Raw genomic sequence first — 517,509 nt, 5'->3', positions numbered from 1 at the left:
GTAAAATAATACCTTGGGGATCCAGTGAAGAAGATACAAGAAGATGATAACCTGATCTTGACTTATGGGGAGATATGAGCAAAGGAAAATGAACAGCCTCAGCTGAGCATGATTGTGTGCACCTGTAATTCCAGCTACTCGGGAGGCTGAAGTGGGAGGACCACTGAAGCCCCAGGAGTTCAAGGCCAGCCTGGGCAACATAGAGCAGGACCACTGTCTCTCTAAAAAAGAGAGAGAGAGAGAGACAGAGAGAGAGAGAGAAAACAGCCTCAAATGAAGAGCTTGGCCAGGGAGGAAAAAGCAGCACAGTTCATGGTTTGAGGTGACCAGAGTTCAGGTAAGGAGAGGTGATAGATGCTGAATGGATGGGCATGACCAAAAGCTAGAAGGTTTTAAGGAATGGCGGCTAGTTTTGGCTCAAGCATAGGGTGCAATTAGTTGTATAAGAAAAAGATAATATTGGAATCTATGTGATTAGTTGGAATCCAGAACATAACTAGAGTCATTATTGTTAAAAATATTCTTCCCGGCCGGGCGCAGTGACTCATGCCTGTAATCCCAGCACTTTGGGAGGCCGAGGCGGGTGGATCATGAGGTCAAGAGATCGAGACCATCCTGGCTAACATGGTGAAACCCCGTCTCTACTAAAAATACAAAAAATTAGCCGGGCGTGGTGGCAGGCGCCTGTACTCACAGCTATTTGGGAGGCTGAGGCAGGAGAATGGCATGAACCTGAGTGGTGGAGCTTGCAGTGAGCCGTGATCATGCCACTGCACTCCAGCCTGGGCGACAGAGTGAGACTCCGTCTCAAAAAAATATATATATATAAAATATATAGCATATATATAATATATATGCTATTTATATATTTTATATATACATATAAAATATATACATAAAATTTTTAAATATATATATTTTATATATTTTTTTTTCCTAGACAGTAAACTAAGGAAACTTTTTGAAATTGTTTTGTTTAGATCTCAGTGAAATTTGGGAACTGATATTGGTAGCTGGGAAGTAATTTGACAGCTTTGGAATACTGTGACTATGACAAACGTGAAATTGGTATGTGTGATAAGTTATTAATGCCACCACTAGAATTAAAGTTGACTATAGATCATAATTTTGGTAAGAATGCAGTTTAGTATCAAATAGATTTTTCCTTGGGCTGTGTCCAGTATACTGTGATGAATTTTTTGTCTATTTGTAATTAGAAAATTGGAGCTTAAGAAAATGTATTGATGCCGGGCATAGTGGTGTGCGCCTATAGTCCCAGTTACTCAGGAGACTGAGGCAGTAGGATGACTTGAGCCCAGGAATTCGAGGCTGCAGTGAGCTATGATTGCACCACTCCACTCCAGGCTGGGTGACAGAGTGAGAACTCATCTCTAAAAACATGTATTGACTTTTTGGAATGACCTTTTTATATTCTTTTCCAGGACCATTTGCAATCCACAATATATAGACAACTACTTGGGATCTGCTTTAGTGTGAGGGTTCCATCTTAATTACCCTAGCTACATTTGATATAATTTTATCTCTGTATAAATAAGATACATAGCTAGAAGCATGGAAGAGAAAATGTAAAGCAAAAATGAGAGTGAATCAGAGGTGTAGAGTTCCAGTTATGAAACCCTAAGAATATTAATTGCCGTGATGATAATCTGGCACATATTGAGTTCTGGCTACCATTTGTTACAGGATAAAAGAACATTGGACTAGTTGGATACTGAGGTGCATAATTGCTGGCAATGGAGTGGAGGAGAGGAGCTGATCAGCCGGAAAGGAGCCTTATAGCTGTTTCTATACTAGTACTTTATATTTGATATTGGTTGACAACAGCAGAAAAATTATTTATCACCGTGCTGGGGACTTATTAAATTGATTTCTACTCTGAAATAATATGGAAGAATTTAATGGTTACTCTTAGATATGTAATATTTCTTTATTTTTCATTCTAGCAACCATCAGAAAAAAAAATCACAAAAAATATATTGCTTGTACAGTCCTCTGTCATTTGTGACCTGGGATATTGTGCTCTCGGGCCCCCAGAATTCCAGTTTATGAGGCAATCTGTGTCATTCTGGTTTAGCCAGGTGAGTAGTCCCCCGGCTCTGTAGAAAAGAACAAGAAAGAAAAAGAACAAAAAAAAGGGGAATGTGGAAAAATATAGATATGAATCTTAGACCCTAGAGGACAAGTTAAGGCCTGGGTTACAAGCGGCAAAACAGAGAGGAGGCCCCAGGGGTTATGGACACAGTCAGTAGAGTGGTAGTCATGAATTATAAAAACTGAGAACTAGGAGAACTAAGCCTGTGTGGGGACCTGGCTTGAGTTCAAAAATGAAGAAGCTTACAGGAAGCAAGGTTAAATAGAAAGAAAGTATGCTTTCAAGTTAAAACGAATAGAAGGCCAGGTACGGTGACTCACACCTGTGATCCTAGCACTCTGGGAGGCCAAGGTGAGAGGATTGCTTGAGGTCAGAAGTTCGAGACCAGCCTGGATAATATAATGAGACCCTGTTTCTAAAAAAAAAAAAAAAAAAATTTAATTAGCTGGAAATGATGGTGCACTAATGTAGTCCCAGCAACTTGGAAGGCTGAGGCTGGAGGATTTCTTGAGCCCAGGAGTTTCAGGTTGCAGTGAGCTATGATGGCACCACTGCACTCCAGCCGGGGCAGTAGAGTGAAAATATCTATGAATATCTATCTGTCTCAAAAAACAAAAAAACAAAAAGTCACAAAAAACTAAAAATACTAAAAATGGATAGAAGTTTAATTATAGGCCAGGCATGGTGGCTTGCGCCTATAATCCCTGCAATTTGGGAGACTGAGGTGGGAGGATCACTTGAGCCTAGGAGTTTGAGATCAGCCTGGGCAACATAGAGAGACCTTGTCCCTGCAATAACTAACTAACTAAATAAATAAATAGAAATTGAATTACGATGACTTATCCTTTTCTAATGAAATATTGGCTATATAGAGATACCAATCATATTTTAAAGGTTTCTTGGCCGCCTCCGTTGCCGCCATCATGCCAGCCCCTCGGGTCTCCGCAAGGCTGGGTGATGCTCCAGAATGGGAGACAAGCCAATTTGGGAGCAGGTTGGATCCAGCTTCATTCAACATTACTACCAGTTATTTGATAACGATAGAACCCAATTAGGTGCAATTTACATTGATGCATCATGCCTTACATGAGAAGGACAACAGTTCCAGGGGAAAGCTGCCACTGTGGAGAAGTTGTCTAGCCTTCCGTTCCAGAAAATCCAGCATTAGCCCACGCCAGATGACTGCATCATCAGCATGGCTGTGGGGTCAGCTTAAGGCGGATGAAGACCTCATCATGGGGTTCCACCAGATGTTCCTGTTAAAGAACGTCAACGATGCTTTCACCAATGACATGTTCAGGCTTGCCCTGCACAACTTCGGTTGACCTCCTCTCAGCCAGGCACTCATACTGTTTCCTCCTCCCTCCTCTTCCCAATACTATTCCCACTCTTCCAGATGCTCCAAATGTCATGCACAAATGAGCAGGGCTGTGGCGGGAGTGGGCTCAGTGTGCTGCTGCCACCAAGGTGTTGTGCATGATGTTTGGACACTAGACTAGTTGCTTCTGACGGGAAAAGTTTGTGTTGTACCAGCGCGTGCCTTGGAAAGACTTAAGTAATGCAAAAGGTTGTCCTTTTTTTTTTTTTTTTAAATCTGTGGAGCAGTTGCTCTAGTAACCCAAAGAAGGGAAGGAGAAAGCAGCTGCCTCACCGCCCAGACATTGATTTGTTCAGATGATACAATGAAACCACAAGAGTTTTATTAACAACAAAAAAAGATTTCTTTAAATACTTAATAGTTGAAAGAATGAATCCTGGCTCTCCTATGTACTAGCTGCCTGATCGTGGAAATATTATTTACTTTCTCCAAACTTCAGTTTCTTCATCTATCAAGTGGATTGATACTTACTGTAAGAATTAAATGAAAAAAAATAAACCACACAACACGATGGCTGGCACATACTTAGAGCTCAATAGTCACTATTATTAGGCAGTGGAAAGCAGAGTTAATGAGATGGAAGTAGAATCATGTGATGGATTATTCTTCACAGATAGGTATGCAATTAATTATTTCTTGTCAGAGCAGCTTACGAAAGTTTAAGGGTCAGAGCTTCTTGGACATCAGGCTATAATGAATGCAAATTAGGCTCATTTGAAGAAAGGTAGTTCCCTTTTGTTTCCTGAGTTTGTAAGAAATTAGATCTTCTGTATATTTTCTCTGATGGTTAATTTTAGATGTCAACTTGACTGGATTAAGGAACACCTAGAATCCTGGTAAAGCATATTTTAGAGTGTATCTGTGAGGGTGTTTCCGAAAGAGATGATTGTGTGAGTCTGAGTGGACTAGGTGGGGAAGATTTGCCCTTAGTGTGGGCAGGCATCATCCAATGTGTTAGGGACCTGTAGAGAACAAAAAATGAGAAAAAGGCAAATGTGTTGATTTATCTGCTGGAGCTGGGATACATTTGTCTCCTGCTTTGGGCAACAGAACTCTGGTCTCCCCGGTCTTTGGACTCCAGAACTTACACCAGTGCTCCCTGCCTAACCTTCGGTTCTCAGGCCTCTGGCCTCAGACTGAGAGTTACACGCCATTGGCTTCCCGATTTCTGAGGCTCTCAGACTTGGACTGAGCCATGCTCTCAGCATCCCAGGGTCTCCAGCTTGCAGATGACCTGTTGTGGGATTTCTCAATCTCTATAATCATGTGTGCCAATTCCCCTAATAAATTCCCTCTCATATATCTATCTATATGTATCCTATTGGTTCTGTCTCTCTGGAGAACTCTGACTAATATACTTTCCTTCCAGAATAGTACTTTTAACAGTAGCATTCTTTTTATTATTATTTTTTTTTTTTAGACAGAGTTTCACTTTTGTTGCCCAGGCTGGAATGCAATGGTGCAATCTTGGCTCACTGCAACCTCTGCCTCCCGGGTTCAAGTAATTCTCCTGCCTCAGCCTCCAGAGCAGCTGGGATTACAGGCATGCGCCACCATGCCCGGCTAATTTTGTATTTTTAGTAGAGACAGAGTTTCTCCATGTTGGTCAGGCTGGTCTCAAACTCCTGACCTCAGGTGATCCACCTGCCTCGGCCTCCCAAAGTGCTGGGATTACAGGCGTGAGCCACCGTGCCCAGCCAACATTAGCATTCTTAGTATTTACCATTAGTATTTTTAATGTTTTTGTTTGACTCAAATCTTGAATTTTTTGGAAAATAGTAAAACAATGGACAGGTTAGGTAGACAGACCATGCTAGTTTAAAACAGAGAAGATGGTAAAGTATAAAAGATAGCTGGGCATGGCAGCATGCACCTGTAGTCCCAGCTACTCAGGAGGCTGGGGTGGGAAGATCACTTGAGACCAGTAGTTTGAGGCCAGCCTGGGCAACATAGTGAGACCCCATCTCTAAGAAAAAAAAGTTTCCTCCTTAATCAGTTCAGATCACCTTTTGGATATAAGTCATTAGGTTATTTGTCTGGGTAGAGTAAAGCAGGCTGCCGGGAGTTGAAGCATCACAGGGAGACTAAAGAAGAGGTACTAAAGAGGCTCTTTAGACGGCTTATTAAAGTTAAGGAGGAGGAGTTAGGCCTCTCAGTCTAGATAGCAAGGAAAGGGATGGACTGGTGTTTTGTTTGTTTTTTTGAGACAGAGTCTTGCTCTGTTGCCCAGGCTAGAGTGCAGTGGCGCCATCTTGGCTCACTGCAACCTCCACCTCCCAGGTTCATGCTATTCTCCTGCCTCAGCCTCCTCAGTAGCTGGGACTACAGGTGTCCACCACCATGCCCAGCTAATTTTTTGTATTTTTAGTGGAGATAGGGTTTCACCGTGTTAGCCAGGATGGTCTCAATCTCCTGACCTCATGATCCGCGCACCTCAGCCTCCCAAAGTGCTGGGATTACAGGCGTAAGCCACCGCTTCTGGCCATACACTTTATTTTTTAGAGAAGTTTTAGATTAACAGCAAAATTGAGCAGAAAGTATAGAGAGTTCCCATATACTTCCTGTCTACACATGCACAATCTCTTTTACTATCAACATCCCATACCACAGTGGTATATTTGTCACAATCAATGAGCCATCATTACCACCCAAGGTCTATAGTTTACATTAGGGTTCACTCTTGGTATTATACATTCTGTGGGTTTCAACAAATGTTTAGTGACATGTATCTACCATTACAGTATCATACAGAATAGTTTCACTGCCCTAAAAACCCTCTGTGCCCCACCTATTCATCCCTCTCCTCCCAATCCCTGGAAGCCACTATAGTCATCATGATGTACAATAGATCTCCTGGCCAGGCGCAGTGGCTCACAACCATACTCCCAGCACTTTCAGAGGCTGAGGCTGGTAGATCACTTGAGGTCAGGAGTTTGAGACCAGCCTGGCCAACATGGTGAAACGCTGTCTCTACTAAAAACAGAAAACTTAGCCAGGGACAGTGGCTTGGGTTTGTGATCCCAGCAACTTGAGAGGCCGAGGCAGTAAGATCACTTGAGACCAGGAGTGTGAGGCTGCAATAAGCTATGACTGTCACTGTACTCCAGTCTTGGCAACAGAACAAGACCCTGTCTCTAAAATAAATACATACATAAATAAATAAATAAATAAAATAAAGAGGTTAAAATGGTAAATTTTACCTTAATTTAAAAACCACTCTTTTGTCTCTCTGTTATTTACAGAATAAAACTCTTTAACAAGCCAGGCGTGGTGGCTCATGCTTGTAATTCCAGCGCTTTGGGAAGCTGAAGTAGGAGGATTAGTTGAGGCCAGGGGTTGGAGACCAGCCTGGGTGACAGAATGAGACGCTATCTGTACTAAATAAATAAATAAATAAATACTGCACACCTCTAGTTTTAGTGCCTTGGGAAGCTGAGACAGGAGGATCACTTGAGCCTAGGAGTTGGAGGTTCCGGTGAGCTATGATTGCGCCACTGTACTCCAGCCTGTCTCTGAAAAACAAAGCAAAACAAAACAAAGCAACTCTTTAACTTGGCATGCAAAGCCCCACCTGTGTCTCTAGTCTCATTATTCACATGTATCTCCTTTCACAAATATTCTAGACATATTGAAAGTAAAACTTCTTTTCTGTATCCCTGTGTCTTTACATATCCTGTTCCCTGTGCCTAGAATTACCAGTATTCTACTCACTTGGCAAATTTATAATCACTTTAGAAAATCCTGCTAAAATAACCTAAGTTGGGTTTGGTAACACACCTGTAATCTCAGCTACCCAGGAGGCTGAGGCAGGAGGATCACTTGAGGCCAGGAGTTTAAGACCAGCTTGGGAAGGCAGTGAGACCTTCATCTCTGAAAAAAAAAAAAAAAAAAAAAATTAGCTGGCTGTGGCGGTGCACACCTGTAGTTGCAGCTATTTGGGAGGCTGAGGTAGAGGACCTCTTGAGCCCAGGACTTTGAGGCTGCAGTGAACTATGATTTCACTATATGAAATCGTATGATTCCATATGATATGATTGTGCCACTATACTCCAGCCTGGGCAACAGAGTGAGATACTGTCTCTAAAAACAAAATTAAATAAATAATAAATAAAATAAAATGTTACCCTCACATGAAGCTTTTCTTAGCTTTTTCTGGGACACTTAGTTGCTTTCTGATCTATATTCGCACAGCACTTTATTCATATTTCTCTTCTGTCACTTAGCTGAATTGTTTTGTAACCTGTCAGTTAACGTATCTATTTCCCATTTGATCGGTGGCTTTTAAACTTTTTTAGAGGTCATAGATTACGTACTACAAACTGTGGACTCTGTCTAGAAAAATACACATATATGTATATATTTACACAGTTGTTCGTGAGGTTCATGAACCTCCCAAAGGACATGCACAGACTCTTCACCTGCATTAGAATCACTAGGAATGCTTGTTTATAAAGCAACCTGAGTTACTGAATCAGAATCTTTTGAGGGTAGGCCTCAAATATCTTGAACAATCCCACCAGGTAATTATTTTATTCACTAGGCTTCAAGAACCACTGTCCTAGCTTAAGGACCCCCATGGTAGACAGTGAGTTCTTGAGGGCAGAGAGTAGATATTATTGATCTTTAGATCTTATCAATCCTAAAATCTCATTGATCTTTGGATCTTGTTGATCCTAAGATCTCACCGTGTAATAGAGACCAGGATAAGAAAGAGATCATTTTTAGCCATGGTGATCAGTAAAGGTAGCAACAGGAGATGAGAATTACCTGCCCCACAGAAAACAGGTTTTCAGTAGGTTGAGATGAAGTAGTGGAAAACATTGTAGGCACAGAGATTGGCAGCAGCAAAGGAGAGAGGCTAGAAAATGCTATGTACATCCATCGAACCAGTAGGATAGTAGGAAATAAGGTCAGAGAGGAGGTTTATTTAGTCATTAACTAACCATCCCCTCCCAACACACTATGTGCTAGATATTATGCAACACATTGAGAGTAAATATATGAATAAGACATGGCTTTTGCTCTTCAGGAATAAGAGCAATCTAGTAGCAGGGGAAATAAACATAAAATGTTTGGGTTTTATGTTTGGGTTGTTTCTACCTTTTCACTACTGTGAATAGTGCTTCTATGAACATATGTTTTCAAGGTTTTGTTTGAATATTTGTTTTCAATCTCTTGGGCATATACCTAGGACTGGAATTGCTGGGTCATATGGTAATTCTATATTTAACATTTTGGGAAACCACCAACTTTAGTTTCCTTTAATCTGGAACATATTCCTTAGCCTTTCTTTGTCATTCATGGCATTAATATTTTTGAAGAACATAAGTCAGTTTTTTTTAGAATGTCCCTCATTTTGGGTTTGTCTGATATTTCCATGCAATTTAATTCAAGTTAAGCATTTTCAGTAGGAATATTACAGAAGTAATTTGTGTCCTTCTCAGTGCATAATATCAGGAGGCACATAATATTTATTTGTGCCATTACTGGTGATATTAATGTTGATCACGAGTTGGTTAAAGAAAGATCTGCCAGTTTTCTACATTCTCAAGGTACTATTCTTCCCTTTGCAAGTAATAAATACCTTTGAGGAAGATATTTTAAGAATATCTTGTTTCTCATCAAACTTTCACCCACTAGTTCTAGCATTCATTGATGATACTTGCCTAAAACAAGTATTACTATGCTGTTTGTAAAATATTGCACAATAAGGTGTTTTTCTTTGCGGTATCTGACCTTTATTTCATGCTTGGATTGGGAATGTTGTGACTAAATTTACCTTTTGGAGAAGATACACATCAATCAGCAGCTAACTATATGCTAGTCTAAGTGACACATAGGCACTTAGAGAGAAACAAAGAAATGAACATGTAACAATTAGTGTAGGGGGTAGCATATACATAATTTATCTCCTAAGTTCTTTTTGCCCTGAGTTCATTGGCATTAATGTCACATCATTGTTGTATCGAATTCATTTGGAAATTACTCATTAATATATTTTTACCTTAATAAATCCTTAATTGAAACACTCAATATTTTTACACAGTAAGTTTTTCATGACGTCATACCTACCACACATAGCACATCACACAGATGGACATGAGAGCACATGGATTCTTGGTAGTTTTAATGAAAACTCTGAATCCCACTGCACAGTGCTGCGTCCCACTAATAGTGTGTAGACTGTTGGTCGAGAGTAAGATTGAAAGTGCTAAGGAGATAGTGGTATCAAAGCTAAGGGAGGTGAAAGTTCTAAGGTAGAAAAAGTTGAATAGGATCAAATGCTGCAGAGGTCAACTAGTTATTTCATTATACTTGAAAATGCTCATGAAATTTGGCTTTTAAGCACAATTGGTGACCTTCTTGAGCAGTATAATTGGAATGGTATGGTTCAGAAACCAGTTTATAGTGGCTGGAAGAGGAAGGCAAGCACAACCGTAAAGAAAATTATTGATAACCTTGAAAAAATTGTAAGTAGTAAAAAATACCAAAACACCATAAACAAAGTGAAAAAAGCCAAACTCATGAAAAATACTTTTGATTTTCAGACAATTTTCAGATTTCAAAATTGTAGATAAGGGATTGAAGACGTGTACAACCTTCTTGGAAAGCAGCTGGGCATATACAGTTAGATGTTGGTTAGTGACGGGGATACCTTCTAAGAAATGCATTGTTAGACAATTTGTTCCTTTTGCAAACATCATGGTGTATTTACACAAACCTAGGTGGTATAGCTCACTACACATCTAGGCTATATGACATAGCCTATTGCTCCTAGGCTACAAACCTGTACAGCATGTTACTACATTGAATACTGTAGACAATTGTAACACATGGTAAGTATCTGTGTAACTATGTTTAGATACATTTATATTTAAACATAAAAAAGTACAGTAAAATAATGGTAATATAATTTTATGGGAGCATCATTGTATATGTAGTCTGTCATTGACCAAAATATAGTTATGTGCCTCATTACTATATAGTAAAGTTGAAGATATCTACCTCTCAACTAAGTAATTCCATTCCTAGTACAAAAGGACCCATATAAGAGTGTGCATTGCAATATTGCTTGTAGTAGTGAGAAACTGGAAACACAAATGTCCATTAGTAAGTGAATGAATGAATAAATAAATGATGGTATATTCATATGAAAGGACTTTTTGTTCAAGTTAGTTTAAAATGAATGAACTATAGCTATAGGTATAAACATGGAAAGATCTCAATATGAAGAAACAAAAAAACCAAGTTGTGATGTAATATGTATAATATGATATTATGGATATAAAACTAAACCACACCAAAACTTAGTCACTTAAAACAACATTTATGTATGTACATTTAGAGACAGGGTCTTGTTCTGTCACGCAGGCTAGAGTGCAGTGGCATGATCGCTGCTCACTGCAGCTTCGACCTCCCGGGCTCAAGCAATCCTCCCACCTCAGCCTCTCGAGTAGCTGAGACCATAGACGTGCGTCACCTTGCCCAGCTAATTTTTTATTTTTTATTTTTTTGTAGAGACGAAGTCTTGCTATGTTGCCCAGGCTGGTCTTGAACTCCTGAGTTCAAGCGATCCTCCCACCTTGGCCTCCCAAAGTGCTGGGATGACAGGAGTGAGCCACTGCACTAGCTTCATTTATTTGATTTGCTCAAAATTCTGTAGATGATTAAATTCTGAGTGTAGACTCAGTTGGGCGTTTCTTCTCTTGGTCTTGCCTAGGCTGTCTGTGGCAGTCAGCTGTCAAGTTGGTGGGGGCTGGATGACCTAAGATGACCTCACTCACACATCTGGCAGTTGGCAGGCTATTAGCCACAGTGCCCACAGTGGCCTCTCCAGAAAGTTTGGACCTGTTCATGTGGTGGCAGCATTTCAAGAGGGCAAGCCTTAATGTACAAGTGCTTTTCAAGCCTCTGTTTGCATCACATCTGTAGATATCCTGTTGTCCAAAGCAAATCACATGACCAGTACCGAAGGTATGGGTTCTGGTAAGAATGATTCACTGGGAGTCATTACTCACATCTTGTGTAGTGTGTAGACTGTCAGTCAAGAGAGAGATTCAGAGCACTAAGGAGACAGTGGTGTCGAAACTAAGGGAGGTGAAAGTTCTAAGGTAGAAAAAAATGAATAGGATCAAATGCTGCAGAGGTCAACTAGTTATTAAATATATGGAAATGAGAAATACCAAAGTCTGAATAGTGACTAACTCTGGGGAAGGAGGAAGAGGGATGGGAATGGGATAGGTACACATAATGCTTACTCTATCAATAATGTTTTACCTCTTTAAAAAATAGGAAAGAAATTTGACAAAATGTCAGCTGTGTTTTGTTTTGTTTTGAGATGGAGTTTCGCTCTTGTTGCCCAGACTGGAGTGCAATGGCGCGATCTTGACTCACCACAACCTCTGCCTCCCAGGTTCAAGCAATTCTTCTGCCTCAGCCTCCCGAGTAGCTGGGATTACGGGCATGTGCCACCACACCCGGCTGATTTTGTATTTTAAATAGAGACGGGGTTTCTTCATGTTGGTCAGGCTGGTCTCAAACTCCTGACCTCAGGTGATCCACCCGCCTCGGCCTCTCAAAGTGCTGGGATTACAGGCATAAGCCACCGTGCCCAGCCAAAATGTCAGTTTCTAATAAACTGAGTTGTAGGTACATGGGTTTTTATTATATTATTATCTACCCTTTTTTGTTTGCTTAAAGTATTTCTAAATTTCAAAAAAGCAAATGGGAGGTGTGGAAATGCAGACTAACCTTTAAAGAAGTTTGGCAAAGGGAAAGAGTAATAGGGAAAGCAGACTATAGCTAGCATGGTTGAAGGAATGCGATTTTTTTTAAAGATGGGCAAAGACTTGAGAACACTAATAAGTTAAAGAGAAGATGTCAGTAGAATAGGCTATGAGAGAAAGTTAATTCAAGAAGTACATTTTAGAGGGAAGCTTATTGATCAATTCCTCTGTTGATCACTTCATATAAATTCACTTAGTATATGAAAGGAGATTTTTATGAGACACTGTCAAAATTGCTAGCATTAGGCAAGGTTGTGGAGAAAAGGCAATGCTTATACACTGCTGGTGGGAGTGTAAATTGTGGAAGACAGTGTGGCAATTCCTCAAAGAACTAAAAACTGAAATACCATTTGACCCAGCAATCCCACTACTGGGTATATACCCAAAACAATAAAGGCACATTTATGCATATGTTCACTGCAGCACCATTCACAATAGCAAAGACATGGAATCAACCTAAATGCCCATCAATGGTAGACTTGATAAAGAAAATGTGGTGGCCAGGCACAGTGGCTCACGCTTGTAATCCCAGCACTCTGGGAGGCGGAGGCGGGTGGGTCACCTGAGGTCAGGAGTTCGAGACCAGCCTGACCAACATGGTGAAACTCTGTCTCTACTAAAACACAAAATTAGCCAGGCATGGTGGCAGGTGCCTGTAATCCCAGCTACTCAGGAGGCTGAGGCAGGAGAATCGCTGGAACCTGGGAGGCAGAGGTTGTGGTGAACCAAGATCACGCCATTGCACTCCAGCCTGGGCAACAGAGTGAGACTTCATCTCAAAAAAAAAAAAAAAAAAAAAAAAAAAAAAGAAAAGAAAAAGAAAGGAAGAAAATGTGGTACGTATACACCATGGAGTACTACACAGCCATAAAAAAGAACAAGATCATGTCCTTTGCAGGAACATGGATGGAGCTGAAGGCCACTATCCTTTGCAAACTAAGGCAAGAACAGAAAACCAAACACTGCATGTTTTCACTTACACGTAGGAGCTAAACAATGAGAACACATGGACACATAGAGGGAAACAACAGACTCTGAGTTCTACTTGAGGGAGGAGGATGGGAGGATGGAGAGGTTTAGGGAAAAAAAACAACTGTTGGGTACTATGCTTAGTACCTAGGTGACGAAATAATCTGTACAACAAACCCTTGAGTCACGAGGTTACCTATATAACAAACCTGTACATCTACCTCAAACCTAAAATAAAAGTTAAAATATTAAAAAAAGAATTTTTTTTGCTTTAAGTTCTGGGATACATGTGCAGAACGTGCAGGTTTTTTACATAGGTACACAGGTGCCATGGTGGTTTGCTGCACCCGTCAACCCGTCATCTGGGTTTGAAGTCCCGCATGCATTGGGTATTTGTCCTAATGCTCTCCCTCTCCCTGCCCCCTAACCCCCGACAGGCCCTGGTGTGTGATGTTCCCCTCCCTGTGTCCATGTGTTCTCATTGTTCAACTCCCACTTGTGAGTGAGAACATGCGGTGTTTGGTTTTCTGTTCCTGTGTTAGTTTGTTGAGAATGATGGTTTCCAGCTTCATCCATGTCCCTGCAAAGGCCATGAACTCATTCTTAAAAAAAGAAATTTTGTACATACATTAAATAATAATACTTACAAACCTGTTCATTAATAATGTAAGATATTAAAGTTACTATGCAAATAGTAAGGCAGTATAAATAAAAACAAAGCCTGAAACACAATTTTTAAAAATTGCCAGCATTTACTGCTCGTAGTTGAACGAATAATGAAAGGACACTGTATTAGTCCGTTCTCATGCTGCTAATAAAGACATACCTGAGACTAGGTAATTTATAAAGGAAAAAAGTTTAATGGACTCACTGTTCAGCATGGCTGGGGAGGCCTCAGGAAACTTGCAATCGTGGTGGAGGGGAAAGTAAGTATGTCCTTCACATGGTAGCAGCAAGTAGAAGTGCAGAGCAAAGGTGGGAAAAAGCCCCTTATAAAACCATCAGATCTCATGAGAATTCACTCACTATCATGAGAACAGGATGGGGGAAACCGCCCCCATGATTCAATTACCTCCACTTGGTCTCTCCCAGGACACATGGGGATTATGGGAACTACAATTCAAGATGAGATTTGTGTGGGGACACAGCCAAACCATATCAGACACAGTCAGAAGAAAAAGCAAGGCAACAAACAAAAGGCTACTTACTGCCAGAGAGAGGTTTCAAAATTCATTTATATAGTGAACATTTATTGAGCACTTACAATGTGCTAAACACACTGAGATACAAAGATTGGTTAAGCCTGCCTGCCTGCCTACCTGCCTTCCTTCCTTCCTTCCTTCCTTCCTTCCTTCCTTCCTTCCTCTCTTTCCTTCTTTCTTTTGAGACCAATCTCACTCTTATTGCCCAGGCTGGAGTGCAGGGGCACCATCATAGCTCACTACAGACTCGAACTCCTAGGCTCAAGCAGTCCTCCCACCTCAGCCGCCCCAGTAGCTGGGACTACAGGCACACACCACCACGCCCGGCTGCAAGATTTTATCTCTATCACCATGTATCTTACATCTAGTGGGGGATGATATTGTGTAAACAGAAATATTACATTCTAGGGTGGTAACTGCCATTGCAGAGTGGTGAACAGAGTGCTATGGGAATACAGAGAACAGAACAATCAACTATGTATAACACACATTGCCTGTAGCATAGTGGTTAAAAGTTCAGGTTTTGAATACCTATATTTAAATCCCACCATTTAGTAGATGACAATGTTATTTAGCCCCTTTAAATCTCAGCTTTTTCATCTGTAAAATGATAATAGTAGTTATCTCACAGAATTGATTGAGGATTAAAATAAGCTAATGAACATAAATTGCTTAGCAAAACTTCTTGATAAATAACAGCTAGTTTGTCTTTCCCAAGAAGACACATACTAAAGGATGAGTAGGACATTGTCAGGTGAGGAAGAAAGAAAAGGACATTCTAAGAGGACAGGATACAATGTGTGAAGACATGGAGACATTATTGGGCCTGGTGTGTTTGTGGAATGGTGAGAAGTTAGCATGCAGGAGTTTGGGGGTGGAGTAGAGTGTGAGGCTAACAAGCTGGACTGAATCCTAATATACTAGACCTAGGAGTTGTGTTTTATCCTGTAGGTACTGAGGAGTCAAAAGAGTGAGTTTTGTTTTGTAAAGATCATTTTGAAAGTAGTGTGGAAGTTCAACAGGTGTAGAATGGGGAGAGATTGGTGGCAGGACTACTTAGCAGACATAATAGTCCCAGCTGGACATTATGAGAGTCTGAACCAAGATTGAGGCAGTGCAGGAGAAAGGCTAGGCTTGACGGAATGACATTTATGAGTTAAAATCAATAGGACTGTATGCTGATCGATTAGATGTGCAGCGTTAGGGAGAAGGGATAGTTAAGGCAGAAGCAAAAACTTCTAGCTTAGGAACATGGCTTGCGATTGTGAATGAGAATGTAATTCAAGAATTTAATAAATTGTGGCAGTAGAGAAGATAAGTCTGATTTTAGACTAGTGGAGCTTAGGGTACCTGTTTGTAACCTGTATGTAAAGATGCTTAATTGTAATTTGGAAATACAAATCTGGAACTTAAGCAAGAGTTCGAGGCAATTATTACAAATTTTGCAATCTATCATTGTATAGATGATAGTTGAAGCTGTGTAAGTAGATAAACTTTGTTCCAGGTGGTGTAAGAAGATAAGAGTCTAGGACATAACCCTAGGGAATCCAATGAATAAGTGTGGAACAGAAGAGGGAAATCTGACAGGGAAAGGTAAGAAAAAAAAAATGAAGAGACAGTAGTGTCATTTCTTCCCATTTCACTCCTTTCTTCCCAGAGGCCAAGAAGAAGAACTTCTGGGAAATAAGAGCAACCAATCACCCTAGGCTGTGTAAATATCGGCCAGTAAGTTCAGCAACTAGGAAGCTTTCCTTTAAAGTTTGTTGGAGTCATGGCGGAAGGCAGACTGCAGCAAATTGAACAAATGGAAAGTGGGAAAAGACCGTGGTTGTAGATTAATTGTTCCAGAAATCTGGCTATGAAAGGAAGGAGGTAGAAAGGATGGTAGTTTGTAACGAGATAGGGGAGAAATGGTGTTTTAACTTGGTTTTAGAATGGAGAAACGTTAAGCATGTCTATAGGTGGTAAGAAAATATGGAAAATAGAAGAGAAAGGGGATATTTGATGGAATCGGAGTCTAGAGAGACAATTTTCCTGATAGATTCTTTTGGTTACCACCACTTGTAAGTTGATTTAGGATGTTCAGAGTGTGGAACAAAGCCAGAGAAGAATCGAGAGGGGGTGAGACACAACAGAACAAAGCTTGGAGTCCTGTTCATTACTTCCTTTTATGTTCTAGAGAATGCTTATCATAGAGAACAATCAGTCTTTCTCTGGGTCTCCATTTACCCTGTTACTTTGCCCTAGAAGATGTTATTCATCTCCCTGACTGAAACAGATGGTAGAAAATGCAACTCAGCTTACTTACTATTAAAACAAACCATCTTTTTGGACTTTTATCATTTGGAATTTTCTTATAATAGTTATATTTATTTTAGAAATTTTAGATCATACAGATAAACAAAAAATAAAAGAAAACTGGTAGCCCTACTCCCCAGGAATAAGCAATATTAACATTTTGGTATATATTCTTTCAGTCTTTTTTCCCCTATCTGTAATAGGAGGAAAATATGCAAATGGCCAACCACCACTGAACCACTTCCATAAGGCTTCTGTCAGATTCCAAATGGTCCCAAGACTTCCATAGTACTTATGTAACAAGCCACACAGTGGATTGATTACTGTTATGTTATGTCCTCTGGGAGTTGCCAAGGAGGCTCACAGTTTCAATTTCTGTACATCCCAGATTTGAAAGCATATCCCTAACTATGTGTCTTAAGGATTTTAATTTTTTTCTTTCTTGCTACTGGATATGAGTGTCTAATAATTCTCACTGGGAATTGATTAGTGAGTAGGTATTGTCAGGTAAAATGATTAATGCTGTAATAAGTATGTAGGAAACTAAGAACTCAGAAAAAGAATTACTCATTTGAAATTTTAATAATAACTGTCATTTAAGAGATGAGATTAACTATCTGGAGAAGTGGTTTACAACTGTGTTGCTAATGAAAACATCGGAAATAATCAAGTTATCAAAGTGCAACTTTAGAACTGGGTGGTAACTTAAAAAAGCATTTCTGCCCTCCTTCAGCTGCAGGCATCTCAGCACAGAAAGAGAGAGAGAGAGAGAGAGAGAGAGAGAGAGAGAGACAGAGAGAGAGACTCTGTTTGTTTGGGGAAAAGTAAGGGCAGAGAAAAAGAGTCTCTGTCTGGTAATCCAGAGTATTCTTCCGGATTTGATCCAAGACCACCAAGGCAGTACCTCAAAGAGTCTGCAAGAACCACAGCGCTACCGAGCTTGGGGTGCCCCCTAACGTAGATGTGACTACAGTGACCAAAAACTTAGATTACAACACACAAAGTCCCTTCGAATACCTGGAAAGTTTCCCAAGAAGGACGGGTATGAACAAGCCCAGACTACAAAGACTACTAAACACCTAACTTTTCAATACTTAGACACTGACGAACATGCACAAGCATGAAGACCATTTAGGAAAACATGATCTTCCCGAACGAACTAAATAAGGCACCAAGGACCAAACCTGGAGAGACAGAGATACGTGATCTTTCGGACAGAGAATTCGAAATAGTTGTTTTGAAGAAACTCAGGAAAATTCAAGATAACACAGATAAGGAGTTCAGAATCCTAACAGATAAATTTAACAAAGAGATTTAAATAATTAAAAAGTATCTAGCAGGAATTCTGGTGTTAAAAAATGTAACTGACATGCTGAAGAATGAATCAAAGTTTCTTAATTGCAGAATTGATCAAGCAGAAGAAAGAAATAATGAGCTTGAAGACAGGCCATTTGAAAATACATGGCTTGGCATAGTAGCTCATGTCTGTAATCCCAGCACTTCAGGAGGCTGAAGCAGGAGGATCTCTTGAGCCCAGGAGTTTAAGATCAGCCTGGGCAACATAATAAGGAATCATTTCTATAAAATTTTTTTAAATTAGCTGGGTGTGGTGGCATGTGTGCCTGTAGTCTTAGCTACTGAGGAGGCTGAGGCAGGAGGATCACTTGAATCTAGGAGTTCAAGGCTGCAATGAGCTATGATTGTGCCACTGCATGACAGCCTGGGTGAAAGAGCAAGACCCTGAAAAAAAAAAAAAAAAAAAACCCACAGTCAGAGGAGACCAAAGAAAAAATAATAAAAAAGAATGAAGCACACTTACAAGATCTAGAAAATAGCCTCAAAAGGGCAAGTCTAAGAGTTATTGGCCATAAAGAGACGAGAGACAGAGATAGGGGTAGAAAGTTTATTTAAAGGGACAATAACAGAGAACTTCCCAAACGTAGAGGAAGTTATCAATATTTGAATACAAGAGAGTTATAGAGCAGCAAGTAGATTGAACTGAAGTAAGACTATTATTTAATAATCAAACTTCCAAAGGTCAAGAATAAAGAAAGGATCCAGGCTAGGCACAGTGGCTCATGCCTGTAATCCCAGCACTTTGGGAGGCCAAGGTGGGTGGATCTCTTGAGGCCAGGAGTTCGAGACTAGCCTGGCCAACATGGTGAAACCCTGTCTCTACTAAAAATTTAAAAAAAATCAGCCAGATGTGGTGCCCTGTCCCTGTAGTCCCAGCCATTCAGGAGGCTGAAGCATGATAATCGCTAGAACCTGGGAAGCAGAGGTTGCAGTGAGCCGAGACTGTGCCACTGCACTCCAGTCTGAGTGACAGAGGGAGACTCTGTCTCAAAAAATAATAATAATAAAATGAAAATAAAAGATACCAAAAGCAGCAAGAGAAAAGAAAGAACAAAAAAATACAATGGAGCTCCAATATATCCAGCAGCAGAGTTTTCAGTGGAAACCTTACAGGCTACAAGAGAGTGGCATGACATATTTAAAGTGTTGAAGGAAAAAAACTTTTACCCTAAAATAGTGTATCTGGCAAAAATATCCTTCAAATATGAAGGAGAAATAAAGACTTTTCAGACAAACAAAAGCTGAGGGATTTCATCAACACCAGACTTATCTTACAAGAAATGGTAAAGGGAGTTCTTCAGTCTGAAAGAAAAATATACTAATGAGGAGTAAGAAATCATCTGAAGGTATAATACAAAACTCACAGGTAACAGTAAGTATACAGAAAAACACAAAATATTATAACACTGTAATTGCAATGTATAAATACTCATACCTTGAATAGAAAGACTAAAAGATGAACCAATCAAAAATAATAACTATGACAACTTTTCAAGACATAGACAGTACAATAAAATATAAATAGAAACAACAAAAAGTTACACAGCTGGAGGATGAGGTTAAAGTGTAGAGTTTTTATTAGTATTCTCTTTGCTTTTTTGTTAGTTACCTTGTTTGTTCCTGCAATTAGTGTTAAGTTGTCATCAGTTTAATAATAACATTGAATGTAAATGGACTCAACTCTCCAATCAAAAGACGCAGAGTGACTGAATGGATAAAAAAAGCAAGACCCAATGATCCGTTGCCTACAAGAAGCACACTTCACCTATAAAGACACACATAGACTGAAAATAAAGGGATGGAAAAAGATATTCCATGCCAATGGAAATCGAAAAGGAGGAGTAGCTATACTTCTGTCAGACAAAATAGATTTCAAGACAAAAACTATAAAGAGACAAAGGTCATTATATATATAATATAAATATAAATATTACACATAAATATAAATATATATAAAGAGACAAAGAAGGTCATTCTATATAAAGAGACAAAGAAGGTCATTATATAGTGATAAATTCAGCAAGAGGATATAACAATTTTAAATATATATGCACCCAACACCAGAGCACCCTGATATACAAAAGAAATATTATTAGAGCTAAAGAAAGAGACAGAACCCAGTACAATAATAGCTGTAGACTTCAACACCCCACTTTCAGCATTGGACAGATCATCCAGGCAGAAAACCGACAAAGAAACATTGAACTTAATCTGCACTATAGACCAAATTGACCTAAAAGATATTTATAGAACATTTCATCCAATGGCTGCAGAATACACATCTTCTCATCAGCACATGGATCATCCTCAAGGACAGACTATATGTTAGGCCACAAAACAAGTCTTAAAACATTAAAAAAAAATTATTTCAAATACCTTCTCTGACCACAATGGAATAAAACTAGAAATCAATAACAAGAGGAATTTTGGAAACTATACAAACACATGGAAATCAAGCAACATGCACCTAAATGACAAGTAGGCCAATAAGAAAAATGAGAAGAAAACTGAACAATTTCTTGAAACAAATGATAATGGAAGCACAACATACCCAAACCTATGGGACACAGTGAAAGCAGTACTAAGAGGGAAGTTTATAGCTATAAGCACCTACGTCCAAAAAGTATTAGGTTGATGCAAAAGTAATTGCGATTTTTGCCATTGAACATAATGCCAAAAAGTAATGGTTTTTGCTTTCATGGCAAAAACCGCAATTACTTTTGCATCATCCTAGAAAAAACTTCAACCTAGTTCTAGTTGAAGAGATAAATGAACTTTTCTAGTTCTTTAACATGCATCATTAGGTTGTTTATTTGAAGAATAGAACCTAATGATGCATGATAGAGAACTAGAAAAACAAGAAAAAACCCCAAAATTAGTAGAAGAAAATAAATAGTAATGATGAGAGCAGAAATAAATGAAGTTGAAACAAATAAAACAATACAAAAGATCAATGAAATGAAAAGTTGTGTATCTTTTGGAAAAGATAAACAAGATTGACAAACCTTTAGCCAGACTAAGAACAGAAGAGAGATTATCCAAATAAATAAAATCACAGATGAAAAGGGAGATTTTACAATTGATACTGCAGAAATTCAAAAGATCATTAGAGGCCACTATGAGCAACTATATGCCAATAAGTTAGAAAACCTAGAAGAAATGAATAAATTCCTAGACATATACACCTTCCCAAGATTGAACCATGAAGAAATCCAAAACCTGAACACACCAATAACAAGTAATGAGATCAAAGTTATAATAATAAGTCTCCCAGCAAAGATAACCCTGGGGCCCAATGGCTTCACCGTTGAATTTTACCAAACATTTTAAGAAGAACTAATACCAATCCTATTCAAACTATTCCAAATAATAGAGGAGGAGGGAATATTTTCAAACTCAGTCTACAAGGCCAGTATTACCGTAATACCAAAACCAGACAAAGACACATCAGAAAAAGAAAACTACAGGCCAGTATCCCTGATGAACATTAACATAAAAATTCTCAAGAAGGCCAGGCACAGTGGCTCACGCCTGTAATCCCAGCACTTTGGGAGGATGAGGTGGGTGGATTACGTGAGGCCAGGAGTTTGAGACCAGCCTGGCCAACATGGTGAAACCCCATCTCTACTAAAAATACAAAAGTTAGCTGGGCGTGTTGCTGCACGTCTGAAACCCCAGCTACTCAGGAGGCTGAGCCATGAGAATTGCTTGAACCTGGGGAGCAGAGGTTGCAGTGAGTTGAGATCGTGCCACTGCACTCCAGCCTTGGCAAGAGGGTGAGGCTTTATCTAAAAAAAAAAAAAAAAAAAAAAAAAAAAAAAAAAAAAACCTCAAGAAAATACTAACAAACCAGTTAGATGCAATGCCTCATGTCTGTCAATCCCAGTGCTTTGGGAGGCCAATGTGGGAGGATTACTTGAAGCCAGGAGTTTGAGACCAGACTGGGCAACATAGTGAGATTCTGTCTCTACTAAAAAAAAAAAGATAAAAAATACTAGCAAATCGAATTCAACAACACATTAAAAAGATCATTCATCATGGCCAAGTGGGATTTATCTCTGGATGGAAGGATGGTTTAATGTATGCAAATCAATCAATGAGATATGTCATACCAATAGAACGAAGGACAGAAACCATATGATCATTTCAACTGATGCTGAAAAAATATTTAATAAAATTCAACATCCCTTCATGATAAAAGTCCTCAAGAAACTGGGTATAGAAGAAACATACTTCAACACAACACAAGCCATATATGACAGATCACATCTAGTATCATACTGAATGAGGAAAACCTCAAGGCCTTTACTCTAAGATCTGGAACACAACAAGGATGACCACTGTAAACCTGTTATTCAACATAGTACTGGAAGTCCTAGCTAGAGCAATCAGACAGGAGAAAGAAATAAAAGGTATCCAAATTGGAAAATAAATCAAATTATCCTTGTTCGTAAATGATATGATCTTATATTTGGAAAAACCTAAAGACTTCACCAAAAAACTATTAGAACTGATAACAAATTCATAAAGTTGCAGGATATAAAATCAACATACAAAAATCAGTAGCAATTTCTACATGCCAGCAGTGAATAATCTGAAAAAGAAATTAAGAAAGTAACTCCATTTACAATAGCTACACATAAAATTAAATACCTAGGAATTAACTTTATTTTTTATTTTTATTTATTTATTTTTTTGAGACAGAGTCTCGCTCTGTCGCCCAGGCTGGAGTGCAGTGGCCAGATCTCAGCTCACTGCAAGCTCCGCCTCCCAGGTTTAGGCCATTCTCCTGCCTCAGCCTCCCGAGTAGCTGGGACTACAAGCGCCCGCCACCTCGCCCAGCTAGTATTTTGTATTTTTTAGTAGAGACGGGGTTTCACTGTGTTAGCCAGGATGGTCTTGATCTCCTGACCTCGTGATCCACCTGTCTCAGCCTCCCAAAGTGCTGGGATTACAGGCTTGAGCCACCGCACCCAGCGGAATTAACTTATAAAAGGAAGTGAAATATCTCTACAATAAAAACTATAAAACATTGGTGAAATAAATTTAACAGGATACAAAATATAGAAAGATATTCCATGTTCATGGACTGAAAGAATCAATATTGTTAAAATGGCCATACTACCAAAAGCAATCTGAAGATTCAATGTAATCCCTATCAAAATACCAATGACATTCTTTACAGAAATAGAAAAAACAACCCTAAAATTTATGTGGAACCACAAAAGACCCTGAATAGTCAAAGCTATCCTAAGCAAAAAAAACAAAACTGGAGGAATCACATTACCTGACTTCAAATTATACTACAGGCCAGGCATAGTGGCTCACACCTGTAATCCCAGAACTTTGGGAGGCCAAGGCAGGAGGATCACCTGAACTCAGGAGTTTGAGACCAGCCTGGCCAACGTGATGAAACCCGTCTCTACTAAAAATACAAAAATTAGCTGGGTGTGGTGGCAGGCACCTGTAATCCCAGCTATGGGGGAGTCTGAGGCAGGAAAATAACTTGAACCCAGGAGGTGGAGGTTGCAGTGAGTTGAGATCGTACCACTGCATTCCAGCCTGGGCAACAATGGGAGACTTCATCCCAATAAAAGAAAGAAAAAGAAAAAAAAATTATACTACAGAGCTATAGTAACCAAAACAGCATGGTACTGGCATAAAAACAGACCTAGACCAATGGAATAGAATAGAGAACCCAGAAACAACTCCATACAACTATAGTGAACTAATCTTCAACAAAGGTGTCAAGAAGATACAAAGGGGAAAGGACAGTCTCTTCAATAAATACTGCTGGGAAAACTGGCTGTCCATATGCAGAAGAATGAAACTAGACCCCTTTATCTTGCCATATACAAAAACCAAATAAAAATGGATTAAAGGCATAAATCTAAGACCTCAAACTATGAAACTACTAAAAGAAAATATTGGGGATTTGTGTGGTTTGGCTGTGTCCCCACTCAAATCTCATCTTGAATTGTAACTCCCATAATTCCCACGTGTTGTGGGAGGGACACAGTGGGAGATAACTGAATCATGGGGCGGTTTCCCCTGTACTGTTCTTGTGGCAGTGAATAAGTCTCATAAGATCTGATGGTTTTATAAGGGAAAACCCCTTTCACTTGGTTCTCATTCTCTCTTGTCTGCCACCATGTAAGACATGTCTTTCACCTTCTGCCATGATTGTGAGGCCTCCCCAGCCACGTGGAACTGTGAGTCCATTAAACCTCTTTTTCTTTATAAATTACCCAGTCTCAGGTGTGTCTTTATCATCAGTGTGAAAAATAACTAATATAGGAACTCTCCAGGACATTGGACTGGGCAAAGATTTCTTGAGGAATACCCCACAAGCACAGTCAACCAAAGCAAAAATGGACTAATGGGATCACATCAAGTTAAAAAGCTTCTGTACAGCAAAGGAAACAATCAACAAAATGAAGAGAGAGCCCACGGAATGGGAGAAAATATTTGCAAACTGTCTGACAAGGAATTATTAATCAGAATATATAAGAAGCTCAAACAACTCTATAGAAAAAAAATCTAACAATCTGATTTAAAATGAGCAAAAGATCTGAATAGACATTTCTCAAAAGAAGACATATAAATGGCAAACAGGTATATGAAAAGATGCTGAACTTCGTTAATCATCAGAGAAGTACAAATTAAAACTACAATGAGATATCATCTCACCCCAGTTAAAATGGCTTTTACCCGAAAGACAGACAATAATAAATTCTAGCAAGGATATGGAGAAAAAGGAACACTTGTACACTGTTGGTGGGAATGTCAATTAGTACAACCACTATAGAGAACAGTTTGGATGTTCCTCAAAAAACTAAAAATAGAGCTAGCTACCATATGACCCAACAATCTGACTGCTGTGTATATACGCCAAAGAAAGGAAATCAGTATACTGTAGAGATATCTGCACTCCTATGTTTGTTGCATCATTATTCACAATAGCCAAGATTTTGAAGCAACCTAAGTGTCCGTCAACAGAGGAGTGGATAAAGAAAATGCTACATATACGCAGTGGAGTACTGTTCAGCCATAAAAAAGAATGAGATCCTGTCATTTGCAACAATATGGATGGAACTGGAGGACATTATGTTAAGTGAAATAAGCCAGGCACAGAAAGACAAACTAGATGTGTTTTCACTTGAGGGGGCCAAAAATGAAAGCAATTGACCCTGGAGATAGAGAATAGAAGGGATAGTTATCAGAGGCTAGGGAGGGTAGTGGTGGGGGCAGTGGGAATGATTAATGGGTAAAAAATACGGTTGGATAGAATGAATAAGATCTAGTATTTGATAGCACAACAGGGTGACTACAGTCACAATAACTTATCATATATTTAAAAGTAACTAAAAGAGTATAATTGGATTGTTTGTAATACAAAATAGGATAAATGTTTGAGGTGATGGATATTCCATTTACAGTGGTATGATTATTTTTCATTATATGCCTGTATGCAAATACCTCACTCACTCCATAAATATATACACCTACTGTGTACCCACAAGATTAAAAATTAAAAATAAAGCCAAATAACTTTAAATAAAGAACAAAAAATGTTTTAAATAAAATTCATAAAAAAGAGGAAATGAGTTCTGTAGTCAGCCTGAGATACAAGCTTATGGTGAAGGTTCCCACTCCATAGAACAGAGAAGATAGCTTTCCCAGTGTAAATGGTATTACATAGTGTTTGAGATAATCTCCTGAAATACTACTCTATACAAACAACACTAACCTTGTAATTATATTTCTTAAGTGACCCACACCCTGAATAATGTCTTTAGAGGCCAAACATCTACAGACTAAAAGCACTTTCAGAAGGCCCATTCATTTCAGGTAGATTGTTTTATAAAAGGATTATTCTTATTGACTTTTAATGTGTCTTCCGACTCTGAAATTCATTCAGGAGTGTAATAAATGGAAAGGGGATTGGGAACTACTTATTTCTAAATTTGGTATTCACTATTCCTAAAGTTGCAGTCACTAACATTGTAACTTACACATAAATTAGGTGCCACCAGGCTGCGTTAGACTGAGCCTTAAAGATGCCACAGTATCTCTGTGGCATTTCCTAGACTAGGGCCTGATCTGTTGTTTTGTAGGTCCAGAAACTCAATTTTGTCAGTTCATCCAAAGATGATCAGATTCAGAACTAACTTGAATTCTGTGGCCAATAGACCAGAAAGAAATGTATTAATTAATGTTTCTTAAATGTGTGTTGCATTTTAAATCTTTCCTTATTAGTAACTTTTTTTTTCTATTTAAAGTAACACATCTGGGGAAGATGCAAGTTGAGAAACAAAATATAAAATATGATTAAGATGACAAACAGCAATTCTACTTCTGAGTATATGCCCATAAGAATTAAAGCAAGGACTTGAACAGGTATCTGTACAACCATGTTCACAGCAGCAGCATTCAGAATAGCTGAAACCCAAATGTCCATCAATGGACGAATGGATAAATGAAATGTGGTACACAATGGAATATTATTCAGCCTTAGAAAGGAAGGAAATTCTGACATATGCTACATGAATAAACTTTGAGGATATTATGCTAAATGAAATAAACCATACCATTCTAATCTACTCTGTTCCTATTCCTGAAACCTTTATGACTTTGGCCTTTGTGTTGTTTTCTAGGTGACCAGCGGTGACATCTAAAAGAAGAAAGAAAGCATTAGTAACATGAAAAACAGATCTACCTTTAGGGAATGTGCTCCTTGGCTCTAAATTCCAAACTTTGATCTTTTCATTCAACTTAGAATTTATGAGTACTTACTTATGCCAGGTATTTTGTGAGACTTTGAACTAAGAGGTTGTGTAAGATTTAGCCCCTGTACAGGAAGAGTTTATAATTCTGTGGGGGAAACAAACATATGAACAAATATTTGCCATATTACAAAGCATAAGAGCAAGAATAGAGGTGCTATGGGAACACAATATGGGAGCCTAACAGTGTTAGAAAAAAATCCTCAGCCGGGCACGGTGGCTCACACTTGTAATCCCAGCACTTTGGGAGGCTGAGGCGGGTGTATCACCTGAGGTCAGGAATTTGAGACCAACCTGGCCAACATGGTGAAACCCTGTCTCTACTAAAAATACAAAATTAACTGGGCATGGTGGCACATGCCTGTAATCCCAGCTACTTAGAAGACTGAGGCAGGAGAATCGCTTGAACCTGGGAGGCAGAGGTTGCAGTGAGCCAAGATCGTGCCATTGCACTCCAGCCTGGGCAACAAGGGAGAAACTCCGTCTTGATAAGAGAAAAATCCTCATGGAAGATATAGTTAAGTTGAGTATTGAAGCGTAAGGAGAAATGTACTAGGCAGACATTAGACAGAACAGCATGAGGAAAGGCAGAGAGAGATGAAAGAACATGGAATGTTTGGGGACCATCAGAAAGTTCCCTCTAAGGGCTTTCCAAAAATTCATAACTATACTGAGGTGGGAGACTGGCAGTACTTGTTTTCTGGTCACAACCCTGCTGACCAAAACAGGATATGGTCCAGACAGGACAAAATAAAGAAACCTGCAGGAAACAGCAGATGGCAACAAAAGTGATCCCTAGTTGCTTTTTTTTTTTTTTTTTCCAAGACGGAGTCTTGCTCTGTTGCCCAGGCTGGAGTGCAGTGGCATGATCTTGGCTCACTGCAATCTCTGCCTCCCGGGTTGAAGTAATTCTCCTGCCTCAGTCTCCCGAGTAGCTGGGATTACAGGCATGCACCATCATGCCTGGCTAATTTTTGCATTCTTAGGAGAGATGGGGTTTTACCATGTTGGCTAGATTGGTCTCGAACTCTTGACCTCGTGATCCACCCACTTCAGCCTCCCAAAATGCTGGGATTACAGTCATGAGCCACTGTGCCCACCCCACTAGCTGCTTTCATTGCTTACTGAGATATGGCACTCCCACCAGGCCATGATAGTTTACAAATGTCGTGGCAACAACCTAGAAGTTACCACCCTTTCCATAGCAATAACCTGGAAGTTATTGCCTGTTTCCTAGAAAATTCTAAATAACCCACTCAGTCATTTGCATTCACCCATCCCTTAATTTGCATGTAATTGAAAATGGGTCTGAGTATAAATACAGTTGCCAAGGACCCAGACCTTGCCAACCCTGGTGCTCTGCCTGTGAGGTAGCTGTGCTCCACAAGGAGCAGTACACTTCAATCAAAGATTACTGTCTCACACTACTGGCTTGCTCTTGACCTTTTTTTTTTTTTTTTTTGAGGCAGAGTCTAGCTCTGTCGCCCAGGCTGGAGTGCAGTGGCACGATCTGAGCTCACTGCAACCTCCGCCTCCTGGGTTCAAACGATTCTCCTGCCTCAGCCTCCCAAGTAGCTGGGATTATAGGCACACACTATCACACCTGGCTAATTTTTTTATTTTTAGTAGAGATGGGGTTTCACCATGTTGGCCAGGCTGGTCTCAAACTGATCTCAGGCAATCTACCCGCCTTGGCCTCTCAAAGTGCTGGAATTACAGGCTTAAAAATTGTAGCAATTTTGTAATGTTCTGCAGTATCAAATATTCAGTCAGTGTGCAAATAATCTCATAGTCTACAGATTGAATCGAAATTCCAAAATGTCTATACATTGCAATTGGTTCATATGTCTCATAAATTTCTTTATTCAATAGTCACTTTTTTCCTCACAACTGGTTGCTAATAAATGATAAATTTGTATTGTAAAAAAAAAAAAGAAAGTTCCTTCTAATTAGAATGGTACATTTATGATGAAAAAATTAGAAATGTAGGATGAGACCTTTCCTTATGGAATTTGTTTTTTGTTTCTTTTTTGAAGACAGAGCCTTGCTCTATCCCCCAGGCTGGAGTGCAGTGGCATGATCTCAGCTCACTGCAACCTCCGCCTCCTGGGTTCAAGCAATTCTTATGCCTCAGCCTCCCGAGTAGCTGGGACTATAGGTGTGTGCCACCACGCCTGACTAATTTTTGTATTTTTAGTAGAGATGGGGTTTCACCACGTTGGCCAGGCTGGTCTCAAACTTCTGACCTCAGATGATCTGCCTGCCTCAGCCTCCCAAAGTGTTGGGATTACAGGCTTGAGCCACCATGCCTGGACCCTTATGGAATTAAAGCTTTATCATGTAGGCCAATGTTTCCCAAGCTTCACTTACTCATATTCTACCTTCACCATTTTAACTTCTTGAATTTAGACAATAATATAATAATATGTTTGAAGTTGTGATTTTGTTATATTTTCCTTTTTTGTTGTTTCTTGAGACAGAGTCTCACTCTGTCACCCAGTCTGGAGTGCAGTGGCGTGATCGCACACTGCAGCCTCAACCTCCTGGGCTCAAGCGATCCTCTCTCAGCCTCCCGAGTAGCTGGGACAACAGGCATGAGCCACCACAGTCAGCTAATTTTTAAGTTATTTGTAGGGACAGGGTCTCACTTTGTTGCCCAGGCTGGTCTCGATCTCCTGCACTCAAGCAATCCTCCTACCACGGCCTCCCAAAGTGTTGGGATTACAGGGATGAGCCACCACACTCAGCCTAGTATTTTTGCGTATACTACTTTATACACTTTTCTCGGTGGTTGCTCTAGATATTACAATATAAATATGTATCTTATCACAGTGTACTGGTATCAGTGTTTGAGTGCACTTTGAGTGAAGTATAGAAACCTTACATTTAGATCCCCTTTCCCCACTTTAAAAATATATAATTATCTTACTTATTTGCTCTATACACATTGAGCACCACATTTGGTTGTGTTACAATTTTTGCTTTAGGCATTAAATATAATTTTAAAAACTCATAAAGAGGATAGTATACCCCTACTTTTGCCCAATCCAATATTCTTCTTTCCTTTCTGAAGTTCCAGGTCTCCTTCTTTTATCACTTCCTTCCTGTTTAGAGAACTTCTTTTAGCCATTCTTTTTTTTTTTTCTTTGAGACAGAGTCTCGCTCTGTTGCCCAGGCTGGAGTGCAATAGCATGATCTCGGCCCACTGCAACCTCTGCCTCCTGGGGTTCAAGCGATTCTCCTGCCTCAGCCTCCTGAGTAGCTGGGATTACAGGTGCACGCCACCACATGCAGCTAATTTTTTGTATTTTTAGTACAGACGAGGTTTTGCCATGTTGGCTAGGCTGGTCTTGAACTCCTGACCTCAGGTGATCCACCTGCCTCTGCTTCCCAAAGTGCTGGGATTACAAGAGTGAGCCACCTCGCCCAGCCTTTTAGCCATTCTTTAAGGGTAGGTTTGTTAACAACAAATTTACTTAATTTTCCTTTATCTGAAGGTATTTCTTTGTTAGAACAGTTTTAGATTTATAGAAACATTGCAAAGATAGTACAGAGAGTTTCCATATACCCTACATCCAGTTTCTCCTATTATTAACCACTTATATTAATATAGTACATTTGTTACAATTAATGAAGCAGTATTAATACATTATTATTAAAGTCCTTACTTTATTCAGAGTTCCTTAGTTTTTACCTAATGTACTTTTAAAAAGTTATATTTAGCAGCAAGGTCTTGCTCTGTTGCCTAGGCTGGAGTGCAGTGGTGTGATCATAGCTCACTGCAGCCTTGAACTCCTGGGCCCAAGTGATCCTCTTGCCCTAGTCTCCTGAGTCGCTGGGACTTCAGGTACATGCCACCATGCCCGGATAATTTTTTAAAAATTTCTGGAAGAGATGTGGTCTAGCTATGCTGCCCAGGCTGGACTGGAACTCCTGGCCTCAAGTGATCCTCCCACCTTGGCCTCCCAAAGTGCTGGGATTACAGGCATGAACCACCATGCCTGGCCACCTAATGTCCTTTATCTGCTCCAGAATACCATCTGGAACACTGCATTACATTTAGTCATCATGTCTCCTTAGGCTCCCCTTGGCTATGACAGTTTCTCAGGTGTTTATTGTTTTTGATGACCTTGATAGTTTGAGAAGTACTCGTCAGTAGTTTTATAAAATATTCAAATTTATCTGATGTCTGTCGATATGGTTTGGCTCTGATATGGTTTGGATGACTCCCATCCAAATCTCACCTTGAGTTGTAATCCCCATAATCCCCATGTGTCAATGGTGGGACCAGGTGGAGGTAATTGGATCATGGGGGCGGTTTCCCCCATGCTGTTCTTGTGATAGTGAGTGAGTCTCATGAGATCTGATGGTTTTATAAGCATCTGGCATTTCCCTTCCTTGCACTCACTCCGTCCTGCCACCCTGTGCAGAAAGTGCTTGCTTCTCCTTTCCTTCAACCATGATTGTAAGTTTCCTGAGGCCTTCCCAGCCATGTGGAACTGTGAGTCAATTAAACCTCTTTCCTTTATAAATTACCCAGTCTCGGGTATTTCTTCATAGCAGTGTGAGATTGAACTAACACACTTGTCTCATTATTAAACTGAGGTTATGGATTTTAGGGAGGAAGACCACAGAAGTGCCATTTTCATCACATCATATCGTGGATACATACTATTGATGTTGATCTTGATCACCTGACTGAAGTAGTGTTTGTCAGGTTTCTCCATAGCAAAGTTATTCTTTTTCTCCTTTTCCATACTATACCTTTGAGATGGAGTTTCGCTCTCGTTGCCCAGGCTAGAGTGCAGTGGCACGATCTTGGCTCACCACAACCTCTGCCTCTGCCTCTGCCTCAGCCTCCCAAGTAGCTGTGATTACAGGCACATGCCACCATGCCTGGCTAATTTTGTATTTTTAGTAGACTGGGTTTCTTCATGTTGGTCAGGCTGGTCTCAAACTCCCGACCTCAGGTGATCCACGTGCCTTGGCCTCCCAGAGTGCTGGGATTACAGGCATGAGCCACCGCACCCGGCCATACTATACTCTTAGAAGTCACTATGTGCATTCAAACTGAAGGAATAGAGCTATGCTCTGCCTCCTTGAGGGGCAGAATATCTACATAAACTATTTAGAATTGTACATGGGAAATTTGTCTCTATCTACCTATATGTATGTATGTATGTATGTATGTATGTATCTATCTATCTATCTATCTATCTATCTATCTATCTATCTATCTATCTATCTGCTATAGTTCGAATGTGTCCCCAAAAGTTCATGGTTGGAAACATAGTTAAAGAAGTGAGGTCCTTAATAGGTAATTAGACCATGAAGGCTTTGCCCTCCTGAAAAGATTAATGCTGTTATCTCAGGAGTGGGCTCCTGATAAGTTCAGACCTCTTCCTCTCTGTCTCACATGTTTATTTGCCCTTCCATCATAAGATGACCCTTGCTACATGGCACCAACAGCCTCCAGAATCACAGCCTCCAGAATCATGAGCCAAATAAACGTCTGTTCTTATTAAACTACCCAGTGTATGGTATTCTGTTACAGTAGCAGAAAATGGACTAAGACACTATCTGTCTATCCATTCAGCCATCCAGCAATCCATCTGATCAAGTCATTTGTTTACAACAGTATGAACTCATGGATTATGTTTGGGATTTTCTTTCTTTCTTTTCTTTTCTTTTCTTTTTTGAGACAGGGTTTTGTTTTGTTGCCAAGGCTGGAGTGCAGTGGTGTGATCACAGCTCACTGCCACCTCTGCCTCCTGGGCTCAAGTGATTCTCCCACCTCGGCTTCCCAAGTAGCTAGGAATACAGGCGGACACTCCTGCACCCAGCTAATTTTTGTAATTTTCGTAGAGATGGGGTTTCATCATGTTTCCCAAGCTGGTCTTGAACTCCTGAGCTCAAGTGATCCACCTGCTTTGGCCTCCCAAAGTGCTGGGATTACAGGTATGAGCCACCATGCCCAGGCAGATATATATTTTATACTTTAGGTTATAATACAATACTATATTTTATTGTTCATATTGTTCTAATTTTGGACATTAGGAGCTCTTTTAGTTGCCTCCTGTGCCCTTTTACATCCTATCATTGTCTTTTTTTTTTTTCTTTTGAGCACTTCTTTACTTTCTGTCACTATGAGATGTTCCAGCCTTATCTTGTATACTTCCTGCCCTAATCTGGCAATTCTTTTCTTTCTGCTCTAAAACAAATGTTGTGCCACTTTATTCTGGCCCACATGGTTTCATTTGCGAAATCTGCTCTCACTGCAATTGGTGTTCTGCTGTAAGTGATGCATCTTTTCTCTTTACCTGACTTCAAGATTTTTTCTTTTGTTTTCTTTCTTTCCTTTCCTTCCTTTCTCCTTCTCTCCCTCCCTCCCTCCCTCCTTCTTTCCTTCCTTCCTTCCTTCCTTCCTTCCTTCCTTCCTTCCTTCCTTCCTTCCTTCCTTCCTTCCTTCCTTCCTTCCTTCTTTCCTTCCTTCCTTCCTTTCTCTCTCTTTCTCTTTCTCTTTTTCTTTCTTTCAATGGAATTTCGCTCTTGTCACCCAGGCTGAAGCGCAGTGGCACGATCTCGGCTCACTGCAACCTCCACCTCCCGAGTTCAAGCGATTCTCCTGCCTCAGCCTCCCAAGTAGCTGCGATTACAGGTGTGTGCCACCATGACTGGCTAATTTTTGTAATTTTTGTAGAGACGGGGTTTCACCATGTTGGTCAGGCTGGTCTCGAACCCCTGACCTCAGGTGATTCACCTGCCTCACCTCCCAAAGTGCTGGGATTACAGGCATGTGCCACCGTGCCTGGCCTGTTTCCTTATGTTTAATTATGATGTGTCTTGGCATGGATTTCTTTGTAACTCATTCTGCATACTATCCCATATGTGGAGATACCAGAAGTTAAAAATATCTTCTATAGAAATATAATCACCAATATAAAGACATCCATGTAGAGGATATTTACTGTGGCATTATTGTTGATGGCAAAAAAATGGAACAAACTATAGGGTCAAAAAGAATATGTTATTAATTTGGGGAGTTCCTCAGTGATGCAGGTTGAGTTAATCATATTCCTCAGTTTATGGCATATTATCATTATTGATCTGTGTTAGGTTCCTCCCTTATATACTCTCTTTTATAAGACTTATTAGGAGTAGAAAAAATATGTATATATTATCTTTAATTCTCATTCCCCATCCCCGTGCCCTCTCCACCTCATAGACAACCATTCTTTAATGTATATCCTTTTGTTTGAATGTATTCTTTTGTTTTCTGTTTTTTTGGAGAGAGGGTCTCATCTGTCACCCAAGCTGGAGTGCAGTGGAGTGATCATGGCTCACTGCAGCCTCAACCTTCCAGGTTCAGGTGATTTTCCCACCTCAGCCTCCCAAGTAGCTGGAACTACAGGCATGTGCCACCACATCCGGCTCATTTTTGATTTTTTAAAATAGAGCTGGGGTTTCGCCATGTTGCCCAGGCTATTCTTGAACACATGAGTTCAAGTGAGCTGCCTGCCTTGACTTCCTAAAGTGCTGGAATTACAGGCATGAGCCACTGTATCGAGCCTGAATGTATTCTTAAAAGTGCAATTTATTTTATGTGTGTATTTTTTTATTTTTATTTTTTTTGAGATGGAGTCTCACTCTGTCACCCAGACTGGAGTGCAGTGGCGTGATCTTAGTTCACTGCAGCCTCTGCCTCCCAGGTTTAAGTGATTCTCCTGCCTCAGGCTCCCAAGTAGCTGGGATTAACGGTGTGTGCCACCACGCCCGGTTAATTTTTGTATTTTTTTTTTTTTCAGTAGAGACGGGGTTTTGCCATGTTGGCCATGCTGGTCTCGAACTCCTGACCTCAACTGGTCTGCTCACCTCAGCCTCCCAACGTGCTTGGATTACAGGCGTGAGCCACTGGCACCTGGCCTATGTGTGTATTTTAATTTACATAAATTGTATTGTGTTAGACATGTCAATGTTTCCTTTTTCACTCAGCATTCTGTTGTAAAAGCCATTCCTGTTGCTAGGTATATATCTAATGCATTCCTTCTAACTGCCGCATAGTACTCTAAGATATATCTGCCACATTTTCCCTATTCATTTATCCAGTGATGGGCAATCAGATTACCTCCAACTTCCTGTTATCACAAACAATGATCTGACGAGCATCCTCATACAAGCACCTTAATGGACTTGTGTGGGGATTTCCTTTGTATAAGAGGAATATATATGCATTTTATGTTTTAATAGGTATTTTTAGATTACTTTCCTAAAAGGATACAGCAAGTCATCCTTCTGCCAGCAGTGTACAAGGGTGCCTGTTTCCCTGAATCTTCACCAACACCGGATGCCATTATTCTCATTGATTTTGCCCAGTCTTTGTCAGAAATATTGCATGCATTACTTTAATTTGCATTTCCTTGACTATAAGGTGAGGTTGAGTAGCTTTTCATATGCTTTTGGCACCTAGAATTTCTTCCCTAAATTGCCTTGTTTAGAATTTAATTTTGAGTGTGTTCAGTTGGAGACACCTAGGAACATCTAGATGGACCCATCTAGTAGGCAATTCAAAATATGAGCCTGCAGGAGTTCAAGAACAGCTTGGGCAACATGGTGAAAACCCGCCTCTACAAAAAAGCAAGAATTAGCCTGGCGTGATGGTATGCACATGTAGTCCCAGCTACTCAGGAGGGTGAGGCGGGAGGATCACTTGAACTCAGGAAGTGGAGGTTGTGGTAAGCCAGGATTATGCCACTGCAATCCATCCTGGGTGACACAGTGAGACTCTATCTCAAAAACAAAAACAAACAGATAAACAAACAAAAACAAAATATGAGCCTGTAGTTCCAAACAGAATAAAAGTCTGAAGACAGCAATTTGGGAGTTGACAGTTTATAGATGACAGCCAAAATCGTCTAAATGGGATTTGGAAGATAAGATTATCTTTGAAACAAACTATAAAGTAATAAAAGAGCTGAAAAGAAGCCCTGCAAGTTCAATATTTAAGCAGCAAATAGATGAGGAACCAGGAAGAATGTCAGAAGGAAAAGTCATAGAGGAGAAAGAGAAGCGGGAAAGAGTGATACCAGGGACGCCAAGAGAGGAGAAATTTTCAAAGAGGATATGATTAGCTGTTTCCAAGGCTACAGAGAGGCCTTGTGAGATTGGTACCAAAAAGTAATTGTTAGATTTGTCAGTTATGGCATTATTTGTGGTGAGGGTAGTGATGGTAGTTCCAATAATATGGTAGGGGCAGAAACCAGGAGTCAAGTACAGACTCAGAAGCGAGGAAGTGCCGGGCGCGGTGGCTCACGCCTGTAATCCCAGCACTTTGGGAGGCCGAGGCGGGCGGATCACAAGGTCAGGAGATCGAGACCACGGTGAAACCCCGTCTCTACTAAAAAAAAATACAAAAAATTAGCCGGGCGCGGTTGTGGGCGCCTGTAGTCCCAGCTACTCGGGAGGCTGAGGCAGGAGAATGGCGTGAACCCGGGAGGCGGAGCTTGCAGTGAGCCGAGATCGCGCCACTGCACTCCATCCTGGGCGACAGAGCGAGACTCCGTCTCCAAAAAAAAAAAAAAAAAAAAAAGAAGCGAGGAAGTAGATATAGTGAGAAATAGATGATCTGTTTTTGTTGTTCTTTTTGTTGTTGTTGTTGTTTTTGTTGAGACGGAGTCTTGCTCTGTCGCCCAGGCCGGAGTGCAGTGGCGCAATCTTGGTTCACTGCAATCTCTGCCTTCTGGGTTCTAGAGATTCTCCTGCCTCAGCCTCCCGAGTACCTGGGACTACAGGCGTGCACCACCATGCCTGGTTAATTTTTGTATTTTGGGTAGAGACGGAGTTTCACCATGTTGCCCAGGCTGGTCTTGAACTCCTGGCCTCAAGTGATCCTACTGCCTCGGCCTCCTAAAGTTCTGGGATTACAGGCATGAGCCACTACACCCAGCTAAGGTGATCCTTTAAAGAAGTTTGGATATAAAGGAAAGGAAAGAGGGTAATAGTTCGAGGGATTATAAGGTTTGGGAAAGGCTTCATTTGTTTTAAGAAACAAGAGACTTGACCATTTGTACAGGCTGACAGAAGGAGAGATTAGAGACATGAGAGGAAGAGTTTTTTATAATTTTTTTTTTTTTTTTTTTTTTTTTAGAAGGAGTCTCACTCTGTCGCCCAGGTTGGAGTGCAGTGGCGCGATCTCGGCTCACTGCAAGCTCCGCCTCCCGGGTTCACGCCATTCTCCTGCCTCAGCCTCCCGAGTAGCTGGGACCACAGGCACCCGCCACCACGCCTGGCTAATTTTTTGTATCTTTTAAGTAGAGACGGGGTTTCACCGTGTTAGCCAGGATGGTCTCGATTTCCTGACCTCGTGATCCACCCGTCTCGGCCTCCCAAAGTGCTGGGATTACAGGCTTGAGCCACCGCGCCCGGCTGAGTTTTTTATAATTAATTTATTTTCTTTGAGACAGGGTCTGGTTCTGTCACCCAGACTGCAGTGCAGTGGTGCCATCACAGCTCATTGCAGCCTCCTGGGCTCAAGCAATCCTCCTGCCTCAGCTCACCATGTAGTTGGGACCACAGGTGTATGGACCATGCCTGGCTAATGTTTTGATTTTTTTTGTAAAAATGGTGTCTCACTTTGTTGCCATGCTGGTCTTAAACTCCTGGGCTCAAGCAATCCTCCCACCTTGGCCTCCTAAAGTGGTAAGATTAAAAGCATGAGCCACCATATCAGGCCAGGAGATTTTTTTTTTTTTTTTTTTTTTTTTTTTCAGATGGAGTTTCACTCTTGTTGCCTAGGTTGGAGTGCAATGGCACGATCTCGGCTCACTGCAACATCCACCTCCCAGGTTCAAGCAATTCTCCTGCCTCAGCCTCTGGGGTAGCTAGGATCACAGGCATATGCCACCATGCCCGGCTCATTTTTGTATTTTTAGTAGAGATGGGGTTTCACCATGTTAGTCAGGTTGATCTTGAACTCCTGACCTCAGGTGATCCACCCACCTCAGCCTTCCAAAGTACTGGGATTGCAGGTGTGAGCCACCATGCCCGGCCAGGAGATTTTTTTTTTTAATGTCCAAAATAGAACTCCTGATTTCCCTTCCAAACTTATTTCTCCCTGAGACTTTCCAATCTCAGTAAAAGGCACTCTATCACTTAGTTGCTCAATCCTAAAACCTGAATATCACTCTGGAGTCCTCTTTTTCCCTCTTCTCTCATTCCATTTCATGAGCAAGTGGGAATGTTGGAAGAGCACCTAAATATTCTAGTAATCTAAGAAGCTTCCCTTGCTTCTTGAAGCATTCCCAGAGCAGAATTTTAGGAGCCATGTAGGTCAAGGTCAGAGAAAGGGTGAGCTTGCTTTTTATTTCCTGACCATGTTCATAGGTAATAGTCAATTCTGAGAAGACAGCAGATGCCAACCCTAAACAGCTTACTGAACTTCTTTCGATTACTAAGGACAATACATTGGCTTCAGTGCTATGTTTGGAATGGATGAGAAGCATCATCAAACTAGTACAAACTGGTAATGGGAATACATGTAGCTATTCTTCATAATAGGCATTCATTCTGATCTTCCTTTCAGTTCTCTGGCAAGGAAGAAAGAGTATTAGGCCTCTGTCTAACAATGAAGGGGGAGGGTATGGGTGAGGGGTGTGTGTGAAAGAAATTAGCCTTTGAAAATATGCCTTAAAACTCATTAGACTTAAAACCTTAATAGCAAAGACTGTGTCTGTACTCTCAATACCTGGTATATAGTGTAGCTACTCAATAAATGTTTGAATCTAAACTGTTAAATTACCTCTTCTAATTCTTGCAACAATTCTGTGATTGTAAATATTTTTATCCATATTTTACAGGTTAGGACACTAAAGCTTAGAGAGTTTAGTAGCTTTTGCCCAAGTTCACGACCTCCCTTTTCCAGACTCATGGGAATGTGCATGCATAAGAGAGTCAGTTGTTTGGGTTAAGGGGTGAGACTGGGGGAAGAGAGTAACTCTTCCTCTGCACCAATCAGCTTTCTTACTTGCTTTCTCTCTCTCTCTCTCTCTCTCTCTCTCTCTCTCTCTCTCTCTCTCTTCCTTTTTTCTTTTTCCCCAGGCTGGAGTGCAATGGCGCGATCTCGGCTCACCGCAACCTCTGCCTCCTGGGTTCAAGCGATTCTCTTGCCTCAGCCTCCCAAGTAGCTGGGACTACAGGCGTGCACCACCACACCCGGCTAATTTTTGTATTTTTAGTAGAGATGGGGTTTTGCCATGTTGGCCAGGCTGATCTCGAACTCCTGATCTCAGGTGATCTGCCCGCCTCGGCCTCCAAAAGTGCTGGGATTACAGGGGTGAGCTACCACCCCTGTCCCCAGTCTGCTTTAGAACAGAGTTTCTCAACTTTGGAACTTGACATTTGCTGCTGGCTAATTCTTTGTTGTGTATGGGGAGGTGCTGTCCTGTGCTTTGTATGATGTAGCAGTATCTGGCCTCTACCCACTAAATGTCAGTAGCATGTTCCTCTCCCAGGAATGTTTTGACAACTAAAAAAGTCTTTGGACATTGCTGGAAGTTAAAATCACTCCTGAATGAAAACCACTGCTTTAGAGGCTCACGGGACAAAGCCAGTACTGCCCAGGAAGTTCTTCATTTCAAAGTCAATGGTAGACAGCCTGATGTGAACACAAATTGACATTGACCAGTTCTAAGTCATTGCCCTTTTCCTGCGCCCTTTATACTCTTCCCTCCCTATGGGAGATTTCTGTTTTACCTTCCCTTGCATACCCCTATCCCAGCCCTTTCAACCATATTGGCCAACGTTGTGCTTGGTGTGAAAGTAGCACCCTATAGGCAGCAGAATGGCAGTCACTTAGAGTGTGTTTGAATTTTCTGGTGAAATCCAGGCCCTTTCTGCTACCAAACTTTACTCTAGGCCCTGAGGCTGGTTGACCCTCCACTCTCATCTCTGCTTCTCTGCCACAGTCTCCTTTTTCATAGGGAAATGCCAGTCATATCTGTGTAGTTCCATCCATAGTTTTCAAAAAGTGGTGGAATCAGGTCTATCTGAATCCAATGCCTTTGTCTTGTCTACCCCAGTCGTTCTCAAACTTGAGTGTGCATCAGAATTTCTCAAAGCTCAGGTTACCAGATTGAGAAAAGCAAACAGAAAACAAACAAAAACTAGCATTCCCAGTTAAATTTGAATTTGAATGTGTCTCAAATATTGCAAACATTTATACTAAAAATTTATTCACTGTTCATCTGAAATTCAAACTCAGTGAGTGTCCTGTATTTTATCTAGCAACTCTTTAGAGAGTTTATTAAAACACAGATTGCTGGGCCCCACCCCTAGAGATTCTGATTCAGTAGGTTTGGATGGGGCCTGAGAATTTGCATATGCTGGTTCAGGGACCACACTTCTGAGAACCACTGGCATGTAGGTTAAATGGTGAAAGACAAGAGGTTGCATCTGTGAAGTCTTCCCCTCAAAGTAGCAAAGCAGAAGGGGGAAAATGGCTAAAAAGAAGGTAACTGCCTGATCAGAAATCCATGTGTGAAGATATATGAATTTGTATTGATAACAATGGCGTGCTAGCTACTCAAACCTATGGATTTTGAGCAGTAATGCAAAACAATCTAAAATTCAGTTTGGGAAACTTATTCTTACCATTTACCAAAACACAGTGTTAGTCATTGCACAATTTTAATTAGGTCAACGAGAATGCCTCCTTTCATAAACTAAAGGATTCTTGACATGTATGAGACATTTATGACCCTTGACAATTATGAGATTATCACAGTTCTTTTTTTAAAAATTTTCTTTAGTGGTTGTTTTCATTAATTATAAAAGTATTATGTGATGCTGGGCAGGGTGGCTCACGCTGGTAATCCTAGCATTTTGGGAGGCTGAGATGGGTGGATCACTTGAGGTCAGGAGTTCGAGACCAGCCTGGCCAACATGGTGAAACCCCGTCTCTACTAAAAATACAAAAATTAGCTGGGCGTGGTGGCACACGCCTGGGATCCCAGCTACTCAGGAGGTTGAGGCATGAGAATTATTTGAACTCAAGAGGAGGAGGTTGCAGTGAGCCGAGTACATGCCATTGCACTCCAGCCTAGGCAACAGAGTGAGACTCCGTCTCAAAAAAAAAAAAAAAAAAAAAAGTAGTATCTGCTCATTAAATTTTTCTTTCTTTCTTTCTTTCTTTCTTTCTATTTATTTATTATTATTATTTTTTGAGACGAAGTTTCGCCCCTGTTGCCCAGGCTGGAGTGCAATGGCATGATCTCTGCTCACTGCAACTTCTACCTCTGGGTTCAAGCGATTCTCCTGCCTCAGCCTCCCAAGTAGGTGGGATTTCAGGTGCCCAACACCACGCCTGGCTAAGTTTTTGTATTTTTAGTAGAGATGGGGTTTCACCATCTTGGCCAGGTTGGTCTCGAACTCCTGACCTCAGGTAATCCACCTGCCTCGGCCTCCCAAAGTGCTGGGATTATAGGCATGAGCCACTGCTCCTGGCCTGCTTATTAAATTTCAAGCAAACGTTATAGAAAGTTGTGATCTTGAAAGAAAAATTCTCTGTAATCACAGTCCCAGGAGATAAGCTCGGTTGACTATTTGCTGTAAGTTTATATAAAAGCTTTTTGCATACTGTTAATATGTACACTTTTTTTTTTTTTTTTTTTTTTTGAGACGGAGTCTTGCTCTGTTGCCCAGGCTGGAGTGCAGTGGCCGGATCTCAGCTCACCGCAAGCTCCGCCTCCCAGGTTTACGCCATTCTCCTGCCTCAGCCTCCCGAGTAGCTGGGACTACAGGCGCCCGCCGCCTCGCCCGGCTAGTTTTTTGTATTTTTTAGTAGAGACGGGGTTTCACCGTGTTAGCCAGGATGGTCTGGATCTCCTGAGCTCGTGATCCGCCCGTCTCGGCCTCCCAGAGTGCTGGGAGCCACCGCGCCCGGCCTGTTTTTTTTTTTAAACAAAATTGAATTATACTAAAATACTATTATGCAACTTTTTGAAATTTGACCATATAGTTTGGACATTTTCCCATATCAGTGCATATAGATAATTCCTTTTAAATTAAAATATGTTTTTAAAATCAAAGTAATACATCACGAAAAAGCATATAGCACAAAAGGATTTTTAAGAAAAATGGAAAGATATTCCATGTTCATGAATTGGAAGAATTAATATTATTAAAATGACTGTATTACCCAAAAACAACATATAGATTCAATGCAGTCTCTATCAAAATACCAATGACATTTTTTTACAGAAATAGAAAAAACAATTTTAAAATTAATATGGAATCACAAAAGACCCTAAATAGCCAAAGCAAAACTAAGCAAATAGAACAAACCTGGAGGCATCACACTGACTACAAAATATACCCGACTTCAAAATATACCAGAAAGCTATAGTAACCTAAACAGCATGGTGTTGGAATAACAACAGACACATAGACCAATGAAACAGAATATAAAACCCAGAAATAAACCCATGTATTTACAGCCAACTAACTTTTGACAAAGGCGCCAACAGTGTTGGCAGAAAGGATATTCTCTTCAATAAATGGTGCTGGGAAAACTAGATATGATATCCATATGCAAAATAATGATATTAGACCTGTGTCTCTCACCATATACAAAAATCAACTTAAAATGGATTAAACACTTAATCATAAGACCCCCAAACTATAAAACTACTAGAAGAAATCTTAGGGGAAATGCTTCAGGACATTGGTCTATGCAAAGATTTTATGAGTAAGACTTCAAAAGCACAGGCGACAAAAACACAAATAGGCCAGGCGCAGTGGCTCACACCTGTAATCCCAGCACTTTGGGAGGCCGAGGCAGGCAGATCACCTGAGGTCAGGAATTCAAGACCAGTCTGGCCAACATGGTGAAACCCTATCTCTACTAAAAATTAAAAAATTAGCCAGGTGTGATGGTGTGTGCCTCTAATCCCAGCTACTGAGGAGGCTGAGGCAGCAGAATTGCTTGAGCCCAGGAGATGGAGGTTGCAGTGAGCTGGGATCACACCACTGCACTCCGGCCTGGGTGACAGAGTGAGATTCTGTCTCAAAAACAAACAAACAAACAAACAGAAAACCCAAAAAACAAAAACCAAAAAACCCCCAAAATAGACAACTGGGACTATATCAAAGTAAAAACCTTCTGCACAGGAAAGCGAACAATCAACGCAGTGAAGAGACAATCTGTAGAATGGGAGAAAATATTTGCAAACTATTTCATCCAATAAGAGACTAGCATCCAAACTGTATAAGGCATGTGGCCGGGCGCAGTGGTTCATGCCTGTAATCCCAGCACTTTGGTAGGCTGAGGCAGGTGGATCACCTGAGGTCAGTAGTTTGAGACCAGCCTGACCAATATGGTGAAACTCAGTCTCTACTAAAAATACAAAAATCAACAAGGCGTGGTGGCATGTGCCTGTAGTCCCAGCTACTCGGGAGGCTGAGACAGGAGAATTGCTTGAACTTGGAAGGTGGAGATTGCAGTAAGCTGTGATTGTGCCACTGCACTCCAGCCTGGGCAACAGAGCCAGGCTCCATCTCAAAAAAAAAAAAAAAAAACCAAAAAAACAAAAAAACAAAAAAAACTATAAGTAACGCAACAGCAAAAAAACCAATTCAGTTAAAAAATAGGGCCCAGCGGCCGGGCGCAGTGACTCACGCCTGTAATCCCAGCACTTTGGGAGGCCAAGATGTGCGGATGACTTGAGGTCAAGAGATCGAGACCAGCCTGACCAACATGGTGAAACCTCGTCTCTACTAAAAATACAAAAATTAGCTGGGCATGGTCCAGGGGCCTGTAATCCCAGCTACTCAGGAGGCTGAGGCAAGAGAATCGCTTGAACCCAGCAGGTAGAGGTTGCAGTGAGCCGAGACCATGCCATTGCACTCCAGCCTGGGCAACAAGAGCGAAACTCCATCTCAAAATAAATAAATAAATAAATAAATAAATAAATACATACATACATACATACATACATACATAAATAGGACCCAGCACAGTGGCTTACACCTGTAATCCCAGCACTCAGGACAGGGAGGCCAGGGCAGCAAGACTGCTTGAGGCCAGGAGTTTGACACCAGCCTGGGCAACATAACAAGACCCTGTCTCTACAAAAATAAAAATAAAAAAATTAGCCTAGCATGGTGGTGCATGCCTGTAGTCCTAGTTACCTGGGAGGCTGAGGCAGGAGGATCATTTGACCTCAGGAGTACCGGGCTGCCATGAGCTATGACTGCACCACTGCACTCCAGCCTGGATGACAAAGCAAGACACTGTCTCAAAAAAAAAAAAAAAAAAAAAAAAAAAAAAAAAAAAAGGGCAAAATATCTGAATAGAGATTTCTCAAAAGAAGACACAAATGGCCAAGAAATATATGAAAAAATGCTTAACATCTGTACTAATCAGGGAATTGCAAATCACAACCACAATGAGATATCTCACCCCAGTTGGAATGGCTGTCATCAAAAAGACCCAAAAAAAAGCAAATGCTGGCGAAGATGCAGAAAATAGGAAACTCTTGTATACTGTTTATGGGAATGTAAATTAGTACAGGCATTATGAAAAACAGCATGGAGATTTCTTCAAAAACTAAAAATAGAGCTGGTAGATCTACCTCTCTTATACTAATCCCTGTCTCCACTCCCTAATTCAATTTTCTTTCTTTCTTTTTTTTTTTTTTTTTTCTAAGACAGAGTTTCGCCTTGTCTCCCAGGCTGGAGTGCAATGGTGCAATCTCTGCTCACTGCAACCTCTGCCTCCTGGGTTCAAGTGATTCTCCTGTCTCAGCCTCCCAAGCACCTGGGATTACAGGCACCCACCACCATACCCGGCTAATTTTTGTCTTTTTAGTAGAGACAGGATTTCACCATATTGGCCAGGCTGGTCTCCATCTCCTGACTTCAGGTGATCTGCCTGCCTTGGCCTCCCAAAGTGCTGGGATTACAGGCGTGAGCCACCGTGCCCAGCCCCTACTCCAATTTTCATAGTCTTACTATTTTTAGTGTTTCTATAGATTAACTTTGTAACATTAAAAAAATAAAACTTTAAGCCTGGCGTGGTGGTTGAGTACTCCGTCTCAAACATTTTAAAAAAATAAAATAAAGTAAAATTTAATTTATTTTTCTGTCAACTCTGATTGTATTTGTTGACTTCCCATTATGTAAGAGGAAGTTATGAATTCCCCACACCTTTTCTCCCAACTTCTCTCCCACCTCCACATTAGCTGTATCTTAACTTCTACCTTGTCAAGGTTGAGAGCAGTTACAATTTGTTGGGTAATGGTAATTAATTTTTCCATGCATGGTTTATAGGTTGATGCTAAAAGTTGTAAAAGCAATAAACAAGATTTGCATTATTACAACTATACAAATGTTTTTCACTGCAGAGACAGGATGGGTTTTAGGATTACGCTTTCTTTTCTAGTGGCACAATGTCATGATTTCTGTGCTACTTGACAAGGTCAGATAAACTCTCTTCTTACACTCCATCCAAAATCATACCACATTTTAGTTGGCTTCATATTTTTTTCTTGTTATACACGCTTATCAAGATTCTGTCTTTCCAAGCTGGAGAAGATTCTATCTCAGGGTCTGGATTTCTCACTACCCCAACTCAGGAGAGGGCTATACTGCCATTTTCCCTTGGCGGTTGTGTGTGGAAAATAGTAAATACCGGAGGGTGGATAAATGTAACGGTTTAAATGAGAAAAGAAATTGTTAAGTGTCCCTCCCTAATTATACACATCTCTTTCTACTCCCCACCCCCTCTGCCAGGTAACTACAGTCATGAATTTCGTGATAACTATTTCCTCAAATAAAAAATAATAATTTTGCCATCTGAGAATGTATCCCTAAATAATATAGTTTAGTTTTGCCTGATTTTGAACTGTATATAAATGGAATCATACTACATATGTTCTTTTGTGATTTTCTTCTTTTATTCATATTTGAACTTTTGTTCAAATCTATGTTTGTTGTTTTCTGCTTGTTCTGTTAATTACTGAAACAGCTGTCTTAAATTTACTATGATTGTAGTTTTTTTCTGTTTCTTCTTCTTCTGTGTCAAAATTTTCTTTGCGTTTTATAGCTATATTATTACATACATATTATCCATTTTAAAGTACACAAGCAAACATTCTTTAATAGTATTTTGCAACATTCATTTTTTTTTCTTTTAGCTATTACTTCCAACTGGGCACAGTGGCATATGCCTATAGTCCTAGCTACTCAGGAAACTGAGGTGGGAAGATTGCATGAGCTCAGGAGTCTAGTCCAGAATTTTGTCCTAATATGATATATTTTATGCTTGAAAATCTTTTTTATTGCCCACCATACTTCTCTGCCTCAAAAATATATGTATTTTGTAATTTTTTTTTTTTTTTGAGATGTAGTCTCACTTTGTCACCCAGGCTGGAGTGCAGTGGCATGATCTCCGCTCACTGCAACCTCTGATTCCCAGGTTCAAGCAATTCTCCTGCCTCAGACTCCCAAGTAACTGGGATTACAGGTGTGTGCCACCACACCCGGCTAATTTTTGTGTTTTTAGTGGAGACGGGGTTTCACCAGGTTGGCCAGCCTGGTCTCCAACTTCTGACCTCAGGTGATCCGCCCACCTTGGCCTCCCAAAGTGCTGGAATTACAGGCATGTGCCACCATACCCAACTAATTTTTATATTTTTAGTAAGGATGGGGCTTCACCATGTTGGCCAGGCCTGTCTTGAACTCCTGACCTCAGGTGATCCACTCGCCTTGGCCTCCCAAAGTGCTGGGATTACAGGCGTGAGCCACTGTGCCCGGCTATAAAACGATGATATTCTAATTCCATTATTAATCATTTATTTGCTGGAATAAAGAGAAACATCCTCTCCTCTATTATTTGGTTGCCCAATAGTATAGTTTTTAAGGAAAAGCAGGATAAATGCTTGATTTTTCCCTTTAACATTTTCAAAAACACTGAGTTGGTTTTCTATCACTCTAAAATTTTCAGCGATTTCAAAAAACAGAATCATTATGAACTTGTGGATTTAAATATAGTTGGTATTTCAGACTTATCTTGTAAATTTCCTGTCCCAGACCTGGAATCAGCCATTCTCCAAAAAGCCCTGGTTTCTTTTTAGTGAAAAATGGTATTTCAAGGCCACAGTCTGGATGGTAGCAATGCTCACAGCTACTGGGCTGGTCATTGTTTCTAAACTTTTTAAAGAAGAAAATGCCTCATGAATTCGCATTGATTATTTTATTTTATTTTATTTTATTTATTTTGAGACAAGAGTTTTGCTCTTGTTGCCCAGGCTGGAGTACAATGGCACAATCTCGGCTCACTGCAACCTCCACCTCCCAGGTTCAAGCGATTCTCCTGTCTTAGCCTCCCAAGTAGCTGGGATTATAGGTGTGCGCCACCACGCCCGGCTAATTTTTGTAATTTTAGTAGGGACGGGATTTCACCACTTTGGCCAGGCTGGTCTTAAACTTCTGACCTGAAGTGATCCACTCACCTTAGCCTCCCAAAGTGTTGGGATTACAGGCATGAGCCACCGCACCAGGCCAGCACATTGATAATTTTAATTCAGATTCAGGTCTATGGGGTTTTCCTTAACTATCTTACATTTGAATCTCCTTTCTTTCACACTTGAGAATCTTGGTTCCCAAGGACATATGGGATAATATAATTCAAATATCACATAATTACTCATTTGCTTTATCCCCCATAATACACACAACTGTCTCAGAATAGCAATATTAGTATTACCACCACTAATATGATTATAAAAACAATTTGAAATGTTTTTCACATATCATCTCTTCACTTTTTTCCCATCTTTAGTGATTATATACTGTACTCTTACTGAGAACCTTCACTGAATCTTACTTCTACAAGTATCCATGTGTGTTTATTACGTTTATTTAATGTTCACCAACAGTCCTTATGTCATTGTATTTCTAGTTATTTTGCCTTTCTGGACTTTGTTCCATAATAGATTCCTCAGGAAGGGTTCACAGGAGCAACATTTCCTACGTGATTGCAGATTAGTTTACAAACTACAGCCTCTATCCTGGAAAGCCAGCGTATTAATTTGCTAAGGTTGACATGACAAAATTACAGATTGAATGACAAACAACAGAAATGTATTTTCTCACAGTTCTGGAGACTAGAAGTCCAAAATTGGGGTATTTGGAAGGTTTGGTTTCTGTGAGCCTTCTGCCTGTGGCTTGCAGATGGCTGCCTCTTGCTGTGTCCCCACATGGTCTTTTCCCTGGTGTCTTTGTGAGTCTACATTTCTTCTTTTATATTTATATTTATTTTATTTTATTTTATTTTTTGAGACAGGGCCTTGCTGAGTCACCCAGGCTAGAGTGCAGTGACATGATCATGCGTCACTGTAGCCTTGACCTTCCAGACTCAAGCGATTCTCCCACCTCAGCCTCTCAAGGAACTGGGACTACGGACCTGTGCCACCATGCTCAGCTAACTTTAAAAAACATGTTTGTAGAGATAGTGTCTCCCTATGTTGCCCAACCTGGTCTCAAACTCCTGGGCTCAAGTGATCCTCTGGCCTCGGCCTCCCAAAGCGCTGGGATTACAAGTGTGAGCCACCCTGTCTGGCCTCCTCTTTTTATAAAGACACTAGTGAGTTTGGATTAGTGCCCACCTAATGGCTTCATTTTAATCACCTCTTTTGGGCTGGCACAGTGGCTCACACCTGTAATCCCAGTAGTTTGGGAGGTTGAGATAGGTGGATCACTTGAGGCCAGGAGTTCAAGACCAGCCTAAGCAACATGGCAAAACTCCATCTCTACTAAAAAGTACAAAAATCAGCCGGGTGTGGTGGTGCACGCCTGTAGTCCCAGGTACTTGGGAGGCTGATTGCACCACTGCACTCCAGCCTGGATGACAGAGCTAGGCTCTTTCTCCAAAAAAAAAAAAAAAAAAAAAAAATCACCTCTTTTAAAGGCCCAATCTCCAAATACCTCTCATTCTGAGGTATTGGGAGTTAGGGCATCAACATATGAATTTTGGGTGGGGTACACAATTTAGCCCATAACAGTCCACTTGGCTGGATATAAAAGCCTTTGGTTCACATTTTTTTTCCTTTTGTTTTTTTTAACTTTTATTTTCGGTTCCGGGGTAAATGTGCAGGTTTGTTACATAGGTAAACTCGTGCCACAGGGTTCTGCGTATAGATCATTTCATCACCCAGATACTAAGCCTAGTACCCAATAGTTATTTTTTCTGCTCCTCTCCTTCCTCTCACCCTCTACCCTCTAGTAGGCACCACATAGCACATTTGTTGTTCCCCGCTATGTGTCCATGTGTTCTCATCATTTAGCTCCCACTTATAAGTGAGAAATGTGCTATTTGGTTTTCTATTCCTGCGTTAGTTTGCTAAGGCTAATAGCCTCCAGCTCCATCCATGTTCCGGTAAAGGACATAGTCTTGTTCCTTTTTATGGCTGTGCAATATTCCATAGTGTATACGTAGCACATTTTCTTTATCTACTCTACCATTGATGGGCATTTAGGTTGATTCCATGTCTTTGCTATTGTGAATAGCGCTGTGATGAACATATGTCTGCATGTGTCTTTATGGTAGAGCTACTTATATTCTTTTGGGTATATACCCAATAATGGGATTGCTGAGTCGAATGGTAATTTTGTTTTAAGTTCTTTGAGAAATCACCACACTACTTTCCACAATGGCTGAACTAATTTACATCCCTACCAGCAGTGTATAAGCATTCCCTTTTCTCTGCGACCTCACCAGCATCTGTTATTTCTTTGACTTTTTAATAATTGACTCACATTTTCTTTTCTGAAATGTATCTTGAATATGCTACTTTATTTCCTTATGGCATGAAGCATTGTTGTTAATATATCTGATGACTGGTTTATTTTCTTTCCATTGTTCTCTTTGCCTGGATGCATTTTTTTTTCTTTAAAGTCCAATAATTTTACTAGAATGTATCTCAATGTTGGTCATTTTGGGATGATTTTCTCAGGCACACAAATTATCTTTTTAATATATTGTTTTAGGCTGGGCACAGTGGTTCACGCCTGTAATCCCAGCACTTTGGGTTGCCGAGGCAGGTAGATCACCTGAGGTCAGGAGTTTGAGACCAGCCTGGCCAACATGATGAAACCCCGTCTCTACTAAAAATATAAAAAATTAGCCAGTCGTGGTGGTGGATGCCTGTAATCCCAGCTACTCAGGAGGCTGAGACAGGAGAATTGTGTGAACCTGGGAGGCGGAGGTTGCAGTTAGCTGAGATCATGCCATTGCACCCCAGCCTGGGCAAGAGAGCAAGACTCCGTCTCAAAAAAAAATCTACATATAGTTTCAAGCCTTTGTTAAAAGTTGTTTCATTGTGACATAGAACTGATAAAAACAATTTTTAAAAAAATTTAAAATAAAGTTGTTTCAGGAAAACTTTCTTACAGTCTTTATTATTTGTTATTTTCCCTTGCTTTGGTTTTCGTCTATGTATGTTGGATTTTCTTTAACTGTCTTTTAAATGTATCACTTTCTCTCAAATCCTTTTATCTCTTTTTTTCTATTCTTTTTGGTTTTAAAATTTTTGTTTCTTTTCATCTTCTGTTTCTCTTAAGGCGTTATGTTTTGTGTTTATTTGCTCTTGAGCTCCTTCTGGTTTAGAATTCATTTCTGATTGTTTTGTTTTCAATTATTTCTTTAGTCCTATTACTCATTTTTTTGAGTTTTTCTAATTCTGATTTATTTTTTCATATCTTGTATCATTTTTAATGTCTTTTTACTTGTTTTGAAATAGTAGATTATAGTTTTGATGTTTTGCAGTCATATATTTCTGCCATGTTCTCATTGTCAAAGGATATTATTCTCCTTATTCTCTTTTTTCTTATAATAAATGCAACTTTGATCCTTTCTGTTGACCGTTTTTATAGGAGTTTTTTTCCTTTTAGAAGGCTGGATTCAGAATAGATTTTCTAATTTCACGGCTTTTAGCTCCCTCTTCTGTTGCTTTTGTGTAGTTTTTTAAAATGTAGCAACTTTCTCAGATATCTTGGCGCTGTTTTACTCCTCCCCTTTCATCCGAACCTTCTTTTGCTGTGCTGCTACATTTGGATTCTGTTCCCAGCAGTTTCTTTTCAATGTGGGGATTTGTCCTGGAATGGAGATTTAGCTGCTTAGTTTTGAGAGTACATGGGGCTCACACTGTTCCAGACCCTTGAAACTGCCTTTGCAAAAATTCTAACACTGAGAAAATTATGGCAGTGAAGGAGATCTGAGCTGGCTAACCCCATCTTGCCTTTGGCCTTAAAGCTGCCCTTAATTATTCCTGGGCTTAGGCCAAACTAACTTTGGGAGACATTTAGTTTATAGTTTAAATGATAATAGCCCTTCCCCAAAACTCAAGCACCTTTGTAAAGCTAATGAGAGACCACCAGGCTGAGAGGATAGAGGAGCCTGAGTTCTGCCAAGGTGCAAACATAAATGATTTCCAGCCCTTATTTTGGAGGTCACATGATATGTATCTTCCCCAATTACTCTTGCAGATAATATCACTATTGTAGAACCTAAGATTGGTCTTTTGAGGTCTCTTTTCAGGTTTTTTGCATGTCTGATATCGATGGCGCCACCTGGACTCTCGTCAGCCACTCTTAAGGCTCCACCCAGAAGCGACTCAGAGATCAGGAAAACCATACCCCTATGAATGAGCACCCAAACAATCAGCAGCAAGCACCCATTGCCTAGCCACCCCCACCCCTTCCTCCAAACTACCTTTGAAAAACCCTAGCCCCCAAATTCTCTGGGAGATTGACTTGAGTAATAATAAAACTCTGGTCTTCAGTTCAGCCCGCTCTACATGAATTAAACTCTTTCTCTATTGCAATTCACTTACTTTGATAAATCAGCTCTATTTGGGCAGCAGGCAAGAAGAACCTATTGGGTGGTCACGCCCAAATTGTTCCAACCTCTTTAGGTCTTACCTGCAGTTGGAGCATGCATAGCCTCTTCCAGTTTCAGCTGTTGTCCTCAAATTGTCCCCCTAGGCTTCCCAGTGAGTAACTTTGGCTCTTTGGGGATTTTTGGTTTTGCTATCCCACTTTCTCTGTTTTTATGGCAGGGAGGGTTGAGGGGTATTCTTTTCTTTCTGACTTTTATTTTTAAAACCTATGCCACCTCCACCAACTCCCAAGAATCCTCTTGTCCATTTTAAAAAGTTATTATTTTAGAGACAGGCTCTTGCTGTGTCACCCAGCCTGGAGTGCAGTGGCATTATCATAGCTCACTGCAGCCTTGAATTCCTGGGCTCAAGCAATCCTCCTGCCTTAGCCTCCTAAGTAGCTGGGACTACAGGTTTGTGCCACCAGGCCTGGCTAATTTTTATTTATTTATTTTTAGAGATGGCATCTGGCTGTGTTGCTTAGGTATGTCTTGAACTCCTGGCCTCAAGTGATCTTTCCGCCTCAGCCTCCCGAGTAGCTGGGATTACAGGCACAAGCCACCTCACCCAGCTTCTGCTGCCCATTAAGTTTTCATTACAATTATTATATTTCTCAATTTTACACATTTTTAAATCTATTTAAATCAACTTTTGAAGTGTTATTTATAGACAATAAAATGTACCTATATTACATGTACAATTTTACGAGTTTTGACAAATGAATACTCCCATGTAATCATCATCACTGACAAGAGAGTACATTTCTAGCATTCCAGAAAATTCACTTGTGCCCCTTTTCAGTCAATCCTCCCCAACCATGGTCCAAGGCAACCATTTATCTGCTTCCTGTTACTACAGATTTGTCTCTTCTAGAATACCATGTAAGTGGAATTGAACAGTATGTACTTTTCTGTGTCTGGGTTCTTTTGCTCAGAATAATGTTTTAGAGATTCATTCATGTTGTTACCTATATCAATAGTTTGTTCTTTTTTAATGCTAGTATTTCTTCTTATGGATACGCCACCATTAATTCTATTGATGGACATTTGGGTACTTTTTAATGTTTGGCTATTGTGAATAAAGCTGAATATTCTTGTGCATATCTTGTGATGGATATATGCACTCATCGCTGTTTAGTGTTTGCCTTGGAGTGGAATTTCTGGGTCACAGGGTACTTGTATGTTTAGCCTTATTAGATACTGCCAAGGAGGTTTCCAAAGTGGTTGTATCAATTTACTTTCCTGCTAGTAATTATGAGAGTTCAAGTGCTCCACATCCTTACCAAAAATTGGCATTTTAAGGTTTTTTTTTTTTTTTTTTTTTTAAGACATGGTGCAATTTTGGCTTGCCGCAACCTCTGCCTCCTGGGCTCAAGTGATCCTTCCACCTCAACCTTCCAAATAGCTGGAACTACAGGTGTGGGCTACCACACTCCGCTAATTTTTGTATTTTTTGGTAGAGATGGGGTTTCACCATGTTGCCCAGGCTAGTCTCAAACTCTTGGGCTCAAGCAATCCTCCCGCCTTGGTCTCCTAAAGTGTTGGGATTACAGACGTGAGCCACCATGCCTGGCCAGTATTTTTAAAAATAATTTAAACTTTCTGGTGAGAGAGAAGTGAGCTTTAGTAATTTGTGACAGTGAGCTGCTCATCTGCTGATTTTTTTTGAAAATTATTTGTCGGAATTTTTTGAGGCATAGGGTAAAAGAGCATTTTTTCAGAAAGTTGTGTTTGCTTCTGCTAGGTACTTATGGGCAATGCTAGTCTCCGACTGTGTAAACTAATTTAAGATTTTTAGACCACCAGTGGTGTATATTTTAACTGTAAACTTGTGCAAGGACCAGCTTATTGTTCCATTTCTCAGGGACTTATTTATCGCCTCTACTCTGTTCAGAGCAAAGGCAACCTTTTCTTCAATCCCTTTTCGTTGGGGAGTAGGGTGGGATGGGATTACATTCTAATCTACCCTTACTTAAGGTTGTAGCCCTTTCTGAATCCAGCTAAGACCCAAGGGTACAGAAAGAGGACCTCCTTTTAGTCGCTCCACCTTGGATGGACCTAAGGGTCTATGAGGAATTTAGCTGAAGGTTACCAGGTTTTGTAAATATTCTCATGCCAAAAGCAGCTTCAGTATACCACATGTCTGTATGAATTCCCTTTTATCTCCATAATTCTTTATCATCTTATCAGTCCTTTGATATTTTTAAATAAGATATTTTATGCTTTATCCAGTCTCTTAAGTGATTTTCTGTGAGAGGGTTGGTGCAGATCCTAATCCATCATATTATCAAGAATGGAAATTTTGTTTCATATTTCTGTCATTATTTTCTTGTATAGTTTTTATTTATTTGTTTTTCCTGGAGTTTCTAATTGCTTTTTGTATTTTCTTTTTGAGAAAAGAGACATGACTACTTCTTCTTCTTCTTCTTCTTCTTCTTCTTCTTCTTCTTCTTCTTCTTCTTCTTCTTTTTTTGTTTGATACAGGGTCTCACTCTGTCACCCAGGCTGGAGTGCAGTAGCGCGATCATGGCTCACTACAGCCTCCACCTGTCGGGCTCAAGTGATCCTCCCCCCTCAGCCTCCTGATTAGCTGAGACTATAGGCACATGCCACAGCACTCAGCTAATTTCTTTCTTTCTTTTTTTTTTTTGGTAGAGACAGGGTCTCACTATGTTGCCCAGACTTGTCTTGAACTCCTGGCTCAAGTGATCCTCTCACCTCAGCCTCCCAAAGTACTGAGATTACAGGCATGAGCTACCATGCCCAGTTGACTTCTTCAGACCATTAATATTTTCCAGCTCCTTACTCAGTCTACTCATTGATTGGAATCTATTTCATTCTTCTTCTTTTTCTTTTTTTAATTGAAAGGGGGTCTTACTATATTGCCTAGGCTGGTCTTGAACTCCTGAGCTCAAGTGATCCTCCTGCCTCAGCCTCCCAAAGTGCTGGGATTACAGGCATGAGCCACTGCACCTGGCTTATTTCATTCTTCTTGAAGACATTCTTTCTATAGCACTGGTTTCTTTTTTAATTGATACATAATATTTGTACATATTTTGGGGGTACATTTGATATTTTGACACATGCATACAATGTATAATGATCAAATCAGGATATTCAGGATATTTGTCACCCTGAACATTTATCATTTCTTTGTGTTGAGAACATTTCAAATCTTCTCTTCTAGCTATTTTGAAATATGCAATGTATTATTAACCATAGTCACCCTACTATGCTATGGAACAGTAGCACTTACTCCTTCTAACAGTGTTTGTACCCATTCACTAGTCTCTCTTCATTCCCCCCATACACTTCCCAGTCTCTGGTAACTATCAGTCTACTCTCTATCACCATGACATAAATTTTTCTAGCTCCCAAATATGAATGAGAACATGTGATATTTGTCTTTCTGTGCCTGACTTATATCACTCAATATAATGTATTCCTCCAGTTCCATCCATGTTGCTCCAGATGACAGGATTTCATTCTTTTTTTAGGGATAGATAGTATTCCATTGTGTATCTATACATTTTATTTATCCATTCATCTGCCATTCATCTGTTGATGGACACAAGTTGATTCCATATCTTGGTCATTGTGAATAGTGCTGCAATAAATATGGGGGTGCACATATGCCTTTGATATATATGAGTTCCTTTCCTTTTGATACCCAGTAGTGGAATTGCAGGGTTGTATGATAGTTTTATTCCTGTTTTTTTTGAGAAACTTCCATACTGTTTTCCATAATGGCTATACTAGTTAGCATTCCCACTGACAGTGTATAAGAGTTATCTTTTCTTTGCATTTTCACCAGCATTTGCTATTTTTTGTCTTTTTGGTGATAGTCATTCTAGCTGAGATGATATCTCACTGTGACTTTGATTTGCATTTCCCTGATGAGTAGTGATGTTGAGGATTTTTTCATATACCTGTTGGCCATTTGTGTGTCTTCTTTTGAGAAATGTCTATTCAGATCTGTAGCACTGGTTTCTTATTCTAAATTGGACTGATTGCTTTTCAGACCTACTTTATAATTTTTAACCTTATAGCTTTTCTCTCACTGGATTTACGAGTTATCTACTATTTCTTGCTTCCCATGTTTTTTTCTTTCTTGCATTTACCCAGGTTTTGTTGGAGTACATGCTTGTGATGATTTGACTGGGTTTTTTAGTTTTTATTTATTTATTTTTTTGAGATGGAGTCTCGTTCTGTTGCCAGGCTGGAGTGCAATGGCGCTATCTCTGCTCATGGCAACATCGCTTCCCAGGTTCAAGTGATTCTCCTGCCTCGGCCTCCTGAGTATCTGGGACTACAGGCGTGCACCACCACGCCCAGCTAATTTTTGTATTTTTAGTAGAGACGGGGTTTCACCATGTTGGCCAGGATGGTCTTGATTTCTTGACCTCGTGATCCCCCTGCCTCAGCCTCCCAAAGTTCTGGGATTACAGGCGTGAGCCACCGTGCCTGGCTTTGGATGGGTTTTTAATTCTAACTTCAGACTAATTTTCCCTCGGAATTGTAAAGTGGTCTCGCATCCGGTGTTGTTAATGAGAAATCTGCTTTTTGTTTCTTTACGAGTAACCTACTTTTCCTTTCTGGGAGCAGTTACAATTTTCTTTTTATTCCTGATAGTGTAAAATGATATAGTGTCTAGGTGTGGACTTTTTCCCCTCCTTTGATCTTAATAGATCCTTACAATCTACTCTGAAGTATCTCTGTTCCCTCTAGGTTAATTCTGCTTGTTTATCTTGGCGTTTCTTTTTATATGCTATTTTTCTTCATATTTCTGGTAGTCTTTGATTGTTTCTTCATATTTAAAAGTGAAACAATAGGTAGTTGATACAGGTTTCTCTACTTTATATATGCAGATCCATTTTTCACTGAGATTTTCCCCTGGATAGGGAGTCTAACTAAGACATCTGTGTAACTGGTCAGGGCTTGTGACTAGCGACTTTCTCTTTTAGACTTGGGTTAGGGAAGCTGCCTTTAGGCTGCAGGCCCTCAAATGCCGATTAGGAAGAATTTTCTTTTCTTTTTTTTTTTTTTTTTTTTTTTGAAGCGGAGTCTTGCTCTGTGCCCCAGGCTGGAGTGCAGTGGCGCGATCTCGGCTCACTGCAAGCTCCGCTCCCCCGGGTTCACGCCATTCTCCTGCCTCAGCCTCCCGAGTAGCTGGGACTACAGGCGCCCGCCACCTCGCCCGGCTAATTTTCTTGTATTTTTAGTAGAGACGGGGTTTCACCGTGTTAGCCAGGATGGTCTCGATCTCCTGACCTCATGATCCGCCCGTCTCGGCCTCCCAAAGTGCTGGGATTACAGGCTTGAGCCACCGCGCCCGGCCAAGAATTTTCTTTTGCTCTGTGGCACTAGCACCTACGTGACCCTTAGTTTTCTTTAGGCAGCTTATTCTATTTCTATTGAGTCCTCCAGTTTCCTTTTCTTTTCTTTTCTTCCTTTTCTCTTCTTTCCTTTCTCCCTTCCTTTCCCTTCCCTTCCCTTCCCTTCCCTTCCCTTCCCTTCCCTTCCCTTCCCTTCCCTTCCCTTCCCTTCCCTTCCCTTCCCTTCCCTTCCCTTCCCTTCCCTTCCCTTCCCTTCCCTTCCCTTCCCTTCCCTTCCCTTCCCTTCCCTTCCCTTCCCTTCCCTTCCCTTCCCTTCCCTTCCCTTCCCTCCCCTCCCCTCCCCTCCCCTCCCCTCCCCTCCCCTCCCCTCCCCTCCCCTCCCCTCCCCTCCCCTCCCCTCCCCTCCCCTCCCCTCCCCTCCCCTCCCCTCTCCTCCCCTCCTTTTTTTGGCTAGGAGATAAAGATTGGGTTAACTATGCTAAATATGGGGATGATGGCTGGGGGGATCATAAGGAGTCAATGGGGGCACTTCTTTCATAGGTTTTCAGTTCACCCCCTAATTTTCAGACTCCCTTCTTATTTTGACCTTGAGCACTTCCTAGCTCTGAAACAGGAATCTCTCTGGGATTCTGCCAGGCACATTGGCTTGTTCCATTCTGTTTCATCAGTTGACACACTTCCAATCTTCCAGAAATTTGTTAAGCCCATTTTCTTCACTGTTAAGGGCTTATTCTTTTATTACCATTTTAATGGGATGTCAAAAGGGAGGGAGATAAGCACATATCTTTAATCAGACATCTTCAATTAGAACTCTCTTATCTTTATAACGGCTTTATAGTAGACCTTTGTGTGGATGTAATATAGTTTATTAAATGCCCAAGTGATGGACATTTGGGTTCTTTCCAGTTTTTCACTATTCAAGCAATGTTATAGTGGACATCCTTTGTACGTAAATCTCTGGGCACCTGTGCAAGTATTTCTATAAGATAAATTCATAGAAGTAAAATTGGTAGATATTGCCAAATCATTCTCTTGAAACATTGATCCCCTTCACACACTCAAAACAGCAATAAATGGAAATTTCTTCCTTATATCTTCACAACACATTATCATTAATCTTTTTCCATCTTTGCCAATCTGATGACCAAAAATTGGCTCACTCATTGTTTTAATTTGTATTTCTTAATTATGAGTGAAGTTGAGTATTTTTTTCAGATATATTGGTCATTAACCAATTTTTTTCCATCGGTTGCCTATTGATGTCCTTTGCCCATATTGTTTGTCTTTTTCCAATAGATTTGTGAGAGCTCTTTTTATATTATGTATCACAATTCTGAATCTGGGTTTACATCATTAATAAGTTTGAAATATGTAGGGTGAAACCAAATTAAGCAACCTCCTTTACCACAGGATTTTTAAAAAGCCTTTAATGTGATAATTACATTCTGACGAAGTGAATTTAGTGTGTGACTTTTCTCAGATTAATCTGACCATAGAACTATTTTTTCTTGGAGTATCTTGAGGAACTAATTCTGAGGGACCAGTTTGGGAGCCACTGTCCTACCTAATGATTAAGCTCATGAGAATGAGAGCTATAGAACTATGTATTATTGACCATTTTATGTTTAGTATCCAGTACCTGGTATGTAGTAAATGCTCAATAAATATTTGTTGAATAAATATGTTAATGCCTAGTAAATGAGCACGTTTGCACCTACTAATATGGTACTGTGATAAACACTGTTCAAGATGTAGAATCATTTTATTTCATCTAATCTGAAAATCATTGACTATAAGATGCACCCATATTTTAAGCACCGCTAATAAAGAACAAAATACTGCCAACTAAATTATAACACAAGGCTGGGCATGGTGTTCCCAGCACTTTGGGAGGCTGAGGCAGGAGACTCTCTTGAGGCCAGCAGTTCAAGGCTGCAGTGAGCTAAGATTATGCCAGCTGCCCTCCAGGCTGGGTGACAGAGAGAGATGCAGTCTCTAAGTAAATAAATAAATTACAGCACAAGACAATTTTAGCATCTAGAATTTATATTTTATAATGATTGAAAGTTCTGTTTAATTCTTGTTTAGGAGCTGAGCACGGTGGCTCATGCCTGTAATCCCAGCACTTTGGGACGTTGGGGCGAATGGATTGCTTGGTCCCAGGAGTTTGAGACCAGCCTGGGCAACCTGGCAAAACCCTGTCTCTCTCACTCTCTTTTTTTTTTTAAAGACTTATTTAGAAACGGATTTTTATCATATATCACTCTCTTGCATATGTGACAAGGAACATTGAAAGGAAATAAATAAAACTGGTTAAAGTATTTCTAAAATATTTTTACATTTGGAGATCTGACTTCGAATTACCGTTTGACTCAGTCAACATGTTCTGAGTTTTCCATAAAATACTATTTTTTTGTCATTAAGAACACTGATGATTTCCTGGGGGGGGGAAATGTGTCCTACTATTGTTTTCTTCTAAGTTGCTGACATCCATTATGCAAGTTTTGACGCTGGTGCTTTTTTTGATCTTACCAGAAGGTGTCAGGCAATGACAACTACATCACAACTGCTGCTAGCCGACAGCAAACGTGAGATTCCATTAATTGTAAGATGCGTCCCAATTTCAGAAATTTTAAAAACATGAAGAAATGTGCATCTTTGAGTCAATGGAATATGCTATTAGATATTATCATTGTGCTCTTCCTGAATTCTGCATTTCTGTTTAGCTAAATTTCATTTTCTCTTTTCCTTCATAGCCTAGCTTCTCAGAAGAGTAGTCTGCATTTACTCTTTTTTCCCTTCTTTTCCATTCACTCCTTAATTCACTGCATTATGACCCTTCCCATTTCTCCAGTCTGTTTTCAGTACTTATATACATTCATCCAAAAACCAGTGATTGCTTATTGTCTATTTGGGAAGAGAAATCACAGAATTTTAGAGCTAGACAATCTCCTAATTCTGTCTTGTTTTACATGGCAAACCATCACATATTTGGCTATTATCTATGGCCTTCTTCTCACATGCCTCATTTTATATTCATTTTATTCAAGTTCAATAGATCTAACTTCTTTTGTTTTTTTGTTTTTGTTTTTGTTTTTGTTTTTGAGACGGAGTCTCGCTCTGTCGCCCAGGCTGGAGTGCAGTGGCCGGATCTCAGCTCACTGCAAGCTCCTTCTCCCAGGTTTACGCCATTCTCCTGGCTCAGCCTCCCGAGTAGCGTAGCTGGGACTACAGGCGCCCGCCACCTCGCCTGGCTAGTTTTTTTTGTATTTTTTAGTAGAGATGGGGTTTCACCGTGTTAGCCAGGATGGTCTCGATCTCCTGACCTCGTGATCCGCCCGTCTCTGCCTCCCAAAGTGCTGGGATTACAGGCTTGAGCCACCGCGCCCGGCCAATAGTTCTAACTTCTTTAGCCAGTCCCCATGTTACAAGGTTTCCCAAAAAAGTCCCATCTTAGTTGCCTTAACTTGAACTTGCACTGTAGTTTGCGGTGGCGCTACTCAGATGTGAAGCCTCAAGTGAAATGCATAACCCTCTGCCGCCTTCGAAATACAGTGGAACCACAATGACCTAGCAGGCCTTTTACTATAACTAGGCACCTTTTGCTCCCATTCCCCATAGATGCTCTTTCAAACTTCCTTCACCTCTCTTAGGCTGCCTTCTCTATCCTTGTCCTCTCCCACTCTGAAGATGTCCTGTATCCTCCCATCTCTACAGGCACCTGGCTAGATAGATATTATTTTTTCTTCTTTCGTATATCTTCAACTTTTCCATCTCCATCAGATTCTTAGCCTCAGTCAGTAAATATGCTTTAGTAACCACTGTCTTGTGAGAAGAAATGAGACTTCATTAATTCTTTTTTTTTTTTTTTTTTGAGACAGAGTCTGGCTCTGTCACCCAGGCTGGAATGCAGGGACGTGATCTCAGCTCACTGCAACCTCCGCCTCCCGGGTTCAAGCGATTCTCCTCCTGCTTCAGCCTCCCAAGTAACTGGGACTACAGGCGCGTGCCACCAAGCCCGGTAATTTTTTGTATTTTTAGTAGAGACGGGGTTTCACCGTGTTAGCCAGGATGGTCTCGATCTCCTGACCTCGTGATCTGCCCGCCTCGGCCTCCCAAAGTGCTGGGATTACAGGCGTGAGCCACCGCATCTGGCCTCTGAGACTTCATTAATTCTATATCCACCTTTAGTTAAATCTATTTTGTTCCTTTTTCATAGATAAACTTCAATTAAATTTTTTAAATTAATATTTATTTTTTGGGTCAGAATTCATAAGGCATGAAAGGGCGTACTAGAAAAAAAATTCCTTCCCATCCTTATTCCAGTGGCAACCAGGATTTTCAGTTACTTTGATATCCTTTTGCAGCCCAGGCCTAATGCCCTCTGGCATCCATTGTGTGTAATGAAACTTATCTCCTATGCATCTAGAATGACATTAGTTATGTGCAGTTCTTGGAGGAATTGAGAAAATAGTCACACAAATAATTTTCTTTGGGGCTTTGTTCTTTGAACATTTGTTGAGAAAAGCTGTGGAGATAAACTATTCATATATAAGCAATTGTGCATGTATATAGAATTTTTCTTCCTTTTTAGAGAAATGGTCCTTTTTTTTTTTTTTTTTTTTTTTTTTTTTGAGATGGAATTTCACTCTTGTTGCCCAGGCTGGATTGCAATGGCGAGATCTCAGGTTACTGCAACCTCTGCCTCCCAGATTCAAGCGATTCTCCTGCCTCAGCCTCCCAAGTAGCTGGGATTACAAGCTCCTGCCACCATGCCTGGCTAATTTTTGTAGTTTTAGTGGAGACGGGGTTTTGTCATGTTAGCCAGGCTGGTCTCAAACTCCCGACCTCAGGTGATCCACCCGCCTCAGCCTCCCAAAATGCTGGGATTACAGGAGTGAGCCACCGTGCTCGGCTTAGAAATGGTACATTTCTCACATGCTGTCTTATATCTCTTTTCACTTAACAATATGTATTGGAGATCTATGTATCTATATCTGTGTCTTTCTATCGATTGGATATATGTATCTCTAAACCTAAAGAGCTCCCTCGTTTAAAATAATTTCACTCATATTTTTTAAAAAAATACAGCTTGTTTGGGAGGCTGAGACGGGCGGATCACGAGGTCAGGAGATCGAGACCACCCTGGCTAACACGGTGAAACCCCGTCTCTACTAAAAATCCAAAAATTAGCCGGGCGAGGTGGCGGGCGCCTGTAGTCCCAGCTACTCGGGAGGCTGAGGCAGGAGAATGGCGTGAACCCGGGAGGCGGAGCTTGCAGTGAGTGGAGATCCGGCCACTGCACTCCAGCCTGAGCGACAGAGCGAGACTCCGTCTCAAAAAACAAAAACAAAAACAAAAAAAAAACACAGCTTGGCCGGGCGCGGTGGCTCACCCCTGTAATCCCAGCACTTTGGGAGGCTGAGGCGGGCGGATCACCTGAGGTCAGGAGCTCCAGACTAGCCTGGCTAACATGGTGAAACCCTATCTCTACTAAAAAAAAAAAAAAAAAAAAAATGCAAAAATTAGCCGGGCATGGTTGCGTGCACCTGTAATCCCAGCTACTCGGGAAGCTGAGCAGGGAGAATCGCTTGAACCTGGGAGGCAGAGGTTGCAGTATGCCAAGATCATGCCACTGCACTCCAGCCTGGGAGACAGAGCAAGACTCTGTCTCAAAACAAAAACAAAAACAAAAACACAAAAAACCACAGCTTGATTGTGCTATAATTCACATACCATGCAATTCACCTACTTAAGAGTACAATTTACTAGTTTTTAGTATATTCACAGAGTTGTGCAACCATCAGAACTTTTTTATTTTATTTTGTTTTTTTTTTCTGGAGACAGGATCCCTCTATGTTGGCCAGGCTGGCCTCCGGCTCCTGGGCTCAAGCAATCCTCCCACCTCAGCCTCTCGAGTAGTTGGGACTACAGGCCCCTTGCCACTCCACCTGGCACAACAATCAACTTTAGAACGTTTTTGTCACCTCAAAAAGAAACCTATACCCATGAGCCATCATTCCCCATTTCCTCCCAACCCTCTCAACCACTGGCAGCCATTGATCTACTTCCTGTCTCTATATATTTGACTATTATGGACTTTTCATATAAATGCAGTTGTAGAATATGTGTTTTTTTGTGACTGACTTCTTTCACTTAGCATATAGTTTTTAAAGTTCATGTTGTGACATGTGTTAGTATTTTATTAGTTTATAATAAACTAATAAATAATAATATTTGATTGTATGGACATACCACATTTTATTTATCCATTCATCAATTGATGAACATTTGAGTGGTTTCTATTTTGGGCTATTATTAATAATGCTGCTATCCATATTTGTGTACAAATTTTTTGTGAACATATGTTTTTATTTTTATTGAGTATGTACCTAGGAGTAGAATTGAGTAGTCCTATGTTTAACCTTTTGAGAAAGTGTCAAACTGTTTTCTGCAGAGGCTGTACCATTTTACATTCCCACCAGTAGTGTATGAGGGTTTCAATTAACCAAATCTTCATCTTACTTTTTATTATCTGTCTTTTTGATCATAGCAGTCCCAGTGAGTGTGAAGTGGTATCTCACTGTGGCTCTGATTTGTATTTTTTTGATGACTAGTGATATTGACCATCTTTTCCTGTTCTTGTTGGTTATTTGCATATCTTCTTTGAAGAAATGTCTATTTAGATGCTTTGCCTATTTTAAAATTGCATCATCTTATTTTTTTGTGGTAAAGTATACACAACATAAAATTTACCATTTAAACCATTTTTAAGTATACAGTTCTATGGCATTAAGTACATTCACATTGTTGTGCAACCATCACCACCATCCATTTCCAAAAAGTTTTCATCTTCCCAACTGAAACTGCATTCATTAAAAATACTAACTTTCCATTCCCTCCTCTCCGCAGCTCCTGGCAACTGCCATTCTACCTTCTGTCTCTATGTATTTGACTACTCTTGATTATCTCAATAGATGTAGAAAAGGCTTTTGACAAAATTCAACAGCCCTTCATGCTAAAAATGCTCAATAAATTCGGTATTGATGGAACGTACCTCAAAATAATAAGAGCTATTTATGACAAACCCACAGCCAATATCATACTGAATGGGCAAAAACTGGAAAAATTCCCTTTGAAAACTGGCACAAGACAGGGATGCCCTCTCTCACCACTCCTATTCAACATAGTGTTGGAAGTTCTGGCTAGGGCAATCAGGCAAGAGAAAGAAATCAAGGGTATTCAGTTAGGAAAAGAAGAAGTCAAATTGTCCCTCTTTGCAGATGACATGATTGTGTATTTAGAAAACCCCATTGTCTCAGCCCAAAATCTCCTTAAGCTGATAAGCAACTTCAGCAAAGTTTCAGGATACAAAATTAATGTGCAAAAATCACAAGCATTCTTATACACCAGTAACAGACAAACAGAGAGCCAAATCATGAATGAACTTCGATTCACAATTGCTTCAAAGAGAATAAAATACCTAGGAATCCAACTTACAAGGGATGTAAAGGACCTCTTCAAGGAGAACTACAAACCACTGCTCAGTGAAATAAAAGAGGACACAAACAAATGGAAGAGCATATCATGCTCATGGATAGGAAGAATCAATATCGTGAAAATGGCCATACTGCCCAAGGTTATTTATAGATTCAATGCCATCCCCATCAAGCTACCAATGAGTTTCTTCACAGAATTGGAAAAAACTGCTTTAAAGTTCATATGGAACCAAAAAAGAGCCCGCATCTCCAAGACAATCCTAAGTCAAAAGAACAAAGCTGGAGGCATCATGCTACCTGACTTCAAACTATACTACAAGGCTACAGTAACCAAAATAGCATGGTACTGGTACCAAAACAGAGATATAGACCAATGGAACAGAACAGAGTCCTCAGAAATAATATCACACATCTACAACCATCTGATCTTTGACAAACCTGAGAGAAATAAGAAATGGGGAAAGGATTCCCTATTTAATAAATGGTGCTGGGAAAATTGGCTAGCCATAAGTAGAAAGCTGAAACTGGATCCTTTCCTTACTCCTTATACGAAAATTAATTCAAGATGGATTAGAGACTTAAATGTTAGACCTAATACCATAAAAACCCTAGAGGAAAACCTAGGTAGTACCATTCAGGACATAGGCATGGGCAAAGACTTCATGTCTAAAACACCAAAAGCAACGGCAGCAAAAGCCAAATTGACAAATGGGATCTCATTAAACTAAAGAGCTTCTGCACAGCAAAAGAAACTACCATCAGAGTGAACAGGCAACCTACAGAATGGGAGAAAATTTTTGCAATCTACTCATCTGACAAAGGGCTAATATCCAGAACATACAAAGAACTCAAACAAATTTACAAGAAAAAAACAAACAACCCCATCAAAAAGTGGGCAAAGGATATGAACAGACATTTCTCAAAAGAAGACATTCATACAGCCAACAGACACATGAAAAAATGCTCATCATCACTGGCCATCAGAGAAATGCAAATCAAAACCACAATGAGATACCATCTCACACCAGTTAGAATGGCAATCATTAAAAAGTCAGGAAACAACAGGTGCTGGAGAGGATGCAGAGAAATAGGAACACTTTTACACTGTTGGTGGGAGTGTAAACTAGTTCAACCATTGTGGAAAACAGTATGGCAATTCCTCAAGGATCTAGAACTAGATGTACCATATGACCCAGCCATCCCATTACTGGGTATATACCCGAAGGATTATAAATCATGCTGCTATAAAGACACATGCACACATATGTTTATTGTGGCACTATTCACAATAGCAAAGACTTGGAATCAACCCAAATGTCCATCAGTGACAGACTGGATTAAGAAAATGTGGCACATATACACCATGGAATACTATGCAGCCATCAAAAAGGATGAGTTTGTGTCCTTTGTAGGGACATGGATGCAGCTGGAAACCATCATTCTTAGCAAACTATCACAAGAACAGAAAACCAAACACCGCATGTTCTCACTCATAGGTGGGAACTGAACAATGAGATCACTTGGACTCGGGAAGGGGAACATCAGACACAGGGGCCTATCATGGGGAGGGGGGAGGGGGGAGGGATTGCATTGGGAGTTATACCTGATGTAAATGACGAGTTGATGGGTGCTGACGAGTTGATGGGTGCAGCACACCAACATGGCACAAGTATACATATGTAACAAACCTGCATGTTATGCACAGGTACCCTAGAACTTAAAGTATAATAATAATAATAATAATAAAATTTTTAAAAAAAGGAACCTCACATAAGAGGAATCATATGATATTTGTTCTTTTGTTACTGGTTTATTTCCTTTAGCATAATGTCTTTGAGTTTTATCTTCGAGTTGTAGCATGTGTCCATATTTCCTTCCTTTTAAGGGCTGAGTAATATTCCATTGTATAGATATACTACATTTAATTTATTTATTCATCTGTCAATGAGCACTTGAGTTGCTTCCACCTTTTGATTTGCTAATATGAACATGGGTGTACAAATATCTGTTCAAGTCCCAGCTTTCACTTATTTTGGGTATATACACAGAAGTGGGATTGCTGGATAATATGGTAATTCTGTGCTTAATTATTTGAGAAATTGCCATTTTATTTTCCACAGTGGCTGCACAATTTTATATTCCCAGCAGCAATGCACAAGGTTCCCTTTCTTCACATCTTTTCCATCGCTTGTTATTTTCTGTTTTTTTATAATAGTCAAAAATACATTCTATATATATATATATTCTAGATGTCTAGTTTTAAATATATTCTAGATATTAAATATATTCTAGATACACATCTCTGATCAGATATATCATTTGCAAATATTTTATCCTTTTCTGTGGGTTGTCTTTTCTTGATGATGTTGTTTGAAGAACAAAAGCTTTTAATTTTTGGCTGGGCACAGTGGCTCACGCCTGTAATCCCAGCACTTTGGGAGGCTGAGGCGGGCAGATCATTTGAGGTCAGGAGTTGGAAACCAGCCTGACCAACATGGTGAAACCTCGTCTCTACTAAAAACACAAAAAAAAACTAGCTGGGGGTGGTGGCACATACCTGTAGTCCCAGCTATTTGGGAGGTTGAGGCAGGAGAATCACTTGAACCCAGGAGGCAGAGGTTGCAGTGAGCCAAGATTGTGCCACTGCACTCCAGCCTGGGCAACAGAGTGAGACTCCATCTCAAAAATAAAAATAAAGAAAGTTTTAAATTTTCATGATGTCCAGTTTATCTATTTTTTAAATTCTGTTGCTTGTGGTTTTGGTGTCATATCTAAGAATCCATTGCCAAATCCAAGGTCATGAATTATACCTATGTTTTCTTATAAAAGTTTTATACTTTTAGTGCTTACATTTAGGTCTTTGATCCATTTTGAGTTAACTTCTGTATACGGTGTGAGGTAAGGGAGTCCAACTTCATTCTTTTTCATGTGGAGATCTGATTGTCCCAGCACCATTTGTTTAAAAGGTTACTCTTTCTCCTATTGCATTGTCTTGGCACCCTTGTCAAAAACCAATTGACTCTAAATGAGAGCGTTTATTTCTGGACTCTGAACTCTATTCCATTGATTTGTCTGTCCTTATGGTAGTGTAGCTTTGTAGTAAGTTTTGAAATTGGGAAGTGTGAGTCCTCCAACTTTGTTCTTCTTTTTCAAAACTGTTTTGACTTTTCTGGGTCTCTCAAATTTCCAAACAAATTTTAGGATCACTTTATCAGTTTCTGCAAAGAAACCAGTTGGAATTTTGATGGCTATTGCCCTAAGTCTGTAGATCAATTTAGGGAGTATTGCCATCTTAACAATATCAAGTCTTCTGATCCATGAACATGTCATATCTTTCCATTTATTTAGGTCTTCAATTTCTTTTAACAATGCTTTGCAGTTTTCAGAGTAAGTTTTATATTTCTTTTGATAAATTTATTCCAAAGTATTTAATTCTTTTTGATGCTGTTATGAATGGAATTATTTTCTCATTTCATTTTTAGTTTATTGATTCTGTATAGAAATACAAATGATTTTTGTATATTGATCTTGTACCCTGCAACCTGGATGAAACTGTTTATTAGTTTTATTGGTTTTTAGTGGATTTTTTGGGATTTTCTACATGCAAGATCATGTCATCTGCAAATAGAGACAGTTTACTTCTTCCTTTTCGATCAAGGTGCCTTTTATTAAAAGTAATGGCAAAACCGCAATTACTTTTGCACCAATCTAGTATTTCATTCTCTTGCCTAATTGCCCTGGTTAGAACTTCTAGTACCATGAGGAATAGGAGTGGCATGGGTGGACACCCTTGTCTTGTTCTTGATCTTAGGAAAACAACATTTAACTTTTCTTTTTTCTTTTTTTTTTTTTTTTGAGATGGAGTCTTACTCTGCCTCCCAGGCTGGAGTGCAGTGGCATAATCTCAGCTCACTGCACCCTCTGCCCCACCCCCCCGGGGTTTAAGTGATTCTCCTGCCTCAGCCTCCTGAGTAGCTGGGATTACAGGTGCCTGTCACTGAGCCTGACTAATTTTTGTATTGTTAGTAAAGACGGGGTTTCACTGTTTGGCCAGATTGGTCTTGAACTCCTGACCTCGTGATCCACCCACCTCAGCCTTCCAAAGTGCTGGGATTACAGGCATCAGCCACTGCGCCCAGCCAATAAACTTTTGACCATTAAAGTATGTTAGTTGTGTTTTTTTCTTTTTTTTCTTTTTTCTGAGACAGAGTCTTGCTCTGTCACCCAGGCTGTGTGCAGTGGTGTGATCTCGGCTCACTGCAACCTCCGCCTCCTGGGTTCAAGCAATTCTCCTGCCTCAGCGTCCCTAGTAGCTGGGATTACAGGTGCCCAACACCATGTTCGGCTAATTTTTGTATTTTTAGTAGAGATGGGGGTTTCACCATGTTGGTTAGGCGGGTCTTGAACTCCTGACCTTGTGATCCGCCCACTTTGGCCTCCCAAAGTGCTGGGATTACAGGCATGAGCCACTGCATGAGGCCAGTTGTGGTTTTTAAAAATAGTTCTTGGCCAATTGCGGTGCTTCACACCTGTAATTCTAGCACTTTGGGAGGCAGAGGCGGGTGGATCACCTGAGGTCAGGAGTTCAAAACCAGTCTGGCCAACATGGTGAAACCACATCTCTACTAAAAATACAAAAATTAGCCAGGCGTGGCGGTGGGCACCTGTAATCCCAGATACTCGGGAGGCTGAGGCAGGAGAGTTGCTTGAACCCAGGAGGCAGAGGTTGTAGTCAGCCAAGGTCGCACCATTACACTCCAGCTTGGGCAACAAGAACAAAACTCCATCTCAAAAAAAAAGAAAAATAAAAATAGTTCTTGAGCATTGCTTCTTCCCTTGTGCTATATCTCTGAGCCTCTACTCTGGAAATGGAGTGGGGACACTGGCTCATTCTTCTTGGAGTGTCACATGTGTTTAATTAGCAGAGCATTGGGAAAGGCCAGTAACCTCTAGTCTTATTGGCTTGCCAGTGTAGAACCTCTGCCCTTTAAGGCAGCTGGGACAAGGGCCATCAGGGCTGCAGTATTTTTGTCCTGCTGCTGCACCTGATTAGAGCCTCTGACCTATGAGTGGGGGGTGGGTGGAGGAGGGCAGCCCCCTTTGTCTAAATTGCCAGGAATTTAGCTTCTCCTGCTGGAGCTGGGGTGGTTGGGAAATGCTGGAGGTCTGCCCTTCCTGGGGAGATGTTATAGCCTTTGACCGGGACCAAGCGACAGGGGATGTCTTGTCTTCTTGGTCATATCTGCCTGGAGTGGAGTGGAGTGGAGTTTCCATCATGCTGAACTGGGGTCAGGTAGGGTGTGGGTCATTTCTCAGGTATCCCAGACTCTTCTTCTTACTGTGATTTAGTAGGTTTTCTTGCATAAATATTTATTCATTTGCTCTATGCCCTTAGGGCAATTTCCAGAGAGTTTAAGTGTGTGTGTGTGTGTGTGTGTGTGTGTGTGTGTGTGTGTGTAATTTTTACCAACTAGGGAGTTTCACTGGGAAGTGGATCTGTGGAGCTCCTCACACTGCCATTTGGAAGTGGAATCTCCCCCATTTAAAAAATAACTCCACTGTATTACACTGAAAAAACCATACTTTATTTAACTAGTTCCATACTGGTTGACATTTAGGTCATTTAAAATACTTTGCCATTAAAAAGAATGCTGCTATCAATAACCCTTTTTATATTGCTAGTATATCTGTAAGATACATTTCTTTTGCTGGGTCAAATTGTACAAATATAAATAACTTTAATGGATTTTGCCAAATTGCCCTCTTTTGATGGTTTCGCCAGTAATATAAGAGAGTATCTATTTCCTCATACTCTGGCCATCAGTTTGTTATATTGAAAAATGGTGTTTTTTTTTTTTTTTTTGAGATAGGATCTCGCTCCATCACCCAGGCTGGAGTGCAGTGGTGTGATCTTGGCTCACTATAAACTCCACCTCACGAGCTCAAGCAATCTTCCCATTTCACCCTTGCAAGTAGCTGGGACTACAGGCACATGCCACCACACCCAGCTAATTTTTTTTTTTTTTGGAAAGTTGGGTCTCACTATGTTGCACAGGCTGGTCTCGAACTCCTGGCTTCAAGTGATCCTCCTGCCTCAGTCTCCCAAAATGCTGGGATTACATATGTAAGCCACCACACCCAGCTGAAAAATGGTTTTTAAATATAGTATTACTTTGTATTTTTCCTACTATGAGTGAAGTTAAGGATATTTTCATGAGCTTAGGGCCATGTATTTATTTTACTGTTCGCTATTTCTGTCTTTTGTTCATTTTAAAATTGGGATGATGGTCTTTTTCTTATTGATTTGTAGGAGTTCTTTGTATATTAGGGAAATTAGCCTTTTGCCATATGAATTGTAAATTGTTTCATTCAGCATGTCCTTTGTTTGACTTTTTTTTTAATCTTGCTATCATAAGTTTTGCCATTTAGAATTTCTTTTATTTTTATATGGTTAAATTCATCAGTCCTTTCTTCTATGGTTTCTGGGTTTGGTTTATGCTTAGAAGGGTATCTGTCCTCCCGGTTTGAGATAATTAACTACAATCTTCCATGATACCTACTAGAGCAATTATGGTAGTTGTGGTTTCATTTAAAACATTTTTAAATTTATACATAATATTTGTATGTATTTATGGGGTACATGTAACATTTTGTTATGCTCGTAGAGTGTGCAATGATCAAGTCAGGGTATTTGGTGTATCCATCACCTCAAGTATTTTTTCATTTGTATGTATTGGGAATGGTTTCATTTTTTTGCTTTTTGTGCTCACAGGCAGTGTGCCCAGTGTCAGCTTCATTTTTGTTATTTTATTTTTGTTTGAGACAGGGGCTGGCTCTGTCACCCAGGCTGGAGTGCAGTGGCGTGATCTTGGCTCACTGCAAACTCTGCCTCCTGAGCGTAAGTGATCCTCCCACCTCAGCCTCCAGAGTAGCTGGGACTACAGGCATGTGTCACCATGCCTGGCTCAGTTTTGTATATTTTGTAGAGATGGGATTTCAGCGTGTTTGCCAGGCTGGTCTCTAACCCCTGAACTCAAGCAATCCATCTGCCTCGGCCTCCCAAAGCGCTGGGATTTCAGGTGTGAGCCACCGTGGCCCGCCGTCAGCTTCATTTTTAGATTTTAATTTTTTATTTTGGTGTAAGATGTGTCTATGGATCCAAGTTACTTATTTCTGGATAGCTACCCATTTGTCCTCAAGGACAGGGATGATGTTTTCTTCTCTGTGTCTCCAGTGCCTAACATACTTCCCGGCCCATTGTAGATTGTAAATGCTGTTTGAATGAAAAATATGATATGTTTTTTACCTTATCATATTTAGTACCTGTTTTACTGTGGCAGACATATCTTAAGGTGACCCCCAATGAGTTACATCTTGTATAATCTCCTCCTCTTGAGTGCAGACAGAACTTGTGACTTGCTTCTAATCCATAGAATATGGCAAAGGTGATGGGATGTCACTCTGATGATTGCATTAGGTTATATAAAACTCTATCTCAGGCTAGGTGCAGTGGCTTACACCTGTAACGCCAGCACTTTGGGAGGCAGAGGTGGACGGATTGCTTTGAGCTCAGGAGTTCGAGAGCAGCCTGGGCAACATGGCGAAACCCTGTTTCTACAAAAAATACAAAAAAATTGGCTGGCGTGGTGGCTCATGCCTGTAGTCTCAGCTCCTAGGGAGGCCAAGGCTGGAGAATCACTTGAGTCTGGGAAGCAGAGGTTGCAGTGAGCCGAGATCTCATCACTGCACTCCAGCCTGGGTGACAGAGTGAGACCCTGTGTCAAAAACAACAACAACAACAACAACAGCAACAGCAACAACAACAACAACAACAACATCTCTATCTCAGCAGACTGGAGTGAGTGAAATTCTCCTGCTAACCTTGAAGGTGCAAATTGCTACGATATAAACTACCTGTAGAGAGGGCCATTTGGCAGGGAACTGCCACAGCCTTTACGAGCTGAGGGTCTCAGTCCTACAACCAGAAGAAACTGAATTCTGTCAACAACCACATGAACTTGGAAGAGCATCCCAAGCTCCAGCTCAGACTCCAACCCTGGCCTACATCTTGATTTTAGCCTGGTGGGACCCCGAGCAGAGGACCTAGCTAATCTGTGCTGGGATAATTTTAAACTACCAAATTTGTGGCAGTTTGTTACACAGCAGTAGAAAACTAGTACATTTAAATTGTTGGCATATTTACAGCTTGTTATCAATGAATACCTCCAGTTTTTCTTCATATTAGTTTAAGTCAGTTCATCCCATCTTATCCTCGTGTGGTCAAGTTTTAAAACTGAATATATGGCTTCTTAAATATTTATTGCCATTAAATTTCACCTCTTGGTTTGGAACCAGTGTTCCAGCATGTAGATTATTTGGTAGGTTTCATCTCCTCTTCTGTGAATTTTTCCTGGATGGCTTTTTTTTCTGCCATTCTGTAGGTTGTTCTTTCTTTTGAGATCTAATAGCCCTTATTGCAATGCATTGTAATTATCTGCTTACATGCTCATCTTCCATACTAGACTGTGAACTCATTGAAGATAAGGAACTTGACTTTTCACTTCTTAGCACAGTGCCCGACATGTAACAGAAGCTCAGTGATTATTTTTGTGGCCGGGTGCAGTGGCCCATGCCTCTAATCCCAGCACTTTGGGTTGCCTAGGTGGGAGGGAGGATCACTTGAGCCCAGAGGTCCAGACCAGCCTGTATAACATGGCGAGACCCTGTCTCTATAAAAAGTGGAAAAAAAAAAAAAAAAAAAAAAGGCTGGGCATGGTGTTGTGTGCTTGTATTCCCAGCTACTTGGGAGGCTGAGGTGGGAGAATTGCTTGAGCCCAGGAGTTTCAGGCTGCAGTGAGCTGTGATCACACCACCACACTTCAGCCTGGGCAACAGAGCGAGACCCTGTCTCAGAAAAACAAAACAAAACAAAAAACAGAAAAGGAAAAGAAAATGAATTTATTTGATCATGTTATTATCTGCTTTAGATTACCAGAAAGTTGGTCTCTATGTAAAGAACAGAAGTAATGGAGCCAGAATGAGAATTTGTTAGTATATCACTAGGGTTGATCTTGAGAGCAGTCAGAAATTTCTGTAGAGTGTAGAAAGGGAGTTAATCTAGCTATTCTTATTTGATGAAAAATGTGTCTAAGAATATCCAATTTCCCATTCATTGAAGCATTGCTTACCATAGTGAAAATGTGAGAACAACATAAATTTACAATAATAAGGAATAGTTATTTTAGGATACCACAAAAGGATAACACAGTAGATTTTGAAAAATGTTCAATGGCAAGTATTTTAGTTTGCTAGGGCTGCCATAACAAAATAGCACAGACTGAGTGGCTTAAACAACAGAAATTAATTTCTTCACAGTTCTGGAGACTAGAAGTCCAAGATCAAAGTATCAGACATGTTGGTTTCTCCTGAAGCCTTTCTTCTTGGCTTGCAAATGGTCTCCTTCTTACTGTGTCCTCACACGGTCTATTCTCTGTGTGTATGTGTCTCTGGTGTTTCTTTGTATGTTTAAAGTTCCTCTTATAAGGACACCGTCAGATTGCATTAGAGCTCACCCTAATGGCCTCATTTTAGTGAATTTTTCGAATTGTAATGCCCTTCCTCTCTTTTATTAATAATTTAAAAATTGTTTTGAGACAGGGTCTCACTCTGTTGCCCAGGTTGGTGTGCAGTGGTGTGATCATGGTTCACTGCAGCCTCCACCACCCAGGCTCAATGGATCCTTCAGCCTCAGCCTCCTGAGTAGCTGGGACTACAGGTGCCCACTACCATACTTTTAAAATTTTTTGTAGAGCTAGGGTCTCAGTATATTGCCTAGGCTGGTCTCAAACCCCTGGGCTCAAGTGATCCTCCCTCTTCGCCTCCCCAAAGTGCTGGAATTACAAGTGTGAGCTACCATGCCTGGCCCCCACTTCTCTTTTAACTACAAGTTCCAACTTGAATTTTGCCCCCATATCTGATCTGAGGCTGTTAGATGCAGCCATGCCACTTCTTGAGCACATTGCTGCTTAGAAATTTCTTCCACCAGGCTGGGCACAGTGGCTCATGCCTGTAATCCCAACACTGGATTGCAGGTTGCAGTGAGCTGAGATCTCGTCTCGCCAAGGCGGGATGATTGCTTGAGCCCAGCCAGGAGTTCAAGACCAGCCTGGAAACATGGCAAGACCCTGTCTCTACAAAAAATGGAAAAAAAAAAAATGGCTGGATGTAGTGGTATGTGCTTGTAGTCCCAAGCTACTTAGGAGGCTGAGGCAGGAGAATTGCTTGAGCCCAGGAGTTTGAGGCTACAGTAAGGTATGATCCTGCCACTGTACTTCAGCCTGGACAACAGAGCAATATGCTGGCTCAAAAAAAATTTTTTTTCTTCCACCAGATACCCTAGGTCATCACTCTTAAGTTTAGTCTTCCAGAAAGTCCTAAGGCATGGACACAATGCAGTCAAATTCTTTGCTAAGGCTTAATGTGGTGACCTTTGCTCCAGTTCCCAATAAGTTTCTCATTTCCATCTGAGACCTCGTTTGCTTGCCTTCACTGCCCATATCACTATCAGCATTTTGGTCACAACCACTTAACCAGTCTCTAAGATGTACCAAACTTTTCTTCATCTTCTTATCTTCCTCTGAGCCCTCCAAACTCTTCCAATCTCTGCCCATTACCCAATTCCAAAGTCACTTCCACATTTTTAGGTATCTTTATAGCAACACTTTACTCTTGGTACCAAAATCTGTATTAGTCAGAGTTATCCAGAGGGATAGAACCAAAAGGATAGATATAGACATAGATATAGATATAGATACATAAAGTTTATCTATTAGTTTATATATATAAGTTTATCAGAAAGAATTGGCTCACATGATTGCAAAGGTGAAGTCCCACGACAGGCCATCAGCAAGCTGGGTAATGAGAAAAGCCCGTAGTGTGGCTTAGTTCAAATCTGAATGCCTCAAAACCTGGGAAACCAACAGTACAGCCCCGAGTCTGAGGCCAAAGGCCTGACAGCCCTCAGGAGGTACTGGTGCAAGTCCCAGACCAAAGGCTAAAATCCTAGAATCTGATGTGCAAGGGCAGGAGGAATAAAAACATCCTGCTCTCAAAGGGAGAGAAAAAGAGGAAACTAAGCAAGCTGAATATCTCCCTTCTTCCACTTGCTTTGTTTATGCCCCACCAGCCGCTGACTGGATGGTGCCTGCCCACATTGAGGGTGGGTCTTCCTCTCCTAGTCAGCTGACTCACGTGCCAATCTTCTCTGGTAACACCCTCACAGACACACCCCAAAACAATGCTTCACCAGCCATCTGGGCAATCTCTCAGTGCAGTCAAGTTGACACCTAATATTGAGCATCACAAGTAGCTGATTGTTGAAAGAGCCTGGCACCTCCCTCCGCTGTCTCTTCCTTCCTCTCTTGCTATGCGATGCCTGCTTCCCTTTGCCTTCCACCATGAGTAAAAGCACCCTGAGGCCCTCACCAGAAACAGATGCTGATGTTACACTTCTTGCAGTTTGCAGAACCATAAGTCAAATACATCTTTTTTTCTTTATAAATTACCCAGCCTCAGGTATTCCTTTGTGGCAATGAAAACGAAGTAAGACACCCCTCCTTTGACATCTAATTGCAAATTCCCATCCTGAGAAGATGTTGAAATTAAAGCATCCATATATTGTACTTCAGACTGCTGTTTTTCTCTTTCTATGGGACCCGACTACATAAGATGTCAAAGCAGGAAACTTGTATTGCGATGGTCTGCCAGGTTCACCCTACTATGGTATTATGTCTCACTACATGAGCACACAGTCACCATGGTGACTGTTTCCACATAGCTTTAGAATGACCTCCATTTCCTACACAGTATGTTTGTGTCTTCTTATTCCTGTCTTTTAGGGGCTCTTTCTTCCCTCACAGCTCTCCGCTTTAAAACGTACATACGTCTGCCCCTTCTTCAGAAGCAGCTGGTTCATCTAACTCAACCACTCCTCCTCAAGTGCCTTTTCTCTTATCTGCAGGTGCTCAGATCATATTGGCTCCCTTCCATGAGGCAAACTTGTAGAATCTGTAATTAAGGAGACATAATCTAGGTGAAGGGCAACATGGTTTTCATCAGAGGGTTAGCATTCCTAATATTAAGAGTTTATTAAAAGGCTAATAAGTAGGCAGATAGATGAGAAATAAGTGAATGAAATCCAATTAAACGTCTAAAAACTTCTTGAGAAGGTTTTATGTCAAAGGTAATTAAAAAGGAAAGAAAATATCCTTTTTCCCCACATAAAGACAAGCACTTAGTAAGATACCAGATGCTGGCATTGGAAGAAGAATAAAACCATCTCTACATCTGAGAAGGCTGCCTAGTGGGGGGAAAGTATATGAACACAATTATTCTTTAATCTAAGAAGTGCTGTATTAGCCTTATAAACGGAGGAACAAGAAACAAGCAAACTACCTTGGAAATGAGAGGAGTCAGGTATGCCTTCACAGAAGTGATATTTGAGATGGGACTTTGCAGTGGATATTAATGTTTTTTTAATTTTATTTTTCTTCATGTCAGATAGGTAATATGCCAATTTCACAGGTTTGAGGGAAGCAGGATGTTAAGGTTTTCATGTTAAGGATTATGTCCATACATACTCCCCCCTTTTCTCCTTCTTAGTTTTGAACGAATTGAGCTATAAGTCATAAGAGACAAGTAAATAAAGGTCAAAATGTCAGCGTTCGTCCTGATGAAATTATTGGTGGACATGGCTTTAGATCTGTGGCCAAGCAGGCCTTTTGAACACCTTCTGCCCTGAATTAGAGAGACTGACTGACTTAGGTGGGCAAGCTAGGCCACCCTCACAGACAGCAAATCAGAATGCACCCTCTTTGCAGACAGGATGGCTTCGAAAGTGGGAACCAGGAAAAGCTGAGCCACACATTACCCAGTACCTTCTCTCAAATTCATTAGTTAGGTTAGTCAATTTTTTTTTTCTCTATAGAGCAGTAGTGAGGAGGCAGAAAGAGAAAAAAGAGGTTCACTCTATAACAGCAGACATTTATCTGCTCTGACCTGTGGAGATCTGCCCCTCTCTGTCACATACAATTCTATTGGGACTGTGCATAAGAGTTCCTTACCCTCCACTCTTAAGTGCAGAGGTGGGCCCATGACCCCGACTTGACTATTCATGGTATCCCATAACCTTGGGGTGGCCACAGGTCTCATGCAGGGCCAGCCAGGGTCATCATATGAAATGTGATAAATGGACAAAGTCACTGGGGTCTAGATAGTCTTTCTTTTGGATCACAAGCTGTAAGGATATACCACATCTATATCACAAGCTGTGATAAGCAAAGAGGAATAGGACCTGGAGGAAGGGAGTCTTGATGACAGTGTTTGAACCTTGTTCCTAAAGTGACATTTTTCCTTACACTTACCAGTTATATAAGCCTTGTCTTAGTCCATTTAGTGTTGCTGTAAAGGACTGCCTGCGGTCGAGTAATTTATAAGGAAAAGAGGTTTATTTGGCTTACAATTCTGATGCCTGGAAAGTTCAAGATTGGGCATCTGATGAGGGCCTCAGCTGCTTCCACTCATGGCAGAAGGTGAAGGGGAGCTGACATGTGCAGAGATCACATGGGGAGAGAGGAAGCAAGGGGTGCGCCAGCCTGTTTTTAACAACCAGCTCTTGTAGGAACTAACAGAACTAGAACTCACTCACCCCCAAGGGAGGGGCATTAATTTATTATGAGGGATTTGCCCCCATGATCCAAATACCTCCCAGCAGGCCCCATCTCCAATATTGGAGATCAAATTTCAACATGAGATTTGGAGGACAAACTTCCAAACCATAGTAAGCCCATATAGTTCCTTTTTTTTTTTTAAGACAGAGTCGCACTCTGTCTTCCAGGCTGGAGTGCAGTGATGCCATCTTGGCTCACTGCAACCTCTGCCTCCCCAGTTGAAGCAATTCTCCTGCCTCAGCTGCCCGAGTAGCTGGGACTACAGGCGTGTGCTGCCACGCATGGCTAATGTTTTGTATTTTAGTAGAGACAGGGTTTCACCATGTTGCCCAGGTTGGCCTCGAACTCCTGAGCATAGGCAATCCACCTGCCTTGGCCTCCCAAAGTGCTGGGATTACAAGCATGAGCCAACGTGCCTGGCCCAGTGTAATATAGTCTTGAAACATGAGTTGGCATTTTTTAGGAGAAGACATTTTGGGTAAAAGAAAAAGTATGGGCAAAAGCCTGAAGGTTAGAAAGGTTCAGCTGTGGCTACCATTATACCAAACAAAAGAGAGAGAATTGAAAATGAAAGAAAAGCCGGGCGCGGTGGCTCAAGCCTGTAATCCCAGCACTTTGGGAGGCCGAGACGGGCGGATCACAAGTTCAGGAGATCGAGACCATCCTGGCTAACACAGTGAAACCCCGTCTCTACTAAAAAATACAAAAAACTAGCCGGGCGCGGTGGCGGACGCCTGTAGTCCCAGCTACTCGGGAGGCTGAGGCAGGAGAATGGCGTGAACCCGGGAGGTGGAGCTTGCAGTGAGCTGAGATCCGGCCACTGCACTCCAGCCTGGGCTACAGAGCGAGACTCCGTCTCAAAAAAAAAAAAAAAAAAAAAAAAAAAGAAAATGAAAGAAAACATCTTATGTGGAATAGTGTTGCAAACACCCATTTTTAATAAAATAATTTAAAAAATAGAAATAAACATTTTCTTCATGTGGTAAGGAGACTTCCAAACCAACAGTCACACTTACTCCCTTTTAAATTGAAAATAAAATAAGGATGTCTGTTATCGTCATTGTTATTTAATATTGTATTGGGTGTTCTGGCTAGTGCAATAAGATTTGAAACAGAAATAAGAGGAATCATTATTAGAAAAGAAGAGACAAAAATACTTGCAGATGATGCAGTTGTATGCCTAAGTGTTCTCCAAATAAGAAAAATATACAAAACCCAGTGGCAATCTTTTATGTCATAAATAACCAATTAGAAAATATAATAAAAGAGATCCTATGCATGATACTAAGAAATATATATATAACATTTTAAAATAAGCTCAGGATCACCTGAGCGTGGGAGGTAGAGGCTTTGGTGAGCCGTGATCATGCCACTGCACTCCAGCCTGGGTGACAGAGTGAGACCTTGTCTCAGACAGAAAAAAAAAAAAACCCGCCAGACCCAAAAGTTATAGCCCCAGATATGGATGGATGTGGCTCATAACACGTGGTGAACTGATGTAGCTGATAGATGTTTGCAGTGTGTGCATGCGCTCACTATGTGCATAACTGCGTGGCTTGGTTTAACTGGACACAGCTTTCTGCATTTGCCGATTTCCTGATGATGAAATTGCACATTGCACATAAGCAAAGGCAAAATTCACATTCTGTTCCAATTGTTGACTGATGTATCAATTGCCTTGGAATAAAAACAATCGTTATAGCAGAACTGACTATAAAATAATTGTTTCACGTTGAAAGATAAACTGCTTGGAGTACTTTATAAAAGTTAAGTCTTGCCTTAACAAATATTAAAAGACAGTAAAGTGCCTATTATTTAAAATGTTGTGTTGGGAAAAGAAACTGGAAACCACATGAACATGCATTAATAGGGGACTGGTTAAATAAATGAAGGACCAACCATACTGCAGAACACTTAGAGAGCCATTTAAGAGTGAGACGGGCCGGTCGTGATGGCTCACGCCTGTAATCCTAACACTTTGGGAGGCCGAGGCAAGTGGATCACTTGACATCAGGAGTTCAAGACCAGCCCGGTCAATGTGGTGAAACCCCGTCTCTACTAAAAATACAAAAGTTAGCCTAGGCGTGGTGGCGGGCACCTGTAATCTCAGCTACTTGGGAGGTGGAGGCAGGAGAATCGCTTGAACCCAGGGGCAGAGGTTGCGGTGAGCCAAGATCTCGTGCACTCCAGCCTGGGCAACAGAGCGAGATTCTGTCTCAAAACAACAAAAAAAAGAGTGAGGTGGATCCATGAGTACTGATCTGGAAAGCAGTCCAAAATATACTTTTAAGAAAAAAAAAGATAAAGGGCAAAAGAATATGTATGCTATGTCATATTTGTATTTTTAAAAGGATATATGTCTTTGTATTCCATGTATTTTCTTGTATAGGTACAGAATCTGGAAAAAAGAAAAATAAACTGTTAACAGTAGGGATATTAGCTGAGCGCAGTGGCTCACACCTGTAATCCCAGCACTTTGGGAGGCTAAGGTAGGTGAATCACGAGGTCGGGAGTTCAAGACCAGCCTGGCCAAGATGGTAAAACCCCATCTCTACTAAAAATACAAAAATTAGCCAGGCATGGTGGTGGGCGCCTGTAACCCCAGCTATTCAGGAGGCTGAAGCAGAGAATTGCTTGAACCCGGAAGGCAGAGGTTGCAGTGAGCCGAGATCACACCACTGCACTCCAGCCTGGGCAACAGAGCGAGACTCGGTCTCAAACAAAACAAAACAAAACAAAACAAAGCAAACAAACAAAAAACAGTAGGGACATCACATTGGGTAGGAGGAGATTTTTACTTTTTATTTTATTTTATATTCTCTTGCTCTGTCTCATGAACATGTTTTGCGCTTGTAATTTTTTTTTTTTTTTTTTTTGAGAAGATGTCTTGCTCTGTTGCCCAGGCTGGAGAGCAGTGGTGCAATCATAGCTCACTGCAGCCTTGTACTCCCGGGCTCAAAAGATCCCCCTGCCTCAGCCTCCTCAGTAGCTAGGGCCACAGGCACAAGCCACCATGCCCAGCTACTTTTAAACATTTTTTTGTAGAGGTAGGATTTAGCTATGTTGTTCAGGCTGGTCTTGAACTCCTGGCTTCAAGTGATCCTCCTGCCTCAGCCTCCCAAACTGCTGGAATTACAGGTGTGAGCTGCAGCATCTGGCCTGCTTCTGTAATTTTTAAGTTAAAAGCTAATTTTAATGTGCTAAACCTGGAACTGGGACTAAAATAAATACATAAATACATGAATTTAATATGCTAGCATAAATGTAGTCACAGATCAATGGAAAAATAGAAAATCCAGAAATATATGCTAGTATATTTAAGAATTTAATACATGATAAAGTACATATCATCAAAGCCAAAGAAGAATGAGTAATGAATTGTGTTAGGCTGACTGATGTGTATTTTGGCAAAAATTCAGGTTATGTATGTATATATATTTCACGTTTCATATATCAAAGGAAATTCAAAATGTATTAAGAGTTACGTAGAAAAAGTGGGATATCATCTAGGAAAGTGTGATCATTTCTAAACTTTCAATTTCTTTTTCTTTTTTGAGACAGAGTCTTGCTTTGTTGCTGGAGTGCAGTGGAGTGATCTCAGTTCACTGCAGCCTCGACCTCCCAGGCTCAAGTGATTCTCTCATTTCAGCTCACCGAGTAGCTGGGACTACGGGCACGCACCACCATGCCTGGCTAATTTTTGTATTTTTAGTAGAGACAGGGTTTCGCACTGTTGCCCAGGCTAGTCTCAAACTCCTGAGTTCAAGAGATCCACCCACCTTGGCCTCCCAAAGTGCTGGAATTACAGGCATGAGCCACCTTGCCTGGCCTCAACTTTAAATTAAAAGAAAATCGGCCAGGCACGGTGTCTCATGCCTGTAATCCCAGCACTTTGGGAGGCCGAGGCGGGTGGATCACGAGGTCAGGAGATCGAGACCATCCTGGCTAACACGGTGAAACCCCGTCTCTACTAAAAACACAAAAAAATTAGCCGGGTGTAGTGGCGGGCGCCTGTAGTCCCAGCTACTCAGGAGGCTGAGGGAGGAGAATGGCGTGAACCCGGGAAGCGGAGCTTGCAGTGGGCGGAGATCGCGCCACTGCACACCAGCCTGGGCGACTGAGCAAGACTGTCTCAAAAAAAAAAAAAAAGAAAAGAAAAAAGAAAATATATGGATAATCTGAGTAGCATAAGCAATACCCATATTGTTCACCTAGATTCACCAATTTTCAACATTAGTCACGTTTGCTCTGTCTCTCTCCACACACACATTATTTTTGCTGAGCCATTTTCAAGTTTAATACAATTCATCCCTAAATATTTAGCACATATCTCCTAAGAAAAAGGACATTCTTTCCTACATAACCTCAATATTGTTATCATGCACAAAAAATTAATATTGATACAATATCATTATCTAATATACAGGCCACATTCAAATTTCTGTTATAATCCCAGTCATCTCCTTTATAGCTGTTTTTTTAGAATTCCAATCCAAGTTCTAGCTGGGGACCATGCACTTCATAGTGTCATGACTCTCAGTCTCCTTTAGTGCCTTTAGAACAGTTCCTCTACTTAAAAAAACAAAAAAACCTTTCTTTTCTGTTTTTGTTTTTGTTTTTTTTTTGTTTTTTTGAGACAGAGTTTTGCTGTTGTTGTCCAGGCTGGAGTGCAGTGGCGCGATCTTGGCTCACCGAAACCTCTGCCTCCCAGGTTCAAGCGATTCTCCTGCCTCAGCCTCCTGAGTAGCTGGGATTAGAGGCAAGCGTCATCACGGCCAGCTAATTTTTGTATTTTTGCAGAGACAGGGTTTCTCCATGTTGGTCAGGCTGGTCTTGAACTCCTGACCTCAGGTGATCTGCCCGCTTCGGCCTCCAAAAGTGCTGGGATTACAGGCGTGAGCCACCGCGCCTGGCAAAAAAATCTTTCAAGACATTTGCAGAGCTCTAGCTAGTTGTCTTTTGTCATGTAGAATGTCTTACAATCTGGGCTTTTCTGGTTACATCCTCACAACTAGTTTCAGGGTTAAACGTTTTTGGCAAAAATATGTCATGGATGATATGTACTTCTCATTGCATCACCTCTGCCGGCATATAATGTCAGTTTGCCCCATTATTTGTGGTGCTAAACTTGATCACTTAGCTAAGGTGTTTTCCACCAGATTTCTCCATTGTAAAGTTACTGTTGTAGGAAGAATTTTGGCCCCCATGACTTCTTCCCTTGGTGCTTGTTACAGCAGTGAATATGTTTCACTGTATGGAAAATGGGCTTTTGCAGAGGTAATTAAGGTTACCAACTGGCCAGTGCAGTGGCTCACACCTGTAATCCCAGCACTTTGGGAGGCTGAGGCGGGCAGATCACTTAAGGTCAGGAGTTCAATGCCAGCCTGGCCAACATGGTGAAACTCCGTCTCTACTAAAAATACAAAAATTAGCCGGGTGTGGTGGCGCATGCCTGTAGTCCCAGCTGCCCGGGAGGCTGAGGCAGGAGGATTGCTTAAACCTGGGAGGTGGAGATTGCAGTGAGCCAAGATCGCACCACTGCACTCCAGCCTGGGTGACAGAGTGAGACTCTGTCTCAAAAACAAAACAAAACAAACAACAAAAAAAAACCCCTAATACAGGACCTTTCCCTTTATAATTAAACTATAATCTGTGGGGTGGTACTTTGAGGTCATGTGAATATTTTGCTCCCCAACACCCAGGATCATCTATTGATTATCCTTGCCTGAATCAGTTATCACTTTGGTGCAAAATGGAGGTTTTCTTTCTTCTTTTCCCTCACCTGAATTACATTTTATTTATTTATTTTATTTTCAGCTTTATCAAAGTATAGTTGTAAATAAAAATTGCATATTTTTAAAAGTGTACAATATGATGTTTTGATATATATATAGTGGAATGAGCCTCATCATGAGGCTAATTAACATATCCCTCACCTCACGTAATTACTATTTTTTGATGTGGTGAGAACATTTACGATCTACTCTTAGCAAATTTCAAGTATGTACAAGAATATACAATACTATTAACTGTATCAAGCATAATACAGTGTTATTAACTATAGTGACCATGTTGCACGTTTGATCCCCAGAACTTATTCATCTTGCATAACTGAAACTCTACATCCTTTAACCAACATCTAGGCAAATTTACAGAGATAAAAAGTTGATTCGTGGTTGCCTAGGGATAGGGTGAGGGGATTGGGAGAAAATGGGGAGTGTCTGGGAATGGGTACAGGGTTTCTTTTTGGAACGATGAAATGTTCTAAAACTGATTGGAGTGATGGATACACAACTCTGTGACTGTATACTAAATCCTATTGAATTGTACTCTTTAAAAGAGTGGATTTTATGGCATTTGGATTTTATCTCTGTGATGCTGTGATTTATAATCAATCTCAAAATCTAAGCAACTAGATCATATACACTAATATATCATTCCAAATATGTATCAAGTTTGTCTTGAGTACTTTCCATGTGCCAGGCAGGAAGATTTGACTTCATAATCTCATCTAAGCATCACAAAAACCTTGTGAAATATGTATATTATATCCAGAAACTGAGGCTCAGGGATGTTAGGTAATCCACAGTGGCCGAGCTGTGAGTTTAACCTAAGTACAATTCCAAACACAGCACTCCTAACCTCTATGTAATAATGTTTCAGTTGTATAGTGTGTGTTTTCTTTCCCTAGTTAGATTAAGACTAGGAGGTCAAGGATTTTATTTTGTGTTTCCTTCATGGTCTCGTCATTGCTGTACTTGCTACTATACCTAGTGCTCAATAAATACTTAATGAATGCCAAATGGAGCTGCAGCTAGTTGAAAATACCAATTCTTTCAAAAAGGATTTAGATTTTAGATTCATGGGTAATATATTTATCATGGATCATTAAAAGAAGCAAGGATATCTGAGTCCATTCTTAATCCCCAAGATGTCTTGGTGGAGCAGGGACCACACTTTCACAACCTTTGGTGCTTTCTTATGAGTAAGAATTGATTGAGTCAGATGGATTATGGATCTGACCCAATGTGATCATTCTTCGATTCTTCGGGTCCTTTTCTGTTTCCTAGTATCTCCTAGCCTAAACGGGCCTACCTTGCTGCTGATGCCTCTCCCTGTTTGTCTTTCTTTGCAGCCACATCCCTCTTCTTGTGCATTTGAGTAAGATATGGTGCCTATGGGAGGCAGGCATTGAAGTGCAACAGGCCAGGTTTTATCAAAGGTGGTCAACAATAATTATGGTGTGGTGTCAAGCAAGTCGTGCCTCTGAGCCTCAGCTTACACATCAGTAAAATGGAACTAAACAAGCTTCCTCCTCCAAGATGTCAGTATTGTCAGAATTTCACATTTAATAGTTTAATATTTATAGGCAGCTGGAGACACATTATAGAGAGATTGGGGTCTATAAATCAATCTAGATGGGATTAATTATCTGTATACAGGTGGCTTGAAATCATCTTCCATTTTCCTGCTGCCTGCATTAGAAACACCCACAGTTGAGCGTGAGAGCTGAGGGGTGGGGGTCAGATGTGTAGACAAGCAAGCTAAGGAAGGAAGACTGAGAGTGAGGTGGAGACTCTCCTGCTGTGTTCCGCTTCACTCCTGACACACACATGCACACACGCACCCAACTCCCCCCATCACACCCCATCTACCTTCCCCATACCTGCCCAGAATCACTGGTCCTAACAAGGCACAGAGGTGGAAAATCCCATGGGTTCTTTGGCCAGGAAGCCTCTTATTGTCCTGTTCTGACGACCAGCGAGGCAAATGGGAAAAGACTGCCCTCCCCCTTTTCTCGCTCCCCGGCACGTCAGGCTTGTTAGTGAGGATGGGACGCAGTCTCAGGCCCCACGCAATCCTTTCGCAAAGCCAAGAAGTGTGTGTGTTTTGTGTGTGTGTTGTGTGTGTGTATTGTGTGTAGGGTGGAGGATTGGGGGTGGGATCCCATGACGTTACCGGCTCCGCCTCCCGGTGTATATAAGGGGCGCTTGGCGCGCAACGACCCCAAGCCGCAGCTTTGAAGCCTGAGCGGCCGAACTCGGCAGCTCCAACCCAACTCGGCTTAACTCCGCCTCACCGAGCCCAATCCAAGGCTCTCTGCTCCCTAGGTTTGCAACAGCTCTCTGGTAAGCGTTGGGGACCCACACGTGTGTCGGAGGGGGGACGGCGAGGGTCCGGGCGTACCTAGCATTCTCAGGCAACCATGGCATGCAGTTGCATCAACGGGGCCGTGACCTGTTGCTGGCGAGACCCCCGCCCCGGGAGTTAGGGCTCCCGTCTCCACCCCAGCTCCAAACCATTTCTAGATGGGGACAGGAAAATCTGGGACCTGAGTCGGGGGGCATCGGGTGGACCCCTTCCTCTCTGCTGAGAGGAGAGTGCAAGCAATCTCGGGATGCCCTGGGGCCCCTTTCGGGGCGCATCTCCAAATCTTTAGATGTCGAAGCCCCGCCTCGCTGTTGATGCTTGCCGGTCAGCCTAGCAGGGCTTGGGAGGAAGTAGGGGATCATTTGCTTACTCCCCTGGGCGACGGCTGCGCTGGTTGAGCAGTGTGGGCTTGGTAAGGAGGGATGGAATTGAGTCGGTGCTTACTTTTAATCTGCAGCAAGGTTGGTCCCCTCTCCTTCTGGGGGGTCTGGGGGCTGTGTCTGTTTGAAGCCCCATGGGCAAGCCCCTGGGACCAGCTCTGTTTAATTCCCAAATAGCCACAGGCCAAGGAACTGACACATTCGGTTTCAGGATTCCTGGGTTGAGATTAGGATAAACCCTAACAGTTCCTGGCAAGAGAAAGAGACCTAATATTGATTGAGCACTTACTAGGCGCCAGCCATTCTACTTCAGGGGGCTTTCACGTGCCATTTCTGAAATTAGCCCTTCCAGAAACCTTGTAAGGTATTGTAATTCCTACTTGTATATGAAGAAACTGAGGTCAGAGGTAAAGTGACTTGCCTCTGCCCCTTCCATATCCCCCTCCCCATTTCCCAATAGCTCCTTTGCTTGGTGGAGTGGGTCTTGTAATTCGCTTTCAGAGTTTAGGGATAATGAGCCCTATTGAAGGGCTTTTGTCTTGTTTTTCACCAGATCATCCTCTTCAATTCCTGCTAGAATGCCGTGGCAAGCATTTCGCAGATTTGGTCAAAAGCTGGTACGCAGACGTACACTGGAGTCAGGCATGGCTGAGACTCGCCTTGCCAGATGTCTAAGCACTCTGGATTTAGTGGCCCTGGGTGTGGGCAGCACATTGGGTGCAGGCGTGTATGTCCTGGCTGGAGAGGTGGCCAAAGATAAAGCAGGGCCATCCATTGTGATCTGCTTTTTGGTGGCTGCCCTGTCTTCTGTGTTGGCTGGGCTGTGCTATGCAGAGTTTGGTGCCCGGGTTCCCCGTTCTGGTTCGGCATATCTCTACAGCTATGTCACTGTGGGTGAACTCTGGGCCTTCGCCACTGGCTGGAACCTCATCCTCTCCTATGTCATTGGTGAGATATGGTAGGGGAGGGAGGGAACTGCACAGCCAGCAAAGGGGTTTGGGGTCAGGAAATCTGGGTGGAATGGTGAAGCTGAAGTATTCTTTATATTATTCACAGGCCCTCAATCTCCCTAAATGTGTGGGTTTGTTGGGGGTCTGGGAGGGTTGAAGGTGTGGAGAAATTGCTCATTCTACCCATCTCCGTCCTAGTTTCCTTAATCAAGTGAATGGTTTTGGTTCTTAAAAAGTAAGAATAGGCCAGGTGCAGTGGCTCACGACTATAATCCCAACGCTTTGGGAAGCCGAGGCAGACAGATCACCTGAGGTCAGGAGTTCAAGACCAGCCCGACCAACCTGGTGAAACCCTGTCTCTACTAAAAATACAAAAGTTAGCCGGGCAGAGTGGCTTACGCCTGTAGTCCCAACTACTCAGGAGGTTGAGGCAGGAGAATCTCTTGAACCTAGGAGGCAGAGGTTGCAGGGAGCAGAGACTGTGCCACTGCACTCCATCCTGGGTGACAGAGTGAGACTTGGTCTCAAAACAAAACAAAACAAAAGTAAGAATAGGTGAAAATGGAAGGGACTTGTGTGAGCCTGGGGTCTGGGAAGAAGGGAACTTGACCACATGTTTCTCCCTCTGCTACACCAGGTACAGCAAGTGTGGCCCGGGCCTGGAGCTCTGCTTTTGACAACCTGATTGGGAACCACATCTCTAAGACTCTGCAGGGATCCATTGCACTGCACGTCCCCCATGTCCTTGCAGAATATCCAGATTTCTTTGCTTTGGGCCTTGTGTTGCTGCTCACTGGTGAGGCAAAGAGCAGGATATAATGGTGGGGGGGTTGGGCCAGGAGGGGCTAGGCCCTGGGGCCAGGTATAAGGATGGGGGATGGGCCTGAGAAAGGCTTAAGGAAGGTGATAATGGTGGGGAAGAAGAAAAGCTGGAAAGGAACCTAGAAGCAGGGCAACAAAGCTTGGACTGAAGACTTTCTGGGAGTACTGAATGTATTTCTCCCACAGGATTGTTGGCTCTCGGGGCTAGTGAGTCGGCCCTGGTTACCAAAGTGTTCACAGGCGTAAACCTTTTGGTTCTTGGGTTCGTCATCATCTCTGGCTTCATTAAGGGGGACCTGCACAACTGGAAGCTCACAGAAGAGGACTACGAATTGGCCATGGCTGAACTCAATGACACCTATAGGTTAGAGGGTTACTCTTAGGAGCTGCAGAGCTGGGAAAATGAAGGGGAAGAGGGAGATCTGTGCTGAAGGATTCTGGATGGGGATGGGAAAAAATGGGAGGCTGGACTTTGAAGACCTAGCTAACTGGTTTGACATTAGAGAAAAGACACAGAGTTGGCTGAACACACCCTTACATTCTCCACCCCTTCTTCCACTCTAGCTTGGGCCCTCTAGGCTCTGGAGGATTTGTGCCTTTTGGCTTCGAGGGAATTCTCCGCGGAGCAGCGACCTGTTTCTATGCATTTGTTGGTTTCGACTGTATTGCTACCACTGGTAACACAGTCATTCCATTCTGTTTGGGGCTTGGGCACAGTGCGTGCCCAGGCTGTATGCAGACTGGGGGTGGTAGAGGAGTGGGCCTGCTCCCCTGATTTAGAAACTTGCAACCCTTCTTGCAGGAGAAGAAGCCCAGAATCCCCAGCATTCCATCCCGATGGGCATTGTGATCTCGCTGTCTGTCTGCTTTTTGGCGTATTTTGGTGTCTCTTCTGCACTCACCCTCATGATGCCTTACTACCAGCTTCAGCCTGAGAGCCCTTTGCCTGAGGCATTTCTCTACATTGGATGGGCTCCTGCCCGCTATGTTGTGGCTGTTGGCTCCCTCTGTGCTCTTTCTACCAGGTCAGTGTCAAATGTTTGTTTTCTTCTGCTGTCAGAGTCTCAGGTTATAGCATTCAGTACCAGAGAATACCCCTTAAAAGGGCTGTGAGGGGAAGGTGGAGACCCTTAAACATACAGGCTTGGGAAGAGAGATCCCCGTCAACTCATGCCACCCTGGACATTCTGCTCTCCAGCCTCCTGGGCTCCATGTTCCCCATGCCTCGGGTGATCTACGCGATGGCAGAGGATGGCCTCCTGTTCCGTGTACTTGCTCGGATCCACACCGGCACACGCACCCCAATCATAGCCACTGTGGTCTCTGGCATTATTGCAGGTAACAGACCCTCTTTCCCTTTCCCTTAGTTGTTTTGCCAACTTCTTTAACTTTGCCACTCCTTTCTCTCATTTCTTGTTTCCTGCCTATTAATTTTAGCATTCATGGCATTCCTCTTCAAACTCACTGATCTTGTGGACCTCATGTCAATTGGGACCCTGCTTGCTTACTCCCTGGTGTCAATTTGTGTTCTCATCCTCAGGTGAGACGCTCTTCCTCTGCGTACTGTGATTTGGATTTTTATTCTTGGATGAGGAATGATGGGGATCTGCTGCTCCTCTTTCCTCCTCCGCCTTCATTATTCCAACTTTCTTTTTTTCTTTTCTTTTCTTTTTTTTTTTGAGACAGAGTCTCGCTCTGTCGCCCAGGCTGGAGTGCAGTGGCGCGATCTTGGATCACTGCAAGTTCCGCCTCCCGGGTCCACGCCATTCTCCTGCCTCAGCCTCCCGATTAGCTGGGACTACAGGCGCCCGCCACTGCGCTCAGCTAATTTTGTTTTTGTATTTTTAGTAGAGACGGGGTTTCACTGTGTTAGCCAGGATGGTCTTGACCTCGTGATCCACTCGCCTCGGCCTCCCAAAGTGCTGGGATTACAGGCATGAGCCACCGCACCCGGCTATTCCAACTTTCTTTGAGGAATCTGGGTATCTCACCCTGCCAAAAAGAACTTCCCTTAATGGTGATGAGAAAGGTTAAGCTGCCTGGGAGAAGATGGTAAAGTGAGTAAAGGTTGTTCTTAATACTGCCATCTTACTTTTGCCTCAGGTATCAACCTGATCAGGAGACAAAGACTGGGGAAGAAGTGGAGTTGCAGGAGGAGCCGATAACTACTGAATCAGAGAAGCTGACCCTATGGGGACTATTTTGCCCATTCAACTCCATCCCCACTCCACTCTCTGGCCAAGTTGTCTATGTTTGTTCCTCATTGCTTGGTGAGCAGTGGAATTTTTCTGGGGTGGCTTTGAGGTCAGCGTGATTGGGTGGAAGCGTGTGGCATTTGGTGGCTGAGGAAGAACTAGAGAGAGTGCAACTCTCCTTGGAATGGGGTTTTTAATGTCTTAGCATGTTGGTCTTAAGAGTTGGTTTTGATGTCTCTCAACTTGACCTTTGAAGCTGTCCTGCTGACTGCTGTTTGCCTGGTGCTGGCCCAGTGGTCAGTTCCATTGCTTTCTGGAGACCTGGTGTGGATTGCAGTGGTTGTGCTGCTCCTGCTGCTCATTATTGGGATCACTGTGGTTATCTGGAGACAGCCACAGAGCTCCACTCCCCTTCACTTTAAGGTAAATAAACTCTCTCTTTTTCCCTTGCCAGCCCATCTTGGGAGAATAGGCTCCAGATATCTTGAGGTCTAATAAAGTTTATAGATATTCTTTAATTGAACATGAAAGGGAAGATATAGGAGGTACCTAGGCCAAAGACTTCTTCTCTGATCCTCTTTAGTTCCTTTCCAGTTCCATTTACCCAAACTGCATATTCTTGAAGTCTCATAGGTATGCTAAATGAGCAGCCACTGAAATGCAGAGGACAAGTAAGAGTTGGATTCGCCCTTTTCTGGCCTGCATAGGATAGGGATCTCTTTCTAGGTCACCCTGTGGTATGTACAAAGAAGATTTTACTTTGCTTTCAGGTGCCTGCTTTGCCTCTCCTCCCACTAATGAGCATCTTTGTGAATATTTACCTTATGATGCAGATGACAGCTGGTACCTGGGCCCGATTTGGGGTCTGGATGTTGATTGGTAGGTATACACTTGGGAAGAGTAGGCTTCTTTGGTGTCCTAGCCCAACTCCTTTCCCTCTTGGTCTCAAGTAGGAGACCTATGAAGCCTTTACACCCCCACCTCACAGCTACCTTTCCCCACTAGGTTTTGCTATCTACTTCGGCTATGGGATCCAGCACAGCATGGAAGAGATTAAGAGTAACCAACCCTCACGCAAGTCTAGAGCCAAAACTATAGACCTTGATCCCAGCACTCTCGGTGTTCACTCAGTCTGACATCGTCACACCTAAATGCTGTCTGGTCCCCTGCACAATAATGGAGAGCACTCCTGACTCCAGTGACAGCCAGCCCTCCCCTGTGATGGTGGTGGTGGATACTAATACAGTTCTGTATGATGTGAAGGATGTGTCTTTGCTATTTCTTGTCTATTTTAACCCGTCTGCTTCTAAATGATGTCTAGCTGCTCACCAACTTTAAAAAATGATATTAAAAGAAAGTAGAAAAATAAACTGTGTCCTGTTTTTTGCTTGCTAAAGATGTAGAGCCTGACTTTTAAGAGTGAAGAGCCTCAGAGAAGGGTCCTTTGTGTTTTCTCCAGTTACCACAAAAGCATCTGCTGTGCCTGCGGGTGCTTCTTGTTGAATCAGGGTTTGAGGAGGGTGGTGTAAGTAGGTAGCCATCCGGTCCAGTCACACTTAGAGGAATGGTCTTGAGATATGTTTTCCCCTCATTACACTAAAGTTTAGGCTCTGGATAAGTAGATAGCAACACTTGTCTCTGGGATTGGGGTGGACTCTGATAGCAACACTGACATTGGTTAGGGCCTACACTGAAGCTATTGGCTTCTGTTCCACCTCTTCTAGTTGGACCAGTCCCACACTCCTGTGACTGCCTGAGCATCAGAAATTTTGGCTGGGGTGTTTGGCTGCTGGGAGGGGTGGATAGTCAGGGGATTTGGTAAGGGACCACATATATTAATATATGGGTACTGATTGCTGCAGAAGTAGTAGGAAAATAGAGGTCAGAGCTCTGCTCAGACCAAGAACTATTCACTCATCCATTTATTCAACAAACATAGGTGAAGCTCCTATAAAACGTTAGGTCCTGTGCTGGGTGCTGGGGATACAAATGTGAATAAAACATAATCCCCGCCCTCAAGGAACTCACAATCTTGTGGAGGAGACAAGCAGGTAAACATGACTACAAAACAATGTGATTTGTACCAGGACAGTGCAGAGTGCTGTGGAAGCACAAAGAAGGACATGCTTGACCTGAGTCTGCAGTAGATGGACTGAGGGAAGGGCTTGGCTGTCAGTGTACAGTGTGCAAGAAACCACGGAAGTATGAAAAAACAGATTCAAATTGTGTTTGGGGTGTAGCATACAGTTTAATGTGGCTGGAGGGTAGCATATATGCAGCTGTGGTAAAAGATAAAAGGCTGTATACATGGCCTTGTATACTAAGGAATTTAGATGTTATAAGTGTGTGTGCGGAGAAAAAGAGGTGGGAAGGCCAGGTGCGGTGGCTCATGCCTGTAATCCCAACACTTTGGGAGGCTGAGGTGGCTGGATCGCTTGAGCCCAGGAGTTCCAGGTCGGCCTGGGCAATATAGTGAGACCCTGTTCCTACAAAAAATATAAAAAATTAGCTGGACATGGTGGTGCACATATGTAGTCCCAGCTACTCAGGAGGCTGAGGTGGGAGGGATCCCTTGAGCCTGGTAAGTTGAGTCTGTAGCGAGCTGTGATAGTGCCACTGTACTTCTGCCTGGGTGACAGAGTGAGACTCTGTTTCAAAAAAAAAAAGGTGGGGAGCCACTGGACAACTCTAAGCAGGGGAGTGGTTGGATTTGTGAGTGTGAGTCTGGCAGCAGCAAGGAAGATGTCTCGGAAGTGAGTGGGACAAGCTAGAGCAGGAAGATAATAGCTACCATTTATTGAGCATTTATTATATTCCATTACTCTGCATACAATCTCATTAAGTCTTTTCAATAACCCTATGAAATAGATGTTAAGGTAGTTATTTTTTGCAAATGAGGAAACAGGCTTTAGGTGAGAAATATGCTTTAGGTCACATAATGTAGAAAGGTCAGAGCCAGGAAAGAAGCCCAGTTTTGTTTGACTCTGCAGCTTATACTCTAACCACTATGCAACATTCCTAGTACTAATTGGCTATGTCATTTGGGCAAAATATTTCAGAGTTTTGATCAGTTGAATGCACAGGGTAAAAAAGGAGTGAGTGACATCTGGGTAAAGTTTCTAGGTGAATGACCAAACCATTAACTAATATAAGGGAGCATAAAAGGAAAAGAATATTTGGAAAATAATAATTCAGTTCCAGGTATGATGAGTTTATAAACATACATGTGCTTTTAGCTTCATATATAGGTGAAGATATACAGTCCTACAATTGAAATTTGGAGCTAGGATAGAGGTCTGGGCTAAAGTTATAGATTTAGGAGTCAACAACTCAGAGGACAAATATAATGTGATAGAGGCTGTGTGGGGCCAAAGATGACCTTTGGGCAAAATAAACTAAATCAAAAGAAGAAAAGTATTTTGCAGCACAAATTGTATAATTTCCTTTATATACAAACAGCTCTTACAGATCAATAGGAAACAAATGAACAACCTGATAGAAAAATTAGCAAAGGTTGTAAATAGTTTTCAGAAAAGGATATAAAACAGCAACAAATAGAAGAGGGATGCTCAACTTCACTATTAAAGAAGTACACATGAAAACAAACATGGGGTGTTAGTTCTTACCTTACAGACTGACAAACAAATTTAAATGACTAGGCAAAAGCGAGGCAATAAAGAAAGTGAGGCAAAAGTGAGGGTAAACAGGCAGTCTCATGCATGATGGTGCTATACATTCTTGTAACTTTTGTGGCAGGCAATTTGATGATAAGAATTAAAAACACATTCCTTTTCGTCTGACAATTCCACCCCACCACCTGAATTTTAAAATTTACATATGTATAGGAAAAAATTTACATACGTATAAGGATGTTTGCTTTTCTTTTTCTTTTTTTTTTTCTTTTTTTTTTTGAGACCGGGTCTCATTTTATTATCCAGGCTGGAGTGCAGTGGTGCAATCACAGCTCAATGCAGCCTGGAACTCCTGAGATCCAAGAGATCTTCCCACCTCAGCCTCTCCAGTAGCTAGGAAGGATGTTTACTTTTATAGGAATTTAAAAAATTATAGGAATTTTTTAAATTTGCATATGTATAAACATTATAAAAATTTACATGCGTATAAGGATGTTTACTGTGGCATTGTTAATAACAACATAAAACTCGGAAGCTACCTAATGTGCATCAGCAAGAAACTAGTTAAATAAGTTATAATACATTGATTCGGGGAATACTTACGCAGCCATTAAAAGAACAAGAGAACCATGTGTGCCAATAGGTGACACAAAAGACCTTCAAGACACTCTGTTAAGTAAAAATGAAAAAAAAACTCGCCGGGCGCGGTGGCTCAAGCCTGCAATCCCAGCACTTTGGGAGGCCGAGACGGGCGGATCACGAGGTCAGGAAATCGAGACCATACTGGCTAATACGGTGAAACCCCGTCTCTACTAAAAAATACAAAAAACTAGCCGGGCGAGGTGGCGGGCGCCAGTAGTCCCAGCTACTCGGGAGGCTGAGGCAGGAAAATGGCGTAAACCCGGGAGGCGGAGCTTGCAATGAGCTGAGATCCGGCCACTGTACTCCAGCCTGGGTGACAGAGCGAGACTCCGTCTCAAAAAAACAAACAAACAAAAAAAACAAAAAAAAAAACAAAAACTGAAGGCCGGGCGCAGTGGCTCACGCCTGTAATCCCAGCACTGGCCAAGATGGTGAAACCCTGTCTCTACTAAAAATACAAAAATTAGCTAGGCGCAGTGGCAGGTGCCTGTAATCCCAGCTACTTGGGAGGCTGAGGCAGGAGAATTGCTTGAAACCGGGTGGCAGAGGCTGCAGTGAGCCAAGATCGTGCCACTGCAATCCAGCCTGGGTGACAGAGTAAGACTCCATCTCAAAAACAAAACAAAACAAAACTCAAGTCACAAGGTGCAGAATATTTGTGAAAGAACAAAAGAGAATGTACTTATACATCATATTTTTTTCTGGAAAAATATATAAGGAACTGTTAACCTCTGGTTTCTCTTCTGTACTTTTTCTTTCTTTTTTTTTTTTTTTAACTGAGTACAAACAATACTATTTTCATTCCTTTTATAATGATCATAATAGTAAAAGATTAGGGGAACTCTAACATTTAAGGGATAGACAAAGGAGGGGGACTCAATAAAGGAGTTGAAGAAGGGATGACTGAAAAGACAGGCGAGTGTGTGGAAGTCTAGGGAGGAAAGAACTTTTCAGGAACAATGAATAGGCAATGCCCCAAGTGCACAATGCCAAATGCTGCCTAGAGAGCCGAGTTAAATAAGACAAGGACAGAACAGGGTTCACTGGTTTTTGTTGGTTAGGAGATAGTTGCTCATTTCAAGTGTCAGGTGCTGGGGGTGGAAGCTGTGTTGCAGTGGGTTGAGTGAATAGAGGGTGAGGAAGTGGACAAGGGGCTATAGGTTAGCATTTCAGGCAGTAGCTGGAGGGAATTGAAGGACAGATTTTTTTTTTTTTTTAAAGATGAGTGACTCTTGCATTTATATACTTAAAGAAGATTGTCAATAGGGAGCACTGATACATCTTGGTACTGCTGTTTAAATAACTCTCATGTGAAGGAGGAAGTGGTTCTGTGATTTGGTTCTCTAGTCAGTTTTCATTCAGTGCAGTGTTTCTTAGACTTCAGACATCTGAGTATAACCTTCATGAATTTTTCTCTACCTGTGTAATTCCTGTACTGAGTATTAAAAAAAATATTTTAAAGCCTAGATGTACTTATTTTAAAAGGAAAACATTTTACCATGATAAGTAGAAAAAAGTATTTAATATTTTTCTAATATGCATTTAAAGAAGTATCTCACTATTAAAAAATGTTTGGCTGTGTAAAATAATCACACATACCACACTTTGGAAACATTCATGCAGTTGGACACTATGCTTGAAGATGGAATTGAAAATTGCTTTAGGCATGGTCTAATCTTAATCTCCACAAGAAGACAGAGATCACATTGAATCAAATAAGTACAAAGACACAAAATAGAAAATAATAAATGCCTTAAGAGAAGTATGCATGAAGTACCATGAGAATTCATGTGATGAAGTTACCGCAAGGAGTTCTGGGAAGTCTTCACAGAGGTCAAGGCTTTTAAGCTAAAGCTTAAAGAACAGGTAAAATGTGTAATTTAGTGAATTAGAGTGACAGCATCCAGGAGGATGGAATCTTGTGTACAAAGGCAAAAAGATGGGAAAGCTTATAATTCAACTTGCCCAGAGCCTAGGGATGAAGTGGAAAAATAAGGCAGAAAAGGTAGGTTCTAGTGAGACTCTTTTTTTTTTTTTTTTTTTTAGGTGGAGTCTCGATCTCTCGTCCAGGCTAGAGTGCAGTGGTGCAATCTCGGCTCACTGCAACCTCTGCCTTCCCGGCTCAAGTGATTCTCCTGTCTCAGCCTCCTGAGTAGCTGGGACTACAGGTGTGTGCCACCATGTCAGGCTAATTTTTGTATTTTTAGTAGAGACGGGGTTTTGCCATGTTGGCCAGGCTGGTCTCGAACTCCTGACCTCAAGTGATTTGTCCTCCTCAGCCTCCCAAAATGCTGGGATTACAGGCGTGAGCCACGGCACCTGGCCTTCCAGTGAGATTCTTGAAGATCACTAATTCGAGGGCCTGCAACTGAATGGTAATAAGTGTTCGGATGAGTGTTAAGATATGTGAAGGAGGCAGTGGTTCTGTGATTTGGTCAAAGAATTCCTTCCACCTCTGCTACCTTGTTATGTACTCATAGCCTAGATCTTGCAAGAACACAGGCCTCTGAAATTACTAGGTCAAACGTTAAATTCTCCCCAAAAGATCCTGAGTAGCCAAAGTAAACTTTTTACCAAAAAGAACAAAGCTGGAGGCATCACTCTACTGCATTTCAAAATATATTACAAAGCTATAGTAATTGTCTTGCTTGGAAAAGTTCAAGATTTGGCATCTGGTAGGAACCTCGGGCTGCTTCCACTCATGGCTGAAGGGGAACCTACACGTGCAGAGATTACATGGTGACAGGAAGCAAGAGGAGTGAGGGGAGGTGCTAAGTTGTCTTTAGCAACCAGCTATCCTGGAAAGTAATAAAGAACTCATTTCCCCCACACCCGGAGGGCGGTAATCTATTCGTGAGGGATATGCCTTCATTACCCAGACACCTCCCATTAGGACCCACCTCCAACACTGGGGATCAAATTTCAACATTAGATTTGGAGGAGAGGCTGAGCGCCGTGGTTCAAGCCTGTAATCCCAGCACTTTGAGAGGCCGAGACAAGAGGATCACCTGAGGTCAGAAGTTCGAGACCAGCCTGGTCAACATGGTGAAACCCCGTCTCTACTAAAAATACAAAATTAGCCGGGTGTGATGATGCATATCTGTAATTCCAGCTACTCAGGAGGCTGAGGCAAGAAAATCGCTTGAACCCAGGAGACAGAGGTTGCAGTAAGCTGAGATCGCACCATTGCACCCCAGCCTGGGCGACAGAGCAAAACTTTGTCTCAAAAAAAAAAAAAAAAAAAAAAAGCGGGGGATTCGGAAGAGAAAGGCATCCAAACTATAGCAGTAATCAAGCAGCATGGTATTAGGATAAAAACAGACTCATCGACCAGTGGAATTGGATACAGAGCCCAGAAATAAACCCACAAATCTATGGTGAATTAATTTTCAACAGGTGCCAAGAACACGCAAAGGGGAAAGGGCAGTCTTTTTAATAAATTGAGTTGAGAAAACTGGATATCTACATACAGAAGAGTAAAAATGGACCCTTATCCATTATACAAGACTCAACTCATAATGGATTAAAGACTTAAATGTAAGGCTTAAAATTATAAAACTGGCTGGGCCCGGTGGCTCATGCCTGTAATCTCAGCACTTTGGGAGGCTGAGGCAGACAGATTACCTGAGGTCAGGAGTTTGAGACCAGCCTGGTCAACATGGTGAAACCCCATCACTACTAAAAATACAAAAATTGGCCAGGCATGGTGGTGCATACCTCTAATCCCAGCTACTTGAGAGGCTGAGGCATGAGAATCACTTGAATCCAGGATGCAGAGGTTGCAGTGAGCCAAGATTGCGCTGCTGCACTCCAGCCTGGGTGACAGAGCGAGACTCTGTCTTAAAAAAAAAAAAAAAAGAAAAGAAAAGAAAAAAAAAGAAACGAAATTAAAACTACCAGAAGAAAACAGAGGAAAATCTCCATCACATTAGTCTGGGCAGAGATTTTTTTGATATGACCTCAAAAGCACAGACAACAAAAGCAAATGGGGGCTGGGCACAGTGGCTCATGTCTGTAATCCCAGCACTTTGGGAGGCTGAGGCTGGCAGATCAGGAAGTCAGGAGTTTGAGACCAGCCTGACCAACATGGTGAAACCCCGTCTCTATTAAAAACACACACACACACACACAAATCAGCCGGGCATGGTGGGGCGTGCCTGTAATCCCAGCTACTCAGGAGGCTGAGGCAGGAGAATTGCTTGAACCCGGGAGGCGGAGCCTGCAGTGAGCTAAGATCGCACCACTGCACTCCAGCCTGGGTGACAGAGCAAGACTCCATCTCAAAAAAAAAAAAAAAAAAAAAAAAAAGCAAATAGGATTGCCTCAAACTAAAAAAACTGTGCTAGAGTGGAGACAACCCATGAACTGGAAAAAAATTTGCAAATTATACGTCGGGTAAGGGCCTAATATCCAAAATATACAAGGAGCTCCAACTGCTTAATAATAAGAAAACAAACAACCTTATTAAAAATGGGCAAAGGGTATTTCTCAAAAGAAGTCATACAGGCTGAGTGTGACAGCGCGCATCTGTAATCCCAGCAGGTTGGGAGTGCGAGGCCAGAGGATCTCTTCAGCCCAGGGGTTCCAGACGAGCCTGAGCAACATAGGGAGACTCTGTCTCCACCAAAAAAAAAAAAAAAAAGAAAAAAGATTAGCTGGGCATGGTGGCACATGCCTGTGGTCCCAGTTACTTGGGAGGCTGAGGTGGGAAGATTGCTTGAGCCCAGGAGGCCGAGGCTGCATGATTGCACCACTGCACTCCAGCCTGGGTGACAGAGTGAGACCCTGCCTCCACCAACAACACAAAAACCCCAAACAAAACAAAACCAAACAAACAAAAGAGATAACATACATATGGTCAATAGATACCACTCGTCAATGAAAAAGTGCTCAACATCTGTACCCATGATCTTAGCCGAAAGGCCAAGAAGCGATTCAACATATCTAATCATCAGAGAAATGCAAATTAAAACTACAAGGAGATATTTTACCTCACTCCTGTTAGATTGTCTGTTATTAAAAAGATGAAAGATAAATACTGGCGAGGAAGTAGAGAAAAGGTAACCCTTATAAACTGTTGGTGGTATTGTAAATTAGCATGGCCATTTTGGAAGACAGTATGAAAGTTCCTCAAAAAACTAAGAATAGAATTACCATATAATCCAGTAATTCCACAACCAGGGATATTCCCAAAGGAATTGAAATCAGTATGCTGAAGAGATGTTTGCACTCCCTTGTTCATTGCAGCATTATTCACAACAGCCAAGATATGGAAACAACCTATGTATCCATCAAGGGATGAATGGATTAAGAAATGTGGTATACGGCTAAAGTGCGGTGGCTCATGCCTGTAATCCCAGCACTTTGGGAGGCCGTGGTGAGTGGATCATGAGGTTAGGAGTTCAAGACCGCTTGACCAACATGGTGAAACTCTGTCTCTACTAAAAATACAAAAAATTTAGCCGGGCGTGGTGACAGGTGCCTGTAATCCCAGCTACTTGGGAGGCTGAGGAAGGAGAATCGCTTGAACCTGGGAGGCAGAGATTGCAGTGAGCCGAGACTGCACCACTGCACTGCAGCCTGGGTAACAGAGTGAGACTCCATCTAAAAAAAAAAAAAATATATATATATATATATATATATGTATATATATATTTTTTGTCATTTGTGGCTGGGTGCAGTGGCTCACATCTGTAATCCCAGCACTTTGGGAGACTGAGGTGGGTGGATCATTGAAGTCAGGAGTTTGAGAAAATTCTGTCATTTGTGACAACATGGATGAACCTAGATGATATTATGTTAAGTTAGGTGAAATAAGCCAGGCACAGAAAGACAAATACCATATTATTTCACTTATATGTGGAATCCAAAAAAGTCAAACTCATAGAAGTAGAGGGTAGAATGGTGGTTACCAGAGGCTGGAGGGAGTGGGGAGGTGGATGGTAAAAGGGGAGATATTGCCCAACAGGTACAAAGTTATAGCTAGGTAGTGGGAATAAGTTATGGTGTCCTATTGCACAGCAAGATGACTATCATCAATTATAATGTATTGTGGGCCAGGTGTAGTGGCTCATGCCTGTAATTCCAGCACTTTGGGAGGTGAAGTGGGGAGAATCATTTGAGCCCAGGAGTTTGAGACCACCTGGGCAACATAGTGAGACCCTGTCTCTAGAAAAAAAAAAATAGTCGAGTGTAGTGGTGCACATCTGTGATCACACCTACTTGGGAGCCCGAGGCAGGAGGGTCACCAGAGCCTGGGAGATGGAGGCTACAGTGAGCTGTAATTGTGCCACTGCACTCCAGCCTAGGCAATAGAGTGAGACCCCGTCTCAAACAAACAAACAAACAAAAAACTAATGTATATTTCAAAATAGCTAAAAGAGGATTTTAAGTCTTCTTACTGTGAAGAAATGATACATATTTGAGGTGATAGATATGCTAATTACCCTGATTTGATCATTCCACAACATATACATGTATTGAAACATCACATTATATCCTATAAATATATACAATTACTATTTTTCAATTAAAAATAAGCCAAAAAACCCCACATCAAGTTCTCTTTCTAAAACTTCCCAAGCTTTTCTAGCTCACTGGCCCAAGTAAACCCACTACAATTCTTTGGCCTCATGAAGTCTCCAATTCACTGCCCCTCCTACCACACACACTTTCTCTCTTTTCATCACTCTTCCAATCTTTTTTTTTTTTTTTTTTTTTGAGACATGATCTCACTCTGTCACCCAGCTGGAGTGCAGTGGCATGATCACAGCTCACTGCAGCCTCGACCTCCTGGGCTCAAGTGATGCTTCCACTGCAGCCTTCCAGGCAGTTGGGACTACAGGCACTGGCCACCATGTCCAGATAATTTCTCTTCATGAGACGAGCCTGTTGCCCAGGCTGGTCTGGAACTCCTGGGCTCAGGTGATCCTCCCACCTCGGCCTCCCAAAGTGTTGGGATTATAGGCATGAGCCACTACACCCGGCCTCCTCCAAACTTTGCTTGCTCCCTTTTTCACTTAAATTCCTGAATTTATTATTATTATGACTCTTGCAAATACCTTCAGCTGCCTACACAATACTCCATAGTTCCCCTCCCCCCATCTCCTGGAGGAATCCGCACATTCATCTTCTTTATACTTTAACCTGTATAGTTGAGGATTGGTGGAAACAATCACACAATGGGCAGGTTAGTGACAATCAACCTTAATCAACGAGGTCTTCAACATAGCTAAAAATCCCCCTTTACTCTTAATTCTCCCACTCTCTAAAACCACTCATTCTTACCTTATTCACATTCTTCAAATCTCTCCCTCCTACTCTCTGCTGTTGACTTTGCCTCATACTTTATTGAGAAAATGCATGCCCATCAGATAAGAACTCCTTCATTTTCCTGTGGAGTTTTAAAAATGAAAATAGTGTCTCTTTTTCTCCCTAATGATAAAAATATGTGTTTATTGTAGAAAATTTAAAAACACTGAAAAATGGGGCCGGATGCGGTGGTTCATGTCTGTAATCCCAGCACTTTGAGAGACCGAGGTGGGTGGATCCCCTGAGGTCAGGAGTTCAAGACCAGCCTGGCCAACGTGGTGAAACTCCGTCTCTACCAAAAATACAAAAATGAGCTGGGTGTGGTGGTGCATGCTTGTCGTCCCAGCTACTTGGGAGACTGAGGCAGGAGAATCGCTTGAACCAGAGGTGGAGGTTGCAGTGAGCTGAGATCATGCCACTGCACTCCAGCCTGGGCAACAGAGTGAGACCCTATCTCAAAAACAAAACAAAAAAACAGCTGGGCACGGTGGCTCACGCCTGTAATCCCAGCACTTTGGAAGGCCGAGGCAGGCAGATCACAAGGTCAAGAGACTGAGACCATCCTGGCCAACATGGCGAAATCCCATCTCTACTAAAAAAAAAAAAAAGAAAGAAAGAAAAAAAATTAACTGGGCATGGTGGAGTGCGCCTGTAGTCCCAGCTACTCGGGAAGCTGAGGCAGAAAAGTCGCTCGAACCGGGGAGGCAGAGGTTGCAGTGAGCCGAGATTGTGCCATTGCACTCCAGCCTAGTGACAGAGCAAGACTTTGCAACAAAACAAAACAAAACAAAACAAAACCCAAAAAACTGAAAGAAAGTAAAATTCTCCCAAATCTCACCACTCAGAGATAAACATTGTTAACATTTTGGTAAATACTCTTCCAGACATTTTTGTTTAAATATGCATTCGGTTTTACATAAATACATACCTTTTCTAAAAACATTTTTCTTCTAAAATCTCAACAGTAGAATGTAGACATTTCCCTAATTTTATAACTATGAAATTGTTATAAATTGTTTTCCAGGCTAGTCAAACTCCTGGTCTCAAGTGGTCCTCTTATCTTGGTCTCCCAAAGTGCTGGGGTTGTAGATGTGAGGCATTAAGCCCGGTTGTTTTTGCAATCTTTCGTTTTTTTATTTTTATTTTTATTTTTTATGAGGGGGCACCCTGATTTGAACCATCACAACAGTTTTCCTTTTCCTTTTCCTTTTTTTTTTTTTTTTTTTTTTTGAGATGGAGTCTCTCTTTGTCACCCAGGCTGGAGTGTGTGTCACGATCTTGGCTCCCTGCAATCTCCGCCTCCCGGGTTCAAGCCATTCTCCTGCCTTAGCCTCCCTCATAGGTGGGAATACAGGGACCCACCACCATGCCCAGCTAATTTTTGTATTTTTAGTAGAGACGGGGTTTCACCATGTTGGCCAGACTGGTCTGGAACTCCTGACCCCAGGTGATCCACCTGCCTCAGCCTCCCAACTGTGCCCAGCCATCACAACAGTTTTTAAAGGTTGTATGCGTATTCCAAACCATAATATATGTTCCATATACAACTAATGTAGTTGTATAACTTCACCAGTAGTCTGCTGGTGAACATTTACGTGGTTTACAATGTTTCGGTGAATGTTTCCGTTAATCTGTCTTTGCAAATTTTTCCAATTTCTTCTTTTGGAAAAATCCTAAAAGGGTAATTGTTGGGTGACAAGGTACACACATTTAAGATTTTGATATATATTGCCAAACTGCCTTTCTTCCAGAAAGTTGCATTAATTTAATTTGTATTCCTACCAACAGTGCCCAAGAGTGCCTGTTTTGTATATTTTGCCAAATTTAAGGTTTTCCTCATCTTTTTAACCTTTGCCAATCTGATAGATTAAAAATTTACCTTGCTTTGATTTGAATATCTACGATTACTAGTGAGGTTGAGTATCTTTTTTATTTTATTTTTTAAAAAGTTTTAATTAATTAATTAATATTTGAGCCAGAGGTCATCTGTCGCCCAGGCTGGAGTGCAATGGTGTGATATCAGCTCACTGCAACCTTCACCTCCTGGGCTCAAGCAATCCTCTCACCTCAACCTCCAGAGTAGCTGGGACTACAAGTGTCCGTCACCAGGCCTGGCTAATTTTGTATAGAGACGAAGTCTCACAACATTCCCCAGGTTGGTCTCAAGCTCCTGGACTCAAGCAATCCTCCCGCCTCGGACTGCCAAAGTGCTGGGATTACAGGCATATGCCTTCTGGCCCAACCGAGTATCTTTTTATGTGTTTGTTGGTTGTATTTTTTCCTACGTAGTTTGTCTGATCATGTCCTTTGAGCTTTTATTCACCAGAGTATTTGTCTTTTTCTTTTTAATTTGAAGAGTTCTTTTTATGTTAGAGATGTTAAGTCTCTATCTGTCACATGTGTTGAAAAAACCTTTTTTTAGTCTGTGGTTTGTCTTTCAGCCTTGCTTATAGTGCCACTCAGAAGAGTTATTTTTTTAAATTTTTATTTATTTATTTATTTTTATTATACTTTAAGTTCTAGGGTACATGTGCACAACGTGCAGGTTTGTTACATATGTACACTTGTGCCATGTTGGTGTGCTGCACCCATCAACTTGTCAGCACCCATCAACTAGTCATTTACATCAGGTATAACTCCCAATGCCATCCCTCCCCCTTCCCCCTCCCCATAATAGGCCCCGGTGTGTGATGTTCCCCTTCCAGAGTCCAAGTGATCTCATTGTTCAATTCCCACCTATGAGTGAGAACATGCGGTGTTTGGTTTTCTGTTCTTGTGATAGTTTGCTGAGAATGATGGTTTCCAGCTGCATCCATGTCCCTACAAAGGACACGAACTCATCCTTTTTTATGGCTGCATAGTATTCCATGGTGTATATGTGCCACATTTTCTTTTTTTTTTTTTTAAATTTATTATTATTATACTTTGAGTTCTAGGGTACATGTGCATAATGTGCAGGTTTGTTACATATGTATACTTGTGCCATGTTGCTGTGCTGCAACCATCAACTCGTCAGCACCCATCAACTCGTCATTTACATCAGGTATAACTCCCAATGCAATCCCTCCCCCCTCCCCCCTCCCCATGATAGGCCCCGGTGTCTGATGTTCCCCTTCCCGAGTCTAAGTGATCTCATTGTTCAGTTCCCACCTATGAGTGAGAACATGTGGTGTTTGGTTTTGTGTTCTTGTGATAGTTTGCTAAGAATGATGGTTTCTGGCTGCATCCATGTCCCTACAAAGGACACAAACTCATCCTTTTTTATGGCTGCATAGTATTCCATGGTGTATATGTGCCACATTTTCTTAATCCAGTCTGTCACTGATGGACATTTGGGTTGATTCCAAGTCTTTGCTATTGTGAATAGTGCTGCAATAAACATACGTGTGCATGTGTCTTTATAGCAGCATGATTTATAATCCTTCGGGTATATACCCAGTAATGGGATGGCTGGGTCATATGGTACTTCTAGTTCTAGATCTTTGAGGAATTGCCATACTGTTTTCCACAATGGTTGAACCAGTCTACAATCCCACCAACAGTGTAAAAGTGTTCCTATTTCTCCACAGCCTCTCCAGCACCTGTTGTTTCCTGACTTTTTAATGATTGCCATTCTAACTGGTGTGAGATGGTATCTCATTGTGGTTTTGATTTGCATTTCTCTGATGACCAGTGATGACAAGCATTTTTTCATGTGCCTATTGACTGTATGCATGTCTTCTTTTGAGAAATGTCTGTTCATATCCCTTGCCCACTTTTTGATGGGGTTGTTTGTTTTTTTCTTGTAAATTTGTTTCAGTTCTTTGTAGGTTCTGGATATTAGCCCTTTGTCAGATGAGTAGATTACAAAAATTTTCTCCCATTCTGTAGGTTGCCTGTTCACTATGATGGTAGTTTCTTTTGCTGTGCAGAAGCTCTTTAGTTTAGTTAGATTCCATTTGTCAGTTATGGCTTTTGTTGCCGTCGCATCACCAAGACAATCCTAAGTCAAAAGAACAAAGCTGGAGGCATCACGCTACCTGACTTCAAACTGTACTACAAAGCTACAGCAACCAAAACAGCATGGTACTGGTACCAAAACAGAGATATAGACCAATGGAACAGAACAGAGACCTCAGAATTAATACCACACATCTACAGCCATCTTATCTTTGACAAACCTGACAAAAACAAGAAATGGGGAAAGGATTCCCCATTTAATAAATGGTGCTGGGAAAATTGGTTAGCCATAAGTAGAAAGCTGAAACTGGATCCTTTCCTTACTCCTTATACAAAAATTAAATCAAGATGGATTAGAGACTTAAATGTTAGACCTAAAACCATAAAAACCCTAGAAGAAAACCTAGGCAATACCATTCAGGACATAGGCATGGGCAAGGACTTCATGTCTAAAACACCAGAAGAGTTATTTTTTATGTAGTAAAACTTACTGTTTTTCTTTTTTGATTTGGGTTTCCAGATCATATTTAGATCTTGCTGACTAGGTAAAATTAAAAAAAAATGGCTACATCTTAGTATATTAATAAAACTATAAGATATTCACACTTATTTTTAATAGAAATTTTATGATTGAATTTAATTTTTGATTAATGTAGAATTTATTTTGGTATATGAAATGAGAGGTAAGGATCTAGTTTTGTTTTTTTTTCTTAACAAATGGCTCTCCAGTCATTTCAACACTTTTTCTTGAATAATTCTTTGCCCCACTGATTTCAATAATTTCTATTTATTTTTGGGTCTGTTTCTGGACTCTATTCTGTTCATCTATCTGTCTGCACTATTGCCACACAATTTTATTTGCAATAGTTTTAATATCTGGAAGAACAAGCTCCTCTTCCTCCCTCCATTAATGATTTTGTTTTTAGAATTTTCCTGATGTAATTGCATATTTATTCTGGAAGTCTTTCTCTTCTTTTAACAGGGAGTAATGCTACTTTATTAACTAATTTACATTCTCGGTTGCTTACTGTCTTTTAATCCACTCTATTGATGAGAATTTTAATAGGCTCTCATTAGAGTCCAAGCTGTTCAGCCATCTTATGTACCATGTATTTCACCATTTCTGTAACATTTTGTTAAAGGGTAGGACAGAAAACGTATAGCTTATGTTAGGAGGGTAAAGGAAGATAATCCACAGCATGTTGAGTGCTACTTAATGGCATTTTACTGCTCGCTGTTGCATATCCACCTCAATATGTACCTGCTTCTTTTATCTGCTCTCCTTGTCTTTCTTTCTCTTTTGCTTTTTTCTTCTGTTTCTTTTAATTTTCATTTACTTGTAACATCTAAGAAGGCCATCTGGATAAAAAAACAAACAAAAAATTTGAAGATATCCATGCATTATCAGGGTTTTCACCCTTTCCGTATATTTTCCTTTATTCACTGGTCCTTTCAGTGCACTGGTGTCAGCTCAGTAGCCCTAACTTTGGAGTCATATTTACAACCGACATTCATCAATAGAGTCATGTGATTCCTATATGCCTTATATAATCCTGAATAGTATAATATCCATTCTACTACAGACATTATTAGTCATTAAGAACTCTAAGATGCATGTGAAAGGGCTGCTTGTAGTCTTGAGAGCTGAGGTCTAATTACCACCTTGCTTGTTCATCTGTTCATCCATGAACAAAGAAGTTATGGTGGAACCAGGGGCTTAGGTGGGATAATGGAAGTAGGAAGTTTGTCAACCAGGAAATGGGAAATGATAATGGGAACTAACATTTGTTAAGTGACTACTACTATATGCCAGCCACCCATTGTTCTAGATGCTTTATGTGCATTATTCTATTGAACCAGAGGCCTATAATTACTTTTATTCCCATTGTACATGTGAGGAAATTGAGGTGCTAAGATTCTTTTAATATATATGTATTTTTTAAAATAGAGGCTGGGCACGGTGGCTCACACCTGTAATCCCAGCATTTTGGGAGGTCAAGGCAGGTGGATCTCCTGAGGTCAGGAGTTCAAAATCAGCCTGACTAACATGGTGAAACCCCATCTCTACTAAAAATACCATAATTAGCTGGGCTTTGTGGCAAGCGCCTGTAATCCCAGCTATTTGGGAGGCTGAGGCAGGATAATCTCTTGAACCCGGGAGGCAAAGGTTGCAGTGAGCTGAGATCGCGCCATTGCACTCCAGCCTGGGTGACAGGGTGAGACTCCGTCTCGAAAAGAACAAAAAACAAAAAACAAAAAAAAAAGAAAAAGAAAGAAAAAAAATTAGAGATGTGGTCTCACTGTTTTGTCCAGGCTGGTCTCAAACTCCTGGGCTGAAGTGATCCTCCCACCCTTGCCTCCCAAAGTGCTGGGATTACAGGTATGAGCCACTGCACTCAGGCTCTTTTTAAATTTTAATTGTTATTATTATTATTATTATTTTGTATAGAGACAAGATCTCACTATGTTGCCCAGGCTGGTCTTGATCTCCTGGGCTCAAGGATTCCTTCTGTCTCAGCTTCTCAAAGTGTTGGGATTACAGGTGTGAATCACCATGCCCAATTTAGACGCCAAGATTCTTAAAACTGGCTCAAGGCCACACAGTATATGGTGCATGGAGAGTCAGTTAACTGTGGCATACTCCACTGCTCCTTTTCATCAGAATTCTTTCCCTAATATGGCAATCGAGGATTATGAAATAAAGACATACCAAATTGCAGGATGCAAAAGAAGAGGAATTAATAGCAGTACTTTCTGTTTTCCCATTTTTCTTCATTGTACTATGTAATCTAGATACAATTTTGAAGAGGGAAAATAAATTACTTTTAGAAATCTCATCTTGTCCATGAGATCTAATGACTGATTCTGAGACTTTCAGGATCAGGAAGGAACTCTGTTAATGTTCCCAGAAACTGGAGCCACAATCTCTCTTCTTTATCCTGTTAGCCAGCTCCATATCTGGCCTGAGGTGCACAAGGCTTAAAAGAGGGGTGTATAGGAGGAAGTGGGAGGCTTATTAATGTTTTGATTTTGTGTTTGTCTACAAATCTGGAGGCATCATGTTTTCACACTCCGAGTGGAGATTAGCATCATGCTTAGATTTAGAGGGAATGAAATTTTTACTTACATATTCCATCCCTCAAGCCATTTGGTTTGGAGATGGATGGGACACAGGAGCTTGCTGTGAGACTGCAGAGGAGTCTCCTAGTTTCTTAATAATTGGACAAAGGCATGGCAACAGAAATGTCTCAGAAATAAAAGGTTTATTTTTATTTTATTTTATTTTATTTTATTTTTTTTGAGACGGAGTTTTGCTCTTGTTGCCCAGGCTGAAGTGCAATGGTGTCATCTTGGTTCACCTCAACCTCCGCCTCCCGCGTTCAAGCGATTCTCCCACCTCAGCCTCCCGAGTAAGTGGTTACAGGCATGTGCTACCACGCCTGGCTAATTTTGTAATTTTTTAGTAGAGATAGAGTTTCTTCATGTTGGTCAGGCTGGTCTCGAACTCCTGACTTCAGGTGATCCGCCCGCCTTGGCCTCCCAAAGTGCTGGGATTATAGGCGTGAGCCACCGTGCTCGGCCTATTTATTTATTTATTGAGACGGAGTTTTGCTTTTGTTGCCCAGGCTGGAGTGCAATGTCTCGGCTCACTGCAACCTCTGCCTCCTGGGTTCAAGTGATTCTCCTGCCTCAGTCTCCCAAGTAGCTGGGATTACAGGCATGCACCACCACGCCCGGCTAATTTTGTATTTTTGGTAGAGACGGGGTTTCTCCATGTTGGTCAGGCTGGTCTGGAACACCCAATGTCAGGTGATCCACCTGCCTTGGCCTCCCAAAGTGTTGGGATTACAGGCTTGAGCCACCGCCCCTGACTTATTTTTTATTTTTAAGAGACATGGTCTCGCTGTCGCCCAGGCTGGAGTGCAGTGGCGGGATCATGGCTTATTGGACCTAAACTCTCAGGCTCAAAAGATCCTTCCACCTCAGTCTCCCAAGTAGCTGGAACTACAGGCCTGCGCCACCACACCTGGATTTTTTTTTTTTTTTGGTTCAGGTGCAGTCTGGCTTGTTGCTCAGGCTGGCCTCGACTAGTCTCTTCAGCTTCTAATATTTCTGCTATTTCTGACCTTTGTCACTCTTGCATAACCAGTGATCAACAGTGTCTACTTGCTTTATTTCTTTTCCTGTTCTTTTTTGTGTGTGAAGTCTTGCTCTCCTTTCGGCGGTAATCCTGGCCATCTGCACTTTTCCTTCAATTCATTGTCGTATGCTTCCAGTACTACATCATATTTGCTTACTCTCAGTGATTCTCACCCTGAACTCACCCAGTGACTGACTCTCTGAACTGCATCCCCAGGATCTAAGGTCTAGTTTGGGTCGCACCGCTTACGCTCCGTGACACAGGGTAAAGGCCAAGTGGGAGTGGCTTTAGTGGCCTAGGGTGACGCCGCTAACGACGCTAGGGGGCGGAGCTTTCTGAACGTCCTCGTGCGCTGTGGACGGAGGTTGTGGAGAGAGCAGGGCGGCATTGGTGGCTGCGGCTGAGGTGAGTGATTTAGTGGGCAGGAAGGGGTAGAATAGGCTTCAAGCGTAAGTTAGCTGGGTAGTTTATAACCAGCAAGAATATATTATAGCCATTAGGTCAAAACTTTTTAGAGTGGCCCTAAGGCAGTGACTTTGTACTACCGAACTGCTCGTGACTCTCAAGGCGAGCGAAGATGGGCAAACGTAATGTTTTTTGACGAGGATGGAGGAGTATGGGGAGCGGTGGTGGGCCACTGAACACCGGAGATAGTAGTTACTGTAGTTTAGATGCTAAAGGACCTAAAATACGTTGAAGCCGGACTGTTGATGACCGCTGGGGACAACAAAATGTTTTTTGATGAGGATAGAGGAGTATGGGGAGCAATGATGGGCCACCGAAAACCGGAGATAGTAGTTATTGTTGTTTAGATGCTGAAGGACCTAAATTACACTGAAGTGGGACTGTTGATGACCGTTGGGGGCAGTATGCTGAAGGTGCTAGTTTTCTCATAGAGCGGGAAAAAGGACCATGAGTGATTGGATGCTTTGAATGTGCGGTTGGTAGCGGATGTGGATTTTGAACCAATTAGGAAGAAGCAGCGAGACCCAGCCAGACCAATCACAGGGTACCACTCAGCTCCACTTCCCCCGTTGCCAGGCAGACTTATGGTAAGAAAAGGTCCCTTTGATGTAACTTGGCAGCCTGGTCCTGCCCCTCATAAAAGCCCTTTCATGGGCTTTTAACTTTACTCGGCCTTTTTTTCTGCCTTTGGATAACAAGTAACGGGAAACATTTCACTGGAAAGAAATTTGTTGAGAAACTAGAGGATAAAACAGAGTATTAAAAATATGTTGTTATTTCATAGGCTTGAGCCAGAGATTTAAAAATGGACAAAGATGATTTTCTTTCCATGGACTTTAAAGGTACGTAGCTTTACGTGGTAGTACAAAATAATGTCAAACTGCTGCTTCATTTAAGATCTAAATATTGCTGGCCGTGGTGGCACACGCCTGTAATCCCAGCACTTTGGGAGGCCAAGGCGGGTGGATCACAAGGTCAGGGGCTCGAGACCAGCCTGACCCAACATGGTGAAACCCCGTCTCTACTAAAAATACAAAAATTAACCAGGCGTGGTAATCCCAGCTACTCAGGAGGCTGAGGCAGGAGAATCACTTGAACCTGGGAGGCGGAGTTTGCAGTGAGCAGAGATCGCGCCACTGCACTCCAGCCTGGGCGACAGAGTGAGACTCCGTCTCAAAAAAAAAAAAAAAAAAAAAAATCTAAGTATTTTGTTTCTGAGTTTTGTCTTTTTGCAGTGTCGTTAGCTCCAGGTTTTCCCATTTATGTACCAGAAACAATGTCGATTTTTAACACACTGGGAACCTTTTCATGAACTAGTGTAGGGAGACAGAATTCACAATTCATAACTTGTTTTTTTTTTCAAGATTTTTATGACATGCAAAATAAAACGTTTAATCTGAAAGATAAATCTATTGCAATAAAAATAAGTTTAAAAAATTACTGCAAGATCTTGGAGTGCCTTTCCATAATCATCTGTGAAAAATAAATTATATCCTGTGTAGTTTTAGATTTAAGTGCATTTTGTTGTGTCTTAATTCTTTGGAAAATTGGTAATCCGTGTTTGCTATTTATGGGAACTCTTAATAAACAAAAGCAATTTGATTGACCAGAGCACCAGATTCCTCAACTGTGCTAGATATAGGAGAGTTTATAGTACTTTCTTTGTTTCTGGGGAATAATGAGACCTGTGGTACCTTCACATTCATATAATAATGAAATAGGTGGTAAGAAATGTGGCTACAAATCTATGATTTTAAAAAGTTCAGGTCAATATTTTGTTAATACTTGTTTTTTGTTTGTTTGGTTTGTGTTTTGAGAGAGAGTTTTGCTCTTGTCGCCCAGGCTGGAGTGCAGTAGTGCCATTTCGGCTCACTGCAACCTCTGCCTCCTGAGTTCAAGCGATTCTCCTGCCACAGCCTCCTGAGTAGCTGGGACTACAGGCCCGCACCACCACGCCTGGCTAATTTTTTTGTATTTAGTAGAGACAGGGTTTCACCATGTAGGTCAGGCTGGGCTCAAACTCCTGACCTCAGTTAATACACCTGCCTTGGCCTCCCAAAGTGCTGGGATTACAGTTGTGAGCCACCATGCCAGGCCAATATTTGTTATTTTAAAACGATAACAGTAAAGCCCACTACTATTTAATTTAAGTTTTAAATTAAGATAAAATATCTTAAAGGTATAAAGATGGAATAAGGATTATGATTCTTAAGTAGATAATATTTGATACTTTGTATTTACATAAATATTTGAATCACACAGAAAAGTATACAAAATAACATAATGAACATCTATGTACCTACCACTGAGTTCTGTCAAATCTTAAGTTTGCCATGTGCTTCAGATATTTCAAAGCACTAAAAGATTACATGTACCATTTTTCTTTTTAAATTTTATATAAATAGTTATTTTATATTTCTTTCTCCTGCAGCTTGTCTTCTTTTTTCCTTTTTTTGCTCAGCATTGTGTTTATATATATATATATATATATATATATTTTTTTTTTTTTTTTTTTTTAGCTGGAGTTTTGCTCTTACTGCCCAAGCTGGAGTGCAATGGTGTGACCACGGCTCACTGCAACCTCTGCCTCCCAGGTTCAAGTGATTCTCCTGCCTCAGCCTCCTGAGTAGCTGGGATTACAGGCACGCACCACCATGCCCGCCTAATTTTTTGTATTTTTAGTAGGAACGGGATTTCACCGTATTGGCCAGGCTGGTCTTGGACTCCTGACCTCAGGTGATCCGCCTGCCTCGGCCTCCCAAAGTGCTAGGATTACAGGAGTGAGCCACTGTGCCAGGCTGTGTTTTCAATATTTACCCATATGAATATTTTTAGTTCATTTATTTTCACTGCTGATGAGTAGTTATTTCATTGAATGTAAATGTACCACAATTTATTCATTCGGTCTCCTTTGTTGGACATAAACATTGTTTCAAATATTTGCTATTACAAACAACAATGCTACAACGAACACTGTGTTTCTGAGAGTTTAGCAGAAATTAAAAAAAAAAAAAAAAAACTGGGTGTGGTGTTGCATGCCTGTACTAGTGTCAGGAGCCAGAGGAGGGAGGATCGCTTGAGCCTAGGAGGTGGAGGCTGCAGTGAGCCTTGATTGCTCCATTATACTCCAGCCTGGGTGACAGAGTGAGATCCTGTCTTAAAAAAAAAAAAAAATTAAAGACCAAGAAGGAATAGAAATGTGTCTAGATAATTACACCCATTGGGGCTAAATAAATGTAACTCCTTTTCTGCATGTCATCTTCAACTATTTGAAGATAACTTATCTTTTACCCCAGAACGTGTCTTCAGATTGAGCATTCTTAGTTTGTTCAAACATTCCTTATATTACCTGGCTTCTAGTCCCCTTATCATTTTGTTTGCTATCCTTTAAACATCCTCTGTTCTTTTCATGTTATTTCTTAAAGTGTGGTACCCAGAATAGAACACAATTCTCTATGTTTGATATGATCTGCATAAAATACAGTCATGTGCTGCGTAATGACATTTCAGTCAACAAAGGACAGCATATACAACAGTGGTCCCAGAAGATTTTAATGGAGCTGAAAAGTTCCTGTCACCTAGTGATGTCAGAGCTGTTATAAAGTTGTAGAGCAATGCTTTATTCATGTGTTTGTGGTGATGCTGGTGTAAACAAATCTATTGTGCTGCCAGTTGTTTAAAACTATAGCACGGGCCGGGCGAGGTGGCTCAAGCCTGTAATCCCAGCAGTTTGGGAGGCCGAGACGGGCGGATCACGAGGTCAGGAGATCGAGACCATCCTGGCTAACACAGTGAAACCCCGTCTCTACTAAAAATACAAAAACTTAGCCGGGCGAGGTGGCAGGCGCCTGTAGTCCCAGCTACTCAGGAGGCTGAGGCAGGAGAATGGCGTGAACCGGGGAGGCGGAGCTTGCAGTGAGCTGAGATCCGGCCACTGCACTCCAGCCTGGGTGACAGAGCGAGACTCCGTCTCAAAAAAAAAAAAAAAAAAAAAAAAAAACTATAGCACGTACATTTATATACAGTACATAATACTTGATGGTGATAAGAAATGACTATGCTACTGGTTTATGTATTCACTATACCATACTATGCTATCTTATACTATTTTTTATCATCATCTTAGAGTGTACTCCTTCTATTTGTAAAAAATAAAGTTAACTGTAAAATGGCCTTAGGCAGTTCCTTCAGGAGGTATTCCAGAAGGCATTGTTATCATAGCAGGTGACAGGTCCATGCATTTTATTGCCCCTGAAGAACTTCCAGTGGGACAAGATGTGGAGGTGGAAGACAGTGATAATGATAATTCTGAGCCTGTGTAGGCCTAGGCTAATAATGTGTGTGTGTGTGACTTAGTTTTTAACAAAAAGTTTAAAAAGTAAAATTAATAATGTTAACAGAAAAAAGCTTATAGAATAGGGATATAAAGAAAGAAAACATTTTTGTACAGCTGTATAATGTTTGTGCTTTAAGCTAAGTGTTATTACAAAAGAGTCAAAAAGTTAAAAATAATTAAAAAGTTTGTACTTTAGGAGGCCGAGGCAGGCAGATCACTTGAGCTCAGGAGTTCGAGACTGGCCTGGGAATCATGGTGAAACCCTGTCTATCAAAAATACAAAAAATTATCCTGGCGTGGTGGCATGCGCCTGTGGTCCCAGCTACTCTGTGGTCCCAGTTACTCAGTAGGTTGAGGTGGGAGGATCGCTTGAGCCTGGGAGGCAGAGGTTGCAGTGAGCTGAGATTGCACCACTGCATTCCAGCCCCGGTGACAGAGTGAGACCCCATCTCAAACAAACAAACAAACAAGCAAACAAAGCTTATAAAGTAAAAAAGTTACAGTAAGCTAAGGTAAATTTATTATTGGAGAAATAAACGTATTATTTTATAAATTGAGTGTAGCCTAAGTGTACAGAGTTTATAAAGTTTACAATAGTGTACAGTAATGTCCTAGGCCTTCACTTATGTTCACCACTCACTCACTGACTCACCCAGAGCAACTTCCAGTTCTGCAAGCTTCACTCATGGTAAGTGCCCTATACAGGTGTACCTTTTTATTATCTTTTAAAAATTTATTATTATTGTTATTTGAGGCAGGGTCTCATTCTCTCACCCAGGCTGGAGTGCAGCGCAGTGGTGTGATCATGGCTCACCACAGCTTCTACCTCCTGGGTCCAAGTAATCCTCCCACCTCAACATCTTGCGTAGCTGGGAATCACAGGCATGCACCACCATGCCCAGATAATTTTTAATTTTTTTGTGGAGATGGGATCTCCCTATGTTGCCCAGGTTGGTTTCGGACTCCTGGGCTCAAGCGATCCTCCTTCCTCGGTGTCCCAAATTGCTAGGATTACAGTTGTGAGCCACCGTACCCAGGCATTTTAAATCTTTTATATCATATTTTTACTTACCTTTTCTAGGTTTAGATATGTTTAGATACACAAATACTTATCATTGTGTTACAGTTGCCTGCAGTAATCAGTACAGTAACTTGAGGTATAGGTTTGTAGCCTAGAAGCAATAGGCTATACCATACAGCCTAGATGTGTAGTAGGCTATACCATCTTGTGTAAGTATACTCTATGACAGGGGTCCTCAACCCCTGGGCCATGGACCATTACCTGTCTCTGGCCTGTTAGGAACCTGGCTGCACAGCAGGAGGTGAGCCCTCGGGCCAGCAAGCATTACTGCCTGAGCTCCGCCTCCTGTCAGATCAGTGGCCAGTAGTATTAAATTCTCATAGGAGCCCGAACTGCCCACATGAGGGATCTAGGTTGCATGCTCCTTATGAAAATCTAACTAATGCCTGATGATCTGAGGTAGAACAGTTTCATCCTGAAACCATCCCCCCACCATCCGTGGAAAAATTGTCTTCCACAAAACCGGTCCCTGGTGCCAAGAAGGTTGGGGACCACTGCTCTATGATTGGGACAATGATAAAAATCACCAAATCACACATTTCTCGGAATGTATCCCTGTCCTTAAGTGATGCACGCCTGTAATCTTTCTCTTTAGATTTAGGAGTGATCATTTTTCTCTTTAGATAATAATATAACTAAGACTGAATTTGCTTTTTCTTTCTTTCATATCACGTTAGTTATTCATTTTGAACTCTGTCCCCTAAAGCCCGTCAGTCTTTTTTAAATATTTATTTATTTATTTAGACAAGGTCTCACTCTATTGCCAGGCTGTAGTGCAGTGGCGCTATCCTCCTAGGTTCAAGTGGTCCTCTCACCTCAGTTTCCTGAGGGAATACAGGCATGTGCCACCATTCCTGACTAATTTTTGTATTTTTGGTAGAGATAGGGTTTCACCATGTTTCCCAGGCTGGTCTCCTGAGCTCCTGAGCTCAAGCGATCTGCCTGCCTACGCCTCCCAAAGTGCTGGGATTATAGGCGTGAGCCACCATGCCTGGTCTCAGTCTTTTAAAAATATATGCTGCTGTTAAGTGACATCTTGATTGGTGCAGTTAGTTTTGAAGACTTACCTGCAGGACTATACTTTTTTCTTACATTAATCCCATTGCTATTGCTGGAGATTTAATTTCTGTTCCTTATTATATAATCTATCTTATTTGTGATTTTTCCTCAGCTGCTTCTTCCAAATCATTTACAAAACTGTTAAATCAAACAGGGCCAAGGACAGAATGTTATGCTATTACAAACCTTACTTCAAGTTGACATCAATCCATTAAGCTTTGGTTATGCTTATGCAGTCTGCCTGATTTGCACTTGTCTCCAAAGTCTGACAACTATCTCTTGTTCTATACTGGGCATTATCCCTAGGTTTAGAATTTCTGGTTCTCCTTTTGGAAGAGCTCTTGGGGCTCACCATATATGCATTTCTGTTACAAACTCTTCTGTTCACCTTTGAGGTTGCCTTCTACATGTTGAACAAAGTTTGATACCACCCTGTGCTCCTGTTTCTGATCTATGGCCTCCAGGGATTTACTCTCCAAAGCACTTTTCTTTCTGCCCTTCCCTCCTTCCCTTTGTTCCTCCTTCCTTCCTCCCTCCCTTCCTCATTTTCTTTTTGATAAATCATTTCTTTCATTTTCTTTATGATAAATCAACTTTATTGAAGTGTAACTTACATACAGTAAAATTCACACGTTTTAAGCGTGCAGGTTGATGCCTTTTTTTTTTTGTGGCAAATGTAACTCTTCTAAACACCACTCCAATCAAGAAATTGAACATGCTCATTTTCTTAGAAAATTTCATCTTGCCACTTTGCATTCAGTCTATCCCTAATGCTCCACCTTAGGCAACCACTGTTCTGTTTTCTATTACCTGTAGTTTAGTTTATAAATGAAATCATACAGTGTACCCTTTTCTCTTTTTCTTTTTCTTTATTTTTTGAGATAGAGTCTCTCTCTTTCGCCCAGGCTGGAGTACAGTGGTGCAGTCTTGGCTTCCTGCAGTTTCTGCCTCCCAGGTTCAAGTGATTCTCATGCCTCAGCCTCCTGAGTAGCCGGGACTACAGGATGTGCCACCACGCCTGGCCAAATACCCTTTTTTCTTTTTCTTTTTCTTTCTGTCCTTTTTTTTTTTTTTTTTTTTTTTTTTTGGCTTTTAAGCAACATAAATTTATTTCTTACAGTTCTGCAGGCTTGGAAGTCCAAGATCATCAAGGCACCAACAGATTCTGGCGAGGGCCTTCTTGCTAGATGGCAATCCTTTCTGTGTCCTCACAAAGTGGAAGAGGGCAAACAAGCTCCCTCAGGCATTTTTTAAAAGAGCACGAATCCCATTCGTGAGAGTGGACCTAATCACCTCTCAGAGGTTCCACCTCTTAATACCATCACATTGAGGATTAGGTCTCAACATATGAATTTGGGGCCAGGGATCCATGAGCATTCAGACTGCAGCAAAGACATCTTCATGCCAAATATTCTCTGATCCGAGACCTTGTTCTTGAATGTTGTCTCCTTACCATGGTATTTTTATGTGCTCATTCTCTAGTTTATCTGTGTCCATTACTCTGGGGTTTCAAACACGGTCTCCAAATACAGCATGAGGCTGGGCCTGGTGGCTCACACGTGTAATCCCAGCACTTTGGGAGGCCAAGGTGGGCGGGCCACTTGAGCTCAGGAGCCTGAAACCAGCCCGGGCAACATAACAAGATCCTGTCTCTATTAAAAATAAAAAAAAAAATTAACCAGGTGGTATGCACCTGTATTCCCAGCTCCTCAGGAGGCTGAGATTGGAGGATTGACCGAACCAGGGAGATCAAGGCTGCAGCGAGCCACGATCATGCCACTGGACTCCAGCCTGGCTGACAGAGCAAGGCCCTGTCTCAAAACAAACAAACAAAATCAAATCTAGCATGAGTGAAGAGTTGAGACGTATTGCATTACTGGAAAGGAAATGTCTAGGTTTCATCTCTTAGCAGTACCCTTTTTTCTATTGCATCTTTCACTAAGCGTAGTTGTTTTGAGATTCATTTATTTTGTTCCATATACAAGTAATTAATTCCCTTTTACTGTTTAGTAGTATTCCACTGAATGATTATATTGCAATTTGTTATCCATTCCTCAGCTGATGCACAGTTTTGGTTACTATGAACAAGTTAATATGAATGTTCATGTACAGGGCTTTTTTTTTTTTTTTTTTTTTTTTTGAGACAGGGTCTTGCTCTGTCACCCAGGCTGGAGTGCAGTGTCACAGTGATAGCTCACTGCAACCTTGACATGTATACTTTTTGAAAATGGACTTAGGTTTTCATTTCTCTTGGGGGAAATACCTAGGTGGGAAATTTCTGGGATGTAAAAAGCTTTTGTAACCAGCTTCCAATAGGTTATCTAGAGTATTTTCTTTCTGGAAGACAGGTTTTTATTTAAGCAACCCGGCTTGGCGGTTTCCTAAGCTGTGCCACCTGATTCAGAAAAATTTCTTCATCTTGACAAACGGAAGGCACATCCAAAACAGAAGACGGCTTAACAAGGGAAATAGCAAAAAGAAGCTGAAGGATGTTGAAAGAATATTGGCACTGAGATAATTTAGCTTAGTTGTCCTCAACATTAGGGTTATTTTTCTTAAAGAATGACAACTGTTTATCACACTTTGGAACTCCTTTTCCTATGATAAGTTTGGAGACAAATTCTCATTCTCCTTTTTTTATACACACACACACACACACACACACACACACACACACACACTTTATTAACTTTTTTTTGAGACAGAGTCTCACTCTGTTGCCCAGGCTGGAGTTCAGTTGCGCGATCTGGGCTCACTGCAACCTCCACCTCCCGGGCTCAAGCGATTCTCCTGCCTCAGCCTCCCAAGTAGCTGGGATTAGAGGCACCTGCCACCACACCTGGCTAATTTTTGTATTTTTAGTAGAGTCTGTGTTTCACCATGTTGCCCAGGCTGGTCTTGAGCTCCTGACCTCAGGTGATTCACCTGCCTTGGCCTCCCAAAGTGCTGGGATTACAGGTGTGAGCCACTGTACCCAGCCTTTTTTTCTAGATTTCTTTCTTTTTTTGAGGCAGAGTCTCACTCCATTGCCCAGGCTGGAGTGCAATGGCATAATCTCAGCTCACTGCAGCCTCCACCTCCCAGGCACAAGCAATTCTCGTGCTTCGGCCTCCCTAGTAGCTATGACTGCAGGCATACCAGGCTAATTTCTGTATTTTTAGTAGAGACGGGGTTTTGCTGTGATGGCCAGGCTGCTCTTGAACTCCTGGCCTCAAGTGATCCACCCACCTCAGCCTCCCAAACTGCTGGGATTATAGGCATGAGTCACCACCACTGGCCTTCATTGATCTTTTATATATATATTTTTTTCATTTCAATTTCATTTATTTCTATTCTGATCTTTATTATTTCTTTTCTTCAATTAACTTTGGGTTTGGTTTGCCTTTGCTTTTCTAGTTAAGAATCATCATTAAGTTGTTTGGAGTTCTTCCTCTTTTTTGATGTAGGCACTCAGTGATAAACTTCACTCTGAGTAGTGCTTTTGCTGTATCCCATATGTTTTGGTGCGTTGTGTTTCCATTATCATTTCTTTCTTTTTTTTTTTTTTTTTTGAGACGGAGTCTCGCTGTGTCGCCCAGGCTGGAGTGCAGTGGCGCGATCTCGGCTCACTGCAAGCTCCGCCTCCCGGGTTTACGCCATTCTCCTGCCTCAGCCTCCAAGTAGCTGGGACTACAGGCGCCCGCCACCTCGCCCGGCTAGTTTTTTGTATTTTTAGTAGAGACTGGGTTTCACCATGTTAGCCAGGATGGTCTCAATCTCCTGACCTCGTGATCCACCCAGCTCGGCCTCCCAAAGTGCTGGGATTACAGGCTTGAGCCACCGCACCCGGCCTATTATCATTTCTTTCAAGAAAATTTTAAATTTTCTTCTTTTTTTTTTTGAGATAGAGTCTCCCTCTGTCACCCAGGCTGGAGTGCAGTGGCACGACCTCTGCTCACTGCAACCTCCACCTCCTGGGTTCAAGCAGTTCTTCTGCCTTTGCCTCCCAAGTAGCTGGGATTACAGGCACCCACCATCACACCTGGCTAATTTTTGTGTTTTTATTTTAATTAATTAATTTTTTGTTTGTTTGTTTTGAGACAGAGCCTCACTCTGTTGCCTCACTCTGTTGGAGTGCAGTTGCACCATCTTGGCTCATTGCAACCTCCGCCTCCAAGGTGCAAGCGATTCCCCTGCCTCAGCCTCCCAAATAGCTGGGATTACAGGCATGCGCCACCACTCCTGGCTAATTTTTAAAAAAATATTTTTAGTAGAGACGGGGTTTCACCATGCTGGCCAGGCTGTTCTGGCCAACATGGTGAAACTCCTGATCTCAGGTGAGCCGTCTGCCTCAGCCTCCCAAAAATGCTGAGATTAGAGGCATGAGCCACCATACCTGGTCCTTTTTTTTTTTTTTTTTTTAATACAGGACCTCGCTTTGTCACCCAGGCTGCAGTGCAGTGGCATAAACATATAGGTATGCACCACCACGCCTGGCTAATATTTGTATGTTTTGTAGAGACTGGGTTTTGCCATGTTGCCCAGGCTGGTCTTGAACTCCTGAGCTCAAGTGATCCGCCTCCCTTGGCCTCTGGATTACAGGAGGTGCTGGGATTACAGGTGTGCTCGAACCACAGTGCCCAGCCTCTATATTTTCTTTTTCTATTATATTTATGATGATTGTTAGGGAGGTAGACATTAGCTAATTTGTTTCATCAAGTCTTCAGAATATAGTTCCAATGTATACTCAATACCAGCCCTGTCCAGTAGAAATATAATGTGAGTTAGAAATGTAACCTAAAATTTTCTAGTAATCACGTTTAAAAAGTAAAAATAAATAGGTGAAATTAATTGTTAATATAATAATAATTTTAATGCTATGGCCCAGCATATTCATACATTTTTGTTCCAGCATATAATCAGTATACAAAATTGCTGAGATATTTTGCATTCTCATTTTAAACTAAGTCTTCGAAACCCATGTGTATTTTACAATTAAAGCACATCTTAATTTGAACTAGCCACGTTTTAAGTGCTCAGTAGCCACATATTGCTACCGTATTAGACAGTGCAGATCTAGACTAAAAAGTTTAGTAGGAAAACTCACTCAAGATAATTGGTTGTCACTGAATCTCAAAGGACTTTATTTGGAATCTTCCCTGAACTATATTTTCCTTTAAATACAACAATGGGATCCTCAGATTAAGAATGATAGAGTTATTAGGAAATATCCCAAGAGAGGGCCACATAGTTTAGAATCATGAGCATACTTATTATACAGGCTGTACAGAAATCTTATTGAGATAATCACTGATGCCACCTGGTACGCACCTGTTAGGGGGAATAATACAGTTTATGGCTGGGCGCGGTGACTCACGCCTGTAATCCTAGCACTTTGGGAGGCCGAGGCGGGCAGATCATGAGGTCAGGAGATCGAGACCATCCTCGCTAACACGGTGAAACCCCGTCTCTACTAAAAATACAAAATATTAGCCGGGTGTGCTGGCGGGTGCCTGTAGTCCCAGCTACTCGGGAGGCTGAGGCAGGAGACTGGTGTAAGCCTGGGAGGTGGAGCTTGCAGTGAGCTGAGATTGTACCACTGCACTCCAGCCTGGGCGACAGAGTGAGACTCCGTCTCAAAAAAAAAAAAAAAAAAAAAATACAGTTTATGAAATAAAGACATTGAGTGACCCACAGAATTGAACTTTCTTAGTATGCCATACAGTGTCTTCCAAGTTCTGGCCCCTACATACCTTTGTAATGGTGTTTTCTCCAGCCATACATAACTACTTATGCCTGTTTGAATTCATCGTGCTTTTTCACACCTCTGTGCTTTGCCCTCTGGCGTGTTCTTTTCCCTCAGTATCTGCCTGGAAATCTCTAACTCATCCTTCAGCCCCACCTCAAGTAACACTTCAGTGAAGCCTATCCTGCTATTCCTATATTCCATCCCTCAAATGGGCATTTGTGCAATCCTTTTACATTCTTGTAGCGTCTTCCACTTACAGCACTTATTACATTATATTATAATTTTTAAATTTTTATTTATTTTTAATTTTTTCCCTTCATCCAACTTTGATCTCATGACTGATTACTACTATAATTTTTAGAATTTAATTACCTTTGGTAGTGTAATCCTCATGATGGCATAGACGGCTTCACTCATCTTTATATTCCTAGCAAGATACCAGGCATTTGAGCAATGTTTGTTGAACTAAATTTTACAAGGAGACATGTAGACATCAGCCAAAGCAGAAAGAGTGCGGTTTCCTTGGATTCTGTTCAGGGCTGAGTTGCTAATAGCTTTGATCTTGGCCAAGTTAGTTAACTTCTCCATGCTTTATTTTAATCAATTGTAAAATTAGAGTGTGTTACTGGAATTTTAAGGTGATTTAGAACTTTAAAAAGTTTGTTGATTGAGGCATGTATGAGACTGTGTCTTGTTCATGTCATATCTTTGGTGCTTAACAACATACTTGGTTATCATTAAAGTTTTATTGAATGAATGAATAAAATAACTCTTGTCTATTTCTTTTTTTTTTCTTTCTTTTTTTTTTTGAAATGGAGTCTCTGTCTGTCGCCCAGACTGGAGTGCAGTGGCATGATCTTGGCTCACTGCAACCTCTGCCTCCTGGGTTCAAGCGATTCTTCTGCTTCAGCCTCCCAAGTAGCTGGGACTACAGGTGCACGCCACTATGCCCAGATAATTTTTGTATTTTTAGTAGAGACGGGGTTTCACCATATTGACCAGGCTGGTTTTGAACTCCTGACCTCGTGATCCGCCCGCCTCGGCCTCCCAAAGTGTTGGGATTACAGGCATGAGCCATCGTGCCCGGCCAACTCTTGTCTATTTCATTCATATTGCCCACAAGGATAGTAACACACACATATATAGTTTTTGAGATGGAGTCTTACTCTGTTGCCCAGGCTCCAGTGCAGTGTCATGATTTCGGCTCACTGCAACCTCTGCTTCTTGGGTTCAAGCGATCCTCTTGCCTCAGCCTCCTGAGTAGCTGGGGCTGCAGGTGCACGCCACCACATCTGGCTATTTTTTTTTTTTTTTGTATTTTTAGTAGAGATGGGGTTTCACCACGGTGGCCAGGCTGGTCTTGAACTCCTGACCTCAAGTGATCGCCTGCCTCGGCCTCCCAAAGTGCTGGGATTATAGATGTGAGCCACTGCACTTGGCCTATGTATATATATTTTTAATTGCTGGTTAATTGTTAGTGGATACATAGTAGGTGTATATATTTATGGCGTGCATGGGATATTTTGATAAAAACATAAAATGTGTAATAATTATACCAGGGTAAATGAGGTATCCATCACCTCAAACATTTATCCTTTGTATTACAAACAATCTGATTATACTCTTTTAGTTATTTTCAAGTGTACAATTAAATTGTTATTGCCTATAGTCATTCTTTTATGCTATCAAATACTAGATCTTAGTCATTCTATTTTTTTGTACCCATTAGCCATTTTCCCTTCCTCTCCTACCTGTCTCCCGCAACAACCTCTCCCAGCCTCATTCTGCGCTCTATCTCCATGAGTTCAGTTGTTTTAATTTTTAACTCACAAATAAGTGAGAATATGCACAATTTGTTGTTCTGTGCCTGGCTTATTTCACTTAACATGATGACCTCCGGTTCCATTCACGTTGCTGCAAATGACAGGATCTCATTCTTTTTTATGGTTGAAGAGTACTCCATTGTGTATATATATGTAGCACATTTTCTTTTTCTTTTTTCTTTTTTTAGATTTGAGATGGAGTCTCTCTCTGTCACCCAGGCTGGAGTGCACTGGCACGATTTCAGCTCACTGCTCTGCCTCCTGGGTTCAAGCGATTCTCCTGTCTCAGCCTCCCGAGTAACTGGGATTACATGCATGCACCATCACTCCTGGCTAGTTTTTTTGTATTTTCAGTAGAGATGGGATTTCACCATGTTGGCCAGGCTAGTCTTGAATCCCTGACCTCAAGTGATCCACCGGCCTAAGCCTCCCAAAGTGCTGGAATCACAGGCGTGAGCCACCACACCTGGCCCATTTTTTTTTCTTTTTAATTTTCATGGGCACATAGTAGGCTTATGTATTTATGCGGTACATGAGATGTTTTGATACAGGGATGCAATGTGAAATAAGCACATTATGGAGAATGGGGTATCCATTCCCGCAAGCATTTATCCTTTGAATTATAAACAATCCAATTACACTTTTAAAAGTTATTTTATTTTATTTTTTGAAACAGGGCCTAGCTCCATTTCCCAGGCTGGAGTGCAGTGGTGTGATCTCAGTTCACTGCAGCCTCCACCTCCCAGGGTCAAGCGATCCTCCCACTTCATCCTCCCATGTAGCTGGAACTATAAGTGTTTGCCACCATGCACAGCTAATTTTTGTATTTTTTTTGTAGAGACAGGGTTTCTCTATGTTTTCCAGGATGTTCTTGAATTCCTGAGCTCAGGCAGTCCACTTTTTGGCCTCCCAAAGTGCTGGAATTACACGCCTGGCCTTAAGTTATTTAAAAATATACAATTAAGTTATTATTGACTATAGTCACCCTATTGTTGTATCAAATAGTAGGTCTTATTCATTTTTTATATATTTTTTGTACCCATTAACCATCCCCACTTTCCCCCTGGCTCCCACTACCCTTCTCAGCCTCTGGTAACCATTCCTCTACTCTCTATGTCCATGAGTTCATTGTTTTGATTTTTAGATCCCACAAATAAGTGAAACCGTACAATGTTTGTCTTTCTGTGCTTGGCTTATTTCATTTAACATAACGATCTCCAGTTCCATCCATGTTGTTGCAAGTGACTGGATCTTATTCTTTTTCTTTTTTTTTTTTAGACGGAGTCTTGCTTAGTCGCCCAGGCTGGAGTGCAGTGGTGTGATTCTGGCTCACTGCAAGCGCTGCCTCCCAGGTTCACGCCATTCTCCTGCTTCAGCCTCCTGAGTAGCTGGGACTACAGGCAGCCACCACCATGCCTGGCTAATTTTTTTTGTATTTTTAGTAGAAACGGGGTTTCACCATATTAGCCAGGATGGTCTCGATCTCCTGACCTCGTGATCCTCTCGCCTTGGACTTCCAAAGTGCTGGGATTACTGGCGTGAGCCACCGTGCCCGGCCTGGATTTTATTCTTTATTATGGCCAAATAGTAGTACTCCATTGTGTATAGGTACCACATTTTCCTTTTCTTTCTCTCTTTCTTTCTTTCTTTCTCTCTCTCTCCTTTCTTTCTTTCTTTCTTTCTTTCTTTCTTTCTTTCTTTCTTTCTTTCTTTCTTTCTTTCTTTCTTTCTTTCTTTCTTTCTTTCTTTCCATCTCTCTCTCTCTCTCTCTTTCTCTCTTTCCCTCTCTGTCTCTCTCTTTCTCTCTCTCTCTCTCTCTTTTTCTTTTAGGAGGAGTCTTGCTCTGTCTCCAGGCTGGAGTGCAGTGGCACAATCTCGGCTCACTGCAACCTCTGCCTCCCGGGTTCAAGCGATTCCCCTGCCTCAGCTTCCCGAGTAGCTGGGACTACAGGTGCACGCCACCACGCCTGGCTAATATTTTGTATTTTAGTAGAGATGGGGTTTCACCATGTTGGCCAGGTTGGTCTTGATCTCCTGACCTCATGATCCGCTCGCCTCGGTCTCCCAAAGTGCTGGGATTACAGGCATGAACTACTGTGCCCGGCCCAATTTTTAGATGTTTGAAGATCCCCTAAATTGTTCTTCATAGTTGTTGTACTAATTTACATTTCCACCAACAGTGTATGAAGGTTCCCTTTTCTTCACACCCTCACCAGCATTTGTTATTGCCTGTCTTTTGGATATAAGCCATTTTAACTGGGGTAAGATGATACCTCATTGTGATTTTGATTTGCATTTCTCTGATGATCAATGATGTTGAACAGCTTTTCATATGCCTGTTTGCCATTTGTATGTCTTCTTTTGAGAAATGTCTATTCAAATCTTTTGCCCATTTATTGATCAGATTATTAGACTTTTTTTTCCCATAGAGTTGTTTAAGCTCCTTATATCTTCTGGTTATTAATCCCTGGTCAGATGGGTAGTTTGCAAATATTTTCTCCCATTCTGTGGGTTGTCTCTTCGTTCTGTTGATTATTTCCTTTGCTTTGCAGAAGCTTTTTAACTTGATGTGGTCCCATTAGTCCATTTTTGTTTTGGTTACCTGTGCTTCTGGGGTATCGCTCAAGAGATTTCTGCCCAGACAATGTCCTAGAGATTTCCCCCAATGTTTTCTTGTAGTAGTTTAACAGTTTGAAGTCTTAGATATAAGTCTTTAATACATTTCGATTGGACTTTTGTATATGGAGAGAGATACGTGTATGTGGATATTCACTTTTCTCAGCGCCGTTTATTGAATCCAGTGTATGTTCTTAGCACCTTTACAAAAGTGAGTACACTGTAGGTGTGTGGATTTGTTTCTGGGTTCTCTATTCTGTTCCATAGTCTATATGGCTTGTTTTATGTGAGTACTATGCTGTTTTGGTTACTATAGCTCTGTAGTATAATTTGAAGTCAGTTAATGTGATTCCTCCAGTTTTGTTCTTTTTGCTTAGGATAGCTTTGGCTATTCTGGGCCTTTTGAAGCCCCATATAAATTTTAGGATTTTTTTTTCTATTTCTGTGAAGAATGTCATTGGTATTTTGATAGGAATTACATTGAATCTGTAGACTGCTTTGGGTAGTATGGACATTTTAACAATGTTGATTCTTCCAACCCATGAACATGGAATATTTTTTCATTTTTTGGTGTCCTCTTTAATTTATTTCATTAGTGTTTATTTATTATATTTTTAAACTTTAAGTTTTGGGATACATGTGTAGAACATACACGTTTGTTACATAGGTATACTTGTGCCATGGTGGTTTCACTGCACCTATCAACCCATCATCTAGGTTTTAAGCATGCATTAGATATTTGTCCTAAGGCTTTCCCTCCCTTTGGCCTCCACCACCTGACGGGCCCTGGTGTGTGATGTTCCCCTCCCTGTGGCCATGTGTTCTCATTGTTCAACTCCCACTTATGAGTGAGAACATGTGGTGTTTGGTTTTCTGTTCCTGTGTTACTTTGCTGACAGTGATGGTTTCCAGCTTCATCCATGTCCCTGCGAAGGACATGAACTCATTCTGTTTTATAGTTGCATAGTATTCCATGGCATAGATGTGCTACATTTTCTTTATCCATTCTATCATTGATGGGCATTTGGGTTGGTTCCAAGTTTTTGCTATTGTAAATGGTGCTGCAGTAAACATACGTGTGCCTGTGGCTTTATAGTAGCATGATTTACAATCCTTTGGGTGTATAATCAGTAATAGGATTGTTGGGTCAAATGGTATTTCTGGTTCTAGATCCTTGAGGAATTGACACATTGTCTTCCACAATGGTTGATCTAATTTACACTCCCACCAACAGTGTAAAAGTGTACCTATTTCTCTGCATCCTCTCCAGCATCTGTTGTTTCCTGACTTTTTAATAATCGCCATTCTAACTGGCATGAGATGGTATCTCATTGTGGTTTTCATTTGTATTTCTCTAATGACCAGTGATGATGAACTTTTTTTCATATGTTTCTTGGCCGCATAAATGTCTTCTTTTGAGAAGTGTCTGTTTATATCGTTTGCCCACTTTTTGATGGGGTTGTTTTTTTCTTGTAAATTTGTTTCAGGTCCACATTGTAGATTCTGGATATTAGACCTTTGTCGTATGGATAGATTGCAAAAATTTTCTCCCATTCTGTAGGTTGCCTGTTCACTCTGATGATAGTTTCTTTGGCTGTGCAGAAACTCTTTAGTTTAATTAGATCCAATTTGTCAATTTTGGCTTTTGTTGCTATTGCCTTTTGTGTTTTAGTCAGGATGTCTTTACCCATGTCCATGTCCTAAGTGGTATTGCCTAGGTTTTCTTCTAGGGCTTTTATGGTTTTAGGTTTTACATTTAAGTCTTTAATCCATCTTGAGTTAATTTTTGTATAAGGTGTAAGGAAGGGATCCAGTTTCTGTTTTCTGCATATGGCTAGCCAGTTTTCCCAGCACCATTTATTAAATAGGGAATCCTTTCCCCATTGCTTGCTTTTGTCAAGTTTGTTGAAGATCAGATGGTTGTAGATGTGTGGTGTTATTTCTGAAGCCTCTGTTCTGTTCCATTGGTCTACATATCTGTTTTGGTACCAGTACCATGCTGTTTTGGTTATTGTAGCCTATTAGTATAATTTGAGGTAAGATAGCGTGATGCCTCCAGCTTTGTTCTTTTTGCTTAGGATTGTCTTGGCTATACAGGCTTTTTGGTTCCATATGAAATTTAAAGTAGTTTTTTTCTAATTCTGCAAAGAAAGTCAGTGGTAGCTTAATAGGAATAGCATTGAATCTATAAATTACTTTTGGCAGTATGACCGTTTTCATGATATTTATTCTTCCTATCCATGAGCATAGAATTTTTTTCCATTTTGCTTGTGTCCTCGCTTATTTCCTTGAGCAGTGGTTTGTAGTTCTGCTTGAAGAGATCCTTTACATTCCTTGTAAGTTGTATTCCTAGGTATTTTATTCTCTTTGTAGCAATTGTGAATGGGATTTCACTCATGATTTGGTTCTCTGCTTGTCTATTATTGGTATATAGGAATGCTTGTGAGTTTTGCACATTGATTTTATATCCTGATAATTTGCTGAAGTTGCTTATCAGCTTAAGGAGTTTTGGGCTGAGACGATGGGGTTGTCTAAATATACAATCATGTCATCTGCAAACAGAGACAATTTGGCTTCCTCTCTTCCTATTTGAATACCACTTATTTCTTTTTCTTGCCTCATTGCCCCAGTCAAAACTTCCAATACAATGTTGAATAGGAGTGGTGAGAGAGGGCATCCTTGTCTTGTGCCAGTTTTCAAAGGGAATACTTCCGTATGATATTGGCTGTGGGTTGTCATAAATAGCTCTTATTATTTTGAGATATGTTCCATCAATACCTAGTTTATTGAGAGTTTTTAGCATGAAGGGATGTTGAATTTTATCAAAGGCCTTTTCTGCATCTATTGAGATAATCATGTGCTTTTTGTCATTGGTTCTGTTTGTGTGATGGATTGTGTTTATTGATTTGCATATGTTGAACCAGCCTTGCATCCCTGGGATGAAGCCGACTTGATCGTGGTGGATAAGGCTTTTTAATGTGCTGCTGGATTCGGTGCTGAGAAGAATGTATATTCTGTTGATTTGGGGTGGAGTGTTCTGTAGATGTCTATTAGGTCCACTTGGTCTAGAGTTGAGTTCAAGTCCTGAATATCCTTGTTAATTTTCTGTCTCGTTGATCTGTCTAATAGTGACAGTGGGGTGTTAAAGTCTTCCACTATTATTGTGTGGGAGTCTAAGTCTCTTTGTAGGTCTCTAAGAACTTGCTTTATGAATCTGGGTGCTCCTGCATTGGGTGCATATATATTTAGGATAGTTAGCTCTTCTTGTTGCATTGATCCCTTTACCATTATGTAATGCCCTTCTTTGTCTTTTTTGACCTTTGTTGGTTTAAAGTCTGTTTTATCGGAGACTAGGATTGCAACCTCTGCTTTTTTTTTGCTTTCCATTTGCTTGGTAAATAATCCTCCGTCCCTTTATTTTGAGTTTATGTGTGTCTTGGCATGTGAGATGGATCTCCTGAATACAGCACAGTGATGGGTCTTGACTCTTTATCCAATTTGCCAGTATTTGTCTTTTTTTTTTGAGACTAAGTCTTGCTTTGTTGCCCAGGCTGGAGTGCAGTGGGTTGATCTCAGCTCACTGCAACCTCTGCCTCCCAGGTTCAAGGGATCCTCCTGCCTCAACCTCCCAAGTAGCTGGGATTACAGACGCATGCCACCACGTCCAGCTAATTTTTTGTATTTTTAGTAGAGACTGGGTTTCACTATGTTGGCCCAGCTGGTCTTGAACTCCTCACCTTGTGATCCACCCGCCTCAGCCTCCCAAAGTGCTGGGATTACAGGCGTGAGCCACTGTGCCTGGCTAGTCTGTGTCTTTTAATTGGGGCATTTAGACCATTTCCATTTAAGGTTAATACTGTTATGTGTGAATTTGATCCTGTCAACATGATGCTATCTGGTTATTTTGCTCATTAGTTGATGCAGTTTCCTCATAGTGTTGTTGGTCTTTATATTTTGGTGTGTTTTTGCAGCTGGTACCGGTTTTTCCTTTCCATATTTAGTGTTTCCTTCAGGAGCTCTTGTAAGGCAGGCCCAGTGGTGACAAAATCCCTCATCATTTGCTTGTCTGGGAAGGATTTAATTTTTTAAATTTTTTAATTTTTATTATTATTTTTTGCTTATGAAGCTTTTTTTGGCTGGATACGAAATTCTGGGTTGAAAATTATTTTCTTTAAGAATGTTGAATATTGGCCCCCACTCTCTTCTGGCTTGTAGAGTTTTCATAGAGAGATCCATTGTTAGTCTGATGGGCTTCTGTTTGTGGGTAACCTGTCCTTTTTTTCTGTCTGCCCTTAACATGTTTTCCTTCGTTTCAACCTTGGAGAATCTGACGATTATGTGTCTTGGGGTTGTTCTTCTTGAGGACTATCTTAGTAGTGTTTTCCATATTTCCTGAATTTGAATGTTGGCCTGCCTTGCTAGGTTGGGGAAGTTTGCCTGGGTGATATCCTGAAGTGTGTTTTCCAACTTGGTTCCTTTCTCCCCATCACTTTCAGGTGCACCAATCAATTGTAGGTTGGATCTTTTCACATAGTCCCATATTTCTTGGAGGCTTTGTTCATTCCTTTTCACTCTTTTTTCTCTAACCTTGTTTTCTCACTTTATTTAATTAATTTGATCTTCAATCACTGATACCCTTTCTTCCACTTGATCAGATTGGCTATCGAAGCTTGTGCATGCTTCATGTAGTTCTCGTGCCATGGTTTTCAGCTCCATCAGGTCATTGAAGGTCTTCTCTACACTGTTTATTCTAGTTAGCCATTCATCTAATATTTTTTTTCAAGGTTTTTAGCTTCCTTACGATGGGTTCGAACATCCTCCTTTAGCTTGGAGAAGTTTGTTATTACTGACCTTCTGAAGCCTACTTCTGTCAGCTCGTCAAAGTCATTCTCCGTCCAGCTTTGTTCTATTGCTGGCAAGGAGCTGTGATCCTTTGGAGGAGGAGCACTCTGGTTTTTAGAATTTTCAGCTTTTCTGCTCTGGTTTCTCCCCATCTTTGTGGTTTTATCTACCTTTGGTCTTTGATGTTGGTGACCTACAGATGGGATTTTGGTGTGGATGCCCTTTCTGTTGATATTGATGCTATTCCTTTCTGTTTGTTAGTTTTCCTTCTACCAGTCAGGTCCCTCAGCTGCAGGTCTGTTGGAGTTTGCTGGAGGTTCACTCCAGACCCTGTTTGCCTGCGTATCAGCAGCAGAGGCTGCAGAACAGCAAATATTGCTGCCTGATCCTTCCTCTGGAAACTTCATCCCAGAGGGGCACCCACCTGTATGAGATGTCAGTTGGCCCCTACTGGGAGGTGTCTCCCATTTAAGCTACACGGGGGTCAGGGACCCACTTGAGGAGGCAGTCTGTCCTTTCTCCAAGCTCAAACACTGTGCTGGGAGAACCACTGCTCTCTTCAGAGCTGTCAGACATGTTTAAGTGTGCAGAAGTTTCTGCTGCCTTTTGTTCAGCTATGCCTTGCCCCCAGAGGTGGAGTCTACAGAGGCAGCCGGCCTTGCTAAGCTGTGGTGGGCTCTACTGAGTTTTAGTTTCCCGGCTGCTGTGTTTACCTACTGAAGCCTCAGCAATGGTGGATGCCCCTTCCCCTGCCAGGCTGATGCCTTGCAGTTTGACCTCAAGGTGCTGCGCCAGCAGTGATCAAGGCTCTGTCAGTGTGGGACCTGCCAAGCCAGGCATGGGACACAATCTCCTGGTGTGCTGTTTGCTAAGACTGTTGGAAAAGCAGAGTAGTTGGGCGGGAGTGTCCCGTTTTTCCAGGTACTGTCAGTCATGGCTTCCCTTGGCTAGGAAAGGGAAATCCCCTGACCCCTTGTGCTTTTTGGGTGAGGTGATGCCCTGACCTGCTTTGGCTCACCCTCCGTGGGCTGCACCCACTGTCCAACCAGTCCCAATGAGATGAACCAGGTACCTCAGTTGGAAATACAGAAATCTGTGTCGATCATGCTGGAAGCTGCATACCAGAGCTGTTCCTATTTGGCCATCTTGGAATGGAATCCTGAATTAACCTCATTATCATTATATAATGACCTTTGTCTCTTAGTTTTTTTCATGAAATCTGTTTTTTCTGACATAAATGTCGATACTCCTGCTCTTTTTTGGTTTCCATTGACATGGAATATCTTTTTCCATCCCTTTATTTTCAGTCTATGTGTGTCTTTATATGTGAAGTGTGTTTTTTGTAGGCAAGAGATCAATGGGTTTTGTTTTTTCAATTTAGCCACTCTATGTCTTTTGATTGGAGAGGTTAGTCCATTTACATTAAATGTTATTATTGATAAGTAAGAACTTACTCCTGCCATTTTGTTATTTATTTTCTGGTTGTTTTGTGGTCTTCTCTTCCTTCTTTCCTTCCTGTCTTCCTTTAGTGAAGGTGATTTTCTCTGGTGACATGATTTAGTTTCTTGCTTTTTTATTTTTTGTGTGTTCATTGTATATTTTTAGGTTTGTAGTTACCATGAGTCTTGCAATACTATCTTATAACTCATTATTTTAACCTGATAGCAACTTAGCACTCTGTATAAACAAACAAACAAGGAAAAAGAAAACGAATAAAACTAATAAAAAGCTTATGACTTAACTTCATCCTCCTGCTTTTTAACTTTTTTGTTATTTTTATTTATATCTTATTGTACTATTTCTGGAAAAGTTGTATTTATTATTTTTCATTGGTTCATTGTTTATTCATTCTGCTGAGGGTAGTTTACACACCACAGTTACAGTGTTAAAATAATTGTGTTATAACAGTGTTACTTTTTTGTTGTTGTTGTACTTACTATTACCAGTGAAGTTTGTACTTTCAGATAATTTTTTTTTTTGAGACGGAGTCTCACTCTTGTCGCCCAGGTTGGAGTGCAATGGTGCCGACTTGGCTCACTGCAACCACCGCCTCCTGGGTTCAAGCAATTCTCCTGCCTCACCCTCCCGAGTAGCTGGGATTACAGATGTCTGCCACTACTGCCGGCTAATTTTTGTGGTTTTTGGTAGAGACGGGGTTTCACCATGTTGGCCAGGCTCGTCTCAAACTCCTGAGCTCAGGTGACCTGCCCACTTCGGCCTCCCAGAGTTCTGGGATTACAGGGATGAGCCACCATGCCCTGCCTAGATTATTATTTTTTTATTTTTATTTTTATTATTTTTTTTTGAGATGGAGTCTTGCTCTGTCGCCCAGGCTGGAGTGCAGTGGCCGGATCTCAGCTCACTGCAAGCTCTGCCTCCTGGGTTCACGCCATTCTCCTGGCTCAGCCTCCCGAGTAGCTGGGACTACAGGCGCCCGCCACCTCGCCCGGCTAGTTTTTTTGTATTTTTTAGTAGAGATGGGGTTTCACTGTGTTAGCCAGGATGGTCTCGATCTCCTGACCTCGTGATCCACCCGTCTCGGCCTCCCAAAGTGCTGGGATTACAGGCTTGAGCCACCGCGCCCGGCCCAGATTATTTTTTATTGCTCATTATTGTTATGAGAGAGGATCGAAATCCTCTCTTTAGCATTTCTTGTAAGGCAAGTCTGGTGTTGATGAAATCCCTCAGCTTTTGTTTGTCTGGTAAAGTCTTTCTCCTTTATGTCTGAGGGATATTTTCACTGGATATACTATTCTAGGGTAAAAGTTTTTTTCCCTCAGCACTTTGAATATGTCATGCCAGTCTCTCCTGGCCTATAAGGTTTCCACTGAAAAGTCTGCTGCCAGACATATTGGAGCTCCATTGCATGTGATTCGTTTCTTTTCTCTTGCTGCTTTTAGGATCTTTTCTTTATCCTTGAACTTTGGGAGTTTGATTATTATTTCATGCCTTGAGGTGGTCTTCTTGGGTTAAATCTACTAGGTGTTCTATAACCTTTTGTACTTGGATATTGATATCTTTCTCTAGGTTTGGGAAGTTCTCTGTTCTCTGTTATCCCTTTGAATAAACTTTCTACCCCTATCTCTTTCTCTTCCTTCTCTTTAATGCCAGTAACTCTTAGCTTTTCTCTTTTGTGGCTATTTTCTAGATCCTGCAGGTGTGCTTCATTGTTTTTTATTCTTTTTTTCTTTTGTCTCCTCTGACTGTGTATTTTCAAATAGCTTGTCTTCAAGCTCACTAAATCTTTCTGTTGCTTGATGGATTCTGCTGTTAAAGGACTCTGATGCCTTCTTCAGTATGCCAATTGCATTTTTAGTTCTAGAATTTCTGATTAAATTATTTCAATCTCTTTACTGAATGTAGCTGGTAGAATTCTAAATTCCTTCTCTGTGTTATATTGCTTTGAGTTTCCTCAACACAGCTATTTTGAATTATCTCTCTGAAAGGTCACATGTCTCTGTTTCTTCAGGTTGGTCCCTGGTGCCTTATTTAGTTCATTTGGTGAGGTCATGTTTTCCTGAATGGTGTTGATGCTTATAGATGTTCTTTGGTGTCTGGGCGTTGAAGAGTTAGGTCTTTATTGTAGTCTTCACTGTCTGGGCTTATTTGTATCTGTCCTTCTTTGGAAGGCTTTCCAGATACTTGAAAAGACTTTAGTGTTGTGATCTAAGCTGTATCTGCTTTAGGGGGCACCCCAAGTACAGTAATGTTTTGTTTCTTGCAGACTCATAGAGGAACCACCTTGGTGGCCTTCCATAAGATCCAGAATCATTCTCTAGATTACCCAGCAGAGGCTTTTCTCTCTCTTACTTTCTCCCAGAGTCTCTCTCTCTGTGCTGAGAGCCTGGATCTGGGGGAGGGTGACAGAAGCATCCCCATGGCCACCACTGCCGAGACTGAAGCTAACAGAGTACTGGGTCTCCCGCAAGGCCTGCTGTAACCACCTTTGTAACCAAGGCCCGCTGCTACCACCTTTTTTCACTCAAGGCCCTAGAGCTCTACAATCAGCAGGTGGTGAAACCAGCCAGGCTTTTGTCTTTCTCTTAAGGGTGTGGAGTTCTCCCAGGCCCTGGGTGGGTCCAGAGATGCTGTCTGGGAGCTAGGACCTGGAGATGGAAACCTTAGACGTCTACCTGGTGCACTAATTTACTGTGGTTGAGCTGGTGTTGAAACCACCAGACAAAGTCCTTCCCACTCTTCCCTCCTTTTTCCCCAGGCAGAGGAGTCTGTCCCTGTGGGGATGAGTCCCAGGCCTGGAAGATTCACCAGAAGCTGACTGAAGAGCCCTTGGGCCTTAAGTAAACATTGGCAGTAGCCTGGCATTACTCCCCATGGGCCATGGGGCCTTGCTGCTGTGGGCCTTGGGCAAGACTCTGAGATGTGTTGGCTTCAGGTGTGAACCACTGCATTCACAGTTATCCTTTAGTCTCTAAGTTTAGTGTTCTGAATGTGACTAGATAGGTTTCCTCACCAGAATCAAGTTGGAAATTCCTTTGTGATTAGCATGATATTGTCAGCTCTTGCCTCCCTCCACCCCCAGCCAATTGCCTTCCAAAACTTAACATTGCTTTATCTTCTGATGAGCCCAGTTTGTAGGCTTAGGTTTGCTCTATTCTCTGAGCTTGTTCTATCCAAAGGAAGAAAGAATAGCAGCATTGGTTTGGATTAAGTTATACTGGCCATCAGATTTGAGCTTTAACATACTAGGGGCATATTCTAGGCACCTGTTTAGCTTTGGAGTTGTATCATTTCTTTTTTTATTGTGGTAAGAACATTTAATATGAGATTTGCTGTCAGCAAAATTTTAAGTATACATAATTATTGACTGTAAGTATAGTATTGTATAGCAGATCTGTAGCGCTTATTCATCTTGCTTGACTGAAACTTTATGCCCGTTGCTTAGTAACTCTCTATTATCCCTTTCCCCCAGCCCTTGGAAACCACCATTCAACTCTTTGGTTCTATGAATTTGACTATTTCAGGTATTTCATGTAAGTGGAACCATGCAGTATTTGTCTTGCGACTAGTTTATTTCATTTAGTATAATGTCCTCAAGGTTCATCCATATTGTCACATATTATGGAATTTCCTTCTTTTTGAAGACTAAATGGCATTTTATTGTGTGTATATACCACATTTTCTTTATCCATTCATTTGCTGGTGGACATTTATGTCATTTCCACATCTTGGCTATTGTGAATAGTGCTATAGCGAACATGGGAGTGCTAATATCTCTTCAAGACCCCCACTTCAATTCATGTGGATAAATACCCAGAAGTGTAATTGCTGTATCATATGCGAGTTGTATTTTTAATTTTTTGAAGAACCTTCATACTGTGTTCCATAGCAGCTGCACCATTTTGCCATCCTACCAACAGTGTACAAGAGTTCCAATTTCTCTACATCCTCACCAGTACTTCTTATTTTCTTTCCTTCTCTTCTTTCTTTCTTTCTTTCTTTTCTTTTCTTTTTTTGTGGCAGTGTCTCACTCTCACCCAGGATGGAGTATAGTGGCACGGTCTTGGCTCACTGCAACCTCCGCCTCCCAGGTTTGAGCAATTCTCCTGCCTCAGCCTCCCAAGTACCTGGCACTATAGGTGGCGCCACCATGCCCAGCTAATTTTTGTATTTTTAGTAGAGACAGGTTTTACCATGTTGCTCAGGCTGGTCTCGAACTCCTGGCCTCAAGTGATCCACCTACCTTGGCCTCCCAGTGTGTTGGGATTATAAGTATAAGCCACTGCATCTGGCCTTATTTTCTATTTTTTTTTTTTGATACTGGTTATCTTAATGGATGTGAGGTGATATATCATTGTAATTTTAAATTTTAGTTTGCATTTCCCTGATGATTAGTGATGTTGAAATTTTTTTCCATATACCTGTTGGCCATTTGTATATCTTCTTAGAGAAATTTTTGGTACTTTAAAATATTTTCTATCTCTTTGTTGAAATTCTCACTTTGTTCATGCATTGTTCTCTTGACCTCAGTCAGCATCTTCATGAGAGTTGTTTTAATTCTCTGTCAGATAAATTATATAGCTCTATTTAATTAGGGTTGGTTTATGCAGATTATCTTGTTCCTTTGTTTGGAACATCTTCGCCTGGTTCTTCATTTTCCTTGACCCACTGTTGGTGCCTGTGTGTTAGATAAATAAGGCACCTCTCTCATTCTTCATCGACTTGTCTTGTACAGGAAACGGGCCCCACCAATTAGCCTTGCCAGAGATTCTGGGGGCCTCTACCACCTCTTTCTCTCCCCAGAGAGAAGCTGGAGGCTGTGGTTTTTGTCTGCTTGTTCTGGGCTGAGCCAGAGTGGAGAGCCATGGCATGTACCAGCACAAGCCACTGTCTCCTGTTCTCCCCTGAGCACCTAGAGTTTGCCGGACCGATCAGAGCCTCAAAACTAGAGAGATACATACAAGTTCTTTTGGCAGCCCTGGAGAAGTTGGGGCACTAGAGGCACAGATCAACTCTTTCCCTCCCCACCAGGAAGCAGAGAGCTGGGGCTTTTCATCTGTGGAGGTGTGTCATTTCTGCTTGTCATGATTTTCATGAGGTTAGCCTGCCCTGCATCCATTCCTAGTTACCCTCCAGGATCAGGACATTGCTCAGAACTACAATACACTGCTGTGAATAGATCTGTTGGAACTATGGTACATGCAGTTCCATCTGACTTCTGCTTTATGACTTGCTGCTTGGATTCTCTTGTACCATATCCAATTTGTCATTTGGGACTTCCTGGAACATTATATAGGAAAAATTATTATCTTTGTGACTGTGGATAGAAATTACGATTTACAATGTAATTTTAGTGTATGACTAAACCTGTTTGCCTGCTTTTGCCAGGCCCTTTTGACACCATTTTAGATATTTTGACTGTCCTCATTCAAACCAACCTCTGCAGTTTGAATAGTTTTCTTTAGCCCACAATCAGAGCTATAGTGTAGTGCTCTGAATGCTTTTGGCTCATTTCTTTCTTCTCTGCTATTTTTCAGTTGTCTGAGTGTCCTAGCTTGTCACTTGTTCCAGATCCTTGCTGATAGAACCAGTATAGTGGAAAATACAAGATTTCAAATCAGAAAGCCTGAATTCAAGTCCTAGCTTACTACTTTCTATTTTATTACCATCAAGAAGTTACTTTATCCAGCAAAGAGGCCTGATTTTTTAAAAAGTCACTTCATTTTGTTAAAACTTAGTTTCCACATCTTATGAAATAAAAATATCTTCCTTACAGAATAGATTGAAGATTAAATGAGAATGCATATGCAAAAGATTTGAGACTGGAAAACAATATGCAAATGTTAATTTTATTGTCATTTCTGGTTCTTTTCTCACTAAAGAAGTTGCATATAATTATTGTGACTTAGAGTAAAATCTTGAATTGATCTTGGCAGGTCTTTGAGCTGCTTTGAGTTTTGAATGACTGGTTGAGCTGGTGGAGGTCACAGGGAAAGACTTGGCAGGACAGTTGATAGATTTTTGCATGTTGTAACAGAAGCTCCCTTCCTCAAGGACAGAGAAAATGTTTATTTTCTATTATACTGTACCTAGAAAGTTATCTACTTAATCAGCATTAATTGATACAGATTAACATGACTGCCTCAATCGAGTGACCCCTCCAGTTTTAACTAGGATGCATCTCATTTAAATTAAATGGACTGAAATCATGTTGTAAATCATAGTTTCTTTCTGTAACCAGGAAAATAATTTAATGATTTTTTCAAAATGTACAGTCTTGCTTGATAAAACCTTAATACAGTTTGCTGTCTTCTCATCTCAGGAGTAGACTGCATTTTGTATTTGAAACAGAGTCTCTGTCACTCAGGCTGGAGTGTGATGGCGTGATCACAGCTCACTGTAGCTTCAACCTCCCAGGCTCAAGCGATCCTCCCACCTCAGCCACCCGAGTAGCTGGGACCACAGTTGTGGGCTACCATGCCTAGCTAATTTAATTTATTTATTTGTAAAGATGGGGGTCTCCCTATATTGCCCAGGGTAGTCTCGAACTCCTGGGCTCAAGCAATCCTCTTGCGTTGGCCTCCCAAATTGCTGGGATTACAAGCATGAGACACTTTGCCCAGCCGTAGACTGCATTTATAGAAGTTATTTTCATCGGGTGCAGTGGCACACACCTGTAATGCCAGCTACTCGGATGGGAGAATCACTTAAGCCCAAGAGTTTGAGGCCAGGGTGGGCAACATAGCAAGATCCTGTCTCAAAACAAAGACAGAAACAAAAAAATAGATTTTCTTTTCTGAGCTTCTCCCAGATGCAAATCTCTTCTTTATAGTGTAACTCTCAACCTTTCAGCTGTGTGATCTCTATCACTTACCCAGTTTTGCTGACTGCATTTTATCCTTGAAGGACTGCAATGCTGTCATTGCCTCAGCTGGTGTCAGTGAAGTTGCTCAGCTGAATAACACTGAAAATATGTTTTGAAAGGACCAGAATTATTTAGACAAAAATGAGTTAATAAAACATTAACCACTTAAGAGAACATTCACAAATCAAAATATATGTCTTCATAGTCTCATAAACAAACCAGAAACTATTATTGGTATTCTACAATAATATCTTAGGATTTTTTTTTCTTTTTTTTTGAGAGACAAGGTCTTGCTCTGTCACCCAGTTGGAGTGCCGTGGCTTGATCATAGCTTAACTGCAGCTTCCACCTCCTGGGCTGGAGTGATCCTCTCACCTCAGCCATCGAGTAACTGGAACTACAGATGTGAGCCACCACACCCAGCTAATTTTTAAGTTTGTGGAGATGAAGTCTCACTATGTTCCCCAGGCTGGTCTCAAACTCCTGAGCTCAAGCAATCTACCTGCCTCAGCCTCCCAAACTGTTAGGATTACAGGCATGAGCCACCACGGCTGACCAGGCTGTTTTTTTTAAAAAAGGAACTCAAATTAAAAACGTATATTGGTGGCATGTGCTTGTAATCCCAGCTACTCAGGAGGCTGAGGCAGGAGAATTGCTTGAACCTGGGAGGCGGAGATTGCAGTGAGCCAAGATCGGCCACTGCACTCCAGCCTAGGTGACAGAGTGAGACTCTGACTTCAAAACAAAACAAACAAATGAAAGTTTATATTGGGGTTTTGTTTTCTTCTCAAAAATATTTTTTAAAATCTGTTTTTAAACAATATTTGTATTTTTAAAAACATCAATTTTAAAATCTCCCTGATTCTGCTATCAATATTTTGAGCAAGGTCTATATAAATATATGTCCCCCAGCCCAATACTTACCTAATCTTAGAGGAGTCAAGATGTTAATAGCAGTCTTTCCATTAAACAACTTATGGGAGAAAGAAAGATAGAGGATTTTTTTCTTTTTTCTTTTCTTTTTTTGTTTTTTGTTTTTTTGTTTTTTTAGATGGAGTCTTGTTCCGTTGCCCAGGCTGGAGTGCAGTGGTCAATCTCAGCTCACTGCAACCTCTGCCTCCTGGGTTCAAGCGATTCTCCTGTCTCACCTTCTAGAGTAGCTGGGACTGCAGGCACGCGCCACCATGCCTGGCTAATTTTTGTATTTTTTCTTTTCATATATATTTTTTCACCTAAAGTATTTAAAATATGTGGTATTTTAACATAATTGAACATAATTTGCTTTGTGAAGTCTTTATTTGAATCTATAGTCTTATGTTTAGCTAGAATTTTGATTTTTAATTTTTATTTTTATGAGTACATAGTAGGTGTATATATTTATGGGATACATGAGATATTTTGATACAGACATACAATGTGTAATAATCACATCAAGGTAAATAGGATATCCATCACCTCAAGCATTTGTTTAATTGAAATTTTTGTAGCTGATTTATTTTTTATTGTAGCAAGGTAAAAGTTCTGTTTATTTTAGCAGCTTAAAATCTTTTAGAAGGTGCTTTTATGGTACTGTTATGAATATTAATAACATTTTTGCTAATCTGAGGCTCAGGAATGTTGCAATAAATTAGAACTATGTAGCTTATGGACACTTACGTCACATGAGTTTGAAAAAAATTTTTTGATAATATGAAAGGCATCAATTGAGATTCTACATCATGCTTATTGTTTAGTTTTAGGGTTTTTTTTTTTTTTTTTTTTGAGACACAGTCTTGCTCTGTTGTCCAGGCTGGAATTCAGTGGCACGATCTGAGCTAACTACAACCTCAACCTCCAGGCTCAAACAATTCTTATGCCTCAGCCACCCCAGTAGCTGGGATTACAGGCGAGCACATCACACCCAGCTAATTTTTGTATTTTTAATAGAGATGGGGTTTTGCCATGTTGACCAGGCTGGTCTCGAATTCCTGGTCTGAAGTGATCCGCCTGCCTCAGCCTCCCAATGTGCTGGGATTACAAGCATGAGCCACTGCGCCTGACCTAGTTTTAGTGTTTTTTTTTTTGTTTTTGTTTTTTGTTTTTTTTAAATGGTGTCTTGCTATGTTGCCCAGCCTGTTTCAAACTCCTGGGCTCAAGGGATCCTCCTGCCACAGCCACCTGAGTAGTTGGTACTACAGGCGTGGAACATTGTGCACAGCTAATGCTTGGGTTTTAAGGAATTCCATGGCCTAGTAAGATTCAGCTATGTGGAGTCTGGAGCTGAGACCATTTAGAAAATGGTGACATCATTTGTGCAGATTCAATAGCTGGTTAATGTTGTTGCTAATTGAGCATGTCATTTTTTTTTTTTCTCACAAAGTAAGGTCAAGACTTCAGAGCCAGCAGTTTGCTATGTCTGTCTAATGCTTGAAAATATTAATAAGTTTTTCAGTTTTACAGGGCACATATCCAGATCTTTCAGATTTTCTACATTTTCTAGTTTTGAAGACACTGTTAAGTTCAGTTTTGTAGGGTTTTTTTGTTTGTTTTAGAGAAAGGGTCTCACTCTGTAGCCCTTGCTGGATGGAGTACAGTGGCAGGATCATAGCTCACCGTATTCTTGAACTCCTGGACTCAAGTGATCCTCCCAACTCAGCCTTTGGACTAGCTAGGACTAAAGATGTGTGCCACCATGCTTGGCCTGTTTTGTACTTTTAATATTACCTAATAACTTTACTATTAGTGAAGTCAATGCATTTTCCTTTCTGAGAATGAATAATGATTAAGTTATAAACAAGTGACTCCCAAAGAATGCAAATTTTATTTGAAAATTATACTCTTGCTTAAATAAACTTTAAATCTCCAGTTTGGTTTTACTCTAAGGATCAAGTTCCTTCATGCTATATTCATTTGGCCAATGATTTAGGAATAGGTTTAAAAATGATTTGCTACTTTTAGCCAATGGTAATAGTTCACAGCACATTTATCATCCATTGTTATTTCAGAAGTTGTTGAAAACCTGGTTGCAAGTGATAATTCACCTAACATACCAGAGGCAATTGATAGACTCTTCAGAGACATAGCAAATATCAACAGGGAGTCTATGGCTGAAATAACAGACGCTCAGGTTAGTATAAAAATAATTCTGTTTATGACAAGTTTTGATAATTCTTCATTTTAACCAATGTATTATATAGATAAAAAAGTAGTCTTAACCCTTGCTAAACATATAAAAATCTATTTTTGGATGTTCACACCTAATTTAGGGGAAAAAAATTTTAGAAACCAATGGAAAAATATGTGCTCAAGTTTAAACATTTATTATTTATTAGTAATGTTATATATTATTAATATTTATTAACCTCTCCAGGCTTCAGTTTTCTCATCTGTTAAATGATAATAGTAATACCCACCTCTAAGTGTTGTTGTGAATAGTAAACAAAATAACATACATAAGGTCCTGGGCACACACGAGTTCTCTTTTCCTTCCCTTTGCAGCAAAGTAGTGGAGCCACCCAGTAGTGGAGAACTCAGTTGACTATAAGCCTTCAGAAGTGCTTTTTTGGGGGGTAATTTTCTAATGTTTAAATGAAGGTCTGTTACTTACTTAATATGGAAATTGTCTTGAGGCTTGAAACACTTTTGAGAACATTTACCTTGGGCAAATACTTGCATTTTGGTGATTACTTATATGGAAAGGTGAGAAGAAAGTTTATTGTAAATCTCTCTTCCTCTTTATATATATATGTATCTATATGTGTATGTATGTGTTTATGTATATATAAATACCTTTATTTAGATATAATTTACATACCATGCAATTCACCCATTTCAAGTATGCAATTCAATAGTTTTTAGTATTTCCCAGAGTTGTTGTGCACCTATCACCACGGTTAGTTAATTTTAGAATATTTTCACCACCTCAAAAAGAAACCACGCCCATTCACAAACACTCTCCATTTCCTCCCATCCCCTTCCCTCCCTCACCCTCAGCCCTAGGTAACCGCTAATCTACTTTTGGTCTCTATGGTTTTGCCTAATGAGGACATTTTATGTAAATAAAATCATACAATGTGTGGTTTACTGACTGCTTTCACTTAGCCCCATGTTTTCAAAGTTCATCCATGTTGTTGCATGTATTTGTACTTCATACATTTTTATGACTGAATAATATCCCATTGTATGGCTATACCATATTTTGTTTGTGCATTCATCTATTGATGAACGTTTTCATTGCTTCCACCTTTTGGCTATTATGAATAATCCTGCTATAAATACTCATGTACAGATTTTTATGTTTTTATTTTTCTTAGGTTTGTACCTAAGAATGAAATTGCTGGGCCATGTGTTAACTCTAAACTTTTGATGAACTACCAGATTGTTTTCCAAAATGGCTGTACCATTTTACATTCCCACTAGCAGTATAAGAGGGATCCAGTTGGTGGTGACTCATGCCTGTAATCCCAGCACTTTGGGAGGCCAAGGCAGGCGGATCACGAGGCCAGGAGATCAAGACCATCCTGGCTAACACCGTGAAACCCCGTCTCTACTAAAAATACAAAAATTAGCTGGGTGTGGTGGCGGGTGCCTGTAGTTCCAGCTACTCGGGAGGTTGAGGCAGGAGAATGGTGTGAACCCGGGAGGTGGAGCTTGTAGTGAGCCGAGATCACACCACAGAACTCCAGCCTGGGCGAGAGAGCGAGACTCCGTCTCAAAAAAAAAAAAAAAAAAAAAAAAGAGGGATAGAGGGATCCAGTTTTTCCACCTCCTTGCTGACATTTTCCATTATTTGTCTTTTTGGTTATAGTCATTTTAGTGGGTTTGAAGTGTTATCTTATCTCGTTGTGTTTTTTATTGTGGTAAAACACACATAACATACAATTTACTGTCTTAATCATTTTTAGGTGTATAGTTCCCTTGTGTTAAGTATGTTCACATTGTGCAGCCATTCTCCAGAACCCTTTTCATCTTGCAAAACTGAAACTCTGTACTCATTAAGCAACTCCCCCTTGCCCTCTAAAATTCTTTTTTTTTTTTTTTTTTTTTTGAGACGGAGTCTTGCTCTGTCACCCAGGCTGGAGTGCAGTGGCCGGATCTCAGCTCACTGCAAGCTCCTCCTCTCGGGTTCACGCCATTCTCCTGCCTCAGCCTCCCGAGTAGCTGGGACTACAGGCACCCGCCACTTCGCCCGGCTAGTTTTTTGTATTTTTTAGTAGAGACGGGGTTTCACCGTGTTAGCCAGGATGGTCTCGATCTCCTGACCTCATGATCTGCCCGTCTCGGCCTCCCAAAGTGCTGGGATTACAGGCTTGAGCCACCGTGCCCGGCCTAAAATTCTTATGAATTTTGAGATCAGCTTGTCAACCACCATTCTACTTTCTGTCTCTATAAATTTGACTACTCTCAGTACCTCATGTAAGTGGAATCATATAATAATTGTCTTTTTGTGACTGGTTTATTTCTCTTAGTATAATGTCTTCCAGGTTCATCCGTGTTGCAGCATGTGTCAGAATTTTCTTCCTTTTTAAGACTGAATAATCCATTGTATGTGTATACCACATTTTGTTTATCCATTCATTTGTTGATGGACACTTGGGTTGCATCTACCTTTTGCCTATTGTGAATAATGTTGCTATGAGCATTGGTATGGAAATTTCTGATCAAGTCCCTGCATTCAATTCTTTTGGATATACACCCAGAATTGGAATTGCTGTATCATACGACAATTCTGTTTTTAATTTTTCGAGCAACCGCCATACTGTTTTCCATAGCAACTATAGCATTTTACATTTCTATTAATAGTGAACAAGGGTACCAGTTTCTTCACATTATCACCAATACTTGTTGTTCTGTTTTTTTATTGATAGTAGTCATCCTAGTACTGTGAGGTGGTATCTCAGTTTTTTATTTTATTTATTTATTTATTTTTTAGACTATCACATTCTGTTGCCCAGGCTGGAGTGCAGTGTCAGGGTTTCAGCTCACTGCAACCTCTGCCTCCTGGTTTGAAGCAGTACTTGTGCCTCAGCCGCCCAAGTAGCTGGGATTACAGGCAGGCGCCACCACACCTGGCTAATTTTTGTGTTTTTAGAAGAGATGTGGTTTTGCCATGTTGGCCAGGCTAGTCTCGAACTCCTGGCCTCAAGAGATCCACCCACCTCGGCCTCCCAAATTGCTGGGATTACAGGTGTGAGCCACTGTGCCCGGCTGTAAATCTCTTTTTAGATCATAACCTCTTACTGTACTTAGCTGTTAGTGAAAACAAATTATAAGATTCCAAGAGTTTGGGTTTGTTTGTTTGTTTGTATTTTGAAACAGTGTCTTGGTCTGGAGTGCAGTTGCATGATCTCGGCTCACTGCAGCCTCGACCTCCTGGGCTCAAGTGATCCCCCTCAGCCTTCCAAGTAGCTGGGACTGCAGGCGTGTGCCACCATGCCTAGCTAATTTTTTGTATTTTTCATAGAGATAGGATTTCTCCATGTTGCACAGGCTAGTCTCGAACTCCTGAGCTCAAGCAGTCTGCCCTCTTCAGCCTCCCACTGTTAGAATTATAGGCATGAGCCATAAGAGTTTGGTCTTATTTTTCAAGAAGATCTGCTTGGTTTTGGAAATGCCTTGAATTTATTTTCTTTCTGGAAAGTCTAATCTTCATATTATTTACTTCTGTCTGCAGCATGTATTTACCATGCTTATCATTATACATTTATGTAAACCTACGACAAAACCTGCCACATCTTAGGTGCTTAATACACATGTGTTGAATAAATATGTTTTGTGATTATGAAGTATTTACAATCATAGTTTATCTTATCCTTTCTAACACAATATGAGAAAATACAAAAAATTGTTTAAAATCATAAAGTAACATAACTTTACAGAAAGTTTTAAAAAATGGATACAAAATCACATGCAAACACACACTTGAATATAACAACTATTATTTTAATGTATTTTCTTTAATAGTTTTACTGTTTAAATGTTACTTAGCTATAATTATACGGTACATGTAATATTTCTGACATCATAAAAGGCAATTTGCTCTGTGTTCCCAACATTTTATTTTATTTTATTTTATTTATTTAGTATTTTTTAAAACCAGAACATTTATTGCATAACTAATCGTTGACATTCTTAAGATGAACTAGATGCTGCAACAGCTGCCCTCTTGTGTTTAGGTGTTGTTCCTTCACAGAATCCATGCCTGAATCTGCGGTATACAATTTTTAGGTGCCTCATTCGACCAGTTCTGGTGGTATTTCGTCTTTTAGCCTTGGCACTCCAGTTATACTTTCTCTTGCACTTGGCAGGGTAGCCACATTTGCCACAAGTCGACTTCTGAAGGTGGTAGGCCTTAGAGCCACAGCGGCGGCACAATGTGTGCATCTTATTGCGACGCTTTCCAAATGATGACGTTCCCTTCGTCATCTCGCTTCTGCAGCCGAGACCAGAGAGCTCAACATTTTAAAATAAACATTTTCAAACAGAAAAGTTGAAAGAATATTACACTGGACACCTGCGTAACAGCCACTTACTTTTTACAGTTGTAAACATTTTACCATATTTGCTTTATCACATATACATTTGTCCATCAACCCATCTTATTTTTTGGGTGTATTTTAAAGTGAGTTGCTGACAACAGTACATTCCCCCCCCCAAATGTTTTAGTGTGCATATCATTGACCAGAATACAATATTTTATTGAAGTTCTTCTTTTTTTTTTGAGACGGAGTCTCGCTCTGTTGCTCAGGCTGGAGTGCAAGTGGCATGATCTCAACTCACTGCAACCTCTGCCTCTCAGGTTTAAGAGATTCTCCTGCCTCAGCCTCCTGAGTAGCTGAGACTACAGGTGCACACCACCACGCCCGGCTATTTCTTTTGTATTTTTAGTAGAGACAGGGTTTTACCACGTGGGCCAGGCTGGTGTCAAACTCTTGACCTCAAGTGATCCACCTGCCTTGGCCTCCCAAAGTGCTGGGATTACAGGCGTGAGCCACCATGTCCAGGCATGACCACTATTTTAAGTGGATGAATACTATTCCATCAAGAAAGTTTATCATAATTCACCTATTTATTTCTTTATTATTGGATATTTATATTGTTTCTCTTATTTATTTATTTATTTATTTATTTATTTATTTATTTATTTTTATTGAGATGGAGTCTTGCTCTGTCTTGCCCAGGCTGGAGTGCAGTAGCATGATCTTGGCTCACTGTAACCTCCGCCTCCTGGGGTCAAGTGATTCTCATGCCTCAGCCTCCCGAGTAGCTGGGATTACAGGCGCCTGGCACCACACATGACTAATTTTTGTATTTTTTAGTAGAGACAGAGTTTGACCATGTTGGCCAGGCTGGTCTCGAACACCTGACCTCAGGCAATCCGACCGCCTTGGCCTCCCAAAGTGCTGGGATCACAGGTGTGAGCCACCGCACCTGGCCGAACACTTTTATATATTTCCAAATTGCTTTCCAAAATGCCAAAACAGGTAGCTTCTTTAAGCTATTTTAGTCTGGATGTTCATTTCCCATCATAATACGTCGAATCATTTGTTCTTCTGGGTAATTTGGAGTGCAGTATTAACTCCATGTGTTTTTAGTGATACAAATGAAATAATACTTAGTATGAAAGTCGGCCGGGCTTGGTGGCTCATGGCTGTAATCCCAGCACTTTGGGAGGTCGAGGCGGGCAGGTCACCTGAGGTCAGGAGTTCGAGACCAGTCTGGCCAAAATGGTGAAACCCCATCTCAACTAAAAATACAAAAATTAGCTGGGCATTATGACGGGTGCCTGTAATCCCAGCTACTTGGGAGGCTGAGGTGGGAGAATCACTTGAACCCAGGAGGAGGTGGTTGCAGTGAGCCGAGATCACGCCATTGCACTCTAGCTTGGGCAACAAAGTGAGACTCCGTCTCAAAAAAAAAAAAAAAAAAAAAAAGAAAAAAGAAAATCATTTGATCAACTGTGGCACTAAGGATACTATGTGATGGAGATGGACATGATAATTAGCCCCAGAATAATAAGTGAAATGACAACCATGCTGCATTAGGCCATTTTCATTGGTATAAAGGAAATACCTGAGGCTGGGTAATTGATAAGGAAAAGAAGTTTATTTGGCTCATGGTTCTGCAGATCGTATAAGAAGCATGGCACTGGCATCTGCTTCCAGTGAGGGCCTCTGGAAGTTTCCAATCATGGTGGAAGGGGAAAGGGAGCAGGCATCACATGATGAGAGAGGAGGAAAGAGAGAGGAGGAGGTACCAGGCTCTTTTTAAAGAATCAGATCTTGCAGTAACTAATAGACTGAGAACTCACTCATTACTGTGAGGACAGCACCAAGACAATGAGGGATCCACCCCCGTGACCCAAGTACCTCCCATCAGCCCCACCTCCAACACTGGGGATCAAATTATGATATGAGATTGCCAGGGGAAAAATATCCAAACTGTATCAAATGCTAAATAAATCATCTATTTAAACTGAAGCTCATCAGAAAAATGTGGAATGGTAAGTGAGAAAAGTGGCGTGGAAGAAAAGACTTAAAACTAACATACATTTTGTACCACTGCTGTGCATAAATTGGGTTAAAAAAAGAGAACTAAAACAACTAAAGAATAAATGATACAAAGTAATATAATTAATTGCCAAGTTGTATACAACTTAATGAATATATGAATTCAAAGAAGAAAGAACAACGTAGACTGTAAGGGTTGCTGAAAGCTTCATTTATGTTGTTGGTGAGACTGAAATGGATTTGAGTTACAAAAAAACAAAGGGAGGAGGTATATCAGGTGAAGCCAATAGTATGAATAAAGACACATTGATAGGAATGAACAAGTTGTGTTCAGGAAATAGATAATTGCTAACAGTGGGTAAGTTTTTGAGGGGAGAGGTAGTATGGGACTAGATTATGGGGGGCCTGGAAATGACCCATAATAGTTGCATAAGCATACGATATTCAAGAATGAAAATACCGTTGGAGGTGGCCAGTATTTTAACTAGCTAAGGAAATGTTTCTCTTTGACCAGATTGAAGAAATGGCAGTAAACCTATGGAACTGGGCACTTACCATAGGAGGAGGTTGGCATGTAAATGAAGAGCGGAAAATTAAATGTACGTATACATATTGTGACATGTATTATGAGGAGTGTTCTTACTATATATTGGATAGTGTTCCTGCAGTTTAAATAATGTTTTGGCCAGTTCTTAGATAGAGATTTGTTAAAAGACAAACAAAACAACCCAGGAACACTGGTTTCTCAAGCAAATGGCCTCCCTCAGTTTTATGATTTTTTTCAGAGGTTAGCTCCTTATTAACAAACGTTTAAAGGTATCACTGCAAGAAATAGTCTGGAGGAGAACAACAAAGATGATTAAAAGGTGAGACAGTGAGAACTTAAAGAAATGTTAAAGGACATGGATTATTTCTCATGGAGATGATCAAAATCTTCAGGGTTCTGAAGGACCATCAAATAGTAGTTTCCCCTCTATTAATAATAGAATAAGTGTTACCATATGACATACTCAGATTTTAAAAAGTGTAAAGAGTAGTTTCCTCAGGAAGTGGATTGATAAACATTGGAATGAGTTACCGAGAAAAACTATGGAAATGATTTCTACCTGTGAGAGCAAACAACAAGAACGAAAAAACAAAAATCTCAAACTAAACTCATCTTCTTGGATGCTTTGAATGTGGTCCACTGTCTGGCAATGTTCCAGTGCTTTAGCTAAATGGGCAAAGTCTAGTGTGCTGACAGTTACTGATTTTCAATAGGCATAGTGACAGCAAATGCATTTATGGGAAGTATATTGCTCATTATAAAGAATACATTGACGTAACAAACCAAAGGGTGAATCTCTGGACTGCTTGACATTGTAAAGACAAATGACTTTTATCTGTATGCAACAAATAGAATTTACTACTAACTATCTTTGTGAATATAAACAAAACTGTATACAACTTCCATGTAGATATAGGGTAATTGTGCTTAATATAATCAATAATATACTTACTCATGAGTCCACTCTATTAGCATGTTTAGAGAACAGTTCTAGCTCTTTAACTCTTAGATAAATTGATATCATTGCTCCCAGGAGCCTTAGATCCTGTAGTTATGGGGAGGTAAGAGCTAGGAATTTATCAGTGGAAGAAACTTAGTACACAGGTGAACTGTGTGATATTAAAGTGCATTAATTCTTAACTCCTACCGTTCTGCATATGAAGAAATATTGCTTTAGCTGTTTACTGCTTATCAAATAGGGATATGGTAGATGAAGTGGCTGTGACAGCCTCTTCCCATGTACTGTCTCATTTCTTTTCTTCTTTTCTTTTTCTTTTTTAAGGGAAGGCAAGGGGTGAGGGCAGAACCACACAGTGTTGATGGGATTTGGGCCAGGGAGATGAGAGAGCTAGGGAAGAGAAAAGAGAATGTTAAAAAAAAAAAGCGGGGGGGCTGTAAGAGGAAAAATACTAAACAGGTAAGGAAAGTGGAGAAAAAAGGGGAAGCAAGGAGAGGAGAAAGGCAAGGGGGGAGAGAAGAAGAGGGAAAGGCAAGCGATAAGAGAAGAAAAGGGAAGGATAAGAGAACGGACAAGAGACAGTAAAGAAGAGAGTCCTATGTACTGTCTCAGTTCACGTAGCAGTTCTTAATCAGATATTTGGGTGCTTGTTATGTGTATCATACTTTTTTTTTTTTTGAGACGGAGTCTCGCTCTGTCACCCAGGCTGGAGTGCAGTGGCCGGATCGCAGCTCACTGCAAGCTCCGCCTCCCGGGTTTACTCCATTCTCCTGCCTCAGCCTCCCAAGTAGCTGGGACTACAGGCGCCCGCCACCTCACCCAGCTAGTTCTTTTGTATTTTTCAGTAGAGACGGGGTTTCACCGTGTTAGCCAGGATGGTCTGGATCTCCTGACCTCGTGATCCGCCCGTCTCGGCCTCCCAAAGTGCTGGGATTACAGGCTTGAGCCACCGCGCCCGGCCTCATACTATTTTTGATACAGTGGAGAACAGATTGTTAGTGCAGGAGGCCTCCAAGTTAAAATAATTTTATTTAAAAAATATATTTATTGGAATATATTTTGTTTCCTTAAAAACAAATTTAGTGTGCCTGGATTATGTGCTATGTGATGAAATAAGTCATGAAGATTTATAAGCTATAATTCTTTATTACTTGGAGGAATTATGAAACAATGAACAGGAAAGTCAGAAGTAGATGAATGACTTGTAAGTTTTAGTTTTAGACCTGTTGCATTTGAGATGACAATAAGGTTGGAGATGTGAGACTAGAGCTTATGAGAAAGATCAGGACTGAGCCTATAGATTTGGCAATGATTTACACAGAGGTGGTAGTTGAAGACAGAAGAGTAGTTGAGTTCTCTGAGGAAAAAAATAAAGAGCAGTGGTTCTTAAATATTGGTATAAATGAGAATCAGGCTGGTCGTGGTGGCTCACGCCTGTAATCCCAGCACGTTGGGAGGCCTAGGTGAGTGGATCACCTGAGGTCAGGAGTTCAAGACCAGCCTGGCCAACATGGTGAAACCCTGTCTCTACTAAAAATACAAAAATTAGCTGGGCATGGTGGTGCGTGCCTATAATCCCAGCTACTCGGGAGGCTGAAGCAGGAGAATCTCTTGAACCTTGGAGGCAGAGGTTGCAGTGAGCTGAGATCTCACCATTGCACTCCAGCCTGGGCAACAAGAGTGAAACTCCGTCTCTCCCCCTCCCCCACAAAAATCAGAATCACCTGTGAAGCCTGTGAAAAATACAGATGCCCAGGCCCTACCATTGGTGGTTTTGATTCATTTAGGTGCAGGATGAAACCTGGGCATATCTATAATTTGAAAAATATCTCAGGGCTTCTCATGCACACCAAAATTAATCAGTGGTATTGAGAGAAGAACAAAGTAATGAGATTTTAACTCTGAATCTACCAGCTTCAAAGTTAAAATAAAAAGAATAAAGATAGATGACCAAAAGGAACAGTCAAAAAACTCTACACGATATTGGCTGGGCGCGGTGGCTCACGCCTGTAATCCCAGCACTTTGGGAGGCTGAGGCAGGTGGATGACGAGGTCAGGAGATCGAGACCATCCTGGCTAACACAGTGAAACCCCATCTCTACTAAAATTATGAAAAATTAGCCAGGCGTGGTGGTGGGCTCCTGTGGTCCCAGCTACTCAGGAGGCTGAGGCAGGAGAATGGCGTGAACCTGGGAGGCGGAGCTTGTAGTGAGCGGAGATCAGGCCACTGCACTCCAGCCTGGGCGACAGAGCGAGACGCTGTCTCAAAAAAAAAAAAAAAAAAAAAATTCTACTGGAGATTTATTAGTCATTTATTGAGTGTGTTCTCCTTATAGGGTTCTTATACCATTTTATGGTATGGAGTAAATGAAAGGGAAAAGGTAAGATACCAGAACAAAGATACCAATCTTAAATTATGCTTGAGGATTTCGGAAAGAATAGTTTAAAGCTAGATAAACAATAATTTACACATTTATAAATGTCAGAGGGTACAACCCTGTGTTTATCTAAAGTCAATTCAATTTCAGGCTGTGGGTAGAGCAGAGTAAAGTGGATGTTCAAAGGTATCAGTCACCAATTACCTAACCAAGATGTTTATAATATAGAGGGGTCAGGAACAGGCTGGTGAGAAGACAAGACGGAGCTATAGCAACAAAGAAAACATCTTTATATGGAAGTAGCATTCTGTTTCAGCCTCAGCTGCCTTTGGCTTGAAGACTTATTGGTGATAACTATAAACAGCTGGATTACGAGAGTGAGGATTGGAGCAGACAAAGTTCTTAGACTAAGATATTTCCCACACAAGGACCAGGATATTTCAGGCCAAGGGAGTAATTTTTTTTTTTTTTTGAGACAGGATCCGGCTCTGTCACCCAGGTTGGAGTGCAGTGGTGCAATACTGACTCACTGCAACCCCTGCCTCTTGGGCTCAGGTCAGCCTCCTACCTCAGCCTCCCAAGTAGCTGGGACTACAAGGCATGCACCATCACACCCCACTAATTTTTGTATTTTTTGTAGATATGGGTTTTGCCATGTTGCTTAGGCTGGTCTGAAACTCCAAGGGAGTAATGTTTTTCAGAAAGGTTATGGCCATTATGAAATGTTGCTCTGAAGTTAAGGAAGGTGATCTTTGAGAGTGCAGTTTTAGTAAAGTGGTAAGGATGCAAAACACATTGCGGACATTTAAGGAGATGAGTGAGTAGCAAAACAGTAGAGCTAGTAGACAGACTTTTCAGTTCAAGAAGTTTGTCAATCAAAGGAAGAGGAGAAATGGATGCAAACTTGAAGCATAGTGGGGTTAGTTGATTTTTTTTTTTCAAGGTAAGGAGATGGGTACGTTTGAAGGTGGAGAAGAAGGAATAAGTTGAGAGGGAGGTACTCAAGATACTTTTAGAAAGGGGCAATAATTGAGAGACCAGAGTCTTTGAAAATACTGAAGGATTAGCAAACTTTGGAACTTTGGAATAAAAAAGGAAACATTTTCTTTTTCTTTATTTTATTTTATTTTACTTTAAGTTCTGGGATACCTATGCAGAACACACAGGCTTGTTACATAGGTATACATATGCCATGTGATTTGCTGCACCTATCAACCCATCATCTAGGTTTTAAGCCCCACATGCATTAGGTATTCGTCCTAATGCTCTCTCTCCCCTTGCCCCCACTCCCTGACAGGCCCCGGTGTGTGATGTTCCCCTCCCTTGTCCATGTGTTCTCATTGTTCAAGTCCCACTTATGAGTGAGAACATGCGGTGTTTGGTTTTCTGTTCGTGTGTTAGTTTGCTGACAATGATGGTTTCCAGTTTCATCCATGTCCCTGCAAAGGACATGCACTCATTTTTTATGGCTGCATAGTATCCCATGGTGTATATATGTCACATTTTCTTTATCCAGTCTATCATTGATGAGCATTTGGGTTGGTTCCAAGTCTTTGCTATTGTGAATAGTGCTGCAGTAAACATGCGTGTGCCTGTGTCTTCATAGTAGAATGATTTATAATCCTTTGGGTGTATACTCAGTAATGGAATTGCTGGGTCAAAATGGTATTTCTGGTTCTAGATCCTTGAGGAATTGCCACATTGTCTCCCACAATGGTTGAACTAAGTTACACTCCCACCAACAGTGTAAAAGCGTTCCTATTTCTCCGCATCCTCGCCAGCATCTGTTGTTTCTGACTTTTTAAATGATTGCCATTCTAATTGGAGTGAGATGGTACATCATTGTGGTTTTCATTTGCATTTCTCTAATGACCAGTGATGATGAGCTTTTTTTCATATATTTTTTTGGCCGCATAAATGTCTTCTTTTGAGAAGTGGCTGTTCATATCCTTTGCCTACTTTTTGATGGGGTTGTTTGTATTTTTCTTGTAAGTTTGTTTAAGTTCCTTGTAGATTCTGGATATTAGACCTTTGTCAGATGGATAGATAGCACAAATTTTCTCCCATTCTGTAGGTTGCCTGTTCACCCTGTTGATAGTTTCTTTTCCTGTGCAGAAGCTCTTTAGTTTAATTAGATCCCATTTTTCAATTTTGGCTTTTGCTGCAATTGCTTTTGGTGTTTTAGTCATGAAGCCTTTGCCCATGCCCATGTCCTGAATGGTATTGCCTACATTTTCTTCTAGGGTTTTTATGGTTTTAGGTCTTATGTTTAAGTCTTTAATCCATGTTGAGTTAATTTTTGTATAAGGTGTAAGGAAGGGATTCAGTTTCTGTTTTCTGCATATAGCTAGCCAGTTTTCCCAACACCATTTATTAAATAGGGAATCCTTCCCCCATTGCCTTTTTTTGTCAAGTTTGTTGAAGATCAGATGGTTGTAGATGTGTGGTGTTATTTCTGAAGCCTCTGTTCTGTTCCATTGGTATATATATCTGTTTTGGTACTAGTACCATGCTGTTTTGGTTACTGTAATCTTGTAGTATAGTTTGAAGTCAGGTAGTGTGATGCCTCCAGCTTTATTCTTTTTGCTTAGGATTGTCTTGGCTACACGGGCTCTTTTTTGGTGCCATATGAAATTTAAAGTAGTTTTTTCTAGTTCTTTGAAGAAAGTCAATGGTAGCTTGATGGGAATAGCATTGAATCTATAAATTACTTTGGGCAGTATGGCCATTTTCGTGATACTGATCTTTCCTATCCATGAGCATGGAATTTTTTTCCATTTGTTTGTGTCCTTGCTTATTTCTTTGAGCAGTGGTTTGTAGTTCTCCTTGAAGAGATCCTTCACATTCCTTGTAAGTTGTATTCCTAGGTATTTTATTCTCTGTGTAGCAGTTGTGAATGGGATTTCACTCATGATTTGGCTCTCTGCTTGTCTATTATTGGTGTATGGGAATGCTTGTGATTTTTACACATTGATTTTGTATCCTGAGAGTTTGCTGAAGTTGCTTATCAGCTTAAGGAGCTTTTGGGCTAAGACGACAGGATTGTCTAAATATGCAATCATGTCATCTGCAAACACAATTTGGCTTTCTGTCTTCCTAATTGAATACACTTTATTTATTTCTCTTGCCTCATTGCCCTGGCCAGAACTTCTAATACTGTGTTGAATGAGAGTAGTGAGAGAGGGCATCTTTGTCTTGTGCCAGTTTTCCACAGGAAAACTTCCAGCTTTTGCCCATTCAGTATGATATTAGCTATGGGTTTGTCATAAATAACTCTTATTATTTTGAGATATGAGAGCTTTTAGCATGAAGGGGTGTTGAATTTTATTGAAGGCCTTTTCTGCATCTATTGAGATAATCATGTGCTTTTTGTCATTGGTTCTGTTTATGTGATGGATTATGTTTATTGATTTGCCTATGTTGAACCAGCCTTGCACCCCAGGGATGAAGCCAACTTGATTGTGGTGGATAAGCTTTTTGATGTGCTGCTGGATTCGGTTTGCCAGTATTTTATTGAGGATTTTTGCATTGATGTTCATCAGGGATATTGGCCTGAAATTTCCTTTTTTGTTGTGTCTCTGCCAGGTTTTGGTATCAGGATGATGCTGGCCTCATAAAATGAATTAGGGAGGAATCCCTTTTTTTTCTATTGATTGGAATAGTTTCAGAAGGAATGGTACCAGCTTCTCTTTGTACCTCTGGTAGAATTCAGCTGTGAATCTGTCTGGTCCGAGAGTTTCTTTTTCTTTTTTTTGGTTGGTAGGCTATTAATTACTGCCTCAATTTCAGAACTTGTTATTGGTCTATTCAGGGATTCGACTTCTTCTGGTTTTGTCTTGGGAGAGTGTATGTGTGCAGGAATTTATTCACTTTTTCTAGATTTTCTAGTTTATTTGCATAGAGGTGTTTATAGTATTCTCTGATGGTAGTCTGTATTTCTGTGGGATCAGTGGTGATAGCCCCTTTATCATTTTTTATTGCCTATTTGATTCTTCTCTCTTTTCTACTTTATTAATCTGGCTAGCAGTCTATCTATGATATTCAGTTAATCTTTTCAGAAAATCAGCTCCTGGACTCATTGATTTTTTGAAGGATTTTTCATGTCTCTATCTCCTTGTGTTCTGCTCTGATCTTAGTTATTTCTTGTCTTCTGGTGACTTTTGAATTTGTTTGCTCTTGCTTCTCTAGTTCTTTTAATTGTGATGTTTGGGTGTCGATTTCAGAACTTTCCAGCTTTCCGATGTGGGCATTTAGTGCTATAAATTTCCCTTTTAACACTGCTTTAACTGTGTCCCAGAGATTCTGATATGTTGTCTCTTTGTTCTCATTGGTTTCAAATAGCTTCATTATTTCTGCCTTAATTTCGTTATTTACCCAGTAGTCATTCAGGAGCAGGGTGTTCAATTTCCTTGTAGTTGTGCGGTTTTGAGCAAGTTTCTTCATTCTGAGTTCTAATTTGGTTGCACTGTGTTCTGAGAGACTGTTTTGATTTCCGTTCTTTTGCATTTGCTGAGGAGTGTTTTACTTCCAACTATGTGGTTGATTTTAGAATAAGTGCTATATGGTGCTGAGAAGAGTGTATATTCTGTTGATTTGGGGTGGAGAGTTCTGTAGACGTCTATTAGGTCTGCTTGGTCCAGAGCTGAGTTCAAGTCCTGAATATCCTTGTTAATTTTCTGTCTCGATCTATCTAATATTGACAATGGGGTGTTAAAGTCTCCCACTGTTATTGTGTGGGAGTCTAAGTCTTTTTGTAGGTCTCTAAGGACTTGCTTTATGAATCTGGGTGCTCCTGTATTGGGTGCATATATATTTAGGATAGTTAGCTCTTCTTGTTGAATTGATCCCTTTACCGTTATGTAATGCCCTTCTTTGTCTTTTTTGATCTTTGTTGGTTTAAAGTGTGTTTTATCAGACTAGGATTGCAACCCCTCCTTTTTTTTTTTGCTTTCCATTTGTTTGGTAAATATTCCTCCATCCCTTTATTTTGAGCCTATGTGTGTCTTTGCACGTGAGATGGGTCTCCTGAATACAGCACACTGATGGGTCTTGACTCTATCCAATTTGCCAGTCTGTGTCTTTTAATTGGGGCATTTAGCCCATTTACATTTAAGGTTAATATTGTTATGTGTGAATTTGATCCTGTCATCTTGATGCTAGCTGGTTATTTTGCCCATTAGTTAATGCAGTTTCTTCATAGTGTCCTTGTTCTTTATATTTTGGTGTGTTTTTGCAGTGGCTGGTACTGGTTTTTCCTTTCCACATTTAGTGCTTCCTTCAGGAGCTCTTGTAAGGTAGGCCTGGTGGTCACAAAATCCGACAGCATTTGCTTGTTTGGAAATCTCTTTTGCTTATGAAACTTATTTTGGCTGGATATGAAATTCTGAGTTGAAAATTCTTTTCTTTTCTTTCTTTCTTTTTTTCTTTTCTTTCTTTCTTTTTTTTTTTTGAGATGGCATCTCACTCTGTTGCCCAGGCTGGAGTGCAGTGGCGTGATCTCAGCTCACTGCAACTTCTGCCTCCCGGGTCCAAGTGATTCTTCTGCCTTAGCCTCCCGAGCAGCTGAGACTACAGGCATGTGCCACCATGCCCAGCTAATTTTTTTTTGGTATTTTTAGTATAGACAGGGTTTCACCATATTGGCCAGGCAGGTCTTGAACTCCTGACCTTGTGATCCTCCTACCTCGGCCTCCCAAAGTGCTGGGATTACAAGTGTGAGCCACTGCACCCGGCTGAAAATTCTTTTCTTTAAGAATGTTGAATATTGGCCCCCACTGTCTTCTGGCTTGTAGGGTTTCTGCAGAGAGATCCACTGTTATTCTGATAGGTTTCCCTTTGTGGGTAACCTGACCTTTCTCTCTGGCTGCCCTTAATATATTTTCCTTTGTTTCAATCTTGGAGAATCTGATGATTATGTGTCTTGGGGTTGCTCTTCTTGAGGAGTATCTTAGTGGTGTTCTCCATATTTCCTGAATTTGAATGTTAGCCTGTCTTGCCAGGTTGGGGAAGTTCTCCTGGATAATATCCTGAATTGTGTTTTTCAACTTGGTTCCATTCTCCCCATCACTTTCAGATACATCAATCAATCGTACGTTTGGTCTTTTCACATAGTCCCATATTTCTTGGAGGCTTCGTTTGTTCCTTTTCACTCTTTTTTCTCTAATCTTGTCTTCATGCCTTATTTCAGTAAGTTGATCTTCAGTCTCTGACATCCTTTCTTCTGCTTGATTGATTTGGCTGTTGATACTTGTGTATGCTTCACGAAGTTCTCCTGCTGTTTTTCAGCTCATCAGTTCATTTATGTTCCCCTCTAAACTGGTTATTCTAGTTAGCAGTTCCTGTAACCTTTTATCAAGGTTCTTAGTTTCCTTGCATTGGGTAGAACATGCTCCTTTAGCTCAGAGGAATTTGTTATACCCACCTTCTGAAGCCTACTTCTGTCAATTTGTCAAACTCATTCTCTGTCCAGTTTTGTGCCCTTGCTGGAGAGGAGTTGTGATCATTTTGAGGGGAAGAGGCATTCTGGTTTTGGGAATTTTCAACATTTTTGCACTGGTTTTTCCTCATCTTTGTGGATTTATCTACCTTTTTGATCTTTGAGGCTGGTGACCTTTGGATGGGGTTTTTGTGTGGGGGTCCTTTTTATTGATGTTGATGTTGTTGCTTTCCGTTTGTTAGTTTTTCTTCTAAGAGTCAGGCCCCTCTTCTGCAGGTCTGCTGCAGTTTGCTGGAGGTCCACTACAGACCCTGTTCACCTGGTTATCACCAGTGGAAGCTACAGAACAGCAAAGATTGCTGCCTGCTCCTTCCTCTGGAAGCTTTGTCCCAGAGGGGCACCAGCCTGATGCCAGCTGGAACTCTTCTGTATGAGGTTTTTCTAGATCCCTGTTGGGAGGTCTCTCCCAGTCAGGAGGCACCGGGGTCAGGGACCCACTTGAGGAGGCAGTCTGTCCGTTGGCAGAGCTTGAGTGGTGTGCTGGGAGAATCCTCCTTGTCAGGATCAGCTGCTCTCTTCAGAGCCGGCAGGCAGGAAAGTTTAAGTTCACTGAAGCTGTGCCCACAGACGCCCCTTCCTCCAGGTGCTCTGTCCCAGGGTGATGGGAGTTTTATCTATAAGACCCTGACTGGGGCTGCTGCCTTTCTTTCAGAGATGCCTTGCCCAGTGAGGAGGAATCTAGAGAGGCAGTCTGGCCACAGCTGCTTTGTCGCACTGTGTTGAGTTCCGCCCAGTCCAAACTTCACCTTTTCTTCTTCTTCTTCTTTTTTTTTTTTTTTTTGAGTTGGAGTTGGAGTTGTGTTCTTATTGCCCAGGCTAGAGTGCAATGGCATGATCTCAGCTCACTGCAACTTCCGCCTCCCAGGTTGAAGAGATTCTCATGCCTCAGTCTCTCTAGTAGCTGGGATTGCAGGCATGCACCACCACTCCCAGCTAGTTTTTTTTTTTTTTTTTCTATTTTTACTAGAGACATGGTTACACCTTGTTGGTCAGGCTGGTCTTGAACTCCTGAGCTCAGGTGATTTACCCACATCAGCCTCTTAAAGTGTTGGGATTATAGGTGTGAGCCACTGTGTCCAGCCAAAAAGAAACACTTTCAAAAATTTTCAAAACTGGAAATTGAAGTTAGTATAAATATACGATTAGTAATTATTTTACCAAAAGTGTTTTTTAGAACAAATTAATTTTGTTAAGTGATGAATAGATTTTACACTTTATGATGGGCAATAGAAATCTGACCATTTCAATTACCCTGTAATTTCTGCTAGGCAAATCTTTTTTTCAAAGGACTATTAATTAGAAGTGGTGTTAGCATAGGTAGAATGGCTGCTGATATCTAACATAAAGGTAACTAGTTCATTTATTTGTGAAGCTGTATTTTAAAACTTGAATATGTTTTATGCTGAAATAAACTAGAGAAATAAAGAGGTTATAATTATTCAAACTTCCCTATTTTCAAAGAAAATGAGCTATATAATGAAGTTGTCTGTATTTTCTAAATTTACTTTAAGAACTGTTATGACATCTACAGAAAAGAGTATGTTTAGGCCAGTTGTGGTGGCTCACACCTGTAATCCCAGCACTTTGGGAGGCTGAGGTGGGAGGCTTTCTTGGGCCCAGGAATTTGAGGCTACAGCGAGCTATGATCATGCCACTGTATTCTAGCTTGGGTGAGTGACAGAGCGAGACCCCCTCTCTACAGAAAAAAATTATATATATATATATATATATATATTTAGAAAGTTTCACGTTTTAGGAGAAAAATAAAAAACTATTCTGATGTCCAGAGATTTTGTCAGATGTCGAATAGCTTTAGGTCAATTGAATTTAGAATTATTTTTCTGTTAACATGGTATACACAAGAGCATCATGTGGAATCAGGTATTTTTAGTGAGTCTTTGGGACTTAAGGCTTTAAGAAATTAAAATTTAAGTATTAAATATCTCTCTAGGCTGGGCACAGTGGCTCACACCTGTAATCCCAGCACTTTGGGAGGCCAAGGCGGGTGGATCACCAGAGGTCAGGAGTTCGAGACCTGAGTCCCCGTCTCTACTAAAAATACAAAAATCAGCTGGGTGTGGTGGCGCACGCCTGTAATCCCAGCTACGCGGGAGGCTGAGGCAGGGGAATCACTGGAATCCGGGAGGCAGAGGCTGTGGTGAGCCAAGATCACACGTCACTGCACTCCAGCCTGGGCGACAGAGTGAGACTCTGTCTCAAAAATAAATAAATAATAAATAAATAAATAAATAAATAAATCTCTTACTGAAGCATTCAGTAAATGATCCATTTAATAAGTTTCAGGTCATTTACTTTTGAAAACTGATTTTTTAAAAAGGCTTTTACGATTTTTATTTTTAATAACAACAAAACTGGCTTCCTTTCAATCGTCTTTTATCTTTATTGGTGTATATAAAAGGAGAATGAATGTTTTGTGTTTATCATTGCCTAATTACTGTTTTGCAGTACATTATGTTGCTTGCAAGTTGCTGAGTATGTGTGAAGCTTCATTTGCCTCAGAACAAGGTATTCAACGACTGATTATGGTAAGTCTTAATTTAGGAGAAAGTGGAGATGAAATGAGATGGTTGTTACTTCTATGAAAATGGTTAAAGTTAGTGTGAAACTGGAAGGGGGCTGAATCTTTTAGTGCTATTCTTTTTTGGTGGTGTTCCTTTTATAATGATATATTTACTACAGTTAAAGTTCTCAGAATACTGTAGTTATTATAGTGGTTCAATGAACCAAATACTGAACTTATAATTCTGGGTTGATGATTTATTTTTTACTTTTCTCACCTCTAACTTGATAGAGTAACTGTTTCTTCATCTAAGGGAATGGTAATACTTAGTTCTAAATGAGTTTTTCAAATGAAAAATTTGAAGCACTAAGTAAATAAGGAAAAGAGTACAGGATTTGAAGTCTGAAGACCTAGGTTAGGTCTGCCACTGACTAGCTATGTGACATTGGAAGATTACTTAGTTTTCTCATTTGTAAAATGAAAATGGTAATATCTACCTTAGAGTGTTATAGAGTTAAAATTAGAGTTTTTGTGAAAAATGCTTTGTAAACTATAAAATGTATGCGTAAGTACATAGTGGTAGAATTTGTCCATGTAAAATGCTATGACAACAGCCTGATAAATCCTGTATCATATATAATATGATAAAACTGAGTTGAACTCAGGGTTCACCTTGCGTGTTTTCCTTATTTCAAAGATTGTAGCCACTCCAGTGCCTTCACACAGTTATAGCTTCTCCAGCTTTTAGGGTTGTTTAGAGTGGGACAGTCAGTTTGAATTGAGCTATTCCATCATGGCTGAAAGTGGAGGTCTTCCTCTTACATTTCTGTTATTTAGAAGATTTTAAAAAAATTTTTATTTTGAGAAGGAGTCACCCTGGCTGGAATGCAGTGGTGTGATCTGAGCTCACTGCAACCTCCATCTCCTAGGTTCAAGCAATTCTCCTGCCTCAGCCTCCCGAGTAGCTGGGATTACAGGCATGCGCCACCACGCCCGGCTAATTTTTGTATTTTTGGTAGAGACAGGGTTTCACCATGTTGGCCAGGCTGGTCTTGAACTCCTGACCTCAAGTGATCTGCCCACCTCGGCCTCCCAAAGTGCTGGGATTACAGGCGTGAGCCACTGCGCCCGGCCTAAAAGATTAATTTTGTAAACATTTATTTCCACCCCCCAAAATGCAAATGTATGTTTATGTAAAATTAAGTTGTTCAGAAAAGTAATTAAAGTAATAAAAAGTGATTTTCTGCTCCATCCCTCTCTATCTGTTCTCTCTCTTTTTTTTTTTTTTTTGACAGGGTCTCACTCTGTAGCCCAGACTGGAGTGCAATGGCATGATCTCGGCTCACTGCAGCCTCCATCTCTCGGGTTCAAGTGGTTCTCCTGCCTCAGCTTCCCGAGTAACTGGGATTACAGGTGTGCCACCATGTCAGGCTAATTTTTTTTTTTTTTTTTTTTGAAGTAGAGACAGGGTTTCACCATGTTGGCCAGGCTGGTCTCGAACTCCTGACCTCAAGTGATCCACCTGCCTCGGCCTCCCAAAGTGCTGGGATTACAAGAGTGAGACACCGCACCCAGCCTTATCTGTTCTCTTGCTCCTTAGGGCAAATACATTTTTTAGTAGAAAAATATTTTTCCCAGTGTTTTAAAATATTTTATTTTGTAAAAGCTCATATATAAAACAGGTAAGATAGTACAGTGATTCCCCCCATTTACCCATCACTCAGTTAGAGTAATCGTCAACTCATAGCCACTCTTGTTTCTTCTATATCTCCTCGAATAGCAAACCCCTGGCCCCACTGCATTATTTTTATTATTTTTAATTTTTTTTTGAGATAGAGTCTTGCTGTGTCACCCTGGCTGGAGTGCAGTGGCATGATCTCAGCTCACTGTAACCCCTGCCTCCTGGGTTCAGGTGATTCTCCTGCCTCAGCCTCCTGAGTAGCTGGAATTACGGGCACCCACCACCACACCCGGCTGATTTTTGTATTTTTAGTAGAGACGGGGTTACACCATGTTGGCCAGGCTGGTCACGAACTCCTGATCTCAGGTGATCCGCCCACCTTGGCATCTCAAAGTTTTGGGATTATAGGTGTGAGCCACCACTGCGCCTGACCAACCCACTGGATTATTTTTAAGCAAATTCAAAATGTATAATTTTGCCCATAAATATTTCAGTATGTGTTTCTAAAAGACAATGTATTTCTTTTTCAGCTTGTAATGCTTAATTTTTTAAAACATAGAGGAAGCTTGGTGGTGTATACATGGCCATTTGATGTTTTTAGAACTAGGAGAGTTCAATCTCTTATAGAATGTAAATGTACCCCAACACATTTATTTATTTATTTATTTTCTATTTTTCCACAAATTATTGGGGTATAGGTGGTATTTGGTTACGTAAGTTCTTTTTTTTTTTTTTTTCTTGAGATGGAGTCTCACTCTGTCGCCCAGGCTGGAGTGCAGTGGCATGATCTTGGCTCACTGCAACCTCTGCTACCCGGGTTCAAGCAATTCTCCTGCCTCAGCCTCCTGAGAAGCTGGGATTACAGGCGCCTGCCACTGCACCTGGCGAATTTTTGTATTTTTAGTAGAGATGGAGTTTCACCATCTTGGCCAGGCTGGTCTTGAACTCCTGACCTCGTGATCCACCTACCTTGGCCTCCCAAAGTGCTGGGATTACAGGCATGAGCCACTGCGTCCGTCCATGAGTAAGTTCTTTAGTGGTGATTTGTGAGATTTTGGTGCACCCATCACCCGAGCAGTATACAAGACATCATATTTATAGTCTTTTATCCCTTGCCCCACTCCCACTCTTCCCTCCAAATCCCCAAAGTCCATTGTATCGTTGTTATGTCTTTGCATCCTCATAGCTTAGCTCCCACATGTCAGTGAGAACATAAGATGTTTGGTTTTCCATTCCTGAGTTACTTCACTTAGAATAATAGTCTCCAATCTCATCCAGGTCACTGTAAATGCTGTTAATTCATTCCTTTTTATGGCTGCATAGTATTCAGTTGTATATATATACCACAGTTTTTTAATCCACTTGTTGATTGATGGGCATTTGGGTTGGTTCCATGATTTTGCAATACGCATGCACATGTAATTCTTATCAAAATTAAGCTTAGTCACTAAAAGAAGATTTGCTATCTGAACTTTGTTCTGCAGTTTTTTCACTTTTGCCATCAGGCACTGGAGCATCTGATGTCTCAAGAAGATCTGGGTCTAGTCCTTCTGATATCATTTTGTTTCTTATTGCCATCACTGGTACACTCACTTGAACCATTTTGAGATATATGACATATCTTGAATCTTTAGCTACAGTTATTTCCTGCTAATACTTGACTTTCCTGTGGTCCAGAGTCTTATGTACTGTCCTGCTGTTATTACCCTGAGGTGACTTCAGAACGTGATCCATTTGTGACATTGGTGGCACTTTAAGGAGATACTTCAAATGTGCCATCATCTAGGCCTGGTATAGATGACAACTTTGCATCTACAATATAATTTTCTGGATAAAAAGATAAAGGTTTGCCAGTTTTTCCTCACTAAATGTAGAAGAGCAGTTAAGGAACTATACAGTGTGCACCACAATTTGGTTTAGAAAAGTCACCATTCTTTTCTGTTGAATAGCTGGCACCTTGATCAAGTCTATGCCTGACTCCCACGAGAGGAAGCCCATCTTTATCCATCTCCTCAGCAAGCAGGGGACCCAGGACTCACCCATGAACTCCTACCAGATGGGGCCTGCCCAACCCTGTAATTGTGTCCCAATGCTTCCCCACGTCCCCCAAGACAATGTATTTTTATATTCAACAAACCCAGTTCACTTTATCACACTTGATAAAACCTAACAAAGATTTCCCCAAATCAAATATCTAGTCCTCCCACCCCCTCTCCAATTGGTTTCTTAAAATCAGGACCAAAGATAATCCATACTTTGTATTTTGTTAATATGTCTGTTTTTTTTTTTTTTTTTTTTTTTTTGAGACGGAGTCTCGCTCTGTCACCCAGGCTGGAGTGCGGTGGCCGGATCTCAGCTCACTGCAAGCTCCGCCTCCCGGGTTCACGCCATTCTCCTGCCTCAGCCTCCCGAGTAGCTGGGACTATAGGCGCCTGCCACCTCGCCCGGCTAGTTTTTTTGTATTTTTTAGTAGAGACGGGGTTTCACCGTGTTAGCCAGGATGGTCTGGATCTCCTGACCTCGTGATCCGCCCGTCTCGGCCTCCCAAAGTGCTGGGATTACAGGCGTGAGCCACCGCGCCCGGCCTAATATGTCTGTTTTAATAAAACTACATGTTTTCTTCTCTTTTTTTTTTTTTTTTTTTTAAATCTGTTGAACAGATTTATTTGTTGAAGAAATGAGGTTGTCCTATAGAGTTTTCTAAATTCTGGGTTCTGGTGCATCCTCATGGTGTCACTTAATAGTCCATTGTTTCCTCTAACCCTTGTTTTCTATAAACTGATAATTAGATCTACAAGCTTGTTCTGATTCAGGTTTGATATTTGTCAGAATAATTTATAGGCAGTATGTTTCTGAATCCTTGGATTCAGCCAATCATGGATTGAAAATATTACCAAAAAGTCTTATAAAGATAACAATACAATAAAAAAATACAAATAAAAATACAGTATAACAACTATTCACATAGCATTTATATTATATTAAATCATCTAGAGATGATTTATAGTATATGGGAGGATGTGTATAGGTTATATGCAAATATTACACCATTTCATGTAAGGGATTATATAATGTATTTTTATATTATATATAAATATATATTATATTAAAATATAAAATATTTTAAAACATATGTACAAAATTTATATAAAATATGTGTTCAGATATAAGCAGGCAAGTATATACTCATATCTCCCCTCATTCCCCCATTTTCTTAGATAAATGGTAACATTCCATATATACTCTTCTTCACCTGATTTTTTTTTGTTGTTGTTGTTGTTGTTTTTGTTTTGTTTTGTTTTAGATGGAGTCTCACTCAGTCACCCAGGCTGGAGTGCAGTGGCATGATTTCGACTCACTGCAACCTCCGCCTCCTGGGTTCAAGTGATTCTCCTGCCTCAGCCTCCTGAGAGCTGGGATTACAGGCACCTGCCACCACGCCCGGCTAATTTTTTTGTATTTCTAATAGAGATGGGGTTTCACCATATTGGCCAGGCTGGTCTCGAACTCCTGACCTTGTGATCCACCCACCTCGGCCTCCCAAAGTGCTGGGATTACAGGCATGAGCCACCGCGCCCAGCCTTTTCACCTGATTTTTTTCCCCCTTATTTAACATTATATCCTAGGGATTACTCCATAGAAATATGTAGAAATATTCCTTATTTTTTCTCATCTGACAAAGGGCTAATAATCCAGAACCTACAAAGAACTCAAACAAATTTACAAGAAAAAAACAAACAACCCCATCAAAAAGTGGGCAAGGGATATGAACAGACATTTCTCAAAAGAAGACATGCATACAGCCAACAGACACATGAAAAAATGCTCGTCATCACTGGCCATCAGAGAAATGCAAATCAAAACCACAATGAGATACCATCTCACACCAGTTAGAATGGCAATCATTAAAAAGTCAGGAAACAACAGGTGCTGGAGAGGCTGTGGAGAAATAGGAACACTTTTACACTGTTGGTGGGATTGTAAACTAGTTCAACCATTATGGAAAACAGTATGGCGATTCTTCAAAGATCTAGAACTAGAAGTACCATATGACCCAGCCATCTCATTACTGGGTATATACCCAAAGGATTATAAATCATGCTGCTATAAAGACACATGCACACGTATGTTCATTGCGGCACTATTCACAATAGCAAAGACTTGGAATCAACCCAAATGTCCATCAGTGACAGACTGGATTAAGAAAATGTGGCACACATACACCATGGAATACTATGCAGCCATAAAAAAGGATGAGTTTGTGTCCTTTGTAGGGACATGGATGCAGCCGGAAACCATCATTCTCAGCAAACTATCACAAGAATGGAAAACCAAACACCGCATGCTCTCACTCATAGGTGGGAACTGAACAATGAGAACACCTGGACTCGGGAAGGGGAACATCACACACTGGGGCCTATTATGGGGAGGAGGGAGGGGTGGATTGCATTGGGAGTTATACCTGATGTAAAGGACGAGTTGATGGGTGCTGACGAGTTGATGGGTGCAGCACAGCAACATGGCACAAGTATACATATGTAACAAACCTGCACATTATGCACATGTACCCTAGAACTTAAAGTATAATAATAATAATAATAATAATAATAATAATAAAAAGAAATATTCCTTATTTTTAATACCTGTATTTCAGTTGCTGTATGTACCTTATTACGTTCAACCAGCCTCCCTTGATAGACATTTGGGGGCTGCAATGAATTGCCTTGTGCATATGTCTTAGCCACTTTTAAGGCTATTACTGTAACCATTTCTGTTTCCACTCTCATGGTTCTCTCTATGTATCTTAGTTACATGCTTGTATCACTGTATTGGTTTGGGAGGGCTGCCATAACAAAATATCACAGGTTGGTTGGCTTAAACAACAGATATTTATTTTCTCACAGTTTTGAAGGCTAGAAGTTCAAGATCAAGGTATCAGCAGGTTTGATTTCTTCTGAGTACTCTTTCCTTGGCTTGTGGATGTCCACCTTTTTACTGTGTCCTCTCACACGGCCTTTCCTCTGTGTGTGCTCATTCTTTGTGTCCATTTGTGTGTCCAAATTTCCTCTGGTTATAAGGATATCAGTTAGATGAAATTAGGGCCTGCCCTAATGGCCTCATTTTAATGCAATCCTTTCTTAAATCCCCTATCTATAAATACAGTTACATTCTGAGGTGTTGGAGGTTAGGGCTACAGTGTAGGATTTTGAAGGGACATAATTCTGCTTGTAACAATAACTAATTCTTTTTTTTCTTTCTTTCTTTTTTTTTTTTTTTTTTTGAGACAGGGTCTCACTCTGTCGCCCAAGCTGGAGTGCAGTGGCATGATCTCGGCTCACTGCAACCTCCACCTTCAGGGCTCAAGCGATTCTTGTGCCTCAGTCTCCTGAGTAGCTGGGACTACAGGCATGCACCACCACGCTCAGCTAATTTTTTGTATTTTTAGTAGAGATGGGGTTTTGCTGGTTGTTGCCCAGGCTGGTCTCAAATTACTGAGCTCAGGCTATCCACCCGCCTCGGCCTCCCAAAGTGCTAGGGTTACAGACATGAGCCACTATGCCTGGCCAATAACTAATTATTGATTTATCAGCTTTATTTATGATCTATTTATTTGCTATTATAATGGATGAGGATTTATCTCATATTATATCATGTTACCTCCACCATCCTCTCTCAATTTTTGTTAATTATATTATACTATTTTAAATTTATCTGTTGGCTGTCTTTTAAAACTTTAAATTGTATATATTTTATATACACATGCATATAATTTTTTGTATATATGTATGTATTTTAAAAGTATACTTTTTTTGAGATAGGATCTTGCTCTGTCACCCAGGCTAGAGTTCAATGGCGTGATCTTGGCTCACTGCAACCTTGGCACCCTGGGCTCAAGCGATCTTCCCATCTCAGCCTCCCAAGTAGCTGGGACCACAGGTGCGCACCACCATGCCCAGCTAATTTTTTTGTATTTTTAGTAGAGATGGGGGGGGGGTCTCACCGTGTTGCCCAGGCTGGTCTCGAACTCCTGAGCTTAAGAAATCCATCCACCTCGGCCTCCCAAAGTGCTGGGATTACAGGCATGAGCCACGGTGCCTGGCCTAAAATTATATATATATATATATATATATTTTTTTTTTTTTGAGACAGAGTCACATTGCCTGTCGTCCAGGATGGAGTGCAGTGGCGTGATCATGGCTCACTGCAGCCTTCACCTCCCAGGCTCAAGCGATCTTCCTGCCTCAGCCTCCCTAGTAGCTGAGACCACAGGTGTGCACCACCATGCCCAACTAATTTTTAAATTTTTTGTAGAGACAGGGTCTTGCTATGTTATGTTGCTCAGGCCAGTCTCGAATTCCTGGCCTGAAGTTATCCTTTCACCTCAGCCTCACAAAGGGCTAGGATTACAGGCGTGAGCCACACCATGCTCAGCCCAAGTCATGTATTTAAACTTTTCTTTCTTTTTTTAAAAAAAATCAGATTTGGAGTTTATCTCTTTACTTGCTACTTTGTGAGGATATTTCCATTCTTTCTATCTCTCTTTCCCTTTAACCTTCCACCTTCTGTCACCTCTAACATTTGCATTTTTAGCTTTGTTGATCCCAAATAATGAAAACTGAAAAGGCATGTTATTGATTGTGACTATTATTTAACTCTGTGGATTATAATTTTATATCTCTGTATGTTTCCATCTGCTAGCTCTCTCAATTCTATTTTCTCAGATATTCTGTTGTTGAGTGTGATGTCCTTTCATGGCATTGGTTTCCCTCAATTGTTTGGTAATTCTTGCTCATATTCGATTTGAAATTCGGTGATGATCTTCTATGAATATGGTGTCACACTGTGTACTATAACCTGAATCCAGTGACTGATGAAGAGGTAGGACTGGATGTTTTTCATTAACTTGTGTTGTCAGCCACCTAGAACTCTGTTTCTGTCCAGCCAAAGTAATTGTATTCTCTGTTCCTTTCTGGAAAGGAGGGAGGAAGATCCTTTCTTAGGGAGGCCTACTGCCTGATGTTCCTACTGTTCACATCCAGGGCTGTTTCCACATTTTGCATTTTTGTGCATGTTGGGATATCTACCAGTTACAATACTGTGAGCTCCTTCAGTGAGACTGAATGTAAAGGTACTTAATAAACATTTGTTGGATTAATCCAAATTTTATTGCAGATGGAATTAAAAACTAGAACTCCAGTAGTCTAATGCTTATCATATACCTTTCTTCAAGTATGTGAAGCATTAAGTTTTTCAAAACTTTCTCTTCCTAAGTTACCTCAATGTTTTCTTTTAATATTTCCTCAGAAGATGTGTTTTTAAGTCTATTAATTTCTGCTATTATTTTTGTCTTAATGACCATTTCTCTTAAATTGTGGAGTTCAAAGTAGAACACAGAACTCTAACAAATGCTAACTGTTGCTTTTTGTTTTCTGTGAGTTACATGACTGAATATGGACAGAGGATTCAGTATTTTCTCCAGTATTCCCCAACCAATTTGGTAGAGGTATGAATTTTTAAAAATTATTTTCTAATTTCTCTCTTCTAGATGAATATAAGAATAGGAAGAGAATGGTTGGATGTTGGAAATTTTCTAATCGCTGATGAATGTTTTCAAGCTGCTGTGGCCGTAAGTTACCATTGATTTTTAGCTGAGGCAATTATTAGTAGTAACATCTGTGGTTATTGTCATTGGTACATTGTACTGTGGTTTTATTTTTCAGAGTCTGGAGCAATTATACATCAAATTAATTCAAAGGAGCTCCCCTGAGGCTGACTTGATCATGGAGAAGATTACTGTTGAGAGAGACCACTTCAGAGTGCTTTCTTACCAAGCAGAGTCTGTAGGTATCATGGGCACCAGGGTCTTCCAGTGGGGCATTTTTTCCATATGTAAATGTAAAAGAGATGATATATTACCTATTGGAAGAAAGTCAGATGTCACTGGCCTTTTATAGGATATTAATTTGACCTTTTTATCTCTGTTATATCTGAAGGTGATGTTACTAATGCTGATTGGAATCTATGGGGTGGCTAAGGGTGAGAAGACTGATATACAGTTAAACATCATTTTCACCCCCTGCATGTAACACCTGTCATTTATTTATGGCAGCAGTCCCTACTTGAAACACCTGTCTCTGTGACTCTCTCTTACATTCACAGTCTGCCTAAAATATTTGCCTGAAAAGAGCCTTCTCATTTGCAGTTGTTCTGAGTTGTCTATTGATGCTTTCTAAAAGTCTGCTGCGATCACACACTGTTTAAAGTTATATTTTACCTCTGTTTACCTTGTGGATTTCTTTGTCATCATACACTTAGGTGTGCATTTGAGCTATGATGAGTTTGCTTTCTGTTATTACACAATTCTGGAAATGAAAAATCCCCAGCTGGGCATGGTGGCTTGTGCCTGTAATCCCAGCACTTTGGGAGCCTGAAGTGGAAAGATTGCTTGAGCTCAGGAATTGGAGACCAACCTGGGCAGCATAGTAAGACCCCCATCTCTACCAAAAAATAAAAGTAAAAAATTAGCCAGGCTTGGTGGTGTGCACCTGTAGTTCTGGCTACTACGGAGTCTGAGGCAGAAAGATCCCTTGAGCCCAGGAGTCTGAGGTTAAACTGAGCTATGAGTGAGCTATGACTGTGCCACTGCACTCCAGCCTGAGTGACAGAGCTAGACTCTGTCTCAAAAAACAAACAAAATAACAACAAGAAAGAAAAGTCCCCTTATTTTGTAACATTTATTGAGATACAATTCATATACCATAAAATTCACCCATTTACACTGTATAATTCAGTAATTTAGTATATTCACAGAATTGTGCAATGTTCACCACAAGCTAAGTTTAAAACATGTTTGTCACCCCAAAAAGAAATCCCCATCAGCATTAGCAGTCATTCCTCATTGCTTCTGACCCTAGCTCTAGCAACCATGAATTTATTTTCTGTCTCCATAGATACGCCTATTTTTGACATTTCATGTTAATATAATCATGCAATAAATGGTCTTTTGCGATTAGCTTCTCTCACTTAGCATAATTGTTTTCAAGGTTCATCAGTGTTGTTGCATGTTTCACTGTATGAATATGCCATGTTTTGTTTATCCATTCATCTATTGATGAACATTTGAGTTGTTTCCAATTTTTGTCTATTGTGAATAATTCTAATGTGAACATTCATTTACAGTGTGTGTATGTATGTTTTTAATTTTCTTTGGTATATAACTAGGGGTGGAATTGTTGGGTAGCATGGTAACTCTAAGTCTGTGTTTAACCTTTTGAGAAACTGCCAGAATGTTTTCCATGGTGGCTGAACTATTTTATTACACTTCCCCCAGTAGTATCTGAGGGCTCCAATTTCTCTACATCTAAAAATTTTATAGTTTTAGCACTTACACTTAGATCTGTGGTCCATTTTAAGTAAATTTTCAGGTATAATGTGAAGTAGAGATCTAACTTCATTCTTTTGCATATGGCTATTCAATTGTCCCAGTACCATTTGTTGAGAAGACGATTCTTTCCCCATATTGAATGACCTTAGCACCTTTGTCAAAAATCAACTTATCATAAGTGTAAGAGTTTATTTCTGGACTCTTGATTCTATTCCATTGGTCTATATGTCTAGCCTTATGCTGGTACCACACTTGTCTTGATTACTGTAGCTATGTAGTAAGTTTTGAAATTGGGAATTGCAAGTCCTCCAGTTTTGTTCTTTTTAACATTTGTTTGGACTTTTCTGGGTCCCTTACATTTCCATATGAATGTTAGGATCAGCTTTTCAATTTGTGCACAGAAGCCAGCTGGAATTTTGATAGGGATTGAATTTATAGAACAATTTGGGGGATATTGTTATCTTACGAATATTGTATTCTGGTCCATGAACCTGGGATGTCTTTTCATTTATTTAGGTTGTTTAATTTTCTCTCATTTATTTATTTTTATCATTTTTTTTTTTTTTTTTTTTTTTGTAGAGATGAGGTTTTGCTATGTTTCCCAGGCTGGTATCAAACTCCTGGCCTCAAGCAATCCTCTCACCTTGGCCTCTCAAAGTGCTAGGATTATAGGTGTGAGCCACCATGCGTGGCCAGACCTATGTGTGGTATTTTTGTCGTTCTTTTACAGACAGGATCTTGCTCTGTTGCCCAGGCTGGAGTAATGTGGCCCAATCATAGCTCACTGCAGCCTCAACCTCCTGGGCTCAGGGGATCCTCCTCCCTCAGCCTCCCGAGTAGGTAGGACTATGGGGGTATGCCACTGTGCCTGGCTAGTTAAAAAAATATATATACTTTTTGGGTAGACGTAGGGTTTTACTATGTTGTCTAGGCTTATCTTGAGCTCCTGGGCTCAAGTGATCCTCCCACCTTGCCCTCCCAAAGTGCTGGAATTACAGGCATGAGCCACTGCGACTGGCCAGACCTATGTATTTTAATTGTCCACAAGCTCAAACTTAAATCAGTGATGTGACGTAGCTGCAAAAAAAGCTAGCACGGCCCTAGGCTATGTTAATAGATACATAGTGTCCACATCTAGGTAGTTAATTCACATTTTGAATATTGTGATAACTTCTACACATCACATTTTAAAATTACTGGGTTGGTGTACAAAGTATATCATATGAAAAATATTTGGAGAATATAGTGATGTTTGTCTCAGAAAAAGAAGACAGTAGGAATGATAGCTCTCTTTGAATATTTTAAGGACTATTGTATTGAAAAGGAATTAAACTCCACAGGATAGAATGAAGAACAATGGTAGAAATTCTAGGAAGACGAATTGTGGCTTTATGTAAGTAGCTTTTTATCAGTGATAGTAATCGTATAATGGAATAGCTTTCCTGCAAGATTCTAAGTCTGTTTTCACTGGAAAACTGTAAGCAAAGATGTGAGTATCCTAATAATTATACATTGCAGAAGGAATTCCTTCATTTGGTAGGAAATTTGACTACTGTGATCCTTAAGTCCCTTTTAACACCGAGATCCTATGATTTCAGAAGGTCTTGTAGCATTTCTTCAGTGTGGTGGATGTTGATATCTAAATGGCATCTTCTTTATATAGCTGGTTAAAAGTGTTAGTTGTTATAATCAGTAATGAGAACTATATAATTCTTGACTTTGATAAGTGATGACATCTTCAGAAGTTGAAGTGAAGGCTAATTCCTTTTGCTGTAAGTTCATTTTTCATTTCTAAGACACTCTCACCATTAGAGTTTATGAGTTTTGTTGATATTTGCTTGGGAGAAGACATCTTTAAAATGGCGGTTAATAGCGGTGTTTGATAATGAGTTTTCTCTGTCCTAATAAAGCTCCTGAGAGGCCTTATCTTTTTCTAGGCACCTACCATTTAACCAGTTAGATAATTGCTTTATTATTTATTAAATTATTCAACAGACAAGGAATATCTTCTATGAACAGACTACTATGCTAGGTTTTGTGGAGTAATGCAAACAATCACATATCGTATCCTCAAGGATTATAGTTTAGTTGGTGAGATAAAGGATGCATATACAAGATAGAAAAAATTGGGTACTATAATAGTTGTACAGATAAGTGATCTACATGCAGTGTTCAGTGCTGTGTGTGAGTGGAGATATAATACATGGTCATTTTCCTTAAGAAAATTATAAGCTAGTTTGAGAGATAGGCCATAAGTACATGTTCTAAAACTGGAAAAAGGAAAATATTAAGTGCCAAATGAATGACTTAGGTTAGGTGGGACACAGACTTTGTCGAAAGTGGTCACATCACCTTCCTAACAATTGTTAACATTTTATTTTTCCTCAATCCCTATATCCACTTGCAAGGTGAAGGATACTTTTCTGTGTATGCATGTGCCAGATTATTCTTCTGTAATCTTTCGGAATTGTAAAAATAACTATAGATCTTGGTGTTTCTCCTAATTCCCCATTTCCCTTGGTTACTGGCAGTGCCTCTTTCTGCATTGTGCATCATCTGCAGATGCAAGGATCACATATTTTGCTTCTGCTCCCTCCCCTATTTAAAGTGAGACCATTTGTAGAAGCTGACAAGGTCACACTGAGGAAGGGGCTATGAGCTTACCTATAAAGACTATGATGGAGGCTATCCTGGAGACACAAGCCAAGTGAAAGCCAGCTTTCTCTATTATATCAAGGACTTTGGTTCACCATCTTTCCTAGTAGTTAAAAAAGTAGTAATGTAAAAAAAATTAATCTGCATTGTCAGCTTCTAGCATAGTGCATAGCACGTAATAGATATTATGTAAATGTGTGTGGTACAAATGAATCTGCTCTCCCCCTATTATTCCTTTCTGATCTTTTTACCCCCCCCCCATCCTATCAAAAGAGTGGCAAGTAGTATGTAAAATGTGAAAGGCTGAAAAACACTAGTACAGGCAAGTACTACAAGAGTGTAGAAAAGTGGGGAGATTATTGTGGACTGGGTTGTAGGGGAAGACACACAGGATTTAGAGCATGATTTGAACTTTGAAGGAAGAAACAGACTTAGGAAAGTGGGGAAGAGGGCACAGAATATTCCAGGCAGAGCAAAGGTTTGCACATGAACAAAGTCATATAAGGCAGTAATGTGCATGCCATGTTTAAGGAAGAGTGTGACCAGTTTATCTGAAGGAAAGTATTTTGCAAGGGCACGAGAAGTGCTAAGTCTGGAGAAGTAAGTAGGGCCAGATTGAGAAAGCCCAAATATACCTCTTTGAAAAAATACTTTTGATATTTTCCTAAAGGTACTGGGGTAATTGAAAGTGTTTAGGAAGAGGTTTGGTGGCACCTAGTGAAGAGTAACCTGTAATCATGTTTAGGCTTGATTTTAAAGTAAACAAGGCTGGGCGCGGTGGCTCAAGCCTGTAATCCCAGCACTTTGGGAGGCCGAGACGGGCGGATCATGAGGTCAGGAGATCGAGACCATCCTGGCTAACATGGTGAAACCCCGTCTCTACTAAAAAATACAAAAAAACTAGCCAGGCGAGGCAGCAGGCGCCTGTAGTCCCAGCTACTCCGGAGGCTGAGGCAGGAGAATGGCGTAAACCCGGGGGGCGGAGCTTGCAGTGAGCTGAGATCCGGCCACTGCACTCCAGCCTGGGCGACAGAGCAAGACTCTGTGTCAAAAAAAAAAAAAAAAAGAAAAAGAAAAATAAACAGAATCAAGGCATAGTGTAACCATGAACCGGTGAAAGCCTGGACTATAGTAGTACCAATGAGAATGAGAAAGAAGGGACAGATATAGGAGACATATAGAGGAAGCAATCATTTACGCTCAGTGAGAAGGACTTGAACCATTGAATCTTTGGAGGCAGGAAAGGGAGGATAATAAAGCCTGTTCATTCCACAAACATTTACATGTTGTTAGGAGGTGGGAGAGTACGGTCAAAAGTAGAGCAAACACTGCTAAGCATGGTGGCTTACACCTGTAATCCCAGCACTTTGGGAAGCCAAGGTGGGAGGATCATTTGAGGTCAGGAGTTCAAGACCAGCATGGGCAACATAACTAGACCCTATCTCTGTGAGAAAAGAAAAAAAAAATTAGGCAGGCATGGTGGCACATGGCTGTGGTCTCAGCTTCGTGGGAGGCTGAAACAGGAGGATCACAGGTTGAGGCTGCAGTGAGCCATGATCACACTATGGCACTCCAGCCTGGGTGGTAGAGTGAATCCCTGTCTTTAAAAAAATCAAATTTAATTACATTAAAATTTCAAAAAGCAGAGCAAACAAAAAAGAAGGAATACCAGAGATGAAAGAGGACTAGAACAGTGTGGGTCATCCATGAGAAGAGAGCTTGGAGAAAAGGATGATCAACAGTGGCCAGTGCGTCAGAGAAATAAAAGAAAATGAGGTTGGAATAAACGGCATTGAACCTGATGTTCAGGAAGATGATAGTGACCATAGAAAGCAGTTTCAGTAGTAAGGTGTCTCAGTTCATTTCGTATTGCTATAATGGCATACCTGAGGCTGGGTAATTTATAAAGAAAAGAGATTTATTCTTGCTCATGGTTCTACATGCTGTACAAGAAGCATATGCTAGCATCTGCTTCTGGCCAAGGACCTCAGTAAGCTTTCAGTCATGCCAAAAGTCTAAGGGGGAGCAGGCATATCACATGACAAGAGAGGGAAGAAGAGATACAGGGGAGGGTGATACCAGACTCTTTCAAACAATGCCATCTTACAGGAACTACTAGAGCAAGAACAACTCACTGTTACTGTGGGGAGGGAGCCAAGTCATTCATGAGAGATCTGACTCCATGACCTAAACACCTCCCACTGGGCCTTACCTCCCAAATTGGGGCATCACATTTCTCTCTTTTCTTTCTTCCTTCTTTTTTTTTGGGGGGGGGCGTATTTCTAGTAGAGATAAGGGTTTCCCCATGTTGGCCAGGCTGGTCTCGATCTCCTGGCCTCAAGTGATCTGCCTGTCTTGGCCTCCCAAAGTTCTGGGACTACAGGCATGAGCCACTGCCTAAATACTTAGTCTTTTCTGATGAAATTGGCGGTGGTGTTAACAAATGTGATTTGATTTGATTTGATTTTTTTTGAGACCGAGTCTTGCTCTGTTGCCCAGGCTGGAGGGCAGTGGTGCCATCTCGGCTCACTACAACCTCCACCTCCTGGGTTCAAGCGATTCTCCTGCCTCAGCCTCCCAAGTAGCTAGCTGGGACTACAGGCAGCCGCCACCATGCTCAGCTAGTTTTTGTATTTTTAGTACAGACGGTGTTTCACCATGTTGACCAGATATGGTCTCGAACTCCTGACCTCGGGTGATCCACCCGCCTCGGCCTCCCAGAGTACTGGGACTACAGGCATGAGCCACCATGCCTGGCCAACAAATGTGTTTCTAAAAACTTTTAAAATTTTTGAAATAAGCATAGATTTGCAGGAAGCTACAAAAATAGTAAAGAGAGATCTGTGTATCCTTCACCCAGTTTTTCCCCAGTGGTAATATCTTGCTTACATATAGTGCAATATAAAACCAGGAAATAGACATTGATACAATCCACAGACCTTATTTAGATTTCACCAGTTTTATATGAACTCTCTTGTGTGTGTTCACGTATGTTTATATAGTTCTGTACAATTTCATCACATGTGTAGGTGTAGATTCATACCACCACAATCAAGATACAGAACAATTTCATTACCACACAGATTCTTTACATAACCCCTTTATAGGGATACCCCTTTCAGTCATCCAAAACCCAGGCAACCAAAACCTAGTCTCCATCTCTATAATTTTGTCATTTTAAGAACATTGTATAAATGTAATAATATACTATGTAACCATTTCATATTGGTTGTTCTCACTCAGCATTTTTTTTTTTTTTTTTTGCGATCCATCCTTGTTGTTTTATGTGTTAATAGTTTGTTCTTTTTGTTTGTTTGTTTGTTTTTGAGACAGAGTCTCGCTCTGTCGCCCAGGCTGGAGTGCAGTGGTGTGATCTCGGCTCACTGCAACTACTGCCTCCCGGGTTCAAGCGATTCTCCTGCCTCAGCCTCCCGAGTAGCTGAGATTACAGGCATGTGCCACCACATCTGGCTAATTTTTTTGTAGAGATGGGGTTTTGCCATGTTGGCCAGGCTGGTCTCAAACTCCTGGCCTCAAGTGATCCGTCCACCTCTGCCTACCAAAGTGCTGGGATTACAGGCATGAGTCAACACGCCCAGCCCTGTTCTCTTTTTATTGCTATGTAGAATTCTATGCTATGGATGTACCAATTTGTTTAGCCATTCACCATTGAAAGAATTTGGGTTGTTTCCAATTTTTGGCTATTGTAAATAAGTTGGCATGAACATTTTCATACAGGTTTTTGTGTGGACATAAAGGGTATATTTAGTTTTTTTTTTTAGAAACTGCCAATTGTTTTCTAGAGTGGCCATGCCATTTTACATTCTGTGTTTTGTTTGTTTTGTTTTGTTTTGTTTTGTTGTTGAGACAGAGTCTCACTCTGTCACCCAGGCTGGAATGCAGTGGCATGATCTCAGCTCACTGCAATCTCCGCCTCCCAGGCTCAAGTGATTCTCCTGCCTCAGCCTCCCGAGTGGCTGAAACAACAGGTGTGTGCCACCATGCCTGGCTAATTTTTGTATTTTTAGTAGAAATGGGGCTTTGCCATGTTGGCCAGGCTGGTCTCAAACTGCTGACCTCAGGTTATCTGCCCACCTTGGCCTCCCAAAGTGCTGGGATTACAGGCATGAGCCACTGCAACCGGCCACCATTTAGATTCTTACCAGTAATGTATGAGAGATCCCATTTCTTTGCATCCTTGCCAGCATTTGGTATTGTGACCAATTTTTTTATTGTAGCTATCCTAATAGATATATAGTGATATCTCAATGTGGTTTTAATTGCATTTCTCTAATGGCTAATGATGTTGAATATCTTTTCATTTACTTATTTACCATCTGTATCTCCCTTTAGGCAAAATATCTGTCATTTTTCTTGTCTATTTTCTATTTTGATTGATAGTTTACTGTTCAATTTACGGGATTATTTATATATTCTCGATATGATTCCCTTGTCAGATAAATGTTCGCGAATATTGTCTCATTGCAGCTTGTCTTTTTGTCCTTTTTGATAGGGTCACAGAATACAGTTTTGATAAAGTCCAATTTATTGATTTCTTTTTCTTTTATGGATCATGCTTTCAGTGTCATGTCTCAGAATGTTTCACCTAGCCCTAGGTCTCTTAAATTTCCATTTGAATTTTAAGATCAGCATGTTAATTTCTGCAAAAAAAAGCCAACTGGAATTTTAATGGAATTGGATTAAACTTATAGATCAACTTGGGGACTATTGCCATTTTAATATATTGTCTTTTTTTTTTTTTTTTTTTTTTGAGACAGTGTCTCACTCTATTGACCAGGCTGGAGTGCAGTGGTGCCATCTCGGCTCACTGCAACCTCTGCTTCCTGGGTTCAAGCGATTCTCCTGCCTCAGCCTCCTAAGTAGCTGGGATTACAGGCACGTGCCACCATGCCTAGCTACTTTTTGTATTTTTAGTAGAGACGGAGTTTTGCCATGTTGGCCAGGCTGATCTCGAACTCCTGGCCTCAGGTGATCAGCCTACCTTGGCCTCCCAAAGTGCTGGGATTACAGGGGTGAGCCACTGGGCCCGGCCCTGATAGTAGTTTTGACTGCCCAAAATGTACACATTTTTAAATACTGACTTACAGTTTATGAAATGCTTTCACATCTGTGATCCCATTTGATCCTCATAAGATCCATCCTGTATTGTAGACATTACTGTCCCTATTTTATAGTTAAGAAAGTAGAACCTCAAAGAGATTGTGACTTACCTAAGTTCACTGAGCCAAGAAGTGGAAAAGCTGGGAATGCAAAGCTCATATTCTTTTCACTACATCAGTATAGGCAGGACATCACTCCACACCTAATGAATCACAGTCTCCAAGTGGTGAGAGCTGGGCATGTGATTTTCAGAAAGCTCCACTGGTGAGTCTGATGCTCACAAAAGGTTACTACAGCACTGTATTGTGCTGCCTCTTCTTTAAGACTTCTTTTACTTGAAATCTTTATCTTTGGGGCTTGAAATATTTATTTCTAGTCATAAGAAGACGAATAAATTTTCAAAACTAGCCTGAATTATTAGAGCTTTGATTTCTCTAAGATAAAAATCTGAGTAATGATAGACACTATATGAGTTGTTTGAACATTAAAGTCTCATATTGTTTTATATGTTATAAGAACAGACAGCAGCATCTATCCTCTGATATGGGGTTGTCACTCAGCCTTCCTCTTTTATAGTAAGATTTTCTCCACCTTGAATAATGAATTAATCAGCAAGTATTCATAGAATATAGTGTAGAAAGGGATATTATTTTCTAAGAGATATGGCTTATTGAGGCACTTGTGTTAGCAATTTATTTTCCCCTTTAATAATATCTAGTATTAAAGCCTTATAAGAGAGTATCTACTGAGCAAGATGCCAGGCTTACTATTCAGCAGTTAGAAGAGAAAACTAGAGAGAAACTGGCGTCTTACGTGTTGTTTATATTTTCTTCTCTCTACTCAATTATTTTATTATTCAAAGCACAATAATATTTGACACCACGTAAAGAAGAGAAGAAAATAGCAAGTGTAGTATTTTATTATTTCCTTGTACGTATCCACGGTTTTCTTACAAAAATGCTTTGTCAGCTTTTTTTTTTTTTGGTGACAGAGTCTCGCTCTGTTGCCCAGGCTGGAGTGCATTGGTGTGATCTCAGCTCACTGCAAGCTCCGCCTCCCGAGTAGCTGGTATTGCAGGTGCCCACCACCACACCCAGCTAATTTGTGTGTGAGAGAGTGTATGTGTGTGTGTGTTTTAAGTAGAGACAGGATTTCACCATGTTGGTCAAGCTGGTCTCAAACTGCTGACCTCAGGTGATCCACCCACCTCGACCTCCCTAAGTGCTGGGATTATAGGTGTGAGCCACCATGCCTGGCCAACTAAGTTCTTAAATGACTGAAACAAGCCTCTTCTATAAGTGCTAAAATAATGTGTGATTGATGTTTTCATTCATTTGGGGGTGTTCAGTCATAGAATGGTAGAAATGAAAGGGACCCTACAGATAGTCTAGTACAGTTTCCTCACTTTATGAATGAGGAAACAATCTGTGAGAGCTTAAGGCTCAAAGTTACACATGATAAATGGCAGAGTGGCTCTTTTGGCTTCATGATGAGATTGTACTAAGCTGCTTTTCTTTTTTCTTAAAAAAATTTTTTTAAAGAGATGGGGTTTTGCTCTGTCATCTGTGGCAGGAGTAGAGTGGTATCTTCTTAGCTTACTGCAGCTTCGAACTCCTGGACTTGAGCAATTTTCCTGCCTCAGCCTCTAACGTAGCTGGGACTGTAGGTATGTGCCACATGTCTGGCTAATTGATAAGCTGCTTTTTGTAGTGGATATACACAGCAGTTCAGACTATGAGGTTATTGTGAGCTTGTTTTAAGACAAAGACTGGGCCGGGCGCGGTGGCTCACGCCTGTAATCCCAGCACTTTGGGAGGCCGAGGCGGGCGGATCACAAGGTCAGGAGATCGAGACCACGGTGAAACCCCATCTCTACTAAAAATACAAAAAATTAGCTGGGCGTGGTGGCGGGCGCCTGTAGTTCCAGCTACTCAGGAGGCTGAGGCAGGAGAATGGCGTGAACCCGGGAGGCGGAGCTTGCAGTGAGCCGAGATCACGCCACTGCACTCCAGCCTGGGCAACAGAGCAAGATTCTGTCTCAAAAAAAATAATAATAAAAATAAATAAATAAATAAATATAGACTTTATTAAAAAAAAAAAAGACAAAGACTGCTGTTTAACTTAATTCCTCTAATGTAAAGGTGAATACAAGAGCTATTCAAGTTGCAGAAGCATCTAGTAGACTTGGCATTATGTCATAATATAATAACATAAGGTAGTACAACCAGTTTTTGCATTTCCAGAAAAGTAAATGACTCCCAGTCATTCAGTATCAACTCTGTGTCACCAAAGATTACCACTTATTCTTCTGTATTTTGAGCAAACTATTTGTTTAGCTCGAACAACTAGTATTGCTAAAAATATTAGAAAACAAAATAAGACTTTTTTTTTTTTTTTGAGACGGAGTCTCACGCTGTTGCCCAGGCTGGAGTGCAGTGGCGCGATCTCGGCTCACTGCAAGCTCCGCCTCCTGGGTTCACGCCATTCTCCTGCCTCAGCCTCCTGAGTAGCTAGGACTACAGGCGCCCGCCACCGCGCCCGGCTAATTTTTTGTATTTTTAGTAGAGACGGGGTTTCACTGTGGTCTCGATCTTCTGACCTTGTGATCCGCCCGCCTCGGCCTCCCAAAGTGCTGGGATTACAGGCTTGAGCCACCGCGCCCGGCCTTAAGACTTTTAAATACTAGTTAAAATGCTAAAATCGACTTAGAGACAAATAACCTTGTAATTTCATTTTAACCAGTTATTGACATTCTTTGTCTTTTTCAGGCAGTTGCTCAAGGGGATTTTCAAAGAGCATCTATGTGTGTACTGCAGTGTAAAGATATGTTGATGAGGCTCCCCCAGATGGTGAGTGAAATCTGCATTCTCCAAGAGTTTGAAAATATGCTATATCAAGTTCCAGGAAGAATCATTACTACTTCATGCAACCTTTTGGAAATTCTGTTTGAGATCAGTTCCACATAAGTAGCTGATCTTTGAAATATTTTACTTCCTTTGTTCTTTACCAGAAAGGGCATTTGAAAAAGCTATATGGAATATATATATATATATTTTTTGAGATGGAGTCTCACTCTGTCACCCAGGCTGGAGTTCACTGGTGTGATCCCGGCTCACTGCAACCTCCACCTCCCGGGTTCAAGTGATTCTTGTGCCTCAGCCTCCCAAGTAGCTGGGATTACAGGCCTGTGCCACCACACCTGGCTACTTTTTGTATTTTTAGTACAGATGGGGTTTCACCATGGTGGCCAGGCTGCTCTGGAACTCCTGGCCTCAAGTGATCCGCCCACCTCAGCCTCCCAAAGTGCTGGGATTACAGGCATGAGCTACCACACCTGGCCAATATGGAATATTTCTTAAAATTTTCTTTGCTTTGTCTTTTATTGTCAAACCATCTTGATAACATTTGCTCCATATTTCATGCTATACAACAAAATAAAGAAAAAAAATGAGTTTGTCTGCTGACAAGGTTGATAGCAGTTAATCATGTTACTGCCATAGTATTTTTCTATACTGGGATTTGGAGATGTGAGAGATTTGATAGGATAAAGCCTGCATCCTGGACTGGATCTCATGAAAATTCCTAAATACATAGTTTTTTGCTTTTTCATTTTATCTTCCCTTTCCATTCTTTCTCTCCTATTTCAGTGCCTGTGCCTACTTCAGTCTTTACTATCACAGAGGGATTAATAATGGAGATATAATTTGGTATTAGGGAGAATGTTCCCAGTATTGCATACATCGTACCTATTTGTGAGATTGGTCTTATTTTTTCCCCAAATTGGGTGTCATAATGTAGAAGTTAATTCAGTAAACATTTATATGTTGCCTGTTATGTGTCACATCAGACATTCTTCTAGGCTTTAAAAACTTTTAAAACAATTTCATATTTATAGAAAAGTTATAAGAATAGTACAAAGAACTCCTGTATACCCTTTGCCTGGAAACGTCATTCAAATTTTCCAATAATGTTCTATATAGAAAATGGTTTCAATCTAGAATTATACATAGTCTTCAGGCTCCTTCAATCTGGAAATCTGGAACACCTCCTCATTCTTGCCTTGCTATTCATGATCTTGGCAGTTTTGAAGATTACATGTGATTTAATATGGGTTTAGCCAGAGTTTCCTCATGATTAGAACAGGTTATGAATTTGAGGCCAGAAAATCACAGAAGAGATTCTATGTTCTACTCATGGCTTCCTATTAGGTGGTATACAGGATTGACTTATACTATTATTGGTGGTGCTAGCTTTAATCTTTTGATTAAGATCGTGTCTTCCAGTTCTTTTTGCTGTAAACCTGTATCATTTTGTGAGTGATACACTGAAACTATGGAAAATCTAATTTCTCATTCTACTTTCACCAACTTTATTCTTTTTTCCTCCAATTTTCTAACTTTATTGGGGGTATAATTGACAAAATTTGTATATATTTATTATATATAACATGATATTTTGATATATTATACATCATGAAAAGATCACCATCAAGCCAATTTATATATTCATCAACTCACACAGGTTTTTTTGTGGAGAAATATTTAAGATCTACTTTCTTAGCAATTTTCAAGTATACAATACATTATTATAATATTAACTATAGTCACTGTGCTATATAGTACAGCCCCAGAACTTATTCATACAGCCTAAATGAAACTTTGTACCCTCTCCCCTTTTATTTGACAAAATAGAGTATTGCTCTGTTGCCAGACTAGAGTGCAGTGGCATGATCCTGGCTCACTGCAGCCTCAACCTCCTGGGCTAAAGTGATCCTCCCACCTCAGCCTCCTGAGTAGCTGGGACTACAGGTGTGTGCCACCAAGGCTGGCTAGTTGTTTTTTTTGTAGAGATGGGGGTCTCACTATGTTGCACAGGCTGATCTTGAACTCCTGGGCTCAGGCAGTCCTCTTGCCCCAGCCTCCCAAAGTACTGGGATTGTAGACGGGAGCCACTGTGCTTGGACACTTTGTTCCCTTTGACCAATGTCTCCTCATCCATTCCCCAAACCCATGGCAACCACCTTTATACTCTCTACTTCTATGAACTGAGCTTTTTCAGAATCCACATGTAAGTGAGATCGTGCAGTCAGTATTTGTCTTTCTGTGGCTGGCTTATTTCACTTAGCTTAATGTCCTCCAGGTTCATCTGTGTTATCACAAATGGCAGGATTTCCTTCTTTTTTATGGCTGAATAGTATTCTATTGTATACAAATAGCACATTTTCTTTACCCATTCATCCCTTGCTGGACTCTTAGGTTGATTCCATAGCTTGGCTATTGTAAATAATGCTGCAGTGAACAAGGGATTGCAGATATCTCTTAAAGATACTTATTTTATTTCCTTTGGGTATATATCCAGAAGTGCGATTGCTGGATCATATGGTAGTTACATTTTTAATTTTTCAAGCAACCTCTATACTGTTTTCTATAGTGGGTGTACTAATTTACATTCCCACCAGCAGTGTACAAAGGTTTCCTTTTCTCCATGCCCTTGCCAACACTTACCTTTCGTCTTTTTGATAATAGACATTCTAACAGATGTGAGGTGATATCTCATGGTGATTTTAATTTGCATTTCCCTGATGGTTAGTGATGTTGAGCATTTTTTCATATACTTGTTGCTGATTTGTATGTCTTCCTTAGAGAAATATCTATTCACGTCTTTTGCCCATTTTTTCATTGGGTTGTTTACTTCCTATTGAAGTGTTTGAGTTCTTCGTATATTTTGGAGATTAACTCTTTATCAGATGTATGATTTGTGGATATTTTCTCCTATTCTGTAGGTTGTCTCTTCACTCTTTTGATTGTTTCCTTTGTTGTGCAGAAGCATTTTAGTTTGATGCAATTCCATTTGCCTATTTTTGCTTTTGTCACCTGTGGGAGTCATATCCAAAAAAAAACCTCATTGACCAGAGGTCTATCTCTCTCTTTCCCTCTAATAATTGCTTTATATATTTGAGTGCTCCAGTGTTGGGTGCATGTGTATGTAAAACTGTTATTTTCTCTTGCTGAATTTTCCAATTTATCCTTATATAGTGACCTTTTTTTCTCTCTCCTTAATTTTTTTGTCTTGAAATCCATTTTGTCTGATATAAGTATAGATACTCCTGCTCTTTTGTGGTTTCCGTTGTCATGGAATATCTTTTTCGATCCCTTTATTTTCAATCTATGCGTATCTTCATAGGGGAAGTGTGTTTCTTGTAGGCAAGAGATCACTGGGTCTTGTTTTTTTGTTTTGTTTTTTTTAATCCGTTCAACCACTTTTGATTGGAGAGTTTAGTCTATTTACATTCAGTGTTATTACTGATAAGTAAGGACTTACTCCTGCACTTTGTTATTTGTTTTCTGATTGTTTTCGTTTTCTATTTTTTATTCTATTCCACTTCTTTCTTTCCTGTCTTCCTTTTAGTGAAGGTGATTTTCACTGGTGGTATGATTTAATTTCTTGCTTTTTATTTTTTGTGTATTCGTTGTTTTTCAGTTTCAGGTTACCATGAGGCTTGCAAATGCTATCTTATAACTCATTATTTTAAATTGATGACAGTGTAACACTGATTGTATTAACAAAGAGACACACACACACATACACAAACTAATAAAAACTCTACACTTTAACTTTGTTCCCCTAATTTTTAACTTTTTTTTGTTTTTCTTTCTTTCTTTTTTTTTTTTTTTTTTTTTTTGAGACAGAATGTTGCTCTGTCACCCAGGCTCTGGAGTGCAGTGGCGTGATCTCGGCTCACTGCAACATCTGCCTTCCGGGTTTAAGCACTTCTCCTGCCTCAGCCTCCCAAGTAGCTGGGACTACAGGCGCACACCACCAGACCCGGCTAATATTTGTATTTTTAGTAGAGATGGGGTTTCACCATATTGGTCAGGCTGGTCTTGAACTCCTGACCTCAGGCAGTCCACCTGCCTCGACCTCCCAAAGTGCTGGAATTACAGGCATGAGCCACTGTGTCCAGCCGTGTGCTTACTATTACCGGTGAGTTTTGTACCTTCAGGTGACTTCTTCTTGCTCATTAACATCCTTTTCTTTCAGAATGAACAACTCCCTTTAGCATTTCTTGTAGGACAGGTCTGGTGTTGATGAAATCCCTCAGCTTTTGTTTGTCTGGGAAAGTCTTTATTTCTCCCTCATGTTTGAAAGATACTTTCCGCTGGATATACTATCCTAGGGTAAACATTTTTTTTTCTCCTTCAGCACTTTAAATATGTCATGCCTCTCTTTCCTGGCCTGTAAAGTTTCTGCTGATAAGTTGGCTGCCAAATGTATTGAAGTTCCATTGTATGTGATTTTTTTTCTTTTCTTTTACTGTTTTTGGAATTCTTTCTTTATCCTTGACCTTTGGGAGTTTGATTATTAAATGCTTTGAGGTGTTCTTCTTTGGGTTAAATCTGCTTGGTGTTCTGTAACCTTCTTATACTTGAATGTTGATATCTTTCTCCAGGTTTGGGGTATTCTTTGATATTATCTCTTTGAATAAACTTCTTACCCATAGCTCTTTCCCTACCTCCTCTTTAAGGCCAATGGATCTTAGATTTACCGTTTTGAGGCTATTTTCTAGATCATGTAAGTATGCTTCATGCTTTTTTATTCTTTTTTCTTTTGTCTCCTCTGATTGTATATTTTCAAATAGCCTGTCTTGAAGCTCACTAGTTTTCTTCTACTTGATCAATTCTGCTGCTAAGAGACTGATGCATTCTTAAGCATGTCAATTGCATTTTCAACTCCAGCATTTCTGCTTGATTCTTTTAAATTATTTCAGTCTCTTTGTTAAATTTATCTGATAAAATTCCGAATTCTTTCTTTGTGTTATCTCGAATTTCTTTGAGTTTCCTCAAAATAGCTATTTTTAATTTTCTATCCGAAAAGTCACATATCTCTGTTTCTCCAGAATTGGTCCCTGGTGCCATATTTAATTCATTTGGTAAAGTCTTGTTTTCCTGGATGGTATTGATGCTTGTAGATATTCTTTGGTGTCTGGGCATTGAAGAGTTAGGTATTTATTGTAGTCTTCTCGATCTAGGCTTGCTCATGCCAGTCCTTCTTGGGAAGGCCTTCCAGTTATTCAAAGAGACTTGGACCCCAAGTCTAATAATGCTGTGTTTCTTGTAGACCCATAAAGGGTACTTGCCTTGATGACTTTGGATAACATCTGAAAGAATTCTCTGGATTACCAGGCAGAAGCTCTTGTTCTTTACCCTTACTTTCTCTGAAACATATGGAGTCACTGTCTCTGTGTTGAGCTGGGGGTGTGGTGATGCAAGCACTGGGCCTGTGCTGTGTCAGACTCGAAGCCAGCACAGCACTGGACCTTGCCCAAGGAAGGCCCTTCCCTTTAGGATGGTGAGTTCCTCCCCAACCTGGGTGTATCCAAAGATGCTCTCTGGGAGCCAGCAATTGGAGTCAGGAACTTTAGTAATTTACCTGATGTTTTATTCTACTGCAGTTAAGCTGGCACTCAAATCACAATACAAAGCCCTTCCCACTCTTCCCTCCCTTTCCACAGGCAGAGGAGCCTCTCCCTGTGGCTGCCACCATCAGTGGTCCATGGGGTGTTCTGCTAGGCTACCACTGATGTTCATATAAAGCTCAAGGTCTCTTCCATCAGCTTGTGAATGCTGCCAGGTCTGGGACTCACCCTTCAGGGCAGTGGGCTCTCCTGTGGCCCAGGATGAGAAATGCTGTCCAAGAGGCTACACCTGGATTTGGGGAACCCAAGAGCCAAGCTGGTACCTAGAGTGCAGTACAAAGTCCTCTTTACTTTTCCTCTGCTTTTCTCAAACAAAAGGAGTCTTTCACTGGTGCCACCACAGCTGGGAATGTGCTGGGTGTCCCCTGAAGCCAGCACTTCTCAGAGCCCAAGGCCCATGGTGTACTCCCTGGGTCATTAATGGTTATTCCAGGGTTATACCAAGGGTTCTTTAGTCAGCAGGTGATTAATCCTGCCAGAACTGGATCCTTTCCTTCAAGGCAGTGGGTTCCCTTTTGGCCCAGGATGTGTCTAGAAATGTGGTTTGAGAGCTAGGTCCTGGAATGGGGGCCTCACTACTCTGCCCAGTGCCCTGTCCTACTGTGGCTGAGCTGGTATCCAAGATGCTAGACAAAGTCCTCTTTACTCTTCCCTCTCCTCTCCTTAGGCAGAAGGAAGGAGTCACTTTCATTGCTATGAGCTTTACTGCCTGGGGTTGGGGAAGGGATGGTGCAAGCCCTCCCTTTGCTGTGCCAGCTGGTGTCTCCCTAGGTCACGTGGCAAATTCACTGGCTCTAAGCCCAGCCTTCCACTAGGAGTTGCCTTGGAATTGCAGTACTTGTGCCCTAGACTGCCATTCAAGTTTATGTAGGACCCCAGAGCACTTCAGCCCACAGTGGCGAGGCTTGCCAAAAAACTCAAGTTCCCACCACTGGGATGAGGGTAATTCTCCTGTGGCTAAGGCTGGTCCAAATGCTCCCTCTGTGCACAGGCGCTGGCTGAACCCAGCAGGACTTTTTTCTCCACTGTGACTGTGCAGCACTGAGTTCAATATAAAGTTTCCCAGCCGCTGTGCTCTTCCTCTGCAAAGTGCACAGATTCTCTCTCTGCACTGCATAGCTGCTGCTAGGGGATGGGGGAGGGGTGGCCTTGGCGATTCAAGACTGTTTCTCCTGCCCTCTTCAATGTGTCTTTCTACAATATGTAGTTAAAACCAGGTACTGTGAGTGTTCACCTGATTTTGGTTCTTGTGATGGTGCTTTTCTGTGTGCAGACAGTTGTTAAAATTTGGTGTTCCAGTGGAGGGGACAAACAATGCAGGCTTTTATTCCATGATCTTGCCCCGCCCTTATTTTAACATTTTTTTTTTGACACGGAGTTTCGCTCTTGTTGCCCAGGCTGGAGTGCAATGTCACAGTCTTGGCTCACTGCAACCTTCACCTCCTGGGTTCAAACGATCCTCCTGCCTCAGCCTCCCAAGTAACTGGGATTACAGGCATGAGCCACCATGCCCGCCTAATTTTTGTATTTTTAGTAGAGACTGGGGGTGGTTTCATTATGTTGGCCAGGCTGCTCTCGAACTCCTAACCTCAGGTGAACCACCCACCTCGGCCTCCCAAAGCGCTGGAATTACAGGCATGAGCCTCTGCGCCCGACCAGCGTCTCTTATAAGGTGATTATTTATTTATTTATTTATTTATTTTATTTGAGACTGAGTCTCGCTCTTTCACACCCAGGCTGGAGTGCAGTGGCACGATCTCAGCTTTCTGCAACCCATTTCCTGGGTTCAAGCGCTTTTCCTGCCTCAGCCTCCCGAGTAGCTGGGATTACAAGTGTACACCACCACGCCCAGCTAATTATTGTATTTTTAGTGGAGACGGGGTTTCGCCATGTTGGCCAGGCTGGTCTCAGAATTGACCTCAAGTGATCTGCCCACCTCCGCCTCCCAAAGTGCTGGAATTACAAGCATGAGCCAACGCACCCTACCCCTATACGTTTTCTGTATTACTTTTTTGGCTTCTGGGTCTTGTCTAAATTCTGGGGGAATGTTGATATTTTTATTATAGCAGGTAATCAATCTCGTAGATTCAGGTAAATTTTAAACTCATTTTTTTGTGGGTTATGGTTCCAATGTTGTTTCAATTTTGCAATGCGCTTCAGGTTTGTTTTGCATATGCAACACTCATTGGTCAGTCCCGGTACTTGGCAGAGGTTTATCTGTTAGCTCAGTTATCAAAGTTTTTGTTATGTAAATTAGGTTGAGATTCCTGGTTGTTGAGGTTGTAGGATGAGCCTTGAACTTAATCAACTTTATTTTGTTGCTTTTCTGAGCTCCTCTCTCTCTCTCTCTATGATCTTCTTGGTAATTTCTGGTTCTCTGAGCTATCCTTTTCAGTCCTCTAACCAGTAACTATCCATAATCTGCAGTTGCACTGTGACTGGGGCCAAGCAATAGGAAGAAACAGGCAGAGGAAAAAAAGCAGTGGGAGTTTGCCCCATCCTGTGGGAACTACTACTGCACTGAACGGAGAGTAAGGTTTTCCTCTGTCAAAGTTTTGAGTATTATGGTTTCCCCTAGCTACCACTGCTGTTGCCACCATGGGATTGCTTAGGGCCTGAGCACAAGAGAATGGAAGAAAGATGAAACAAAAACCAAAACTGAATATTTGCACTTTCTCTGAGCAACTCAAGCCAGAAGTAGAGAAGCACCCTCAGTCTGTACCACAGCATTCGCTTCTGAGTTTCTGGCTGCATTAAGTTTAGGCTAGGGCGCATTACAGGAAAAGAATGGTAAACTTACCACCAGTTTGGTGTTAATTTGAATTCTGGTGTTCTTCCTTTAAGGCTGTGGTATGGTTTCAATGTTTGATGCCACCCACCCACCCAACCAAATCTCATGTTGAAATTTCATCCCTAATGTTGGAGGTGGGGCTTAGTGGGAGGTGTTTGTATCATGAAGGCAGATCTCTCATGAATGGCTTGGTGCAGTCCCCGTGGTAATGAGTGAGTTCCCTCTATTAGTTCCTGCTAGAGCTGGTTATTTAAAAGAGCTTGCCATCTCCCTCTGCTCTCTCTCTTGCTTCCACTCTCTAGCCATGTGACTTTTGCGCAGACCAGCTTCTCTTTGCCTTCCACCATGAGTGGAAGCAGCCTGAAGCCCTCATCAGAAGCAGATACCGGCACCACCTTGTACAACCTGCAAAAACGTTAATCAAACGAACCTCATTTTAAAATAAATTACCAAAGGAGTGACAGAAAATGTGAAAAAAAATTACTCTTCCTCAGGTGTTCCTTTATAGTGACACAAACTGACTAAGGCCGATATGTGTGTGTGTGTGTGTGTGTGTGTTTTTCCTTTTTCCTCTTTCCTTTTTTGAGACAGGGTCTCACTCTGTCACCCAGGCTGGAGTGCAGTGATGTGATCTCACTCACTCTGCCACCCAGGCTGAGTCACCCAGGCTGGAGTGCAGTGGCATGATCTTGGCTCACTGCAACTACTGCCACCCAGGTTCAAGCGATTCTCCTGCCTCAGCTTCCCGAGTAGCTGGCATTACAGGCATGCCCCACCATGCCCGACTAATTTTTGTATTTTAAGCTCACTGCAGCCTCGATTTCCCGGGCTCAAGCAGTCTTCCCACCTCAGCCTTCTGGGACTACAGGCACGTGTGTGCTTTCTTGATCAAGCCATGAAATTAGCTAATTATCTCAGGAGTCCTTATTTCTTTTAGTAGAAAATCTTATTTAGAAGCCAAGATCTGGGCATTACGCATCCTCATTGCTTTTGGGATGTCACTGCTCTCTCAGACCCTCACAGTGGAAAGAGCGTGTGTGTGTGTGTGTGTGTGTGTGTGTGTGTGTGTGTGTGTAATATACACTTATACACTTCCATTATATTTATCTATATTATTTATTATCTATCTATCTATCTATCTTCTATCATCTCTAATATACTGAAAACCATGATACCGTCTGTTTCAATCCAACAACAAAATATTCATCCTAATTTTGTCCCTTTTCATATTTCTAATTCTCTTCTCCAGTAACAAAAAACTTGGCTTCAATTATCCTTAATGTATTTATGTATTTAATCAGTACCCCTGTATGTTACCAATCTTCCATGTTCTCTGCCACTCTGTTCACTGTGAGGACGCCCTCTTCTCCATGCTCATGCTCTGACTATTCATTTTGGGTTTCTCTCCCTGGGTGCTTACCCTCTTCCTTCTACTCTGACTCGCTTTACCTTACCATTATTTCATGTCTATGTTCTCTCACCCTATTTGGGCTCTGAATCTACATACTCATCTCCTGGGTGGAAGAATAATACTTTCTTTGTTTGTTTGTTTGAGACAGAGTCTCACTCAGTCTGTCACCCAGGCTGGTGTGCAGTGGCATGATCTCTGCTCACTGCAACTACCACCTCCCACGTTCAAGCGATTCTCCTGCCTCAGCCTCCCGAGTAGCTGGGATTACAGACATGCACCACGTGCCTGGCTAATGTTTGTATTTTCAATAGGGCTGGGGGTTTTACCATGTTGGCCAAGCTGGTCTCAAATTCCTGACCTCAAGTGATCTGCCCGCCTCAGCCTCCCAAAATGCTGGGATTACAGGCATGAGAATACTTTCTTATACTAGACTGATCGCATAGAATCTTATCGGGGAGACCACTCAGTCCTCAGAATCTCTGTCCCCCTGGAAAATTATAGAACTATAAAAATAAATTTTTAAAATACCTGTTATTCAAGTGGCCACTGCTATAGGAAGAGAAAGTACATAAAGAATGGATGCCAGTCATGGAGTAATGGGTGATGACATCAGTATGCCTCTAATCCTATTGGAGACTATTATTCTAAGCGAAGTAACTCAGGAATGGAAACCCAAACATCGTATGTTCTCACTCATAAGTGGGAGCTAAGCTATGAGGATGCAAAGGCGTAAGAATGACATAGTGGACTTTGGGGACTCAGGGGGAAAGGGTGGGAAGGGGATGTGGGATAGAAGACTACAAATTGGGTGCAGTTTATACTGCTCGGGTGATGGGTGCACCAAAATCTCACGGATCACCACCAAAGAACTTACTCATGTAACCAAACACTGCCTGTTCTCCAATAACCTATGGAAATAAAAAGTTAAAAAAAAATGAAATTTTAAAAAGATGTCTTTAATCCTTTTAAGATGATTTTGTGAAGTCCTTAAAAATCAAAACCAAAAAAACATACTCTTAAGCAAGTCAAACTTAATTAACTTCTATTTTAAAGTAAATATATGCCACACAGCACTTGTAGAAGTTTGACAGAGATGTGAAATCAAGCAATGAAATGGATAGCAATGCAGTAGTCTCCCCTTATCTGTGGGGGACATGTTCCAAGATGTACAGTGGATACCTGAAACTGCGCGTAGTACCAAATCCTATATATACTATGTTTTTTCCTATATATACACACCTATGAAAAATTTTAATTTATAAATTAGACACTGTAAGAAATGAATAATACTACTAATAAAGTAGAATAATTATAACAATATCCTATAATAAAAGTTATGTGAATGTGATCTCTCTCTCTTTTAAAATACTTTATTTTATTATACTTACCCTTCTTTCCTTGGGTAACTGAAGTCATGGCAGGAGGGAAAACCATGGATGGGGTGAACTACTGTAATGATTTAGTGTTCAGCTTCTGTAAGTTTATAGTAATAAATTTATTAACTGGAATAACTGGGATACAGTAATGTTTTATTTAATGGAACGTCCTGATTTAGTTAGAGTTAGAAAATTCTTTTATTTTGAACATTTATTTTAAAAGACGTTTGCATATACTTACTTTTATAAGTGGAACATAGGATTTCTTTCTTTGATATTTGAGACTCATGTAATTAATTACTCAAGATAATGTTCATGATCTGTGTACAGCCTTGTAGGAGGAGCTACTCATTAGTATGTCTAGTTGTGAGACATTTCACTGCTTTGAAAATCAGTATTCTCATCTGTAAAGTGAGAGTGTATGACAACATGGTCTCAAAGATCACTTCAGTATAAAAATTCCTAGTCCTCAATTTAGGGAATCCCTGAGCCATAGCGCAGAGGGTATGTGTGCCTATGTATGTATTTTTTATAATAAAAATCTCTGGTAGCAGCTTGTTTACTTAATTCTTTACCTCCTTCTCCTGTTAATCAGAATTTTATTTTGAGTAGTTTGTAGGCTTTGGCTTGCTTTTTTATCTTTTATTTCTATCTTTAGTTTCTTCTAGAATTTATCTTCTGTATAGAGTTTTACTTCATTATGAAACTTTTATTTATGCAAAGTAAATGGCCAATTGATGTGTGAAACTCTTTGAAGTAATTCATTCAGGATTCAGCTAGATTTCATTGCTGCTCTGTGGGGCACAAAGCTTCTAAATGAGGTCTAGGCTGCTTACTCTTTATTACAATTCTTTTATTCTCTTTTGCCTATTTGAATTTACCATTTTATAGCCAAATATTTGAAAGATAATGTGTAAATATTCTGTACATTTCTCTCTGTAGTAACATTCAATCTCTTGGCACATAAATGAATTACTGCTCTTGACGTAAAACTCAGTTTTCTGCCTGTTATGGGCTAGTAGGCATATAATTGCTTTCTGTAGACCTTTCTGCCCACTGCTTTACGTATCTGGGAGCGCCTAATCATTTAAAGTTATCTAGTTTCATTCCAAACTCAAAATCATTTGAGCCTTAAAAATGACTCATTGGAATAGTTGTAATGACACGTTCCGTAAATTTTAAGTGAGTCGTATACTTTTAAACTAAATATGCACAGTATATGGAAAGTTTGGCCAGGTTTGTTCATGTTTTTGAGGCTCTTTATGTAGCCATTAGAACATTTATGATTCATTCTAACAAATATCAATGTTAATTTTTAGCTCAGGTTGTCACTGTTATTTTTTAAAGTATAGGGTTTACTTTTTTAAAAAAATATACTTTAAGTTCTGGGATACATGTGCAGAATGTGCAGGTTTGTTACATAGGTATACACGTGCCGTGGTCGGTTTGCTGCACCCATCAACCTGTCATCTACATTAGGTAGTTCTCCTAATGCTATCCCTCCCCTAGCTCCCCACCCCCCGACAGGCCCCAGTGTGTGATTTTCCCCTCCCTGTGTCCATGTGTTCTCATTGTTCAGCTCCCACTTATGAGTGAGAACATGTGGTGTTTGGTTTTCTGTTCCTGTGTTAGTTTGCTGAGAATGATTTCCAGCTTCATCCATGTCCCTGCAAAGGACATGAACTCATCGTTTTTTATGGCTGCATAGTATTCCATGGAGTATATGTGCCACATTTTCTTTATCCAGTCTATCATTGATGGGCATTTGGGTTGGTTCCAAGTCTTTGCTGTTGTGAACAGTGTTGAAATAAACATATGTGTGCATGTGTCTTTATGGAGAATGATTTATAATCTTTTGGCTGTATACCCAGTAATGGGATTGTTGGGTCAAATGGTATTTCTGGTTCTAGATCTTTGAGGAATCACCACACTGTCTTCCACAGTGGTTGAACTAATTTACACTCCCACCAACAATGTAAAAGCATTCCTATTTCTCCACATCCTCTCCAGCATCTGTTGTTTCCTGACTTTTTAATGATCACCATTTTAACTGGTGTGAGATGGTATCTCATTGTGGTTTTGATTTACATTTCTCTAATGACCACTGATGACGAGCTTTTTTTCACGTTTGTTGGTCACATAAATGTCTTCTTTTGAGAAGTGTCTGTTCATATTACTTTTTAATGCCTACTTGTTACATGTAATTCTTTTTTTTCAGCGTGTATCTATACATAGTTTAAAGAGCAAAATAACTTTACAGGTCTTGTTACAAAATCACCAGTACCTATGAAAAATTAGCCAGGGTTGGTGGCGGGTGCCTGTAATTTTGGCTCTTCCGGTGGCTGAGGCACGAGAATGGGTTGAACCTGGGAGGCAGAGGTTGCAGTGAGCCGAGAACGCACCACTGCACTCCAGCCTGGGCGACAGAGCGAGACTCTATCTCAAAAAACAAAACAAAACTAACCCTGAAAAACCAAGATCACCAGTACCCATCCCGACTTTCGGGCTTATTTTTATCTCACATAACAGCTACTTTAGTTATTTTAGTTGGCTCTTTTTGTATTTACCTCCATGTATCTTCATAGTGTTCTTATACTGTGTGTTGCTTGATTTTTTTTTTTTTTTACTTTTAGATATTATATATTGACTTCCCACTTTAGAAGGTGAATTTAGTTCCTTTTCTTTTTCCCTCTACCCCCAACACATATGCTCACTTCCTGTCACTCCATCAACTCTATACAGTTTACCATAACTTTGATTAGATTAATATTTAGTGTTTACATTCCAGCGGTTATGTGAATACCATCATAGTTGAATCATATAAAGTATCATGATTACTTTTCTTTTCTTGCACAAAAGTTTGTTTTTCCCTGGAGTTAATTGTATTGGTTTTCTTGATTACTTAGTATTTCATGTACTTGGTATTATTTCTTCCCTAATTATGTAAACTTCTTTTCAATATGTTAGAATATATTAGTTATTTTATCAGTTTCACTTGCTTAAAGAAATAACTGTCATAGTTTCTAATCTTCTCTCATGTGTACAGATTGTTGTGAAAGCATCCTGTTCAGTTATCGTTTTGAGATTTTCCTCCTCCATTGACTTGGGAATTCCTTTCAACTCCCTCATAGATTGTAACCCTGTTTCTTGAATTCTATGTCTTTCTTTTTCTGATTTTACTCCCTAAATTTTGGGGGGCATATCCTCCAGTAGCTTCTTGAGAAAGGTTTCATGGGATGAAAACAGTTTGAAGAGTTTGCATGTCCAAACATATTTTTATTGTACCATCATAATTTATGCTTTCACTGGATATAAAATTTGGACTTGGAAATAATTTTTGCTGAGTATTTTGAAAACATCAGTTAGATTCTCATCTAGCTTCTGATGTGACTATTGAGAAATGTGTTGCAAATTTATTTTATTTTACTTCTTTTAAATATAAAATTTTTACATTTGTGGGTATATGATAGATGTATATATTTATGGGGTACATTAAGATGTTTTGATATAAGCATGCAATTGATAATAATCACATCATGGAAAATGGAGTATCCATCCCTTCAGGCATTTATCCTTTGTGTTACAAACAATCCAACTGAACTACATTAGGTATTTTTTAAAGTATATTATTTATATAATAATAATAATTATTATTATTATTTTGAGATGGAATCTGTCTCTGTTGCCCAGGCTGGAGTGCAGTGGCGCAATCTCAGCTCACTGCAACCTCCGCCTCCCAGGTTCAAGTGATTCTCCTGCCTCAGCCTCCCAAGTAGCTGGGATTACAGGTGCCCGCCACCACGCCCAACTAATTTTTCTATTTTTAGTAGAGAAGGGTTTCACCATGTTGGCCAGGCTGGTCTCAAACTCCTGACCTCAAGTGATCCACCCACCTTGGCCTCCCAAAGTGCTGGGATTTCAGGCTTGAGCCACGGCGCCCAGCTTAAAATTTATAATTAAATTATTATTGACCATAGTCGCTGTGTAGTGCTATCAAGCACTTGGTCTCATTCATTCTTTCTTTTTCTTTTCTTTTCTTTTCTTTTTTTTTTTTAGGGACGGAGTCTCACTCTGTCGTCCAGGCTGGAGTGCAGTGGCATGATCTCGGCTTACTGCAACCTCCACCTCCTGGGTTCAAGAGATTCTCCTGCCTCAGCCTCCTGAGTAGCCCGGATTATAGGGACCTGCCACCATGCCTGGCTAATTTTTGTATTTTTAATAGAGACGGGGTTTCTCCATGTTGGCCAGGCTGGTCTTGAACTCCTGACCTCAAGTGATCCACCTGTCTTGGTCTCTCAAAGTGCTGGGATTACAGGTGTGAGCCACCGTGCCTGGCCTATTCTTTATTTTAGATTCAGGTATATAGTAGGTCTGATGTGCTCAGACATGCATATTGAACTTCTGCTATCTGAATGTACTGTAATTCAAAGGGAAACTTTTTTGAAGCAAGACAGGTCTTTACACATTACTTATTAATAACTTGCTTCAGACCTTGGATTCTTAGTTGAGGATCTACTTCTGTAGTCTTGGGTAAAACTTATAAAGGACTTTTTATATGGGTGTAATCAAATTCTCTAGATAGGTGGTTTCTATAAATAATGAGGGGATATTTGGATAAATTATTAGCATTAAAATTTCTCCTATGCCATTTCCCAGTATTTTGAGAGATGAAAATTATGTAAAACATGGCATTAATGCAGGGACTGAGATGCTGATTCCCAAGGCAACATTCATACGCTTGTTCCTAGTTTCATTTCAATGGTAATTTATGTAAAGAAAATGATTGTTGTTGCTAAAGAGTGTCCATGAAACTATTTCTAAATAAGTCTTTTGACTAGATAATGCTTTGGACACATTTCAGAACTTTAGAATTTTTAAAGTTGTCTCAATTTTGAAAAAAAAATCATTCATTTCCCAACCTCACTCCTCGTCAATAGTGATTTTTTGTCTTTGAATATACTCTCTGCTCTAGTGCCTTTAACTGGATCTGGCAACCAAAAGCGGGTTTTAGCCTGCCCTTTGGCTGGGCAATGATTGGGTTTCTCGTTTCCTGTTACAAAGCATCTTTTAACTTCTATTAGTAATTAATTTATTATGATACTTTTTCATACATAACTAATTCCCCAACCTGAATGTTTTGCAGTTCTTCTTTATACAAATTGAGAGGTTTTGATGAGGAAGCTTATTTTGATGTATAGGACACATTAAGTATGTTTTTGTTTGTTTTTTGAGACGGAGATTTGCTCTGTCTCCTAGGCTGGAGTGCAGTGGCACCGTCATGGCTCACTGCCACCTCGGCCTCCCGAAGTGTGTTGGGATTTAAGGAAATCATGAATCTCATGGATTTTTTTTTTTATATTGCAGACTTCAAGTCTTCATCATCTCTGTTACAACTTTGGAGTAGGAACCCAGAAGAATAATAAATACGAAGAAAGTTCTTTCTGGCTTAGGTAACATAAACAAAAAACTGAATGTAAATTCAGGAATATTATCATAGATGTCAGTTAATATTTACTGTAGAGTACTTCGGCAGTTTAAACCTTCTCTGACTTCAGAAACCAACATGCTATATTTATTTACTCTTTTAACATGTATTGTTTATTATTTTTACACATTGCCAGTTCATACAAAAATGTGTTCTCCTTCTTTCCTCCCTTCCTCCTCCTTCCTCCCTCCTCCTCCTTCCTTCCTTCCTTCCTTTCTCTTTCTTTCTTTCTTTCTCTTTCTTTCTTTCTTTCTTTCTTTCTTTCTTTCTTTCTTTCTTTCTTTCTTTCTTTCTTTCTCTCTCTCTCTCTCTCTCTTTCTTTCTTTCCTTTTTTCCTTTCTTTCTTTTTTTCTTCCTTTTTTTTTCAGGGTCTCTCTCTGTCACCTAGGCTGGAGTGCAGTGGCATGATCTCTGCTCACTGCAACCTCTGCCTTCTGGGCTCAAGCGATCCTCTGACCTCAGCCTTCCAAGTAGCTGGGACTGCAGGCATGTGCCACCATGCCTGGCTAATTTTTTGTATCTTTGGTAGAGAAGGAGTTTTGCCATGTTGCCCAGGCTGGTCTCAAACTCCTGAGCTCAGGCTATCCACTTGCCTCGGTCTCTCAACGTGCTGGGATTACAGGCATAAGCCACCACACCTGACCAGTGTTCTCTTCTTAATATAAGTGCTTACTCCTCTCTCTCCATTCCTCCTTTATTTCTCTGTCAGGAGTACAGAAAATTTTGTTGTTGCTTTGATACTTATTGTTGTCTGGTAACACCAGAGTATAAGGTGGAGGTGTGATTGGGAGTAGTATTGGCTAAAATCATTAGTCTTAGATGAATTTTGGCATTTTAATATCAGTCAAGTAAGTACATATTTAACACTGTATGCTGAGTACTATACGAAGATTTGGAGTGTTGTGTGTAATCTGGAAATATCAAGAAAATTATACAAAAATATAGGAACTCTGCAAGAACCCTGTCTTTCACTGAAAACCTAGGCCCAGCACAGATTCTGACACACAGTAGATACTCAATAATTGTTACTTAAATGAATATATGTGAAAAATGTATTTTTGTGGAGATGTCACATAAGGTGCAGTGCTTTGAATATCAGGAGATTATGTAGTAGGCTGGGCACGGTGGCTCGTGCCTGTAATCCCAGCACTTTGGGAGGCCAAGGTGGGCAGATCACTTGAGGTTGGGAGTTCAAGACCAGCCTGGCCAACATGGCGAAACCTCGTCTCTACTAAAAATACAAAAATTAGGCAGGTGTGGTGGCACAGGCCTGTAATCCCAGCTACTCGGGAGGCTGAGGCAGGAGAATTGCTTGAATCCGGGAGATGCAGGTTGCAGTGAGCCAAGATCGCACCACTGCACTCCAGCCTGAGCGACAGAGAGACTCCGTCTCAAGAAAAAAAAAATAGATCATGGAGTAAAATATATCCAATCAATTCACTAAATGTTTACCCTTTCTGAGTGCAGGATTAGTTCTAGTTATTTGGAGATACTCCTATGATTATTTTAACTATAGTCTAACTTTTGTGAATATGATGTTTGTCATTTAACAAAATAAATACGAATCTGGGCACTGAGATTTTAATACTCACAGGCATATCTATCACTAGCAAAATGTTGATGCAAATAACTTATGTAAGAGACTTTTTAGAGCCCAAAGATTGATCAAACTCTATATAAAGAACTCTTCCTAATAGAACAGACTAGAGTTCTATTCCAGGATTTGACAGTATTTGGAAGTAGAATACTCACAAAGTTTATGGCATCAATGTATCAAAAGACCAGTATGCCAAGAAGGCAGGAATAAGGAGGTCCAAAAAAAAAAAAAAAGAAAGGATGCTGGTGCCCTGGATGGCTTCTGGAAGCTTAAGACTAGAGGTGAGCTTGGAGTTTATGCCAAGAATGAGGGTGAGTTAAGAGTCATAAAAATAAATGTTCTCCAGGAACAGTAGGCTGAGGCCTGACATGGTTATTTGCACATACGCCATTGGTTGTTGACTTCTTATCTGTTATCATTTTCTAAAGAATCTCATGGAAAGAAAATATGATGATGAGATATTCACATTATAAGCTAGAATATCTTAATGGCTATATTTGAATACAATCTGACCCACAGTGATATTTTCATAAAAATCTTAAATAAATAACAAATTTATATAGCACCAGTATGAGTCTTTTGTGTTCATATCACTAGAATAATATTTAAGAAAAGAAGAAAAATTTTAATTTTAGCCCTAGTAATTACATATGATTTTAATCTTTCTGCTTCATTTTTTCTTCCACATCTTTTGGGAATATAAAAATAACCTGGTGAAATATTCACAAATGTCTTTAAAGGAATTATCATATTTTAATGTTTAAAAAGAGGCAAAAATAATTATCAGTATTATTAACTGTAGGAATTGTAGCACAGTGAATGGTTTTTCTAGTAGTAGACCAACTGTCAGTCAGAATTTGTTGTCATCTAAGGCATTAGTGTTAAATTGTTAAATATTGTGATACTTTATTTAGAATTGTTGTGGGGTTTAAATATGGTAATGCGTGTATTATAGAGTATTCAGTAACATGCCTGGAAAATAGAAACTGCTTAACAAACGGAAACTGCTGCTGCTATCTTTAGGTGATGTTTGCTATTTATTAGAGATGGACTCTCTTGTGGCCATTCCACTGGTTTATTCTAAAATTTATCACGGTCAGAGCAAGCGTGGATTACTTACTAAGTTCCCAGATAAAATGTCGTGAAGACAAACATCTACATCTTTCAATCTCAGGAACAATTTAAAAAAATTTTTTTTTTTTTTTTTTGGTAGAGATGGGGCCTTGCTATATCACCCACGGTAGTCTCAAACTCTGGCCTAAAGTTATCCTCCCACGTTAGCTTCCCAAACTGCTGGAATTACAGGTGTGAGCCACTGCGCCTGACCCTTTGGAATAATTTCTTCATGCTTTATATCCACGTGTTAAAAAAACTGTTGGCAGCAGTTGCTGATGCAAGCAGAGATGAATAGCTGCTAATTAAGCACCCTTTTCTGTAAATTTTATACCAGAAGGAGGTCATGGAAAATGAGTACACATTCTACAGGCTTAACTCTTTTGAGAACAGTGAATATCTTAGACTAGAGGTTATATATAATTTGGAAGTACCCATTCAGTCTAAAAGTAAAAACTTCATTTTTCACAAATGATAATATATAAAAATGCTGTAGTATATTAGAATTTTGTTGAAATTGAAGCCTAGAACAATACTAAATGTAAAGAGTGATAGTGGGTATTTTTTAAAACGCTCATTTATTTCCCTTGATTTTTGTTAACATCTCAGTGCAGGACCTTTCTGCGTTTTTATCACCCTCCTGCCTTTTCTTTTGTTAAGAAAAGTTCATAAATAGCTGCTGCTCTCCTTGCTTTCTGCCACACTCTTTTGATCGTGTTCCCTTAGAGATACCACAGTTAAGAGAAAGCTGCTATAATTAGGAATAAAATTGAAATTCCTTCAGCTTACTTTACTGTGAATTGTCAACGTATTTGCCTCAATGTATTAAATGACAAATTCTCTTAGACCTTTATAAAATATAATATTTCAGATTTTTGAAATCCGAATGCAAGGTTTGGAAATAATATGTTTAAGAGTTTGTTGTTGTTGTTGTTTGTTTAATAAAATACCATTTTTCCTCCTTCTCCTCCTCTTTTGTAAGTCTTGCAGTATTGAGCTCCTATGTCTGCTGCTGGCAGAAGGCAGGGCTAAGTAGATGAGAAGAGACTGTTGATACAGAAATTTCCCTCACAATCTAGACAACTTGTTAGTGGTCTCCATTGTTCTGGTGGAATTTAAATTGTGTTTAGCTCTTAAAGTCCTGTCTAATGATTAGGACATATATTATGCTGAACTTGGCTTTTCAGAAAAGGTATACAGAAATTTCACTGTAACAAATTAGTGTTCTACAAAGAAGAATTGCATATTAATACAAATAAGTTCAACTCAAAAGGCTTTGGGGTTACATTTATTGACCACAAAGACTTTGCAGATTTTTTCCCCTGGGAGAAAAATGCTCTACTTTCCAAACGTTAGTCATATTCCTAATTCTGGGTGATTTTTTATTTATCTCTAGTAGCTTTATTTCTGTCATTTAACTTGGCACTGCTGACCTATAGCAATATCAGACATTTCTGCGGCTGATAAACACTTGAGAAGTTTACTGTTTTCCTTTTGCTGTAAGAAGACCTCCTACTACTTTCTTTTCCCTTCAAGCTTCATTGAGATATAATTGACAAATTAAAATGTATGTATTTAATAGTGTACACTGTGATGTTTATATATATATATGTACACTGTGGAATGATTACTACGATAGAGTTAATTATTATATCCATCACCTCACATAGTTACCATTTTTTCCTCACATGCCTTTATAACAGAATTTTATTAGTAATCTTCAAACACACATTGTTCAGATTTCACTGATTGTCTCATAAAATCTTATACAATTGATTTGTCAAGGCCTATGTACTGTGACTGATTAAGGTGTCTCTTATGTCTACTTTAATCCGTAGGTTTTTTCCTTTTTTTCCTTGCAATGTATTTGTTAAAGAAGTCAGGTAGTTTCCTGCATTTTGAATTTTGCTGTTTGTGTCCCTGTTCCTTAACATGTTTATTTTTTCTGTGTTCTCTGTATTTCCTATAAATTAGTAATTAAGATTCTAAAGGCTCTTACCAGTTTTTTGGCAGAAGTTTTTCACAGGTGGTATGGTGTACGTCCATCAGGGGTCTTGTATATTAGTTGTTTTGCCTTTTGTGATATTAGCAGCCATCAGTGATCATTGCCTGGATTCTTTATTTCATCAGTGTTTTTAAAATAATAGTATTCTAATTGTGTCATTTTACTTTTCCTTTATGAGCTGGAATACTTCTCTAGAGTACAACTTCCCTTAGCAACTGTTAGATTACTCTGAGGTCCAGTTGTCTGAGTTGCCTTTTTGTGTGTGTGTGTGTGGTGAGAATATTTAATATCTACTCTCAGCAAATTTCAAGTATACAATGCAGTATTATGAACTATAGTTACCAAGCTATACATTAGATCTCCTTGTAAGAAAGAAAGAGATAAGAAAGAAAGAAAGAAAGAAAGAAAGAAAGAAAGAAAGAAAGAAAGAAAGAAAGAAAGAAAGGAAAGAAAAAGAAAGAAAAAGAAAAGAGAGAGTGTTAATGGAGACAATGCCCCAAAGAAATCAGCAATTTTCAAATGGATAACTCCTTTTAAGACGGAATGACATTCCTGTAATGGCTGTTTCCTGGAAGGCAGTGTCATGTGGAACCCCTTAGCCTCAGCATGCAGAGCTCCAGGAAGGGAACATTTCCAGTCAGATAGAATTATATATATACTATTTCTTTGGAAACTTCAGCCATCAACATTCCACCATCATGACTTCTGTTTCAACACGGTGGCTCTTAGTCCTCATTTTACTGCTTTTGTTCCTGCCTGTTGTCGAAGCAGTAGAAGCCAGAGATGCAATTCCTGTCTTGTTAGGTGTGGTTCTCAGCATTACAGGCATTTGTGCCTGCTTGGGGTCATGTGCACAAAAGAGAAATGGACAGATATGACTTTGAAGGGCATCCCAAATCAAACTTTGCCCTGAAAACCTTTGTACTAGTGAAGCTAAACTTGACCTTTGGTGTTTAAAAGTTTCCAAGAAACAGTAAATAGGGGAGTTCCACATTCTTAGTTGTGTTCCATAAAATGGGAACAAATTGCTATGTATAAGAAAAAATGTTTTCCTTATAATAAATAATGCACTGAAAAATGCAGCTTATAATTTGTATTTGCTGGTTAGAAAGGGGATTCAAGAAGTAAGGTGGCCGACATTTACATAAGTAATATTTCATAGTTTTAGAATTATCTAAGCTGGGCATGGTGGCATGCGCCTGTAGTCCCAGCTACCTGAAAGGCTGAGGTGGGAGGATCACTTGAACCCAGGACGTCGAGGCTGCGGTGAGTCATGGTCACACCACTGCAGTACAGCCTTGGTGACAGAGTAAGATCCTGTCTCCAAAAAAAAAAAAAAAAAAAAAAAAAAAATCACATGAAATAGGAAGAAGGAAGTTCTTGCCCAGAATCCTAAGAAATCACCACTATCCAGTTACAGTCACTGCCTCCGGAATCATTGAGGAGTCCTTTCTCCATATTTTCATTAGACTTTTGTTATTGACCAAGTTAATATTCTATTTAGATGTCAAATAGCCAAACATAGATGCTTTTATCTCTGGAGAAAAAACATTTAGAAAAATGCATTTATTGTATCTCACATTGAAGTGGAGAAAAGAGTTAATGTAAAAAAATACCTTATTTTTATATTTATCGTTTTAAACTTTTATTTTAGGTTTGGGGTACATGTGAAGGTTTGTTACATAGGTAAACTCATGTCATGGGAGTTTACTGTACAGATTATTTCTTCACCAAGGTATTAAGCCCAGTACCCAATAGTTATATTTTTTACTCCTCTTCCTGCTCCCACCCTCCACCCTCAAGTAGACCCCAGTATCTATTGTTCTCTGTGTTCATGAGTTCGCATCATTTTAGCTCCCACTTACAAGTGAGAACATGTGGTACTTGGTTTGCTTTAAAAAATCACTTTATATTGACATTGAAATGGAGAAAATATTTAATGTTAAAAAACTTTATATTAATTAATTAACATTCCCATGGTGAGAAGTACTATATTAAATATAAACTCATTATGTTGTTTAAAAAAAAGGGACGAAATGATGTTGAAGATGAAACCTGCAGCAGCAGGCTGTACACAACAATTTGTGAGGAAAAAATTAATCGTTCGTGCCCTAATTGAAGAGGAGTGATGATTAATAGTACAAATAATAGCCAACACCATAGACATCTCAATTTGTTCTGCTTATACAAATCTGACTGAAAAACTGAAGTGGAGCAAACTCAATGGGTGCCAAAACCATTGTGCCCAGATCAGTGGCAGATAAGAGCAGAGCTTTCATTGGAAATTTTAAACAAGTGGGATCAAAATCCTGAAGCATTTCTTCAAAGAATTGTAACACGAGACAAACATGGCTTTACCAGTATGATCCCAAAGAGAAATTACAACAAAAGCAATGGCTACCAAGAAGTGGAAGTGGTCTAGTCAAAGCAAAAGCAGCTCTGTCAAGAGTAAAGATCATAGCAACAGTTTTTTGGGATGCTCAAGGCATTTTGCTTGATTTTTCTGGAGGGCCAAAGAATGATAATGTCTGCTTATTACGAGAGTGTTTTCAGAAAGCCAAAATTTTAGGAGGAAAACGCCTGAAAGGCTTCACCAGTGTCCTTCTCCACCACAACAATGTTCCTGCTCATACCTCTCATCAAACAAAAGTAATCTTGTGAATTTCAATGGGAAATTATTAGGCATCCACCTTACAGACATGATTTGGCTCCTTCTGATTTCTTTTTGTTTCCTAATCTTAAAAAAATCTATAAAAGGCACCCATTTTTCCTCAGTTAATGTGAAATGTGAAAAAGATTGCATCGACATGGCTAAATTCCTCAGTTCTTTATGGATGAACTAAATGGCTAGTATCACAAAGGTATCTTAAACTTGATGGAGCTTATGTTGATAAATAAAATTTATATTTTAATCTTTTAATTCAATTTTTCCAAAAGTTTTTTGAAGTCTCATAATATTCTGCAATTCCACAGATTCCACGGGTTGTCTCTTTACTCTGTTAATTGTTTCCTTTGCAGTTGTACATGGTATTTAGTTAGATGTAATTCCATTTGTCTATTTTTGCTTTTGTTGTCTGTACTTTGGGGGTCATATCTAAAAAATCATTTCCCATACAATATCAAGAAGCTTTCCCCCTGTTTTCTTCTAGTAATTTTGCAGTTTCTGGTCTTACATTTAAATCTGTAATCCGTTTTGAATTGATTTTTTGCATATGATGGGAGATAAGGTTCCAATTTTATTCTTCTGTATGTGAATATCCAACACCATTTATTGGAAAAGCTCTCTTTTCCCCATTGTATGTTCTTGGCAACTTTGTTGATCATCAGTTGCCCGTAAATATGTGGATTTTGTTCTAGATATTCTATTCTGTTCCATTGGTCTATATGTCTTTTAAAAATGTCCATACTGTGCTGTTTTGATGACTATTAGATGTCTAGTGTATTTCGAAATCAGAAAATATGATGGCTCCAACTTTGTTCTTTTTGCTCAGGATTGCTTTGGCTATTTAGGTCTTTTGTGATTCCATATAAATTTGAGTATTATTTTTTCTACTTCTGTAAAAATGCCATTGCCATGTTGATAGTGATAGGACTGAATCTGTAGAGTGCTTTAGGTAGTATGGACATTTAAAAATATTAAGTCTTCCAATCTATGAACACACGATATCTGTCCCTTTATTTGTGTTTTCTTCAATTTCTTCAGCGTTTTATAGTTTTCAATGTACAAGTCTTTCACCTCCTTGGTTAAATTTATTCAGAAGTATTTTATTTATTTTTGACACTATTATAAATGGGATTGTTTTCTTAATTTTTGTATATAGTTCATTGCTTGCATATAAAAACTGATTTTTATGTTGATTTTGTTTTGTAACTTTATTGAATTTATTAGTTCTAACAGTTTTTTGGTAGCCTTTTAGGGTTTTCTAATACAAGATTATGTCATCTGCAAACAATTTTACTTCTTCCTTTCAAATTTGAATGCCTTTTTTCCCCCCTCATTTTGCCTAATTGCTCTGGCTAAGACTTCTAGTACAATGTTGAATAGAAGTGGTGAGAGTGGGCATCTTTGCTTTGCGTTTTTCCTATGTTAGAGGAAATGTTTTAACCTTTTTACCATCTAGTATGATGTTAGCTGAGGACTTGTTGCATGATTTTTATTATGTTGAGGTACATTCCTTCTATTCCTAATTGGTTGAAATTTTTTTTTTATCTTGAAAGGATGAATTTTGTAAAAAAATTTTTTCTCTGTCTATCAAAATGTCCATATGATTTTTATCCTCTATTCTGTTAAAGTGGTGTATCACATGTATTGATTTTTATATGCTGAACCACCCCCACCCTCGTATCTCAGGACTAAATCCTAGTTGATCATGGTATATGATGATTTTAATGTGCTGTGTAATTTGGTTTGCTAGTATTTTGTTAAGGAATTTTTCATCTGTGTTCATCAGGGATAATTTTTTTGTAGTGTCTTTGTCTGGCTTTGATATCAGGGTAATGCTGACCTCATAGAATGAGTGTGGATAGGTTCTTTCCTCTTCATTTTTAGAGAAGAGTTTGAGAAGGATTGGCATTAATTTTTTCTTAAATATTTGGTAGAATTCACCAGTGAAGTCATTTGGCCCTGTGTTTTCCTTGGTTGTGAGATTTTTGATTACTGATTCAATCTCCTTATCACTATTTTATGTTTCTGTGTTTGTTAACTTAAGGCCTCCAGCTATATCCACGTTGCTGCATAGGACATGATTTCATTCTTTTTTTATGGCTACATAGTATTTCATGGTGTATATGTACCATATTTTCTTTATGCATTCCACCACTGATGGGCACTGAGGTTGGTTCCATGTCTTTACTATTGTGAATAGTGCTGCAATGAACATACAGGTGCATGTGTCGTTTTGATACAACGATTTGTTTTCTTTTGGCTATATCCCCAGTAATGAAATTGTGGGATCAAATAGTAGTTCTGTTTTAAGTCCTTTGAGAAATCTCCAAACTGCTTTCCACAGTGGCTGAACTAATTTACATCCCCACCAACAGTGTAAAAGAATTCCCTTTTCTCTGCAGCCCAGCCAACACCTGTTATTCTTTGACTTTTTAATAAAAGCCACTTTGACTGGTGTGAGATGGTATCTCATTGTGGTTTTGATTTGCATTTCTCTGATGATTAGTGATGTTGAGCATTTTTTCACATGTTTGTTGACGACTTGTATGTCTTCTCTTGAGAATTGTCTATTCAAGTCTTTTTAACCCCCACTTTTTAATGGGGTTATATTTTGCTTGTTGAATTATTTAAATTCCTTAAAGATTCTGGGTATTAGACCTTTGTTGGATGCATAGCTTGCAAGTATTTTCTCCCATTCTGTAGGTTGTCTGTTTACTTACTTTGTTGATAGTTTCTTTCGCTGTGCAGCAGTTTGTCAATTTTTGGTTTCGTTGCAATTGCTTTTGCTGAGGACTTAGTCATAAATTATTTTCCAAGGCTGATGCCACGAGGTAGTCTTCTTTGGCTTAAATCTGCCTGGTGTTCTATAATCTGTTGCTTGAATATTGATACCTCTCTAGGTTTGGGAAGTTCTCTGTTATTATTCCTCTGAATAAACTATCTACCACTATACCTTTCTCTACCTCCTCTTATATTTGCCCTTTATGAGGCTATTTTCTAGATCTTGTAGGAGTGCTTCATTCTTTTTTCTTTTGTCTCCCCTGACTTGTATTTTCAATAGCCTGTCTTCAAGGTCACTACTTATTTCATCTACTTGTTCAGTTGTGCTATTAAGATACTCTGATATCAGTATATCAGTTGCATTTTTCTATTCCAGAATTTCTGCTTGATTCTTTGTAATTATTTCAATCACTTTGTTAGATATATCTGAGAGGAGTCTGAATTCCTTCTCTGTGTTATCTTGAATTTTTTTGAGTTTCCTCAAAACGGCTAATTTGAATTCTCTGCCTGAAAGGTCACATATCTCTGTCACTCTGGGATTGTTCCCTGGTGCCTTACTTAGTTCATTTGGTAAGAGCGTGTTTTCCTGGATGATCTTGAGGCTTGTGGATGTTTGTTGGTGTCTGGGCAGTGAAGAGTTAGGTATTTACTGTAGTCTTCGTAGTCTGGGCTTATTTGTACCCATCATTATTGGGAAAGCTTTTTAATATTCGAAGGCATTTGCATGTTGTGTGCTAAGTTTTTGGTCACAGCAGCCGTATCTGCCTTAGGAGGCACCTCAAGCCCAGTAACACTGTGACTCTTGCAGAGTTTTAGAGGTCTCATCTTGGTGGTGTTGGATGGGGCCCAGAAAAAGTCTCTGGATTACCAAGCAGAGACTCTTTGTTCTCTTCCCTTGCTTTCTCTCTAGCAAATGGAGTCTGTCTTTCTGTATTGAGCTGTCTGGAGCTAGGGGAGGAGTGATACAAGCACCCCTGTGGCCACTACCCCTGGGACTGTGCTGTGTCTGACCTGAAGCCAGCGTAGCACTGGGTCTCACCCAAGGCCTGCTGTAATCTGCTACCTGGATACCACCTATGTTTACTTAATGAACGAGGGCTCTACAATAGCAGGTGAGGTGATGAAGCTTGCCAGGCTTGCGTCCTTCAATTCAGGGAAGCAAGTTCCCCCTGGCTCCTGGCAGGTGCAGAGATGTTGGCCAGGAACAAGGGCCTGGAGTCAGAATCCTTAGGAAGCTACCTGGTGCTCCTTTTTACTGTGGTTGAGCTGGTACCCAAGCCACAAAACAAAGTTTTTTCCTACTCTTCCCTCCTCTTTCCACAAGCAGAGGAATATCTTCCTATGGCCACCACTGTCACAGGCCCATGGGGAGTACTGCCAGGCTCCACTCATGTTCACTGAAGGCCTAAGGGCTCTTCAGTCAGTTTACAGCGAATGGTGCTGGGTCTGGGACTCATCTTGCAAGGCAGTGCACTTCTCTCTGGTCCAGGATAGGTCCAGAAATGCCATCCTAGAGTCAAGGTCTGGAATTGGGGACCCAAGAGACTGCTTGGTGCTGTACCCTACTGTGGCTCACCTGGTACCTAAGCTGCAAGATAAAGTCCCCTTTCATCTCCCCTTTTCTTTTGTCAAGCAGAAGGAGACTCTCCACATAGCCACCATAGCTGGGAATGTGTTGGTTCACACCTGAAGCCAGCATGTTTCAGATTCTCACCAAAGCCCACCTGTGGTATGCACTACCTATCACTGCTGATTATTCAAAATCTGTTGGCTTTCTAGCCAATGGGTGATGAATCCTTTCAGGATCTGGTCTTTCCTTTCAAAGCAGCAGATTCCCTTCTGGCCCTGGGTGTGTCTAAAAATGTCATCCAGTAGCTAGGGCCTGGAATGGGTGTCTCATGACTCTTCCTGGTGTCCTATCCTACCATTGCAAGACCAAGCCCTCTTTACTCTTCCCTTTCCTCTCCTCTAGCAGAAGGAAGGGGGTCTCTTGGAGCTGCAAGCTGTGCTGCCTGGGCTTGGGGGAGGGGCAGGGTAGGCACTCCCTTGGCCACCCAGACTGGTGTCTCACATGCCCCCTAAGTTTATTGGCTCCAAACCCACAAGGACTTGCCTTGTGGCCTAGACTGCCTTTCAGGTTTGCTCTTGCTTCTCTAGTTCTTTTAATTGTGATGTTAGGGTGTCAATTTTAGATCTCTCCTGCTTCCTCTTGTGGGCATTTAGTGCTATAAATTTCCCTCTACACACTGCTTTAAATGTGTCCCAGAGATTCTGGTACATTGTGTCTTTGTTCTCATTGGTTTCAAAGAACATCTTTATTTCTGCCTTCATTTTGTTATGTACCCAGTAGTCATTCAGGAGCAGGTTGTTCAGTTTTCATGTAGTTGTGTGTTTTGAGTGAGTTTCTTAATCCTGAGTTCTAATTTGGTTGCACTGTGTTCTGAGAGACTGTTGTGATTTCTTTTCTTTTGCTTTTGCTGAGGAGTGTTTTACTTCCAATTATGTGGTCAATTTTAGAATAAGTGTGATGTGGTGCTGAGAAGAATGTATATTCTGTTGATTTGGGGTGGAGAGCTCTGTAGACGCCTATTAGGTCCGATTGGTCCAGAGCTGAGTTCAAGTCCTAGATATCCTTGTTAACCTTCTGTGTCATTGATCTGTCTAATATTGACGGTGGGGTGTTAAAGTCTCCCATTATTATTGTGTGGGAGTCTAAGTCTCTTTGTAGGTCTCTAAGGACCTGCTTTATGAATCTGGGTGCTCCTGTATTGGTTGCATATATATTTAGGATAATTAGCTCTTCTTGTTGAATTGATCCCCTTACCATTATGTAATGGCCTTGTCTCTTTTGATCTTTATTGGTTTAAAGTGTGTTTTATCAGAGACTAGGATTGCAAACACTGCTTTTTTTGCTTTCCATTTGCTTGGTAGATCTTCCTCTATTTTTAAATTTTGAGCCTACGTGTGTCTCTGCACGTAAGATGGGTCTCCTGAATACAGCACACTGATGGGTCTTGACTCTTTATCCAATTTGCCAGTCTGTGTCTTTTAATTGGGGCATTTAGCCCATTTACATTTAAGGTCAATATTGTTATGTGTGAATTTGATCTTGTCATTATGATGTTAGCTGGTTATTTTGCCCGTTAATTGATGTAGTTTCTTCCTAGCATTGATGGTCTTTACAATTTGGCAGGTTTTTGCAGTGGCTGGTACCAGTCGTTCCTTTCCACGTTTAGTGCTTCCTTTAGGAGCTCTTGTAAGGCAGGCCTGGTGGTGACAAAATGTCTCAGCATTTGCTTGTCTGTAAAGGATTTTATTTCTCCTTCACTTATGAAGCTTAGTTTGGCTGGATATGAAATTCTGGGTTGAAAATTCTTTTCTTAAGAATGTTGAATATTGGCTGCCACTCTCTTCTGGCTTATAGGGTTTCTGCTGAGAGATCCACTGTTAGTCTGATGGGCTTCCCTTTGTGGGGGAGCCAGGCACGAGAGGGAATTTCCTGGTCTGCCAGTTGTGAAGACTGTGGGAAAGGCACAGTATTTGGGCAGCAGTGTACCGTTCCTCCAGGTACAGACTGTCATAGCTTCCCTTGGCTAGGAAAGGGAATTCCTCACACCCCTTGTGCTTCCCTGGTGAGGCAATGCCCCGTCCTGCTTTGGTTCTCCCTCTGTGGGCTGCATCCACTATCCAACCAGTCCCAGTGAGATGAGCCAGGTACCTCAGTTGGAAGTGCAGAAATCACCCATCTTCTGCATCAGTCAACCTGGGAGCTGCAGAGCAGAGCTCTTCCTATTCGGCCATCTTGGAATGGAAAACCCGGTATTCATTATTTTATAAATGTTTTTCTTGTCTTGTCTTTTGTGTGTGTGTGTGTGTGTGTGTGTGTGTGTGTGTGTGTGTGTGTGTGTGATGGAGTCTTGCTCTGTCTCCCAGGCTGGAGTGCAGTGGAATGATCTCGGCTCACTGCAACCTTTGCCTCCCAGGTTCAAGTGATGCTCCTGCCTCAGCCTCCCAAGTAGCTGGGATTATAGGCATGTGTCACCATGCCTGGCTAGTTTTTGTATTTTTAGTAGAGACAGGCTTTTGCCATGTTGGCCAGGCTGGTTGCTGGTCTCAAATTCCTGACCTCAGGTGATCTGCCTGCCTTGGCCTTTCAAAGTGCTGGGATTACAGGCATGAGTCACCGTGCCTGACCAAATATTTTTAATACGTGTCTTATAATTAGTTTTTAAAAAATGTTTTAGAAATTCAGCAGTGAAACCATCAGGTCCTCGGCTTTTCTTTGAATGAGACATTTTATTACTGGATTTAATTTTTAATCATTATTTGTTCAGATTTTCTGTTTCTTCGTGAGTCAATCTTGATATGTTTATATATCTAGGAATTTATCCATTTCTTCTAGGTTATCTAGTTTGTTGATGTATAATTGTTCATAGCAGTCTCTTACAATTCTTTATTCTTGATATCAGTTGTAATGTCTCCTCTCTCATTTCTGATTTTATTTGATTACTCTCTATTTCTTAGTTTAGCTAAATGCTTGTCAATTTTATCCTTTTAGAAAACCAACTTTTAGTTTCATTGATCTTTTGTAATTTTTTGGCCTCTATTTTATTCATTTCTGCTCTGATCTTTATTTTTTTTCTATCTGTTAACTTTGGGCTTTGTTCTTATTCTAGTTCCTTGAGGAGCAACGTTGCTTATTTGAGATATGTCTTTTTTGATGTAGGCATTTATTGCTGTAAACTTTTTTTTTTTTTTGGTTTGAGACGGGGTCTTTCTCTGTTGCCCAGGCTGGAGTGCAATGGCATGATCTTGGCTCACTGCAGCCTTTGCCTATTGGGTTCAAGCAATTCTCCTCCCTCAGCCTCCTGAGTAGCTGGGATTACAGGTCCCCACCACCACTCCTGGCTAATTTTTGTATTTTTAGTAGGGATGGAGTTTCACCATCTTGGCCAGGTTGGTCTTGAACTCCTGACCTTGTGATCCACCCACCTCGACCTCCCAAAGTGCTGGGATTACAGGCATGAGCCACTATGCCCAGCTTCCTATTAGTTTTGGTATGGATTGTTTTTATTTTCATTTGTCTCAAGATACTTAAAAATATTTTTTTAATTTTTAAAATTTGTACATATATATACATATACACACACACACACACACACACACACACACACACACACACGTATATATATTTGTAGTGACAGGTTCTTGCCATGTTTCCTAGCCTGATCTCAAGAAAGCCTCCTGCCTGGGCCTCCCAAAATGATGAGATTGCAGGCATGAACCGCCTCTAGATGCTTTTAAATTTCCCTTTTAATTTATTCATTGACCTATTGATTGTTCATGAGCATGATGTTTAATTTCCATGTATTTATGATTTTTCCAAAATTCTTCCTGTTATTGATTGCTAGTTTCATACCATTTTGGTCAGAAAAGATACTTGATATGATTTTAGTTTTTAAAAAATTTGCTAAGGCTTGTTTTATGCCCTATCATATGCTCTATCCTGGAGAATGTTGTGTGTGTGCTTGAGAAGAATGTGCATTCTACTCCCGTTGGATGGAATGCTATATATATTTCTGTTGGGTTCATTTGGCCTATAGTGTGGTTTAATTGTATTTCTTCATTATTGTCCTAGACCATTTAGGCCAACCAGTTATATATATTGTAACAAAATACTATAAACTATGTAGCATGTAAACAACAGATATTTATTGTTTACAGTTCTGGAGAATGGAAAGTTGAAGATATAGGTACTGTCAGATTTGGTGTCTGATGAGGGCCCATGTCCTAGACAAGTGTCTTTTCACAGTAATCCCAAATGGCCAAAAAGTATAGGGGTTTCTCTTGAGCCTCTTCTATGAAGGCACTAATTCCATTCGTGAGGGCTCCACACCCATGACTTAATTAGCTCTCAAAAGCCCCACCTTCTGGCCAGGTGTGGTGGTGCACACCTGTAATCCCAGTACTTTTGGGAGGCTGAGGCTGGAGGGTTGCTTGAGCCCAGGAGTTTGAGACCAGCCTAGGCATCGTAGCAAGACCCTGTCTCTACCAGAAAAAAAAAAAATACCAGCAACAACAAAAAACATAGCCTGGTCTGGTAGCCTGCATCTGTAGTTCCAGCTCCTTGGGAGGCTGAGATGGGAGGATTGCTTGCATCTGGGAGGTTGAGGCTGCAGTGAACTATGATAGTGCCAGTGTACTCCAGCTTGGGTAACAGAGTGAGGCCATTTTTTTGTTTGTTTGTTTGTTTGTTTTTTAAAGCCCCACTTTCTAATACTATCATCTTTGTGGTTAGGATTTCAACATAGGAATTGTGGGGGAACACAAATATTCAGACCTTTAGTACTTACTGATTTTCTTTTTCATAGATCTATTCTGTTTTCAAAGTGGGGTACTGAAGTCTCCTACTATTGTTGTATTGCTGTTTATTTCTCACTTCAGTCATGTTACTATTTGGTTTATATTTTAGGTGATGTTAAGTAGTTATATATTTACAACTGTTATATCCTCTTGATGAATTGACTCCTTTATCATTATATAATGCCCTTCTTTGTCTCTGGTGACAGTTTTTGACATAAAGTCTATTTTTTTCTGATATAAGTATACCCAATCCTGCTCTCTTTGGTTACTATTTTTCCATCCCTTCACTTTCAGCCTATGTGTGTCCTTAAAGCTAAAGTGAGTATCTTGTAGAAAGGAAATAGATTTGTTGTTTTATCCATTCAGCCAGTTTGTGTCTTTTGGTTGGAGAAATTAATCCATTACAGTTAAATTAATTATTGATAAGTAAGGATTTAACTATTGTTGTTTTATTAGTTGTTTCCTGAATGTTTTATAGTTTTCTTTGCTCTTCCCTTCTTGCTGTCTTCTTTGTGACTTGATTTTTTTTTATAGTGGTATGGTTTGATTCCTTCTTCTTTATTTTTTGTGTATCAGCTATAATATTTTGCCTGTGGTTGCCATGACAGTTATGTAAGACATCTTATACTAGTTTATTTATTTTTATTTATTATTGTTGTTATTTTTTGAGATGGAGTTTCGCTCTTGTTGCCAAGGCTGGAGTGCAATGGCGTGATCTCAGCTCACCGCAACATCCACCTCCCGGGTTCAAGCGATTCTTCTGCCTCAGCCTCCTGAGTAGCTGGGATTACAGGCTTGCACCACCATGCCCAGCTAATTTTGTATATTTATTAGAGATGGGGACTTCTCCATGTTGGTCAGGCTGGTCTCGAACTCCTGACCTCAGGTGGTCTGCCCGCCTCGGCCTCCCAAAGTGCTGGGATTACAGGCATGAGCCACTGTGCCTGGCCACCAGTTTATTTTAAGCTGATAAAAACTTAATTCTGATCACATAAAAGTTCCGCATTTTATTCCTTCTCCGCTACATTTTGTTTTTTGATGTCACAGTTTACATCATACTATATTTTGTATTAATGAACAAGTTAATGTAACTGTAGTTATTTTAAATACTTTTTTCTTTGAATTTTAAACAAATTGAACATAAGCTGGGCATGGTGGCTCCTGGCTGTAATCCCAGCACTTTGGGAGACTGAGGTAGGTAGAATGCCTCAGCCCAGGAGTTCAAGACCAGCCTGGGCAACATGGCAAAACCTCCTTTCTACAAAATAAATACATAAATAGATAAATAAATAAATAAATAAATAAATAAATAAATAAATAAAAGAATATAACATTTTACATGTGTATGAGGTCCATGTATGTGTTTGTTACATACATAGAAAGTGTAATGCTAAAGTCAGGATATTTGGGTTATCCATCACCTTGAGTATTTATCATTTCTCTATGTGGGAAACATTTCAAGTCTTCTAGCTATCTGAGATTGTTGCCCAACTCTGCTATTGAACATTAGAACTTATTCCTTCCAACTATATATTTGTAACCATTAACCAGCCTCCCCTTATCTCTCCTCTCCCACCCACACACCTTTCCCAGATTCTGGTATTATCATTCTATTTTCTACCTCCATGAGATCAACATTTTTAGCTCCCGCATATGAGTGAGAACATATGATATTTGTCTTTCTACGCCTGGCTTCACTTAACATAATGACCTCCAGTTCCATCCATGTTATTGCAAATGACTGTATCTCATTCTTCTTCTTCTTTTTTTTTTTTTCCAAGACAAGGTCTCACTCTGGTTGCTCAGGCTGGAGTACAGTGATGTAATCTTGGCTCACTGCAGCCTCGACTTCCCGGGCTCAGGTAATTCTCCCATCTCAGCCTCCCGAGTAGCTGGGACCACAGGCGTGCACCACCATGCCTGGCTAAATTTTTCTATTTTTAGTAGAGACAGCGTTTCACCATGTTGCCCAGGTTGGTCTCGAACTCCTGGACACAAACAATCCACCCACCTCAGCCTCCCAAAGTGCTAGGATTACAGGCATGGATCTTATTCTTTTTATGGCTGAAAAATATGAAAAGGATATTGCTGCATATCGAGCTAAAGGAAAGCCTGATGCAGCAAAATAGGGAGTTGTCAAGGCTGAAAAAAGCAAGAAAAAGAAGGAAGAGGAGGAAGATGAGGAAGATGAAGAGGATGAGGAGGAGGAGGAAGATGAAGAAGATGAAGATGAAGAAGATGATGATGATGATGAATAAGTTGGTTCTAGCGCAGTTTTTTTCTTGTCTATAAAGCATTTAACCCCCCTGTGCACAACTCACTCCTTTTAAAGAAAAAAATTGAAATGTAAGGCTGTGTAAGATTTGTTTTTAAACTGTACAGTGTCTTTTTTTGTATAGTTAACACACTACCAAATGTGTCTTTAGATAGCCCTGTCCTGGTGGTATTTTAAATAGCCACTAACCTTGCCTGGTACATTATGGGGGTTGTAAATTGACATGGAAATTTAAAGCAGGTTCTTGTTGGTGCACAGCACAAATTAGTTATATATGGGGATGGTAGTTTTTTCATCTTCAGTTGTCTCTGATGCAGCTTATATGAAATAATTGTTGTTCTGTTAACTGAATATCACTCTGTAATTGCCAAAAAAAAAAAGTTGCAGCTGTTTTGTTGACATTCTGAATGCTTCTAAGTAAACACAATTTTTTTTTATTAAAAAAAAAGAAATGCATTTGGAAGATTTAAGGAGTTTTTTTTTTTTAATTTGTTTTCAAAATAGATTGCAGTTAAAAAAGATTAATAGACTGAAGTAAAGCCAAAGAGTATACACAGGAAAATTTGTAATTGGTGATCTCCTGTTATATTAGAGACAATGAGATAAATTGGTAAAATAACAGAAGACATTTGAATTGGATAGCATCCAAGAGAGCTGGATAAAACCCTGAAGATGTTCTGTAAAAAATAATATAACATTTGCCATAATAAATGAGATTTAATGACATTACTTCTTTGACTTACAGATCAGAGACTAGGTCCTTATGCTTATAAATTCTTGAAGAAGAGAGTTCTTTGTAGGTTAACAAAGATGAGAGTATTTCTCAATGCAGAGAAAGGGAGCTCTGTGCTGCTTTTCTCCCAATAGGGATACAAACAGATCATAGTTTTTTCATCATCCTTCTTTCATGGTTACAGTTTATATTATCTTTTTTTTAAAAAAAAGACCATAAATTTATTGTTGCTAGATTTGGGGGATGTTAATAAACGATTGTGTAGGCAGTATGTTAGGGAGGAGTAAATTTTTGAGATCCTTTTCCAGCACCATTTAAAATTCTCTAAATACTAATCTGAAACCTGTCTCTGTTGGTAAGTAATGTAGGTTGCTTTCTGTTGGTCAGGAATAGTTTTTTTTCTTGATGGAGTATCTCTGAGTTCGGAGGGAACTCTGTCTCTTTTCTGCCTGTATAAAACTTATTGTATACCTCTTTGAATTAAAAGAAAAACCCAGCAAAAAATATACTGTTGCTTTCTAAATTCATAGTGCTTAGGTTTAGTAAACCTAGATTATGTAATTTCTATACTGCATTTAAAAGAACTATTATATTTACCCTAAGGATAGTATTTAAATAGGGGATATGTTTATCTATTATTGTTTTGCCTTTACTATATTTAGGTAGGAATATATATCACCAGAGGTCTTATATTGAGAAATAAAGGAAATAAAGAAATTATAAGTGTATTTACATGTACAAATATTGATGTTCCATCACACAAGACCAAAGGACATTTGTACCAGTTTTAATGTACTTAATGTTCATTCCTTTATTTTCCCTTCTCTTGTCAGCCTGGGGCCCTGAGAATCTGACATTATTAGGCAATGTGATCTAAGGGAAGGTCTCAGAGCTAGCAGAAAATTTGTTAAAGATAAACTGTGACCTTGAATCACTCAGTTAACTACTATGTACCACAATATCCTCACCTGAAAAATAGGTGCAATATTATGCGTGTCACAGGCGTGGAATGAGGATAACAGAAGAAATATAGTAGTTATTTGAAAAGCTAAGGGTGATAGCTTTACATATACGGTGATAAAATTATTAACTAAAAATCAGCATATACAAGGTTTATTTTTAATGGAAATCAAGGTATTAGCACCATCTAGTGGAAATATAATGAATTGTATAATGGCAATTTCAATACAGAAAATAATTTAATATAGATAACTCTTTAGAGCTGGAAGAAATCTTACAGATCACCTAATTAGTAATTTAGAGATTATGTTCTGTGGTGTCCTTAGATTCTACCAGAAGAGCCTCAGGACCTCCTTTAAGAGAAAAAAGAGTCTTTTCCACAATTCTCTAAGATTCTCATGTTGCTTCAAATAGAGAAGTTAGGCTTTAATCAGTTTTTTATATAATATGTCCTTGTAAGATTTTGTTTGAAAAAATGATTCTCCTTCTTAGAAAAAGTTTGAAAATGTCTTGTTTAGATTAACTCAGCTTTGTACAGATAAGGACATATAAATTTAGAGAGCTTGAGACTTGTTTGAGGGTACATAGTTGGAACAATAGATCTCTAGTCTTTTAGGAATAGTTTTTCTCTAAAGGTCAGTAGTGATGTCCTTTCTTTTATTCCTGATTGTAGTAATTTGAGCCTTCTCTCTTCTTTTCTTGGTCAATGTTGCTAAAGGTGCCCATTTTTTGATATATTGAAAGCATAAACTTTTGGGTTTGTTGATTTTACTCTATTATTTTTTAGTGATCGATTTCATTTATTTCCACTGTAATCTTTATAATTTTCCCCCTCTGTGCTTGATTTATGCTTAGTTTGCTCTTCCTTTTCCCTTTTCCTAAGGTGAAAGGTTAGCGTATTGATTTGAGATCTTTTAAAAATTATTGATGTTTATAGCTATAAATTTTCCTTTGACTATTGCCTTAGATGTACCTCCTAAATTTTGGTGTGTGCGTTTTCCTTTTTATTCATCTCAAGATATTTTCTAATTCCCTTTGTAATTTTTTCTTTGACCCATTTGGTTATGTAGATGTGTGTTGTTAAATTTTCACATTTGGTAATTTCTTCATTTCTTTTTTGTTCTTGATTTCTAATTTAATTCAATGTAGACAAGGAACTACTATGGCCTTTTATGGCCTAGGATGTGTTCTATTCTGAAGAATGTTCTATGTGTAATTAAGAATTTATAGTCTGCTATTATTGGGTGGAGTGTTGATATGGTTTGGCTCTGTGTCTCCACCCAACTCTCATCTCGAATTGTAATCCCCACATGTCAAGAGAGAGACCTGGTGGGCGGTGATTGGATCATGGGGCCGGTTTCCTCCATTATGTTCTCATGATAGTGAGTTCGTTCTCATGAGATCTGATGGTTTTATCAGGGGCTCTTCCCCCTTTGCCCTCTCTCTCTCGCCTGCTGCCATGTAACATGTGCCTGCTTCTATTTCTGCCATGAATTTAAGTTTCCCGAGGCCTCCCCAGTCATGTGGAACTGAGAGTCAGTTAAACCTCTTTTCTTTATAAATCACCCTGTCTCAGACAGTTCTTTATGGCAGTGTAAAAATGGACTAATTCGAGTACGCTACCAATGTCTATTAGGTCTAGCAGGTTTATAGTGTTCTTCGAGTCTTATATATACTTTTTGATGTTCTGCCTAGTTGTTCTATCTATTATTATTATTTTGGCCAGATATTTTATTTATTTTTAATTTTTGTGGGTACATATTAGGTATACGTATTTATGGGATACATGAGATGTTTCAATTCAGGCATGCAATGTGAAATAATCACATCATGGAAAATGGGCTATCTATGCCTTCAAGCATTTATCCTTCGTGTTACAAACAATCCAATTATACTATTTTAGTTATTTTAAAATGCTCGATTAAGTTCTTATTGACTATACTCACCCTGTTGTGCTATCAAATAGTAGGCTTTATTCCTTCTTTTTAATTATTTTTTATAACCATTAATCATCCTCACCTCCCTTCACCAAACCACCCCCCAAACCCTTTCCAGCCTCTGGTAACCATCCTTCTACTCTCTGTGTCCATGTGTTCAACTATTTCCATTTTTAGGTCCCACAGATAAGTGAGAACATGTGATGTTGGTCTTTCTGTGCCTGGCTTATTTCACTTAACATAATGATCTCCAGATTCATTTACGTTGTTGCAAATGACAGAATCTCATTCTTTTTTATGGCTAGATAAGACTCCACTGTATAAATGTACCACATTTCTTTATCCATTCATCTATCTATGGATACTTAGGTTGTTTCCAAATCTTGGCTATTGTGAGCAGTGCTGCAATAAACATAGGAGTGCAGATATCTCTTCAATATACTGATTTCCTTTCTAATTTTTATTATAATTTAAGTTCTAGGGTACATGTGCACAATGTGCAGGTTTGTTACATATGTATACATGTGCCATGTTGGTGTGCTGCACCCATTAACTCGTCATTTACATTAGATATATCTCCTAATGCTATCCCTCCCCCAGCCCCCCACCCCACGACAGGCCCTGGTGTGTGAGGTTCCCCTTCCTGTGTCCAAGTGTTCTCATTGCTCAATTCCCACCTATGAGTGAGAACATGTGGTATTTGGTTTTCTGTCCTTGTGATAGTTTGCTGAGAATGATGGTTTTCAGCTGCATCCATGTCCTTACAAAGGACATGAACTCATCCTTTTTTATGGCTGCATAGTATTCCATGGTGTATATGTGCCACATTTTCTTAATCCAGTCTGTCATTGATGGACACTTGGGTTGGTTCCAAGTCTTTGCTATTGTGAATAGTGCCACAATAAACATACATGTGCATGTGTATTTATAGCAGCAAGATTTATAATCCTTCAGGTATATACCCAGTAATGGGATGGCTGGGTCAAATGGTATTTCTAGTTCTAGATCCTTGAGGAATCGCCATACTGTTTTCCATAATGGTTGAACTAGTTTACAACCCCACCAACAGTGTAGAAGTGTTCCTATTTCTCCACATCCTCTCCAGCACCTGTTGTTTCCTGACTTTTTAATGATCACCATTCTAACTGGTGTGAGATGGTATCTCACTGTGGTTTTGATTTGCATTTCTCTGATGGCCAGTGATGATGAGCATTTCTTCATGTGTCTGTTGGCTGCATAAATGTCTTCATTTGAGAAGTGTCTGTTCATATCCTTTGCCCACTTTTTGATGGGGTTGTTTGGTTTTTTCTTGTAAATTTGTTTGAGTTCTTTGTAGATTCTGGATATTAGCCCTTTGTCAGATGAGTAGATTGTAAAAATTTTCTCCCATTCTGTAGGTTGCCTGTTTACTCTGATGGTAGTTTCTTTTGCTGTGCAGAAGCTCTTTAGTTCAATTGGATCCCATTTGTCAATTTTGGCTTTTGTTGCCATTGTTTTTGGTGTTTTAGACATGAAGCCCTTGCCCATGCCTATGTCCTGAATGGTATTGCCTAGGTTTTCTTCTAGGGTTTTTATGGTTTTAGGTGTAACATTTAAGTCTTTAATCCATCTTGAATTAATTTTTGTATGAGGTGTAAGGAAGGGATCCAATTTCAGCTTTCTACATATGGTTAGCCAGTTTTCCCAGCACCATTTATTAAATAGGGAATCCTTTCTCCATTTCTTGCTTTTGTCAGGTTTGTCAAAGATCAGATGGTTGTAGATGTGTGGTATTATTTCTGAGTCCTCTGTTCTGTTCCATTGGTTTGTATATCTGCTTTGGTACCAGTACCATGCTGTTTTGGTTACTGTAGCCTTGTGGTATAGTTTGAAGTCAGGTAGCTTCCAGCTTTGTTCTTTTGGCTTAAGATTGTCTTGGCAATGCGGGCTCTTTTTTTTGTTCCATATGAAATTTAAAGTAGTTTTTTCCAATTCTGTGAAGAAAGTTATTGGTAGCTTGATGGGGATGACAATGAATCTATAAATTACCTTGGGCAGTATGGCCATTTTCGTGATATTGATTATTCCTATCCATGAGCATGGAATGTTCTTCCATTTGTTTGTGTCCTCTTTTATTTCGTTGAGCAGTGATTTGTAATTCTCCTTGAAGAGGTCCTTCACATCCCTTGTAATTTGGATTCCCAGGTATTTTATTCTCTTTGAAGCAATTGTGAATGGGAGTTCACTCATGATTTGGCTCTCTGTTGGTCTGTTATTGGTGTATAAGTATGCTTGTGATTTTTGCACATTGATTTTGTATCCTGAGAATTTGCCAAAGTTGTTTATCAGCTTAAGGAGATTTGGGGATGAGACGATGGGGTTTTCTTTTTTTTTTTTCGAGATGGAGTCTCACTCTGTCACCCAGGCTGGAGTGCAGTGGCCGGATCTTGGCTCACTGCAAGCTCCACCTCCCAGGTTTACGCCATTCTCCTGCCTCAGCCTCCCGAGTAGCTGGAACTACAGGCACCCGCCACCTTGCTCGGCTAGTTTTTTGTATTTTTTAGTAGAGACGGGGTTTCACCGTGTTAGCCAGTATGGTCTCGATCTCCTGACCTCATGATCCACCCATCTCGGCCTCCCAAAGTGCTGGGATTACAGGCTTGAGCCACCGCGCCCGGCCGACGATGGGGTTTTCTAAATATACAATCATGTCATCTGCAAGCAGAGACAATTTGACTTCCTCTTTTCCTAATTGAATACCCTTTATTTCTTTCTCCTGCCTGATTCCCCTGGCTAGAACTTCCAACATTATGTTGAATAGGAGTGGTGAGAGAGGGCATCCCTATCTTGTCCCAGTTTTACAAGGGAATGCTTCCAGTTTTTCCCCATTCAGTATGATATTGGCTGTGGGTGTGTCATAAATAGCTCTTATTATTTTGAGATATGTCCCACCAATATGTAATTTATTGAGGGTTTTTAGCATGAAGCGCTGTTGAATTTTATCAAAGGCCTTTTCTGCATCTATTGAGATAATCATGTGGTTTTCATCTTTGGCTCTGTTCATATGCTGGATTACGTTGATTGATTTGCTTATGTTGAACCAGCCTTGCATCCCAGGGATGAAGCCCACTTGATCATGGTGGACAAGCTTTTTAATGTGCTGCTGCATTCGGTTTGCCAGTATTTTATTGAGGATATTTGCATTGATGGTCATCAGGGATATTGGTATAAAGTACTCTTTTTTTGTTGTGTCTCTGCCAGGCTTTGGTATCAGGATGATGCTGGCCTCATAAAATGAGTTATGGAGGATTCCCTCTTTTTCTCTTGATTGGAATAATTTCAGAAGGAATGGTACCAGCTCCTCCTTGTACCTCTGGTAGAATTTGGTTGTGAATCCGTCCGGTCCTGAACTTTTTTTGGTTGGTAGGCTATTATCACCTTATTTCAGAGCCTGTTATTGGTCTATTCATGGATTCAACTTCTTCCTGGTTTAGTCTTGGGATGGTGTATGTGTCTAGGAATTTATCCATTTCTTCTAGATTTTCTAGTTTATTTGCGTAGAGGTGTTTATAGTATTCTCTGATGGTAGTTTGTATTTCTGCGGGAATGGTGGTGATATCCCCTTAATCATTTTTTATTGCATCTATTTGATTCTTCTCTTTTCTTCTTTATTAGTCTTGCTAGTGGTCTATCAATTTTGTTGATCTTTTCAAAAAACTGGCTCCTGGATTCATTGATTTTTTTGAAGGGTTTTTTTTGTATCTCTAGCTCCTTCAGTTCTGCTCTGATCTTAGTTATTTCTTCCCTTCTGCTAGCGTTTGAATGTGTTTGCTCTTGCTTCTCTAGTTCTTTTAATTGTGATGTTAGGGTGTCAAATTTAGATCTTTCCTGGTTTCTCTTGTGGGCGTTTAGTGCTATAAATTTACCTCTACACACTGCTTTAAATGTGTCCCAGAGATTCTGGTATGTTGTGTCTTTGTTCTCATTGGTTTCAAAGAACATCTTTATTTCTGCCTTCATTTAGTTATGTACCCAGTAGTCATTCAGGAGCAGGTTGTTCAGTTTCCATGTAGTTGAGCAGTTTTGAGTGAGTTTCTTAGTCCTGAGTTCTATTTGATTGCACTGTGGTCTGAGAGACAGTTTGTTATAATTTCTGTTCTTTTACATTTGCTGAGGAGTGCTTTACTTCCAACTATGTGGTCAATTTTGGAATAAGTGCGACGTGGTGCTGAGAAGAATGTATATTCTGTTGATTTGGGGTGGAGAGTTCTATAGATGTCTATTAGGTCCGCTTGGTGCAGAGCTGAGTTCAATTCCTGGATATCCTTTTCAACTTTCTGTCTTGTTGATCTGTCTAATGTTGACAGTGGGGTGTTAAAGTCTCCCATTATTATTGTGTGCGAGTCTAAGTCTCTTTGTAGGTCTCTAAGGACTTGCTTTATGAATCTGGGTGCTCCTGTATTGGTTACATATATATTTAGGATAGTTAGCTCTTGTTGAATTGATCCCTTTACCATTATGTAATGGCCTTCTTTGTCTCTTTTGATCTTTGTTGGTTTAAAGTCTGTTTTATCAGAGACTAGGTTTGCAATCCCTGCTCTTTTTAGCTTTCCATTTGCTTGGTAGATCTTCCTCCATCCCTTTATTTTGAGCCTATGTGTGTCTCTGCACGTGAGATGGGTCTCCTGAATACAGCACACTGATGGGTCTTGACTCTTTATCCAATTTGCCAGTCTGTGTCTTTTAATTGGGGTATTTAGCCCATTTACATTTAAGGTTAATATTGTTATGTGTGAATTTGATCCCATCGTTATGACATTAGTTGGTTATTTTGCCCATTAATTGATGCAGTTTCTTCCTAGCATTGATGGTCTTTACAATTTGGCATGTTTTTGCAGTGACTGGTACCAGTTGTTCCTTTCCATGTTTAGTACTTCCTTCAGGAGCTCTTGTAAGGCAGGCCTGGTGGTGACAAAATGTCTCAGCATTTGCTTGTCTGTAAAGGATTTTATTTCTCCTTCACTTATGAAGCTTAGTTTGGCTGGATATGAAATTCTGGGTTGAAAATTCTTTTCTTAAGAATGTTGAATATTGGCCCCCATTCTCTTCTGGCTTGTAGAGTTTCTGCTGAGAGATCCACTGTTAGTCAGAGGGACTTCTCTTTGTGGGTAACCTGACCTTTCTCTCTGGCTGCCCTTAACATTTTTTCCTTCCTTTCAACTTTGGTGAATCTGACACTTATGTGTCTTGGAGTTGCTTTTCTCGAGGAGTATCTTTGTGGCATTCTCTGTATTCCCTGAATTTGAATGTTGGCCTGCTTTGCTAGGTTGGGGTAGTTCTCTTGGATAATATCCTGAAGAGTGTTTTCCAACTTGGTTCCATTCTCCCTGTCACTTTCAGGTACACCAATCAAACGTAGATTTAGTCTTTTCACATAGTCCCATATTTCTTGGAGGCTTTGTTCATTTCTTTTTACTCTTTTTTCTCTAAACTTCTCTTCTTGCTTCTTTTCATTCATTTGATCTTCTATCACTGATACGCTTTCTTCCAGTTGATCGAGTGGGCTACTGAAGCTTGTGCATTCGTCACATAGTTCTTGTGCCATGGTTTTCAGCTCCATCAGGTCATTTAAGGATTTCTCTACACTGGTTATTCTAGTTAGCCTTTCATCTAATCTTTTTTCAAGATTTTTAGCTTCTTTGCAATGGGCTCGAACTTCCTCCTTTAGCTCAGAGAAGTTTGATCATCTGAAGGCTTCTTCTCTCAACTTGTCAAGTCATTCTCCATCCAGCTTTGTTCTGTTGCTGGCGAGGGGCTGCATTGCTTTGGAGGGAGAGAGGCGCTCTGATTTTTAGCATGTTCAGCTTTTCTACTCTGATTTTTCCCCATCTTTGTGGTTTTATCTACCTTTGGTCTTTGACGATGGTGATGTACAGATGGGGTTTTGGCGTGGATGTCCTTTCTGTTTGTTAATTTTCCTTCTAACAGTCAGGACTCTCAGTTGCAGGTCTGCTGGAGTTTGCTGGAGGTCCACTCCAGACCCTGTTTGCCTGGGTATCAGCAGCAGAGGCTGCTGAACAGCGAATATTGCTGAACAGCAAATGCTGCCTGATCGCTCCTCTGGAAGCTTCGTCTCAGAGGGGTACCCGGCCGTGTGAGGTGTCAGTCTGCCCCTACTAGGAGTTACCTCCCTGTCAGGCTACTCAGGGGTCAGAGACCCACTTGAGGAGGTAGTCTGTGTAAGGGTAAACTGAGGCTGGAGCTGACCCGGGAACAAAGACACAAGGCAAATGGCAGTGAGAATAGCTTTTATTAGGGCTTGTGGGCAAGGTTCCTCGGTCCAAAGGCGTGGGCCGAGGAAGTCATGCTGAGGGAGGAGGGTAGGGGCTTTTTATAGCCCGAGAGGTAGGGAAGCTGGTTGTGCTAACAGGGCCTGGGGGGTCTTGAAACTACTGGGGCAGGAGTTGAGTAAGGGTCATGAGGAAGGGGTCTTTGGAAACTGTCAACCGAAACTGCTGTTTACGAACTTGTGGAATGCAGGTGAGCTGCAGGTCATGGGGGAGTGTGGTTGCCCAGCCAGAACTCTGACGCATGTAAGTCTGCGGGTGTGTACAAGGGTGAAGGGAGTCTTTAACAAAATGCCTGCTATGCCGGGTAACACCGCCATGTTGGGTCTAGATTCCTGCTTAACATTCCGACCTCCTTCTAATAAGAAAATGGGGCGATGTGTTCATCTGGCTGCTTCCTGCTGGTATGGGTCGTCGTGGGGTTCTTCAGAGGTCGGAACTCGGGTATAGGGGTGGAGCAGCATCTGATTGAAAGTGACCTGGGAGACTTCTTTCATGCAGTCCCGCTACCTGGAGCATAACCCTGGGCTCAGCGAGAGTGAGAGGGGTCTCCGAGTCTGGGCCTCTTCAATCTTCATCAGAGTCGAGGAGCTGGAAGGTGCCTCCAATACCTGGAGGAGGGTCGTCACGTGGAGGCACAGCGACCGTCCTTAGGTCGGGGCAGTCTGACTTCCAGTGGCCCATCTGCCGACAGTTCGGACAGGGGCGGGTTGGCTCCTTTGGGTTGGGGCACTGCTTGGTCCAGTGGCCGTCGTTGCCACACTTGAAGCAGGCACCAGGTGGCGCTCGAGTAGTACCTCCTTTCTGGGAGCTCCTGGAGCCGGCTGGTCTCAGGGCTGCTACCAAGGCCTGGGTTTGGAGTTGTACCTTCTGTTTTAGCCTGGCCTGTCGTTGGGCCTTAGCTGCTTCCTCCCTGGAGTTGTAGACCTTGAAGGCCAGTTTGACTAAATCCTGGATGGGAGTTTGAGGGCCGTCCTCTGCCTTTTTTAACTTTTTTTGGATATCAGGGGCCGACTGAGTAATGAAATATGAGGCCAAGACGGTTCCTCCTGCGGGGGAGGCAGGGTCAAGGCGAGTGTACTGAATAAGCGACTCTGTCAGTCGGTTAAGAAAAACAGCCAGATTTTCATCTGAACCTTGGACTACCTCCTTTAACTTGTTAAAATTGACTGACTTATTGGAGGCTGCCTGCATGCCAGCAAGAAGGCACTGGACCATCATATCTTGGCGGCGGCGGCCTGCCTGACCAACCTGCTAGTCCTAGTTGGGCTCGGCTGAGGGCACCGCCTCAGTGCCAACTGGCATGGTGTGGTCAGTTAAATGAACCTGGTCAGCGTGCTGCCTGGCTGCCACTAGGATACACTCCCGTTCCTCAGGGGACAGGGTTGAGGTCATAACAACATGGGGATCATGCCAGGTGAGGTCATATGCCTGGCACAGGTATCTGAACTTTTTGAAATACTGTGTGGGGTTGGCCGAGAAAGAGCCTACGCGCTCTTCAATCTTAGACAGGTCTGCCAGCGAAAATAGCACATGGACCCAGACTACTCCTTTGGCGCCTGCCACCTCTCGCAAGGGACACAGGCGGTCGGTCCTGGACCGAGTATGGGCTGAGACAGGCGAGGAAGGGGAGGAGGTAAAGGTAGGGGAGATAGAATCTGTCGGGTTTGACGAGGGCACAGGAGGGGTGGAAGGGAGGGGAGGCACTGACGAGGACAGGGATAATGGCGGGTCAGGGTAAGGAGAAGGTTGGGTGGGAGACCAAAGGGGTGGCCAGGATAGGGTGTCAGGAGGCTCAGAAAAAGAGGAGGAATCATCCCTTTCCTTGCTTGAGGGAAGAGACTTTGCGAGTAGGACCTGAGCTAATGAGCATTGAGCACAGAGATCTGGGTGAGAACGCAAGTCCTAAAAGGCTTGAACATAGGGTATCTCGTACCATTTGCCTAGTCTCTTGCAGAAGTTGGTCAGATCTGTGAGGATGTTAAAGTCTAGAGTGCCTTCTGCAGGCTACTGAGACTGATTATCCAATTTATACTGCAGTCATGCTACTGTGCAGAAGAAAATGAGCTGCTTTTGTTTTAGGTCTTGGCTGAGACTTAAAGTCTGGAAATTAGCCAAGAGGCACCTCAGAGGGGATTTTCAGTTTGGTTTGGACTGGGTAGTTCCCATGGTCCTAAGGCAGGCAGTCCGGTGGCAATGGGAGCATCCTCTCACTGCCATGCAGAGTGCGGGGTATGGTGGCTTCCGGGGAGGTTGGACGTCTCCTAGTCCCCGGTGCCAAGGTCACAGTTGACCGGAGAGAGCCCCTGACGCAGCTGCGCATTTCAGACAGGGACTCCCGGAGTGAGCCTTCAGGATGGGGGGAAAACTTACCCAGCAGTGATTGAATTGAGTCTTAAATTTAGTGAGACGGCTCCAGGCTTGAGGAGTGGATCCTGGCTCGGGGAGAGGAGAGCCTGCCCAACCTAGCAGGGGTCCGGGGAGGGGTCTCCTCCCGGGTTTTGGCACCAAATGTAAGGGTAAACTGAGGCTGGAGCCGACCCGGGAATAAAGACACAAGGCAAGTGGCAGTGAGAATAGCTTTTATTAGGGCTTGCGGGCAAGGTTCCTCAGTCCAAAGGCGTGGGCCGAGGAAGTTGCGCTGAGGGAGGAGGGTAGGGGCTTTTTATAGCCCGAGAGGTAGGGAAGCTGGTTGTGCTAACAGGGCCTGGGGGGTCTTGAAACTACTAGGGCAGGAGTTGAGTAAGGGTCATGAGGAAGGGGTCTTTGGAAACTGTCAACCGAAACTGCTATTTACGAACTTGTGGAGTGCAGGTGAGCTGCAGGTCATGGGGGAGTGTGGTTGCCCAGCCAGAACTCTGACGCATGTAAGTCTGCGGGTGTGTACAAGGGTGAAGGGAGTCTTTAACAAAATGCCTGCTACGCCGGGTAACGCCACCATGTTGGGTCTAGATTCCTGCCTAACAGTCTGTTCGTTCTCAGATCTCAAACTCCGTGCTTGGAGAACCACTACTCTCTTCAAAGCTGTCAGACAGGGAAATTTAAGTCTGCAGAGGTTTCTGCTGCCTTTTGTTTGGCTATGCCCTGCCCCCAGAGTTGGAGTCTACAGAGGCAGGCAGGCCTCCTTGAGCTGCAGTGGGCTCCACCCAGTTCGAGCTTCCTGGCTGCTTTGTTTACCTACTCAAGCCTCAGCAATGGTGGGCGCCCCTCCTCCAGCCTCGTTGCTGCCTTGCAGTTCAATCTCAGACTACTGTGCTACCAATGAGCGAGGCTCCATGGGTGTGGGACCTTCCTAGCCAGGCGTGGGATATAATCTCCTGGTGTGCCATTTGCTAAGACTGTTGGAAAAGTGCAGTATTAGGGTGGGAGTGACCTGATTTTCCAGGTGCCGTCTGTCACAGCTTCCCTTGTCTAGGAAAGGGGATTCTCTGACCCCTTGCACTTCCCAGGTGAGGTGATGCCTCGCCCTGCCTGGGCTCATGCTCGGTGGGCTGCATCCACTGTCCTGCACCCACTGTCTGACAAGCGCCAGTGAGATGAACCTGGTACCTCAGTTGGAAATGCAGAAATCACCAGTCTTCTGCACATCTCACCCTGGGAGATGTAGACTGGAGCTGTTCCTATTTGGCCATCTTGGAACTGCACACTGTGATTTTCTTTCTTTTGGGCATACAAACAGAAGTGGGATTGCTGGATCATATGGTAGCTCAATTTTTAGTTTTTTGAGGAACCTCCGAACTGTTCTCCATAGTGGTTGTACTAATTTACATTCCCACCAACATTGTGCAAGGATTCCCTTTTCTCCATCCCTTTTCTCCACACCTTCGCTAGCATTTGTTATTGCCTGTCTTTTGGATATAAGTCATTTTAACTGAGTGGAGATGATCTCATTGTAGTTTTGATTTGCATTGTTCTGACGATCAAAGATGTTGAGCATCTTTCATGTGTCTGCCTGCCATTTGTATGTCTTCTGTGAGAAATGTCTGAATCTTTTGCCCATTTTTTGATTGGATCATCAGATTTTCCCCTATAGAGTTGTTTAAGCTTCTTATATATATTCTGATCATTAACCCCTTATTAGATGGGTAATTTGCAAACATTTTCTTCAGTTCTGTGGGTCATTTCTTCATTTTGTTGATTGTTTCCTTTGCTGTGCAGAAGCTTTTAAACTTGATGTGATCCCAGTTGTCCATTTTTGCTTTTGTGCCAGAGCTTGAGGGGTATTACTTAAGAAATCTTTGCCCAGACTGATGTTATAGAGATTTTCTCCAATGTTTTCTTGTAGTAGTTTCATAGTTTGAGGCATTAGATTTAAGTCTTTAATCTATTTTTGTTTGATTTTTGTATATGATGAGAGATAGGGGTCTAGTTTCATCCTTCTGCATATTGGATTCCGCAGCACCATTTCTTCAAGACTCTTTCTTTTCTCCAGTGTATGTTCTTGACACTCAGAATGAGTTCACTGTTAGGTCTGTAGATTTGTTTCTGGGATTTCTATTCTGTTCCATTGGTCTATGTGTCTGTTTTTATGCCAGTACCATGCTATTTTGGTTACTATAGCTCTGTAGTATAATTTGAAGTCAGGTAGTGTGATTCCTCCAGATCTGTTCTTTTTGCTTAGGATAGCTTTGAATATTCTGGGTGTTTTGTGGTTCCATACAAATTTCAGGATTTTTTTTTTCTATTTCTGTGAAGAATGTCATTGGTATTTTGGTAGTGATTGCATCGAATCTGTAGATTACTTTGGATAGTATGGACATGTTAACAGTATTGGTTCTTCCAATTCATTAACATGTAATATCTTTCCACTTTTTGGTGTCTTCTTCAATTTCTTCCTTTTTTTTTCTTCTTTTTTTGAGATGGAGCTTGCTTGCCTGCCTGCCTGCCTGCCTGCCTGCCTTCCTTCCTTCCTTCCTTCCTTCCTTCCTTCCTTCCTTCCTTCCTTCCTTCCTTCCTTCCTTCCCTTCTTTCTTTCTTTCTTTTCTTCTTTCTTTTCTGTTTTTGAGATGGAGTCTTGCTCTGTCACCCAGGCTGGAGTGTAGTGGTGCAATCTCAGTTCACCGCAACCTCTACCACCTGGGTTCAAGTGATTCTTCTGCCACAGCCTCCTAAGTAGCTGAGATTACAGGCACGCACCACCATGCCCAGCTAAGTTTTGTATTTTTAGTAGAGCCAGGGTTTCACCATGTTGGCCAGGTTGGTCTGGAACTCCTGACTTCAAGTGATCTGCCTTCCTCAGCCTCTCAAAGTCCTGAGATTACAGGCGTGAGCCACCACGCCCGGCCCTCTTCAATTTATTTCATCAGTGTTTTATAGTTGTCTTTATAGGGATCTTTCACTTCTTTGGTTAATTGATAGGTGTTTAATTTTATTTGTGGCTATTGTAAATAGGATTACTTTTTAAATATCTTTTTCACATTATTCACTGTTGGCTTATAGAAATGTTTCCGATTTTTATATGTTGATTTTGTATCCTGCAACTTTACTGAACTTTTAAATCAGTTTTAATAGTCTTTTTGATGGAGTCTTTAGGTTTTTCCAAATGTGAGATTATATCTTCTGCAAGCAAAGATAATTTGACTTCTTTTTTTCCAAAGTGGATGTCGTCATTTTTTCCTCTTCCCTGATTGCTTTAGCTAAGACTTCCAGTAGTATGTTGAATAATAGTGATGACAGTGGTCATCCTTGTTGTGCTCCAGATCTTAGAGGAAAGGCTTTCAGTTCTTCCCCATTCCTTATGATACTAGCTGTGGGTCTGTTGTATATGGCTTTTATTATGTTAAGCTATGTTCCTTGTATCCCCAGTTTTTTGAGGGTTTATATCATGAAGGGATGTTGGATTTTCTCAAATGCTTTTTCAGCATCAATTGAAATGATCATGTGGTTTTTATCCTTCATTCTGCTGATGTGATGTATCACATTGATTGATTTGTATATGTTGAACAATGCTTGCATCCCAAGGGGGGAATCACACTTGGTCATGATGATGTTTTTAGTATATTGGGTTTGTTGTTGTTGCTGCTGTTGTTTTGAGACAAAGTCTTGCTCTGTCACCCAGGCTGGAGTGCTGGAGTGCAGTGGCATGATCTCCATTCACTGCATCCTCCACCTCCTGAGTCAAGCGATTCTCGTGCCTCAGCCACCCGAGTAGCTGGGATTACAGGCATGTGCCACCACGCCAAGCTAATTTCTGTGGTTTTAGTAGAGATGGGGTTTCACCATGTTGGCCAGGCTAGTCTTGAACTCCTGGCCTTAAGTGATTCGCCTGCCTCGGCCTCCCAAACTGCTGGGATTAAAGGTGTGAGCCACAGTGCTTGGCCATATATTGTTGAATTTGATATGCTAATTTTTGTTGAGGATTTTTACATCAATATTCATCAGAGATATTGGCATGTAGTTTTCTTTTTTTAATGCATCTTTATCTGGTTGGTATCAGGGTAATATTGGCCTCGTAGAATGAGTTTGGATATATTCCCTCCTCCTGTATTTTTCAGAACAGTTTGATTAGGATTGGTATTATTTCTTTAAATGTTTTATAGAATTCAGCAGTGAAGTAATTGGGTCCTCAGCTTTTCTTTACTGGGAGACTTTTTATTATAGCTTTGATCTCATTACTTGTCATTGGTGTATTCAGGTTTTGGATTTCTTTATGCTTCAAACTTGGTAGGTTGTTTGCTTCTAGAAATTTTTTCATTTCTTTAAATTTTTCAATTTATTGGCATAGAGTTGTTCATAGCGGCCACTAATTATCCTTTGAATTTTTGTGGTATCAGTTGTGTCTCCACTTTGATCTGTTATTTTAATGTTTGTATCTTTTGTATTTTTTTCTTAGATAGTCTGGTTGAAGTTTTGTCAATTTTGTTTAACTTTTCAAAAAACTGCATTTTTGTTTCATTGATCTTATGTGTTATTTTCTTTATTTCAATTTTATTTATTTCTGCTCTGACCTGTATTATTTCTTTTCATCTGCTAATTTTGGGTTTGGTTTGTTCTTGCTTTTCTAGTCTTTAAAGGTGCATTGTTAATTTGTTTATTTGAATTTTTTTTCCCTCTTTTTTGATGTAGGGAGTTATAGCTACAAACTTCCCTTTTAACTTTTTTTTTTTTTTCTGTATTCCATACATTTTGGTATGTGATGTTTCCATTATCATTTGTTTCCAGAACTTTTTCAGTTTTCTTCTTAATTTCTTCATTGACCCACTGGTCACTCAGGCGCATATTGTTTAATTTTCATGTATTTGTATAGTTTCCAAAATTCTTGTTGTTGTTGATTTCTAATTTTATTCCACTGTGGTCAGAGATGCTTGGTATCATTTTAAATTTTTGCATGTTTACAACTTGTTTTGTGACCTAACATTTGGTCTATCTTTGAGAATGATCCATGTGCTGAGGAAAAGAATGTGTATTCCGTAGCTGTTGGATGAAATGTTCTGTAAATATCCATTAGATCCACATGTTCTATAGTGCAAATTAAGTCTGATGCTTCTGTTTTGATTTTCTGTCTGGAACATCTGTCCAATGCCGAAAGTGGGGTGTTGACATCTACAGCTATGATTGTATTGAAGTCTATGTCTCTCTTTATCACTGATAATACTTGCTTTATATATCTGGGTGCTCCAGTGTTGGGTGCATATATATTTAAAATTGTTATATCCTCTTATGGAATTGTCCCCTTTATCATTATATAGTGACCTTCTTTGTCTCTTCTTATAGTTTTTGTCTTGACATCTATTTTGTGTGATATAAATATCAGCACTCCTGCTCTTTTTTGGTGTCCATTGGCATGAGATATTTCCACCCCCCCACCACTTTAACTATTTTTTTAAATTTTTTATTTTATTTCAATAGTTTTTTTTTTTTTGGTACAGGTAGTTTTTGGTTACATGGACAAGTTCTTTAGTGTTTTTTTTCTGAGATTTTGATGTACCCGACACCCAAGCAGTGTACACTGTACCAAATATGTAGTTTTTATCCCTAAGCCCCCTTCCATCTTCCTCCATCTGAGTCCCCAAAGTCCATCATACCATTCTTTTTTTTTTTTAAATTTATTTATTATTATTATACTTTAAGTTGTAGGGTACATGTGCATAACGTGCAGGTTTGTTACATATGTATACTTGTGCCATGTTGGTGTGCTGCACCCATCAACTCGTCATTTACATCAGGTATAACTCCCAATGCAATCCCTCCCCCCTCCCCCCTCCCCATGATAGGCCCCGGTGTGTGATGTTCCCCTTCCTGAGTCCAAGTGATCTCATTGTTCAGTTCCCACCTATGAGTGAGAACATGCGGTGTTTGGTTTTCTGTTCTTGTGATAGTTTGCTAAGAATGATGGTTTCCAGCTGCATCCATGTCCCTACAAAGGACACAAACTCATCCTTTTTGATGGCTGCATAGTATTCCATGGTGTATATGTGCCACATTTTCGTAATCCAATCTGTCACTGGTGGACATTTGGGTTGATTCCAAGTCTTTGCTATTGTGAATAGTGCTGCAATAAACATACGTGTGCATGTGTCTTTATAGCAGCATAATTTATAATCCTTTGGGTATATACCCAGTAATGGGATGGCTGGGTCATATGGTACATCTAGTTCTAGATCCTTGAGGAATCGCCATACTGTTTTCCATATGGTTGAACTAGTTTACAATCCCACCAACAGTGTAAAAGTGTTCCTATTTCTCCACATCCTCTCCAGCACCTGTTGTTTCCTGACTTTTTAATGATTGCCATTCTAACTGGTGTGAGATGGTATCTCATTGTGGTTTTGATTTGCATTTCTCTGATGGCCAGTGATGATGAGCATTTTTTCATGTGTCTGTTGGCTGTATGAATGTCTTCTTTTGAGAAATGTCTGTTCATATCCTTTGCCCACTTTTTGATGGGGTTGTTTGTTTTTTTCTTGTAAATTTGTTTGAGTTCTTTGTAGGTTCTGGATATTAGCCCTTTGTCAGATGAGTAGATTGCCAAAATTTTCTCCCATTCTGTAGGTTGCCTGTTCACTCTGATGGTAGTTTCTTTTGCTGTGCAGAAGCTCTTTAGTTTAATGAGATCCCATTTGTCAATTTTGGCTTTTGCTGCTGTTGCTTTTGGTGTTTTAGACATGAAGTCTTTGCCCATGCCTATGTCCTGAATGGTACTACCTAGGTTTTCCTCTAGGATTTTTATGGTATTAGGTCTAACATTTAAGTCTCTAATCCATCTTGAATTAATTTTCGTATAAGGAGTAAGGAAAGGATCCAGTTTCAGCTTTCTACTTATGGCTAACCAATTTTCCCAGCACCATTTATTAAATAGGGAATCCTTTCCCCATTGCTTGTTTCTCTCAGGTTTGTCAAAGATCAGATGGCTGTAGATGTGTGGTATTATTTCTGAGGACTCTATTCTGTTCCATTGGTCTATATCTCTGTTTTGGTACCAGTACCATGCTGTTTTGGTTACTGTAGCCTTGTAGTATAGTTTGAAGTCAGGTAGCGTGATGCCTCCAGCTTTGTTCTTTTGACTTAGGATTGTCTTGGAGATGCGGGCTCTTTTTTGGTTCCATATGAACTTTAAAGCAGTTTTTTCCAATTCTGTGAAGAAACTCATTGGTAGCTTGATGGGGATGGCATTGAATCTATAAATTACCTTGGGCAGTATGGCCATTTTCACGATATTGATTCTTCCTATCCATGAGCATGGTATGTTCTTCCATTTGTTTGTGTCCTCTTTTATTTCACTGAGCAGTGGTTTGTAGTTCTCCTCGAAGAGGTCCTTTACATCCCTTGTAAGTTGGATTCCTAGGTATTTTATTCTCTTTGAAGCAATTGTGAATGGAAGTTCATTCCTGATTTGGCTCTCTGTTTGTCTGTTACTGGTGTATAAGAATGCTTGTGATTTTTGCACATTAATTTTGTATCCTGAGACTTTGCTGAAGTTGCTTATCAGCTTAAGGAGATTTTGGGCTGAGACAATGGGGTTTTCTAAATATACAATCATGTCATCTGCAAACAGGGACAATTTGACTTCTTCTTTTCCTAACTGAATACCCTTGATTTCTTTCTCTTGCCTAATTGCCCTAGCCAGAACTTCCAACACTATGTTGAATAGGAGTGGTGAGAGAGGGCATCCGTGTCTTGTGCCAGTTTTCAAAGGGAATTTTTCCAGTTTTTGCCCATTCAGTATGATATTGCCTGTGGGTTTGTCATAAATAGCTCTTATTATTTTGAGGTACATTCCATCAATACCGAATTTATTGAGCGTTTTTAGCATGAAGGGCTGTTGAATTTTGTCAAAAGCCTTTTCTGCATCTATTGAGATAATCATGTGGTTCATGTCTTTGGTTCTGTTTATATGCTGGATTATGTTTATTGATTTGCGAATGTTGAACCAGCCTTGCATCCCAGGGATGAAGCCCATGGTGGATAAGCTTTTTGATGTGTTGCTGAATCCGGTTTGCCAGTATTTTATTGAGGATTTTTGCATTGATGTTCATCAGGGATATTGGTCTAAAATTCTCTTTTTTTGTTGTGTCTCTGCCAGGCTTTGGTATCAGGATGATGTTGGCCTCATAAAATGAGTTAGGGAGGATTCCCTCTTTTTCTATTGATTGGAATAGTTTCAGAAAGAATGGTACCAACTCCTCCTTGTACCTCTGGTAGAATTCAGCTGTGAATCCATCTGGTCCTGGACTTTTTTTGGTTGGTAGGCTATTAATTATTGCCTCAATTTCAGAGCCTGCTATTGGTCTATTCAGGGATTCAACTTCTTCCTGGTTTAGTCTTGGAAGACTGTAAGTGTCCAGGAAATTATCCATTTCTTCTAGATTTTCCAGTTTATTTGCGTAGAGGTGTTTATAGTATTCTCTGATGGTAGTTTGTATTTCTGTGGGGTCGGTGGTGATATCCCCTTTATCATTTTTAACTGCGTCGATTTGATTCCTCTCTCTTTTCTTCTTTATTAGTCTTGCTAGTGGTCTGTCAATTTTGTTGATCTTTTCAAAAAACCAACTCCTGGATTCATTGATTTTTTGGAGAGTTTTTTGTGTCTCTATCTCCTTCAGTTCTGCTCTGATCTTAGTTATTTCTTGCCTTCTGCTAGCTTTCGAATGTGTTTGCTCTTGCTTCTCTAGTTCTTTTAATTGCGATGTCAGAGTGTCAATTTTAGATCTTTCCTGCTTTCTCTTGTGGGCATTTAGTGCTATAAATTTCCCTCTACACACTGCTTTAAATGTGTCCCAGAGATTCTGGTATGTTGTATCTTTGTTCTCATTGGTTTCAAAGAACATCTTTATTTCTGCCTTCATTTCGTTATGTACCCAGTAGTCATTCAGGAGCAGGTTGTTCAGTTTCCATGTAGTTGAGCGGTTTTGATTGAGTTTCTTAGTCCTGAGTTCTAGTTTGATTGCACTGTGGTCTGAGAGACAGTTTGTTATAATTTCTGTTCTTGTACATTTGCTGAGGAGTGCTTTACTTCCAATTACGTGGTCGATTTTGGAGTAAGTACGATGTGGTGCTGAGAAGAATGTATATTCTGTTGATTTGGGGTGGAGAGTTCTATAGATGTCTATTAGGTCTGCTTGCTGCAGAGATGAGTTCAATTCCTAGATATCCTTGTTAACTTTCTGTCTCGTTGATCTGTCTAATGTTGACAGTGGAGTGTTGAAGTCTCCCATTATTATTGTATGGGAGTCTAAGTCTCTTTGTAAGTCTCTAAGGACTTGCTTTATGAATCTGGGTGCTCCTGTATTGGGTGCATATATATTTAGGATAGTTAGCTCTTCTTCTTAAATTGATTCTGTTACCATTATGTAATGGCCTTCTTTGTCTCTTTTGATCTTTGATGGTTTAAAGTCTGTTTTATCAGAGACTAGTATTGCAACCCCCGCTTTTTTTTGTTCTCCATTTGCTTGGTAAATCTTCCTCCATCCCTTTATTTTGAGCCTATGTATGTCTCTGCGTGTGAGATGGGTCTCCTGAATACAGCAGACTGATGGGTCTTGACTCTTTGTCCAGTTTGCCAGTCTGTGTCTTTTAATTGGAGCATTTAGTCCATTTACATTTAAGGTTAAGATTGTTATGTGTGAACTTGATCCTGCCATTATGATATTAACTGGTTATTTTGCTCGTTAGTTGATGCAGTTTCTTCGTAGCCTCGATGGTCTTTACATTTTGGCATGTTTTTGCAATGGCTGGTACCGGTTGTTCCTTTCCATGTTTAGTGCTTCCTTCAGGGTCTCTTGTAAGGCAGGCCTAGTGGTAACAAAATCTCTAAGCATTTGCTTATCTGTAAAGGATTTTATTTCTCCTTCACTTATGAAACTTAGTTTGGCTGGATATGAAATTCTGGGTTTAAAATTCTTTTCTTTAAGAATGTTGAATATTGGCCCCCACTCTCTTCTGGCTTGGAGAGTTTCTGCCGAGAGATCTGCTGTTAGTCTGATGGGCTTCCCTTTGTGGGTAACCCGACCTTTCTCTCTGGCTGCCCTTAAGATTTTTTCCTTCATTTCAACTTTGGTGAATCTGGCAATTATGTGTCTTGGAGTTGCTCTTCTCGAGGAGTATCTTTATGTCGTTCTCTGTATTTCCTGGATTTGAATGTTGGCCTGCCCTACTAGGTTGGGAAAGTTCTCCTGGATGATATCCTGAAGAGTGTTTTCCAACTTGGTTCCATTTTCCCCCTCACTTTCAGGCACCCCAATCAGACGTAGATTTGGTCTTTTTACATAATCCCATACTTCTTGCAGGCTTTGTTCATTTCTTTTTCTTCTTTTTTCTTTTGGTTTCTCTTCTTGCTTCATTTCATTCATTTGATCCTCAATCGCAGATACTCTTTCTTCCAGTTGATCGAGTCGGTTACTGAAGCTTGTGCATTTGTCACGTATTTCTCGTGTCGTGGGTTTCATCTCTTTCATTTCGTTTATGACCTTCTCTGCATTAATTACTCTAGCCATCAATTCTTCCACTTTTTTTTCAAGATTTTTAGTTTCCTTGCGCTGGGTACGTAATTCCTCCTTTAGCTCTGAGAAATTTGATGGACTGAAGCCTTCTTCTCTCATCTTGTCCAAGTCATTCTCCGTCCAGCTTTGATCCGTTGCTGGCGATGAGCTGCGCTCCTTTGCCGGGGGAGATGCGCTCTTATTTTTTGAATTTCCAGCTTTTCTGCCCTGCTTTTTCCCCATCTTTGTGGTTTTATCTGCCTCTGCTCTTTGATGATGGTGATGTACTGATGGGGTTTTGGTGTAGGTGTCCTTCCTGTTTGATAGTTTTCCTTCTAACAGTCAGGACCCTCAGCTGTAGGTCTGTTGGAGATTGCTTGAGGTCCACTCCAGACCCTGTTTGCCTGGGTATCAGCAGCAGAGGCTGCAGAAGATAGAATATTTCTGAACAGCGAGTGTACCTGTCTGATTCTTGCTTTGGAAGCTTCCTCTCAGGGGTGTACTCCACCCTGTGAGGTGTGGGGTGTCAGACTGCCCCTAGTGGGGGATGTCTCCCAGTTAGGCTACTCAGGGGTCAGGGACCCACTTGAGCAGGGAGTCTGTCCCTTCTCAGATCTCAACCTCCGTGTTGGGAGATCCACTGCTCTCTTCAAAGCTGTCAGACAGAGTCGTTTGCGTCTGCAGAGGTTTCGGCTGTGTTTATTATTGCCCTGTCCCCAGAGGTGGAGTCAACAGAGACAGGCAGGTTTCCTTGAGCTGCTGTGAGCTCCACCCAGTTCGAGCTTCCCAGCAGCTTTGTTTACCTACTTAAGCCTCAGCAATGGCGGGCGCCCCTCCCCCAGCCTCGCTGCTGCCTTGCCGGTAGATCACAGACTGCTGTGCTAGCAATGAGGGAGGCTCCGTGGGTGTGGGACCCTCCCGGCCAGGTGTGGGATATGATCTCCTGGTGTGCCTGTTTGCTTAAAGCGCAGTATTGGGGTGGGAGTTACCCGATTTTCCAGGTGTTGTGTGTCTCAGTTCCCCTGGCTAGGAAAAGGGATTCCCTTCCCCCTTGCGCTTCCCAGGTGAGGCAATGCCTCTCCCTGCTTCAGCTCTCGCTGGTCAGGCTGCAGCAGCTGACCAGCACCGATCGTCCGGCACTCCCCAGTGAGATGAACCCAGTACCTCAGTTGAAAATGCAGAAATCACCGGTCTTCTGTGTCGCTCGCGCTGGGAGTTGGAGACTGGAGCTGTTCCTATTCGGCCATCTTGCTCCGCCCCCCCATACCATTCTTATGTTTTTGCATCCTCAGAGTTTAACTCCCACTTATAAGTGAGAAGATATGAGATTTGATTTTTCATTCCTGAGTTACTTCACTTAGAATAATGGCCTCCAAGTCAATCCACGTTCTGCAAAGGCCATTATTTTGTTCCATTTTATGGCTGGGTAGTATTCTGTGGTGTATATACATTTTCTTTATCCACTCGTTGGTTGATGGTCATTTAGGTTGGCTCCATTTTTTTTTTTGCTATTGTGAATTGTGCTGCTATAAAAATGTGTATGTGTTTTTTTGTATGATTTATTTTCCTTTGGGTATATACCCAGTAGTAGGATTGCTGGATCGAATGGTAGTTCTAATTTTAGTTTTTTGTTTTGTTTTGTTTTTTGTTTTGAGACAAGGTCTGGCTCTATCTCCCAGGCTGAGTGCAGTGGCATGATCTTGGCTCACTGCGACCTCTGCCTCCCAGGCTCAAGCCATCCTCCCACCTCAGCCTCCTGAGTTGCTGGGAGTACAGGCACGCACCACCATACTTGACTAATTTTTGTATTTTTTGTAGAGACGGGATTTTTCCATGTTGCTCAGGCTGGTCTCGGACTCCTGAGTTCAAATGATCTGCCCCCTCAGCCTCCCAAAGTGCTGGGATTACAGGCATGAGCCATCACACCTGACCCTCATTTTAGTTCTTTAAGGCAGCGGTCGTCAACCTTTTTGGCACCAGGGACCAGTTTCATGGAAGACAATTTTTCCATGGAGCAGGGGTGGGGGATTGGCGAGGGGGAAGGGTTTCTGGATGAAACTCTTTCATCTCAGATCATTAGGTAGTAGATCCTCATAAGGAGTGTGCAGCCTAGATCCCTTGCATTCACAGTTCACAATAGGGTTCGTGCTCCTATGATAATCTAATGCTGCTGCTGATCTGCCAGAAGGTGGAGCTCAGGCAGTAATGCTCACTCACCCGCCACTCACCTCCTGCTGTGCGGCCTGGTCCCTGCTTTAGGAGCTTCGACTCCCTGCTTTTAAACTTTTTTTCCTGTTTATATCTTATTGTACTGTCTATGTCTTGAAAAGTTGTTGTAGTTATTATTTTTTATTAGTTCGTTATTTAGTCTTTCCACTTAATATAAAAGTAGTTTGCACACCACAGTTACAGTGTCATAATATTCTGTGTTTTTCTGTGTACTTACTATTGCCAGTGAGTTTTGTACCTTCAAATGATTAGGAAAGTTTTCATTTCTCCTTCATGTTTAAAGGATATTTTTGCTGGATATACTATTTTAGGATAAAAGTTCTTTTCCTTCAACAGTTTAAATATGTCATGCTACTGTCTCCTGTCCTGTCAGGTTGCCATTGAAAAGTCTGCTTGATGTACTGGAGCTCCATTGTATGTTATTTTTTTCTTTTCTCTTACTGCTTTTAGGATCCTTTCTTTATCCTCAGGCTTTAAGAGTTTGGTTATTAAATATCTTGAGGTAGCGTTCTTTGGGTTAAATCTGGTGTTCTATAACCGTTTTGTATTTGGATATTGATATCTCTTTCTAGGTTTGGGAAGTTCTCTATTATTATCCCTTTGAATAAACTTTCTTTTTTTATTATACTTTAAGTTCTAGGGTACATGTGCACAACGTGCAGGTTTGTTACATAGGTATACATGTGCCATGTTGGTTTGCTGCACCCATCAACTTGTCGTTTACATTAGGCATTTCTCTTAATGCTATTGTATGATGTTCCCTGCCTTATGTCCATGTGTTCTCATTGATCAACGCCCACTTATGAGCGAGAACATGCGGTGTTTGGTTTTCTGTCCTTGTGATAGTTTGCTGAGAATGATGGTCCAGCTTCATCCATGTCCCTACAAAGGACATGAACTCATCCTTTTTATGGCTGCATAGTGTTGCATGGTGTATATGTGCACATTTTCTTAATCCAGTCTATCATTGATGGACATTTGGGTTGGTTCCAAGTCTTTGCTATTGTGAATAGTGCCACAATAAATAGATGTGTGCATGTGTCTTTATAGCAGCATGATTTATAATCCTTTGGGTATATACCCAGTAATGGGATCGCTGGGTCAAATGGTATTTCTAGTTCTAGATCCTTGAGGAATCGCCACGCTGCCTTCCACAATGGTTGAACTAGTTTACACTCCTACCAACAGTGTAAAAGCGTTCCTATTTCTCCACATCCTCTCTAGCATCTGTTGTTTCCTGACCTTTTAATGATCACCATTCTAACTGGTGTGAGATGGTATCTCATTGTGGTTTTGATTTGCATTTCTCTGATGGCCAGTGATGATGAGCATTTTTTCATGTGTCTGTTGGCTGCATTAATGTCTTCTTTTGAGAAGTGTCTGTTCATATCCTTTGCCCACTTTTTGACGGGGTTGTTGTTGTTTTTTTGTAAATTTGTTTGAGTTCTGTGTAGATTCTGGATATTAGCCCTTTGTCAGATGGGTAGATTGCAAAAATTTTCTCCTATTCTGTAGGTTGCCTGTTCACTTGATGATAGTTTCTTTTGCTGTGCAGAAGCTCTTTAGTTCAATTAGATCCCATTTGTCGATTTTGGCTTTTGTTGCCATTGCTTTTGGTGTTTTAGTCATGAAGTCTTTGCCCATGCCTATGTCCTGAATGGTATTACCTAGGTTTTCTTCTAGGGTTTTTATGGTTTTAGGTCTTATGTTTAAGTCTTTAATCCATCTTGCATTAATATTTGTGTAAGGTGTAAAGAAGGGATCCAGTTTCAATTTTCTGCATATGGCTAGCCAGTTTTCCCAGCACCATTTATTAAATAGGGAATCCTTTCCCCATTGCTTGTTTTTGTCAGGTTTGTCAAAGATCAGATGATTGTAGATGTGTGGTGTTATTTCTGAGGCCTCTGTTCTGTTCCATTGGTCTATGTATCTGTTTTGGTGCCAGTACCATGCTATTTTGGTTACTGTAGCCTTGTAGTATAGTTTGAAGTCAGGTAGTGTGATGCCTCAAGCTTTGTTCTTTTTGCATAGGATTGTCTTGGCTATGCAGGCTCTTTTTTGGTTCCATATGAACTTTAAAGTAGTTTTTTCCAGTTCAGTGAAGAAAATAATTGGTAGCTTGATGGGGATGGCATTGAATCTATAGGTTACCTTGGCAGTATGGCCATTTTCACGATATTGATTCTTCCTATCCGTGAGTATGGAATGTTCTTCCATTTGTTTGTGTCCTCTTTTATTTCATTGAGCAGTGGCTTGTAGTTCTCCTTGAAGAGGTCCTTCACAACCCTTGTAAGCTGGATTCGTAGGTATTTTATTCTCTTTGTAGTAATAGTGAATGATTTGGTTGTCTGTTTGTTTGTACTTGGTGTATAGGAATGCTTGTGATTTTTGCACATTGATTTTATATCCTGAGACTTTGCTGAAGTTATTTATCAGTTTAAGGATGTTTTGGGCTGAGACGATGGGGTTTTCTAAATATACAATCATGTCATCTGCAAACAGAGACAATTTGACTTCCTCTTTTCCTAATGGAATACGCTTTATTTCTTTCTCCTGCCTGATTGCCCTGGCCAGAACTTCCAACATGATGTTGAATAGGAGTGGTGAGAGAGGGCATCCTTGTCTTGTGCCGGTTTTCAAAGGGAATGCTTCCAGTTTTTGCCCATTCAATATGATATTGGCTGTGGGTCTGTCGTAAATAGCTCTTATTATTTTGAAATACGTCCCATCAATACTTAGTTAATTGAGAGTTTTTAGCATGAAGTGCTGTTGAATTTTGTCAAAGGCCTTTGCTGCATCTATTGAGATAATCATGTGGTTTTTGTTGTCGGTTCTGCTTATGTGATGGATTACGTTTATTGATTTGCGTATGGTGAACCAGCCTTGCATCCCAGGTGTGAAGCTGACTTGATCATGGTAGATAAGCTTTTTGATGTGCTACTGGATTCGCTTTGCCAGTATTTTATCATGGATTTTCGCATCGATGTTCATCAGGGATATTGGTCTAAAATTCTCTTTTTTTGTTGTGTCTCTGCCAGGCTTTTGTATCAGGATGATGTTGGCCTCATAAAATTGGTTAGGGAGGATTCCCTCTTTTTCTATTGATTGGAATTGTTTCAGAAAGAATGGTACCAGCTCCTCTTTGTAGCTGTGGTAGAATTTGGCTGTGAATCCGTCTGGTCCTGGACTTTTTTTGGTTGGTAGGCTATTAATTATTGCCTCAATTTCAGAGCCTGTTATTCGTCTATTCAGAGATTCAACTTCTTCCTGGTTTAGTCTTGGGAGGGTGTATGTGTCCAGGAATTTATCCATTTCTTCTAGATTTTCTAGTTTATTTGCATAGAAGTGTTTATAGTATTCTCTGATGGTAGTTTGTATTCTGTGGGATTAGTGGTGATGTCCCCTTTATCATTGTTTATTGCATCTATTTGATTCTTCTCTCTTTTCTTCTTTGTTAGTCTTGCTAGTGGTCTATTTTGTTGATTTTCAGAAAACCAGCTCCTGGGTTCATTGATTTTTTTGAAGGATTTTTTGTGTCTCTATCTCCTTCAGTTCTGCTCTGATCTTAGTTATTTCTTACCTTCTGCTAGCTTTTGAATTTGTTTGCTTTTGCTTCTCTAGTTCTTTTAATTATGATGTTAAGGTGTCAATTATAGATCTTTCCTGGTTTCTCTTGTGGACATTTAGTGCTATAAATTTCCCTCTACACACTGCTTTAAATGTGTCCCGTTGATTCTGGTACATTGTGTCTTTGTTCTCATTGGTTTCAAAGAACATCTTTATTTCTGCCTTCATTTTGTTATTTATCCAGTAGTCATTCAAGAGCAGGTTGTTCAGTTTCCATGTAGTTGTGTGTTTTTAGTGAGTTTCTTAATCCTGAGTTCTAATTTGGTTGCACTGTGTTCTGAGAGACTGTTGTGATTTCTTTTCTTTTGCATTTGCTGAGGAGTGTTTTACTTCCAATTATGTGGTCAATTTTAGAATAAGTGCAATGTGGTGCTGAGAAGAATGTATATTCTGTTGATTTGGGGTGGAGAGCTCTGTAGATGTCCATTAGGCCTGTTTGGTCCAGAGCTGAGTTCAAGTCCTGGATATCTTTGTTAACCTTCTGTCTCATTGATCTAATATTGACAGTGGTGTGTTACAGTCTCCCATTATTATTGTGTGTGAGTCTAAGTCTCTTTGTAGGTCTCTAAGGACTTGCTTTGTGAATCTGGGTGCTCCTGTATTGGTTGCATATATATTTAGGATAGTTAGCTCTTCTTCTTAAATTGATCCTGTTACCATTATGTAATGGCCTTCTTTGTCTCTTTTGATCTTTGTTGGTTTAAAGTGTGTTTTATCAGAGACTAGGATTACAACCTGGGCTTTTTTTTTCTTTCCATTTGCTTGGTAGGTCTTCCTCCATCTCTTTATTTTGAGCCTATGTGTGTCTTTTCACGTGAGATAGGTCTCCTGAATACAGCACATTGATGGGTCTTGACTCTTTATCCAATTTGCCAGTCTGTGTCTTTTAATTGGGGTATTTAACCCATTTACATTTAAGGTTAATATTGTTATGTGTGAATTTGATCCTGTCATTATGATGTTAGCTGGTTATTTTGCCCGTTAATTGATGTAGTTCCTTCATAGCATCGATGGTCTTTACAATTTGTCATGTTTTTGCAGTGGCTGGTACCAGTCGTTCCTTTCCATGTTTAGTACTTCCTTCAGGAGCTCTTGTAAGGCAGGCCTGGTGGTGACAAAATGTCTCAGCATTTGCTTGTCTGTAAAGGATTTTATTTCTCCTTCACTTATGAAGCTTAGTTTGGCTGGATATGAAATTCCGGGTTGAAAATTCTTTTCTTTAAGAATGTTGAATATTGGGCCCCACTCTCTTCTGGCTTGTAGGGCTTGTCCCGAGAGATCCATTGTTCATCTGATAGGCTTCCCTTTGTGGGTAACCCGACCTTTCCTTCTGGCTGCGCTTAACATATTTTCCTTCATTTCAACTTTGGTTAATCTGACAATTATGTGTCTTGGGGTTGCTCCTCTCGAGGAGCATCTTTGTGGTATTCTCTGTATTTCTTGAATTTGAATGTTGGCCTGCCTTGCTAGGTGGGGGAAATTCTCCTGGATAATATCCTGAAGAGTGTTTTCTAACTTAGATCCATTCTCCCCATCACTTTCAGGTACACCAATCAAACGTAGATTTGGTCTTTTCACATAGTCCCATATTTCTTGGAGGCTTGTCTGTTTCTTTTCACTCTTTTTTCTCTAACTTTGTTTTCTCACTTTATTTCATTAATTTGATCTTCAATCACTGATATCCTTCCTTCCACTTGATCGAATCAGCTCTTGAAGCTTGTGCATGTGTAACGAAGTTTTGGTGCTGTGGTTTTCAGCTCCATCAGGTCATTTAAGGTCTTTTCTACACTGTTTATTCTAGTTAGCCATTTGTCTGACCTTTTTTCAAGATTTTTAGCTTCCTTGTGATGGGTTAGAACATGCTCCTTTAAGTTGGAGAAATTTTTTATTACCAACCTTCTGAAGCCTACATCTGTCAACTCGTCAAACTCATTCTCCATCCGGTTTCATTCCTTTGCTGGTGAGGAGCTGCAATCCTTTGGGGGAGAAGAGGCACTCTGGTTTTTGGAATTTTCAGCTTTTCTGCTCTGGTTTCTCCCCATCTTTGTGGTTTTATCTACCTTTGGTCTTTGATGTTGGTGACCTACAGATGGGGTTTTGGTGTAGATGTCCTTTTTGTTGATGTTGATGCTATTCCTTCCTGTTTGTTAGTTTTCCTTCTAACAGTGGAGCCCCTCAGCTGCAGGTCTGTTGGAGTTTGCTGGAGGTCCACTCCAGACCCTGTTTGCCTGGGATCACCCATGGAGGCTGCAGAATAGCAAATATTGCTGCTTGATCTTTCCTCTGGAAGCTTCGTCCCAGAGGGGCACCCATCTGTGTGAGGTGTCTGTTGGCTTCTACTGGGAGGTGTCTCCCAGTCAGGCTCCACAGGGGTCTGGGACCCACTTGAGGAGGTGGTCTGTCTGTTCTCTGAGTTCAAACGCCATGGTGGGAGAGCCACTGCTCTCTTCAGAGCTGTTAGACAGGGACGTTTAGGTCTGCCAAAGCTATCTGCTGCCTTTTGTTCTGCTATGCCCTGCCCACAGAGGTGCAATCTACAGCAAGGCAGTAGGCCTTGCTGAGTTGAGGTGGGCTCCGCCCAGTTCGAGCTTCCTGGCCTCTTTGTTTACACAGTGAGCACAAAATTGCTTACTCAAACCTCAGCAATGGCGGACATCCCTCCCCCCACCAAGTTGCAGAGTCACAGGTTGATCTTAGATGCCGTGCTAGCAGTGAGCAAGGCTCCTTGGGCATGGGACCTGCCAAACCAGGCATGGGAGGGAACTTCCTGGTCTGCCGGTTGTGAAGATTGTGGGAAAAGCACAGTATTTGGGCAGGAGTATACCATTCCTCCAGGTACAGACTGTCATGGCTTCCCTTGGCTAGGAAAGGAAAGTCCCCAGACCCCTTGTGCTTCCCGGGTGAGGCGATGCGCTACCCTGCTTTGGTTTGCCCTCCATGGGCTGCACCCACTGTCCAACCAGTCCCAATGAGATAAACCAGGACCCTCAGTTGGAAATGCAGAAATCACCCATCTTGTGCATCGATCTTGCTGGGAGTTGCGGACCGGAGCTGTTTTTATTTGGCCATCTTGGAAGCCTCCCCACTTTGAATAAACTTTCTAACCTTATCTCTTTCTCTGCTTCCTCTTTAAGGCCAATGATGCTTAGATTTGCCCTTTTGAGGCTATTTTCTAGATCTTGTAGGTCTGCTTCATTGTTTTTTATTCTTTTTTCCTTTGTCTCCTCTGACCGTGTGTTTTCAAATAGCCTGTCTTCAAGCTCACTAATTCTTTCTTCTACTTGATCAATTCTGCTATTTAAAGATTCTGATGTAGTCTTTTTCAGTATGCCAGTTGCAGTTTACAACTCCAGAATTTTTGCTTTATTCTTTTAATTTCAAATAAATTTGTCTGTTAAAACTTAACAAATTTTTGTTAAGTTTATCTGATAGGAATCTGAATCCCTTCTCTGTGTTATCTTGAATTTCTTCAAGTTTCCTCAAAACAGCTACTTTCAGTTCCCTGTCTCAAAGGTCACATATCTCTGTTTCTCCAAGATTGGTTTCTGGTGCCTCATTTTACTTGATGTGGCCATGTATTCCCAGATTGTCTTGATACTTGTAGATGTTCTTCAGTGTCTGGGCATTTTAGTGTTAGGTATTTGTTTTAGACTTCACAGTCTTGGCTTGTTTGTATCCACCCTTCTTGGGAAGGCTTTCCCCATATTCAAAAGGACTTGGGTGTTGTGATCTGAGCTGTATCTGTTTTAGGGGGCATCCCAAGCCCACTAATGCTGTGGTTCTTGTATACATGTAGAGGTACTCCCTTGATGGTCTTGGGCAAGATCTGGGAGAATTCTCTGGATTACCAAGCAGAGGCTCTTGTTTTCTTCCCTTACTTTCTCCTAAACAAACAGAGTCTCTCTCTCTCTCTCTCTCTATCTCTCTCTCTCTCTCTCTCTCTCCCTCGAGCTACCTGAAACTTGGGGTTTAGTGACATAAGCACTACCACTTTGACTGTGCTGGGTCATGCTGAAGCCAGCACAGCACTGGGTTTCACCCAAGGTGTGCTGTAACCACTCTCTACCTACCACCTATGTTTGCTCAAGACCCTGGGGCTCTATAGTCAGTAGGTGGCAAAGCCAGCTAGGCCTGTGTTCTTCCCTTCAGGGCAGTGTGTTCCCCCACACCACAGGAGAGTACAGAAGTGCCATTTGAGAGCCAGGGACTAGAGTCAGAAACCTTAGATGTTTACCTGGTGCTCTATTATATTTTACTGTGACTGAGCTGTCAGTTAAACCACAAGATGCAATCCCTCCCACTCTTCCCTCCCACTTTCCAAAGGCAGAGGAACCTCATCTTGTGGCAACTGCCATCCCAGGCCACAAGGAGTACTGCCTGACTACTGCTGACTACTGTTTCCTTAAGGTCCAAGGGCTCTTCAGTCAGCTTTTGGTGAATGCTGCCTGGTCTGGGACTCACCCTTCATGGCACCTGGCTCCCTTCTGACCCACAGCAGGTCCAGAAATGCCATTCAAGAGCCAATCCTGGAATTGGGGACCCTAAGAGCTTGCTTGGTGCTCTACTCCCCTGTGGCTGAGCTAGTACCTAAGATGCAAGACACAGTTCCCTTTACTTTTCCCTCTATTTTTCTGAAGCAGAAGGGTTTCTCCCTGAAGCCACCACAGCTGGGAATGTGTTGAGTCTCACCTGAAGTCAGCAAGTCTCAGGGTCTCGCCCAAAGTCCTTGATGTAGTACCTGAGTATCACTGCTGGTTTTTCAGGGCCCAAGGGCTCTTTGGTTAGCAGGTGATGAATGATTCTAGAACTAGGTCCTTCCCTTCAAGAGAGAGGGTTCTCTTCTGACCCAGGGTTTCTGCAGAAATGTCCGGGAGCTAGGACCTGGAGAGGAGGCCTCACAACCCTGACCCTTGCCCTGTCCTGCTGTGGTTGAGCTGGTATTCAAAATGCAAGACACAGTCCCCTTTACTTTTCCCCCTGTTTTTCTGAAGCAGAAGGAGTTTTGCCCCATAGCCACCACAGCTAGTAATGTGCTGAGTCTCACCTGAAGCTAGCCAGTCTGAGGCTCACCTAATGCCCTTGATGTAGTACTTGGGTATCGCTATTGGTTATTCAGGGCCCAAGGGCTCTTTGGTTAGCAGGTGATGAATGATGCCAGAACTGGATCCTTCCCTTCAAGGCAGTGGGTTCCCTACTGGCCCAGGATTTGTTCAGAAATGTCCAGGAGCTAGGGCCTGAAAGGGGGCCTCACAACCCTGACCCATGCCCTGTCCTGCTGTGGCTGAGCTGGTATCCAAGATGCAAGACAAATTCTCCCCACTCTTCCATTTCCTCTCAAGTGGAAGGAAGTGGTGTCTTTTGGAGTCATGTTGAGCTGTGCAGCCTGAGGTTAGGAGAGAGGTGATGTCAGCACTCTCTAGCCACCCTGGCTGGTGTCTCAGTAGTTTGCATGCCCTCCCCACTCCCCCCCTCCCTGCCCCAACAATTCCAGTGTCTCTGGGCTTAGTTCAGCACTAGGACTCTCCTAGGAGTTGCAGTCTTTGTGGCCTAGGCTGCCTTGAAGTTCATTTAGAGTCCCACAGTACTTTAGCCCACGGTGGCGGGGCTTGTGGGAACTAAAGGTTTGACCGCTAGATCAGCAATTCCTTTCTGGTTCGGGCTGGTTTAAACACTCCCTCCACGGACAGGCGTCAGCTGAGCTTGGTCCTGCTTTTCTTTATGCTATAACGGAGCAGCAGTGAGGTCAATGCCTCAGAATTGTTGTGCTCTCCTTCCCCCAGCACACAGCAATGGTCTTTGCACCACACCGCCACTGCCAGGGAATGGGGGGAAGGGTGGCTTCTATGATTCAAGACTGTTTTTCTACCTCTTTAGTGCCTCTTTTAGCAAGTTAAAACCAGGTACTGTGAATGCCCACCTGATATCTAGTTCTTAGGAAGGTGCTTTTTTTGTGTAGATAGTTGTTAAATTGGTGTCCTTGCAGCAAGAGGGATGACTGGTGGAGCCTTCTATTCCATCATCTTGTTCCACCTCTGGAATTGCTGGTCTTAGGTGAATATTTTATAGTATACTATTTTAAATTGTGTAACATTTTTTGGATTACATTTTCTTATTTTTTCTTATTTTTTTTTTTTAGACAGAGTCTTGCTCTGTCACCCAGGCTGGGGTGCAGTGGTGCGATCTCAGCTCACTGCAACCTCTGCCACCTGGGTTCAAGCGATTCTCTTGCCTCAGCCTCCCAAACAGCTGGGATTACAGGCTTGCGCCACCACACCTGGCTAATTTTTGTATTTTTGGTACAGAAGGGGTTTCTCTATGTTGGCCAGGCTGGTCTCGAACTCCTGACTTCAGGTGATAAAATCTTTACTACTACTTAGCTTTATTCTCTTTTCTTTTTTGGTGATTATTATTATACTTATTATGTCTATATATGTTTAAAAACTCAATAATGCATGGTTATAATTATTGCTTTGCAAAATCTTATGTATTTTAAAGAAGATTAGAGATAAAAGAGAACACAACATATTTATTGTGTTTTTAAATTTTCAACCTTCTTATAACTTTTGGTTCACTTCATTTCTTCTTTTAGATTTGAATTACCATCTGGTATAATTTCCTGAATTTCTTTCCCACCCCATCTACTCCTTTGTGTTATTGTTATCGAACATATTACAAATGTTATGCCCCACTAATACACCTTAGGAATTTCTTTATGCAATTGCTTTTTAAATAAATTAAGGAAAGTAGAAGATATATATAATCATACTTTCTTTTTTAATTACCTCCATAATTACTATCACTGTTTATTTTTCATATGAATTCAAATTTTTCTTTAGTGTCACTTGCTTTCAGCATGAAGAATATTTCTTTTGTATTTCTTATAAGACAGATTGGCTAACAAGAAATTCTCTCACTTTTTGTTTACCCGGCAATGTATTTATTTACTCTTAATTTTGAAAGATAGCTTTTCTAGATAGAGGATTCTAATTTCACAGATTTTTGAATACATCCTTTTTGCCTTCTGTACTCCATGAACTCTGAGGGGTATCAGCTGTTAATCTTATTGTTATTCCCGTTCATGTGATGAGTAATTTTTCACGTACTGTTTTCAATATTTTCTCTTCATCTTTGATGTTCAATAATTTTCACTCATCATGTGTCTGGATGTAGCTTTTTAAACGCTTATCCTGTTGAATTTCATTGAACTTCTTGGATGTGTAGATTATTGTTTTTCATCAAATTTGGGGAGTTTTAAGACCATCATTTCTTTGAACATTTATTTGTCCTTTTCTTTCTTTTCTTCTGGTACTCTCATTATGTATATGTTGGTGTGCTTAATGGTGTCTTACATTTTTCTGAGCCCCTGTTCATTTTTCTTCATTTTTTTCATGTTTGTTCCTCAGATTTGTATCATTTCTATTGCTCTTCAAGTTAGTTTATTCTTTCTTTTGCCTGCTCAAATCTGCTGAATTTTTCATTTCAGTTATTGTACTTTTCAACTCCAGAATTTCCATTTGTTTCTTTTCAAAAAAATAATTTCTGTCTCTTAACTGATACACTTATATTCGCCATACAATGAGTCGTTGTTATCAGACCTTCCTTTAATTTTTAAACACGATATTTAAAAATTCTTTGGACATAATTATAAAAGTTGCTTTGAAGTCTTTCTATTCAGTGCAACATTTGGGCCTCCTCAAAGGAAGTTTCTTTTGCTCTTTTTCTTCTGTGTAAGTCACATTTTTTAATTGTATGTCTTACAATGTTTTGTTGAACACTAGACACTTTGGAAAATATATTGTAGCAAGTCTAGATGCTGTTTCTTCTCTTTCTGGGGCTTTTTTTTAATTGTTTGTTTAGTCATTTATTTATTCAGTCACTTGGCTGGACTAATTTGGTGGAATTTATTTTCCCCACACTGTGTGGCCTCTAATATTCCTGCTCAGAATTTTTCCACCTGTTTTTATCTTTTCATGGCTTCCTATAGAGTCACCTCTGCATCCACATAGTTCACTTACTGGCCAAAGGTTGTGCTTAAGCTCACTTAGCCAGTTAGATTTTTTCATCCTTTCCTGTGGGATGTGTGTTTGTTTAGAGACTGCTTTTATAGTTCGGGGAGAGACTAACTCAGTCAGGGACTAATAGCTTGTAGATTCTTTCTCTGCTCATACCCAAGAAAGCATAGTCTTGGGCATGTGCACAGTCTTCCAGATCCATCAGTATGAGGTCGATTTGATTTTTAAGCTGGCTTCCCTGGATCTTAGCTTAATTTTCAGTTGGTGTTTGGTCAGACGTTCTGCTTAAGCCCCTTGAGCCAATCAGGCTCAAGGTTCTTTGCTGATAGATCTGCGTATGCCTTGGGTAATGCTTTTTAGTCTGCCTCAACACTTTCTCTGATTGTGCGTGAGTGGGTGCAGAATGGCACATGTGCACTGTCTTCTGGATCCCTAGAAGTAAGTGTGACCCCGGAGATTTTCTTCTTGGCTGTTTCCCTGGTTCTCTGGTAACCTTCTGGTTGGTCTACTGTTTCCCTTATTGCTACTATTATCATGGAGCTACCAGCTCCCTCTTAATTGCTCACTACCAAGATCTCCATTGTTTTCAGCAGTATCCTTAGACATGATCTTCTCCATGCTCTGTTTTAAATACATCAGTCCCCTCAGGAAGAGATGCAGAGTTCTTCCTCTTTGCTTCTGTTCTTTCCTTCTGGTCAGAACCTCTGTGCCACACGACTAGAACTGGGCTCATGGCGTGCTTCTCTTGAAATGGCACCCCTACTGTATTAGTAAATTAGTAAATTCTGGCGGTAGGTCTTGATCTTAGTGTGCCCTTTTGACACGTAACCTCTGCCTGATGAGCCAACTGGGGTAAAGATGATCAGGATCTCAATATTCTTGACCTGTCATATTTGGGGTAGAATCCTTACCCTAAGAGTGAGAGCTGAGTGGGCAAAGAAATGCCAGTCCTCTCCATCATACTTGCCCAGAACACTTCCATGACACAGGCCTGAGAATGGCAAGATATTCTGGCAGCCTGCTCCTCCACAGGTGAAACCGTAGCCTAGGATTTTAGGAGCTGTCGGGAGAGGGAATTCCTATCTTCTTGGCTGCACCCATCTGGAGCAGCTTCCATCACATGGAGCCAGTATAGACGGGAGCAGTTTATAGTTCAAATGCCATAGACTCTCACTGGTTATACTGAGATTTAGTTTATTTTCATGAATAAATGTTTTCCCATTTTCTATGTGCCCTTAGGACAATTTCAATTTTCAGAGACTAAGTGGTTGTTTTAATGAATTTTCCAGATGAGTGGTTGTTTCACTGGGGAGAGTGTCTAAAGAGCTCCTTATATCACCATTGCAGAAGTTCCACCCCTCACTGGTTATTTAAAAAACTGGAAGTATAAGATTAATGTACTAAAGGAGACCTCTATGAAATAGGGCTTACAATGACTAAGCCAGCATTATATCTTTGTTAGCAATCTGAAAACTCAGTTTGGTAGTTCTGGGTCATTTATAGTTTATGTTTGTTTTTATTTATTTGTTTATTTATTTTGAGACACAGTTTCACTCTGTCGCCTAGGCTGGAGTGCAGTGGCACGATATGGCTCACTACAACCTCCACTCCCAGGTTCAAGTGATAATCATGCCTCAGTCTCCTAAGTAGCTGAGATTACAGGCACGTGCCACCACGCTGGCTAATTTTTGTATTATTAATAGAGACAGGGTTTTGCCATGTTGGCCAAGCTGGTCTCAAACTCCTGACCTCAAGTGATCCAACCACCTCAGCATCCCAAAGTGCTGGAATTACAGGTGTGAGCCACTGCGATTGGCCTAGAGTTTTGCTTTTTCGTTTTTTTTTAAGGAATATTTCAAAGTATTGTCTTCAAGTTAGTTCAGTTCACCAAGATTTTATTGACATACTCCCTTGGAATACTAATTTTATGGTGAATAATCTTTGGTTTGCTTTGTAGGTATTAGGTTTTGAAACCTTGAAACTAGTATTAATATATTATTTGTAGTTATTGGAATGTCCCATAGATAATATGGTTTGGTAATTAAAGCAGAGAACTGAAAATCAAATTTCTCTACTCCCCAACCCCTCACCCTCATTTTCAGTACCAATCTAGGAAATATCAGATATAATTTTATTTCTATATTGGTTTATTCAGCTGCAAAATTGAACTAATAGTGCTTTAGAAGGGTGGTGTGAGACTTAATGAATATTACTAAAGCGTTTATTTCTGTGCAAACGACTGTATTTGTTTTATTTTAAATATATATTTATATTTATTTGGGGCCAGGCGTGATGGTTCGTGCCTGTAATCCACCACTTTGGGAGGCTGAGGCTGGTGGATCACTTGAGCTCAGGAGTTCAAGACCAACCTGGCCAACATGGTGAAACCCCATCTCTACTAAAAATACAAAAAAAAAAAAAAAAAAAAAAAAGCTAGGTATGGTGATGAGGTCCTGCAATCCCAGCTACTCAGGAGGCTGAGGCAGTAGAATCACTTGAACTTGGGAGATGGAGGTTGCAATGAGTCGAGATCACACCACTGCACTCCAGCCTGGGTGACAGAATGAGACTCCATCTCGAAAATAACTAAGTAAATCATTAATAAATAAATATATATTTATATTCCTTCAACTTTACATGGCCAACTAAGAGCTTGTATACACTTGTATTTTAATGCAGTATGTATTATGATAATTTAATGCAGTAAAATATATATATTTAATGTAGCATATTAAGTTTTATATATTTAAGGCAGTGTATTAAATTATACCTATTTAGTGCAGCATATATTATATATATTTAATGCTATATATAGCCAAATGGAAAAAAGCATCAATATAATTGTAGTGTTGATTTATTGAGTATCTCCTAAGGAAATTGTTTTCTCCAGTTAGAAAGTATTGCTTTATATCATTATATCATATGGATAATAATCTGTTGTAGTGCAAAACAGATAAGTTGGAATAAAGTATGCTTATACCATGTCTTCTTAGTAATATATAATCTTGAAAATTATATATAATTTGAAATGGATATATGTTTTTATATATATATTTTTTCCTTTTTAATGATAGCCAAAGCTATGATATTGGGAAGATGGATAAGAAATCTACTAGGCCAGAAATGCTGGTAAGGATCATGTTAAATATTGTAGAAGTAGGTTGACTAACCTACTTTATGTTATTGTTATAAAATTATAATAGCATACTTCCCATTTATGAGTAGATTAGCTATTGGGCACACCATTGAACATCTCAGTGTATTTGTTTTTGTATATTTATCTAATAATATAATCTAACTCATAGGCATGTACCCATGAATTAATATATGTAGAGTGCTTTGAACAATGTTTGGATATGTAAATTTTAACTTTTCTTTTCTGTGTGTGTGTGTGTGTGTGTGTGTGTGTGTGTGTGTGTGTTTTGAGGCAGAGTCTCGCTCTGTTGCCTAGGCTGGAGTGCAGTGGTGGGATGGCTGCAACCTCTGCCTCCTAGGTTCAAGCGATTCTGGTGCCTCAGCCTCCCAAGTAGTGGGGACTACAGGCATGCGCCACCACACCTGGCTAATTTTTATGTTTTTAGCAGAGACGGGGTTCTGCCATGTTGACCAGGCTGGTCTGGAACTCCTGACTTCAGGTGATTTGCCTACCTTGGCCTCTCAAAGTGCTGGGGTTACAGGAGTGAGCTACCGTGCCTGACCTAGTTTTAACTTTTCTTATTGCATATTTTGAAGTTGCAGATTTTTCCCCAACTACCCAGACAGAACGTGCTTGGATATGGAAATTAATATGTAATCAACAAAATGTGATTGTGTAAATAAATATGATGTAAAATTACTATATTCTATAGCAAAATGGAATTTTTTGAATATCCATTTGATTCTTATATTACAGCATATTAATCAAAATGTAACTGAATACCTTTTTAATGTAATTACCACTATAATATATGGGGAATAAAAGAGAAGCATAAAATGTAGCTTCTGCCCTTAAGGAACTTATGATTAAAGGATAAAACTAGTACAAGTGAATACAATGAAATATTATCCTGGCTTAAAAAAGAAAGAAATCTGATACATGCTACAACATGGGTTAACTGTGAGGAGACTCTACTGAGTGAAACAAGCCAGTCACAAAAAGACAGATAATGTATGGTTCCACTTACATGAGGCACGTAGAGTAGTCAAATTCATAGAGACAGAAAGTAAAATGGTGGTTTTAGGGGGTAGGGAGAGGGGAGAATTGGGAACTACGGTTTAATGGGTATAGAGTTTCAGTTTTGCAAGATAAGAGAGTTCTCGAGATGGATGCTTGTAATGATTGCACAAGAGTGTGAATATACTTAATACTACTGAACTGTACGCTTAAAAATGTTTAAGATGGTCATGGAGCCAGGTGTGGTGGTATGCACCTGTAGTCCCAGCTACTCAGGAGGCTAAGCCAGGAGGATTGCATGAAACCAGGAGTTTGAGGCTGCAGTGAGCTGTGATCATGCCTGTGAATAGCCACTGCATTCGGTCTGGGCAACGTAGTAAGGCTCCATCTCCAAAAAAAATTTTTTTTGAGACAGGGTCTTGTCACTTAGGCTGGAGGGCAGTGGTGTGATCAGCTCACTGTAACCTTCAAACTCCTGGGCTCAAGCAATCCTCCCTCCTGAGCCTACTGAGTAGCTGGGACTATAGGTGCACCCCACCACATCTGGCCAATTTTTAATTTTTTATAGAGACGGGGGTCTCACTTTGTTGCCTGGGCTGGTCTCAAACACCTGGCCTCAAGTGATCCTCCCACCTTGGCCTCCCAAGGTTCTAGGATTACAGGCATGAGCCACTGCACCTGGCCTAAAATTTGAAAAAAAGTTTAAGATGGTCAATTTTATGTTATGTGTATTTTACCACAATTAAAAATAAATTATTTATATAATTTATGTAGATATAAATATATTTTTATATAGTGACATTTATATAGATATAAATATATATCTATATGAATATATTTATATATAGTGACATTTATGTAGATACAAATATATAACATTTATATAAATATATTTTTATATATAGTGGCATTGTCACTTATTATATAGCAGTGAGACTCAATTAATTACAATAATTGCAACAATTTGGATGTTCTCACCTATAATATTGAATAAATGAAGCAAGATACAAAGTAGTACATACTGTATGATTCCATAAATGTAAATGCCAAGAACAGTCAAAATGAATATATGGTGTTGGACGTCAGAGAATTGGTTACCCCTATTTGAAACAGGGTCTTGAAAAGAAGCATGAGGTGAGCTTGTTGCTGTTAATGTTCTGTTTCTTGATTTTTTTGTTGTTAACATATGTGTGTTTACTTTGGGAAAATTCATATAGCATAGAATTCATAAGAGCATAGAGCTCTTGAGATTTTTATACTTTGCTGTATGTCTTTTATACTTCAATGAAGAAAAACAGAATTTAAAAAACACTACTGCAAGTGAATGAAGAATTTGGGAAGATAATGATAAACTTTGTGATACTGACCTGAAGTATGCAGAAGGGCGTGTAGAAAAAGAGATTGTCAAGATTAGCTAGAGTTGTTGAAGGAGCCTTTTGGTAGGAGACAGGCCTTGTTGGGGTCCACACAGTTAAAAGGGAGGAAGAAAATGACTCCAGGCAAGGGATCTAGATGGGAGATGTCTAAGAAGGAAATAAGGATGGAAGATAAGATACAAGCTTAATTCAAATGGAATATTCATATTGTAAGTTTGGTGAGGTAATACTATGCAGTAATTTTTAATTTCATGCCAGCGGTCATTTATTTGAGGTGTAATTTATATACAGTAAACTTCACAAGTCTCAAGTGTGCAGCTTGATGAGTTTCAATATATATTCTTGTATATTACACCATACAGATCAAGATACGGGAACTTCCAACACCCCCAAAAGTTCCCTTGGCCCCATTCTAGTTAATACCCACCTGTCCTTCCAAGAACAAAAAAACACTATTCTGACTTCTACTACTATAGATTATTTTTGACTGTTATTCAGCTTTGTATAGATGGAATCATACAGTTGTCCTGTTTTATGTCTGACTTTTTCTAAACATACATTGTGAGATTCGTTCATTTTGTTACGTCTTTTGGATGATTTGACACTTTTACGATTATGAAATAGCTATAGTATTTCTCAGAAATGCCATATTTACTCCATAAAAATCATTTGAGGGAGCTTATAAGTTCTTAGAGTTATTCCACGATAATAATGTGGTGGTAAGCTGATAAAATAAAACATTGCTCTGCCTCAGTTTCCTTATTTTAAAAGTAGGGATGATAAAATACTTATGTTAAACACTGTTAAGAAAATAATTATATTAACATAATTATATTAAATTTAAATAAGCCAGGAATATAGCCATTACTGTAACATTCTTAGACAATATTTTATACGGGTAGCATAATGATGAGACATATTCCAAGACTGTGGTCGCTTAAGGAAATGCTATTTCATAAAGATGACTTATGTTTGAGAAGATGCCTGTCACTGTGGGAGTGCTAGTCAGCTGTTGTATTGAAGTTTAACCATCAGATATGTGCTTTTTTTTCTATTTTTGTTTTTTACAGGCTAAAGTTCTACGGCTACTAGCCACCAATTATTTGGATTGGGATAACACCAAATATTATGATAAGGCTCTCAATGCTGTAAACCTAGCAAACAAGGTATGAGGTTTTTATTTTTGAATACTAACAATGTATTTTTTGAAGTCTTGATCACATTTTGAAATCCAGTTTAGACATTTGCTTCAGCATTTACTCTCACAGATTGTTATAATCTCTTCTGTAGCACGGAAAGGAAAAAAGAAAATATTGCTATAATCTGAATGTTTGTGTCCCTGCAAATTCCTATGTTAAAATCTTAACCCCCAAAGTGATGATAATAAGAGGTGGGGACTTTTTGGTGTAAAATGGACGTAAAAATAAAAGAGGTGGGGACTTTGGGAGATGATAAAGTCATTGGGCAAACCCCTCTTGAATGATATTACTGCCCTTATAAAAGAGGTCCACAGGAGCTTGTTCACCCCTTTTATCATGTGAGGACATAAGAAGGCACTATCTTTGAGTAAGCAGGCCCTCACCAGACACCGAATCTGCGAGCACCTTGATGTTGGAGTTCCCAGCCTTCAGAACTGTGAGAAATCAATATCTGTTGTTTGTAAACTATCTAGTTTACGGTATTTTGTTATAGCAGCATGAACCGTCTAAAACAAATATACTTCTTTGAACACCAGAGATTTTTGAGAAAATTTTCTGTGAAACAGAAAGGGATCTCTCTACTGTGAGTTTTTAGGATGAAGAAGTAAATGATAAAATAGGCAGAATAATGGGATTTAATTTTAAAAACAACTCCAGTGGTTCACTTTCAGCTCATGTTCACACATACATAAAAACATGAATACAAAGCGGGCGTGGTGGCACATCCCTGTATTTCCAGTTGCTCAGGAGGCTGATGTGGGAGACTTGCTTGAGGCTGGGAGTTCAAGGCTGCAGTGCACTACGACTGCACCTATGAATAGTCACTGCACTTCAGCCTGGGCAACATAATAGCAAGACCCCATCTCTAAAACAAGCAAAACAAAATGTATATATATCTACACTCCTGGACAAGGAACACTGAAAGGCTGGTGACCCTTCAAAAATAGATTCAGGCTGGGTGCGGTGGCTGACGCCTGTAATCCCAGCACTTTGGGAGGCTGAGGCAGGCAGATCACAAGGTCAAGAGATCGAAACCATTCTGGTCAACATGGTGAAACTCTTTACTAAAAATACAAAAATTAGCTGGGCATGGTGGCGTCCACCTGTAAGCCTAGCTACTCGGGAGGCTGAGGCAGGAGAATCACTTGAACGCAGGAGGCAGAGGTTTCAGTGAGCTGAAATCATGCCACTACTGCATTCCAGTCTGGCGACAGAGCAAGACTCCGTCTCACAAAATAAATAAATAAAATAAAAAAAGAGAGATTCAATTAGGATCAATGTGTTTTACTTAATAAGGCAATTAAATATACTGATACACTTTAGAGAGGTTTTTTCAGCAGAGTGGAAGCATGAAAATGAATAGCTCGATCAACCAGAATGTTAAATTTCTCAAACAGAGCATTTACTTGAACTATATTTTCTTGAAATTTGTGTCATGTGGATGGGGTTATTTAACACTGAAAAACTTGTTCAACATTAAAATTTTAAAAATTAACTTAAAAATATTAATAGACGGAAACAATTTCTTTTTTTAAATTTTGCTTTAAGTTCTAGGACACCTGTGCAGAATGTGCAGGTTTGTTACATAGGTATACATGTGCCATGGTGGTTTGCTGCACCTATCAACCCATCACCTAGGTTTTAAGCCCTTGCCTGCATTAGGTATTTGTCCTAATGCTCTCCCTCCCCTTGCCCCCCACCCCCTGGCAGGCCCTGGTGTGTGATGTTCCCCTCCCTGTGTCCATGTGTTCTCATTGTTCAGCTCCCACTTATGAGTGAGAACATGCAGCGTTTGGTTTTCTGTACCTGTGTTAGTTTGCTGAGAATGATGGTTTCCAGCTTCATCCATGTCGCTGCAAAGGAAATGAACTCATTCTTTTTAAAGGCTGCATAGTATTCCATGGTGTATATGTGCCACATTTTCTTTGTCCATTCTATCATTGATTGGCATTTGGGTTGGTTGCAAGTCTTTTCTATTGTGAATAGTGCTGCAATAAATATACGTGTACCTGTGTCTTTATAGCAGAATGATTTATAATCCTTTGGGTATATACCTAGTAATGAGATTGCTGGGTCAAATGGTATTTCTGGTTCTAGATCCTTTAGGAATTGCCACACTGTCTTTCACAATGGTTGAACTAATTTACACTCCCACCAAAAGTGTAAAAGCGTTCCTGTTTCTCCACAACCTCACCAGCATCTGTTGTTTCCTGACTTTTTAATAATCGTTGTTCTAACTGGCGTGAGATGGTATCTCATTGTGGTTTTGATTTGCATTTCTCTAATGACCAGTGATGATGAGCTTTTTTTCATATGTTTGTTGGCTGCATAAATGTCTTCTTTTGAGAAGTGTCTGTTTATATTCTTCACCCACTTTTTGATGGGGTTGTTTGTTTTTTTCTTATAAATTTGTTTAAGTTCCTTGTAGATTCTGGATATTAGACTTTTGTCAGATGGGTAGATTGTAAAAATTTTCTCCCATTCTGTAGGTTGCCTGTTCACTCTGATGATAGTTTTTTTTGCTGTGCAGAAGCTCTTTTGTTTAATTAGATCCCATTTGTCAATTTTGGCTTTTGTTGGAATTGCTTTTGGTGTTTTAGTCATGAAGTCTTTGCCCATGCCTATGTCCTGAATGGTATTGCCTAGGTTTTCTTTTAGGGTTTTTATGGTTTTGGTTTTACACTTAAGTCTTTAGTCCATTTTGAGTTAATGTTTATATAAAGTGTAAGGAAGGAGTCCAGTTTCTTTTTTCTGCATATCAGCCATACTATTTTTCGTAGCAACAGTATCATTTTAAATTCCCATCTACAGTGCACAAGGGTTGCAATTTCTTCACATCCTTATCAGCATTTGTTATCTTCTATTTTTTAACAGTAGATGTCATTATGAGTGTTAGGTTCACCTTTGTTTTTTGAATGATATTTTTTCCAGGTGCAGAATTTGAACCAGACAGCTTTTTTTGAGTATTTTAAATATTTCACTCCACTGTATTCTCATTCTGTTGTTTCTGTTGAGAAATATGGTGCCATTCTTATGTTTGTTCTTCTTTATATAGCGTTTCTTCTTTTCTGGATCAGTTTTGGATTTTTTATCATTGGTTTTGAGCAACTTGATGTTATGTTTTTAAGTAATTTTATTTATGTTTCTCATGCTTTTGGATGTCTAGGAGCATAATTTTCATTATGTTTGAAAAGTTTTAGTATTTCTTTAATTTTTGTTTCTGCTTTCCCCCAAGTACTCTAATTAACTATATATTAGGCTGCCTGAAGTTGTGCCACAGTTTACTTACACTCTTTTCTTTTTTTTTTTTTTTTTTTTTTTGAGATGGAGTCTGGCTCTGTCGCCCGGGCTGGACTGCAGTGGCTGGATCTCAGCTCACTGCAAGTTCCGCCTCCCGGGTTTACGCCATTCTCCTGCCTCAACCTCCCGAGTAGCTGGGACTACAGGCGCCCACCACCTCGCCCGGCTAGTTTTTTGTATTTTTTAGTAGAGACGGGGTTTCACCGTGTTAGCCAGGATGGTCTCGATCTCCTGACCTAGTGATCCGCCCGTCTCGGCCTCCCAAAGTGCTGGGATTACAGGCTTGAGCCACCACGCCCGGCCTCACTCTTTTCATTTAAAACATAATTTGTTGTTTTTGTTTCATTTTGGACTGTTTTGTATTGCTATGACTTTTAAGTTCATTAATCTTTCTTCTGCAATGTCTAATCATCTGTTAATCTCATCCCATATACTTTTCATTTCAGACTTTGTAGTTTTTATCTCTATAAGTTTGATTTGGTTTATTTTTATATCTTCCAAGTCTCTAGTTAAATTTTCAAGCATATGAAATATAGTTATACTTACTCTTTTAACATCTTTCTTTGCTAATTCTAATATCTATGTCACTTCTAGATTAGTTTCTGTCTATTATCTCCCCATTATTGATTGTTTTTGCCTGTCTCTGTCTTTCACTGGGTGCCAACTATTTTACATCTTTGGCTGCTGGATATTTTTGTAATACTATAAATCTTGTTGAGCTTTATCATGGGAAACAGGCAACTTATTTGGAAACGATTTGATCCCGCTGTTCATGTGAACTTCTGACTCTTGCTTAGTATGAAATATTTGCTTCTTTGTTTTGTAATTTTGGATATGTTAATTCATGTTCAGTGAGTGTTAAGCTTTTAGAATCCTATTCAACCTGGATTGAGAGCATGGCCCTACAGAGAAACTTTTTATTGACATCAGCCAGCTGTAGAAGAGTTACCACTTTTTTCGTTACTTTTATTTTACTTTATCAGGTTGGAGGTTTTTGGACCACATGAGTAATGTAAATTTGAACTCCATATCTACATGAAGGCAGAGCCCATTAAAAAATTCTCCAGACCAAAAACTTACCCACACAAACATTTATTTTTATTTATTATTATTATTATTATTGTTATTGTTATTATTTTGCCTCACTCAGAACTTAGCTACAAGACAAACTTCCTATACCATTAGATAAAAGAAAAAAACTCAGGAAACTTACCACCTCCATATGGTTCACTTCTCCGAGTTTTGTTGCCTCACTACAATCTTTCTGTTTTTGTTTACTTTTAAGAGTCCTCATGTTGTTGCTTTTTATATCTTGTTCAGAGTTCTTAGTTGTAATTAGTAGAAGGTATAGGCTATAGTTATCCTGCTTCATCTCTGCTGGAACTGACTCTGATAGTAAATTTTTAAAGGAGAAATTAAAATTTGGGATGCCTATGTTGTTTCACAAAATTACCTTTGAAAATGTATTAGTGCAATGAAATAAATATAAAAGGCATAGGTGCTTAGACACTACACCAAAAACACAAGCAAAAAAGAACAATTCGGTAAAATTAAGTCTCATTAAATTTAAATTTTTTTGCTTCAAAGGAAACCATCAAGAAAATGAAGACACAATCCATAGGATCCTCCCAACAGAATGGGAGAACATATTTGCAAATCATATATCTGTTAAGTGTCTATTACCCATAATATAAAAAAGAACTCTTACTATTCAGTAAGAACACAAACAACCCAATTGAAAATGGGCAAAGGAGGCAAAGGAGCTCAACAGACATTTCCCCAAATAATTTGTACCAGTGGCCAATAAGTACACAAAAAGATACTCAACATCATTAGTTATCAGGGAATGCAAATTAAAAGCACAATGAGAAACCGCTTTACATCCACTAGTATGGCCCTCCGACTTGTTTGTATTTCAGAATTGTTTTGGCTATTCTGAATCTCTTAACATTTTCATATTTTGGAATCAGCTTGTTGATTTCTGCAAAGAAGACAGCTGGGAATTTAATAGGGATTTTATTTAATCTGCAGATCAATTTGGGGATTATTGCTATCTTAACAAAATTAAGTTTTCAAATCCAGGAACACTTATTCATTGTGTTGTAGTTTTCAGTAAGTTAGTTTTGTTCTTCTTTTGTTAAATTTATTGCTTCTTTATGCTTTTATAAATGGAATTATTTTCTTGACTTTTGGATTGTTCATTGCTAGTATATTGAAATGCCATTAATTGAAAAAATACTGATGTTATCTCCTACAATCTTCCTGTACTTGTTCTTTTAGCTTTAATAGTTTTTTTAATGGATTCCTTAGGATTTTATGTATACAAGATCATATTTTCCGGTCAGATGCGGTGGTTCACACTTGTAATCCCAGTACTTTGGGAGGCCGAGGCGGGTGGATCACTTGGGGTCAGGAGTTTGAGACCAACCCTGCCAATATGGTGAAACCCCATCTCTATTAAAAATACAAAATTAACCGGGCATGGTGGCACATGCCTATAATCCCAGCTACTCGGGAGACTGAGGCAGGAGAATCACTTGAATCCAGAAGGGAGAGGTTGCAGTGAGCCAAGATTGTGCCATTGCACTCCAGCCTGGGCAACAAGAGGGAAACTCCGTCTCAAAAAAAAAAAAAAAAAGTCCTATTTTTTGTAAATAAAGATAGTTTTACTTCTTGCTTTACAATCTGCATGCCTTTTGTCTCTTTTTCTTTTCTAATTTTTCTAGCAAGAACATTCATTACTATGTTAAATAGAATTGGCAAGAGCAGTGTCTTTTCCTAATCTTAGAAAGAGAGCTTTCAGTATTTTGCCATTAAGTATGGTGTTAGCTGTGGGTTTAGTATAGATGCCTTTTGTCAGGTTGAGGAAGCTCCCTTCATTCCTAGTTTTTCGAGAATTGTACAACCACTTTGAAAAACAGATTGACGTTACTTGATAAAATAGAATTTGATCATACTGGACCACCCAGCAACTTCACTCCTAGGTGTATACTTTAGAGAAGCGCTAGCATTTGTGTGCCAGGAAAAGTATACAGAATGCTGATTCCAGGATTGTTCATAATAGCAATTGCTTTGGGAACAACTTAAATGTCCAAAGTAGAATGTGCAAATAAATTGTGATTTATTCATATAACAGAATACTATACAATAGTTGTTCTTAAACTTTAGCTTGTGTAAGTATTACCTAGAATGTCTGTTAAACACAGTTTGCTCATTTATTACCTTACTAAACAGATAATAGAATTCATGTTGAATTGGAAACTTTCCATAACACAAATCAGTAATAGTTATTTTACACATTTTCCTACACACACGCACACACAATTTGCTAGGCAATACTCCCAGCGTTTCTCATTTAGTAGGTTTTGGATGGGGCTTGCATTTCTAACAAGTTCCCAGATGGTGCTGATTCAGGGACCACCCTTTGAGAACCACGCTATATAGTAATGAAAACAAATAAGTTTCACGTATCAACATGGATGAATCTGAAAAAACATGATTTGAATGAAAGAAGGCACAGAAGAACTTAGATACTTTATGATTCTGTTTAAGTGAAGTTCAAATGTAGGCATAGCTAAATAATTGTGTTGGCTAGCTTGAGCTGTTATAACAAAATACTGTAAACTGTGTGGCTTAAACAACAGAAGTTTATATCTCACAATTCTAGGGACTGAGATGTCCAAGATCAAAATACCAGCCTTTTCGGTTCCTGGTGAGGGCCTTCTTCTTGGTTTGAAGATGGCCACATTCTTTCTATATCTTCACTTGGCAGAGAGAGAGAGAGAGAGAGAGAGAGAGATGAGAGAGATCATCTGTCATCTCTCTCATGCCTTTTCTTATAAGGGCACTTATCCCATTCATGAGGGCTCAGCCCTCATGACCAAATTACCTCCCAAAGCCCCCACCTCAAAATACTATCACATTGGGGTTTAGAGATTCAATATACGAATTTTAGAAAGACACAAACATTCAATCCATAGCAACTATATATTGTGTATATATAAAGAAAAGCAAGGAAATCACTGCACAAAATTCAGGGTGGTGTTTACCTCTGTGAAGTGAGGAGGATGCATATGGGTAAGGATACATTTGAGGCTTCTTATATGGCAATAATCTGTTTCTTAACCTTGGTAGTGAGGACACGGGTGTTTGTTTTATTATTATTCTGTAAACCTTACATATACATTACACATACATACTTTTTATATACTCGTGTGTGTATGTGTGTGTGTGTATGATACACTTCACACTAGAAATGAATACATTATCTTTAGAGCTTGCAAAATATTCAGATAGTGTAGTAATGCCTACCATGATAGAGCTTCAAGGGAGGCAGCATATTATAATGGAAAGATTATGTCCTTTAGAGTCAGAGAGATCTGATTTCAAATTTCTGCTCTACTACTTACCAATTGTGTGACCATGGGTAAGTTACTTAACTTTATTTGGGCCTGCAAAACAAGATTCAAAATACTTATCTTGTACGTTTGTTGTACCTGGAGCCTGTTTCTCAGTAACTGATGATAAGAAAAAAATTAGCAAACAAAAATCTGAGGAAGGGAGCTGGGCATGGTAGTTCCTGCCTATAATCCCAGCACAATGGGAAGCTGAGACAGGAGGATTGCTTGAGCCCAGGAGTTCAAGACCAGCCTGGGCAATAAAGTGAGACCCTGTTTGTACCACTGCACTCCAGCCTGGGAGACAGAGTGAGGCTTTGTCTCAGAAAAATTAAAAAACCAGCTAGGCCTCGTGGCTCACGCCTGTAATCCCAGCACTTTGGGAGGCTGAGGCAGGTGCATCACTTGAGGTCAGGAGTTCGAGACCAGTCTGGCCAATATGGTGAAACCCCATCTCTACTAAAAATACAAAAACTAGCCAGATGTGTTAGAGGGCGCCTGTAATCCCAGCTACTCGGGAGACTGAGGCAGGAGAATTGCTTGAACCTGGGAGGTGGAGGTTGCAGTGAGCCAAGATTGTGCCATTACACTCCAGCCTGGGCAATAGAGTGAGACTCCATCATAAACAAACAAACAAACAAACAAATAAACCTATAAAGAATGAAAAATAATGGTGAGAAAAGTTACAGAGAAGACAAGGATTTTGATAGTAGGGAGAAAGCTGATGGATTTAGCAGGCAATCTTCATGACTTCTGAAAGTGTATTTTAAGAGACAATAAGGATGGACAATATACAGTGCAAGTGTTTATAGAAGTGAAGACCCGATGATAATAAAACAAAATGCCCATTATCTGGAGTTGTTTGGTAATGAAATCAGTGAAAATCATATCTGGAATTCTTTGGTTTAAAAAAACAAAAAAACCAGAATGTTAAACTTGTGTGAGAATAGCAGACTCAAGGAAAACAGATGTTGCCAAGATCTGGAAGACCTCTATGTCTCTGAAGATAAAAGGGAATTGAACCCAATACATACTTCGACAAACCTGTAGGAAAGATGGTAATGCAATAAATCAAAATTGACAACTTCAGTTTATTCTTTGTACTAGTGTCACCTATATTTGCAAGCCCTTTTAATATCAGTGTTTACTTTCTCCAACTTTCTATTTTTAAGGTATCTCACACATGAATACCTGTAATTATGTGCAGAGCATGGAGCTAATGAGTACAGTGTTCATGTAGAGGTTAATTGGCTTTGTAGAGAGAAAAGTTCTGTTCTGTGAGCCTAGACTGTACTTTTAGTCTTAGAAAGTTGTTTAAAGATGTACCCTGTAAGGTAAAAGTGGAACCGGGAAGATCACAGATGGCTTAGGGCCAACTAACAATGATTTAGAAACATCATTCATAGTACGTTGTTATTAATGGTAAACACGACAGGCATATCTTATAGAAAAGACAATACGTCTTCTATTTTATTCTACCATTGTTTGTAAAGGACCTTAGTTGTTAAAATCTCAAAAGAAAATAAAATTAGCTGGTTTGTGGTTTTGCTTACAAAGAATATGGCCTGAGATTTGTACAGTTTAAGTGTTAATCTTGTCATTAAATGTTTGTCACTCATTGGAAATATTTACATGTTCTTTTCCATATATTATTTCATTTAGATTGAATAAAATATTGGGAAATATCCTCAGGGATAGAAAGAATGCTATGATATAATCTTTTGTAATTTCAATTTCCTTTGATTATGAGTTATCCCAAGATGGTTGAATAAAGCAGGCAATTACTTGAAAATTGTCTTTTACATTCCACAATTTTAATATCATTGTGATTTCCTTGTTTAAAATAGGAACATTTAAATTCTACTGGGCTTTTCCTAAAAATGAAAATCCTCTTGAAAGGCGAAACATCTAATGAAGAACTCCTTGAAGGTAAGATCTCTATATGTGAAGAGCACACCATTTTGAAACATCACTACAATTTGTTAAATATGACATCTTTTGTAGTATACTAACAATAGGTGTAATTTGATGGTGGCTGAGAAGGAAAATATCACCCAGGAAGGGGAAATATTGTCACCCAGGAAAAAAGAGAGAAAGAAGAAAAAATAGTAGCAAATTTAAAAGGTTTTTTTTTTTAAAGCTGAATAAAAGCAATCAGTTTTCTTTTAGTCCAGCAGAGAACTGTAGCTACCCAGTCCTTCTGAAGTTGTCTACCACCATGAAGAAAGATTACTTCTTAATGGGAAAAGCCTTTGTAATTCTGTGATTTTTATAATTACTTGTTTATAAACATCGCTATTTATTTTTCATAACTCTCCAAGGACCAGAATGTATGCTGCACAAGAGTGGGTCATTGGGCAAGTCACTTAACTTTGCTTTGTTTCTTCATTTAGCAAAAGAGGTGTTATTATTATCTACCTCATCATGTTGTTTTGAGAATCTTATGAGAAAATGTGTATAAAGCATTTAACACCATACCTGGTGCATAGTGTGTAATATATGTTACCTATTACTGTAGTTATTATTATTACTGTTATTACTACTATATGGATGCATTACATGAAGCAAAACTATGCACACTAGCCCTTAACATTTCAATTTTGTTTAGTCATAAAAGCTATTTATTCTAATTCTTTTAATGTTGTACATGCTTTTTAGTAATCTTTAGAGGCTGCATTATTTGTACTATACAAAATTATATGTTAGTATAGTTACTGATAATCCAAAAAATAATAACAATTTTTTATAGCTAGAACTATAATTCAATTTGGCAGTAGCCCTAAATTTAGTACTACTGAATCTTTCATTGGCCTCTAGAATTTTAGCCAATCACTTAAGAGACCTCAGAAGCTCAAATGTATTGGGGATTCTGCATCTCTAGGCAACAGTATCACCTCAGCATACACAGGTTGAAAAATGTTAGAAACCAGGAAGACAACTCTACTTTTTTGCATTGGGGGAATAAACAAACCAACTAACCAACTAAAAGAATACACTTACTCAAACTAAGACAACACAGGAAGACCAGAGAGATTATTGGAGTCACCAAGTTGAAGTAGATTAGTTTGAGATGATAATTCCTCATGACAGTGTTTATCCAAATGTAGGTAAGAAGCAGAGTTTAAAATAAAATTGTTCTTTATTCACAGATTGTTTTTACTTAACTCAATCTAGATACTCCTGAAGTTGTAATGTCAGTCATTGTTTGATTACAGATTAGGAGGCTAACCCAAATCCAAGTTTTTTTGTATTTAAAAATACTAGATTTTTACTTTGTTGCATTGAAAGAATATATGAAACTTGCATTTTTATATTCTGTTTGTTGCTTTGCTGGTGAAAATACTTTACTCTTAAAATGGTCAGCCTAACTGCTGGCATTATTTCACTGATATTTTTTGTAGTAGAAAGATTGACATTTAAAAATAAACATTTTTCATCATGAAAAGATAGCACATAATAATTTAAGACATTTTTGGAAAACACTAAAAGTTCTCATGGTCCTACCATCCACTAGAAGCTCCTTGACAGCAGGAATTTTTGTTGTGTTTTATCCACTGCTGGGTTCTCAGCACAAAGCACAATGCCTGGTACAGATAATATGCTCATTAAATATTTGTCAAATAAATAGAATCTAAACACAATCACTTTTAGAAATTTGATCACTTATTTCCAGTATTTTTTCTCTTAGTTTATTTTGCTTTTATTACAGAATTGTAACTGTATAGTACATAAAACTTTGCTTTCTAATTTTTCACTTACTGGTCTTATACATTTTTCATATCAGTGTATATTCATTTTTTTCCATGTTATTTCATACTCAACAATTTTAATGGTTGCACAATAGTTTATTGCTACCCTGTAATAGATATACAGTGTATACTTCTTTTCTATTATTATCATAATCTACACTGCTTTTAATATTTTTGTTCATAAATTTTCCCCATATTTATTCCAGGTGACTTTTCAGAAGCACAATTTCTCTAAGGGAATAATAATAGCAGCTGCCATTTATTAAATGCTTACTAAGTGCTGGGTTCTTTGCTATATAATTTCCATACATTACCTCAGTTAATCCTCTCAACAACCCTGAGAAATTGGTGGTATATTCTCCATTTTACAGGTGACAAAACTAAGAGCTTAACTTGCCTATGGCTATACAAGTAGCAAGTGGTTTCAAATTTAGATCTGTTTGACTTCAGATAGCAAACTCTCTACCCCAGTGTTCTTAGCATATAGTATTGCCAAGTTGCTTTTCGAAAGGATTGCACCAGATTACTTTGCTATCTGTGCAAGAGTGCCTGTATCATGACACTCTCCAGCACTGGATGTTAATACTTTAAAAGAAAATTTTGATAAATTGTTAGGCAAAACATGGTATATGGCAAACATTTAGTAAGTAGATTTTGAATAGAGGAAAATTATTGAAAATAGCTAAGCTTCCTCAAAAATGAAACTGATAATAATTATTTCATTTTTTCATCTTGTTAGCTGTCATGGAAATACTACATCTTGACATGCCCTTAGACTTCTGTCTGAACATTGCTAAACTGCTGATGGATCATGAAAGGTACAGAATTGATTTCCCTTTCTCTAAAGACTGACAGTTTTTGGCGAGGCACCGGTGGCTCACACCTAGAATCCCAGCACTTGGAGAGGCTGAGGCGGGAGGATCCCTTGAGCCCAGGAGCTTGAGACCAACCTTGGCAACATAGCAAGACCCCATCTCTACAAAATATTTTTTAAAAAATTAGCCGGCATGGTGGCATGTGCCTGTAGTCATAGCTACTTGGGAGGCTGAGGTGGGAGGATCACTTGAGCCCAGCAGTTCAAGGTTACAGTGAACTATGATCGTGCCACTGCATTCCAGCATGGGCAACAGAGCAGGACTCTCTCAAAAATAATTTTTAAAATTTAGTCCCTCCTTCATGCTAGCCACGTATCAAATCCAAATAGCCGCATGTAGCTAATGGCTGCCCTATTGTACATTACAGATTTAAAATATTTCTATTATCACAGGGAAGTTCTATTGGGCAGCACTGGTTTAGACCCTCTATTTCTTTTAATACAGACAACATTCAAAATAGCTCTTTTCTGGCAGCTACATCATGTGGTTAATTTCCTGGACTCTTGAAACTATATCTTTACAATGTCAGTTGCTCTTAATGCCTCATATCCTCGACTTTTATGGTTAAGTACCCATTAACCATGCTTTACAAACTATTAAATTTCAGCCTGATTGCTACAGCCTATTTTTTCAGTTGTTCTGATCTTTGTGAATTTCAATTTTATCATGCAATGTATTAACTATTCCTCCCAGTCTGTGTCATCTTCAAATTTGGTATTGCCACCTGTCTTCATCTAATTCAGGGGTCTGCAAACTTTTCTTACAGGGTAAGATATAAGTATAAACTTTGGGCTTGTGGGCCACACAGTCTCTGGCACAACTAGTCAACTCTGCCGTCGTAGTGCAAAAGTAGCCATAGACTAATCATAAACAAATGTGTGTGGCTTTATTCCAGTAAAACTTTATTCATAAAAACAAGCAGAGCAGCTGGACTGCAAGCCATAGTTTTCTAACTCCAGATAGTTTGATAAACAGGGCAAAACTGAGGCCAGAACCTTCGTGGCAGCATGGATTAATCTCCAGGTTAACATCAATCCATTAATCGATACTTTTTGGTGTACAATCGTTGAACCTGCTATAAATCCACCTAATTATACAGCCAGATGACCTAATTTCCTTCATCTTGTTCACAAAAATTTCATGGAACTTAATTTTTATTTTTTAAAGTTTTGGTTGTTTTTAACCTTCCTCCTGCCAAAAAGAATTTGAAACTTCTTCTATTCAAAGCTCTGAAAATTGAAATAGAAAATCAAAACCCTGAAAAGGAGGAAGCAAACATGCAAAACACAATGGCTAGTATAGTTGCCGTGGTAAAGCATTCAATTTAATAGTAAACTTTCTTGCAGCCAGGGAAAGGGGGCTATGTGATATTTTATACATTTTTCATTATTAAATAACAAAAGCTAACATTTACTGATACTTGCTTTGTACCAGGCACTATTCTAAATTCTTTACATTATAAATTATGAAATACCTCTAAGGTAATTTGATTAACTCAATTTTGCAGGTGAGAAAAATGAGGGTTAGATAGAAAAAGTAATTTGCCCACAATTGCATAGCTAGGAAGGAGCAGAGCGGAATTTAAACATGTTTGCAGAGCTCACACTTTTTACTACTGTAGTAGAAGGAATACATTCAATACTACGTTCCAAAGCAATTAATCACTAGAAAAAGTTTACGAAGTGGTGGACTATGGGCTGGGTGTGGCGAGAGATGTGTTGCATATAGTTGAATTATTTGCCAACATTTAACATTCAGGAAATTTCACATAAAAATTTGGTTTTCTTTATATATATATATATGGTTTTCTGATTTCTCTTGCAAAAGTTGAAAAATCTGGAAACAATTGGCCAGTATTTCCACTAAGCAACGATCAGTTGGAGCTAAGTAGCAGTTGCCACCTTCATACATAGGGCGTGTGTTCTCCAGTTTGTCACAGTCCCCAGAATTCCTTATTTTTTCCCATATGTTGTACATCAAGTTGTCATTTATCTTTTTTTGTATGTTATTATTATAGCAGATATAAGAGGAAAATAAAATATGGCACCCACATCTCTATCCAAAGTAGAATGAAAGCTAGACTGAGAAGATGTTGCAAGAAAATGGAAAGAATAAATTCCTTTCTGATAGAAGTAAAAAAGATTCTGTGTTTAATATGCAAAGTGTGTTTGCATCAATGAATACAACCTAAGAGCCCATTATAAAGCAAAATATAGTACAAACTACAACCAGTACCTAGAAAATCTGTGTAATGAAAAATAATTCAAAAAGAGGACTGAAATTTCAACTGGGTTTATTTTGGAAAGTGAATAAAATAAGCAATCCTGTTGTAAAATGCAGTTATGTAGTTATATATTAAAGGAAAAGATTGCCCAGGCATTAGCTCTTTTACAGATGACAGCTTTACAAAAAAGTGTCTACTGAGTCACACAATGTATTCTTAAGTTTCAAATCCAAATCTAACCAGAAATGCTGTTTGGCACATTGAAGATACAGCTCAGAATTTATTGGACAAGTTACTCAAAAAGGGTAATTTATTTTTGGTGTTTTCTGTTCGTAGACATAAATAATAGTGCCCAGTAAAGCATATTTATTTGTGGTGTCAGTGAGAATTTTGATATGATAGAACGTTTGAACATAGTGCCTGTGTCTTAAGTTTAATGTAGAGTGGTCAAAATAACTTAAGTATGACTACAGAAGCTATTTCTGCAATGGTTAACATAAGACTTGATATGATACTTAAATCCAAGGTGGCAGTGTTTTTAAACATAAAAACTTCAGTGTATTAATTGTATTAATTCACCAGGAAACACTGTCCTAAAAAGATAAAAAATGAAGCATGTATATAGTAACAATATATGTATACCAGATATTCTTCTGTGGCCTCAACCGAGATTATTGCTTTTTTTGGATGGTTTGGATGCACAATACAGTAGTTGCGTCTGCTTCTTGTAGATTAGGGGGCTTAGTTGTATGTGGTGTTGTCACAGGTTGGGTTGCCCTGGAAGCAAATTTTGAGAGGGAGGTTAACGTGAAGATAATTTATTAAAGTGTTCTTTCAGGATCAACACCTGTGAGGGGAAGGGGCTGCAGCTGGACTAATGGGAGAAGTTGGCCTAGGTATAGTCAGAAGGCCTCAGCCTTACTTATTGGGAGCTCTGAAGCTGGGATGGTCCCTCCGAATTGTCCTCAGCTAAGGTCAGAGGGCCGGTCCTTATAGCCCAATGTTGACTAGTCTCTGTATGCCAGTTACCCTGGGAAAGGAGAATGACGTTGGGTGTGGCAGCTTTTTTCAGCCTAGCAAATTCCTAAAGAACAACTGGGGAATAAATACTTCAGTTCTGAAGGGGAGTTTTGGGGATGTAGTGCAGCATTTATGTCAGGTGCTGAAGATATATTTTTTGAACTGTTGAAAGAATTCAACTTGTGCATGTCATCCAAGAAAACATCCCTGACTCAGTTCAATGATTGACGTTTTTGGTGAATATGATAATCCACATAAACACTCTGAATCTTTCTCTGCAAAAGTGCTCATAAGTAGTTAGTTACACAGATGTAAAATTTAATTCACGTGGTCTTAGTGAAGTCATTTTTTGGGGAAATGCTTTTGGCAAGGAATAATCTGGCTTACTTTTCTGTGCTGAAATTGGTGTCCAGAGATGGAAGTGATTGCTTAAACTACGTATTCAAAACTGTAGGTTTAAAGAGTGAATTCCAAAAAGGAAGTTTTCTGATTTCCAACATTATGGTAATGAAAAATATTGCCTATTTTGTCTTTTTCAATTAATTTTACTAATGTCAATAAAGAACTACAAATTGAAGAAATTGAACTGCATTGTAGTGTGGTACTGAATCCTAATTAGACAACTTTGGAATATCAGTATGTAGTAGACATTTGCTGCTTTTGGCCATCCATCATTTTATTCATTCCACTTTCCTCTTGATACAGTACCCAAATTTCCACTTAAGTATCTGCTTCTCCCTATCAGCCCATGTGCACATTGACATATTGGTGTAGAAGAAAGGATTTTAGCTTTCTATTTACAAGTCAACAAAGTAATCAATTTCAAAGGAAAATTTGATAAATTATTTATGTTTTTAGATTTCAAATTTAAAATATAACTTCTCTTTTCCTACCTGTTCATACTATGTGTTAATGTGCTTATACCATCGTTCAGTTAATGATTCAGTTTAATTACATATCTGGCAGTGGATTTTTTTGCAGTCTGCTTCACTCATTTATGTTACATATTTGGCTTCTGTAGACAGTGTAGGAAGTTGCATTATATAATGGACAATGCTTTTAGTAATTGTATAGCAAGAGCATAAGTATATTTTACACAGTAAAGTTTTTTTTTTTTTTTTTTTTTTTTTTTTTTTTTTTTGCAATGAAAGCTAAGCATGCAGAACATTAACTGTTAGAAAGTGAATGAAGTAGCCAGGCGCGGTGGCTCATGCCTGTAATTTCAGCACTTTGGGAGGCCGAGGCAGGTGGATCGCCTGAGATCAGGAGTTCAAGACCAGCCTGGTCAACATGGCAAAACCCCGTCTCTACTAAAAATACAAAAATTAGCTAGGTGTGGTGGCAAACGCCTGTAATCCCAGATACTTAGGAGGCTGAGGCATGAGAATCACTTGAATCCAGGAGATAGAGGTTGCAGTGAGCCGAGATCGTGCCACTGTACTCCAGCCAGGATGACAGAGCGAGACTCCATCTCAAAAAAAAAAAAAAAAAAGAAGGTGAATGAAGTTCTGTAATGGACTAAGCTAACGTAGTTCAGACCTAGTTTTCCGATGATCCACCTTGATGCAAGGATAAAATTTTGAATATATAGAATAGATGGAAATACTATGTCTCTTAAGCGATTTTTTTTTAATTTCACCTTTTACAGTCAAGCTTCATTAGAAGACAGAGAGCAGACAATTCCAGGTTATATACTTATTAGGTCCTAGTAATATCTGGTACTATTTAAGGGAAAAGCATATGCTTTGGATTCTAGAAAAGCGGGTGAATGGCTTGATACTGTTATTGAGTCATTTTTCTGAATTTGTTAGATTATCAAACTCTCTGACATTAACATTTAAGTAAGCTTGCAAAAGATAAGATTAATTTGCTATGTCTTTCTCAGTGAATCCTTGTTGCTTTATGTTAGTGCTTCTCAAACTTTAATGTGTATATGATCGGCTGGATCAGCTGAAGATCTTGTTAAGGTGCAGATTCTGATTTGGTGGGTCTGGAATGGGGCCTGATCTGCATTTCTAACAAGCTCGCAGGTGATGTCAATGCTGTTGGTCTGTGGCCCATTCTTGGAGTAGTATGGTTTGGGAATCCACTGCCTCCTAAAAAAAAAAATCAGAACTTCTCCTGTCCCCAGTCTTCATCACCCCTCCAGTTATTCATAATTCCTGAAAGACTCCTTTAATTTAGAAGTCTCATCTACAAATTATCTTAGTCCTAGATGTAAATTTATTTGATCCAGGGGTCCTGAACACTTTTATGGCAACTAAGTTACTGTTACTCCTAACTTTGGACTTTAATCCTTTTTTAAAATTTTGTATCTATTAAAAAAATTCTACAAACATACTATGACTGTAATGAAAATTTTAAAACAAAAAAGATCACATCTAATATTATTATCCTAACAATCTACTTTTAGTTTTTTCTTTCCTTTAACTCCTTATCAGTATTGGTGCATAATTTTTCCTAGTTATAATTTTAGCATTTGTCATTTATGTTGTTATTGGTGAAAGGCGTCAGCCCCCCGCCTTTTTTTGATGCTGATTAGGTAAGCTTAATCAGTTACTGTTTATTCCAGTGACAAGAATACTAAATCAAATAAACAAAGGGATTTTGAATTGCAATTAGACTACCAAGATAGAATCAGAAACCTAGAGATAGTGATCTGGGAAAGTCAATGCACCAAATAAAAATACAGAACAAGAATGTAGGAGATCAGATTGACATTTCCAAACTAAAATGAAGAAGAGAGGAGAGCAGCAGCAGGCTTGTGAAGTCAAGATCAGAATCCTTGGAAGTCAGATAAGAGATACAGGGAAGCAATTTGTTCAGGCTCATCAAGTAAAAATAAAGAAGAGAAAGCCTTGCATCCTAACCATTATATTCCCAGCCTTCCTGTTGCATAAAGCCTGATATTGTTTTATTAATATAATGGTTTTTGAACACACTGTTGAATGTTATAATAAAATATTTCAGAGATATCTAGATTCTACACATTAAATGAGTTCCTGAAAAGTTCTGTTCAGAGAAAATTTGATATGGTATTATTTTTCCATAAACTTACACTATACAAATAAAATGATTTACCTCCAAAAAATGTTTGGCTCTAAGATATAATAAAATTATACTTAGGAATGTAGCTGAATTTTACGATTATATGTTTAAATGAAATACATTCTTATGGTAATGTAATAATAAGTACTTGAGGTGGGTTGCAGAAATGGCATGCTAGCTGAGTGAGATAATATCCTGACAATACAGAAAAAGAGATAGGTACAATATTGAAGACCTCATACTCAATAATAATTCCTTTCTGGGATAGATCTAAAAGGTTATCAGCCACTGAGAAATAAAAGCAAACATCAACTGACCCTTGGGATTTTAATTAATCATGTTCATTCAGATATTCCCATGTAACAGCCACTATCTGAGCTCAGTATTGGTAATTGTTATCACCCTAGATCTTTTCTCTTCTCCTGTTTTAGGTTGAGTATCGCTGTAATGTACTTTGTAGGACATTCGTTTTTTTTGTTTTTGTTGTAATGAGCATTACTTATGAGTTTATTTTTAGGAATCATAGTTCCAGTCTGTAGGAAATGAAGGTGGTACAGAATACACACCCAGTTCCTGAATCTTCAGTATAGATAAGTTTTGTTGAGATAGATAAGTCTGTGGCTTTTTTCCCTAGGGGGATTGGTTTTAGGGTATTTGAGATGGGAAAAGAAGTTTTTTTTTTTTTTAATTACTTCAACTTTTATTTTAGATACAAGGGATACATATGCAGGCTTGTTACATGGGTATATTGTACCCTAGTAGTGAGCATAGTACCCAATAGGTAGTTTTTCAACCCACATGCTCTCCACCTTTCCCCCCTCTACTAGTCCAGTGTCTATTATTCCCATGTTTATGTCCATGTGTGCTCAATGTTTAGCTCCCATTTATAAGTGAGAACATGGAGTGTTTGATTTTCTGTTCCTGTTTCAATTTGCTTAGGATTATGGCCTCCAGCTCCATCCATGTTGCTGCAAAGGACATGATTTCATTCTTTTTATGGCCGCATAGTATTCCATGGTATATATATACTGCATCTTCTTTATCCAATCCACCATTGATGGACAGCTATGTAGATTCCATGTCTTTGCTATTGTGAATAGCACAGTGATGAACATATGAGTGTATGTGGGGTTTTTGTGTATAATCTATTTTCCTTTGGGTATATACCCAGTAATGGGATTGCTGGGTCTAATGGTAGCTCTGTTTAAAATCCTTTGAGGAATCTCCAAACTGCTTTCCACAGTGGCTGAACTAATTTACATTTCCATTAATAGTGTATAAGTGTTCCCTTTTCTTGCAGCTTTTCCAACATCTGTTGTATTTTGACTTTTTAATATAGCCATTTTGACTGGTATGAGATAGTATCTCATTGTGGTTTTGATTTGCATTTTTCTTGTGATTAGTGCTGATGAGCATTTTTTCATATGTTTGCTGGCAGCTTGTATATCTTCTTTTGAGAAGTGTCTGTTCATGTCCTTTGCCCATTTTTTAATGGGGCTATTTGTTTTTTGCGTGTTGATTTTTTAAAAAATCACCTTTCTGACAAGCTTGTTGATTTTTTTTAAAGTTCCTTATAGATTCTAGGATATTATACCTTTGTTGGATGCATAGTTTGTGAATATTTTAATATTCTTTTGATAGTTTTTTTCTGCTGTGCAGAAGCTCTTTAGTGTAATTAAGTCTCACTTGTCAATTTTTGGTTTTGTTGCAATTGCTTTTGGGGACTTAACCAAAAATTATTTGCCAAGGCTAATGTCAAGAAGGGTATTTCCTAGGTTTGTAAAGGTTGATTGCTCTTGGAGAAAGAGTTCAATTTTCCTTACCTCATTGTGTGCACTGACATTCATTTTATCAACAAAATTTGTGCCTAGTGCAACATGTCTGGGGTCTGGTTGTAGATACAAGAAATGTAAGAAACATACATTTCTCTAGTGAATTTATAGCCTACTATAATAAATTAAGCATATATATGCTTGATCAGTTGAGTAACAATAAAATTCAGAATATGAGAAATGTGTGGTATAGGCAAAAATAGTATATGAATTTAGAGAGAGTGAAAGATCACTGTTAGCTCTATTAGTCAGAGAATGCTTTATGGGGTTTGGGGCCTTAGAAATGGATAAGATTTGCATAGGTGAAGAAGTAGGAATTACTAGCAGGAAGATCAGAGTGAGCACAAGGCAGGTGTGGGGACAATAATTTAGTCCAATAAAGTATTTAGTATCGTTTATGCAAAAGGTACCATGTGGAAAACATAGGCACCACTTGCAGAGAATTTACAAGTCTTACTGGAAAGAGGGTATATGTAAAGATAACAATATAAGACAGCACATGGAAAATGGGGATAACTGACAAATTGGTGTAGGAATTCAGAAGAGGCCTGGATCATCATGGACTAGGAACATCAGAAAGTCTTATTTGAAGGTGAGGCTTTGATGGTGGGGTAGGACTTAGAATAGCAGAAAGGAAGAGTTAGGACATCTGTGGTAGGGGCTATAGCATAAGTATATATGGGGACAATATGGTCTATTTAGAATATGATGACTAATGAATCCGAGAGGATTTAGCATAAGTTTTATACAAGGAGTATGAGGAAATATAAAGTTAGAGAAGTAAATTGGAATCATTTATTAAAATCCTTAATTATTAGGTTAAAGGACTGTATGATATAGGCAAATGGGGATCCACTGAAGTTTTCCAAATAGGATAGTGATATGCTAATAGCAATAATATACAAGAATTTGAGAGATAGCGAGATTAACTGAGTTGTTGCAAGTAGCGCAAATATGAAGTAATAAGAGCCTGAAACTAGGTTGATAGTAGTGGAAATTCATTCTTTCACGTTTGAATTCCTACAACGTACCAGTCATTTTGTTGCTAGGCATTGAAGATGCAGAGATTAAATAATATGCATGTCCCTGGTGGTCTCAAGGATGTCACTACTTAATGGGGAAGATAAGCTCATAATTATGAAACAAATACAATCACAGAGTATTTTTATATCATCAAAGTGGGGGAGGTTAGAGGATAATTTATAAAGACAAAACTATTCTACCTCTTGCCTACCTATTTGGCATTAGAATTAATACAGTTGTGACTGACTTGCCAGCCGCACACTATCCTTAGGACCTATCTTTTTTTTTAAACATTTCCTAGTAAAGCCATAAACCATACAAATTAGCACTTGTCATAAACCATACAAGTAAGGAATCTTTCTCTCAGATTCCAGAATAGGAAATGGAAAGAAGTGATGGAAGTGAAAGACATTATGATGGAAGAATCAAGAAGATTTGTAACTGGGTATAGGGGGTGGGGAACAGGGAGGCAGAAGTGGATAGATCGATGGCAACAGACACAAGATGATGCAGTGTCCTGGAGGAGCTGGTACAAATAGTATAGAATGTATGTATAGAATGTACTTGAACAGTAAAGAATGAAGATTGAGAAAAAGAATAATGATTTTGAATACTGGACTCAGTAGTAACTTCAAACATCTTTACAATAGCTATCATTCACTGAATGCTTACTTTGTACCAGACACTATTCTAAGAGCTTTTAATTTAATATATGATTTAACCTTCCACAAATACTCTGTAAGGTAGGTAGTATTAGCATCTTCCCCATTATACAGATGGGGAGTATATTAATCCATTCTCACATTGCCATAAAGAAATACTTGAGGCTGGGTAATTTATAAAGAAAAGAGGCTTAATTGGCTTACGGTTCCACGGGCTGTACAGGAAGTGTTGCTGCATCCGTTTCTGGAGAGACCTCAGGGAGCTTTTACTCATGGCAGAGGGCAAAGCAAAAGCAGGCATCTTACATGGCAGGAACGAGAGAGAGAGAGAGAGAGAGAGAGAGAACACACTTTGAAATGACCAGATCTCGTGAGAACTCCATCATGAGAATAGCACCAAAGGGATGGTGCTACACCATTCATGAAGGATCCACCTCCATGATTCAATCACTTCCCACTAGGCCCAACCTCCAACACTGGAGACTACAGTTGAACGTGAGATTTGGGTGGGAACACATGTCCAAACCATATCAGGGAAGTTAAGAAAATTGACCAAGGTCACAGAGCTAGTAAGTAGTGGAGCAAGGATCCAAACCCAGGCTGGCAAGTTTCAGAACCTGTACTCTTAATTGCAATGCAATACATACGGCCTATCTAAAGCAAATGTAGAACAGACAGGAGAAATGCAAGAGATAAAGGAGATGTTAGGAATTAGAGATAGCTGTAGTGGATCACCTACCTGTTTGGAATATTTTGGCAGTAAATTGGAAAGAAAGGATAAAAATGGTAGAGGGGAGAAATGGGAAAATCCAACCCCACTAACACCAGTATAGGGGAGATTGTGCATGTCCAAGGCAGAGGAAAAGAATCCTGTATGGAGGGAGGTATCCAGAGGGCTAAAGAGAGGGTGTAATTGAGAAAGTTCAAGCTCCTAATATACAATGGAAGTAGTATACTGATAGGGAGAGAGCACTAGCTCTAGGATCAGTAGGCCTGGTTTCAAATCTTAGCAATTCTCTTTACTAGCTGGCAGGTTGCTTGTACCTCACTTGCCACATCTGCAGTTTTCTTATATGTAACATGAGATATGATATTATGACACTTTCTAGGGTTGTTGTCCGATTACATGAGATCATGTACATAAAACATGTAGAAGTTATAATCTATGATAGGTATTCACTAATTATTAACTTTTTTGATTATTATTTGTTGAGAGGCAGTATTGTGTAGTGGTCATGAGTATGCTGCTTAGATTTGAATCCTTGTTCCACCATTAACCAGCTGTATGACTTTAGGTAAGTGTTTAACTTCTTTGTGCCTCAGTTTCCTCATTTTGATATCTTTGGAGATATCAAAGTACCTACTTCATAAGGTTGCTGTGAGGACTAAACATATTAATATTTGCAAAGTGTTAGAATTGTGCCTGATGCATAATAAGCACTATGTAAAGTTTGCTACTATTGTGATTTGGAGAGCCCTTCATACGTAGTGGACAATAAACCTTGTCTGTTATGTGTATTGCAAATATTTTTCCCATTCTGTCTTTTACCCTACAGAGGTCTTAAAATTTGGTGAGGATGCTGAGTGAAAAAAAAAAAAAAAAAGCCAATCTCAAAAGGTGACATTATGTTAATCTATGTAACATTCTTGAAACAACAAAATTATAGAGATGGACAACAGATTAATGGTTGCCAGGAATTAGGGATGGTGGGGAGAAGGAGAGAAGTAGATGTGACTGTAACAGGGTAGCATGAGGGATATCTTTGTGGTGATAAGACAGTTCTTGTTTGCCACGGTAGTTGCATGAATCTTCATGTGTGACAAAATGACATAGAACTATATGCAGGCAAACATCTCAGAGATGTGCATTTGGTTCCAGAACACTGCAATAAAGCAAATATTGCAATGAAGTGAGTCATACAATTTTTTTTATTTCTCAGTGCATATAAAAGTTAGGTTACTATATATTGTAGTCTATTAAGTATGCAATAGCATAATGTCTTAAAAACCAAATGTGCATACTTTAATTTTAAAATACGTTATTGCTAAAAAAAAATCATCTGAACCTTCAGCGAGTTGTAATCTTTGTGCTAATGAAGGGTCTTGTCTCGATGTTGTTGGCTGCAGACTGATCAGGATGATGGTTGCTGAAGTTGGGGTGGCTATGGCAATTGCTTAAAATAAGTCAGCAGTGAAGTTTACCACATTGATTGAGTCTTCCTTTAATCAACTATTTCTGTGCAGCATGCTGTGCTGTTTGTTAGCATTTCACCCACAGTAGAACTTCTTTTAAAATTGGAGTCAATTCTCTCAAACCCTGCCACTGCTTTATCAACTAAATATTATAATATTCTAAATCCTTTGTTGTCATTTCAACAATGTACACGGCATCTTCACCAGGAGTAGATTCTATCTCAAGAAACCACTTTCTTTGCTCATCCATAAGAAGCAACTTCTCATCCATTCAAGTCTTTTTTTTTTTTTTTGAGACGGAGTCTCGCTCTGTCGCCCAGGCTGGAGTGCAGTGGCGCGATCTCGGCTCACTGCAAGCTCCGCCTCCCGGGTTCACGCCATTCTCCTGCCTCAGCCTCCCGAGTAGCTGGGACTACAAGCGCCCACAACCGCGCCCGGCTAATTTTTTGTATTTTTAGTAGAGACGGGGTTTCACCGTGGTCTCGATCTCCTGACCTTGTGATCCGCCCGCCTCGGCCTCCCAAAGTGCTGGGATTACAGGCGTGAGCCACCGCGCCCGGCCTTCAAGTCTTATCATGAGATTGCAGCAATTCAATCGTATCTTCAGGCCCCAGTTCTAATTCTAGTTCTCTTGCTATTTCCACCACATCTGCAGTTACTTCCTCCACTGAAGTCTTGAACCCCTCCAAGTCATCCTTGAGGGTTGGAATCAACTTCTTCCAAACTCCTGTTAAATGTTGACATTTTGACCTTCTTCCATGAATCACAAATGTTTTTAATGGCATCTAGAATGGTGAATACTTTCCAGAATGTTTTCAATGTACTTTGCCCAGATCTGTGAGAGGAATAACTATCTATGGCAGCTATAGCCTTGCAAAATGTATTTCTTAAATAACAAGACTTGAAAGTCTAAATTACTCCTTGATTCATGGATATTGTATTAACAGGCATGAAAACAACATTAATCTCTCTCTGCGTCTCCCTTAGAACTCTTGGGTGACCAGATGCATTGTCAATGAGCAGTAATCTTTTCTTCTGAGCAGTGGTTCTCAACAGTGGGTTTAAACTATTCAGTGAGCCATGCTGTTAGCAGATGTGCTATCATCCAGGCTTTGTTGTCCCATTTATAGAGCACAAGCAGAGAAGATTTAGCATAATTCTTAAGGGCCCTGGGATTTTTGGAATGGTAAATAAGCATTGGCTTCAACTTAAAGCCACCAGCTGCATTAGTCTCTAACAAGAGAGTGAGTCTGACCTTTCAAGCTTTGAAGCCAGGTATTGACTTCTCTCTAGCTATGAAAGTTCTAGATGGCATCTTCTTCCAATATAAGAATGTTTCATCTACATTGAAAATTTATTGTTTAGTGTAGCCACCTTCATCTGTGATCTTAGATCGTCTGGATAACTTGCCGCAGCTTCTTCATCAGAACTTGCTGCTTCGCATTGCACTTTTATGTTATGGAGACAGCTTCTTTCCTTAAACCACAAGAACCAACCTCTGGTAGCTTCAAATTTTGCTTCTGAAGCTTCCTCACCTCTCTAAGACTTCATAGAATAAAGAGAGTTAGGGTGTCGCTCTGGATTAGGCTTTGGCTCGAGAACATGTTGTGGCTGGGTTTGATCTTCTATCCAGACCACTAAAACTTTGTCCATATTAGCAATAAGACTGTTTTGCTTTCTTATAATTTTTGTGTTCACTGGAGTAGCACTTTTAATTGCCTTCAAGAACTTTTTGTTTGCAGTCGCAATTTGGCTATTTGGCACAAGAGGCCTAGCTTTCGGCCTAGCTTGGCTTTCAACATGCCTTCCTCACTAAGCTTAATCATCCCTGGTTTTGATTTAAAATGAGAGATGTGTGAATCTTCCTTTTACTTGAACACTTAGAGGCCATTGTAGGGTTATTAATTGGCCTAGTTTCAGTATTGCTGTGTCTCAGGGAATAGGGGTGCCCAAGGAAAGGGAGAGAGATGGGGAATAACTAGTCAATGAAGCAGTTAGAACACACACATTTGGACTTAGTTCATGGTACCCCAAAACAATTACAATGTTAACATCAAAGATCACTGTTTACAGTTATAATAATAATGAAAAAATTTGAAATATTGCAAGAATTACTTAAATGTGACACAGAGACACAAAGAGAGTGCATGCTGCTAGAAAAATGGTACCTGTAGACTTGCTTGGTTCAGGGTTGCCACACATCTTCAATTTGTAGAACAAACAAACAGAACAGTATCTGGTGGCACATGCTTAGAGTTCTAACTACTCGGGAGGCTGAGACTACTCAGAAGACTTGAGCCAGGAAATCATGACCACAGTGAGCTATGATCACAGCACTTCACTCCAGCCTGGGTGACAGAGTGAGACCCTGTCTCAAAAACAAACAAAAAACTAGTAACTGTAAAGTACAATAAAGAGAAGTGCAATAAAATGAAGTATGCCTGTTCACACATCGTACCAATGCTGTTTCCTACTTCGATATTGTTCTATAGTTATATAAGATTTAACTATAGGAGGAAATTGGGTGAGGGTACATGGGACTTCCTTATAATATATATTATTTTTTGCAATTTCCTGTGGATCTATAGTTATTTCAAAGTAAAAGTTAACAAAGTTTTGATGAAATTAAATTTGTCAGCCTTCTTTTTTTATACTTGTGGATTTTTTGTCATGCCTAGAAAGGCCTTTTGTAAACCAAGATGATCAAAGATATCTCAAGCAACAATCTATTAGAAAATGAGGATGAGGATGATGATGATGATGATGATAAACAGATCCAATGCATGGTGACAAACATTTTAAAGGCTTTTATTGTTGGTTTTCTGCATTTACTTTCTTTCCTCATGGGTCACTTTGTTCATTTTGGTGCTTCTCTTTAAGGTTATTCATTTTCTTCAAATGTGTAGTTTCTTCAGATGATCTTGATTCTCTTCATGTTTTTAAAAGAAAAGATCTACTACCAATAGTTTGTGGTTTGATCCTTTGACATCCCTTGGAATAACTCCCCACATGAGTGTTCTGGCTAGCTGCGGGTGTCTCCACTCTGTCATGTAGACAGGTGGGATTTCTTTGGGTCTTTGGGTTATCTATTGTTGTGTAGCAAACAACCCTAAGACTTAGCAGTTTGAATCACTAGTTTATTATTATCTCATGGTGCTGTGGGTTGATTGGGCTTAACTTACGTGGTTGTTGCCTGGAGTCTTATATGGTTGCAGTCAGATAGTGGCTGGTGTTAGAGGCATCTAAATTTTAGATTCTAAAGCCTTGGCTGGGCTGAACACTCTATGTTTTCTTCACTCATGTGTCTGTTGTCTAGGCTGGAAGTCACTGGTATGGCTGGATGCTACCCAGACATCTCTGTCTCTTTCTTCATGTGTCTAGGTTAGAATTCCTCCCAGTGTTACATCCTCAGGGTAGTTGGACTTCTTACTGATAATTAGCTTCATCCAAAGTTCCAAGAGACCAGGTAGATACTGCAAGGCTTCTTATGTCTAATTAGAAGTCATGCACTGTTAAAAGCAAGTCACAGAGCCAGTCTAGATTCAAGGGGAGAGGACTACACAAGGGCATGAATACTAGGAAACATAATTTATTGGGAGTATATCTTTAGAGACTAGCTATTACAGTGGGCTAGAGACACTAGCCCCCATCTCCATATTGATATGCAAAGTAGGAAATTAGTTCTCGTGCTATATAAGGATTTTCACTACTGTGCTGATTGATTTTCCTCTTTACCCCTTTTCTCATATCTACAGTCTTCCTGTCCCTTATACTCAAGCTGGGAGGTTCCCATAACTGATCCCTTACATGATTTAGAAGGTTTGACAGCAGAGCCTGGGGTCAAACATCAATGGCCTCTACACCTTGCGTGCACAACAGAGAATTGGAATAGTTTCTGCAGTTCCTCTATGACCATCACAAATTTTTCCTGTCCCCTACTAATTAATTTCTAATTTTGTGGGGTTTCCTAGGCTGGTTTTTTTTTTTTTTTTTTTTTTTTTTTTTTTTGGCGGGATGGGAACCTATCTATTTCTTCAATGGCCTCCTTTTTGGTTTCTGTTGGGTTTCAGAATTCTCACCTCTTGATTTTTCCATCAGTCTGATGGCTTTTAATTATAGAAATTCTTTAAAGTTTCTGACCAAAGACAATATATTTTCCTGCTCTCTGTCTCTACTATATATTTATTCTTACATTCATTCTATTTTTTTGAGGTAAATAAGTGGACTCAATCTGCTGTTTTAAACTGAAGGTTAGATAGATGGAATAAAATCTAGCATTCAGTAGCATGATAGGGTGACTATAGTTAGTAATAATTTACTGTATATTTTAAAACAACTAAAAGTGAAATTGGGACATTCACGACAAAAAGAAATGATAAATGCTTGAGGTGATGGGTATCCCAATTACCCTGAATTGATCATTACACATTGTATGCTTGTGTCAAACTATTGCATGTACCCCATAAATGTGTACATACTATGTACTTATAAAAATGTACATATTATTTACTTATAATAAGAAGAAATAAAAATAAAAGGTAAATCTAAAACTTCTTCAGAAATAAATAAATAAATAAATAAATAAATAAATATTCAGTATTCATCCAGTATAGAATAATTTTAAAATGTGGACTTCGGAGTCAGATTACATGTTTTCAAGTTCTTGTTCCTCCACTTTGCAGATGCTTAACCTTATGCAAATTATTTAAACTATATATGCTTCAGTTTACTATTAAGGAATAGTACTTACCTTTGGGGTTTTCTGAAGATTAAATAAGGAATGTAAAATTCCTGATATATGATAAGCATTCAACACTTTAGCTGTTATCATTTCTGGAAAAGCATTAGAACTAATATAATAAACATCATATTTCATTCCAAGTTGAGCTGTATGTCTATGGAATAGAATTCAAATCCATCATTTTACATAAGGTTAGTATTCCTGGACATGATCATGCTGCATTTAGCTTCTTTAGCAGTTTTATCAGCACTTGTGAGCTATGTCGAAGAGTAAATTGCAAGACAGTTTTACTAACACTGAGCCCATTTACAGGCATTAAAGTGATGATTGCTAAAACGCCATTTAACATGAGCAGTGAGTATATGTCAGTAAGAGGTGACATGTGGTATATTGGAACGAGTCCTTGCTACTAACCAAATGACCATGGGACCTCAGACAAGTCATTTAGCTTCTCAGGGCCAGTGACAAGCAGAATAATGGCCCCAAAGGGGCTTCCATGCCCTAATCTCTGGGGCTGTGAATATGTTACCTTACATGGCAAAATTGATTCTGTATATGTAATTAAAGTCACTAACCAGTTGAATTTAAAATAGGGAGATTATCCTGGATTATCTAGGTAGGCCCAATATAACCACACAAGCTCTTAAAAGCAGAAGAAGAATACAGAAGAATTCAGATAGATTCAAAGCACAAGAAGTATTTAGCACACAATTACTGGCTCTGAAGAGAGAATGAACCACAAGCCAAGGAATACAAGTGACCTTTAGGAGCTGACACAAATCGCAGCCAACAGCCATCAAGGAAATCGGACCTCAGTCCTAGAACCTCATAGAACTGAATTTTGCCAATAGCCTGAATGAGCCTAGAAGTGGATTTCCCCCAGAGCCTCCATATAAGAGTCCAGGATGGCCAGTATCTTGCCTTTGGCCTTGTGCGAGCCTAAGCCTGAATGGATTTCTGAGCTACAGAATTGGGAAATAATAAGTGAGTATTTTGGGGTTTTTTTTGTTTGTTTGTTTGTTTGTTTGTTTTTGAGATAGAGTTTTGCTCTGGCACCTAGACTGGAGTGCAGTGGCGTGACCTCTGCTCACTGCAACCTTGACTTCCTGGGCTCAGGTGCCCCTTCCACTTCAGCCTTCTAAGTAGCTGGGACTACAGGCGCACACCACCATACCCAGCTATTTAAAATTTTTTTGTGTGTGTAGAGACAGGGTCTCACTATATTACCCAGGCTGGTCTTGAGCTCCTGAGCTCCAGTAATCCTCCTGTCTTGGCCTTCCAAAGACCATGTCACAGACATGAGCCGTCGCACCTGGTGAGTTTTGTTTTAAATCACTAAGTTTGTGGCAGTGTTTTACAACAGCAATAGAAAACTAATATGAGGCCTTAGTTCCTTTTGTAAATGATGGGGTAGGAGGCAGGGTGGAGGAAGTTAGAATAAATAAACTTTAAGGTTCCTTCTAGCTCTAAATTCTATGATTGCAAGATTCTTATTCAGGTGCTAGTTTGTGAACTAGAGTCCAACAACCATAAATAGTATGGATACACACACACGTACATACACATATATACACAAGCACTTTCAAGGATACATATGAATATGGCAAAGCTAAAGTTTTAGGGGACTCCATAGTGGCAGATCAACCAGATAGATATTGGAGTGGGTTTTGCAACTGCAAAGCAAATAGTTGCAACCAGAGTTAAGGTTTTTCAGGTAGAGCCTAAAACTAAGAATCAATGAAAAAGTGACTTTATATGTGCACAGTTTTTATACCCTGAAATGGAAAAATGATCATTATCATTAAACCAGAAGGTCAGTGATGTCTGTATTTGCATTATAACAATTTATAGTTCTTATTCTTTTAAAGAATCAATTATGTACCCTATATTTCTAATACGTAGTGAATTCTCACAATTTGCTAAATTTGCAAACATACTCTTTGTTTTCTATGAAACTAACTCCAAGAAGCTGAGATTCCAGTATAACCTGGAAATGAATACTTAGTACATTCTTTAGAGATGTAAACTTCTTTAGAGCAATCTCCAGGGTTCTCTATGCAAGTTGACACTAAGTTTATAATGATACTTCTAGCTGTCCTTCCCACCCACCTCTAGCAATTATGCAAAGAAATGCTTAATTTTATGTTATATTGTTATTTTTAAAACAGCTTTATGAAGGCGTAATCAACCTACAGTTAAATGCATATATTTGGAATAAGTGTACAGTAAGCTTTGATCACACATACGTACTTATGAACCCATTATCGCAATCAGGATAATAAACATATTTACCACCCCCAAAAGGTTCCTTGTGGTCTTTTGTAATCTCTCCCTACCTCTCCTTCATCAGACAGCCATTGATCACTGAATGTCACTATAGCTTCATTTGCATTTTCTAGATTTTTATATAAATGAAATCAAGTATACTTTTTAGTCTGGCTTCTTTAACTCAGTATGATTCCCTGAGGTCCACCTATGTTGTTGCATGTATCTATACAGTTTATACTTTTTTTATTGCTGACTAGCAGTCTGTTGTATGGATAGCCTACAATTTGTTTATCTATTCAGCTGTTCATAGATATTTTGATTGTTTTCAGTTTTAGGATATTACAAATAAAGCTGCTGTGAGCATTCATGTGTGTCTCTTTGTATGGACATTTGCTTTCATTTCTTTTGGCAAATACATAGAAGTGAAAAGTCTGGTTTGGATGGTAGGTAGTGCTATGGTTTGAATATGGTTTGCCCCCAGCAAAATTTATGTTTAAATTTTATCTCCAATGTGGCAGTGTTAGGACGTGGGAGGTGTTTGGGTCATGGGGGTCATGAATAACTTGGAGCTGTTCTTGCAGTAGTGAGTGAGTTATTGTTTCAAGAGGCTGGATGAGTTCTTACAGGGATGAATCAGTTGCGAGGAGAGTGAGTTGTTATAAAGCCAGGATATCACTTGGGTTTTGCCTCTTTGCTCCTATCTGCTTCCCCTTTGAACCCTCTCCACCAAGTTATGATGCAGCACAAAAGCCCTCACTAGAAGCCAGGGCCATGCTATCATACTAGAACTGTGAGCTAAGTAAACTTTTCTTTATAAATTACACAGCCTCGGGTATTCTGTTACAGCAGCACAAAACAGACTAAGACAGGTACTGTGTATTTAAATTTTCAAGAAATGGCCAAGCTTTTCCAAAGTAGTTACAACATTCATTTAACATTCCTATCAGCAATGTTTGAGAGTTTCAGTTTCTCCACATTCTGGCCCACATTTGGTATAGTCAGCCTTTTAAATAGGTATGATGTCTCATTGTGGCGTTAATTTGCACTTTTATAATGACTAATAATGTTGAGCATTTTTTTTCATTTGCTTTTCTTGTGTGTATCCCTTTTTGTGAAATGCCTGTTCAAATCTTTTGCCCCTTTTTTTTTTAAAAAGTATTGAATTAGAAACTCCTTTCAGGCTTGGCACGGTGGCTCACGCCTGTAATCCCAACACTTTGGGAGGCCAACGCGGGCAGATCACAAGGTCAAGAGGTCGAGACCATCCTGGCCAACATGGTGAAACCTCGTCTGTACTAAAAATACAAAAACTAGCTGGGCGTGGTGGCGCGTGCCTGTAGTCCCAGCTACTCGGGAGGCTGAGGCAGGAGAATCACTTGAACCTGGGAGGTGGAGGTTGTAGTGAGCCGGGATCACACCACTGTACTCCAGCCTGGTGACAGAGCGAGACTCCATCTCAAAAAAAAAAAAAAAAAAAAAAAAAAAAGAAAAGAAAAGAAAAGAAAAGAAAAATGAAACTCCTTTCAATATTTGGGTTTTTTTTTTTACTTTTATTTTAGGTTCAGAAGTACATGTACAGGTTTGTTATACAAGAAAACTTCCTTTCAATGTTTTGTGAACAAGATCCTTTTTCAACTTTATTGAAGTATAATTGAAAAATTGTATATAGTCAAGGTGAACAATATATTTTGATATATGTATACATCGTGAAATGATTACCACAATGAAGCCAATTAACATATCCATCACCTCACATAGTTACTTCTTTGTGTGGTAAGAATACTTAAGATCTACTCTCTTAGTAAATTTCAGTACATAATATATTATTGTTAACTATAGTCACCATGCTGTCACCAGAACCTATTCATCTTGCATAACTACAAGTTTGTACCCTTTAACTAATATCTTCCTACCCATCCCTCACTCCAACCCTGCCACTACTGCCCTTGGTGACCACCATTCTACCTTGTTTCAATGAGTTTGACTTTTTGAGAGACCACATATAAGTGAAATCATGCAGTATTTGTTGTTCTGTGTCTGGCTTATTTCACTTAACATAACATCCCTACAGCTTCATCCATGTTTTTGTAAATGAGGGAATTTCTTTCTTTTTAAGGATGAATAATATTCCATTGTATATAAATATATACCACATTTTTTAAACGATTAACCACTAATCATCAAGGAAATACAAATCAAAACCACATGAGATATCACCTCACACCTATTAGGATAGATATTATTTTTAAGAAAAGGTAACAAGTGTTGGCAAGGATGTAGACAAGTTGGAATTTTTTTTTTTTTTTTTTTTTTTTTTGAGATGGAGTTTTGCTCTTGTTGCCCAGGCTGGAGTGCAATGGCACGATCTCTGCTCATTGCAATCTCCTTCTCCAGGGTTCAAGGGATTATCCTGCCTCAGCCTCCCAAGTTGCTGCGATTACAGGCGTGCACCACCATGCCTGGCTAATTTTTTGTATTTAGTAGAGACAGGGTTTCACCATGTTATTTAGGCTGGTCTTGAACTTCTGACCTCAGGTGATCCACCCACCTTGGCCTCCCAAAGTTGCTGGGATTACAGGCGTGCGCCACTGCGCCCAGCCAGAAGTTGAAATTTTTGTACAGTGCTGATGGGAATGTAAAATGGTAGAACCCCTGTGGAAACAGTATGGCAGTTTCTCAAAAAATTAGAACTACCATATGATCCAGGAATTCTACTTTTGGGTATATACCCCAAAGAACGGAAAGTAGGATCTGAAAGATATATCTTCACTCCCATGTTCATTACAGTATTATTCATATTCACTAAAATGTGGAAAGCAAACCAAGTGTCTATTAGTGGATGAATGGATAAGCAAAATGTGATATTTATATGTGTGTATATATATATACACATATATACATATATACATATATATGATGGAATATTATTCAACCTTAAAAAGAAGGAAATCCTACTATCTGTGACAGCATGGATGAACATGGAGGACATTTTGTTAAGTGAAATAAGCTAGTCACAAGACAAATACTGTGTGATTCCACTTCTGTGAGGTATCTAAAATAGTAAAACTAATAGAAACAGAATAGAATGGTGGTTACTAGGGGATGGGAGGTGGGGGAGAGGGGGTATTGTTGCTCAATATGTATAAAGTTTCAGTTACACAATATGAAAAAGTTCTAGAGATCTGTACAATGTAGTGCCTTCAGCTAACAATAAAGCATTGTGCACTCAAAATTGTGTTAAGAGGGTAGATATCATGCTAAGAATTCTTACACCAAAAAACAAAACAAAAAAAGCACAGAGACCCAAGGGAACTTTTGGAGGTGACTGATATATTTATTACATTGATTGTGGTGATATCTTGAGTGTGCTCATCAAATTGTATACATTAAACATGTGCAGTGTTTATTGTATATCAACTATACCACAATGAAAATAAAAAATATAGCCGCACCTACTTTTGATTAATGGTTTCATGGTGTATTTTTTTTTCAAACTTTTATTTTCAACTCTCCTATATCAGTTTTTTTGGAGTAAGTTTCTTGTACACACTCTACAGGTGGGACATGTTTGGGACTTTCCCCTACCTTTTTGAGATATAATTGACAATTAAAAATTGTGTATATTTAATGTGATGTTTTGATATACCTTCATATTGTGAAGTGATTACCACAACCAAGCCAATTAACACATATCCATCACTTCATAGTTTCCTTTTTTTATAGAGAGGATACTTGAGATCTGTTCTTAGCAAATTTCAAGTATATAATACATTATTATTAACTATAGTCGCCATGCTGTACATTAAGTCTCCAGATCTTAATCAATTTATAACTTAAAGTGTATATCCTTTGACCAGCATCTCCCCCATTCCCCCACCCACCAAACTCTAGTAACCACCATTCTATTATGTATTACTATGAGTTTAAACTTCTTTTTAGCCTTCATATATTAGTGAGATCATGTAGTATTTGTTTTTCTGTGTCTGACATATTTTACTTAGCATAGTGTCCTCCACATTTATTCACTTTGTTGCACATCACAGGCTTCTCTCATTTGAAGGCTGAATAATATTCCATTATATATATATATACACACCACATTTTACTTATCCATTCATCTGTCAATGGACACTTGGGTTACTTCCACATTTTAGCACATGTGAATAATGCTATGAATATGAGTGTACAAATATCTGTTCGAGACCCTGCTTTCAATTATTTTGGATATGTACCCAGAAGTGAAATTGCTGGGTCATATGGTAGTTCTATTTTTAATTTTTTTTGAGAAACCACCATATTATTCTCCATAGTGGCTGTACCATTTTACATTCCCACCAACAGTGCACAAGAGTTCCAATTTCTTCACATCCTCACCAACACTTATCTTTTGACTTTTTCACAATAGCCATCCTAACAGGTGGTTTTAATTTGCATCTCCCTGATGGTTGGTGATTTTGAGCATCTTTTTAATATCTTCTGGCTATTTGTATGTTTTCTTTGGGAAAATGTCAGTACAAGTTCTTTGCACTTTTTTTTTTTTTTTTTTTTTTTTTTTGAGACGGAGTCTTGCTCTGTCACCCGGGCTGGAGTGCAGTGGCCAGATCTCAGCTCACTGCAAGCTCCATCTCCCGGGTTTACGCCATTCTCCTGCCTCAGCCTCCCAGTGTAGCTGGGACTACAGGCGCCCGCCACCTCGCCCAGCTAGTTTTTTGTATTTTTTTAGTAGAGACGGGGTTTCACCATGTTAGCCAGGATGGTCTCGATCTCCTGACCTCGTGATCCTCCCGTCTCGGCCTCCCAAAGCTTTGCACATTTTTAAATCAGGTGGTTTGATTTTTTTTCCTCTTGAGTTAAATGAGTTCCTTACATATTTTAGATATTAGCCTCTTATTGGATATATGGTTTGCAAATATTTTCTTCCATTCTGTAAGTTGCCTTTTCATTTTGCTGATTGTTTTCTTCGCATATTTATTTTAGTCTATGCTGCCAATTTCTTTCTTTTAATGGGTATATTTAGACTGTTTACATTATTTGTAATTATTGATGTGTTAGAGCTTAAGCATGCCACTTAAATTTTTATTTTCTGATTTATTTATATTTTTAAAACCTTTTAAAAAATGTTTATTTATTAGAGACAGGGCCTCACTCTTAGCACCCAGGCTGGAGTGCAATTATAGCTCACTGTAACCTCAGACTCCTGGGCTCAAGTGATCATCCTGCCTCAGCCTCCTCAGTAGCCAGGACTATAGGCACACACCACCACACTCAGCTAATTTTCTTTTTCTTTTTAATTTTTTTGTAGAGACGGGGTATCTTACTATGTTGCCCAGGCTTATCCCGAACTCCTGGCCTCAATTGATCCTCCCATCTTGGCCTCCCAAGGCACTGAAATTACAGGCGTGAACCATTGTACCTAACCTCTGCTTTATATTTTAGTTTACTTTTAGGTTTACAGAAAAATTGAGAAGATAGTACAAGGAGTTTCCATATACAATGTACACAGTTTCCCCTAATACTGCCATCTTATATTACTGTAGTACCTTTGTCATAAGTAGTGGACCAATATTGATACATCATTATTATTAACCTAAAATCAGTTGTTAATTCCAACTTCCTTTGTTGTTACCTAATATCCTTCTTCTATTCCAGAATCTTACCTATGATATCACATTACATTTAGTTGTCATATCTCCTTGGACCTCACTTGGTCATAGTAGTTTCTTAGATATATTTTTCTTTTTGATGATTTTGACAGTCTTGAGACTACCCATCAGGTATTTTGTAGGATACCTATTTATTAGAATTTTTCTGATGTTTTTCTCGTGATTAGGTTGGGGTTATGGGTTTGGGGAGGAAAATCACTCAGGTAAAGTACCATTTTCATTACATCGTTATCAAGGGTGTATACTGTCAATATGATTTATGTCTGTTGATATTAACCTTGATTAGTTGGCTGAGTATTCATCAAGTCTCTACACATTGAAGTTATAAATTTTTCCTCTTTACATAAATTTTTCCTCTTTGCAGTTGTGGAGTTATGCTACCCTGCTTAAAGGCATAGTTATCTAGATAAATTATTTCAAATTCTTCTACATGGGAGATTTGTCTCTTCTCCCTAATTCATTAATTTGTTCAATCATTCTTATATCAATACGGACTTGGGAATATGTATTTTATTCTTTAGGTTATAACCCAATACTACATTTTTGTTGTTCAGATTGTGTTAGCTTTGGCCATTGGGAGCTCTTTTAGTTGACTCCTGCACCCTTTTGATGTACCCCAATCAATGTGGGTGGTTTTATTTTTTTAAAGCAATTCCTTTCTTTCTGACAATACAGAATGCTCTAGGTTCATCTTGTGCATTTCTTGCTACACTCCTGGAATCAACCATTTCTCCTAGGAGATCTAGTTCCTCTCACTTGCAAAGTATATTAGTAACGAAGATCTGAGTGTTAGTTGTGCTTGTTGCTACTGGGGTGTCATTTCTTCTAGGCCTTATTAGTTGACAGAGCAAAGAAAATATATGTGTGTATACTAATCTGAGTATATAGACATATATAAATATTTTGGTATGTAAACATCTGTATCTATATTAAGTTAAACATAAGTTCTTACTGATGTTTCCTATTCTAATTCATTACCACTTAGATCATTCTAGCCTTGCTTGCAAATTACCCTTGCTTATCTGTTCCCAATCCAACAGTGGGAAACCTGGCTCTTACCATCCATCATTCATTTACTTAATTTTTTGATTGTTCAATTTTAGTATGCATGTATAGCAGTATCAGAATTGTTCACCTGTACCCCCATGGGAAACAACTTTGTCAACTAGAGTACAGTGCTTATGTGCAATTCCTTTTGCCTTTATTCTCACAGACTCTATTTATTTCCAGAGTTACTTAGGTCAGTATTTAGTCCTCCCATTTCCTTTAGGGAAGTTGTTTCATACATTTGTTAGAGTCTCTTGTCACAGTCTGTATTATATCTGAGGATTCCCCCAATCTCCCAAATTATACATATATATAATATCAAATTACATATAATATCAAATTATATATTATTATATATAATATCAAGTTATATATAATTTGTATGCATTGAAATTGACTTGTTGTGTGGTAAAGTCCTGTAGATTTTGACATGCATAATGACATGTATCTGCTATTATAGTATCACACATGGTATTTTCACCACCCTAAAAATCCTCTGTGCCTTGCCTCTTCATCTTCCTGATATGCTGGCAAGCACATCTTTTCACTCTCTATTTTTCTTACTGCCCTTCTTTTTGCTTTTGTGCCATTTCTGCAATGTCACATAACTGGAATCATTCAGTATGTAGTCTTTTTAGATTGGCTTCTTCCACTCAGCAATATGAATTGCAGGTTCCTTTATGTCTTTTCTGTGACTGATAGCTCATCTCTTTGTTTATCTGTTTACCTTTTGGAGTACATCTTGGTTGCTTCCCGTGTTTGGTGATTATCAATAAAGTTACTGTAAACATTCACATGAAGATTTTTGAGTAGATCTAAGTTTTCAAATCAAGTGGGTAAATTCCTAGCAGTGAAATGGCTCCTGTAGGTAAGATATCATTTCTCTTTCTGTGCATTCAATATTTTTTTCTTTGTCTTTGTTTATCAAAAGTTTGACTATGATATGTCTTAGGATGGAATTTCTTTGGATTTATCATGTTTGGAGTTTGCACCACTCTTAGAATCTCTAGTTTATGTTTTTTTCCCAAATATTTGAGACATTATTTATTTGAATATTTATTTGTTCTGCCTCACCTTTCTTCTCCTCTTCCAGGATTCTGATGACATAATATACATTTTTTGTTGTCCTACAGGTCGCTGAGGCTCCATACAGTTTTTTTTTTTTTCTTTTTCTTTTCAGTCTGTTTTCTCTCTGTTGTTCAGATTAGGTAATTTCTACTTTTTTATTTTTCCTGACCTTCCTTCCTTCCTCCCTCCCTTCCTTCCTTCCTTCCTTTTCTTTCTTTTTCTTCCTTTCTTTCTTTCTTTTCTTTGAAACAGGGTCTCACTCTGTTGCCCAGACTGGAGTGCAGTGGCATAATCATAGCTCACTGCAGCCTCAAACACATGGACTCAAGCAACCCTCCCACTTCAGCCTGCCAAGTAGCTGGGATTACAGGCACCAAGCACTGCACCTAGCTCTACTTTATTTCAAATTCACTTATTCTTTCCTTTGTCCTCTCCATTCTGGTGTAAGCTCATCTGATGAGCTGTTTTTAAGATTTTGGTCATTGTATATACTAGTTTTCTGAGTATTGTAACAAATTACCACAAGTGGGATGACTTAAAACGACAGAAATTTATTCTCTCACAATTCTGGAGGCCAGAAGTCCAAAATCAAGGTTATTTGTTGGCTTTTTTTTTTTTTTTAGATTAATGAGATTTAGTTATTTTAATCAATTGAAATGTATGAATCTTATTCAGATCCTGAGTCAAACGCTTAAAATCAATAATATATGAGACAGTTACATAAATATGAACAGTAATTAAATACTTAAGAATATTGAGGATATCTTGTTAAGTTTTAAACTGTAATGATAGTATTATGTTTATGATTTTTACAAAAAAAGAGTTTCTATCTTTAAGAGATAGATAATTAAAATACTTGGAAGTGGATTAATAGGATGTCTGGAATTTACTTCAAAAGCATGAGTGTGTGTGTGTGTATGTGTCTGTGTGTGTGTGTGAATGAGGTGGAAGGATGGATTAAATAAGATTGGCTTTGATGTTGTTACAGCCTGATAATAATGATGTGTAGGTTCATTACATTATTTTCTACACTTTGGTATATATTTGAAACTTGTGTAGCAGAGAGCCAAGGAAATACTTAACTGATTCAGAGTAAACCGATCTAATCACAACCCTTGTAAATGGATGTCTACCTATGTGTAAATAAGGTACTTCTTTTTTTTTTTTTTTTTTTTAAACTATGGGTCTCTTTTTATTAAGGTGAGAACTCTTGCAACTGGTGTTTCATGAATAGAGTTGCCAGATAAAATACAAGACTTGGTTAATTTGAAATTTCAGATAAACAATGTCTAGTATTTTAGAATAAGTACATCCCAACTATTGTGCTGACACACTAATACTAAAAAAAAATAGTTTTTGTTTGTCTGAAATTCTAATTTTACTGGGGCATTCTGTTTTTTTTTTTTTTTTTTTTTTTTTTTTACTTTAAGTTCTGGATACATGTGCAGAACGTGCAGGTTTGTTACATAGGTATATGTGTGCCATGGTGGTTTGCTGCACCTATCCACCCGTCACCTAGGTTTTAAGCCCCACATGCATTAGCTATTTGTCCTGATGCTCTCCCTCCCCTCACCCCCACCTCCTGACAGGCTCCAGAGTGTGTTGTTTTTTCCCCTGTCTCCGTATATTCTCATTGTTCAACTCCCACTTATGAGTGAGAACATGTGGTGTTTGGTTTTCTGTTCCTGTGTTAGTTTGCTGAGATGGTGGCTTCCAGCTTCATCCATGTCCCTGCGAAAGACATGATCTCATTCCTTTTTATGGCTGCATAGTATTCCATGATGTATATGTACCACATTTTCTTTATCCAGTCTATCATTGATGGGCATTTGGGTTGGTTCCATGTCTTTGCTATTGTGAATAGTGCTGCAATACACATATGTGTGCATATATCTTTATAATAGAATGATTTATATTCCTTTGGGCATATACCCAGTAATGGGATTGCTGGGTCAAATGGTATTTCTGATTTTAGATCCTTAAAGAATCACCACACTGTCTACCACAATGGTTCAACAAAAGCTAAAATTGACAAATGGTGATATGATTAAACTAAAGAGCTTCTGCACAGCAAAATAAACTATCATCAGAGTGAGCAGGCAACCTACAGAATGGGAAAAAAATTTTGCAATCTACCCGTCTGACAAAGGTCTAATATCCAGAATTTACTAAGAACTTAAACAAATTTACAAGACAAAAACAAACAACCTCGTCAAAAAGTGGGCAACGAATATGAGCAGACACTTCTCAAAAGAAGACATTTATGTGGCCAAAAAACATATGGAAAAAAGCTCAACATTACTGATCATTAGAGAAATGCAAATCAAAACCACAATTAGATACCATCTCACACCAGTCAGAATGGCAATTATTAAAAAGTCAAAAAACAACAGATGCTGGCGAGGCTATGGAGAAATAGGAACACTCTCACTGTTGGTTTGAATGTAAATTAGTTTGACTTTTCATTATATTGAAGTTTTCTTTGCAGTGCAGAAGCTTTTTAGTTTGACAGTCCCCTTTGTTTGTTTTTGCTTTAAAAAAAAATTTGCCTTTGCTTTTGGTGTTCTATACAAAAAATCCTTGCCAAGGCCAATTTCAAAGAGCTTCTTTCCCTGTTTTTTTCTTCTAGGAGCTCTACAGTTTCAAGTCTTACATTTAAGTTTTTAATGCATTTTCTGTTGATTTGTGTGTGTTCCGTAGGATGTGTTCAATTAATTCTTTTGCAGGTGGATGTCCAGTTGTCCAAACACATTATTTTTTTGAGACAGAGTCTCACTCCGTTACCCAAGCTAGAGTTCTGTGGCATGATCCTGGCTTACTGCAACCTGTGCCTCCTGGGTTCAAGTGATTCTTGTGCCTCAGCCCTCTCCACATAGCTGGAATTACAGGCATGTGCCAGCACACCCAGCTAATTTTTGTATTTTTAGTAGAGATGGGGTTTTGCCACATTGGCCAGGCTGGTCTCAAAGTCCTAGCCTCAAGTGATCCACCAACCTTGGCCTTCTGAAGTGCTGGAATTACAGGAGTGAGTCACTGCACCCAGCCCAAGCACAAAAGAGACTTGTTTTTTTGTTGTTGTTGTTTTGTTTTTCCGGGCTCTCGATTCTGTACCATTGGTCTATATGTCTGTTTTTATGCCAGTACCATACTGCTTTGATTACTATAACTTTGTAGTATAATTTGAAATCAGAAAGCGTGATGCCTCCAATTTTGTTTTTGTTTTTAAGGTTGCTTTGGCACAGAGTCTTTCGTGGTTCCCTACAAATTTTAATATTAGTTTTTCTGTTTCTGTGAAAAATGCCATTGGACTTAAGATAGGGATTTCCTTGCATTTGTAGATCACTTTGAGTAGCATGGATATTTTAATAATACTAATTCTTTCAATCAATGAATACAGGATATCTTTCCATTTATTTTTGTTTTCTTCAATTCATCAATGTTTTATAGTTTTCAGTGTACAGATGTTTCACCTACTTGGTTACTTTTATTTATATATATATATATATATTTGAGATGGAGTCTTACTCACCCTGTCACTCAGGCTGGAGATCTCAGCTCACTGCAACCTCTACCTCCTGGGTTCAAGTGTTTCTCCTGCCTCAGCCTCCTGAGTAGCTGAGATTACAGGCACACACCACCATGCCCAGCTAATTTTTGCATTTTTAGTAGAGACAGGGTTTCACCATGTTGGCCAGTCTGGTCTCGAACTCCTGACCTCAAGTGATCCACCCTCTTCAGCCTCTCAAAGTGCTTGAATTACAGGCGTGAGCCACTGTGCCCAGCTATTTTACGTATTTTTGATGCTATTGTAAATAGGATTGTTTTCTTAATTTCCTTTTTGGATATTATATTGTTGGCACAAAGAAACGCTACTGGTTTTTGTATGTTGATTTTGTAACCTGCAACTTTACTGAAGTAATTTGTTATTTCTTAGAGTTCTTGGTGCAGTCTTTAGAGTCTTCTATATATAGGATCACTTGGTCCCATGGAAACAGTTTTTTAGCTCTTACTTTTGGGTCTTTGATCCATTTTGAATTAATTTTTGTATATGATGTAAGGTAAGAATCCAATTTCATTCATTTGCATGTGGAAATCCCGTTTTCCTAGCACCATTTGCTGAAAGGACTGTCATATCACCATTAAATGGTCCTGGCACCTTTGTCACAAATAATTTGATGATATATGACAAGATTTATTTCTGGGTTGTCTATTCCATTCAATTGGTCTATATGTCTATCTTTATGCCAGTTCCACATGTTTTCATTACTATGACTTCAAGTTTTGAAATCAGAAAATACAAATCCTCTAATTTTGCTCTTTGTCTTCAAGTTTGTTTAGGGCTTTTGGGGTCCCTTGAGCAAAGTCCATATTACTTTTAGGATGGATTTTTTCCATTTCTGCAAAATACATCATTGGAATTTTGGGTTTTTTTTGAGACAGGGTCTCAGTCTGTTGCCCAGGCTGGAGTGCAGTAGCCTGATCACAGCTCACTGCAGCCTTGACCTCCCAGGGTCAGGCAATCCTCCCACTTCAGCCTTGCTAGTAGCTGAGACTACAAGCATGCGCCATCACGGCTGCCAATTTTTTGTAGAGACAGGGATTTGCCATCTTGCCCAAGCTAGTTTCAAACTCGTAGCCTCAAGCAATCTGCCCACCTCAGCCTCCCAAAGTGCTGGGATTACAGGCCTGAGCCACCACACTTGACCTGGGATTTTAATAGGGATGAATATCTGTAAATCTGTAGATCACTTTGGGAATATCAACATGTTAACAATATTTAGTCTCCCAACCCATGAACTGTTTACATTTTTAAATAGAAGATATTTGTATTATTTGTGTAATCAAACACAAACAAGTTTTTAGAAAGACGTTTTGGCAGAGGAACTAGTAAATTTCTCATGTCATTTCATGTAACTTCACTGGATCTCAGTAACCAATTTTTAAAGCTTACAATCAGTTCTGGGAAAAACATAAATTAGATATTAGGAGAGAAATGATTATCTGACTATAGGTGTTAATAGAAAATGTTTATGGCTTAATAAACTGAAATTAAATTAAATCATGTAATATTGACAAATTAAGCTTATTTAGACATTTAATAACATTACCTGAATTCAGATATGCTTTTATCTGGCTTATTTTGTTCACACTGAAATACATTTTAGTCCCATTGATCAATAACCAGTTTTTCTGTTCACATTGCTTAAAATTGTGTCTCTTTGTACAGAGAATCTGTTGGGTTTCATTTCCTGACGATTATTCATGAACGTTTTAAGTCATCAGAAAATACTGGAAAAGTTCTGCTACTCTATATTGACATGCTTTTACAAAGGAAGGAAGAACTGCTTGCCAAGGAGAAGATTGAAGAAATCATTTTAGGTCAGTAGGATTTTCGCAAGTGTTTTAGAAAGGTATTAATTTGTGTATAATTCTTAGAGGTCAGAGTAGTAGCAAAATCCTCAAGTCAACGGATTTCTTCCACTTTCTTTTTTCCTTCCTCCCTAATGGTCTTTTAACAGTAACACCTCACCTGTCCACATCCCACAAATTGGGCAAGTGGAATGAGAAACTAAGCGAAAATAAGAAAACATTGAAAACAAACAAACTTCTGAGCTTAAAGCTCACATATGGTGGAATATTGTAATGTTACAAGCCTAATTTCATATCTCTAGTTTGATCTCAATTTAGCTGTGTACCTTTGAACAAGTCAATTTCTCTGGACCTTGATTATTTTCAACTATAAAATGATGATTGTGAACTAAACTCCTGGTTTCTAATTTCTTTTCAGCAGCAGCATCCTTTTGTGATGCAGTCTTGTATGAACCCCACCCTGAATGGAATAGATTAGAGTTTTTCTGGTTAAAGCAGAGATGTAGAGCCAAATCTGCTCAGCATTCCCCTAATCCTCTGCCTCCCTGCAGAACTTCTGTACCCTGAAGAACATAGATAGTATGATCCCTTTCTTAGAAAATTATCTTCACCACCTTGTCTTTCCAACTAAGTGCATGTAGAGATATAATTGGATTGATAGTCACTAAATGTTAACTCTGGGGTTTATTCTGAATGGTGGCATTTTAGGTGATGTGTTGCTTTCTTCTAAATACTCTACCATATTGTTTGAATTTTTATAAGCACGAATCATGTTTCTATAAAAACAAAGTCATTAATTTTTTAAAGGAAGTCATCTGACTAGATGATCTCTAAGAACCATATTTTACTGATAACACCCTCCCTCCAGGCATTTACCAATTATTTTTAGACCCAGTTTTGATAAACTTGGTTATCCAGTTTTCCTACTCTTAGCATTTTAATGGTAGCACTTTGCAAATAGAGAAAAGGTTTAAAGGGAAGTATACAGCTAGCCTGACCATAGGGAGGAAAAAAACTCTATCAATTTTATAAAACAGATACAAATTTTTTAATATAGCAATCTGTACTGTATAACAACTCCCAAAGGCATCGCTGTGATATATTAATAGTACAATACAATAAAATAGTTGTTAATGTTGACCTCAAATGGTCAAGAAAAAGTTACATTGTGCTTAAGAAAACTAGGAAGTTTGTTTACTTTTTAGAAAATTTAAGAACTTTCATGAAAATATTTAGACTTTTTAAATTCAGAAGTGATTTTTATTTAAAGAAAGTAAACTGCCAGTTAACCAGAAAACTTGATTGTAGAGAATAACTCATTTTCCTAAAATTCCACTTGGACTAAGTTTTATTGTGACATCTAATTTACACTTACACTCTCAAAGTATTATAATATTTCAAGTAGACACATTTAGTAGCTGTTTACTCTCATGCGAGTGTTTTTAAGTAAGTCATGGAACAAACTACATTTGCTGATTGGGCTAGAGGGTCAGAGATTCTTAATGTTCTAGTCAAGACTTTTGTGGAAATTGATAGTTTATGCCAAAGGGCAGAAGAGGAGGTACAGAATTCTATTATAGTTTAGACTTTACCTTAATGTGCTAATGTATTTGAACTCTGTAAATGTCTAGACCAGAAACAATCAACGCAAGTTAAGATTTAAAGTAATAAAGTTTATGTGTAAGCATGGTCTTAAAGTATTTTACAAAGGCTTTAAGGCATAATTGGCCTTTCTTGTGAACTTGATCTGATCTATTTAGTACATAATAATATAAGCACTTCTTATTAATGATTTCTGGCATTGCTGTCTGCTCATTCACAATAACCTTATTAAGGCACCAGATGATAATCTAATTTGGAATGTGGAAAATAAGTTAAAAAGAGAGTAGGCTGGAAAACTATCACAGATTGATGGGAGAGTGACTGTGATTCTAGCAAACTCTGATTGCATTATATTATCAATTATGGTAGTAATCCTAAAACTGATGGTGAAAACCTGTCTGAATTTTTTTTTGTGTAGCCATTACTTAAAGATTATAGGTTCTGAGTATAGTTAGCACTCTTTACTTAATGTAATAGACCTAGATTCTTGTTTTCAGAGCTTTCTTTTTTATTTTCAGCTCACCAAACAGGAAGACAACTGACAGCAGAATTAATGAACTGGTTACACAACATTCTGTGGAGAAAAGCTACCAGTAGTTTTGAGGTTTGAGAATAATCTCCTTTTCATTCTTTATATTATTTCTCCACTGCAACAAAAAATAGTGCATTCACTATAAAAAGAGCATCAAATACTTTAATAATCTGTCTGTTTAGATACTATATATTTATTAAATATTCACAATGTAGAGTGTTAATGAGCATTGTGCAAGAGTTTATTAAAAATAATGAGACATGATTCCTCTCCATTGAGGGCTTACAGTGTAGGGAAATGTCATTGCTGATATTAACATATAGGAATGTAATTTTTTAAACATGAGGGCTGAGAAATAGTTTTATTCCCTTTAAAAAGTTATGGTGTAATAATAAAATGGGGAAAAAAAAGCCTTTACAAGACAACTCAGGTTTCCTGCAAACTTAAAAATAATTTTTTTAAAGCAAAGAGCAATCATTTATAATTTTGGTATATTTCCTTCTAATCTTTGTGTATTATACATTTATGTCCCTGTGTATATAAATCAAATGGGACTTACCATTAAAAAAAAAGTTGTGTTTGCTTCCACTTGCAATTAATATGTAGTAACAGGGACTGTTTTATGTCCCTTCTTGAACAATAAATCCCTCTCCACAAAGGACAAGACAAAATAGACGAAAAGAAAAAACAATGACTTTTATGGCACTGAACAACAGGTAATGAAGGAGAATGGTCCCTGGGAGATAAGAAATAAAGCGAGCATTGGCCGGGCACAGTGGCTTACGCCTGTAATCCCAGCAGTTTGGGAGGCTGAGGCGGGGAGATCACAAAGTCAGGAGATCGAGAACATCCTGGCTAACATGGTGAAACCCCGTCTCTACTAAAATACAAAAAATTAGCCGGACGTGGTGGCGGGCGCCTGTAATCCCAGCTACTCGGGAAGCTGAGGCAGGGGAATCGCTTGAACCCAGGAGGCAGAGGTTGCAGTGAGCTGAGATCGCGCCACTGCACTCCAGCCTGGTGACAGAGCAAGACTCTATCTAAAAAAAAAAGAAAGGAAGGAAGGAAGAAAGAAAGAAAGAGAGTATTACAATTGTGCAGCTTACTGCTTTGAGTTTCCAGGATATAGCACAAGAAGGGGATCTGAAGCAGAGCCTGGCAAGCGTCCTGATTTGAGATGTAGCTGAGTCTGAGGAGACTAAGGCAGCTGGAATTTATAAGACAAAGTACTGAAGAGGACCACATAGCATAGATTAGGCATTGTAGAAGAAAAGATTGATAAACTTGAAGTCAGAGCAAAGAAGCTATTCAAAATTAAACACACTGAATAAAAGACTTAAAAGAGCTTCAGTGAGATGAGGGTCCTCTTCCGATGTTTAGCACAGTTCTGATCAGGACATACATGAAGCAAAATTACCTGAAGCTAGGAGAATAACCATCTAAAAATATTAGAGGGAAGAGTGCCTAGCACTCACATGGGGTTGCAAATAAGGCCTGTTCTTATCACCTAGTCTGGAAAACCTCTAATTCATGGGGCATTGGGTAGAAAACTCAGAAGTGTCTTGTCTCAGAGGAGGGGAATAATTAGTCCTACACTAAGTCCTGCTCCAGAACTACCTTAAAAACTATAAAAGTATGGTGTGAAAAGATCAAATTGATCCCAAGGAACTTAATTGCTTCCCAGAGCAGAGTTCAAGAATATTTATAGGAATATAAAACTGTACAGCACCCAACAGGATAAAGTTTACAATGTCTGGCATCCAGCAAAAAAATTACTGAGCATATGAAGAGGCATGAAAACACAACCTATAATGAGGAGAATAAGCAATCAATTGATACTGACCCAGAACTGACGTAGAAGTTAGCATTAGCAGAGGACATCTCTTATGATTCTATTTCATGCATTCAAAGTTAAGTAGAGGCATGGAAGATATATAAAGACCCAAATCAAACTTCTAAAGATGAAAACTATGTTTAGGATGAGAAGTACATTGGATAGTATTAACATCATATTAGACATTGTAGAAGAAAAGACTGATGAACTTGAAGTTGTAGCAAAGAAGCTATTGAAAATGAAATACACAGGGAAAGCAAACCTTAAAAAAATTAAAAGAGTTCAGTGAGGCGAGGGACAATTTTAGGTAGCTTAATATACGGGTAACTGGGATTCCCAAATGAGGATGGAGATAATAAATATTTGAAGAAATAAAACTTTCAAAACTTAATGAAAACTCTAAATGCACAGATAGAAAAGTATTAACAAACCCCGAACACAAGAAATACAAAACGACACCAACGCACATAATCAAAATGCTCAAAACCAATGATAAAGAGAATGTCCTAAAAGCAGCCAGATAAAAATGGCACCCTATATACAGAGGAGTAAATTAAAGAGAACGTCAGATTTCTTGTCGGAAGCAATGCAAGCAAGAACTCAGTGGAGCAGCATCTTTAAAATAATGAAAGAAAATAAAAACCTGTCAGCCTAAAATTCTGTATCCAGCACAAATATTGTTTAAAATGAAAGTAGTTGGTACAAATGTGAAATAGTGTAGCCACTATGGAAAACAGTATGGCAGCTCCTCAGACAATTAAAAATGTTAGTACCATATGATGCAGCATTTTCACTTTTGCTTATATATCCAAAAGAATTAAAAGCAAGATATTTGCACACCCGTGTTTATAGCAGCCAAAGGGTGGAAGCAACCCAAGTTCCATCAACAAATAAGTGAATAAATAAAATGTGGTATACTCAAACAATGGAATATTACTTAGCCTTAAAAAGCAAGGACTTCTGATACATGCTATAACATGGATGAGCCTTGAGGACATTATGCTAAGTGACGTAAGCCTGTCACAAAAAGCAATACTGTATGGTTCCACTTACATGAGGTACCTAGAGTTCAAATCTGTGGAGAAAGAAAGTAGAATGGGCTGGACGCGGTGGCTCACACCTATAATCCCAGCACTTTGGGAGGCCAAGGTGGGTGGATCACTTGAAGTCGGGAGTTCGAGGCCAGCCTGGCCAACATGGTAAAACCCCGTGTCTACTAAAAATACAAAAATTAGCTGGGTGTGGTGGTGCACACATATAGTCCCAGCTACTCAGGAGGCTGAGGCAGGAGAATCACTTGAACCCAGGAGGCCCATGTTGCAATGAGCCAAGATTATACCACTGCACTCCAGCCTGGGCAACAGAGCGAGACTCTGTGAAGGAAAGAAGGAAGGAAGGAAGGAAGGAGGGAGGGAGGGAGGGAGGGAGGGAAGGAAGGAAGGAGGGAGGGAGGGAGGGAGGGAAGGAAGGAAGGAAGGAAGGAAGGAAGGAAGGAAGGAAGGAAGGAAGGTAGGAAGGTTTCCAGGGGCTAGGAGGAGGGGAAAATGTGGAGTTGTTTAATGAGTATAGAGTTTCAGTTTTACTAGATGAAAAAGTTCTGGAGATTGGTTGCAGATTAGTCAATTTTATGTTATGTGTTTTTTACCATAATAAAAATATGTTTTTAAAAAATGAAAGCAAAATAATCTTCCAGACATTTAAAAGCTGAAATAACTAATCACTCAAAGGTCTACATTACAAGGAAGTCCTCTGAGCAGAAGGAAACTTACACCAGATGGAAATATGAATCTATAAAAATGAATTAAAAATACCAGAAATGGTACTATATGAGTAATAGATAAGATTTTTTCTTATTATTACAATCTCTTTAAAAGATAGTTTATTGCTTAAACAAAAGTAATAACATTGTATTCTACAGTTTATAACCTGTAAAAGTAAGATGCATGACTAGAACATATAGGCCAAGAAGAGAGAAATGGAAGTATACCATAAGTGAGGTGGTGTAACATCACTTGAAGATAGATGATGATAAGTTAAACATATATACTATGTACCCTAAAACAACCATTAAAATAGCAAAACAAAGAGTTTTTTTTAAAATAAGATAAAATCAAATCATAAAAGTATTCAAATAATCTAAAATAAGGCAGAAAAAGGAAGGAGTGATCAAAAACGGTGGCACAAATAGAAGACAAATAGCAAGATGATAGATTTACATCTAAGCATATTTTTAAAAAACCACATTAAGTGAAAATTACCTCAAGACCCCAGTGAAAAGGCAGAGATTGTCAAACTAGATAAAAGAGCAAGACCCAAGTTTATGTACTGCTTAAAAGAAATGTACTTTAAATATAAAGATATGAATTGGTTATAAACAAAAACATCAGAAAAATATAGAGAGACAAGATTATTCTAAAATTTATATATAAAACAATGGAATGAAAATAACCAAGACATATTATTAAAAAGTCAAAAAATAATAGATGCTGGCAAGGTTGTAGAGAAAAGGGAACACTTATACACTGTTGGTGGGAGTGTAAATTAGTTCAACCATTGTGGAAAGCAGTATGGCTGTTTCTCAAATAGCTAAAAGCAGAACTGCCATTCGACCCAGCAATCCCATTACTGGATATATACCCAGAGGAATATAAAGCATTCTATCATAAAGCCACATACATGCAAATGTTCGTTGCAGCACTATTCACGATAGCAAAGACATGGACTCAGCCTAAATGCCCATCAGTGGCAGACTGAATAAAGAAAATGTGGTACATATACACCACAGAATATTATGCAGCCATAAAAAAGAAAAGATCATGTCTTTTGCGGGAACAACGATGGAGCTGGTAGCTATCGTCCTGAGAAAACTAGCACGGGATCAGAAAGCCAAATAATGCATATTTTCACTTATAAGTGGGAGCTAAATGATAAGAACTTATGAACACAAAGAAGGAAACAACAGACACTGGTGTCTACTTGAGGGTGGAGGATGGGAGGAGGGAGAGGAGCAGAAAAGATAACTATTGGGTACTGGGCTTAATACCTGGGTGATGTAATAATATGTACAACAAACCCCTGTGACATGTGTTTACCTATGTAACAAACCTTCACATGTACCCCTAAACCTAAAATAAAAATTATAAAAAGAAAATAGTCAAAACAGTCCTGAGAGAGAATAGAACAGAAAGAATTACTCTATTCAATTTCAACACTTTTAATATAGCTACAGTGATCTAGACTGTGTGGTATCATTAGAAAGACAGAACCATAGATCAATGGAACAGAATGGAAAACCAAAAAATAATCCCACACAAATACGCTCAACTGATTTTTGAGAAAGCACAAAAGTAATTCAATGGAAAAAGATGGTGTTTTCAACTAATGGTGCTGGAGAAATTGGACATCCATAGAAAAAAAAAAACCCTTGATCTCAACTTCACACTGTATACAAAAATTAAATACCTTACAAAATTAGATGTAAAATGTGCACCTATAAAACTTTTATAAAAATACATAGGAGAAAATCTTCAGGATCTAGGCTAGGCAAAGAATTACTAGACTTGATTCAAAAGCATGATGCAAGTAGGGTGCAATGGCACATTCCTATAGTCCCAGCTACTTGGGAGGCTAAGGTGAAGGATTGCTTGAGCCCAGGAGTTTGAAGCCAGCCTGGACAACACAGAGAGACCTGGTTTTTAAAAAAATAAGTAAATAAAATTTTTAAACATGATGCATAAAAGGAAAAATTAATAAACTGGATTTCATGAAAATTAAAAGCTTTTGCTCTGTGAAAGGTCCTGTTCACTCTCAGGTCCTCACCTCCAAGATTGACAAAGAAAGAAGGAACAGCAGTTGTGCCAGAAGGGTCTATGGCCATGTGCAGCCTATTCCCTGCATGAACTGCACCTGATATGTGACTAAAGAGAAGGCTGTTAGGAAGTTTATCATTCAAAATATAGTAGAAAGCCAAGTGTGGTGGCTCATGCGTGTAATCCCAGTGCTTTGAGAGGCTGAGGCGGGAGGATTGCTCGAGCCTAGGAGTTTGGGACCAGCTTGGGCAATATAGAGGAACACCATCTCTACAAAAATAAAAAATTTAGCCTGGTGTGGTAGCATGCACCTGTAGTCCCAGCTACTCAGGAGGCTGAGGCAGGAGGATCCTTTGAGCCCAAGAGTTTAAGCCTGCAGTGAGCTGTGATCATGCCACTTCACTCCAGCCTGGGTCACAGAGCAAGATCCTGTCTCAAAAACTAAAAACAAAGAAAACAACAGAACATAGTAGAGGCCACAACTATCAGGGAAATATCTGAAGCCAGTGTCTTTGATGTCTATGTGCTTCCCAAGCTGTTTGTGAAGCTACGTTACTCCATGAGTTGCACCATTTGCAGCAAGGTAGTCCAGAATCAATCTTGTGAAGCCCGTAAGAACCAAACACCCCAACCCTGATTTAGACCTGTGGGTGCTGCCCACCAACCTCCACCAAAGCCTACATATGGAGCTGATTCCTTAAGGACTGAAAAAAAGCTATCCTCTGAAGAAAATAAAGCGAAAATTATACTTAAAAAAAAAAAAAAAAAAGAGATCCCGTTTAATGGATGAAAAAAGCTACAGACTGGGGGAAAAATTTTCATACCATGTGTACAATAATGGGCTAATAGCTCAAACGAACTCTCTAAACTCAACACATAAAGAAAAACAACTCAAAAATTAGCAAAGGATATGAACAGACATTTCACCAAAGAGGGATATGTGCATGACAATGAGCACACACAAAAAAAGATGACTTATGAGTCATTAGGGAAATGCAAATGAAAACCCCAAGGAGATACCAATACATCATTCTTAGAAAAACCAAATGGAAAAGATTAACCATACCAAATGCTGATGAAGATGTTGAGGAACTGTAACTTCATGGTGGAAATATAAGGTAGTACAAACAGTTTGGAAAATAGTTTGGCAGTTTTCTAAAATGTTAAACTTGCCCCTACCATGTGATCCAGCCATTTCAATCCTATGTATGTACAAGAGAAAAGGAATTATTTATCCATACAAAAAGTTGCATGTAAAAGCTGATAGCAGCTTTATTTGTAATAGTTAAAAACTGGAAACAGCCAAATGTCCATCAACAAATGAGTGGATAAACAAACTGGTATATCCTTCAATGAAATACTACTCAGCAATGAAAAGGAATGAACTATTGATAGATGCAATAATGGGGATAAATCTAGAAACTGTTTTGCTGAGTGAAAGGAGCCAGGCAAAAAAGTATTATTACATATTAGATGATTGAATTCTACAAAAGCCTATAAAATAAAAATTAATAGTTACAGAAAGCATATCCATAATTGCTTGGGGGATGAGAGACCAGAATGAGCTGGATTGAGGGATTACAAAGAAAACTTGGTTGTGATGGATGTGTTCACTCCCTTGACTGTGTTGATGGTTTTAGCTATATATATATATATATATATATATATATATATATATATATATAATTGTACAGTTTAAATATGCATAGCGTTTTGTATGTCAATTGTACCTCAATAAAACTGTTTTCCAAAAAATGTTATGGTAGGTTTTATAGGAGAAAGATGTGAAGAGAAAAAAGGGAACAAAGTTTGAGAAACAAAGAATTAGACCCAAGAGAAGGAAAGAGAATCCCTTATAAGAGCATGTAGAGACCTAGGCCTTATGGTTAGGCACTGCAAGATAGAATGATACTCGTATTTTCTTTTAGAAAGCCTTTATTTTTTTGCTTAATAGGTGAAGAACTACTTCAGAATTCCCATTCTTCTATTGATTATTTTTCTTTCCTCTCATTTTCCAGTCTTGCTGAATAATTTTCTTAAAACATCCACTTCCAACACTGGAGAGGAATGTAGTCTTAGTTCTAATGGACTATTTCTAATATGACATGTTTCTAATCTACTATGACTAATGTAATAGTCAAAGGCAGTGTTTTACCTATTCAGGACAATTATTTCTAGTTGAAGAGGATGTTTTGTTCTTTGAAGGTCCTAATGGCTCCTATTCTTAATTGGAAAATATGAAGCTTCTTGATAGGGTACGAGGGAGTCATTTACCTTACCTTGGTTTATAAGCAGTCTCAGTTTTCTTAGATTAAGAAATAATTATCCAGGTTATTTCTATCAGATTTTCCCTAGCTAGCTTCTTACCATTGAAAATTTTAAAGTTACTCAAGAGAAAAAAGTACTTTTGTATAAAAATACAGCAGAATCAATTACAATAGTAAAAACCCTGCAAATTCACTAACTAGCTAACATTAAGAAAATCATTATATATTTGATTAAATGTTATGTATCTCTTAAAATTGATTACTGTGAAGACTACATAGCAACATAGATTAATATGTACAAAACAAAATTAAATGGAAAGAATAGTACATGAAATTCTATATAAGCTATGATTACAACTAGGTAAATATACAAAAGAATAAAGTTAAAATTGAACATAGATAAATGAAAATAGCTACATTAACACGGTGAATTATGGGTGTTCTCTTTCAAAATTTTTATCGTTGTTGTTTTAATAACTTTTAAAATATATTTTAAGTTTTCTGGGGTGGTTCACTACACTCTTAGAGTCTTCATCCTATGCGTGAAATTTCTAATGTGTAGGAAAAAGAAAGAATATTGATTGCCACTTTATCTAAAACTTATGTTGGCAAAGACTGATAACAAAATGCACTTAGAACCCAGTATAAAGGATATTGTGTTTTGGTTGCCTAAAAAAGAAACCAACAGCATCTTTTATTTGTTTCTAGAGGTGACTTGGGAAAGGTAGGGTAGCAACATCGCTGTGATTTTGTTGTTTCTTTTTAAACTTTAGGTACAAAATTACGCTGATGCTCTACAATGGTACTATTATTCTCTGAGGTTTTATTCACCTGATGAAATGGATCTGGACTTCGCCAAGCTGCAGAGGAACATGGCTTGCTGTTACCTGAATTTGCAACAACTTGATAAGGTCCTTTGATTTATCTATTTTCAGAGGTAGCAAATGTTCTTATGTGCAGTGGCAGAGAGATAAATGCCCTACTGTGACTTCTTGGCTGTTAGTTTAGGATGTTTGAGAGTTCCCTCAAATAGAACAAGGTCAAATTGACATTTTCTTGATTTTCATACTGAAAACATTGAGTGAAACTTCCCAAAGAAAGAGAGACTTTGGAATACTATTAATTCTATTACTTACCCTTTATTTTTCACACCCTATTCTGAAAGGTAATATACCATTGGAACTCCTGAACAAAGTTATCTGCTACTAACCATCTGTAATATTGTCCTTTGCAGCAAACTAAATTTTGAAGTACACATTTTTGTCAAGCATTCATTGAGACCAAATACTTGGATGAAGTGGCCATTCTTTCACTTTCTAGGTTATCTCTTGCCTTTCCAGCCACCCTAGAAAATGTTCTTTAACTGATTTCTTATCAGGACAAAATTCTAGAAGGTAAAGAAGATAAAAGCTTGTTTAAAGATAGAAAGTAAATACTTTCCAAAGCAATTAGGACATTTCTTCCTTTGGGTATCATACGGTATACACATAATGAGGGGTATTGGTTCTTGGAAGGACAAAGAGCTGGAAAGACAAGTGTGGACCCAAATGAAATATAAAGGTTTTTGTTGCCTTTCAAGTTTTAAATGACAGGTCTAACCTTTGTTCACCTAGTTGATTAAGGGTAATGATTCCAGATATTTTCTTTGAAGGTTTATTTTTGAAGGATTGTTTATCTGAGTTAAATACTTTAGATTTTCTTTCAAGAAAATATTTGCTATTTAGTTTATATGTTATAAATTCACAGCCCTGGAAGAGAACTTGAAATGTTGCTTAATTCATCATAGTGTTGCACAGGCTAGCATTTAACTGTTTCAGAAAATAGTTACCTACAGTTTAAGATCTAAAAGGAAGATGATCATGTAGATTTTGTTACCTAATTCTGCACAGGACAGCACTGTTTCAGAAAGGTAGTTGCCTACTGTTTACTTAAAGACCAATAAAGAAGGCAATCACAGAGCTTTTATAACTTCCATGATTTATGACACAGTGAGCCAGGCAGCTTGGGAAGGACCTATATCTGGATGTAGACATGCTAGTTGGGGAATGGGTGCATTTACAGGCCAAGGGAGGATATCTAATCAGCCAGTCAGGAAAGAAAGAAAGAACACAGTACCAGACATTGTGCTAGGCTCTGAGGTTACAGAGACGAACAAGGTATAGTTGCCTTCAACTCACCCAAGCAGCTGACATCATGGTATCCTAATGGGCAGATAAGCAGAGCATGGCAATGAGAGAAATCTAAATGTTGGAAATATTCTCTAAGTCAAGCACACAGGTGGTTGACATCACATAAATATAACAGCAGGGAACAGGGTTTCAATCACAGAGATTTGGACTCTGAGACAGTACACAAATCTTTGAGGATTGGGAGTGTGTGCAGACATACTAGAAAGAGCAAAGCAGATCTCCAAACCTAAAAGGACCAGGATATGAGACTGTTTTTAAGAGCATAGCCCCTGCATAGAGCCAAACAGGGAAGCAGTGACCAGAAGAGGAATACAAGTTGACTAGATACAGTTTTCTGAGACTTGAAGCAATGCTACTTACATCTCTTCTAATGTCAAGTTTGGTCCTAGAGCCTAGTATAGGGCTGAGTTTATAACTGGAAATTCAAGTGGTATTAATAGTGAGGTTAGGAAGAATAGGAGAACAGTAAACCAGGCGTATTTTAATGATGTGTACTCAATATGTAACTGTATCATTTATGGCCAGATTAGTGGTGAAGCCAAAGGATATTTTGAATATGTTCAAGGTAACTTTGTTGATTACTGTCAGTATATTTCTCCATTTCATCCTTCTTGTCTTGAATTTAGCAGACATTGATTGGATACCCTCCATATGCAATGAATATCCTCTTATGCACTAGGACAGACAGAAAGATGAAAAAAATACACAGTCCATCATATTTTAATAATCCCACCTCACCAGTGTCTGACCTTTGTTAACTTTCATTGTCTTTCTTCACTCCTTCCTTTGAGCTGCTTGAGCTTTGTTGGGAAAATTTATGAAACCATGTTTATTGGATCTGCTAAAATTTCATGTTTTTCCAGCTAGGTAGTCAATACTGACTCTTGTTGAGTTTTTAATCACATTCCCCACAGTGGTAATTCCAAAACATCTTTTTCTGCCTTAAGCACCCATGCTTTCTCCTTTGTTGCAGCAAAAGACCTTATTGTGTGATTTGCTGAGCTTGTAGCCACTGACATGAACTTCATCAGTTTCTCACCTCTTCACCCATCCTTTCTTTTCTCTTACCTACGAGAAAGAAGTAACTTTGTCTGGGGACCTTAATCTACAGATCTCAACCCTAGCTGTTTAATAATTCTCTATCATTCTCTACTGTTTCTTTTATTTTCTTTCTTTTATTTATTTATTTATTTATTTTTTGAGACGGAGTCTCACTCTTGTTGCCTAGGCTGGCGTGCAATGGTGCTATCACAGCTCACTGCAACCTCCACCCCCCGAGCTCAAGTGATTCTCCTGTCTCAGCCTCCCGAGTAGCTGGGATTACAGGCATGGGCCACCATGCCTGGCTAATTTTTTGTATTTTTAGTAGAGACAGGGTTTCACCATGTTGGCCAGTCTGGTCTCGAACTCCTGACCTCATGACCTGCCCACCTCGGTCTCTCAAAGTGCTGGGATTACAGGCGTGAGCCACTGCGCCCGGCCTACTGTTTCTTTCTCCTGTTAATATAATTACCTTGAAGTCTTCTTTATCCAAAAATCTTCCTTCAACTTTGTAATCCTCCTCAAATTTCAGTTCTGTATCCTTCTTTTTGTTGCCAAACTTTCTAATCCAAAAGTACTGTCTATATTTTTTAGTGTTCATTCATTAAAAAATATTTATTTATTGTCTCCTATGTGTTAAGTACTGTTGTAGGCACTGGGGATATAGTAATGAATAAAATATATAAAAACCTTTATCCACATGGACAAATACTGCTGTCCCCATTATTTTTCACTGGGAGAGGCAAACAATAAAAAGATAAATAAGTATTATGTTATATTATAGGGGTCAACAAACTTTCTGTAAAGAACCACAGTAAATATTTCAGGTTTTGCAGGCCATACAGTCTGTGTTGAAACTAATCACCTCTGTTGTTGTGCCTTGAAAGTAGCCATAGACAGTATGTAATCAAATTGGTATGGCTGTGTTCCAATAAAACTGTATTTTGGAATACTGAAATTTGAATTTCATGTAATTTTCATGTGTCATAAAATATGATTCTTTTGATTTATTTCAGTCACTTAAAATGTAAAATTGTTCTTAACTTATGAACTGTACAAAAAATATGGTGGGCCAGATTTTGCCCAAAGGCTATAGTTTGTTGACTCCTGGTATATTAAATATTGATAAGTGCTAAGGAGAAAACTAAGCAGGAAAGGGTGACATTAAATGTTTTGGAGGAGGGTGAATGGTTGAAATTTTAGATAGAGTGGTCAGGGAAGTCCTCACTGAGAGGATTGTTTTTAAGTAGAGACCTGAGGAAAAAGAGCATTCCAGACGGAGGGAATAACAACTGCAAAGGCCCTAGGGTATTTAAAGAATGGCAAAGAGACCACTGTGGCTAGAGCCGAGGGAACATTAGGGCAATTAGGAGATGTGATCAGGGAAGTAGTGGTGTCTTAGTCTGTTTCGTGTTGGTATAATAGAATACCTAAGACTGAGTAATTTATAAAGAAAATAGGTTTATTTAAGCTCATGATTCTGCAGGCTGGGAAGTTCAAGGGCCATGGTGCCGGCATTTGCTTGGCTTCTGGTGAGGGCTTTTGTGCTGGATCAAAACATAGCAGAAAGTCAAAGGGAAGTAGACTCATGTCAGGAGACATAATCCAAGGGGCTTCCTGGGTTTATAACAACCTACTTTCATGGAAACTGTTTCTGTTTTATTTCCTTGTATACTATGTTTGTCCTCAACTGGAGTACTTGCTGCTGCTTAGCCATGATCTATGTTTTCTACCTCAGTATCTTTTTTCATGCTTCTTGATTGCAAATTACCTCTTTCCTGCATACCTAAAAATTCCCTTTTCAAAGCCTAGCTTAAAATTCCCTTTTTCAAAGCCTAACTCTTAATGACATTCTTAGCTTCCTGAGGAAATTTCCTTGTCTTGCCTTTCCTCCAAGACTTTGTAACAGTTCTGTTTATCCCCAGATACTTACTTTCTGCATTATATTTTAGTTATTTCTATACCTGTCTTAGTCATCTATTGGACTGTCAGTCACCTCCTTGAGGATAGAGACCATATCTTATCTTTATTTGCCCTTGTACCCAGCATAGTGCCTAATGCATAGTAGATGCTCATTACATTAAAATTAGTTATAGAGACTCAATAAATACCTGTCAATCAACTTCCTCTGATAAAGGAATTCCATTTCCTCATGCTATTTCTGTCCTTGCTACTATGCATAATTGGAAATTAATAGTGATTAAGATCTGTGAGTGCTCTTTGATTATCAGAACTGAATGGGATTGTATTATTAAAAATCATCCCACTATAACTTTCTCCAGCTCAGCTCTTTTATCTTTTGAGGGTGAGGAGAACACATTTTATTTTGATTTAAAATGAAATATTGAATCATAGGTCAGAAGTTAATTTGGGCAGGCAGGCCAAAGGAGTTGGGAAATAGATTCCTCTGAACTTTTAGTAGATTAGGTTACAGATTCATTAGCTCACACACTTGGCAACATCTTTTTGAGATAACAATGCTAATTATAGATCATTTCTTTGGTTTGTTTTCTAAATTGTATAAATACAAATTTTTAAATTGCTATTATCCATTCAGATATCTTCAGTACTTTGCATGAGACAATATTGAACAATGTCGTTTCATAGGTATCGACTCTGCCTTTGAGGTGTTTGTAGTGCCTTAAGCCCAGTAGCATGATTTTGCTATATTATTTTTGAGGATTTAAAAATATTTGGTTTGTGCAAGTCATAGGCTTGAATGGATTAAGGATGAGGGAAATGAACTTGGGTTCTAAATACAGAAGCAATTTATCACACCTTGGGATTTTGCTGCAAACCATAATAAAACCTTAATGTTAGTTGACAGATGGATAATGACTTGTTTTGGTGATAATCTGTGTAAGTTAATGGGAATGCACAACTGGATACTCTTTAGCTCAGTACAGAAGTCTCATCCTCAGCTTGCAACTGCAGTTTAGGTACATGAATGTCATTAGTACTACTATAGTTTGATAAAACTGAACCACACTCTTAAACCACAGAATGGCCATAAGACTTACAACAGCCACAAAGATGAGACTATTCATAGAATATGTGACCTAAAGTGAAGACAGTTATGTCTCATGTGCTGATTATATATTGTTTCTCTTTACCATATAAAGTTCAAAAAATCATGCCCTTCTATTATAGGACCAAAAATGAGCTTGGGACCAGCAGACATAAACTAGTGATATTCACTAGATGGCACTGTGGCCTCTGTACTTCATCAGCTTGTGCTTGACTGATTCTGAGTTTTGTTTTGTAATTCTTAGGTAGATGTACCTTTCCCACAAATGCATCTATATGGATGTAAAAAAAAAAAAAAAAAAAAAAGCACTAAAGAAACATCAGATGAAGGTCAGCTGTGACTTATTTGATACAGCTGTACTGTAAAAATACCCTAATTGAGATTTCAAGTCAACGAATATTGAATGTCTAATCTGTGCCAAGCACTATAGAATAAGTAGAAGACATGATCTATTCTGTAAGTGAGCCTAAAATATTAATGCAGAAACAATATTTACATATATAAAATAATTAGAAAACAATAAAATACTGTTCAATCACTCATCATTGTGTGGTATATACCAGATGAACTTAGAATAGGATTATATAGATGAGGACATTTGTGAATATTGATTGAATGTACATATGATGTGAAGCTGAAAAGAGTAACTGATTTGTTAGAAGATAGAGTCAGATCTTAAGGGACCTTAATAGGTTGAAATGATGAGCCTATTCTAGCAAGACCAAGACAAACAGGAAACAACAAAACATCCTCTAATTGGATCCCCAAAACCAATTGTACAAGAACAAAATAGATAAAATACGGCTTTAACAGCAGCATATGTGAATCACTTGTACATTTGATTGACTATAAGCACTGCATAAGCCAAAAATACTAAGAAAGTTTACTCAAATTAGGTTGAATCAATAGAGATTTAATGTATAGAAGGAGAAAAAGTGGCAATTACCCTCTATTCTGCTCTGGTTAGAATATATCTGAAGTACAGATTCAATCAAACACAGACTGAAAATATTCAGAAAAAAAAATTTAAAAAATAGCAATACAACATAGAAAATAATGCAAATATAAAACAATACAGTGTAACAACTATTTACAGAACATTTACATTGTATTAGGTGTAAGTAATCTAGAGATTATTTAAAGTATACAAAAGGATGTGTGTAGGTTATATGCAACTACTATAAGGAACTTGAGCATCTGCAGGTTGTGATATCTGAGGGTGTCCTGGAACCAATCCTCTACAGATACTAGGGAACAGCTGTATAGACAGCTCTTGACTTACAAGGGTTCGATTTAGGATTTATCAATCTTATGATAGTATGAAAGCAATACTCATTCAATAAGCTCCTCAAGTTACCATGGGGTTATGTCTGGATAAATCCATCATAAGTTGAAAATGCACTTCCTACTTAGGATATTTTCAGTTTACCATGGGTTTATCAGGATGTAACCCCATCATGAGTTGAGGAGCATCTGTATTGTATTGGATTGAGGGGCACCACTTATGAAGGAGGATATTGACAAACCCAAGTGTGCCAAGAGGAAGGCACTCAGGATGGTGAGAGCACTAAACACCATCTTATTTGAAGAACAGTTAAAGGAAGTGTGGATGTTAAACTTGGGAAATGGAAGATTTAGGAGAACATGATAGCTTTTTTCTAATGTTTGAATGACTGTCAGGGAGTAAAGAAATTAAATTTATTTCATGAATGTTTCCTTGGTTGAGACCTACAAAGAGTGAGATTTTGGATTATCATAAGGAAACCCTTTCTAATGATTTGACATACCAAAACACTGAAATGGATTTTCTTAAAATAGAGTGAATTCTCTCTTCTTGAATATATTTAAGTAAAGACTGAATGACTTGGTATAAATGTTATAGAGGAGATTCAAGCATCAGAAGAATTTTTTGACTAAGAGAACTTTGAGGTATCTTCTGCCCACATTTTTCTAAAATATCAGTATAACCTGATAAAATTTATTATAGTCAAAGAGGATTTTGTGGGGGACTAGGCTCATTAATCACTGAATTTTAAAACTAAAGGAACCCTTACAAGGCATTACTAATTTATTTTAAAATGAATTTATAAAAATATAACTTAAATACAAAAATGCATTCATTTTAGGTATAGTTCGATGATTTTGACTAATTTATACCCCAAATTTACCCACTACCATGGTCTAGATATAGAAGACTTCCATTATCCCAAGAGATTTCCTTGTGTTCCTTCCCAGTCGATCCTCACCTCCACTCCCAGCCCCAGGCAATGACTGGCATGCTTTCCAAAACTATAGGTTAGATTTATCTTTCGTAGAGTTTCATATAAATGGAATTATATGGTATGTACTTCACCTGTTTTTAAAATCTGGCTTCTTTCACTCAAGTTTAGAATTTTAGAGAATCACCCTTGTTGTTGAATATATCAATAGTTTTTTTTTTTTTTTATTGCTGAGTAGTAGTCCATTGTGTGGATATACCACAATTTGTTTATCTGTTCATCTGCTAATGGGTATTTTTGTTGTTTTCGTTTGAGGCTATTATGAATAAAGCTACTATGAACATTGAAGTACAGGTCTTTGTGTGGGTGTTTGTTTTGGTTTCTCTTTGGAGAAACCAAAGTTTCTAGAAATGAAATTGCTGGATCATATGATAAGTGTATTTTTAAGTTTATAAGAAACTGTCAAGCTGTTTTCCAAAGCAGCTGTACCATTATACATACCTACCAGCATACCAGCAATGAATGAGAATGCCAGTTCATCTACATCCTTGTCAACATATGGCATTTCCAATCTTTTAAGTTTTAACTGTTCTACTAGATATGTTATGGGTTTTCATTTAATGAAATCAAATTTATTATATTTTTCTTTTATGGTTTATGTCTTATTGTGTCTTAGTTAAGAAATCTCTGCTTACATCAAAATGGCAAAATAATTCTTCTATGCTTCCTTCTAAAAATTTTATACTTTTAGCTTTTGTGTTTAGGTCTGTGATCTATCTTGAATAAAGTAAGTGTGTGTGTGTGTGTGTGTGTGTGTGTGTGTGTGTGTGTGTGTGAGAAATAGATCGTTTCATTTTTTTTTCCATGTAGACATCATGTTGTTCAAGCGCCAGTATTGAAAGACTATCCTCTCTCCATTGAATTGCCTTGGCACTTTTGTCAAAAATCAATTGGTCATAAGTGTTTGGATCTGTTTCTGGACTGTATTATATTTCATTGGTTCTAGATATCTATTCTTATGCTAATACCTCATTCTCTTGATCATTGTAGTTTTATAGTAAGTAGAAAACTTAAGCTGTGTAAATCCTTTGTTCCTTTTTGGAATCATTTTGACTATTCTAGATTATCTACATTTTCATTTAAATGTTAAAATTAGCTTGTCAACTTCTACAAAAATGCCTGCTGGAATTTCGATTGAGATTGCATTGAATTTAAAGATCAATTTGGAGACAGTTAACATCTTAACAGTATTAATAAGTATTCCAATCCATTAATACAGTGTAGATCTCTACTTATTTAGGTCTTCTTTAATTTCTCTCATCAATATTTTGTAGTTTTCAAGCACAAAAATCTTGTATATATTTTGTTAACTTTATCCTAAAGAATTTATGTTTTTGATGATATTGCAAATGATCTTGGTCTATTAATTTCAATTTCCAGTTTTTCATTGCTAACATATAGAAATTCAATTGATTTTTTTCAATTATGGTAAAATATATATATATAACATAAAATTTACCACTGAAAGTGATTTACAGTTAACCATTTTAAGTATACAGTTCAGTGGCATTAAGTACAGGCACATTGTTGTAAAACCACCACCACCATCTGTCTTCAGAACTCTTTTTATCTTGCAAAACTGAAACACTATACCCTTTAAATAAAAATTCCCCATTTCCCCTCCCCCTAGTCCCTGGAAACTACCATTCTATGTTCTGTCTCTATGATCTTGACTATTGTAAGTACTTAATATAAATTGGATCATGTAATATTTGTTCTTTTGTGTCTGGCTTAGCAAATTGTCCTCAAGGTTCATCCATGTTGCAACATGTGTCAGGATTTCCTTCTTTTTTAAGGTTGAATAATATTTCATTGTATGTATATACAGTCACGTGCCATATAACATTTTAGTCAATGATGGAACACATATACAACAGTAGTCCCATAAGATTATAATGGAGATGAAAAATTCCTATCACCTAGTACTTGCTATACTATATTTTATTGCTATTTTGTTTTATTTTCTTTTATTTTTTGAAACGGAGTCTCAGTAGTACAATCTCAGCTCACTGCAACCTTCACCTCCTGAGTTCAAGTGATTCTCCTGCTTCAGCCTCCCAAGTAGCTGGGATCGCAGGCATGTACCACCACACCCGGATACTTTTTGTATTTTTAGTAGAGACGAGATTTCACCATGTTGGCCAGGCTGGTCTTAAACTCCTGACCTCAGGTGATCCTCCCATCTTGGCCTCCCAAAGTGTTGGGATTACAGGTGTGAGCCACCACGCCCAACCTTTTATTGCTATTTTAGAGCACATAAAACAAAATTAACCATAAAACAGCCTCAGACAGGTCCTTCAGGAAGTATTCCAGAAGAAGGCATTATCATAGTAAGTGACAGTTCCATGCATGTTATTGCCCCTGAGGACTTTCCAGTGGGACAAGATGTGGAGGTAGAAGACAGTGATACTGATGATCCTGACCCTGTGTAGGTCTAGACTAATGTGTTTGCTCATGTCTTAGTTTTTAACAAAAAAGTTTGAAAAGTCAAAAAAGATTTTAAAATGTTAAAAATCAAAAATCTTATAGAATAAGGATATAAAAAGGAAATATTTTTGTATAACTGCACAATGTTTGTATTTTAAGCTCAGTGTTATTACAAAATACTCAAAAAGTTTTTTAAATGTTAAAAAGTTTATAAAGTTAATGTAAATGACGAGTTAATGGGTGCAGCACACGAACATGGCACATGTATACATATGTATCAAACCTGCACGTTGTGCACGTACCCTAGAACATAAAGTATAATTAAAATAAATAAATAAATAAATAAAGTTACAGTAAACTACATTATTGAAGAAAGAAAAATATCATTTTATAAATTGAGCATAGCCTAAGTATACAGTGTTTATAAAGTCTATAGTAGTATACAGTAATATCCTAGGCCTTCGCATTCACTCACCACTCACTAACTTACCCAGAGCAACTTCCAGTCCTACAAGCTCCATTCATGTAAGTACCCTATACAGGTGTACCATTTTTTATCTTTTATACTCTATATGTACTGTACTTTTTCTAGGTTTAGATATGTTTGGATATACAAATACTTACCATTAAAATTGCCTACAGTATTCAGTACAGTCACATGCTGTAGAGATTTGTAGCCTAGGAGCAATGGGCTATACCATATAGTCGTGTATAGTAGGCTATACCATCTAAGTTTGTGTAAGTACACTACGGTGTTCGCACAAAGATGAAATTGCCTAATGGCACATTTCTCAGAATGTACCCTTGTTGTTAAGTGACACATAACTGTACCACAGACACTTGGGTTGCTTTGACATTTTGGCTATTATGAGTAAATACTTCTACGAACATAGATATTACAAGTATCTTTTTGAGTTCCTGCTTTCAGGGTTTTTTTTAGTATTTACCTAATAATATAATCTTTGGATCATACGGTAATTCTATGTTTAGCATTTTGAACAATCATCATACTTTTTTCCACAATGGTTGTACCATTTTACATTCCCACCAGTAATACACAAGTATTCCAATTTCTCCACATCCTGGTCAACACTTACTATTTTTAAGTTTTTTGACAAAAGCCATCCTCATGGGTTTGAAGTGTTCGCTTATTGTGTTTTTGATTTGCATTTCCCTAATGACCAGTGATGTTGAACATATTTTCATGTGCTTATTGGCCATTTGTGTATCTTCTTTGGAGAAACGCCTATTGAAGTCCTTTGCCCATTTTTAATTGGGGTTTGTATTTTATAGTGGTTGAGTTGTAGGAATTATTCATATATTTCAGATATTAACCCCTTACCAAAATATGACTAGCAAATATGTTTTCACATTCTGTGGGTTGTCTTTTTCTTAGTGTCTTTTGAAGAGCAGTAGATTTTTAAAAATTTTTGATGAGGCCCATTTATCTGATTTTTCTTTTGCCGACTGTGCTTTGGGTGTCATATCCAAATCATTTCCAAATCCAATGTCATGAAGATTTTCGCATGTGTTTTCTTCTAAGACTTGTGTAGTTTTAGCTCTTATGTTTACACCTTTAATCCATGTTGAGTTAATTTTTATGTGTGATATAAGGTAAAGATCCAATTTCTTTCTTTTGCATGTGGATATCCTGGTTTCCCAGCACCATTTGTTGAAAAGACTGTCCTTTTCCCATTGAATAGTTTGGGAACCCTTGTCAAAAACCATTTCACCATATATGTGAGGGTTTATTTCTGGGCTCTCTATTACATTCCATTGGTCTATATGTCAGTCCTTATCTCAGTACTATACTGTTTTGATTACTATATCTTCATAGCTAAGTCTTGAAATCAGGATCCCTTGAAACTTCATATGAATTTTAGGATGGGTTTTTGTATTTATGGAAAAAAAATGCCCTTGGAATTGTCACAGGGATTACATTGAATCTGTAGATCACTTTGGGTATCTTGATTTTTTAGTGTTTATCTTTTACTGTGGTAAAATATACATTATCTTCATTCCTTCTTAACTTCAAATTTTTTCTTCTTTTTGACTTTTAGTCTCTTTTGGCATTATTGGCTGTATTTATTTACTTTTGACTTTCTTCTTGTTAGTCTTCATTTCTGAAATTACTTCTTTTACTTCTAATATTTTCCTTAGCTCTACCACCTCATTTCTGAGTTTTTCTAATTATTACTATGGTTTTGTTTGTTTGTTTGTTTGAGACTGAGTCTCGCTCTGTTGCCCAGGCTGGAGTGCAGTGGTGCTATCTCGGCTCACTGCAACCTCCGCCTCCCAGGTTCAAGCAATTCTCCTCCCTCAGCCTCCCGAGTAGCTGGGATTACAGGCACCCGCCATCATGCCTGGCTAATTTTTGTATTTTTGTAGAGATGAGGTTTCATCATGTTGGCCAGGCTGGCCAAGCAGAGCTCCTGACCTCAGGTGATCCGCCCTCCTCAGTCTCCCAAAGTGCTGGGATTGCAGGTGTGAGTCACCATGCCCCGCCTCTAATTCTTATTTATGTTGATCTTTCATATCTTGTATCATTTTTAAATGTGTTTAGCTCATTTTGAAATAGTCAGTTATGATTTTGACCTTTTTTAAAGCACATTTTTGTGACATGCTTTCATTTTCTGTGGGGATACTTTGCTGCTGCTGCCTTTTTTTTTTTTTTTAACAACTTTTTAGAGTATTTACCTTAAAGCTTTACTATTTCTCATTTTGATGTGAAATTAGTTTTCCTTAACTTATAAAAAGGTAGACATTTAGAAAGTGTTACTACTTCACAGAGCTCCCTTTCTTGTTTTCGGTTTGGTTTGGTTTGTTAGTGTTTAAAAATAAGGCAACTTTTTTTCTGAGATTTCCTGGCTCTGCTTCTCCCTGTCTTTTGGTGTACACCCACACTGTCCAATGTGATAGCAATGAGGCATGTGTGGCTATGTACATTTAAATTTAAATTAATTAAAATTAAATAAAGTTATAAAAATTTATTTCTTCAATGGCAGTAGCCACATTTCAAGTGCTAAATAGCCATGTGTGACTAATGACCATTCTATTGAATAGCACAAATATAGAACATTTCCACCATCACAGAACTCTATTGGACAACACTGATCTATACCTTTTCTTTCATCTTTGTTGTCACTGTCCTGTTCAGTTTTTTATTGTACTCTCAGCAGTTTCTCCTTAGTGCGGAGCCTGTCTCAGAGGCATATATATATATATGCCATATGTATATATATGCCATATATATATGCTCATATGGCATATATATATACACACAGCTACCTTTGCTAAAGTCTCTTAATAATTGTAATAATTTGCTTATAAATTCTTCTGGGTTGTCTGCATATCCAATTATATAAGTTGACAATTGTGTTTCTTCTTTTTCAATATGCTTTATATATTTCTTGTCTTATTTTGTCTAATAATTCAACTACTATGTTGAATTAAAGTGGTGTTTCGGATTTAAAAGGTAAAGCTACCATAAATTGCCATTAAGTATGATGTTTGCTTTAGGGTTTTTTTTGTGTTGTTGTTGTATAGATACGGTATTAGTTCCCTAGGGATGCTATAACAAAGTACTACAAATTGGGTGGCTTAAAACAACAGAAATGTATACACTTATAGTTCTGGAGGCTGGAAGTCCAAAATCAAGGTGTCGATAAAGCTATGCTCTCTCTGAAGACTTTAGCAGAGGATTCTTCCTAGATTCTAATGTTTGCCAGTAATCCTTAACTTGTAGGTTCATCACTCCAATTTCTGCCTCTGTCATTGCATGGTGTTATTACTGTCTTCTGTCTTCATATGGTGTTCAACTATCTGTGTCTGTGTCCAAATTTCCCTCTTATAAGGACACCAGTCATTGGATTAAAGCTCATCTTATCCATTATGACCTCATCTTAACTTGACTATATCTACAAAGACCTAATTTCTAAATTAGGTTGCATTCTGAGGCTCTATGATGGGCACGAATTTTGGAGGGGACAATATTCAACCCAGTACAGATAACATACATCAGATTTGGGAAGTCCTCATCTATGGCTCATTTGTTAAGAGGTTTTATGTTTTGTTTTCTTGGGATGATCATATGATTTTTTTTCTCCTTTATGTCACTAATGTGTTGAATTATATTGATGGAGTTATTTATTGATTTTTTTTTTTCTGAGATTTGCCCTGTCAATCTGGCTGGAGTGCAGTGGCACAATCTCAGCTCACTGCAACCTCTGCCTCCCGGGTTGAAGCGATTCTCCTGCCTCAGCCTCATGAATAGCCAGGACTACAGGCACGCACCACCATGCCCAGCAAATTTTTGTGTTTTTAGTAGAGATGGGGTTTCACCATTTTGGCCAGACTGGTCTCGAACTCCTGACCTCAGGCTTTCCGCCTGTCTTAGCCTCCCAAAGTGCTGGAATTACAGGTGTGAGCCACTGCGCTCGGCCAGTTTTTGGTTTAAGCCAACCTTTCAATCCTGGAGAAAACTCAGTCATGATGTTATTCTTTTCCTACTTTACTTGGTTTGGTTTGTAAATATTTTGTTTAGGATATTTGCATTTCTCTTTGTGAGTGAAATTGGTCTCTAATTTTTATTTTTCATGTTTGTCCTTATTCGATTTTTATATGAAGGTCATGCCAATTTTATTAAAAAGTTGCGGAGCATTCCTTTCTCTGTTCTCTAGAAAAGTTTGTAAAACTTGAGTCATTTCTTCCCTAAAATGTAAAGCTATCTGGAGAGTGATGCCAGTAACATGGAGTAGGAAGCCCTGAACGCCCCTTCCCTCAACAAGCATACTGATTCAGCAATAATTCATGAACAGATTCTCTTTATGAGAAATCCAGAAACTGATCAAAAGACTCCTGCTCTCTGGGTAAATGTAAAACCAGACTCACCAAAGCCTGCATGGAGATTCAGGAAACCCTCTTACTAGAATCCCTACTCCTGGGCACAACATATGATCAGAAAGAGACCCTTTAGCTCCCAACTTCAACCATGGGAGAGAGAAAATTGGTTCATGTGTACAGAACTCCAACTTTTCTGAGGGGACTCACCAGAGGACTGGCTTCTGTCCTGCCAGTGTTGGAGCTCTCACAGGCCTGGCACAGTTTAGCCACCTGGAGGAAAATAGATATAGCAGCTTGGACTGGTCGACATCATGCTTCTCTGCCCTAGGCAGCACAGAGTGAGCAGATTAAAAATTCCAGCTCTCAGCTTCCCTCTGTGGAGAGAAATAATTGATCTGGGGAGAGGAAGAGTATTCAATGTCCCAACTTCTCTGGGGTTACCCCAAGATCTGGCATCTATCTTGCTAGTCTTGAAGCTCTGACAGGTTTAGCATAGTATAGCCGGCTGGGGAGAACGAAGACAGTGGCTCGGGCTGGTAAATACCATAGTTCCTACCCCCCAGCTCATTACAGAGTGAACACACAAAAAACACAGCTGCTCTGCTTCTTTGTCAGGAGGGAAAGAGTTGGTCCAGGCATCTAACACCATTACTTTTCCATGGGCTACCGAAATGACTGGCCTCTGACTTGCCTATCCCAAAGTGGTGACAGGACCTGGCATTATCTAACCATTTGGAGGCAAGTGAGAGCAGAGATGGAGATTTTTTTTTTTCTTTTTTTGAAACAGAGTCTTGCTCTGTCACCTAGGCTGGAGGGCAGTGGCACAATCTCGGCTCACCGCAACCTTCACCTCCTGGGGTCAAGCGATTTTCTTGCCTCAGCCTCCTGAATAGCCAGGACTACAGGCATGCACCACCACACCCAGCTAATTTTTTTTTATTATTATTATTAGAGACGGGATTTCAACATATTGGCCAGGCTGTTCTCAAACTCCTGACCTCAAGTGATCCACCCACCTTGGCCGCCCAAAGTGCTGGGATTACAGGCGTGAGCCACCGTGCCTGGCCAGAGGTGGAGATTTTAGCTGGCAGTCACCATAGACCTCCCTCTCCTAAGTTCAGCGCAGAGCAAGTAGACAAAAATCTCCAGCTCTCAGCTTCTCCCTGGGGGAGAGAAAGAGTTGGACAAAGTGTCTAACCATCCAACTTTGCTGGGAATCACCCATGGAACCGGCTTCAGTATAACTTGTCCCAGTGCACTGATGTGACCAGGCATACCTTACATGCCTAGGGGCTGAAAAGAACAAAGCAAGCAGGCTGGACTAGCATGAAGGTTTGAGAGGCCCCCAGAATCTCTGACTCTGCTGATTGGTGGGGGTCCTTTCCTGTACAAGGAAAGTTCATGAAGCCTAGGAGAGGTGGCCACTTCATCTAATGTGGAGATACCAACACAGAGACTTAATGGAAAATGAAAAATTCGTGTTCTCTGGAGAACACTAATACATGTAATATTTTTATTATTATACAATTCAAAATGTTTTCCAATTTCCCTTGTGATTTTTTCTTTGACTCATGAATGATGTAAAAATGTTATTTCTGAATTTTGAAACCTATAGGGATTTTCTTGGCATTTTTAAAGTAACTTATTTAGTAATTGATTTCTAGCTTAATTATAACATTGTAATTGATTTTAGACTGAAATAAGTGGAGATTTGCTTAATGGTTAGGTAAATGGTCAGTTTTTGTAAATATTCTGTGTGTGCTTGAAAAGAATGTGTTTTCTGCAGTTTTTAGGCACTGTGCATGTACATATATGTACAAATGTTCCTTGACTTACAGTGGAGTTATATCCTAATAAATTTATCATAAGGTGAAAATGCAGTTAATGCTGGCAAAATGGCAGGCATCTACAACTTATGATGGTTTGACTTAATGATATTTTGATTTTATAATGATGTAAAGGCAATATACATTTAGTAGAAACCATAACCCCATCACTAGCTGTGAGGAGCTCCCAGACTTACGATGTGGTTACATCCTGAAAAACCCGTAGTAAAGTCAAAAAATCATAAGACAGAGACCACCTGTATACATACATGTATAAATTTAGATTGTTTGTTCCTTTTTGTTTGAATCTTCTGTGTCCAAACTCGTATTTTGTGTGCTTACTCTATCACTTACTGAGATGAGGTGCTGGAATGTCCCTTTATGGTTTGAATTGATCTATTTGTTTAATTTTATCATTTTTGCTTTATCTATTTTAGGCCATACTATTTATACATACAAAATTGGTACTGTAATATATTTGTTTGTTGAAGTTTTATTGTTATGAAGTGATCTTTATATCTAGTATTATTTTCTGCCTTAAAGTCATTTTTGTCTGATATTAATATATCCACACTTTGGTTAATATTTTCCAGATAGATCTTCTCTAATCCCTTTACTTTGAACTTTTAATATATTTATATTTTAGGTGTGCCACTTCTAAAGAACTTGTAGTTACATAGTTTTAATCCAGTCTGACCATTTTTGTTTTTTAACTAGGGCATTTTGTGTTTATACATTTAATACAATATTGGTATATTTGAGTTTAAATCTATAACTTCATGCTTTCTATTTGTCGTTTCTTTTTCTTTTTTCTTTTTTTTTTTTTTTTTTTTTTTTTTTGAGACAGAATCTCACTCTATGCCCAGGCTGGAATGCAGTGGTACAATCTCTGCTCACTGCAACCTCCACCTCCCATGTTTAAGTGATTCTCATGCCTCAGCCTCCCAAGTATCTGGGATCACAGATGTGTGCCACCACACCCAGCTAATTTTTATATTTTTAGTAGAGATGGGGTTTCACCATGTTGGCCAGGCTGGTCTCAAACTCCTGATCTCAGCGGATCCGCCCGCCTGAGCCTCCCAAACTATTGGGATTACAGGCATGAACCACCATGCCTGGCTTCTATTTGTCGTTTCTATCCTGTTTCTTTTTCTCTCCTCACTTGCCTTCTTTGGGATCAATGTTTCTAAATAATAGACTTTACTTGTTACAGCAGTTTTAGGTTTACAGAAAAATTGAGTAGGAAACAGAGAGAGTTTTCATATACTCCCTCACCATTCTTCACATACTCAGTTTCCCCTGTCATTAACATCTCGCACTAGTGTGCTATATATGTTACAATTGATAAGCCAATATCGATATGTTATTTTTAACTAAAGTCCGTATGTTACATTATAGTTTAGTCTTTGTGTTGTACATCATATGTGGTTTGATGAATGTATAAAAACGTGTCTACCATTATAATACCATACAGAGTAGTTCAACCTCCGGTGGTTCACCTATTCATCCCTTCCTCCCTCTCACTGAACTAGTGTCAACCACTGATCTTTTTACTGTCTCCATAGTTTTGCCTTCTCCAGAATGTCACATAATTGGAATCGCGCAGTATGTAGCCTTTTCAAATAGGTTTCTTTTACTTAGCAATATGCATTTAAGATTCCTTCATGTCCTTTTATGGGTTTGTAGTTCATTTTTTTAGTGCTGAATAATATTCCACTATCTGGATATATTAGTTTATACACTCGCCTATGGAAGAACATCTTGGTTGCTTCCAAATTTTAGCAGTTATGAATAAAGCTACTATAAATATCTTTATGTAGATTTTTGTGTAGACATAAAGTTTTGACACATTTGAATAAATACCAAAGGTGCAACTGCTGGATTGTATGGCAAGAGTATGTTTAGTTTTGTGGGAAACTGCCAAACTGTCTTCCAAGTTGGCTATACCATTTTTCATTCCCACCAGTGATGAATGAGAGTTCCTGTTGCACCGCATCCTTGCCAGCATTATATGTTGTTAAAGTGTTTTGAATTTTAGTTACTCTAATAGATGTGTGGTGGTATCTCATTGCTGTTTTAATTTGCAAAACCCTAATGACGTAAGATGTTAAGCATCTTTTCATATACTTATTTGCCATCTGTATATTTTATTTAGTGAAGTGTTTCTTCATGTCTTTTGCCCATTTTATACTTGGGTTGTTTGTTTTCTTATTGTTGAGTTTGAAGAATTCTTCATACGTATTGAATACCAGTCCTTTATTAGATATGTGTTTTGCAAGTATTGTTTCCCAATATGTGGCTTTTATCATTATTCTCTTAATGATGTCTTTCACAGACCAGTTTTTAATTTTAATGAAGTTTAATTTACCAGTTTTTTCTTTCATAGATATGGTTTTGGTGTTGTGTCTAAAAAGTCATTGCCAAACCCAAGTTCACCTAAAATTTCTATGTTATCTTCTAAGAGTTTTATAGTTTGGGGTTTTATATTTAGGTTATAATCCATTTTCAGTTAATTTTTGTGAGAGGTTTATGGTCTATGTCTAGATCTACTTTTTCACATGTGGATGTCTAGTTGTTCCAGCACCATTTGTTAAAAATACTGTTTTCGGTTTTTTTTTTCATTCCAGTCTTCCCCTTCTACTAGTGTGAAAATTACTTACTGCTTCTAATCTTTTAGTGGCTATCCTAGAAAGTATAGAATCCTTTCTTAACTGTCTTCCATGTTTGTAATCGCTCTGTGCTACACTTTGGCTATTTTATTCTGTTTTATTTTTCAGCCCACTAATTTTCTCTTCACCTGTTTCTAATCTGCTGCTAAACCTGTCTATTATGTTTTAATTTGGGTAATTGGGTTTCTCATTTCAAAAAGCTTCTTTGTTTCAAATCCCCAAGGTCACATTTTATGGTCTCTGTTTCCTACTACTAACTTCACTGATATGCAAAGTATTTAATAACTTGTATGGCACAGGCAATAATGAGACAGAATGGATACCATCTAGAAACAACCACTATAACTGCATTAATTTGTACCACTGTGTATCAACCCACATACATATATTTTGAGCATACATTGTATTTCTTTAGACTTTGAAAGCATAGATGTTTTATAACCAGTTTTTCATAATTCTAGTATCTGCATCTTGAGGGTCTGCTTCTGCTATCTCTTGTTTTTGCTGTTTATGGTACCTTGTTTATGAGTGTGCTTTGCTATTTTTGTAACGTGTACAACTCATGGTTCTTGAAAAATTGTTTATGGAATTATTTTGAAGGCTAAGATAAGGTGCTTTCCCCCAGAGAAGAATTTACATTTGCTTCTGTAGATGTTTGAGAACTATCTAAACTAAATTCTCAGCTTTAGGTCTTTTAGCTTCCTGTATAATGTAGTTTGGGTCAGTGAATACATGAGTCTCCTAGTATTACACCTCATGGATTGTTTCCCTGCACCCCATTGTGCTGCCTTCTATCCAGCACTAAGGTAATTCTATTTGCAGTTAGTTTTCTAGGAATGTGGGTAGGAGTGGGTTTACTTTTGGCTTGTCCCTAGTCTAGGAGTGTGATCCCTTGGAACTTGATGTCTGTTCCCCTGACCTAGTGATGTCCCTCAAAACGGAAGTTAACCAAATTTGGTTACATTTGCAAATGCTTACCAGATAAAAGTGACTTGACTTTTCTGTTTACCTCTCTGAGACCTCAGTTTTCCTTAGATTTTGCCTTGGTAATTCTTTTACTATCTTTTACTTGGTAGTTCTTTTACTATTCTTTTACTTGGTAATATTTTACTATCTTTTACTGTAAATTCATTTACAGTTGTTCTTTTATTCTTTCTGGAAAAAATTAATATATCATCCAACATTTTTGGCTGTTTTCAGCAGGAGGGTTGGTCTGACATATCTAACTTACTCTATTTCCAGAAGTATAACTCACTGTTACATTAGCATTCTAGAAGAACAGTTCTGCAAATATTTTCTTAGATTCATATATTTTCATTGTGAATGTCCCTCAGCCATTTTGACTACCTTAATGATATTGATAAAATATGGTAAATCCTTCCTTATAGATTTTATTAAAAGGACCCAATGTTTTTCTTTTCAGGCCAAAGAGGCAGTGGCAGAAGCTGAACGACATGATCCTAGAAACGTTTTCACTCAATTTTATATATTCAAGATTGCAGTAATAGAGGGCAACTCTGAAAGAGGTATAAATTTTGTTTGTAACTTATATTTGGCTCTTAACACAAATAATAAGTAATCCTCTTCAACCACAATGGGAAAAGAACATTGTTTTTAAGACAATAGAATTGAATATACGTTCTGCATATGTAAAGATGTATGTGTAAAGATGATACAATAATGCAAAAAGAAACTGTGGAAGATTATATAAAAGTAAAAGAACAGTGGTTACCTATTGAGGGAATAGGAACTGGGCAAACACCAGATAAGAATTGGGGGAAAGTCTTATCACTATGTACTTTTTTATACTTTTATTTAAACCAACCTATTCAAAAATTAAATTTAAAAAGCTGTGTGTGGGTGAGGTTATACTAAAAATCCGTATCAGTTAAGAATTGTCTTCAAAAAATGAAAGTTGGGGTACCTTTTGATTGTTTTCACTTATTTGGAAGGTGATTGGTAAGAGATTTGGCCTTGAAATGGAGTTTCTGTCCATAGAGTGGACAGTGTTGGAATTTCACACATGACCCTCATCCCATTAACGTTGAGGCCTTTCCATTAAGTTAAGCATAGTTTCCTAGCTGGTGTGTCTGCATAGGCACATATATGTTGAATTGGTTATAGATATGCCTTTGCTCAGATATTAATGCCTTCAGCCCTCAGGTAGCTGAACTAATCCTGAAGGAGTCTGAGCTCCAGACTGGTTGCCATTTGTTTGGCAGAAGTTAAGAAGCTTAAATTAATGGATCCAAACAAAATGTATACGAATCCAATTAAGCAACTGTTTATAGACACCTACTAGGTGCAAGGGACTCTATTATTCACTCTATAAGAAAAAAGATCATTTATTTTACATTAAAAAATAAATGTTCCAAAATAGTAAAGTATACCTGTATAATAATTAAGGAATAGTAAATTAGAGGTTAATATTGCTGTCATGTTCATCATCAAAGTTTTCATTAGAGACTTTTAGGCATTTGTTTTACTTGATATACTATGTTTAAGGATAAAATAACTTGAAGCTTTTTGCCAGTAAAAATGGCAAAAATATTAGTAAATTTCCTGTTAAATCTTTTGTTTTAACATTATTTTTAAAAAATTATTTTACTTTTTAAATACAACATCAGACCAACCCTTTTATTTCTTCTTCAGTTGTCTGTGACCATTTTTTAAAAGTCATGTATATTGAAGACACATGTAATAAATTTATTCTTGCTAGTGTATGGTCGTATGAGGTTTATATAGGTTAAAAATTATGAGTTGTGATAAGTGCATACAGTCATGTAAGTACCACCACAATGTAGAAAAAAAATACCTCAGGCCCCTTTACTGTTACTCCTTCTCACCACTTTCAGCCCTGGAAATCAGTGATCTCTTCTATCTCTAGTTTTGTCTTTTCCAGAATGTCATATAAATGAAATCATATAGTATGAATCTTTTTGAGCTTCTTTCACTTAGCTTAATGCATTTGAAACTCACCCATATTGTGTTTATCCACAGTTTGTTCTTTTTTATTGCTATGTGGCATTCCATAGTATGGAAATACCACAGTATGGAAAAATTCATTCACCAGTTGAAGGATATTTGAATGGTTTTTGGGGTTATTTTTTCACCTCTGAGACAAGTTCAAAGTTTTCAGTTTTGACAATTGTGAATAAAGGTGCTATAAAACATCTCTTTACATTTTTTGTGTGATAATAATATTGTTTTTTTGAGATGGGGTCTCGCTCTGTCACCCAGGCTGGAGTGCAGTGGCGTGATCTCAGCTCATTGCAATCTCCACCTCCCAGGTTCAAGCGATTCTCCTGCCTCCGCCTCCTGAGTAGCTGGCACTACAGGTGTGCACCACCATGCTCAGTTAATTTGATGATAATATTTTACTTCTGTAGGGTAAATATCTAGGAGTGGGATTGTGGACTTATATGGTAAATATATGTTTAACTTTATTAGAAACTGCAAAACTGTTTTCTAAAGCAATTATACAATTTCACATGTGAACCAGCTATGTTTAAGAGTTCTAGCTGATCTGCATCCTCATCAGCACTTGAAATTGTCCACTTAAAAAAATTTAGCCATTCTGGGAGATTATTAAAAAGTCAAGAAACAACAGATGCTGGTGAGGCTGTAGAGAAATAGGAATGCTTTTACACTGTTGGTGGGAATGTAAATTGTTCAATCATTGTGGAAGACAGCATGGTGATTCTTCAAGGATTTAAAACCAGAAATACTATTTGACCCAGCAATCCCATTACTGGGTATGTACTCAAAGGAATATAAATCATTCTATTATAAAGATACATGCACACGTATGTTCATTGCAGCACTATTCACAATAGCAAAGACATAGAACCAACCCAAATGCCCATCAATGATAGATTGGATAAAGAAAATGTGGTACATACACACCATGGAATACTATGCAGCCATGAAAAGGAATAAGATCATGTCTTTTGCAGGGACATGGATGAAGCTGGAAGCCATCAACCTCAGCAAACTAATGCAGGAACCGAAAACCAAACACCACATGTTCTCACTTATAAGTGGGAGATGAACAATGAGAGCACATGGACACAGGAAGGGGAACAACACACAGTGGGGCCTGTTGGGGGTGGGGAGGGGAGGGAGAACATCAGGACAAATAGTTAATGCATATGGGGCTTAAAACCTAGGTGATGGGTTGACAGGTGCAGCAAACCACCATGGCACATGTATGCCTATGTAATAAAACTGCACTTTCTGCACATGTATCCTAGAACTTAAAAAAATAAAAAAGAACAAAAATTTAGCTATTCTGATAGTGGGTAGTAGTGTTTTGCTGTGGCATTAGCATTTCCCTAATGTTTAATATTTTATATCCAAGTATCTTTTTCGGTGGAGTGTTTGTACAAATCTTTTTCCCAGTTTAAGATAGGGTACTTTGTTTTATTATTATTGATTTTTGTCAGTTCTTTATATATTCTGGATACAAGTTGTCTTTTTTAAAAACTTATTTTTTAATTGGCAAATAAAAATTATATATATTGATCATGAACAACATGGTGTTTTAAAGATATGTATACATTGTGGAATGGCTAAATCAAGCTAATTAACATATACATTACCTCATATCCTTTTTTTTGTTTTTGTTTTTGTTTTTTGAGGCAAGATCTTACTCTGTCACCCAAGTGGAAGTGCAATGGAATGATCACGGCTCATTGCAGCCTTGACCTCCAAGGCTCAAGTGATCCTCCACCTCATCTTTTTTTGTTTTCTGTACAGATGGAGTCTCACTATGTTGCCCAGGCTGGCCTCAAACTCCTGGGCTCAAGCAATCCTCCTGCTTCAGCCTCCCAAAGTGCTAGGATTACAGGCGTGAGCCATCACACCCAACCCTACCTCACATACTTAGCATTTTTTTGTGGTGAGAACACTTAAACTCTCAGTGATTTCTTAGAATAGAATACATTGTTATGATCTATAGTCACCATGTTGTACAATAGATCTCTTGAACTTGTTCCTTCTACTCAACTGAAATTCTGTATTCTTTCACCATCTCCCTAATCTCCCTGATGCCTTAGTCCCTGGTAACCACCATTCTACTTTGCTTCTATGAGGTCAGCTTTTTTAGATTTCACATATGAGATCATGTGGTATTTATTTTTTTTGTGCCTGGCTTATTTCACTTAATATAATGTCTTCAAGGTCCATACTTTTTTTTCATAAATGACAGGATTTCTTCCTTTTATTGAGGCTGAATAGTATTCCATTGTGTATATATACACACCACATTTTCTTTATACGTTTTCTACTGATGAAGAGTTAAGCTGATTCCATAGCGTGGCTATTGTGAATAATGCTGCAGTGAATATGGGAGTGTAGATATCTCTTTGACATATGGATTTCACTTTTTTTTTGGATATTCTACCATGTAGTGGGACTGTTGGATCATATGGTAGTTCTATTTTAATTTTTTGAGGAACCTCCATACTGCTTTCCATGATGGCTATACTAATTTACATTCCCACCTACAATATGCAAGTGTTCCCTATTCTCCACATCCTTGCCAACACTTGTTGTCTTTTGTCTTTTTTATCACAGCCATTCTAGCAGATTTGGGGTGATGTTATCATTGTGGTTTTAATTTGCATTTCTCTGTTGATTAGTGATGTTAGACATTTTTTCATATACTTGTGGACCACTTGCTCATCTCCTTTTGAGAAATGTCTATTCAGGTCATTTACCCATTTTAAAATCAGGTTATTGTTTCCTTCCTATTGAATTGTTTGAGTTTCATATATTTTTGGATGTTAACCCCTTCGCAAATGCCTGGTTTGTAAATATATTCTCCCATTCCATACATTGTGTCTTCACTTTGTTGACAGTTTCTTTTGCTGTGTAGAAGCTTTTTAGTTTGATGTAATCCCATGTGTCTACTTTCGCGTTTACCAATGTCATGGAGCTTTTCCCCTATGTTTTCTTCTAGTAGTTCTACCGTTTCATGTCTTATGTTTAAATCTTTAATCTATTTTTAATAGCTTTTTCATATATTGTGAGAAAAGGGTCAAATTTTATTATTCTGCGTGTGGGTATCCAGTTTTACCAACACTATTTGTTGAATAAACTGTCCTTTTCATATTGTGTGTTCTTGACACCTTTATTGAAAACCAATTGACTGTAAATGTGCAGATTTATTTCTGGGCTCTCTATATCCTTCCATTGGCTATGTATCTGTTTTTTGGCCAATACCATGCTGTTTTGATTAGTATAGCTTTGTAGTTTATTTTGACTTCAGGTAGTATGATGCCTTCAGCTTTGTTATTTTTGCTCAAGATTGCTTTAGCTAGTCAGGGTCTTTTTGCTTCCATGGAAACTTAAGTATTTTTTTTTAATTAATTTCTGGGAAAAATGTCATTGGAATTTTAATAGGGATTGCATTGAATCTGTAGATTGCCTTGGGTAGTATGGACATTTAACGGTATTTTTCCAATCTGTGAACATGGGATATCTTTCCATTTCTTTGTGTTTTCTTCACTTTCTTTCATCAATGTTTTATAGTTTTTAGTGTACATGTCTTTCACTTCAACATTAAATTTGCTTCCAAATATTTTTGTAGCTATTGTAAATGGAATCATGTTCTTGATATTTTTTTCAGATAGTTTGTTGTTAGTATGTAGAAATGCTACTACTTTGTGTATGTTGATTTTCTATCTTGCTACTTAATTGAATTCACTTATTGGTTCTAAATTTTTTTTCATTGCATCTGTAAGGCTTTCTATATATAAGATCATGTTATTTACAAGCAGACAATTTAACATCTTCCTTTCCAACTTAGATGCGTTGTATTTTTCTCATGCCTAATTACTCTGACTAGGGCTTCCAGTAGTATGTTGAATAGAAGTAGTGAGAGTGGGCATCCATGTCTTCTTCCTTATTTTAGAGGAAATGCTCCCAACTTTTCACCACTGAGTATGATGTTATTTGTCCATTGGTCATATATGGCCTTTATTCTGTTGAGGTACATTCCTTATGTACCTAATTTGTTGAATTTTTTTAAATCATGAAATGATGTTGAATTTTGTGAAATGATTTACATTTTTTGGAAGAATTTGGGAAGGATTGGTATTAGTTCTTTAAACATTTGGTAAGAGCAGTGATGCCATCAGAACCTGAGCTTTTCTTACATAGAAGCTTTTTTGTTATTCATTTAATCTCTTTATTCATTATTTGTTCACATTTTTCTATATTATGATTCAGTCTGGGTTTTATATGTCTAGGAATGTATCTCTTTCTTCTAGATTATCCAATTTCTTGGTGTATAATTGTTCATAGTAGTCTCATGATTTTTTATATTTCTGTGGTATCAGCTGTAACATCTTCTCTTTCATTCCTTGTTTTATTTGTGCCTTATCTTTTTTCTTAGTCTAAATAAAAGTTTGTCAATTTTATTTATTTTTTTTTAAATTTTATTATTATTATTATTATTATTATTATTTTGTTTTTTGAGACAGTCACTCTGTCCCCCAGGCTGGAATGCAGTGGTGCCATCTCAGCTCACTGCAACCTCCACCTCCCGGGTTCAAGCAGTTCTCCTGCCTCAGCCTCCTGAGTAGCTGGGACTACAGGTACATGCCACCATGCCTGGCTAATTTTTGCATTTTTAATAGAGATGGAGTTTCACTACATTGGCCAGGCTGGTCTCAAAATTCTGACCTCAAGTGATCCCCCACCTCAGCCTCCCAAAGTGCTGGGATTACAGGCGTGAACCACCATACCTGGTGATTTTGTTTATCTTTTCAAAAAAACTAACTGTTAGTTTCTAGTAAGACAAGTCTGGGTGGCAATGAACTCCCTCAGCTTTTGTTTGTCTGGTAAGCCTTTCTCTCTCCTTCATTTCTGAAGGATAGCTTTACTGGGTAAAGTATTAATTGGCAGGGTTTTTTCTCTTCAGCACTTTGAATATATCTTCCCACTCTTTTATGGCCTATGTTTCTGCTGTGAAGAGCACTGCTAGCTTTATTGGAACTCCTTTATATGTGATATGCTGCTTTTCTATTGCTACTTTCAGGATCCTCTCTTTTATGTTGATTTTTGACAGTATAATATGTCTTGGTGTTGTCTTGTTTGGATTGAATTTTATTGGAGACCTATGACTTTCCTGTACCTGTATATTTATCTTTCCCCAGGTTTGGAAAGTTTTCTGTTGCTATTGATTGAAATGTGTTTTCCAGCCCTTCATATCTCTCTTCTCCTTCTTGAACTCCTATAATTCAGATATTTGCCCTTTTGTTGCTGTCACCATACTGTCTTCCACAATGGTTGAAGTACTAATTTACATTCCCACCAACATTGTAAAAGCATTCCTTTTTCTCCACACACAACCTTGCCAGCATCTGTTGTTTTTTGACTGTTTAATAGTAGTCATTCTGACTGGCGTGAAATGGTATCTCATTGTGGTTTTGATTTGCATTTCCCTAATTATCAGTGATGTTGAGCTTTTTTTCATGTTTGTTGGCCACGTGTATGTCTTCTTTTGAGAAGTGTCTGTTCATGTCCTTTGTCCACTTTTTAGTGGGTTTCCTTTTTTTTTTTTTTTTTTTTTTTTTTTGAGATGGAGTCTTGCTCTGTTGCCCAGGCTGGAGTGCAGTGGCATGGTCTTGGCTCACTGCAACCTCTGCCTCCTGGATTTACGCCATTCTCCTGCCTCAGCCTCCTGAGTAACTGGAACTTATAGGTGCCTGCCACCACATTCAGCTAATTTTTTGTATTTTTAGTAGAGACGGGGTTTCACCGTGTTAGCCAGGATGGTCTCAATCTCCTGACCTCGTGATCCGCCTGCCTCGGCCTCCCAAAGTGCTGGGATTACAGGTGTGAGCTATCACGCCCAGCCTTCTTTTTTTTTTAATTTGCTTAAGTTCCTTGTAGATGCTGGATATTAGGCTTTTGTCAGATGGATAGATTGTGAAAATGTTCTCCCATTCTATAGTTTATTTGTTCATTCTGATGATGGTTTCTTCTGCTGTGCAACAGCTCTTTAGTCTGGGAAGGCACTTTATTGGCCTATCAAGGAACTATGGGTAGGCTGTTTTGCATGGTTCACAGGTGGGCTGACTCCTGGAGTCTTTTGGCAGCCTGGCCTTGTTCATAGATTAGCAGCCGGGTGGGCCTGGATGCCTAGGTCCACGGGGTTGGATCTGGAGCCTATATCTACTGAGGTGGACTTCTTGATTGAGTCTGAAGGATTGGGTTTGGAGCCTGTATCCAGTGGAGCTGGCCTGAAGTTTAGGTCCCCATTGGCTGACCAAACACTAAAGTGGGCCTTGAGCCTGAATCTGCAAGAGCCAGCCAGGTACTAGAATGGCCCTTGTGCCTGGGTCCCCTGGGATAGGCCTGGAGCCTGAGTCTGTAGGGGTTGGCCTGGCACTGGGGTGGGCCTCAAGCCTGAGGACTAGGGCAGGCCTCAGTCCTAGGTCAATGGGTGCTGGCCTGGAACCTCGGTTTGTAGGAGTGGTTTTGGAGCCTTAGTCCATGGGGGCTAGCCTGGCATCTGGGTCTACTGGGGTGGTCCTAGACCCTTGGCCTACTGCAGCAGGCCTGAACCCTGGGTCTACTGGAGCTTTGGGCCACTGAGACAGTCCTAGAGCCTGGAGCTGGCCTGGTTTTGGGGCAGATGTGGAGCCTCGGGCCATAAGGACTGGCCTGAAACCTGGGATTGTGGGTACTAAATTGCTATTTGGAGACACACTGGCTGGCCTAGAGTGTGAGGCTGTGGGGATCTGCCTGGGGCCTGGGTCTGTGGGGTTCAACCTGGAGGATGGGTGTGTGTGCGCTAGCCTGGAGGCTAGGTCTGTGAGATCTGACCTGGGTCCTGGAGCTGTGGGAGCTGTCCTGGAACCTGGCTGCATAGGGGAAGTGCTGAAGCCTTGATCCATGGGGAACAGCCCAGCCCTAGGGTATATTTGAATTGGCTTGGACCCTTGGTCTGCTGGAGCAGACTTGGACCCTGGCTCCACTGGAGTGTGGAGTGACACAAGCAGGCGTGAAGACTGTGTTCATGAGTGCCAGCTTCGTACCTATGGCCAGTGGTACAGACCTGGTATTGGGGCAGGCCTGCAGCCTGGGCTGTGTGGGCTGACCTAGCTCTGAGGTGGTCTGAAAACCTGGAGTATGCCTGGATCCTGGGGACTGCAGGGGCTGGCCTGGCACTGAGTAGGCCTGGGTCCTATATCTACAAGGACCAGCCTAGAGGCTGGGTCCATGGGTGCTGACCTGATGACTAGGGCTGTGGGGCTGGCCTAGTGCTGAGGCAGACCTGAAGCCTGGGGCTATGGGGGATCTAGCTTCCTACTGGCAGCAATCTGGTGCCTGGAACTACTGATGTCAGCCTCGTCCTAGGGATGGAGGCTGCGACTAAAGCCTGAGTCTGTTAGGACTGCTATGGCACTGGGACAGGTCCAAAGCCTGGGGATAATGGGTCTGGTCCAGCACTGGGGCCAGTCTGGAGCCTGAATCTGCTGGGGTTGGCCTGGTGATGTGGCAGTCCTAGAGACCAAGTCCTTCGGGCAGGTCTGGAGCTGGGTCTGCAGGATATGACCTGGAGTCCGGGGCCATGGGAGCCTGCCCAGTGATGAGTTTTACTGCCACCAGCCCATTGTTGTGGTCTGAAGTAAATTCCAGTACTCACTTTCCTCTTCTTCCCCTAAGTGGAGGGTATCTGTCTTCATGCTTTATGGCCTGGGGTTGGGGGAGGGGTGACATGGGTATTAAAAAGCTGCTGTTTCTACACTCTTCAATGCATCTTCTCTATTTCTGTGCCACAGCCAGCTGCTGAAATCTCTCACCTAGTTTCCTTAGCTCTTGTGGAGGTATTTCCATGTGTGGATAGTTGTTCAAATTGATGTTCTTGTGGGGAATGAGCGCTGGAAAGTCCTATTCCACCATCTTGTTGATGTTTAGTGGACACAAGCTCTTTATCAGACATGTATTTTGCAGATTTTTTCTTTTTGTTAACACCATCTTTCATGAACAGAAGTTTTAAATTTTGACATAGTCCTATTTATTTTTCTTCTTTTATGAATTGTGCTTTTGCCATTGTATTTGAGAAATCTTTACCTAGTGCAAGGTGACAGAAAATATCTCATGTTTTCTTCAAGAAATTTTACAATTTTAGGTTTACATTTATGTCTATGAACCATTTTTAGTTAATTTTTGTATTTGGCTCAAGGTATGGATTGAAATTTTTTTTTTTTTTTTTTTTTTTTTTTTTTTGCGCACGACTATCCAATTGTTCCAGCATCATTTGTTTAACAAACTATTCTTTCTCGATTAAATTGCCTTTGTGCCTTTATCAGAAATTAGTTGTCATATATGTGTGGATCTCTTTCTGGACTCTATTCCATTCCATTCTTCTATTCATCCATCCTTACACTATTCCCATACTGTCTTTATTAGTGTAACTATGTAATAAATTTGAAGTCAACTTTAATAGATCCATCCTTACACTATTCCCATACTGTCTTTATTAGTGTAACTATGTAATAAATTTGAAGTCAACTTTAATAGATCTATCCTTACACTATTCCCATACTGTTTTTATTAGTGTAGCTATGTAATAAATTTGAACTCCAACTTTGTTCTCTTTTCTAATTGTTTTGGATAGCCAAAACAATTCCAAGGCCTTTGTATATCCATATGAATTTTGGAATCATTATTTTAAGTTTTGCATAAATGAATTTTGATTGGGATTACATTGAATCTATAGATCAGCTTTGGGGATAACTGACATCTAATGACGTTGCTGAGTCTTCCAAACCATGAGTAACTTACATACCTCCATTTATTTAGGTCTTTAATTTCTCTCAGCAATGTTTTCTACTTTTCATTGTACCTGTCTTGTGCATCTTTTGTCAGATTTATCCCTAAGTACACTATATTTTATGCTATCTTAAATGGCATTTTTAAAAATTTTTGGTTTCCGATTGCTTATTGGTGATATGTAGAAATACAAATGATTTCTTGTATATTGATCTTATATCCTACAACTTTGGTAAACTCACTTCTTAGTTGAGTACAGTACCTTCCCTGTAGATTCCATCAGATTTTATTTTATTTTTGTTTTGTTTTGTTTGTTTGTTTTTGAGACCTGTTCTGTTTCGAGACCTGTTCTGTCGCCCAGGCTGGAGTGCGGTGGCGCGATCTCGGCTCACTGGAATCTCCACCTCCTGGGTTCAAGTGATTCTTGTACCTCAGCCTCCCAAGAAACTGGGATTACAGGCATGCACCACCACGCCTGGCTAATTTTTGTATTTTTAGTAGAAATGGGGTTTCACCACGTTGGCCAGGCTGGTCTCGAACTCCTGGCCTCAAGGAACCCTCCCACCTCGGCCTCCCAAAGTGCTGGGATTGCAGGCATGAGCTACTGCACCAGCCCCATCAGATTTTCTAAATAGACAATAATGTTGCCTGTGGGTAAAGATAATTTCACTTCTTTTTCAATCTGGGTGCAATTTATATTTTTCTTGCTTTGTTGCTCTTGTTAGATTCTCCAGTAAAATTTGAATAAAACTGATGAGAATGGACATCCTTATCTTTTTCCTGATTTTAGGGGGAAAGCATTGAGTCTTCCACCAGTAAATATGTTAGCTGTAGGTTTTTCACAGATACCCTTTATCAGGTTGAGGGAGTTCCATTTGGTGGTGGGAGGGGTAAGGAATGGATGTTGAATTTGGTTGTATGGTTTTCTATATCTGTTGAAATGATCAATTTTTTAAAAATTTGTTAATATAGTCAGTTATATTAATTGATTTTCAAATGTTAAACCAATGCTGTATTTCTGGAACAAGCCCCACTTGATCATGATGTATACTCCTTTTTATATAATTTGATTTGCTAATGGTTTGTTTAGAATATGTGTATCTATGTTCATGAATGAAAATGGTCTGTAGTTTTATATTCCTGTAATGATTTTTGTTTTGCTATCAGAGTAATACTGACTTCATAGGATGAATTGGGAAGTATATTCTCCTTTTCAGTTTTCTGAAAGAGTTTGTGTTGAATTGATATTATTTCTTCCTCAAATGTTTTTGGTAGATTTCACCAGTGAAGCCATCTGGGACTGGAGTTTTCTTTATGGAAAGGTTTTTAATTATACATTAAATGTATTTAATAGATACAGGGCTATTCAAGTTATCTATTATTTATTGATTTAGCTTTGGTGGTTTGTGTCTTTCAAAAATTTGTTTCATCTAAGTTGTTGAAATTATGGGCCTAAAGTTGTTCATAATATCCCCCATATTATCCTTTTAACATATGTAAAACTTACAGTGGTGTCACCTTTCTTATTCCTGATATTTGAAATTTATGTCTTCTGTATTTTTCTTCCTGGTCAGTGTAACTAGAGGATCAATCAATGTAGAAGGTCAATTTTATTGATCTTCTCAAAGAACCCAGCTTTTGGTTTTACTAATTTTTCTCTATCAGTTTTTTGTTGTTGTTGTTGTTGTTGTTGGTTTTGTTTTTTTTTATAGAGTCTCAAAAAAAACAAACACAACTCACTACAGCCTTGGCCTCCCAGGCTCAGTTTATCCTCCTGCCTCATCCTCCCAAGTAGCTGGGACCACAGGTGCATGCCACTACACCTAGCTCATTTTTAAATTTTTTTGTAGAGAGAGGGTCTCACCATGTTGCCCAGGCTGGTCTCAAACTCCAGGGCTCAAACGATTCTCCTACCTTGGCCTCTATTGTTTTTATCTGATTTCTATTTAATTTATTTACATTCTTATCTTTATCATATCCTTTCTTCTGCTTTCTTTGAGTTCCATTTGCTCTTCTTTTTCCTATTTCCAAAAGTGAACACTGAGGTCATTGATTTAAGACCTTTATTCTGGTCTATCTGGACAGTTAATGCTACAAATTATCATCTAATTACTGCTTTAGTGACGATACACAAATTTTGATATGTGATGTTTTCATTTTAATTCAGTTCAAAATACTTTCCAATTTAACTTTTGATTCCTTTTTAAACTTGTGGATTAGTTAGATGTGTTACTTATTTTCCAAATATTTGCAGATTTTCCAGAGAACATTCTTTTGTTGATTTTTAATTTCATTTCATTGTAGTCAAAGATTATACTTTGTATGACTTTAATCCTTTTAAATATATTGAGACTTGTTCTAGGGCCCAGAATATTGTTTTTCTTGATAAATATTTCATGTGCGCTTGAGAGGAATGTACATTTTGCTGGTGTCGGGTTGAGTGTTATAAATGTTAGTCACATCAAGTTGATTTAGTGTTAAGTGTACTGAATCCTTGCTGATTTTCTGTGCTATCAGTTATTGAGAGAGGATATTGAAATCTTTGACTATAACTGTGGATTTGTTCATTTCTTCTTGCAGTTCTACCAGCTTTTGCTTCTTATATTTTGAAATTTTATTGGGTGCATAAGCATCTAGAGTTATGTCCTCATGATAAACTGATTCCTTTATTGTCTTGAAATAACCTTTTATTGCCAATAATATTCTTTGCTCTGAAATTCACTTTATCTGATATTAATATAGCCACTCCAACTTTCTTTTGATTACCTTCACTTTAGTGTATATTATCCCAGCCTCTTCTTTCAATCCATTTTGTTTTTATATTTCAAGTGTATTTCTTGTAGGGGGCATATATTTAAAAGTTGTGTTTTGTTTTGTTTTCAGTCTTACTATCTCTGCCTTTTAATTGGTCATTTGGTCATTTATATTTAGCATAGTTATTGATACACTTAGATTTAAATTTAGCATCTTATTAATTATCTTCTGTTTGTCCCATTTGTTCTTTTTCCTTTTTTCTGCTTTATTTTGGATTAATTGAATTTTTATGATTACATTTATCTCTCTTTTTGCTTATTAATTTGAACAAATATTTATTTGTCTATAGTACACACATTTAACTTGTCGTATTCCACCTTTAAGAATATAATGGAATACAACACACAGCTACTCAATTTTTTATTTTATTCTGTATTATATTTCAAATTATGGATGTACCAAAGTGTGTTTAGCCCATTCATTATGATGGAATTTAGGCTGATTTCATATTTTACTCTTACAAACAATGCTGGATGAACATCTTTATGTATATTTGTTTAATTTTGCAAATATATCCATAAGATAAATTCACAGAAGTGCAGTTGCCCAGTTGGGCATTTTTCTGGTGTTCGAGTCCTCCTTGAAAGTTTAGCAACTCACATTACTTTAAGAATACTAATATTTTAAAGATATTAATGTTCTTAAAATAAGTTCCAAATTCATTGTGGCATAATTAACCATAGATATGTAATTTCTTTGATTAGAGCATATCATTTTTTAATTGTTTTCTTGTTTTTCAGCTTTGCAGGCAATAATTACTTTAGAGAATGTATTAACAGATGAAGAGTCCGAAGATAATGATCTAGTTGCAGAGAGAGGTTCACCTACCATGCTTCTAAGTTTAGCTGCCCAGTTTGCTCTAGAGGTAATTCATATGTATTCATCTACTCGATTTTTATCCCTTTTCCTTTTTGAAAGACAATTAATAGAATCATTATTAGTTAGACACAGGAGAGACCTTTACCATTTGTTTTGCCTCATACTTTCAGGCCAGACTTGGTTGCAGAACTGCTTTATTTCTTCTCATTTCGCTATAATGCAGACTAAAGTAAATGAAACAGTGAGGTAACAGAGTTGTGCTCAAAACAACATAAAAATAAACATAGCAAAACATTAATTTTTAAAAGAAACTCCAAATTCAAAATGCCATACCATGTCAATAAATAGCTATCTATATAGAAACTTATCTTTCTCATCAATTTAAACAAAATGGTTTAAATTTCTGTGAATCCTTTGAGTTCATAACCACAAAACAATGTTAGTTTAGAAGTAATAAATAATTGTATCCCTGTTTGTTACTTACAGAATTCTGGTTTTATTAATATATTGAATTAGGAAAAGCATAGTAGCATCTGTGGAGCTCTTAGACTAGGTTTGAATACTGGCTCTGCCATTTAATATGTGCTTAACTTCTTCAAGTCTTAATTTCATCCTTTGCAAAATAAAGATAATACCTACCTCCAGGATTGTTACGAAGATTGATTAAGATGGCTGCAAATGTGATTTATAAACTGTTAAGTTTATCTTCTTTTTAAAACTACTTTAAATAGGAAAACCATCTTCCTGATCAGAACTACAGTTCCATAATTCTTCCAGCAGCTCTCTTCGGCTTTCTACATCAAATGTATATTTATAAACCTTCCTTTAAAAAGATAATTGCCTTTGGGTTTCCTCTCTTTCATCTTCTTCCCCATGCTTCACAAATACATTCCATATCTGCATCTGCCAAATACTTTTCTTCCTTCAGGAGTTCTATTACCCTACTCATTGACATCAAAATACGTATCATTCAAACTGTATTTAGCAACTACTTTGGGCAAGATATTGGGCTAGATGCTAGAAATATGTTCCTCCAGGATCTCACAAGTCAATTTGAACAGACAAGCCATGCATTAGGAAAGTAAGTCTACAGAATATAGAATTCTATGTAAGTATATATAATAAAGACCAAATAGCTAATGTATATGTTAAAAGTTACCAAAATTCAGAGTAGGAAGAGAGCACTGAGAACCAGAATTGATTTGGGAAGTCTCTACAGTGGAAGGAAACCTTAAGTTGGGTTTTGGAAAGGGTGGCATTTACATAAGTAAGAATGTTTTTTAAAGGAAGGGATGGTATAAACAAGACATGGAGAAAGGAATGTAATTGGCTTGAGAGACACAGTGTTTGGTTAAAGTGATGGAGGGCTTATGTTTCCACCATTCCAGATGTTTTACCTGATGTAATAGTGGCTTTTTTTTTTTTTTGGACAAAGTCTCGCTCTGTCACCCAGGCTGGAGTGCAGTGGCGTAATCTCAGCTCACTGTAGCCTCTGCCCCCCAGGGTCAAGCGATTTTTGTGCCTCAGCCTCCCAAGTAACTGGGATTACAGCTGTGCGCCAGCCACACCTGGCTGATTTTTGTATTTTTAGTAGAGGCAAGGTTTCACCATGTTGCCCAGGCTGGTTTGGAACTCCTGGCCTTAAGTGATCTGTCCACCTCAGCCTCCCAAAGTGCTGGGATTACAGGCGTGAGCCACTGCGCCCGCCATGACTTTTATTATTATGTTGATACTATAGGGGAGGAGTATGAGATAATGTAGAAGAAGTAGCTGTGACAAGATTATATATACATTTTATTCTCTAAACAATAAGAAAATATTGATGGTAATTTGTGTAAAAGTAGTGCTTTAGGAAAATAATGTGGGTTGTGCATGGGGAAATGAATGGGGAGAAATTATACGTAGGACAGAATGGGAGACGGTGATAATAATCCAGTTTTAAAATAATGAGAGTCTAGACAAGGGAGTGAGAGTGGGGTAAGAAGCAGGCAAAACATTGCTTTCTCTTCTTTTAAAATAAGCTACCTTATCTTTAAATCCCTTTACAAAATTCATTCCCCCACCTCCCAAGAGAAAATGTGGATATTCTAGGTTCTGAAAACTGAAGCAGTCAGGAAGAGAACTTCCACAGATTCCTACTACCACCTCTACTCGCACACCAGCAATCACACCACATAGTCTGTCTTCTCAACTGCCACCATAGATGAGCTATCATGTTCCTTCCTAAAGCCAGTCTCTAAGCTTACACACTTGTTTCTATCACCTCTTGCCTTTTTCTCACTCACTTTGTCAACTTTTTATTCTCTTACTGGTTTATTCCCATCAGCATATGAACATGCTCATTTATCCCATATCAAACAAACAAAAAGGAAGAAAACCTCTTGACCTTCCTTCTCTCACCAACTACTCCCCAATTTCTCTTCTTCCCTTTGTAGTTAAACTCCTCTAAAGATTTGTCTATATTTACTGTCTCCAGTTCTCTCTTGAGCTTACTCTAATCAGGCGTTTGCACCACCACTCTAACAAAACTGCTTTTGTCAAGGTCACCAATGACCTCTTTATTGTAAATTGCAGTGGTTAATTCTCAGTCCTCATTGTATTTGACCTGTCAGCAACATTCAATGCAGTTGATCACTCTTTCCTCCCTGAAACACAGTCGGCTTCCAGGACACCACATTATCCTTCTTTTTATCCTACCTCGTGAGTCACTCTTTCTTTCTCCTTTACTAGTTCCTCTTTTCTTCTCAACCATTCTCAGTCTCAAATTCTGAGCTCAGGAGAGGAGGTATTAGGGAGTTGAGAAGAAGGGATAAGGTATTAACTATTCATCCAGGAAAGTAAGAAAGTGAATGACTATGGAAGTGTGATATGCTTGCCAGTAGCACTAAGGCTATTTGATGAAGTTTTAAAATAAAACAAGTAGTTGTATGTATTTTTTTTCTGGCCACATTCAGCTGAATGGATGTAAGCACCAAAATCAGTAGAAAGTTGGACTTAATCAAAGTTGGGGTTTTGCCAGATGAATACAATAAAGCAAAAGAAGGGCAGGAAAATCAAGGAACAAGGGAGTGGTTATAATTAGTCTCCATGGAATTTAAACTGGGTATGCAGTAGAACATCAAGGAGATGAGAGACAGTGAAAAACTGGCGGCATCAGTGGGTTGGGGGTCTTACTGCAGTTGAAGGATTGCTGGAGTCAGGATAATAGAGGTATCAAGTTGGAAAGGTAAGAGACGGTAGACAGAAAGTAGAATATGTGAAAGTAAGAACTGGGGTGGAGAACTAGGGGGAGGGAGGGAGACACCTAGGGCACAAAACTTAAGGAGGAACCTATTCTTTGGGTGGTACAAGTAAAGGCTTGGTACTTGTACAACACTGAGAGCCTCCTTAAATTTTTCACCCTAGGTGCTTCACTCACCTCACCTGCCCCACCCTAGTCCTAGCCCTGACTGAGAGTATGAAATGATTGCAATTGTTAGTAATGACAGAGTCTAGTGAATGACTGTGGGAGTGAACGGCTAAGGTAATTGTTAGAGTAAAATTTCAGGAACCAGGAAACTAGAATATTGGGAGGATCCTCTACCTATATATTGAAAATGCCTAAAATATGCCACGCGTGGTGGCTCACGCCTGTAATCCCAGCACTTTGGGAGGCCGAGGTGGGTGGATCACCTGAGGTCAGGAGTTTGAGACCAGCCTCGCCAACATGGTGAAACCCCATCACTAAAAAAACTACAAAAATTAGAAGAAAATGCCAAAAATTAAGATAGGAGCAGTTTTGGGAAAATATAACTGAGCAATAAGTAAGTCACCAAAAAATGAGAAGAAATGACCTGGGAGCTAGTAGGCCACAGCAACAATGAAGGGTAGTGGGTGATATAGTCTGGTTATAGGAAATTCAAAGTTGAGGATTTTAGGGAATAGAATGGGAGAATAATTTTAAAATGGCAATGAAGAGCAAGAAAGACACCTACTCCATCTCCAGGCCTATGGGTAAGCTAGTGAGAGCAAAAACAGCCACCACTTAAGAGGGCTTCAGTGGAAGCAGCATCCTTGGCAGAAACCTAGATTTCCATTAGAGCAAGAATGTGGAGGAAACTTCTAGGGAAGAGGTTGCTGGTAGAGGAGATTTTGCTGAGAGTGGACTGAATTTCAGAGAGCATAGTGGAATGGTTGGAGGAGTGGGGGAGAGATAGAAAAAGAGGACAGAAGAGGGGATATATGGAGACTTTTGAGAATAGAGTGCTGGAAATGAGGGTGACCTGACAATCTGGGTTTCTTTTGTTTACTGCTAATAAGTAGGGGATAAAGAGCACAATAAGATTAGTCCTAGTGGACTAAGGGTAGTATTGGCAAGTATTGAGTGTTTGTGAATAGGGAGGATTCAGTTTCTGGGGCTAATACAAATGTGTTCTGTTTTTGTCAGTGAATTGTATCTTCATTCTACTATCTTGCAGTAGCTTTTTTGGGAATGCAAAAGGAACATGTTTAGATATTTGTCTTATCTTTAATGAACAGGAATATAGACAACATTTTTCAGTATCACTTTGAGATGTAATTTAACATATTATATTTGTTCTTTTTAGAATGGACAACAAATTGTGGCAGAAAAAGCTTTGGAATATTTAGCTCAACATTCAGAAGACCAGGAACAAGTTCTTACAGCTATAAAGTAAGTAACCTACATCCTGTGGAAGAGAAAGTATTTCCTCTGCTCATCTTGCTCTTGGTCAATATAGTTTGCCAAAATCATGCTGTTGAGATCAAGGAAACTTTTGCATAAAATAGCGAAGCAGAGGAGGGTGAGGTTGGGACTTGATAAGTACTTAATGGTATGACTGAGAAAATGCCACTGTGAGAAATGAGAAACCAGCAGGATTCTAGAGTGGTTCTCCTGTTGGTCAGTTACACTTGAGGCCACATTTCCAAAAGGGAAATGGAGTCACATAAATAAAAGAGGAGTCTTGAGATACTTTCATCCCTTCAGTAAGGTAAATATTTAAAAATCATTCAGGACAGATAGTATTTTTTAAAGCTTTTTAGGTTTTAAAACTTTACCAACTACCTTATTTTGTCAGTTTGCCATTATGCTGCCAGATCCCTTCAAAGAATAGTGATCCCAGTTTGAGACCCAAAGGCCAGTTCCAGTTCCTTTACAGAAAGAAAAATATAAAGACTGATTTACCATACCTGATGTTCTAGCCGGTGTTTTTGAGCAATGATATAAACTGTGGAACCATTTAAGAATTTGTTATAAGCAACGCTTTTGTTTTAAAATTCTTTTATTAAATTCCTCTTTCAAAAGGATAAAATTGGTATGTTTTCATTGCAACTGTTAAAACAATAATATATATATATAAATAAAATAAAATTAATCTCCCCTTTACCCTCTCTTTTCTCACTTCTCCCTCCCAGAGTAATCAAGGTTAGTAACTTGGTATGTATTCATTCACACGTTTCTTCCTAAGAATCACTTCCCAATATTACTTTGTCATACAGGTGTTTGCTTCGTGTTGTTCTTCCAAAAATTGCTGAAATGCCGGAATCTGAAGATAAGTGAGTTATTCCAACAAAAATGATGTATTCTCCATTAGACAAATTATAGTAACTTACAATATAAATCGTATATTAAAAGATACTTCGTGTAGTGGGTAAGATCAATACAGGTTTTGGGGCCAGTCTTCCTGGGTTCATATCCTGGCTCTGCTACTTATCAGATGTGTAACCTTGAGCGAATTTCTTAACGTCTCTGGCCTTCAGTTTCCCCATCCATAAAGTGGGAAAAATAATAATACCTATGTCATTGGGTTGCTGTGATGACTCAGTGAGTTAAAACATCTAAAAGGCAAAAGACTTACGTGATCTGCAGAGAAACCAGAGTATAAGTTAATACATGTAAAACATTTAGAGTGTCAGGAACTTAATAAGCCCTCAATAATATTATCTATGATAGAATTATGATATTGCATCTGTTCCCCCTTTCTTACAGATGACTCAAATATAGACATATCTTTTACTTTCCCACAGAACATACAACCTGGATGGCTTGTTGGTTATGATTCTCTATCAGGTCATCTGAGAGTATTCAAATGTATTTCTGTGCACAATATCTTTGGAATAAGATATTAAAACATAACAATTCATTGAAGACTTTGGTCACCAATTTTTCATTCACAAAACTCACTACCTCCTGATTATTTGAAAGAAAACTCTACTCAGAGTGTTGATTAGGGATAACTTTCAGAGAAATATCACCCATCTCTGCATTCTCTTCTTAGACAAGAAGTCTGTAATAGTTCCTTCTACTTCACCAGAGGCAATATATTTTTTCAAATAAATTCTTTTGGAAATATCTTTGACTGAGATAACATAGGACAGATATTTATAACTGTCATTTTCGTAATGCAAATTTTACCCAATTGCATATTATAAGTTTTGCCTTTTCTTTATAGGCTTCATAAATCCATTAGAAGGGAATTCAAACAAACTTAAACAAAACAAAAGATGAAGCAATTGGAATTTTGTATAATGACCAAATATTTGCTGATACTAAGAAATTATTAAGTTTTAAACATGATGATTGTAGTGTGGTTGGTTTTTTAAAAGATTGCTTATCTCTTATAGACACATCTTGAAATATGTATGGATGAAATAATATGATGTCTGGAATTTGCTTCAAAATAATATGGGAGAGGAAGAAGTGGGTGGAGGTATCAAGGAGATAAGACTGATGATGAGTTAATAATTATTGAAGCTGTGTGATAGGTGCATGAGGATTCATTATGTTTGTCTGTTAACATTTGGACATCTTTGAAGTTTTCAACAATAAGAAGCTTTTTTAAAAATGGACTAAACCATGATAGCTACTAGACTGTAAGAGTGCCTTGAGGGCTGGGACTATATTTGTATTTATCTTTGCATCACTGAAACCTAGGGCAGTATCTGACACATAATTGCCACTCAATTTATTTAAATGACTGAATATTAGTTATTTATAATATCTCCAGCACTGGACTTAAAGGTGCTTCATATTCCTCATAATTGTGGCATACAGTCAAACCACACACATTAAAACCAATTGGGAAATGGGGTAAGGGAGGGAATCCTGTTTGAATTAATGAGAAATTACAAAACACTTTTAAATACATACCTTCACTCTTTTCAAGTAAATGTAGTGATAGAGAATATCCTCTAGCAATGTTTTCAGGTAGAGGTTAGAACCTGATTTAACAAATAGATTAGACTAACTTGTAAAAAAAAACATATAAGTGCCTAATTCAATGAGAGGGCTCAAGAGAATTGAATTATAAGTTCAACTATTTCAATAAGTTTTGGTTTACCATAGGCAATGGCAACTTCTTTAACTTCTCTAAGCTTTATTTTCCTCATCTGTAAAATTTTAAAAACTGGACTGGATAATTTTTATAGGCCTTTTCTGTTCCAAAATTCCTGTGGTTATAAATGAGCAGCATCTACCTAAGTACTAACAACTCATATGCTAAATTTTTTAAAAGCAGTTTTTCTCTAAATAGATTATACATTCCTTTGTATGTCTTCATTCTTATTTGTACTGTATATTTTTATTAATGGACCCTTCCTAGATTATTTGATATGGAATCACCGAATTAAATAGTAAAGAAATCAACTTTAGCTCAGCTGAAATTCAAATTAATAAAATTTATTCTAAGAAGTTACTTTATATAAACCAGACTTCTAAGATTTATCCCTGAAAATTCTGCTACTTTTCCTGACCACAGTCTTTATATGTTAGACCCCTACTGATAAGGCCAGTCTTATAGTGTGTTCTACCCTTCTTCCTGTAAACTTCTTTAGTTGAGTTTGCCAATACTTTCATATTCATTCCCTTGTCTGCTTTAAGTTTTTACTTCACTTTATTTTTTAATATTTTATTTGTATTTATATATTTATTTATTTTTTTATTTTGAGATGGAGTTTCACTCTTTCACCCAGGCTGGAGTGCAGTGGCGTGATCTTGGCTTATTGCAACCTCCACCTTCTGGTTTCAAGTGATTCTTCTGCCCCAGCCTCCTGAGTAGGTGGTACTACAGGCGTCCACCACCACACCCGGCTAATTTTTGTATTTTTTGTAGAGACAGGGTTTCACTATGTTGGCCAGGCTGATCTCAAACTCCTGACCTCATGATCCTCCCACCTCAGCCTCCCAAAGTGCTGGGATTACAGGTGTGAGCCACTGTGCTTGGCCCTAATATTTTATTTTTTTAGTTAAATTTTAGGTTCACAAAAAAACTAACAGGAGGCACAGAGATTCCCATATGTCCCCTCTCCCCACCACATGCATAGCCTCCTCCATTCCCCACCAGAGTGGTACAGTTATTACAATTGATGAAGCTACATTGACATATCATAATCACCTGAAGTCCATAATTTATATTAGGGTTCACTCCTGATGTTGTACATTCTATGGGTTTGAACAAAGGTATAATGGCATGTATGTATCATTACAATATCATACAGAGTATTTTCACTGCCCTAAAAATTCTCTGTGCTCCACCTATTCATTCCTCCTTCATCAACCCCTTACTGTCTCCATAGTTTCGTCTTTTCCAGAATGTCATACAGTTGGAATCATACAATATGTAGCCTTTTCACATTGGCTTCTTTCACTTAGTAATATGCATTTTAGGTTCCTCCATGTATTTTTGTGTCTTGATAGCACTGAATGATATTGTATTGTATGAATGTATCACATTTTATTTATCCATTCACCTCCTGAAGGGCACCTTGATTTCTTTGAAGTTTTGGCAATTTTGAATAAAGTTTCTGTAAACATTCATGTGCAGGTAACTTTTTAGCTCCTTTGGTAAATATTAATACCAAGGAGCGTGATTGCTAGGTCATATGATAAGACTATGTATGTTTGGTTTGTGAGAAACTGGTAGACTGTCTTCCAAAGTGGCTGTACCCTTTTGCATTCCTTCCTGCCCCCAGTGAATAAGAGTCCCTGTTGCTGTGTGTCCTCACCAGCATTTGGTGTCGTCAGTGTTTGCGATTTTGGCCATTCTGATAGGTATGCAGTGGTAACTCATTGTTTTATTTTGCATTTTTCTGATGATGTATGATTTGGAGCATCTTTTTTATGTGTATTTGTCATCGTATATCTTCTTTGGTAAGATTTCTGTTAAGGTCTTTGGTCCATTCTTTTCTCCCAAGGGTTTTAGGACCCTTGTGCCAGCAACCTCAGACCAAATACACTTCTAATTATACCACAGTATAATACCACAGTGTAAAGATCCCTGGTGTTTGACCACAGATCCCAAATACAACAAAAGGATCATAACAGTTAAAAGATACTGGCACATGGCTGGGCGTGGTGGCTCACGCCTGTAATCCCAGCACTTTGGGAGGCCGAGGCGGGCGGATCATGAGGTCAGGAGATTGAGACCATCCTGGCTAAAACAGTAAAGCACTGTCTCTACTAAAAATGCAAAAAATTAACCGAGCATGGTGGCGAGCGCCTGTAGTCCCAGCTGCTCAGGAGGCTGAGGCAGGAGAATGGCATGAACCCAGGAGGCGGAGCTTGCAGTGAGCCGAGATCGCGCCAGGGTACTCCAGCCTGGGTGACAGAGCGAGACTCCATCTCAAAAAAAAAAAAAAAAAAAAGATACTGGCACAATACTGGAGTCCCATTCAGTCATTAATAATTTGTCCAGTCCATCATTATATCATGAAATTGTCTCCCAGGGCAAGGCCACTGAGGTTTCCAGGCTTCTGTTTGGTCAGATTCCAAAAGCAGGAGTGGTCTCCACAATATATGGCTTCACCTTTTCAGGCATCTGGTATAATTGAACTAAGAGACAATATCATCTTTTGCTTTGAGACTCTTTCAAGGTACTGATGTAATATTGGATTTCCCTTACTACATATCCCATTTGTTCATTTCTTACTCTCATCTACTATTCCTCCTTTTTTCTATTTATAACCAAACTTTTCCACATTTGAAAGAATATTAGGTGCTAGTCCAGATTACAGGCAGCACTACTAATCTAGTGAATGCCTCCTGCTCAGTCCATTCCCATTTATATAAGGTAGGGTTTTATAGATAGAGAATTAGTGGACTATCTTGACCATTAAGCAATACAACTGCATTTACTTTTAACCCCAATTTTGCTAGATAGGGTAAAGACACAACCTGCCCCCATGAGGCCCTTAGGAATTCTGACAAAAATTTAAAAATATAGTTAGTTTTCTTGCTTAGGAATCAGCCCTGTTTCCAACATTTGTAGTTGCAGCCATGGTCTTGCACATGTTTCATCAGGTAGGAAACATAAAGTTGAGGTGATATGAGGAGGAAAGAAAGAAAGAAAGAAAATATTGTCATCATACCAGTGTCCTACACCCTGGGGAAGAATTGCAGTCATAGTAGCATCCTTCCCCAACTCCTCTTCCTCAGACTCAGCAGAAAAACAGAGGAGTCTATCTAGTGGGGACACTTCCTTAGCCCCACCCCCAAATATTGAGTGTGAGCTTGTGAAGGCATGTAAGCCTATCCTTCATTCCTGTGTCTGCCCCCATTTTAGACAACCAATGTTTCAATTACTTGTTCTGACTTCCCTTTCTAACTATTATTCTAAGGAGGATATAGCTCTGCCCATTGTCGGACATTATGGGTTGTAAAGTGTGTTTCTTGGTCTGAAAAAAATGTGACTCAGCAGCCCAAATTGGTGCAATATATTCTCTTCCAGTTCTTTTATTACATTCTGAGCATTTGCATCTACCACTGTGTAAGCAAAGGCCAATCCAGAGTTAGTGTCTATTCCTGTCGAAACTCATACCCTGGGGCTATCAGCATCAGTCTGACTTGCTAGCTGTGTTCAGGGCCTTCCCCCTGAGGAATCTGTCACATAGCCACCTTAAGTCTCTGTCTCTTTTGTTGAAAAACAGAACAGTTATTGGCATTTTGTGCTTCAGAAGGTACAAGAGGAATATGTCCAGGTTCAACTTCAGAGGGTACAAGAGGGATATGTCTAGGTTCAACCCATCTCTGTATTGCTGAGTCCCCAGATGCCCACTAATTTCATGGACCCAGGCGGCCGCCTCAAGGGAGCACACAGGGATATCCACTTGTTGATTCTCATCACCTTCCAAACCTGGAAGGGGATTCTTCTGATGGATATCAATATGTTCTACATTAATGCACCCCTCATATTTCCATAGTGATTTTTCATAGAGTCATACACCATACAAACATCCTGTTAATGGGCCAGTTTTCCATTTCCCTTCTGTAAGACTACATGGCCAGGTCATTGGCCACTGCCAATGAGTCAGTCAAAACCCAAACCTAGGGGCTTTTACCGCTGTTCAATTCTTCCTTCACTGCTGGGAAAACAGCATGCAGTTCAGCCTGCTAAGATGATTTGTTTTTACCTTCCTTGATCAGATGGTAGCCTTCCAAACAGAATATTGTTTGTTCACCTTGGAACTGCCATCCATAAATTAAGCAGCTCCTTGTCAATCAGTTAAGAACTGTTTATAGGGCACTGTCCCAATGACAATAGAATCCAGCAGCTCTTCATGCATTTCCAAAGTCAGTCCTAGGGGAAATGAGACTCTCTGCTCATGAGTACCTCCTCCTTGCATTCACAGGTAGCATGATCATGTATAAACCACTTCCATTTTATTGTGGAGTTTTTCTGGGCACTGCCCTCCCCGTTAGAGTGTTTTTCCAATATCACCCAAGGCATTATGGGTATTTCAGGTTTCAGGATTATTTTCCTCCACCATCCTTCCCATCCTTCCAAGTCGCCAATGTCTATTTTATCCCTTTCTGTGTCCATGTATACACATTATTTAGCTCCCACTTACACTTGAGAAGATGTGGCATTTGACTTTCTGCTTCTGAGTTATTTCACTTAAGATAATGGCCTCCAGCCGGGCGCAGTGGCTCAAGCCTGTAATCCCAGCACTTTGGGAGGCCGAGACGGGTGGATCACGAGGTCAGGAGATCGAGACCATCGTGGCTAACACGGTGAAACCCCGTCTCTACTAAAAAATACAAAAAAAAAAAAAAAAACTAGCTGGGGGAGGTGGCGGGCGCCTGTAGTCCCAGCTACTCGGGAGGCTGAGGCAGGAGAATGGCGTAAATCCAGCCTGGGCGACACAGCGAGACTCTGTCTCAAAAAAAAAAAAAAGATAATGGCCTCCAGTTCTATCCATGCTTCTGCAAAATACATGATTTCATTCCTTTTATGGCTGAGTAGTATCTCCTTCACTTATTCTTCTTTTGATGCTTGTCCTGTCTTTATGTAGATCTGAGTGTCTGACCTGTATCATTTTCCTTCTCTCTAAATAACTTCTTTTAACATTTCTTACAAGGAAATCTACTGGCAACAAATTCCTTCAACTTTCTTTGTCTGAGAGGTTTTTTTTCTTTTAATTTAATTTTTAATTTTTTCTGGGTACATAGTAGATGTATATATTTATGGGCTACTTGCGATATTTTGATACAAGCATACAATGTGTAATAATCACTTCAGGGTACATGGGGTATCCATCACCTCAAACATTTATTAATTATACACTTTTAGTTATTTTTAAATGTACAATTAAATTACTTTTTACTATAGTCATCTTGCTGTGCTAGAAAATACTAGGTCTTATACAGTCTTCCTAACTATTTCCTTGTACCCATTAACCATCCTCCCTTCCTTCTACCCCCCACAACCCTTCCCAGCCTCTGGTAGCCGTTGTTCTACTCTCTATCTCCATGAGTTAAATTGTTTTAATTTTTGGCTCACACAAATAAGTGAGAACATGTGAAATTTGTCTTTCTGTGCCTGGCTTATTTCATTTAGCATAATGACCTCCAGTTGCATCCAAGTTGTTGAAAATGACAGAATCTCAAGTCTTTTCTATGGCCGAATAGTCCTCCATTGTGTATATGTACCACATTTTCTTTATCCATTCATCTGTTGATGGACACTCAGGTTGCTTCTGAATCTTGGCCATTGTGAATAGTGCTGCAACAAACATTTGAGTGCACATATCTAGTTGATATACTGACTATCTCTTCCTTCCTTCTGTCCAGTCTTCCTTTTAGTGAAGGTGATTTTCTCTGGTGGTATGATTTAACTTCTTTATTTTATTTTTTTGTGTATCTGTTTTATGTAATTTTTTTATTTGAGGTTATCATGAGGCTTGCAAATAATATAACCCATTATTTTAATCTGATGACTTAACACTGCTTGCGTAAACAAATTAACTACTGACAAGCAAAAGAAAAAACTAATACAAATTCTACAGTTTAACTTCTTCCCCTCACTTTTTAACTTTTTGTTGTTTCTATTTATATCTTATACTGTCTATGTCTTGAAAAGTTGTTATATTTATTGTTTTTTGGTTGATTCTTCTTTTAGTTTTTTCTATTTGAGGGTAGTTTACACACTATACTTACAGTGCTGTAATATTGTGTTTTTTTCTGTGTATTTGTATATTACTAGTGAGTTTTGTACCTTCAGATGATTTTTTCTTGCTCTTCAACATCCTTTCATTTCTGATTAAAGTACACCCTTTAACATTTCTTTTAGGACAGGTCTGGTGTTGATGAAATCCCTCAGCTTTTGTTTGTCTGGGAAAGCCTTTAATTTTCCTACATGTTTAAAGGATATTTTTGCCAGATATACTACTCTAGGGTAAAAGTTTCTTTCCTCCAACACTTTGAATACGTCATGCCATTGTCTCCCTGCCGTAAGGTTTCCACGAAAAAGTTTGCTGCCAAGCATATTGCAACGCCATTGTATGTTGTTTCTTTTCTGATGCTTTTAGGATTCTTTCTTTATCCTGAACCTTTGAGAGTTTGATAATTAAATGTCTTAAGGTAGTCTTCTTTGGGTTAGATCTGCTTGGTGTTCTATAACTTTCTTGTACTTGGATATTGATATCTTTCTCTAGATTTCTCTAGTTTTCTGTTATTATCCCTTTAAGAAACGTTCTACCCATGTCTCTTTCTCTGCCTCTACTTCAAGGCCATTAACTCTTACATTTGCTCTTTTAAAACTGTCTTCTAGATCTTGTAGCTGTGCATCATTTTAAAATTCTTTTTTCTTTTTTCCTCTCACTGTGTATTTTCAAATAGTGTGTCTTTGAGTTCACTGATTATTTCTTCTGCCTGATCAGTTCTACTATTTAGAAACTCTGACATATTCTTCAAATTGCATTTTTCAACTCCAGAATTTCTGCTTGATTCTTAATTATTTCAATTTCTTTGTTAAATTTATGTGATAGAGTTCTGAATTTCTTCTCTGTTATTTTGAATTTGAATTTCCTCAAAACAGCTATTTTGAATTCTCTATCTGAATGGTCACATATCTCTGTTTCTCCAGAACTCACCCCTGGTATCTTATTTAGTTCGCTTGGTGATGTCATGTTTTCCTGGATGGTCTTGATGCTTGTGAGTGTTCATCAGTATCTGGGAATTGAATAATTAGTATTATTGTAGTCTTTGCATTCTGGACTTATTTGTACCTGTCCTTCTTGGGAGGGCTTTCGTGGTATTGAGAAGTACTTGGGTGCTGTGATCTAAGCTGTATCTGCATTAGGGGACACCACAAGCCCGGTAATGCTATGGTTCTTGTATACTCATAGAGGTACTACCTTAGTGGTCTTGAATAAGATCCGGAAGAATTCTCTAGATTACCAAGCAGAAACTCTTGTTCTCTTCCCTTACTGTCCCCCAAACAAATGGAGTCTCTCTCTCTCTCTCTCTCTCTCTCTCTCTCTCTCTCTCTCTCTCTCTCTCCTGAACTGTCTGACATTGGGGGTATGTTGATACAAGTACCCCTATGGCCATTACCGCTAGGACTGCACTGGGTCAGACTTGAAGCCAATGCAGCCCTGGTTCTCACCCAAGGCCCACTGTAACCACTTACCTGACTACCACCTATGTTGTTGGTTCAAGGTCCTAGGGCTCTGCAGTCAGTAGGTGGTGAAACCAGCTAGGTCTGTGTCCTCTTCAGGGCAGCAAGTTCCCCCAGGCCCCAGGTGAGTCCAGAGAAGCTGTCCAGGAGCCAGGGACTGGAGTCAAAAACCTTAGAAGTCTACCACAGATGTTCTGTTCTACTGTGGCTGAGCTGGTTGTCAAACCATGAGACACAGTCCTTCCCACTCTTCCCTCCCACTTCCACAGGCCCATGGGGAGTACTGCCAGCCTACCGCTGATGTTCACTTAAAGCCTAAGGGATTCTTCAGTCACCTTGTGGTAAATGCTGCCACCTTGTGGTAAATGCTGCCAGGCCTTATTTCACCTTTCAGGGCAGTGGGGTCCCCTCTGGCCCAGGGCAGGTGCAGAAATACCACCCAAGAGCCAAGGCCTAGAATTGGGGATCCTAAGATCCCGCTTGATGCTCTACCCTACTGTGGCTGAGCTGGTACCTAAGGCATAAGACAAAGTCCTCTTTACTTCTCCCTCTGCTTTTCTCAAGCAGAAGGAGTCTCACAATAGCCGCCATAGCTGGGAATGTGGTGAGTCTCACCTGAAGCCCCCACAGCTCAGAGTTTCACCCAAAGCCCACTGTGTACTACTTGGGATCACTGCTGATTATTCACGGCCCGAGGGCTCTTCAGTCAACAGGTGATGGATCCTTCCGGGACTGGGTCCTTCCCTTCAAGGCAGTGGGTTCCCTTCTGGCCCAGGGTGTGCATCAAAATGTCATCCAGGAGCTACAACCCGGAATGGGGTCTCATGCCTCTGCCCAGTGCCCTATCCTACTGTGGATGACCTGATATCCAAGATGCAAGACTAAGTCTTCTTTACTCTTCCTTCTCTTCTCTTCAAGCAGAAGGAAGGGGTCTCCTTTGGAGCCACAAGCTATGCTACCCAGGGGTGGGGAGGGGTGGAACAAGCAAAGCACCTCCTTAGCTACCCCAGCTGGTGTCTCAGTAAGTTGCATGCCCCCAAGTTCATTGGTTCTGAGCCCAGCTCAGCACTAAGACTTGCAGTCTTTGTGGCCTAGACTGTGTTTCAAGTTTATTTAGAGCCCCAGAGCACTTTAGCCCATGATGACGAGGCTTACTGGAACTCAGATTCCAACAATTGGGATGGGAGATTCCCCACTTGCTACAGCTGATCCAAATGCTCCCTCTGTTAGCGGAAGTTGGCTGTGTTTAGCCCAGTTTTCCTTCCTGCTGTGACAGGGCAGCACTGAGTTCAATGCAAAATCTGATAGTCTCTGCACTCTCTCTATCTCTCTCAAGTGCACAGATTTCTCTGCACCAGGCAGCTGCTGGGGGATAGGGAAGGGGTGGCATTGGTGATTAAAGTCTGTCTTTCCTACTCTCTTCAGTTCCTCTTTCAACAATGTGAAGTTAGAACCAGGTAATGTGAGTGCTCACCTGATTTTTGGTTCCTATGAGAGTCCTTTTTTGTGTGTAGACAGTGGTTAAATGTGGTGTTCCTGCAGTGGGGGAGGATGATGGGTGGGCCTTCTGTTCCATAATCTTGCTCCACCCCTGTGTCTGAGAGTCTTTATTTTCCTTCACTTTTGAAGTATAATTTCACAAGGTACAAAATTCTGGGTTAGTGGGATTTTCTCTCAACATGTAAATAATTTGCTTCAGTCTCTTCTTGTTTGTGTGGTTTCTGAGCAAAAGTGGAATGTAATTCTTACCTTTGTTCCTCTTTAGGTAAGGTATTTTTTTCCTCAGACTTTTTTCAGAATTTTGTCTGTATATTTTATTTTCTGTAGTTTGAAAATGAGATGTCTACATGTCATTTTTTTGTCATTTGTCCTGTTTGATGTTCTGAGCTTCCTGAATCTGTGATTTTATATATATGACATTAATTTCGGGAAATTCTCAGTCATATTATTTCAAGTACTACTTCTGTTCCATTACCTATTCTTCTCCTTCTGGTATTCCCATTACACATATGTTACACCTTTTGTAGTTGTCTCACAGTCCTTGGATATTCTGTTGTATTTTTTTTAGTCTTTGTTCTCTTTGCTTTTCAGTTTGGGAGGTTTCTGTTTATATACCCTCAAGCTCAGAGACTTTTTTCCCTCAATTTTGTTCAATCTACTAATAAGACCATCAAAGGTTTTCTCATTTCTGTTACAGTGTTTTTGATCACTAGTATTCTGTTTTGGTTCTTAGAATTTCCATCTCTCTGATTACTTTGCTGATCTGCCCTTGCATGCTGTCTACTTTTTATCCATTAGAGCCCTTATAATAATTATCATAATCATGACCAATTATCATAGTTGTCTTAAAATCCCTGTCTGATAATTCCAACGTTCCTGCTATGGCTAGTTCTAATGCTTGCGCTGTGTCTTTAAATTATATTTTCTGCCTTTTAGTATGCCTTCTAATTTTTTCTTAAAAGCTGCACATGATGTACCAGGTAAAAGGAACTACTATAAATAGGCCTTTAACAATGTGGTGGTGAATTATGGGGAGAGGGGAAGCATTATTATTATTATTGTTATTGACATGGTGTCTCTTTCTGTCACCCAGGCTAGAGTGCAGTGGCATGATCATGGCTCACTATAATCTTGACCCCCACCCAGGCCCAAGTGATCCTCACACCTCAGCCTCCAGAGTAGCTGGAACTTCAGGCATGTGCAACCACACCTGGCTGATTTTTACATTTCTGTGGAAATGTGGTCTCACTATGTTGCCCAGACTAGTCTCGAACTCCTGGATTCAAGCAATCCTCCTGCCTTGGCATCCAAAATGCTGGGATTACAGGCATGAGCCACTGCACCTGGCTGGGAAACATTCTTTAGTCCTATGGTTAGGTCTTGGTCTTTTAGTAAGCCTATACCTCTGGACTGTGAACTTCACAAGTGCTTCTCAGGTTTTTTTCTCCCCCATTTAGTGGGACAGGATGGCTAGAGTGGACTGAATTTGAGTATTTCGCTTCTCCGAGATCAGTTAGGCTCTGATACACCCCAGAAGGTCAGGCTGTAATTAAGCAGCTTCTCGGAGGGCAAGATTTGTTAAGAACAGGGTGCTCTGGCATGTTTTAAAGTGTTTTGTTTCCTCTGCCCCCTGCAAGATGCATAAAGAGATTTTGCTCCAGTATTCTCTGAGTAGCTAACCAAGCTCCTGGAGGCAAAACTCACAAAACTGTGGAGGCCCCACTATGACTGGGTCCTCCTGAGTCTTTTAATTCAGACTTGTCCACACTGAGCCTCCAGTGATTTGTCAGTTACGCTTCAGGTTTTCCTCTCCAGCATTGGGTATCATGGTAGTTTCCACTTTTGAATCTCTGCTCTAGTAAGCTGTGACTCCCTATCTTTGCCTGTCTCTCCAATCTTTGTGGCAGTGGTTTTCCCTTTTTCCTCTCCTCTCTTATAGGTCCAAAAAGAGTTACTAATTTTTCAGTGTGTTCAGCGTTTTACTTGTTAGGAGACGCTGGCAACTCCCAAGCTCCTTACATGCACAACTGGAAACCGGAAGTTCTCTGTTAAACTTTATGTGCTTAAAGAAGCTTGACAGAGGGGTCAAGAAACCTGGGTCTACTCTTTTCTTCATCTGTAAAATGATGTGTCTGTACAAGATAAGTTGTTTTTTAAACCGCATTCCTCAGAACCCTGGAAATTTTGTGGCACTGCCTCAGGGACTTCCAGGAAGGTGAAGCTCCAAGCCTCCACCCAATCCTCGTTCAACCACAGCAGCTCAACTTTTATCTTTTATATTTTCTTGTATATTAGACTTTTATACAATTTTATTTGAAATAAGGATTCTAGTTCCCCCTCTTCAAAAAAGCTTATAAATCACAGAGATCACCACCTTCTCTCAAGTATTATGACCCTACAATATAAAACCTTGACAGTCATTGAAATCCTTTGCTGATGGTATATGAAGAAGTAGAAGAGAGAAAAAATATGAGGGCACTGGGAATGAGTAACTGTATCCTACAGTGGGGAAGAAGATTGTTGAAATGGTAGATTGGAGTCCTGAGCAAAAAACTTCACAATTTTGCATTTTCTTAGTTCAATTCTCAGGCACAAATGGTGTCCCTTTTTAGTTATGTTTTATAGTAAAGATTTGGAACAGTTGGAAAATATTCTTTTCTTTATTTTTAGGAAGAAAGAAATGGATCGACTTTTGACTTGCCTGAATAGAGGTAAATATCTCCCTGGTTATATTCTTCATCTTGCGTCTATTCTCTGTTGAATTCTCCAAGTACACTGAGCACACTGACTTTAACCTTATGTTTGAGTTAAGCTTCATACTCCTTATTAATGTTTGCCACAGGAATCTATTTTGGTTTCTTCATTCACAAGCAGAGAAAAATGTGTCATCATTAGCATTCATCTCCAAATGTGATTTCAGTTCTGTTTTAATTCCTATTTGTTTTAAGGATATTTCCCTCCCTCTCTTCCTTCCTTCCCTCCCTCCTTCCCCTCCCTCCCTCTCTCTCTTCCTTCCTTCCTTCCTTCCTTCCTTCTTTCCCTCCTTCCCCCTTCCCTCCCTCCTTTCCTTTCCTTCTCTCCCTTCTTCCCTTCTCTCACTCCCTGTCCCTCTACCTTTCTTTTCTAGTAGCCACTTGATCCTAACCTAAGAATTGAACAAGTGAAAAAGGATCAAGACAAATAAAAATACTCTGAACCCTGCTATTTTTCTTCATACCCTCTGAATCAAATTCAGGTTGTATATTCTCTTATTTTGAAGCTGTCCACCCAAGTCTGTGCCATCTCCCTTATCTACTAATAATTTTTCCATGTCCACTTTATCCAAGCTAATCTCCTAGTTATATCACATTTCTTTTTCTAACTACATGCTTTTTTACATGGCATCCTTTTTAACAGATCTCCCATTTTTACTGTCCATGTACCTCTTTCCTTATGTCCAAAACACACCAAAAAATTCATATCTTAGAAATTCTATCCTACTTATTGCAGTAGTTCAATTTTATGCCTCAAATACCTGTCAACAGGGTGTTAAACATAGCAAAGTGGTATAGAAACCAAACCACTTCTTTTCAAAAGAGAAAAACTTTGCTGGTTGGCATTCTTATATCTCAGAAGGACATGGGATATGTACATGCCTTCTGATAGTGATAGCACATTCTGGTTCTGTCCTGAGCTTGCTGGCTCAGTAAATATTATGCCAGCATGTTGATACTCTTCTAATTCTCAATCTCCAGTTTAGTCTTTTAAATGATTGTTTCTATTCTTTATTTCCTCACATATAAATCATATCTTTCTACCTCAGGTGGTGAATGATTGTACTAATTAAAATTATAAATCTCTCCAAAGACATGTTTGTTTCCCAGAATTTGAGTTAACAACTTCTTGGAACTTGGTAATGCTTTTTGTCATTTTAATTACTTCTGGTATGCACCCACACACACATACACAAAAAAGAACTTTCTAAATTCAAACTCCTGTGAGACTGTTCTTAAAGCAGGATTAAACAACTTTGCTAGAGTGTAAAATAAAACTATCAATATCAAATTTTCCTGTTTGATGCAGCCTTTGTGAAACTTTCTCAGCCTTTTGGTGAAGAAGACTTAAGTTTGGAGTCAAGAGTTAATGAAGCTCAGTGGTTTCGAAAAATAGGTAAGAAGAAATTCTGTGGCTGTGGGAAACATTGTGGGGTGGTGGAATCAGACAGATGTGATTTCAAATTCTGGATCTTTCATTTGTAGCTGTGGGTACAGAGATAATAATCTGTTTTATTACTTATAAAATGGAAATAATTATATATACTTCATGCAGTTATTAAGGGTTTTAAATGAAACAGCATTTGTCCTTTGTATCATAGCAGATACTCAATGGACATTAGTTGTGTTCCTTTTCTATAGAAATGGGTCTAAGATTAAACTAATGAACTATAACTACAGATCCCTAAGGTTGTGCTGCTAAACTTGGTTTAGAATACTTAATTAATTAATTAATTTTTTTTTTTTTTTTTTTTTTTTTTTTTTTTTTTTTTTTTGAGACAGAGTCTCGCTCTGTTGCCCAAGCTGGAGTGCAGGGGCGTGATCTCGGCTCACTGCCAGCTCCGCCTCTGGGGTTCACACCGTTCTCCTGCCTCAGCCTCCTGAGTAGCTGGGACTACAGTCACCCACCACCACTCCTGGCTAATTTTTTGTACTTTTAGTAGAGACGGGATTTCACCGTGTTAGCCAGGATGGTCTCGATCTCCTGACCTCATGATCCGCCTGCCTCGGCCTCCCAAAGTGCTGAGATTACAGGTGTGAGCCACCGCACCTGGCCTGGAATACTTAATTTATTTCTAAGTGTGATTTACCAAAAATGAACTATATACAACAATATGGATGAATCTTACAAACATAATGTTGAGCAAAAGAAACCAGATATTGAAGAATACATATTGTGTTGTTCATTTTATTTATAATTTTTAAAATGGGCAAAACTAACATATGGTGTTATAAGTCAGGATAGTGGTTACCCTGGAAAAGGAGTTGGACTTGAAAGTTGTAGGAGCTTCAGGGTTTCTGGTAATGTTCAAGATCTTTCTTGATGTGGGTGCCAGACGCATGGATATGTCCACTTTGTGAAAATTCATCAAGCTGTACAATTATGAGTTGTGTAATATACTTTATAACAGCTCTATTTCAATAAAATGATTTTAAAACTTGTGGAGGCAGTTACTACAGTGATAAGTAAGCATGAGCAATTAAGCAGCAGTGCCACAAAGTGGACCGATTCTACATGAACTTTTCCCTGTGTTATGAGGTTTAATAGGGTTTTAATCCTCGGAGAAAGGGAATGAATACTGCAATCTGACTTCTAAGAAACTGATGCAAATAATGAAAAATAACAAACATCTAAAATATAGACAAGTTTGGTGACTTTAATCTTTTGAAGGTTTGAAAAGGAATGTTTTTACTTTTACTGCATTTTGATTTGAATTTTCCAAGGGGAACGTGATGCTGACTGTTGCCTGACGAGGGCTTCTACTGCTCTTTGGAAGATATGAATCTTTCCAATAATTTTTCTCAACTCTTGATTCTAGTGTACCTTGTTCTTTGCTGAATTTTAACTTACTTTCACCACTGAGAGTTGGTGAGCTCTATTCATTTTGATCTTCATTTTTAGATAGATTTGTGTCAACTAAGAATTTTTTTTTTTTTTGAGACAGAGTCTTGTTGCCAGGCTGGAGTGCAGTGGTGCCATCATAGCTCACTGTAACCTCAAATTCCTGGTGTCAGTCTTCTGGGACTATAGTTGTGTGCCACACCTGGCTAGTTTTGTTTTGGTTTGGTTTGGTTTTTAATTTTTTTGTATAGACGGAGTCTCTCTCTGTTGCCCAGGCTCGTCCTGAACTCCTGGCCTCTAGCAATCCTCCTGTCTTGGTCTCCCAAAGTTCTGGGATTATAGGAATGAGCCACCAAGCCTGGCCTCAGCTAGGAATTCTTATTGCATGTCTCCAGTTTTTAAAAATTCAGCAATACCTCCCTTGGTCATTGGTCTGGTGTTGAAGATTGGAATTGACGAGAGTCTCTAAATTTACCTGGAAAAATTCTTTAAAACCTAAAGGTAATTGTTTAAACCTTGAGAAATCCCTTACCGGTATATTAATATCAAAGGCGTAAGTATCAGAAATTGTAATGGTACAGACTAAATGGTAGATTTTCATAATTTCATATTATTATATTATTTCATGTTAATTTCCAGCTTGGAACTTGGCTGTGCAATGTGACAAAGATCCAGTGATAATGAGAGAGTTTTTCATACTTTCTTATAAGGTAAGTTTCTTTTAATAAGTATCTCATGTATGGACCACAACAAGGCTATAACCACTATGGCTATAGTAAAGGGCTAAATATAGACTAGGATTGTCTCTTGATCTAGGAACTTTTAATATATATGTAAGTGGGAATGACCTAAGAAGAATTTGTTCCTTATAGGGTATAGCGTAAGAATGCGGGGCATATCTCTCTATACCAAAATATCAGAAACATTCATCAGGGAGGCTAAAGTTCTACCATTTAAGACTTATTTCTTTGCCTTTGAAGGGATCTCAGCCTCCCAAAGTCCTATATTAAAATGTCAATATCTTTAGGAGGGGAATACTCTAAGTAGTTGTTAATTACCAACACATTATGAAGAGTTATGGAAATAAGTCTACAAGAACATAGAATAAGTATCTGGGGACAGCAGGGGCTGAAGAAAGAGATAAGAAACTTAGGCCTCCTTTATAACTTTCCTATAGCAGGTCCTGAGTGTAGTGATTTGTGAGTTTGTTATTTAATTATAAGCATTTTTAAATAGTCGTTGGCCTCTAAGGTAGAGGTTAAATGCCAGAAAGAGGACCAAGTATTGACAGGAGGATAAAAGGAGAACGGCTAAAAGAATATCCTTCATACACATTCAGGAATACACAGTATGATATGTTGAGATCAATTAAATGTTAAGAATTTTAGAGCTACGCCAGGTGTGGTGGCTCAAGCCTGTAATCCCAGCACTTTGGGAGGCCGAGACGGGCGGATCATGAGGTCAGGAGATCGAGACCATCCTGGTTAATACGGTGAAACCCCGTCTCTACTAAAAAGTACAAAAAACTAGCCGGGCGAGGTGGCGGGCGCCTGTAGTCCCAGCTACTTGGGAGGCTGAGGCAGGAGAATGGTGTGAACCCGGGAGGCGGAGCTTGCAGTGAGCTGAGATCTGGCCACTGCACTCCAGCCTGGGCGACAGAGCGAGACTCCGTCTCAAAAAAAAAAAAAAAAAAAAAAAAAAAGAATTTTAGAGCTAGAAAGAACTATAAAGACAATCTAGCACAACTCCTTCATCTCACATAAGAGTAATCAAAGACCTAAAGAGATGGGGTGTCTTTAAATGCTATTAATTTAATAACAATGACAGTTATGATCACTGAATATTTGGGGAGATTAAGAAATAGTCTTTGCAAGTTTAGGCATAACTGCCATTTTAATTAAGTGAAATAAATTGGTTTTAGTTTTGGCATTTGTGATGGGACTTGTAGGATTGGCGTGTAAGAATCCAAATGGCCTAGAGTTTTATTGTAGTAGCTGGGAGTTTTTCCTAAAACTAGACAATGTTGATGATGAGGTCATGCCTAATGCCTGTCAAGACTTGCCAATGCCTCTTTCAACCATGACAATATACATACTAATTTTGGCTCTATTCAATACAAAGGGGGAAATCTATTTGCCAGGGGAAAAATCACTTAGAAATTACAACATAAACCAAGAAGTAAATCACTAGATAGAAATACAAGGGCAAATGATACTACTTGTCACTGGAAAAGATAGGAATACTGTGAAGAAATGAAGCTTTTTATCTCTAGGAGGGTACTAAAAACAATGGAAAATAATATAAAATTGAAAGCATAAATCAGTATTATAATTTATATCATTTCTATGGTGACATGTGCTTTTCCAGCTGAATTTTCTCATTCAAACAGGAAGTTGCTGATTTTCATTCCGATTGTTTGTGTTCACCTGGCAGAATTCTCACTATTCATTGATGTTCTGGTTACTTCTTATCAGATGTCCCAGTTTTGTCCTTCTGATCAAGTAATTCTGATTGCACGGAAAACATGTTTACTTATGGCAGCTGCAGTTGATCTAGAGCAAGGCAGAAAAGCTTCAACAGCTTTTGAACAGGTAATGTGCAACCTTCAAAGAAAAGACAAGAGTTCAGTGTGCTATTTGTTATGTTTGCCTTCCCCGATGCAGTTCTTTTTGATTCTCTTTAGAGAATCCTTTTCTCCACTCCAGCATCATCTTGATTTCAAAAGTTTGTAATGGCTAATTCCTTCCTAAGCAAAGGTTACTTTTGGCATAGCCTCTTCTTTTAAGAAGATTAGATATCTCTTCTTTTAAAATTCCCCTTCCTATGGACCACTCTTTCCAAAAATGTTTTTAAATATCTTTTATCTTTATTGTCTGCCTGTGATTATACACGGGTTTGGACTCCACTTTTGTTTCTTATCACATGTTCTAAGGAATAACTCATCTATTTCCATAGCTTTGATAGCCATCTGAAATTATTACTTATCTTGTTTTTCTTCTCTCAATTGCATTTGCTTTCTTTTCCCCACATTCTTAAATATCTCATTAACTTAATTTCTACAAGACAGAATTCCTTACCTTTGCCTGAATTCCTCTATCAGATTCTTAAATGTTACCCCTTTTAGGAGCTATCAATATCACCATCTCCCATACACCAGATTATCGGTTTGCTTTTAGCTGTTTACCTTTCTTCTTTCAATCTAAGAAAATTGTCTCTAAATCAGATCAATAGCATTTTTGTATGATTTTTAAGATCTAGATCGCTCTGCTTGGTTTCTCTTACCTGGACAAAGAAAACTTCCTAATTTCTCATACTTGTCACCTTCTCTCCTCTCCAAGAGATATAAACCCCTTGCTGTTTATTCTCTTCCTCCTTCCTCTTATTTCATATTGTTCTTTGGATCTGGAACAAACTCTCACCAGATCTATGCCAACTATTTTGCTTCTTTTCCCTTCCATTGTTGAGTGCAGCTCAAAAAACATTGGCGCACCAGACACTTTTCTAGGTACTGGGGATACAGAGATAAAGAAGCCAAAGTCCTTGCCTCTGAGGAGTAGAGGAGGCCCTCTTTTAAGAAATGTTTTTATTTTAAAAGAAGATGGGAAAAGACTCTACCCGCCCCAGAGCAAAATAAACAAACAAAAATTCTACTTAACAGACAAAGGTAAATGTAATTTAATTCTCAATAGGGACTTTTGCTTTACTAAAAAATAGTAATAACATCTTATTTTTATATAGTGCTTTTCAATTTCTAAAAGTTTTTCCTTTTTGGTTGGTAATCCTGAGTTTAATTTTTTATCTTAGTGAAAAGAGATCAAATTGATGTGAGGGAAATTTCACAAACTCTTAAGTACAATCATTATTTTGTTCGTTCCTAACTACCATTCTTTTTTATTCTGTGTTCTTTCTCATGTACACCTCTGTTTCCTCAGAACTCTCTAATCTAGTAACCTTTCTATAATCTTCTTTCCTTTTGAAAGGATGTCTATTTAGATAATTGAAGATGCACTTCTGCCTTTTATCATCTAAGTGTGGTCCCTATGAATCAGACCGTGGTACTCTGTCTCTCTAAAGAATACTTGTTGATTTCTGTTGTATACATCTGCTCCCTGTTCTCTAAACCCTCATAAATGGGAATATTTCCAAATAAGTAACTGATGAAGGAATATAGATGGACCGCATAGTTTTATCAACATTGTCTCTACCCTTCTGAGTATGAGTTAGGGGAAAGTGAGGGATAGGTAAAAACATATAGTAATTGTACTTTGTCAAGGAACCACATCTTTTCCTAGAGCAGGAGTGGGTAAACTACTGCCAACTGGCCAAATCAGGCCGCTGGGAGATGTAGTTGAAAATAAAGAAAAATATGTAAAAGAGAGTGTATATGGCTAGGAAAGCCTAAAATATTTACTGTCTGTCCTTTTATACAAAAAGTTTCCTGATCCCTATCCTTGATTATATTTTAACAGACTTATTGAGGCATAATTCACATACCTTACAGTTCACCCACTTAGGTATACAATCTATTGGTTTTGAGAATATTCTCAGAATTGTGCGACTATTGATGCAACTAATTTTAGAACATTTTATCACCCTAAAAAGAAACCCCTTACCCATTTAGCAGTCACTTCTTATTGCCTGCCACCAGCACTAAGCAACTGTCTACTTTCTGTCTGTATAGACTTGCCTGTTCCAGATATTTCATATAAATGTCATCATCATCATATTTTATACAAATGTCAAATGTTTTTTGTTCTGTACTCTTTTCTGACTGGCTCCTTTTATAAATGCCTAAATAACATTTTCAAGGTTCTTCGTGTTGTAGCATATATCAGTGTTTCATTTCCTTTTATGGCTGAATTATATTCCGTTGTATAAACATCACATTTTAAAAATCCGTTCATCCATTGATGGACTTTTGGGTTGTTTCTAATTTTCAGCTCTTGTGAATAATGCCATGATGAATGTTTATGTACAAATTTTTGCGTGGAAATATGTTTTCATTTCTTTCAATATGAAATATACCTAGGAGTGGTATTGCTGGGTCATACAGTAACTCTATGTTTCATCATTTGAGGAATGCTGGAGTTTTTCAAAGCATCTGCACCATTTTACATTCCCACCAGGACTGAATGAGGATTCCAATTTCTCCACTTCCTTGCCACCACTTGTTATTATATCTTTTTAATTATAGCCATCCTAGTGAGTATAAATTGATACCTCATTGTGGTTTTGATGTGCATTTCTGTGATGACTAATGATGTTGAGGATCTTTTCATGTGCTTATTGGCCATTTGTATATCTTGTTTGGAAAATATCTATTGAAATCTTTTTGCATTTATTTATTTATTTAGAGATGGAGTCTTGTTCTGTCACCCAGGCTGGAGTGCAGTGGCACAATTTCAGCTCACTGCAACCTCTGCCTCCCAGGTTCAAGTGATTGTCCTGCCTCAGCCTCCCGAGTAGCTGGGACTACAGCCACACGCCACTGTGCCCAGCTAATTTTTGTATTTTTGTAGAGACAGGGTTTTGCCATGTTGGCCAGGTTGGTCTCAAACTCCTCACCTCAAGTGATCCACCCACCTCGGCCTCCCAAAGTGCTTCATGCTCATTTTAAATTAGCCTATTTGTCTTTTTACCACTGAGTTGTAATAATTCTTTATATATTCTTTATACTATACTCTTATCAAATATATGATTTACAATTATTTTCTCCTATTCTGTGGTTTGTCTTTTCTATTTCTTGCTAGTGCCTTTTGAAATACAGTTTTTATTTTTATGATATCCATTTTATTTATTTTGTTATCATATCTGAGACCATTTTGTAATCCAAAGTCATGAAGGTTTACCTCGATGTTTTCTTCTAAGATTTTTTATATTTTCAGCTCTTACATGTAGGTCTATGATCCATTTTGAGTTAATTTTTGTGTATGGTATGAGATAGGGGTCCAACTTTATTGTTTTGCATGTGAATATCCATTTGTCCTAGTACTATTTGTTGAGGACTATTTTTTTCCCCATTGAATTATCTTCGTACCATTGTTGAAAATCACTTAACCATAAATGAGAAGGTTTATTCTCAATTCTATTCCATTGACATCTATGTCTATCCTTGGGGCAATACCACATTGCCTTGATAATTATAGCTTTATGTAGTAAGTTTTGAAATAGGAAGGCGTTAGTCCTCCCTCTTTGTTCTTTTTAAAGATTGTTCTGGCTATTCTAGGTCCCTGGAATGTCCATTAGGACCAACTTGTTGATTTCTGCAAAAAAGCCAGCTGTGATTTTGATAGGGGTTGCATTGAAACTGTAGATCAGTTTAGGGAGAATATTAAAGCCTCTGATTCATGAACATGGAATATCTTTCCATTTATTTAGGCTTTTCACTTCTTTCAACAATGTTTTGTGGTTTTCACATTATAAATTTTTCACTACTTGTTGTAGTCTATTCAGATTTTGTGTTTCCTCTTCAGTCAGTTTTAGTAGTTTATCTTTCTAGAAATTTATCCATTACATCTAAGTTATTGAATTTGTTGGTTTACAGTTGTTCATAGTATTCCCTTATAGTCCTCTTTATTTTTGTAAGGTCAGTAGTGATACCTCCTCTTTTATTCCTAATTTTAGTTATTTGTGTCTTCTCTCTTTTTGTTCTTGGTCAGTATAGACAAAAGTATATCAATTTTGCTCTTTTTGAGAACGAACTTTTGGTTTCATTTTTTCTATTGCATTTCTAGTCTCTATTTCATTAATTCCCACTCAAATCTTCCTTCTGCTTACTTCCAGTTCAATTTGCTTTTGTTTTTACAGCTTCTTAAGGTAAAACTTGGAGTCACTGATTTGAGATATTTTTTATTTTAATATCAACTTTTGCAGCTATAAATACCCTTTAGGGACTGCATTAACTGCATCCCATAAATTTCGGTATGTTGTATTTTTTTCATTCATCTTAAAATATTTTCTAATTTTCATTGTGCTTTCTTATTTAACCCATTTATTATTTAGGAATCTGTTGTTTAATTTTCACATATTTGTGAATTTCCCAAATTGTCTTCTCTTGCTGATTTTTAATTTTATTCCACTGTGGTCAGAGTACATACTTTGTGACTTCAATTATTTTAAATTTATTTGAAGTTTGTGTTATAGCCTCGCATGTGAGCTATACTAGAGAAAGTGCCATACATGAGTGCTTGAGAAGAATGTACATTCTACTTGGGTTAGTGAAATGTTTTATGGCTAGTAGGTCTTGTAGGTTGATAGTATTGTTCAAGTGTTCTATATCCTTGATGGTTTTCTGCCTACTTATTCTATTCATTACTTGAAGTGGGGTATTGAAGTCTCCAACTAATAAAAGTTGAATTATCTCTTTCTTTCTTCAATTCTACCCAGTTTTGCTTTATATTTTTGGGGCTCTGTTGTTAGGTTATATATATTTATAATTGCTATATATTTCCAATGAATTGGCCCTTTTAACATTATAAAATTTTCTTCTTTGTCCCTAGTAATTTTTTGTTTGTTTGTTTTAGAGTCTATTTTTGTCTGATATTAGTAGTGTTACCCTAACATTCTTATGGTCAATGTTTCCATAACATAACTTTTTCTATCCTTTTACGATCAACCTATTTATTTGTCTTCGAACCTAATATGTATTTCTTGTAGACAGAATATAGTTGGATCATCTTTGTTTCAATATGATAATCTTTGCCTTTTATTGGGTTGTTTAATGCAGTCACATTTAATGTTACTATTTTTATGGTTGTGTAGCAGGGCGAGCTGCAGACAAAACTCCTCAGACACTGAGTTAAAGAAGGAAGGGGTTTATTTGGACAGAGGCATCAGCAAGACTTCTGTCTCAAGAGCTGAGCCCCCCAAGTGAGCAATTCTTGTCCCTTTTAAGGGCTCACAACTCTAAGGGGGTGCGTGTGAGAGGGTTGTGATTGATTGAGCAAGCAGGGGGTACATGACTGGGGGCTGCATGCACCGGTAATTAGATTGGAACAAAACAAGGTAGGAATTTTCACCGTGCATTTCCATACAATGTCTGTAATCTATAGATAACATAACAGATTAGGTCAGGAGTCGATCTTTAACTACCAGGCCCAGGGTGCGGCACTGGGCTGTCTGCCTGTGGATTTCATTTCTGCCTTTTAGTTTTTACTTCTTCTTTCTTTGGAGGCAGAAATTGGGCATAAGACAATATGAGGGGTGGTCTCCTCCCTTAGTTGAATTTACTTCTGCCACTTTACCTTTCCATTTCTATATATCTCATGTATTTTTTATTCCTGATTTTCTGAACCTTTACTCTTTTCTTTTGCATTAAGTGAATGTTTTCTAATGTAACATTTTTGTTTTTTTAATGAGTTTTACACAATATTTGAGTTATTTTCTTAGTGGTCACTCTGGGGCTTACAATATAGATCTTAATTTATCAGAATCTACATCAGATTATAAACCCAATTTCAGTGAGATATAGTAATGCTATTCCTATTAGCTGTGTTCTCTTTTTTAATGCTATTTTGTTATATATATTACATCTATATATGCTCCAAACACAACAATACATCTTATAGTATCACTTTATAGAATTTTAAGTATTTTAAAGAAACTCAGAGAAGAGGCTGGGTGTGGTAGCTCACACCTGTAATCCTAGCACTTTGGGAGGCCGAGGTGGGCAGATCACTTGAGGTCAGGAGTTCAAAATCAGCCTGGCCAACATGGTGAAACCCCATCTCTCCTAAATATACACAAAAAATTAGCTGGGCATGGTGGCAGGTGCCTATAATCCCAGTTACTCAGGAGGCTGAGGCAGCAGAATCACTTGAATCCGGCAGGCGGAGGTTGCACTGAGCCGGGATTGTGCCGTTGCACTCCAGCCCGGGCAACAAGAGCGAAACTCCGTCTCAAAACAAAAAATAGAAACTTAGAGAAGAAAGTATATATTATGGTTTCTTATATTAAGCATGTTACTTACCGTTTATGCTTTTCCTCATTTTTTCCTGTAGATTAGAGTTACTGTATGGTCTCTGGATTAGTCTGTTCTCTCACACACTATGAAGAAATACCTGAGACTGGGTAATTTATAAAGGAAAGAGGTTTAATTGACTCATAGTTCCACATGGCTGGGGAGGCCTCAGGAAACTTAGAGTCATGGTGGAAGGCACCTCTTCACAGGGTAGCAGGAAAGAGAATGAAAGCCGAGTGAAGTGGGAAGCCCCTTACAGAACCATCAGATCTTGTGAGAATTTACTATCACGAGAATAGCATGGGGGAACTGCCCCCATGATTGAATTATCTCCCTCCGGGTCCCTCCCACCACACATGAGGATTATGAGAATTACAATTCAAGATGAAGTTTGTGTGGGGACACGGCCAAACTATATCAGTCTCATTTTCTTACTCCAAAACAGCTTTTTTTTATTGTCAAATACATTTCATTTCTATATGTTAGAGGCCCAACAATGCAAATACATATTCACATATATGTCTATATATATATTTTTTAAAAAAACAAGAGAAGAAGAAATATACATTTATATTAATACTATCTTTTATAATTATATAATTAATGTTACCAGTGCTCTTTGTTTTTTCATCTGGATTCAAATTACTGTCTGGCATTACTTGCTTTTCAACCTGAAAGATTGTCTCTTAGCAATGGATTCTCTAAGCTCTTGTTTATCCAGGGACATCTTTATTTCACCTTCTCTGAATAATAGTTTTGCTAGGTATTAGATTATTAGTAGATTTTTATTTTTCTTTGATCACTTTGGATGTGTTGTCCCACTGCCTTCTGGCCTTTATTGTTTTTCATGAGAAATCAGCTATTAATCTTAATCACCCTTATATGTGACGAGTCATGTTTCTCTTGCTACTTTCAAATTTTTCTTTGTCTTTTACCATTTTATAATGTATCTGGGTTGGATATCTTTGTGTTTCTTGATCCCACCTAGAGTTTTTTGGGCTTCTTGAGTGTGTAGATTATTGTTTTTCATCAAAATTAGGGAATTTTCAGCCATGTGTTTGAAATATTTTTTCTCTTTTTCTCTCCTTTTGGTAATCCCATTATGGGTATGTTGGTGTGCCTAATGGTGTCCCATGTTTTACTGAGGCTTAGTTTATTTTTTTCTTTTTCATTCTGCTCTCATATTTCATAATCTCTACTAATCTATCTTCATGTTTGCTGATTGCTTTCTCTGCTAGGTCAAACCTAATGTTGATACCCTCTAGTGAGTTTTAAATTTTCATTTATTGTAATTTTCAACTCCAGAATTTCCGTCTGATTTTTATAATTTTTATCCTTTTATTGAGATTCATTTTTGATGAACATTTTTTTTATCATACCTTCCTTCTTTAAGTGTGGTTTCATTTAGTTATTTGAACATATTTAAAATAGTTGCTTTGAATTCTGTGTCTATTAAGTTTAACATCTGGGCCTTTTCAAAATCAGTTCCTGTTACCTGTTTTTTCCTATGTAGAGGTCACACTTTCCTGTCTCTTTGCATATCTTGTAATTTTCTGTTGAAAACTGGACGATTTAGATAATATGTTGTAGTATCTTTGGGTACTGATCTCCCCATGGGGTTTGTGGATGTTAGTGTTTACTTCTTTATTTGTTTAGTGAATTAGCTATAGGGAAATAGTGAAGTCTATTTTCCCCATAACTGATGTCACTCCTTGGAAGGCACAGTCTTTGCCTGTGCAAAGACTGCTTACACCTCCCTCTGGTAAAGGATGACAGTGATTTTAGGAGGGTTCTTTGTTACTCTTTTCCTGATCTGACCTCTTAAGCTTCTAGATGACCTTCTTCTATTAGTAGCACATGCAGCTGTTAGTCTTGACTAATTGCTAGGTGATTACTCTGTGTGTGTGTGTGTGTGTGTGTGTGTGTGTGTGTGTGTGTGTGTGTGTGTTAAAGTGCTCTTGTGCATAAATTGCCCCACAGCCTGTTCCAATTAAAATAAGACCCCTTTGAAGGAATAGAAGTCTTAGCTGTCTCTTCACATACTTCTCTCTATAAACTTCTAGTTGGTCTGTTATTTTCTTCTTAATATCATTGAGCTACCAATATCCTCTTAATTGCTCACTACCAAAATCTCCATGATTTTTTACAGTGTCCTTAGACTTGAACTTCCCCACGCTCTGTTCCAACTAAAGTCATGTCCTTTAGGGAGTGCTATAGATCTATAGGGAGTGCTATAGATCTGCCTCTCCTACTGGGCAGAAACTGAACCACTGTTTTGGAGCTAGGGGCAGGGACAGTGGCCCACTTCTGTCAGAGTGACAGTCTAACTGTATGAGTGGAAGAGTGGGCAAGAGTTGTAGTCCCTGATATTCTTGACTTGCTGCTCCCAGCGTGGACACTTTAGCCTATAAGCAGCTGAGATGAGAGCTGAGATGAGATGAGATTGAGACCCAGGATCCTGAACTTGCAATGCCTGGGATAGAGCTTTTGCCTTACAAATAGAGGCTGGGTAGAGAAAGAGAGTTCTAGGCTTCTGAGCTATGCTTGTTTATAATAGAGCTTCTACAATAGATATCTGGGGGGATGAGAAGTGCCAGCAGTCTGGCCCTTCAGAGAATCCCTAGCCCAGAAACTGGAGGTAGAGAGAGTCCTATCTTCTTGGCCACACCCACCTAAAGTAGTGCTTACATCACACTGAGCTGGCGGATGGTGAGTGAATCATGGCTTAAATGTCACAGGCTCTTACTGTTCTTACTAAGACTTAGTAGATTTCCTGTAATAAATGTTTCTTCATTTTCTCTACACCCTCAGGGCAATTTCCTGAGCCTTTACATGATTATGTTTTCTAATTTTCACTAGTTACGATGATTGCTTTGCTGAGGAGAGGATCCGTGGAGCTCCTCACACAACTATTCTAGAAGTGTTTCTCTTCTGTTCTAGATTGTTAAAGAAATTGATAATGCTCAAGATTTTTTATTTAATCCTCATTTTTCTGAAACAATAAGGAAATGTGCAAATAGAGGCTAATATTTCTATATAAATTCCAAAATGTTCAGTTTAAACTATCATTTTTCTATTAATTTATTTTTACCTGTTTTTGATGAAAATGATATGAGATTATATTAATTTGCTTAAAGTTTTTTTTTTGTTGGGACTAATTATTGTGTTGCATTGTTGCCAAACAGACTATGTTCCTGAGTCGTGCACTTGAGGAGATCCAGACATGCAATGATATCCAGAATTTCCTGAAACAAACAGGTACAGTAGGAACTGGAAGTTTGGTAACACAGTTTGAAAGGAAGTTAGAATCTAAATAAACAAGTCTTTTGTCACCAGAAATTTGTGCCACTGCAGTACTTGATAACCAGTCAAATGTTTTTTTTTTTTTTTTTTCTGTTGTTTTGTTTTTTTGAGACAGGGTCTTACTGTGTCACCCAGGCTGGAGTGCAGTGATATGATCTTGGCTCATTGCAACCTCTGCCTTCTGGGTTCAAGCAATTCTCCCACCTCAGCCTCCTGAGTAGCTGGGAATACAAGCATGCACCACAACGCCTGGCTAAACTTTTGTATTTTTTGTTAGAGATAGGGTTTCACCATGTTGGCAAGGCTGGTCTCGAACTCCTGACCTCAAGTGATCTGCCCACCTCGGCCTCCTAAAGTACTGGGATTACAGGTGTAAGCCACCACTCCCAGCCCCAATGATTCCTTAAGAGCTGATTTTTTCCCCACTCTATATCAGTATTGACTCCGTAACATACTACTTAGAATAAGAATATTTTTTACTTTGCTTTATATGAAAGTATATCATTAAATATTTTATTATTGTTCAATATATTATTAATCTTAGATCACTAGATTTAATGTCTAATTTAATCAAGCTTTAACTTTGACTAAATGTAGGCTAGTCTTCACAATCAAGATATCAGATACTGCTAATATTTTGTTATAAAATTATCTAAATAGGCTGGGCGTGGTGGCTCACATCTGTAATCCCAGCACTTTGGGAGGCCGAGGTGGGTAGATCACCTGAGGTTAGGAGTTCGAGGCCAGCCTGACCAACATGGAGAAACCCCGTCTCTACCAAAAATACAAAGTTAACCGGGCATGGTGGCGCATGCCTGTAATCCCAGCTGCTCAGGAGGCTGAGGCATCCTTGAATCACTTGAACTCAGGAGGAATAAATCTTCATGACTTTGGATTTGGCAATGGATTCTTTGACATGACACTGAAAGCACAAGCAACAAAAGAAAAGGTAGATAAATTGGACTTCATCAAAGTTAAAAACTTTTTTACATCAAAGGACATTATCAAGAAAGTGAAAAGAAAACATACAGGAGAAAATATTTGCAAATCATATACCTGATAAGGGTTTAATATACAAAATATATAAAGAAATCCTAAAACTCAATACCAAAAAGCAACCCAATTTTAAATATGGGCAAAGAACTTGAATAGATAAGTCCTTTCCCTCTCTCAAAGATGAAATACAAATAACCAATAAGCACATGAAAAGATGCTCAACACTTTAGTCATCAGAGAAATACTAATCAAAACCATGAGATACTATTTCACCTACTATTTTTTCTCTGCATCCTTGCCAACTTCGTTATTTTTTGACATTTTAATAATGGACATCCTGACTGGTGTAAGATGATATGTCATTGTGGTTTTAATTTGCATTTAATTTGCATTTCTCTGATGACTTTTCAATCCAGCATTCCCACTACTGGGTAATCTACCCAAAGGTAAAGAAATTATATATTGAAAAGATACCAGCACTCATGTGTTTATTGCAGCACCATTCACAGTTGCAATGATATGGAGTCAACCTACGTATCCGTCAATGGATGATCGGACAAAGAAAATGTGGAATGAAGATAAACACAATTAAGTAGTACTCAGCCATAAAAATAGAATGAAATCAGGTCATTTGCAGTAACGTGGATGAAACTGGAGGCCATTATCTTAAGTGAAACAACTCAGAACCAGAACGTCAAATACTGCATGTTCTCACTTATAAGTGGGAGCTAAATAAAGTATGCACACGGACACAGAGGGTGGAATAATGGACACTGCAGACTAGGAAGGGTGAGATGGTGGGAGGGGGTTAAAGGATGAGAAATTTCTTAATGGGTACAATGTACATTATTTGGGTAATGGTTACAGTAAATACCCAGACTTCACTACTGCTTAATATATCCATGTAACAAAACTGAACTTGTGTTCTTTAAATTTATACAAATTAAAAATAAAATAAATAAATAGGATCATGAGTGCCCAATAAACGATACTTGGTTACCTATCTAAACAAAGTAACAATCAAACATTTAAAAATAAACATAGAGCCAGGTGCTTTGGAAGGCCAAGGTGGGCGGATCACCTGAAGTCAGGAGTTCGAGACCAGCTTGGCCAACATGGTGAAACCCCGTCTCTACTAAAAATACAAAAATTAGCTGGGTGTAGTGGCATGTGCCTGTAATCCCAGCTACTCGGGAGGCTGAGGTAGGAGAATTGCTTGAACCTGGGAGGTGGAGGTTGCAGTGAGCTGAGATTGTGCCACTGCGCTCCGGCCTGGGAGACAGAGTGAGATTCCATCACAAAAATAAATAAATAAATAAATAAATAAATAAATAAATAAATAAACGTACATAGGAGGTAACACCATTCTAACATAGGAGGTAACACAATTCTAAAGAACTTTAGCTCTTTGACAAGTGAGAAACCTTTGTTCTTTGTTAGTTTGCCACTAAATAATCAAAAATAAAGAAAAAAACATAAAACTCAGAGAATTATGCTTGTAAAACACAGAATCTCCTATCTAGGCAGATTACACAGAAGATAAAGAATAACTTTTGCATTGTGGTGAAGGCATTAATCAGCAAACTAAGGAAGCAAGCCCATCAAAATTTAGATAACGTTGCTATGATTTTAACACATTGCATAGCTTTATTTCAGACTTAGGTTTAAACCAGGGCAAAAAAATTTCACTTTCCCGGTTTGTCCTTCATTATGTTATTTGATGTTCTGGAACGAATTGACCATCTTTCAGAGCATCCGCTAGGTCAAAACTGTTTTCATAATAATACTAAAATGTGTAGTTTTCCAGAGGCAATATGATGTGTGATACTGTAATAGAGTGAATGCAGAAGCAAATAGTAGAGACTTATTATTTCTATTAAGTTGGGCAGTAAGGAACTTTACAAAAATGTGAAGCAATCTTCTTATTTTTAAAATAAAATTATTTTTATTAAAATTGACATCAACATGCAACAGATTCATCTCAAATCAATTCAGTCAATAAATATATTTAATTTTTCTGTTTTAATTTATAATATGGTAAGTATTGGTAGTTACAACATACATGCGGAAAACCTCTTTGGAAGTCCTTAGTAATATTTCAGAGTACGAAGGGGTCCTGAGAACAGAAAGTTTGAGAACTACTGTCTTAGAAACAAACTACCTATCCCTTTAAAAACAGAAGCATATACCCGTTTGTCACTCTTGCTCATAATATAATCTCAACCACTTGTTTTAATTTTAACTTTTAACCAAAATAATATCTATTTCAAAGAGAAAATTTGAGGGCTGCAATTGAGAACTATCTCTCACAAACATTATAGCAGATTAACAGAGCTCATGAACACATGTAGCACTTTCGATGTACACACCCATCCCTTTTAAAGAGGAAAATGAACACAACCATTAACATGACCCAAAGATATTGCCACTTTATAGCATATAAAAATAAGAAGCAACAGTATATAGGACCAGGTGCGGTGGCTCATGCCTGTAATCCCAGCACTTTGGGAGGCCGAGGCACTTGAGTCACGAGGTCAGGAGATCAAGACCAGCCTGACCAACATGGTGAAACCCCATCTCTACTAAAAATACAAAAAATTAGCTGGGCATGGTGGCACATGCCTGCAGTCCCAGCTACTCGGGAGGCCGAGCTAGGAGAATTACTTGAACCTAGCAGGCGGAGGTTGCAGTGAGCCAAGATCACACCACTACACTCCAGCCTGGGTGACAGAGCAAGACTCCATCTCAAAAAAAAAAAAAAAAAAAAAAAGAAGAAGCAACAGTGTATAAACTTAAAACTATGCTTAGTGAGGCCAAGGTAGGAGGATTGCTTGAGCCCAGGAGTTCAAGACCAGCCTGGGCAACATAGGAAGACCCCGTCTCTATAAATAATTTTTTAAAGAATTAACCAGGAAGAGTGGCACATGCTTATACTCCCAGCTACTTGGGAGGCTGTGGCAGGAGGATTGCCTGAGCCTGGAAGGCTGTAGCTGCAGTGAGCCATGATTGTGCCACTGCACTCCAGCCTGGGTGACAGAGTGAGACCCTGTCTCAAAAAAAACCAAAAAAACTATGCTTAGTAATCAATATTTAAGCAGTCTATTAATTAAAATTTATGTAAGTATCCAATGATTATTCATTAATGAACTCAATTTAATATCAAACCAGTGCTTTAAGTTAATTAGATTGTCTTAAATCCAACATACCACAGAATGTAATTACTGGTGAAATGAAAATTTGTCAGAACAGGGATTCAATTTCAGGTGAACACAAATTTACATCTTTCATAATCTTAAATATTACATATAAGTAACATTATCTTATTTGATTAGTAAATCTGTATGCATTTAGGAAAAACAGACCCAAGTAAAATAAAATGTTTGCTTGTTTTATACATTACATAAATAAATCACCAAAAACGACATAGCTCTTTTAAATAAAAATTATTTTTTAATGTTTTGTTTTTAATTTTTGTAGGTATAAGTGTATCTATTTATTGGTTACATGAGATATTTTGATACAGGCATGCCATGCATGATAATCACATTAGGGTACATTAGGTAGCCATCACATCAAACATTTATCCTTTGTGTTACAAACAATCCAATTATACTCTTTTAGTTATTTTAAAATGTACAATTAAGTTAATACTGACTGTGGTCACCCTGTTGGGCTAGCAAACACTAGGTCTATTCACACTTTCTATATTTTTTTACCCATTACCCATCCCCACATTCTCCCCTACTACCTTTCCCAGCTTCTGGTAACCATCATTCTACTCTCTATTTCCATGAGTTCAGTTGGCTTAATTTTTAGCTTCCACAAATAAGTGAGAACATGCAAGGTTTGTCTTTCTGTGCCTGGCTTATTTAACTTAACATAATGACCTCCAATCCCATTCATATTGTTGCAAATGACTAGATCTCATTCTTTTTAATGGTTAAATAGTGCTCCATTGTGTATATGTACCACATTTTCTCTATCCATTCATCTGTTGATGGACAGTTAGGTTGCTTCCAAATCTTTGCTTTTGTGAATAGTGCTGCAATACAAAGGGGAGTGCAGATATCTCTTCAATATACTGATTTCCTTTCTTTTGAGTGTACACCTAGGCGTGGGATTGCTGACTCTTCTCCATAGTGGTTGTACTAATTTATGTTCCCACCAGCAGTGTACAAGGGTTCCCTTTTTTCCACATCATCGCCAGCGTTTGTTTTTGCCTGTCTTTTGGATATAAGCCATTTTAACTGAGATGAGATGATATCTCATTGTAGTTTTGGTTTGCATTTCTCTGATGATCAGTGATGCGGAGCACCTTTTCAGTTGCCTGTTTGCGATTCATATGTCTTCTTTTGAGAAATGTCTATTCAGATCCTTTGCTCATTTTAAAAATTAGATTACTAGATTTTTTTCCTATACAGTTGTTTGAGCTCTGTATATATATCTGCTTATTAATCCCTTCTCAGAGGGGTAGTTTGCAAATACTTTTTCCCATTCTGTGGGCTGTCTCTTCAGTTTCTTGATTTAAACAAGAATTATTAAACAAATCTCATTTGCCAAAGGTTTACCTTAATTTTGGATTCTTAAAATGTTTGAGTTAGCAGAATTTTTGTAAAAATATTTTTAGTTTAGTACATTTTAGTGTTAAAAGTTCAACTTCTGGACAGGCACAGTAGCTCAAGCCTGTAATCCCAGCACTTTGGGAGGCCAAGGTGGGGGGATCACCTGAGGTCAGGAGTTCGAGACCAGTCTGGCCAACATGGCGAAACCCTGTCTTCTACTAAAAATACAAAAAAGTAGCTGAGTGTGGTGGTGGGCGCCTGTAATCCCAGCTACTTGGAAGGCTGAGGCAGGAGAATTGCTTGAACCCGGGAGGCGGAGGTTGCAGTGAGCCAAGATCGTGCAATTGCACTCCAGTCTGGGCAACAAGAGTGAAACTCTGTCTCAAAAAAAAAAAAAAAAGAAGAAGAAGAAGAAGAAGAAGAAGTTGTTCAACTTCTTTTTTCTTGGAATTAAAAAAAATATATGTATGTAACTTCTTATTTATGTCTATAAATTAGAACAGAGCTCCTTTAATTTAGGAAACTTTATAATATAACTTATTAATACTCCCCAGAGATAGGAAAATATTTTTATACTTACACAATGTGAGGTCAAAGCCTTTTTCAGTTGTAGACACATAGACATAGATAAAGTGATCTTATGAATGCAGATCTACAATTTCAGCTACAAGTTGAGAGTAAACACAGAAATACGTCAGTGCAGATATTAAAGTGTTCACCTTCCCTGTGGACATGAAATTACTGATTAATTTGAGTCCAAAATGAACAAATAGAACAATAAAAAAGACAAATTCTCTGTTATTTCCCACCCATCAGTGACTAGATAAGTGACTAGATGATCCAATAGTCCTATTGCAAAGACCACCAAATGGTCAGACCATATAATCACATTCCCAGTCATTGCTGCTACCAAGGAAGAATATAACTTACTGACTATACACAAACCAGAAACTAAAACAAAACATAAACTCAATAGAAAAGAAAAAAGCAGAGATTCAACAAAGTTCTGCTGCCACTTTGGATTCAGTCTGGAAGTCAAGAAAAGATTAATGTAAACAGTCTATGACTTACATTTCTCCAGTAACACAATTTACTTGTGTTACAATTTACAATACACTTGGCCCTGTCAGGAGTATCCATTGGGCATCTCAGTCAGTACTTTTAAGATATAACCTTGGCTGGGCGTGGTGGCTCATGCCTGTAATCCCAGCACTTTGGGAGGCCAAGGCAGGCAGATTACCTGAGGTCAGGAGTTCGAGACCAGCTTGGCCAACTTGGTAAAACCTCATCTCTACTAAAAATACAAAAATTAGCTGGGTATGGTGGTGGGCACCTGTAATCCTAGCTACTTGGGAGGCTGAGGCAGGAGAATCACTTGAACCCAGGAGACAGGTTGCAGTGAGCAGAGATCCTGACACTGCACTCCAACCTGGTGACAGAGTAAGACTCTGTCTCAAAAAAAAAAAAAAAAAAAAAAGATATAATCAGGAATATTAAATGAACACATCAAGGATTTTATTTAATTCATTAACTGATGAGGAAACCAGGAAGACATTACAATCAATTTCAATTGGCATTTCATTTTCCTGTTTTCTGTCTCTTACTGTTTATTCAGTAGTGTCTGTTTTACTTTTTGCTGCTTCCACTTCCTTTTGCTGCTTCCAGTTTTACCTTTATTCCTGTGATGGCTTTATTTTTTTCTTTCCATTTCCTTTTTTGTCTCTGAAATAGCTCATATTCCATTTGCTTTTGCGTGTACCAACTCTTTCCTGAATTCTAGCATTTCTGCTTTATATTCTTGTTTTATAGAGATGATTACTTAAAAATATTACTGAATTTATGCTGATATGTTTAGTCACAATTTTAATCTGCGTATGGCAACATTTCTCTGGTGAGAATTCTCCATCTGCCATTTTTTTTTTCCTGTTTCTTCCATCCCATTTTCATGTAGTATGTTTGTGTATAAACTGTGCTGGAGTTGTTTGTTTTGTTTTGCTTTGCTTTGCTTTGCTTGATAACATCTTTAATTGCAATGAGGTCTCTTTAGACCTTCTACTTGCAGATGATACATGTGGAGAGGAGATCAGGATCTGATCAAGGATAATAGAAATTTTTACTTAAGATCAAAGGTTGTTGTGTATGTGAGTTCTGGTAGGCTCCACATCTTCTCAGCCAGTAGATATAGGCAGCTATGGGCTTCTCATAACAAAGACTCTTTCCTCCCCACTGCTTCACTGACCTGTTGCTCACTCTTTCTTCTCTGCTTCTCAAAACCAAACCAGGTCCAGACAAGTTCCCTTTACTAGCCTCTAAACTCTTTTCTTGTTATTGTAGATAAAGGATTTGCACTTCAGGGTGTGCTCCTCCCCTTGGAGTGCTGTACTTTTGCTGACTTTTTCTGATTCTATTTTTATTTTTAAAACATATGTGTGTATGTATACACAAATACCCTAGACTGTAAGCTCCACAAGGACAGATACTGTGTCTGATTTTGCTTACCTTTGTATTGTGCACCTAGCACATAATAGGTCTTTAGAATATAAACACATATATATATTCTTATAAAATGTGTGTATACGTATATATATTTATGAATGTATATATCATCTATAAAGCCTTGAAAGGATACACACCAAACTTAACACTTGATAGCTCTTGGAACAAGTATTAGTGTGTTTAAGAGACTTTCACTTTTTATTTTGTTTCTGCATTTGAATTTTTCAATGAATATATAGTACTTTAATAATTAAAATGAAATATACATTTAGAAAAATTATTCTGACTTGTTAAAGGTTTATGTTTCTTGAGATCATGTATTTCCAATGAACTATTGCCTAAAATAATGAGCCCAGTATGTCAGTAATGTAAATAAATGATTAAGCTACCAACTGCAAATAGATACATTGAGGGAAACTACAAAGCCAGTGAATCATAAACGCTTGAGGGAAAAATGGAAAATGCTATCCTTTTAAAAATCTACTCCAAATCAGAGTTAATTAAGAGCTGTATAAACAGTGATTAAAATTTTAGTGCTATGGGAATTGGCTTTTACAAAAGGATTAACCCTGACATGCCATTATATTAGTGACCTAAGGAAAGCAGCTCACCACATTTATTCTGCAAAGTATTTATTAAATTCCTAAGGGCTACTATGTATTGTGGAAATAAGGAAATGTGTTACTGTCTCTGTCCCTAAGAAATTTACAGTAAAGAAAGTAGGTCAGAAACGTAATCAATTACACATATATAAGGCAAAATGAAATAACTATACTAATAGGGATACAGAATATATGGGACCACAGAGGAAGAAATGATCTATTCCGAAAGGTGATATTTGAACTTACTCTTCAAGAATAAATAGAATTTTAATGGTAGGAACCAAGTGAACAGAAGTCAGGAGTAGTACAGGAGAACATTGTTAGTTTGGGGATTATCTCTTATTCAGGGGTTATGTAGTGGGGGATGAGTCCGTATCTTAGTCTGTTTCTGCTGCTGTAACAAAATACCTCATGCAGACTGGGTAACTTACAAAAGAGAAAAATTTATTTTCTCACATTTCTGGAGGCTGGGAAGTCTATGGTCAAGGCTCCAACAGGTTCGGTTTTCTGGTGAGGGCTGCTTTCTGGTTGCAAGATGATACCTTGTTGCTGTATCCTCCAGAGGGAAGAAGCACTGTGTCTTCACGGGGAGGAAAGCGGAAGGGCAAGAAAAGCTAGTGCTGTGTGGAAGCCTCTTTTTTAAGGGCCATAAGGGCTATCTGTAACCCCGTTCATGAGGGAGGAGCCCTGTGGGCCTAATAAGCTATTAAAGATTCCACCTTTTATCCTATCACATTGGCCATTAAGTTTCAACACCCGAATTTTGGAGGGGACACATTCAAACCACAGTAGGCTGAAAGTAGTGTGATTTGTGATGTGCCCATTCTCAATAACAAATTAGGCCACTAGTATCACCTAGTTTCAAGCTATCTCATGTCTCACTTGGAACACTGCAATAGCTTCCCAAGCGTCCTCTCTGCTGCAACTCTTGCCCTCCTAATAAATTCAATAGCCACACAGCAGCCAGAGTATTATAACATAAGTCAGTTCATGTCAGTCTCCTTGCACTTCCCATTTAAATGGGTTTAAAATAAAATCCCAAGTCCTTACCATAATCTACAAGGCCATAGATAATCCGGCCCTTGCTACCTCTCCTGCCACTCTGCCTCATAGCTCAATGTACTCTAGCCCTACTATGTCCTGATAGCACCTTGTACTTCCCTGCTTCTGGGCCTTTGTATTTGCCCTTTCCTTTGCATCAAACACTCTTGTCCTAGATATTCATATGCCTTGCTCCCCAACTTGCTCAAGTTTTACCCCCTCAGAGACCACACCCTTTCAAAAATAGCAACTTTCAATACTATTTACCCCCTTAACCTGTGTGTTGACTACTTGACATATTCTATGTTGTTTATTGTTTGTGTCCCTAAATAGAATCTAAGTTCCATGCAGGCAGAAAAGTTGTCTGTCTTGTTCATTCTTTATCCATACCTCCTAAATTTTTGCCTGGCATATAATAGGACTCAATAAATATTTATTAAATGAAATCCTGCTATAACACCAGAAATTCTATCATTAGAGAGTCATTTATTTTAGTTTAGAGCATTTTGATCTTAGAAAACCCTCTATGCAAAGATCCTTGGGAGAGCTCACAATTTAGTCATTATCAGCGTATACTCTGGGAGAGGAACATTTAGAAAAATTACCTAATAGAGATTGAACTTGGGATTTGGAGCAGAGAAGGGCAGGTTTGCAGGGGGGAAAAAGGAAATTTAAGGGGAAGTTGAGTTTGTACCAAAGATGACTTCGCTTACGGTGAGAAGATACTCAAACCTTTCTAACTTGAAGAAGCTCACAGTTTCTGAATCTCTCTTTCTGGCTGTGAAAAGAGATTTCCTCTTTTGGGTCTCCATTGAAGATTATCATTTTTGGATGTTGCTAAGAGCATCCTTGGAGTCAGAGTCTCTATATATAGCGAATCATCAAATGTTAGGGCTAGAAGTAATCTTGGTGATTTGGTTTCTTAAAACTATTTATTTTATAACATGAGTTAAACATTTATCACAAAAACAGGAAGATAGAGAAAAGGCTTTAGTTTTTGTAGGTCATTGCAAGGAAGAATTTCACTTATCTCCAGTACTATAATTTTTACTTTGGTATAAAGTATTCATCAAGTGTCATCATCGAAATTATTAGTAGTTATGACAAACAAGGCAAACCTCCTGAGAGCTTTAGAACAAAGCCCAGCATGGATGCTCTGCCAGCAGAAATGCAGTTCAGCTGGCAGGGCAGAGGATTATCTACGTTTTTATATATTACGTATTACATATTTATATATTAGGGTCTCCTCAACCCATAACTGGAAAGGTCATTCTAATTTATCCAAATACAGTTGATAAAAGTTGCCATTTAACAAGGCGCATGCTAGAAATAGAAATATTTTTTGTCTTTTCCATTGTACACACCAAAACTAGGATTGAATGCTTATTCCTTTGCAGGCAGTCTTTGCTTGGTTCCTTCATTGGCTTAATACAGCCATCAGTCATGCATTACTTTTGTTTCAGAGATTAATTCTCGTGGTAAGAAATTTTCAGTGATGAAAATTTTGAGATCAGCCAAGAGAAAAGGCAATTGGAGCTGATCCTCAGGCACATTAAACAGAATGGCAAAACTTGAGTAGATTTTCTAGTGTACATTTTGAGCCAGAACTTAGGCCACAGAAATAGGAGAACCTGAGTTTAGGATTATTTCCTGGAAGAAAATTAAACAATTAGCTGGAGATACCCAAGCATCTCTGATAAAAATTGATCCTAAAAGTCTTCACTTTTGGCAGCATTCCATTTAAATCGTGCCTCATAGTCAGCATAAGCTTACCCTAATGTTGCAATCCAAAGCCTTAATGGCAGTGAGTAGAGACTTTGATACAGGGCTATAGAGTCACTGAAGAAATATAGTAGGGGTTCCAGGTTGAGGAGACAGGTTTGTTATGGTTCCCAGATACTTACGGTGATATATACTATTCCTTCTCCCAAGTGCCTGACCTAATTAGGAATGTCAGTCCAATCTCCCCGTTCCCAACATATATCTTATTATGGTTTGTTTTTATGAAGGACAAATGTGAATCTGGAAATTTTCTTGTACAGTTATCTTAGCACAGTGTCTCCTGATCAGAATAAGTTGTGTACTATACCTTACCTACACATTCATTACTTATTTTCACAAGATTTCCCAAGCTTTAAACTTCAGTCCACCCCTAACTGATTTTACATATATATATATATATATATATATATGTGTGTGTGTGTGTGTGTGTGTGTGTGTGTGTGTGTGTGTGTATATATATCAATCACAATACACATTCTTTTCAAGTGCACTTGTAACACATACCAAAATAGAGCATATGCTGGGCCAAAAAGCAAGTCTCAACAAGTTTCAAAGGATTGAAATCATACAAGGTATGTTATCCAAAGTATAATCAAATGAGAAAGCAACAACAGAAGGATGATTAGGAAACCCCCACTGTTGGAAATCTAAAAGAAACACTTCTAAATAACCCATCGGTCAAAGAAAAAATCAAAATGAAAATGATGGAATAGATTGAACTTAACAAAAATGAAGTGTGACATCAAAACTTGTTAGATACAACTAAAATAAAGGAAAAGACATAGCTTTAAATGCATATATTAGAAAAGATTAAGGATTGAAAATTGATGATCTAAGCTTCCAACTTGAGTCTAGGGAAAGAACAGCAAATTAAAGAGAGTAGAAGGAAGAATGTAACAAAGATAAGAGCAGAAAACAAAGAAATGAAAAACAACATGCAACACAGAAAATCAGGCTGGGCACAGTGGCTCATGCCTGTAATCCCAGCACTTTGGGAGGCCAAGGCGGGCAGATCACCTGAGGTCAAAAGTTTGAGACCAGGCTGGCCAACGTGGTGAAGCCCCGTCTCTACTGAAAATACAAAAATTAGCCAGGCATGGTGGCACATGCCTGTAATCACAGCCACTGAGGAGGCTGAGGCACGAGAATCACTTGAGCTTGAGAGGTGGAGGTTGCAGTGAGCCAAGATCACGCCACTACACTCCAGCCTGGGCGACAGAGCAAGACTCTGTCTCAAAACAACAACAACAACAGCAACAACACAGAAAATCAACAAAGCCATAGGTTGCTTCTTTGGAAAGATTTAATACAATTGCTAAAAGTCTAGCAAGGTGGATCAAGAAAGAACACAAATTACCAATATCAGTAATTCAAAAGTGGGCATCACTACAAATCCTTCAGACATTAAAATCACAATAAAAAGGATATTGTGAACAACTTTATGCCAATGAATTTGACAGTTTAGACAAAATGGACAAATTCTTTGAAAAGTACAGCTACCAAAATTACTTTCCCGCCCCCCATTACTTCTCAGCCTTTTCGCTAAGATCAGGTACAAAATTACCCCCCAAAAATAATCTGAGTAGTCCTATTTACACTCTTTTAAATAGTCATAAACCTACTAAAGAAATGAAATCTTAAATACCTTCTCACAAAGGAAATGGCTTTAACAGTACATTATTCCAAATATATAAGAAAGAAATAATAGCAATATTATACAAATATCTCTTATGGAAAATAGAGAAAAAAGTAATACATTGATTGTATGAGGCCAGCATGCCTCTGATTCCAAAAACTAAAAAGAAAAATACAAGTCAGTGTCAGTGTCTTTTTTGTTTGTTTGTTTTTGTTTTTGTTTTTGTTTTTGTTTTGAGACGAAGTCTCACTCTGTCACCCAGACTGGAGCGCAGTGACACGATCTCAGCTCACTGCAACATTTGCCTCCCGGGTTCCAGCGATTCTCCAGCCTCAGCCTCCCGAGTAGCTGGGACTACAGGCGTGCACCATCACTCCCGGCTAATTTTTGTATTTTTAGTAGAGATGGGGTTTCACCATCTTGGCAAGGCTGGTCTTGAACTCCTGACCTCAGGTAATCCACTCACCTCGACCTCCCAAAGTGCTGGGATTACAGGTGTGAGCCACCACACCCAGCCTCAGGCCAGTATCTTAAACGATAGATGCAAAGATCCTAAACACATTTTAGAAAATTGAATCCAGCAATATATAAAAAGGATACTGCATCATGACCAATATTGTTTATCCCAGGAATTCAACATTCAAAAATGAGTGCACATTAACAAAATAAAAGAGGAAAATATAATAATCTCAATAGATGCAGAAAAAGCATTTGAAAAAAATTCCACACCCATTCATGATGAGAACACTCAACAAACTAAGAATAGAAAGTCACTTCCTCAATCTGATAAACATTACTTGAAAACAAACTACTCCTTATTTTGTATTTAATGGTAAAATATGAACACCTTCTCACTGATGTCAAGGAATGAAACGTGGATATACACTATCACCACTTCCATTCAACATTATACTGGAATAATTCCAGGCCTCCTAGTAACCCATTTCACATCTTAGGTCTAATTGATCACTCTCTCCATGCTGCCTCTTAAAGATGATCTGTTCTTTTTTAACTTCAGTTGTAAACCCTTTATATGCTTTAAGACAGTTTCCAAAGCATTTGTTAAGCTCTGTCTTCTTCAGACCAGCTATTTCAGAAATAGGTTCTATTTTCCAACCTTCTAGTCATAGCCATTCTTCTCCTCTACATGTTTTCCAGTAGTGGATTGTGAATCAGAACATGTGGGATTAGAGTCCTGGCTCTCCATTAATTTGCTGTTTCTATGGGTAGGAACAGCATTTAGTTTCTCAGCCATAATCTTCTCATCTGGAAAGTGGGGTTAATAACCCCTGCCCTGTGTGTGCATTAGAAGGGCATTTTGCCTATCCGAAGGACTCAGAATAATGGAGCAATTTCTAAACCATGACTTTGAAAGCACTGCAGAGACCCAGTCAATCTACCATTTCCGGGAGCTGACAACATAATTCCAACAAGTGTAACCTGAAATAGATAAGCAAACTGTACATCTCTATAATGGAATCCTACTCAGAAGTAAATGAATGTTAAATGCATTTGCCAAGTGAAAAAAGACAGACTCGAAAGGCTATGATTCCATTTATATGATATCCTGGAAAAGGTAAAACCATAGGAACAGAAAATACATCAGTGGTTGCGAGAGGTTGGACAGAGGAGTAGGAGTTCCCTATAAAGGTGTAACATGAGAGAATCTTTAGGGTAATGAACTGTTCTATAAGGAGCAGTGATAGTGGACACACAATTCTATGCATTTTTCACAACCAATAGAAATATATGCCACAAAGAGTAGATTTTACCGGATACAATTTTAAAATAAATCAATCAGGATGTGGAGGGAATCCCAGATGGAATTCAGACTGTGACAAATGAATCTGACCGTATTACGAATTAATTACATGGCCACATGGAAGGGGGTGAGGAAGAAAGAAGCTGATTTAAGTAACTTTGAAAAACTCTGTTTTGATTAGATGCAAGGCTAAAGACAAAAAGAACTATGCAGAATACCACATTCTAGTTGGTAACTTTTTTCATGTGGTTATGGGTTAGCAATGATGAAAATACTTTACATGTTTAGTCAGTTTTGCTGTTACATGGCATATGCGTGCCTAAAAATTATTACAGTATCCAAAATTGTGTAACAAAGACCACGGGGCTTATGGGAAAAAATGGGGTTGGGGTATAACACTAAAAATATTTGGTCTGTGACATATTAAAAAAACATAAGAACCTAATAAAATGACAGCATGGCTTTGTATATGTTAAATTACTAAAAATATATGAATACTACAATAAATATGGCTTTTTACCTTAAAAAAGACCTGGCATTTGCTTACGGAAGTGAATATCAGAAGGATTGCAGCTTGTGAAATACTGTGAAGTGGTGGGAGGCGGTTGTCTGAAATCTGATGGAAAGTTATAGCAACAGATGTGGATGAGTGTGGCCCATAACACATTCAGTGAACTGAGGTAGTGGATAGAAGTTTGAGTTGTGCACATGTGTGTGTTATTCATATTCCTATACAGCTTGGTTCAGCCAGATGCTGCTTTTTGCATTGACTTACTATTTCACACAGACTAAATTGCACATAAGCAAGTACTTAATTTACATAATTTACATTAATTGTTACCTAATATATCAATCATGTCGGAACAAATTCACATTTTCAAAACAAACATTATAACGGAACTGTATGTATGTGTGTGTGTATATATGTATGTATTATGTATATGCAAACAGACATGCATATAATATGGTTTTCTTTATCTGTGATTTGGAATAAAGTTTTAAAAATAAGTAAATTTGGGCCGGGCACTGTGACTCACACCTGTAATCCCAGCACTTTGGGAGGCCAAGGCGGGTGGATCACGAGGTCAGGAGTTCGAGACCAGCCTGGCCAATATGGTGAAACCCCGTCTCTACTAAAAATACAAAAATTAGCTGGGCATGGTGGCGCATGCCTGTAGTCCCAGCTACTCAGGAGGCTGAGGCAGAAGAATTGCTTGAACCCAGGAGGTGGAGGTTGCAGTGAGCTGATATCACGCCACTGCACTCCAGCCTGGGCGACAGAGTGAGACTCTATCAAAAAAAAAAAGGAAATTGGTATGGTTGTTGGATACAGGTTTATATATAAATAATTGTATTTCTGTATACTAGCAAGAAATTATTGGAAAATGACCTTTAAAATACAGTTTTTGATAGCATCAAAATCCATCAAATGCCTAGTAATCTATAATGAAAGATGTGTAAGACTTCTGCACTGAAAGCCACAAAACCTTGAAACATGGCTGAAATAAATTTTTAAAGGTCTAAATAAATGCAGATATATGCCATGTTCATGTATTAGAAAACTCAGTATTGTTAAGATATATCAGTTTTCCCAAATTGATCTATAGATTCAAAGCAATCCCAATCAAAATCCCAGCTGGGGCTGTGTGTGGTGGCTTACAGTACTATAATCCTAGCACTTTGAAGGGCCAAGGTGGGAGGATTGGTTGAGCCCAGGAGTTCAAGTACTGCCTAGGCAACATGGCGAGACTATCTCTACAAAAAAAAAAAAAAAAAAAAAGCCCAGTGTGGTGGCATGCACCTGTGGTCACAGCTACTTGGGAGGCTGAGGCAAGAAGATCACTTGAGCCTAGGAATTTGAGGTTACAGTGAGCTATGATTGCGCCACTACACTTTAGCCTGGGTGACAAAGTGAGACCCTGTTTCAAAGATAATGAAATAAAGTAAATAAAAAATCCTAGGAGAATATCTTCATGACTTTGTGGAGACAAAATATTACCAACTATAAAAGAAAATATTGATAAAGTGGACTTCATTACAAGTGAGAACTTTGGTTTGTCAAAAGACACTGTTGGCCAGGCGCGGTGGCTGAAGCCTGTAATCCCAGCACTTTGGGAGGCCGAGACGGGCGGATCACGAGGTCAGGAGATCGAGACCATCCTGGCTAACACGGTGAAACCCCATCTCTACTAAAAAATACAAAAAAAATCTAGCCGGGCGAGGTGGCGGGCGCCTGTAGTCCTAGCTACTCGGGAGGCTGAGGCAGGAGAATGGCGTAAACCCGGGAGGCGGAGCTTGCAGTAAGCTGAGATCCGGCCACTGCACTCCAGCCTGGGCGACAGAGTGAGACTCCCTCTCAAAAAAAAAAAAAGACACTGTTGAGAAAAGAAAAAGACAACCCACAGATAGGAAGAAGATACGACAATACATAAGCTTGACAACTTCCAGAATATATAAAGAATTCTTACAACTCAACAAGAAAATACAAATAACCCAATACAAAAATGGACAAAAGAACTGAATGGCCAGGTGCAGTGGCTCGTGCCTGTAATCCCAGCACTTTGGGAGGCTGAGGCGGGCAGATCACCTGAGGTTGGGAGTTCGAGACCAGCCTGACCAACACAGAGAAACCCCGTCTCTGTCATGGTCAGCTGAGATCATGCCATTGCACTCCAGCCTGGGCAACAAGAGTGAAAATCCATCTCAAAAAAAAAAAAAAAAAAAGAATTGAATGGAAATGTCACCCAAAAAAAATGTATAAATGGTCAATAAGCAAAGGAAAAGATGCTCAGCATCATTATTCATCAAGAAAATGCACATTGAGAAGCCGCTGCACCCTCACTGAAATGACTAAAAAAAAAATCAAGTGTTGATGAGGATGGGAAGGAACTGGAGTTCTGGCACTCCAGAGTGGAAATGTAATTGGTACAACCACTTTGGAAAACTGTTTGGCAGTATCTGCTAAAACCAAACATGTTTCTATCCCAGCAGTGACCGTGAAATCTCCCTTTTATATATATACTCAGGTGAAATGAGTGCACCTGTTCACCAAAGTATGTACAGGAATGTTCAAGACAGCTCTATTCATAAGAACTAAAAATTTGAAACAACATTACTGTTCATCAGCAGAATGATAGATTAAATAAATTGTGGTATGTTCATACAATGGAATACTACAAAGCAATAAAAGGAATGAGCTTCTGATAGCATACAAAAATATTTATGAATATGACAGACATTATGAGTAAAAGAAGTTGGTCCCAAAAGAATACACAATATAAATTCAATTTTTCAAACAATTTTATTGAGATATGACTCACATGCCATGCAGTTCACCTATCAAAGTGTACAATTCAATACACTTTAGTATATTCACAGATATGTGCAACCACCATCGACAATCAATTTTGGAACATTTTATTACCTCAAAAAGAAAGAAATATACCCTTTAGTTACCCTTGCATTTCTCCCACAAGCCCTGAGCAACCACTAATCTACTTTCTGTTTCTATAGATTTGCATATTCTGAGCACTTCATTTAAATAAAATTATATAATACACGGACTTTTGTGACTACCTTATTTCACTTAGCATATTTTTAAAGTTCATTCATGTTGTGGCATATGTCAATACTTCATTACTTTTTATGGTCAAATAATATTCCATTGCCTGGGCATACCATGCTTTATTCATCCATTCATCAGTTGATGGACATTTGGATTGTTTCCATCTTTTAGCTATTGTGAATAATGCTGCTGTTAAACACTTATGCACAAGTTTTTGTGTGGACCTATTTTCACTTTTTTTTTTTTTTTTTTTGGTATATACCTAGGAGTGGAATTGCTAGGTCATATGGTAACTCTGTGTTTAATCATTTGAGGAACTGCCAGAGTGTTTTTCAAAGCAGCTGCATCATTTTACATTTCCACCAGCAATGTATGAGGCTTCTAGTTTCTCCACCTCCTTCTCAACACTTGTATTACCTGCGTTTTTTATTCTAGCCATCCTAGTGAATGTATAGTGATATCTCATTATGGTTTTGATTTCCTGATGACTAATTTTCCTGATGTCCAATGGTGTTGAGCATCTTTTCAGATGGTTATTGGCCATTGTATATCTTCTTTGGAGAAGTATCTACTCACACCCTTTCCCAATTTTTCATTAGGCTGCCTTTTATTATTGAGTAGCAAGAGTTATTTATGTATTCTAGATACATGTCCTTGATCAGATATATGCCTTAATTTTGCCCCACTCTTTCAATTGTCTTTTCTCTTTCTTGATCATGTCCTTTGAAATACAAAATTTGTTAACTTTGAGGAGGTCCAGTTTATCTATTTTTCTTTCATTGTCATATCTAAGAATCCATTGCCAAATCCGAAGTTATGAAGGTTTACCCCTCTGTTTTCTTCTGTGAGTTTTATAGTTTAGCTCTTATCTTTAAATATTTGATCTATTTCAAGTTAATTCTTGTATATGCTATGAGGTCAGGGTCTAACTTCATTCTTTATCATGTGGGTATACAGTTGTCCCAGAACTATTTGTTTAAAAGACTATCCTTTCCCCCATTGGATGGTAAACTTACACACTAAAAACTATAAAACATCATTGAAATAAACAAGATGTAACAAAATGGAAACATATCCCATGTTCATGGATTTGATGATTTATCATTGTTAAGATGATAACACTCCCCAAAATTATCTATAGATTCAACACAATCCCTATCAGCATCCCAGCTGTTTACACTAAAAACTATATGTTTACACTAATTCTTTTCCTTTCCTTTTTGTTTGTTTGTTTTGTTTTGTTTTTTGAGACAGAGTCTCACTCTGTTACTCAGACTGGAGTGCAGTGGTGCAATCTCGGCTCACTATAACCTCTGCCTCCTGGTTCAAGTGATCCTCATGCCTCAGCCTCCTGAGTAGCTGGAATTACACACATGTGCCACCACGCCCAGCTAATTTTTTTTTTTTTTTTTTTTTGTAGAGATGGGATTCTGCCATGTTGGCCAGTCTGGTCTCAAACTCTTGGCCTCAAGTGATCCACCTGCCTTGGTCTTTCAAAGTGCTGGAATTACAGTTGTGAGCCACTGTGCCTGGCCCTTGTTCTTTATTTCTAAGTGTTTTCTTCTTTTTGATGCTGTTATAAAGGGACTTGTTTCAATTTTATTTTCAGCTTACTCATTGCTGCCATATAGAATTGGCCAGGCATGGTGGCTCACTTTGGGAGGCGAAGGCCAGAGTATCACTTGAGCTCAGGAGTTTGAGACCAGCCTGGGCAACATAGTGAGACCTTGTCTCTAATAAATAAATAAATAAATAATTGATTTTTGTATATTGATCTTGATGAACTTGCTGATTAGTTATAATGGCATTTTACTGGATTCACTAGGAATTTTATTCACAAGATTATGTCATCTTGTGAATAAGATTGATGTTTTTATTCTTTTTGATGCTATTGTAAATGGAATTGTTTTCAGAGCTTCAAAACACTTAAAGCAAAAACTGCTAGAACTAAAATGAGCAATAGACAAATCCATAACTACTTGGAAACTTCAATATTCCTTTCTTAGTAATCAATAGAATAGGTCAACAAATACTCAATAAAGATATAGAAGACGTGAGCAACACTATCAGCCAACTTGACCTAATTGACATTTAGAACACTCTACCCAACAACAGCAGAATACAGTTTTTTCAGATTCACAAGGAACATTCATCATCGTAAGCCATATTCTGAACCACGAAACAAACTTCAAAAAATTTAAAAGTATTGAAATCATAAAATTATTGAAATATCCAAGTATTTTATCTGACCACAATAGAGTTATATTATACATCTCTAATAAAAAGTTATCTGTAGAACCTTCCAATATTTGGAAATTAAACAACATACTTTAAAATAATCCAATGGGCCAAAGAGGAAGCGACAAGGGAAATTAGGAATTTTTTTTAATTGAATGAAGATCAAGACACAACATATAAAAATGTTTAGGATACAACTAAAGCAGTATCTAGACAAATGTATATAGCATTAAATGCTCCTATTAGAAAAAGAAAAAAGAAAGGTCTCAAATAATCTAAGTCTCTACCTTAAGAAACTAGAAAAAAATGAGCAAATTAAACCCAATCAAGCAAAAAGTAATAAAAATAGAGCACAAATCATTAAAATTTAAAACAGAAAACAGTAGATAAAGTCAATGAAACCAAAAGTTTTTTTTCTTTTGAAACAATACAATTGATAAACCTCTAGCTAGGCAAATCAAGCACAAATTAACAATATCAGGAATAGATGTGGAGACCTCACTAGAGATCCTACAGACATTTTAAAAGGTAGTAAGAGAATATTTTGAACACTTTTATGTCCATGAATTTAGAATTTTAGGTGAAATGTACAAATTTCTTGAAAGTCACAAACTACCATAGCTCCCTCAAGAAGAAATATATACTCCTATGCCTATTAATTAAATTCATAGTTTAAAATCTTCCAACAAAGAAAACTGCACTGAAGAATTCTACCAAACATTTAAAGAAGATGTAATACCAACTCTATATAAACTCATCCAGAAAGGAGGGCACAATTCCCAGTTCATCTTATAAGACTATTATCCTGATACCAGTAGTAGACAAAGACAATGTAAGATACTGCAGACCAAGATTCCTCATGAAAATAGATGCAAAACATAGATGCAGAAAAGTAAAGATAGTTGCTACCTTGGTTGGATGGTATTGACCGGAAAGGAGCACAAAGGAACCTTCTGTATAGTTTTAAGTGTTTGTTATCACAATCTAGGTAGTTATTACACGGGTTTAAACACATGTAAAAACTCGTCAAGCTGTTTAAGGTTAGAGTACTTCTTTCAGTTTGTTGTCTATATGTCATACCTCAAAACATTTTTCAATGTTCAATCTACCAAGAAGGATGAATGAAAACTGTCTCACGTAGTTTGGTGTATGACACCTGACATGAAATTCTTTCTATGCTGATGCCCAAGAAATTCTGTCGACTAATGAAACAGTTTGGAAACTCTCCTCTATTCTACTTAAAATAAAATCACTGTTAGTTTATACAGCACTGTATCTTCTGGTTAACTCAACCATTAGGGTGAGCACCAGCCCAGTTGAAAGTTCACAAGAAGCAAGTAAACATTGGATTTGAATTAGAATCAATAATATCTGCGGGTTTTCTCAGGCTGATTAGAAGCATCGTGGCAATTGTTTGAGAAAATATAGGTAGTTCTAGTGAATGCACTACAGAATGTTGGAAGTAGTGTTGAGCTTGTAGATTTAAAATGTGTTAGAATCAAATAAAAAACCAAAAATAAAATTTAGAATCTGTCTACAGCAGTGAAGTTGACCTTCAAATTGTAAGTAAAATTAATTTTTCTTAGAAGGAAAACCTCTCCAGTTAGTGAGATTACAACCAAAGAGAATAATAAAATATAATCACAAAGAATGTTGCATTTTTGCCTCTTTCTTAGGGACCTTCTCAAATGATTCATGTGAGAAATTGCTTCTGCTGTACGAGTTTGAAGTTAGAGCCAAATTGAATGATCCATTACTGGAAAGCTTCCTGGAATCAGTGTGGGAGCTGCCTCATTTAGAAACTAAAACATTTGAAACAATTGCAAGTAAGAGCTATATTTATGCTTTTGTAAGGCTGGTGGCCATTTCTATCGTATGACTTTTTTTCTTCTCTTTACTCCTCTTTCTTACCTCCAGGTAGGAAATAATTTTTCCTCATAGCACTTTGTTTCTCCTTCTCTAACGCCATTCTTAGACTATTTTGTATTATGATCATTTGTGCATTTATCTTCTTCACTCTATGAGATTATAATCTCTTTAGGGTCATAAACAATAATTATTTAATTTGTACTTACAAACCCTAGCGACGTTCATTGCTCCTAATAGGTGCTCAAATTTTTTCTGTGTGGAATTTAATTGTGTAACTACACAATAGGGGGAGCTCAAACTTTAGAAAGTTTTTCTGGGCTAGCTAGAAATAACTGAATGCTTCAACAATCAAAAGTGATGCAATCTTAGCAGTTTGCTGAAATGTACAGAGAAATACTGGTAATATTTTTTAACACAACTGCCACTCTCAAATTTCGGGCTGAACTTTAAGTGGGTTTGGGGGCTTAGAGCCTCTTTGGGAGTACACTGCAGGAAACAGCCTAATTTTCTTCCCTTTTTGTCTCTCACCCTCTTCAGGAGCATGTGTGTGGTTAATAAAAATATTAGGTAGCTCCAAGTGCACAAGAGTCACATTTGCCTTTCCTTGGTCTTGCCAAGACAGAATTCCTAGAGCCATGGAGCAGATGATATATACTTTATAGACATGTGACAGTGACCACTGCTCCTTGTATAACGGAACTCCAATTCTAAAAATCTGTTAAATGCATGTGGAAGTCTTAGGGTTAGTTACCTCTGATACTCCCTTGTCAAGTGTTTCCTATTTTTAGTATCAGATAAAAATAGGACATTTTAGTACAAACCTGTTTTGATTAGTGCCCTTTTACTGATCTGCTTTCTGTTTCCTTCTTAGTGTGCCCTTCCTTGACTCTCATTCATAAGATTATTGCTTCACCTGTATGACTGAGTGCAAGGTCATAGAAACAGTAGGTTTTCTGTTGATGTTTGCTGAATAAAGGATGTTACCTGGTAATCCCACCGTGCTACTCTACCCAGAAAATAGAAGCTATTTCCAAAAGCAACTGTAGATTTATCATTTATAAAATTCATTGTTGTTTATTTTTGTTCATCTGTTTCAGCCCAGTTTCATTAGAGAAAGCAAGTGGTAGCCTGGGATGAAAACTGTGATGGGTGACATTATGATGTTCACAACCTTTTTCCTTTTCTTCCTCTAGTAATAGCAATGGAAAAGCCTGCACACTATCCTTTCATTGCTCTCAAGGCCTTGAAAAAGGCCTTATTGCTCTACAAAAAGGAAGAGTCAATTGATGTATCACAATACAGGTTAGTAAATACAATTCAAAACTTAATCCAGCCTTTTTGATAGCCAAAAGAACTATAGTCAATGCCTCATAAGTAACCAATCATTCTTAATTGACCCAACTTAAGAGATGATCTGGGGATGATCTGGGGGCACTCCTGTGGACAGCTCCATGCTGAGAGTTGTATTACAGACCAATAATCATTTAGCAAAGTCAAGGAGCTTGCTTTTCCCAAAGGAGAAAAAAAAAGGGGAAAAGTTGCTTCTTTGTGTGAATCTGTGTATATAATAAAACTGCTAAGTACCTTTCTTTCTTTGTTTCATCACTAAATAATATTCCAAATGTACAAAAAAGTACAGAGGTTAATATAACAAACACCAACGTATCCACCACCCAGATGTATTTGTTTTATTTTTAGAGATGGAGTCTCGTGTTGTTGCCCAGGCTGGATTCAAACTCCTGGGCTCAAACGATTCTCCACCTCAGCTTCATGAGTAGCTGGGATTACAGGCACACAGCACCCAAATTTAACAAATGTTAACATTTTGCTATGTTTGCCTCATTATTTTTCTAAGCACTTTAAGCACTGATAAGTGCTGTATAAAATATTATCTATTGGAGACTTTTTTGTTTTCTGTGTCCAGACATGGGGAAAACTAGATGTTGTGTGACTTTTTTGTCTGGAAAACATCATTACAGTCTCCCTGTGTTAAGGCACGAAAGACAGTTCTTGTGGAATCGTTCCACTTTAAACCCCAGTTCCCTTGCCCATTTGAGGAAGTACCAAGATGCTTTAAAATGCCTGTAAATTGAACCAGCTCATAAAATATAATAGACAGCCACAACTCCTTCGTGAGGGAAACTAAAAAAAGAATGAAAGACAACCATAGGCATGAAAAAAGAAAGGATTGGTCAACCTGTTTTACAGCTTCAAAAATCTGTCTTCTGAGGTTGGAGGCCAGATAAAACCGAGGGAAGAACAGAAGTGTTTTGAAGCTGTTAGTCTGGGATGAGATCCAGATTTTACTTATCTTAGCCATGAAGCCAATGATTTCTTTCCTTATGGGATGAGTTTTCTCTTTTTGATTTTCAGCAAATGTATGCACAACTTGATTAACCTCTCAGTGCCAGATGGGGCGTCGAATGTAGAGCTCTGTCCCCTGGAAGAAGTTTGGGGCTATTTTGAAGATGCTCTGAGCCACATTAGCCACACTGTAAGTCAAATAGTGATATTAAACTTTCAGTTAATTTTAAAGAACTGAACTGTCTTGTGTACTATAAATTATATACAATAATGCTTTCTGATATGAGTTTTATGATAAATTCATATTACAATTTTGTAGTTACACACTACCGAATTTTCCTGGGTTTTCTGAAATATAAATAGTTGAAAGTCGACATTTTCTAACACAAGTATATTATGGATTAGGTCCAAATAGCAGTACCACCAGGCATTTTGAATTATTTTATATTTTCAAATCATGGTGGGATGATTACTTCCTCTGTGATGATATGAACCTTTTGAAAAAAGTTATTGCTATTCCCATCCTTTCCCAGAAGCAGGTGATAGAGTAGAAGGAACATTGAAGACCTGTATTCTAGTCCCTCCTCTGCTGATTTCTTTTTCTTTTCTGTGCAGGTTTATTCAGTGGTTTTAAAATTAGGTTTCTTGAGGTATAATTTACATATCATAAAATTCACCATGGCTTGTGCACAATTCAGTAAATTTATAGAGTTGTGCAACTATCACTACAATCCAGTGTTTTTTCATTTAAAAAATGTTTTATTTTTAATTTTTGTGGGTACATAGCGGTGTATATGTTTATGGGCTACATGAGATATTTTGGTACAGGCATATAATGCATAATAATCATATCAGGATAAATGGGGTATCCATCACCTCAAGCGTTTATCCTTTGTGTTACAAGCAATTCAATTATACTTTTAGTTTTTAAAAATGTACAATTAAATTATTGTTGATTATAATCACCCTGTTGTGCTACTAAGTACAGATCTTATTCATTCTATTTTTTGTACCTATTAACCATTCCCACATTTCCCCCACCCCTCCTCTGGTAACCATCTCTCTATTTCTCTCCCCAACAGTTCAATTATTTTAATTTTCAGCTTTCACAAATAAGTGAGAACATGTGAAGTTTGCTTTTTTGTGTGTGCTGGGCTTATTTCACTCAATATACTGATCTCCAGTTCCATCCATGTTGCTGCAAGTGACTGGATCTCATTCTTTTTTTATGGCTGCATAGTTCTCCATTGTGTATAGGTACCACATTGTCTTTATCCATTCATCTGTTGACGGACACTTAGGTTGCTTCCAAATCTTAGCTATTGTAAACAGTGCTGCAACAAACATAGGAGTGCAGATACCTCTTTGATATACTGATTTCCTTTCTTTTGGGTGTATATCCAGTAGTGAGATTGCTGGATCATATGGTAACTCAATTTTTAGTTTTTTGAGGAACCTCCAAACTGTTCTCCATAGTGGTTGTACTAATGTACGTTCCCACCAACAGTGTGTGAAGGTTCCCTTTTCTCCACATCCTCACCAGCATTTGCTATTGCCTGTCTTTTGGATATAAGCCATTTTAACTGGGGTGAGACAATATCTCATTGTAGTTTTGATTTGCAGTTCTCTGATGATCAGCGATAGTAAGTACCTTTTCATATGCCTGTTTGCCATTTGTATGTCTTCTTTTGAGAAATGTCTATTCAGATCTTTCCTTATATTAAAACTCGATTTTTAGATTATTTTTCCTATAGAATTGTTTGAGCTCTATGTATATTCTGGTTATTAATCCCTTATCAGAGAAGTAGTATGTAAATATTTTCTCTTATTCTGTAGGTTGTCTCTTCGCTTTGTTGATTGTTTCCTTTGCTGTGCAGAAGCTTTTAAACTTGATGTGATCCCATTTGTCCATTTTTTATTTGGTTGCCCATACTTGTAGGATATTGCTCAAGGAATCTTTGCCTACTGCAATATCCTGGAGAGATTTCCCAATATTTTCTTGTATTAGTTTCATAGTTTGAAGTGTTAGATTTGAGTCTTTAATCCATTTTGATTTGATCTTTGTATAAGGCAAGACATAGGGATCTCAAGTTTCCTTCTTCTGCATATTGGATATCCAGTTTTCCCAGCACCATTTATTGAAGAGACTCTCCTTTTCCCAAAGTATGTTATTGGCACCTTTGTCAAAAATGAGTTCACTGTAGATGTATGGATTTATTTCTGGGTTTGCTATTCTGTTCTACTCTGCTGAGCTGCCTGGGGCTGGAGGAGGGGTGATACAAGCACCCTGTGGCCACTACCACTGGAACTGTGCTGGTCAGACCTGAAGGCAGCACAGCACTGGGTCTCACCCAAGGCCCACTGTAACCACTACCTGGCTACCACCTATGTTTGCTCAAGGCCTTAGGGCTCTACAGTCAGCAGGTGGTGAAGCCAGTCAAGCTGTGTCCTTCCCTTCAGGGCAGCGACTTCCCCCTGGCCCCAGAGATGACATGCAGGAGCCAGGGCCTGGAGTCAGAAACCCTAGAAGTCTACCTAGTGCTCTATTCTACTGCAGCTTAGCTGGTATCCAAACCACAAGACAAAGTCTTTCCCACGGTTTCCTCTTTCCACACGCAGAAGAGTCTCTCCCCATGGCCACTACCATCAGGTGGTGTGGGGAGTTCTGCCGGGCTACTGCCAGTGTTCACTTGAGGCCCAAGAGCTCTGCGGTCAGCTTGTGGTGAATGCTGCCAGGCCTGGGACTCATACTTCAGAGAAGTGGGCTCCTCTCTGGCCCAGGACAGATACAGAAATCCCATCCAAGAGCCAAGGCCTGGAACCAGGGACCCTAGGAGCCCACTTGGTGCTCTAACCCACTGTGGCTGAGTTAATATCTAGGCTGCAATACAAAATCCTCTTTACTCTTCCCTCAGCTTTTCTCAAGCAGAAGGAGTGTCTCCTCATAGCCACCACAGCTGGGAGTGTACTGGGTCACAACTGAAGCCAGCATGTCTCAGAGTCTCACCTAAGGCCCACAGTATGTACTACCTGGCTACTGCTGCTGATCATTGAGGACCAAAGTGCTATTTAGTCAGCAGGTGATGAATCCTGCTGAGACTGGGTCCTTCCCTTGAAGGCAGTGGGTACGCTTTAGCCCAAGGTGTGTCTCAAAATGTTATCTGGGAACTAGGGCCTAGAATGGGGCCCTCATGACTATGCCAAGTGCCCTATCCTACTGTGGCTGAGCTGGTATCCAAGATGCAAGACAAAGTCCCTCTTAAGCTTCCCTCTCCTCTCCTCTAGTAGAAGGAAGGGGTCTCTTTTGGAGCTGCAAACTGCACTGCCTGGGGTTGAGGGAGGAGTGGTGCAATCACTGCCTTGGCTGCCCTGGCTGGTGTCTCACCAGGTTGCATGTCCCCCAGATGCACTGGCTCCAAGCCCAGCACAGCACTAGGATTTGCCCAGGAGTTGCAGTCCTTGTGGCCTAGACTGCCTCTCAAATTTATTTAAAACCCCAGGGCACTTTAGCTCTCAGTGGCAAGGCTTGTTGGAACTCAAGTTCCAACCACTGGGATGGACAATTGCTCTCTAGCTAGGGCTGGTCTAAATACTCCCTCCATGAGAATCAGTTGAGTTCTGCCCAGTGTTACTTTCCGCTGTGACAGGGCAGCACAGAGTTCCAAGCAAGATCCCACAATCACTGTGGTCTCCCTTCCCCAAGCACACAGATTCACCATGCCATGCAGCCACTGTTGGGGCATAGGAGGGGGTGGCATTGGCAATTCAAGATTGTCTTTCCTACACTCTTTAGTGGCTCTTTCAGTGATATGAAGTTAAAACCAGGTGCTGTGATCACTCACCTGATTTTTTATTCTTAATTTTTGTGCAGATAGTTATTAAATTTGGTGTTCCTGCAGAGAGGATGATTGGTGGAGGCTTCTATTCAGCCATCTTGCTCCATCCTTCCTCCCACAGTCCAGTTTTAGAACATTTCCATTACCCTAGAAATTTCCCCCTTGCCCCTTTACAGACAATTCTTGCTCCCACCTTCAGCTCCAGGCAACCACAGATCCGCTTTCTGTCTCTGTAGATTTTCTCTTTCTGGACACTTCATATAAATGAAATTATATAATACATGGCCTCTTGTGTCTGGCTCATTTCATTGAGCATAATGTTTTTGAGGTTGATCCATGTTGTGGTATTATCAGTATTCCATTCCTTTTTCGTTTGCTGAATAACATTCTAGTGAATGGATATAACACACTTTGTTTATCCATTCATCAGTTCATAGATATTTGAGTTGTTTCCACTTTTTGGCTATTATGAATAATGCTATTATAAACATTCATGTGCAAGTGTTTTTGTGAACATATGTGTTTAATTCTCTTGAATATATACCTAGGAATGGAATTGTTGGGTCATCAGGTAACTCTAGATTTAGCTTTTGGAGGAGCTGCAGTCTGTTTGCCAAGGTGGCCATACCATTTTACATTTTCACTAGCGGTGTATGAAGATTCCAATTTCTCTACATTCTCAACACTTATTATTGTTCATCTTTTCTTTTTTTGTTATAGCCATCCCAGTGGGTGGGGAGTAGTAGCTCATTGTGGTTTTGATTTATATTTCCTTGATGACTAATGGTGGTGATCATTTTTTCATGTACTTATTGACTGTTTGTGTATTGTGTTTGGATAAATGTCTATTCAATTATTTTCCCATTTTTAAAATGGAGTTTTTATTGAGTTATAAGAGTTCTTTATATATTCTAGATACAAGTCCTTTACGAGATATATGATTTGGAAGTATTTTCTCCTAGTCTCTGGCTTGTCTTTTCATTTTCCTCAGGGTATCATTTGAAGAGCCAAAGTTTTTAATTTTGATGAAGTCCAATTTATCAATTTTTTCTTTTGTGGGTAATGTTTTTGGTCATGCTGAGAAATCTTTGCCCAACCCACGTTTACAAAGATTTTTTTCCTATGTGTTTTTGTAGAAGTTGTATACTTTTATCTCTGACATGTAACTCTATAATTCATTTTAAAGTTGGTTATAGTGTGAGGTAAGGGTCTAAATGATGTTTTGTTTGTTTCCTGTTGCATGTTAGTATCACTCCTCTGCTGTTTGACTTCAGTTTTCACATTTGTAAAGTGGGAATAATACCTGATCTGACTCTCCCACACTGGAGTTGTAAAGATCAATGAAAATAATGTATGTTTAGGCCGGGCGCGGTGGCTCAAGCCTGTAATCCCAGCACTTTGGGAGGCCGAGGCGGGCGGATCACAAGGTCAGGAGATCGAGACCACAGTGAAACCCCGTCTCTACTAAAAATACAAAAAATTAGCCGGGCGCGGTGGCGGGCGCCTGTAGTCCCAGCTACTCAGGAGGCTGAGGCAGGAGAATGGCGGGAACCCGGGAGGCGGAGCTTGCAGTGAGCCGAGATCGCGCCACCGCACTCCAGCCTGGGCAACAGCGTGAGACTCCGTCTCCAAAAAAAAAAAAAAAAAAAGAAAATAATGTATGTTTTGTAAACTTTAACAGCTTGTATACATGTAAGGCAGTATTGTTATTATAAGAGAGCTATAAAACATTAAGAACACTACATGCCTTGCTTAAAGTTCCACAGAAAGCCATTATTTGAGTCCATGTTAATATCTGAGGATCCTGACTGCTCTTGAGTCAACTACTTCTTAATATATAAATATAGTCATGTGCCACATCATGACATTTCATAATATATAATGGTGGTCCTGTAAGATTATAATGGAGCTGAAAAATTCCTGTCACCTAGTGACATCGTAGCCATCATAAGGCAACACATCACTCACATGTTTGTGGTGATGCCAGTGTTAACAAAACCTACTGAACTGCCAGTCATATAAAAGTACAGCACATACAATTAGATGCAGTCCATAATTCTTGTTAGTGATATAACAAATTACTATGTTGCTGTTTCATGTATTTACTATACTTTTATCATTATTTTAGAGTATATTCCTTTTACTTATAAAAGAAAGTTAAAACTGTAAGGCAGCTTCAGGCAGGTCCTTCAGGAGGTATTCCAGAAAATGGCATTATCATCCTAGGAAATGACAGCTCCATGTATGTTTTGCCCAGGAAGCCTTTCCAGCAGGACAAAATGTGGAGATGGGAGACAGTGATATTGATGATCCTGGCCCTGGGTAGGCCTAGGCTAATGTATGTGTTTGTGTCTTAGTTTTTAACAAAAAGTTTTTAAAGTTTTTAAAAAAATTAAAAATAGGAAAACGCTTATACAATAAGGATATAAAGAAAATATTTTTGTACAACTGTATAATGTATTTGTGTTTTAAGCTAAATGTTATTACAAAAGAGTCAAAAAGTTGGGTTTTTTTTGTTTTGGTTTGGTTTTTTTGAGACAGAGTCTCGCTCTGTCACCCAGGCTGGAGTGCAGTCTCGGCTCATTGCAACATCTGCCTCCTGGGTTCAAGCAATTCTCCTGCTTCAGCTTCCAAATAGCTGGGACTATAGGTGCGCGCCACCACACCCGCATAATTTTGGTATTTTTAGTGGAGATGAGGTTTCACCACATTGGCCAGGCTGGCCTCAAACTCCTGACCTCAAGTGATTGGCTCACTTCAGCCTCCCAAAGTGCTGGGATTACAGGCGTGAGCCACTGTGCCTGGTCAAAAACAAATTTTTTTTTTTAATTAAAAAGATTTTTTGTTTTTTGTTTTTTGTTTTTGAGATGGAGTCTCGCTGTCACCCAGGCTGGAGTGCGAGGGCGCAATCTCGGCTAACTACAACCTCTGCCTCCCAGGTTCAAGTGATTCTCCTGCCTCAGCCTCCCAAGTAGCTGGGATTACAGGCATGTGCCACCACGTCTGGCTAATTTTGTATTTTTAGTAGAGACAGGGTTTCACCGTGTTGGTCAGACTGGTATCAAACTCCTGACCTCAAGTGATCCACCCACCTTGGCCTCCCAAAGTGCTGGTATTACAGTTTATAAAGGAAAAAAGTTGCAGTAAGACAAGTTCAATTTATATTTACATATTTTTTGAGACAAAGTCTCTCTCTGTCACCCAGGCTGGAGAGCAGTGGCACGATCTCAGCTCACTGCAGCTTTGACCTCCCAGGTACAATCAATCCTCCCACCTCAGCCTCCCGAGTAGCTGAGACCACATGTGCACACCACCACACCTGACTAATTTGTTTGTATTTTTAATAGAGACAGGGTTTCACCATGTTGCCCAGGCTGGTCTTGAACTCAAGTTCAAGTAATCTGCTTAAGTAATCTGCCTGCCTTGGTCTCCCAAAGTGTTGAGAATACAGGTGTGAGCCACCACGCCTGGCCAAAGGTTAATTTATTATTAAGAAAGAAAAATACCCTTTAATAAACTGAGTGCAGCTTAGGTATACAGTGTTTATAAAGTCTACAGTAATGTACAAGAATGTCCTATACCTTCATGTTCACTCACCACTCACTCACTGACTCACCCAGAGCAACTTCTAGTCCTGCAAGCTCTATTCATGGTAAGTGCCCTATAAAGGCATACCATTTTTTTTATCTTTCATACCACATTTTTCCTCTACCATTTCTATGTTTAGATACACAAATACTTACCATTGGGTTACAGTTGCCTACAGTATTCAGTACAGTCACATGCTGTATGGGTTTGTAGACTAGGAGCAATGGGCTTTACCATATCGCCTAGGTGTGTAGGAGGCTATACCGTGTAAATTTGTGTAAGGACACTTCTGTGATATTCACACAATGATGAAATCACCTAATGATACATTTCTCAGCTTGTGTCCCCATTGTGAAGCGAGACATGACTATCTGCAAATCACAACAGATGGTGGAACATTATAGCAGGGTGACAATCTGATACAAACTAGCATTGACTTACCAAAGCCTAGAATTCTCCTGGAGATGTGTAATTATGGCCTGTGTGAATTTAAGTTTAAAAATAAAAACTTCAACATTGGACATTTGGATTATTTATTTTACTGTCTTCTCGGATGAACAGGAAATTCTATTTCTAAGCCATGAGCCTCCTCTGGACCTTTCAGGTGTGTTTGCCATAGTGACCAGTACAAACTGAAATTAGATTGTACTATAACTCCAAGTTGATCAATTTCCATAGTCTCTCTATAAGGCCAAAATTTCTCTGTGCATTTTGTTTTTGCCACTTTCATTCTGTCCAATATATTGCAGTTCCAATTCTCTGGCTCTTGGTTTACCTGTTAGAGAGCTTAATGTTTTTCTACTTTTCTCATGAGTTTCCCATCCATTTATTGCTCATCCCCTGAAACATGACTGGATAGTTAGCTTTTAAATGCAGTGATTAATTTTTTTTTAATTTTTTTTTTTTTTTTTTTTTTTTTTTTTTTGAGACGGAGTCTCACTCTGTCACCCAGGCTGGAGTGCAGTGGCGTGAACTCGGCTCACTGCAAGCTCCGCCTCCCAGGTTCACACGATTCTCCTGCCTCAGCCTCCTGAGTAGCTGGGACTACAGGCGCCCGCCACCACGCCCGGCTAATTTTTTTGTGTTTTTAGTAGAGACGTGTTGGCCAGGCTGGTCTCGAACTTCTGGCCTCAAGTGATCTGCTCACCTTGGCCTTCCAAAGTGCTCACGTACTCTTTACCCAGTTCCCCCAACAATAACAAAACTAGAGTACAATATCACAATCAAGATATTGGCATTATCACAATCAAGACATAGAGCATTGCATTTCTGTCACCACAAGTATTCCTCATGTTTCCTTTGTATAGCCCTCACACTCTTCTCTCCCACTCGCAGCTCCTCCTTAAACCCTGGCAACCACAAATCTATTACCAATTTCTATAATTTTGTCATTTCAAGCATGTCATATAAATGTGATCAAACAGTATATAGCTTTTGAGATTTGGAATCATATAGTACATAACTTTTTGAGATTGGCTTTTTTTGAGACAGGGTCTTGCTCTGTCACTCTGCACGTGAAGCTCATCATAGCTCAGCCTCAGCCCCCCAGGCTTAAGTGATCCTCCCACCTTAACTCCCTGAGTAGCTGGGACCACAGGCATGCACCACCATGCCTAGCTAATTTTTTAATTTTTTTTTGTAGAGATGGGGGTCTCACTATGTTGCCCAAGATGATCTCAGACTCCTGGACTAAGCAATCCTCCCTCCTTGGCCTCCCAAAGTGCTGGGATTATAGGTGTGAGCCACCACACCTGACCAAGATTGGTTCTTTTCACTTAGCATAATTCTCTAGAGATTCATCAAGTCGTTGTTTGTCACAAAAGGACAAATATCATATCCTTCTATTTATATGAAGTACCCAGAGTGGTCAAATTCATAGAGATGGACACCTGCAGGGGAGGCTCCCCAGGAAGAGCTGACTGGGTGTTCATTGGCCTCTTCTTGCAGGCTCAAGATTGGCCTTAGCTTAGAGTCACTGGGCTTGGGCTTCTATTTGCCAGTCAGGGTTGTTCACTCAGTTTTACATGAATACTGAATACTGAATACTCAGAGTTTGAAGAATCCAGCAAAATTACTCAAACTCAGTGTTTATGGAAGGGAATAAAATAGTAAGGCATTTACATTTTATATCTCCATAAACAAGCAAAAGTGTCTATCTCTTTCAGACAATAAACATGTCATTTAATTATCTCCATAATTAAAAAATTATTTAATAAACAATTGGAAAAAAAAGAAAGTAAAGTGGTGGTCGCCAAGGACTGGGGTTATTATATAATAAGCACAGACCTTTAGCTTTGCAAGATGAAACTGGTTCTGGAGATGGATGGTAGTGAAGGTGGCACAACAATGTGAATGTACTTAATGCCACTGAACTGTTCACTTAAAATCGTTAAGGTGGTTAAATTTTGTGCTATATGTATTTTACCCCATTTTTTTAAGTCATAGAAAAAAGATCTTTGTCGGGTATTGTAACATTTCTGTCATATCAGTGTTGGCGTCAATTCATTGTCTTTTTCATTATTTGAGATCTTCCTGGTTATTAGTATAATGAGTAAATTTGTTAAACCTGAACAATTTCATATTTTGTTCTGAGACTCTGGATCTCATTTAAACCTTCTGTTTTAACTTGGTTTCTCTGACCTGCTTTAGCAAGGGAGTGGGCCCAGCCTTGTTACTTCCAGGTAGAGGTAGAAACGAGCCTAAGTTTCTAACTTGGCCTCCGTCATTGATACTCAAGGTAGAGGACTCCTTTTTACTACCGGTCCCTTGGCTAGAGACAGCAGACTTTTCTTGGGGCTTTTTTAGTTTTTTCTTTTTCTTTTTTGGTCTATGTCTGTTGGCATCTCTAGCACCAAGTTTGGGGTATATGAAGCAAAAAGAAAACCCAGAGAACTTACCACTATGCCAATCCTTGGCTCCAAGGTCTTCCCTTTCTCTACACCTTTCAGAGGTTTCTTATGTTTGTTTTATGTATAATGTTCAGGAGTTCTATTTAGCAGGAAGAATAGGGATAAGTACATCTATTCCATCTCATGGAAGTGGAAATTTCTTGGTTCATTTTTAAGAATATACAAAAGCTTAAATAATGGTGGAGGGAAACCTACACTTAAAGAGAAGAGACAAACCTAATCCTCACAGCTGATGTAAGAGTCACAGAGTCACAAAGGCGTTTTGTAACCAAGAAGCCCAGAAGAACACAGACTCTTTCCTTTTACAAAGGAAGCTAAGGTGATTCAAACTACTGAGCTACATTCTCTAAGAGTTTGCTTCGCAAAGCGTGATCAGCATCCCCTAGGAGCTTGTTAGAAGTATGGAATCTTAGGCCCCAGACCTACTGAATCAGTCTGCATTTTAACTATATTTTCGGCCAGGCACGGTGGCTCACGCCTGTAATCCTAGCACTTTGGGAGGCCGAGGTGGATGGATTACTTGAGGTCAGAGTTTGAAACCAGCCTGGCCATTATGGTGAAACCCCGTCTCTACTAAAATTACAAAAATCAGCCAGGTGTGGTGGTAGGCGCCTGTAATCCCAGCTACTTGGGAGGCTGAGGCAGAAGAATCGCTTGAACCCAGGAGGTGGAGGTTGCAGTGAGCCAAAATCACACCACTGCACTCCAGCTTGGACAACAGAGTAAGACTCCATCTCCAAAACAAACAAACAAACAAACAAACAATATTTCCAAGGGACTTGTATGCACATTAAAGTTGGAGAAGGTCAGTTATCAATACCTTTGTCTCTTGTTTGGCCTTCTACTAGTTCAATTTCATCTCAGTTCCTACTTCTGCCAATCTTATATAAGTTCATAGATTAGGCAATTGGAATCTAAAGGAAGTATAAGGTAAAGCTTCATTCAATGACTGAGAAAATTTAGAACTGGAAACTAACGATCTTTGCAGTTACCTAATTTAAGCTCATTATTTTGCAAACTGAGGCATTGAAAGGTTAAATATCTGACACAAGGTCATACCACTATATAATGGCAAAGCTAAAAATTGCACCCCGTGTTCTTTCTTCATAGGACAATGGTCCTTGGGTTTTCTTTCATCTATTTTTTAATAAAATTTTTTTAATTGAGAGGAAGTCTTGCTGTGTTGCCCAGGCTGGTCTCAAATTCCTGGGCTCAAGCAATCCTCCTGCCATTTCCTCTCAAAGTGCTGGGATTACAGGTGTGAGCCCCTGCATCCAGCCTTCTTTCATCTAAATCTTCCTCCTTCCAAGCCTCACGTCTCCCTGAGACTGGAATTGAGGTTCATACAAAGGCATCTTTGAGTCAGGCTTTGATATTGTGTCTCTCCTACAGCTTTGTAGTTTCCTAATTGGTCTCTGGCTCTTCCTTCTCTTCTCCATTTTCTCCTGTGCATCCCTATCAAATATATCTCCCTAAAACGCAACCTTTGCTCTATCACTCCCTTTCCCTCAAATCTTTTAACAACTCTGTATTTCCCAAATCCTTACCTAGACCCTTAAGGCTATCTATCCATAACCTCATTCAACCCCAAAAACAAGACAGAGTTTTTCCCAGGCACTACTCAATATTCTCTTTATCATCAACCTTCACCTCCTTCTCTCCCTTCTTCTTAGAACAAAGCAGAATCTTCCCTGAAGAAAACGTGTCCCTCACTACCAATTTTTATGGAGGTCTCATCTTTTCCAACTCCCTTTTTCTCAGCAGAAGGGACTAAATTACCTGGAACTTTGCTCTATGATGGTACTTTGTACTATTTATATACCAGCTTCCTATGGCTTCTCTTCACTTAAAAGCTATATCTCTTAATCACCAATGTTGTCATGTCCTGGACCCACCTTTTCCTTCCTTGATAACTTCATTGTTATTTTTTATCCTAAGTGACTTTGGCATCCATGTTAGCAATTCTTACACTTCACCGTTTCTGTTTTTTACCCTTTAGCCACTGTCTACATCCCATGTAAGCCACCCACTGTGGCACTGCTCCACCTTCAAGATTGGTAGCTAACACAACACTTTTCTATTGAGTATAATCTCCCTTTACTCCCCCATATCTATTCTCTGTTCTCACTTGAACTTCAAATCACTCGTCTTTTCCCACTCTATTATAGTCCAGTCTAACTACCTTTTTTTCTTTTTCTCTTTCTTTTCTTTCTCTTTTCTTTATTTCTTTCTTTGCTTCCTTCCTTCTTCCCTCCCTCCTTCCCTTCCTCCCTCCCTGCCTTCCTTCCCTTCCTTCTCTCTTTCTCTCTTCTTCTGATTATTCCTGCCATTTCATTTTTTCCCAAACCTGATACCTTGCCACCATCAGTTCTTCTGCTCCTGATCTTGAGCAGCAGAAGCACTAAAGAAAGTTACAGAACCACCTAGATCTGGCCCAGTACAGATTCATTCTGTTACGCCTTCAATGGGTTCTCATTGCTGCTCAGAAATACTTTTATTCCTGTCAACTTTTTGGCAAACTCAAAGTGGCTGCTTCAAACCTTTTCTAACCTCATAAAAACTTAAACCTACCTCATTCCCCATTAGATGATCTCATCATATCATTCCAGTTGAGAAGATCAAGGGCATCACATATGAGATCCCTCATTGGCCCAGGTCTCAACCATAACATTCTACCACTGTACCTATCTACTCACCTTTCCTCTTTTTTCAAAAGAAATTTTCTCAACCTTGCACTGTCAGTTCAATCCCCTTCTACTTCCTAAGGCATTTTACTGCCTGTCTATCATTTTTACTCTCTGTCTACAGATTGTTCCATTCTGCTTTCAAGAATGCATAAGTCGCAAACAAATGGAAATATATACCATGTTCTTGGACAGCAAAGCCTTAACAGTATGAAGTCAGTTTCCCTAAATTCGATGCAATAAATTCAGTCAAAATTAAAATCTCAATAAGATTTTTAATGAAACTTGATAAGGTGATTCTAAAATTCTTCCCTAAAAGAAAATGAACCAAAACATTTTTTGTGAAAGAACAAGGAAGGACTTGCCTTATCAAATACTTTTAAAACTATAAAATGATATTAATTTTAAAAGTATGGCATTAGTGCCAAAATCTACAAATAGATTAATAGAACAGGACCGAGCCCAGAAGGAGATCCACATATCTATGAGAATTTTGTATGCAATAGAGGAGGTATATGACATCACTGAGGGAACAATTGGTAAAATGGTATTGGGACAATTTAAAAAACAAAGTTACATCCTTATTTTTAAACTGAGGGGCATTATAGCATAGTGGTTAAGAGAACAGACTTTGGAGCCACATAGCCAGTTCAAATAAATTCTGGCTACACCATTTATTAGCTGTATAACTTTGGTCTTATTAATTAATTCTTTATACCTCTGTATCCTCATCTGTAAAATAAATATAATAATAATCTCAGTACTTTGGGAGGCGAAGGCGGGAGTATCGCTTGAGGCTAGGAATTCGAGACCAGCCCGGCCAACATAGCGAGACCTTGTCTCTATGAAAAATAAATAAATAAATAAAAGCTTTAAAAAAAGTGCCTACCTTACAGTACTATTAGTGTTAAATAACGTAATATATATAAAGTACTTATAGCAGCACATAGTAAGTACTATATAAGTGGTAGTATTTTTTTTTGCCTTATACCATGCAAAAAAATAAAGTCCAAAAGGAAGAAATAAAGAAAATCCAGATAAAGAGCTAAATATAAAATCAAAGCTATAAAAGCATTAGGAAAAAACAGAGGAAAGCATGTTTTAAAATCATGGAATGGAGAGGACCCACTCAGAAGCTGTACAGAAGACAAACAGATTTGGTTACATGAATTAATAATAACACAAGATACCACAAAACATTTTAGGCCTGGTGCAGTGGCTCATGCATGTAATCCCAGCAGTTTGGGAGGCCGAAGTGGGAGGTTCACTTGAAGCCAGAAGTTTGAGACCAGCCTGGGCAACAAAGTTACACTCTGTCTCTATGAAAAAAAAAACACACACACACACACACACACACACACACACACACACACACACACATTAAGTTTTGTGGGCTTTTTTTGAAATGGAGTTTCACTCTGTCACCCAGGCTGGAGTGCAATGGCATGATGATGGCTCACTGTAGCCTTGACCTCCTGGGCTCAAGAGATCCTCCCACCTCAGCCTCCCAAGTAGCTAAAACTACAAGCGCATGCCACTACACCCAGCTAATATTTTGTATGTTTGGTAGAGATGCGGTTTCGCCATGTCTCCTAGGCTAATCTCAACCTTCTGAGCTCAAGCAACTCACCCTCCTTGGCCTTCCAAAGTGCTGGGATTATACGCATGAGCCACCACACCCAGGCAGATATGTATTTTATACATATGTAATACAATATTACTTTATTTTATTGTTCATATTGTTCTAGCTTTGAAAACATCTGGCAGCTTCCCAGAAGGTTAAACATAGTTACCCTATGACCCAGAAATTCCACTGGTAGGTGTATACCCAAGAGAAATGAAAACATGTGTCCAAAGACTCATAGCAAATGTTCATAGCAAAGCTATTCATATAGCCCAAAATGGAAACAACCCAAATGTCTGTTAGCCAATGAATGGGTAAACAAAATGTGATATTTCCATTCAATGGAATATTATTTGGCCATTAAAAGGAATGAAGTATTGACACATGCTATAACATGGATAAACCTTGAAAACATGGTAAGTGAAAGATGTCAGTCACAAGGGCCCACATACTGCCTGGCCCCATTTATCTTAAATGTCCAGAAAAGGTCAATCTATAAGAGACAGAAATGACAGTAGTGGTTGCCCAGGGCTTAGTGGGGTAGGGGAGGAGGTTGAGAGGAAATGGAAGGATATTGGCTGGGGGCGGGGGGAATGTGGAGCCAATGGACATGGGCTTTCTTTTTGGAGGGATGAAAATATTCCATAATTGATTGTGGTGATGGTGGGCAGAACTCTGTGAATACTGTGAATATACTAAAAACCACTGCATTGTGCACTTTAGGTAAACTATGTTTTTTTTTTTTTTTTAATTGTATCCTAATAAAACTGATGCACATACTATTTACTTTGGGAATCTATGGAGAGCCTAAAAGGAGAGGCATTTGTGCTCCAGAATACCTACAATTCAGTTAGAGATCTACATGGCTGCCATATGTATTAAGATGTTAAGGACAGAGAAAACTGGTTTCAAATATGAGGCCCCAAAAACCATCAGAGCAAACACCTCAGTTTGCTGGCATTGATTTGTATTACATGTAGGCAAGTCCATGTGGCTTTGAGGTCAGTAGCTGTGTGGATGCATTTCTTTATTGAGGATTAATGATTTTCATAAGCAATGCTGGGCATGAGTGCAACTAATGCAAATTAAAATAAAACTCCCGTGTTCCCTAACTCATTGAATGACACCATCATTCTTCTGGTTGCCCAAGCCAGGCATCTAGGAGTCATCCTCAGCACCTCCCTCACTCCCACTTCTAATCTGTCACCAAGTACTATCAATTTGACCTCCCAAATATCTCTCAAATTCACCTACTTCCTCCTCTCTTCCACCATCAATAACCTAATTCAAGTTATCACCTTTTATCTCAGCTACTTTAGTGATCTCAGGAACCTTTTAACTGGTCTCGCATCTACTCTTGCTTCCTTCCTTCCTTTCTTTGCCCAGCAACCAAGGTGTTCTTTTTTTATTTTGTTTTGTTTTGCTTTTTTTTTTTGAGACGGAGTCTCGCTCTGTCACCAGGCTGGAGTGCAGTGGTGCGATCTCAGCTCACTGCAACCTCTGCTTCCCGGGTTCAAGCGATTCTCCTGCCTCAGCCTCCCGAGTAGCTGGGACTACAGGTACGTGCCACCACACCCAGCTAATTTTTGTATTTTTAGTAGAGATGGGGTTTCACCATGTTGGCCAGGATGGTCTCGATCTCTTGACCTCATGATCCGCCCACCTCGGCCTCCCAAAGTCCTGGGATTACAGGTGTGAGCCACCATGCCCGGTCAATCTTTTACATTTTTGAGTATGCATGACCTTTTGAAATCCTCTTTAGTAGTTTCCCATTGCTCTTAAAGACCAAAATCCTGAATGTGGTATACAAAGTCCTGCTAACCTATCTGTCCTCATCTTGAGCCATTCTTTCCCTCACATTCTGCACTGTCAGCCACACTTTACAAGACCACAAATTACCACCTTCCAGGCAAATATGATGGTCTCTTTTCCCTGGCCTTCATTATTGGCCACTGCCTCCTTATTGAAATTCTGTTTTCCTTTTTCCTTTATTTTCTCGCCACTCCTCTGCGTTCTTCTCCCTCTTACCACCCAACTATGAACATTTCCAATATTCTCTACTCTTTGCTACTCTGTATTCCGTACTCTGTCCTTTAAGTGTTACCTGAGTTCCAGTCCATATCTGCAACAGCCTGCTTATCTCCAGAGTTACCTCAAGCCAACATGCTTAAAATAGAACTTATTGTTGCTTTATCCCTTATCCCCAGAAACATGTCCATTTTTTTCTTTCAATGATACCAGCATTCTTTCAGCCAAACTTAGAGCCATTTTCACTTGACCTGTCATTCCCCATATCAAATCAGTTACCAAGTTCTATTGATTCTTCCTTTAAATGATTCTTACATCTGTCCATCTAAATTGTCACTATTTTAGTTCTGACCCTTATCACTTCATTCTTAGATCACACAACTCCCTTTATTTTATTTTAATTTATTTTTATTTTTATTATTTTTTCTTTGAGACAGAATCTCGCTCTGTCGCCCAGGCTGGAGTGCAGTGGTAAGATCTCGGCTCACTTCAAGCTCCGCCTCCCGGGTTCACGCCATTCTCCTGCCTCAGTCTCCCGAATAGCTGGGAATACAGGCGCTCGCCATCACGCCCGGCTAATTTTTTTGTATTTTTAGTAGAGACAGGGTTTCACCATGTTAGCCAGGATGGTCTTGATCTCCTGACCTCGTGATCTGCCTGTCTCGGCCTCCCAAAGTGCTGGGATTACAGGCACAAGCCACCACACCTGGCCTCTATTTTATTTTTTGAGACGGAGTTTGGAGTTTCGCTCTTGTTGCACAGGCTGGAGTGCACTGGCATGATCTCAGCTCACCACAATCTCCACCTCCTGGGTTCAAGCGATTCTTCTGCCTCAGCTTCCCGAGTAGCTGGGATTACAGGCATGCGCCACCATGCCTGGCTAATTTTGTATTTTTAGTAGAGACGGGGTTTCTCCATGTTGGTCAGGCTGGTCTTGAACTCCTGACCTCAGGTGGTCCGCCCTCCTTGGCCTCCCAAAGTGCTAGGATTACAGGCGTGAGCCACCGCACCCAGCCACAACTCCCTTTAAACAAGTCTCCCTGTCTGTTTTCCCACACGGAGGTCTGTTCTAAACACCACTGGCATTTCTATCTTATTAAAACTACTGGCATTTCTATCTTATTAAAACTACACTTGCATCATATCACTCTCTTTCTCAAAATGTTTCAGTGCCTTCCCATTGCCATCAGGATAAATTTCAAAATCTGAAGCCTGTAATGCAAAAACCCTTAACACTCCAGCCCACAAGGTGTTAGCAAATGTTCCACATGCCCTGGATTAGACAAAGTTCCGTGGTTTCTTTACTGTAAAACTTCCTTAAACTTTCAGTGAACTAATGTGCATTATAATGCCCCAAAACGGTGATATATAGAATGCGGCATTTCCAAAATGTATTTGACTAAAGAACTCTATTTTCATAGACCATCTGTTAACATTTCTCATGACACTAGTGTTCTGAGGAAGAACATTGAGGAAAGGCTTAGGAAGCCCCATCCTACATTTCCAGTCTTATTTCCCATTAACACCTCTACATAAATCATCTGCTTAGGCCAAACAACTCTTGGTCTTCCTAAGACATGCTTGTTCTCAGGTACAATCCAAGTCCACATTTATTCTGTTCTACCCACATGGAATACCCTTCTCTTTCTCTGAATATCTATATTTTTCTTTTTAATTGAGATTTGGTTCATATATCATAAAACTCACATTAAGGTATACAGTTCAGTGAGTTATAGTATATTCACAAGATTGTGCAACCATCACCATTATCTAATTCTAGAACATTTTCATCATCCCCAAAAGAAACTCTATACCCATTAGCAGTCCTTCCCCATACCTCCCTTCCCCAGCCCCTGGCAACCACGAATCTCCTTTCTGTCTCTATGGCTTTGCCTATTCTGGACATTTCATATAGTCTCTGTATATGTAGATCCTACTCATCTACCCTAAGATCATGTTTGTTTGTTTGTTTAAGTCTTTTTTTTTCATTCATAACATTAAAATCACAACACTCATACCCTGCATCAGACACTGTGCCAAGCTGTGGATATACAAAAGCAAATGTCATTTTACCTTCAAGGGGCTCCTTGCCTAGTGGGGGAGACAGGCAGTACAGTGTTCAAAGTACTATTATGGATGCTGTGAACAAAGTACCAGAGGGGCAAAGAGGTTTGAGCAAGAAATTGAGGAGAGCCAGGGAAATCCTCACTGAGGAGGTGGCATCTGACTGGGTTTGATTCATTTGTTCATTCATTCAGCAAACATCTGTTGTGCCTCTCTTATGTGCCAGGCACAATGCTGGACTCTAAAGAGACAAAAATGCACAAGAAAAATTCCCTGTACCTCAAGGAACTCAATAGTCTGGAGGAGATAAATATATAGCATTTCAAAACAATATGATGTAAGTTATATTAGAGGAATGGACAGCTTGCTGTGGAAACAGACAACTAACTCTGCTTGTGAATTTGAAGAAAAAGTATAAGTCTACGAACTGGACAAGGATGAGGGATACTGTTTCAAGCAGAGACTAGACCGCCTCTGACTGGGATATCCCAGTGCTCATTTCTTTAACTGAATGGGAGCACCTAATGTTTGTGTCTCTTAATCACATACCTTGTGAAGTCGTCTTTACATGTGGATGCCTTGTGTCCCCAAAAGCATTGCGTAACCTTTAGGATAAAAGTTTTGTCTTTTCCCTCTTAGTGCCCTCATTATCACAGTGATTTATGTATAGGAATTTCTTTTTGGATCCAAATGAATGAAAGGATGGCAGCTGAGACAGCATTCTTGACACTCTCAAAAAGCTGCTGCCTAATGTGTCTCCTATCACATTTCTCCCTTCTGGGGATTTAACATGAATGCTTTCTTTGTGTTCCATCTCCTATGCAAGAACCAAGAAAGTAGCTTCTTAGACTAATACTTTTCACTATTGCAAAGTGTTGTGAAGAAGCAAATATAATCTTGTGATTAGTCGTGTTAAAGACCACTGATAAGGCTAAGGGACCATTTTAGAAATGTGTGCTGTGTTCATAGCTAGGTAGATATTGTTAACTCTGAAGATGAATATAATTTCTACTCCAAATGTGGACTAATTCTGGTGACAGAAATTAAGAAATTCAATACAACTGCTTCTTGACAACTTTCTCCAAAAAGTAGAGGTAGGTATTAGGGAGATGATTGACTGAAGACAGAATCAAGGGAAGCCCCAAACAGTATACAGGTTTTTCTCCTGCTTCAGGGAGATTAGGAATCTTTCTAATTCTTTCCTTCAGTCAAAGAGGGCCTCGGTTTATGTTTCTTCATGAGATCTTGCTATGGAACATTCTACAGCTGACAAACCTTCAAAGTGCTCTCCTCCTACACTTTCCAGGAGCACAGACCTTCCTCAATGCCCACTGTTTGTTTAGTAATAAAGGGACATGGCATGGATACAGGTAGTGCCACAATGAACTGTGACAGTAATCACTGCAAAATTTCTGTTCTTGGATTTCAGAAAGACTACCCAGAAATGGAGATTCTCTGGCTGATGGTCAAGTCCTGGAATACTGGAATACTTATGTTTAGCAGGAGCAAGTATGTATCTACTGAAAAGTGGTGTGGCCTGGCCTTGCGTTTCCTTGACCACCTTACCTCCTTCAAGGAAAGCTATGAAACTCAGGTGAGGAGGGAGAGGGCTAGGGCAGATGACATGCCCTAGGGGGCAAGAGGTTATGGCTGGGCTCTCCACAAGGACTCAACCCCATCCTCCTTGGCTAGGAAAGGATCTTGCTCATTGTTCCTCTCAGTGGTTCCACATAACCTCAAGAATTAGGAGACCATAAACAGTAATTCCTTAGAGCAAAAACCAAGAAGGACAGAACAGGGGGAAACTTAAGGATAGCAAATAGAATCTAATTAAGAGGAATGCCAAGAGTGAGCTCTGGAAAGATGCATCACTGTCAGTGCCAGTGCATGTGGGAAAGGACTGGCCTCTGCTCAAAGCAATAACTGTTGAAAAAGGCATCTTCTCCAGGAACTATTCTCAATTACAGAGTTCTGGGTCATTGGCTAACCAGGAGAGGTTTGGTGGAGAAAAAGCCTTGTTACCAAATAAAAGCAAAGGATATTTTATAGTTAAGTATCTTCTCCCTTATAATAGGGGATTCCTTTTCCTCAAGAGAGGACTGTATTTTCTCCCCAAATCTGAGATGCTTCAGATCTCCAAAGGTAACAGTTAGACTTTCATGCCTTCACCATGGGTCTGGGAAGCTTTCCCATGTTTCCTTTTCCCTTCAAGAAATTTGTTGTTCTCTTTCCCAGATGAATATGCTGTATAGTCAGCTTGTGGAAGCACTGAGTAACAACAAGGGCCCAGTTTTTCATGAACATGGCTACTGGAGCAAGTCAGATTAGGCAAGCTCACGGCCACATGAAGAAGATACGTTGTCCTGAGATGCTGACTGTTTAAATTTTTGCCAGAGTTTCTCTTGAGCTTTTGTTTCTGTTTCCTCAGACCCTGTTTTCATGTTGTTGAATAAACTTTCTAAAATAAAAGCATGTTGAATTTACCTTGGTGACCAGCTCATTTCTGGGGGACAAACAAATTTTCCAAAGTGCTAAGGATGATATTGAAACAGACCATGTGAGAGCAAGATGGTTTATGCCCCATGTGAACAAAAGAGAATGTTCATCCCAGTTCAACACAGATCACATTTTATTCCCAAAGTGCTCAAATTCCCAATCCCTGAAGATAACAAAGAATCCCAGACTCTTATTTGGAAGGACCTTAGTGGTCACCAAGGCCAGCATTTATCTGGTTCGTGAAATCTCTCTGACATCCTTGAGAATCAGTTGCCCAGTTTCTAACAGAACTTATCCCAGGCCGGGCGTAGTGGCTCTTGCCTATAATTCTAGCACTTTGGGAGGCTGAGGTGGGCAGATCACTTGAGGCCGGGAGTTCAAGACCAGCCTGGCCAATATGGCAAAACTCCATCTCTACTAAAAATACAAAAAAAAAAAAAAAAAATTAGCCAGGCATGGTGGCACGTGCCTTTAGTCCCAGCTACTTGGGAGTCTGAGGCAGGAGAATCGTTTGAACCCAGAAGGCAGAGGTTGCAGTGAGCTGAGATCGAGCCATTGTACTCCAGACTGGGTGACAGAGCAAGACTCCATCTCAAAAAAAAAAAAAAAAGGAACTTATCCCATGACAGGGAAATCCTGAGATAGCTGAACCCACCTGTTTTGCTCTCTAATGGGTAAAACGCCCCACCTCATACTAAGCAGAAGTCTGTCTCCCTGTAACAAATCTGCTTCCTGTGTCACAGATGCCTCTTGGAGATGCCCCTGAAGACAGAAGCCAGGCTCATCTCTGTCCTCCAGGCTCTTTCTCCTTTGGGGTAAACATCCTCAGACGCCTTAGTTGTTCCTCCCGTGATCTGGTCACCTCACCTTCCAAAAGCCAAGCCCCATGTTGCAGTGAGGTCTGACCAATACAGCTGAGCAGCCTCTTCCTGGGTAGACGGGCATTAGGGTACCATAAGATTACACTGCCTTTTCCCCCAGTTGATTTGTATTAACACTTTCAAACTTTTGATTTTGACATAGTTTCAGACTTAAAAAAAGTTGCAACCAAGCACAAAGAATTGATATACACCCTTTATCCAGCTTCCCTATTTATTTTTTACCACATTGCCTTCCTGTCACTCTCTCAGTTTCTTTCTGAACCAGTTGAGATTAATTTGCAGACATCCTGCCCCATTTCCCCTTAATGCCTCAGTGAGTATTTCATAAAAACTGGGATACTCTCCTACATAACCACAGTACAACCATCAAAATTAGAAAATTGACAATGACTCAATTCTACCGTCTAATCCACAGACCCCATTCAAATTTCACTGATTATCCTAGTAAAGTCCTTCCTAAGTTCAGGATTATAAGTTGTATTTAGTTGTCATGTCTCTGCCATCTCCTGAAAAACTGAAATGGTTCCGCAATCTCTCCTTATCTGTTATGACCTTGACATTTTTGAAGAGTACAGGCTAATTATTTTGTACCGTGCACCTCAATTTAGGTGGTTCTGATGTTTCCTAATGATTAGCTTCAGTTTATGCGTTTTGGGTACATGTACCACAGAAAAATGATGTGTTCTCAGTGCGTCATACCAGCAAGCACACAATGTCAATTTGCCCTGTTACTAAAGTTAAGAAGGTGTCTGCCAGGTCTCTCCAATGGAAACTTAGTTGATAAATATTTTGTACTTAGTGGTTAATAATTAATTATGAGGTACTTGGTGGAAGATAGTTTGAGACTAAGTAAATACCACGTTCCTCATTAAACTTTCACCACTAGTTTTAGCATCCATTGGTGATTCTTGCCTGAACATTTGTACTGTGATGGTTGCTAAATGTTGATTTTTCTGCTTCCATCATTCCCTGTTCGTTTATTAGCTGGCATTGGTAAGGCAGAGGTTTTTCTTCTCCCCCATTTATTCATGTTTTTAAAATGCATTTTAGTACAGACTAATGGACACCTATTTTATTAAATGGGTTATAAGCCATTATCATTATCTATTTTGCTGCCCAAGGCTGGCTCCTACCCCCATTTGACATGTCCCCATCATTGTTTCAGCACTTCCTTATTTCGTGGCACAAAAAGATGCACCAGGGCTTATCTTGTACTTTCCCTGTGCCAGATCTGGAATCAGTCATTTCTCCCAGGAGCTGTGACGCCTTATAACAGAGTGGTAGTTAGTGTCCAAGATCTTGGTCCTAGAAGTGTACTCATTATTACAGGGGTGACATTATTTCTAGGTCCTCTCAGTGGACAGAGCTGGGACATAAATGTGTGTGTGTACATACATATAGATGAATGTATACATATACATGCATAGATATAAAATCATGAGTTCGTACTGATAGCTCCATTTTCTTTTCTTTTCTTTTTTTTTCAGATGGAGTCTTGCTCTGTTGTCCAGGCTGGAGTGCAACGGCACTATCTCGGCTCACTGCAACCTCTGCCTCCCGGGTTCAAGCGATTCTCCTGCCTCAGCCTCCCAAGTAGCTGAGACTACAGGAGTGTGCCACCATGCCCGGCTAATTTTTGTATTTTTAGTAGAGATGGGGTTTCGCCATGTTGACCAGGCTGGTCTCGAACTCTTGACCTCAGGTGATTCACCTACCTCAGCCTCCCAAAGCGCTGGGATTACAAGCGTGAGCCACCACACCTGGCTGACAGTTCCATTTTCAATCCAACGCCAGTGGATTTATTCTAGCTTTCTCCCCTTTCCCTATTTGTAACTCTTTCTTTCAACATTGAGAAGCCTGGCTGATTAACCTCCGATATTCACTTATTGGCTCGTTCTCTCTATATGATCCCAATCTTCTAGTCATTTTGTCTGTCTCTCCAGCCCTAACCTCACCAACCTGACCAACAGGCTGCCCCTTTGGCCCAAGCCCCAGTGAACACTCTGGCCAACTTATCAAGGGAGCCTCCAGTCTAGAGAGCAAGCAAGCTGAGTCTCTAGCCGAACCCACCACCAGGCCCTGACCCTGACCCCAGCCGTGCCAAGGAGAAGGGAAAGGTACCACATGGCATTGAAGCAGGCCCTTCATGTTGTTGACTCACCAGGCTCACTGTTTGCTCTTCCCTGCCTTCACCTTAGTTTACTCCTACTTATCTTTGAGAAGCCTGCTCATGTGTCAGTGCCTCAGAAAAACTTTCCCTGATTAGGTCAAGTTCTCTTACTCTATGCTCTCAGCATTGTTTTATTCTTCACAGCTTCAAATAAATACATTTGTTTGTGGAATAATTTGATTAATATCCATTTCCCTCAATAGTCTTTAAGCTCCATGAGAGAAGATGGTGTGTTTTCCTCCTTATTGTATAATCCCAGGGTCCAGCACAGTGGCTAGCACACTTTTTTTTTTTTTTTTGAGATGGGGTCCTGCTCTGTTGCCCAGGCTGGAGGGCAGTGGTGTGATCTCAGGTTACTGAAACTTCCGCCTCCTGGGCTCAAACGATCCTCCCATCTCAGCCTTCCAAGTAGCTGGGACTACAGACGAGTGCCACCACACTCAGCTAATTTTTCTATTTTTTTGTAGAGATGGGATTTCACCATGTTGCCCAGGCTGGTCTCGAACTCCTGAGCTCAATCTGCCCGCCTCTGCCTCCCAGAGTGCTGGGATTACAAGAGTGAGCCACCGCACATGGCCTGCCTGGTACTTCCAATAAATATTTGTTGAAAGAATGAATGAAAACTTCTAAGTCTTTTTTCTACAACATACGGCCATTATTTAATGTCTGTGCTTGTACTTCCAGGTTTTTGTGTTTGCTTTTGAAACAGGATTTTCTCTGTCACCCAGGCCATAGTGCAGTGGTGCAATCATAGCTCACTGCAGCTTCAAACTCCCAGGCTCAAGCATCCTCCTGCCTCAGCCTCCCGAGTAGCGGAAACTATAGGCATGCACCACCATGCTTAGCTAATTTTTTAATATATATTTTTAGTAGAGAAGAGGTCTCACTATGTTGTCCAGACTGGTCTCAAACTCCTGAGCTCAAGTGATCTTCCTGCTTCAGTTTCCCAAAATGTTGGGATTGCAGGCATGAGTCACCAAGTCTGGCCTACTTCCAGGTTTTAAAACATCTAATTGGCTTGGTGCGGTGGCTCACGCCTGTATTTCCAGCTCTTTGGGAGGCTGAGGCAGGTGAATCACCTGAGGTCGGGAGTTTGAGACCAGCCTGATCAACATGGAGAAACCCCGTCTCTACTAAAAATACAAAAATTAGCCAGACATGGTGGCGCATGCCTATAATCCCAGCTACTCAGGAGGCTGAGGCAGGAGAGTCGCTTGAACCCGCGAGGCAGAGGTTACAGTGAGCCGAGATCGCGCCATTGCACTCTAGCCTGGGCAACGAGTGAAACTCCATCTCAAAAAAGCAAACAACAACAGCAACAACAACAACAACAAAAATCTAATTGATTGTATCACTATTAAATTGCTCTTGCCAGCTAATCTTTTTGGATGCAGAGTCTGTCTTTAAGTATGTTACTTATCCTTCTCAGGCTGACATCACCTGCACATTTGATCAGCATGCCAGCTAATGGCTTTAACCAAGTATATGACAAAACACTGAACAGGAGTGGGCTGAGACAGAGCTTGGTGAAGTGCTTTGCAGTCTTACTTCTGGGTTATTTCATTCATGCAACAAATATTTCCTGAACACTTCCTGTTAACGGACTGGACACTTCATGGTACAAGGGATAAAGTGGTGAACAAAATAGAGGACCAAGTCTCTCCTTCAAAGAGCTTACATTCTAGTGGGGGCAATAGATAATAAACTAGTATATAAATAACTTAAACATTGATCCATTAATAGCAGACTTTGGGATGATCATTTGCCTGCTCAATAATTGTACTGTCTACATTTTTTCCAGCCTTTTCACAAGAATGTCATGAGTGATTTTTGTCAATGCTTTGCTGGAACCCAGCCACACTTTACCCATTTTCAAAGCTTTACCCATTTATTTTGATTTACTAAGCTCATTTCAGAAAAGAAAATGAGCTTACTCTATCTTAAGCTATTCTTAGGTAGAGTGTTTATAAACTCTTTGGGATCACTAGATCCCCTCTAAAGACTCTCATGCAAACCATTCCTTCCAATAACGTATTCCAGAGACTTTCTTGGGATTAAGATGAAACCTTCTTGTCTAAAGCTTGTGAAATCTATCATCTTCCCCCCAGCAAAAAAAAAAAAAAAAAAAGGGGGGGGCCGGGTGCAGTGGCTCACGCCTGTAATCCCAGCACTTTGGAAGGCCAAGGTGGGTGGATCATGAAGTCAGGAGATCAAGACCATCCTGGCTAACACAGTGAAACCCCATCTCTACCAAAAATACAAAAAAATTAGCCAGGCGTGGTGGTGGGCGCCTGTAGTCCCAGCTACTCAGGAGGCTGAGGCAGGAGAATGGCGTGAACCTGGGAGGCAGAGCTTGCAGTGAGCTGAGATCGCACCACTGCACTCCAGCCTGGGCAACAGAGTGAGATTCTGTCTCAAAAAAAAAGCATATATCCTTCTCTAGACTTTGGGGCATCTCTCATTCCCCATGATTCCCCAAAGGTTACAAACACCAGTTTAGCAATCTCACTATAGGTTCTCTCAACATCCTGACACAATTTGTCTAGGTCAAGAGACTCATTTAAAGCATCTTGGTGCTTTCTTACTTACCATGATCCCCGGTTGCCTCTTGCCAATGTCTACTTGACCCTTTCCAATCTAATGTTCAGAATTTAGATGGCAGAGAAGACCAAAGCAAAGTAGGAATTACAGGGTCATATTTATCTTTGTTGTCTGGTAAGCATTGCCCCATTTTATTTTTCATTTTATACCCTGTGGTACTATTGGAATTTTTTTTACATGTGCTTATATTACTTTTATAATTTAAAAAACTGATAATAATTAAAACATACTATGTGCCCCAAATGGACTTGAAGGCTTCCTTGATTTGTTTTTTGATGCAAACTAAACTGTAAACAGCCTCTTTTTTTTTTTTTTTTTTTTTTTAAACTTCTAGAATTAGCTCATTTTGGGCCAGGCCTTCCTGACATGACTTTGGCAGTTCCATGTTACCATCTTATATTCTTCCTTGGTCAGATGCTCTTCTTTCTATCTTTTTAATGTCTCATCATCAAACAACCCTCTGTCGGCCAGGCGTGGTGGCTCACGCCTGTAATCCCAGCACTTTGGGAGGCTGAGGTGGGCAGATTACCTGAGGTTGGGAGTTCAAGACCAGCCTGACCAACATGGAGAAACCCTGTCTCTACTAAAAAAAAAAAAAAAAAAAAAAAAAAGAATTACAAAATTAGCCGGACATGGTGGCACATGCCTGTAATCCCAGCTACTAGGGAGGCTGAGGCAGGAGAATCACTTGAACCTGGGAGGCGAAGGTTGCGGTGGGCTGAGATTGCACCATTGCACTCCAGCCAGGGCAACAGGAGAAAAACTCCATCTCAAACAAAGAACTCTCTGTTTATTTGCATCATTTTCTTTAGATACCTCTCCTTTTACATGTTCCTTAAAATGATTCACACATATATGGTCAGAATTTAGTTTTTAAGGGCCTTTCAATGCTTTTGGGAAGGCAGCCAGGTAGAAAGTGCACGAAAACTAACAATTAATACCCTATCCACTAAGTGCTAAGCACTTACACATGTGTTATCTCATTTAATTGACTAACAACCCTGTGAAGTAGGTGATTCCATTTCATTCCCTCCTTTCACTCTCTCTCTTTCCTTTCTCCTTAGTGATTCCTGTGAGAAAGTGAAGCTCAGAGAGTTTAAGTAACTTAACCAAAGTAACACCACTGGTAAATGGCATAGCCATGATTTAAAGTCACATCTGGCCAGGCGCAATGGCTCATACCTGTAATCCCAGCATTTTAGGAAGCTGAGGCAGGTGGATGGATTGCTTGAGCCCAGGAGTTCAAGACCAGCCTGGGCAACATGGCAAAACCCAGTCTCTACAACAAAATACAAAACTTAGCCAGGTGTTGTGATGCGTGTCTGTAGTCCCAGCTACTCAAAAAGCTGAGGTGGGAGGATCATTTGACCTTGGGAGGCAGAGGTTGCAGTGAGCTGAGATCACACCACCGCACTCCAGCCTGGGTGACAGAGTGAGACCCTGTCTCAAAAACAAAAAATTTTTAAGTCACATGTATCAGACCTGTCCTCACTCTTTTCCCTCTTGCTACCTTTTTTTTTCTCTGAACTTTGAAGTCTGCCCTCTTAAATTCTTAGGCAAAATACCTTACTATGTCTAGCCTTATGCTTTCACAAATTGACATCATATGGTTCCTCAAGTTTCCACTTCACCCATCAGTTCTTTGTTAATTGGTCAGAATTTAGTAATAAACAGCAAACAGTCCCTCTTGTTGATTTCTTTATGTTCTGAGGGGTAATATTGTCAGCAAGACAAGTAAAGAATTTCTAGGCCAGGTGAGGTGGCTCACACCTGTAATCCCAACACTTTGAGAGGCCAGGGAGGGCAGATCACCTGAGGTCAGGAGTTTGAGACTAGCCTGGCCAACATAGTGAAACCCCATCTCTACTAAAAATACAAAAATTAGCCGGGCATGGTGGAGGGCACCTGTAATCCCAGCTATGGGAGGCTGAAGCAAGAGAATCATGTGAACCTGGGATACAGAGGTTGCAATGAACTGAGATTGTGCCACTGCACTCCAGCCTGTGAGACCGAGTGAGACTTTGTTGCAAAAAAAAAAAAAAAAAAAAAAAAAGGTCTGTTCCAAGATGGCTGAATAGGAATAGCTCTGGTCTGCAGCTCCCAGTGTGATCGACTCAGAAGACTGGTGACTTCTGCATTTCCAACTGAGGTACCTGGTTCATCTCACTGGGACTGGTTGGACAGTGGGTGCAGCCCACGGAGGGCGAGCTGAAGCAGGGTGGGACATCGCCTCACCCAGGAAGTGCAAGGGGTCAGGTGATTTCCCTTTCCTAGCCAAGGGAAGCCGTGACAGACTGTACCAGAAAATCGAGACACTACCACCCAAATACTGCGCTTTTCCAACAGTCTTAGCAAACGGCACATGAGGAGATTATATCACATGCCTGGCTCGGAGGGTCCCACGCCCACGGATGCCCCTCTGAGACGAAGCTTCCAGAGGAAGGATCAGGCAGCAATATTTGCTGTTCTGCAATTTGCTGTTCTGCAGCCTCTGCTGCTGATACTCAGGCAAAGAGGGTCTGGAGTGGACCTCCAGCAAACTCCAACAGACCTGCAGCTGAGGGACCTGACTGTTAGAAGGAAAATGAACAAACAGAAAGAAATAGCATCAACATCAACAAAAAGGACATCTACACCAAAACCCCATCTGTAGGTCACCAACATCAAAGACCAAAGGTAGATAAAAACCACAAAGATGGGGAGACACCAGAGGAGAAAAGCTGAAAATTCTAAAAACCAGAGCGCTTCTTCTCCTCCAAAGAATAGCAGCTCCTTGCCAGCAACAGAACAAGGCTGGACAGAGAATGACTTTGACGAGTTGACAGAAGTAGGTTTCAGAAGGTCGGTAATAACAAACTTCTCCAAGCTAAAGAAGGATGTTCGAATCCATTGCAAGGAAGCTAACAACCTTGAGAAAAGACTAGACAAATGGCTAACTAGAACAGTGTAGAGAAGACCTTAAGTGACCTGATGGAACTGAAAACCATGGCACGAGAACTACACGACACATGCACAAGCTTCAGTAGCTGATTCACTTAAGTGGAAGAAAGGGTATCAGTGATTGAAGATCAAATTAATGAAATGAAGCAAGAAGAGAAGTTTAGAGAAAAAAGAGTAAAAAGAAATGAACAAATCCTCCAAGAAATATGGGACTATGTGAAAAGACCAAATCTATGTTTCACTGGTGTACCTGAAAGCGACGGGGAGAATGGAACCAAGTTGAAAAACACTCTTCAGGATATTATCCAGGAGAACTTCCCCAGCCTAGCAAGGCAGGCCAGAATTCAAATTCAGGAAACTCAGAGAACACCACAAAGATACTCCTCAAGAAGAGGAACCCCAAGACACATAATTGTCAGATTCACCAAGGTTGAAAGGAAGGAAAAAAATGTTAAGGGCAGCCAGAGAGAAAGGTCACATTACCGCCAAAAGGAAGCCCATCAGACTAACAGCAGATCTCTCAGCAGAAACTCTACAAGCCAGAAGAGAGTGGGGGCCAATATTCAACATTCTTAAAGAAAAGAATTTTCAACCCAGAATTTCATATCCAGCCAAATAAAGCTTCATAAGTGAAGGAGAAATAAAATCCTTTACAGACAAGCAAATGCTGAGACATTTTGTCACCATCAGGCCTGCCTTACAAGAGCTCCTGAAGGAAGCACTAAACATGGAAAGGAACAACCGGTACCAGTCACTGCAAAAACATGTCAAATTGTAAAGACCATCAATGCTAGGAAGAAACTGCATCAATTAATGGGCAAAATAACCAGCTAACATCATAACGACGGGATCAAATTCACACATAACAATATTAACCTTAAGTGTAAATGGACTAAATGCCCCAGTTAAAAGATACAGACTGGCAAATTGGATAAAGAATCAAGACCTATCAGTGTGCTATATTCAGGAGACCCATCTCACATGCAGAGACACTCATAGGCTCAAAATAAGGGGATGGAGGAAGATCTACCAAGCAAATAGAAAGCTAAAAAGAGCAGGGGTTGCAAACCTAGTCTCTGATAAAACAGACTTTAAACCAACAAAAACAAAAAGAGACAAAGAAGGCCATTACATAATGGTAAAGGGATCAATTCAACAAGAGCTAACTATCATAAATATATATGCAACCAATACAGGAGCACCCAGATTCATAAAGCAAGTCCTCAGAGACTTACAAAGAGACTTAGATTCCCATACAACAATAATGGGAGACTTTAACACCCCACTGTCAACATTAGACAGATCAACGAGACAGAAAGTTAACAAGGATATCCAGGAATTGAGCTCATCTCTGCACCAAGCGGACCTAATAGACATCTACAGAACACTCCACCCCAAATCAATAGAATATACATTCTTCTCAGCACCACATCGCACTTATTCCAAAATTGACCACATAGTTGGAAGTAAAGCACTCCTCAGCAAATGTAAAATAACAGAAATCACAACAAACTGTGTCTCAGACCACAGTGCAATCAAATTAGAACTCAGGATTAAGAAACTCACTAAAAACTGCACAACTACATGGAAACTGAACAACCTGCTCCTGAATGACTACTGTGTAAATAACGAAATGAAGGAAGAAAAAAAGATGTTCTTTGAAACCAATGAGAACAAAGACACAACATACCAGAATCTATGGGACACATTTAAAGCAGTGTGTAGAAGCAAGTTTATTGCACTAATTGCCCACAAGAGAAAGCAAGAAAGACCTAAAATTGACATCCTAACATCACAATTGAAAGAACTAGAGAAGCAAGAGCAAACAAATGCAAAAGTTAGCAGAAGGCAAGAAATAACTGAGATCAGAGCAAAACTGAAGGAGAGAGACACAAAAACCCTTCAAAAACTCAATAAGTCCAGGAGCTGCTTTTTTTTTTTTAAAGATTAACAAAATTGGTAGACCTCTAGCAACACTAATAAAGAAGAAAAGAGGGCCGGGCGCGGTGGCTCAAGCCTGTAATCCCAGCACTTTGGGAGGCCGAGACGGGCGGATCACGAGGTCAGGAGATAGAGACCATCCTGGCTAACACCGTGAAACCCCGTCTCTACTAAAAATACAAAAAACTAGCCGGGCGAGGTGGCGGGCGCCTGTAGTCCCAGCTACTCCGGAGGCTGAGGCAGGAGAATGGCCTAAACCCGGGAGGCGGAGCTTGCAGTGAGCTGAGATCCGGCCACTGCACTCCAGCCCGGGCTACAGAGCAAGACTCCGTCTCAAAAAAAAAAAAAAAGAGAAGAATCAAATAGACGCAATAAAAAATGATAAAGGGGATGTCACCACCAATTCCGCAGAAATACAAACTGCCATCAGAGAATACTATAAACACCTCTAGGCAAATAAACTAGAAAATCTAGAAGAAATGGATAAATTCCTGGACACATACACCCTCCCAAGACTAAACCAGGAAGAAGTTGAATCCCCAAATAGGCGAATAACAGGATCTGAAATTGAGGCAATAATTAATAGCCTACCAACCAAAAATGTCCAGAATCAGACAGATTCACAGCCGAATTCTACCAGAGGTACAAAGAGGAGCTGGTACCATTCCTTCTGAAACTATTCCAATCAATAGAAAAAGAGAGAATCCGCTCTAACTCATTTTATGAGGCCAGCATCATCCTGATACCAAAGCCTGGTAGAGACACAACAAAAAAAGAGAATTTTAGACCAATATCCCTGATGAACATTGATGCAAAAATCCTCAATAAAATACCGGCAAACTGAATCCAGCAGCACATCCAAAAGCTTATCCACCAAGATCAAGTTGGCTTCATCCCTGGGATGCAAGGCTGGTTCAACATACACAAATCAATAAACATAATCCATCACGTAAATGGAACCAAAGACAAAAACCACATGATTATCTCAATAGATGCAGAAAAGGCCTTCAACAAAATTCAGCAGCCCTTCATGCTAAAACTCTCAATAAACTAGGTATTGATGGAACATGTCTCAAAATAATAAGAGCTATTTATGACAAACCCACAGCCAATATCATACTGAATGGGCAAAAACTGGAAGCATTCCCTTTGAAAACCGGCACAAGACAAGGATGCCCTCTCTTACCACTCCTATTCAACATAGTGTTGGAAGTTCTGGCCAGGGCAATCAGGCAAGAGAAAGAAATAAAGGGTATTCAATTAAGAAAAGAGGAAATCAAATTGTCCCTGTTTGCAGATGACATGATTATATATTTAGAAAACCCCATCATCTCAACCCAAAATCTCCTTAAGCTGATAAGCAACTTCAGCAAAGTCTCAGGATACAAAATCAATGTGCAAAAATAACAAGCATTCCTATACACCAATAACTGAAAAACAGAGAGTCAAATCATGAGTGAACTCCCATTCACAATTACTACAAAGAGAATAAAATACCTAGGAATCCACTTACAAGGGATATGAAAGACCTCTTCAGGGAGAACTACAAACCACTGCTCAACGAAATAAAAGAGGACACAAACAAATGGAAGAACATTGCATGCTCATGGATAGGAAGAATCAATATTGTGAAAATGGCCATACTACCCAAGGTAATTTATAGATTCAATGCCATCCCCATCAAACTACCAATGACTTTCTTCACAGAATTGGAAAAATCTACTTTAAAGTTCATATGGAACCAAAAAAGAGCCCACATTGCTAAGACAATCCTAAGTAAAAAGAACAAAGCTTGAGGTATCATGCTACCTGACTTCAAACTATACTACAAGGCTACAGTAACCAAAAGAGCATGGTACTGGTACCAAAACAGAGATAGAGACCGATGGAATAGAACAGAGGCCTCAGAAATAACACCACACATCTACCACCATCTGATCTTTGACAACCCTGAAAAAAACAAGAAATGGGGACAGGATTCTCTATTGAATAAATGGTGTTAGGAAAACTGGCTAGCCATATGTAGAAAGCTGAAACTGGATCCCTTCCTTACACCTTATACAAAAATTAATTCAAGGTGGATTAGAGACTTAAATGTTAGACCTAAAACCATAAAAACCCTAGAAGAAAACCTAGGCAATACCATTCAGGACATAGGCATGGGCAAGGACTTCATGACTAAAACACCAAAAGCAACAGCAACAGAAGCCAAAATTGACAAATGGGATCTAATTAAACTAAAGAGCTTCTGCACAGCAAAAGAAACTATCATCAGAGTGAATGGGCAGCCTACAGAATGGGAGAAAATTTTTGCAATCTACCCATCTGACAAAGGGCTAATATCCAGAATCTACAAAGAACTTAAACAAATTTACAAGAAAAAAATCAAACAACCCCATCAAAAAGTGGGCAAAGGATATGAACAGACACTTTTCAAAAGAAGACATTTATGCAGCCAACAGACACATGAAAAAATGCTCATCATCACTGGTCATCAAAGAAATGCAAATCAAAACCACAATGAGATACCATCTCACTCCAGTTAGAATGGCAATCATTAAAAAGTCAGGAAACAACAGGTGCTGGAGAGGATGTGGAGAAATAGGAACGCTTTTACACTGTTGGTGGGAGTGTAAACTACTTCAACCATTGCAGAAGACAGTGTGGTGATTCCTCAAGGATCTGGAACTAGAAATACCATTTGACCCAGCGATCCCATTACTGGGTATATACCCAAAAGATTATAAATCATGCTACTATAAAGACATATTTACACGTATGTTTATTGCGGCACTATTCACAATAGTAAAGACTTGGACCAACCCAAATGTCCATCAATGATAGACTGAATTAAGAAAATGTGGCACATATACACCATGGAATACTATTCAGCCACAAAAAAGGTTGAGTTCATGTCCTTTGTAGGGACATGGATGAAGCTGGAAACCGTCATTCTGAGCAAACTATCACAAGGACAGAAAACCAAACACTGCATGTTCTCACTCATAGGTGGGAATTGAACAATGAGCACACTTGGACAAAGGGCGGGGAACATCACACATTGGGTCCTGTCGTGGGGTGGGGGGGGGGAGGGATAGCATTAGGAGATATACCTAATGTAAATGACGAGTTAATGGGTGCAGCACATCAACATGGCACATGTATACATATGTAGCAAACCTGCACGTTGTGCACACGTACCCTAGAACTTAAAATATAATAATAATAATAAAAGAATTTTTAAATGTCCTGCTTTGTGTGTGTGTGTGTGTGTGTGACCGAGTTTCACTCTTGTCGCCCAGGCTGGAGTGCAATGGCATGATCTCAGCTCACTGCAACCTCTGCCTCCCAGATTCAAGTGATTCTCCTACCTCAGCCTTCCAAGTAGCTGGGATTACAGGCGCCTGCCACCATGCCCGGCTAATATTTGTATTTTTAGTAGTGACGGGGTTTCACCATGTTGGCCAAGCTGGTCTTGAACTCCTGACCTCAGGTGATCTGACCGCCTCGGCCTCCCAAAGTGCTGGGATTACAGGCGTGAGCCACCGCGCCCGGCCAAATGTCCTGCTTTTAAGCAAGGGAAACTTATAGCAACTCTGAGCAAAGTCCCTCATTGCTGCTGTATCTTGCCCTGTGCCATTTTTGTAATGTGCATCAGGAGTATGTCACCCATTTCCTCCATTTTGCAGGGCAGTGGTATGTTCCACTATATAACCCCTCTCTTTCTTTCTTCTGTTTTTTTTTTTTTAGATGGAATCTCACTCTGCCACCAGGCTGGAGTGCAGTGGCGCGATCGCAGCTCACTGCAACCTCCACCTCCCGGGTTCAGGCAATTCTCCTGCCTCAGCCTCCCGAGTAGCTGGGACTACAGGGGTGCACCACCACGCCCAGCTAATTTTTGTATTTTTAGTAGAGACGGGGTTTCACCATGTTGGCCAAGATGGTCTTGATCTCTTGACCTCGTGATCCGCCCGCCTCCGCCTCCCAAAGTGCTGGGATTACAGGCGTGAGCCACCGTGCCCGGCCCCTTTCTCCTTTTAACATCACCAAAACTCTATAGAGGGCTATGTCCCACCTTTGTGGATTTCTATGCATATAGCACAATGTCATCTCTCATTCTAAAGGACATCGTCTTAGGCTTCTTCAAATGCCAAATTCCAGTTGTAAGTTTCATTCCTCCAAATCTTAGTGATACCTCTTAGCTGGTATTTATTACCGTGAGTTAAAATTTCAAGTTCACTCTATAATATTAAGTTGAACCATACGAGGTCACCATTTTTGTAGGTCAAAAACAGCTGGATAATGGCAGTTTTGTATGGTTCAAACTAATGCATGTGCTGTGTATTGATACCAATACAGCTGAAGCTGTACGTTCTATTTATGACTCTTTTCCAAGATATATTCTTCTGTGCCTTAATGGGCACCTACCCCAGTACTGTTCTTGCTGTCGCATCTGATATCATTCCAGAGCAATTGATTTTATGATATTATCAGGACACTTTTTTCCTTTCCCTTCCATTTTCAATTTAAAGTTCTCTTTATCAGATCAACACGACTCTCAGTAAACACATTTTTCCCAGTTATCATTGAGAACTCTGTCCTTAGCCAAGAGCCCAGCAATCCAGTATTTTAAACCATGCTCCAGACAAAACAAATCCTATTCTAAAATTCCATCTCTAGTGGAGCACCCCACTGTGCCCATATCCCAGCTACTCGGGAGGCTAAGGTGGGAGGATTGCTTGAGGCCAGGAGTTCGAGCCTGCAGTGAGCTATGATCCTGCCTGTGAATAGCCACTGCACTCCAGCTGGGACAACATAGGACAACCTCATCTCAAAAATAAATAAATTAATTAATTTTAAAAATTCCATCTCAAAAGGCAGCCATTTCATTTTTTATATATATATATGGTTTTTTTGGGTTTTTTTGTTTTGTTTTGTTTTGTTTTGAGATGGAGTTTCACTCCTGTTGCCCAGGCTGGAGTGCAATGGCGTGATCTCAGCTCACTGCAACCTCTGCCTCCCGGGTTCAAGCAATTCTCCTGCGTCAGCCTCCTGAGTAGCTAGGATTTCAGGTGCCCGCCACCACGCCCGGCTAATTTTGTGTTTTTAGTAGAGACGGAGTTTCTCCATGTTGGCCAGGCTGGTCTTGAACTCCCGACCTCAGGTGATCCACCCACCTCGGCATCTGAAAGTGCTGGGATTACAGGCGTGAGCCATCGTGGCCAGCCTATACATTCTTTTCTATTCCAAATACCAATTTTCTTGTGTAAGAGGAAAATAAAACACCATCTGGTCCCCCAAGTCCTTGAATTTTCTGCCCACAACTTTATAGTCCTTGAAGATCATTTCCATGTCCCCTTTGGTGTAGCCATCATCCCTACAAGAGGGACAACTGCTAGAATAAGAGGTGGAGGAAGGTGGAGATGGGCAGCATTTATTTGGCTTGATGGGTTTCCCACAGCTCTTTGTTAAATGGCAATGAAAATACATGATCAAAGGCAATAGTCATGTCATGTCTGCATATTTACAGCCCCCTCCATATCATCAATCAAGAAGTCACCAACTTCATTCATTCATTCATCTGTCCATTCAGCCAGTGAATGACTGTGGTTTAGATCCTCAATGAGCTTATAGTCTGATAGGGGAAGGGGTTAGGCTTCCATGTATTGTATTAGAATGATTACAATATTAAAGATAGAGGGTGGGAGCTATGAAAGTGGGGGGAAAGTACTGAGATTCCAGAGGAGGGAATAAAGAAATGCTTTGTGGGCAGGGCACCGAGTCACTGCTCATGCCTGTAATCCCAGCACTTTGGGAGGCCGAGGCACGAGGACCACTTGAGGTCAGCAGTTCAAGACCAGCCTGGCCATCATGGTGAAACCCCGTCGCTGCTAAAATACAAAATTAGCCAGGTGTGGTGGTGTGCACCCGTAATCCCAGCTATTCGAGTGGCTGAGGCATCAGAATCGCTTGAACTCAGGAGGTGAAGGTTGCAGTGAGCCATGATCACACCACTGCACTCCAGCCTGGGCGACAGAGCGAGAGTCCATCTCAAAATAATAATAATAATAATAATGAAATGCTTTGTGGACAAGGTTGAACTGGGCTTTAAAGATGTATAGGATTTGGACATAAGGAAGGAAAGGAGAGGTATTCCAGGCAAAAGGAAAAGCATGGCAAAGGTGCATAGCTTTGTGTGAGGGGCAGTGGGTTCAGTGTATTTGCAGCATGGAGTCCTTAAAGGGGAATAGTGGGAAGAGGTTAAAAAGGCAGGTTGGAAGCAGACTGTGGAGGGTCTGGAATATCTGCCTAAGGAGTTTAGACTTTACTGTGTAAGCCACTGAAGGAGTTTGAGCTGGGGAGTGGCAGGGTCAGAAACGGACCCCAGGAATATTAACCTGGGCAACACTGGGTAAATTGGACTGGAGAAGAGAGAGGGTAGAGGAAGGAAGACTAATTTGGAGGCCACTATAATCTCCCTATGTTGCCCTTTTTTCTTCTTTTCTTTTCTTTTTGTCTTTCTTTTCTTTTCTTTCTTTTCTTTTCTTTCTTCTTCTTCTTTTTTTTTTTTTTTTTTTTTTTTTTTTTTTTTTTTGAGATGGAGTCTCTCTCTGTCACCCAGGTTGGAGTGCACTGGTGTGGTCTTGGCTCACTGCAATCTCTGCCTCCAGGATTCAAGTGATTCTCCTGCCTCAGCCTCCCAAGTAGCTGAGACTACAGGTGCCCACCACCACACCCAGCTAATTTTTGTATTTTTAGTAGAGATGGGGTTTCACTATGTTGGCCAAGTTGGTCTCAAACTCCTGATCTCGTGATCCACCCTTTTGGCTTCCCAAAGTGCTGGGATTACAGGCATAAGCCACTGCGCCCAGCCCTATGTCACCCTTTTATAAAGGTCCACACTTTTCATGAACAGCATTTATCAGTTTGTGTGATTATTTATTTAATATTGGACTAGCTCCAAGACAGTAAACTCCATAAGGGCAGAGGTCGTATCTGTTTTGCTCACTATTGTATCCACAGGGCCTGACACATAGAATTACGTGTTTGTTGAATGAATGGAAATAATGAAGAATTGAATTGGGGTAACTGCAGTGAAACAGTGAAGGTGAATGTGAGGAGTGGTAGACATAATTGGAGATGGTATAAACGTTTCAACCCTGGGTGAGGAGAATGTTTTTGGACTTATATGAATATTGAAGCCAGGAAATCTCCAATGAATTGCATATGGAGAAAGAAAAGAGCCAAGAACAACTTTAACAAACATTTAAAAGGGAAGGATAAAAAAAGGAACTGCAAGGGGCAGAGGAGGAGAAATAGGAGAGATGTAGGAGAACCAAGAAGGTAGTGTCACTGAAACCAAGGGGAAAATTTTAGAAGGAGAGAATAATTGACAGTGCCAAATATAACAGAAAGGCTGATGGGTATGAGGTCTGTGAAGGCATAAGATCTGGTGACTTGGGACCTGGTGCAGTGCTTCGCACATGTAATCCCAACACTTTGGGAGGCTGAGGCGGGTGGATCACTTGAGGTCAGGAGTTCGAGACCAGACCAACATGGTGAAACCCCGTCTCTACTAAAAGTACAAAAGTTAGCTGGGCGTGGTGGCGGGCACCTGTAATCCCAGCTACTTGGGAGGCTGAGGCAGGAGAATTGCTTGAACCTGAGAGGCGGAGGTTGCAGTGAACCAGGATCGCATCACTGCATTCCAGCCTGGGTGATGGAGTGAGAAACTCTCTCAAAAAAAATAAAAGATCTGGCGACTTGGAAGTCATATTGACTTTTAGGCACAATTTCAGTGGGGTAGTGAGAGAGCAGAAGCTAGACAACAAAGAAGGACGAGGTGGAAAGTAGCAGCAGAACTAGGCAAGGCAGCAGAGCACAGGCACCGACACTGGAACCACATTGTCTGGGTTCAAACCTTTGCTCTCCCACTTGGGAGTTATATGACCTTGGGCACGTTATTAAATGTCTGCAGACCTCAGTTTCCTCATCTATAAGATGTCTGCAACTATCCTCACAGACTTGTAAAGAGAAAGTGAGTAAATATATACAAAGCTCTTAGAGTAAGACCTGACACAGAACAGGTGCTTTAGAATGTTCGCTGTCATTATTCTGCTCTTGCTGTCTGGCAGGGTCACCTGCAACCACTAAATCTTGACATTTCTCTCTTCATTATCTCATTCCCCAGATCGCTATGCACCGCCTCCTGGAAAGGCTTCCGGCCTGTGATTACAGGGCGGCTCCAGTCATGCAGAGAGTTTTCTCTCTTTTTTTTTTAGTCCTCTACTCATATTCTTGACTCTGGTTTTTATTCCCCTTTACCTCCGCTATTGTTTATTATTTCTTCTCTAGAATGACCCAATTCACCCTTAGTGACGTGAACTCTAGTAGACCCTGAAGCGTGTGTCTGTCATTTCCTCCTTTGACATTCCTCTACTTAACAGCAGGATCTGTTTACTTTTACCTCCTTATTTTTTTATCCCTTTTTTTTTTTTTTTTTTTTTTTTTTTTTTTTTGCATTTCTCCCAACCTCTCTGATAAGCCAAAAGGAAGTGGCAGTTTGCAAACCTAGTTTGCGAGCCTTTTTATTTCCTCAAGAAAAGATGAAAGTTGAAAAGCTTCCATTGATTCTAACAGCCACAAAGCCAGCAATTGCTCCAACTAAAAGACAAACCTGGTTACTCCACTCTGCAGGGCACAGGGGCAGTTTCCACACCTCCTAGTTATGGCTCCCACCTGTGACTATGCTCCGATGTGCCCAGCCCCCACACCACCCTCCCACCCATCTCAAATGCCTCTCAGTGGGAGCCACTGGGGGCACCTCGACTCTACTTAGGAGTGGTTCCATCTTGTGGTTCTTTTGGCACCTCCATTCCCATATTTCCCTAGCACCATTTCTTTGCCTGACTGAAAGAAGTGATTCTATCACAAAGTTGTCTATTTTGTTCAGCTGTCCTGGAATGCAACCCTTCTGCCCAGCTAGGAAAAGGCCATTTCCCCTGGTCTCAGTCCGTGCATGTCCCAGGAGTTCTTTGCTTCTTCACAGCAGGCACCAAGCCTGTCCGTCTGTAGTGTCTGACTGTGTATAAACCGAATGTGTTCAAGCGCCATGTTCTTTGACAGCTCTGTTTAAACCCTTTATGTCATCTGCATCACCATTTGGATTTTTTAACTGCAAATTCACAAAAAGTGTGAACTGGCTTTTTGTGAGGGATTCAGCATAGCACGTCCTTTAGAATTCTACTATTTTATCATGATCATTAAGTGTGGGAGCTGGGAGAGGCTCTGGAGATTATTTGTCTAACTTCCTCACGTTTTAGAGTAAGATAGTGAGGCTCAGAAAGGGGAAGTTCATTCATAAATCATTTATCGAGTATCAATCATGTTCAAGGCATGTGCTGTGAGGGATACAAAGATACACTAGATACAATCCCAGCCTTCTAGAAGGTTTTTGACTGGTTGGAGAGTGTATTATTGACAAATTGCTACCCTGCAACAACAGAGTGTGTTCAGTACCAACTGCTAGAGCAGTTCAAAAGGAGGGAAGGGGAAGCTCCTCTGCAGTGATCAGTGACATGATCATGGAAGGTGACATTTGAGCTGGAGCTTGAAGGGTTTCATTAAATAAGAGATGGGGACTGAATGCACTCCAGACAGAGGTCTTGCTCATGGGTAAAAAGTCAGAGTCTAGATTGGTTTGTAGAGAAGTATCAGGAGATAATGCTGGACAAGCAGATTAGGGCCAGTGGAGTGTGAAATACTTCCCTCCCGGACACCCATGTCCCCTCCCCTACCAGGCTGCTCCTGCTTATCTCACAGGTCTCAACCTGAATGGCACCTCCTCAGAGAAGCTGTCCCTGGGCACCTTTTCTAAGTATTAGCCTCTATCATTGCATCCCACGTACTTCCTTCATGGCATTCACTCAAATGTGTACTTATGCATTTAGTCATTTCCTGCTTTGCTGTCCCCCGCCCCCAACTAGATGATAGGTCCCTTGAAAATAGGCTTTATTTGCCATTGTCTTTCCAGCACCAAGCACAATGCTTACCAGCAGGTGCTCACCAAGAAGTAGCTCTTGTCACTATCAGGGTAGGGGCAGTGATAATGACAACAAAGGACTGGATTAAAAAGACATTGCAAATAGTCCACACGTTTTGGTAGGAGATCGGATGTGATGACCAGAGTGGGGAGATCAGGGCTTGAACCTGGGTGACTAGGGCAATGGCAGCACTTAGGTGTGGGGGAAGAGAGAGAGTAAAGGGATCAGAGCTGTAGGTGGGAGGAGCCCATGGAAGGGGTGGGGCAGGATGGGAGAGAACTGAAGTCATCAGGGAGAGCAAGCACGTGGCAATTTCCTGTCTAGGTTCTTGGAATTTCATTCTTGGAAGGTAATGGCTGGCCTTTGAGGGCTTCTAGATGCTTGATCAACTTGTGTTGCATAAACGAGTGATGGTTAGTAAAAGAGAGCAGGGTAAGTATAAGGTTCAGCCCTGGGTGAGAAGACAGCGGAGTGAAAAGAAGGGGAAGGAGCAATAAAGGATCAGAAATGGATGAAGAAGATGAAAAAGAGAGGAGTCATAATGATGGAGTGAAATTCCAGAGGAAGCGGCAGTGGCTCAAGAAAGGAAGCTCTCCATAAAGCAAACCAAAATAATTCACACTCGCCACAGGTTTGGACCTGGTCAAATCACTTCCCTCCAAGCTTGAGCCAAAGACCAGTGCAGCTCTTTTACTGAGCATCTACTATGTGCCAGATACTGTACTAAGTGCTGGGCGTATAAAGGTGAACAGGACATAGTCTCTGCTCTCAAAGAGGAGTCTAGGAGAGGAAGACAGATGCAAAGAGATGGGGCAAGAAAATGTTCTAAGCAGAGCCAAGTGAGACCTGGGCCTGGTGTGCTGAAGAGCACAGCTGCTACAGCCAGACAGCCTGTTTTGGGCTCATAGCTCTGCTACTTATTAGCTGTGTGCCTTGGTTTCCCCATCTGGGAAACAAGGATAGTAAGAGTACCTGGCCCAGGTGCGGTGGCTCATGCCTGTAATCCCAGCACTTTGAGAGGCTGAGGCGGGAGGATCACTTGAGCCCAGGAGTTCCAGACCAGCCTGGCCAACATGGCGAGGCTCCGTCTCTACTAAAAATACAAAAATTAGCCAGGCGTGGTGGCAGGCGCCTGTAATCCCAGCTACTCAGGAGGCTGAGGCAGAAGAATCGCTTGAACCTGGGAGGCGGATGTTGCCGCAAGCTGACATCGCGCCACTGTAGTCCAGCCTGAGCAACAGAGCAAGACTCTATCTCAAAAAAAAAAAAAAAACAAAAAAAAACAAAAAACAAACAAACAAACAAACCACAGTACCTGCCTTCTAGGGCTGTTTTGAGCAACAGGTGAATTAGTTTGCGTACAGCACATAGTAAGCAGGAAATAAATGTGAGCTGCTACAGTGATGACCAAAGTCCTTACAGGGTATAATACAGCAATCAGGGTGGGAAGGTCAATTCTACCTACAGGGTGACAGGGAAGAAGAGGTGGTGGTTCAGTAAAGTGAGCACTGAGAGGGGAATTCTTGAACTGAGTCTCGAGATATTAAGAGGAGGCCAGGCGTGGTGGCTCACGCCTGTAATGCCAACACTTTGGGAAGGCGAGAGAGTAGGGGGGTCGTTTGAGCACAGGAGTTGGAGACCAGCCTGGGCAATATAGTGAAACTCCGTTTCCACAGAAAATACAAACATTAGCTGGGCCTGGTGGCACACACCTGGGGTCCCAGCTACTCGTGAGGCTGAGGTGGGAGAATCACTTGAGCCTGGGAGGTAGAGGCTGCAGTGAGCTACGATCACACCACTGCACTCCAGCCTGGGCTACAGATGAGACCCTGTCTCTCTCTCTCTCTCTCTCTCTCTCTCCATCCCCCGCTCGGTCTCTGAGTCTTCCAGGTTAAGCAAGATGGGGCAGCAGCGAGGGCATTTATGGGCACACAGACCAGGGCTGTGGTGCATTCAGGGAATTCAAATGCCTAGAACAGAAAGGGGCACAGCAGAAGAGACAGGAGAGAAAGCCTGGGGCTGATGGTGGAAGGGCTATGCTAAGGAGCTGAGACTTCAACTTCTCCCTGTGGGTGGCAGGACCCATGGGAGGGGTAGCGCATGAGACAGATGATTCTGTCATCTTGGGCAGGACTGGCCGTAGGCAGACAGGAAAGGCCGGAAGACAGAGTATCCTCTCACACATGCGCTTCACTGGGAGAACGCAGGTCTGAAGCCCATTCTCAAACCACCCGCTTTCCATTTCTTCCAAGTGTTAGGTATGTATGCTGAGACTACCAGTGGAAATGGTGGAAGGAAGGAAACACGGGTAGTTCATTCAAGCTAACATGGAAGAAGTCAGTGGGCATCACGTTGTGCACAATGGGAACAGCTCTGCAGATAAAATCTAGTTGGGGCTTGTTAAAGAAGCTTTGCTATTTTCTGGCAAAGAAATGAGGTATCGACACCCTATTCACTGGGGAGGAAGCGAGGTATGCAGGAGCCAGTACTATTTCTTGGAAGTGACAGGGGAAGAGGCTTTTGAGGAAACAAATTTGAGCTTCAGAATGTTATTTGCAATGATGACAAAATGTCCTAGAGGTGCCAAGGAAATGGCTGGATGGATAAAAGGATTAGTGGAATCAGGGCCATGACATCCTAGGTGGGAACAGGGATGAAATACAACTCGGGAATGCTGAGACTGAATGAACACTTCCAAGGCCCAGGTTGAGGTTGTCAGGCTTCCAGGATCGCTTTTGACTTCAGCGCTAATTTGTCAGCTTTGCCTTGAGAAAATTCCCAGCTCTCTCAACACTTTCTCACCTAATTGCAGTGGTTAGTATTAAGCAAAGACTATCTCTGCAGAAAGGGCTCCACTAGCCTTTAGTGCTGGCTTTTCTGCTTGAGCTGGCACCCCTTCTCAGTCCCACTCTTTTTTGCCTGGGCTTGGCCTGCTTAGGATACTTTCCCTCCCCTCTAGTCTCCTCCCAAACCTGCGGCTCAACTCCCACTTGCTTCTGCATCTTTATTAGGGCCGCCCTTGAGCCACTCGACTTCTACACTTGCTGCTGTTAAGGATTTTGTTTTCATTCACTGATTTCTAGAAGCACTTTCAACTTAAGACAAAGCTGGTCGTTTGTGATTGAACAAATATTTTATTTATTCATGGGTAGACCATAGGTTTGATAATACAGTTCTTCCTCTGTTAGAGATGAAGGAGTCAAGGCATGATCAGCTGCAATGTCAGCAACAAAACCAGGAGGAGATAGGGCTGTCTCCTCCCTCAGGACACGGCACAGCACAGCACGGCACAGTGTTAAGGGTGTGTCTCCTTTTGGGGTTTCCAAGTTGCTCTGTATCTTCTCGTGCTGGGGCTGAATGTTCTTCAGCTGTACCTCCACTAGGAGAACATCAGCTGTGAAGACAGAGCCTCAACAGTGTGACCATAGGCCAGATCTTTGTTCTCTCTGCCCTCAGGAGATGAATTTTCTTAAGCTCTCATGGAGCTCTTTGGGGACTCCCTTTTGTTGGGCTGCCTTCTAGCAAATGAGAATATGGGAAAGCAAGCAACCTGCACACCATAAAGCGCCACAAGCAAGAGGACTCACCCTTCCTGTGGCTCAGCCCACACACATTTCAGGTGGCTCATTCATCCAGATGTTGCTCTTGACCTTATGAATTATGACAGCACTTCCTAAGACTCCTCCGCACAAGTTGCAATGGCGCCTGCCACGTCAGAACTGCCAGAACTGCCTGCTCTAAGCACCCCTCCCCTCCTCAGAAGGCTATGGGGATGACTGCTGTCCTGCTCTGCAACTGGGCCCATCCCACCCTCATTTTTGGAAACACTGGTAGCTGGCAGGTCACTTTCTCTGGCCATTTTTCTCACCCAGTTCTCTGCTACTAAATCAGGCCCCTGCTTTCTCTAACACACACCTTTGCTATAGCAGGCCTCTCCCACCTTGTGTACCTCTTGGGAAAATGTCAGCATTCTGCCACCACTGATGTGGACTCCCATCTAGTTGGTGCTGTCTGAAGCAGTGTCTGGGGCTGGGGTGGAAGACCAAGCACACACCTTTCACAAAGGGCCTGTCACCACCGCAGGGAGCTGTACCGATCCCCAGGACGGCCCAGCTCAGCTAGCTCATCATCACTAAGGAGAAAGCCCTCTGGCCCCCAAAAGTTTGGGATGTTCTTCCCACTACTTTGCCCACGCCCTCCCTTCTCAACTACTTCAAGAAGGTCTCTGAGCCACAGTTCATTGCAACTATCGTTTATTAAAAAATATATGTCTCCTTGGAAGGAACACTGATAAACCAACTAGTGTCATGCTTACTTTGAATCTCTGTTTCTCTTCCCTGGGAGGGGGGGAGGGCTGAGCATGGCTGAGACTTCGCCACATAGTTAACAACAGAGAATCAACCTCTCTGCTCAACCCTCCTCACCAGAGTCACAGTCAGCTGTCACTTTATCCTTCTTTGCCTTCAAGTCAGTGTACTGCCCAGGGAAAGCCACTGCCCTTTCCTTATCCTCATCCTGGGTCCCATGCTTTATACAGTTAGCCTCATTCTGCTGGTTGGACAACTGTTAACAGAGTTCCCGGATTTGGCTGGTAGTGCTTAAAGCATCCTCAACATTGCCTTGCTGACACCAGCCCTAACCCAGCGGGCTAGGAAACAAATGCCTCAACCCTAGGGCCAAGCACTTCTCTGTTCTCCCCTGCATCGTCCCTCCAGTATGGAGGCGAGGGAGGCACGTTGGCTTCAAAGGAGCACAGTGGGGTGGGGGAAGACCTGAACCACACCTGCTGCCTGCACTTGTGGTGGTGAAGATTCCCTTGACCACAGTCACTGCCATCAGACTCTGGGAAAAAGCAACAAGGTTTCACAGCTCACCAGCAAGCGAATCTTAGCTCTACAGCTCAAATGTACAGCATAAAGTCTACTTTCCTCTTGAAGAAACCATAAGCTACCAGCTGTTGGGGAGGGGCTGGAGCAGAGCATATGAAGCAGCTGCAAAAAAAAAAACCAAATCAAACTCACGACGCGGCTGGCCAAGCAAGCCAAGTGCTGTCCCGCCATCCCAGCACAGAACTGGAAGGCAAATGACTCCCTGTCCCTGTTGGTGGAACCCAGAAAGGAACCTCAGTGGAGTCCTGCGTGTCCTCCTCTCAGCCCAGCCCCTGCTCTCCCTTCTGCTGACAGGACAACCAGGCCTGTGTCACCTACTCCATCACAAGGCCTGGCTCCTTCAGGACCTCATAAGCCTTTAGAACCTTGGCAAACTGGATTCTATGCATTCACTTAAATAGTAAAAGTAAAATTTGCAATAATGAAAAGGCTGACACAGTAGCACAACATGGTTTTGGTTTAACAGCAGCTTAAAAAGGAACAAAAAGGAAACCTCTCATGCAGACACATCAGGTGGCATAAAACAATAGGCAATTCCACGCGGAGCATCATTAGCCATTCTCTCTGTCCACACACAGGACTGGCTGCACCTCAGGGGCAGCAGCTGCTTTCAGGTCAAGTCTCTAACCCTCTCACCCCAGGCAAAAGCCCTTTCTCTCAGGCCTCAGGCTGACCCCTCCTAGCTCTCAAGAGAATGACCAAATGCGAGTGCCCTTAGTGCAGCACTTGCTACCATCTTCAATCCCTTCCCAACCAGCTGGGATAGAAGATGCCATCTGATTGGAATATGAAAATTAAAGCATTTCTCTAATAACATAGTACCATTGATGAAGTCTCCATAGATTTTCTAACCCAAATGTGTGTGAATATATATATATATTATATGAGAGTGTATAATATATATATATAATAATTTCTATATATTTTATATAAATTACATATATATATCTATATATAAATAAGATACTTTCTGTCGCCATTACGTTGCACCATTCAGAGCTGCAAGACAGCAGTACAGATAGGGAGAAATGCCCAGGAGCATCTCATCATGTGGTGCATTTAGCTCACTTCACAAGCCGTGCAGCTGTCCAGAGTCTGTCTTTCCATCAGTCCTCCTCTTTTCTCTTCACTTCTGCTTGGTTTTTATGAAAACAATGGCTCTGATGGATTTTGCACCTGTGCTAGCGCTTGGGAAAGGTCCATGCAGGAATGGGCACAGTCACATGATGAATGAGATGGCATCATCCCAAAAAATAAACTGAAACAAACAAAAAAATTTAAAAAAAAGAACAGGACTAGAAAACTCAATTTTTTTTTGACATATCTAAAAAAGGGGACAAGAACAGTAGCATTTGTTCTCCCCATGGGGACAGGAATGAAGAGGGAGGAGGGAAGAGGGACTTGATTTCTTCTGTTCACAAGAGAATGGTTGGAGGGGATTCTTCAGAGTTTTTCAGGGGATGGGACCCAAATGTAGTGCCCAGACTGGTCCTCAATGATTTGTTTGATTTTGTTATAAATCTCTTCCAGTGAGTCACCCTGTACAATGGCTAAAGTGAAGAGGAAAACAAAATTATTACTGTGGTCCACAGCACATCCCCCAAACCCAGCAATCCTGCCTCTCCCAACAATCCTACAAGTCCCCCCTCCACACCCCCAACCCCTCACATGAAGGACATGTTCCCAGGAGTATGGGTTTGGGCTTGGGTTCACTGGCTGGCTGCCTGTGTGTTCAGGGCAGTAAGGGCAACCAACTAGGTGCCCCAAGCCCAGGGCTTGAAGTCAACTCACTGAGACAGTGAGACTAAGTAGTAATGACCAGAAAAATGTGTTTATTCAAAAGATGTTTATTGAGCACCCACTATGTGCCAGACCTTGCAGTTCATGTTGCTCTTGGGTGCCATAAGGCCAGCAGCTTGTTATTCTAAAGCAGCCTTACTAAAAGATTTGGAAAACTGCAGTTCTCCACAGAAAGGGCTGAAAGCCACAATTTCTGGCAAGAGGCAGTGCTCCTGGGCCCATCACATCTGCTATATGTCAGAGGTCAGCCCAGCAAACAAGGACATGGATGCTGATGGTAAAGGGAGCTCTGAAGACCCAAGGTGTGTGAGGACATTTATGAATTCTTTACGCAGTTAACCTAGTGTCACCACCAGCTAGAATGGATTCAGCACTGCCTTGCATGCATATATGTATACATCACTGTACTTCAAAAGGTGAAGAACGTTATTACATAGAAACCTTCCCAATGTTTCAGGAACTGACCTTCTAAAGTAGATGATCACACACACACACACACACACACACACACAGAGACAGGCACCCCAACAGACAACTTGAACACCACACTGAGGAATCATCATCATCAACAAACGTTTATTCAGCACCTAAACATGCAAAGCAAAGTACTGGGGGAGGGGGAGGGGAGCTGAAACGGAGGGAGACAGAGTAATACAGGGAGACCACAATCTAGTAAGGACAAGACAAAATGAACAAACCAACAATTCAAGGAAGCATTTGGTGAGTGGTTTATGCTATAAACTGGCTGAGCTGCTATGGCTGGACATGGGGAACTTGAGTGCTTTGGAAAGGTTTGTGCTCAAAAGCTTAAAAGCAACTGGAAACTCCGTGCAAGGTTTCTACATTCTGTCTACACCTCTTTGAGACACTTATAGAAACAGGTACCTGGCTAGTCCCCCAGAACCCCCCGCAGGGCAGCAGGAGTCTTACCCGTAAAGTACTCTCCAAACTCCTGCTCCAGTTTCATGGCTTTGTCATAGATCTTATTTGCTTGTTCATATGTCTGCCTTCGGTTCATTTCCCTGCCAAAGACAGAAGAAAAATAGTTCCGAACCAGATCTTATGTTCTGATTAACCATAAAGGATTATTCCAGGATCCCTAAAAATCTGCTAAGCTGCCCTCTCAGAGCAGCAGTGGCCCATGGCTAACTCCTCAAACCTTCTGTGTTGAAAAGTCCAACCGAGAACATAGGCACAAGCCCTCAAAACAAGAGCGCCCAGTGACCAGAGCGGGGGCACAGAGTTTCTTTCAAGTTTCTGCCCAGCAAATCACTTTCTTCTCCATTTCCCTTCCAGACCCGATCTTAGCTTGGTGTGTCTGAGTTCTCAGTTAAACACTTACATAAGGGCTTCAATGGACTTGGGCTTGATGAAAATGGCAATGGGGTAAAGTTGTGCTTGCTGCAGTCTCTTGATAGCATTGCCGGAAACATCTAAGATGCAGTGCTTGCCCTGAAAAAGCAGAGATTGTATCAGCCCAGCCACTCCCTATTCACTGAGCCCCAAGCAGAAATCCAGTGACATTCTAAACATCCACCTTGGCTGGGGGTGGGGTTGAGGGGAGGGGCACCAGGGCCACCCAAAGTGGCCTAAAACACTGGATCCCTGAAGTAGACAGGCCCCACTTTTTGCTCCTATTACCCAGAAAAGGCCACATCTGTCCAGGGTCCCCTATTCCCTGTTGGGTGATGCTCTGGGGTGAGTTGTATGAAGGAGACAGATAGCTTCGTCAAGGGACTGGGAGTATGCAGAGGTGCTATGGCTTTGGTCAGCAGCACTGTTGGGCAGCTCCTGTGTTGGAAGGATAAGGATCCAAGTGGAACCTTGGCGTGAGCATTGGCCTTCCCTTTGAGGCCATCTCCTCTACACTTACCCTCTCTGCAACTGCCCGCACTGACTGGATGCTGGTCCCATAGAGGTTATCATTAAATTGGCCTGCTTCAATGAACTTGTTGTCCTGAATATCTTTCTCCATTTGTTCACGCGACACCACAAAGTGGTAGTCTTGTCCATCCACCTCATTATCACGTCGAGGTCGGGTAGTATCTGAAGGAAGAAAGGAAATGCTTTGTAGCCCAGGGGCAATGATCCACCCCAAGTCAAAAAATACTGAGTGGTCCATTCTCATCTGGGTGGGTCACTGGGCCACTCCTTTTTTTTTTTTTTTTTTTTTTTTTCCAAATAAGTGGGAGAAAACAAGCAGTTGGGAAACAGTTTGTCTGGCCTACTTCTCTTCCAATCTCCAGGTCTCACACAGGGGGCTATTTGCTTTAGCTTAAACTGGACCAGAAAGGTGAGCTAAGGCATGGCAGAGGGTGCCAAACTTGGTAGAGGAGACAGTGAACCTAACAAACTGTTCATGGAGTCACATCAACACCACTTTGGCTGGGCCTCCCTATTTGTCCAACCATTCCCAACCATCACCACTGAAACTTCCCCTCAAGAGAGTGAGCAGCCAAGCCTGATGGCTTAATCTCTCCAACCCCATCAGCTTTTGGGGAATATATTGCCACCTACTCTTTTCCAGGGTGTCAAATGTACCCTGTCCTCAAATAGCCCTAGAATCTGATCCCAGACCTTTTCCATAAAACATTACAGGAACTATTCCCAGGGCACCAAGCCTCAATCCTCTGGGCCTTCCTGGACTCTTACGTGGCACACAGGATCCAAATTTATGTGGAAATTCGGAGATCAGGTCATCATTGACTCGGTCCTTCATTGGGCCCAGGATGATCACAGGCCTTGCATAGTGAACTAGAGAGGGAGAGCATCGAGACAGTGAACAGAGGCCCCCACCAGACAGCCTGTCCTACCCCTGAGTCTGGCTAGAACACAGAGGCTCTGGAGCAGAGACTCAGACAGGGTAAAGCATCTTCGGCCATTGTCTGGCTTTTAAACAGAAAGACATCAAAGAGCCTTTAATTTGAGAATATCTAAGTTCAAGGCAAGTCTGAAACCGGAAGCTGCTCCCCTTCTAACACAGTCAGAAAGAATCTCTGCACTGACACCAGTAACTGAGCAAGGTTTTTGCAGAGCAGCCACTGAAGGGAAGAACCTGGACCTCTCTTTTAGTAGTGGCTACATCTACTGAAATAGACCTTCCTTGTAAATTTGCCCCCTCCTTTGGAAGGTGTCCTGGCAGCAGGCAAAGGCACGGAGAGAAGTGCACACTGGATGCACCCCCTTCCCTATGACACTAGGAAGAAGCAGAAGAGAAGAAGGAGTCCATGGGCTGGATGTGCCATGAGTCGAGCCTTCCTCCTCCTCCAGGTCCCTCCCTCTGCTGCCATAGCCACCCACTGTATTGAGCCCCACGACCAGACCAGCACAAAGACAAGGCTCTCAGAGGGGGCTTACTTTCTTGTCGTGTCACTGGCTCATATGACAAAATAGCATCCTCTTGTCCTTCTGCAACAAAAAAGGGAGATAGGTTAGCACCATATGATCTGCCTCCTTCTGTACAACACTCCCCGCACCCCTCCCCTGCCAGGACACAGCCTTATCGGGTGGTCCTTTCTACCACCTGTGATCCTTTCTGTTTTCTGCTGGTGAGAAAGCACAGGAAACCCTTCACTGGCTCTGAGACAGGAGTCAGCAGTTATCTTGTTCAGTGAAATATCACTGGGCAAGGGGCCAAGGCCCAGAGGCCATGAAGCCTCCACCCCAAACCACCCCAATTTCTGAGGAACTCTTCTTGTAGGTAACAAGTCAGCTGTGTGCAGTAGCCCCCTCGCTCTAGTAAGAATGACAGGGACGCTTCGACTGGTTGAGATGCTTGCCTGAGTCCCCTTCATCTACATGCAGGGGAGTCAGGGCACACACCCAGGTCCCCAAAGCTGCGGCCTAACTTTGCCCTTTTAAAGGTCTACCGACCCACCTCCTGCATTGGAAGCAGCATCCAGAAAAGTGGCACATGGCTCTGCTAAGGTCCCCAGTGCCCTTTAAGAGCAATGCTGAGCCTGCTGTCTCTTTCTGGTGGAGCTCCATGTCGAGCCTAGCAATGTTGAGGTTTTCCTAAAACAGTCATTAAGCCACTTGGTGCTGGGTGCCTGGAGGTCCCAAAGTGGCTGATGGCAGTCCCAGGGAAGACAGTGATATTTGCATCAAGGCACACAATGCTTGCTAAAAGGCTTCTTCTGAGCCTAAGACTCCTGGGCAGATTTTACAAGGCTTCTAGCCACCATAGCTCCTGAAAGACCAGTGCTCCCAAAGTTCATGAGGTTTGAATTATGGTTTCTCTGGTCTGGTCACAGGATCTCCCAAGGAGAACTTGGCAATTACCTGATCCTTTAACTGGCCCCAAAGGCAAAGAGGTCCTACTGACCTGGAAAGGCAGATTTAGAGCAGTGTCCTATAGGAGCCATTTTTCTTTTGGTCTCTGAGCAAATCTACAAATCTGGCAGCACCTATGGCCCACAGTAGCCATGGCAGCGATTTACTCTTTGGCAGTTTACCCTTTCCAGTGCCTGGGATGCTTTTAAGTCAGGTCCTGGCCAGAACTATAGGGCTTATACTCTCCTTTAACCCATGGGGTGAACCCCAACCCATAAGGAGAATGAACTGGCCACAGCATTTCCAGGATCTCAAAGTGTACATGGCTAAAAGAAGCACCAGCCTCTGAGCAGCAATGGCAGCTGAGCGACACTGGAATGAGGATGGCTGGGATACACGGTGGAGCTACATGACATGGAAGGAATGACACACACTTACTGGAACTGCTTTCGCTGTCACTGGTGTTGGATGTCACTCCCTCTGCAAGCCAACAAGAAAGAGACTCCAATTCAGAACACACCACTGAGAGGTCACATGCAGCACAAAACTCAAATTCTCCAGGAGCGAGACACTGAGCTGCCAACTGAGTCAGGCCACAGGAGGCCTGCCACATCCAGGCTACCAACTGGGAGGCACAGCTCCAATCCTGAGCCCCTGGCCCTCTCGTACTTGTCCCCGGAGCCCTCTTGGTCTGCCAAGTCCCTCCCTATGTGCTACAAGTCATACTTCCTTCAGCAGCATCCTCTTCACCTGAATCAAACAAATTGACCTGGATGGTTTCCAAGTCCTATTTCAAAATGCATCGTCCAAGGCTAACAACAGGAAAGAAAAGGCAGTGACAGGAGCAAAGAGAAGTCCAGGGACCAGTCTGCTCATGGGTGTCCCCCGCCCGACAGAGTCCCCGAAGTACAGAACCATGTGGCACTCCACAACTAAGAGGCCAAACACTGGATGGGTTAAGCAGACACCAGGCAGCGCTGCCCTGACCATTCGGTGGGATCCCCAGCCTTCCTGCCACCACTCCAAAGCAGGAGAGCTTGGCTTCAGTGGTGAGAGGGGAAGCACTTCCATCCACCACCAGACACATGTCAAAACACAGACAACAAAACCAACAAAAACACCTTGAGGACAAGACAGCCCTCCTGTCTCACACAGCTGGGATCTGCCCATCTCTTAGCGGTGAGGGAAAAGAACGCTCAAGCGGAGGAGCAGCGCTCACAGGAGGCACAAACAAAGCCCGCCCATCCAAGATGACACGCGAATGAAGATGAGACATGGACACACCAAACTATGGAGAGAGATGCTGCTCATTTCAGCCAAGACCACACTGTTCCAGACCATGATATGCTGTGGCCCCCCCCAGAAAGGACTGGCTGAGTTGCCACACATGGCTAGTTCCTGAACAATCCCCATAGGCAACTCCTTTGCCTTTGGCCTTTATTATTTATTGAAGGAGAGTATATGCTGACAGAACCCATTCGGCAAGGCTGCATGTCTGTGCACCCTTGCACACAGCAGGATGGCCGCTAAGCCTCATCATCTAGGTCTTTTTCATTTTCCACTCTAGGATTCTTTTCCAGAAAGGAAAATGAGGTCAGAGTTTTCCTGAGATAAAGCACTAACTATATATGGTCCATAAATGGTGCCGAGGCCCCTAGCAGACCAGCTCAACCCCTTACAGGTGCTCTGTGGGAAGCCCACTGGCGCTGTTTGCTGAGGCCCTGGATCTGCTGGGACATCCCAGATGCAGGTTGGGAAAAGGGGGTCACAGTACCCTTGCCCCTAGTTAGAGGGACTGTAAGAGCTGCAATTCCTACACCCAATGCTTTAGCGTGGTATCACTGGAAGAAGAATCCAACCAGCAGGACCCCTCCCTTCGACAATAGACTAGAGATTAGCTGAGTGGTTACCTTGGAGAAACATTTCAAGCCCATTTCACTTCTAAGGTGGGACGCCAAGCTCACGCCCTGCCACTTTGAGTAGCAAAAGGTAAACAAAGGCATGAATGATAGGGACTTATTTGGGTACTAGGGATCCAGAGCAAACATGTAACATTTGGAGCCACACGCACTTCTTCCTGCTGTGATGTCAGAGTGCTCACAAACACTGCCCTCCTCTCACCCTTGACCCTCACCCATGTCCCCAATAGCCCCACCCCCACTATCTCCATTCATGCCACAAATACAGTGAACGGTGTGTAAGTTGGACTTACTCAGGTTCTTTGCTCCATAATAATCGTCACTTAACCCCGGGAAGTCCTGATTTCACAGACAGCAAGGGCGGAGAGAGGACGAGGGGGAGAAGAAGAAGGGGAAAGGGGAAGGGATGGGAGGGAATGGAAGAGAGGGAGAGATTTGGGGAGAAGAGAAAAAATAGAGAAAAAGACAAGGGGGGAGGAAGAATACAGAGGCAGGTGAGCACTAGTGACAGAATTATGAAACACCATGAAGACCTAGCACTATAGTGAGGCCAGGAACTTTGCCACAGAAAGAACATCCCAGGGCAGATAAGACATCAAGACTTCATGCTGCCCAATTCGTTGCCAGAGGGCCTTGGAGTAGACTAGCTTTCTGAGGTGTCTACGGCTGTAGGCCAATGGGACAGGACAGGTGACACTCCAAGGCTTAGAGCACCTGCTCTGACCAAATTTTGGTTGTGGAGCCCAGGTCTCTGTTTGGCCCTGAAATCACCATTTCCCTCCGCAGTGTGTGAAAGAGCAAATGCCCACGTGTGCCAGGTAGGCAGACAGAATTCCCATTACCTCAAGAAGCTTTCGCTCAATACTGATTCACTCTGTTCAAACCCTTCAGGAAAAGTTTCGCATGGTGTGGGGTGTGGCCTCCAAAGCTGCCCTGAGCCAGGCAGACCTTGGGGGATGAGCTCAGCTTCTGGAGAAGCACTAGGCACTTTCAACTCTGTCGTCCAACAGATACCCCCACCTCGCCCACCAGGCGGGACCACTGAGCAATGAACACCCCCCCAAGGCTGGGCTTGGCATGGAGGGACTCTGGGACACTGGGACTTATCTGATGAAATTATGGTGACATCACCTCAGGCCTCTGACTCGGACTGTCTCCTAACTGCTCATGAGCAGAGCCACCTCATCTATGGCTTCTCATTGAACTACTCCAGGACGATGAGCTGTGGCTGCCATCTGGATGAGGGCACCCTCTTGTCCACCAGGTACCACCCAGATAGCAACGACTTACACATACCATGACCGTGGACCAGGCTGGCCTGACAGAAGGACATTTCCTATCAGAACCAGTCAGTCTCCTGCCAGCCCCAATAGCCCAAGACCCCAAGATCCCTCCATGTAAGTCAGAGGAGTCACTGGTAAATGACAGATGTTTACCACTCATGATGAGACAAATGAGAAAACATTTTTCAAGCCAGACCTGGTGTTTAAGGTTAGGGTTGGAGCAGTTAATTGCTGAGGCACATGGTAGAGCAAGAAGATTTATCAGGATTAAATTTCTTCTTCAGTTGAATTTAACTCAGTGTGACTGCTCTTCCTACCAAACCAACTTTGTGCTTTTCAACAGATCTTTATTTGAACAATGTGGAGCAACACTCCTTCCATGTCAATTCATTTAAGCAGGAAGGATTCTCCTGGGAAAACTGGCTCTGTAGGCACTCTAGGATGACAGCAAGTCTGCTGAGAGTTGTGTGGATATCCTGTATGCTTATGCACGTGCCTGGGATTCCGGAAGTAGCCCCAACTCCAGGGATCCTGGGAAGAAAAGGCTCTTCTCTTGACATACATGAGTGAAGTTAAGGGAAAGAAAACACAAGAGGAAGAAACCAGGAGAGCAACACTGAGTCCCTAGACCTCGTTCTCTTGAAAAACCATTTTCCTGACCCTGACACTCTAGCTGAAAAACCGTTCCTCACCACCACAGCAGAGCTCTGTCTGGCACTTCCATTGCTAGTGCCAAGCACTTCCTGGGACCCTGGGACCAGTCCCACCTCAGTGCCTTCAACATTCATTCTAACTGAGGAGCAGGACAAATAAAACCCAACATCTTCTTATGTAGACCAATTTCTGCCCTGACTCTGTAGATAAGCAGGTGCACGCGCACACAGGCATGCACAGGGCCACACGTGGCCCTGCCCAGGCTTCTCCTGAGGGAAGGGCAACTGACGATGAAAAGACGGGGCTGCAGACGGCCTGCTCTCTGGACTCTGCTGCTACTTACGTTCCTGTATGCTGCTCTCCTGGGCCATGTTTTCTTTGCTCTTGTAAAATGGAAACTTTCGAGAGAGGCGGAAACTCTTTTTACGTTTCTTTTTGATCGACTGTGAAAGAACATGAAGATGGAGGGGAAGGACAGAAGAAAAAAAAACAGAACAATGGATTTTAAAGCATGCAAGAAAAACTAAAATGGAGACAACGGTGAGCTAAATAAAAGACCATCTCTCACAAATGGAGTCTATGAGATTAAATGAAAGTTGATGTAAGAGGAAAATTATGTTTACAAGAAAATGTTGTAGGGATGTTAGAGGTTTCTACCTAACCCAGACTCATAACACTCACTGTACTTCCTAAAGAACAAAGGTCACTGTAGCCTCCTGGACACATGCCCTAAGGTACCACTGATATACACAGAGTCATCTACTCCACGTCTCTCTTCCCTCTACTGCTCCAGAAGTTCTTTGGCCTGTGAAGCTCATAGAAAAAAAGGGGTGAATAGAGAGCCCCCCTGCCTCAGGTGGTCTGAAGGGAGGTGGGAGCTCTGGGACTGGGCTTCTTGGCTGGATGCTCTGACAGGATCTATAGCCAGGGAGACACCCATGAGTGGCTTCATTTTCCCCAAGCAAGTCAGCCCTCCAGACAGTCCAACTCCAACACATCTTCAAGAGCCAGTACCCAGGGGGAAGGAGCACAGACTAGCTGTGGACTTTAAGAGCTCCCTCTCTGCTTTCTGAAAAGCAGTCAATGTTCTGACAGGACAGAGCCAGCCCCCGGAAAAAGAGATTTTCTTTTGTGTCCCCCAGTTCTCCTACACATCAGACTAAATTCCAAGCTTCTCGCCCCTCTTTACCTACTGGCTGATTTCCTTGGGAATCCCCACTTACCCTGTTAGACTCAATCATCCCCGTCCTGGCATGGAACTTCACAGTTTTCAATCGAGCTCTTTCTTTCTTTTCTACCCTGTTTTGGAATCAGAAAGAAGTCCTGTTACTGCCAGTAAATGGTCCAGCAGTGGGTTGCAGCAGGCACAGCAGCCATTTTTTTGGCTCACTGAGTAAAAACTATGTTGAGTACCGACTCTACCAAAAAGGAAGCAAGGCACAAATGTTGCTCTCAAGCAACTTCTAATAGGAAAACAAGAAAGAAATACCAGCAAGAGGGCAGGAAAGGCCTTGCTCATGATCATGATGACTCACCTCTTCTTACTGGGGATCACACCGATCTGCTCACTTTCTCCGTGTGGGGTCACCAGCCTTGCCTGCCACCACTCATCATCAGAGGCATTAATGACATGAAGAATGTCACCATAAGAGAAGCTGAGCCCCTGGCTTGGCAGGCAGCTGTCCCGAGTCCGATCGTAGTCAAACAGGGCCCTGAAAGGCACAGTGAAAGATGAAGTGATCATCCAACCCTAAATGCCAAGACACTGGCACCTTGAAAAGATGGAAGGCCAACCCAAACAGCACAGACATAGCAGCCTCACAGCATACTAGAAGGATGTCTCCAGGAGACCACATCCTTCTTTCTGTGCCAAAGTGGTAAATATGCACTCCCTTTCAAAGAAACATCTCATTCTCCCAATAAGAAGCATAAGCGAAAATATTTTACAAACCCCATTTCCTCTTGGCTTCTGGATGCAAGACAAAAGTTCAAAGTAGAACTCATTCAACAGCCCTCTCCCTCACCTACATCCTAGGAAACTAGCTCTAGCAGGGAGCTTTCTCAGTTCACAAACATATCTTCAAAAAGTAGCTAAAGACAGGACAAAAAAATGTTAACTACAGTCCCAAACAATGACTGGTAAACACTGCTGAAACACTAAAGAAAGGGCCCTATGTCCTCAGGAGTCCAAAGAAAAAGCTAAGGCTGACGCTGACCCACACAATGGTAGGGTTGAAAAGAACCAATGGGACCCTAGAAGTGCAGTCTCTTTCTCTTACATATGGGGAAACAGAGGCTCAGTGAGGAAAAATAGTTTGACCTAGATCACATATCTAACCAACCTGGGACAAAACCCAGGTCTTCTGACAAGACATGCTGTTGTGACATGCTATAAATGATGCAGAGTAAAGAAGTAAAAGGGAAGGTGGGAGAAGGTGGGGAGGGAGCTATACAATCCAGGTTTATGGAAAAGGACACCAGCTTGGCTGCTGCTAGAAGTCCTAGGAAATGGTATTGGAAATAAAGGTCTGAGGCAAATTTTGGAAGCCCTTGAATAGACATGATTTAGCAGCCCCTGGAAATCTGAGAGGAGTGACACATCAAAAGAGCCTTACGAGGTCGGGTGCAGAGGCTCATGCCATTATACTTTGGGAGTCTGAGGCGGGTGGATCACCTGTGGTCAGGAGTTCAAGAGCAGCCTGGCCAATATGGTGAAACCCCATCTCTACTAAAAATACAAAAATTAGCTGGGTGTGGTGGCACACGCCTGTAGTCCCAGCTACTCAGGAGGCTGAGGCAGGAGAATCACTTGAACCTGGGAGGTGGAGGTTGCAGTGAGCCGAGATTATGCCACTGCACTCCAGTCTGGGTGACAGAGCGAGACTCTGTCTCCAAAAAAAAAAAAAAAAAAAAAAGTTTCTACTTTTCACATCCAGTGGAACCTGTCTTTATATAGAGTCACCACAAATGGGTGATTTCAGTAAGAAGTTTGTGTTTTTTCTATCTGCAATCTAGGCTGTCTTCTTCATATTCTCTTAATAGAGGTGTTTTCACACCTTTGCACACACAGCCCAAAATCTAGTTCCAAGACTTCGACTTCTACCTGCAATACTGTGGCCTTTGGCTCAGTTGGAAGTTGCAAGTAAAACACACTATCTTACCATATGCAAGCCCAAATGAGATAGGATGTAGTAAAACCATGAAGAGTGAAATACCCACCTACTGCTTAAAGTTCTTGAAACGGAGTTCTTAAATATCAGTGTCAGATGATTTGAAAATGAAAATACCCAAACTCTAACAAAAAGCCCTTTTTTTCCCCTCAGTTTACACACTCAAAGCAGTCAGGAGAATGGCAGAGGCAGCTGACAAGGAGGTGCTGTCCAAGAGGTGCATTCTGGGCTATGTGTGACAGAATCAAAACTGAATGCATTTTCACTGCCTGAGTCCTGCATTTCCTAAAGCAAGGAAGACATTCTGTCAGTCACTCCTACTAAGAAGAGCATCATGAAGCAACCTCATTCTCAGTGACAATGAGAAACACTGGATGTTATTATGGGTTTCAAAGATTAGAACAAATACAGTAAGGAAAAGAACAGAACTTGAATTAAGCACAAATTAGTTTGGTGAGGGAAGGAAGGAAGATGTTAAAATGAATTTAGGAGGCTGGGAGCAGTGGCTCACACCTGTAATCCTAACACTTTGGGAGGCCGAGGTGGGCAGATCACTTGAGGTCAGGAGTTCGAGACCTGCCTGGCCAACATGGCAAAACTCCATCTCTACTAAAAATATAAAAATTAGCCAGGCAGGATGGTGGGCGCCTGTAGTCCCAGCTACTCGGGAGGCTGAGGCAGGAGAATAGCTTGAGCCTGGGTGGCAGAGGTTGCAATGAGCCAAGATTGCGCCATTGCACTCCAGCCTGGGTGACAGACTGAGACTCCATCTTCAAAACAAAACAAAACAACAAAAAAATTAAAACACATATAGCACAAGCTAAGTAAAAACAAAATAAACACAGATCAAAGTCAAAAAGATTTTGCCAGTAGTTAACTCTGCACATTGGGAATTGTACTATTCGGGCTTGTGTTTTTAAGCACAGCATGTGTTCCTTTCACAATTTTCAAAAAACATTAAGTCAATTAAAAAGAAAAAGTGGGGAAGCAGATATATCAAGCACTGGTGTGAGTCATTTACTTCAGATGAGGAACACGTTTGGTTCTAAGTTCCCTGGCAAACAAGGCAAAAAAGGAAGTTGTCTAACTTCCCAATAAAAAATGGTACCCAAGTCTATCTGGATTTTGTTTGATGAATTTACGAATGCTGAATGAAGAAGAAATATGAACAGGATGGACAATGCTTTAAGCTATGGTTTTGTAAAAGACATAGAAATGTAGTATCTGAGGTCTGAGATTCTGAACTGGACTATCATTCACAGTTGAGAATGCAAAAAAAATTGAACAAGAATTTCCTTTTCTATCAATCAGAACTGCAAATAGAAAAAGAATTTTGCAGACTGCTAAAGCCTCAGAGGTCATTTTGTCCAATTTCTATCTGATAAAGGAAATCCCTTAGATATTCTCTAAGTTTCTTTCCAGCTCTAGCATTTAATGAGTCTGGGTCTTTCCTAGATCTTCTCTACCAGGCTAAACATTCCCAATTCCCTCAACAATTCCTTTGTCGTAACTTTGATTTGTTTTCCAAACCCGTGATGTGGATTTTCCCTAAATCTACTTTGCCTCTTTTTCCTGCTGAAATTTTGTTTGACTAAGAGCTGGAAAATTTCCTCAAAGACAACGAAAGTCAGGCCCAGATATGCACACGGCCTCATCTAGAACTGCATGCTGGGTGACTCTCAGACCAGGGCTCTTCTATCTCAGAAAATTTTGTAAGGCCTAAGTCACAGTCACATGTGTTTTGTTTTTTTTTTTTTAAAAAAAGCTAATTCTTCGCCAGGCATGATGGTTCACATCTGTAATCCCAGCACTTTGAGAGGCCGAGGCGGGCGGATCACAAGGTCAGGAGATGGAGACCATCCTGGCCAACATGGTGAAACCCCATCTCTATTAAAAATACAAAAATTAGCTGGGCATGGTGATGCATGCCTGTAGTCCCAGTTACTCGGCAGGCTGAGGCAGGAGAGTCACTTGAACCCGGGAGGCAGAGGATGCAGTGAGCCGAGATCACGCCACTGTACCCCAGCCTGGTGACAGAGTGAGACTCCGTCTCAAAAAAGACAAAAAAGCTAATTCTTCACTCGGCTATGTGTGGAAAAATACCATTCTTTCACTATTTAAATACTTATTCTGGCCTGGTGCAGTGGTTCACGCCTGTAATCCCAGCACTTTGGGAAGCTGAGACAGGTGGATCACCTGAGGTTGGGAGTTCGAGACCAGCCTGACCAACATGGAGAAACCCGTCTCTACTAAAAAATACAAATTAGCCGGGTATGGTGGTGCATGCCTGTAATCCCAGCTACTCGGGAGGCTGAGGCAGCAGGAGAATCGCTTGAACCCGGGAGGCGGAGGTTGCAGTGAGCAGAGATGACGCCATTGCACTCCAGCCTGGGCAACAAGAGCAAAACTCTGTCTCAAAGAAAAAATACTTAGTCTTCTTTACATGGAGTATGTGTTAGATACATGGGAGATACAAGAGCAAAGTTTATTGTCTTGTGGAACTTACTAGGTGACAGACGGTATGGTGTACTAAGGATGTTGTAGCAAGAAGCCCAAAAGGAGGACAAACCAAGGCATAGAAGGATTCACAGGGAGTACAGATCACATCTAGTTTGTACAGATCACATCTAGGGAAGCTACAAGGAGATACTGCTTTTTGAATTGGTTCTCAATGAAGATTTAGGATTTCAAAAGGTAGAACTGGGGAGAGGCCCTTCCAGCTAAAGGGAACAGTGTAAGCAAAGGTCTGGAGGCAAGAAGCACAGGGTATTTGCAGGGATCAGCCGTGCATCCAAGTCTGGCTGGGCCTCAGAGAATGGCAGGTTGGGGCCTGACTGTGGACAGCCTGTATTGTCCAGTTAAGGAGTTTGACATTCATTTAGTAGACCTTATGGGACCAACTTCATTACCTCAGCTTTCTTATCCCATTATCAGGCTAAACTTCCATGTGGAAAGAAAACCAGTAAAAGAGAACAGGCCAGCGAACTAAAGTCAAACTTCTCCCATGAGATATATTTCATGTAATCAAAAAAAGTATATAAATTAGACCTTAATAATTTTTTTAAAAATACTGACTACTTTCCTAAGATCTTTAAGAAGCAGCTAAACTGTGGCCATCTAGCAGTGACAGTCTGTCTTAAGAACACCCTGGAATCCCAATGAAGTGACAGGGGCTGGTACCTTCTCACAAATAAATGCCTCACGGTAGGCTTGATGAGAGGAAGAAGGAATACCTTTCTCCACAACACTGATAAATCCTCTTCTTCCTCTTTTTATCCTTAGGGTAGGCACTAGAGAAAGTCAAGGCAGATACTCCCCTTTCAAATCAGGCTGAACCACTGTCCGAGGATGGAAATCCTACACATGCAAGGCCCACATGACATAGCAACCAACCACTTCAACCTGACTCAAAACTAGAGAGCATTAAAAAAAAAAAAAAAAAAGCAAAACGTATTTGTCTCTCAATACCTAAAGAAAGGCCATAATTAACCAACTGCCACCCTGGTCTCACTATGTGTGTAGGTTTGTGTGTGTGCGCATGTGCACACGTGTGCATATGTGTGTGTTTCAGCTTCTGACAAGATAATGTGCTGAGAGAGTAGAAGGAAGTCTCAGAAACTCGTTATTCCTTCTGCACTTAGATAAAAATAATTTCATTGAAGCCTCCAAGTTAGGGACTGGTCACATCAGAGAGAAACACTGTGCCATGAGAGAATAAAACTCATGGAAATAAATTACCATCCCCAGCCTGAAGTCACAGTGCTTGATCTACAAGAAAGATGATCTGCCCCTGAATATGTTACTCGTTAGTTATGGCCACGTACCTCTACGAAGCCAGAGAGAGCCAGAGCCTGGGTATTCCTGCAACTTTTCAAACATTGAGGCCAAGCCAGAAAAATATTACATTATTTAAGAGCAAGGAAAATAGTGTAGCCCAGGGAAAATGTGACATGTAAAAACAAAGTGACGGTAGGCTACAAAGCAGCTTTCCAGAGCCATCATACCACCATGAAGAGCAGATGCAACTTCTGGGGGATGTGCAGGTTTGAGTTCTTGAGCTGATCTTCGGCACTCTAGCTCTCAAGGCTGCTGCCTGTCTCCCTAAGGAGAAAGCGTTTCCAAAGGTCTTGAAAGACAATGTTGTTTAAGAGGTGACCTTTAAAAATATCCTCGAAGGGATGCATGCGCCCACCCACAGGGATAATGTACATGCTCTAGAGGACTCTGTCCAGTCTTCCTTTCAGCTGGGTCCTCTCTGCTGGATAGAAAAGCAAGAATATAACCAGCTCAAAGTAAACAGATTATCAGGCAAAAGTTCTAGTAGTTGAGATCCTAAATTGTGAGATTTGGGTTGGAAAGATCCAGAGAAATTATAAGCACCTGGCACTGCCACTGTGATGTCTTAATGAACCGGAACGCAAAGCAAATGGTAACTAAGAAGGAAACTGGTAAAGCAGGTTTCTCAATGCAAAGCAAATGAGCATTTTAGCGCTATAGCCTCAAAGGCAAGGGGTTGCTTCTGCTAAAATAACCTAGTATTGTGCCCATCTCTCTACCTGTGGCTCGAGCCATCTGTCTATAGCCTGAGATGCTCTGTCAGTCCCCTCACCCTGCTCAGCAATTCCTCTGAGGCCCAGCCCAAGTCTCTCCCAGCTTTGTGATCCTGCCTACTCCAAATTTCCTTCTTCCAAATCCATACCATATTTGCTACCACATTTGGCAGCAGCCTTTCTTTTTATTTTCTCCTTATTGCTATTTAATTCTTGCAAGGTTTTTTTGATGTTTCATATTACACTGCCAAAGTGGAAGCCCTTTGAAAACTGAGACCATGTCTTATGCTTCATGTGGGATTCTGAATCCTTGTGAATCGTGGGTGAGACCTGGCTACAGGGGATGGAGTGTCCACAGAAGACCCTCCCAGTTACTCCCTAGTTACTAACCCTGAGAGTGTTCCCTCCCATAGTAACTGGGGTCTAAGAGATCACTTTATTCCTTTGGCCAGAAAGTATTGGATAAAGGCCACACATTATTTGACGACTAAGCAGCCCATCCCTTGCCCAGTCTGTATAAAGCATGCACAGAAAGTTATAAAGCAACAGTCACTCATCAGCCCTTGACCTTAGTGAGAGTTCAATTTCCAGCAGCCTCTGAAGAGCAGCCTAACAGCACAAACCCGAGCACTCAGACAGGCACAGTGTAGGCCAACACAAAACGAGTGAATTGGGCCTCCCTGGTGTATCTTGAAGAAAGGTACATGGAGAGCAGGTTAAGAGCACCTTCCTCCTTTGTCTGTCTCAAAGTGTCAGGCCTTATGGCAATTATGACGTTGGAGAGGCATTCAAGGACCGATTAGCCCGCAATGAGTAACTGTTTGGGGCTCAAAGCACTTGCAGATGATAGGATGAGCTGAGGGATAATGAGTGCAAGCCCAGGACTAGTGTTTGGGAATAGGCAGTTCTAGAAATCACTGACGTAGGAAGCTCTGCCCCACCCTCTGGTAGCCCTGAACACTTACATATATTATTGTTGTTTTTAAAAATGCATATTATTCTTGCCCCCAAATTCTATCAGATAGTGAAGCCTGCCAATATTTCCCCATTGGCATCTTAATCCACTATTGAAACTCATTAATAAACAAGACCAAGTCAGGCTTCACCAAGCACCACCCTGGGCAAAGCAGAGTAGTTGCACAATTAATGTCTGCTGGTTCACAGGAATGAGCATTCTCCAGCCTTCTTTAATGACCAAGCCAATATGTCTGACATTGTTTCTTGAATCAAGACTACAGATGCTCCAACATGATTTCCTTCCTAGAGTGGGAAGACGACTAAGATGGCAGATGGCCAGTCAGGAGGCCGGGACTCCCAGACTACTTGAATGCTGTCCTGTGGCTGCAAAGAATGCAGCCAGGCTAGCCTGAACAGACTTTCAAAAGCTATTTATACAACTGTACTCTTGAGTCTCTTGGCAACATTTGGAGCATAAGGTCTTTCCTTTACTCATTCAATAAATAAATTAAATTAAATTAAATACAAGTATAGAACAAAGTCATCCCTGGAACTCTAACCTACCCAGTGTCTTTGTATTGCCTTCACATCAGAATGCTCTGAGTTAAACATCTACCCATTCCAACCCTGAGCAAGAAGTTCAAGAGAGGTTTATTTCTGTGGACTCTTCCAGTGGGCAAGGCAAATTCTCCAGCAGAGCAAAAGCCCTAGGCTGGGCAGACTGAGGTGCTGTGCTCATTCTGGTCATCTACTTGAGAGATGATTCGAGCACAGTGAAGTATGAGGAAGGTCCTTCCAAATAAGTCACTGATGACTTTAAAATCAAGTTTCATTTTCCAAATACTGCTCTTTCCTTCTTCCTCCTGCTCCCTGCTCTACAAACCCCATGTCCCCTGTGGTTGGTACAGCTGCAGCTCCCTAGGGTTTCACCTGTTAGAGCCTCTGTTGCAGCTCTAAGAGGGTGTTATTTACTTCAAAATAGCTTTGCAAACCCATGCACGCCAAAGGTGGATAGATATTCGGGGGGGGGGGGAAGGAAAGCAAAATAATTATGTCATAGGGGAAGTGACAGCAAAAGAGAGGTGACACCCAAACTGAAAAAGGGTTCCCTCACTTTAACCACCTTCTGCTTAATCTTTTCTGGGTAGATGGCGAACTGCCAGAGGGCAGGGACCATACCTGCTGCTTCCTTGAATCTACCCTGCAACTGTGCCCAAATTCTCAGCCTTGTGTTTTACTGCTTTCTACATAGTAGGAGCTAAAGTAAGTGTGACGTTTATTTTTTATAATTTTTTATAGAGACAGGGTCTTGCTCCGTCACCCAGGATGGAATACAGCGTCATGATGACAGCTTACTGAAGTCTCAACCTCCTGGGCTCAAGTGATCCTCTTGCCTCAGCCCCTTGAGTAGCTGGGACTATAGACACATGTCACCACACCTGGCTAATTAAAAAATTTTTGCTTTTTAAGAGGGGTGCTCACTGTGTTGTGCAGGCTGGTCTCGAACTTCTGGGCCCAAGCTGGAGTCCCAGCTTGGCCTCCCAAAGTGCTGGGATTACTGGTGTGAGCTGCCACACCCAGCCTTGATTGCTTGTTAAAAACATGTATTTTCCTGGGCCGGGCACGGTGACTCACGCCTGTAGTCCCAGCACTTTGAGAGGCTGAGGCTGGTGGATCATGAGGTCAGGAGATCAAGACCATCCTGGCTAAGACGGTGAAACCCTGTCTCTACTAAAAATACAAAAAATCAGCCGGGTGTGGTGGCGGGCACCTGTATTCCCAGCTACTCGGGAGGCTGAGGCAGGAGAATGGCGTGAACCCAGGAGGCAGAGCTTGTAGTGAGCCCAGATCGCACCACTGCACTCCAGCCTGGGCGACAGAGCAAGACTGCGTCTTAAAACACACACACACACACACACACACACACACACACACACACACACACACTCTCTCACACACGTATTTTCCCAAACCTGGTGAATCCAAAGCACTGGAAAAGGAGCCTGGGAATCTGTATTTTTACTAGCATTCCAGCTGAATCCTATGAGGAAGTTGGGGAAACACTGAAAGAACCACTTTATAGTCAGAGCAGCCAGGTTCAAGTTCCAGTTTTGGAACTTCTTAGCTATCTAACTGGAGTCTCAGTTTTCTCATCTGCAAAATGGGAATCATAATATCTACTTTGTAGGATTATTAAAGGGATATTAAAAGCCATTTAAAGAGAATAACAAAGGTCTTGATGTACAATGTGTTCCCTAAATGTTTGTTCCCCTTTATCCTGAAGACACTGAGGAACTAGTGAAAGCTTTTGAGCAGATCATGTTCAGATTATTGCTTTAGTTTCAACCCCCTCTGCAACACCCAGGCAAATGGTTTCCCAGCCTCTTCTGTAACACCCTGAGTGACAAAAGATCGAATTTACTATATCCGGAAGCAGTCCATTCCATTTTCAGACAGTTTTAATCATTAGCTCTTCCTTCCTTATGTTGAGCAGAGATCTGCCTTGGGTGACAGAACAAATCTAATCCCTTTTCCACATGATAGGGTGAGGCAATTAACTTAGATAAGGAAAGCACATGCCGCTTGTCTGAGGCACTGAGAGGGCAGTTTTATTTATGCACATATCCAGCAAGTAGTTGATATGCAGGTCTGTAGTTCAGTAAAGAGATCAGGAATGTCATTTATATGGCAGGATTTGAAGCTATGAAAATAAATGACATTGCCATTTAGGGGGGCAGAACTAATGAAAGTATTAAGGAATAGTAAGCAGGGTAGAAAGGGAGCCTTTAAAGAAGAAAGCAGGTAATTCATGGAAACAAATGTGGTGAAGAGGTCAGAACAATGTCAGAGAACCAGCGAACCAGTCACTAAATTTGAAGACTAAGAAGTCACCCACTGATCCCTGACAGACAGTCAGGCTTCTGCTCCCCTGGAGCTTTTCAGAGCTGCTCAGAGCCACACTACCACATTGAAAAGCAGATGCACGCTTCCTTTTGGGCTAAAGAGAGGTGATATGAAGCAGGAGCAAGTACTCCAACATTTCCCAACCTGGATGTTGACATAGGTTTCTCAAATAAGGCTCCCATGCTCTATCTTTGGGGAAACACTGCCTAGTACAGTCCTTCCTGGAGATTAATCACAGGCAAGAGCCCCATTTTCCTCTGTTTAAGCCTGCATTTGCCCAACTTACTAAACCACTGATCTTTCACACAATATTACTAATTATTTTGAGGAGCTAGTGTTTTCTGGCCAATAATTTGGCAAATGCAGTAAGCAAAGGGATACAAGACAATAGTTTAAGGGACTATTGGTATCAAGGGATATATTTTTCTTTTTAAGAATGGAAGAAGCTTAAATATGTTTACATGCTGAAGAAAAGGAACCAAGTGTAGAGTGAAAGGCCAAAAGCAGGAACAAAAGGGAAGACAGCAAGCCAGGTTCCGATAAAGGGGTTAGCTTAGCAAAGGGCCTCAGCTCAATGTTTAGCCATAAGACACTAAGTCCCCTGATTAAATCTAGTGATCACAAATGGTTACTATTTTCCTAACCACATCTACTTTCCTCAGAGGATACAGACAATTTATCTAGTGAAGGTTACGGGCAGATTATATAAACTGATTCACTAGACACAGTCATGGTCTCCACCCTCGCCTCAGAGTTAAGCTGAATGTATCCCCTTGAATTCCCTTGCCTGGGCCAGGGAAGAGTGCTCCAGATTGGGAGCCAATGCCCCATTCCCCCTGCCCAGGCAGAGAGAACTCTAACACAGGATAGGCGGAGAGGGGAAATCTAAAAATAAAGCTCTCCAAAGAAACTGTCTTGCCTAAAGAGCAGCTTCCCACGCACACTGGAGTGCCACATCTGCGGGGGCTGGAAGCACGGAACGGAACAATCCTGACCAAGTCATATAAGCATTACCTATTTTAGGGGGTCAACAGTGCATTTCTGATTTTCCCCATCAGCACCCCAGTATCCAGGCTGCAGACTGGGAAAAAGGGCTTTAGTGACAGAAAACAAAACTTTCTTTTCCAGGGGACTGGAAAAATGACCAGTGACTAGTCCTGCCTTCCTACCATCCTCCCTTCACAGCTTGAGGTAAGCATAGCAAATGCTTTCAACACACAAGGGGTGGAGTTGAGGGTTCACATTAGAGAAGATTGTGAAGGGTTCTAGTGGGCTTCAGGCTCAGAGATGGGCTCCCTCAGCTCCACTCCCTGCCATAGAGTCAGGGACCACCAACTGGGGAAAAAGAAAAGCAAGCACCATGAGAAAAATTGCAATTAGCATTGACATCTCTTTGCTATTGTCATCTCACACCCCAAGGACAGAGCAGTTGTCACGTTGCCAAGCAACTAGCAAGCGCAACTTCCAGGCCAGGTATCAGAGGCCACTAGAAAAAGTTCAGCCCAAGAGTTTGATATGACCCCACACCTAAGCATTAAACACAATACTGTAGCGACTTCTGGCTCAGGAGAGTAATCCCCACCACCTTTCGCTAAGGGCTTTAACCTTGGAGAGATACAATGTACTTGGCACCAGATTTTGGAGTTTTGCCAAGAAGCCAAAGCAGGAAGAAGGAAGCTATCCCTAATTCTATGAGGAGTCCACAATATTCGCTTGGCACTCCAACTCCCCAGGAGATTTGTACTTTGACCTGACAAAGTATTATGCTATGCCTCAAGGGTCAGAGAAGCTCAACCTTGGAAATATCTTGGAATAGCTTTCAGCAGCAATATACTCCATGCCACCTGTCTGTTCCCTCCACCCCCTCCCTCTTCCTAGGGCACATACACTATACATCCCATGATTCATAGATACAGCAGACCAGTACAGCGGGTGGTGAGGGGGGAATGGAATCACAATAAAACATCCAGAATGCAGCAACCTGTCAGTTCTTTGGTCTCTTAAAACAGACCCTGTACCAGAACACTGCGATAGTTGCTATGCTCAGATACAAATCCTGATGTCTATCTTGCATACATGGAAGGGAATGGGGGGGTGGCAAGTTTCCCCTCAAAGCACAGATTGCAAGCAAAGTACTTTGAACATTTGACTGATATTTGAATGCTGACTAGCAACAATCACCTAACAGTCTTTTACAATTATAGCAAACTGAAATTTTCCCATACTGAGTCATTCATGAGCTAAAAGGAAGAAGCCAGCTCACAAAAGGGAGGAGACACTGACCATAAAATACACAACCTAAGCATACAGTGAGAATCGTTATTTTAGTACTGGGAGTACATACTCCCTAGCTCACTAGTTAAATAAGAAGGGCTGGGTTGGCATGGAGCTCTCCTCGTCCAGCACAAGGGCTAGTGCTCTGAAGGGCAACTTACCTGACATACAAGGACCTCTTCTCACTTGTTCGGAGGGACCCAGATCCAGAGCTCATGCTGCTGTTCATCATTTGTTCTCGCAAGTCATGTATCTTCGATTCAAAGCGACTGTATTCTGTCGCGGAAACAAGGGAAAAGACAGGAAAAGAATGAACTCAAGGAGCTCCCCTGAGCTTGCATGCCAGCAGCCAAAAAGCCAGAAGGCCCCTTGGCTTAAAAGCAGCCAGAGCCAGCCCACTCTGTCTTTGCTTTGATAAGCAAAGTCCCTCCTCCTAACCACAGAAAGACAGACTTCCCTTCAGCCCCAGACTAACAGAAGGAAAGAATGCACCTGAAAAGGGAGTAGCATTTGGGCAGGTCAAATGCAAAAAGCTCTTACCTGCCTCAGAAATCTCACTGATCCTTTAAAAAAATAACAACTGGAAAGAGGTTCCAGTGCAACCTTTATAAATCTTTAGAGCCGACACTAAGGCCCAAGGAGAGCAGATGGGAAAGGAGACTTTCCCAAAAAGCGGATTGCAGAGAACAGATGGCCCTGAGATGCAGAGCAGAGGGGCTGGAAAGGACCTGAGGTCATTATATCATTGTTAGGCAAGAAGACAATTTTTTCAGGATGACTTCTTGGCTGGGGTGAAGGGGGGTGATATTGGAACCCAGTACAGAGGTAAAAACAAACAAACCTGACAACCGTAACAACCATATGAGGAGAATTAAAGCTCTCCTGAGTTATTTCCCTTTTAACCAATAGCCTCTTTGGCTTCAGTAACATACACTAAAACATAAATTCTCCCAAATCGAGAAGTCGGCGGACACCTCTCACCTCCAAAATCATCTAGGCATTGAGGTCATAAGTCCATCCCTAACCTTACAGCCCAGTGAGACCATCACAACAGCCAGAAACAGCCTTATCACTCTGGAAATGTAATACAGGTTTATGCCCAATTTAAGAAAACCTGATACAAGAAAATGAACTCTAGCTGTACAATTGTTATGAAAGGTTTTTATAGGGCTGCTTTGCTGTACATTCTCCAAGGACATTTAAAATACAATATTCACACTTACCAAACACACAATTACACATTTTCCAGGCCTATAATTGCCACATAAAATGGGGTATTATCTAAGGCCACAGGCTGTGGAAATACTGGAAAACAGGCACACTTCACTATGACAAGCTGACTTTAAAGGAAGCCAAAATTTATAGTAGGGGTTGAAGGTTGGGAAACTGCTTTTAAAAACACACTTCCAGAGGAAAAAATTCCACAAAAGCAATTTCGTGCACCATAGAGGGCTGGCAAGAAGCATCCCCACCTAGTCCGTATGACTCTACAGGAGAAAACAAAACACCTGTTCCGGCACCTGACACTCCCCTTCCCTCGACAAAGCAAACGGACTGACCTTCAACTGGGTGTAAGGGGAAATGCTAAAGCCTAAAGGGGAAGGAATGGAGTCAGGCAAATAACCTCCTCTCAACAAAGTTTCTTTTGTTCATTGTGGTATCAATTTAACCAACTGGTTAAATTCGTGCGCTCTTTCATTCATCACACACCGGTGTTATGGTGATTTGTCCTCATTACCTACTCCTGTTCCTGAAATCCTGGAGGAAGCAGTTAAGTCACTGACTCACCCATTAAATGTTGCAGGGGGGCGGTGGGTAGAGAGACAACAGCTGGACAATGTTCCTGTTCTGAGGGTTACATAGCAACCCATCAATATCAATGAGGTGCCCCAACCTAAAGGTAGGGGTAATGACCAATTTGTCACAGAAGCCCTGGACTGTCATAGAGCACAGCAGCAGGCCAGTCTACCTCTGGAGACCGCCTGGGTGCTGGCCCCACCCCAAGGCTTGGCCCTCTACACTGGGTGGGGATTGTTTCTCATTCGTTCCTTTCTGGCCCTCCTCTGAGTTCACTGGCTATGGGCAGAACCACGTGAGACAAAGATTTCTGACCAGGCAGCCCTTTCTTAGGGGAAGATAAATAAAAGAGACAACTATGCATTGAACTGTGAACAAAAAAGTACACCCAATCTATCTTTAAGCCATGTTTTCCCCTTCTTGAAACTTGTTTATATATTCCCTTCTTTGGAATTGACTTGCCCGCTGAACTCCAACTCAGCAGCAGGTCATGGCGGTTGCTTAGTAACTACATTTCTTTAAAAATCCTTTAAAAAACAACCACCAAACCACCATTTCCTCAAAGCTCCTAATCCAAGGCTGATAATTCTGGGCCAGAGGGCCCACTTAAAATAGACTACAGAAAAAGAACAAAGCTATTGCTTCAAGGCATACACTTTTTGTTTTTACATGTGCTGCTAAAATTTCAAGTTTATTAAATTGTGTTTTATTCACTTTTTTTCCATTTGGATGATCCCCTTAGAGTTCCAGCTCCCCATCAGTCTCTGGCTTTTATTTGTAGATTTATCTAAAGTCTACTAGGCAGAGCAGCCTTTGAATAAATGATTGTTGGGTAAATGAGGAGCAAATTAGAAAACTGTGTCCAAGTTGACACTTCTATTCTTAAACTAATAAACTTAATGGTTTATTTAACTGATGGCTGCCAGCTTCACTGAGGGCTTAGAAGGGTAGTTAAGAAGCATTCACATTTACTTTTGTTCCCAAGGTTAACAGTTGGGAGCAATTGGGGTTTATTATTTTTAAACACCCTTTTGAGATGTTAACAACCCACAATGGGCAGCTGATTAACAGACTTTGTATACAACAAAGAAAAATCATTCTAACAAAAAACTGTTTAGAATAGACTTAGATACTACCTCCTCTTAAATATTAGAGGTATCATTTTCCCAGGACAAAAGCTTCCCTTAAAAAGCATCTCAGTTCTAAGACTTCAGGACTCACCAAGCTCCCTCCTTCCCTCTGATTTGTCACTAACACAGCCATCACAGCCAATGCTGGAGGACATTTCCTAGGCCAAAGTCACCGCCTAGGAAGCCCACCTGACCAGCCTCTAACCCAGAGGGCCCACTTCAAAGAAGCAACACTTAATAGTATACTAAAATCTCAAGTCTACTAAACTGCTCTTTGTTTTTTCCCATTCAGATGAACCCAACTGTTTGTGACCCACAAAGATATCCATACAGTCATCGCCCTCTTTCCCTTTTCCCAGTTAATCACAGAGAAACAAGTGGGAGGGGGCACAATCAGAGGTCAGTACCAAAGAAGGGTTTTGCCCCAGTCACTGACAAGCTGGGGTGCCTCTAAAAGATCAGGATTTGGCGCCCCATCCCAGATACACAGAATCAGAACCTACTGAGCAGGGGCCCAGGAATCTGCATTTTAACAAGCATCAATGTGATTCTGATAAAGTTTGGAGCTACTGGTCTTAACTTACAGAATTGGATCCTGCAGTGTCTCTCAAAAGGAAGATGGGGCCAGAGAGTGGATAAGCTCTCAAAAATAAAATTTGGCAATACAATTGCAAATCCTTCGGGAAAGGAAAGCCCTAAAGATGCCGCAGTCTTATGTGCCTGCAAAGAAAGCTGCTGAGTTTACACTTTTTAAAAATTCTGTATCACTTCTCCATCCCACTCCCCAGAAGATACCACTGTTGGTATTTTTAGTATGTGTCCTTCCAGACTTACTTCTATGCATATATGGTTTATATACATGTACTCACAATTCACACACAAGCTTTTTTCATTTTCTCACACATCATGAAAACCCATCCATGTTGGCCAAGCATGGTGGCTCACCTGAGGTCAGAAGTTCAAGACCAGTGTGACCAACACAGTGAAACCCCGTCTCTACAAAAATACAAAAATCAGCCAGGTGTGGTAGCACATGCCTGTAGTCCCAGCTACTCATGAGGTTGAAGCAGGAGAATCATTTGAACCCAGGAGGCGAGGGTTGCAGTGAGCCGAGATCACGCCACTGCACTCCAGCCTCGGTGACAGAGCAAGACTGTCTCAAACAAGCAAGCAAACAAACAAAAAACCATCCATGTCAGTATACAGACCTCATTTTAATAGCTGCATAGGATTCTATACTATGGACAGACCGTAATTTATTCAGTCATATTCCAATTGATACACATTTAAGTTGTTTACAATTCTTAATATTATAATCAATGCTGCATTGTGTATTTGTGGGGTTTTTTTTATATATATATTATTTTTTGTAGAGATGGGAGTCTCACTATGTTGCCAGGCTGGTCTCGAACTCCTGACCTCAAGGGATCCACCTGCCTCGGCCTCCCAAAGTGCTAGGATTACAGGCATGAGCCACCGTGCCCAGCCTGCACTGTATATTTGAGCATTTCTGTTGCACAGATTACTAGAAGTGAAACTGCAGGGTCAAATTATACGCAAATTAAAATTTTTGATTAGCACTACCAAATTGAACCCCAACATTCTGAAACCCTTCTGACTGAGGATAAACTACTATTCCAAAGCTTCTAGTACTTTTTCTGTTTCTGAAGTGGAGGCAGAATTTACCTTTGAGGACAAATTGATTTTTTGTTTGGAGAAAAACACTTTAAATGACACCCCTTTTTCCCTGCATACAACCAGTGTTTTCTCAAATTTTGCTGATGTTTCTTCCTAATTGCTTCCTCAATCTATTTCTTTATACCTTTAATTGTCATTGCCTTACTGTTGTTTTCATGTCTTAATTTTCCCTTGACTATTTTATTATCTCTTCTCTGGGCCACTGCTATATCTCTCTAACTGGTCTCCTGCCCCAAGGCTTTACAAACTCAAATCCAGATTAGATTCTTATTTGAAAAGCTTTCCTAAAGCTTGAATTTGTAGCCCCCCGTCCAAGTATCTATAATGACTCAATGAGCACTAAAGAATTTTACTTTTAATATGTCAACTAATCTTTCAAGGACTGCTACAACCATCCTCCCATCACACCCAGCCTATCTAGCCCACATCTCAATTACACAGGTCTTTTTGAGCTAGCCTGCCTGGACCCCTTGAATACAGCTTGTTCAGTTCTACCTGTTATTCCCTGCTCCTGAAATATTTCTCCCCTGCCTGACACTAAACAACCTTTACATTCTTCACCATCTTTCCTACCTCATTTCAAGAAGTTTTATTCATTCATTTATTTATTCAAATATTTTCTAAGTTTGGGCACAGTGACTTACACCTGTAATCCCAACGCTTTGGGAGGCCAAGGTAGAAGTATTGCTTGAAACCAGGAGTTCAAGACCAGCCTGGGCAATATAATGAGACCCCAATTCTACAAAAAATTCAAAAATTAGCTGGGCATGGTGGTGCACACCTATAGTCCTAGCTACTTGAGAGGCTGAGGTAGAAGGATCACTTGAGGTCAGGAGTTTGAGGCTGCAGTGTGCTATGATCACACCTCTGGACTCCAGCCTAGGTGACAGAGTGAGACGCTGTCTCTAAAAAAAAAAAATTACTGAATGTCTACTGTGTATCAGGTATTGTGCTAGCTGCTGAGAATATAATGGTAATCAAAATAGTCCCTAGAAATTACAATTACAAAACAAACAATTATTTCATTACAATTGTGATAATTGTGATGAAGAAAATGCTAAGAGAGAGACTAATAGGGTGACTTAACCTACCGGTGGGAGGGGGGTGGAGTTCAACAAAGGTTTCCCTGAGGAAGTGACATTTAAGCTGAGTCCAGGGAAAGGGCACTGGTGAAGAAAGCATTCCAGACAGAAGGAACAGCATTATGTAAGGGTACAAAATGTATGGAACACAGGAATGTAAGGGGATACTGGCAGGAGATAAGACTAAGAGGTAAGCAGGGGTCAGATCATTACAAGGCCTTGTAGACTATGGTAACGTTATTAGCTTTTTTTTTTTTTTTTTTTTTGAGACAGAGTTTCGCTCTTGTCACCCAGGCTGGAGTGCAGTGGAATGATCTCAGCTCACTGCAACCTCCACCTCCTAGGTTCAAGCGATTCTCCTGCCTCAGCCTCCCGAGTAGCTGGGATTACAGGCGCCTGCCACCACTCCCAGCTAATATTTGTATTTTTAGTAGAGACAGGGTTTCACCATGTTGGCCAGGCTGGTCTCAAACTCTTGACCTCAGGTGATCTGCCCGCCTCAGCCTCCCACAGTGTTGGGATTACAGGCGTGAGCCACTGTGCCCGGACGGGTTATTTGCTTTTATCCTAAGATAAATTCTTTCTCAATGCAAAGAAGCCATTGAATGATTTTAAGGAAAGGAAGGACATGATCAGGTATGTGTGTCACTTTGGCTACTGTGGAGAGAATAAGTGCAGCGTCTTATATCTACATTTAAGTTTCTTGACCGACGAAGCACATGCTTTCTTTGTTTGTGTATCCTCCACAGCCCCTAGTATAAGAAGCCCCTGCTTTTACAGCATCCAAACCAGCTAGCCCTTCAGCCTTTGCTCAAACATGTCCAATACTGGGAAGCTCTCTAATTCTTTTTTTTCTTTTCCTTTTTTTTTCTTTTTTGAGACAGGAGTCTCGTTCTGTCACCCAGGCTGGAGTGCAGTGGTGCGATCTCGGCTCACTGCAGTGTCTGCCTCCCAGGTTCAAGGAATTCTTGTGCCTCAGTGTCCCGAGTAGCTGGGATTACAGGTGCCCACCACCACATCCAACTAATTTTTTTGTATTTTTAGTAGAGACGGGGTTTCACCATGTTGGCCAGGCTAGTCTCGAACTCCTGACCTCAAGTGATCCACCAACCTCAGCCTCCCAAAGTGTTGGGATTATAGGCGTGAGCCACTGTACCCAGCCGAGAAAATTTTTTGGTTCAGCGCCATCCCTTCTGCCAGCTGGTCCTAATTTTCGTGTCTAAAACAGCATAAAACATGATGGGTTCTTTCCTTCAAAACAGTGTGAAGGAATAGTTTAAAGAAGGTCAAAGAGTTGGAAAAGCCTGGAACAAGACTACTGAATAAAATGGGAGTAGATGGCAGAGTGCAAACAGGGGAAGGGGAAGTAATGGTAGGTTGCAGGCCAGATTATAAGTGCTTGAGATAGGGCTTTTCTTACTAGGGAATGGGAACTGCGTTTAAGTGTTTAAACAGGAAAGTAATACAATTAGAACTAGGTTTGAGGGAAAATTATTCTGGGGGTGTAATATAGAATGGAGGACAGAGAGAGAGAGATAACAGAGAACAGGAAGCTACTCTACTACTACAGACAATAATTATAAAGGCCTGACATTGTATAAGAGCAATGAAGACAGAAGAGACAGGAATCAAGAAATATGTTGGGGCCGGGCGCGGTGGCTCAAGCCTGTAATCCCAGCACTTTGGGAGGCCGAGGCGGGTGGATCACGAGGTCAGGAGATCGAGACCATCCTGGCTAACATGATGAAACCCCGTCTCTACTAAAAATACAAAAAACTAGCCGGGCGTGGTGGCGGGCGCCTGTAGTCCCAGCTACTCGGAGGCTGAGGCGGGAGAATGGCGTGAACCCGGGAGGTGGAGCTTGCAGTGAGCCGATATCGCACCACTGCACTCCAGCCTGGGCGACAGAGCGAGACTCCGTCTCAAAAAAAAAAAAAAAAAAAAAAAAAAGAAATATGTTGGATCCTTCAAAAGTGGAGAAAGACAAAAAAGAAATATATTGGAGCTTGAAGGGAGAAAATTTTGACATCTGATTGGATGTAGAGTGAGAAAGGATCAAAGGCAAAGAAGCTGAGTTTTTTTCTGGGAGACATGGAAAAGGTGGGATATCAGCCATAATGCAGAATGATCTCAAGAATGTCCTCAAAAAGTTACATCTTCTCCAGGTTAACTGTTGTTATTTCCTTAACCATTCTCCATCCAACATAGTTTCCAGACCCTCCACTACCTCACCCTTGTAAACTCTAGTGCTCAGAATTAGTGGTGATGTCGTTTACTAAAATATAAGCTCCTTGATGTGGTTTTTGCTTCCTTCTCAAGGTTTAGTGTGGCGATCTGCACTCCTGTTAAGTCAACATTTATTGAATGTGCCAACTGGATATAGAGGTCTGACAGGACAAATCTGGACTCTGTAATTCTCAAATTTTGGCTCCTCAGGAACAAATGGGAGAAAAAAAAGAATACAAACTTTCTCCTTTCACATGCCCAAACATGCTAAAAACTGACCAACAAAACCATGAACCACTTCTGCAAAACACTAACATGTCAGAGGTTTCAAGATATACTTAACAGCCCAATAAAGCATCAAAGGGGACTGAAACTACAAGGTTCACTATTGCGAACTGGACACACACCCAAGCTTCCCAGTCCATCTCTCCTCTAAGCCTCTGCTTGCAAATCCATCTACCTCCCTAATGACAGGAAAATTGTCAAAAATTAAAAATGACATTTTTTATTAATTTGGAAAGCTGAGAGGTGCTCAGTTTCTCAACCTGTATTGTTTATTTGGTTCTATTTGATTATAGACAGGAAAATATTGTAGAGACAGGAAACAAGTGGTAGCAACAGAAGATATTTATTCTGCATGTAGTATAGACTACAAACGACTCAAATGAAGATATAAAAGGCAAAAGTTACAAAATAACATCCTGTCTATCAAATTTAGAAATGACGCTGGGTGCAGTGGCTCACTCCTGTAATTCCAGCAATTTGGGAGGCCGAGGCAGGTGGATCACTGGAGGTGAGGAGTTCAAGACCAGCCTGGCCAACACGGTGAAAGCCCGTCTCTATTAAAAATACAAAAATTAGCCAGGCGTGGTGGCAGGCACCTGGAATCCCAGCTACTCAGGAGGCTGAGGCACAAGAATCGCTTGAATTTAGGAGGCGGAAGTTGCAGTGAGCTGAGATCGTGCCGCTGCACTCCAGCCTGGGTGACAGAGTGAGACTCCATCTCAAAAACAAAAACAAAACAAACAAACAAAAAAATACCTGGTCTAAAATGACTGGAATGAAAAATGCCTTGATCTCACATCAAACTAAGAAAAAGTATTCACAGGATCTTGCCTTCTCACCTATTCCGGATCACCCAGCAGATCAGGGTAAAAGCCTCAAATAGGACCTTCTCTATATCTAAAAGGAATTTCATATAGCATATTCAAATGAAAGATTAACAGAGTCTTTGGCTCCTATAGGCCAAAGTATATGTAAAGACCACCAAGACAAAATACCTCATCCAAAAAACATGAGAATAAAGACAGATTTGTACCTTTTCCCTGTTCTCCAGGTGGTGGGTACACTTGTTAAGAATAATCTTTTCCACTTAACAGAGATGCTATAACGCACTAACTAAAACACACACATTTTATGATGAAGTTTGACAACTTGAGTTAATGTAACCAATTGCTATGTTTTACCAGGTCAGTGGAGAGTCTGGATTCAAATGTTCTTCACAGTTGTCACACCCACAGGATCACAAACTCAACTGAATCTCCTTTAGGTCAAGTTTCTGCGGAAGACACTCAGAAAATGGGACCTGGAGAAACACTCTTCTCATCTAAGTTGTCAAAACACCTATGGTCATTTTCAGTAACTGATGATCCCAGTGTAAAATATTAAAGTCCAAATCGTGTGTGTATATAAAATAATTCTATTTACAATAAAGGTGGTACTTCAAAAATGCAGAGAAACGATGGATTATCTAACAAACGGTACTGAGGTAATTCATTAACATTTGGAAGAAACTAAGTTAGTACCCTACTTTACATCACACATCAACTCCAGGCAAGTTAAGGTTTTAAATGCAAAAACAGGCCAGGCACAGTGGCTCTTGGCTGTAATCCCAGTGCTTTGAGAGGCCAAGGCAGGAAGATCACTTGAGGCCAGGAATTTGAGAGACCAGCCTGGGCAACACAGTGAGACCCCATCTCTACAAAAAAACCCACAAAAATTAGCTATGCATGGTAGCATGTGCCTGTGGTCCCAGCTACTTGGGAAGCTGAGGCAGGAGGATCACATGAGCCTAGGAGTTTAAGGTTGCTGTGATCTATGATTGGGCCACTGCACTCCAGCCTGGGTGACAAAGCCAGACCCTGTCTCTAAAAAAAAAAACAAATACAAAAACAAAAATATTAAATAACTAGAATAAAACTCAGATGGTATTTATTTGCCCTCAGGTAGGGAAAGCCCTTCTGAACCTCTGAGCACAGGCAAAATACACAAAACATTAATAGATTTGACCACATAAAAACATATAAAACATCTGTACATCAAGATAAAATTTAAAAAACAGGCTGGGCACGGTGGCTCATGCCTGTAATCCCAGCACTTTGGAAGGCTCAAGTGGACAGACTACTTGAGGCCAGGAGTTCGAGGCCAGCCTGGCCAATATGAGGAAACCCCCTCTCTACTAAAAAATACAGAAATCAGCCGAGTGTAGTGGCGCACGCCTGTAGTCCCAGCTACTCGGGAGGCTGAGGCAGGAGAATTGCTTGAACCTGGGAAGTGAAGGTTGCAGTGAGCTGAGATCGCACCACTGCACTCCAGCCTGGGCGACAGAGCAAGACTAAATCACAAAAAAAAAAAGAAAGAAAGAAAGAAAGAAAGCAAACTATAAACTGGGAGAAGTCTTTGCAATATATGTGACAAAGAATTAATATTCTAACCATATTAAAGATTTTATATATCAATAAGAACTGATGAACACACCCCAATAGGGAAATGGGGAAAGAGTATGAACAGGCAATCCACACACACACAAAAATGACCAAGAAACACTTGCACACAAATGTTCAACTCTATTATTAACAGAAGAAATACAAATTAAAATACAAATTAAAGAATAACATTTTTAACCTATCAAATTTGCAGAAATTGTCTTAAAAAATAATACTCCATGTTAGTGAGGATCTTGAAATAGACATTCTTTTTTTTTTTTTTTTTTTTTTTTTTTTTTTTTGAGACGGAGTCTCACTCTGTCGCCGGGCTGGAGTACAGTGGCCGGATCTCAGCTCACTGCAAGCTCCGCCTCCCGGGTTTACGTCATTCTCCTGCCTCAGCCTCCCGAGTAGCTGGGACTACAGGCGCCCGCCACCTCGCCCGGCTAGTTTTTTGTATTTTTTTAGTAGAGATGGGGTTTCACTGTGTTAGCCAGGATGGTCTCGATCTCCTGGCCTCGTGATCCGCCCGTCTCGGCCTCCCAAAGTGCTGGGATTACAGGCTTGAGCCACCGCGCCCGGCCGAAATAGACATTCTTATACTGTCAGTGGAAATGGAAGCTAATTTGGCCAAATACATCAAAAGCCTTAAGCATATTCATACCCTTTGATCCAGTAATTCCACCTTAAAAAAATCTATTCAGAGCATAATCAGAGATTCACAAAAACTGTATACAAGGATATCAATCAGAATGTTTTGTGTAATATCAAAACATTGGAAATAATCTAAATGTTCACCAACAGGAGAATGGTTATGCAAATTATGGCACACACATGATGAAATATTATTTAACTATTAAAAATCATTTTTTCAAAAAATATATAGTGATCTAGGAAAATGTTCATGACATATGTTAATGGAAAGAACATAAAACTGCTTAAAGCCAATAATCTCATTCTTAAAACAGATAGATACAAACATATTATATGATATATGTAATATAAATATATAAAAGTTTAGAGGGAAATACACAGAAATATACACATACAACAGTGGTTATCTCTGGATATAGTTTTACAGATGATTTGAATTTACTTTGTATTTTTCTGTATTTTCCAATTTTCTACAAATCTAAATGTAATATACTTTTAAATACAGGAGAAAAATATAATTTGAAGAGAATGGGAAAGCAGACTTAACATGATAGGCTCAAGGACAAAGCCAGGACACACATGCACTAGAAACTTCTCTCCACACTGCTCCTGGCTTCATTAATCATTTTCCTCTGGGACTATTCATTCAACCAGTTCCAGACAAGACCAGTTAAACATATCACTATTATCACCCAGCCATCTTATCCAAAAGTAGACCAAAGAAGTTTTGTGAATGCCTTGCAGAAATCTAAATATAGTGCATCTACCATATTTCCCTAATCTACAACCCAGTTAACCCTGTCCATCAAGAAAATTTGGTCAGGCTGACAAGACTTTTTTGTCCTTGGTGAACCAATACTAGCTCCTAGTGCTCACCACTTCTTTTTCTGAATATGTACAAAACAACTCTTAATCTACCCTGGAATGTAACCCAAAATTTGCAAAATTCTCTCCTTTTTGAAAATCCAAAGGACGTCTACTTAGGCCCCTAATGTACATATTTATAAAAAATATGTTAATTTTCTTCTTTTGGTCTAGTCAAATTTTTTATCACTTAATTTCATCAAGTAGAAAGATCATAAAATCTCTAGGGCCTTTGCTTTTTTAGCACAGTGGTGCCATCCCGGCTCACTGCAACCTCCGCCTCCCGGATTCAAGAGATTCTCCTGCCTCAGCCGCCTGAGTAGCTGAGATTACAGGGGTGCACCACCACGCCTGGCTAATTTTTGTATTGTTAGTAGAGATGGGGTTTCACCATTTTGGCCAGGCCTGTCTCAAATTGCTGGGCTCAAGTGATTCACCCTTCTTGGCCTCCCAAAGTGCTGGAATGACAGGCATGAGCCGCCACGCCCAGCCTGCTTTTTTAAAGATACCTAAATTCAGCAAAAAATAAACAAAAGTCCATCTCATGAGGGGAAGACAAGACCCTCATAAAAGCAAGACTGCTACTAGCTCAAGACTCTGAGTCTTGGCCGGAGTGGTGGCTCAAAGCCTGTAATCCCAGCACTGTTGGAGGCGGAGGCTGGGGAATCACTTGAGCTCAGGAGTTCAAGACCAGCCTGGGCAACATGGCAAAACCCAGTCTCTACAAAAAAATACCAAAATTAGCAGAGTGTGGTAGCACGTACCTGTAGTCCCAGCTACTTGGCAGGCTGATGTGGGAGGATCACTTGAGCTCAGGAAATTGAGGCTACAGTGAGCCATGATCATACCACTGCACTCCAGCCTGGGTGACAAAGCGAGACAAAAGAAAAGAGAAAGAAAACAGAAAGGCAAGAGAAAGGCAAGGCAAGGCAAAAGAAAAAAGGACGGAAGGCAGGAAGGCAGGAAGGCAGGCAGGAAGGAAGGAAATAAAAGTCTACACTGGGTGCAGTACCTGTAACCTTAGCACTTTGGGAAGCTGAGGTGGAAAGACTCCTTGAGCCCAGGAGTTTAAGACCAGCCTGGGCAACATAGTAAGACCTTGTCTCTATATATAAAAAAAAAAAAATTAAAATTAAAAAAGGGGCTGAGTGCAGTGGCTCACCCTTGTAATCCCAGCACTTTGGGAGGCCAAGGTGGGTGGATCACTTGAGTCCAAGAGTTCAAGACCAGCCTGGGCAATACAACAAGACCCCATCCCTAATTTAAACAATAAAAAAGAGTCCAGGTACAAATAGGAACTTGTAAATTGAATTCACAACTCACTACCACTTATCTGACACAGAATTTGAGTTAGACATTAGTGATCATTTTGCACAGTCTCCTCATTTTATAGATTAAAAAATTGAGTCCCTAAGAGGAAGGTTGACTAGTCTAAGATCATTCAGCTACTTTAAGTCAGAACCCAAGGCCTTGGCTCCTCTGCCAAGATTTTATATATATATACATATATATGTATTATATGTTTCATACATATATACATTCTTACATAAAAGTAACAAAACCAATATATTTTACAAAAAACAATTACCCTATTGTGGAATATAAGACTAAAGCTTTAAACAAAGGAATACTGTCAATATCAGAGTCAAGATTTCAACAAGCAACATATTAAACAAAAGAGAAATCCTAAAAAGCTACAATTAAGTAAGAAATAACTCATTCTCAGGCTTGGCACAGTGGCTCACGCCTGCAATCCCAGCACTTTGGGAGGCTGAGGCAGGTGGATCACCTGAGGTCAGGAGTTCGAGACCAGCCTGGCCAACATGATGAAACCTCATCTCTACTAGATATAAAAAATTTGCTGGGCGTGGTGGCGCATGCCTGTAATCCCAGCTACTTGGAAGGCTGAGGCAGGACAATCACTTGAACCCAGGAGGCAGAGGTTGCAGTGAGCTGAGATTACGCCATTGCACTCCAGACTGGGCAACAAAAGTGAAACTCTGTCTCAAAAAAAAATTTAAAACAAAGAAATAACTAATTCTCATTACTGTTATTCTAATAATTCTACCCTATCAGGAAGAAGTGATGTTTTACGGACACCAAAGCTCCTAGGATTTTGCCTCAAACCATCTAACGAAGACAAGAAACCATCTAACGAAGACAAGAAAGCACCTGACCAGCTAAATACAGAGTGCTTTACTAAATCTAGCACCATGTCCTTGGGTTACATGGAATAAAGAAAAGCCCAAAACAAACACACACATATGAAGTTGAGCTCCAGGGGGCAAAACTGAAAAGAAAACTTAATTTTTTTTCTCTTCTAAGTATATAGAACAGGGCTGGGCCTAAAAGGGTGTAGCTACTTTTTTAAAAAGCCAGGCAGTTCCTCAAAAATCTAAACACTAAGTTACCCATGACCTAGCAATTCTATTCCTAAGTACGTATCATCTAAGAGAACTGAAAACATGTTCACATAGCAGCAGTATTCACAATAGTCAAAAGGTGGAAACAACCCAAACGTCCATCAACTCAAGAATGGATAGACAAAATGTGGCATAACCATAGGATGAAATATTGTTCAACCATAAAAAGTAATCAAGTGGCCGGGTACGGTGGCTCGCACCTGTAATCCCAGCACTTTGGGAGGCTGGGAGGCCGAGGTGGGCGGATCACCTGAGGTCAGGAGTTTGAGACCAGCCAGGCTAACATGGTGAAATCCCATTGCTACCAAAAATACAAAAAATAGCTGGGCATGGTGGCGCACATCTGTAGTCCCAGCTACTCAGGAGGCTGAGGTAGGAGAATCTCTTGAACCTGGGAGGCGGAGGTTGCAGTGAGCTGAGATCACGCCACTGCACTCCAGCCTGGGTGACAGAGTAAGACTCTGTCTCAAAAAAAAAAGAAAAAGAAAAGAAAAAGAAAGAAAAAGGAATTAAGTACTAATACATGCTATAACACACATGAATCTTGAAAACATTATGCTAAGTGAAAAAAAGCCGAGCACAAAACACCACATATTGCATGACTTCATTTTTATGAACTGGCCAGAATAGGCAACTTTATGAAAACAGAAAGTAGATTGGTAGTTGCCTGCCTAGGGCTGGGGGGAGTGGGGGGGCAGGGGGCAGGGAATGAGGAGTGATTGCTAATGGGGTCAGGGCTTCTTTTGGGGTGAATATGTTCTAAAATTGTGGTGACAGTTGCACAACTCTAAAAATTGTAAAAATTGTTGTACTCTTTAAATGAGTGCATTGTAGCATGTGAATTATATCTCAATCAGCAATTTTTTGTTAAAAAGGTAGGCCCCTGGCCGGGCATGGTGGCTCACGCCTATAATTCCAGCACTTTGGGAGGCCGAGGCAAGCGGATCACCTGAGGTCAGGAGTTCAAGACCAGTCTGGCCAACATGTTGAAACCTCGTCTCTACAAAATATAAAAATTAGCCGGGCATGACGGCGGGTGCCTGTAATCCCAGAGCTACTTGGGAGGAGAATCCCTTGAACCTGGGAGGCGGAGGCTGCAGTGAGTCGAGATTGTGCCACTGGACTCCAGCCTGGGTGACAGAGCGAGAATCTGTCTCAAAAAAAAAAAAAAAAAAAAAAAAAAAAAGTGGGCCCTATCATTTTTATCAGATCAGCATTCCTGAGCTAAAATTATCTATGCCCAAAGCCTTAAACCCCTCCAGCACACAAAGCAGTCAGAGTGAGAAGCTGTTATCTTCCTGGTTCTTTCTAGTTGCCTAATAACATAGCTGGCTTGCTCTGGTCTCAAGTCAATTTGGAAACAGAGAGAGAATCAAGAGAATCAAATCAGGGGACCAAGCAAAACAAAAGTGAACAGCAAACAATAAGCATATGAAAAATGCGCAACATTAGCCATGGGGGAAAATTCAAATCAAAACCACAATTAGATACCACTTCACACCTACCAGGATGGCTAGAATCAAAAAGACTGACAATAACAAGTGTTGGGGATGATGCGGAGAAATTGGAACCTTTACACACTACTGGTGGGAATGTAAAATGTTGCAGCCTAAATGTGGAAAGCAGCCTGGCCATTACACCAAAGGTCAGAGTTGTCATATGATCCAGCAGTTCCACTCACAGGTATATATACTCAAGAGAAATATAAACATGTCCATGCAAAAACTTGCACACAGATGTTCACAGAGCATTATTCATAACAGCAAAAAAGTGGAAACAACCCAAATGTCCATCAAACGACAAACAAAATGTGGTATATCCATATAATGACATATTATTCAGCTATAAAAAGGAATGAAGTATTGATACATGTACAACACAGATGAACCTTGACAATATTATGCTAAGTGAGAGAAGCCAGTCACATATTATATGAATCTAGTTATATGCAATGTCCAGATTGCAAATCCACAGAGACAAAAAGTATAATAGATTAGTGGTTGCTTAGACATGAGGGGGATGGGGAGATGAAGGGTGACAGCTAAAGTGTACAGGGGTGATTAAAATTCTAAAATCAATTGCGGTGATGGTTGCACAACTCTGTGAACATTCTGAAAACCACTGAAGCTCTTAAATGAGTGAATCGTAAGATCATAAAAAATGAATGACAAATACAACTCCATTTCACTTGAAGAATTAAAAAATACTTACTTATTCCATTAATATCCTCAAGCCTGCACACATTTACTATTAAGTCAGGTAAACCAACTCCCATCTTTTGGCTCCTCCTGGGGTTCCCCCAACAGTATCATTCCCTGGTAGTCTTCCCGAATCCACTTTCCTTCTGCAGGAGAAGGGATCTCCCTCAGGCTTCCCAGCAGGCCATCTACCCTCAAGTTACTTCTTCCTTTGGGGCAGGAGTTTACGGTCATCAAAACTAAAAAGTTGAGATTTGGGAGTTCTTTCCCCCCGAGACGGAGCCTTGGCTCTGTCACCAGGCTGGAGTGTAGTGGCACGATCTCAGCTCACCGCAACCTCCACCTCCCGAGTTCAAGCGATTCTCCTGCCTCAGCCTCCTGAGTAGCTGGTACTACAGGCACATACCACCACACCCAGCTAATTTTTGTATTTTTAGTAGAGATGGAGTTTCACCATGTTGGCCAGGATGGTCTCAATCTCTTGACCTCCTGATCCACCCGCCTTGGCCTCTCAAAGTGTTGGGATTACAGGCGTGACGGCCATCGCGCCCGGCCTGGGAGTTCATTTATACTCCATTTGTTGACAGCTGCTGGCACTTGAAGAGTCTCAGAGTGATATCTTCTGTTGTAGCCAGATGTATCTGGGTAGGGAGATAGTTGTGGCCTAGTGACAAAAGCCCTGGACTCAAAGAAGTTCTCCAGAAATCTGTACTCAAACTTTTATTCTGTCCCTTACAGACTGTGTGACCCTGAGCAAGTCACTCAACCACTCCGACCCTCACTTTCCTCATTTGTAAAATGGGGATAATACCACCCAATCCACAGGGATATTCTGAAGATTAGTGCTTATAAAAGTATCTGAAACAGAGATAATAATTCAACAAACTATTTGCCAGGCTCCATACTCGGGGCTGGGGACACAAAGATAAATGTAATACTAGCTGCCTTCAAATTGTTCACAGTGTACAAATGCTGATGATAGGAAATCATTTTCTTTCTTCCTTACCTTGCCTTCTTTTAGGATGGCAATAGGAATTTCAGAACTTTGATTCTCTGCCTTGGTATACTCTCAACTTTGTGCTTTCAATGCTGATAGGATAGCAGTTACGTTTACATCCTTCATTCTCAAAAAGGGGGAGATGGAATGGTTACTTAAATGTTATGGGGAAAATATCCCTTTTATGCTTTCAAGTTATTATTACCACTGATTTCTAACTCTTCCAGGCCTTACCCAAAGGTGTTCCATGGTAAAAGTATGCTTATTCACACCTTAAAATAACTTACAGAAATACTCCCATTCTCTCTCACTCCTTGTACCCCCAAGCCTGCCTGGATTTACATTCCCGAAAAGACCGGTCACAAAGGATCATTTCCCAGTTAGGCTACCTTAATGACCAATTTCTCACTCACCTCCTGTTTTTGAGATCAGTTTCTACTCTAAAAACGAAAGAGCTTTCTTTTTTTTTTTTTTTTTTTTTTTTTGAGGTGGAGTCTCGCTCTGTCGCCCAGGCTGGAGTGCAGTGGCCGGATCTCAGCTCACTGCAAGCTCCGCCTCTGTCGCCCAGGCTGGAGTGCAGTGGCCGGATCTCAGCTCACTGCAAGCTCCGCCTCCCGGGTTTACACCATTCTCCTGCCTCAGCCTCCTGAGTAGCTGGGACTACAGGCGCCCGCCACGTCGCCCGGCTAGTTTTTTTTTTGTATTTTTTAGTAGAGACGGGGTTTCACCGGGTTAGCCAGGATGGTCTCGATCTCCTGACCTCGTGATCCGCCCGTCTCGGCCTCCCAAAGTGCTGGGATTACAGGCTTGAGCCACCGCGCCCGGCCGAAAGAGCTTTCAAGAAAAATACTAGATCAGTTTATAAACAGAGGTTGATATAAAGTCACTACAGGGAAAATGTAGAGCTCAAAATGTTCTAACACATAACCCATCCTTCCTTTGGTGGGACAATTTCACAAGTCACAGAAAAATATTTTTCATTTTAGAATAGATTTTAAGAGAGCCTTTGCCAAGAGCCAGTTCTTTAAATGTTCAATTGAATTTTAAGCAGTATTATACACGTCCAAGAACATCATGCTATTTTTAGCTAACAGGTAGGGCTGCTGTGTCTACAACCGTTTGGAGCAATCAGGAATGAAACCATTAAATAGCATCTCTCACTGTGGTATCTTATCATTTAGCATTTCTATTTCTATTTTAATATTTTCCAAAGCCTCATCATAAAAAACACCTGTAAAGCACCCATGCTAGGCACAATACAAAGTTCGAATAGAAAGAAACAGTTCCTATACTTCATTATGGGTTAAACCCACATTAAGCAAACCAGATATGTGAAAGAATCTTGGCTGGGCATTATGGCTCATGCCTGTAATCCCAGTGCTTTGGGACGTCGAGGTGGGAGGATCACTTGGGCCAGGTGTTCGAGGCCAGCCTGGGCAACATAGTAAGACCCTGTTTCTATAAATAAATTAACAAATAAAAAAAAAGAATTTCACAGAGCATTCTCAAGTTGCCACCAACCTCCTAAGTGTCCAGGGGAGGAACATTAGGAAGCAATTGTCCTAAACCCATCATCTTTCTAATGCTTGCACACCTTTTATGTATTAAAAGAAGAGGGGCAAGGAAAATGTTCTAGGCCGGAAGCGGTGATCCCAGCACTTTGGGAGGCTGAGGTGGGTGGACTGCTTGAGCTCAGGAGTTCAAGACCAGCCTAGGCAACATGGCAAACCCCCATCTCTACTAAAAATACAAAAATTAGGCTGGGCATGGTGGCTCACACCTGTAATCCCAGCACTTTGGGAGGCCAAGGCAGGAAGAATGCTTGAGCCCAGGAGTTCAAGACCAGCCTGGGCAACATGGTGAAACCCCATCTTTACAAAAAATACAAAAATTAGCCAGGTGTAGGGGCGCACACCTATAGTCCCAGCTACTCAGGAGGCTGAGGTGGGAGAATGGCTTGAGCTTGAGAGGCGGAGGTTGCAGCGAGCCGAGATCGTGCTACTGCACTCCAGCCTGGGAGACAGAGCCTGACACTGTCTCACGCACACACAAAAAAAGTTCTAAAACTTACTGTGGTGATGGAGGCACAACCATACCTAAAAGCCACTGAAATATATACCTAAATGAGGGAACTGTATGGTAAATGACTTCTATCTCAACACCATTTTAAAAAGGAGACAAATTGTCTTACTCTGATTGTTCTAATTAGTCAAACCTATTTTTGAAGCTCTCATGCTAAAGGCTATCTAGGTAAAGGCTGCACTGGTTTGGCAAGGGCGCCTCAGAGGCCACCATGGAGATCACTCTAACCTTCCCCTCCATGTCCATCTTTCTTTCCCTTACACTCTTCCTAATCTCTCCTCTGTTATTTCCCCAGTCTCCTTGCTGCTCCTCCGCTTTTAACTAGGTGTTAGGTTCCTCAAGTGTTCACAAGCATGGTCTGTCCCAACTAGTAGACCTCAGGATTAAGCTGATTTGCTGACCCTCTGATGCTGACCTTCGGTAACTTTCCCTTCTTAGGCAAGTTATATCTTGGTTCTCTTGTCATTGTTTCAGTATGGGGAATTGGACCACTTGATCCTTTCCAGCTCTCACGTTCACATAAAGAAAAAAAATTCAAGTAATGAACACTTACTTGGCCAATCACATGCAAAGTCTCTTGCCAACCGACATACATGTATTTGGATTATTCATTTTGTAAATACACCGTGATGCAATCCTCTGAAGAACCACACTTATTTATAAATTGATCAACATGGAGTCCTTATTTTTAAAAACTAGCACTTTATCAAAGAAAATTTAGAGCCCAACACAGAATGCTTGACAGTCCCTCTGGACCAGTCTCCAGGGATCTGTTTTCAAAGGGGGGGAAAAAATAAAAGCTTTTGCATGTTGGGGACTTGTTGGATTTACCAAACCAAAGGAGGAAGTAAGATTGATTGGGGTGGCAGAGCCTTAACAACAGTGGTTCACCTAAATCCTAAAAGAAGAAAGGCCTTATTTGGCAAGTGGTAGAAAGAACTAGCATAAAACAGCACCTCAACCTACATTATAAACTCTCAGAAATATGCTCAGAGAGCAATAAACACTGCAGGAATCCCCTTACCCTGGACACCTTGCAGCTTTTATGCAAACCAGTGGCATTCCCCCAACAAGTCATAGAAATATGCAGTCACTAGTATCCAGCATACCCCCACCACACACATTCACAGTATTGTTTCCATGTGCCCAACATCAGAGAGCAAAACCGAAAGAAACATCAATTTCTCCTACAACATACACACACAAATATGCAAGAAAAACCATTTCCTTTGCAGAACCTGTGTTGTCTAAGTTGTGGGCATGAAATGCATAAATATTAGTTGCTAATAAAAATCAGACGGTTAGCTCTGTACTGGAAAGCGAACAGCACACACATAAATCATAAAAAAACAATAACCCTAAGGTGCGTTCCTCATCAGTAAGCTGAAAACCAAACAAGGAGAGAAATGACTCCAAGTGTCCACGTGAATCCCTCTTTCCCATTACCTCAGACCAACAAGCTCTCTCTCCTGCGAGTTACCTCCTTACACTTCTGTCCGCGATCAGAAGAGCCTCGTGGAAAAGGTCGCAGGCTCTCTCTTCTTTCCCTTCAGGCTCTTGAGGCACTGAAGGAGCATGGGGGGAGGGGAACGGAAAGGACAAAGGTAGGCGCTTTCCATCCCTCTCAGCTTGGCGACAGGGCTCCCAGCCTCTCCCCCTCTCATCGCGGAAATAGAGCACCTGCCAGGGAGAGGTCGGTCCCTTCCACCTTAGTAACCGGCCCACAGGGCCTAGGTGTCCCAGGAGCCCAGGCGCTGCAGCCCTAGGGGACAAAGGGGAGGAGGCGAAAGAAGTCGGGAATGGTACGAATCCCTTGCAAACAAAAGGGAGGGGGCAGAATACCAATCCGTTCGCGGCTGTTCTCAGAGGTGGCCAGGTTGGGTGGAGAAATGGGTTTCGGGGGAGGGGAAGATTTAGAAAATTCCTCTGGGGCAAGGGATTAGGGAGCTGCTTGGGGGCGCAGCAGCCGGCAGGAAGGGGGCTGAGACAGGACAGAGGCCCTGGGGCGAGAAGGGGGCACAGCTCGCGGTGGGGGAGAGGTGACGGCCAAGAGGTGAAGGCCAGACTGGGCCCAGTGTGGGGTGAGCGGGAGCAGAGCCCCGCGCGGCGCTCCGAGGGGCCCTGAGGAGGGTCTCAGAAGGAGGCTGGGGGCACGCAACGAAGGCATTCGGGGGAAAGGGCAGAGTTGGGGGACACAGTGTTGGAAAAGAGGCTGAGAACAGAGCCGTAGAGAGGTTAGGGGGGACTGCGAGGGGGCCTGACCCCCGTCCGCCCCACCTCACCTGGCGCCGGGTCGGAGTCCAGGTCTAGTGCTGAGAAAGCGCCAGCTCCAGCCAGTCCCTCCGTCCCGCGCGGGAGACCACGGACACAAAGCGGGGCGCGCGGGAGGAGGGGAGGAGAGAGGAGGGGGAAGGAGGGAGGAGGAGGAGGAGACGCCTGAGGCGCGCGAGTGGGGGAAGGAGGGGCACCCGCCGCCCTCCTCCTGGGTCAGGGGGCGGGGCATGCGGCTGGAGGCCGCGCTCAGCCGGCCAATGGCCACTCCACCCGCCCGCAGGCTAGGGCGCGCCTTCCCGCGGCTCACCTCGGCACCTGGGTCTCGGTTGGCCCTAGCCAATCAAACGCCTTTATTTGCAATGACCAGCCCCGCCCATTCGCCCCAGCCAAGGGCTGCTCACTGAGAATACAAAGAAGGCCCCCCGGAGGGGAGGGAGTAGACTCCAGCTCGCCTATCCCAAGGGCATGGTATCACCTTTTCAGCGCGTTTATGGGTCTTTCACGGTCATCTTGAGGGGAGGGGAGTGGGGGTCACAGAGGTTTGGCCCAAGATCACTGAAGAGGTCGGATCTCTTCTACCTGAGGTCCTTCTAACCAAGAGCCGCTCTCCTCTTCCAGGGAACACAGTTCCCTGTCTTCTCCTGTGGGCCCTCCGCCCCCTCCCCTTTTTCCAATCGCCCTAATCTTTGGATGCTGCTTCCCGTAGGCTGCTGCCCACTACTGGCCTTCTCCTGCACTGCAGCCCACATCAGCAGGCTCTGAGCACAGCCTTAATTGATGCTTCCAAGCTGCCCAAACCAACCCCTATCCAGAAGGAAAAGGAGAGAGGAAGAGGTTACTGCCCTAGGGTAGAAGGGACCTGGTCAAGTGGCTTTGTTACCTAGGATGGCAAAAAGCCAGCACGTAATGTAAGTCTAACTCCCCCACATCATCTCTTCCCACCTTCCCTTCTCCTACCTTCAGGTCTGTACTGGGCCACAATGGTGACTGACTGGCCGGCCCGTTTCAGAGCAGCTGCAGCCTGCTCATGAGTTGCATTCCTCAGATTCACTCCATTCACCTGTCCAAAGAGAGAAGCTGTGAGCCACCCTAAAAGCAAGAAAGGGGGTCCTCTGCACTAGCAGTTAGGTGAGGGAAATGGGTACCCCACCCCTAAGCCTGTTTAGATGCCTTTCCCAATATTCCAACCTTGCCCCTAAAACAAGGCCTAAAGGATACGACATCTCTAGTGTAATAATTATCTTCATAAAGGTCGAATGCCAATCAGGGTTAAGATCCAAGAGGCATTCATTTCCTCCTCAAAGGTAAGTCTGGTCCTGGTCCCTGTCACTAAGGATGTCTACAAAAACAAGATAAGTTTTCTCCAGTCCTTAGCCCTCCCCTCATCTCAAGAAGCATTCCTCGGAGGAAGTAAGGTCTCTCGCTCTCCAGTTTACACTGGCACAGTTCCCATCCTCCCACCTCTCCTTTGTCTCCTCACCGATAAGATCCGGTCTCCCCTGCGCAGCTCCCCACTCAGGTCAGCTGGGCCTCCTGCCAGGATGAAGGAGACAAAAATGCCTTCTCCATCCTCTCCTCCTACGATGTTGAAGCCCAGGCCTGTGGAACCTTTGTGCAGGATGATCTTGCGGGGCTCTCTGGTGGGAAAGGAGTGGAGGAGTAAGGACTAGGTAGATACGGACTGTTGTCCTTTGAGGGCCAGCCTGGAACAAGGTCCATACTTGCTGTAGGGAGTAAGGATGTGGTTCCCTGTGTATGATACCCAGAGCCTCCCTTTGTCTCCTGAAACCTGCTTGGCTGCTGTTCTGTCAGGTGCCAAGTTTCAGTTCCTCTTCCCTCCCTTCTTTCCAAGGGCTCGCAGTCAACTTCCCAGTGGACAGTCCCCTACTCTCTCGGGTCAACAAATTCCTACCCTGAACTTCAGAGACCAAATCTCAGAGCCCACTCACTGGTCCTCTTCCTTCCCAGATACTCCTATCCTACCAATCCGTGTGATGGACCCTGGACCACAAGAAGAGGAAGCAGTTGGGGCAGTGAAGTCACCCTGGGGTTGACTGCACTCATCATCCACAGGAAGTGCACACTTACTTCACAGATACTCTTCTGCAGTCTCAAAATTTCACCCATCAGCTATGACCCCTCCTACCTGCTGCCCCAACAACATATTTAATCAGCAGCTAACACTATGTAGTCCCAGGGGGTTGCAGCGCCTGGGTTCTTAGGGGGACCCCAGGTTCCCAAAAGGAGTTTAGAAGCCAAACTGAAGAGAGCAGACAAGCACATGAAAAATGCGAGTAAAACTAACCACATCTAACGAAGCCCTCTGTAAAAGGTCACAGTGCCATCAGCCCAACTCCCAGGGCACGTTCCCGGCCCACCGCCTTCACTTGTTACAAGCATCTTTCCTCGGAGGAGCCCAAAGCCCCAAGCAAGACTCTTCCTTTCTTGCTCCCAGTCTCAGGGGCGAGGCTCCCTCCCTGAGCTCCAGATGCTCTTGCTCCTAGCCCTCCACTCCTACCTGGCATCCCCTCCGGGCCGCAGGGAGCGGAGCGGCCAGGCCCACCTCTGCGAAGCCCTCCTCCAGGCCGAAGCGGAGGCGGAGCCCAAGCCCGTGGCCAAGCCGGGGCCCTTGGAGAACTTGCGGGCCCTCTCCATAGCTCCTCTGTCTCTCCCCCGGCCGCCTACCCTTCCGGCTCCACTGCTGCCTGCCCGCCAGCCTCCCCGGCCCCACCCTGCAAACCTGTCCCCCGGAACCCCGGCCGGCCCGACCAGTTCCAGGCCCCGCGCAGCCGCCGCCGCCGCCGCCGCCGCCGCCAGCGGGGCGGGGCGGGGCCGTTGCCGGCGAGGCCACCGGGCCGGTCAGAGTCCCGCCAGCCTCACCGGCTGAACTACTTTCTTCCCTAATTTGAAATGGTTGCAGCAGAGCGGGCTGCAACTATCTCAGGGCAGGAAACTCCGCTGCCCTCACCTCCTCAGCCCCCTAAACACTCCACCCCATCGTTTCTTTATCTGCACTTTTGGACCGGGGCCACTCACTCGGCACTCCCCCTGATGGTAGAACTTGTCCCTGCAGCCACTTCTGTCCCTCTCTAGGTCCCCAAGGCCTGAGAGAGGGCCTCGGACCCCAAAGCCGGGAGTGATGAGGGTCTTACCCTCTTCTTTTCCATACTACAAGGAGCCTGTGGCCGGCCAGAAACGGAGAAACGGATTCCTCCCCTCCCCAATTTCTGGGTAGATTGAATGGGATGTTGAGTGGGGGGGGGTTGGTCTTACCTGGTGAAGTCCTCCTCAGCCAGCATGTGCCTGGGAATAGGAGAGTAGCGGGTGGGGGGAACCTGAGGAGGAGCAGGGTAGCTGACCTTGCTCTCCACAGCCCCGAGATAACCCAGGCTGGAATTATGGCTTATGTGGTTGTCAGCCAAGGCAGTAAAAGCTGGAATCAAGAAAGGGAGACAAAAGTTCAGAGACTGGTCGAGGCAGGTACCCCAAACTCCTCCAAGGACTTTCCCCCACAGCCCACTTCAGGTGCAAAAGAGACTCAGGGGTGCTGATTCCTCAGGCCGCACCTCCCCACTCCATCCACCCGCCACCCAGGGTTCCTCCTCCGCAGTCCCTTTCTAAATCCTTGGCTCACTCCTGTGAGTCTTAGAAAGAGCTGAAGTCAAGGCAGTCTACAAAGAAAGGCATGACTAGAGGTGTGACTAATAATAATCCCTCACATCTCTATAGTCTAATACAGTTTTCCAAGGGCTTTCTCATCCATGATCTCATTTGATCCTTGCAGCAGTCCTATGAGGAAGGCAGCACATACATCATTAGCTCCTTTTTGCCAAAGAGGAAACAAAAAACAGGTGAAAGGGACTTGTCTAAGGGCACCCAGCTCTAAGGGACAGAGCTGGGGGCCGGGCACGGTGGTTCACGCCTGTAAGCCCAGCACTTTGGGAGTCCGAGGCGGGCGGATCACGAGGTCAGGAGATTGAGACCATCCTGGCCAACATGGAGAAACCCCGTCTCTACTAAAAATACAAAAAATTAGCCAGGTGTGGTGGCAGGCGCCTGTAGTCCCAGCTACTCGGGAGGCTGAGGCAGGAGAATTGCTTGAACCTGGGAGGCGGAGGTTGCAGTGAGCCAAGATCGTGCCGCTGCACTCCACCCTGGCAACAGAGCGAGACTCTGTCTCAAATAAACAAACAAAAAAACAAAGACAGACCTGGGATCCGGACTCACTTCTGTGCACTATCCTCTGCAGCTTCTCTTTTTCCTCTTTTTAAAATTCACTGTCCATAGAAGTTGTCAAAAATTGCCAATGCTGACTCTATGGCAAGTCTTCACGGTGGGGCACTGAGTAAAGTTTTCAATTAATAATAATGGCACCTCAGATAAACCTTATTGGCTGCTACAGTGCCACCACTGAGCAAAGCTGCTTGGCCTGTCTTAACAAGGGGTATGAACTTCTTCCCCTCCAGAAACCAGGGGACAGAGCTTTAGGCCAGGGACAGGGGCTGATGAGTACGTACTGCTGGCGTAGTCAGGGGGAGCGTACATGTCGTTGAGGTGGAGGCTGCCTGGCTTGGCCACCTTCAAATACACCATATCAGATGTGTTCTTCAGTGAGGCCACAGCTTCCTCGTGCCTCACATCCTGCAGATTGGTGTTGTTCACCTAGAAGACGAGAGGCCTCAGGCTGGGACTTGGGAGAAGGAGAGGCTTCTCCAGGGAACCCGAGGGATGCCTTTTCAGTGAAATTCAACAGCATGCTAACAGAGGCCCAAGTATAGCGCTGTGAGGAGCAGAGGCAGGAAGTAGGGGATAGGGCAAGACCCTGGCCACAGAAAGAAGTAGGGCCTTTGTATCTGGGCAAACACAACACAGATGATAACTCTTGAAATTCCCCCATGATGCCTCATCCCTGAGTGAGGTTTAGGCAGAGTGAGGGGTACTGGAGCTCCTCCTCCCTACCCTACCATTTGGGCATCCCCGTGAAGTCTGTCTCACCGCCAGCAGCCGGTCCCCGATCTGTAGGCGTCCATCCTTCTGAGCAGCACCCCCCTCAATGATCTTGGTGATGTAGATGCTGTTGTCTCCTGGGATGTGCTGGTTGCCAATACCCCCAGCAATGCTGAAACCCAGGCCTGAGTGGAAGCCAGCAGGGGGTAGGAGAGGCCCACAAGGAGAGGTTAAAGTGTTGTCGATCCCAAATCCAAGCCCCCTCCCCCAGCCAACCCACTGGCCCCACAGGAGCTCCCTCCGGGGGATCCAAACACTAAGCTGCCATCCCCAGATGAGTAAGGGTGAGGCCTGAGGTCAAAAAAGTAGGCTGTGAGTTGGAACAGGGGGAGTCAGGCAAGGAGTAAGGCCATTCCCTTCCAATTCCCTATGGGGCCAGATGGGATCTGGGGCCTAGGGCTCTGGCTGGAGCACAGGAACCTGGAGGGCCGCACCTTTGGGCCCTTTGAGCAGGTTGACCTCCATGATGGTCTCAGGTGGAGGCTGTCGTCTCCGCACCACCAATCGCACCACAGGGCCTGCCTCCTTCAGCGCCTCCACCGCCCGGCTGTGTACCACCTCCGACACGTCCACCTCATTCACCCGCAGCACACAGTCATTCACCCTGTGGGGGAAGCCCGAGACGCATGACACTGTGCCCCCACCCCTCCACCCCCTCTCCCGCTTCCTCCCACTTCTCTGTCCTCCCCTTCTCTGCCCTCCCACCCTGCCCTCAGATCTAATGGAAGGGTCATCCTGCCAGGCAGGCTTTCCTCCCCTCATCTCTATCCTGTCCTTGCCACCCACAACCCTGCTTCCAGGCCATCTCACCCCAGCCTCCCATCCATGGCAGCTGCTCCACCAGGGATAATCTTGGTAATAAAGATGCCAGGGTCATCAGGGACATGGGGATTGTCGATGCCACCTGCAATACTGAAGCCCAGGCCAGAGTTGCCCTGCAGAAGCGGGAAGAAAGGCACAGTCTGTTCTCTCTGAGGGCAAAAAAGAGAGTTCTGGGTACCCCATCTCCCCTTATGTCCCAGAGCTAGTTCTCCAGGTCTCAGAAGGGGCCATGGCAGGCTGGGCACATTTGTCAGAAACCCAGCCTCTGCTGACCATTCTGGGAAACCCATCCCCTCCCCAATACCCCAGGCCTCAGTGAACAAGGTCAATTAATATTTGCTAGTGAGTTGATTGATTGATGCAGTGAAGCGGCCTCTGAGGGCCGCCGTTTCTCCATCCTCTTAATGCAGGTCCCCCCATGGGTCTTGAAACCATGATTCGGGGGTCTCCCCTCTCCTGGCTCCAACCCTCTCCTTCCCTTTCCGCTTTTCCCCACTGGCAGACTCACCCGCTCAAGTACAATTTCCTCATATTTGAACATGCCATCACTGCCATTCACCTAGGGGGAGACACAGGCAATTCCCTCAGTGCCCCCTGCCCTTCCAGTCATCTGCCCCTTGGTCAATCTGCCTCCTCCCCTACTCCCACAATGTAGAAGAGCCCAAGTGCACCCCAGGTCACCTCTTGGCCACAGATGAGGACAGGCTAACCCGGAAGAGGCCACTCCCCACTCACCCCCCACCCCTGCTTTGCTTCCAACCATATCAGGCCAAACCCAGCCGCTCATTTAGCCCAGATCAATTGTCTGAGACTGAGCCAGCCAGTGATGCACTCACCGAGAGGCTGGGCTTCAGTGCCTCGGGGTTCACTAGGAGGAGTGCAGGGCTGGCCTAAGGGGGATGGCAGAGATGGAGCATGGCGGGCAAACCATGCCACACCCAGTGTCCATAGGGGATACCCAGTGGCCTAGACAGATAACCCTTCCCCTTCTGAACCACAGTTCTCCCTGACTGGGGGATCATAGACTCCCACTGTGCCCGAACTGGAAGGACAGCAGACATCATCTTGTCCTATCCCCTTCATGTGACAGTAGGTGACACGGGGGCCCAGAGAGGACATGGGATGTGCCTAAGGGCACACTGGGAGTTAGCGGCAGAGCAATGGGATCTCTAGGTGTTCTTTTGATTACAGTAAGCTCTTAAGGCCCTTGATGTTTTGGTCACTCATCCCCATACCCCAGCAGAGCTCATGGGAGAAAGGACAGTTGCCCCACTTTGGAGCACCTCGTGAGTCTTCACTCTATACCTCCTTCTTGGACTCCAGGAACCCAATTCCTCAAATAGGCAGAAGGAGTCAAAGTCCTAATCCATTTTCTACCAAAGGATTTTTGGCCCTGAGCCCTTCGTGTTTCTCAGCAGAAAGGGTGAGGGTGGGAGCTGGTCAGGAGTCAGAGACAAAGCCGAGGGTGGGACTGGAGCAAGGTAAACAAGATTCCCCATGAGGGAGAAGTTGGTGACCCACAGACTGACTGGCAGCAGAGTCCGTGGTCTTCAATATGCAGTAGCCATGCAAGAAGAGGCAAGGGAAGGGGTCAGAAACACAGGGGTGATTTGACCAACCCACAGAGATGGCCTCCCAGACAGGACATGTGTGTATCCATTTGTCAAGTGAAAATGTGATTCTGGACATACAAGCAGCACCTGCCTGCTAGCTCTCACTCTTACCTCCAAGAATGGAAAAGCCCTCTTGCCTGTCTCCCCAGGGATCCTGGCACCCCTCCCCCACCTTTCTCTGGCTATGTTGTCCCTTCCCTGACCTCTGGCCTCCTCCTCAGAAGCGGGGAGCTGGAAACCAGGGTGGGGGCTCCTCCACATGTCCTGCTCTGCTTCCCCCATCCCACCTCCACCCCACACAGCTTTGGCTTCAAGAAGCAGAGAGGAGGAGAGGGGGAGAGGACTAGCTTGTCATGCCTCCACCATTTCTGGGCTGGCCCTACAGCTGTGGGACTTGGTGGGAGGACTCCAGCTGCAGCCTCACCCTGGTCTGTGACCCCAGGAAGAAGAACTGAAGGCTCTTTAGAGACCCGAAACCAATACAGCTGCCTTAAGTACCATGCAACAGACACAAGCAAAAGGACACCCATGTGGCTCTTGTGTGCATTTGGTGTACCATGTGTGCCCACATGTGACAAGCCAGGCCTCAAGCCCAGCCCAAGTGGTACCCAGAGGCTTCCCGTTCCCCGTGGTACACCCTCTAGCTCCCACCCCTACTCAGGGACCTTGTTCTCAGGGCCAAGAGCCATCCAGGGATCAGCCCTGGCAAAGAAACCTTGGCCAATTGGCCCAGCCTGGGATTGCCACCTGTCTCCCAGCCAGGCAGGACAAGCATAAGAGGGTGTTTGCAAGGGAAAGGCCTCCAGGACAGAGGGGGCAAAGGAGAGAGAGGGACTCGCTGGAAAGGGCAAGAGGCCAAGGCAAGGGATGTGGGGAAGCAGTAAGTGTGGACAGACAGAAGGCCAGAACCGAGGGCTCTTCTCCCCAGGAAGTCCCCACCTTTGCCTCTGAGAGAGAGCACATCCTATCCCCAGAGGGCAGAGGCAGCCAGAACGGTCACCAGCTTGGGGAAGTCATCACCTGCCCTCAACAGCAAAGCCTCCTCTTCCTCTCTCCCCATCCTAGGAGCTGCAGAGCCAGATAACCAGACAGGCCCTCCGCCTTGCGTGCCAGGGACCTGGCTCTGCCAGCCCAGCCTCCATTTTGCTGCTTCTCCCACAGATGCTCCTTCCATTTTCTAAGCTGGCAGTTTAGGCTGGGAGTGGAAGCCGGAGTTGTGCCCAGCACCCAGGGGCTCCCAAGCTGTGCCAAGTCAAGGCTGGGGGGGGGCTAAGCCCTCTCACATCTGGAGGTACCCAAGGGGGACATGCCCCACTGGGGCCAGTCCCTGCACCAGGGCAGCTGCCCCTTGCCGGCTCCAGGCACCATGCCTGCTCTAGAGCAAGGAAGCTTGCTTCAGTTCCTTCAGATCTCCCCCCCCCCCCGCCCCGCCACCCCACCCTGGCACACACACTTCAGAGCTGCTTGGACAAAAGAGTGTGTCCTTCTCAGCAGCCTCTCAGCCTTGCTTGGGACGTGTCTCTCGCCTCCTTCCTCTCCCCTCCCTTGCCTGTCAATCGCCTCTCACCAGAGACAACACACACACACACACACACACACACACACACACACACACACCAGGCACACGCGTGCACACTCTTGCAGCCACATGCTCACACACATATACATGTAGCCACACACACAAACACAGCCATCCCCGCAGCCTCCTCTACAGAGACCTCTCCACATTCAGAGTGACATCTCCACACATCCATGTGCACATCCACACACAAAGGGACTGGGACGGAGAGGGACTCATGGCATCGAGGGATGAAGCTCAGTGAGCCAGGCACATGGGCTCCTCCACACGGATTCCCGGCAGCTCCACTGTCTTCCTTCCACACACCCCAACATACATACACACACATATGTCCCCCCTACGCAAAGCACCATGCCCCCTCCTCCCCTCCTGTGGAGACACACACCACACACAGCCCCCGCAGAACCTCCCGCCCCCCGCCAGACACAGAGACACTGCCAAACCCCCACAGAGACAAACCCAATTCCCCCACACAGGAAAATGTGCCCCTCCACCATGCCCTTACCCCCTGACACACACGGCTCCTCCCAATCTCCTTCTAATGGAGACCCCCAAACAGACACACACAGGGAACCACACATTTCCCACCACCTCTCTTTGCCCAGCTGCAATGCTAGGGCTCGGGGTCCACAGGCTTGGAGCCCCAGCGACCCCTACTGCATCCCAGGCCTCTAGGCCCCCTCTCTCCAGCCCTCCTGGGTTGCCCCACCGCTCCCCCCGCCGCTGGTCCATACCTGCTCATACCAGTCCCGGTTGGTACAGGTGCACTCTGGCCACCAGCTGGGGCCGCTGCCGTTGAGTTTGGGGGTGCTCTTGCCCGGGACTGGCTTAGGAGGCACCGGCCCCACATCCCGGCCGGTGGGGATGAGCTTGGCCTTGGTGCGAGGGGTGGGGGTGGCCCCCGCCTGCGAGGGCAAGGTCTGCGAGCTGTAGCCCCCATAACCCGCGCTGGCGCCGTTGCCCCCACCTGGCCCGTAGGGGTCGGGGACCTGCCAGTCCCCGTAGCCCGGAGGCTCGAGGCGCCGCAGGGCGGCCAGGCGGGTCACCTCATAGCACTCAGGGCACTTACAGCAGTGCTGGTGCTTGTGCATGGCACTGCCCCCCGCGGCTCGGACCCCCCAGCCGACGCCGGTTTCCACGCCGCCGCCACCGCCGCCGCCACCGCCGCCGCCGCCGGGCTCCCGGGCACACTCACACTGCTCGGACCAAGAAGGGGGGGGCACCCGTGGGGGCGCCCGGGCTGAGCGGGGCCTGGGGCCGGGCGGGCGTCCCGGGGCCTCAGCCCCCACGCTGCCCCGCACCCACGGCTCCCCCTCCAGCACTGGCGGCTCCGTGTCGCCGGTCGTGGCTCCTGGGCCGAGGCCCAGCGGCAAAGAAGAAGCGGGAGCTCAAGCAGAGACTGGGTGCTGTGAGGACCGCTTCTGCTCTGGTCCCCAGGATGGATCTGAGTGGAGTCAAGAGCATCTCTCCCTGGCTCCCTTCTCAGTTGATTCCAGCCAATCAGCGCGCAGAGGCAGGCAGCGGCAGCGGCAGCGGTAGGAATGCTAAACAGCGGCTCCTTAAAGGAACAGAGGCAGTGGCGCCCCCAGGCTCAGCCCCAGCTCCCCCAGTCTCTAGGGAACTGTTGGCCCTAAGGTGGGGGCAGAGGACGTGGGCCACCAGAGAGCTCAGGCACCCGATCTTGTGCCCTTATATCGCCAATTTTAGCCTGTCCTCTGCCCACTCCACCCCATCCCACTTCCAAGAGGGAGTTGCAGGAAGATGCTCAATGGGTCCCCAGGCTTGCTCTGAGCTGGGGCCACCAGAAGTAAAGACGAGGTAGCAGGATGGACAGAAGGGACGTTGGAGCAGAGTGAGGGAGGTGCTTTCTCTTACAGGGGACCAAGGAAGAAAGCAGCATATGAGGCCCGCTGTCCTGTCAATACCTCCTCCACAAGACTATTGTTCTATCTCTAGGCCCTGAAATTACTGTGACCTCACACTTGACCTTCTACCATCACCAGTAAGGAACTCAACCCTAGAACAGGGATTAACACAAAGCTCTAAGTCCTTGTCCCTGGCCCACAAACCCCTATCTCCTCCACTCCACCCCTGCATGGTTATGATGGGGGAAGGAACTTCAGGATATCAAGATGAGAGTCCAGGACAGGTGAAAAGGTAAGAAGGGATTTGAAGGAGAGAAACCCTTCTGTGGGTCTGGAATTGAGCTTAGGAATACTTGTCCAAGGACATCTCCTTACCTTCTCCTGGCTCAGCTTGTCGGGGGAATGGAGGAAGGATGACGTACATGAAAGACTATCTTTTTTGCAGTTCTTGTTTTGTTTTTAGCTACCAATTATTGGGTCTTTACAATGTCCTAAGTGCATAACATGCAAACCCAAATCCTACCAAGCTGATGCTATTATTATCTTCACTTTACCAATGAGAAATTGAGGCTCAAAGATATTAACACAGCTAGGTAACACAGCTGGAAGTGACAGAATCAGGATGCAAATCCTGATTATTTGACTCCAGAGTCCATGCTGTGAACCACTCTAGTATGACAGGTCTATTCTAAGTTCTCCTGCAGAATTTACATCTCAGTTCAATTCAGCAAATATTCATTGAGCACCTACTCCATGCAAGACCTTGACCTAGGTATTAGGGATACAGAGATTCTTTTCTTTTCTTTTCTTTTT

General features: G+C 40.4%; 4 protein-coding genes, 1 non-coding gene and 3 pseudogenes across 21 annotated transcripts; 4 read left to right on the top strand and 4 right to left on the bottom strand.

Moving 5' to 3' along the window:
• The first annotated feature begins 1,962 nt into the window (after window positions 1-1,962).
• LOC144338825 (nuclear transport factor 2 pseudogene) lies at window positions 1,963-3,576 on the top strand (annotated as a pseudogene). Its single transcript, XR_013413211.1, has 2 exons — window positions 1,963-2,099; window positions 3,008-3,576. The product of XR_013413211.1 is annotated as a nuclear transport factor 2 pseudogene (transcript).
• Window positions 3,577-87,462: 83,886 nt separating this feature from the next.
• SLC7A3 (solute carrier family 7 member 3) lies at window positions 87,463-92,246 on the top strand. The gene is made up of 11 exons (XM_001085167.5): window positions 87,463-87,857; window positions 88,497-88,655; window positions 88,868-89,045; window positions 89,246-89,358; window positions 89,484-89,706; window positions 89,880-90,019; window positions 90,119-90,221; window positions 90,785-90,951; window positions 91,133-91,299; window positions 91,647-91,755; window positions 91,882-92,246. The coding sequence occupies exons 1-11, from the start codon at window positions 87,488-87,490 to the stop codon at window positions 92,010-92,012; spliced, it is 1,860 nt and encodes a 619-aa protein (XP_001085167.1). The 5' UTR covers window positions 87,463-87,487; the 3' UTR covers window positions 92,013-92,246.
• Window positions 92,247-143,881: 51,635 nt separating this feature from the next.
• On the top strand, window positions 143,882-434,411 carry TEX11 (testis expressed 11). The gene is made up of 28 exons (XM_015127634.3): window positions 143,882-143,920; window positions 150,817-150,901; window positions 163,148-163,227; window positions 172,430-172,510; window positions 172,605-172,724; window positions 184,813-184,893; window positions 201,463-201,548; window positions 260,198-260,252; window positions 263,723-263,818; window positions 273,396-273,477; window positions 276,037-276,115; window positions 308,189-308,340; window positions 310,452-310,537; window positions 319,149-319,286; window positions 340,100-340,202; window positions 354,021-354,145; window positions 358,686-358,771; window positions 359,599-359,655; window positions 373,164-373,204; window positions 374,556-374,642; window positions 376,728-376,798; window positions 378,563-378,679; window positions 388,233-388,305; window positions 410,707-410,856; window positions 412,093-412,201; window positions 413,273-413,393; window positions 433,366-433,530; window positions 434,172-434,411. The coding sequence occupies exons 1-28, from the start codon at window positions 143,897-143,899 to the stop codon at window positions 434,262-434,264; spliced, it is 2,643 nt and encodes an 880-aa protein (XP_014983120.3). The 5' UTR covers window positions 143,882-143,896; the 3' UTR covers window positions 434,265-434,411.
• On the bottom strand, window positions 147,915-148,245 carry LOC114674767 (large ribosomal subunit protein eL37-like). Its single transcript, XM_077988369.1, has one exon. It carries the CDS (start codon window positions 148,216-148,218, stop codon window positions 147,925-147,927), a length of 294 nt encoding a protein of 97 aa, XP_077844495.1. The 5' UTR covers window positions 148,219-148,245; the 3' UTR covers window positions 147,915-147,924.
• On the bottom strand, window positions 166,324-166,891 carry LOC100430304 (WASH complex subunit 3 pseudogene; annotated as a pseudogene).
• Window positions 206,997-207,176, top strand: LOC114674768 (small integral membrane protein 30; annotated as a pseudogene).
• Window positions 434,412-458,122: 23,711 nt separating the features above from the next.
• On the bottom strand, window positions 458,123-516,286 carry DLG3 (discs large MAGUK scaffold protein 3). 16 transcript variants are annotated; one of them, XM_015127623.3, is made up of 21 exons: window positions 515,566-516,009; window positions 512,476-512,529; window positions 512,148-512,198; window positions 511,628-511,752; window positions 511,252-511,421; window positions 510,806-510,942; window positions 510,328-510,472; window positions 509,084-509,243; window positions 507,291-507,447; window positions 506,768-506,870; window positions 483,842-483,956; window positions 471,361-471,537; window positions 471,049-471,124; window positions 470,169-470,268; window positions 466,408-466,449; window positions 465,055-465,105; window positions 464,350-464,451; window positions 463,571-463,743; window positions 463,040-463,149; window positions 462,628-462,719; window positions 460,856-461,447 (listed from the first exon to the last, which is right to left on the bottom strand). In XM_015127623.3, the coding sequence occupies exons 1-21, from the start codon at window positions 515,920-515,922 to the stop codon at window positions 461,341-461,343; spliced, it is 2,604 nt and encodes an 867-aa protein (XP_014983109.1). In that variant the 5' UTR covers window positions 515,923-516,009; the 3' UTR covers window positions 460,856-461,340.
• LOC114675298 (U4 spliceosomal RNA) lies at window positions 510,091-510,232 on the bottom strand. The gene has a single exon (XR_013413244.1). It is a non-coding gene; the product is annotated as a U4 spliceosomal RNA (small nuclear RNA).
• Window positions 516,287-517,509: the final 1,223 nt, after the last annotated feature.

Source organism: Macaca mulatta, chromosome X, assembly GCF_049350105.2.
Source record: "Macaca mulatta isolate MMU2019108-1 chromosome X, T2T-MMU8v2.0, whole genome shotgun sequence".
NCBI classification, from domain to species: domain Eukaryota; kingdom Metazoa; phylum Chordata; class Mammalia; order Primates; family Cercopithecidae; genus Macaca; species Macaca mulatta.
This window is presented reverse-complemented; position numbering and strand designations above follow the sequence as displayed.

Excerpts from the sequence above, each read along its gene's own strand:
- TEX11 (XM_015127634.3), top strand. The coding sequence starts at position 143,897 with ATGGCTGAAATAACAGACGCTCAG. Across the intron at positions 143,921-150,816 it reads CTGAAATAACAGACGCTCAG|ATTGAAGAAATGGCAGTAAA; the intron begins GTTAGTATAAAA and ends CTCTTTGACCAG. Across the intron at positions 373,205-374,555 it reads TTTGACTTGCCTGAATAGAG|CCTTTGTGAAACTTTCTCAG; the intron begins GTAAATATCTCC and ends TGTTTGATGCAG.
- SLC7A3 (XM_001085167.5), top strand. The coding sequence starts at position 87,488 with ATGCCGTGGCAAGCATTTCGCAGATTTGGTCAAAAGCTGGTACGCAGA. Across the intron at positions 88,656-88,867 it reads CCTTGTGTTGCTGCTCACTG|GATTGTTGGCTCTCGGGGCT; the intron begins GTGAGGCAAAGA and ends TTTCTCCCACAG. Across the intron at positions 89,707-89,879 it reads CTCTGTGCTCTTTCTACCAG|CCTCCTGGGCTCCATGTTCC; the intron begins GTCAGTGTCAAA and ends TCTGCTCTCCAG.
- LOC114674767 (XM_077988369.1), bottom strand. The coding sequence starts at position 148,218 with ATGACGAAGGGAACGTCATCATTTGGAAAGCGTCGCAATAAGATGCAC.
- DLG3 (XM_015127623.3), bottom strand. The coding sequence starts at position 515,922 with ATGCACAAGCACCAGCACTGCTGTAAGTGCCCTGAGTGCTATGAGGTG. Across the intron at positions 512,199-512,475 it reads CACTGAAGCCCAGCCTCTCG|GTGAATGGCAGTGATGGCAT; the intron begins GTGAGTGCATCA and ends GTCTCCCCCTAG. Across the intron at positions 483,957-506,767 it reads GGCCCAGTACAGACCTGAAG|AATACAGTCGCTTTGAATCG; the intron begins GTAGGAGAAGGG and ends TTTCCGCGACAG.